At 52.2% G+C, this 562,344-nt stretch overlaps 17 protein-coding genes and 1 pseudogene across 56 annotated transcripts; 8 read left to right on the plus strand and 10 right to left on the minus strand.

Moving 5' to 3' along the window:
* Nucleotides 1–3,105: 3,105 nt before the first annotated feature.
* RASGRP4 (RAS guanyl releasing protein 4) lies at nt 3,106–19,124 on the plus strand. Of its 2 annotated transcripts, XM_051846706.2 has the most exons (17): nt 3,106–3,227; nt 6,692–6,876; nt 7,230–7,335; nt 7,460–7,522; nt 8,017–8,145; nt 8,245–8,398; nt 9,460–9,633; nt 10,574–10,690; nt 11,288–11,563; nt 13,761–13,841; nt 13,917–14,021; nt 14,170–14,288; nt 14,402–14,546; nt 15,206–15,242; nt 15,345–15,479; nt 15,588–15,700; nt 16,104–19,124. In XM_051846706.2, the coding sequence occupies exons 1-17, from the start codon at nt 3,205–3,207 to the stop codon at nt 16,146–16,148; spliced, it is 2,007 nt and encodes a 668-aa protein (XP_051702666.2). In that variant the 5' UTR covers nt 3,106–3,204; the 3' UTR covers nt 16,149–19,124. The 2 variants fall into 2 exon arrangements, with proteins under 2 accessions (XP_051702666.2, XP_051702667.2); XM_051846707.2 differs by lacking the exon at nt 13,761–13,841.
* FAM98C (family with sequence similarity 98 member C) lies at nt 17,240–20,683 on the minus strand. Of its 2 annotated transcripts, XM_051846711.2 has the most exons (8): nt 20,536–20,683; nt 20,296–20,426; nt 20,086–20,220; nt 19,650–19,855; nt 19,363–19,440; nt 19,171–19,287; nt 18,630–18,797; nt 17,240–17,561 (listed from the first exon to the last, which is right to left on the minus strand). In XM_051846711.2, the coding sequence occupies exons 1-8, from the start codon at nt 20,598–20,600 to the stop codon at nt 17,418–17,420; spliced, it is 1,044 nt and encodes a 347-aa protein (XP_051702671.1). In that variant the 5' UTR covers nt 20,601–20,683; the 3' UTR covers nt 17,240–17,417. The 2 variants fall into 2 exon arrangements, with proteins under 2 accessions (XP_051702671.1, XP_051702672.1); XM_051846712.2 differs by lacking the exon at nt 20,086–20,220.
* A 2,290-nt stretch (nt 20,684–22,973) lies between these two features.
* Nucleotides 22,974–33,657, minus strand: SPRED3 (sprouty related EVH1 domain containing 3). 4 transcript variants are annotated; one of them, XM_017342205.3, is made up of 6 exons: nt 33,213–33,341; nt 31,683–31,770; nt 30,252–30,420; nt 30,080–30,156; nt 27,733–27,879; nt 22,975–27,009 (listed from the first exon to the last, which is right to left on the minus strand). In XM_017342205.3, the coding sequence occupies exons 2-6, from the start codon at nt 31,764–31,766 to the stop codon at nt 26,344–26,346; spliced, it is 1,143 nt and encodes a 380-aa protein (XP_017197694.2). In that variant the 5' UTR covers nt 31,767–31,770; nt 33,213–33,341; the 3' UTR covers nt 22,975–26,343. The 4 variants fall into 4 exon arrangements, with proteins under 4 accessions (XP_051702668.2, XP_017197694.2, XP_002711546.4 ...); XM_002711500.5 differs by having other exon boundaries at nt 31,590–31,770; XM_051846710.2 differs by having other exon boundaries at nt 31,590–31,770; nt 33,209–33,335.
* A 243-nt stretch (nt 33,658–33,900) lies between these two features.
* GGN (gametogenetin) lies at nt 33,901–38,484 on the plus strand. Its single transcript, XM_051846703.2, has 3 exons — nt 33,901–34,265; nt 35,263–37,422; nt 38,306–38,484. Exons 2-3 carry the CDS (start codon nt 35,282–35,284, stop codon nt 38,421–38,423), a joined length of 2,259 nt encoding a protein of 752 aa, XP_051702663.2. The 5' UTR covers nt 33,901–34,265; nt 35,263–35,281; the 3' UTR covers nt 38,424–38,484.
* Nucleotides 38,485–39,184: 700 nt separating this feature from the next.
* On the minus strand, nt 39,185–45,882 carry PSMD8 (proteasome 26S subunit, non-ATPase 8). Its single transcript, XM_002711499.4, has 7 exons — nt 45,505–45,882; nt 44,625–44,697; nt 44,432–44,534; nt 42,232–42,397; nt 41,351–41,451; nt 40,292–40,403; nt 39,185–39,399 (listed from the first exon to the last, which is right to left on the minus strand). Exons 1-7 carry the CDS (start codon nt 45,865–45,867, stop codon nt 39,262–39,264), a joined length of 1,056 nt encoding a protein of 351 aa, XP_002711545.1. The 5' UTR covers nt 45,868–45,882; the 3' UTR covers nt 39,185–39,261.
* Nucleotides 45,883–49,307: 3,425 nt separating this feature from the next.
* Nucleotides 49,308–73,990, minus strand: CATSPERG (cation channel sperm associated auxiliary subunit gamma). 7 transcript variants are annotated; one of them, XM_051846695.2, is made up of 29 exons: nt 73,895–73,990; nt 72,321–72,604; nt 72,187–72,240; nt 67,297–67,441; nt 67,027–67,153; nt 66,825–66,897; nt 65,871–66,026; nt 65,592–65,763; nt 63,661–63,798; nt 62,224–62,283; nt 62,007–62,126; nt 61,465–61,515; nt 61,225–61,354; nt 60,683–60,794; nt 59,511–59,669; nt 59,311–59,423; nt 58,606–58,819; nt 58,297–58,359; nt 58,010–58,208; nt 57,748–57,872; nt 57,524–57,604; nt 57,367–57,438; nt 53,891–54,047; nt 53,736–53,799; nt 53,552–53,647; nt 53,377–53,466; nt 50,026–50,118; nt 49,833–49,932; nt 49,308–49,748 (listed from the first exon to the last, which is right to left on the minus strand). In XM_051846695.2, exons 2-29 carry the CDS (start codon nt 72,573–72,575, stop codon nt 49,488–49,490), a joined length of 3,480 nt encoding a protein of 1,159 aa, XP_051702655.2. In that variant the 5' UTR covers nt 72,576–72,604; nt 73,895–73,990; the 3' UTR covers nt 49,308–49,487. The 7 variants fall into 7 exon arrangements, with proteins under 7 accessions (XP_051702655.2, XP_051702656.2, XP_051702658.2 ...); XM_051846696.2 differs by having other exon boundaries at nt 73,891–73,974; XM_051846698.2 differs by lacking the exon at nt 73,895–73,990 and having other exon boundaries at nt 67,297–67,372; nt 72,321–72,575.
* LOC127491401 (octapeptide-repeat protein T2) lies at nt 72,901–73,643 on the minus strand. Its single transcript, XM_051847371.2, has 2 exons — nt 73,183–73,643; nt 72,901–73,078 (listed from the first exon to the last, which is right to left on the minus strand). The coding sequence occupies exons 1-2, from the start codon at nt 73,641–73,643 to the stop codon at nt 72,901–72,903; spliced, it is 639 nt and encodes a 212-aa protein (XP_051703331.2).
* A 1,619-nt stretch (nt 73,991–75,609) lies between the features above and the next one.
* KCNK6 (potassium two pore domain channel subfamily K member 6) lies at nt 75,610–84,649 on the minus strand. The gene is made up of 3 exons (XM_008257249.3): nt 84,287–84,649; nt 78,453–78,848; nt 75,610–78,318 (listed from the first exon to the last, which is right to left on the minus strand). Exons 1-3 carry the CDS (start codon nt 84,603–84,605, stop codon nt 78,092–78,094), a joined length of 942 nt encoding a protein of 313 aa, XP_008255471.2. The 5' UTR covers nt 84,606–84,649; the 3' UTR covers nt 75,610–78,091.
* Nucleotides 84,650–88,699: 4,050 nt separating this feature from the next.
* On the plus strand, nt 88,700–98,735 carry YIF1B (Yip1 interacting factor homolog B, membrane trafficking protein). Of its 4 annotated transcripts, none has more exons than XM_002711498.5 (8): nt 88,700–88,853; nt 95,975–96,213; nt 96,288–96,392; nt 96,496–96,574; nt 96,687–96,744; nt 97,343–97,498; nt 97,572–97,665; nt 98,416–98,735. In XM_002711498.5, the coding sequence occupies exons 1-8, from the start codon at nt 88,808–88,810 to the stop codon at nt 98,569–98,571; spliced, it is 933 nt and encodes a 310-aa protein (XP_002711544.1). In that variant the 5' UTR covers nt 88,700–88,807; the 3' UTR covers nt 98,572–98,735. The 4 variants fall into 4 exon arrangements, with proteins under 4 accessions (XP_002711544.1, XP_008255467.1, XP_008255470.2 ...); XM_008257245.4 differs by having other exon boundaries at nt 88,719–88,862; XM_008257248.4 differs by having other exon boundaries at nt 88,793–88,970.
* A 93-nt stretch (nt 98,736–98,828) lies between these two features.
* C18H19orf33 (chromosome 18 C19orf33 homolog) lies at nt 98,829–99,644 on the minus strand. The gene is made up of 4 exons (XM_002711488.5): nt 99,477–99,644; nt 99,289–99,380; nt 99,109–99,171; nt 98,829–98,981 (listed from the first exon to the last, which is right to left on the minus strand). Exons 1-4 carry the CDS (start codon nt 99,496–99,498, stop codon nt 98,868–98,870), a joined length of 291 nt encoding a protein of 96 aa, XP_002711534.2. The 5' UTR covers nt 99,499–99,644; the 3' UTR covers nt 98,829–98,867.
* A 4,881-nt stretch (nt 99,645–104,525) lies between these two features.
* Nucleotides 104,526–129,673, minus strand: SPINT2 (serine peptidase inhibitor, Kunitz type 2). Of its 2 annotated transcripts, XM_008257263.4 has the most exons (7): nt 129,125–129,673; nt 110,079–110,249; nt 108,003–108,062; nt 107,179–107,232; nt 106,666–106,827; nt 106,453–106,491; nt 104,526–105,044 (listed from the first exon to the last, which is right to left on the minus strand). In XM_008257263.4, the coding sequence occupies exons 1-7, from the start codon at nt 129,228–129,230 to the stop codon at nt 104,878–104,880; spliced, it is 759 nt and encodes a 252-aa protein (XP_008255485.3). In that variant the 5' UTR covers nt 129,231–129,673; the 3' UTR covers nt 104,526–104,877. The 2 variants fall into 2 exon arrangements, with proteins under 2 accessions (XP_008255485.3, XP_051702653.2); XM_051846693.2 differs by lacking the exon at nt 108,003–108,062 and having other exon boundaries at nt 129,125–129,605.
* Nucleotides 129,674–139,658: 9,985 nt separating this feature from the next.
* PPP1R14A (protein phosphatase 1 regulatory inhibitor subunit 14A) lies at nt 139,659–143,331 on the plus strand. Its single transcript, XM_051846692.2, has 4 exons — nt 139,659–140,104; nt 141,911–141,991; nt 142,414–142,446; nt 143,111–143,331. The coding sequence occupies exons 1-4, from the start codon at nt 139,853–139,855 to the stop codon at nt 143,237–143,239; spliced, it is 495 nt and encodes a 164-aa protein (XP_051702652.2). The 5' UTR covers nt 139,659–139,852; the 3' UTR covers nt 143,240–143,331.
* A 3,821-nt stretch (nt 143,332–147,152) lies between these two features.
* DPF1 (double PHD fingers 1) lies at nt 147,153–173,687 on the plus strand. 13 transcript variants are annotated; one of them, XM_070062264.1, is made up of 13 exons: nt 147,153–147,346; nt 151,690–151,761; nt 166,886–167,046; nt 167,155–167,262; nt 168,424–168,551; nt 168,969–169,058; nt 169,427–169,505; nt 169,719–169,850; nt 170,578–170,628; nt 170,735–170,854; nt 171,794–171,906; nt 172,384–172,495; nt 172,577–173,687. In XM_070062264.1, the coding sequence occupies exons 3-13, from the start codon at nt 167,022–167,024 to the stop codon at nt 172,645–172,647; spliced, it is 1,029 nt and encodes a 342-aa protein (XP_069918365.1). In that variant the 5' UTR covers nt 147,153–147,346; nt 151,690–151,761; nt 166,886–167,021; the 3' UTR covers nt 172,648–173,687. The 13 variants fall into 13 exon arrangements, with proteins under 13 accessions (XP_069918365.1, XP_069918366.1, XP_069918358.1 ...); XM_070062265.1 differs by lacking the exon at nt 151,690–151,761; XM_070062253.1 differs by lacking the exon at nt 147,153–147,346 and having other exon boundaries at nt 151,558–151,761.
* Nucleotides 173,688–176,315: 2,628 nt separating this feature from the next.
* SIPA1L3 (signal induced proliferation associated 1 like 3) lies at nt 176,316–420,783 on the minus strand. 3 transcript variants are annotated; one of them, XM_008257242.4, is made up of 22 exons: nt 420,551–420,783; nt 325,536–325,602; nt 275,649–277,445; nt 271,969–272,099; nt 262,605–262,793; nt 261,626–261,800; nt 258,536–258,639; nt 255,172–255,329; nt 248,598–249,174; nt 241,500–241,774; nt 234,057–234,308; nt 233,177–233,314; nt 223,752–223,879; nt 218,925–219,043; nt 216,466–216,893; nt 202,465–202,686; nt 191,947–192,112; nt 191,129–191,375; nt 186,506–186,649; nt 181,469–181,604; nt 179,924–180,005; nt 176,316–178,406 (listed from the first exon to the last, which is right to left on the minus strand). In XM_008257242.4, the coding sequence occupies exons 3-22, from the start codon at nt 277,162–277,164 to the stop codon at nt 178,263–178,265; spliced, it is 5,331 nt and encodes a 1,776-aa protein (XP_008255464.2). In that variant the 5' UTR covers nt 277,165–277,445; nt 325,536–325,602; nt 420,551–420,783; the 3' UTR covers nt 176,316–178,262. The 3 variants fall into 3 exon arrangements, with proteins under 3 accessions (XP_008255464.2, XP_008255463.2, XP_002711543.2); XM_008257241.4 differs by having other exon boundaries at nt 191,129–191,378; XM_002711497.5 differs by lacking the exon at nt 420,551–420,783 and adding an exon at nt 406,709–407,710 and having other exon boundaries at nt 191,129–191,378.
* Nucleotides 420,784–420,802: 19 nt separating this feature from the next.
* WDR87 (WD repeat domain 87) lies at nt 420,803–442,415 on the plus strand. Of its 4 annotated transcripts, none has more exons than XM_051846688.2 (6): nt 421,264–421,401; nt 429,962–430,082; nt 431,343–431,513; nt 432,210–435,088; nt 435,528–435,796; nt 436,492–442,415. In XM_051846688.2, exons 2-6 carry the CDS (start codon nt 430,008–430,010, stop codon nt 442,239–442,241), a joined length of 9,144 nt encoding a protein of 3,047 aa, XP_051702648.2. In that variant the 5' UTR covers nt 421,264–421,401; nt 429,962–430,007; the 3' UTR covers nt 442,242–442,415. The 4 variants fall into 4 exon arrangements, with proteins under 4 accessions (XP_069918352.1, XP_069918353.1, XP_051702648.2 ...); XM_051846689.2 differs by having other exon boundaries at nt 431,343–431,450; XM_070062251.1 differs by lacking the exon at nt 429,962–430,082 and having other exon boundaries at nt 420,803–421,401.
* A 14,649-nt stretch (nt 442,416–457,064) lies between these two features.
* LOC100348817 (WD repeat-containing protein 87) lies at nt 457,065–477,668 on the plus strand. 2 transcript variants are annotated; one of them, XM_051846687.2, is made up of 6 exons: nt 457,065–457,525; nt 461,596–461,718; nt 464,794–464,961; nt 465,341–468,213; nt 469,688–469,953; nt 470,330–477,668. In XM_051846687.2, the coding sequence occupies exons 2-6, from the start codon at nt 461,611–461,613 to the stop codon at nt 477,067–477,069; spliced, it is 10,155 nt and encodes a 3,384-aa protein (XP_051702647.2). In that variant the 5' UTR covers nt 457,065–457,525; nt 461,596–461,610; the 3' UTR covers nt 477,070–477,668. The 2 variants fall into 2 exon arrangements, with proteins under 2 accessions (XP_051702647.2, XP_069918351.1); XM_070062250.1 differs by having other exon boundaries at nt 469,688–477,668.
* Nucleotides 477,669–479,614: 1,946 nt separating this feature from the next.
* Nucleotides 479,615–480,616, minus strand: LOC100348558 (membrane-associated progesterone receptor component 2-like; annotated as a pseudogene).
* Nucleotides 480,617–540,811: 60,195 nt separating this feature from the next.
* On the plus strand, nt 540,812–561,393 carry LOC100348309 (zinc finger protein 30). Of its 7 annotated transcripts, none has more exons than XM_070062312.1 (6): nt 540,825–541,121; nt 546,361–546,440; nt 546,800–547,160; nt 549,099–549,225; nt 550,625–550,717; nt 559,679–561,393. In XM_070062312.1, the coding sequence occupies exons 3-6, from the start codon at nt 547,101–547,103 to the stop codon at nt 561,127–561,129; spliced, it is 1,731 nt and encodes a 576-aa protein (XP_069918413.1). In that variant the 5' UTR covers nt 540,825–541,121; nt 546,361–546,440; nt 546,800–547,100; the 3' UTR covers nt 561,130–561,393. The 7 variants fall into 7 exon arrangements, with proteins under 7 accessions (XP_069918416.1, XP_069918413.1, XP_069918412.1 ...); XM_070062311.1 differs by having other exon boundaries at nt 546,926–547,160; XM_070062314.1 differs by having other exon boundaries at nt 540,832–541,108; nt 546,926–547,160.
* The last annotated feature ends 951 nt before the right edge of the window (nt 561,394–562,344 follow it).

The raw sequence follows: 562,344 nt of genomic DNA on the forward strand, positions 1-562,344 counted from the left end.
CGGCCGGCGCACCACACTGATCCGATGGCAGGAGCCAGGTGCTTCTCCTGGTCTCCCATGGGGTGCAGGGCCCAAGCACTTGGGCCATCCTCCACTGCACTCCCTGGCCACAGCAGAGAGCTGGCCTGGAAGAGGGGCAACTGGGACAGAATCCGGCGCCCCGACCGGGACTAGAACCCAGTGTGCCAGCGCCGCAAGGCGGAGGATTAGCCTAGTGAGCCACGGCGCCGGCCCAACTTCTGGTTCTTGCCAGCCCTCTGAGGTGCCTTGCTGTTGCTTTACTTTGCACTTCCCATTTCTAGCATCTTCTCAGGTGCCTGTCAGAGCTGCAGGTCTCCTGGTTACTGGCTCCTGCTCTTTGCCCACTTTCCCATCAGCCCTGCTGCCCTTTTTGCTGGCTGATTTGTAGCTGTTCCTTTCCCCTCCCAGATGTTAACTTCTCCTTCACTTGAAACATTGCAAGTATCCGTTTCACCACAGGGGACCATGGGACCCTCACTAACAGAAAATCCATCTCTGCATGTTATCAACGCATCTCTCTCTCTCTCTCTCTCGTTTTTTGTGGTTTGATTCAGAAGTCTTGTCTGCAGTGTTGTTGTCATTGGTGTTAACCATCCCAGGGGACGCGCAGGCTGCGTGTGAGTATGCACCAGTGCCAGGAGCTTTCCCGGGTCTCCAGAGTCTGGATTCAATCCCATCCTTCAACCTGGGCACAGCCAGGAGCATTGTCACACGTGCAAGACAAAGGTGCTGAGAGACAGCAAGGGAGGGAGCAGGGGGAAAGGCAGGAAGGAAAAGGGTCCGGAAGTGTCGTGTGGCCTGTGATGGCGAGATGAAACAGGTGGGCTCTGTGCCTGTCTAAATGAGGCAGAAGAAAACTATACGTCCGTGGTGACTTTTGCTAGTGAAGAACACGCTTGTGAGCAAGCTGCTTGGAGGAACTGAGCAGCAGAGCGGGTTCGCTGCGGCAGAATCACCCTGCCTGCTGCACCCCATTCGTTCTAGTCCTGACACTACCCTACCCTACACGACTCCACACTTCCTGTTTCCCAAAAGCCAGGTGCTCAGATAGTCACAGCATCCCCAAACTAGGAGTAACTCAGATGCTCATTGCTGGGGCCGGCGCTGTGGAGTAGTGGGCTAAGCCTCCGACTGCAGTGCCGGCGTCTCGTATGGGCACCAGTTCAAGTCCCGGCTGCTCCTCTTTCAATCCAGCTCTCTGCTATGGCCTGAGAAGGCAGCAGAAGATGCCCCAAGTCCTTGGGAACCAACTGGGGAGTGAACCACTGGATGGAAGAACTTTCTCTCTGCCTCTCCCTCTCTCTGTCCGTAACTCTACGTCTCAAATAAATAAATAAGTAAGTAAATATTTTTTAAAAAATGCTCATCGTAGGAAAACTGATCATGGAATGGTCCTACAGTGAAAGACTACAGAGCAACAAAAGAAATAAACCATAACCAAATAGAACAAATTTTGTGAAAGAATCACAAAAGGATGATGTTGAAGGAACGCACCTGGACGCAGTAAATGGGCCCATTTATGTACAGCTCACAAACCAGACAGAACACCAGGCTAGTGGCCACTTGGGGGAAGGGGCCCAAAGGGGCCGATGGGGGCTAAGAATGTTCTGTTTCTTGATTTTAGTGAATATCACAAGGGTTCACTCACAGGGCCGGTGCTATGGTGCAGCAGGTTAACGGCCTGGCCTGAAGCACTGGCATCCAGGCGCCGGTTCGAGTCCCAGCTGCTCCACTTCCAATCCAGCTCTCTGCTATGGCCTGGGAAAGCAGTAGAAGATGGACCAAGTCCTTGGGCCCCTGCACCCACATGGGAGACCCGGAAGAAGCTCCTGGCTCCTGGCTTCGGATCGGTGCAGCTCTGCCATTGTGGCCAACTGGGGAGTGAACCATAGGATGGAAGACTTCTCTCTCTCTCTCTCTCTCTCTCTCTCTCTCTCCTCTCTGTGTGTAACTCTGTCAAATAAATAAATAAATCTTAAAAAAAAAAAAAGGGTTCACTCACTTGGTAACAACTGATCAACACAAATATTGAGTGATTTTTGCTCTTTTTTTTTGTCCTTCAGTTAAAAAATATGTCAAGTATGACACACTTAGGTAAAAAAAATGCATACTCAAAAGAACAGTCTGTTTCTATGAGCACACGTTTATGCACGTAAACACATTTCGGCAGTTTCGATGGCATCCAACAGCATTAACACTGGTCAGCCCTGCATGGGAGAGGGGGTGGCTGGGAGGGGCTCGAGAGTTTGCCTCCCCCTGTAATGTTTCTGTAATTAGATAACTGATCTGGGTGAGGATTAAATGAGTGAAAATGTTTTAAGCCCTCAGGGCAGGATATGGTACACAATAATTGCTAAATAAAAGTTTGTTGCAATAAAAGGAATGAAGTGGGAAAAAAAAGGGGCCAGCATTGTGGCACAGTGGGCTGGCTGCCACCTGCAGGGCTAGCATCCCACACGTTTCAATCCAGCTCCCTGCGGAGGCACCTGGGAGGCAGCAGATGATGGCCCAAATGCTAGAGCTCCTGCCACACCCAAAAGAGGCCTGGATGGAGCTCCTGGCTCCTGGCTTTGCCCTGGCTCAGCCCTGGCTGTTGCAGGTATTAAGGGAATAAACCAGCAAATGGAAGATCTCTCTATTTGTTGTTCTGCCTTTCAAATAAATAAAAATTCTAAAAAATTTAAGTGTAGTGTTTTCCAGGCTACAAATGGTGTCATTAAAAGTAACCCATCCATCAAAGAAGCACACAAAATAGCTTGATGAGTTTCCATTCCACCCTTTGGGTGTTATACACATGAATATGTTCTTATAGAAACAGAGACTTTTCTTTTGAGTGTGTTTTATATAAATATTAGTCACACTTTACCAAAAAAAAAAGGGGGGGGGGCCCTGCCACTATCAAAGCGTGACAGTGACGGGTCTCAAGTCAGAAAGATGGGGGAGATAGAGCCCGGGCTGGGTGGCTGGGGGTGGGGGGCCAGCAGCACCGGAAACCTCAGGCTGAAGGGATCCCCGGGGGGAGGGGATCCTCCCCTGGTCTCTCCCCAGCCTCTTCCTTCCCCCTGCCCAGGGTGGTGAGGAGGGGAAGTTCCTCTTTTCTTCCCGAGCACACAGGAGGCCTGCTCCCCTGGGACTGAGGAGCTGGCGCCAAGCTACCCTGGCAAGAGCGCCCCTCCAGGAAGCATGAACAGGAAAGACAGCAAGAGGTGAGAGGACCCTCCCCAGAGAGCCCCTAAGCCCTGCTGAGACACTGACCAGGAGGTAGGAAGGCTGCTGGGGCAAGATGATGGGAGCACCCCGAAGGCAGCCGGGGCCAGGGCGGCTTGCACCCAAGTGCTCTGTGCCCCGTCCTCACCCGCCCTGGAGCTGGAGCACCTGTGTGCCCTCCTCCCTCCTCGCTCTCCCCACCTGCACCCTATTCCCTCCACTGGGTGGCTCTGTCCTCCCTGGGGTCCTCCTGCTCCCCATCGCAGTTGCTGCCCCTTGGATGGGAAACTCCGGGCTCCTGCAGGACCCTGCCCCGAGGAGAGGGGCATGTGCGGCAGGGCGGGGCACTCGGCTGCTCCCGACACTGCAGAGGGCTGCCAGGCGTGGGTCAGGGCCCCACGGCTGGTTATGCTGGCAGGTTCTGGAATGGACTTCTATCTCCTAGGCTAGCTTGCCCTCCTGTCCCCACAGAGGCAGATGGTGACTGGGTCCCCCAGACAGAGTAGCTCCTCCAGTGTCCCCCAGCCTGATTCCGATGGGCAAAGGGGTTCCCTCCCCTCAGAACTCTGCAGGAATCCTGGCTGACTCATTTCCGGCTGTGTGACCTTAGGCAAGTCACTCAGCTTCCCTGTGCCTCTTTCATCATCTCTGTCAATGGAAGACTCAGAGACCATCAGCGAACCCGACAGGTTCTCAAACTTGACCATTCATCAGAGCCTCTTGGAGGGCTTGGGAAGTGCGGGCTGCCAGGCTCACCCCTAACGCTGTTGATTCTGTAGGTTGGAGTGGTGCCAGCAAATCTGTGTTTCTATCAAGTCCCTGGGAGATGCTGTTGGTACTTGTCGGGGACCCTGCTTGGAGACTCACTGATCTGGACGAGGGCTCAGCTGTGGGCCTGGTGCCTACTCAGGGATCATAAACGCCCACTATTGTTTCACTCTGATTTACTGCGTCTAGAACGTGCCAGGGACATGGCAGTGCCCTTGTCCATGGTCTCCCTGTTTCCAATTCCACCCACCGAGCCACAAGCCTGGCTTCTTCTCTGCCCCCGGCACTCTCTCTGTACCTCAAGTTCAAATTTCCCACCTCTGATCACTTAACAGCCTAGGCAGAATAAGTCTGCAGGGTCTTAGTCCACCCAAACGAGGATGGACTGGGTCCGAAGAAAGGTAAGTGCGCCGCTCGCCCGTTCCCCAGCCCGCCGATCCCGGGGACAGTCAGACGCAGTGGGGAGTCAAGCGCGTAGCAAAGCCTTTTATTTTATTTATTTATTTTTTAATTTTTTGACAGGCAGAGTGGACAGTGAGAGAGACAGAGAGAAAGGTCTTCCTTTGCCGTTGGTTCACCCTCCAATGGCCGCCGCGGCCGGCGCACTGTGGCCAGCGCACCGCGCTGAACCGATGGCAGGAACCAGGTACTTCTCCTGGTCTCCCATGGGGTGCAGGGCCCAAGGACTTGGGCCACCCTCCACTGCACTCCCTGGACACGGCAGAGAGCTGGCCTGGAAGAGGGGCAACCGGGACAGAATCCGGCGCCCCGACCAGGACTTGAACCCGGTATGCCGGCGCCACAAGGCGGAAGATTAGCCTAGTGAGCTGCGGCACTGGCGCAAAGCCTTTTAAAGCACAAGACCACAGGATTTCTGGGGCAGGGCATAAGGACCAACCAATTACTTAAAAGGTCATTTTATGGGGCGACTTTTTACAGGACCAGCCATATGTCTGTACACTCATCAGTTGTCATCACCTCCCCTGATGCTGGGCAGGCAATCAGCTTTGGTGGTCGACAACTTTGGATACTGCTCACCTTACTTCCCTTGGGCGCCATCTTTGAATTGCCTCCTGTGCCTAATTTCCCCACATAAGTCCATTACTGAGCCCTTTCGAGGAGCTAGGCATGGAATGCTTACAATAAATTCAGGGGCAGGGACAGTGTTCAGTGCAACAGTTAAGCTGCTGCATGGGATACCGACATCCTACAGAGGACGCCTGACTTTGAGTCCCGGCTCTGCTTCCGCTTCCAGCTTCCTGCTGATGTGCACTCTGGGAAGCTCCAATGATGGCCCAAGTGCTTGGGTTCCTGCCACCCACGTGGGAGGCCTGGATTGAGCTCTGGGCGCCTGGCTTTGGCCTGGCCCCAGATCCAGATGTTGCAAGCATTTGGGGAGTGAACCAGCAAATGGAAGATCTCTTTCTCTCGCTCTCTCTCTCGCTCAAATTAATTATATAATTTTTACAGATTTTGTTTTTTATTTATTTGAAAGGCAGAGTTGCAGAGAGAGGAAGAGGGGGAGAGAGAGACAGAGAAATCTTTCACCCACTGGTTCACTCCCCAAAGGGCCTAAAGAGTCAGGGCTGGACCAGGCCAGAGCCAAGAACCAGGAGCTTCTTTGAGGTCTCCCATGAGGATGCAGGGGCCCAAGCACTTGGATCATCTTTGGCTGCTTTCCCAGGTGCATTAGCAGGGAGCTGGCTCAGAAGTGGAGCAGCTGGGGCTCAAACCCACACCCATATAGGATGCTGGTGTCACAGGCAGAGGCTTAACCTGTCATACCACAATGTAATTTTTTAAATAATAGTTGTTGTTGTTTTTTTAATTCCTCGAGAAGGTCTAAAGATGGCTTTAGTTTTCATTTGAGGAAACAGACCAAGAGAAATGAAGTGACTAACAGCAAGTCACACAACCAGTAGACATTTCTGGAGTCTGTGCTGTCTGACTCTGGACTCTGGATTCTGCTCCTGCTTCCTCTGGCCTCCCCCATCTCACCATGGGAACAGGAGCCTCAGGGAGGTGCAAGGCAGAGTGAGGGTTATAAACGCTCCTGGAAGCTGCCTTTGCCCCAGGGACCCTGCCCAGCTCTGAGGAGCCCTCCAGAGACCACCATGAGGTCTAGGTCCAACCCTAGAGCCCCAGGCTCCAGGCTAATACTCCAGGGCCTGCCGGGTCAAGCTAGAGGGAGGGGTCTGTGGCCTCCCTGGGGTCAAGGAGGGGAGAAGGGACGAGACAGAACCCCATTTGCCTGCAGGAGCCTGGTGGGGCCCCGAGGGGAATGGAGGTGCCTGCCTGAAGGCCCCCCTCCCAGGCTTCCTGTGGGGAGGACAGAAGTGATCTGAGGCTCTTCTCCCATGAGTCCCTGGGAGATCAGGAGTACACCAGGGGTCTCTTCATGGTGCCTTAGAAAGGTGGAGTCAATGCCTGAGGGTGGGCGCCCTCGGGCTCCCTGAAGGGTCCTTGGGAGTGCTGGGGTCTCCTGTGATTCCCTGGGACGGTTCGGAGCAGGAGTGACCCTGGCAGTGCATCTGCAGGAGAGGCCTCCCAGGATTCTCTGGCAGATCTGGAATATTCCTAAATTCTGTGAGTACAGGGTCGGTCAGGAGTGACCCTAGGGCTTTAGGAAGAGTAATTCCGGGAGTCTGTAATTACAATTCCCACAAATCCCTGGGGTGGGGGGGTGTACCCACAGGAAGTCTCACCAGGAATGCACCGGGAAGCCAGGGGGGCGGGGTCACCCCCGCCCCGCCCGCCGCCACAAGACGTGCCCGAGCCCGCGGGAGATCAGCAAGGTCATGGCTTCCCTGCATCTGGGCATACTGAGTGAGGGTGGCTGCAGCGAGGAGGAGCTGCTGGAGCAATGCATCCAGTGCTTCGGTGAGTGTCCCTCTCCCTGGCCACCAATCCTGAACCAAGCCAATCACCTGCCTTTCTCGACCTTGGTTTTTGGGGGTATAATCGGGGAGCAGAGGGGTGTGGAATGACCCCCATCACTACATTAGGGATAAGAGAAATAGCCTCCCCTCCCCCCTTTTTTTAATCTTCAACAAGATTTGCCCAGCATTGTGCTGGCCAATGCACAGTGCAGACAAGGAAACCGAGGTCGCATGTGCAAGCTCCTGCGGGCCATCCCTGAGGGCCGGGCTCTCCATCAGGCAGTGCACTGGCTGTGGACGCAGCGGTCTGCTGCCCAGGGGCCAGTCTGACGCAGAGCCCCCCTCCGTCCCCAGACTCAGCTGGCAGCCTGCGCCGCGGAGACCACGTTCTCAACATGGCGCTGGCCATGCACAGCTGGGTGCTGCCTTCCGCCGACCTTGCTGCCCGGCTGCTGACCTCATATCCTTCTGGGAGTCCACGAGCTGTGGGTGGAGGGCAGTGGGCGGAGACGCAGAGCCTGGAGATGGGGGCGGGGTGAGCGGGCAGGTCCAGGATGCTGGTCCTAGCCTTGACCAGAACCCAAGTACCAGAAGGCCACAGGGGACACACAGGAGCTGAGGCGGCTACAGATCTGTCACCTGGTCAGGTACGGCTGAACCAAGACCCCACTGCTATGACCCAAGGTTCCCACCCTGCTGCCCCCCAGAATACCTCTCAGACTCCCCAGCCCAGTTCCCCAGCCCGGATCCCCTCCCAAACCTCGCTCCCTAAAATCCCACTTCTGGGACCTCTGGCTTGGTTCCTAAGACCCTCGCATTCTACTCCTTAGAACCTCCATTTCTTAGACGCCCCCGCTACCCCCACAGATCCTCCTCCAGCTGGTGCCCAGAGACCTCCAGCTCCGATCCCCTAAACCCCACCTCCCACTTACCCCAGCACAGCTCCTAAGAGCCCGTCACTCTGTCACTCCCCAAATCTCACTCTCAGGTATTTTCACCCCAAATCCCGAGACCCCTACTCTCCTCCTTCCCCAAGAGATGTCTCGAGTCCATCTGCCACAGATGCCCCAGCATGGCACCCCCTGCACACAGAGACCCCTGCCTCAGGGAGACCTCCACCTACCCTCTAAACCACTCCTAGGTACTGGCTGGCCCAGCACCCAGAGGCGCTGCACCAGGAACCCCATCTGGAAGAGGTTATCAGCCGTTTCTGGGCCATGGTGGCCCGGGATGGCAACTCGGCCCAGAGGAGCCTGCGAGACTCCAACCTGTGAGTCGACCCCACGTCCCCTTCCGCACCCCCGCCCCAGCCTGCCACCCCCCTCCACACACGGAAACCACCCCAGCACCCTGCCCCCTTGGCCTCCAGCCTGAGCCCTGGTGGTCCCGGCCCCCCGCCGCCCATGAACAGCCCAGGCCTGAGCAAAAAGCGCAAAGTATCCTTGCTCTTCGACCACCTGGAGGCCAGGGAGCTGGCCCAGCACCTCACCTACCTGGAGTTCCGCTCCTTCCAGGCCATCACGGTGAGCAGCAGAGGGACTGGTGTGGGCAGGGCCTGGCTGGGACCACACAGGACTGGGAGGACCCTGCACGGGCATTCAGCAGGGACCGCAAACTACGCTGTCAAACCTGGGTGCTAGAGGGCCCAGGTAAAGGAGCCGAGCACAGAGCACCTGGGTTCCGATCCCATCAGCCCCGGCCCAGCTGTGTGGCCTTGAACTACTTTCTGAACCTCTCTAGACCTGTTATGGCTTCACGAGGAAATGACATTAATGTGTCCATTTTCAAGCGTTGCTGCACTGCCTGGTCCCTGGCTAAGTGCTCAGAACAGCTGATCAGCTCCTCCTTTATTCCAAATGTTCCAATTCACTGCGCCTCCGCCTCCGTTTCCTTTTCTGTGAAAGGGCGGGGCCCGGGCCCGAGTAAATGCTGACTGGTTGGGCCACTAGAAACGGACACCTTTGCCTTCCAGAATGTCCATTTCAGGCGCTTCAACGAATGAATGCGTTAGCTATTGCCATCTTGACATCATCCTTTTGAGGGACGGTGGGTTCCTTGACAGGAAGATTTCCAGGTAGAGTGAGAGAGAGAATGTGGTGCGGTGGGGGTGGGATGCAGCGCAGGCTCCTTGAACAGAATGAGACTAGACGTTGGTTTCAAGTCCTCGTCCCTCTCATTCCCTTTGCTGGCTGCACCCTAGACAGGCGCAGAGTTAGGAGCGTGCAGACTGAGCTTCCACGCTGACGCAGCCTCTGGGGCCCTGCACAAGGACTTTCCCTCTCTGCGCCTCAGTGGTCTCAGCTCTAAAGTGGGGTTGATGAGAACAGCGCCCACCTCACGGAGGTGTGAGAATTGAATTAGCTAACACCTTCAGAACAGGGCCAGGCTCTTTCTAAACACTCCTCCTCAGAGGTGACAGGGCCACCGTGACGTCAGGGACGCATGGCAGCCTGGGGAGAGACGCGCGACAAGCGCTCCTCAGGCCAGACCAGGCTAGGACATCCGAAGCCATAACTGTGGGGGATGGCAGGTGAGGGCCGGGGCTGAGGGCCGTGGCCCACCCTGAAGCGCGCCTCGCCCGCAGCCCCAGGACCTGCGGGACTACGTTTTGCAGGGCTCGGTGCGGGGCTGCCCGGCCCTGGAGGGGTCCGTGGCTTTCAGCAACAGCGTGTCCCGCTGGGTGCAGGTCATGGTGCTGAGCCGCCCCGGGCCCGCGCAGCGCGCGCAGGTGTTGGACAAGTTCATCCAGGTGGCACAGGTGAGGCCCTCCCTGCCTTTCGGCTAGCTGGGGTACCAGCCTTACTGAGGGTGCTCGCCCCTGGCCCCCCCCCCCCGCGGGCAACCCCTGCGGCGACGTCACGTGCCCCGCCCATCGCATGAGGCTGGGGGTTGTCGCCCAGAGAACCGCGCGTCTCTCCCTTGGCCCCAGTCCCTGAGCCCTAGGTCTGAATAGTCCATCCCAGAGGCTATGAAAGCGCCCCTTCCGTGCCCCACCGTCACACCTCCCTCCACCAAGGGTCGGGTCCCCAGCCCCCCTAGGACGATGACTGCGGGGGGGAGGGGCTCCCAGATCCTGGGCCCGCCCCGCTGCGTCACTCCCCACCGTTCCGGGTACCTTCCTGCCCTTCAGGGAAAGGGGAAGCCCTCTGCCCCCACTGTGCCTCGCCCCCTGCGGTGTCCGCACAGACCACGCCCTTCCTCTGGAGGCTAGCTCGGCTTTGCTTCCTCCTCCGGCGCCCCAGGCCTCCAGGTTCCCGCTTCAGTCGAAGCACCTTCCCCCTCTCCCTGCTCTGTGACCTCTGCTCTATAAACTTGGAAGAGGAAAGGGTGAGGGAATCCCGGGGGGCCCCAGCTGACCCGCCCCCTCCATTCGCCTCTGCCTGGTTCCCAACTCCTCCTGCCCATGCCTTCTTGTCTCTTAGCACGCGGCACCGGCCTGACGCCAGCCACTGTGTGACACCCTCCCCCCACCCCCAAGATGACACTCGGCCATCTGATTCCTCTCACATCTGCCTGGCAGATACCTGTCTGCTCTCTAGATCTGTCCAGCTGTCCATATCTGCCTGTCTCCCCTCGTTTTCCTAACCCCACATCTCTCACCGGAACCACGCCCACACTGGTCCACACCACAGCAGCCTGAGGCCCCGGCTCAGGTGCGATGCTCTCACCTGTCCTCCCACCACTGCCTCCTCTCCTAGTGGCTCCGCCAGCTGCAGAACTTCAACACCCTGATGGCAGTCACGGGGGGCCTGTGTCACAGCGCCATCTCCAGGCTCAAGGACTCCCACACCCACTTGAGCCCGGACAGCACCAAGGTGAACCCCCACCCCTCTCCCCAAGTTCCAAGTGGCCAGCTGTCCCGGAACCTGCCCTCACTTAATTCCCCATCCTCTGCCAACCTCCTCCCCCGAGAACCTCCCGAGGACCTTGCTCCTCCAAACCCCACAGACCCCGGATTCCGTGTGCGTTCCTCCTCCCTTGGCACCCACCCGCCCGCTCTCCACGCATCCGGTCCGGAACTGGATGGCGAAGGGAGGCACAAGATGGCAATGCTGGCAGAGAACTGGCAGTCTAGGTGGGGAGCGAAGTCACACACCCAAAGAAGCCAGGCTGTTTGGACTTTACCCAGAAGACAATGGGGAGCTAGGGAAGGTTTGGGAGTGATGACAGCACCTGTCATCAGATCAAGTTCTTGAGAAATCACTCTGGTTTGGGGACGGGGTTAGTGGTGCCTCTCTGAGATGGGGACCCGAGAGGAAAAGCAGCTTGGGGGAAATGCTGAGGTCAGCGTGGGATACAGAGAGGCTTTGGAGGGTTCCAAATGCCACCCCTGGGGGGTCTGGAGCCCACATAGGAGGCTGCTGGGATACTCACCCTAGGAGGTTCAGGAAACAGAACCCCGTCCCCCACAGGCCCTGCTGGAGCTGACCGAGCTCCTCTCCTCCCGCAACAATTACGCCCATTACCGCCGCACCTGGGTCGACTGCCGAGGCTTCCGGCTGCCCATACTGGGTGTGCACCTCAAGGACCTGGTGTCCCTGCACGAGGCACAGCCTGACAGGTTGCCTGACGGCCGTCTGCACCTGCACAAACTGAACAGCCTCTACCTGCGGCTGCAAGAGCTGGCAGCCCTCCAGGGGCAGCGTCCGCCCTACAGTGCCAACGAGGACCTTTTGCACCTGCTCACGGTGAGCTGTCCTGCCCTGCCCAGCCCGGGTTCCGAGAGACGCAGGGTCCTGGGCAGGTGGCCGTGTGCCAGCCCAGGATGGAAGAGTGCATGGGCTTTTAAAGTCAGAGCGTCTGAGTTTATTTTTTCTAGCTGTGTGGCCTTGGCCAAGTCACTCACCCCTTGGCCTCAGGTCCTTATCTGCGAAACAGGGATAATGATTGGGCCCACTTCAGAGGGTGGCTGAGAACTCAGCCAAAGACAGAACTCAAACAGTACATAAAACAGCATCTGCACACTGTGAGCTCATTTAAGAGATGCATCCCGCCCCCCACTCCCACACTGACTCGCTACCCCCCACACCGAGTTCCAGGATCACTTTGGACTTCCGCACTCCTGTACTCCGAGGTTCTGAGCTCCCTGTGCCAACAGCCTAAATGCCAAATGCTGACAGGTCCAGGAATCCAAGCGAAAAGCTAGTAATAGTTATTGATCATTTACCATGTGCCTGGAACCTTGTTAAATACTCCACAGATCCCTTTATTCCACATCACATGCTGCAAAGTTGGGACCCTTACTGTGCCAACTCTATGGATTGGGAAACTGAGGCCCAGGGAGTTGGTCCCTTGCCCACTGTCCCACAACAGTAAGACCAGATCTGAATCCAGGCAGTCCAACTTCCAGAGCCCACCTGTTAACCTATGCTAACCACCACACTATGTCCTGTGATCGAGTATAGGGTGTTTTTTTTTTTTTTTTTGACAGGCAGAGTGGACAGTGAGAGAGAGAGAGAGAGAGAGAGAGAGAGAAAGGTCTTCCTTTACCATTGGTTCACCCTCAGCACCACGCTGATCCGAAGCCAGGAGCCAGGTGCTTCTCCTGGTCTCCCATGCGGGTGCAGGGCCCAAGCACTTGGGCCATCCTCCACTGCACTCCCAGGCCACAGCAGAGAGCTGGGCTGGAAGAGGGGCAACCGGGACAGAATCCAGCGCCCCAACCGGGACTAGAACCCAGTGTGCCAGTGCCGCAGACAGAGGATTAGCCTAGTGAGCCACGGCGCCGGCCGAGTACAGGGTCCTGACCATGCTTTACCCGAAGATGTTTGTCTTTTTATTTGGGAGGCAGACAGACAGATGAATAGAGAGTGCTCTCCTCTTCTGCTGGTTCACTCCCACATGCCCACCACGGCCGGGACAGGGCCAGGCCAAACCCAAGGGGCAGAGCACAGGCAGGTCTCCATGTAAGTGGCAGGGACCCGACCGCTTGAGCTATCACCGCTGCCCAGCAAGGTCTGCACTGGGAGGAAGCTGAAGTCAGGAGCTAGAGCTGGGAATCAAACCCACGCACTCCTCACCACCGCCGGCACAGCGCCTGCTCCTGGCCCAGGTACAGGGTCTGATGTAGAGGGCTGTGCAGTCCAAGGCTGAAAAGAGGATGTGCAGACCCTAAGACAGGACCAGACTACACAACCGGAAGGACCCAATGCAAAATGTGGGACTCCTGATTCAAACTTATTAAGAATTTCAAGAAGGTGACAGAAGGGCCTTCCATGAAACAGGGGCCTGCGAAGCCCTGTTTAGGGCCCTGCCCTAAGACGACGGGTGCCCAATTCCCTGGGCTTTGCTGGTCCTCAAAGGCCGCCAGCCCAGGTATTCACGCACCTGCTGTGAGCCAGGCACTACTTCAGCCACAGGGCAGATAGCAGTGAGCAAGTTAGAAAGCAAAAGCCAGCTGTTTTTGTGGGACTGACATCATCTTTAGATGCTAAGAGCCACAGAGAAAGGTAAAGCTCAAAGGGGCATGGGAAGTGACACTGGGTGCAATCTTAAACAAGGAGTTCAAAAAAGTCCTCACTGAGGGGCTGATGTTGCGGTGCAGCGGGTTAAGCTACCCCTTATGATGCCGGTTCAAGTCCTGGCTACTCCACTTTCCATCCAGCTTCCTACGAAAGCACCTGGGAAGGCCATAGATGTGGGTCCCTGCCACCCATGTGGGAGACCAGAAGGGAGCTCCTGTCTCCTGGCTTCTGCCTGGCCCATCCCTGGCTGTTGCTGCCATTTAGGGAGCGAACCAGAAGGTGAAAGATCTCAGACAGAGGATCTCAGGGGTCCCCAGGGAAAGGGGGCTTAGGAAGAAGCTAGGGAATGCAGGTCGAGGTGGGGCTGTGGGCTGCAGGCAAGATGGGGACGAGGAGGGGTCTGTGACGCCCCTGCCCACAGCTTTCCCTGGATCTCTTCTACACGGAAGACGAGATCTACGAGCTTTCTTATGCCCGGGAGCCCCGCTGTCCCAAGAATCTGGTGAGACCCGGCCCCTGACCTCTGATCAGCGCTCAGCCTATGCGCTGCCTAATGGCGCCTGTGTCCCTGCCCCAGCCACCCTCCCCCTTCAAAGCACCCCTGGTGGTGGAGTGGGCCCCTGGTGTGATGCCCAAGCCAGACAAGGCCACTCTGGGACGGCACGTGGAGCAGCTGGTGGAGGTAAGCAGGGGACTGCGGGCTGGCCGTGGGGGTCTGGGAGGGAAGACTTCCATCTGTATAGCCCTGCACCTGGAGGAGGGGAGCGGAGGCCCTGGGGATCGGACCTGGAAAACTTGGCCTTGGTCTGCCCTCCCGTGCCCTTGCGAAGTCTGTGTTCAAGAACTATGACCCCGAAGGCCGAGGAACCATCTCTCAGGAGGACTTTGAGCGGCTCTCAGGCAACTTCCCCTTTGCCTGCCATGGCCTTCACCCACCTCCCTGCCAAGGGTAAGTGGCCCCGACTTTCAGGTCCCCCTGAAGACGAGGACGCTGGGGTCCCCTGGACTCCCAGGCCTGCAGGAGGTGAGGGCCGGGCCCACTGACCCTCTCTCTGCCCTCAGGAGCGGCTCCTTCAGCAGAGAGGAGCTGACCGGGTACCTGCTCCGGGCCAGCGCCATCTGCGCCAAGCTGGGCCTGGCCTTCCTGCACACCTTCCACGAGGTCACCTTCCGCAGGCCCACCTTCTGTGACAGCTGCAGCGGCTTCGTGAGTACCAGGCTCTGTCCCTGCTTCCTCACAGTCCGCCCTGCCCTGGAGGGCTGGCGGTCCCCAGGCCCCAGATAAGCCCCACACTCCAGAAAAACCCTCAAACCCTCCAGCCTCAAGTCATCTCCACCACTCCGTCAGCATGGAATACCTTTGCGTCCTAGAGAACCTCCAATTGCACACAGGCCCCAAGTCCCAGCCGATCTCCCTCCTGGCCAGTCACTGAAGCACAGATGCGAACCTCAGTCCCCACGACTCTGGACAACGCACACACCTGGGGAGACTGTCCAGACACGATAGATCTCTAAGCCGCTGGGCTCCCCACCCTTCAAACTCCTCACACTCGACATACCGGCCACAGCTCCCTCTCTCTAGAGCAAGACTCAGTCACAAACCTTGGCCTACTTCCCAACCACTAACCACTGACTGAGGACTTGTGCGCCGGGCCATTCCAACAGCCCACACAGTCCCTGCCCACAGACTGCAAATTTCACCTGACCCCAACACCCTACAAATCTGTCCAAAAGTGAGGTGATCTCCAAGCTCCAGTTAAGCCCCTTAGCCTTGAGCATTTTTCAAAACTGGGGTAGCTGCCGCACTGCCACACCCCCACCCCTGCCTCCCCTGGCCTGGGTAATGTATTCCACTTCTGTTCCCAGCTCTGGGGTGTCATCAAGCAAGGCTACCGCTGTCGGGGTGAGTGGGGTTCCGGCCAGTGGGAGGGGGCACGGAACCTGCAGGCTAGATGGATGGAGGGCACTGACCGGGCCTCTGGCTGTTCCCTGCTACCTTCCACAGACTGCGGGCTGTGTTGCCACAAACACTGCAGGGACCAAGTGAAAGTGGAGTGCAAGAAGAGGCCAGGAGCCAAGGGCGATGTGGGGCCCCCAGGGGCCCCCGTCCCACCCACCTCAGTCCCCCATGCCAGCTGTGGTAAGACCCAGAGCGGAGCAGCCTGGGGGGGTGCTGGTGGGTGGGCATGAATGCCACCCTTCCCTCCCATCACACCCACGCCCCTTCCTCCCTCCACCCCACAAACAGGTTCAGAGGAAAATCTCTCCTACACGCTTTCCCTGGAAGCCGAGACTGGGTGCCACTTTCGCCACGCCTGGACCCAGACGGAGTCCCCACACCCGTCCTGGGACCCAGAGACGGTAAGGAGGAGCCGCCACCTGTGCCCGGCTGGGTGTGCAGGAGACAGGCCACTCGCCTGGGGAAGAGCAGACCCACTCGGGGACACACGAGCAAGCAGAGCCGCACAGAAATTCCCGATTGTTTGAGTGGGAGGGCACAGACACTGGTTAATTTTTAATGTTGATGGAAACATTGGGGGAAGGATGGAAGAGAAAATGGATTTAAGGAGGGAGAAAACAGGAAGACGACAGGATACGGTCAAACGCACCAGGGAGAACCTGCAGGACTGAAACGGAGACGCTCAGACCAGGGTTGGAAACCAAAGTCCGCAGGGGCCATTCGCTCGCCCGCTGGCCGCCAGCCTGGGCGAGGCACTGCCCCCGGGCAGCTTGGCCGCCTGCAACCCCGTCTACCTCCTTCCAGGGGACGACCCCGCCGGCCACCCCATCACCCAAGCCGGACCCCTAGATGATGCCGCCGGAGCCCCCACCGTCCGGCCTCCTCCCTACGCTGCCTTTGATGAAGGGTCCGTCACCTCTCACCCCAAAGAGAGCTCCTTGCTCCCTTCCTTCGCGTCCCAGTGGCTGTTCCGCAAGCTCCCTTTTCCTGTGCGGCCCCGTGCTGGCACACGCACACTCGGGCGTCGTCTCCCCAGCTCTCCGTTTCACAGACGTGGAGGCCGAGGCTGCTGCCCCAGGGAGGCAGAACTCCCGAGGGTTGGAGGCAGCACTCAGACTCAGGCCCTCCGACCGCCTCCAAACCAGAAGCTCCGGACAAGCACGCCACACTGAGGGCAGTGGGGCCACAAGGGGCTGGCATATCCCGAGTGGGAGGGGGAGGGGACAGGGCAGGGAGCCCTGGACGCCGGAGTCCAGTCACACCCCTGCCTGCAGCTCCGTCGCACTCAGGGGAGAAGCCAAGTCCTCCCCGTGGCCCGCAACGCCCCTCTCCATCTGCCCCCGTCACCTCTGACCTCGCCTCCCAGCCCCTCCCCACCGCACTCATCCTGCTTCAGCTACACTGGCCTTGACGCCCTCTGAACATGCCAAGAACACTCCTACCTCAGGGCCTTTGCACTGGCTGTTCCCGCTGCCCGGAACACACTTCCCTAGAGGCTCACACAGCTCCCTTTGGGATTCTGCTCCAGGGACACCTTCTCGGTGAGGCCTCCCCTGACCACACTCCCCCCACCCCCACCCCAGCCCACTCCAGTTCCAATCCCGCCTGGCCGCTTCACTGTACGTGCCTGCCCTGACAAACCGCGCGTTCCACCTGCTCGGCCCCTCCTGCCCAGACGTCACAAGCAGAGAGCGGGGACTCCCATGTGTTTGGCCGCCGAGTCCTCCGTGCCTAGAGCGGGGCTGGCACAGGGTGCACCCCTGCGGAACGTCTGAGGAGCCCTGCCCACGCCCGCGGCAGGGGAGAGATGCTTGCTAAAGAGCGTAAGACCTTGAGAGTCCGAGCAGCAGGGCTCTGTCCAGGCCCCGGGGCCAGACACCCCCTGCTCCTCCACAAGGCTGAGCACCCGACCCGGCCCCCTGAGAGATGCACCCTACAGCTGTCGTCGATTAAATTTATTTTCCCAAGAACACGGTTCTTGGTGTTGAGGGCCGGATGGAGGTAGGATGTTGAGGGCCTCAAGAACAGGGGCCGGGGGGCCGCGGGAGACCCTCCACCGGCCTCCCCAGAGACCACCGCTGGCGTCAGCACCGCACGGACCCGGCCACCAGGCCCTCCTCACTTCTTCTTCTTCCTGCGGCCCCAGCCTTGGCGGCCCGCCCTCCGCCCGCCTCTGTCTTCTCTTCGGCTCTGCCAGCTGGGCATGGGGGCCTCCAGCTCGTTTGGGCGGCCCCCCCGGTCTGGCACGTCGCCCATAAGCACCTGAAGAGGATCACACTTGAGTTTCAGAGGGAAAAATAAAAGCACAGGGCTGGGGGAGGGGGGCCCACGGACAGGAGCCCGGCGAGCCAAGGGAAGAGCTGCAGGCAGAAGGAGGCAGGGGCAGATGTTGACCACGCGGCTCCGGCTTTGCGGGAGGAGGGACTGCGTCGGTGGGAGATACCGGGGGGTCCTAAAGGCCTCAGCAAAGGGAGATAAAGCGGAGGGTGACGGCGGAACGCCAAGCCTCCTCCCCACCCCGGTATCTACGAGTGCACCTCAGCTTTGTTGGCTTCACATACGGAGCTCTGTATAACATTTCCAGCAAACTGGTGATTTCTTTCTTCTAATTATCCATCGTTTGTGTATCACAGGTTTGAGATGACTTAGAGAGGTATGAGACTAGGTACTTAGTCATTTAGTCATTTAAACAGACGGCATTTCTGTTTGCTTCTTTTTATTGCTTAAAAAGCAACGCAGGAGCTGGCATCGGGGCGTAGCAGGTAAAGCTGCCACCTGTGATGCCAGCAGCCCACATGGGCATGGGTTCGAGTCCTGGCCGCCCCACTTCTGCTCCAACACCATGCTAAATGCTTGGGAAAAGCAGAATGTAGCCCAAGTGTCTGGGCCCCTGCCACCATGTGGGAGACCTGGATGAAGCTCCTGGCTCCTGGCTTCAGCCTGACCCAGCCTTGGCCATTGTGGCCATCTGGGGCATGAGCCAGGGGATGGAAGATCTGTCTCTCCCTCTCTCTCTGACTCTGCCTTTCAAAATAAATAAATAAACCAATGCAATACATGTAAGGTGAGGTGATGAAGAAAGATTTTAAGCCCAAGCTACAGAGGCAGGCAGGGGCTCAGGGAAAAGCAGTGGGGAACCGGGGAGGGGTTCTGAGCTAGGGAAGTTCATGGCCAGGTTTTTCGGTGAGAAGCATCCTTCTAACCACCATGTGAAGAGGGTGAGTCCAGGGGGCAAGAACCCAGCAGGGGAGGACAAGCCTAGACCAACAGAGAGGCTGAACGGCCGACGTGAAGACCAAAGCCAGGCCCTCTCCCAGCCCAGGTGCCCACCTTGTTGACGGCACAGCAGGTCCCGCGGCGGGCAGCTGCACTGGTGGCGGGCACCAGGCGAGACAGGTCAGCACGGGCAGCCAGGACGTGTGCAATGGAGACGTCGGATTCTGGCGTCAGGACCTCTCGGATTGGGATCAGCACTGCCTTCATGGCCTCCCCCTGGGCCTGGGAGAGAGGCACACGCAGGACATGCCCAAGAACCCTGCCTCTCACCTGGCCTCTCAGCCTCCAAACCTGCGAGCCAGAATCAACCTCTTTCGCTTTTAAAGTACCCAGTCCTGGCCGCTTCGTCCTAGCAACACAGCACCAGCCAACGCCCCCTCACTGCCCACAGTCCCAAACAAGGGGTTCAGGTCTGAGGCCGCTCGGGGCGCCCGGCTGGGAATCCTGGCATACCCTGGGGGCCAGGAGATTCTACAAGGGCTCAGGCCTCAGAACCTGCAAGGGGGTAACTGGCCCGGCCCCCACTCTTCCACCCTGCGACTGTGCCCCCCCCCCCATGGAGCTGCCCGCTCCGGCCGAGGGCCAGGGCCTGCACCTCTGCCCGCTCACTCCAGTGGAAAGCAGACGTGGTGAGGTCAAGGCGCTTCAGCAGGAGGCAGCGGCGGCAGCGGTACTGCTCCGTCAGGCTCTGGGACAGGGACTCCAGCGCTTCCTAGGAGAACGGTTTCCGTCACGCAGGGGTCTCTGGGCCAGGGCAGCCTTCACACACAGCCAGACCCAGTCTCACCCATCTGGGCGCATCCAGCGGGTGGTGGAGGAGCGGCCGCATGAACCCTGGCGGCAGGGAAGGCAGCAGCTCCGAGATCTGATGGAAGAAGGCAGAGGCCCATCGGAACAGAAACAGGACGGAAGCGTCTGGGCCCCGGCGACCCGTGCCACAGAAGCAAGAATGGTGGACGCAGCTCCAGAAAAACACCCCTGTGGCTGGGACATGCCTGCCAGTGTCGCTTTGGGGGACAAGACTCTCTCCTCCAAGGAAGGGTGGCCTGGGTGGGGAGAAGACCCTGGCCCTACCTTGGCATGCAACTCCTGTAGCAGCTGGCTGGCAGGAGTCCCCCGCACGGGTCTAGGCAGCCCCAGGGCTCGCAGGGTGAGGACCAGTTCGTGGGCCGGGCCAGCCCCTTCCTCTGTCCCTTCCCCGAAAGCCAGCACTGGCCTGGAGTCCCGCTGCGGGCGCAGACGCAGGAGGCGGGCGGCCTGGAGTTCGGAGCAGAGGAAGCCTACAAGGAAAATGCAATGGAGGAGGGCTGCGACTCCACCCCCCAGAATCAAAAAGCCCCGCAGGCTACCAAGTCTCCCACCTCGCACCTTCTGGTCCCACCCACGTGGCGTCCACGACCTCACGTGGCCAACTCTAAACCCAGCCCTCCGCCCGCCCCATCCTGACTCCACCCGCCTGGGCGGCCGCAGCCTCGCCCACTTCCGCATCGCGGGGCTGCGGGAGACTCACGCAGCAGGCGCAGGCCAGCGCCGGGCTCCCGCAGCGCGGTCTCGCCGTCCCCGCCGCAGAGCGCGCGATCCGGGCAGTGCAGCTCCCGCAGCACGCCGGCCAACCGCCGCACGAACGCCGCCTCCGCGCCCGGGCCTGCAGGAGGCGGGCGGCGTCAGGCGCGGGGGCGGCGGCTGCGGGACCCGCCCCCGGCCCCGGCCCTGCACGCACCGCCGCTGGCGTCCTCTTGCCGCTGCTCCAGGGCGCCCAGAGTGACCAGCTCCGCCGCCAGCCGCGCGCACAGGGCCCTGAAGGCTGGGCACGAGGTGCCCCGCGACGCCGCCTCCGGGAAACCCTCATACCTGAGGCGAGACCGAGGGCAGCGCGTCAAGGAGAATCCCTCCCCGTCCGCGTCCTAGAGGCAAAGCCTGCGCTTCCTGCACGCCCCGGCCACGCCGCGCAGCCCCTTACCCGAGGGTCAGCAGGTCACGGGCCACCGCGGCCCCCTCTCGCGCTTCCGCCTCTGCCCCCTCCATGAGCGCGGAGCCTCGGTGCCCAGCGCGCGCCCCCTGGCGGCCGGTGGCCGGCTCCGCCCCAGGAGCGCAGCGCCCCCGGCGGCGTAGCGTTGCGCCACCCGACCAATCACCCGCTTCTCACGGAGGGGCTTCGACGGTCCGATTGGTGCAGGAGGATGCAGAGCCCGCCCCCGTGCCGCCCTCGGGGGTAACCTGCGCGGCTTCTGAGACCGCCACCCCCCACACACACCCGGGGCTGTAAATTCTAGCGCGTGCGTTCAGGGCAGTTGGAGTAGGCTGGGAGGTGTCTACCGAGTCTTTCTTCAGCCTCCCTGGCTGCCCTTTGTTCTTAAAGCACCTTAGACCTAGTGTTGATCATCCAGCTCCGCCCCAAATCCAGAAACTTGTTTCTTCCTCTCCTTCTTAGGCTTGGGGATCTAAGGGAGCTAGGAGTCCCGGCTGATCCTGCACGCGCCTCCCCCACCAAAACCAGGTCCTCCTGATGGACTACAGTGGGCCCTGGAGGGAGGGGGCCGATGTGATGAGGAGAGCAGGATCAGGCACACGGGGAGGGTTTTACTCCACCACCACCAGGTTCCTGCCAGTTTGCTTCCCATCTGAGTAACAATAGTGTCCCCTCTTAGTGTTCCCTGTGCAGGTTAGAGTCCTGTGTAGAAAAAGCGCTTGGGGGCCGGAGCTGCGGCTTAGTGGGCTAAGCTGCCACCTGCAGTGCCGGCATCCCATATGAGCGCTGGGTCTAATCCCGACTGTTCCACTTCGGACCCAGCTCTCTGCTATGACCTGGGATAGCAGTAGAGAGGATGGCCCAAGTCCTTGGGCCCCTGCGCCCACGTGGGAGACCCGGAAGAAGATCCTGGCTTCGGATCGGCTCAGCTCCGGGCGTTGTGGCCTTTTGGAGATGAACCAGCAGATGGATGATCTCTCTCTGTCTCTGCCTCTCTGTAACTCTGCCTTTCAAATAAATACATAAATCTTAAAAGAAAAAGTGCTTGGCAGGCTATAGGGGATACTCATTTAAGAACAGCCACTTTCGACACAGGCGTTCCATGTGAGCGTTGGTTCCAGTCCTGGCTACTCCACTTCTGACCCAGCTCCCTGCCAGTTCCTCCTAGGAGGCAGCAGTGATGGCTCCAGTGTTTGGGGCCCCCGCCACCCACATGGAAACCCCAGATGGAGGTCTGGGCTCCTAGCTTAGGGCTGGCCCAATCTTGGCTATTGGGGACATTTGGGAAGGGAAGATGGGTCCCTGTGTGTCACTTTGCATTTCAAGTGGATAAACTTTTTTTTTTAATTTGACAGCGTTATAGACAGTGAGAGAGAGACAGAAAAGTCTTCCTTCCGTTTTTTTCACCCTCAAATAGCCACTACGGACAGTGCCGTGCCGATCCAAAGCCAGGAGCCAGGTGCTTCCTCCTGGTCTCCCATGCAGGTGCAGGGCCCAAGCACCTGGGCCATCCTCCACTGCCACAGCAGAGAGCTGGACTGGAAGAGGAGCAGCCAGGATTAGAACCAACACCCATACGGGATGCCAGCACCACAGGTGGAGGATTAACCAAGTGAGCCATGGTGCCAGCCCCGATAAACATTTTTTAAACCCCAGATTTGATGCATTTTAAACCCCAGACCCACTGTTATTGCTGCTGTCTTTGCTTCTACTGTTGTTAAATATCATTGTTCCAGGTCTAAGCTGTTCCTACCTCCATCAGGGTCCCCAGTAGTTCCCAGGTAATTCCCCCTGGGAGCTGGCAGTGGGCTAGGGACCTCAGAGAAGAAAAATGGCCAGAATGCACTCCTCTGGAACAGTCTGCCCTTAATCTGCTCCCTCCATTGCCCTGCCTACCTCAAGACGGGGCACCCGAGGCATTGGTCGACCTAAATAAAACACTGGAAATCACTCAGGCCAACACTGACCCCCTCTCTTGGTATCGAGCCTCATATGAATCCGCACTCTACCCCCAAATAGACCCAGTATCTGCCCACTCCCCCCCCCACGGCCCTCACTCCGGTCCTGTCTGCCGTGGTCTCCCCTGGACCATCACAGCAGCCTGCTGCCAACCCCACCACCCCAGGGGCCGTTGCCAGTGTGCGGCCAAGGGAGCCGGGAAACACCTGGACCGTCCTGTGGTCCAGCTCACTCGGGCTGAGAGCGAGTGTGAGCAGTGGCTTGCAGGGCCCCACGGACCTGCCTCGCCTCCCCGCTCCTCCCCCCCTGCACGTACCCAAGCCCCCAGGACCCTGCCTGGACTCAGCAGGCACACTCAATCCTTGCTTGGAGCCTTGCACTGACTCTGCCCCTTAGAATGTTCTTTCCTGGAGGCCCCCCCCCCCACCAGGCCTCTCTCACCTCCTTCCTGGGGCCCAACCTGACCATCCTGGCTAATACTGCCCATTCCCCAAGGCTGGCTTGCTTGCTTCTTCTTATGTGCCGCTGTTCACAGATTAAGTCATTTACGGATGCTGCCCCCTACTGTACATCTCACAGGCCCATCGTAGGAAGGGACTTTGTCTGTTCTGTGCACTGCTTTATCCAGCACCTGAAGCCTAGGGCGAGGGCTGAATAAACACAGTTGGTGGAGGGAGGCACTTTGGTTCAGCTGGTTATGCTGCCACTTGGGGTGCCTGCATCCCACATTGGAGTGCCTGGCTCCTCTGCTTCCAATCCGGCTCCCTAATGTGCCTGGGAGGCCACAGGTGCTTCAGTCCCTGCCACTGGGACCAGGACCCTCCAGGCTCCTCCCTTCAGCCTGGCCCACCCCAGCTGTGATGGGCATTTGGGGAATGGACCGGTGGATGAAGATTCTCTGTCTTTCTGTCACTCTGCCTTTCAAACAAATCTTTTTTAAAAACTAAAAATAAATGTACTTGTTGAGTGACTGAATATATAAAACACAGCTGCAGGGGGTGCTCGGGACTTCAGGATGTGGAGGGGAAAGGAGAACAGAGGAGACGGCAGCCGGGCAGCCAGGGAGGTGAGCGGAGGGGGCGCGCCAAGTCAAATAACCAACAGAGCCTGAAACTTTGTCACAGACGGTTCTTGGAGTGGATCTCATGCCCCCCGCCCCCGATGACAAGACTGGGTCTTCGGCCCCCATCGTCCCCCACCGCTTCAGCCTGTGCTGATGCTGACAATGTTGAAGTCACAGACTGGCTTGGAATCAAGATCAGGAAGATAAATGTTGGGGTGCCTCCCCCCCAAGTCTGGGGGCCAGGCATCCAATCCAAGGGGCAAGCAGCTGGGAAACTGAGCCTGGGGCCTCCAGGGCCTGAGGCCTTCCTGGCTCCCAGGGTCAGCCCTCCATGCACCCCCGACTGGGGGCAATGAAGGGAAATCATGGATCAGAGGTGGGTGGCAGCAGGGAGTAGGAGCAGGAGACCCGGGAGAGGCGGTGCTGGGGAGTGGGGGCCAGGGGGACTTTGCCGGCCCCCTCCCTGCTTCATCCGCAGATCCCACAGCACCGTACAGCACTCTGGTCTTCCGTCCTACCCTCCCCAAAACGAGGTAGGTTAAGAATGGAGCTTCCCCCCGCCCACCACGGAAGGGGGGAGACCGAGGCACAGAGAGGGGGACGGGGACCCAGGCTGCCCCAGCCCCCAGCCCCTCCGCCCTCAGCTCTGGTGGGTCTGACAGTGATGAGAGCTGGGCAGTGGGGATGGGAGGGACACCTCTCCCCTTCTCTCACCCTGGGATCAGGGTCTGGTTGGGAGAGCTGAATCTCACAGGTTCCGGATGTAATAAATAGCTAATAATTTAAAGGAAGTGACGGGAGGATCCATCGCTTGAACCCCACAAGGACATCCAAGTCTGGGTAATGAAGAAAGTTGAGTGTACATTTCCAGATGCTTGGGGCCGGATGCAGCTCCCAAGCCCGCAAAACGACTGAGAATGTCTTGCTCCGAGACCTCGACCCTCCCTTACAGGACACCAGGTCCTGAGACTGTGGCACACCTCTTCCTGAGGAGTCTCGGAGGACCGTGAAACAGGCTTCCAAACTCCCTGACACAGCCCCGACTCTGAGATGAACAAGGAGCTGAAGAGGAGGTGCAGAATATAAAAGGCAAGACTTGGGCCAGGACTAGGGCTCAAGGGTCTGCAATACTGGGGGGGGGGGGCGTTACAGGTTCCCAGCAGAGCCATAACTAGTCCCAAAGGTGCCTTGGTGCAAATGAGAAAAAGGCACACCTGCCTCTGAGCACAGAGCTTGGCCGGCAGACCAGGGTGCAAGCCCCAGCCGCACTCACCACCTCGCTCGCCGTGTCCTTTTGCTCATTGAACAGCCTGCACAATCGCCCTGGCAAGGCTGGGACCTACAGGTGGGCGTGGGGGAGCTCCTTGGTGGTCCTGGAATCCAGGAATCTGAGTGCAAGTGGTTGTCTTCTTCCCCAAGGATAGAGGGGGTGACTCTGGGGATTACTGGGTGCTTGGGCTGGGGTCGTGGGAACCTTAGATGGCAGGATGCAAGGAGCAGCAGGGTTTCAGAGGCTGCAAAGCAGGGCCTGGGGCATTGGCCATACAGGAATCTCCAGGGTTTGAACGTCTCTGGGATGAAGGGACCGAAGTCTTGGATCAGGAACTAACCCCATGTGGTGCGGGCTTGGGCCCTGCATCTGGGAGGGGGGTGTTAATGGCACCTTGGGATCTCCAATCCAGCGCTCCTAAAGCACCTTGGGGGTCACTTGGGGGCTGGGGACCAACAGGCCAGAGAACTGGGTTGCCATGACTATCCCACGTTCTGGGAGCTGGAATCCCATCCAGCCTCAAGAGGATTGGGGATGTGTGGGTTGAAGGAAGCCAAAGTTCTCAGGCCCAAGGGGGGACAAGAAGACGACTGGAGGATTTGAGACCAGTGTCTTGGGTCCTGAGGGGCTGGTGGCCGCCCACAGCCGCGCCCCTGAGGGTACCAGACACCTGTCCTACAGCTCCTGAGAACGCCAGCTTGGGGGGATCTATGGGGGTGTCGGATTCCTTGGCTGCCAGAGCATCCTGGATCTTGGGGAGCCTCTGGGATGGACCCCCCAGTCATTTTGGGCACAGGTCGGAGCACATCCAAGGACTCTGCATCTTAAGAGCTCGGGGTTCCTAGGCCATCTGTGCTCCTGGATTGAAGGCCAGGTCTGTGGGGAGCGTGGGCACTCAGGAGTGGGCAGACTTGGGGCCGGCATCTGGTGATTCCGGACCAGATCAGAGTCTCAACCCCAGGAGGATTTGCTGTCTCAGGGGTCTTGGGGCTACAAGAACATCTCCGATGTGGGTGCACCAGGGCTTAGACCAATATTCAGGGACCATTGCTGGGGGTGATTCTGGGTCTTACGTCTTGGGATCTGGGAGTAGTTGGATAAGGGCAGGATCAGGTACTGGCAAGTCCAGACTAATTCTGGGGCTATAATCTGAGCTTTGGACGGGGGTTCAGGGTTCAAGGGCCCTGCATCTGTCAGGGCTCCTTGTGTCCCCGGGGCCCTCTGCGATGCAGTCTGGAGATCCGAGTGTCTCCTGGGGGTGGGGAGGGGGACGCCAGAACTCAGGACGCCTGAGACCTCTTGAGACCGACGTCCCAAAGAAGCCGGGTCTGGAGCCGCACAATCCTAGGTTTGGGGTCCAGATTCCGGGTCTGGGATCTCTCAATCCAAACTCAAGCTCCAAGTTCCAGATGTGCCTAGGTTTGCGTTTTAGGTCCGAACTGAGTCCGGGGTCCTGGACCCTCAATTCCGGGTCCCGGGTCCGGTTACCGGACCTTCCAGGCCATCCTCACCGTGCAGCCTCTTCGTGGCGACCCCCGCAGCCAGCGCAACCGCATCGCGCCGCGACCCAGTGGCAGGCGCGCAGGGGCGCGTAGCAGCACAGACAGGGCACCGCCAAGGAGAGCGCGGCCAGCGCGGCCCAGCGCGCGGCGGGGCGTGGGTGGCCCGGCTCACAGGCGCATGGGTCCGAGAAGTCGCCCTCGGCGTCCGACAGGCAGTGGTAGAGCAAGCTCTCGGCGCACCACAGGCAGCTGAGACGGCGCACCAGTAGGCGACCCGGGTCCGGGGCCTCCGCACAGCGACCCCCACGCCCGTCCGCACGGCGGCGGAAGAGCGCCCGGCAGTGCACGCAGCGAGCTGCCTCCTCGGTCTCTGGGGAGGCCTTGGCCGGCGCGGGGGCGGGGCCGGGGCCCGGCGGTGGGCGAGCCGGAGGTGCTGGGGGCGCAGCCTCGGCCAGAGGGGCGGGAAGTGCTGCTGGGGGCCCCAGGGCTGCACCCCTCAACGCACCGGTCTTGGCGAAGCGCACGACGCAGGTGGATAGGGCGAGGGGCGCAGGCGGCCCAGAGCGCCTGTAATCCTCGTAGCCACGGCCGCCCCAGCCCGGGCCCCCTGCCCCGGCCGGGGACTCTGAGGGCTCTGGAATCCCTGTGAACGGTAGAAGCGGAGGGTAGCTCTGTGGGACGAAGGGACAAGGGGTCAGGTTAGCGGGGCTGTGAGTCCCCCAACCTCCACCCCATCCTCCTCCTCCTAGGCCTCAGAAGCCCCAGCCTGAGGATCCCCCTGCTCCAAACCCTCCCGGGCCCAGCATTCAGATGTCCAGCACCCGAGCCTGTTCCTCTCCCAAGCCCCCTTCTTCCCCAGGGACAGACACACTAAGGAATCTGGGCGCCAAGTGCATACCTTAAACCTCCAGTGGCCTAAGGTTCCCATTCCTGTAGTCTCTCAAGATCTAGGAGTCCCAGCTCCTAGTCCCTCTGCCTTCTGATTGGGGAGCCCCCTCCTCCTCCTGGTGCCCCGAATGCCCTCCGCCCTGGCCCCAGCACCCAAGCACACCCCATCCCACCATGAATTCAGTAGGCTGAAGGACCCCTCTCATGAGTGCTAGCATCCGCTGGTGAACCCGAAGAACTGACCTGTGAAATCATCCCCCAAGTCCCCATGGCACTCAGAGCTCCCCCCAGATCTCCAAGAGCCGGGAAGACAGGGGCAGCCCCGCCCCCTGCCCCGGCCCCCCCTGCCCCAGACTTCCAAGCTTCTCCCTGCCCCCAGTCAGATCCATCTTCTCCTCCCCCTGGCCCTCAGCCCCAGCCTGCTCTGGGATCCCTGGCGCTCAGTCCTGTTCCATCTCGGGCCCAGAGCTCCCCCAGTTTCCACCGGGATGGGGTGGTCACCGCACCTGAGCTGAGGAGCGGCGGCGCTGGGGAGGCGTGGCCGGCCCGAAACCAGAAGCTGAGTCCACCGTGACGATGGGGGCAGCCGAGGTGGCGGAAGGAGGCGTCTCCTGGCGGCTGTGGCTGGAGGAGGAGTCGCTGTCCACGTGGGACTGGGGGAGATGGACAGCTTCAGCGAGGGAGAAGCCCTCCACAGCCGAGACCTGCGCGTGGGGGCCCCTCCCACGGAGAGTGGGGACTCTCTGGCTCAGGTTCTGCTTCTGCCGCTGCCTGACCGTGTGACCTGTGGTGAGTGGGCTTACCTGTCCGGGCCTCAGCTTCCTCCTCTGTAAAGTGGGGGCCATAACACGCCCAGCTGGAGAGCCCTCACTCCCATCCCTCCCACGCTCCGTAAACTTTGGTGGCAGCTGAGATATCACTCTGACCCCTTCCAAGCTGACAGCTCCCCAGCTTCCTTTCTGTTGCAGGCTGATTCCTATGTCTCGGGTCACTGCCTTCCATACGGGTCACTGAGCACCCGTGACCCCACCCCAGACTCACAGAGGCCATGGTGCAGGTTCAAGCAGGGCTCCACACATGGGAGTTGCCTGTGGGATGGTTGGGGCCCCAACTCCATGTCCCATTGCCCTGGGGTTCCCCCTTTTTTTCTGCCCATGGAACCAGTTTTGTTCCTCCAGGTGTTCTCAACTACCACTGTTCCCAGCCAGTGCTGGCGTGCACCTGGTGTGATGTGCATCCATTCAGTCACTCAGTCGCTTTACTGCACACGCCTGGCCTTAGCGCTCGCTGGGGGACAGGCGCTGTTACAGGCATTGCAGAATGCAGCAACAGACCAGCAAAGATCCTGGCCCTCCCGGGGCTTACGTTCTGGCGTGGAGATGATGGACAGTAAACTAACAGATAAGAAAGCTGTCTGCTCAGAAAGGAAGTAAGAAAAAATGACAGAAGAAGGGAAAGCAGGCCGGCATTGCGGCCCAGCGGGGTAAGCTGCCCCTGTGATGCCGGCAGCCCGTATGAGCACCAGTTCCAGTCCCAGCTGCTCCACTTCCTACCCAGCTCCCTGTTAACGTGCCTGAGAAACGAGCAAAAGATGGCCCAGGCACTTGGGCCTCTGCCAGCCACATGGGAGACCTGGAGGGAGTCCCAGGCTCCTGGCTTTGGCCTGGCCTCGCCCCAGCCACTGTGGCCAGTTAGGGAGTGAACCAGCAGCAGATGAAAAGTCTCTCTCTTTCTCTATCTCTGTCTCTTTCTTAGTAACTCTTCCTTGCAAATAAATAAATAGAATTTTAATAATAATTTTTTAAAAAGGATGGGATAAATTAAACCTGGGCAAGGTGCACTGGAAGGTTGCTCACAGGGGGCCTTACTAAGAAAATGGTATTTGTGGAAAGCCCTGCAATAAAGGAATAAGCCATGTGGGAATCTGGGGAGGAGTATTCCAGACAGAAGGAGCAGCCAGCACAAAGACCCTCGACAAGTACGCGCCTGCCCCACTGGAGTGCAGTGAGGGGCCAGAGCAGCAGGAGCAAGCTGAGCGAGGGGGACAGGCACGGCCCCGGGAGGGGTGCGATCGTCAATAGGGTCCCTCTGGGCGTATTTGGGGGAAGCAGCAGGGAAGAGGACACGGCATGTGTGTGTGTGTGTGTGTGTGTGCACAGCGTAGGAGAGGAGAGGACAAATGGTGATGAGAAACTGTTGAGGTGGCTCCCAGGGCCAGGGTGCAGGCATGTTCTGACCATTTTGAAAGTGGAACCAACACCTGCTGGCAGTGCAGCAGTTTTTAATTACTTGAAGGCAGACATGGATTTAGAAGACAGAGAGCTCCTAACTGCTGGTTCACTTCTTCGATGTTTGCAAAGGTAGAGACCAGAACCAGGAGCCAGGAGCCAGGAGCCAGGAGCCAGGAGCCAGGAGCCAGGAGCGCAATGCAGGTCTCCCGGGTGGCTGGGAGGGGCCCAATCACTTGCTACATCACCACTGCTTCCCAGGGTCTGCGTTAGCAGGAGCTGGAGCTGGGGACAGAACCCAGACCCTCCGACGTAGGGCAAAGGTGTCTTCGGCAGCATCTTAATCACTAGGCCCAATGCCCGCCCCCTCTCCCCATCTGTTGTAATGTGCAGCGTTTCCGCCCTAGAATAGAAGCTCCAAGTGGAAAGGAACTTTGTTTTGTTCACTGATAGGTTCCCGGGGCCTCACACAGTGCCTGGCACACAGAGGGTGCTCAGTAAATACCCTGGATGAATGTGGGAGTCGCAATAGAACCAGAAAAAGAGAACGGACACCATGGCACGAGGTCTGCTGTCCAGACCAGGAGCAGACCCACCCTCCCAGCAGAGGCCCCCTGAGACTCACCGTCAGCGGGCAGGGGGTCTCTGCGGTGTCCTGGGAAGGAGAGGAGGAGGAGGAGGAGGAGGAGGGGGTGAGCGAGCCTGTGGAAGCGAGAGAGAGGAGCGAGTGATGCCCTGGGCCCCACTCCTCCTGCCCCTCCAGCCCAGCTCCAGGGCCCCCTTCCCACACCGCTCACCTCGACCCAGTGCGGCCAGCGCAGCCAGCAGGCTCTTCTGGAACTCATCGGCCTCAGCGGGACTCTGAAACGTCAGCCCAAACTTGCAGTCGCCCAGGCTCCAGTGGTGGAAGATGGGGTTCACCTTGTTGTAGACCAGGCCTGGCCTCAAGGTACACTCCAAGGTAGTCTGCGAGGCAGGAGGGGCGCCGTCAGACGCCCGCAGCCGGCTGCACCTGTCACTTCCCCTCCATCGCAGCGCTTCTGTACACCCCAGCCTCTCAGACCCGATTTCCCAATGCCAGGTGCCCCCCTGTTCCCTGATCAGCCTGCAGTGTAATCTCCTGCTATTACTGGGTGCACCTGTGATCCTCCAATTAGTTCCTCCACTCCCTTGATCCCTACGTTTTCCCAATATCCACTTCTGAGACCCTAGCAGGAACCCCAAATCTTATAGAATGCCTCCAAATATTGTTAATCCTTCCCAATAACCCTTAAGCATCCTTCCTTCTAACTGAATATCACTTCCTGAACTGTACTGAACATCTCAAAATATTACTGTTAATCCTGACCCCTTCCCCCCAGTTGTTCTTATTAGACCTGCACAGGTTCCCCCTCAGATACTGGCCAATGTCCCAAGTGTCCCCTCATATCCTTGCCTAACATCACCCTATCCCATCTCTCCATTTCAGATCCCCACCCCTCATCCTCCCTGACGACCCCTGCTCTGAACACCACCCTTCCCCCAGCCTCTCCAAGCAAGCTAGGGCTCCCTGCTGCAGCCCCGGCTGAGACGGCCATGCCGCCCCTCCCCGCGGAGCCAGGCAGCCCCGTTCCTCTTGCGGAACCCGCAGACACAATCGTCAGCCGTCAGCAGTATTTCACACTTCCAAATGGACCCCCCACCAAATGCCTCCATATACTTAGGGCCGCCAGGGGCCAGTTGGTGTGGGGCCTCTTGGGGGAGCATCTCTGAGCAAGATGGAGCCACAGGAGGGTTCTGAGCAGAAAAGGGACCAGATCTGAGTCAGGTGTTAGCAGGGCCCCTGTGGAACAGATGGAGGTTGGAGGGTGCCAGCAGGCGCAGGGCAGGGAGGCCAGGCAGGAGGCTGAGGCCCCTGAGACGGCCCAGCAGGAGCCAGCCGCACACAGGGCCTGCCTAATCCCCTCAGTATTCCCGCAATCCCCAGCTCTGATCCACAGCGCAGACACTCACTTCCAAACTCCTTCCCACGTCCCGCTGTGATTCCCAGGCTGGGAGACCACCTGAGCTCGCCTCTCGCTCCCAGCCCCAGCCCCAGCCCCAGCCCCGTCCTCCCCAGGGCCCCTCCCCTGCCCCCACACCCCAGGGTGGCTCACTTTCTGGTCCCGGAGGCGCTCCCCGTGGATGACGTAGTGCCCCTGGCGGGCCCCCCCCTCGGGCCTGGCCCCTCGGACCCGACACACGCTCACCTGGCTGAGGCCCCCGCCCCCCACAGGCAGCCAGCCCCCACTGGAGTCATCTCGGGCCATCACCACGGCTCGGACCCGCACCATGTACCTGAAGGGGGGAGAGGACAGTGACAGCGGTCAGCGAACTCCGGTCCCGCTTCCCCTTCAGGGCCCCCCCAACGCTCCTCTCCCTCCACCTCCACCTCCCATCTGGATCCCCTGCACCCTGAGTGAGCCACAAGACATCCACCGGTGCCCCCCCCCATGCCCACCTTCCCCCTGCCTGGCTCCCTCCCTCCCCGCCACCTCTTTTCTCCCAGGTCCACCTTCCTTTCCACACCCACCTTTCCCCCATCTGTCCCACCCCCACCCCCAAAGCCCGGGTTCCCCCTCCCCTCCCTCTCCTGCTCAGCTCCTATCAACCCTGTCTCCTTCCCTCCGGCACCTACCCTCAGCCCCACCCATCGTTCCCCCCACAGCTGGAGGCCTGCGCACATGTATTTTCTGGGGGCCCATCAACTCAGGTCCAATGCCCCCAGCACTGCCTCCGCACCCTTTTGCCCAGGCCACTGGCTGGGTGAGAAACCCTGGCTCTCTTCCCCCCACCCCTTCCCGGATTTATGAATGAGACCGGATGCAAAGCTCACTGAGTCACCCAGCAACGGGGAGATGGGCAGGGAGAGAACCAGAAATGGCCAGAAAGGCAGGCCGAGCAAGAGATGGAGGCAGAGGAAGCCAGCGACGGGCGGCCCAAGTCACATCCAGAGAGCACTTCATTCACAAAAACCAAGGCTGCTCCTTCAGGTCCCAGCCAAGAGAAGCCGAGGGGGAGAGATGGCGGGAGGAGATCGATTCCCCCGCCCCCCCGCCAGCAGCCTCCAGCACGAGCTTACCCCGCCCCCAGCTCAGGGGACGTAGCCCTCCGCCCAGTAATAGAGATCGGCGTCCAGACCCTCAGTGCCACCCAGCGCAGGGACCCCGGCCGCCCAACCTTAGGGACCCAGGCAATGAGTTCCAGCCCCCTCCCCCACCTGCCAAATGCCAGGATTCCTCGGCCCTATGGGAAGGGAAGGGGCGGCCGCAGCGCCCCCAGCCCCCTTTTCTCAATGGGTTGGGATTTTGTGAATGAGCAGTCACGTGACGCTGCTTCCTTTGTCCGCCCGCCTCCCCCGACAACAGGTGAAGCAGGGAAGGAGGGCAAGGGTCCCCCCCAAGGGCCTAGCTGGGATGGGGCACCGGGATTTCAGGGTGCCCTGCGCTCCCCACACATCTACGTTTCCCGGGGGGAGTGGTCCTCGGAGTTCCTCAATGGTGGGGGTCCAGGACGGAATTTTGTGAATGGGGCATCCTCGGAGGAAGTCCAGGCCCCCCAAATGGAGACTGGTACCCCAAATGGCTGCCGCGCAGTTTGGGGGCCCCCACCCCCTTGTCCTCCTAGCCAAGGTCCTCGGGGCGCCCCGGCGGACAGAAGGCGCAGGGCGGTCCTGGCCGCCCCCTCACCGGGGCAGGCGGTCTGTCAGCCCCCGCCCCCTGGCCCCCCTCGGCACCTGCCTGGGAGGCTCCGGCCGGGCTCCGAGCGGCGGCGACGCGGCCTCCTCCTCCTCCTCCTGTTCGCTCCGGCTCCCTCGCTGTCTCCGGCGGCGTTGGAGACGGGCACCGGGAGCCGGGGCGAGGGGGGAGGGAGGGGGGACCTGGAGGACGGGTGCGGGGGGAGGGGGCGGCCTGGGGGAGGGGGAAGAGCGAGGCGGGCGTGCTTGCCCGCTGGGTCCTAGAGCCCGGCAGCGGCGCCCGCGAACAGCCCCCCAGCCCCCATGTTTTATGGATCCAGAGGGTATCCCCCACTTTTGCACTCGTCCACGGCATTGGTCTCTGATGATGTGAGGAGGGGACGGGGCCAGCACCCAGTCTAGGGGTTCTAAAGAGGCGGGGGTCCAAGGTTTAGGTTCTAAATGGGAGGGGCTGGCAGGGTTCGAAAAGGGGCGGGGCGAGAAGGGCGCCTTGGCGAGGGGGCGGGGTCGGAGGGCCCGAGAAAGGAGCCCTGGACACTAAGGCAGCCGGCCGTGTGCGTCATGCAAGGGGCGGGTGCGCAGCGCACGGGGCTTCGGCTCGGGCTGGAGGGCGGAAGAGGGTCTTAGGAAGAGGTCGCCGGGTCCTAAACCGGCGGAGCTCAGAAGTAAATTACCTTAGGGGCGGGGCAGATGAGAGGCACCCGAAGGGAGGAGCTACGTAGCCGTGTTCGTAAGGGGCGGGACTTGGGAGGGAATAACGGGGAGGGGCGGAGTATTATCAAGGGGAGGAGCTAAGGGGAACGTTCCGAAGGGGTGGGGCTGAGGACCAGGAGGCCTGGGGGTCGGCGAAAAAACATCGGCGTTTCTGAAAGGGAGACCCGGGTCCGCCAGGGGCTGGGCTGAAGCTGGCCCACATGAGGGCGGGGCCTCGAGCCCGGGGGCGGGGCCTCGATCTCGGGGGTCCGCTCTCGCTGTCTCGCCCACTAGCCTTCCCCCGCATCCCCGTTCTTTTCGGTTATTTTCTGCTACGGCCGTTCCCCGCCCTGTCCTGGGCCCGGGGGGCCGCGTCCTGAACTTTGGTCAGCTGGAGGAGTCGGTGAGTGCGGTCCTCTGGGCGGAGCTCGGGGAGAGGGGTGGAGCCTGGGCGTGGAGACGGCTTGCTGGGTAAAGCAGGACCGGGAAGGGGCTTTGCGAGGGAAGTCTGGGGGTCTGCGGTGGCCAGGGGAGAAGGGCACGAAGGGGGCGACCGACGGTTAGAGATGAGGGCCCAGGCAGGAATGGCCTGCACGCCCACCTCGCACTTGCTGGGCAGAGGCGGGGCCAGAGCCGGGCGGGGTTGGAGGTGGGGTGAGGTCTTGATTCCCTGGCAATTGCGGGTGGCTCCGGGGGTTCAGGAGCCTGGTTAGGGGTAGGGGGCAGAAGGAGGGGAACCCCTTGTAGGTCCTGTAGGCCTTGTAGGCAACTGAGCACAACCCTCACCGGTGAGGCAGCTTTTTTTTTTTTTTTTTTTTTTTTTTTTTTTTGACAGGCAGAGTGGACAGTGAGAGAGAGACAGAGAGAAAGGTCTTCCTTTGCCATTGGTTCACCCTCCAATGGCCACCGTGGCCAGCGAACCACGCTGATCCGAAGGCAGGAGCCAGGTTCTTCTCCTGGTCTCCCATGGGGTGCAGGGCCCAAGGACTTGGGCCGTCCTCCACTGCACTCCCGGGCCACAGCAGAGAACTGGCCTGGAAGAGGGGCAACCGGGACAGAATCTGGCGCCCCGACTGGGACTAGAACCCGTGTGTGCCGGCGCCGCAAGGCGGAGGATTAGCCTATTGAGCCATGGCGCTGGCCTAGGCGGCTCTTAAGACTGATTGGAAGGCAGGCACGACCTGGAGAACGCAGGACTGGGCCAGAGATGGGACTTGAGCCAGGTGAGGGGTTGAGGTTAAGGTCCAAGTACACGAGTGGCGGCTGAGTGGGGCCATGGGGAAGGAGTCCGAGCATGAAGAGGCAGGGGCCAGAGAGAAGAGATGGGGTGAGGATGTGGTGTAGGCATGGCCGACCTCGTGGCGCCCCCACAGTCCTGGTGTGGGTTTCTCTGACCACAGCCTCCGACCTCCGCCAGAAATGGGGAACGTGCAGTCGGAGCCATCCGCGGGCGGTGGCTCCCGAAAAGAGCAGGCCTCGGAGCGCTCCTCGGACTCTCGCCGGACGTCCCTGGTGGAGCCCGAGGTGACCCCTGCCTCCCCGGCCATGCGCCTGGCTCGCGGGCTGGGCGTCTGGTTCCCAGGCAGCTCCGCGCCCCCGGGACTCCTGGTGCCCCCGGAGCCCCAGGCCTCACCCTCACCCCTGCCCCTGACCTTAGAACTGCCCACGCCAGCGACGTCCCCCCCAGAGGAGGTGGCTGCGGCTGGGGTCTCCACACCACCCCCACCGCCCGTGGGGAACCTGCTGCCCGCGCCATCTAAGTGGCGAAAACCCACGGGCACGCCGGTGCCCCGCATCCGTGGCCTGCTAGAGGCGAGCCATCGTGGTCAGGGTGACCCTCTGAGCCTCCGCCCGCTCCCACCGCTGCCACGACAACTAACTGAAAAGGACCCAGTCCCGAGGGCACCATCCCCAATTCCACCACCCCTGAAGCCGCGGAAGCCACCGCCGCCACCGCCACCTTCCAACCGGCAGCCCCAGGACCGCAGGATCACTCCTGCTCTGGCCACTCCCGCCACACCGGCCACACCCACCACACCTGCCACACCCCCCATGGAAAGCCAGGCCCGGCACTGCAGCGACGGCCCAGCGGCCAGTGGGGCCCGCGGAGGGGCCCCTCCACGAGCGGGGGACGGCGAAAAGGCCAGGCCTGTGGCTTCCGAGCCTGGTCTGAGTTTGCTCTGCAAAGTCACCTTCAAGTCCGGGCCCCCCTTGCCTGCTGCAGCCTCGGGCTCCTTGGCGGCCAAAGCCCCACTCAGTGGCGGGGGAAGTGGCGGGCTCTTCGCCGCTTCCGGCGCGATCTCTTACGCCGAGGTCCTAAAGCAGAGGCCCCTGGCTCCTGGCGCCTCTCGTCCCTTGGGAGATGTTCCTCGGGGTGCGCAGGAAGCCGAGGGCGGCAATGGAGACAGCGAAGCATGTTCGAGTCCCCGCTCGGGGTCGGCCTCCCACGCTCGAACCCTGCCACCGCCACCCTACACCACCTTCCCAGGCTCGCAGCCAAAATTCGACTGGATGAGCCCCCCTGACAGCCCTGAACGCCACTTCCGCTTCAACGGGGCCGCTGGAGCCGTCGGGGCGGCCCGGCGGCGCGCGGCGGCACTCTCGGGGCCCTGGGGCTCGCCGCCGCCTCCGCCGCCAGGGCAGACATACCCAGCTCCCGGGCCCCGGAGGCCCGCACCGGCCCTGCTGGCGCCGCCTATGTTCATCTTCCCAGCACCCACCAATGGCGAGCCCGTTCGCCTAGGGCCTCCCAGCCAGCAGGAGTTGTTGCTGCCGGCACCGCCACCACCACCGCCGCCGCCACCGCCCACGCCACCTGCCACGCCGTCGCCCGCGCCGCTGGCCCCACCGCAGCCGCCAGCGCGCCAGCCAACGCCACTGCTGCTGGTGCTCCCCCCCTCCCCAGGTCCTGGCCACGTGGAGTCAGCCCCGGCTCCTGCCCCCGCCCCTGCTCTGCCTCCGGTCTCGGCCACCGACCAGATCCCGGCCTCAGCCTCAGCCTCAGCCTCGGCTCTGGCCCCGGCCCCCGTCCCGGTCCCGGTCCCGGCCCCGGCCCCGGCCCCGGCCCCTGCCCCGGCCCCCGCCCCGGCCCCCGCCCCGGCCCCGGCCCCGGCCCCGGCCCCGGCCCCGGCCCCGGCCCCGGCCCCGGTCCCGGTCCCGGTCCCAGCCCCGGCCCCTGCTCCAGACCCAGCTCCAGCTGCAGCCCCGGCTCCGGCTCCGGCTCTGGCCCCGGCCCCGGCCCCAGCTCCTGCTCCCAGCGTGGCCGAGCTGTCGCCGCCAGCGCCCCCGCCCCCGCCCCCCAAAGCTCGCACGCGCAGGAACAAGGGTCCTCGTGCAGCCCGAGTGACCCGAGAGGACGGCGCGCCTGGCGATGGGCCTCGTGAGCGGAACACAGCTGCGGTGACCAACAGCGGCGGTGCCGGGGCTCCTTCCACAGGGGCCGCTAACAAGGGCGCTGCGCGCCACTGGCCGCCTTTCCAGGTGCTGAGCTCTTGTCCCTGCAAGTGTTACTGCCGCCACCAGGCACGCCATCGCCGCCTGCCACGCAACGTGTCTGCCTGGTGAGGGGCGGGGTTGGGGAGCAGGGAGGGCGGACCCCTCCAAGCCCTGAGCCCTAGACCTCCCTGGAGAGTCCTAGTCAGTCCTTTAGCGCCCTGGCCCTCGCTGACCCTTGACCCTCCTCTTGGCTGAACTCTGGTCCTTCATCACCAAGATGGGCCTTGATCCCATACTAATCCCTAGTAAGGGTGAGAGGATACCTTGGCCCAAGCACTTGGTATCCAGATCCCCAAACTGACCCTGAACCTCTACTTTCTGGAACCATCCATCAGGGAAGGAAGCTGGTCCCAGCCAGCCAGACCCTGCTCACTGCCTTGACCCTGTTCCTGAGAGAACCAGCAGGGACCATATCCTAAGCTCTTCAACCCGTGTCATCATCAGGGATGCCGGGAGATGAGTCTTCCCGGACCCAAGCCCCTGTAAACACAGACCTGGTTCTCCTGGCTTCGGGGGAAGCCCTGCCCCAGCCCCACTGGGGCCCAAGGCTTCGACCACTAGAAGGTGCCCACGCCCCAGCCCCGTGCGGCAGAGGCTGCTCCTTCCTAAGCCAGGGCCAGCACTGCACGCTCCAGCTATCCCAGAGCTACCTGCCACACCCACACCCACTCTGCAGCTGTGGCCCCTGGGCCTGACCCTGGCTCCTGAGGACTGCAATCACAGGAGCCTCTGCCCTGCATCTCCTGGGGCTCAGCCGGGACACTGACCAGCCCTCAGCCCCTCTTCCCTACTTAGATTAAGTGGATGCAGCCCTGCCTTGAGCTGCCTTTGGGATATTCAGGCACAATTCTTCTGGAGTTTTCTTATTCAGAAGGGGAAAGCAAAGCCCTAAAGAGGCTAGGGCCTGGTCACACAGCCAGGCCCTTGCTGATTCTACCCTCCCCCTAGGTTGAGCACACCCACCAACCACCTGAGCGAGCCGCCCTGGGTCGCCACCATCAAGCTGGCAGGCTCCCTGGTGGCGGGGCTGGAGCACTACGACTTGCAGGCCACCCACTCTAACTGAGTGCAGCCCGCTCTGCACCTCCTGCCTTCCTCCGTCCAATAAAGTCACACGCTGGAGGCCAGCTGCCTGTCAGTCACCGCTGTGGGCAGGAGGAGGGGCAGGGGAGGGCCAAGGTCTCTGACAAGGTGCCCCGTCACGGCCAACAGGAGGCTGACCCACAGCCGCAGCAATCCGGGGGCCAGCCATCCAGCTCCAGCCTGCTGGGGCCAGGCCTGGGGTAGGCTCATTAGCCACAGTACCCATCAGCCCCCTTTCTGCGGTGTCCTAGTGCCAAGCACAGAGGTTCAACCAAAACCACTTTGGAGAGGAGCAGTCGTCCCCATTTTACAGCTGGGAATGCCACACCCTACGAACGACTCGGGCTGCTCCGGAAGGGGGGGCGGGTGCCAGGGCCACGCCCTCCACTCCACAGAGGGCGCTCGCTAGCTGCCACAGATGGCTCCACTTCACATGTCACTGGAAAAACTTTAATTCATTGCCAACATTTCAAGAAACCGGGACTCCTCCCCCTGCATTGAGAAAGTCTGTTGGCCTGGCCCAGCATTCACACATGTCCACAGCTGGCGGGCAGGTTCCTGCTCCCTGAGGCCACAGCGCAGCTGTGCACCTGTGTTTGAGACCCTGAGCAGTGGCCACTGGACAGAGGCAGACCCAGATGGTGTGTGAACCTCCTACCCCTGTGGGCCCCAAACTTCCAAGTGCTTCAGACATAAGCACCCGTCTCCCTGCCACCGCACCTGGGGAGACACGGGCCCACAAGCCAGTGTGAAGGCAGCTTTATTGGAGGACGCCTGCGCCAGGGTGCCGACTAACGCGTGCTGGGCCGCGGGGGCGGCGCTCAGACGATCATCTCCAGCTGCCGGGCGTACTCGATGACCTGTTTGGCCAGTTCTGTGGAGGGGATAGTGGTGTCTTCCGGCTTCTGCTGCTGGCTGGCAAAGCTGTAGTAGTTGCTGGGGCCCAGGACCCAGCCTCGCTGCAGGAGGGAGGCATCAGAGTCAGCTGAGGGATCAGAGACCCCCCCCCCCCTCCGTGCCAAGGCGTACTTCCTCAGCGACACCCTCTACCCAGGCAAGTAGCCCCACCTCTCTGTGCCTCCGTTTCTCCCAGTCTGAGCCAGGGACCCTCCTTACACACTTCTCTGGCTCTGCCGTGAGGATTCGGCGACAGCACCTCTAACGCACGAGCGCAGGGTTGGGCAGAGCCAGTAACCCATCCAGCATCACTCACGCACCCACCTCTTCCCCGGCTCGCTCCCGACTAGACCAGGGTCCCTGCATGCCACGTGAGGAGCGCCCCCGCCGGGGCTGTGCTAAGCTCATCCCACGTGTTCAACTCCAGCTCTGTTGTATGAACAGGTACACTAAAATTCAGAGAGGTCCTGCAACTCGCCTAAGGTCACACAGCCAGTTTTTTTTTTTTTTTTTTGACAGGCAGAGTGGACAGAGAGAGAGAGAGACAGAGAGAAAGGTCTTCCTTTTGCCGTTGGTTCACCCTCTAATGGCTGCCGCAGCCGGCGCGCTGCGGCCGGCACATCGCGCTGATCCAAAGGCAGGAGCCAGGTACTCATCCTGGTCTCCCGTGGGGTGCAGGGCCCAAGCACTTGGGCCATCCTCCACTGCACTCCCTGGCCACAGCAGAGAGCTGGCCTGGAAGAGGGGCAACCGGGACAGAATCCGGCGCCCCGACCGGGACTAGAACCCGGTGTGCTGGCGCCGCAAGTTGGAGGATTAGCCTAGTGAGCCGCGGCGCCGGCAGAGCCAGATTTAAGAGCTGGGCAGCATTGTCCCTGTGTCCCTCTATGCCACCCCACACGGCTGTGAATGGACCCCTTCACCCCACGGCCCCTCGCCCCGCACCCCAGCTACCTTCTTGGCGTAGTCTGTCATCTTCTTAGGAGTGTTGAAGAAGAGGATCCGAGTGGCCTCCGTGAAGAGGATTTTCTCATACGCCTTCTCAATGCACCCAGCAATCTCATCCCTGGGGAGGAGGGGGGCCTCAGTGCTGAGCCCAGCTCAGACCCTCCAGGCCAGCACTGATGTCACCTGCCCTGCTCAGAGAGAACCTGACCGCAGCCACCCGGCAAGCTAGGGCCACAGGAGGGTCTGCATCCGGAGTCCGTTTCTGGGCTCAAATCTGAGACCCAGCGTGGGATTCCAACGTGGGGAGCTCCTCACCTCACAATCACAGGTGCACCCCACCCCAGAGAGCCCGAGGGGGTTCCGGTACCCAGCAAGAAGCACCATGAGCTCACTAAGGAGGAAGAAGCAAGGTACCGACTCACTGGGATGAGCTCTGGGAAAAGCCAGCCCAGGGAAGGGTGCGCCCTCAGAGACGCGGTCATCTCACAGGCCAGGTGGGGGCCGTGGGGACTCCCGCACTCCCGGTGGTTTGGGGGAGCCACCACGTTTCATCAGAAAACCATTCAGCCACGCCCCCACACACACTTGTCCTCTATGCACCTGCCGGTCTCTAGGCTCTGGCACCGTCTCTGCCACCCTTCAGCGTGGCTCCTACCTGCGTGAACACACTTGGCCACCACTCTGAAACTCTATCACTCCTCAAGGGACTCGCACGTCACACGCCACCCCTTTGATGTCACTTGCATGGGCCTCGTTCTAGACAAAGGGGACCCTGCAGGTTCCGGCCTGGGCACCCTGCCGTGAGGCCACGTGGCTCACTGGCGGGCATTCCTAAGAGGGCAGCCTGGCCCTTGTCTGCTGAGCCCATGCTGAGGGCTGATCCCACGGCCAAGCCTGTGGAGAGCCAGAGTAAGACGGGTTCTGTTAGCTGCGATCACGGGCCCAGCCATCGCACAGAACCAGGGTGCTTGGAGCCTAAGAAACAAAGGGCTGGGAAAAGGAATCACGCCCAGGACTGCCTGGCGCCCGGGGCCGGGCTCTCTCCCAACCCGCCCTGACACACACCTGATGGTGTCGAGCAAGATGTCGATGAAGAAGGTGTAGCTCTCGGCGGGGATGTTGCCTTTGGCCAGGAACACCTTGTTGTAGCTGCCCTCCATCAGGTACTGCAGAGGGCGAGACCGGGAGGACGAGGATGGAGCCGGGGCTCCCCCCTCGGCCGGCCAGCGGCCTTTCCCCACGAGGACTGGGGCCCTTCTTCCAGGAAGCTCTCTGGTTAAAACACTCACACTCACCACCCCAGCCTGATTATTTCATTGATTCTCCAATAACAGAAGACAGGCAGATCCACCCCAGCTTCATTCCTCCACATCTTTGCCCAAACTATGCCGCTAGCTACAGTGCCCCTCCTCCCCGCTCCCCACAGCCAAATCCTCCCAGGAGACCTCAGCTGGAGAACAACCTCCTAGCCGCAAGCTCGGAGACCTTTTCGGGGCCCTGTTGGCAGGGTCTTCTTCGCTGTCCCAAACACACAGCAGGCGTGGTACTGCCTCAGGACGCCCGGCACTGGAGCGCCCCCTAGTGGACGTCCATATGGCCTGCTCCCTCGCCCTCAAACCTCACCTGAATTTTTGGCCTCGGCTTCCAGGAGCCTGCCCCCTCCACCTCCTTCTTGCTGTTTTCCCCAAAGCACCTCCTGAAGTGTGACAGACTAGCCGGCTCCCCCGGTTTCTGCTTCTTCACCTACATGCCATCCTCACAGGGTCAGGAACTGCACCTGAGCCACTGCGCAGCCTGAAAACCCACCACGCGCCACACACTGGCGCCCACAATCACTGGGGGAGTGAATGAGTGCCTCCGTGGCTCCAAGGGGTGTGAACCCTGCCCACCGCTCCGGGAAACCTCCCTAACGTTTGAGCCCGAGCCCGAGCCCGCAGCGGCCTCACCTGTTCCAGGGACACCGGATGCTTGATGTAGACGTTGGTCTGGATGTCCCTGGCAGGCAGCCGCTCCAGCTCGGTGTGGAACTCCGCCACCCGGTTCTGGGACAGCAGGAAGAGCAGGTTGAGGCCCAAGAGCTGGTGCATGTAAGCAGACTCGGGGAGCTGCTCCCTGTGGGCCAGGGGAGGGAACCAAGGTAAGGAGGGCTCGGGGACCCCTCGGCCCACACCCCGGCCTCCGGGGACCGACAACGCCTGTCCCGTCCCCTTGCAGCCGTAATCAGATCCTGGGTCTTCAGGTGAAGAAACCGCATGACGCGACTTGCCTCAGTTTCCCACAATGTGAAGTGGGTATCGCCACAATGGACGTGCGTCAAATGAATAACGCCGAGGTGATTTAATTTAATCCAGATAAAGTGGCTGAAACAGTAGCTGGCCTAAATAAACACCGTGTAATGAGGCGTGGCACTGTGGTGTAGTGGGTAAACCATGGCACCAGCAGGTCCAGCTCCCTGCTAATGCGCCTGGGAAGGCAGTGGATGGCTCAGTGCTTGGGCCCCTGCACCCACATGGGAGACCCAGATGGAGTTCCCGGCTCCTGGCTCTGGCCTGAGGCAGCACTGGCCAATGTGGCCATTTGAGGAGTGAATCAGCAGATGAACGATCTGCTTCTCCCTCCTTCTTGGTTACTCCGCCTTCCAAAGTAAACAGTTTCATAAAGAAAAGAAAAAGGAATGCAGTTGCTTGAGATACCCGCATCCCATGATGGAGTGCCTGGCTCAGATCCCACCTCTGCTCCCAATCAAGTTTCCTGCTAATGCACACGGTGGGAGGCACCAGATCATGGCGCTAGTACTTGGGCCCTGCCACCATGCAGCAGGGCATGGATGGACTCCCAGGCTCCTGGCTCCAGCCCGGTTCAACCCTGTCTGCTGCAGGTACTGGGGAGTGAACAAGCAAACACAAGATCTCTCTCTCTCTCTTTCCCTGTTACTCTGCTTTCAAATAAGTAAAAAAAAAAAAAAAAAAAAAAAGCTTGATTTATTAGCACAGGGGCTGGTGAAGCTAGGGGCCTAGAACTCCACCCAAGTCTCCCACATGCATGGCATCATCTGCTGCCTCCTCAGGCGCGTGAGCAGGGAGCTGGATTAGGAGGAGCAGCTGGGATGCCAGCATTGCAGGCAGCAGCCTAACCCACTGCACCACAAAGTTGGCCACAAATAAATCCTTACTTAAAAGGTGAAAACTATCACCCTCACTGTGAGAAACTGAGACACAGGGTGGTGAAGTCGTTTACCCCGCGCCATATAATCAGGAAGTTTGATATCAAATTCTGAAACACTGAACCCTGCAGGATTCACTCAGTTCTACTCTCAGCACCCATCTCGCGTGTCCCTGCGCTGGGCCTGGCCCTGTGGCAGGCAGTGCTGGAAGTTCACGGTCCAGAGCCAGGGAGGCTGGGATGAGAAAGCGTGGGCACAGGCACTGGGTCCAGGGTGGGGAGACACAGGCAGGGGGTCAGGCCTGGCACAGCACTGGGGGCCAAGGAATAGCCTGGTCCTGAGCCTGAGCACCACTGACAGCCCGCACAGGCTCTGAGCAGGGCAACAACAGCATCCATTTCAGTCTCACGAAAATCCTGGGGGCCGGCACTGTGGCTGAATGGGCTAAGCCGCCGCCTGCAACGCCGACATCCCATACAGGCACCAGTTCGAGTCCCAGCTGCTCTACTTCCAATTCAGCTGTCTGCTAATTCACCTGGAAAGCAGAAGATGGCCCGGGTCCTTGGGCCTCTGCACCCATGCGAGAGACCCAAAGGAGGCTCCTGGCTCCTGGTTTCAGCCTGACCCAGCCTCAGCCATCGCAGACACTGGGGAGTGAACCAGTGGACGGAAGATCTCCTCTCCCTGTAACTCTGCCTTTCAAATAAATCAATAAATCTTTAAAAAAAAAAAAAATAATCCCATTGGTTGCCATGGGGGTATGAGGCAGAGGAGGCAAAGCCGGGAAGAGGGCAGGTGAGAGGTGGTGGTGGCCACACTGGGCAGAGGGGATGCAGTCAGCCTGGAGCCCTGCAGAGACTGGATTGGGCAGCCTCAGTCTCGGGACTCCAAGCCAGCTCGTGACCCTGCAGCCTCCGGGCAGGCAGCGCGGCCGGACAGGAGTTTCCAGGTAGGAGGAGGCCCCAGACCCACCCTCTGCTCACTTGTAATCGAAGTAGTAGCACTTGAGCTGGGCCATGTAGCGCTCGAAGGAGGGGATGTCCTTGCGTAGGATGCTCCACTGGGCCCCGATCTCCAGGATGTCACCTGCAGGCGACAGGGCGGGGGCTCAGGCGACTCGCGGCCCTCCCCCACCCCCCGCGGCCCCGCGGCCCCGGCAGCCCCAGAGACACTCACGCGCCAGGATGAGCTGCTGCTTGGTTAGCTTGGTCCCCGTGGTCGGCAGGAAGTTGAGCTCCAACAGAACCAGCTGATGGGGACGGAGGGAGAGGAGGAAAGAAGACGGGGCTTCAGCCACAGGCTACTCACCGTCCCTCGGCCTCGGTTTTCCTTCCTGGAAAATGGAGCTAAGCATCCTCCCTGCCTCGTAAAACGGCTACGCTGACTCAAGGAGTCAGTCCTCAGGGCGCCAGCTGGACAAACAGCTCCGGCCGGCCCAGTGGGGGTGAGGACAGCCCGTCCCCACGCTCTCCGGGCTGGCGGGGCTCCCCCTAAAAATCTACATCAGGGAGCTGGGGGCACTGACCATCCCCCACACACACACACCACTCGGTTCTCTAAGAACCTAACAGCTCGGTGGAGCCCCCACACTGCCGCCCAAGCACACTGGGCCCCGTATTCTCGTTCTCTACTTATCAGCATATTTCTTCCATGTTCAGCCCTGCCTCCTCCTCTCCACTCCACTGTGTCTCTAAGCCCCGCGTCTCTCAGACCCTAACCCGGCCTGGTCTTAACCACACTCGCCCTGCACACCCCGTGGCTGGGACCTGGAAACCGTCATCAGGACAACCCCCGGCACCCCCATCCTGCCACACTGGGCCTCCGAAAGCTTAACCCCGCGCTCGGCTCTGCCACCATCAGCCTCTCCATCACCGCCCTCTCCGTCCCCTTTCGGCGGCAGCCGGCAGGTGCCGGGTCGCTCGCACTCCGGTTGTTGCTAATCTTCCGCGCCAGCAGACCCCCCGCCCCAGCCCGCCCTGGGCCCGCCGGCACCGCGGCCTCTCCCGCCGCCCAGACCCCTCGCGGCGGCCCCCACAGCGCCCGCTCCCCCCCTTACCTTGAGGCGGCCCAGCTCTTCCCCGCACTTGCTAAGATTGGGGCTTTTGCGGTTCCACTCGCCCTTCAGTTGCTCGTACATGCCGGCTGCGGCCTGCAGAACCGCGCCCGAGGCCGCCGCGGTCCCGGAGCCCGGGACGCCCGTCGCCCCGTTGACCGTCGCCGCCGCCATCTTCCGTGATGCGGCAAACCGCCTGCCTGACTTACGGCAGCGACGCCTACAGCCTCTCGCTCGGCGGAAGTGGGGCTTGGAGGTGGAGCCCAAGGCCAGGGGCGGGGCTAGGGCTGCCTTCCTCGGTCCACCACTGGCTGCCTGCTGTCGCTCACGGGGAGGTGCCCTCCGAGCCCTGCCCTTAATAAACATGTCAGCTGGAGCTCCGCCTCTGCTGTCACTCAAAATGGTGACCGGAAGTGGGCTCTGGCTCTAGTTGAAAATGACAGCGGTCCTCCGCTCCCCCCACCCTCCTCCTCTCCCTTAGTCAAGATGGCTGCCCTGGCTTCAGCCTACGTTCGCAGCACGGCGTTCCCGTCTTGGCTGGGCCATCTTCAGAGCCAAGCCAAGAGGTGGCGATGTGGAGCCGTTTGGACAATTGCTAGTCTTCCTGTTTCATAGGCAGGCTCTGCGAGGCTGGGTGGCCTCCCAAAGAACTACCTACCGGGACTTGAACCTAAGTCTCCCTTGTCTCTTTTCCCTTTTCACATTTTTCATCTTTCCACGTTCTTCTCTGAGTTTTTAGACAAATAAGCCCAGATTACTTGCAAAACTTCCTCCAAGGCTACGGTTGCACCTGCCTTCTCAAACCTGGCGCGGAGATATCACACGTCCCCTCCCCTGCTGAATTTCCAGTACTCTGTGCTTGGCACAAAGTAGCACACAACGAATAAATATTTGTTGAATGGATGAATCTAAAAAATCAGTTGCGTTCAAAATATTCTACACAAAAATTAGATATCCACTATATCTTTTCTGCAATGAAAGGCAGAGCAACCGGGGAGCCGGGGGTGGATCTTCCATCCACTAGCCCCTAAATGGCCACAAGAGCCAGATGTGGGCCAGCTCAAAGTCAGGAGCCGGGAACTCCATCCGGGTCTCTCACGCAGGTGCAGGGGCCCTAGCACTACTTGGGCCATCTTCTGCCGCCTTCTCCAGGGCATCAGCAGGGAGCTGGATGGGAAGTGGAGCAGCCGGGACTGGAACCGGAACCAGAACTCAGATATGGGATGTGGGGAGCTGCAAGTGGTGGCTTAAGCCTGCTTTACCACAGCTGCAGTCTCTCTGTTTACAATTTATTAAGGTTCTCTCTGCTAAATCTACCATCTGTGTTAGTTCTGGGTGCATTTCCGTGCGCATCCTTTTCCTGTCTCTTGGGTGCCTGGCAAAATTTGACTGGATACCATGTTGCATCTTTGACCTTGTTGGGCTCTGAATATGTTTTGCATATATTCATACATTTTCGAGGTTTGTCTCTGATGCAGTTTAAGCAGACACAGCTTACTGCCTTCAGATCTGGCTTTGATGGAGGCACGCTGGGTGGAGGACAAGTCATTCCTGAGTCCCCGCCCCAGTGCCCCCTGAATTATGAGTGTGCGGTCCCACAGCACAGATCTGGAGCCCACCCTCTCTGGAATCCTCTGCAGCTTCCTCCTCATCGCTGCTCTGTCTTGTGAAAGACAGGCTTTCATCTCTGTCTCAGCAGCTCACCGTCTTCTGGGCTCCCACTCTGTTCCCCTGCCTGCGCCTTGGCCTTGGACGCTCCCTCAAGGCAGTAAGCGAGGGAGGATTCGTTTCACCACGCTCAGGACCGATGTCCTTCCCCATGTGACATGCATCTGTCGCCCCCCGTGGAAGGTTTCCAGGATGACTGAGCGCCCCCATAGGACGTGCTGTCCCCATCTGCTCCTTTAAACCAAGGGAGCAGGTGACCCTATGGACAAGTGTCCGTGCCTGTCCATGACCTCCCTCCTGAGCCCCAGGCCAGGGGCTTCCTCTAGAAGTCACTGGGACCCCAACTTGGCTCCATGTTCCCCTCCCTGGTCCTCATCCTGGGGACAGGACCACCATCCCCTAGTTCCCAGGCAAAGCCTTGGGCCTTTCCCTAAACACACCCTCGTGCCCACTCTCTCCATGGCCTGCCAGCCCCGCCACATCTCTCTCCCCTGCCTGTTCCTCTCCTCGATACGCCAGGCTTTGCCCAGGCCCTGCCCCGCTGCCCCCTGGGGTCTCAGCCTCCAGCCCAAGCTGTCCTCCACAGGGTAGCCGGGGCACCCTGCCAAGCCTGACCATGTCCTTCGGCTTCTCACCTGAGTGTCCCCATGACGTGACCTCGGCACCTGGCCTGCTCGGCAGCCCGCCTGTCTCACCACGGACAAGCTGGTCAGGCTGTCTTCCCTGCTGTCCCCTGGGCCTCCACTCGGCAGGGGGAAGGCGGTCAGGAGACCCTTTCCCCGAGGCCCTCAAGGAAGAGCTGGAGTTGAGACTGTCGGGTGACAGGGGGTGGTCTGTGGCCCAGTATCCTTTCTCCTTCCTGACGGCGCATCGCCCTCATAAGACCCGCCTTCCCTCACAGGCAAGCAGAAGGCTGGGGGCGGGGGGCTGGGGCTTAGCCCAGCAGTTAAAACACCTTGCCCCACACTGGAGTGCCTCGGTTCAACAGCCAGCTCCAACTCCTACTTCTGGGAGGTGGTGGGTAATAGCTCAGCCGGGTCCTGCCGCCCTGTGCGAGTGTCTGATTAAGCTCCTGACTCCTGGCCTCGGCTTGATCTCATCCCAGCCATGGGAGGCACTTGAGGAATGATCCAGTGACAGGGACCGCTGTCTGTTTCTGTCAAGGTCCTCAATTCTTTATAAAGATCAGGGTGGGATTGACTCCGCCTTCACCTCCAGGACTGGGCTCTGATTGGCTTAAGCCTATCCTGGTTCCCATCCTTGTGGCAGTGCGATTGGTAGGCTGGTGAGCTTGTGACTCAAACCCATCCAATCAGAGTGACCAACAGGGCTTGTGGCTGGGAATGTGAGGCCTCAGCCCCTTCTTTCTCTGGATTGGATGACGCGGAACCATGTAGGCGCCGAGGGGGTGGGGGTGGTCAGGGGCCACAGTGGGAGGAAGGCAGAGCAGGAAAGCCTCAGAGAAACGGAGACAGAATCCGGCAGACATGGAGGATTCCAGACCTAACTGTACCTGAGACCTATGCAACAAAGCTCATAGTGACCATTCCCATGTAGACTACTCGAGTGACATTTTTGCTACATACAAGTAAAATAAAAATCCTAGTCCTTGGGGCCAGCGCTGAGGTGCAGTAGGTTAATCTTCCTGCACTGGCATCCCATAGGGGCGCCGGTTCTAGTCCTGGCTGCTCCACTTCCAATCCATCCCTCTGCTAAGGCCTGGGAAAGCAGTAGAAGATGGCCCAAGGCTTTGGGCTCCTGAACCCACGTGGGAGACCCGGGAGAAGCTCCTGGTTCCTGGCTTTGGAACTGCACAGCTCCAGCTGTTGTGGCCATCTGGGGATGGAAGACCTTTCTCTCTGTGTCTCTGTCTCTCTCTCTGTAACCCTTCCGCTCAAATAATTTTTAAAAAAAATCTTAAAAATAAAAATCCTAGTCCATCCAGATTCCCCTCCTGAAGCCAGAAGCTAGATACCGACACTCCAAATGTGCACCAGCTGCTACAACTGACCAATCAGAACACACTGTGGGCCACAGCAATGAACCTGGGTCATGGTGGGCCCTGCAGGACCACAGGGAGGGGCGGGGACTCCCGGGGAGGGGCTGGGCTGACAGAGAAGCCGCTATTCACCAGCCGGCACAGAGGACTGAGATAGTTTAATGACTTGCACAGCTGTGCTGGTAGAAACAGGAGCCCTGTGCGGAGCCACAGCTGCTCCGGAGTAAGAAGGGAAGGGAAGAAGAGGCCTGGGAGGGGTGACAGACGGACCGAGCAGCGGATGTAGGCGTTGGGGCGGATGTGGGGGCGAGCAAGGGGCTCAGGTGTGCAGCTGCTCCCAGGGCTGCTTGGGTCCAGCCTTCTCCACCACCTTGGAGCCGGCCCTGGAGATCTCCCTGGACATGGTCCACGACCGCAGGCTGCAGCTCCCGGAAGAGGCGGCGTAAGTGTAGTAGGACTCCGTGGCGATGAGGCTGTTGATCTTCCAGCGCAGGAAGTTGCAGGCCTTCACCACAAAGGGCCACAGCAGGCAGAAGATGATGTAGAAGAGCACCAGGCCCAGAAACAGGCTGGTTGCCACCTGCAAGCCGAGAGCAAGGGGCATGGGGCAGGGGGCGGGGCTCAGGGGCCACTGCCCCCTCCCCGCCCCCTTCCCCCCACTCACAATGACAATGAAGAGGGCCCGCTTGCTGCTCAGGGGCAGCCCGTGGACGTGCAGCAGGAAGATGAGCTGGTAGTCGCAGTACGTGCTCGTGTCCACATCTCTGGTGGGAGAGGCGGGTGGTCTAGGCCTGCGGGAGTGGTGGGTACCCCAGGGAATGCCCTCGGCTCCCAGCTGGGCCCCGAGCCTGGCTCACCTATTGCTCACCAACACCTTGAAGAAGAAATCCGGGGCGAAGAAGCGTTTGGGAATGGTGTCGTGACACGGCGAGTTCTCCATACACAGCCACCTGGGAGTCAGGTCCAGGAGCGTGGGCTACCAAGCTCCCGGCACCTGTCGGCCACCCCTGCTGTCTCCCTTGCCCAACACTCGCCTCCCTCCTCACACGCTCACCCATTGACGCCGACTCTTCCTGCCATCCCTTCCCTGGTCACTCTGTGGTCCCCAGACCAGGGAGTGTGTCCACAGCAGCAATGCATTGCTGCTGCCTTCATCCCTTCAGCCCCAGGTACAGCTTGAGCACTCAACAGGTGCAAACGCACATGTTCCGTTCACTTATTCTTCTACTCAGTATCCAATGAATGCAGCCCATACACCGACACAGTGCAAGTTGGTTGGTTTTTTTCATTCATTCACTGCCTTCATTTGCTCATTTTCTTCTTTTTCATAGAATCAAAAGTAGTCATTGAACCCCTATGTACTAATTTGTTCCTACAGGGGTGTTTGTTTTTTGTTTGTTTTTGACAGAGTGGACAGTGAGAGAGAGAGACAGAGAGAAAGGTCCTCTCTTTGCCGTTGGTTCACCCTCCAATGGCCGCTGCAGCCGGTGCACCGCACTGATCCGATGGCAGGAGCCAGGTGCTTATCCTGGTCTTCCATGGGGTGCAGGGCCCAAGCACTTGGGCCATCCTCCACTGCACTCCCGGGCCACAGCAGAGAGCTGGCCTGGAAGAGGGGCAACCAGGACAGAATCTGGCGCCCCGACTGGGACTAGAACCCGGTGTGCCGGCGCCGCAAGGCAGAGGATTAGCCTATTGAGCCACGGCGCCGGCTCCTACAGGGCTTTATTCATTCATTAATACCTCCATTCAAGTATCAATAAGGGGGGCAAGTGCTGTGGCGCAGCAGGTTAAGCCTCCACTTGCAGCTCTGGCATCCCATATGGGCGCCGGTTGAAATCCTGGCGGCCCCCCCGCTTTTTTTTTTTACAAAGATTTACTTATTTATTTGAAAGGCAGAGTTATAGAGAGGTAGAGGCACAGAGAGAGAGAGAGAGAGAGAGAGAGAGAGAGAGAGAGAGAAAGGTCTTCTATCTGCTGGTTCACTCCCCAGATGACTGCAACAGCCGGAGCTGAGCCGAACTGAAGCCAGGAGCCAGTAGCTTCCTCCAGGTCTCTCACGCAAGTGCAGGGGCCCAAAGACTTGGCCACCTTCTTCTGCTTTCCCAGGCCATAGCAGAGAGCTTGATCAGAAGTGGAGAAGCCTGGACTCAAACCAGCGCCCATATGGGATGCCTGTGCTGCAGGCAGTGGCTTTACTCACTGTGCTACAGAGCCAGCTCCCCTGCAGCTCCATTTCTTCCTTTTTTTTTTTAAGATTTATTTTATTATTATTATTTTTTTGACAGGCAGAGTGGACAGTGAGAGAGAGAGACAGAGAGAAAGGTCTTCCTTTGCCGTTGGTTCACCCTCCAATGGCCACTGCGGCCGGCGTGCTGCTGCCGGCACACCGCGCTGATCCGATGGCAGGAGCCAGGTACTTCTCCTGGTCTCCCATGGGGTGCAGGGCCCAAGCACCTGGGCCATCCTCCACTGCACTCCCTGGCCACAGCAGAAAGCTGGCCTGGAAGAGGGACAACTGGGACAGAATCCGGCGCCCCGACCGGGACTAGAACCCGGTGTGCCGGCGCCGCAAGGAGGAGGATTAGCCTAGTGAGCCTCAGCGCTGGCCTATTTATTTATTTTAAAGTCAGAGTTACACACAGAGAGAAGGAGAGGCAGAGAGAGAGAGAGAGAGAGAGAGAGAGAGAGAGGAGGGAGGAGAGAGGTCTTCCATCTGATGGTTGACTCCCTAAATGACTGCAACTGCTGGAACTATGTCAATCTAAAGCCCAGAGCTTCTTCTGGTTCTCCCTTGGGTTCAGGAGCCCAAGGAGTTGGGCCATCATCTACTGCTTTCCCAGGTGCATTAGCAGGGAGCTGGATGGGAAATGGAGCAGCTGGGTCTTGAACCAGCACTCATATGGGATGCCAGCACTGCAGGTAGTGGCTCTACCCACTATGCCACAGCACCAGCCCCGGCAGCTCCACTTCCCATCCAGCTCTCTGCTGTGGCCTGGGAAAGCAGTGGAAGATGGCCCAAGTGCTTGGGCCCCTGCACCCACAGGGGAGACCCAGAAAAAGCTCCAGGCTCTTGGCTTTGAATCAGCCCAGCTCTGGCCCTTGTGGCCATGTGGGGAGTGAACCAGTGGATGGAAGACCTTTCTCTCTGTCTCTCCCTCACTCTGTAACTCTGCCCCACAAATAAATAAGAAAATTTTTAAAAAAAATTTAAATGTCAATAAAGGCCTACCATGAGCTAATTTCCACATTCACACTGTTATTCAAAAGTTAGTGTGTTGGAGCAGGCACGTGCTGGTGGTGAAGACGCCCTCAGCCACACCTGCAGCACCATCATCCTGGATCAGAGCCGGTTCCAGTCCCAGCTGCTCTGCTTCTGATCCAGCTCACTGCTAAGGTGCCTAGGAAGGCAGGACAAAACGGCCCCAAACTGTTTGGGTCCCTACTGCCCACGTGGGAGTCCCAGACCCAGACGGAGTTCCTGGCTCCTAGCGGCAGCTTGGCCCAGCCCCAGCTGTTTCGGTCACTTGGGGAGTGAACCAATGGATGAAAGATTTCTCTCTCTCTCTCTCTCATCCCTTCCCCTCTCTCTGTAGCTGCCTTTCAAATAAATAAATAAATCTTAAAAAAAAAAAAAAAATCACATCCAGGGATCTGAGTTTGATGCCCAACTCCGGCACTTGACTCCAGCTTCCTGGGAAGAAGTGGTGACGGCTCAGGTGGCCCTGCCACCCACGGGAGAGACCTGGATTCCAGCCACAGCCCCAGCCTAGCCCCAGCTGTAGCACACATTTAGGTAGAGCCAGAGGATGGCATATCTCTCTCTCTCTCTCTGGCTCTCAAATAAATGGAAAGAATTTTCTGTAACAGGGTGTTAAATCTTCAGGATCTGGCCCTATACACAGTGACAACCCAGTGACAGTTCAAGGCTGGGAGTGGGGAAGCCCTGGGAGGAGGCATGAGGGGCCCAGAGGGGCCAACCGCCCCATCCTGCAACAGATAGGAACGTCCCCTTGCACCAAGGAGCCTCTGAACTAAGGCCTGAAGACAATGGGCAGGCCCAGAACTGGCTACGAAGGGCCCAGCCTGCGCCAAGGTCAGCCGCACACGAGGAACATGAGGGGAGGGGCCACAGGGCCTCCTGGGCAGCCATGGGCTGGTGGGCGGGTGGGGGATGGAGGGCGCCCTGCCACCACCCACACACTCACTCAATGCCGGAGCTCCGATGGGACAAGATGTGGAAGGCCGAGTCCTTGGTGGTCCTGGTGGTCCGGGTAGTCCAGATGAGGCTATTAGTCCTAGGCAGTACCGAGCACCGTGAGCGGGGCGGGGAGGCCCGCGGTGGCAGCCAGGGCGGGGCGGAGGGAGGGGCCGCCGGATTACTTGTCCAGGGGGCTGTTGAAGCGGTAGATTTCCTCATCGCTGTAGTCCCTGATGCTGTCCAGACTGGGTCCGCCGCCCACCACCTTCAGCACGAAGCTGCGGGCAGCAGAGGGGCGCCCGGACCCACGTCAGCGTCCCGCAACCGCCCGCACCCGCTCCCTGGCGGGCCCGGTCGCACCCTTACCTGCCCTGGAAACTGCCCGAGTCTCCCGTGACCAGATCTTGAATCAGGAAGAAGGGGTAGAATACTGCGGGGTGGGAGCCGGTGCAGACATTAGCCGGGCCGGAGGCTGGAGCGGGCAGGGGGGCGGGGAGGAGGGAGGCGGGCCGGGTACACACTGTCCCGGAAGAGGAAGCAGGGCATCTCGGGGTCCATGTTAATGCAGTCGAAGTAGTGCTTGTTCTGCAGGCGGTTGTACTTGAGCGTGTAGGTGATGTCGAAGGCCAGGCGCTTGCCTGGAGGGCAGCCTATGAGCACCGGCACCATCAGGTTGCCCTGAGTAGGAGAAGAAAAGCCTGGTGCTGGGCGGTGCCAGGGTCTCCCCAGCCCCACCAGGCTGGAGTGGGGGATGGGGCAGAGCTGGGAGACCAGAAAGACCCCCCTCCACACCCCACCACTCACCACCAAGGGCAATCATTATCATTAGAATACTTTTCACGCTGCCAACACTTATGTGACTCTTACTGTATACGAGGCTGTTCCCAGACTTGTATTCCAAGTCTAAACAGCCCTGCATGGTAGAGACTAGTAATATGCCCATTTTATTTACTTTTTAATTTAAAAGGGTTTCCTGGGGGCCGGCGTGGTGGCGTGATAGGTTAAGCCGCTGCCTGCAACACCAGCATCCTATATGAGCACTGGCTGGAGTCCCAGCTGCTCCACTTCCCAGCCAGCTCCCTGCCAGTGCACCTGGGAAGCAGCAGAGGACGGCCCAAGTGCCTGGGCCCTTGCACACCCATGTGGGAGACCCATTAGAAGCTCCTGGCTCCTGGCTTTGAATCAGCCCAGTTTGGCCCTTGTGGCCATTTGGGGAGTGAACCAATGGATGGAAGATCTCTCTTCCTCTCTCTCTCTCTCCCTCTTTCTGTCACTCTGCCTTTCAAATAAAATGAATCCAAGGTTTATTTATTTGAAAGGCAGAGTGACGGGGGTGGAGGCAGGTGAGTGGATCTTCCGTGGATCTTCCATCTGCTGGGCCACTCCCCAAAAAGGTCACAACAGCCAGAAGCCAGGAACTCAGCCCAAGTCTCCCATGTGGGTGGCTGGGGCCCAGGCACGTGAGCCGTCCTCTGCTGCCTGCCAGGATACACATCAGCAGGAAGCCGGCTCAGAATCAGGATTGCTCGGATATGGAGTGTGGATGTTCCGAGTAGCAACTTAACCTGCTGTGCTGCAGTGCCCACCCCTATCCCCAGTGTAAATGAGACAAAATCAAGGCACAGAGAGGTCAAGCGATATGTGAGTCATCCAAAGCCACACAGACGGAAGTGGCAGAACTGGACTTGGAAGACAGGTCAACTCTAGCTGCCTCCAAAAAACACAGGAAGTCACTGATACAGGATGGGTGCCCACGGGTGCTCGGTGCAGCAGTTAGGACGCTGCGTGGGACGCTTGCATTCCACACCGGAACGCCTGGGTTCGTGTCTCAGCCCTGGTCCCTGTCCAGCTTCCTGTTACTGCACGTCCTGGGAGGCAGCAGGCGACGGCTCAACGACGGGTCCCGCCCCCCTCAGGGAGACCTGGGTTGAGTTCCCGGCTCCTGTTTTGGCAGCCCTGGCTGTTGCACTGTGAATCAGTGAATGGGAGCTGTGTCTGTCTGTCTGCCTCGCAACTAAAACAAATAAATAACAATTTGGGAGAAAAAAAAAAAAACACCAGACACCTATACCCGTGGAGTACCAACTCCTTTGCAGGCACCATAGATCCGAAGTTGGGCCTGAATCCTCAAATAGCAGACCTGCAGGAGCGGGGGACACATGAGGGCGGTGGCGCCTAGGAACCCGCATGACAGTGTCTTCACAATCCAGAGTCCTCGGGGGGACTGGCACTGCGGCGCAGCGGGCTAAGCCACCGCCTGCAAATGCAAGCATTCCATATGAGCACCAGTTCAAGTGCCGGCTGCTCTACTTCCCATTCAGTTCCCTGCTAATGCGCCTGAGAAAGCAGTGGAAGATGGCCCAGGAATATGGGCTCCTATTACCCACGTGGTAGACCCGGATGGAGTTCCCGGCTCTTGGCTCCGACCTGGCCCAGTTCCAGCCATTTGGGGATTGAACCAGGAGACCTCTCTCTGTCTCTCTCTCTCTCTCTCTCTGCCTCTCCCTCTCTCTGTAACTCTGCCTTTCAAATGAATAATTAAGTCTAAAGAAAGGGTCCCTGGACCCACTTCGGGGGACGGGGCATTCTGAAACCGTGGCCGAGACTTCATGGTGGCTGAGGGGCGGGTCAGTGGCCGTAGATTCTGCACTTCTGTGCCAGGCTGAAGACTTGGGGCCTGTCAGCTACTCGGTCACAGGATTGCCACTGGCGTCGCCCACTGTCCAGAACCGTCAGGGTTAATGGCACCTTCATCCCTCCAGCTGTTGAGGTTCAAGCTTTGGCTTTGAAATCTCTCACCTCCATCCTGGCAAGGTATTCTTTTTTTCTTTTTTTTTTTTCATTGTTTTATTTGAGAGGGAGAGAGAGAAACCGTGCTCCCATTTGTGACTTTGCTCTCCAAATACCTGCAATAGCCAGGACTGGGCTGGCTGAAGCTGGGGGCCAAGAACACAAGCCAGGTCTCCCCCACGGGTGGCAGGACCCCAGTGACTTGAGCCATCACTGCTGCCTCCCAGGGTCTGCGCTGGCAGGAAGCTGGAGTCGGGAGCTGGAACTGAGACTCACACCCAGGTCCTCTGATATGGGAAGTGGGATGCTGGTATTTTATATTTTATGATTTTTTTAAATCTGAAAGCCAAAGTGACAGAGAGAGGGAGGGATGAGGAGAGAGAGAGAGAGAGAGAGCGAGAGAGAGCGAGAGAGAGCACTTCTCATATGCGGGTTCACTCCCCAAATGGCCACAAAGGCCCAGGCTGGGCCAGGCTGAAGCCAGGAGCCAGGAGCTTCCTCCAGGTCTCCCATATGGGTGCAGGGGCCCAAGGACTTGAGCCATCTTCTACTGCTTTCCCAGGTCATAGCAGAGAGCTGGATGGGAAATGCAGCAGCTGGGTCTTGAAATGCACCCTTATGGGCAAACTGGCCACTCCACTTCCGATCCAGCTCTCTGCTATGGCCTGGGAAAGCAGCGGAAGATGGCCCAAGTCCTTGGACCCCTGCATCCATGTGGGAGACCCAGAAGAAGCTCCTGGCTTCGGCCTGGCTCAGTCCTGGCCATCTGGGGAGTGAACCAGTGAATGGAAGATCTCTCTCTGTGTCTCTCTGTCTCTCTCTCCCTCTCTGCCTCTGCATAGCACTGCCTTTCAAACGCATAAATAAATCTTAAAAATGAATAAATAAATAAAAAGACTAGTTTTTCTCCTTCCTTCCTAATCTTTACAAGAAAAACAAAATAGAGTAAGTTGTGGCTGGAGGGCCGCCAGCTTTGTGTCAGCTGGAAAAAGAAGCCCACTCAGAAAAGTGCCAGGAGGGGCCTCCGGAGCGGCCCTTCTGAGACTGCGCGGGCGAGGGAGTGGGGGAGTGGGGGAGTGGGTGGAGAGCGAAGAGGACCACTGAGGAGAAGGCAGTGATGAAGCCATCGGGGGTTCCCTGGAGCAGCGCAGGGGGCAATCGGCCCGTTGAGACTCCTGTCCCTCCCTTCCCCGCACAAGGCCAGAACCTCAAGCTCCAATACTTGCAGGCGGAGCCCCAGGTGCGTGTTCTGGAAACAGTTGCCGGAAGATCCCACCACCTGCGGGTGGGAGCAGGTGGTAGCGGACCCCAGGGGCCAGGTCTGTCCCAGCCTCCCCTCGCCCTCCCCTCAGGCTCAGGCGCACCTTGACCATCAAGGAGGTCTTCAGCAGGTGGTGCCCACTAATGCCCTGGCCATAACACACCATCTTATCCTTGAGGGTGATCTGGAGGGCCGAAATGGGACAGGCTCGCCTGAGGATGTTGCCAGGCTGTGACAGGGCCGGCTGGAGTGGAACGGTGGGCTCACGGTTCTCCCACCTCCGAGGACGGGTGCACCGCCTCGGGGCCCCTCCCGGCCGGGCCTCACCGAGAACAGCACCGAGTTGCGGTTGATAAGGATCTCCCGTGCCACCACCACCTCCAGGCAGCCCGGGTCGGCCAGCACCATGCCCACCTGCAACCTGCTGTGCAGCCGGAAGGCGCTGCCCATTACTGGTGGGAGAGATCAAGGCCTGGTTCCAGACTTGGCCTGAGCCCCATCCCTCGGAGGGTGTCCACGGAGCCGACCCGGGGCCTGCCAGATTCCTGCAGAGCCCTCCCGGGGCGCCACTCAGGTCCCGCCCACACACCCACGCTTTGCATCGTCTTGAACCCATGGCCGCGGGCGGTCAGAAAGATGGAGAACCGGTAGGAGTTGCCCTTGTCCAGGAAGATGCGCTCAGGCAGCTTGTACTCGGGCTTGAGGTTGTAGATCTTCTCGTAGCTGTCCATGTCGATGTGCACGCCCCCTGCGCTGAGCCCGTTGCTCGCCAGGTAGAAGTAGTAGTCCTAGCAGTGCCGCAGGCGCCAGGCACCGGAGTCAGTGCCTGGCGCAGGCCGCCACCCCTTCCCCCAGCTCCCAACCGTCTCCTCGTACCTGGTCCTGTTTCTTGTTTTTCCACCAGCGCCACGTAGGGTCGTGCACCGGGTCCGCGTAGGGCTGCACGAACCCCACCCCCGGCACTGTGAGGGCTTGCGAGGGCCGGTCCCCAGGCCAGAGGCAGCCCCAGACCCCCTCCTAGCCTCAGTTAAAGCCCTAACTCAAAAGACAGGCGCTTGCCCCAAGCCGCGTTGTCAATCCTACAGGCATCGCCCTGCAGGAGCCCAGCCCCACCAGGCGCGCTCGGTCCGCCCGTCCTCTCTCGGTCGGATGCCCTGGCCTGCGCCGCCCGCCGCCGGGGCTCACCTTGTCGTACTTGGAGTGCAGCCAGAGCAGGTAATAGACGAGGCCCTGGTACACGGCGAGCGACTTCTCGGTGTGGAAGCCTCCCGGCTCCAGGATGTACGGCGGCTGCGCGCGGTAGCGCTCCTGGCGCGAGTACGCCTGCGGGTTGGGCAGGTTCCGCAGGCGCAAGACCGTGAAGGGACAGAGGCTGCTGAAGGCTAGCATCAGGTGGCCCCTGGACAGCAGTGGGAGAGGGCTCTCGGTCCCCATCTGCTCCCTGCTGACCCCACACCCGGGCCTGACCTTTCTCTCCACTTCAGCGCCTGGCCCCGCTGGCCCACCCAGAGTCCCTCTCTGCCCATCCACCTGCCTGCTCCACTCTCCCAACTCTCCCCAGACTCACGCACCCTCAGCAGGTGACCCAAGGATGACACCTGAACAGCATGAAATCTGACCCCGTTGGCCCTCTGCCTATGCATGGATCCCCTGGACCCTCAAGGTGGACCCCAAGCTCCACCGTGCGCCGGCCAGGTTCACCTGGTCCCGCCTGCCAGCACACTGCGCTCTCTCTGCCGGCCACCTCCTCTCAGCCGGGACTCCTCCATCTCCTTTCCTCCGCGGGGAAGACCCTCCCCCCCTTCTCACTGAGCTAATGCTTCCTCACGCTGCCGCCGCCTCCTTGAAGCCTGCCCTGCTGGCGCGTCCTCCGCCTGGCCCTCTGCTCACCCTTTCCGCTCCAGGTGGTAGCGTTTACTGTGCTGCTTGTACATCAGAAGCCTCTCCACAGGCACGAGCCTCTTGACCAGGCGGCCCCGCTGCTCGTCGGGGAAGTACACGAGCTGCGGGGGGCAGGCAGCGGCAGGTGAGCCGCACCAGCCGCCCAGTGGCGCCCCCTGCCGCGGGCCCCCGCGGCCCCTCCCTGGCACCTGGTACAGTTTGCTGTCTTCGTAGAAGAGGGTGACCATGGTCTCGTTGGAGGAGTAGAGGGAAGACTGGTGCATGGCCTGCAGGCTGATGTGTATCTCCCAGCTCTTGGACGGGAAGAGCCGGTGCACCTGGTAGCTGCCCTCCAGGAGGTACCAGATCTGAGGGCACAGCAGTGGTGTGGGGGAGCCAGGGCACCTGCAGGGCCCTCGACCACCCAGGGCCTGACCACCGCCGGCACCAGACCTCCCACCGCGACCACTGTCTCCATGTTTCCATCTGCCCAGGTTCCTGTTCCTGCAGCCAAAGTGACCCTGACATGTGCACCCCCTAAGAGCCATGGCTCCTAGGCCCGAGACCTCTTTTTTTCTTATGCTTTTTTAAAAAAATTATTTCCTCATTTCACTTATTAAAAGATAGAGACAGAGATCTTCCATCTGCTGGTCCGCTCCCCAGGGGCTGAGCCAGGCTCAAGCCAGGAACTTAATCCAGGTCTCCCACAAGAGTAGCAGTGACGATTACTTGAGCCATCGTCTGCTGCCTTCCAGGAAGCTGGAGTGGAAAATGGAGCTGGGCCGTGAGCTGGGGCACTCCCATATGGGATGCAGACCAATCTGCCCTTTCTCCTGTCCCGGCAGCCTCTAGGGCTAACCATCCACTTGGCCTCAGTTTCCCCTCTCTGCACTGTGGCCGCCCCCACACATGCCCAGCTCTAGACCTCCCCTCCTCTAGGTTCTCTCCAGCCCCCAGGATCTCCCTCCTGCCTCAGCAGGCCTCTTCCACAAAGTGCCCCCCCATCACACCTACCCAGGCCCCTCCACACCCCCGCCCCGGCAGCCCTGAGCAGGCTGGGAACCCGACTGCCTTCTGGACTGTGACCCTGGGTGCAGACAGGGCCCAAGATGGACTCAGCCACCGCTGTGTGGCCAGCAAACAGTGTCAGACATACAGCAGGTGCTCAATACTTCTGAAATGAACAGCGAGATGATGCAACGAAAGAGGCCGCCTGTGGCTCAGCGCTCCTGCGGGGTGACTGGCAAGCACACCGCCTTCCTGAGCTCCAGGCTCTCAGTTCTAAGTGGAGCCCCTGTTGTACCTCCCGAGTCCCTGGGAGGGCTTCCCCCTCAGCCCCTGGAGCCCCGCCGAGAGGCAGTGGGGGGTGTGGGCAGCCCACCTCCTCGTTCTCCGTGACGATGGCCATCTCTCCCTGGAACGAGTTGACCAAGTATTTGATGGTCAGCTCCTTGGGGAAGTCCGCCAGGTACATGAAGTTTTCCATGTTATAGCTGTGGGCGGAGGTCAAGAGCCAGGGGGCCCCGGGCCTAGCACGCCACAGGCACGACGGACTCAGTTTGTGCACCTGCAAGCCCTGACCCCACGGGCTGGCCGGATGGCCTTGGACTCGCCACCGCCCCGCCTGAGCCAGACCGTGCGGCGCAGGGGCCCCAGGTGCCGGAGGGTGAGGAGCTGGCTGGGTGGGAAGGCTCCGAACCCGACTCCAGGAAACCTCTCCACCCGCTCGTGGAGAATCATTTCGTCTCGCCGGGGCCTACATAAGCTCGTCTTATAGAGCTCCCCAGCTCCTAAATTCTGGCGTCCCCATCCTGGCGCTGGGAACTCGGGACCGACCTCAGTGTCCCCTGAAGCACGGGTGAGCTCAGCAGGGGCCCTGCCCTAGGGAGGCCGGGGGCGGGGCGGCGTGGGGGCGGGGCCTACCTCTGCAGGAGGAAGTTGCCCCAGATGAACAGCAGGTTGTTGTAGGGGTTAAAGAACATGCCCCTGGGGACCATGGGGACGCTGGTGTACGACTCCGTCCCTAGGATCGTCAGGCACTCCAAGCCTCGGGCTGCTCAGCGTGGTAGTCAAGAGGACGCGGCGGTGAGCTGGGGGCTGGGGCTGCTGTTGACCCCCGCCCACCTCATAGGCCGCCTCTGCCTTCCCCGCCTCCCCTCCTACCATCAGGGATAAATTCTGGGAGGACGTAGATGATTTCCAGGTCATCAGTGGCTACAGGTGGGGAGAACACAGCCGAAGATCCTGAGGCCCTGAGCTTTCAAAACCTGAAGCTAAGCAAGTCGTTAGCTCCCCGACTCCCCATCACACCCTCCGAGGGCTCCCCATGAGGCCCTGTGGCCCGCACGAGTGATGGGAATTCTAAGAAGGCCCTGTCGCTGAGTGGGCACAGAATGCGTCTTCTCCTCTGAACCCCCTGGCTGGGGGCGTTTGTGCAGTATGCAACCTGTACAAATATATGTGGCAGAACTATTCCCACTGAAAGTAAATCAAACCAAGTCCTATGGTGTGGTACAGGGCCCGCGGTTTCTGCTCATTGTCCTTCCCCTCTGTTCTAGTCTCATGGACCTCCTCGTGGTCTCTCCACTCAGCTCACCGCCACCCCTTTTCCAGGAGTGACAGGGACATTGCACAGCCCCTCAGTGCGGGCGCCAGGGCAGTCTGGCCCCCTGCCCCTCCCCATCGGGCCTGGTGGCCCTGATTACCCAGGCTGTAGCTGACCACGTGATGAAGCTTCTTAATCGGGGTCACCTCACTCTCCACCAGCAACAGGATGGTGGACTCATCCGAGATGAACACGGCCCAGATGATGAAGCATGGGCTAACTGGGAGGGGCAACAGGAGCGGGAGCAGCCCTGAGCCCCTGCCCTGCCCAGCGGCCCCCCATGCCCTCCCCACTGCCGGCGGCGGCGGGCTCAGTACCTGCTAACTTCTGGCACACCGACCAATGCCTGGGCAGCATCTCGAAGGACACGTGGCCATCTGTGGGATGAGGCAGGATCCACACACTGCTCTTCCCGCCGCCCCTCAGCCTGCAGGACTCGGTCCCTCCTGTCTGGCCTATCACAGTGCAGCTGCCTGGACATGTGACTCTGAGTGGGCCAATCACAGTGTGCCCAGGGACTTTGGGCACTAATGGGAAAGAAGCCTAGGGGGACTCAAACTGGTGGGCACAGTGAGTCCTGGGAGCCTCCTGAGAGGAGCCAAATCATAGGGCTCTCCCCATGTCCCTAGCACTGTTTTGAGGCCTTTCCATGCATCTTTATATTACCCCCACTGCGTGAAGTGTTGTGGGTGAGGACAGTGAGGTCGGAGGCACCCCGTCACCTGTCCAAAGCCACACAGCTGGTGTGCTACAGTTTCTATGCCAGCCTACCTCACACAGGCCCGTGAGCTCCTGGATCCAATGGATCCAGCTATGCCTGAAGCTGGTGGACATTGGTACTTTTCATGCACATAAATACTTTGTATTTAAATTACTTTTGAATTGGGCTTCTGCCCTTGGGATCCAAACATATCGTGAAATATACCAAGCCCCCCCACAAATGCACACACCCCCTTACACACACAGGGATGACCCCCCCATTACACACACACACACACACAGGGATAAGTCCCTTATACAGACACACAGGGATGACCCCCCCTTACACACACACAGGGATAACCCCCTTATACACACACATACACAGGGACACCCCCCTTACACACACAGGGATACCCCCTTACACACAGGGATACTCCCCTTATACACACACATACACAGGGACACCCCCTTACACACACAGGGATACCCCCTTACACACAGGATACTCCCCTTATACACACACATACACAGGGACACCCCCTTACACACACAGGGGTACCCCCCTTACACACAGGGACACTCCCCTTATACACACACACAGGGACACCCCCCTTACACACACAGGGATGACCCCCCATTACACACACACACAGGGATAACTCCCTTACACACAGACACACAGGGATGACCCCCATTACACACACATACACAGGGACACCCCCCTTACACACACAGGGATACCCTCCTTACACACAGGGATACTCCCCTTATACACACACACAGAGATAACCTCCCTTACACACACACACACAGGGATAACCTCCCTTACACACACAGGGATGACCCCCCTCACACACACAGGGATGACCCCCCTCACACACACAGGGATGACCCCCCTTACACACACAGGCATGACCCCCCTTACACACACAGGGATGACCCCCAGCCACAGTGTTGCCTGGGGTGCATGCTGAGGAGAGAGGATTTGTGGCTAGAAGCCTCGGGGGTGAGAGGGTGCGGAGGGGCCTCCTGCTGGCCGCAGCGCCCCCTACCTGTGATGGTCCCAAAGTGGACGTAGCCCTCGTGCTTGCCCGTGGTGAGGGCCATTATGTACTCGGAGCCGTTGCTGTGGAAGTACACGGGGCACAGCCTCTTGATGCACTCGTTGGCCAGCACGCGAACCCACTTGCCTAGGAGGGCCAGCATGGGGCCTTAGGCCAGTTGGAGCGGGGCCCCAGGCGCCCTGCCCGCCACTTTCCCTGGCCTTAGCCAGCCCGGTACCCGGCCTCTCGTGCTGGGCCACCCGTTCAGTGAGGTGTCCGCGGGCCCTGGGCAGAGAGCACCAGCTGCCTTGCTTACACCCTGTCTGTGAGGCTCCAACTGGGCCAACCCCTCTTTTGCACTCCTCTGACCAGAGCATGCGGCCGAGCTGGGCTCATCAGACACGGCTCAGCTCACAACTGCTAACAGTCTCCTGGGACCACAGAGGGGCATCCAATCTGTAGGCGCTGGGTCAGGTAGGAGGCACCAGGAGTCCACAGAGAGGGGACCACCTGTTAGTGACGGTGAGCCCCGATCCGGCTGTGCCTGAAGCCAACACGCTCTGTAAGCCAAGGCCAAGTTTAACCTGGTTCTTCCCATGGTCAACGTGCTCTAAGACAGGGGGACATGAGGCTGATGGGAGCACACATTAACTAACCAGATGTAAGACACAGTACACTTCTCTCTATGGCCTTATAAGCTGACAACTCTTATTTAGCTAAGGGTAAAACTCTATTAGAACTAGGAAGGTTCTGTATCACTTGAAAGATGAGGCTGGGGTGGGTGCTCGGCATAGCAATCAAGATGCCGCTTCTGGGGTGGGGGCCAGTGCTGTGGCGTAGCGGGAAAAGTCTCGGCCTGCAGGGCCAGCATCCCACATGAGCACCGTTTCAAGTCCCGGCTGCTCCGCTTCGGCTCCAGCCACCTGCTAATGCGCCTAGGGAAGCAGTGGACTTTGCCACCCACATGGGAGACCCAGACGAAGTTCCAGGTTCCTGGCTTCAACCTGGTCCAGCCCTAGCTATTGCGGCCATTTGGGGAGTAAACTAGTAGGTGGAAGATATTCTCTCTCTCTCTCTCTCCCTCCCTCCCTCCCTCCCACCTTCCCTCCCCCAACCCCATTGTCTCTCCATAACTCTGCCTTTCAAGATAAAAATAAAAGAAAAAAAATAAGATGCCACTTGCGACATCCACAGCCCACATCAGAGTGCTTGGTTCGAGTCCCAGCTCCACTTCCACTTCAGCTTCCTGCTAACGCACACCCAGGAGTCAGCAGAGGCTTGGGGCCCTGCCACCCAAGTGGGAGACCTGGATGGAGGCCCGGGCCCCTGGCTTCAGCCTGGCCCAGCCCTGGCTGTTTCGGACATTTGAGGAGTGAGCCAGTGGACAGAATCTCTCTTGCTCCGCTTTTCAAGTAAACAAATGACCAAGACCCAAAGCAGCCCAGGGCCCTCCGAGCACTCTCCCGGTGGCTCTGTCTGCGCCAGCCCAGCCCATTCCCTTTCTCCTTCTCCCCTCCTGCTCTGCCTGGCCCTCTCTCTGCAGCCTCTCCCTTGGCCTCTGCCTCTCTGCCACCCTGTGTCCCTGCACACGCGTGGGTCTTGCTCTCCCAGCCTCCTTCCACAGCTGCCTCGTGATTCCCAGGAGGCTCTGGGTGAAAGGCCTTCCAGCAGCGTGGAGCGGGCCCTGCCCTCCCGGGGCCCGAGCTGCCCCCTCTCCCCCTGGGGGCCCAAGCTGCACCCCCAGGGCCCGAGCTGCCCCCTTTCCCCCTGGGGGCCCGAGCTGCCCTCCCAGGGCCCGAGCTGCCCCCTCTCACTCCCACCAGGGGACCCAAGCTGCCCCCTCTTACCCCCCCCCGGGGGACCCGAGCTGCCCCCTCTCCCCTCCCCCGGGACCCGAGCTGCCCCCCCCCCCGGGGCCCGAGCTGCCCGCCCGCCCTCACCGCTGCCCTCGTTGCTCTCATGGAGTGTGTAGTAGGTGCCTGTGAAGTAGTAGACCAGCTGGTTCTGCCGGATGAAGAGGGTGCTCTCGGTGGTCACGGCGTCGTAGATGGTGGCCGTGAAGCCCGCCTGGGGGCAGTAGAAGGAGCCGACCCAGCAGCTGTCGATGCTCAGCTACAGGGAACAGAGGCCGGTCCTGCCGTCTCCGAGACGCCCTCTGCCGCCCGAGGCCCCTCCGCGGGTCAGAGGCTGGGGCCCAGCCCCCTCCTGGAGGCCCCCACCTCCACGAGTGAGAAGTCCTTGAAGTTGGTGTCCGTCAGCAGGATGGACTTCTCGTTGGGGATGCCCCCCAGGATGAGCACAGGCGACTGGTCCACCGTGTACCACAGGACCCTCGAGGGCGCATTCAGAAAGTACCGGGGCAGCAGTTCCAAGAGCTGCCGGGGGAGGGGCGGAGGGCTGCTCAACACTCCCCCCAGGCTCCCTCCCGTGCCTCCACCTCCTTTAGGCCAAAGCAGAGTTCGCTACTCTGACCCACGAGCCCCCATCACCTCCCGGGCCCACTCTCTGCCAGCCCCCGGAGCTGCCGCGTGCTCGGGGTTGTGTGAACTGCACTGTGCTAGAGCCCTCTGACCCCTCCTGTCCGTCAGGGCTCCACCCAAACAAGCGTCAGCCTTCTGTCAGGCCTCTCTCGTCCGATCCACTAAACACTGCAGAGGGGCTGGCGCTGTGGCGTAGCGGGTGAAGCCGCCTCCTGCAGTGCCAGCATCCCACGTGGGCGCCAATTCCTCCAGCCCTGGCTGCTCTGCTTCCGATCCACTCCCTGCTCATGCACCTGGGAAGGCAGCAGAAGATCCCAAGTGCTTGGGCCCCTGCACCCACGTGGGAGATCCGGGTGGAGTTCCTGGCCCTGCCATTGTAGCCATTCGGAGAGTGAACTAACAGATCTCTGTGTCTCTCCCTCTCCCTGCCTTTCACATTAATAAAAAATCTTGTTTTAAACAAATGAATTCGGGAGCAAGAGTCAGGCAGACACAAGCCTCCTGTCACACGTATACACTGCAAGATGGTGGGGCGGGACCTCAGTCGTCTCCTCTGTGAGATGGGTGGATGAGGCACCACCCTCCCCCTCAATCATCGTGGAGACACAGGCGACTGACTGCACCCGGGACAGATCTCAGCCGGGACCTGGCACAGAGGAACCGCTGCTGAGTCCGGAAGGGCTCAGGCCCTACCTCGTCTCCCACGGTGAAACGGATCCTGGCGTCTTGCTCTTGCTTCAGGAAGCCGTTGATGTTCACGTAAAACCTGGCAGCGGGGGCAGGCGGCACGTGTGAGGGCTGCGGGCTCAGCGCCAGCCCCTCCACGCTGCAGAGATGGGGCGGTCAGGGCTTCCTCCCAGGAGCGGCCCCCGGCCCTGGGCTTGGGAAAGGGCACCTTTCATTGGGAATGAAGGGCCCCAGGCCATTGCTGCTGATGTCCACACGCATGACCACGCTGCCGTTCTTGATGGGCATGGGCGTGTACCAGCTCATGACGCACACCTCCTCTGCGGAGCACAGCTCTGCGGGGCACAGGGGCACGGAGGCGGTGGCACCTCCCAGGGGCCCCCTCCAGGCCGTGGGGTGCAACGCCCCACGCCTCCCGCCAGCTCCCTTGTGCCCTCCAGGTTGTGACCCCCCACGCTGCCGGGCAGTCCCCAGCCACCTTTGCTGCGGAAGGGGGCTGCCTCCATCTGGATCTGCAGCTGCTCAATCTTCCAGCGGTAGAAGTTGACCGGGGACTGGAAGGTGACCAGCACCACGGGCTTTAGCCCGGTCAGGTGGCCCTGGCGGACCAGGTCCTCGGAGGGCTGGGGGCAAGAAGGCAGCCTCTGGATGCCCCGCCTCCAGCCCACCTGTCATGGCCTGTCCTGGGCTGGCTTTGGGGGGGTTGGGCTACAGGTTTCCCTGGAGGAGGCGGGGCCAGGGCCAGGGTCTTCAGTCAGAACACGTGTGCAGGGCGTGCAGAGGGAAGGGCACAGATAACTGCCACCGGAGCCGCTAGCAGCCCCTGCCCCTGCAGGACACCCAGCCCCCTCGGGAGGGGCTGCCACGCCCCTGCACACGCTGGCCTCTGCTCCCTCCAGGCTGTGGGGCTGGGGCTGGCGTGAAGGCAGGAGAGTGTTGGGGTGGGGAGGAGAGTGAGGGGCCCCCGAGGGCTACCTCCCAAGGATGCTAGGCCCCTGGCTGGCTGAGAGGTAGGCAGGGTCTGAGAGGGGGAGGAAGGAGAAGGGTGTGCTGTGGAACACACTAGCAAAGGCCTGGCGGCTGCCCCAGAAAAGGCTGCCCTCAGGGCGCGGGGAGGAGGCAGGGAGGGGGTGGGACCAGGGCGAGGGGTTTCAAGGTTTTAGCATCTGGGACAGCCTCTCTGTCCGCTAGGGCTGCATTTGTCTCAGCCCTGCCTCTGGGTCCCCACACCCAGGAGCAGGGACTGGGGGACAGGGGGTGGGCCTCCTAGCAGACACTGCAGGACACCGCCCCCTGTCCCCCCCACCCCCGCTCTGCCCTCAGGACACCGACCCCACAGCAGAGGCCCCCTGTCCCCCCGCAACTCTGCCCTCAGCACACCAACCCCCCCACTCTGCCCTCAGGACACTGACCTCACAGCTGGCCCCCTGCCCCCCCAACTCTGCCCTCAGGGCACCGACCCCCCCACTCTGGCCTCAGGACACTGACCCAGCAGCAGCACCCTGTCCCCCTCCCCGCTCTGCCCTCAGGACACCGACCCCCCCACATACACACTCTGCCCTCAGGACACTGACCCCTGACCCCGCAGTGGCACCCTGTCACCCCCCCTCAGGACACTGACCCCGCAGCAGCAGCCCCCTGCCCCCCCCCCCGCTCTGCCCCCAGGACACGGACCCCCCCACTCTGCCCTCAGGACACCGACCCCCCCCACTCTGCCCTCAGGACACCAACCCCGCAGCAGCCCCCTGTCCCCCCCCACTCTGCCCCCAGGACACCGAGCCCCGCAGCTGTCCCCCCACTCCGCTCTGCCCCCAGGACACCGACCCCCCCACCACCACTCTGCCCTCAGGACACCGACCCCCACACACACACACACACTCTGCCCTCAGGACACTGACCCCACAGTGGCACCCTGTCACCCCCCCCTCAGGACACTGACCCCGCAGCAGCAGCCCCCTGCCCCCCCCCCCGCTCTGCCCCCAGGACACCGACCCCTGCAGCAGCCCCCTGCCCCCGCCCTGCCCCTGCCCCCAGGACACCGACCCCTGCAGCAGCCCCCCCCCCCCGCTCTGCCCCCAGGACACCGAGCCCCGCAGCAGCCCCCCATCCCCCGCTCTGCCCCTGCCCCCAGGACACCGAGCCCCGCAGCAGCCCCCTGTCCCCCCTCCCACCGCTCTGCCCCCAGGACACCGAGCCCTGCAGCAGCCCCCCCCCCCCCCGCTCTGCCCCCAGGACACCGACCCCGCAGCAGCCCCATCCCCCGCCCTGCCCCTGCCCAGTGGTGGGCAGCCGCCTCCGCTCAGAGCCTTCTCAGACTCCCAGAGTACAGCTGCTTCCTCTCCCTGGCCGTGAGGCCGACAATCCTCCCGCTCCCGCTCCAGCCACACACTCGCTCCTGCTTCCAGGTCGTGCCTGCGACGCTTTTCCCAGCTCGCCTCCATCGCTCAGGTCTCTCAGGCTTCCTCAGAGACCTTCCCCAACCACCCCGCTACGTAGTGCCCTCTTGCGGCAGGCGGCGCGGTGCAGCCGGTTAAGCCGCCACAACGCAGGCATCCCACGTCCGCGCTGGTCTCAGCCCCCTGCTGATGTGTCTAGGGAAGCAGTGGAAGATGGCCCAGGTGCTTGGGCCCCTGCCACCCACCTGGGAGACCCGGATGCAGTTCCTGGCTTCTGGCTTCAACCTGGCCCAGCCCTCACCATTGCAGCCACTGGGGGGTGAACTCGCAAATGGAGCCCCTCTCTCTCACTCTACCTATCTCCCCCTGCCCCTGTCACTCTGCCTTTCAAACAGATCTTAAAAAAAAAAAAAAAAAAAAAAAAAAAAGGAAACTTTGGCACAGAGAGGTTAATAACTTGCCCGAGATCACACAGCCATTACAGGGCAGAGTTGGATCTTTGAACCCAAGCAGCCCGGCTCGAGAGCCCGAACAGTTCACTCTCACTGTACTTCCTGCGGTAGATGCCTCCAGGCAAGCACTCATGAGCAGCTGACTCAAACCCAGACCCCGGCCCACAGCACGCTGCTGTCTCAGCAAGCTTACTGAAGCCACAAACGACCAGAAAAAGCAGGATAAAGTCGCAGCACTCAAACTTCCCGCTTTGAAAATGCACTGTGCTGCGGCTGTAACCAGGCCTGCACAGCATACAGAGCGCTGGAATAAAGCCAGCCCAGGAATAAACTCTACGGGCCACTAATCCTGACAAGGATGCCGAGGCAATTCAGTGAAAGAAGGAGTAGCCCATTTTAACAACTAGATAGTCAAGGCAAAGGCTGGATTTCTACTTCACACCATACACAAAAATCAACTCAAAGTGAATCAAATGACCCGAATATAAAAATTAGAATTAGGGGTCGGTTAAATAAATCTTAAAAAAAAAAAAAAAAAAAAAAGATGCTGTGGCGTAGCAGGTGAAGCTGCTGCCTGCAGCACCAGCATCCCATATGGGCACCGGTTCGAGTCCCGGCTGCTCCACTTCCAATCCTATCTGTGCTATGGCCTGGGAAAGCAGTAGAAGATGGCCCAAGTCCTTGGGCCCCTGCACCCGTGGGGGAGACCCGGAGGAAGCTCCTGGCTCCTAGCTTCGGATCTGCTCAGCTCCAGTGTGATGTAGCAGGCTAAGCCTCCACCTGTGGCTCCGTCATCCCATGTGGGCGCTGGTTCTTCTCCCAACCTCCCCTCTTCCAATCCAGCTCCCTGCTATGGGCCTGGGAAAGCAGCAGAAGATGGCCAAGTGCTGCACTCGTGTGGGAGACCCAGAACCAGTAGATGGAAGACCTCTCTCTGTCTGTAACTCTGCCTCTCAAATAAATAAATAAATAAAACAAATCTCTTTTAAAAAGAATGAGAATTAAAAATCCCCTAGAAGAAAACACAGGAGTAAGTGCCTGTGACCTTTGGTTGGGCAAAGCAAGTGCATAAGCAGCTAAAGACTGCAGCTGGTGAATTAGACTTCAGCAGAATTGGAAGCTTTTGTGCTGTTTCGTGGGTGAATTGCACCTCAAGGATACCACCCAGAAAGGGAAGAGACAACTCGCAGGAAGAGACAACGTATCTACAAGTTATACACCTGACGAGCAGGTTGTACGCGCGGTATATAGAGAACTTTGACAACTCAACCACAAAAATACAAAAAACAAATGTTAAAGTGGACAAGGGGTGAGCATTTGGCCCAGCTGTTATGCTGACAATCAACACCATCACGTATCGGAGTGCCAGGTTCAGGACCCGCTCCAGCTCCTGACTTCAGCCGGCCACTAATGCCGGCCCTGGGAGGCAGGAGGCAGTGGTTCTGATAACTGGGTCCCCGCCACCCACGTGGGGGGCCCAGACTGTGTTCCCATCTCCTGGTTTCCAAATCAGCCCACCTCCAGCTACCCACAGGTGTTTGGGGAATGCAAGAGCAGATAGGAGTTCGCTCTTTCTCTACCTGTCACTCTTTCTCTCTGCCTCTCAAATAAATAAATAGGTAAATTTTTTAAAATGAGGCAAAGGATCGGGGCATAGATTTCTCCAGAGAAGGCAGATAAGTGGTTAAAATTGCACACGGACAGATGTTTAATGTCATTAGTTTTAAGGGGACTGGAAATCAAGACCACAGTACGCCGCTTCGTACGCTGGCTGTATGAAAAAGAAGGACAAGTGCAAGTGTTGGCGAGGATGCAGACACGCTGGGACTCGCCGTGACTGGCGGGAGCTGGAGATGAAGCAGCTGCTTTGGGAAACAGCCCGGCGTCACCTCAGAAATTAGACAGCATTGGCCTTTGGCCCAGCAACTCCACCCCAAGGGATACACCAAAGAGAACTGGAAGTTCATGTTCACTCAAAATGTGTGCACAAATGTTCACAAGCAGCTTCATTTAGAACAGCCAAAAAAGTAGAAATAAGCCCAGTGTTCAAGAGCTGGTGAATGGATAAACCAAACAGGACACACCCACACGGTGGAACGGCATTCATTCATGAAGAGGAAGCACTGGTACACGCTGCAACCTGAATGAGCCTCCACAGCCGTGGGGTCCCGCCTAAACCAAAGGTTCAGCTTCAGCACTCATGCCTGCAGAAGCCTTCTCCAGGGGCTGGAGGGAGGGAGTGAAGCAGGGAGGGACCACTAACGGGGACGAGAGAGGGAAGACGCTGGCCCATCTTTCTCAATATGCTAAGAACTACTGACCCTGCACTTTGAAATCTGAATTTTATGGTGTGTGTGTTACAGTCCAATAAAAAAAAAATACAGTACAGAAAGCCTACTTGAGCACCTGCTATGTGCTGGTAGGGTCTTGAGTTCCTAAGGCCCCCGGGGTGGATGGCGCTATCAGCACTAACATGCTAGACATGGGGAAGCTCAAGTCCGCACAGGGGCACCTGCTCACCTGTCCCTCGCACGAGTAGTTGATCTTCAGGTAGTAAGGGAAGCCCAGGTATTTCTGCAAGAAGACGATGGGCGAAATGTCCACTGCCGAGCGGGACGTGGCCCCTTGGGTCCTCCTGACCCTCTACCCCTCACCTCGTGCCGGTCTATGGGCGAGTCCACCAGCATCCTGAACATCCTGCCCACTCTGTCCAGGAGCTCTTGATCGTAGAAGCGGTCACTGGCACCGTGCTCGCCCAGCCTCTCGAACTTGTTCAAGACAACCTGCCAGGTGCACTTCTGAAAATCGTTGAACGCCCACAGCCTCCACGGCGCCAACAGCACCGCCAGCAGTGCCCACAGCGCCCACAGGGCTCGGCCTCGCGGCCACGCAGCGCTGGCCACGGACATGGCTGGGCAGCGCGCAACGCGCCTGCGACCTGGAGAACGCGGGGGTCAATGCCCGCGCGCACGGCAGCTCCCGGCTGCCGGCCTCTGGGCCCCAGTCACGCTTCTGCGCTTCGCCCGGCCCCGGCTCCGGCCCCGGCCCCTGCCCCTGCCCCTGGCTCCACCTCTGCTCGAGCTCCTGGCCACGCCCCTGCCCCTAGCCCCGCCCCTGCTCTTGCTCCCGGCCCCGCCCCTGTGCTTACTCGGGGCCCCGCCCCTGCTCTTGCTCCCGGCCCCGCCCCTGCTCTTGCTCCCGGCCCCGCCCCTGCTCCTATTGCGGGCCCCGCCCCTACTGACGCTCCGGGCCGCGGTCGTGCTCCAGAGCCCCGTTTCGCTCCGCCTCCTCGCCTCTCCCCTTAGCTTGGCCCCGCCCCTGCTCTGGGCCCCGCCCCCTCTCTTCGCCCAGTCCCGGCTTCTGGGTCTCGCTTTGAGGGAGCCCCTCTTGTTCTCTCCGGCCCTGCTCCAGCCTGCGACCGCACACTTGCTCTTGCCCCTGGCCCCGCCCCTCGACGGCTCTTCGCCCCGCTTCTTCCTCCGGGCTCGGGGTCGTGCCGGGAACTCAGTGCTGTACCTGGCCTGGCCCCGCCCCGCGCGCTCCTCCCGGGTCTTCTCCACGCCCCGCCCCTTCCCCTGGCCCCGCCCCTGTCTCTTGCCGGCCGCCTGCTCCTCCCTCTGCTTCCTCTCCTCGTCCCGCCCCTGCTCCCCCGCCGGCTTCGGGTCGCCCCGCCCCTTCCCCGCGTCGGGGGCGGGCCGCTCCTCCGGCGCCGGCCCTTCGCCCCGCCCCTTCTGGAGGCCCCGCCCCTTCTCCTCGCCCCGCCCCTTCTCCCTGGCGAGCCGCTCTTGGCCCCGGGCTCTCTCCTCCGCAGCGGCGTTCCCCTCGCCGCGAGGGCCCTGCTCGCCTCTCGCTGTCTTCTCACCCTGCACCTTCTCGTCCGACACCGGCTCTGGCCGCTCGGTCAGCACCTTCCCGATCCTCACCTTCCCCTCTGACCGCGTCACCTGTTCTCCCCGCCTCTTCTCCCCTCTTTCCATGCCCTCCGCACCTGCCTGCTTATGCCCCGCCCCGACTCATCTCCCCGCTCCTCCCGACCCGCCTTTCCTCCGCCCCTACGCTGTCCCTCGCTCCGCCGGGTCCCTGGACCGTCCACTCTTTCCCCTCCTCCTGCCCTCTGCGCCTCCTTCCTCCCCACCCCTCCCGCCCCTCCCCGTCCTAGCCCCTCCCCGCCCCTGGCATCCCGCTCTGGGATGGCACCGCCCTCTCCTCCCCGCCCCGCGGTACCAGCCTCTTGGTTAAAACCGGTCAACCGTCACTTGTCCGGTCCCGCCCCTCTTGCCCGCTCTCAAAATGGCCGCCCGCGTTCCACCGCCGACTTCCGCCCTCGCGCTTCTGTCTCCATGGTAACGCGCGCGCCCAACGTGCGCTGAGGGCTTCGCGGCCCGCCGGGAGGAGGGGACGCGGGCGCCGGGCGAAGGCAGGTGTGCTCCCCTGGAACCAAAGGCCGTGAGGGCGGCTGGCCCTGCTGCCCGCCCCCGTGGTCCAGGGCAGGCGTCGCGTGCAGCGGCTGTGGGACGTCCAAAAGATAACACGCGAACACAGCAAGCAGCGCCGTGCCTGGCGCGCGCATTCTTGAGTTAACAATTTTTATTTGTATTCCGTGCCTGATACCGAAAGGCGATTAAGTACAATTTATAGGACTGAGCTCCCGCCCCAGGCCCAGCTGGCCCAGCCAAAATGGAGTCGCTTCAGTAGCTGAGGCCAGGCAGCCAGGGGACGGGGAACAACAGCCAAATCCCCAAGCAAGCCCATCTTAGCTGCTAAAATAGGAGAGTGCCCTCGGCTTTCACCGGACAGCGACGGCTACGGAAACTACCTGCAGCCGCCCTGCTGGGCTCGGCTGCTCAGAGCGCCGTGGTACGCGGTGGAAGGAGGCGGCGCCTGGTTTCTGGAATCGCATATGAAAGCCAGGCGCGGTCTTTAACCTGAATGCGTTGCAATAGTGCCTTGTTGACAGGACTCAGGCCGGAACCTTATTCCCCGCCCTGCCATCCCACCAGCTGTCCCTCACAGGAAGCGCCCCCTCCTCCTCCTCCCCCCGGTGCAACTCAGCCTAAGCGGCGCCGGGAATGCCGCCTCCGGGCTGGCAGAGGCGGTGCGGATGAACTACGTGGCCTCGCGCAGGGCCCGCCCCTTGGTCTGCACCAGCAAGGACAAAGTCATTGGTTACTTCACTGTAGTGGACAACGCCAAACCCCATGGCTGTCCCCCAGGGTCCGTGGGGAGAGCGTCCTCCGTGGTCTCCGCTCCTGCCCATCGCCCGCGTGGTGCAGTGGTCCCCCTGCCCTCCTGCCCAGGAAGATGCCTGCCGGTGGTGCCCCCCACTGCCCGCGACACCCGCAGTCTGCCAGCAGGCACGGCCTCAGGGCCTCAGCAGTGCGTGCTAGCCGCCGCCACGTTTGCACTGCGCCTCGCTGCCGTCCGGGGCCTTTAGATGAACGGCAAAGCAGTTTTCAGACTGGAGCATGCATGAAGAGCAGCGTCTGTCCCCCCCACGCCCAGCCCTGCCCTGCACGGGAAGGATGTTCTCACATAAATGAGCAGCAGACTGAGGCCTCCCCCCACGCCCAGCCCCGCCCCCGGGGGCCAAGTAACTCCATCTGAGGAAGAAACCGGCAGCAGCCGAGAACCTGAGTCCGTCCACACTTAGCAGTCACTGTCATACAGGCCCTGGAAAATGCAGCCCCCGAGGGGGCGGGCCCTGGGCCCCCCCACTCCTGCTCACTCCTACCCTAGGAGGCGGCAGCGAAGGCCCAAGTACTCAGGTCCCCGCCACCATGTGGGAGGCCCAGAAAGAGTTCTGGGCTCCTGATATTGGTCTGGTCCAGCCCCACCTGCTGCAATCTTTAAGTATTTGAGACCTATATGTGTGTCTCTTAAACGACCTGCAAATGACTGTGTTGGTGAAAAAGGCGAGGTGCAGAAATAATAAAAGGCTAATCGTTGTGTGTCTATAATTTATGGATTTGTACAAAGCACAGTACAGACCCGAGAATAATTGGCCAACATCTAACTCCGTGGCAGACCCCGTGCTACAGGCTTTGCAGGATTCAGCCGCTTCCTTCCTCTGCAAGTCCACGAGGTCGGGGTTGTGATCCTCCCATTTCACAGCCCGGCAAACAGAGGCGCAGGGAGTGAACTCACTCACCCTTGGCAGCGACCCCGGGCAGCGACGGTGGAGACTCATACCCAGGGTCTCTGCCCCCAGAGCCTGATCTTCCCCACCTCCCCCCTCTAGGTTCACTTCTCACTTGTGAGTAGCGAAAAATAACGACCAGCCCACGCCTGTGGCTGGTTCCTCTGCTAAGTGTAGAGCGGCACTTCCCACCCCGCGTCCCTTTGTGCCTCTTGAATATTTATTTATTTATTTATTTGCTTCTTATGTTTTTCCTGTCTTGAACCGGACAGGACCTGTTCCTAGAGGCACTGGAGGGAGAAGCCGGCAGGCGGCATCCAGATGAGAAGGGGAAGCCCCCGCCTCCCAGTCCTCCCCGACCCTGCAGAGCAGAGAAGGCGTGGAGCTGGCGGGAGGCCGTGGGGAGCTCAGAGCCCCCGAGGGAAGACGGGAGCAACCGAAGCCTCGTCCGAATCCCAGGCTCGCCCTCGCGGCTGACGGGCACACGTCATGTAGCCTCTCTGGGACCGATGTCCCTACTCCCCCGGGGTTGCCGAGGGCTGAGGCTCGCCCGCAGGGCCTGGCACACGGTGTGGCTTTATCCGAATGCTGCAGACCCGCAGTGCCGCGGCTTCCGAGTGTGGACTACACCCTCGGTCCCTCACCTCTGTCTCCAGTCCTGGCCACCCCTGAGCCCAGCCCCCACACTCCCAACTCGCCTCTGCTGCTCCCCACAAACCCCACCTTTCTCCCAGGCCCGGTCCCTGGGACCGGCCCCGCCGGGTCCCTCCACCCCATCCCCTCTCGCCCCCTCCCAAGGCTCCACCCGGCCCACCCCCTACTGTGTTCCTGCCCCATCCGCCCCCTGGTTCACCTCCCGACCACAACCGGAACATCTTCTAAAGCCTACACCGCCCCCGACCCTCTCCTACTCAGAGCCGCGGGAGGAGGCCACGCCCCCAGGCCTGTCCTTCAAAGTCGCCGTCTCCACCCCTTCTCCCTCTCAGCCCTGCTGGGGCCGCAGGAAGGCCCTGGCCGGAGCGGGTCCAGCGCCTCCTCCCAGCTCCAGGCTGGCGCACCCAGCTCCTCCCCACCCCCAGCCCGGCGTCTTCTCCCCGGGCCTTTCCAACCCTCCTGTGCAAGGCCAGCTCCAAGGCCCTGTGGCTTCTGTCCCCGCCATAGGAAGTGACAGAGAACAAGTGCACAGCTGGGCCCCAGCGGTGAGACCACACGGAGGTGCATCTTGGGAGGGGACAAGTCTCCAGGGGCACTAAACATAAATCAGACCCCTCTTTCTGCCTCTGTGGGCTGAGCCAGGGAGATCCCCAGCACCCCGCCTCAGTTTTCTCATCTGTGGGTGGGGCTGATTCATTTCCCCTCCCTCATAGGGAGAGTGTGCAGGGCAGGGCCCACTCAGAGCAAGCTTCGCAAAACAACGCCGCACCTGCAAAACCTCGGTGGCAAGCAGCTCTATCTAGGGTCACCTTTCACAGGCAGGACCAGGCTGTGCTGGGATTTGAGCCCCGCGCCCGGAGCTATCAGCATCGGCCAGCTGTTACAACAGCGTCCTGGCCGAGAGCTCTGCCTTCCGTGCAGATCTGGGCTGGGGCCCCATGTCAGCTTCCTGCCTGCTGCGCTACTGATGGCAAGTGTGTCCCCAGGCCTGCACGGCCCCGTTTCCCGGAGACACCTAAGACAAGGAAGTTAGGGATGACTTCTTCCCTGACGATTCCTCAAATTTCAGGTCTTGGTTCAGTTGCCCCTTTCCTCCAGGAAGCCCTCCAGTCCTTTTAAGCCGGATTAAGAACATGCCTATGCTTTCTCCATTGTGCCCCAACAATTCTGCCTTCCCCCCACCGCAGTCCTGCCCGTGTGGGGCCACCTCTGCCGTCACAGTACAGGGCCACCTCCACCACTCCTGTGCCTCCAGCGCTGGCCAGCGCAGGGCAGCACAAAGCGGGGAGTTTCTGGGCGAGTGAAAGTATTCTTTCCACCTAACTGTCAAGGCTAAGAGACAGGCAGTCACGGCGGAGGACAGGGCCAGATGGAGCGCCCGGTGGAACCGGCAGCTGAGGAGTGGCTCACGGGCAAGACCAGTGGAACAGGCGAGAGACTGTAAACCAACGGGAAGAGCAGAGGCCGGGGGCCCGGAGCGCGCGGTTTGAAATGAAGGGAAAGGACGGAGAGCAAGGTCGTGTCGGTGTCCGGTGGAGCCCAGGGCACGGAGGCAGTGCCCGCCCCGTGTGCTGGCGGACACAAGGTAGCTGTCCCGGCAGGTGCGCTCCTGTGGGTCCCCGGTGCCCGCCCCGGCTACCTGGGGATGGAGGCATAGTTGGCGTGGGAGCTGGCAGACAGCTGCTGGTGTGGCTCTGGCTGGTGGCCCAGGATGTCCACCCGATCATCGTCTTCCTCGCTGAGGCTGGCGGGGCACGGGGTGGACGGCAGCAGGATGAGCTCGGTGAGGCCGTGGAGGTCGGACAGGTGGCGGAAGGTCTGCAGCACCAGCACCATGAACACCAGGCCCAGGAAGAGGTAGACTGCGGAGGCGCGGAGGGTCAGTGGCCGGCTTGGGGCTCAGCTCCGTGAGGCAGGGCCACCGGCCGGCAGCCACCGCCACTCCCTCCATCTTCACCCCCCGCCCCTCGGTGCCCAGCCGGCGCCCCCAGCTCACCTGTCACCAGCACCTTGTAGAGCGCACGGTGGGGCTGGCCAGGGGCCTCCCCGGGCACATAGTCCCCCAGGCCGATGGTGGACAGGGAGATGAAGCAGAAGTAGAAAGCGTCCAGGAAGCTCCAGGCCTCCTCTAGGTAGGCGAAGATGGCCGCTGGTACCAGGAAGCAGAAGGCCACGATGACCCCCAGCAGGGCCACCAAGTGCCAGCGGGCGGCCCGCCGGGGCTCCCAGCCCCAGCGCGTCCTCAGCCAAGCCAGGGGCCTGTGGGTGAGCAGCAGAGACAGGCGCTGGGCCGAAGCGGTCAGGAGCAGCATGGTGGTGGGCACGCCGAGCAGCGCGAAGGCGATGGAGAAGGCCTTGCCCGCGTCGGTCAGTGGCGTCGTGTACCCGTAGCCTGTGGGGGGGTCACAGGGAACCCTTGTGCCCTACACGGACACCTAAGATCCCCCTACCCCCACCCCCAGCCGCCTCCGCTCCCCACTCACTGCTCAGGCCCTGCACCATCGCGTCCGGTGCAACAGCGACACCTGCCGTCTCAACCGTCACATAGCGCCAGAGCCCAGCACCCACCTGCGTCTCCCCCCAATCCTGGTGCTGCACCGTCCTCCCCCGACCCTAAATCGCAGTCTGTGAAGTCAGGGGGCGCCTTGCCCCTCCCGTGGCTCCCTGTCACTCAGGCGGAAGGTCTGGGTCCCCACCAGTCCCCACGATACTCCACCCCATCCACAGGGCAGTGTGCTTCCGCCTCGGGCTCTCTGGAGGAAGGGAATTCTGACACAGGCACAACACAAAAGGGTGCTGGGGGCATGACGCTAAGTGAAAGGAGCCGGTCACCAAAAGGCGGTGTTCGTGGGATTCCGGTCCACGCGACCCTTTGCGCAGTCCGCCGGGAAAGGCAGAACGGCAGTGGCCAGGGGCTGGGGCACTGCTCAGTGGGGAACCGCCATTGGTTCCGCAGGACGAAGGGTTCTCGGAGAGGGGCGATGCTGACGGTCGCTCAGCAGGAGCGAACCTGATGCACTGAGCTGTGCACTTGGGAAGCTGTCACTGTGGGGCATTTTATGTTATGTGCGCGAGCATTTTACCACAGTTCAGTGGTGCCTGAGGGACCTGGCACTTAGTTAAGCCCCCACGTCCCATATCAGAGTGCCTGGGTTCGAGTCCCAGCTCCGCTTCCGATTCCAGCTTCCTGCTACTGTGCACCCTAGGAGGCAGCAGGTGATGGCTCAAGCACTCGGGCCCCTGCCACCCAGGTGGGAGACCTGGATGGAGTTCCTGGCTCCTGACTTTGGCCTGGTCCAGCCCTGGCTATTGTAGGCCTTTGAAGAGTGAACCAGCAGATGGAAGATCTCTCTGTCTCAGTCTCTCTTCCTGTATCTTTCTGCTCTTCCAATAAAATTAAATAGCAATCAATTAATTAAAACAAACAATTGTAAAAGGGTCCACCTGGCTTTTAGCTGGACACATGGACGCCTGGAATGAGGACAGCGCGTCCTCCCGTGCAGCTCAGTGTGGCTCCAACTCTGGGTGAATGAGTGTCCCCCGAAAGCATCAGGGGACTTCCAGGAAGGGACTGTAAGTAGAGGGAGGAGTCCCTCTCCCTTCTTCCCTGGCTCCTCCTGCCAGCTGCAGACATGACAGCTTCTGCGTGTGTATTTCTTTCTTTCTTTCTTTCTTTCTTTTTTTTTTTTTTTTTTTGACAGGCAGAGTGGACAGTGAGAGAGAGAGACAGAGAGAAAGATCTTCCTTTGCCGTTGGTTCACCCTCCAATGGCCGCCACGGCCAGTGCACCGTGGCCGGCACACCACGCTGATCTGATGGCAGGAGCCAGGTGCTTCTCCTGGTCTCCCATGGGGTGCAGGGCCCAGGTACTTGGGCCATCCTCCACTGCACTCCCGGGCCACAGCAGAGAGCTGGCCTGGAAGAGGGGCAACCGGGACAGAATCCGGTGCCCCGACCGGGACTAGAACCCGGTGTGCCGGTGCCGCAAGGCGGAGGATTAGCCTAGTAAGCCACGGCGCCGGCCCTGCGTGTATATTTCTAAAATGTATTTATTTTTTGAAAGTCAGCGTTATGGGCCGGGGGGAGACAGAGAAAAGGAGGTCTTCTATGCACTGGTTCTGTCCCCAGATGGCCACAACAGCCAGGGCCAGGGTCTCCCACGCGGGTGCAGGAGCCCAAAGCACTTGTGTTATCCTCTGCTGCTTTCCCAGGCGCACTAGTAGGGAGCTGGATTAGAGTGGAGCAGCCAGGACTTGAACCAGGCGTCATGTGGGTTGCCGGCACTACAAGCTGAGGCTTAACCAGCTATGCCACAGTGCCGGCCCCAAGGCTGGCATTGAGTGCCCCCCGCCCCGGGCCTGCAGGCAACCTTGGTGCGCGGTGTGCCAAGCAGGAGCCTGGGTCTCTGACTGCTTTGAACGTGGGCATGAAACAACCTTCCATCTTACCACCTTATGATTCCAACCCTCATGAATACGGGGCTTTGGGCCGGCGCTGTGGCGCAGCAGGTAAAGCCACTGCCTACCATGCCAGCATCTCACAGGAGCCCTGGTTCAAGTCCCAGCTGCTCCACTTCTGATCCAGCTCCCTGCTACTGTGCCTGGGAAAGCAGCGGAGGATGGCCTAAGTCCTTGGGCCCCTGCACCCATGTGGGAGACCTGGGAGAAGCTCCTGGCTCCTGGCTTCAGCCTGGCCCAGCCCTGGCTGCTGCGGCCACCTAGGGAGTGAACCAGTAGATGAAAAACCTCTTTCTGTCTCTGTATCTCCCCCTCTGTCTCTCTGCCTTTCAAATAAATAAATCTTTACAGAAATCATCGCTTCCTCAAATACAGTAGCAATTCTCGCAGGCGGGGACAGGGCGCAGCACTCCCGGGAGCCCGCAGTCACAGTGACAGCATTCCCACTTCCAGGTAGGGCAGCGCCCCCACCCCCGGACCACTGGCTCAGCCCCAGGCACCAGGTGCTCCTCAGAAGACTTGGGCCTGGGGGCCGGCGTTGTGGTGTGGGTTAAGCGCTGGCATTCCATACGGGTTCAAATCCCAGCTGCTCCACTTCTGATCCAGCTCCCTGTTAATGTGCCTGGGAAAGCAGCAGAGGATGGCCCAAGTGCTTGGGCCCCTGCACCCATGTAGGAGACCCGGATAGGGTTCCTGGCTCCATTCTTTGCCTTGGCCCTGGCCCAGCCATTGCAGCCATTTGGGGAGTGAACCAGCAGATGGAAGATCTCTCTCTCACTCTCTTTGTAACTGCCTCTCTGGTAAATAAACAAATCTTAAAAAAAAAAAAAAAAAAAAAAAAAAACCCTTGGGCCGCCGAGACAGACGCTGTGGCGTGGCGGCCGAGCCTCCGAACGCCATTCCCATTCTCATATCTCCTGATGCAGTCAGGGCGCCAGCCCCGCCCCGGTGATAAGGATCCGGGAGGCTCGGTCAACACGGGTGCGTCCAGCCAGCACTTCCCAGCCATAAAGATGCTCTCCTCGGCCACCTGCCAGGGGGGGGGCAGGCCTACTTTTACTTTCAGCAAGAATCCTAGGACCCCCCCCCCCCCATAGCCACGTCCTTGGCTTGGCTTCAGCAAGAGTCTGGTTAAGCCAAGGCTAGCAAGGACCCTCCTACCCTCAAGTCTCCTCCTAGTGCCTTTCCGCCCGCCGCTGCCCCAGCTGTCTGTGCCATAGTCACACTGCAGTCCAGGCTCGGTTCTCGCACAATGACTTTCCCTTGTTAACAAGGGTCGGGGTAATTTTTCTCTTACAACACACACATCACCCTTCTCCGTGCCACACAGTGTGTGATGCATTGGTTAAAACCACCGAGCTTCAGGGCCTCACGGCTTTAGCTTGAACCTCTACTCGACACCTCCTTAGCTGTGTGACCTTGTGCCAGCCAGGCAACTTCTCTGGGCCTGTTTTCCTTGATTAAAACGTAAGACAAGGGCACGACAAGGGTGAAGTGGGTGACACCAGCACCCCGTATGAACACCAGCTGGAGTCTCGGCAACTCTGCTTCTGATTCAGCTCCCTGCTAATGCTTCTGAGAAAAGCAGCCGACAATGGCTCACGTGCTTGGGCCCTTGCCATCCACACGGGCAACCTGAGGGAGTTCCAGGGTACTGGCTTCAGCCTGGCTCAGCCCTGGCTGTTGTGGCCATCTGGGGAGTGAATCAACGGATGGAAGACCTCCATCTCTGTCTCTCTTTGCCTCTCCTCCTCTCTCTGTAATGCTGCCTTTCAAATCAATCAATCAATCTTTAAAGAAAATAATTAGGGCCATCGGTGGGACCTATCTCCCAAGTCTCGTGCTGGGAAAGTGAGCTAATGCAAGCAAGTTGTAAGTCCGGATCAGGCTATTATGAGCAACACCGTGAGGCGGGGAGGGGTATTATGCCCATTTTACAGATGAAAGAAGATGTGGAGCTGGAGACAAGCAGTGGCCTGGCAGGGCTACGGAGCAGCCTGCGCCTGCCTTCTCTCTGTTCTTCCTCCCCTGCTCTGCCCATGGTGACTTCTCAGAAGCCGGGAGCTGGGAGGAGGTGGCGGGAGGGGCAGGTGACCCAGAGCGGCCCTGGCAGCTTCCCCTGTGGCTGGAAAGCAGGTCCAGCAGGCCCAGGCAGCTGGGGGAAGAGCAAGGCCTAGGGGAAGGCCGGCGGGGCTGTCCCTGACCTTGGCTGCCGGCCCACACAGTGGGGCGCCAAGGGAAGGCCGGGCCCCGCAGCCACACTCCCTGCTGGGAGGGGACTTCAGAGGAGGGAGGCTCCCACTGGGGGTCTGCTGGTGAGCAGAGGCACCCAGGTCCCCAAGGGGCCCCGTTGTTAGGGAAACCCGGGGTGGACAGAGGGTGTCCAGGCAGGGACGACAGGCGGAGAGCTGAGTCCCGGGGCTGCCGTGTGTGCTGGGAGGTGAACTCTGCTCCGAGGACAGTGTACATGACCCTGGGTCCCTGCTGGGAGAGTTCGTCTCAGGGTTCCACAAGGCCCCCATGGGAAGTCCTTGGCTGGGAACGAGACTTGCTGCGGGTGGTGGGGGCTCCTGGACTGATGGTCAGGAGTCCTTTATGGAGAGCGCTCGGGCTCGGGCCATGGTGGGTCCCTTTCACACAACCACAATCGGGCTGCAGAGTCGGGGACTCCACCCAGGTCCGGGGGGGTGGGGGTACCTCGTTAGGAGGATCACCCCCAGGTCTCCCTGATCCAGGGGAGATGCCCAGCTAGGGTGGGATCCTCGGGGAGGGTTACGGCTGGGTGCGCCCTGGCCAGGAGAAAGGCAGGGACCCTTGCTGGAGAGTGGGCTTGCTCCAAAGGGGAGAGGGTCTCTTCACAGCAGGTCTTTAGTGATAGCAAGTGGGGAGGCCCAGAGGGGGTCCAGAGTCTTCACTGGGGTCCTGGGGTCAGGAGAAGGTCGGTGGGGTTCCCAAAGGGTATCCCGGTGGCGGGGAGTGGGGCAGATCTGGAGAGGCAGGGGACACGGGTAGTGGGGCCCAGACACGAGCCCAGGAGTCCCGGCGTGGCTTAGGTTCAGCGCTGGCCAGAGGCCTGCAGGTGGAGGTGCCGGGTCCTCACCGGTCCCTGAGGACAGTCCTGGGCCGGGACCGGGGCCCCAGGTGCTCCCCGGAGGTATCTGACCGGCTGTAGCCCCAGTGGGATGGGTTTTTCCCTGCTCAGGCCCCGGGTGAGTGCTCCCCAAGGGGCTCAGAAACCACGGGGCGCCTCTGTCCTCCTCGGAAGGAGTTTAAGGGGTCGTCAGGCCCAGAGGAGACTGGGAGTCCCCGGGGCCCAGGGACGAGAAGGGGTCCCGGGTTGCCGCTGGCTCGGAGGCCGGGGCGGCTCACGTACCCACGGTGGTGACCAGCGTGCTGGCGAAGAAGAGAGCCGAGGCAAAGTCCCAGGAAGGGTCCGAGGCGTTGGACCCCGAAGCGTTGGCGAACACCGCGCGCCCCAGCCGGCCGGCCGCCAGCACCCGCTCCACGAAGGCGTCCAGGGCGGGCGCCGCCACGCACGGGCTGCGCTGCAGCAGCTGCTCCCGCAGCGTCCCCAGCTCGGCGCGGAGCCGCGCTTCGTGCGGCCCCTCCAGCCGCGCCACCAGCAGCGCGCCCAGCACCAGGTACACGGCGTAGGCGGCCAGGGCGCCGGCCAGCAGCGCGCCCCGCCGCATGGCGCCCGCCGGGCCCCGCTCCCGCACCGCCCCGCCGCCCCGCCGCCCCGCCGCCCCGCTGACGTGGCCGGCGCCCCCGACGGGCCCGGCACCCTCTTTCAGTTCCGGGAGTGCTCGCGGCGCGGCCGCCGAAGCCCCGAAGAGGAAGAGGGAAAAGGGGAGGAGCGGGGCGGAGGATCGCCAGGCGTCTGGGAAACTGAGGCACGCCCTGCCGCCAGGTGTTCGTCCCGTGCAGAGAGGGTGGAGCCTCGCGCTGCCGGTACCGGGAGGCCGGGAGGCGGGGAAGGGGCGCGATCCTCGCTTCCTCCCCGCCTCGCCCGCGGCGGGGTCGCGGCTCCCTGCCTTACAGAGACCCCGAACTCTCCTCCGCACCCGCCGACCCCCGCACTGCTCAGGGTCATTGCGCACGGCTGCCGAGGCTGTGCAGCGCAGCGCCGGCGGCTGAGGGGGCAGGAGGCACACGGGAAGCCAGGGCTCCCTTCTTGTGCCAAGTCCTGCGCCCCAGGGCACTGGGGCTGCGTCGTCCCTCAGGCGGGGGCGGCGAGCACCCTGGGGTCGGGCGGCTCGGATCCTTGGCCAGTGCGGGAATGGGGTTCAGCGCCCATTTTGTGCCTGACCCCTTGCTGGGGACTGCTGGGGACACGGCAGTGACCAGGACGGTGCTGGGTCCTGCCCTGTAGGACCCCGGGTCTAGGTTGGCTTGTCAGCAGAGGGAAGCCCAGAGGCTCAGGGCCGTGATGGGCCCAGCACAGGCTATGCTGGGATCCTGGGGGGCTCAGAGGGCTGTGGCAGCTGGCCAGAGGTGACCGACTCGTTCTAGGGAGACTGTCCTAGCTGAAAAGTGAGGACCAACAGGTGGGAGCCTGGGTCTCTTCTTGGCAGAATGTCTCTCTCTCTCTCTCTCTCTCTCACACACACACACACACACACACACATACTCGCATACACGCCTCTAATACAGAACTCTTCTTCCCACATCTCTCCACGCTCCCTCTCTGAGGGGAGGGCCCCCTGGCATCCCAGGCACGCCTGGTTGTCAGGAGAGAGGGGGCTTGGGGCCCCAGCCTCTTCTGTTTATGAAACCGTGGCAGTCTTGGGGTGAAGCCCAACTTGGGGCTGACAGTGCACCGGAAGAGACGTCTGATAATACAAACAGCAGGGGCTGCCAGTGATGGAGTGCTGTGACACACGCCTGCACTGAGCCCTCAAACCTTCTCATATCTTCCCATTAACCAGATGAGAAAACTTAGGCTTTAAAATGGAGTACGGGAGTGGGATTGTGGCGCAGTGGTTAGGCTGGGCTGCCCAGAGTGCCTGGGTTAGAGATCTGGCTCCCTGCTACTGTGCCTGGGGAGCAGCAGATGGCCCAGGTGCTTGGGTCCCTGCCCCGCCTTGTAGGAGACTGGGCTGGAGCTCCAGGCTCCTGGCTCCTGGCTGTGGCCTGGCCCGGCCCAGCCCTGGCTGGGAAGGCATCTGGGATGTGAGACAGCCGACTGAAGATCTCTGTTTCTCTGCTTTCAGATAAATAAACAAGTATTTTTAGAAATGGAGAACAAGAACAAGTGCTGTGGTGCAGAGAGTTAAGCCACGGCACGGGATGCCGGCATCTCCCTGTCGGGCTGTGGTTTCAGAGTTCTGGCCATCAGCTTCCTGCTAATGCATCCCAGGGGGGCAACAGCAGATGGCTCACGGGCTGGGGCCCCTGCCACCCCTGTGGAAGACCAGGACCAGGTTTCTGTCTCCTGGTTTCAGACTGGTCCAGCACTGGCTGTTACAGCCCTTTGGGGAATAAACCAATGGATGGAAGATATCTCTATTGTTCTGCTTTTCAAATAGATGAAAATAAACATTAAAAAATAAATAAGGGGATGGCGCTGTGGCGCAGCGGGTTAAAGCCCTGGCCTAAAGTGCCAGCATCCCATATGGGCGCCGGTTCTAGTCCCAGGTGCTCCTCTTCTGATCCGGCTCTCTGCTATGGCCTGGGAAAGCAGTAGAAGATGGCCCAAGTGTTTGGGCCCCTGCACCGGCGTGGGAGACCTGGAGGGGGCTCCTGGCTCATGACTTCAGATCTGCGCAGCTCCAGCTGTTGCAGCCATCTGGGGAGTGAACCAGCGGATGGAAGACCTCTCTCTCTCTCTCTCTCTCTCTCTGCCTCTCTGTGTAACTCTGTCTTTCAAATAAATAAAATAAATCTTAAAAAATAAATAAATAAAATTATTAAGGGTAGAGGTTTTGGGTTTTTTTTTTTTTTTTTTTTTTTGACAGGCAGAGTGGACAGTGAGAGAGAGAGACAGAGAGAAAGGTCTTCCTTTGCCGTTGGTTCACCCTCCAATGGCCGCCACGGCTAGCGTGCTGCGGCCGGTGCACCGCACTGATCCAATGGCAGGAGCCAGGTACTTCTCCTGGTCTCCCATGGGGTGCAGGGCCCAAGCACTTGGGCCATCCTCCACTGCACTCCCGGGCCACAGCAGAGAGCTGGCCTGGAAGAGGGACAACCGGGACAGAATCCGGCGCCCTGACCGGGACTAGAACCCGGTGTGCCGGTGCCGCAAGGTGGAGGATTAGCCTAGTGAGCCGCGGCACCGGCCTGGTTTTTTTTTTCTTTTAAACTGAGTACAGTTGGCTGTCTATGTGGGTTCCACATCCATGGACTGAACCAACCACAGATCAAAAAAAAAAAAATTGGAAAAGAAATTGCATTGTACTGAATATGTATAGACTTTTATGCCTAAACAATATAGTATAACATATAACATATAGTAGCATTTATATTGGTTTAGGCACTAGACATAATATAGAGATGATTTAAAGTATATGAAGGGGGCTGGCGCTATGGCATAGTGGGTAAAGCCACCACCTGCAGTGCCAGCACCCCATATGGGTGCTGGTTCAAGTCCCAGCTGCTCCACTTCCAATCCAGCTCTCTGCTATGGCCTGGGAAAGCAGTAGAAGATTGCCCAGGTCCTTGGGCCTCTGCACCCACGTGGGAGACCCAGAGGAAGCTCCTGGCTCCCGGCTTTGGATTGGCGCAGCTCTGACCTGTTGTGGCCAATTGGGGAGTGAACCAGCAGATGGAGGACCTCCCTCTTCCTCTCTCTCTCTCTCTCTCACTCTCTCGCTGCCTCTCCTCTTTCTGTGTAACTCTGACTTTCTAATAAATAAACAAATAAATCTTTAAAAAAATAAAGTATATGAGGGCCTGGGTATGGGTCCTATGCAAATACTATGCCATTTCATATCAGAACCTTGAGCATTCTCAGATTTGCTTGCTACTCCGGCATCCCATATGGCCACTGGTTCGAGTCCCGGCTGCTCCACTTAAGATCCAGCTCGCTGCTACTGTGCCTTTTAGAAGATGTTTTATTCAGGAGGATGAGGATGAGGAGTCGGCGGAACTGGAGTCCTAAGGCAGATGCTGAAGCAGAGGTGAAAAAAGGAACCGCGGCTCACATAAAGGCCTGCAGCTGACTCAGCCCTGGGACACGGAGCAGCCCTCAAACGAAGAGGAAGGGGAAGCCGCAGTGATAGGGCGGCCTGCAGACATCCTTCCGCAGCTGCATCGAGACCCACGGCCACTTCCGCCACTATCTCTGCCCCAGCGGCGCAGGGGCCCCGGGGGGCGGCGGAGTGGGGGCAGCTCAGCGGCCAGGGCAGGGGCGCCGGGGGCTGCGGGGTGCAGTGTGAGACCCAGTGCACCGCGAGAACATTCATGAATTTCTGGGAAGCTGCCTAAAGGGATCTTCGAAGAAACAGACCTGGTTGTTCCCGCCTAACTCGTCGGGTGTCCTTTTCTCACTGCGAACGTTCACTTTAATACCTAAGCACTGCAAAACAGTATAGGCCTTAGAGCCCGCACAGCTCCGCCCCGGCCACCCGCACCTTTCTCCGGCCTGCCAGAGCTCTCGAAGACCCAGGCTGAGCGCCTGCCTGCGCAAAACTCCATTTCCCATAGTCCTCCTCGCGACACCCGAGCTATTTTCCTCCACCTCCGGCCCCGCCCACTCCCGGCCCCGCCCCCACGCTCCCCAGGCCCCGCCTCTTACGTAGGCCACCTCCCTCTCGCCTGGGCCGCCGTGAGGGGGCGTGGCCTCCACGCAACCCTGCGGCCCATTGGCGCGCGTCGGCGGAGAGGGGTGGCTACGGAAGCCGGGCGGGCACATTCCGAACCGCGGCTAAGACTGCGGCGGCGGCGGCGGTGGAGGATGCACCCGGCAGGCTTGGCGGCGGCGGCGGGGACGCCCCGGCTGCGTAAGTGGCGTACGTGGCCGGCTGTGGAGATCGGGCGGGCGGGGGGCGTGGCGGGGCCGCAGCGGCGGTTGGCGAGGTCACTGCTGGCCGGAGGTCACGGAGATCTGGAGCTTCGAGGTGTGCACAGCGCAGGGATGCCAGGTCGGCGTCGGGGGCGCCCTGGGGGCTAGGACCCTTCGGGAATTCCCTTAGAAGAGAACTTGGGGCGGGAGATCGTGTGGTGTGACTTTCATTCATTTACCACGGTTGTCCTGCCTCTCCCGGTCTCCACCCTTCGGTGCCTTCGGGCTGTCTCCCGCGCTCCCCGTGAGGCTAAGGTCTGAGCCTGGATTTCTGGGACCATCTCCCAGTTTGTCTCTTTGAGGTCCTCTGCGTCTCCCTAGGAGTGCCGTGCGTTTCATTTATTCGCGCACAGCATGCGGAGCTGGCGTTTGGGTTTCTAGTAGCAGCCGGCATAGCCCTGGTCCTCATCGTGCTGAAACTCGGGGTCGATCGGGAGCAAACAAGTCAGCTAGATGATCCGGGGGGAGACGGGAGCTGCAGCGGGAAGGGTCTGGGACGTGCCTCCGCCGGACAGGCTGCGGCGTGCCGTTCCTCCCCGCGGCCCTTCGCGAGGTGCCCGGTGCCCACGCAGCTCTGTTCCTGGCCTCGCGCAACTAGCAGCAGGAGACTGGCAGTCGGGATGACGGAGCTGTGATGAGGGCAGCACGGGCAGGGGGATCAGCCGGGGATGGAGGTGTCCCGGGTGCCCCGGGCGCATCCCATGCAGAGGGGTTGCCCAGGAGATGTGTGGTGAGTGGCACGGCTCTGGAGGCAGACACATGAGCATCCGCTTACAAAGCGCCCTAAGGGCCCCGAAGGGCATACGCAGCCAGGTGGGCTGGCACTCTGGGGGATGCGCAGAGAAACGCGACTCCCATTCATCTGTCCTCCTCCTGGGCCACCCCCGCGCTTCCTGTCTACAGTGAGGTGTGGGGGGTCTCTGGGGAGCAGACACTGGCGCCGAGGCCTGCGTGCCATCTTGGCAGGCGCTGATGTGGGGGAGGCGCTCCCGGAGGACAGGAGAGGCGGTCACTGTGCCTGGGACGTGGGCGCCCCAGGAAAGGCAGCGAGTGGACGGGGCTGGTGGCGTCTCAGCTGCACTAGAAAAGATCACTCTAGCTGCAGGCCGGAGAGAAGGCTGATGAGGCAAAGCATGAACCGGGGACCCGGTAGGAATTTAGGTCAGCTGGGAGGTGGCGGAGTCTGAGCGCAGAGGGTACCACTGGGACCTAACGGGAGAATAGTGATTGGTTGGCTGGATTTCAGACAGAGGGGAATCAGGAGTTTAGACACTGAGGTAAGGGCCCAGGGGCAGCCAAGGGAGGGCCAGGAAGTCACCAGCCCTGGGTCTGGAGCCAGGGGACAAGTGGTGGCCAGAGGCAGGGCGCAGAGCTGTTGGCGCTGTGGCTGTGAGAGCCAGGTGTGGGCAAGACTGTTCTAGGTGAGAGGCTGGAATGAGGGCAAGGGTGGAAAACTGGGTCACACACTTCAGGGAGCAGGGACAAATCATTGAGAGAGACCAATCAGGAGACCGTTAGCCGCAGGAAGCCGAGGTTTCTGTCTTTCTTAGGAAGTTTTGGGGCCAGCGTCCTGGCATAGTGGGTATAGCCGCTGCCTGCAGTGCCAGCATCACATATGGGTGCGGGAGAAGCAGCGGAAGATGGCCCAAGTCCTTGGGCCCTTGCGCCCACGTGGGAGACCTGGAGGAAGCTCCTGGCTCCTGGCTTCAGCCTGGCTCCTCCTGGCTGTTGCGGCCATCTGGGGAGTGAACCAGCGGATGGAAGATCTCTCTTTAGCTTTCTGTCTGTCTCTCTGTAGCTCTGACTTCCAAATAGGCAAATAAACCTTTTAAAAAAGTTGAAAATTTGGGCCCGGTGTGTGACTTGGTGGGTAAAGCCGCTGCCTGCCATGCCAGCATCCCATATGGTCGCCGGTTCGAGACCTGGCTGCTCCACTTCTGATCCAGCTCTCTGCTGTGGCCTGGGAAAGCAACGGAGGGTGGCGCAAGTTCTTGGGCCCCTGCACCCATGTGGGAGACCTGGATGAAGTGCCTGGCTCCTGCCTTAGGCCTGGCCCAGCCCTGGCCCTGTGGCCATTTGGGGAGTGAACCAGTGGATACAAGATCTCTCTCTACTTGTCTCTGTGTAACTCTGACTTTCAAATAAATAAATAAATCTTAAGGAAGTTTTATTTATATAAAGATTTACGTATTTATTTGAAAGACAGAGTGACAGAGATCTCCCATCTGCTGGTTCATTCCCCAACAGTTGAAGGGCCAGGCCAGGCTGAAGCCAGAGGCTAGGAGCTTCATCTGGGCCTCCCTCATGGGTGGCAGGGGCCCAAGGACTTGTGGCATCAGCTGCTGGCTTCCAGGCACGCTAGCAGGGAGCTGAGTAGCTGGGATTCCATCCCAGGCACTCTGATATGGGATATACATGTTGCAAGTGGCAGCTTAACTCACTGCACCACAATGCCTGTCCCAGAAACTCATTTGAGACACAGAGACAGACAGCTCCCACCTGCTGGCTTTCTCCCCAGATGTCCCAAAGACCCATGGCTGCCGGAGGTCGGAACCCCATCCTGCTTCCCCTCCTGGGTGGCAGGAACATCATGGCTGCCTCCCAGGGTCCGCATTACAGGAGGTTGGAGCTAGGAGCAGAACCCAGCAGCGAATCCAGGCGCTGCAGCGCGGGATGCGGGCATCTTAACTGCGAGGCCAAACGCCTGCCCTCTGGGCTTTTTTACTCATTGTATCCTACAGCTGAGCCTGACACAGTGGGAGGTGCTGGACAGATGTCTGTGGGGCCACACAGGTCAGAGAAACAGGTGGGGATGGTGCCTCAGGAGCACAGCGTTCCAGGCTGGCATTTGGGGCAGTGGCCCCGAGTATTGCCAAGACATAAGGCAGATAAAAGTGCCAGTGGCCTTGGCTTTGGGAGTGGAGAGGGGCTGTCAGGGCACCTGCTGAGAGCAGAGCCCAGGATGCCTCTGCAGAGGGGGCAGCAGGCAGGGAGGAAGGGCCTGCGCCGAGGCTTCTGACCACAGGTAGGAGAGGGAGGGCAGGCGCTGAGGCACAACCACTGAGCCACGCTGGAGACGCCCACCTCCCGTGTCACAGTGTCTGGTTCGAGTCCCAGCTTCTCCACTTCTGATCCAGATTCTACAGATGCACCCGGAAGGCAAGCGGATGGTGGCCTCAGTCCTTGGGCCCCTGCCACCCACATGGGAGATGCTGACGATCATGCCGATGATTCCACACGGGAGTGCTGATGACACTGGGGCCATCCTCTCCTGCTTCCTCGGGCACATTAGCAGGGCGCTGGGTCAGGGGCAGGGAAGCCAGGACTTGAACTGATGTCGGCATCGCAAGCAGCAGCTTAACCCACTGTGCCACAGGCCGGCCCCAGCTCCATTCTGCAGAGGAGAAAACCGAGGTGCGTAAGAAATCCTGACATGGATCATTTGATTCCTTGTGCCCGAAGAGTGCCAGGGCCCCGGGAGCACCTCGGCTTCAGAAAGTTCACGGAAGGGGTCGGCGAGGTGGTGCAGTGGGTTAAGCCGCCACTTGCAACGCCAGCCTCCCCTATGGGAGTGCCGTGTCAGTCCCGGCTGTTCCACTTCCCATCCAGCTCCCTGCTAACGCGCCTGGGAAGGCAGCAGCAGAAGGCCCACGTGCTTGGAGGAGTGAACCAGCAGATGGAAGACCTCACCGTGTTTCCTCCGCCTTTCAAAAAGAAAGCTCACGGCAAGTGGATTACGGCTCACTAGGCTAATCCTCCGCCTTGCGGCACCGGCACACCAGGTTCTAGTTCCAGTTGGGGCGCCGGATTCTGTCCCGGTTGCCCCTCTTCCAGGCCAGCTCTCTGCTGTGGCCCGGGAGTGCAGTGGAGGATGGCCCAGGTGCTTGGGCCCTGCACCCGCATGGGAGACCAGGATAAGTACTTGGCTCCTGCCATCGGATCAGCGCGGTGCAGCGGCCACAGTGCACCGGCCGCGGCGGCCATTGGAGGGTGAACCAACGGCAAAGGAAGACCTTTCTCTCTGTCTCTCTCTCTCTCTCACTGTCCACTCTGCCTGTCAAAAAAAAAAAAAAAAAAAAAAAAAGATCCTTTCTCAGTATAAAGAGTTTGAAATCCATGCAAATGAGGGGTCTTCAAAAAAGTTCTTGGAAAATGTGTTAGAAAAAAAATGTGGATTTCATTTAGAAAAAAAAATGTGGATTTCATTTTTTTGCATCAAAATAAAAATTTTTTAAGTTCTAGGTGAGAACAGCTTTTTGAATTATTTGTTTATTGTGATTGCATGTATTTGAAAGGCAGAGGCCGACAGAAAGAGATCTTCCTTGTGCTGGTTCACTCCCCAAGCTGAGGCTGGGCCAGGTGGAAGCCAGGAGCCTGGAACTCAATCCAGGTCTCCCACATGGATGGTAGAACCCAAGTGCTTGAACCATCACTGCTCTCTCCCAGGGTGCACACTGCTAAGGAGTTGGGACTGAGATGGAGCCAGGACGTGACCAAGCAGGCCCAGGCAGGATGCAGGGGTCCCCAGCAGTGTCTAACCACCGTGCCAAATGCCCGTGCCTAAACTTAATTTTTTAAAAAAGATTTATGTATTTATTTATTTATTTGATAGGCAGAGTGAATAGTGAGAGAGAGAGACAGAGAGAAAGGTCTTCCTTTTGCCATTGGTTCATCCTCCAATGGCCGCCGTGGCCGATGCGCTGTGGAAGCCAGGAGCCAGGTGCTTCTCCTGGTCTCCCATGGGGTGCAGGGCCCAAGCACCTGGGCCATCCTCCACTGCACTCCCGGGCCACAGCAGAGAGCTGGCCTGGAAGAGGGGCAACCGGGACAGAATCCAGCGCCCTGACCGGGACTAGAACCCAGTGTGCTGGTGCCGCTAGGTGGAGGATTAGCCTAGTGAGCCGCGGCGCCGGCCAAAAAAGATTTATGTATTTATTTTAAAGGCAGATGTCATTGAGAGGCAAACAAGAGGGAGGGAGGGAAAGAAAGAGAAAGAGAGAGAAAGAGAAAGAGAAGGAGAAAGAGAAAGAGAAAGAGAGCTCTTCTGGCCACTGGTTCACTCCCGAAATGGCCACAACAGTCAGATCTGGGCCAGGCCAAAGCCAGGAGCCAGGAACTCCATCCAGGTCTCCCAGATGGGTGGCAGGGGCCCAAGTACCCGGGCCATCTTGCACTTCTTTCCCAGTGCATTAGCAGGGAGCTGGATCAGAAGTGGAGCAGCCGGGACTCAAACCATCACTCCAATATGGGATCTGGTGTCGCAGGCGGCAGCTTAACCTGCTGCATCACAAGGCCAGTCTCTCAATTTTTTAAAAATGTTTATTTATTCATTTGAAAGGAAGAGATGGAGGGGAGAGAGAGATTTTCCATCTGCTTGTTCACTCTCCAGATGGCCACAGCTGGGGCTGGGCCAGGCCGAGCCAGGAGCTTCTTCTGGGTCTCCAATGTGGGTGCGGAGGCCCAAGCACTCGGGTCATCCTCTGCTGCCCTCCCAGGCGCACTAGCAGTGAGCGGGATTGGAAGCGGAGCAGTCGGGTCTCGAACCAGTGCCCATATGGGATGCCGGCACTGCAAGCAGAGGCTTAACCGTCTATGTCACAGCCCTGGCTCCTCTCAATTTAATTTTGAATTCTACTTTTCCACAAGGTTTTTGAAGTCCCCCTGTATTTGCTGTGGCAGCATTGCTCACTGGTTAGGAGCAGGGGCCCTGGTGCTGGTGTGAACTCCCGCCCTCCCATCTACACAGGCAGCACTACCGCCCCCAGGTCACTCCCACCATCCCCCCCCACCCCATATCCCTCCAGAAACAGCCCCTCCCCAGCGCCCCTCCTCTCCACCCGGACCTCCCCTGGACCACTCGGCAGCCTCCTCTCTCCTTCATCCGCTCCCCACCCGATGCCCAGGGGACCTTCCAAAGATGTCTGAAGCTCAGCTCTGCCGCAGACTATCTGGATGACGCTAGCCAAGGGTCGGAACCTCTTTGGGGGTGATACCATCCACAGTATTCCAAGGACAGCCTAGCGGGGGCAAGTGCTTGGCTGTGGCTTGATTGTCCTAATATTTATCAGGCCTGGTCAGGCTCTGCCACTCACTCAGTTTGGTCCTTTGCATGAATCACTTAGCCGTGTGGGCCTCAGTTTCCACATCTGTCCAGTGGAAATGGCCATTTATCTTTCTTTGGGTTTTCATTGAGTGCCTACTCCAGCCGTATCTTAGAGGGTGGGGATTCAGCTGCGAACAAGATGAAGATTCCCCCCGCCCCCGAAGGGTTCCCAGTGTGTGGGGGGAGACGAGAAGAAAATAAACAGAGCAGTGTGTCAGCCCACAGGGAAAGGGGAAGGCCCCGCCGAGTCCGGGGAGGAGTGGGCACAGCGCTGTGGGCAGAAGCCAGGTGTGCTCAGTGGGCGGTGTGAGGCCCAGGTGGCTGGAGATGAGGAGCGAGGGGGAGTGTGGAAGGAGAAGGGACAGAGGCTTTGTAGAGGGTTTGGTGCAGGTTTTGTGCACAGAGTAGCTGTCGACATCATCATCATCGTTTGGGTGGATGACGGGGGAGGGAGGGGTGGACGATGGATGGAGAGATGGACAGATATGGATGGACGATGGGTGGGTGTTCAGATGGACAGACAGATATGGATGGACGATGGGTGGATGTTCAGATGGACAGATATGGATGGAGAGATGGGTGGGTGTTCAGATGGACAGATATGGCTGGACGATGGGTGGGTGTTCAGATGGACAGATATGGATGGAGAGATGGACAGACAGATATGGATGGACGCATGGATGATGGAATGAGGGAGATGGATGGGCAGTGGACGATGGATGAACAGACAGATTTGGATGGAGGCAGGACGGACTCACATGGGCAGTGGGTGGGGGATGGATGACAGGTGGAGGGAGGGAGGACGGATAGACGGGGTAGGCAGAGCCTGCACCTGACAGCCCAGCCCGGCTGACATCAGAAGCAGCGCTCGGCGCTGGTGCCACCCACCCTGCGCCAGGAGCGGGAGGAGCGCCCCGGCAGGACGGGTGAGCCCCCCACCATGTTCTTCCCTGCAGCCTCAAAGCGGAGGATCCCCGTGTCCCAGCCAGGCATGGCCGACCCCCATCAGCTTTTCGATGACACGAGTTCAGCCCAGAGTCGGGGCTACGGGGCTCACCGGGCCCCCGGCAGCCTGGGCTACCCCACAGCCCCCGCCTCAGCCCAGGACGCCTTCCTGACTGACCCCGTGTCCAACATGGCCATGGCCTACGGGAGCAGCCTGGCAGCTCAGGGCAAGGAACTGGTGGACAAGAACGTGAGTGGGGCGGGGCTGGCGGGCGTGGGAGGGGTGGGGTCCCGGGGCCTCAGGCTTGAGCTCTGCCTTCCCAGATTGACCGCTTCATCCCGGTCACCAAGCTCAAGTACTACTTCGCAGTGGACACCCTGTATGTGGGCAAGAAGCTGGGTCTGCTCGTCTTCCCCTACCTGCACCAGGTCAGCACTACTCCTGCTGAGTGGGGGCCCAGCTGGGGCCTCCAGGTGGTGGTGGGAGGAGCCCCACTCAGGGTCCTGGCTGCTGCCCGCACTCTGCCCACAGGACTGGGAGGTGCAGTACCAGCAGGACACGCCCGTGGCCCCGCGCTTTGACGTCAATGCTCCGGACCTCTACATTCCAGGTTTTCCCTCCCCCACCCCCACAACCGGCACCTCCTCCCTGGGGGCGGGGGCTTGGGTGCCCCGAGGCCCAAGGCAGGAGTGTCCAGCCTGCGTCTGTGTCTGTCCCCACAGCCATGGCTTTCATCACCTACATCCTGGTGGCCGGCCTTGCCCTGGGCACCCAGGACAGGTAAGGGAGGCCTGTGGCAGGCACAGGGGCAGGGAAGCCTCAGTCCCCCACCCCACAACAGCCCCACCTTGTCCCCCGGTGGCCCAGCGCAGCGCTCCGTCTCACCCCTGCCCCTTTCCTGTTTGCTACCCACGTGCAGCCGCCTGTCACCACACCTTGTGTAAGCGACAGGTGACCCTCTCCATCCATCCTTGTCCCTGCTGTCTCCTAACTGCTGCCCCACCCCACCCCTGCACCCCGACTCCGGCAGCAGCGGGAGAGCTTGGCTGAGATGCTGGCCTGGCCCTGTGCCCCTCTCTGCCTGATCCACCCCAGGGTTATAGCAGAGACCCGGGCTGTCTTCCCCACCAGCTCCTTCCTCCTCCTGGAAGCGCTCTCTGACGCCCCCTCCTGACTGGACCAGGCACAGCCCCGGGCTTCCCCCTACTCTCCCCACCCGCTCCCCGCGGTCGGGTCTGCCTTCTCCCTGCGCACAGGCCCAGATCCGTCCTGGTCACTGCCTTGTCTGCCCCACTCAACAAGGGCTGTCCCCGGGCACATGCTCGGGGAGGGTCTGGACCGGCCACCCCCATGAACAGCCGAGTGTGGGTGCCCACAGGTTCTCTCCAGACCTCCTGGGGCTGCAGGCAAGCTCAGCGCTGGCCTGGCTCACGCTGGAGGTGCTGGCCATCCTGCTCAGCCTCTACCTGGTCACTGTCAACACCGACCTCACCACCATCGACCTGGTGGCCTTCCTGGGCTACAAATATGTTGGGTGAGTGCCCCTCCCCCGGCTGCCAGCCCCAGCCCTCCGGCCTCCTCTCAGCCCAGCCTCTCCCTCTCCTTAGGATGATCGGCGGGGTCCTCATGGGCCTGCTGTTCGGGAGGATCGGCTACTACCTGGTGCTGGGCTGGTGCTGCGTGTCCATCTTTGTGTTCATGGTGAGCTGGGGTCCCTGCAGGAGTCCTGGCAGAACCTAGGGGCGTGGCAGGTTCCCAGCTGGGCCGTCACCCTCACTCCACCCTCCTTACTGGGTGAGCTTTCCTGCCAGAATTTCCCCAAAGGGGTTCTGAGGGTCTTGGCAGCTGGAGTGGGGGTGCTGGTTAAGCGGACCCCAAGCATCGCTGGACTGGGGCAGGGCTGTGAGCCTCAGCTCCCCTGTGGCACATCTAACGGACCCGCACACTCTGATTCCGATGGCACCATGTTAAAGTGAAGCTTAAACAGCACTTCCGGCTTGTCTTGAAAAACTCACCTGGCCAGCGCAAGAGGCGGCAGTTAGGGCTGAGCCCCCTGCCCATCACCCACCCTGGGGGCGGAGCAAGCCCTCACCACCTGCGGGGCACCCTTATGGAACTCAGCCCCACCCCCAGCCCCTCCCAGGGAGCAGACACCTGAGGCTGCCAAGAGCCAGGGCCTGGACAGTGCAAAGGTGCTTCCAAGAGCTCACGGGAAGGGGAACTAAAAGGCGAGAGGACAGATATTTGGTGCAAAAGCATGCTGAGATCCATGCCTATGCGGGTCCTCAGAAACTCAAGCAGCTGCCTTTCACGGAAAAACCATACACGGCTCTGGAGCAAACCTTAGCACCTGGATCCCCGTTCCGTTCCGTCTCCCGGGTGCTTTTGGAAGTCCCACCCCAGCCGCGAGGCCGGAAACCCCTGACCCCTGTCTCCCCTCTCCCCACCCAGATCCGGACACTGCGGCTGAAGATCCTGGCCGAGGCGGCGGCCGAAGGGGTCCCGGTGCGCGGGGCACGGAACCAGCTGCGCATGTACCTGACCATGGCCGTGGCGGCGGCGCAGCCTCTGCTCATGTACTGGCTCACCTTCCACCTGGTGCGGTGAGGGCGTCGGCCCGAGCCTTCCTCCGCTCTCATCTCCGCCCGGGGCCGCCCCGGTCCGCGGGCCTCCCCGACCCCCGTTCCCCCAAGGTGCTGAGAGATCTCCCGCTGCACAGGCCGCGAGCGCGGCCGCTGTTACAGAAACAATAAAGCCGATGGGCACGGCGAGGGCTGCCTGTCCTGTCACGGGGCGTGTGCGGGCGGCATGGGGCTCGGGACGCGGGGCACCGGCGGGGGCGGGCAGCGCAGGACTCGGAGCCGGAAGGCAGAGAAAGGTTTAATGAGCCCCGCCCGGCCCCATCAGTGGGAGGCCTTCTTCTTGCTCTTCTTGTCCTTCTCCTTGTCTTTCTTCACCTTGGGCTTCTTCACCTTGCCTGCCGCGCCTTCCTTCGGCTTGGAGCCGGCAGCGTGGGGCTGCGGGGACAAGGGCAGCGCGTGGGAGACCAGACAGGCGGTCCCGGGGCGGACAGCGGACCCAACCCCCACCCCCGGCCTAGACTCCCACCCTAGCCTGTTTGGGGAGGCGGGGGCGGCCCCTCACCTTCCCGTCCGAGTCCGAGTCGCTGGAGCTGCTGCTGGAGTCTGAGGAGCTGCCTTGGCCGTGCTAGATGGGGTGCGACAGTGAGGCAGGGCCCCCACAACCCCCCCCCCCCACGCCGGAAGCTCGATTGTCCAAGACCGTCTGCAAGGCAGCCCCCCTACCCCTGGTAGGGTGACTTACCTTCGGGCTGTGAGCTGCCCCTGGATGGCCCTGAGGTTTGGGGGGGCCATGCTTGGGGTCTCCCAGGTGGCCTGGCTTCTTGGGGTCCAGGGCTGTGGAGAGAGGTTAGGTGGGTTGCTGCAGTTGGCCACTGGGGGACCCACACCCAACCCCTTTCAGCCCAAGCCCACCACTTCCCAGGAGCGCACCTGCTTTCAGGTTGAAGTCCATGGTAGTGAGAGCAGGTGTGACCCGAGGGCCAGGATGGCCTGGGCAGGGGGAGGAGCAGTGGGACCTGCCCGTCCTAGGAATTCAGAGGGGGGGGACGGGGCAGGGTGTTCTGCCCGACCTTTCCCCAGGGCCATTAGCTCTGACTCACCGCCCCTCCCCAGCCCCTCCCAGCCCTTCCTCTGTGGGGAATGGGGAAGCTGGGTGGTTGGCAGACTCCCAGCACCAGCCTTGGTGAGCCAGAGGGGCTCTGGGGATGGGACTGGGGTGGGCGATGTGTGGTGAGCTGCAGATTTCTAGGGGGAGAAGGGCCTGAGCTGTCATCAGATGCTTCCCCAAGGCAGGCAGACGCGAGTGCACTGTGATGGTGTAGGTGCCTGGGCCAGGCCCCGTTCCAAGGGTCATGGGCTGTAACTCACGGTCACGGCCCCTCTGTGGCCTTGAGCAGGGTTGAGGTGAGTGGCAGAGACGGAGCCAGCCTGCTGCACTCCGCCCAGCCGTGCGGAGAGAGTGTTTTTCACTTGTGAATAATCGCTACTCCAGGGCTTTTGTTTTAAGATTATTTGACAGAGAGAGAGATCTCCCATCTGCTGCGTCACCCTCCAAATGGCCTCAGCAGCTGGGGCTAGGCCAGGAGCCAGGAACTCCATCCCAGGTGTCCCTCAGTGGGTGGCCGGCACTCAAGTGCTGGGGCCATCATGGCTGCCTCCCCGCGGGCGGGGCCTGTGGACCACGCATTGGCAGAGGCAGAGGGCTGGATCGGGAGCAGAGCAGTGCTCTGGTATGGGGTCTGGGCCTCCCAAATGCTGACTTAACCTGTGGCCCACTACACCTGCCCCGACCCCATTGGATGTACGAATCCAGTGGACTGATTTCCTAGACTGGCACCAGGTACCAAGTAAATGCTTATAAAGTGCTGGGTTGTTTCCGTTCTTAGAAAGTGGGTGTTGGGAGAAACAAAGGCGCCCCAGGCCTGGCTCCTCACGTGACCAAGAGCAAAATCTTTTTTTTTTTAAAGATACTTGAAAGGCAAAGTGAGCGAGAGGGAGTGTGAGACAGTGGTGGGGGAAGAGAGCCTGCCATCCGCTGGTTCACCCCCCAACATGGCTGCAGTGGCTGGGGCTGGGCCAGGCCAAAGCCAGGAGCCTAGGACTCCCTCCAGGTCTCCTACGTAGGTGGCAGGGCCCAAGCACTTGGGCCATCTTCTGCTGCTTTTCCAGGCACATTAGCAGCGGGATGGATTGGAAGTGGAGCAGCTGGGACTCTACAGGTGCCGACTGTGCCGGCCCCTCCTGTCTCAGGAGAGCACCAACCACTCGCCAAGGCTGCAGCCTCATGACCTGGCCTCCCCAAACTCCCACCTCCACTGTCCCACAGACAGCGAGGCTTCAAACATAGGAATCTGGGGGGTGGGAGAGGCTCAACGCATTAAGTCCGCAACAGCTGGTATTACTGCTACCCGTATTTTATTTTTTAAAGATTTATTTAAAGAGGGACAGGGAGAGCACTAGATTTCCCATCTGCTGGTTTGCTCCCCAAACGGCTGCAAGGGCCAAGTCTACACGAAGCTGAAGCCAGGAGCCCAGAACTCACCCGGGGCTGGGCTGCCGTGGGAGTGGCAGGGACCCAAGTTCTTGGGTCATCATCTGCTGCTTTTCCAGCTGCGACAGCAGAGAGCGGGGACTTGAACTGGCACTCCTGCATGGGATGTTGTGTCGCAAGCAGCGGCTTACCCTGCTGTACCCTGCTGGCCTCTTCTACCCATCTTACAGAGGAGAACACTGACGGAGCAACGGGTAAGAGGACAAGGGCATGAACAGGCTGAAACTGGGATTCTCCTTTATTATTATTATTATTTAAATCTTTTATTTACTTGAGGGGCAGAGTTGGAATCTTCCAGGCTTCTGGCTTCAGCATGGCCCAGCCAGGAGCCTGGAACTCTATCCAGGTCTCCCACGTGGGTGCAGGGGCCCAAGGACTTGGGTCATCTGCTTTGCTAGGTGCATTAGCAGGGAGCTGGACTGGAAGTGGAGGAGCTGGGGCTCCAACAGCGCTCACGTGGGAAGCCGGCGTCGCAGATGCTAGCTTATCCCACCGCGCAAGCGGCTCCTCAGCTTGACTTCCGAGCTTAAGTTGCAGGGTGGGTGAACGGGCCGAGAAGATGGCCCTGCCCGCCCCACTCCCATCCACTTGCTCCCGTACGGTGGTCAGGATTCGGGCCTGGCAGCTTTCACAAGAACTGAAGAGCCCAGGGACAGCACCACCTTCCTCACGTAAAAGCCTGCACCAGAGCCAGTGGGGCGGGCACTCCAGGGCCATCCAGCGACCTCTGCCTCCCTGCAGGGTGTTGCTCTTGGTGGCCTGCCCACAGCGGCCCGTTCCAGGCAAAGGAACATTGCTCCCTTGTACTTACCCAGGACTCAGCCGGTCACACGGAGCTGCAAGGGAGTCTGGGAAATGAGCCACCTGGCTGGGCAGCAGTGTCCTGGTAAAGCCTGGGGGCTTCCATTATTGAAAGTTGGAAAGGAGAAACGGACACGGGGCCTGTCGGCGACAGTGCTCCCTTACCCACGGAAAGCCTATGAAGGTGGATGCGCAAGTCCTTGGACAAGACAAACAGGAGTGTGCTCCAAAGACAGAACTGGCCATACTTCCGTTCTTTGGGGAGGTCCCTGGCATTTAGTTCCATGTGCCATGGCCAACAGGAGTAGGGTCTGCAGCGTCCGTCTGTCCCTCTGGCCAGACCCTCAATGGGTGGTACTCTCGGCTGGTCGTGCCTTGGCACCTAACGCCTCTGCCTTCTCCCAGTTTCTGGTTATTTCTGCCGGAGCTGCCTTGCTGCAGAGGCTAAAACTGCCTGCTGCCTGTGGCCGCGGCAATGCAGCTCCTACTCAGTGGCTTTCATCTCTGACACTACCTCCAGCAGGCAGACAGCCCCCAGCCCCACGCTCCGACCCTCAGGTTTCCACTGCACCACTGCCACTCAGGAAGATTCCTGGATGCCAACTTGAGGGGGCCGCTCCGGAGGTGGGCTGTCGGCGGAGACGGCCCTCCACGGGGCTCCCGTGCACCCGAGGGCCCTCGTGGTTGACTGGAAAAACCAACTCCGCACGCGATGGTTTAGTCTCTTTCCCGGTCCTGTAAACAGTGTAATCCCCGACCCCAGAATGTTTTCTCTGAAACTAACCACATCCTTGGAGAGCAGCCTTAGGCACACAGTATGCAGACTTTTTAAAATGGAGAGGCAAAGAGGCAGAAAACGATGTCATTCCCCAAAATGCCCACAATGGCTGGAGCAGGACCAGGCCAATGCTAGGAGATGGTCCCTCAAGCCAGGACTCTCTCATGGGCAATAGGGACCCAGTTACTTCAGCTGGCTTTGGCACTGGCACGAGGCTGGCGGCAGCAGCCAGAGCCGGGCCCTGGATCCAAGCTCTCCGATGGGGGCTGCAGCCCTTCGCTGCCAGGCTGTGTGCCCACCAGACAGAAGCACCGTATTGGCTGTTAACCCCCACCAACCTGGTTCTGGCCCTTGACATTCTGGGATACGAATACTCAGGAAAAAAAACTGTTTATTGATTTGAAAGGCAGAGTTGGAGGGAGAGACGGAGGTCTTCCACCCACTGGCTCACTCCCCAGATGGCCACAACAGCTGGGGCTGGACGAGGAAGCCAGCTTTTCTTGGGCCTCCCAAATGGGTGCAGGGCCCGAGCACTTGGGCTATCCTCCACTGCCTTCCTCGGCCACAGCAGAGAGCTGGATTGGAGTGGAGCAGCCGGGATTCAAACCAGTGCCCATACGGGATGCTGGCACTGCAGGCGGCAGCTTTACCCACTATACCACAATGCCAGCTTTTTAAAAAGGATTTATTTGAAAGGCAGAGTAACAGAGAACCATGAACTGGTTCATCCCCCAAATAGCTGCATGGACGAGGGTTGGGCCAGGCCAAAGCCAGAAGACAGGAACTCCCTCAGATCTCCCACGTGGGTGGCACAGGCCCATGCTCTTGGCCACCACCCTCTGCCTTCCCTGGAGCATTAGCAGAGTCGGACCGGAGAGCAGGCAGGACTTGAACCGGCACGCCTGACACGGGACCTAAGTGTCACCAAGAGGCGGCTCACCTGCTGCACTACCATGCCGGCCCCTCTGAGAATCCCGATGGGTCACCCTTTGGGAGGTTCCAAGGGGCTGACAATCCAGCACCAAGTCCCAAGTTTGGCTTCCACCCAGCTGCTGGGTCTGAGATCGGCATTATTTTATTTTTTTTAATTTATTTTATTTATGTATGGGCTGAGATGCCAGCCCGGCACTGTCTCAGAAATGCTGGCAGAAGCCTCAACCTTCCCTCGAAGGGTCGGACGGGGGTGAAACGAGGGCAGAGACCAAGGAGGTGCACACGTGCTCACGCAGTGGGCTCGGGACCTGCCACGTTGTGCCACGCTGCTTGCTGCAAACCCCGAGAGATGGCCTGGGTGAGAGCTCCAGGGGCAAGACCACCCAACTGAGCCAGCCGGCAGTGGCGTGGCCACGCTCAGCACGGGCAGGTGTTCAGCCATCTCACAGCAGAGCACCGGCGTTCGACCCCTGGCTCCAGCGACTCAGTCCAGCTTTCTGCTCCTGTGCACCCTGGGAGGGGCTCAAAATCCGAGTCCCTGCCTCGCACATGAGACTCCTGGATTGAGGTCCTGGCTCCCGGTCACAGCCTGGGCCAGGCCTGCCGCTGTGGGTATCCGGGACATGAACCAGATGTGAGTTCGCTCGGTTTCTGTACATCTCTCCACCTCCCAAATAAATAAGTCAAGTCCACTCAGTGGTGGTGGTCAGGATTTTTAGAAACAGGTGAGCGCGCACCAGAGTTCACCACGTGCAGGGCGGGTGCCGGCCGCTGAAGCGTCCCCGGCGCTCAGTCGCATGGACTCCGCCTCGCCGCGGAGCACGTCCTGCGGGCCTGCTTCTCCGATGGGCACCCCAGTGCCCTGTGACGATTCTGGCGGAGCTGAAATGAGCAGTCTCACAGAGCAACCTAAAGCGCGTGTTGAAAGGAATTTATTTTAAAGGATAGGCCCTTTTAATTAAATTTATTTTCTTCCTTTCAGAATCCTAATAAAAAAAAACCCTCAGCTTTTGCTTACTTAAAAAAACATGAATCACACAAATGAAGCAGCTATGAAAACATCACGTCTGTGATGGGAAAGGAGACAACGGGAGTCAACGCGAGCCAAGGCCACCACCCCTGGAGGAAAGACAGGACGCGGACAAGGACACGACTGGCCGCCGCCAGACCGCCTGCCAGGGACTCGGAGCCACGGGCGAGCAGCGCAGAGCACGCCGCTCGCACGGCTCTGTCGGGACACACAGTCCGCCCCGCGCCGGCTCGGGCGCTCACAGGACGCCCGTGCTCTTCACCAGGTGCTCCTTGTCGTCCGCGGAGCTCCAGACAGTGCGCAGGGCGCGCTCCTGCCTCTTCCGCGCCACCCGGATCAGGCAGACCACAGAGGCTCCCAGGAGGAGGATCAGGACCATGATGAACTGCCCCGCCAGGACCACCACTGTGGGCGAGAGGGGCGCGTGAGGCCACGGTGGCATGGCCGGGTCCGCCGGAGCCCCTGTGCTAGGTGCACAGAGCAGCGGCCTGTGTTCATTTTAATCAGAAGCCCGCCAGTCCTGTGCAGCCCCCGCCACCGCCCGGGGCAGCCTGCAGAGCAGTCAGAGGCCAGCAGGTGTGAAAACCACTCCCCTCTTGGGCGAACGTAGACCCCAACCCCGATGGCTGTGTTCGCATACACCCAGGGCTGCAATAAAGACACATGTGACCTGCAGGTGGTGGGGTGTGGTGTGTGTGTGTGTGTGTGAGACGGCCGCCTGTGGAATGAAGCCTGGGGGAGGGCAGCGCCGGTGTGCGTGTGTGTCTCACACGGTGCCTGTGTGTATTTACGTGTGTGTCACGCAGTGCCTATGTGTGTGTGTGTCTCACGCAGTGCCTGTGTGTGTGTGTGTGTGTGTGTCCGTTGAGACGGCCGCCTGTGGAATGAAGCCTGGGGGAGGGCAGTGCCGGTGTGAGTGTGTGTGTGTGTGTGTCTGACGCAGTGCCTCTGAGTGTGGGTGTGTGTCTCACACGGTGCCTGTATTTATGTGTGTGTCACGCAGTGCCTGTGTGTGTGTGTGTGTGTGTGTGTGTGTGTGTCTGTTGAGACGGCCGCCTGTGGAATGAAGCCTGGCGGGGCAGCGCCGGGAGGATCCGTCTTGCTCCTAATTGCCCCAGTCCGTCCCACCAGGCAGCTCAAGGTGCTGTATTCCCAGGTGGGGCTGAGGCCGAGCCCCACACCAGGCCCCTTCCAGGCATTCCTCCCCCCGCCCCTGCCGGGGACACTGTCCCCGCACTCACGAGGGGGCAGCCTTGCAGGCCAAGTCTTGGCTCAGAAACAGGTCAAGAGGAGGCCAAACCGGTGTGGCAGGTCCTCTGTGCCAACCCACGTCCACAACTCAGCCTCAGAGACAGAGGCGGGAGGACGCCAGCCTCCCCGTCAGGCCAGACTGCTTGGGGACAACAGCACTGGTCCGTAGCTCATATGGCCCCCTCCTGTCACCTGTGAAGACCCTTCCCACCCCCACCCCATGCTGCAGAGCCCCAGCCTAGCTCGGGGCCAGCCTCAGGCCTGTGGGCGACAGATCCCCAGATCCCCTACCCCGCCCCAGCTGCAGGATGGGACGGCCTTGTGTGTCTGACTCACTCCCTGCCCCCGCTGTGTACACTGCTGGGCGGGACAAACACCCCCATGTGTTCCAAGTGCCTTCCCAGTCTTGTGTAGAAATTTTTTCCACCTAAAAGATGTGTTAGTGAAAGGCAACGTGTCTGGGAGAACCTGAGCTACAGCAGCGCAGCGGGGCTTGCAGCGAGCTCTGGCGAGGCCGGCAGGGGCAGGGGCAGGGGTCGGGGGGGGGGGCAGGGCCACTCACCTTTACTGCTAGTGGGCAGGGCAGGGTACCCCTGCTTGCCTGCAAGAGAACACACAGCTGAGGTGAGCACAGAGCTGCATCGACCAGGAAGGCTCGGCCGTGGGGCCCGCACCCACCAGGGAGCTCCTCCCGAGGGCCCCTACCCACTCTGGGGGCGGAGGCCACCAGCCCAGCGGGGTCCCAAAGCCAGGCATCCCGGGGCGGGGGGCTCACCGAAGCAGCGGCCCATGCACGCCTCCTGGGACGGGTAGCTGTTCTTGTTGCCACGGCAGCCTCCGTAGATGAACTTGTCGCAGGAGTTCTTCTCAGCATCGAAGTACCAGCGCGGGAAGGCCGCACGGCAGGGCCCGGTGACTGCCTTGGCAGTGCAGTATTCTAAAGGGAGTAAGGGAAAGGGAGCCCCGGGAAGAGATCAGCAGGACCCAGGAGAGGGCTGGTGGCCAGCGGAGGGGCCGCCGTCTGGTAGAGGCTGTCGGCCAGACACGGCCCAAGCACCTGGCAGTTTGCTCTCCACCCTCTGACACATCGCTGTGTGCCAGCACGGCTCTCGGCACGTTGCATGCACTGGACTCCGGGGGCTCTGTCCTGGGACCCTCACTCCACACAGCCCTCAGCCAGAGCTGGTGAGGGGACACCAGAACAGCACTCTGCCACCCAACTTCGGCCCCAGGGAGCCGCCCCGAAGCCCTGCCTAGCGCCCACAGAGAAAGTTCCGGAGCTATATACCTTCATAGCTGAAGCCATCACCAGAGGCGTCGTCCGAATCCTGCCTCCTGGAAACTGAAACACAAACACGTGCGTCAGGAGGCGGGCACGCACACGGCACACGGCTGCACGGGGAGGCTCTCTCCCACCCCTCCCCAGGTGCTCTGGGTGAGCTGAGAGCGCCCCGCCAGGGAGTAAACGCGGACCCAGGCAAAGCAAGGCCGGGACAGTCACACAGCTCCTGGCTGGGCTGAACCGAAGTCATTCCAGCCGGACTCTGAAGCATCCCGACAGCCACCGACCTCGGCCTGCTGTAGGGGTGCTGGTGTCTGTGCCCTTGCGGTCTGTCCCACTGGCCTGGCAGGACCCGCACCCCGGGGACGGCCTTTGGGAGAGCCGGGCTGGCCCCTCAGGGTATGTACGCTACTTGCATCGGGACCACTCACCCCAGGCTCCCGATGCAGAGTCCTTTAAGCATAAAGGAGGCAGGGGCGGCTGCCACCAGCACTACAAAGCAAGCTGACACAGAGCGCAATCAAGGCCGGCCATGGAGCAGGGAGGAGACAGCAGTGACAACGAGGAGCAGAGGAGGCGGAATGGGGGGGGGGGGGTGGAGCGCAAGCGCAGCCAGCAGCCCAGAGGGCAGGGTGGGGGCCTGAGCCCCAGAGAACCCCTCCACAGAGGAAAGCTGGAGGTGGAGGCTGGGGGCCTGGGCTTAGCCTGCTGCGTCTCAGGGCACAGAAGCAGGAGGTAGGAGGCTTTTGCAATCCCAAACTCCCAAGTGGCCTCCCCCTACCACACGTGGGGCCTCATTCCACCATCATGGGCCCTTGTCAAGAACCTACCACTCGGGACAGAGACGTCAGCTCCATTCCTGCTGGTGGCCTCCTCATCACTGGGATTTTCTGCAAGGGGATAAACAAACCACACAGTGAGCACAGCCGTCCCGAGACCGCCCAATGAAAACTCTGAATGCGGTCTCGGAGCAGCTGTGCCTCTCATGGCCACTCCCATTTCTGCTTTACCTGGGGCCTTCAAGGCAGACTAGACCACAGCATGCCTGCCACACTCAGAGATACGGAACCAGGATGGCCTCTGAGGATCAAACTTGAAGCTCACTGGAAGGGGACCAGTGCTGAGGTGCAGTGGGTTAAGCCGCTGCCTGCCATGCCAGCATCCCCTCTGAGCACCAGTTCAAGTCCTAGCTGCTCCACTTCCAATCTAGCTCCTTGCTGGTGGCCTGGGAAAGCAGTGGAGGATGGCCCAAGTGGTTGGACCCCTGCACCCACATGGGAGACCCAGAAGAAGCTCCTGGCTTCAGATTGGCTCAGCTCTGGCCACTGTAGCCATTTGGGGGAATGAACCAGCAGATAGGGGAAGATGTCTCTCTCTCTCTAAGTCTGCCTTTCAAATAAATAAATAACTATTTAAAAAAAAATCAACCAGAAGGGAATCAAAACAGACTTGCAGGTCAAATAATCTAATTGTATCTACTCATCCACAGAATTAAAAAAGCTAAGGGGTGCACGTGAGAATGCACTGACTATTCCTGGACAATACACTTCACAGTGGACAGCGTGGTCAGTTCACTGACCCCTCCCAGCCCCACAAGTTAAACAGGGGTGGAGAGACCAGCCAGCCAGGAAGGGAGGGAACCCTGACTCAGGGCCCCTCACTGGTCCCAGGGACCAGCCCGGGCTGGCCTAACCTGACGTTAACAGTCCCCTTGCAGGCAGCTCCTCTTGTTCTGCCCCTGCCAAGAGGCTGGCTCGGAGGAGAAAAGGCGCAGGCCCAGGGACGGGAGTGTCTGGACCCTGGGCGGTTCCGGCTTCCGGCATGGATTCATGCACTGCCATCCTCGCTCCCTGGCTCCCCACAGAGCTCGCCTGCCCAGGCAGAAGGCGCCAGCCAAGGACTGCAGCGACGGCTGCTCAGGCACTTGTTCTCCCCACGGACGCGCGGGAGCAGCGCTGAGGCAGACAAACGGGCTTGCGTGGCCCTCAAGGTGAGCACCTCCCGGCTCCGGGCGGCAGTCTGCCTCGGCGCCCAGCGCCTCTGCCGTGTTCAGCTGTCCCGCCCTGAGCCCGGGCAGGTGTCTGCGCTACTTGGCGCCTCATGGGGAGCGCACAGGAGAGGCGGCAAAATCCTCACAGCTGGTGACACGGAAACACCACGCACCCTTCCCTCAGTCCCCGTCCAGCGGGGCTGCCGTCACCCCGCAAGGGGAAGGCCCTGCCGTGATGACCTGAAGCTGCCCCAGCTCGGGGCACAGTGCTGTGGGCCTCACCCTGGGGTCCAGCCAGGGCCATCCCCGTTTTCTCCTCCGTCACAGCTTCTCTGCTCTCTGTGTGCACAGCTCAAAGCCGAGAGCGATCCCAGCGAGTGCAGACAGCAGGCTGTGGGGGGGGTACGTGCAGGGCTCACAGCTGCCAGCAGCGTGCGGAGCGCGCCAGGGGCCCAGCACCAGGGTGTCAGGAAGAGAGCCGGAAATCGCACTCACGTCGGGAGAGCGCCCTCATGAGCTTCCCAAGAGGATCTGGGCACCAAAGCCCCAGCTCTCGGGATCGAGTGCATGAGCAGGCCCCAGAGGGCCTCCTCTCCTTGCCCCAGCTCCCGTGGAGCCAGGCCCACTGCTGGGGCTCCTGCTGGTTCCGGGCACGGCTGATCCCACAGAGCCCCTGTCGGTGAGGGCCGCGAGCAGGCTGCATGCCAGGACACCCATTCCCGCTGGAAGGCGACTCCTCACCTGGCTGAGTGGGCTTCTCAGGTCATCTGTCCCAGAGGAGAAAACCCCAAGCACCCAGGGAGCAAGGCGGCGGCCTGGCCTGAGTGCGGCCATGGAGACCAGCATGGGACAGAAGGCGCACACGTGCAGCGGACAGCCCGCCTCTGGACAGCACAGAGTTCCGAGACGCGCTCACCTGTGACGCCAGCGCACCTCTCGAGACACTCCTCCTCGCTCTGGTAGTTATTGTCGTTCCCCTCACAGCCACCATACACAAACTGCTGGCAGGACCCGGCGGTGGCGTTGTACCACCACCGGGGGATGGAGGCCCGGCATCGCCCCACCTCCTGCGAAGCGCGGCACAAGTCTGAAACACAGGCAGAACTGTGAGTGTGGGGCAGTCCTGACCAGGGAGGGCCTCACCATTTCCCAGGTCCTCTGAGAAGTTCCCTAGAGCCACGGGGCCCTGGCTGCGGCGATTCCTTCCTCCTGACAGACACGCCAGCCCCGCCGCCGGCTGTACTGTACCTGCCACTGCTTCTGTCCCTGTCCCTTGAGCGAAGACGGACACCTCTGCCCAGAGGTGTGACTGTGAGAGGCACAGCAGATGCCGGGACCCTGCAGGCTGCCCCCTGTCCTCCCAGGCCACTTCACCCTGAAATCCCTACAAAAGCCCCGGGAAGCAGCCCCTGACTCCAGTTCCCCACTCACACCCAGGCCACAGGCAGCTCAGTATGCCTGCTCCACTCCAGGACGGCGCCCATCTACACACTGGCCTGGGATTTCCTTATTCTGAGAAAAGGGAAACAAAAGAGTATTACAAAATCCCAGCCAGACGGCCTACACGAGACTAAGGTCGGTGCACTGTCTTAAAAAGCTACAGATGAGGGGCCGGGGTTGTGGCATGGCAGGGGGAGCCGCCACCTGCAGTGCCGGCATCCCAGTGGGCGCTGGTTCGGGTCCCAGCTGTTCTGCTTCTGATCCGGCTCTCTGTGGAGGCCTGGGAAAGCAGTGGAAGATAGCCCAAGTCCTAGGACCCCTGTGCCTGCATGGGGGACCCGGAGGAGGCTCCTGGCTCACGGCTTCAGATCAGTACAGCTCTGGCCGTTGCAGCCCACTGGGGAGTGAATCAGTGGATGGGAGACCTCTCTCTCTCTCTGCCTCTCCTTTCTCTGTGTAACTCTGACTTTCAAATAAATAAATAAATCTTAAAAAAAAAAAAAAAGAAAGCTAAAGATGAACATGTGCTAGAGGTGTCATCTGCACCAACTGAGGCCCTTCCTGGAGGACCCGAGGAGTGGACGCTCAGGGCGGCACCTGGCGCAGCAGTGAGGGCGCCACTTAGGATGCCCACACCCCTCTGAGAGCCTGCTTCCAGTCCCGGCTCCACTGCCGATCCGGCTTCCTGCTAATGTGCATCGTGGGACGCAGCAGGTGACAGCACCCCTGCCACCCACCTGTGGGACCCAGAGGGGCTCCAGACTCCTGGCTCCCGGCTGGCTCAGCCTGGGCTGTTGCAGGCATTTGGGGAGGGAACCAGCAGATATAAGAGCTCCCTTTCTCTCTGTTACTTTGCTTTAGTAACGATCAATCAATCTTCATTAAAAAGCCATTTATCTGAACCTTTCATTTGAATGAAACCAATTCTATTCAGAAAAGGCAAACCAACAGAGGCAGGACGCAGACAGGCGCTGCATGGTGCTGGGGTGGGGTGGGCACCAGGACCTTTGGGGGATGGAAATGCTCTAGAATTGGACGGTGGTGGCGGTTGCACAAATGTCTCTGGATCTTATCTTTTAAAAAAGATTTATTTATTTGAAAGGCAGAGTTACAGAGAGGTAGAGGCAGAGAGAAAGAGAGATTTTCGGGCCGGCGCCGCGGCTCACTAGGCTAATCCTCTGCCTTGCGGCGCCGGCACACCGGGTTCTAGTCCCGGTCGGGGCGCCGGATTCTGTCCCGGTTGCCCCTCTTCCAGGCCAGCTCTCTGCTGTGGCCAGGGAGTGCAGTGGAGGATGGCCCAGGTGCTTGGGCCCTGCACCCCATGGGAGACCAGGAAAAGCACCTGGCTCCTGGCTCCCACCATCGGATCAGCGCGGTGCGCCGGCTGCAGCGTGCTGGCCGCGGCGGCCATTGGAGGGTGAACCAACGGCAAAGGAAGACCTTTCTCTCTGTCTCTCTCTCTCACTGTCCACTCTGCCTGTCAAAAAAAAAAAAAAAAAAAAAAAAAAAGAGAGAGAGAGATTTTCTACCTCCTGGTTCATTCCCCAAATGGCTGCAATGGCCAGGTCTGGGCCAGGCCAAAGCCAGGAGCTTCTTCCGAGTCTCCCATATAGGTACAAGGGCCCAGGACTTGGGCCATCTTTCATTGCTTTCCCAGGTACATTAGCAGGGAGCTGGACTGAAGTGGTGTAGCTGGGATTCCAACTGGTGCCCACGTGGGATGCCAGCAGTGCAGATGGCTGCTTTACCCAGGATGCTACTGCACTGGCCCCAAATCTTATACTTAAAATGAGCGATTTAATGGTAAATTTTAGAACCCAGGAGTACCTTCTGCCTGTAACACATTCAGCAGAACCAGCTGGGAGGACACGTGCAGCAGGTATTCCTGGTGAGCCAAAGGTCCCAGAGCAGACCAGCAGGAGTCCCCTGGTGCATGCTTCTGCCCAGCCCACACAGCTGCCACCAACAAGACCAGACAAGGAGGACCCCCCAGGGCCTCGCTCTGGCCCCACAAACATCATCAAGGCAGGGGTTCTCCAGGGCCACAGAGGCAGGGCAGCTCTGTTGGGGCCCTGGGTCACTCTGGTCACAGAGAGGACTTATACATCGTCAACAGGTGAACTACAGCACAACCACAACAAAGAAAAACCCGAGGGAGAGCCTGACGCAGCCCAGGTCAGCTAGAGGAACCAGCAGCGCCCACACCGCAGAATGAAGCGGGGGGCTAGCTTCTCACAGCCAGATACACGCTCTGCATGGGGTGCGGAGCCTCAGCACATGGGAAGAGCAAGAGAAAACAGCCCGTCAAGGCCTGGGTGGCCGTCACCTTGATGAATCCACCGTGGCACTGCCCAGACCTGGCGCGCATCTTTCCAGTGTCTGATCAGCACCAGCGGGCATGCTGACCGCAGCTAACAGAGCCCTCGAGACACACGGAACCACGGCATTGCTGACTCGTCTACACTGAGCAAACCGACCCTTGGCAGACGGAGTGGCCTGTTCACCCACACAGCACCCCAGACAGCAAGTGCACACACAGCAGGCTGTCCGGACCAAGGCAAGCTGGCTGTGCCTGCCAGGCAGCTGCCAGCACACAGCTTGGGCAGGGCGCCACCAGCCAGCTGCTCACGGCCTGCCCGGACACACTTCCTGTACACACACTTGCTGTTGCCTCCGACCAGTCTTGCAGGCCTGGGAAGCCATTTTGTCTGCAGATGGCGGGTCACATGTGCTGGGCTGGGGGAAGAGGAGGGCCACCCTGCTGTCTCAGTGAGATCCGTCCTGAGGAACGTGGACTAAGACAGGAATCGTGGAAGACAGAACACGTACCGCTGAAGCTGGCTGATGGTACCTGGGGGTTCCTGAACTGTTCCCACTCTTTTATGTGTATCTGAAAATTACAAAGGACAAACCTCTCTCTACTCAAATTCGACTACGATTTCTAAGTCGCAGAGTAACTGGCTGGAGCTGCGCCCTGGCTCTCTTCACACGAACTCCACCAGATCCTCCTCAGCAGGGGTGCAGAGCGCCGAGGCCGCCATCGGGCACTGCGCTTGCTCACCTACGCCTCTCGGGGGACAACGCCGCAGCAGCGCCGCCACGACACTTCTGGCGCTGTCCTGCAGGGAGCCTCTGCAGGAAGCCAGTGGCTCTGTGGTACTCAGGTGGCTGTCATGGCTGTCACCTTCCTCAACTGGAGCACTGTGGCAGATCCAGACCAAAACCAGGAGCACCAGGAGACAAGAGCCCCCAGCTGAGCCACAGGCAGAGCCCTGCCCCCACGGCTCACACCGCAGGCACATCGCACACGCGCTTCCACGGCCACAGCAGGACCGAGAGTGGGTGGCAGCAACCCTGCTTCTCAGATGAGGACGCTGAGTCTTGGGGGGGCCCAGGTGCTAACACAAGGACCCCCCCCAATCTTGACCAAAAGAAAAACCATGAATCAACGGCCCTGAGCGGGAACACAGAGCCCCGGAATTGCCTAAATTCCACACTCGCAGGGCCTGCCTCAGTCTCCGGGCCCTGTGTGTGCCTCTGCTCAGTCCCCCTTAACGGACAGGCCGCGGCCCAGGCACCTCTGCCCGAACCCATTTTCAGGAAGCTGTTCCTCAATGAGCAATCCTATTAAGAGATGATAAAATAATCGAGAAATGATTGGTCTTGGAATAGCACTGGGAAGCAACAGTGAAAAATGTTTCAGATAGGTTTCAAGTCCTACTTCTGTGCTCTCAATTGCTAAGGCAAAATCACTTTGTCTAAATGTGTCCAAATCGCAAGTAACCGAGACAGGTGAACTGAAGGAAGCCATATTTGGGTATACTGGAGAATTCATGAAGCAGAAGGGGAACTCTCCCTGACAGGGAACGGTAACATACTCTGGAATCCCGTCAGAAGTGGTAAAAAACTCACACATTCTCTGAAAAACGAACCCAACTGACAGACTCCTGGCAGGCGTTCTGAACATGAGCTGTTGCAAAACTGAGCGCGGACTGGTCTTCGGGAATGAAGTCAGGGAAACAGGTTTCCCTGGCTGTGCAGGCGCCAGCCGAGGCTCGCGCAGCCTCACGGTAGGCAGCCGGCTGGACTCACCTGCTGCCGCCTCCTCACGAGGACATTACGCACTCTCGGACCCCAGGCACTCCCTAAGCTATGCCCGGCTGCCGCTGCACCTGCTCCGCAGTGCGTTCACTTGAATGGCATAGTTCAAACGTACGGAAAGTACAGGCAATAACGCCGGGGCATCTACTCTTCAGCTTTTTCCAATTCTAACATTAAACACGTTTTTTTCCTAAAGATTTATTTATTTAAAAGGAAGAGTGACAGAAAAGGAGACAGACCTCCCACCTGCCGCTTTCCAAATGTCCACAACACCCAGGGCTAGGCCTGGCAAAAACCAAGAGCCAGGAATTCCATTTGGGTCTCATGTTAAGTACTCAGGCCTTTCCATGCCTTCCCAGGCAGGTTTTTAAGAAGCAGGATCTGGTGCCAGTGCTGTGGCTTAGTAGCCTAAGCCTCTGTCTGCGGCATCGGTGTCCCATATGGGCGCCAGTCCGAGTCCCGGCTGCTCCTCGGAATTCCAGTCCAGCTCTCTGCTGTGGCCTGGGAAAGCAGCAGAAGATGGCCCAAGTCCTTGGGTTCCTGCACCCAAGTGGGAGACCTGGAAGAAGCTCCTGGATTCAGATCGGCGCAGCTCCAGCTGTTGCAGCCATTTGGGAAGTGAACCAGTGGATGGAAGATATTTCCCTCTGTCTCTCCCTCTCACTGTCTGTAACTCTACCTCTCAAATAAATCAACCTTAAAAAAAGGGAGGGGGGGATCAGGGGCAAATGCAGTGGTGCAGCAGGTTAACCCTCAGTCTGCAGCGCCAGCATCCCATATGGGCAGCAGTTCAATTCCTGGCTGCTCCACTTCGGATCCAGCTCTCTGTTAATGTGTCTGAGAAAGCAGTGGAAGATGACGCAAGTTCTTGGGCCCCTGCACCCACAGGGGAGATCTGGAAAAAGCTCCTGGCTCCCTGGCTTCAGATTGGCCCAATGCCAGCTGTTGCAATCATTTGGGGAGTAAAGCAGCCAATGAAAGATCTCTCTCTCTCTCTCTAATTCTGCTTTTAAAATAAAATAAACAAATCTTAAAAAAAAAAAAAAAAAAAGCAGGATCAGAAGCAGAATAGCTAAGGTTTGAACCAGTGCTTCAATGTGGGAGGCAGACACCCCAAGCAAGTGGCTTAGCCTGTTGTGCCACAGTGACCACAGTTAACACTTAAAAATTTCATCTTCATCTTATTTGAGAGGCAGAGAGGTCTTCCATTGGCTCATTCACTAACAAAATATCTGCAACAGCTGGTGCTGGGCCAAGGTCAAAACCAGGAGCCTGAACTCAAGCCAGGTTTCCCTTTTGGGTAGCAAGGACCCAAGGACTGAAGCCATCACCCACTGCACCCAGGGTGCACAACAGCGGGCAGCTCACCAGCAGCAGAGGGGCCAGGACTGGAAGCAGGCACTCCGACGTGGATGCGGCTATTTCGAGCAGTGACCAAACTGCTGTGCACATCCACCCCTCAATTCGCACATTTTAAAGGACTAAGCTATCACAGATTCTTACATATCTCTGTATGCCCCTCACTTCAACCCCACCTTCTCTCTCCTTCAAGTTAACATCCACTTCGAACTTATTTTCTTTTATTCATTTCATGTCCTGTTCAGAGTAAAGGCACTTAAAAACAAAAAACAAAACAAAACAAAAAAAAACCTTTTTTATTTGAAAGGCAGAGTTAGAGAGAGAGAAGGAGAAACCGAGATCTTCCACCCTGGCTCATTACCCAGATGGCCACATTGGCAGGGCTAGACCAGGTTGAAGCCAGGAGCCAGGAGCTTCCTTCTGGTCTCCCACAAGTACAGGGGCTCAAGCACTTGGGCCATCCTCTGCTGCTTTCCCAGGCCACAGCAGAGAGCTGGATTGGAAGTGGAGCAGCCAGAACTCAAACCGGTGCCCATATGGGATGCCGGCACGGCAGGAAGCAGCCTAACCCTCTATGCCACAGCACAGGTCGGTAAATGCACTTTTAAGCAAGCCAAAATACTTTTCCTAGGGTTCTAGTCCCTGACACACGTTTGCTCCCACGAAAACTGCAGCTCAGGGCTTCTTGCCTCACCAAAGGCCCAGCTGGAAAAGCCTGGAGCACCACACGAGCCGGGCCTCCCTCGGTCACTCCCACCACCCGTCTTCCCCGGGGCTTAGCCAGCAACTTTTTTCTATCAAGAGCCAAGAGTGAGCACAGGCAGCAGCTGCTGGGCACAACACAAGATCGCACAGAGCAACCGTGGAATCAACAGGGAGAATGACAACTTTTCTGTTAAAACATGAAGAACTCTGTTGGTTATAAATATAAAACACCTATTTATTTAGTACGTTTTAAGTTAAGACATTAAAAAAAGTGAGAGTCAAAGCATTCACAGGGCAGGCACTGTGGCACAGCGGGCTGAGCCACAGCCTGCAGTGCCGGCATCCCATATGGGCACCAGTTTGAGCCCAGATGCTCCTCTTCCGATCCAGCTCTCTGCAATGGTCTGGGAAAGCAGCAGAGGATGCCCAAGTCCTTGGCCCCTGCACCCACAGGAGACCCGGAAGAAGCTCCTTCCTGACTTCGGTTGGGCCCAGCCCCGGTCACTGCAGCCATTTGGGGAGTGAACCAGCAGGTGGAAGATCTGTTATTATTTTTTCTTTTCTTTACATTTTATTTATTTACTTGAAGGTCAGAGTTACAGAGGGGCAGAAGCAGAGAAAGAGAGAGAGGTCTTTACCCACTAGTTCACTCCCCAAATGGCCACAATGACTGGAGCTGAGCTGAACCAAAGCCAGGAGCCAGGAGCTTCTTCCAGGTCTCCCATGCCCGTGTAGAGGCCCAAGGACTTAGGCCATCTTCTACTGCTCTCCCAGGCCATAGCAGATAGCTGGGTTGGAAGTGGAGCAGCCGGGACTAGAACTGGCACCCATATGGGATGCTGGCACTGCAGGTGGCAGCTTTACCTGCTACACCACAGCACCGGCCTCTCTGTTACTCTTTCAAACACATAAATAAATCTCCTAAAAGAAATCAAAGTGTTCAATTTCTTTGCAAAACAACTACCAAGCCGAGCTGGAACTGAGCTGTGGCCGCCTCCCCATCCTGCTTAGACACGGAGCGAGCACCATCACCAAGCCACTCCCAGCAGCCACCACCAAACGCTTCTCTGCACTCGGGTCAGCTTCTGACACCTTATCCTCGGCTCTTTCAGTGCCACAGCCACACGCCTCCCCTCTGGGACGCCCTCAGCCAGCGGCCCTGGCTGCGTTTCCAGAGGCTCTCAAATGGCAGCAGCATCAGCGGACCGGAGCCGCGCTGTTCACGATCCCCTGCAACCTCACTCCCAGCGCCGCCATCCGCCCCTCCCCCGGCTGCACTGTCTTTTCGGACCAGTTCCCTCCGCCATCCAGTTTCATGAACTGGCAGAGTTTATCACGGGGAGACAGGAGGGCAGCAGCACAACCACAAGCTCTGCTGTGGGCAAGCTGCAGTCGTGCAGGACCAAGCCCCATGAGCCAGTGGGACCCTGCGCCAGTGTCGTTTACATGCCGACCAGCGGACACAAGAGCTAGCAGCTGAAACTCTGACTCACAGCTAGCAAACTGTTGTAGCTCAAGTACGAACCTTGATGTTAAGGACCTGAAGTTCTTTAATCAAATGTGGTAAAGGAAGTGTATGTATGTCAAAAACTGTGCCCGGGCCGGCGCTGCGGCGCAGTGGGTTAAGCAGCCACCTGCAGTGCCGGCATGCCATAGGAGTGCTACTTGAGTCCCGGCTGCTCCACTTCTGATCCAGCTCTCTGCCGTGGCCTGAGAAAGCAGAAGATGGCCCAAGCCCTTGCACCCCTGCACCCACGTGGGAGAGCTGGATAGAAGCTCCTGGCTCCTGGCTTTGAATTGGCCCATCTCTGGCCATTGCTGCCATCTGGAGAGTGAACCAGCAGATGGAAGACCTCTCTCTCCGTCTTTCCCTCTCTAACTGCCTTTGAAGTAAATAAATCTAAAAAGAGAAAACAAAATTGTGCCTTCATGACACAATTTGGTGTCATGAAGCATTCTTTTGTTTTCAACTATCTTCAAGAAGAAAAAGTGGGGGGCCAAGGGGCCAGTGTTGTGGAACAGCTGGCAAAGCTGCTGTTCCACACTGCCCACGATGCCAGTATCCCACGTATCCACTTTGAGTCCCGGCGGCTCCACTTCGGGTCTAACTCCCTGCTAATGGCCTGGGAAAAGCAACGGAAGATGTCCCGAGTACTAGGGCCCTGCCAGCCATGTGGGAGACCCCAAAGAAGCTCCTGACTCCTGGCTTCAGCCTGGCCAAGCAGTCATCTAGGGAATGAACCAGTGAACGGAAGATCTGTCCCTCCCTCTAACTGCACATGGGTGCAGGGGCCCAAGCACGTGGGCCATTTTTCGCTGCTTTTCCAGGTACATTGGCAGTGAGCTGGATTGGAAGTGGAGCAGCTGGGACTTGAATTGGCACCCATATGGGATCCTAATGCTGCAAATGGCGGTTTAACCACTGAGCCACCGCATCAGCCCCAATAAATAAATCTATTAAAAAAAAAAAAAAAAGATACCACAAAGAGAGCTCTTAAGAGTCACTCAATTCAAGAGTTTCAAAGAACATGGGCAAAAAAAAAAAAAAAAAAAAAAAAAAAAAAAAAAGGCGCCGTGGTACAGTGGGTTATAGCCCCAGCCTGCAGCCCGTATGGGCACCGGTTCTAGTCCCGCTGCTCCACTTCTGATCCAGCTCTCTGCTATGACCGGGGAAAGCAGTGGAAGATGGCCCAACTCCTTGGGCCTCTGCATCCGTGTGGGAGAGTGAAGAAGCTCCTGGCCCCTGGCTTCGGATTGGCACAGCTCTGGCCATTGTGGTCATCTGGGGAGTGAACCAGCGGAATGGAAGACCTCTACCTCTTTCTGTGACTCTGTCTTTCAAATAAATAAAATAATTCTTAAAAAAAAAAAAAACAACAAAAAAAAAAACGCAGACACACGCACAGCTCTACTTTTGACAGGCTTCCACGGTTTTCCTTTTTTCTTTTTTTTCCAAATTTTAAAGTGCAGCTCTGGGTTCACAACAAAACTCAAAGGTTTCCCATATACTCCCTGCCGCTCTACGTGCACACAAGTCACTCTTCGTCATCCGCAGCACTGAGAACGGCTTCTGTGTTCCAACCCTGTGAATGCATCCCAGCGACCGCTACAATCCAAAAGTTGTACTTGTGAAATTTATATCTACTAAATAAAAGCCTTCTATAAAAAAGGGTCACAGAGGTGAATTATGGTCCTTTTTGTTTGCATACATTTTTTTCAGTTAAAACAAAATATATCAACTATGTGGTAAATAAAACCGAATATACTAAACTGCCTAGTCTCTTGAGCAAACACTAAGTAACACGTTTGGTGGGTAACTCGTGTGTAACAACGGTGACTATACAATTTATTGTCTGCACCAAGACAGCTTTTAGACTGAAAGGGTGTGCCCCCAAGTCACCCTGAGGCCCGCAGCAGTGCAGGCTGCAACTGTCCAGGGTCCAGTAGGCCCACTCCCTGGGAATGCTGGTCCCTGCCCTTCAGGAGGTCCAGGCTGGAGCAACAAGACTCGTTTGAGTGGAAATGAAAATTACACAGATAAGACACGACAGTCACACCCTACATTCAAAGGTCTCGAAGCCACGCAAGTCTCAACGGCAATGTCCACAGGCTTTGGTACAGGTGAGTGACGCAAGGCAGCAGTGCGTGGGGCAGATAAGACAACCTACGACAGGGCGGTGGTCCTGTGAAGGCCCGGCGTCCCCTGGGGCACTTGTCCTTACCTCCCTGGACTTCTTTTCCCATTTATTCCCATTCACAGAACATGTGCATCAAAGAGGAATAAACCCCACGTCCAAGTCTGGCTCATCCAAAAACCAAAAGCATGCAGATTCTAGAGACCCGGAGAAGGCCAAGCTCTGATGAGGGAATGATCCGTGGGCTGGGGAGAAAAGCTGGCAATGCCGGGGAGACGGGCAATCCTGTGAGTGGGCCGCCCACCCCAGAGCGAGACGGCCTCCGCCTGCAGTGCTGGCATCCCATATGGGCACCAGTTCGAGTCCTGACTGCTCCACTTCCAATCCAGCTCTCTGCTATGGCCTGGGAAAACAGTGGAAGATGGTCCAAGCCCTTGGACCCTGCACCAACGTAGGAGACCTGGAAGAAGCTCCTGGTTCCAGATTGGCGCAGCTCCGGCCGTTACAGCTAATTGGGGAGTGAACCAGTAGGTGGAAGACCTCTCTCTTTGCCTCTGTAACTCTTTCAAATAAATAAATTAATTAAAAAAAATAGATAGATCTGTCCTGTAACTCTTGCCTTTTCAAATAAATAAAATCAATCTTAAAAAAAGAGGAGGTGGGTTCTCTGACAGAGTACCAATATTATAAGAGTGCTGTGAAGATTAAAGGAGTTTTGGATTTTAATCATTTTAAGTGCCTTCAATATTATCTGGCACGGCACCAGTGTGGCGCAGCAGGCTAAGCCACCATTTGCAATACTGGCATCCCCTATGAGCGCAGGTTCAAGTCCTGGCTGCTCAGTTCCAATCCAGCTCCCTGAATTGGGAATGGGCCTTGGAAAGCAGAAGATAGGCCAAGTACTTGAGCCTTTGCCACCTCCGTGAGAGACCGGAATGAAACTCCTGGCTTCCGCCTGGCCCAGCCCTGGCTGTTGGGCCATTTGGGCAATGAACCAGTGGCTGGAAGATCCCTCTGTGTCACTCTGCTTTTCAGATAAAATAATTTTTTTTACAAAGATTTACTTATTTATTTGAAGGCAGAGATACAGAGAGAGATCTTCCATCTGCTGGTTCATTCCCCAAATGACTGCAACAGCTGGAGCTGGGCTGATACGAAGCCAGGAGCTCCTTCCTGGTCTCCTGTGTGGGTGCAGGGGCCCAGGCGCTTGGGCCATCCTCTGCTGCTTTCCCAGGTGCATTAGCAGGGAGCTGGATGGGAAGTGGAGCAGCTGGGACTCACAGAGGATGCCGCCACTGCAGAAGGAGGCGCAGCCTTCCACACCACAGCGCCCGCCCCAAAATAAACCATTTAAAACTATTTTTGGCACAAAGCTTTTAACAAATAGTAGATAGTGCATTTTTATGAAGACTGGACTAACACAAGGACAGTGGAATGAAGATAAAGGATGACGTGTTTCACTGAAAAGTCCAACCAAATAAGGTGGCCAACAGGACACACGGTTAGCACAAGCTCACGATAAACTGATGCTCCAACCACCCAGCGGCACCACCTGCAAAGCTTCAGGCGACCTGCACCCTCACCTCCCCCAGGGTGAGACAGTGGCAAGGCCTACGTGCCAGGCAGATCAAATCCTATACCTAATCCTGCACCGCTCCAGTACAAGGCAGGGGCCAGGGAGGCAGAGCACCTAGGGTAGGAGAAACCACGCTTTAGATACCCACCTGGATTTTAGTACCTGGCCCCTGCAGAACGAGGACGGGAAAGCTCTGTGAGAGAAGAGGCACTGAACACCCGAGAGGAAGCTGGGCCTCTGAATTCTCCCAAGCCAAATGCCAAACTTGGTATTTACTTTATACTGTCTTATTTAATGGCGACCTATAAATCCATCTGTTCTGGTCAGTGCGATAGGCCTACATTGAGGGCTTCTGTTCCCAGTATACACAACTGCTAACTACCTATCTCTTCTAGGTCCAGGTGTCTGGATGTCATCACTTTTAGGACAAGCAAATCAGAAGCTTTAAAATAATCCCCAGGTATTTATGGGGAAAGAACACTTAGAACCACGAGACCGACTGAAATTGCACTCATAAACCCTGCTGCTTTAGATATAAAAGTGTGCGTTTCCTCACACAGCAGCACTGCACAGCACCGCTGCCGCCCTGACCTCCCCCCCTCCAGCCCGGCCAGCTGTGACTAACATGGCCGGAGCGAGCAGTCCCCATCCTTCGCAGAACCACCTGCTGTTCATTCACATCTGCAGGTTCTTAACCTTTTGCAAATCACGGATCATTTTCTGACACTGATGAAGCGAACAGCCCTCTCCCTAGATATTGTTTCTCAACCTTTTTCTCAGCACCATCCAAACAGCCATTTTAGACCTATTTTTCCTAACAGCCCCAGGACATTAATGTGACAGAAAAAACGCAGAGGGACCCTTTGGGAAGTCGCATTACACCGTCTAGTATTTTCTCATCCCTCCTCGACCGTAAATGGCAGGCTTTGGGACAGCAGCAAAATACTGTAGGAAAACTGAGGGACTTCCGGCACTGGGGCTGTGGTGCAGAGGGTTAAGCCACTGCCTGTGATGCAGGCATGCCATATGGGTGCCAGTTAAAGTCCTGGTCGCTCTACTTCTGAGCCAGCTCCTTGCTAATGCCCCCTGAGAAAGAAGCAGAAGATGGCAGATGGCCCAAGTGCTTGGGCCCCTGCACACAGGAGACCCAGCAGAAGCTCCTGGCTTCAGCCTGGCCCAGCCCCAGCCGTGGCAGCCATCTGAGTAGTGAAGCAGTGGATGGAAGATGTCTGTCTCTCTCCACTCTAACTCTGCCTTTCAGAAAAAGTTCTTGGGCTCCAGAAGCCATGAATCCAGGACCCAGAAAATAACTGGTTTCCACCTCAAACACTGGTGTGTATGTACAACATCTAAGTTCTCGTCCTCATTTCTAAAATAGCTTTCAATAAAAACGTCTTTCAAATAAACTTCACATTAATTAAGCCCAAATTTGCTGGGCCTTAGAATCCATGCTTCAATTTTTCTGCATAGGGAGTTTCCAAAAGGATACTGTTAGAAACCACCCGGGATAGCGGGTAAAGCTGCTGTCTACAGCGCCAGCATCCCATATGGGAGCCAGTTCAAGTCCTGGCTGCTCCACTTCTGATCCAGCTCCCTGCTAATATATCTGAGAAAGCAGTGGAAGCTGGCTCAAGTACTTAGGCCCCTGTACCCATGTGGAGACCAGGAAAAAGCTCTTGGCTCTGGATCAGCCCAGCTCTGGCTATCAGAGCCATTCAGGAAGTGAACCAACAGACAGGAGATGGTTCTCGGGGCCAGCGCAGTGGTGCAGTAGGCTAAGCCTCTGCCTGAGGCACCAGCATCCCATACTGGCACCAGTTCGTGTCCCAGCTGCTCCTTATCTGATCCAGCTCTCTGCTTATGGTCTGTGAAAGCAGTGGACAATGGTCCAAGTGCCCCTGCACCCACATGGGAGACACTGAGGCTCCTGGCTTCAGATTGGCCCAGCTCCAGCCAATTGGGCATCTGGGGACTGAACCAGACATAGATAGAGTGAACCTATCATATAAATCAAAAATAAAATAAAATAAAATAAAATAAAAGACCACCTGGGAAACACCACTTGTGACATCCACAGTCCATGCTCTGCTGCTGGGGTCACCTTGTTAGTCATGTGCCCAGCAGGCGCCGCCACCTGGGGTTAATGAAGTCATTTTGTGTGACCCCTGCAGGGCTCTCCCCCACCCCCATGAGTCACAGGCCATCATCCCTTACAGGTCCTCCTTCGTCAGCCTCAGGTCATAGTAAACAGAGGCTTGGCTGCCTGGCCAACCACCTGAAGCCAGCAGGCGTGGCAGGAATAGCAGAATGGCAGCTAGGTAAACTGAGAAAGGGGCAGGGTGAAAGAGAAGTCGGCTTTCTCTGCCCAGCTCTCAAATGCTGGCTTCTGGTGCAGGGGCCACTCTCCCTCAGGGCACTGAAGGCAAGGTCCTCCCGTTCTTTTGAGTCTCAGAAGGCCATGGCTGCAGATTGGGCTCGCCAACCCTCACTGTACTTCTCTCCATAGCCCTGACGACCAGACAAGGACATTTCAAAAAGTTCGTGGAGGGCCTGGCGCCTGCATAGTAGGCAAAGCCACCTCCTCCTCCAGAGGCAGCATCCCTTACAGGTGCCACTTCACTGCCAATCCAGCTCTGCTGTGGCCTGGGAAAGCAGAAGATGGCCCAAGTGCTTGGGCCCCTGCCCTGACGTGGGAGACCCAGATAAAGCTCCTGGCTCCTGGCTTCAAACTGGCTCAGCTCTGGCTGTTGTGGCCATTTGGGGAATGAACCAGCAGATGGAAGACCTCTGTTAACTCAGCCTCTCAAATAAATAAATCTTAAAAAAAAAAAAAAAAAAAAACCCACTTCATGGAAAAATGGAATCAAGTTTTGGTATAAATAATTTTGAAATTCATGGAGTTTTTTCTTTTGAGAGGCAGATAGCAAGCGCCAGAGAGCTCGCTCCCATCCCCTGCTTCACTCGCCAAACACCCGCTGGGGCTGGGGCGCCAGGAACAAGAACACAACCCAGGTCTCCCACATGGGAGGCAGAAGCCCAGTGACCTCAGCCATCACTGCTGCCTTCCTGCACTGACAGGAAGCTGGAGTCAGGAGCTGGAGCTGGGAAGCCAACCCAGGCCTCCCCGGGGCCCCAGGATAAACACCTGCTTTGCGTGAACTTTCTGAAACTCGCCCACAGACTCCTGTTCAGGTTTGCCGTACACGATCCTCTTCCCACGGACCACCAGCCACGAATGGGGGAGGGCGGGCTGTCTGGTTCAAAGCCAAAAATGGTGCCCAGCACTTGGTGGGCACTCAGCACATACGTGCTGACTCAATCGGTCTCTCAAACTGTCCTGCCAGCAAGTAGGGCAGGCGTGGCCCCCACCAGGGACAGAACAGCAGCAGACGCTGCCTGGGAGCACCCCCGCTCATCACCAACTCCGGCTTCGACCTGTTATATTACCTCTGACCTCCGGGCGTGAGGAGGAAGGGAAAGAGGATGACCAACCAGCTGACCAGAGCCATGCGGGGAGTCATCCGCTTAGTTAGGGTTCTGGGGAAGCTATAATTAACCCAGGTGAATGCAGATGGAGGACTGCCTGGAAGCGTACTAGAGGTTCTGGAATGAATGCTGTCCGGGCGCCAGTGGAAATTCCCAAGAACAATCCACAAAGGACCAGGCGCCAAGTAAACATTAACAAGCCCGGATGCCCAAGGCCAGGCTCAGAGCTGCGGGCGGCAGGAGCCACACCTGACCACTCCTAAAGGAATTTTTGCAGTTCTGCTCTGAAGAGAAAATACATTACTGGGCCTTGCATTGCTCCTCCGGGATTCACCACCTCGGGGAGAGAGGGAAAAATCGGGCATTTTTGCAATGACCGGGAAAAGGGTTCTTGGGATAGCAGTGACACACACACAGTGCAACAGGTGGCACCTATCCCCATCTTTTACCAAATGAAGCAAACTCTTTTTAATTTATTTGAAAGGCAGAGAGAGAGAGAGAGAGAGAGAGAGACAGAATATCTTCCACCTGCTGGTTCACTTCCCAGATGGCTACAACAGCTAGAGCTGGGCCAGCCAGAAGCCAGGAGCCAGATGGGACTCCACCTTAACCTGCTACGCCATAGCCCACAGCGCTGGCCCCTATGAAACAAATTCTTAAGGTGGGGGGGGTCACAACCCAAAGGCCCAGAGACAGGGCAGGCAGGCAACGGAACCGAGTGAGGCCAGTGGCACGCTACGGACGGGGACACACAGAGGTCCTGTCCAGGGAGGCAAGCCACCCTTGAAAGCTACGTGGCAACACAGGCTGCCGCGTTCTGGTCTGGTTCCACCAGATCTTCATAATTTTCAGGAAAAGTCAAAAACCAAATTTTTACATTAAAAAATTCCCAATTCCAGAAACTGTAAGTCACATCAAGGCAGCGCGAGGCCTCCTGGGAACGGACAGTTTCCAACACAAACACAAGCTCAGTTCTCCCTCTCTCCTCCACAGCTGCCTGGAGTCAGGACACCAGGGGCCAAGCCCATGTGTCCAGGGCAGCCACCAACCACCCTGCCCTCCGTCCACCGCAAGCAGCCTTGGCCACACTGGCTCACACCGTCCGGGGACGCTATCACAGCCCTGAGCTGGTGTTCATCCCCAACAGCCCATCTCCCTCTCCCAACTCTTGGGCCCTCTCGGACTCAAGACCTATCTTCAGCAACATCTCTCACTTCCTCAATCTCTTCCTGTACATTCTTTCCATCAAAAAAAAATTTTTTTTTCATTCATTTATTGAAAGGCAGAGTGACAGAGAGAGTGATTCTTCCATCTGCTGGATCGCTCCCCAGATGACCACAACAGCCAGGGCTGAGCCAGGCTGAAGCCAAAAGCCTGGAACTTCTGGGTCTCCCACATGGGTGCAGGGGCCCAAGCACTTGGGCATCTTCTGCTGCCTTCCCAGGTGCATGAGCAGGGAGCAGGGTTGGAAGTGGAGCAGCCAGGACTGGAACCGGTGGCTTGCCCGCCTCCTTCTCTGACCCTTCCTGCCCCGGACTCTAAGGGAGGCTCTCTCCCCAGAGGACAAGCCCCAGGCGCCCCCTCCTGCAGCGCAGTCTGTCCATCCTCTCTCCTCCCCACTCCCAGGCACCACCTGCTGAGCCAGGTCTCCCACCCCTCCTCCCAGCCCCAAATGCAGCTGTAGACACTGCCACAGGCCGCACGGCTCCACACCTAGGTGGACGATGCTGGCCTCTGTTCCCTGCCCTCCCTGCCTGCAGTGGCCTTGTCCCCCACCTCCCGGAGACACCGAGACAGACCCAGGCCCTTCCGCACCTCGCTCCCTGTGCCCTGTTTTCCTAGAGCATTTCCCCAGAACCTCAACCCCAGCCACCTGCAGGCCCTGGGCCTGTGTTCGGATTGAATCCCTCGATCAACCATTGCGAAGTCCCCTGCACACATTCTCTGGTTGCTTCTCTCTCTCCAGCACTCGCCTGGCGGCACCTGTGCAGCAGCCCGCAGCTGGAGAAGCATCTCACACTTAGCTGACCTTGCTCTGCCAGAAAACCACAGCAATCAGCACAGGGGGAAAAGTCAAAGCTGTTTCTTGCCTCAGATTAAGCTGTTCGGACTTCCAACAAACAGCACTTCAGATAAGAATTTCACCAGCCACACAGCAGTACTGGCGAGAGGTCAGGAGGTCCCGCCAGGCACACAGAGCCAGGGGCCACCGCGGACAGACGGGGCCTGCAGAGTCACCATCACCCTGCTTCCAAGGATAAAGCTAGCTAGCTCAGGGCAAGCACCAGCTGGAGTCACAGCCGGGGACCTGGAAGGTACACCCGACAGAGCTGCCTCGGCTGGGAGCCGGCGTTGGGGCAGCAGACTAAGCCTGGGCTTGCAACGCCAGCCGCCCATACTCCACTGTCCCTCCAATTCCCATCTACTCCACTTCCAACTCCGCTCCCACCTAACGCACCTGCAAAGCAGCAGATGGCAGCCCAGGTCCTTAGGTCCCGGGTTCCTGGCTTTGGCCTGGTCCAGGCCCAGCTGTTTGGGCCATATGGGGAGTGGACCAGTGAAAGGAAGACCTGGCTCTGTGTCTCCCTCTCTCTCTCTCTGTCACTCCTTCAGATAAATAAGACTTAAGAAAATTACTTCAACCGAAAAAGTGCAGAAGGGCCGCCCAATTCCAGTTCAGACCACAAGAGGGGTCAACACCCCCAGCCCCCGATTCCTGGGCCCCAGGAGTGAATTCTCTCCACCAGGTCTTGTTTTTCCTGCTTCAGGCACAGGGAAGCTAACCATCCCCCAAGAGTTAGACTCACTTCCTGCTCTCTCCCCCTCTCCGCTCCCCAGCCCTGTGGCTCCTGCCCACTCCTCCCACCTCCCGCCCCCCCACTCCCGCTCCGGCCTCAGGGGCTCTGACTTTTTCTGGAAAAACAACCAAGCTTGTTGGGCTTCAAGGCCTCTGCGCTCCACCATCCTCGAGGATGCCCCGCGGCTCTCCTCTCTTGGCGGGAGAGCTCCCGGGACCACCGGAGCTGAAGCATCCCCTGGCCCAGTCCTTTGCCCTGCCTCTCCCACTAGGACCCAAGCGCTGTGAATGCGGCAGCCTGGCTTGTCTGCCCGCAGACCGCCGACACACAGCAGGGACCCTCTAAGTGCGGCGGGATCAAGGAATCCCTGTTTCCAGAGCCGTTCCCAGAACCCGCTGGTGCCAGTCTGGGGCAGCTCAGGTTGCCCTAGCACAGGGAGACGCCCAGCTGCTCGGGCCCACCCTCACCCTCGCCCCTGAAGCCAACTTCCTCCTCCTCCTCCTCCGTGCGGCTCCCGCTGGGTAACCCCTTTCTTCTTGGGCACCCACTCTACCCAGACCGCTTTCACGGAACGCCGCTGCCCAGCACCCAAAGGGGCCGGCACGGACGCTAACCCCGCCGCCAGGGCCCCTGATCCGGTCTTCGGGTCGGCTTCGCGGGCTCCCGCTGCCACACGAAGGGCCCCCTTCCCGGCCCGCGACCCCTGCTCCCCGCAGCCCGCGGGCCTCCCCCGGGCCCCCTCCGACGGCTCCACCGCGCTCCGGGACGCCACACTGTCGCCCCCCGCAGCTCTCCCGCCCCTCGGACCCCGCCTCCGGCCTCCCCGCCACCCATCCCCGCGGGACGCCCGCCGGGTCCTCACCGTGGATGCTTCGCTCCCCGCCGGCCGCCTCGGCCCGGCAGAGCAGCAGCGATGCCAGCAGGGCGAGGAGCGCCCGGCAGCGCCTCGGCCCACACAGCTGCGCCATAACCGGCTCCACCCGGGACGCCCAGACGAGGCCTCAAGCCGGCGACCGTTGGGGTCTCTCTCGCGATCAGGTGCGCGAAGACCCTGTCCGCGCACGCGCAGAGGAGGGCCGCGCGCTCAGGTGCCGGCGCCCCCCGAGGGTCCGCGGAGTGGGCAAGCCACTGGCAAGGCCCGTTCTCGGACCTTGGAAACCGAAAGCGCGCGCGACCGCTTCGGCCCTCTCCGCGCTCGCCCCCAACGACACCCCGCGACCCTCCCTGGTCCCTAATCGCGCCGCACGCCCAGACACTCGGGGGGCGCCAAAGCCAATGGCGGACGCCTGGAAGCAGCTAGAAGTTAGCCAGCCAGGCGGGAGGCGGGGCGCACCTGGCGGGGCGGAGCGTGCAGGGCGCAGGCGCAGATGGCAGACACCTGGGCGGCCGCTCCCCCGCCCTCGGTGCACCTGGGGCCGCCCCTGGCGCCGGGAGGGGCGTGGCTTGCGCTGGCCCCACCCCTAGCCGGACCTGGCCGCGTGGGGGCAGCAGCCGGCGAAGCGCCGAGCCAGGAACGTGGGCGACCGCGAGTGCGTGCCTTTGCTGTTGAGCTGATCCTTGCGGGGGTGGGGGGAGGAGAGGGCGGCTGACAAGCGTTTCTTGGAAACCTTGTGGTTGGGTCTCAGTCTTCCTTCGTAGGTAAGGCATTTTTTTTTCTTCCTGGAGACCCAGCGTCGGCCACTGTGTGTCACTACACAAGAAACAGTCCAGAGTAGTGATGCTTTAACCATAGGGCAGAGAGCCCAGAGGCCCTGACAGAGGGCCTGGGAGGGCTTCCTGGAGGAGGTGGTAGACCTGAGAAAGAGCAACGGCCTTGGGCCCTGCCTCCCGGGTTCCCCATACAAGTCCCGAGACAGACTTCACCTGACAGTACAGTAGAAGTTTGTCAGGGCTGCAATAGGAAAGCTTAGGCGGAGTGACAAGACCCCAGAGCAGGAAAACACCTGACCCAGCCTGGGAGTCTGCGTCTGTTGTGGGGGGGACACATATGAGCTGATTCTCCACGGCGGTGTAGTAGGGCACGCATAGAAGCATAGGACAGTCGAGAGAATTAAAATAAATGCATTATTAAATGGGACCGGCGCTGTGGCACAGCGGGTTGAGCCGCCACCTGCAACTCTGGTATCACATATGAGCACCAGTTCGAGTCCCGGCTGCTCCACCTCCAGTCCAGCTCCCTGCTAATGTGCCTGGGAAAACACCTGAAGGTGGCCAAGTGCTTGGCAGATCAGGATGGAATTCCAGGCTCCTGGCCCAACCCTGGCCATTGCAGCCATCTGGGGAGTGAACCAGCAGGTGGAAGATCTCTTTCTCCCTCCCCCTCTACCTTTCTTTCTTTCTTTCTTTCTTTCTTTCTTTCTTTCTTTCTTTCTTTCTTTCTTTCTTTCTAAAGATTTATTTATTTATTTGAAAGTCAGAGTTACAGAGAAGGAGAGAGAGAGAGAGAGAGATACGTGGGCCCAAGGACTCTCCATAATGGAGAGCTGGATTGGAAGTGGAGCAGCTGGGTCTTGAACCGGTGCCCATATGGAATGTTGGCACTGCAGGCGGCAGCTTTACCCGCTACATCCTGCACCCTGCCTTTCAAGTAAATAAATAAATCTTTTATAAGTAGGGGCCGGCGCTGTGGTGCAGCTGGTTAAAGCCCTGGCCTGAAGCGCAGGCATCCCATATGGGCACCAGTTCTAGTCCCGGCTGCTCCACTTCTGATCCAGCTCTCTGCTATGGCCTGGGAAAGCAGTGGAAGATGTCACAAGTGCTTGGGCCCCTGCACCTGCGTGTGGGAGACCCGGAGGAGGCTCCTGGCTTCGGATCGGCACAGCTCTGGCCATTGCGGCCATCTGGGGAGTGAACCAGCGGGTGGAAGACCTCTCTCTCTGTCTCTACCTCTCTCTGTAACTCTTGTCTTTCAAATAAATAAAATAAAATATTTTAAAAATAAGTAAGTGCATTGTTATCACACGTAAGTGGCAGGGGCAGGCATGTGGGGCAGCTGTTAAACCGACACTTGGGACACCTGACTTCCTGCTTCTGCTTTTGCAGCTTTCTGCACATGCACACCGGGGAGGCGGCAGGTGATGGCTCAGGTCCCCGGGTCCATGCCTACTTCCCGGCTCCTGGCTTCAACCTAGCCCAGCCCTGTTTCAGGCATTTGGCGAAGGAACCAGTGGTTGGAAGATATCTCTCTCTCTCTCTCTCTCTCTCTAAAAAAAAAAAAAAAAAAAAAAAAAAAAAAAAAAAAAAAGTTATTTATTTGAGAGGCAGAGCCAGAGAGAGAGAGAGAATCTTCCATCCGCTGGTTCACTCCCCAGATGGCCGCAATGGTTGGAGCTGGGCTGATCCAAAGCCAGGAGCCAGGAGCTTCTTCCAGGTCTCCCACGCAGGTGCAGGGGCCCAAGCACTTGGGCCATCTTCCACTGCTTTCCCAGGCCACAGCAGAGAGCTGGATCGGAAGAAGAGCAGCCACAACTTGAACCAGCGCCCATATGGATTGGCAACATTGCAGGCGAAGGCTTAACCGGCTATGACAGCGCCGGGCCTCTCTCTTTTAACTAAAATTTAAAAAAAAAAAAAGTCTAACAGCTAATAAGCTTAAAAAAAAAAAGGAAAAGAAAAAAGAACCACTTATGCATGCATGCCATGAGGGAAATGATTTAGGGGCTGGGAAGGAAATGAGAGATCACTTGGATTGGGCGGTGGAGGGGGGCTCAGGGAGGGTGGGGAGGGCCAGACACCAAGCTTCACAATGGATCCATCCATGGTCAGGAGCAGCCAACCAGCCGTTCCAGGAGCTGGGGCCACTCCCACTGCGCGGCCTCCCTCCTGCTCCTGGGATACCTGAAGAGCATTAGCTGAGTTATCCAAACCATGTGTTTACATGAAACAGGGCTTCACACCAGCAACTGTAATCTCCCGCGGAGCTCCAGCTGTGAGGCCAAAGGTCTCTCTGGGCCCTGGAATCCCGAACCCCGCCCCCTCCCACTGAACCTCGGCTGGTGCACGAACCTGGGGGGGTGGTGGTGGTGGTAGTGGTGGTGGTGGTGGTGGTGGTGGTTAGGGGCAGGAGGGCGAGGCTGGGGAGAAAACACAGGAGTCCTCCCTCACTCGATCATTCCTTCACTCCTCCCTCCTCCACCCAAGATGAGCCAGGCACCCTGCTGGGAGCAGAGTAGACCTCCCTCCCTGGGGAGTGCAATGCACATATTTGGCCCCCAGCGGGTAATTTTTTAGTATATCTCTTGTCTGCCAGAAGATAATTTTCCAGAATAAAATTTTGTAAAAAAATCATTCTTGTATTTGTTAGTTTTAAAATAATAGTTTTAGGCCGGCGCCGCGGCTCACTAGGCTAATCCTCCGCCTAGCAGCGCCGGCACACCGGGTTCTAGTCCCGGTCGGGACGCCGGATTCTGTCCCTGTTGCCCCTCTTCCAGGCCAGCCCTCTGCTGTGGCCAGGGAGTGCAGTGGAGGATGGCCCAGGTGCTTGGGCCCTGCACCCCATGGGAGACCAGGAAAAGCACCTGACTCCTGGCTCCTGCCATCGGATCAGCACGGTGCGCCGGCCGCGGCGGCCATTGGAGGGTGAACCAACGGCAAAAGGAAGACCTTTCTCTCTGTCTCTCTGTCTCACACTGTCCACTTTGCCTGTCAAAAAAAAAAAATAATAATAATAGTTTTAAAAGAACAATTGGAGGCCGGTGCCGTGGCTCAATAGGCTAATCCTCCACCTTGCGGCGCCGGCACACCGGGTTCTAGTCCCGGTCGGGGCGCCGGATTCTGTCCCTGTTGCCCCTCTTCCAGGCCAGCTCTCTGCTGTGGCCCAGGAGTGCAGTGGAGGATGGCCCAGGTGCTTGGGCCCTGCACCCCATGGGAGACCAGGAAAAGCACCTGGCTCCTGGCTCCTGCCATCGGATCAGCGCGGTGCGCCGGCCACAGCGCGCCGGCCACGGCGGCCATTGGAGGGTGAACCAACGGCAAAAGGAAGACCTTTCTCTCTGTCTCTCTCTCTCACTGTCCACTCTGCCTGTCAAAAAAAAAAAAAAAAAGAACAATTGAAAGAGAATACTTTTCCTTTTTTTTTTTTTTTTTCAGATTTATTTGCTTATTTGAAAGGCAGAGTTACAGAGAGAGGGAAAGACAGAGAGAGATCTTCCATCTGTTGATTTACTCCCCAAATGGCCACAATGGCCAGGCTTGGGCCAGGCTAAAGCCAGGAGCCAGGAGCTTCTTCCAGGTCTCCCCTTGAGCCATCTTCCACTGCTTTCCCAGGCCGTTAGCAGGGCGCCCATATGGGATGCTGGCGGCACAGGCAGAGGCTCAACCCCCTATGCCACGCGACTTTACCCTCTACTCCACAGCGCCGCCCCAGAATCAGACTTCCTAATTCCGTAAAATAGAATGAACGTTCTAGTAGGCTGAGCAGAAAGGGTTGGTTCTATAGACAGAGAAAGCAGAAACAAAAGAACAAAAAGCCAGTTGATCATTTCAAAGTTATTTGCCTTGTAAGGCTAAGGCAGGGACACAGAACAATAGAAAGATAACGGATTGGTGAAAGTCAGACTGTTCCAGATTCCTTCTTTTGTGGAAGGATTAGTGTCATGGTCACTGGCCTGTTTCTTCCCAGTCCTGATTTCTGGAATGTCAGACACACAGCTGTGCATTTCAGCTCGGAGCTCCAGCACGAACAACCCGGTTTTTAGCGCTATCTGTTTGGGACCCCATGCAGGGACTTTTCCAGAGCAGTGTTCTCCTGTAGCTTTTTATTTTATATTTCAAAGATTTATCTATTGCCCATGCCTACATGGGGAGTGAACCAGCAGATGAAAGATATCTCTCTCTCTCTCTCTCTCTCTCTCTCTCTCTCCCTCTCTAACTCTGACTTTCAAATAAATAAATAAACCTTTACAGAAAAGATGTGCTTATTTATTTATTAGAGCAACAGGGGCCGGCACAGTGGCACAGCAGTTTAAACCCCTGGGCCTGCAGTACCAGCATCCCATATGGACTCAGGTTTGAGTCCCGGCTACTTCTCTTCCAATCCAGCTCCCTGCTAATGCACCTGGGAAAGCAGCGGAAGATGACCCAAGTCCTTGGGTCCCTGTGCCCATGTGGGAGACTCAGAAGAAGCTCCTGGGCTGACGCCGCGGCTCAATAGGCTAATCCTCTGCCTTGCGGTGCTGGCACAGCAGGTTCTAATCCCGGTCGGGGCACCAGATTCTGTCCTGGTTGCCCCTCTTCCAGGCCAGCTCTCTGCTGTGGCCAGGGAGTGCAGTGGAGGATGGCCCAAGTACCTGGGCCCTGCACCCCATGGGAGACCAGGAGAAGTACCTGGCTCCTGCCATTGGATCAGCGCGGTGCGCCAGCCGCAGCGCGCCGGCCGCGGCGGCCATTGGAGGGTAAACCAATGGCAAAGGAAGACCTTTCTCTCTGTCTCTCTCTCTTACTGTCCACTCTGCCTGTCCAAAAAAAAAAAAAAAAAAAAAAAAAAAAAGAGAGAGAGAGAAGAAGCTCCTGGCTCCTGGCTTTGGATCAGCTCAACTCCAGCTGTTGCAACCATTTGGGGAGTGAACTAGTAGATGGAAGACCTCTCTCTCTCTCTCTCTCTCTCTCTCTCTGCCCCCCCACCCCCGGCTCTTTGTAACTCTGTCTTTCAAGTAAATAAAATAAATTAAAAAAAAAAAAAAACAACAGAACAACAGATAGATAAAAAGAAAAAAGAAAGACTTCCATACACTGGTTCATGGTCAGGCTGAAGCCAGGAGCCAGGAACTCCATCTGGGTCTCCCACGTGGGTGGCGGGGCCCAAGCACTACAGCCTGCTACCTCCAGGATGCCTGTTAGCAGGAAGCTGGAGTCTGAAGTGCAGGCAGTCTGCTATAGGATACAGGCACCCCAGGCAGTATCTTCACTGCTGTACCCAACGGCAGGCCCTGTTATTTTAATTCAACAAGAGATAGCCCTCAAATTCAGAAAAATACATGTTCTACATAGAGATGCAAGTTTGCCCTTACCAAATAAAACATTATACCTTGCCATTCCCTCTCTGTTGCACGGTCTTAGTTTAAAGACAAGGGGTAGGCAGTGCGGGTACAACGGGGGGAGCTGCTGCTCGGGCTGCCCGCGCGCCATGTGCAGTGCCAGTCAGTAGCCCAGCTCCTCTGCAGCCCCAACCCAGCTTCCTGCAAGTGCACCGGGGAGGCGACAGGCGATGGTCCAAGAACTTGGATTCCTGCCACCCACGTGGGAGACCCAGATGGCGTTCCTGGCCCAGCCCCAGATGTTGCAGGGATTTGGGGGTGAACCAGCAGATAGAAGAGTTCACTCCTGTCACTTTGCTTTTTCTATAATAAATAAATAAATATTTTTTTTAAAAGTTAAAACATAGGGCTGGCACCGTGACTCACTTGGATAATCCTCTGCCTGCGGCGCCGGCACTCCGGGTTCTAGACCCGGTTGGGGCACCGGGTACTAGTCCCAGTTGCTCCTCTTCCAATCCACTCTTTGCTGTGGCCCAGCTGGGCAGTGGAGGATGGCCCATGTGCTTGGGCCCTGCACCCGCATGGGAGACCAGGAGAAGCACCTGGCTCCTGGCTTTGGATCAGCGCAGCATGCCAGCCATAACGGCCAGTAGGGGAGTGAACCAACAGAAGGAAGACCTCTCTCTCACTGTCTATAACTCTCTCTCTGTCTCTCTCTCTCACTAACTCTGCCTGTCAAAAAATTTTTAAAAAGTAAAAAAAAAAGTTAAGACATGAACTTCACAGGAATATACAGAACAACAGAATAGCTTGATCCTTACCATGATTACGCTATCATTTTTATTTTTGATATATCATAAATGCAAGAATATGGATAATCACAGAGTTTAGAGACTCAAGATGTGTCTATTGCAAGCCCGAATGATTTCAAATTGTTAAGAATTTATATTTTTTAAGATTTATTTTATTTATTTCTAAAGCAGGGTTACAGACAGCGGAAGACAGAGATCTTCCACCTGCTGATTCATTCCCCCAAATGGCGGGGACCCCACATGGATGCAGGGGCTCAAGCACTTGGGCCACCTTCTGCTGCCTTCCCAGGTGCATTAACAGGAAGCTGGATTGGAAGTGGAATGGCCAGGACTGGAACCGGTGCCCATATGGGATGCTGGCATTGCAGGTGGTGGCTTAACCCACTGCACCACAATGCTGGCCAAGAAAAACTTCTTTTCAAAATGAACACAAGTAGCTGCGTTTCTATATTAACTTGCCTCCAGGAGCTCGTGGCAAACATACGTTAGGGCAGCCCCCATGTTCACACCCGGTAGAACTCCCTGTTGGGAGTATGAGCAGGACCTGGGCCTTGCTTCTAACCTGCACAGCATGGCAAAGAGAAGCAATGTGGCTATGCCAGTCTCCACCTTACCTACTGGGAAGACAGAAACCTGTCTGGCTGTAGGGGAGTCGGTAGCCGCACTGTAGGAGGACTCATGCAGAGGGGCGTATGGCAGGGGCCTGTGTGCAGTGGCTTCTGGCAGCCAAGGCGGGCCCTGGTTGACAGCCAGCAAGAAAACAGAGACCTCCTCCTTGAGGTCTGCATCGTGGTGCAGTGGGTTTAGCCACCACCTGGTTGAGTCCTGGTTGCTCTGCTTTCCATCCGGCCCCCTGCTAATATTCCTGGGAAAGCAGCAGAAGCTGCCCCTGCCACTCACATGGGAGACCGGATGAAGCTCCTGGCTCCTGGCTTCAGCCTGGCCCAGCCCTGGCTGCTGTTGGCCATTTGGGGAGTGAACCAGCAGATGGAAGACCTCTCTCTCTCTCTCTCCTTCGAATAAATAATAAAAACATTTTTTAAATAAAAAAGACCTCATCCCTACAAGTAGCTTTTTGCCCAGGCGAGCCCCCTGCCCTGATGACTGGGCTAGATCTGGAACCACGGTGAGATGGAGATTGCACACAGGGGCGGCTTGAAGCTCCTAAAGTTGTGCTAACTTGATATGCCTCATGACAGGAAAACACTAAGATACAATGTTTACTAGGGGATAGAAAAACACTAAGATACAATGTTTCCTATGGGATAGGGTAATAAAAATGTCTGAGGTTAAGCTTACATGTGTATTATTAAACCTGGACAGAATTCCATCCGTTGTTTAGAAAGCAGAGGAACAAAACATTTCCTCCTGCCGGGGGTGGCTAGATGATTCTTCCATGGGCACTGCTCACAGTTGCCAGCTCTCATAAAAAGGAGCGAATGACATAGAGTGTTAGGAAGTAGCCGGTGTTACAGCTAAGGCGGAGGCAGCTCAGGGCCAGGGGAGCTGCACTACGAAGTGAGCCCTCCCATCATCCCAAGCGAGTGATGGATGGAAAGGGGCTGAGAAGCGACCACACCTCGCACAGCTTCAACTGCTCAGCCAAGTTTATTTATTTATTTGAGAGGTAGAGTTACAGACAGTAAGAGAGAAAGGTCTTCCATCTGTTGATTCACGCCCCAAATGGCTGCAACGGCTGGAGCTGTGGAGATCTGAAGCCAGGAGCTTTTTCTGGGTCTCCCAGGCGAGTGCAGGGGCCTAAGCACTTGGGCCATCTTCTACTGCTCTCCCAGGCCATAGCAGATTGGAAGAGGAGCAGCCGGGACTAGAACCGGCACCCATATAGGATGCAGGCACCGCAGGCAGAGGATTAACCTACTGTGCCACGGTGCCGGCCCCTAGGGCTGTGGGTCTTTAAGAAACATAACAGCTGTGTTGAGCTAAAATTCACATACCGTATAACTCACCCTTTTGAAGCACAGTCAGTGCTGTTTCACTCCCCAGAAAGCCCACAATAGCTGACACCAGGAGCCTGCAACTCCCACCTGGTGGCAGGGACTGCCATCACTCCAGCCTCCCAGGGCCTGGATCAGCAAGAAGCCAGACACGGGAGCGCAGTCAGGACTCAAAACCAGCTCTGTGATCTGGGTGCGGCCATCTCAGACACTGTCCCGACTGCTACGCCAAATGCCCGCCCTGCTGGGTCTCTTGAGAAATTGCCAGTGTTTTCCACTGACCAGTTTTCAGTCCCTTCATCAATGTGTAAGAGTTGTAAACTCTCAAAACCCTTGCCAACATTTGTTATTTTGTCCTTTTAAAAAACTACAGGGGCCGGCACTGTGGCATGGCAGGTGAGGCTGCTGCCTGCAGTGCTGGCATCCCACACGGGCGTGATTCAAGTCCCAGCTGCTCCACTTCATATCCAGCTCTCTGCTATGACCTGGGAAAGCAGTAGAAGATGGCCCAACTCCTTGGGCCCCTGCACCTGTGTGGGAGACAAGGAAGAAGCTCCTGGCTCCTGGTTTTAGATCGTTGTAGACATCTGGGGAGTGAACCAGGCGATGGAAGTCCTCTCTCTCTCTCTCTCTGCCTCTGCCTCTCTTTAACTCTGCCTTCCAAATAAATAAATCTTTTAAAAAAAATTACAGTCACGGGGGCTGGCACTGTGGCATAGAAGGTTAAGCCTCCACTTGCTGCACCAGCATCCCATATGGGCTTCCTTGCTGATGGCCTGGGAAAGCAGGGAAGATGGCCTACGTGCTTGGGCCCCTGCACCCATGTGGAGACACAGAAGAAGCTCCTGGCTCCTAGCTTCATATTGGCTCAGCTCTGGCCATTGCAGGCATTTTGGGGAATGAACCAGTGAATGGAAGATTCTCTCTCTCTCTCCCTCTCTGTAACTCTTTCAAATAAATAAAATATTTTCAAAAATAAAAAATATTATTCGAAAGACAGTAACAGAAGGGATGGGGGAGACAGAGAGGGATAGAGAGAGAGAAAGAATCTTCCATCTGCTGGTTCACTCCCCAAAAGTGAATTGCTGGGACTGGGGAACAGGCTGAAGCCAGGAGCTTCCTCTGGGTCTCCCACGTGCGTGCAGGGGCCCAGGTACTCGGGTCATCCTCCACCATCTTACCTGGTGCATCAACAGGAGGCTGGATGGGACGCGGAGCAGCCGGGACCCCGGTGTTGCAGGCAGCGGGCTTCACGCGGCGCCACAGCGCCTGTCCGCCCACAGCCCCAAGCAGGCACAGCAGGACGTTCTGTGCTGATTGCGCTTGCTGTCCGCGCCACGCAAACGTGGCCTCCGAGACTCCTGGGCTTGCCTTTTGTTCGTGGGTCTGTGCCCAATGTCCAGTGCCCACCCAGGACGGTGTGCGGCAGAGCAGGCGCCCAGGGCACTCGTGTTCGCGAGCACAGCGAGCTGGTGGGGAGGTGGATGCACGAGGGACTGAACGGGCGAACCAACAAACGATGGCTCAGGGAGGGACCCGTGGCGTGACCGCTCGCCGGGAGCGCGGCGCGGGGACGCCTGTGCCGCCCCCCGTGGCCGCCAGAGGGCGTGGGCACGGCTCGGTCCCCGTCTGTCCCAGGACCCCGCCCCGCGGCATCCAGGCCCCGGAGCCCCAACCGCCGGCGCTTATCCTAAGGCTCCCGGGCCCCGCCCATGCCTGAACCCGGTGGGCTTCGAGCCAGCGCAGTGGCCTCTCGGTCGGCAGGCGGGGAAACTGAGGCCAGGGCGTGCGGAGCTGGCCCGACCCCGCCCCCGGCCGGCCCCGCCCCGGCCCGTAAGAGGCACCCCGGATGCGCGGCGAAGGCGCACAGCGCGCGGCGCGGGGCCGGCCGGCGGAGGGGATGGCAGCGCAGCGGCTGGGCAAGCGGGTGCTGAGCAAGCTGCAGGCTCCCTCGCGGGCCCGCGGGCCGGGGGGCAGCCCCGGGGGGCTGCAGAAACGGCACGCGCGTGTCACCGTCAAGTACGACCGGCGCGAGCTGCAGCGGCGGCTGGACGTGGAGAAGTGGATCGACGGGCGCTTGGAGGAGCTGTACCGCGGCAGGGTGAGGCGGGGGTGGGGGTGGGGGACGGGGTTCTGCAGACCTGCGCTCCTGGGGCCCCTGGGTGCACGCTCGCTGGTGCGCACGCGGCAGGACACACCGCCCATCCGCCGGGTCATCCGGCCTGACCGCGCGCCCCACCGCACACCTGACCCCCCAGACCAGGGCCAGGGGTTCAGCAGGGAGGTGAGGAGGCAAAGCTGAGGCCAGAGGCCGGCATCAGGAGAAAGGGTGGGGGAGTCGGGAAGTCAGACAGCCGGGGTGACAGGGAAGAAACACAGCCACTCCGCGCGCGCACAGCACAGGAAACAACAGTTGCAGACGCAGCTACAGCCAGACACAAACTCCCAGGGACGCTTCTGGTCCACACCTGGTTGCAGCTGTGGACACAACAGCACAGGCCACGGACGCACAACACAGCAACCACGCAGGAACACACACGACTCCCAGCCCAGCTCCTCACAGGCGCAGCAGCTGGAGCGGCAGACAACCACAGGCGAGGACAGCTACCCTGGGCGCACACAAAGGGGCTCCAGCTGTGACCAACCAGGAAGTCCTGCACAAGGGGCTCTGATCAGCCAGGACCAGCACAGGGACAGGCCCTGGCCACGGGTCAGCCCCCCCCCCCCACACACAGCCCAAGCTCCAGCCTCACATGGCTGCTTCAAAAATTTCGTGGAAAATGGAATGTGCATGGAGACTATTTGGAAATTGGTTTTCCGTTGATAGGCATTTTCCACGCGGCTTTCGAAGGCCCCCAGTGCATGGACAGACACAAACTTCATCGCTGTTTGAAGTCATGCTGGGGGGGGGGTAAAGCTGGCCCCCACAGTCCCACTGCCTCTGTTCTCACACGCGTGTGCGTTCACTGAGTCGCTGGGGATTGGTGGCCTCCCGAGAGGTCATCCCCAGGGTGGGCACTGCCGGACACACGGCAGTGAGACAGAGGAGACGAAGCCCACGGCACCCCGGCAGTCCTGGGCCCTGAGCATCGAGCCGTGGTTCCGAGCTGTGGTTCGGATGCAGCCCGGCTCATCAGACACCCCAAACCCAGCCGCTGCTGCCGCCCCACAGCCCACAGCAGCATGTCAGCAGTGGGTGGGGGAGTCTGAAGCCATAGGGGCCGCCCGCTGAGGACAGCTGGGTCCTGTCCCCAGCAGCCATCCTGAGCCAGCTTCCTTCGGGGCCACTGCCCCAAGAGGCCACTCAGCATCCGGCTCTGTGCCGCTGCGAGCCCAGAGCTCAAGCCTAGGGCCCCTGGTGGTCCCCTGCCTGCACTCACTCAGGCTGCCCTTTGGCCCCGGGGCGGGGGGTTGGCCCTGAGCCCTCCCCACCCTTCCGGTCTCCAGGGGGCAGGGGTGCTCCTTCGGGCTCTGGCCTGCTCGCACCCCCCCCCCCCGCCCCCACCCCGCACCTAGTGCTGAGACTTTTCCTTGAAAGGACAGAAGCCAGCCCCTCTCCTGAATCCCAGAATCTGACATTCCAGGACTCGATCAGGCCTGTTTTCCCTGTGGGAACAGAGCCAAGAGGAGAGACCCGTGCCAGCCCCGAGGCTCCTGGGACTCACAGGCCCAGGCATTGGGCTGGTGCTGGGCCCAAGGCCTCCATGGACCCATCTGTCACCCCTCCCCCAACTCCCAGCTGTCCTGCCTTGGCGGCGCTGTCCCTGACTGCCACATTATGGTTCCTGAGCCCGCCAGCTGGGCCCTGGGGCCGGCCGCTGAGCTCCCTGGACAAAGACGGGGAGGGAGGGAGGATGGGAGGGGAAGGGGACCTGACCACAGTCCCCCACCCTACTCCCGGCCTTAGGAGGCAGCCATGCCTGATGAGGTCAACATTGACGAGCTGTTGGAATTGGAGAGCGAGGAGGAGAGAAGCCGGAAAATCCAGGTAGGTGGGGGGCAGAGCTGCCCCCCAGAGGAGCCCTCGGTTGCCCCACACAACCCTGCGAGGCAGGCGTTCATGCTCCAACAGCAAGCTCAGGCCCAGAGAGGTTTCGCCGCCTGCCCCGGGTCGCACAGCTCCAAAGGTGCGGAGTTGGGCAGTACGGCCTCTGGGTCTTTGCTCCAGCGGCCTCTGCTCTCCTGGGTTTACAGGAGGCTGTGTGACCTTCTCACCTCCTGGGGACACAGTGACCTAATCCTGCTCCGCTCACTCTGAGACCCTCAGACTGGGCAGTCCACCCTGCAGTCTGACTTTCATTTCTCCTGCTGCCTTGGGGCTCTGCTGGGAAAGGTTGGCCATGGCAAGGCGTAGGTGTGAATTATTTACTGTATTTTTTTTTGTTTATTTTCCGGGGGCTGGTTGCTTAGGGACTCCTGAAGTCCTGCACGAACCCCACAGAGGTGAGTCCCCCTGGCCCCCCTCCTGCCCCCCGTAGACGTCCCTGGGCCCCAGCACCCGCCAGGCTGTGGGAACATTGGGCAGCCCCCCTCCTCTCCCCTCCCCCCTCCCCATCTGCCGCGGGAACTCCTCCCCCTCCCCCATCTCAGCCTCTGCCTGCCACAGGCCCACCCTCCCAGCGCGCTCTCTCCCCGCCACCTCTCTCAGGGGCCCGGCATCCTCGCTGGCCCTGAAACCCAGCCGCCCAGCCTCCCACTTCCTTCCCTGCTTTAAAAGGGAAAAATATTCATGTTTCTCCGCGGGGCCCTGGGCGCCCGCGGGACAAACGTCACTGCGTGTCTGCCCTGGAGCCGGCTCAGGCCCGGGTCTCTGGGGACCCTCCTGGTCATCTCCCGGGTCGAATACGCTCTCCTCGTCCCTGTGTGCGTCTCTGACCCAGAGTTAGCGTCTGAGCCTCTGCCGATGGGTCCCTCTCCCTCTGTCTCCCCCATCTGTCCGTCCTGCCCATCTCTCTGGTCCCCAGCTCTCTCTCCCCTCCCCTCGCTGACCCGGAAGCAGAAGGAGGGGCCCAGCCGGGGTGGGGAGGTGGAGGGACACTGGGCTGGGTGGGGCCAGGGTGCCCGCCTCCCCGCATTCTCAGCTCCCGCACCCCCACCCCGCCTGCAGGACTTCGTCCAGGAGCTGCTGGCCAAGCTGCGGGGTCTCCACAAGCAGCCAGGCCTCCGCAAGCCCAGCCCCTCGGATGACGGCAGCCTGAGCCCCCAGCAGGACCGAGCCCGGACCGCGCCCCCCTGACCCCAGCACCCGCCGCTGCGGCCCCTCCCCCTCGGCGCTCCCGCCGCCCCCGGCTTGTTTCCGAGTTGTACTTAATGGTTCTGCAACAATAACACCGAGTGGCTGTGTCTCCTCTGCCCCGGCGCCCACCTCCCTTCCCTCCCACCCTCCCACCCTCCCTCCAGCTGTGGCCTGGCTCCCACGGGGCCAGAGAGCCTGAGAGCGCGGGGCCCTGGGGCCTCACATCCTGTCCTCACGCCCCCGCCAGCAGCGCCACTGCGGGGATGACCCCTGGGCCGGGGAGACGCACATGGTCACGCAGCCAACGCCTCACTCCATCCTGGATTGGGCGCTGTCTGTGTGTGCTCGGGGCAGCCATTGGGATCAAGGCCACAGAGATGAACAGAAACGGCCCCTAGCACCCCAGTGCTTGTCCCCCGATGGGGAAAAAGGGCCCTAGAGTGGCCAGTGCCCAGGGGTCCATGATTCTTGGGAGCTGAGGGGGTGGGAGGAGCCACTCATTCTTGGAGTAGTAAGGAAATCCTGGAGGGCTTCCCAAAGGAAGAGACGTTAAGGTGGGGCCTTGAAGAATGCACAGAAATGTGTATGACATGGAACCACTCACACTGGAGGACTCTGGCCTAGTGGGTGGTGGGGTTGATAACTGGCCGAGCCAGAGAAAACACCGGATATTGGCAGGGCTGTCCACCAATCAGGATGGGCAGCATTCCCGTCTCCCCTCCCCACCGGAGCTGAGGGGTGAGCCGGTCCGGCTGGAGTAGGCCTGGGCGCCGGAAGTGAGTAGTGGCTGTTTACTAGAAACCATGGAACTAGTTCCATGTTTTAACAGCAGGCCTGGGTGTCCCGGTTCCGGGCAGTCAAGAGGTACAGCTGGGCTGTGACTGTGCCTAGGCCTGGGGCGGGCCGGAGCTGTGGTCTCAGCTCCACTGTGGTGGGGACCCCATCCCCACCAGGGTTGCCCCCCCCCCCCCAGAGGGAGTGGTCTGAGCCCTTGTGTGGCAGGAACAGGAAGAGCACCAGGCCCCTCCCCTCCATGCAAATATACAAGGGCTTCCCGACATTCCTGGAGGGCCACTTGAGATACCCACATCCCACAGCAGTGGGCCTGGGTTCAAGTCCAGTTTCCCGCTGATGCACCCCCTGGGAGGCAGCAGGTACCCAGGTCCCTGCACCCCCGAGGTGGGAGATTGGATCAGTCCACAGCAGCTCCTGGCTGTTGTGGGCATTTGGGGAGTGAACCAGCAGATGGGTATAAATTACTGCCCTGCCCTCTCTCTCTCTGCCTTTCAAATAAATAAGTTTATGGAAATACAGAATTAAAAGGTAAGCTTATTTCGGTGCAAAAATGTGTTGGGGGTAGGCACTGTGGTGCAGTGGTTAGGTCTCTGCTTGGAGTGCCTGCCTCTTAGAGTCCCAGCTGTTCTATTCCCCATCTCTGCTAAGGCGCCTGGGAAGGCGGCAGAAGATGGCCCAAGTGCTTGGGCCCCTGCCACCCACGTGCCACGGGAGAGACGCGGATGGAGTTCCTGGCTCCTGGCTTCAGCCTGGCCCGGTGAATGCCAAGTTCATTCTCTCCCTCTGTCACTTATTTTGAAATAAGCAAGTGCATGCCACTTTAAAGGTATTTTGAAATGCACGCGGTTTCTGCATAACACGCATTCCCGTGGGCTTTCTGCAGCCCCCTGGTGCGGTGCGTGAATGCGGGGATGGTACAGCTGGGCTGTGACTGGGCCGAGTGACCATCTTCTGGCGTCCCCCCGCTGGGCCCCGGCCTGGGGACTCCTGTACTTCCCTCCCACAGAACCTGCTTTTGGTTCCTCATCTCCGTGGGGGCAGCAGACGCACGGAGCCTGGGGTGCTGACAACGTGCGGGGCCCCTCGGTACCTTCAGTTGGAGAATGGGCGACTTCACAGGAAACCGAGGCCCAGACTGGGGGTGTCGCTCAACAAAGTACACAGCTGGGGAATGGGGAGTTCCATCGCAGGCACTGTGACTGCAGAGCCCAACTATTTAACCCTTACCCTGCCGGGGCGCTGCAACCTAGAGCAATGGGTATTCGGTAACGGGAGGAGAATGTCTAGTTCATACTAAAGTGTCGCTGACTGCTCACAACGCTCTGAGATAAGTCTGTCCGAAAGGCAATACACGGAGAGCAACGGAAGAACGAGAGACTCCAGCCGGGGGTCGGGAAGCTGTGCCACAGCCGTCTGTGCTGCTTCCTAGCTGTGTGACCCGAGTGAGTCCCTTGCCCCCTCTCCATGTCTCAGCCCCCATCTGCACACGGAGAAGAGGTTAGAGCAGTCTCTACTTCCTAGGGTGCTCCTGAGGCTTTAAATGCTGTTGCACAGACTAGGGCTGCACCCGGTAAGCCCTGTTCGCAGCTGCATCACCAGGAGACGGGTGTCGGCCCTTAGCTCCTACAGCTGCCATCCCCGGCCCCCAGGATGTCCCCTGGGGCAGGCATCTGGTGCAGCAGGTAAGACTCAACTTGGGGGTCGGCACTGTGCCATAGCAGGTGAAGGTGCCGCCTGCGACACTGGCAGCTCATACAGGTGCTCGTTCAAGTCCTGGCTGCTCCACTCCCCATCTAGCTCCCTGCGAATGGCCTGGGAAAAGCAGCAGCAGATGGCCCAAGTAGTTGGACATCTGGCACCTACACGGGAGACCCCAAAGAAGCTCCTGGTCCAGCCCTGGCCGTTGCGGCCATCGGAGTGAACAGGCAGATGGAGGATCCGTGTGTATGTGTGTGTGTGTGTTCTCTCTGTAACTCTGCCTTTCAAATAAAGTAATCTTTTAAAAAAGATTTATTTATTTGAGGGGCAGAGTTATAGAGAGGGAGAGACACACAGAGAGAGATGTTCTATCCACTGGTTCCCTCTCCAAATGGCATGACAGTCAGGGCTGGGTCAGGCAGGAGCCAGGTGCTTCTTCCCAGTCTCCCACGTGGGTGCAGGGGCCCCAGGATTTGGGCCATCTTTTACTGCTTTTTCAGGTGCATTAACAGAGAACTGGATTGGAAATGGAGCAGCTGGGACTCAAACTGGGGACCATTTGGGATGCCTGCATCGCAGGCAGTAGCTTTATCTGCTACGCCACAGCGCCAGCCTCATTTTTTCGAAAGATTCCACTTGGGAAACCACATTCCACTTTGGAGTGCCTGGACTTGAGCCCTGGCTCACTTCCGATTCCAGCTTCCTGCTAATGGGCACCCTGCTAATGGCTCAAGTGCTTGGGCCCCTGCCATCTCTGTGGGAGACCTGGCCCAGATCTGGGTCCCCGCCTCAGGCCTGGCCCAGCTCTAGCTGTCATGGGCATTTAGAGTGACCCAGCAGATGAAAAATGTCTCTCGCTCTGCCTTTCAAATAAACAAACAACAATGTCCCTGGGGCACCCTGAATCACAGGCTGGGACAGCCCAAGGCGCTGAGCACAAAGGCCAGCGCTCCCCCCAGCCTGCGGTCAGACAACTCTCCCCTCCTACTCCCACTCCAGGCTCTGTCCGCCGGCTTCCCGCTTCCTCTTTTCTGCAAAAGCCGCCATTTGCATCCATTTCTTGGAATCATCCTGCCATTGGTTTCTGCAGCTACAAGCCAGCGTGGATCCCCTCTCCAGCGCCGCGTAGCCAGGGCCGACCCCCAACACCGCCCCGGCCCACCCCAGACAAGGCAAACGGCCTCGCTGAGACGGTCGCCGACTTCTCACGTCCGGCCCACACTCCGCCACCCTCGGAACATCTGCTCCTGGCCCGCGTCGAGCGGCGCGGGGCGCACGGCACGCGCGGGTGCGGTCCCCGCGCGCCCCAGAGCCGCCTTCCCTGGGTGCCGGGCCCTGGGTGCGGACGCGGGCATTCCGCGCCCCCTAGCGGCCGTGGGCGTCCCCTGCAGGCTGCGGGCCGGTAGCGAGTGGGCGCCAAAGCGGAGGAGCCGGCGGTGCAGACGTCCCGGGTTGGGGTGCCTGGGTTCCGTGCCCGGCCCCGCGCCCTGTTCCGGTTTCTTGCTCGGGCGCACCCTGGGCTGCAGCAGGTGGTGGCTCAAAGAGCTGGGTTCCTGCCACCCTCCTGGGAGACTTCACGGAGTTCCAAGCTCCAGGCTTCGGCTTTGGCATCTGGTGAGTGAATCAGTGGGTGGAAGCCACTGCCTCTTGGTACAGCATCGCATCAGACACCAAGGTTTTATTTATTTATTTTTTTAAGATTTATTTTATTTATTTGAAAGAGTTACAGAGACAGACAGACAGACAGAGGTCTTCCTTCCACTGGTTGTTCACGCCCCAAATGGCCATAACGGCCAGAGCTGAGCCAATCCAGAGCCAGGAGCCAGGAGCTTCTTCCGGGTCTCCTACGTGGGTGCAGGGGCCTAAGGACTTGGGCTATCTGCCGCTGCCTTCCCAGGCGCATTAGTGAGGAGTTGGCTGGGAAGTGGAGCATCCAGGTCTCAAACCGGCATCCATATGGGATGCCGGCGCTGCAGGCCAGGTTTTTAACCTGCTGTGCCACAACACTGGCCCCACCAAGTATTCTTTTAAAGATACTTTTTATTTGAAGAGGAGAGTGGCAGAGAGAGTGAGAGAGAGAGAGTGAGAGCGAGCCAGCTTCCGCCTTCTGGGTCACTCCCCAAATGACCAAAATGGCCAGGGCTGTTCAGACTGAAGCCAGGTGCCCAGAACTCCATCCCGTCTCCCAGGTGGGTGCAGGGGCCCAAGCACTTGGGCCATCTTCCGCTGCTTTCCCAGGCCATAAACAATGAGCTGGATCAGAAGTGGAGCAGCCGGGACTGCAGACAACGCTCCAATGTGGGATGCCGGGTGATGCAGGTGGCAGTTTAACTGGTTTTGCTTAATGCCAGTCCTCAGGCATTCTTTTGAGAAAAAATAAAAAGGCTCTCTCCAGAGGTCGTTCCTTCAGAGCGCACGCCCGCCCACCTTTATCTGTGATCAGCACCAGCGGCTTTGCTAGGTAGGATGATCATTGCTACCCACATGAGGCTGGAATGTGGGCCAAACATTTCTGGCCCTCGTAATAAGGAGGACAGCCAGACTCTTAGCGAAGGGTTTAGAATGGGTGATGTAAGATCGGCCCTACAGGGGCCAGTGCTATGGCATAGTGGGTTAAGCCACCACCTGCAGTGTTGGCATCCCATTTGGGTACCAGTTCGAGTCTTGGCTGCTCCACTTCTGCACCAGCTCCCTGGGAAAACAGCAAAAGATGGTCCAAGTGCTTGGGCCCCTGCACCCACTTGGGAGACCTGGAGGAAGCTCCTGGCTCCTGGCTTTGGCCTGGCTCAGCCCTGGGTGTTGCAGCCATTTGGGGAGTGAACCAGCAGATGGAAGACTCTCTCTCTCTGTCTGTCTCACTCTCGCTCTCGCTCTCTCTGTCTCTCCTTCTCTCCCTCTGGAACTCTGGCTTTCAAGTAAATAAATGCATATTTTAAAAAGTCTGATACCAGGCAAGTGCTTAAAAAAGATTAATCAATTTATTTGAAAAGCAGTTACATTAAATCCAATTCAAAATTGATCCCAGCTAAAAATAAGAGTGGGAATAAAAGAGGGAGGAGATGTACAGTTCTGCATACATTCCCTTGGACTTATCTCTAAGGGTAAAGCTAAAAACTTGCCATGGGACTCCAAATTCCATTAAGTTGACAGGTACCAATAGCATCTTACTAGTTAAAGTGATCAGTTTGAGTTCATAACTGATCATAAAGATAGGATTAAGTGTCACATAAATAAGACCAGTATCTGCTAATAATAATTGATAGAATTAAAAAGGAGAGAATGATCCAACATGGGATGCAGGATACACAGCAGACTCATAGAATGGCAAATGCCCTAAACAGCACTCTGGCCTCAGAATCAGCCCTTAAGGCATTCAGATCTGGCTAAAAAGCCCATGAGAATTTCTCAGGCATGGAAAGTCAAGACACTGTGGCAAAAAATGACCTAAATGAAAGATCTCTGTGAGTGAGACCCCAGTGGAAAGAAGGGGCCATCAAAGAAGGAGGTACCTTTCTCTGAAGGGAGGAGAGAACTTCCACTTTGACTATGGCCTTGTCTAAATAAGGTCGAAGTTTGTGAACTCAAGAGGTTTCCATAGCCTTGGCAGCTCATGACAAGAGCCTCGGGTGATTACTGATGTCATAAATAAGAGTGTCAGTTGTTAAATTAACAACAGGAGTCACTGTGCACTTACTCCCCATGTAGGATCACTGTCCTTAATATGTTGTACTATGTGAATTAATGGTAAAACTAGTCTTCAAACAGTACTTTATACTTTGTGTGCCTGTGTGGGTGCAAACTGTTGAAATCTTTACTTTGTATAGAGTTGATCTTCTGTATATAAAGACAATTAAAAATGAAAAAGAAAAAAAAAAGAAAAGCAGCTACAGAGGGAGAGAGAGATTGAGATCTTCTATCACTCTTCAAATGGCAGCAAATGGTGCTAAGCAGAGAAGCCAGGAGCCAGAAACCCCATCCAGGTCTCCTGTGTAGGTGGCAGGGGCCCAAGGTCGTGGACCATCTTCCACTGCCTTCCCAGGCGCATTAGCAGGGAGCTGGATTGGAAGCAGAGCAGCCAGGACTCCATCTGGCACTCATGTGGGATGTTGGTGTGGCAGGCGGCAGCTTAACTTGCTGTGCCACAAAGGATGGTATCTCAGGCACAGCACTTAGCTGCTTGGCATGCCCGCGTCCCATATTGCCGTGCCTGGATTCAAGAACCGGCTTCAAGAGATGGCTCAAGTGCTTGGATCCCTGCCTCCCGCGTGGGAGACTTGGCTTGGGCTCCCAGCTCCTGGCTTCAGCCCCTGCCTAGTCCCGGCTGTTGCGGGCATCAGTGGGGCAAATCAGTGGGTGGGAGGTCTCTCTGTTTCTTTGTCTCTGCATTTTTAGATAAGCAAGACGAATAACTGTCTTTAAGAGGTGGTGGCTCAGTCCCCTGGTCCTGAAGGCACAGCCTTAGGCATGTCCTTCTCTTCTCTTCTCTTCTCTTCTCTTCTCTTCTCTTCTCTTCTCTTCTCTTCTCTTCTCTTCTCTTCTCTTCTCTTCTCTAGATTTATTTGAAAGAGTTACACAGAGAGAGCAGGAGAAGGAGAGAGAGAGAGAGAGAGAGAGAGAGAGAGAGAGAGAAGTCTTCCATCTGTTGGTTCATTCCCCAGTTGGCCGCAATGGCCAGAGCTGTGCTGATCTGAAGCCAGGAGCTTCTTCTGGGTCCCCCAGGCGGGTGCCCGGGCCTAAGGACTTGTACCACCCTCTGCTGCTTTCCCAGGGCACAGCAGAGAGCTGGATCAGAAGTGGAGCAGCTGGGACTCAAACTGGCACCCATATGGGATGTTGGCACTGCAGGCGGCAGCCTTACCCACTATGCCACGGCGCCAGCCCCAATAATTTGTTTCCGACACATAAAACACGCTGGTGGGTGCTGAGTGGTTTGGTCAGTGATGGCTTCTGCTTGGTCTGCTTCAAGGAGAAGCCTCCGACCGAGTCCACAGCCAGCATCCTCCCGGGCAGGTGCACGAGGAATACTGAAGGGAGGGACCTCAGCACTGGGCCCCATCTGGCGACGATGGTGTGATGGCGCCGGAGACCCTGAGTGAGAAGCACTCGCTAAGCCAGCCCCCCCGCCCCCCAGCCCCGTGACAGATAAGGAGACCATTGGTGATGGCTGCTGTCCGGAACACAGCTTGACGTAGCTGCAATGTAGCCAGAGTGTCTTGGTTCAGGTTGCTATAACAAGCCACCATAAACTGAGTCACTTCCACAATCAACACTGATTTTTCGGAGTTCCGGGAGCGGGGACGGCCAGGCAGGATGGAAGCGCTGGCGGCCTGGGTGTGCACCCAGCACGGACAGCATCATCCGGCTGCGTCCTCACAGGAGAGAGAGGGTGAGGCGAGGGAACTCTCTGTTCTATTGTGTTTTATTTTATCTATTTTTAACTTCATTTATTTGAAAAGCAGAGAGAGAGAGAGAGAGAGAGAGAGAGAGAGAATGTGTGAGAGGGGAGGTCTTCCACCTGTTGGTTCACTCCCAAATGCCCACAACACCCAGGGCTGGGCCAGGTGGGAACCAGGAGCCAGGAGGCAGTGGATGATGGCCCAAGTTCTTGGCTCTTGGCTTCAGCCTGGCCCAGCCCTAGAAGCTGTGGGCATTTGGACATTTGGGGAGTGAGCCAGCGGATGCGAGGTTTTCTCTGTCGGGCCCGGCGCTGTGGCGTAGTGGGTAAAGCCCCTGCCTGCGGTGCCGACATCCCATATGGGCACCGGTTTCAGTCCCGGCTGCTCCACTTCCCATCCAGCTCTGTGCTGTGGCCTGGGATGTGGGTGTCCCAAGCGGTGGCTAAACCCACTGGGGCCACAGTCCCCACGCCGAGACCTTGATTTTAGCCCCGTGAGCCCCATGTCGCACCCCTGCAGAGCTGTAAAGTGGCTTGTGTGGCTTGTGGTCCTTTCTCACAGCAGCCGCGCGCGGGACACAAACGCAGGAGGCCAGAGAGCAGTCACCCGGGAGGCGACGTTGAGCAGAGCCACGTGAGCATCTGGGGGAAGCTGGGCAGGAGCGGCCAGAGCAAAGGCCTTGGGGAGCAGAGCCACGTGCCCGGGGCCTGGAGACAGGGCGGAGGTGAGGCCAGGGAGGCCAGGGGGCACCAGCCTCTGGGGCTTTCCGCAAGGCGAGAACTTTGCCCTTTCACCCAGAGCGAGCTGGGTGCAGCCGTGTTCATTATGTGGGCGACTCTGTGAGTCAGGAGTGCACACAGCCCTGAACCTATTTCAGCGTGTGCTTGGTGCCTGTCTCCTTCCTCTGAGTGGCTCCAGGGGCACAGGGGACTGCTGGTCCCCCCCTTTAAAATATTTTTTTTTATTTTTGACAGGCAGAGTGGACAGTAAGAGAGACAGAGAGAAAGGTCTTCCTTTTGCCGTTGGTTCACCCTCCAATGGCTGCCGTGGCCGGCGCGCTGCGGCCGGTGCACCACGCTGATCCGATGGCAGGAGCCAGGTGCTTCTCCTGGTCTCCCATGGGGTGCAGGGCCCAAGCACTTGGGCCATCCTCCACTGCACTCCCTGGCCACAGCAGAGAGCTGGCCTGGAAGAGGGGCAACCGGGACAGATCCGGCGCCCCGACAGGGACTAGAACTCGTTGTGCCGGTGCCGCTAGGCGGAGGATTAGCCTATTGAGCCGCAGCACCGGCCTAAAATATTTATTTATTTATTTGAAAGGTAGAGTCACACACACACACACAGAGAGAGAGACAGAGAGACAGAGACAGACAGAAATTTTTCCAACTGCTGGTTCACTCCCCAAATGGCCACAGTGTCTGGGGCTGGGGCCGGGAACAGGGTCTCCCACATGGGAGGCGGGGACCCAGGTGCTTGGGCCATCACCTGCTGCCTGCCAGGCACATCAGCAGGAAACGGGATGGGAAGTCTGGAGTAGCTGGGACTTGAACTTGTGCTCCGATGTGGGGTGTGGACCTCCCACAGGCAGCTGAGCCTGCTGCATCACAACACCTGCCCCTGGAGGATTCCTAGGCCTTAAATACAGTGGTAGGTATTGGATAAATATTTGCAGAATAGAGGAATGAATGAATGATTGAATGAATGAATGAGGTGAGTTCTGTTACTCCACTTTACAAATGAGGAAACTGGGCGTAGCCAGGGTCAGTCACCCGTGACGTGTGTGAGCCACACTCTGAACCGCAGCCAGACAGCTGCCACTCACATAGACAAGGGCGGGTCCAAGTCTCTGACTTTCTTTTTAAGATGGCTTCGAATTCCTTTGAGATGCTGACAGACAGCTGGGAGCCAGGAACTCCAGTTCAGGTCTCCCACAGGGGTGGCAGGAACCCAGCCACTTGAGCCAACACTGCTGCAACCCTGGGGTGTGCATTAGCAGGAAGCTGGTGTCAGGAACCAGGCCCAAGTATGGGACCCAAGTACTCCAATTTGGGATGTGGGCATCCTACTAGATCAAATGCACACCCCAAGTCTCTGACTTTCAACTTCATTCTCTTAGCCCTGCTTCTGCCTTGGAAGCGGCAGTCTCCCATGGCTTGAAAGTGTCAGATCTCCCAACAGGAGGGTGGACATTCACTGCTGCAGCCCCAACACCCCATGTAGGGCCTACATTCAGAAAGTCAGTGAATGGAAGGTCCACTAAGATTCTTTGGTTGAGAGCAACAGACCTCATCATGGAACTAAGGATCCCATCTTTTTTTTAGGTCCTCTGTGAAAAAAAAGAAAAATCCCAGGGAAGGACCCTGATTGGTCCAGCCTGGGTCCTGCCCTGTCTCTAAGCTAATCACTGTGGCCAGGGGGCGGGATCGCATATAGAATGGCAGCTTTCAATGGTCACATATAGCTGGTGCCAGAGAGGACCAGCCATTCATCTGAGAGTGGTGTTGCGGGGTTCTGTTTGGGGGTACTAAGGGGCCTGTGGTGCAAGGGAAGGAAGTCCTTCTTGCAGTCACTCACTGGACAGTCCTGTCCTCTCCTGGGTCTGGGCATCATGGAGCACGAGTCTGCAGATCCCCGGCCCCCACTCAGAGCCCGCCGCGTGCCACTCACCCCAGGTAGAAGGGCCCTTCCTCAGCTGTCTGAGGTTGAGGGAACCCATTTCCTGCAGGGGCCCTGCTGGAGCGGATAACACCGCCTTGGGCCAGTAGAACAGCTCTCAAGGCTAGGGGCTTCTTGGGTCTCATCTGAGCTCCTTGCTGGGTGCCCTGTGGTGGTTTGTTACCATGGGGACCGCAGTCTCCCAACCCAACCTATGCACAAAAGGCGCCCCTCGGGACAGGCATTTGGTGCAGCCGATATGACGCTGCTTGGGACACCCACATCCCCTCCCAGAGTGCCTGGTTCGAGTCCCGGCTCTTCTGTTTCCAATCCAGCTTCCTGCTAACGCACCCCCTGGGTGGCACCAGATGACGGCTCAAATACCCGGATCCCTGCTATCCCTGCGGGCAACCCAGATTGGCTCTGGACTCCTGGCTTTGGCCTAGCCCGGCCCTGGCTTATGTAGGCTTTTGGTGAATGAACCAGTGGATAGAAAAGACCTCTCTGTCTCTCTCTTTTTCATATAAAGTGGGGAAAAATGGTGCCCTTCTTGGAGGCTTATGTGTGAAGCCAGGTATAAACTGAGTTCTTCTGCTGTGGATGCCCTACAAGGATATATGTAGTATGTAGTAGAGGGGGAAGGACTGCTATATCCTAAAGCTGTACCTATGAAATTTGTATTTATTAAATAAAAGCTTTCTAATCCTCCACCTGCGGTGTCGGAACTCCAGGTTCTAGTCCCGGTCGGGGCGCCAGTTCTGTCCTGGTTCCTCCTCTTCCAGGCCAGCTCTCTGCTGTGGCCCAGGAAGGCAGTGGAGGATGGCCCAAGTGCTTGGGCCCTGCACCCACATGGGAGACCAGGACAATTATGTGGGTGCTCTCCAAGGCTACGTGGAACAGTCCACTTACTGCTCCAGGCTACAGCTCTGGACAGCGCATCACGTACTGAGCATTATGGGTAAGCGGAAGCGCGTGAGGAGCGCGGTGTCCTGGGTGATAAGAATTCCCCTGTCCATCACCACCCCACGGGACCACCGATGCTTGTGGGGCCCATCACTGGCCGAGCCATCAGCCTGTGGCTGGGCTACGTTTGACCCTAGAGGTAGAGGGCCGCTAGCCGCCTGGGATGGCCGTCTCCAGCCCTGCTCCCTGCCACCTGCAGGCGGGCCCAGGCCCTCCACTGCCACTTGGCATCACCCAGCCCCTGGTTTTCCCCAGTCTGCCAGGGACAAGGCTGTGTCTCATTCCCCCTCCCCCATATTTAGTTACGAAAACATTCAAGCACACGGAAGACTTGAAGGGATTTTACGGAGAGCACCCACATAATTGTCTTAACTGCCATCTCTTTGATTACGAATGATTTTGAGCACATTTGCTGATTCTTGTTGTGTTTTTTTTTTCTTTCCTTCCCCCCCTGGGCTGTTCCCGTGCTTTTGGCACAGAGGCAGCCGCATGGCGAACAATCCTGTTCCCTAAGCCGCTCAGCTCCCCACTGGGCCGCACCAGCCACTAGGAGGGGCAGGTGCTCTGGCAGGTGGCGAGCTCGCCGCTTCCCGAGTCTCCTGAAAGTCTGTTCACGTCTTTTTGGGGTGCGAGTGGCCGTCCAGCTGATTTATAAGGATTCTTTGATGTTCTCAATATTATTCTTTTATCAGTTTCAGAAACAATGAGTATCTTTTCTTTCACCTGCCCATTCGTTTCTGTTCATAGCTGCTCCATTTGAAAAGCAGAATGACAGCGTGTGTGTGTGGAGGGGGGAGAGATGGCTTCTACCCACTGGTTCACACCCCAGATGGCCACAAGGGCTGGTGCTGAGCCAAGCTGAACCCAGGAGCTCCATCCAGGTCTCCCACGTGGGTGCAGGGGCCCAAGCACGTGGGCCATCTGCTGCTTTCCCAGGTGCACCGGCAGGGAGCTGGATTGGAATTGGAGTAGCCGGGGCTTGACCAGCGTTCTGATCTCGGATGCTGGCATTGCAGGCAGCGGCTTAAACTGTTGTATTGCATTGGCCCCTCGTTCCTTTTTTTTTTTTTTTTTAATTAGCTGGAACACTTTTTTTCCAACAGTTTATTATGAAAAATTCAAACATAAGTTGAAATAATACACAGTGAACAGCCATGTGCCTGCCACGTGGGTTCCACCATCCATACTTTCTGCTCTCCGGGTCACGCCCCTTGCCCTCTATCCAGTCCACCACCATCCATCCAGGAGATTTTTTACATTTAGGGGAAAAAAAGATTATTTATTTAAAAGACAGAGTTAGACAGAGAGAGGGAGGAAGATATACAGAGAGAGGTCTTCCATCAACTCCCCAATTGGCTCACTCCCCAATTGGCCACAATGGCCGGAGCTGGGCCAGGAGCCAGGAGCTTCTTTCCCAGTCTCCCAGGCAGGTGCAGGGGCCGTCCTCCACTGCTTTCCTAGGCCACAGCAGAGAGCTGGATTGGAAGTGGAGCAGCCGGGACTTGAACCGGCGCCCATATGGGATGCCAGCACTGCAGGCGGCGGCTTTACCTGCTATGACACACTGCCGGCCCCTCAATATTAATTTTTAATTTATTTGAAAGATAGGTAGATACTCGATAGAGATCTTCCGTCTGCTGGCTCGCTCCTCAAATGCCTGCAACAGCCATTCCCAACGGGCATCATTTCTTTTTCAAGATTTATCTATTCACTTGAAAGTCAGAGTTACAGAGGAAGAGGGAGAGACAGCGATCCTCCATCTGCTGGTTCACCCCACAGATGGCTGCCATGGCAGGGGCTCGAACCGGTGCCCATATGGGACTTCTGGCGCTGCGGGCGGTGGCGTTACCCGCTGCGCCACAGCGCCAGCCCCTCACCTGGCATGTCCACCACTGGACACAGGCCTGCCCCTGGCATGTTTTGTAGTGTGTTTCAAAGTTAAAAGCCACACATCGGAACACTTCCTCCAGACAGCTCAGTTAGCAAGGTGCTGTGCACCGAGCCCCCCCCCCCACTCCAGGATGCGACCGTGAGGGATGCATCTGAGACTAGTGAGGATGAGGCCCCCCCAGGAGCAGGCGACCCGTGTCCTTATAAGGAGATGGCATGTGGAGGCAGGGAGGTCGTCACCAGGCCCGCCCATGCTAATGGTGCTGGCGACCTCCAGGGAGGGGCAGGCATGCGCACAGCGGCCAGGTCCCTGCTTGGGGCACCCGCCCGCCTGCTCCATGCTTACCATCCAGCTTCCCGCTGGTGCACACCCTGAGAGGTGCCGCCCACATGGGAGACCCGCATGTGCGGTATTCCCGGCTCTCAGCTTTGGCCTGGCCCAGCCCAAGCTGTCAGGGGCTGTCTGTGCTCCCCAAGGATGGACTGAGGGATTCTGTGATGTCACCCGTGGGAGAATCTCAGCAGCGTCCTCACACGCGGGGAGGCTAAGGGGGTGGGGGCTGCCCGTCATCCTTACTGTTGCCCCTCCCCCACACCGGGCAGGGGACTGCAGGAGGCCATCTCTGACCGCCCAAGGTCAGCCTAGTGCAGAGCCTTATCCTCTGTCAGTGGGGGAGAGAGGGATGGAGTGGGGTCAGCATGGAGGCCTAAGCTAGCTCCCATGGTGCGGGGGAGGGGGGCGGGACTGAGGTTTCCTAGGGACTCCAGGCCCCCAGGCACTGGGTGAGGGGAGCACGGAGGTGCTCAGGGCCTGGGGTGCAGGTACAGGGCAGTGTCTCCCCCCCCCCAAAGCCTGGGGGCAATCTTTCCTGGGTCTGAGGGGCCAGGAGCAGCCTTTGCGGGACAAAGAGTGGGTTTCAGTGCCCTCTGGTGGCTAAGCCCTTATGTTCCAGGGTTAGATGTGACCAAGGCTGTAGACTTCCAGGATAATGGTTTGCTGTTGCCAAGGCTAGAGTGACAGAAACAGCAGGCAGCAGGGCCCCAGGAGGTCAGAGCAGAGACTCTTCTTGGTTTCTGGAAAGGTGAGGGGATCAAGATGTAAAAGGACTCACCCGCAGTGCAGGTGCCCTCTCTTCTAGGAAGGCTTCTTTGATTGCCAGGCTGGGCCGGGGGTCTCCTCTGGGACCCCACCACCTCCTCTACCTTCCCCACCACAGCTCTGATCTCTCTCCCTGTGCATCCCAGCCCAGCCCCCACCCCTCTGCCTGTACCTGCCCCATCCTGGCCTTGACCCCTTTGCCTATGCCTCCCGGTCGCAGCTCTGACCCCTGGTGATAGCTCTGTCACCCACTGGACAGTGAGCTTAAGGCTGCGTCTGGGGCCATCTGCATCACTGCTGTGTCCTTGGCAGGTGCACAGAGACCTGGGGACCATAATCCTCCAGCATCGCAACTTTCTCTCCAGGCTCTCCATGCTCAAGGTTTCCCTAGTACATCCTCCCCAGCTCAGGTTGTCCAGGACACAGCCCGGGGCCACCTACTCTCTCCCTGCTGGCTGCCTGCCTCCCGGATGCACGGTGGGGAGGGGTGTGGAGTACAAGCACTCATTTGTTGACTTAACAAATGACTTTGCACACCTAGGATTTGTCGCGCTGTTCTAGGCACTGGGGCGATAGCAGTGATTGGACCAACAGTCCCCTCCCCCACAGAGCTGACGTCCTAATGGGTGGAGACCAACAATGAACCCAAATAGCTCTGTGCTATGATAGCAGACATATAATACGATGGATATATAGTATGATAGCCAACTGTGACTGGTGTTTAAGGGGACACAGAGGCTGCTGTTTTTTTTTTTTTTAAGATTTATTTATTTATTTGAAAGTCAGAGTTAAACACAGAGAGAAGGAGAGGCAGAGAGAGAGAGAGAGAGAGAGAGAGGTCTTCATCTGCTGTTCACTCCCAAGCTGGCTGCAACAGCCGGAGCTGTGCAGATCTGAAGCCAGGAGCCAGGAGTTTCTTCTGGGTCTCCCACATGGGTGCAGGGGCCCAAGGACCTGGGCCATTTTCTACTGCTTTCCCAGGCCATAGCAGAGAGCTGGATCGTAAATGGAGCAGCCGGGACTTGAACCGGTGCCCATATGGGATGCCAGCACTGCAGGCGGAGGCTTTACCCGCTACACCACAGCACTGGCTCCAGAGGCTGCTATCTCAGCTGGGGCTGTCTCTGAGGATGCGACACTTAATCAGAGGCCCGAATAAAGTGAGGGATGGAGTCACGCAGGAGGTGTGTGCGTTGGGGGAGGGGGTGGAGGAGCAATCCAGGAAGAAGGAGTAGCAAGTGCAGAGGCCCTGTGGCTGAAGCCGGAGCACAGGGAGGCTGGTGGGGCTGGAGCCAGATCACCCGAGTGATGGAAGGAGGAAGACGAGGCCAGAAACCCAGCACAGGTCGGGGACAGAGGAGGGCTTTGAAGGCACAGTGAGGACTCCGCGTGGCTCCGAAGGTGAAAGCAGCCAGGGGAGATTTCAGCCTGAGCGTCTGTGTTTTAGACAGCTGTCTGCCGCCGTGGGAGCAGACTGGGGGGCAGTGGGAGAGCAGCGATGGAGCCGCCACCATGATCCATGCAGGGACGATGCTGGACAGGGATGGGGGGTTGCTGGACCTGCCCTGTGAATTGTAGAGAGGTCAGGATTTGCTGGTGGGCTTGGGTGTGTGTGTGTGCGTGCGCATGTGAGAAAGAAGAGGAGAGTAGGGGATGATTGATTGCACTTAGGAGAGAATCAGCTGCCCACATGGTCCTTCAGGAGGTGGGTCCTCCCCCCCCCCGCCCCAGCTACGTCTTCCTACTCAGCTCTGCACAAAGCACCTGTGCCCACCTCAGGGCCTCTGTGCTCTTCCACTTGTCATGCGTGGCTGGCAACTTTTCAGGGCTCAACTCAAAAGTCACCCGCTCTGTGCAGCCACTCCTCCAAACCAAACTATTTTTTTTAAAGAAGATTTATTTATTTATTTGAAAAGCAGAGTTATAGAGAGGCAGAGACAGAGAGAGAGAGGTCTTCCATCCACTGGTTTACTCCCCAGATGGCTGCAATGGCTGGAGCTGCGCCGATCCGAAGCCAGGAGCCAGGAGCTTCTTCCGGGTCTCCCACGTGGGTGCTGGGACCCAAGGACTTGGGCCATCTTCTACTGCTATCCCAGGCCGTAGCCGAGAGCTGGACAGGAGTGGAGCAGCCGGGACTTGAACCGGCGCCCATATGGGATGCCGGCACTGCAGGCGGTGGCTTTACCTGCTACACCACAGCGCCAGCCCCCAAACTAATCTATTTTAATTCTGTTATAGCACTCAGCATTTTCTGAAAAGATCCCTTTATTATTATTATTTTAAAATCGTCTTTCTCCACTAGAACGTCAGCTTCCTGAGAGTAACGACTTGACTTTGGTCGCTGCTGCATTCCCAGTGCCTGGCACATGTAGTCAATACACGAACAAAGGCGTTGGATGAGCCCCCATGTTGTCAGAGACTGGCTTACCCCGAAGAGACGCCCCGATAAGTAGACTCAGACAAGAATCCGCCGCAGATCCTGGGGACATCCACAGACCCCAGGGAGACTCAGAACCACCCGGGAATGGAGAGCCCGGGCTGGGAACAGAGCACCCCCCGGGGAGGGGGAGAGGATGCTCCGGGAGGAGCCCCGCCCCGCCCTGTATCCCCGGCAGCCAATGGGCGCGCGGTCCTCCTGACGCCCCCTGGGACGTGTAGTCCGGGCAGGGGCGCCCTCGGGCGCCGCCGCGCGCCCCTAGACTCCACGTCCCGTCGTGCGCCGGGAGGCGCGGGGATTGGCCGAGCCCCGCCCCCGGCCCGCCCCGCTCCGCTCGCGCCGCAGCCCCAAGAATGAATGAAATCGTAGCGCGCTGGGCGGCAGAGCGGGCGGCGCAGGCCGGGCTGGGCCCGCGCGCGGCGGCAGCGGCGCCCCGGGCCGGAGGCGGCCCAGCCGAGCGGGCCATGGCTACCGCCATTCAGAACCCGCTCAAGTCGTGAGTGTCCCCGCTGTCCCGACCCGGGTCCGGAGTCCCCGCACCCCAGCCCTTCCTCCGCCCTCCCTGGGGCTGGGGAGGGGGACCCAGCGCGCGGATGGTAGTGGAATGGGGGTCCCCCCACGCGCCCCCGTGCCTCTGAGGACTGTCACCCTTTGCCGCCCCTCCGGGGGCTGGGCACGGGAGCCCCTCCTGGGTCGCGGGGGCGCCTCTTCTTTGTCGCTGTCAGTGAAGGAATGTGGCGCGGGCTGGGGGTGGGGGCTTCCCTCCCCGCCTCCATCTGCTGCGCGGTGTCTCTGGGGGCGGCGGGCCCGCCCCGGAGCGGGCTGGACGCGCGAACGCCCAAGTCCGGACCTGAGTCTCCGGGGTTCCCACCACCCCCTCGCTCCTCGCCCGAGCATCTTTCTCTACACCTCCTCCGCCTTCTCCGCGACCCCGGCGCTGCTGGCCTCGGGGTGGGGGCTCGGATGTCGGGGGCCCCCGGTCGAGTCCCCTTTGCTCCCCGGGTCCCCGGCACCCAGAAGCCCCGACGCCACGATCGCCTGGGGCCGCGGCTTCCCTTCTCTCCCGGCCCGTGCACCTCCAGCCCGAGCGTCTCGGCTCCCCTCGGGAGGGCTGCGCCTCCGTCTCGGGGGAACCCCTGCCTTCTCCACGCCCGCCTCCCTCCGGCTTCCTCTCGGCCCCGTGGCTTGGGATAAGGACGCCCGGGTCCGAGCCTGGCGCCTGCTGTCCCTCGCCCTCTCCACCTCTCTCTGGTTCCCTCCTCGGGATCCCGGACTCCTGGGTCCTGGCGCCCCCCACCCCCTTTCCCAGGCGGTGACAGCAGCTCTGAGTGGCAGGCGTGCGGCCGCTCCCGCCCTCTCTCCCCTCCCCCTCCTCCCGGGCCTGGTGGAGGAGGCGGAGGGCGAGCGCCTGGCGGCGCCGCACAAAGGGGCTGGGGCTACCTCCCCCACCCTGCCCCCAAGCCCCAGCGCTGGCTGCCTTGACCTTGAGCGCGGAGAGCTGGGGGTGGGCGAGTGCACCCCTCCTAATGAGGACTCTGTATGGTGGCTGGACCACTGGCCCTCCAGTTGTTGGCCCCTGGTTTCCGGGTTGGGGGTGCCAGGTGGCCGAGCAGGGTTTGTGCAGGGGCAGGGACTTTGGCAGCACGCACCTGCTGTGCGAGCAGAGTCAGTGCGAGGTGGTGCGTGGGGGTGGCAACCGCTTGTTCCTCTCCTGCCCCAAGGCATGCACACAGACAGACCCAAGAGGGACACCCCCAAACTGGCAGGCAGGGATGGGGCTCCTGCGCAGTCATGGGATCCACAGGCCCTCAGGGCCCTGTCTCTGGCCCTGGCTCAGGCCCTCGGAGGAATACTAGGAATAGGGTGCCACTCCTTGCAGGTGCCTGGAGGCCAAGGTCAGCCACAGGGGCCAGGCCAGTGCCTTTCCCCTGGGGAGTTCAGAACCCAGCTCAAGCCATTAATTCTCCCCCACCCCCACGCGCCTCAGTGTTACCATCTGTGAACTGGGGATTACAGCGGTTCTTAACTCCCGGGAGTGAGGCCTAGCGAGGCTTAAACACGGTGATCACTGGGAAGCCATCGGTGCGGAGCCTGACCCTGGCTAAACGCAGTGATGATTAGTCCAGTCAGCACTGGTTCATCAGTACTGGTCAGTAACGATTTCTCCTGGGGCCAGCACCCACTTAGGGCTGGGAGCTCGTGGGAGGGGAGGGGTCTGAGGGTGACTGAGGTCAGGCAAGGGCCAGCCTGGGTCTGTGGGCTCAGATCCCGCTGGTGGGCCAGGACCTCTGGGAGGTGACCTGGTCTCTACACCCAGGCCACACTGGGTCAAACTGAGTGTGCTGTGTCGGGGCCGCAGGCGGCTGGTCAGGCTGTGGCTGCAGGTGTGTGGAGCAAGAGTGCTGAGCCTGGGTCTGGGGGGCAGGGCTCATGGTGGGTCAGGTGTCTGGTGGCCACTAAAGGAGCCTGGAGGCCAGAGTGAGCTTGGGGTGCCAGCGCGTCCCACTTAGTCCTCTGAGCAGATGTGAGTCAGACACCCGACCCCTCCCGTCGGCGGCTGGTGGAGGGGCGGGTCAAGGCCCTACCTGGCTTAGATGGAGGAGAGTTTATGGAGGGACTAGAAGTGTGTGTGTGTGTAGGTGACCACGAGTTTCGGAGGCCTTGAGTGGATCTCGCTCAAGGAGGAGGGGACCAATTGACAAAGGAGGTGAAGACTGGCCCGCCCCGTCTGTGCGCTGGAGCGCCCCCTAGTGGACAAGGGGTGTGCAGGCGTGTTTATTTCCCTCAGCCTCTCAAACTAGGGTGCTCTTGAAGGGGGGATGCGTTTGCGTGTGCGTGTGTGTGTGTGTGTGTGTGTGGAGAGAGAGACAGAGAGAGAGAGAAACGGGAGAATGTGCCTTAGTGTGTCAGCTCACCTTCTAGGCATTCCTTAGGGTCGATTGAGTGTGTGTGTGTGTGCATGTGTGTGTGTGTGTGTGTGACCCAGGAGGTGAGGGATCAAAGTCCAGGTGCATGAATCCTTCCCTAGTGGCCTGGCCCAGCAGTCCCCAGGGGCTGAGGGCATGTAAGGTCACTTCCCTGTGACCACCTGACTCCTCATCTGAAAAACAGGTACGAAATAGGATTAACTCAGGACAGAGCTGTGCCTGCTTCGTGCTCAGTGGTATTTGTGGAGCACACTATGTGCAGGCATGATTCATTCATTCATTTTTTTTTTTTTTTTGGACAGGCAGAGTTAGTGAGAGAGAGAGACAGAGAGAAAGGTCTTCCTTTTTTCCGTTGGTTCACCCCCCAAGTGGCTGCTATGGTTGGCACATTGTGGCCAGTGCACTGCGTGGATCCAAAGCCAGGAAAACAGGTGCTTCCTCCTGGTCTCCCATGTGGCCATCCTCCACTGCCTTCCCGGGCCACAGCAGAGAGCTGGACTGGAAGAGGAGCAGCCAGGACAGAATCCGGCACCCTGACAGGGACTAGAACCCGGGGTGCCGGCACTGCAGGCAGAGGATTAGCCTAGTGAGCCGTGGTGCCGGCTCATTTATTCATTTTTAAAAAAGATTTATTTATTTATTTGAAAGGCGGAGTTACAGACAGAGGGAGAGAGAGAGAGAGAGAGAAAGAGAGAGAGAGGGAGAGAGAGGTCTTCCATTCACTGGGTCACTCCCCAAACGGCTGCAATGGCCAGAGCTGGGCTGATCCGAAGCCAGGAGCCAGGAGATCTTCTGGGTCTCCCACATGGATGCAGGGGCCCAAGGACTTGGGCCATTTTCTCTGCTTTCCCAGGCCACAGCAGAGAGCTGGATCGGAAGTGTAGCAGCCGGGTCTTGAATCAGCACCCATGCATGATTCTTCTTAACAGTGATCACTCTTTTACTTCTTTTAATAAATAATTTTAAAGGATTTATTTATTTGAAAGAGAGTGACAGAGAGAGAGATGGGGGGCAGAGAGAGAGAGAGCGAGCTTCCACCCACCGGCTCACTCCCCAAGTGGCTACAACAGCTAGGTCTGGACCAGGCCAAAGCCAGGAGCCAGGAGCCCCACCCTGGTCTGCCACAGGGGTGCAGGGGCCCAAGCACCCGGGCCACCCTCCATTGCCTTCCCAGGCACCTTAGCGGCAGGGAGCTGGATCGGAAGTGGAGCAACTGACTTTCAGATAAGAGATGCTGGAGTCACAAGTGGTGGCTTAAGCCGCTGAGCCACAACACCGGCCCCACCATTTTACTTCTTAGTGCAGGTCAGATCCTCTTCCTAAAATGAGTTTATCGAGTTCTCATTATCTGCCAGGCACCTCTTCAAAAATTTTTTTTTTATTTAAAAAATAAAATTTATTAGAGAGAGAGAGAGGGAGAGAAATAGACAGAGAGACCTTCTATCTGCTGGTTCACACCATAGGTGCCTGAACCAGCTGGGTCTGGGCCAGGCCAAAGCCATAAGCCCAGAACTCCATCCAGGTCTCCCTCGTGCATGGCAGGAACCCAAATACTTGAGCCATCCACCTGCTGCTTCCCAGGGTGTGCGTTGGCAGGAAGCTCTAACGGAGAGTGCAGCCAGCTCCAGTATGGGTGTGGGTGTGGGTGTGGGTGCTGGCGACCCAAGAGGTGTCTTAACTGCTCTCCCAAACTCCCTCCGCAGTCACGTCCCCTTTAAAACACCCACATCAACCCTCACAACCATCCCATCCGGCATCGAATGGGATGAAGCGAAAACCGAGGTCCAGAAAGCTTGTCATTTGCCCAAGACCCAAAGGGCACGGCCAGCGAGAGGTGTGGTTACCGGTGCCCGCCAGAACTAAGCAGGGTGGGTGGGGTGCCGGCCACGAGTGGGGCGGGGTCGGGCTCTGCAGAGCCCGCGGGGTCCAGGGACCGGCATCCAAGGTGTGCCTAATTCTCGGCGTTGACGTGGGAGTGCGCGCGGGGCTGTGTGTGCCCGTGTGAGGCTGTGCACGTGAGACGGGGAGGTGTGTAGGACGGCGCGTGCGAGCCACACTGTGCGCGCTCCTTGGGCCCCGCCTCCGCATCGCCGGTCGCCGCGGGCTCGGGCCCGGGCCCGGGACTACAACTCCCAGCATGGGCCGCGCGGGCACGCCCCGCCGGCGTGATTGGCTGTGGCCCGCGTGCTCCCGCCCCCCGGGAATGAATGGATGGGCGGCCTCAGCGCCCGCCCGACCGCTGGGAGGACCGACCCGGCGGGGACCTGCTGGGGGCAGGACCCGGGGAGCAAGATGGCCACGGTCATCCCCGGCCCCCTGAGGTGGTGCGGGCCGGCGGGAGGCGCGGGCGGGCGCGCGGGCGGGTCTGCGCAGGCATGTGTGCCCGTGTGTGCCTGTGTGTGCGTGTGTGTGTGGCGGCTGGGGGTGGGGCCGAGGGGGTGTCTGGGGGGTTGTCACCGGGTGCGGGGCTGCGTGGGGGTGCGAGTGTGCGTGACCGTGGGTCTCCGGCAAGAATGGTGTCCGGCGCGCTGCTCTGCAAGGGGCGGAGGGCTAGGGCCGACTCTGGTCCTTTCCAGGAAAGGGGTCATCGCCCCTGCCTCGCGACCCCCGGGTTTGGGAGAGGGGGAAAGGGCCTGGGGAACGGAGGGGCCTTGGTAAACTCCAGTGAAGTCCACACCACCTTTGTCTGGGATGTGGAGTGTGTGTGTGTGTGTGTGTGTGTGTGAGAGAGCGAGAGAGAGAGCGACAGCGAGAGTTCTCTGTATGTGTGTGTGGCTCTGTCTGGATATGTGTTGGATTTCTTTTATTCCGCGTTGGACATCTTTGGGTCTCTGAGCGTGTGTGCACCCCTCCGGGATGGCACCCACGATCTAGTGTCCTGTGTTTGGGGAGCTGTAGACAGGCATGCATGCACTTTTCTGTAAATTGTTGTGTGATGTTGGTGGATTTGATGTGTGTGTGTGTGTGTGTGTGTGTCTTTGGCTATGTGCTATTTTAGATACCAAATTCTACATCGTGCATATTTGTGAGTGTGTATGTGTGTACCTGTGTGAATCCGTGTGATTTCTTTGTATATTGTGTGTCTGGTATGTGTGTGTGTGTGTGATTTGTGTGTCTGGATACTGTGGGTGAATGCCTGGGAGCCATTTGTCTTACAGTCTCTCTCTTTTGACGTTTGTGCATCTGTGTGTGTCTCTGGGTGCACAAGTTTGTGTGTGTGTGCGCGCGCGCACGTGTGATGTGGCCTAGTCTACCTTGTGAGTCTTTGTGGGTGGCTTGTTTGTGTTGTGTGTCTTCGGATACCTGACACATACTTGTGCACGGATCTGTCTCTTTCCACACCAGGTCACTTGGGATATGTGTGCTTTTCCGGGGATATCTGTGTGTGCACGTGTGTGAGATTTGTGATTCTCCTTTGTGAGTATTGAATCCGTCTCTTTGTGTGTGGAGCCCGTGTGAGTGTGTGATTCGTTTGGTTGTGTGTTCACGTATGGATGGGTCCTGGTGTATTTTTTGTCCGTTTTATATTGTGGGCATCTCCTGAGCTGGAGGCCTGCGTAAGCCCCAGACTGGGGGCCCCTTGGCGCCGTGTCCCGCCCCCCCACCCCAGCCTGGGTCCAGGAGGGGCGAGGTGAGAGTGGACGGGGCAGCCCCACGTCCCCCCCGGGAGCAAGCAGGGCAGGGCGGGCCAGGGAGCAGGGCAGGGCGGCCCGGGGAGCGGGGCGGCCGGGGAGCGGGGCAGGGCTGCCCCCGCTGACAGCCGCCCGCCCGCTGCCGCCCTCGCAGCCTAGGCGAGGACTTCTACCGCGAGGCCATCGAGCACTGCCGCAGCTACAACGCGCGCCTGTGCGCCGAGCGCAGCCTGCGCCTGCCCTTCCTCGACTCGCAGACCGGCGTGGCCCAGAACAACTGCTACATCTGGATGGAGAAGACCCACCGCGGGCCCGGTGCGCGAGGGAGGCCGGGCTGGGGCGGGGCGGGGCGGCCGCTGGATTCGGGGCCGCTCGCTCACTCCCTCTCCCTCTCTCCGTCCTCCCCCACGGCTGTCTCTCCAGGTCTGGCCCCGGGACAGATCTACACGTACCCTGCCCGCTGCTGGAGGAAGAAACGGAGGCTCAACATCCTGGAGGACCCGCGCCTGCGGCCCTGCGAGTACAAGATCGGTGCGTGCGGCGCGTCCTCGCGCGCGGGTGGGGGCCGGTGTCCGAGCGCAGATCTCCTTCCTCCTAGTGAGGGTGTGGGCGCCCTGCCGCTGGTCCAGAGGTGCTGCATTCTCTCTGAGTCCTTGAGCACCCCACCCCCAACCCCGCCCAGCCCCTCAGTGTGCTGGAGGGCTTAGCCACACCTGGGAGGCTGTCTGAGCACATGGGCTCTCTCTGGCCTGCTGGGTCTCCCTCTGCGGGTTCCCCGAGGACCCACTGGTAGCTCTGTGTTCCGCAGTGGGCGCCATGCCCTCCACTTGTGGCCGGGCTAAGGCTCCGGGTGTTCCCAAGGGGATGGGGAAGTTTTGTTCTTCTGCTGTGTCTGGCCGACCCGCGTCTGCGCCCCTCTTGTCCTGGGAGCGTGCACCTGCTCTGGGATACCTGGGAGCCTGTGGCTAGTGTCCGTGGAATGGGCGTGTTTCTGCATGCATCAGCGTCAGCACGTCCCCTCTTCGTAAGGGCGTCCGGCCACGCCAGTTTCTGGCTGTTTCTCTTCCCTGTCCAGGGGTATCCAAAGGTCTGTATGGAGCCACGAGTGTCGCAGCGTCCCCCTGTGTGTGTCTGTCCGTGCGTGTGTGTGTGTCCCGCTCAGCGATCAGGCCTGAGTGAGTCCACCTCCCCCAGGTGGACTGGGAGTAGCTGCTGGCCCGCCTCTCAGGACCTGCGGGTGCCATGTGTCCAGGAATACACGCGGGGCTGGCTGTATCTCTTAGGAGTGTTAGGGTGCATTTGGTCTGCAGGTGTTGCTTGCTCTGTGTGACTGTCGCAGACGGCCTGTGTCTACCCCGTGGGTGCCACTGCGTACCTTAGCACGGTGTCTCTGTATCTCCGCTCGCCCAGGGGGTCCCAGGCCTGGCTGGGGTCTGCCCCGCGGGGAGCTAGGTATTCGCGAGCGTCTGGCTGTAGGTCTGGGTGTGTGATGGTCCGACCGAGTCTTTCTGTGAAGCTTTCGGGGAGTACCCCAGGTTCCGGCCCGGCCCGGTCCGCTCCGGAGCGTGGCAGGTGGGGGGGGGGGTGCGGCCGCGCCTTCCCCTTGCCCAGGCAGGCTGCGTGCGGGGTCGCCTCTGCCTTCCCGCAGACAGCACGGGCAGCCTCCCGCCTGACCCGTGGCCTTGTCCCCAGACTGTGAGGCGCCCCTGAAGAAGGAGGGCGGCCTCCCGGAGGGGCCGGTCCTCGAGGCTCTGCTGTGCGCCGAGACGGGGGAGAAGAAGATGGAGTTGAAGGAGGAGGAGGCCGCCCTGGACTGTCAGGTGGGGCTCCGCCCGCCCCATGGGCCCCCTGTGTGCCCCCTGCGGGCCCCCTGGGGGCCCTGGGCCAGGCCCATCTCCAGCCTTCCCGACCTCCTCTCTCTCTCTAAAAACTCCGGAAGCCAGCAAGAGAGGAGGGAGAAGGGGGCAGAAATAGACACAGAGAGAGGTCTTCCACCCGCTGGCCCACTCCCCAAGTGCCTGCACCAGCCGGGGCCGGGCCAGGCCAGGCCAGGAGCCCGGAGCTCCACCTGAGGCTCCCACGTGGGCGGCAGGGGCCCAGGCACTGTGCTGGTGCACCCACTGTGCCACACGCCCGCCCAGGCCGCCTCTGTCTGGAAGCCCCGGCTGTGCCCCAGGGCGGCGCGGGCTCTCCGCCTTCTCCGCCTTCTCCACCGCAGTCTTTCTCCTACTGCTCAGAAACAGCAGCTGCTGGAGTTTCCGCATGACCTGGAGGTGGAAGACCTGGAGGATGACATTCCCAGGAGGAAGAACAGGGCCAAAGGAAAGGTATCAGCCCGCACCCCCAAGCCTCTCCCTGTCCTCTTGCTCCACCTGCATGGCGCTCCGACCCTGCCTCCAGCCCGACTGTATTCAACCCCCCGAGCAGCCTGAGGAGCAGGGGGCTTTAGACCCATTGCACAGAGGAGGAAACCGAGGCCCGTGTACTTGCAGATGAGGGCATTTGCAAAACGGAGCTTGCACGACAGATTAGGGCTCGCTTCCTACCTGTACTACAGGTGAGGGGACCGAAGCCCAGCGAGGCCCAAGGCCCCACAGCTAGGAGGTTTTGCACAACTACCACGTGCCTTTAAGTCCCAGCAATGAAGGCCGCGCCCCCTGACTCTCCCGGCCTTCACGCGTCACCGTGTCCCCAGGCATACGGCATCGGGGGCCTCCGAAAACGCCAGGACACCGCCTCCCTGGAGGACCGAGACAAGCCGTATGTCTGTGATAGTGAGTCCTCGCAAGAGGGAGGCAGCGGGGCCCAGAGACCTCTGCCCCCCGGCCCTCTCCCTCCTGTGCCACACCCGGGTCGGTGGGGGCGGGGGGGGGTCTCAGGGCTTGGACAGAGGGGGGTGGTGTGACCCTGGAGGTCAGGGTGGAGGCGGCGTGGGCCCAGGGGCCTCACCGCCCCCTCCCCCGCCCCCCACGTTGCTCGCTCCGCAGTCTGTGGCAAGCGGTATAAGAACCGCCCCGGGCTCAGCTACCACTACACCCACACCCACCTGGCCGAGGAGGAGGGAGAGGAGAACGCCGAGCGCCATGCCCTGCCCTTCCACCGGAAGAACAACCACAAACGTGAGCAGGTGGCCAGGTGGGGGGGGGGCACAGGAGACCCTTCTGGAAAACCTCCAGCGCAGGGCTCCCTCCCCCACCGGCCGCGGGGATGCGGGCTCTGGGGTTGCCATGGCAACCAACCATCTCCTTCTCCCGGCCGGCCGGGCGCAATATTTCTGGGGCTGATTTATTGTTTCAATTAGAGCTTGGGGAGGGGGTGAGAGATGACTCCCCTCCTTCCCTGCCTCCCTTTCTCTCCCCCCCAACACCCCCGCTGGGCTTAGGCCAAGGGGCAGGGGCTGTGGCCTGGAAGCCCTTGGTGCCCGCCCATGCCAATCCCGTGCCAGCCTGACAGCTGAGCGCTGGGGGAGGGGTGGAGGCTCAGCCTGACCAGGGCGGAAACCGCCAACCACCCGCTCCTGGGGGACAGGGCGAGTGTCCTTGGCCCACGCGCGTCCCCCCATGCCGGCACCTGGGCATTGCTGCCCTGCACGTGGGTCTCCATGAGAGCGCTGGGCACCATCAGCTAGATGGGTGCGTGAGCCGGCGGCAGCGGGCGGCAGCAGCCCTCCTGAAAGCCGCGCCCCCCACATTCTTAGCGGTGAACAGGACAGGCTGGTCGCCTCAGAGTTGGGGGGCCTGATTGGACTCATCTGCCCCCTCCCAGCTCTTGGCTACGGGCCGCAGCCTGGGGCTGGGGGCAGGGTGAGACGGTGAGAGCCCCTCTCTCTGTCCCTCCCACCCCTAGAGTTTTACAAAGAATTGGCCTGGGTCCCCGAGGCACAAAGGAAACACACAGGTAGGGCCGCTCCCTGCGTGCCCCCCCACTCCAGCGTGCTCCCCCTGCAGCCGCCTTTGCCGGGCGCCCCGCCTGCCCTGTGCCCAGCCCCGCTCTGCTCTTTCAGCCAAGAAGGCGCCTGACGGCACCGTCATCCCCAACGGCTACTGCGACTTCTGCCTGGGTGGCTCCAAGAAGACGGGGTGTCCAGAGGACCTCATCTCCTGCGCGGACTGCGGGCGATCAGGTGATCCTGTCCCGGGCGGAGATGGCGGGTCCCAGAGCACCCTGGGCGCACGGGGGCGCTGCAGGGCCCTGGAGCTAACTTGGCTGCTGAGGCTGGGCAAACCCACTGGGGTCGCCGACTGGGGAATAGTGGCGTGTGGTTGGACGGCACTGGGGGAGTGCCATGTGCTTATCATGACACCGAGTGAAGTGAGAAAGGCATTGTGGGTAGCGGAGTAATGGCTTGCCACTGTGGCTTCCAGGCTGTGCCCGCCGCAGACCCGTGGCTAACGGAGTGTGGTTTCCCAAGATGGACTTGTGGGCAGGGGCCTGTCTGTGGTTGCCTCCACACGGTGGGTGGTGACCTGGGCTCGCCGCGGCCATCTGGTAGAATGGGGTGTCCTTGTGCGGGCAGCAGGTGTGTTGGGTGTCAGCCCCCGGGGAGTGGCGGACAGACTAGCACTGCACACCACTGTCAGTCAGTCACAGCTCGGCTGCTGGGGTGTCGCATGGAATGGGCCTTGGCTGCATGGAAGCAAGGTGTGGGGACCCAGCTGTGGCAGGCGGGGCTGATGTGGCCGCCACGTCACTGCGGTGAGCGGCTGTGGTTGTGGGTAACGGGACGTGGCTGCCTCAGCGCGTTGGTTAACAGACTGTGGTTGCCACGGTGTTGTGGGCGGTAGAAAGTGGTTGCCACAGCACTGTGGGTAATGGAATGCGGTTGCCATGGTATTCTGGGAGCAGTGTGGTTGCCATGGCGGCGGGGTAGGAGCCGGTGATGGCCACGGTAATGCTGCTTGCCGTCCGGTGTCCGGGCACTGAGGGCAGGGCAGGGGCAGGGGCAGGGTCAGTCTGTGGACCACAGCAGCTCACTCCAGCCTAATGAGCGGGGGTCGGGGCTGAACCCTCTCCTCGCCAGGGGACGAGGTCCTCCTAACCGCACCCCGCCCTCGGCCCCCAGGACACCCCTCGTGTTTACAGTTCACGGTGAACATGACGGCGGCTGTGCGCACCTATCGCTGGCAGTGCATCGAGTGCAAATCCTGCAGCCTGTGTGGCACCTCGGAGAACGACGTGAGTGCCCCCCCACCTCCCCCAGGACACGCCCCCGCGGCCCTCCCCGCCTGGCGCCTAACGCCTTCCCGGAGCCCCTGAGCGTGAACAGCAGTCATGTGCATGCCTTGTTACTGGTAGCCTGCGTCCTTTAGCTGGCCCGGCCCCTTCCCCTCCACACCTCCTCTCTGACCCAGAGGTAGGTGCCCTGGCCCACTGCGCAGAGAGGGGACGTGGCCGCCCAGGGCCGCCGGCTAGGACAATGGTAGTGCCTGCCTCCCAGGGCTCCCAGGGCTGCTACCCGGTCACCTCAGAGGACAGTGAGGTCACCTTAGATGCACAGAGCGCAGGTGGCCTGCCGGCAGCCTGCAGGCGTCCCCGCCCAGCCACGAGTCCAAGGTGCCAAGACCTCTTGCAAGGGACTGCTTCCCCCCTGCCCCCGGGACCCGAGCCCCTGCCCCAGCCCCCCACCCCGGTTTCTGGTGCCCGTGCCCCCAGGGTGCCAGCTGGGCGGGTCTCACCCCCCAGGACCAGTTGCTGTTTTGTGACGACTGCGATCGGGGTTACCACATGTACTGCCTGAGTCCCCCCATGGCGGAGCCCCCGGAAGGTGAGAGAAGAGGCAGGCGCGCGCGTGGGGGAGGGGGCGGCCGGGCCTGGGCCTGACTCTGTCCTCTGGCTGTCCCTGCAGGGAGCTGGAGCTGTCACCTCTGCCTTCGGCACCTGAAAGAGAAGGCCTCTGCCTACATCACCCTCACCTAGGCCTGGCTCTGCCTCTCCTGGGCCTCTGGGGTGGTGCTCCCACCTGCCTCTCCGGGTCCTCCTCTCGCCCTCGCCACCCAGATGTCCCACAGTGGTGGGGGGGCCGGGCCGCCCTCCCCTCTGTGCGAGCGGAATGTTGGCCCTGTGGGTTGGTGGGCCCAGTAGGGCCCCTCTCCCTGCCTCCCTCCCCACCCCTTGGCAAATGGGCACCAGGAACTTCCGCTCCCCTCAAAGCCATACCCCGCCTCTGGGCGGGCACAGGGGGGTGGATGCCAGCCAGGGGCTTGGACAGAGCCTTTTTCTAAAGAAAAAGACAAAAAAGTTAAAAAAAAAAAAAAAAGAAATTAATATATACAGAGTCCGCTAAGGCCTGGCTGGAGGGAGGGGCACTGCGAGCGCGTCCACTGGGCACCAGTCTCTGCCAGCTTCCTGTCTGGCGCCCCCTCCCCCCCCCCCGTTTCTGCAGCTGCAGCTGTCCCACCTCCCCACCCAAGGTGGGCACCATCCCCCCGTCGTGAGCACGCTGAGCGGGCATGGTGTCCACCCCGCCCGCTCCAGGTGCCCACCGTGGATACTGCATGATGTGAACCATGGTTTTCCGAACTCTGTTCCCGCCCCTCCCTGACAGCCCTGCCCTGTGCCCACCGCATGCCCGCCAGGGCTGGGGGTGGTGCCCGGCGGCGGGGCAAGGCGGGTCCCTGCCCAGCGCCCGCTGGAATGAGAAGCACAGACTGCAATGGACTCGTTCTCCCCCTCCCCGGCCCCCCTTCCCCACCCGGCCAGGCCGGGCTGCCCCTGCCACCCTCGCTGGCCATTTTGGGGATGGCGAGGGGGTGTGGTTGTTTCTTGTGGTTGTGTGTGTTTGTCGTTCGGGTTTAAAAAAAAGGGAACTTGAGACTGCAAATGGGGGAGGTGGTGGGCTTGGGGGTCTCCCCCCATCCAGGAGCACCCCTCCTTGTAAAGAGTCTCCTTTATTGCCTGCCTCTGCTGTGAATTAACTTGTTCTGTGTATTAAACCGGGCCTGACCCCTCTGCCACGACTGCCTGTTCTCCAGCCTGCTGTGGGGTGTCACCACGACGGGGATGGGGGGCCCTCGCTGGGGGAGAAGCAACTGAGCCGGCCCCTCCGGCTCCTCTTCCCCCGCACCCGCCCCTCTCTGGCTTTGTCCCAGCTCCTCCCAGCCTAGCCGGAAAGGAGAAGGGGGATGGGGTGGAGGGGGCTCCCACCCAGCCAGCTGTGGTTGCCCTGGCAACGGGCTGCTGCAGCTGCAGCGGGAGGCAGCCAGGAGGGAGGTGACAGGGGCTGGGGGAGGGAGGGCTGGGGTGGCCGGGGCTGGAGATCTAGAGGTGTCACTCAGACTGGCCATCACTTGGGGCTCCCTGACCTGGGTGCGGGGCAAAGCGAGCGAGAGGAGACGTTAGGGGTGGGCAGAAGGAAACATCTAGACTCAGGGTGATACATCAGGAGAAAGACTGAGGTTTAGGGGTGTGTGTGGGGGGAGAGTGAGGGAGAAGCGGGCCACAGACCATCAGGGGAGAGATGAGGAGCGTTCCACGCTTATTGAGAGAACCAGACAAAGAGCAGGAGGGAGAGGAGGAGAGCCACGGGGACTGAGAGGCAGAGCGCCAGGAAAGACAGCGATGGAGTGGGGAGAGGAAATCAGTCATAAAAACTCGCAGACAAGCGGGCCGGCTGGGGTCACACGGGTGGAGGCGGCGGCGTAGGTGAGGGGCGGCCCGGACCAGGGGAGGGAGGGAGAGAGAGGAGCCAGGGCAGACAGACGTGGACTTCGTGGGAGAGACAGGCACAGATAATTTAGGGGAACAACAGGAAAATCTGGGAAGAGCCGAAGGTCTGAAGGGGATTCAGGAGCGGGCTGAGCGGGGAGGCAGCGCGGGGCCGGGGAGGGCCCAGGACGGGCAGAGGAAGTTGAAAACTGGGCCAAGATGGAGAAGGGCAGCCCAGGCGCGGCCGGGGCTGGCGCGTGCGGCTGCAGGGTGTTGGAGGTGGCTCCCGGGCGGGCGGGCGCCAGGAGAGGATGTGAGAACAGCTTGTTCTGAGGTTTCCCTCCCCCTTTGCTGGGTGGGTGGGGGCAGGGGGGCAGGGTGGCAGGGCTTGGGGATGGGGCCTCAAGGGGGCGGAGACTGGGAGAGTGTCAGGACAGCTCTAGAATTTTTAGGAGACCTGCGCATGGCTGGCCCTTCTCCTCGAAATATAATCCCCACGCCTTCTGGAAAAAAAAAAAAAATTTGGCCGGGAGGGTCTGAGTCAGACAGGCAGCGGGTACTAGCTCAAAGATGGAAAACTCAGCGACAGGTAAACGGGTGAGGAGGCTCACAAGGGCCCCTGCACCTGGCCAGAGAGGCTGGGCCACCGCCCAGACCCCTGTGGAGCCAGGGCTCTGGGTTTCCACAGGGATTCCGGATTTCAAATCAGTTGCACCCCGATTCCCGGCCAGATTCACGCACCAGGCCAGATGTGCAGTGGGGGGCTGTTTCAGGCCCATCCCGGCTGGAGGAGCCCTGGGGGACAGCCTGGTGGTGGCTGAGCTCACAGGGCTATACCACCATCTCTCCAGAGGCGTCCCAGCACCACCCCCAGCCCGATCTGGACCCCAGCCACCCGCTAGCCCTGTGCCCACCGAGGCAGATGCAAGAGGGGGCAGTGCCCCAGACTCCCCCTCAGTGGCCAGGGCAGGAGATGCAGGGCCCCCAGCTTGCTTCATATACAATCTCCGGATTTCTACAAGTTGGCCAGTGTTCCTCAAACCGGCACAACCACGGGCCCTGGTCTGGCTTTCAGGCCTCTACTATGACCCTGGAGGTAAAATCTCGCTCTTTGTAACTTAAGGGCATTTTACATTTCGAGTGTAGGATTTTTGTTGTTTGAGTTCCAAGGAAGACAAGTTTGGTCCCTGGGTTCTTGGGCAAGTGTGTGGTGTGTGCATGTGTGGTATGTGTGGTGTATGTGTGGTATGTGGCGTGGTGTGGTGTGTGTGTATGGTGTGGTGTGTGTGGTGTGTTGTGTGTGATATGTGTGGTGTATTGTGTGGTATGTGTGTTGTGTGTGATATGTGTGGTGTATGGTGTCTGTGGTGTTATGTGTGGTGTGTGTATGGTCTGTGTGCGTGGTATATGGTGTGTGTGTGGTGTGTGTGTGGTGTGTGTATGGTGTGTGTGGTATGTGGTGTGTGGTATGTGGTGTGTGTGTGGTATGTGTGGTGTATGGTGTGTGTGTATGGTATGTGTGTGTGTGTGGTGTGTGTGTGGTATGTGTGGTGGATGGTGTGTGTGTATGGTATGTGTGTGTGGTATATGGTGTGTGTGTGGTGTGTGTATGGTGTGGTGTGGTGTGTGTGTGGTGTGTGTATGGTGTGGTGTGGTGTGTGTGTGTGGTATATGGTGTGTGTGTGGTGTGTGTATGGTGTGGTGTGGTGTGTGTGTGTGGTGTATGGTGTGTGTGATACGTATGGTGTATGGTGTGTGTGGTATTTGTGTGGTATGTGTGGTGTGTGTATGGTGTGGTGGTGTGGTATGTGTGTGCGTGATATGTGTGGTGTGTGGGGTGTGTGTGGTGTTTGGGATTAGGGAGAGGAGGAGGGGACAGTGGACCACACCCTCTGACTACTGACTCCAGGCAGCTGCCCAGCTAGTGAAAACACAAACCATTTCTATGAAACATTTATTTCCTTTGAAACCTCCAGAAACATGCCAGAAAATTCTCAAGACAGGGTTTGGGGGAGGGGGAGGGGGAAGAGAAGACAATAGAGAATAAAAAATCCAAATGAAATAAATCAACATATGAAAAAATCTGCTGCTATCTTCAGCCATCAGATAGAACAAGCTCAAATTAAATAGATTTGTTTTGCAAAAATTCTTTAAAAATAACAGAAAACAAAACCAGAAATCATAATTTACCCTTGTCAATGTACATGATTAGGTCCCCAAATGATTAGAATGATCTGAAGACGTGAGGAGACAATTAAAAGAAGGAAGCAAAGGATCAGGTGAGGGTGTGAGGAAAGGGTGGGGCAGGGCTGGAGACGGGAGGGAGAGGGCAGAGAGGACCACGTCACAGTAGGTGGCCAGGCTGAGGGTGGCTGCGGGGCAGGACACCACAGGGCTGACACTTCCTTCTCCAGACTGCGAGAGAGGCATCCAAGGGAGACACAATGGCTGCCCCCTGCCCTCGCCCCACCCCTCCAGCCCGGCACCTCGGGGTGGGGGCGGGGGCCTGCTTCTGGCCTGGTGCAGTCCCCAGAGCCCCCTTCTTTGAGGCGCCGCACCCTGGAGAGAAGGTGGCACACAGCACGGCCTCTGCACAGGGACTGCGCCGCCTGGCGCCGGCCCACAGCCCAGAGTGCGATGCTCTGAGCCAACCCAGGCTGGTGCTTCCCGAAAGGGAAGCCGCCTGCCCGCCCACCGACTGTCCCCCTGAATCCTGCCACCGCCCCCAGCCAGCGGGTGCACGCCTCGGTCCTCAGCTGAGGTTGGGGGAGTCCACAGACTGTGGCCATACAGACTCGTTCTGGCGCAACTCTACATGAAAAAATAAATATATATATATATTTTGTTTGTTTTTAAGGAAGGAAAAAAAGCAACTCTGTTTCCTGGGTGAACAGCATGGTGCGCGCCGGCCCGCTGCCCCTCATTGCCGGTCGAGAGTGGGCGGCTCGCGGGGTCCTGGGGGCACAGTGAGGGTGTCTGGCGGCAGAGACGGCTGGGAGGCTTACAAAGAAAACAAAACCAGGTGAGAGATGAAGGCTGTTTCTCTCCAGCTCTGAACTTGGAGCCCCGAGGAGGAGGCCCGGGCCGTGGCTGCTGGTCAGGGCTGGGCATGGTGTGCAGAGGGGGAGGGGGGAGGGGGAGATGGGAGGAGGGAGAGAGGAGAGGAGGAGGAGGGGAGGAGGGAGCCAGCTGGGAGGCAGGTCAGCAGCGGGGAGCCCAGCGGCGGGAGAGGAGCTGGGAGAAGAGGATTGTAGAACCCGTCCAGTTGTACCGACAGAGCTGCTCTCTCGAAGAAGCCGACTCTGGAGGCTGGGGTTTCCTCTCCATCCTGGGGCCCTCCAGAAAATAATTTAAATTCTAAGAAAGTGCTCCTGGCTGCGCTGCGGGAGGAGGGGTTGGGAAGCCATGCCTCGGTGCTCTTTGGAGCCGGCACACTGTGGAGTGAGGAGTCCTGCCTGTTCCCCCGGGCCCTCACCTCCCTGTTGGGGGGAGGGGCTGCTTCCACGCCGGGTTCTTCCTGGGCCCGCGAGCCCGCACTTGGTTGTCAGGTTGTCCGTGGTGAAGAGATTGCCTCCGGCTCCCCTCCCCGTCCTCCGGGCTTCGGTTTCCAGGCCTAGAAGAGGCCCTCGGGGGCAGTGTGGGCATGGCCTTGCCCTCAGAGGGAGGCGGAGACTGTGTCACCCTCTGGGGCTGCAGGACCCTGAGCAGACCCAGGCTCGCAGCCACGGTGAGGGCTCCTTTGGCTCCCACTGCCAGCCTGGGGTTTCCAAGTCCGTGGGGGAGGTCCAGGTGCCAGGGCCCTGGATGGATTATCTTGGCCAGGCCTGCAGGTGACCTGCCAGGGGCTGGGTGGAGGGCGGGGTGCCGGGGGCTGTGGCCTCTCCCCCTCAGAGCTCCTTCTTCTCCCTGCAGAAGATCTCCGCGAACTTGCGCAGCTGCTCGCTGGCAGCCTGCGACTCCTCCTGCAACCGCTGGTTGTTCTGGCGCAGGCTGGCCACCTCCGACTGCAGCACCACCTTGTCCTGCTTCTCCTGCGTGGGGGGCGGGGGAGGGCTGGTGTCAGGTGCACTGGGCCTGGGTGCTCCCGAGAGCACTCCACAGGGCCTATGGGCCCTGGCTCCTCAGTGAACATCCTAGCTCTGCTCCTGAGAAACTGTGGGCAGGTCACATGGTCTCACAGGGCCTCGCTCCCTTAACTCTAAAAGGGGCAGTTGAGGGGCCGGTGCTATGGCGAAGCAGGTGAAGCCCCAGCCTGCAGTGCCAGCAACCCATATGGGTGCCAGTTCAAGTCCCAGCTGCTCCACTCCCGATCCAGCTCTCTGCTATGGCCTGGGAGAGCAGAAGAAGATGGCCCGAGTCCTTGGGTCCCTGCACCCGTGTGGGAGACCAGGAAGAAGCTCCTGGCTCCTGGCTTCAGATGGGAAGCTCCAGACACTGCAGCCAATTGGGGAGTGAACCAGTGAATGGAAGACCCCCCCCCACCACCACCTCTGACTCTCTGTAACTTTACCTTTCAAAAACTAAAAAATTAAAAAAAAAAAAAAAAGGGGGGTGGGTGGGGTGGTTGCGAGGTCCTCCGGAGGTCACATCCGTGAAGCCTGCTGTGGGGCAGCCTCCTGACACACATCACCACTACCAGTGACCTCAGGCCACCGTGACAGCCACCCAAGCCCGAGCGCCCGCTGTCACTGTCACTGCCCTGGAAGAAGCAAGCAAGCCTGCCACGGCAGGGGGGCTGGGAGTGTCCCAGCAGGCCCCACTGCTTCTTCCCAGTTTTATGGGATGATGCAACTTGCCCAAGGTCACACAGCATTAGGCAGTGGGGTGGGGACTTGAACTTGGGCCCTCAAGCATCATGAGGCTTACCCTGCCACCTTTTTGCCTTAAAGTATACCAGTCAAAGGCTCCCCTGCCTTCATGTCTGCTTTCTTCCACACACTGGAGAGGGGACGAAGAACAACTGGCAAGGTCACCTTCTGGACCCTTCTTGGCCCACGCTTGTTAAAATTTTTTTTAAAGTATCAAGGTGCTACAGGAAATAATTCTATTGTCACTTGCTTTTTTTTTTTTTTTAAAGTTACTGGATTCCCTCTGCATGCTAATAAATCTAAACATCTGTTATTACGTTACTTGGCTGCGGACCCCAGCACTGATGCCCTATAATGTATTACCACCATCCTCATGCTCACGTTGATGCACTGTGCACTAGCTCCAATTTTTTTTTTTTTTTTTTCCAACAGAGCAGCCAGGAACATCCTTGCTCCTGGGTCTCTCTGTACCCATGCTGGAAATTTGCAGGGACAAATTCCCTCACAAGTGGAACTGCTGGGTCAACAAGATACACAATTACATCTTGGATAAATATTGTCCAACTGCTCTCCAACGCGTCCGGCCCCATCGATTTCCCCCCAAGGACGGCTCAGTTTCCTGGTGTGCCTGCGAGCACCTGGGCTCTCAGACCCAGCTGGCGTGGAGCAGTGTGGTGCACACAGCGCTGAGCGGCCTGTGGTCCAGCAGTGGGACCAGGCGAGCACACACAAGGCCTTACCTTCTGGAGGTCCGTGTGCAGCTGTTTTAGCATCACTTCCAGCTGGTACACCTTGCCTGTCAGGTCCAGGGGCGGCTCCTCGCTGCAAAGACAGGGGACAAGGTAGGCGCGAGGCCCGCAGCTGGCCAAGGCCTCTCCTATCCCTGAGTTGTTGCCAAGTCTTGTCCTCACTAGAGTCCTGAGGGTGCCCTGCAGAGAGGCTGAGTGAAAACTGGAAGCCAGCCCTCCTCCTGGCCACGCTCTGTGCGTGGGGAGTTAACAGGCCTGTGGAAGGCTGGGCGTAGGCCTGCCCTGAAGTGTGCATTCTGTGTGTGACTTTAGGGATAACTCTTCTCCATATACAGGATACAAAGAATCTGCTCCACAGACCTCCACCGATGACCTAGCAGGAAGCAGACCAGTGGGCCAGAGGGCTCGCCCCTGTGGACGGGACTAAAAGTCTGCCCATCACCGACAGCCGCCTGGCTGCATGCGTGGTCCGTCTGAGAGCTCTGCTCTCGTGCCGGCCTTTGAGGGCGTGCACTGCTCCCCGGCAGAGGAAGAACCCCGGCTCGGGCAGGGGGTGGCACCCATCCAAGTGCTGGTGATGGGATGTGAACCCAGGACCCACTGCCTGGGGTTCCTCTGGCCCCTGCAGGAAAGGATACACAGCCTTTCCTCCCTCCATGGTCCTGAGTCTTGGGGGCTGGCAGGTGCACAGGAAGCCGGGGCAGAGAGTCTGGAGCGTGCCTAGGGGCCGCTGGTGCCGCCACCCTCACCACGGCAGCACCACGTGACGCCACCTGGGCCTCGCAGTAACCGTGGGCCCACATCAAGGTGGAGGTTGAGCTCTAAAGCCAGCATGTGAGGCAAAAAACCAAGAGGAGTCAGAATGAGCCCTGAAAACTGCTTCACCTGCTCAGCAAACTCAGCTGCTGTACGCCGAGGCCGGCACCGTGAGCGAGCAGGCGAGTGTGAAATGCACTAGTTAAATCCACACACAGGCAGGGAGTGCCATGTACGTTCTTTCTGCCGAGTGAGTGCAGCTGAATGTGTCACACTAAATGTGCGAAGCCATGCAGGAGATGGCAGATGTGAGGCGTCTGGCTCCCTGTCCTCCTCCGCCCTCCCCCCACCCACCTTGAGGCCTTCTGAGGGGAGGGCTTGGCCTCAGGTGCCTGGCAGGGAGGAGGTGGAGGGGAAGCATTGGGTGGAAGACTGTGACATTCAGGAATCCCCAGGGGAGGAGACCAAGGCGCAGGCAGGCAAGAGACTGCGGGCAGAGGGGCGGGAGGCTGCAGACACGAGTTAGTGCATTTCAAAGTTGGAGATGGGAACTGTGAGAGCATTGACTGGAGTTCTGTTGCCACTGGACTGGGCGCTGTGACGATGGGTGAGGAGCTGGGCTTGGCCACTGCTGGTGCCCAGCGCACAGGTGGTGCAATGACACCCATCTGTCGGCTGAGGGAACAGGATGCGGGTAGCCCACAGCAGCTGCCTCCCACCTGGCTCCCTCCTCCACTCCACAGCCCTGCTCCCTGTGCCAAGCCCCCAGGCAAGCCTCACCTCATGGTAGGGGTGGTCCTGGGGGTCTGGGGCCCCCTCTCCAGGCTCAGGTGGCTGTGGACCGGACTGTGTGCAGGTGGGATGTCCGGGCTCAGGGCTGGGTCATTTAGAGAGAAGAGCGAGACAGCTCTTTGCACTGCAGGGGGGAGGGGGACAAAGAGAGAGAAGGGCTGAGTTCTCTGCGGGAGGGGCCGCTATCCTACATAATCACACCACCTGACGACATTCACGTTACGACATTTCACAGTAACACACTATTATCTAAAATACAGCCATCTTAAAATTTCATCCAGCACTCTTGAGTAATAGCCTATATATCTGTCCCCCCACCCCCATCTTGGATTCAACGTTTATTCTCTGAAAATATTTTTAGAGGACAACTTCAAACACACCCCCAGCAGAGGTAATCCCATCACGGAGTCCTCAGGAACCCAGTGCTGGCCTCAAGCATTTTTAACGCACGGCACGGCCACTCTGGTTTCCTTCCCTGCACCTCCCTTTACTTCTTTTTCTCCCCAATCCCCCCAGTGCCTTACGTTTTAAGAACAGCTTCCCTGACACCACGCTCCAGTGCGTGTGCTTAGGGCGCACGGTCTGGGGGATTCGGACCTGAGCACACGTGCGCTGAGCACCAGGACCAGGACAGGAAGGCACGGACCACATGCTAAGGTCCCTTGTGTCCCCAGGGACTTGGCCCTGGTTCAGCTCATTTTCAGAAACTCATTTTAAGGTAATGTTAGATGTAGAGAGAGCTGTGAGAAGACTACAGCGAAGGTCCATATCCCCTTCACCCAGCTTCCCCTGACAGTAGCACCTTAGAGAACCACGGCACGATGATCCGAACCTAGGAAATGAATGTTGGTAACCGTGGACTTGACCCGGACTTCGCCGAGTTTCTCCACTTGCGTCCTCCTTCTGGGTAACCTCCATCCTGCGACAGTGCCCCAATCTCCCCCTGGGTTTCATGACTTCTGACACGCGCGGCCCAGGCATGGCAGAGCACTTCACAGTATGGCTTTGCCTGATGTTTTCATGGATTTGGGAGAGGAACAGCAGAGTGATGTGTTCTCCTCAGGGCACCATGTAGGGTCCATGATGGTCGAGGCCTCCCTGGATTATGGCGGTGTCTACGGGTTTTCTCATTGTATGGCTACAGCTGTCCCCTTTTAATGCTCAATTTGTTACAAGTGGGTCACCACACTTGGCCCACTCCGCATGACCGGGGAATGAAAGCTCCACCATTGGAGACACAGAGCGAAAGGGTGTGTGGGCCACTTGGAGGCTACGTAAACGCCTTGTTTCTACTTAAGTGTCCCCACTCATCTTAGCAATCAGCAGACAGAACTGCCTGCACAGTTATCACGGGGCTGTTCTAATGATCTTTTATTTCCCTCTCCTTCTCGATGAATTCATTGGAATCATTCTGTAGGGAAGAGTCACTGTGTTGTCGTTTGTCTACTCAGTTATTTACTTACAAGAATAAGAACGCACTGGCATTTACTTCATTGTGTTGTAATCTGATGCTATCATTATTCTGTTGCTCCAACTGTGCCAACTTTTATTTTTTTTATTTAATTTGAGAGGCAGAGGGACAGAGAGAGGCACACAGAGAGTTCCCATCTGCAGGTTCACTTCCTAAATGCCTACAGCCACTGGGAGTACAAAGCTGCAAGCCAGGACCCCGTCCAGGTCTCCTGTATGGGTGGCAGAGCCCAGTCATTGAGCCATTGCTTGCTTCCTCCTTGGGTGTGCATTAGCAGGAATCTGGAGTTGGAGTTGGAGCCAGGGGTCAAATCCAGGCACCCTGATTTGGGAGGCGGTGTCCTAACCAGCGTGCTACTTGCTAGGCTGTCTCCCCCGCCCCCCGAGCTGCTCCAGCCTGGGCCACGGGGGCTCCGTGGTTTGGCTTCTCGTGCTTCCTTCTGCACTCTCCCTTTCTGAGCCTTTCATTGCTTCGTGGTACCACACGTACCTGCCCTCCACATTATTTTTTATTTGAAATATTTTAAAGCAAATCCCACAGATCTTATTTCACCAGTAGAAGCTTCAGTTCTTCCAGCAGATAGGGCTTTTCCGAACAACTTTTTAAAAAGATTTGTTTATTTATTTGCAAGTCAGAGTTCCACAGAGAAGGAGAGGCAGAGAGAGAGAGAGAGGTCTTCCATCCGCTGGTTCACTCCCCAATTGGCTGCAACAGTCAGAGCTGGGCCAATCTGAAGCCAGGAGCCAGGAGCTTCTTCCGGGTCTCCCACGTGGGTGCAGGGGCCCAAGCACTTGGGCCATCTTCTGCTTTCCCAGGCCACAGCAGAGAGCTGGATCAGAAATGGAGCAGCTGGGACTCAAACCGACCCCCATATGGGATGCTGGCCCTGTAGACGGTGGATTTATATACTACACCACAGCACCGGTCCTCTGAACAAAATTTTTATGCTATGAACACATCCACCAAAGTTAATAAGAATTCCTCTAGTCTTCTCCATTTGTTTAAACAGCACATGAAAATCCATATATATCTTCATTTAGAAAACTAACCCTGGGAGCTGGCACTGTGGTGTAGTAGGTTAAGTCTCCACATGCGTGCTGGTATCCCACATAGGTGCTGGTTCCAGTCCTGGCTGCTCCACTTCTGACCCAGCCCCCTGCTGATGGCCTGGGAAAGCAGTGGAGGATGGCCCAGGTGCTTGGGCCCTGCACCCGCATGGCAGATGCGGAAGAAGCCTTTGGCTCCTGGCTTCGGATTGGCCCAGCTCTGGCCGTTGTGACCATTTAGGGAGTGAACCAGTGGATAGAAGACCTCGCTGTCTCTCCCTCTGTCTAACTCTGCCTCTCAAATAAATGAATCTTAAAAACAAAACAAAAAACTAACCCCGGGCAGGTGTCTGGCATGCAGGTTTAGCCATCAGTAGGCTGCCTGCATCCCGCGGCAGAGTCGCTTGGCTCCAGCTTCCTGCTGATGCAGACCCTGGGAGGCAGTGGCCATGGCTCCGGCAGTTCTGGTCCTGACACCCCATGGGAGACCTGCACTGACTTCTCAGCTTTGGCACCTTCTCCCTCGCCACCTGACTCGGGCATTTGGATGGGACAGTGGATGAACAGTGGATGGGAGTTTTCCCTCTCAAAAAATAAACAGTAAATGAAAACAACCTAAACCCCACACCCTACAAGAAGCTGAGACCACTCCGACTGCCATTCTGCTTCCAGGGAGGCTTCAGTGGGGCTGCTGTGCGCCCTTCCACAGTGAAGCATCGGTGACGTCAGCCAGGCTTCCCAGCCTTTCACATACTGTCTACGATTCTGGGCACCTCTGGGGGCCAGGCCAGTCCCTCCCAGCGGCCCACAGCTCCGGGGTTGGTGTCTGGGCAGCTGTGCCTTCCTCAGACAATACCGTGGCTACTTCCGGCACCTGGGTCTCTAGGGAGAGGCCTGGGACTTCCCACCTGCCCAGAATCAGTCATCCTGAACCCAGGAGAGAGAGAGAGAGAGAGGGGCCGGCTGCCTTGCACCCCTCCCCCAGCCCTCCTGGTAAACTCCCTCCTGTGCCCCCATCACATAAAGAGCCTGCGCTTAGGGCAAACCCTGGCCCCTGCTCTGGGGAAGCCAGGGAGTGAGGGCCCTGCAGGACTTTGAGGGGACAGGAAGAGGCCAGTGGTTAAAGGCCTTGGACCCCCAATCTGAGGTCAAAACCCCAGCTGCCCTCGGGGAACACAGGCACTGTGCTGAGCCCAAGGAGGTCTCTTGACTGCCCACACACGCCTGCAGGGTGGGAACAGTTCCAGATGAGGAGGTTAAATCCTGTCACACAGCTCCCCCGGGGCGAGGCAGCACGCTCTGGCTTCCTCGTTGACTACCTGAGAGCCTGCCTAGCCCTCACCTGACCAGTCCTGCGCGAGCCTCCATTCCTTCTCTGGCCTCCTGAAATCATGGACCCAAACAATGCCCAGCCTGACACCACCCACGCCTTGTAGGCGATGAACCAACACACACACACTTGGCCCCATGTTTACCCAAACTTTCGCTCCCTTCCCATCGTGGCCCTCCGGCCAGCCATCAGCCTGAAGAGAGCTCTGTCCAGGTTCAGCGAGGCCCTGTGACCCTGGGTAACGAGGTCGGGCTCACAGGCAGGGCCAGCCCCACGCAGTGGGTTTCGCAGAGCTGCCCTCCACGGAGGGGCTCGCGCCCAGCTGGGGCCGCACCTGCCCCGTGCAGCGTGACCAGACTTCATCTCGTGCGGTCCTGGGGCGTGGAGAGCTGTACCCCGGTGAGCTTCCACGTCCACTTATCTCGCCCTGAGAGAAGCTGAGCAGCGTTTTCCAATGTGCGAGAGCCACCTGCGTCTCCTTTTCTAGAAACTGTTTTCTGTGTGTATTTTTCTGGAGGGGAGCTCAGGTCTGGTTTGAATCCTGGCCTCACGTGCCAGGCAACACAGGCCAGGTGACTCTGGCAGCCAAGCCTCAGCGTTCTCGTCTGTAAAACAGCAGTCCTAACACACCTCCCAGACCAGGGCTGCGAAGAGACGGTGTCTGCAGAGCGACACAGTGCTGGCTCCAAGCAGAACCTCACGTGTCTAAGTCACCTCCTCCAGGAAGCGCCCCTGAACAACCGACCCCTCCTCTGAGCTCTCGGGCTTCTGCAGGTTCAAGCTCATCTGTGCTGTGGTCACTGCTTGGCCATCGTTCCCCAGGGGCTGCCAGGGATTCGACCTGCCTACAACCTTGTGTGTTGAAGTCACTGGTAATTTGGGTTTTTGCCATGTGCAGCCAAACCAAACCCCCAAATCCAATCCAAGGTTCGCTCTGCCGGCAGGTGTCACACACGGGGTCGCAGAGGCCTCACTGCAGCCTGGCAGTTGCTGTTTGGTCGATCAGGTAACTGGGGATCAGACAGATGGAAACACGTGCCCAGGGCTGCAGAGCGAACCAGGGACAGGGCAGGATTTGCACCCTGTTCCAGGACCCCCCAAAAAGCCACACGGTCCTCTTGACCCTCCTGAAACAGAAAAGGGGTGTGGTCCCGGCAGCGCTGGTCAAAGGTGCCTACCTTCATAAGCCTTGGCCGCGTTGACAAGGCTGGACCACTCGAGACCAGCAGCCGTGTCGGGCAGTGGCATCATCCCGGGGTCGAGGCGCCGCAGGGGACGGTCCCGCCCGTCAGCCAGCGACAGTTCTGAGGCCGAGATGGTGGCTGGGTGGGCAGAGTGGAGATGGAGAAACAACTGAGCATCACAATGTGGCAGTGACCAACAAGCAAATCCATCCTCTTGCTGCCTAGAAGACTGTGTACCTGGGAAGCCTCCGGCCAGGGAACGGAACCGCGGGGTGCAGGCCGCTGTGGGCCCAACTTTATTTTTTCAAATGCTATCAACTTATGCTTTACTGCCCATTTCTTTTCTTTTTTCCCTCTCTTGCCCCTTCCCTCCTCGTCTGTTTTTATCTACTTGAGGGGTAGAGAGACAGAGAGCGAGGGAGACAGAGACCTCCCTTTCGCGGTTCCCAAACGCCTGCAATGGCCACAGGACTGGGCCAGGCTGACGCTGGACATTCAGTTCAGGTCTCTCACAGGGGAAGTGGGATCTAACTACCCGAGCCATCACTGGTACCTTCCAGGGTGCACAGTGACAGGAAATGGGAGCTGGGGCCAGTTTTTTTTTTTTTTTTTTTTAAGATTTATTTATTTGGAAGAGTTATTATAGAGAGAAAGAGAGGCAGAGGGAAAGAGATCTTCCATCTGCAGGCTCACTCCCCAGATGGCTGCAATGGCCAGCACTGGGCCAGGCCAAAGCCAGGACCCAGGAACTTCGTTCAGGTCTCCCACAAGGGTGCAGGGTCGCAAGCACTTGGGCCATCTGCTGCTGCGTTTCCCAGGCCACAGCAGGAGCTGGACTGGAAATAGAGCAGTGAGGACTCAAACTTGCACCTGCACGGGATGGCAGCGATGCAGGCGGTGGCTTTACCTGCTGTTTTGAATCTGGGCTCTGTGAAGTACGAAACAGGCATCTTAAATGCTCATCTCAAACCACTCTGCTCTAACTCGGAACAAGGTGTTGGGGCGGGGCTTGCTGAGAAGTGACATTTGAACAAAGCTCTAAGGGAGGGAAAGGGGGATCAAGGGAGTGACCAGGGTGAAGAACATTCTATGCAGATGAACATTCTAGACAAAAGCCCTGAGGCAGCAAAGTGCCTATACGTTAAAGGACCCTGGAGGCTGGCGTGGCTGGGACAGAGTGAGCAGGAAAGAGCGGCGAGGGCAGGCTGTGTGGATGGCCCCACCGGAAGATTCCCGACTCAGTGTCCACAGGCTCCCCCTGCTCTGTGGGGGTGGGGGAGGGAAGAGCAGAGATGGCGATAACCCAGAGGGGAGACGAGGGTGGACAGGACTGGGGCAGTGGGCAAGTGGGCACCGTGGGTCTGTTCTGCAGAGGAGCCAACAGTATTTCCTGAGGAGTGGATGGAGGTGTGAGACCAGGAGGCAGGTCCAGGAGGATGTCTAGGTGCTGGGTGCTGCGTTGGGTCCAGCCGGATGCAGGCTGCGAGATGGGGGCCCAGGGTTTGTTTCTGGAGGTGTTAAGCAGAGGTGCCACTGGACACCCATAGGGACAGCGGGAAGGGGGCTGGCCACAGGAGGCTGCAGTTGAGGGGAGGGTTCCAGGTCGCAGAACAGTGTGCACACGGTGTGCTTGGCTGTGGCAGGTCCCTGTGGGGGCTCAGCTGGGACAGGCAGGGCAGAGGCCCCGGTGGTGTCAGGTGCTGGGAGAGGCAGCTCAGACTCAGGTCCCTGGGGCCCCAGCTCACTGGCTCCTCACAGCCCCTAGCAGCAGACGGGCACAGCAGAGAGGTCAGGAGACGGGCCTGTTGGGCCTCGGTAAGGAACTGGCGGAGCCTGACAGGGAAGCGAGCCTGGTCCCTGGCCCCTGAGCACTTCCTGTGCAGGGTGTGCTACGGGGACCACCTCACAGCCCCCCCATTAACAGGAGGAGGGAGTCGGTATGATCCCTGAGTGTGGCAGAGGAGCATCGGGGCTCAGAGCGAGACGCTGAAGTGTCTGGGTTCGCACCTGCGGCAGGAGCTCCGGGATTTAAAGCAGGAGGCTGGTGCTGGCCCTGCTCTCAGCCTAGCCCCACACGGTTCTAGGGTGTGCTCTCTTGGGCTCAGGTACAGACGTGACTTGGGGTGGATTAAAATGCTTGCTCTCGAGAACAGAACTGTAACAACAAATCCAATAAAGAGTGCGTAGAGGCTTCCAGGGTTTGCTACGCACTCGGCATTGTGTGAGGGTTTTCGTCTGCACACTCATTTGGTTCTATTAACCTGTGAGGCCGCACTGTCTCTGGCTGCATTTTACAGTCAAAGAGACTGAGGCACAGAGAGCAGGGGACCGGCGACACGAGCTCAGGCCAGGTAGTGCAGATGCGTGGCGTGCAGTGAGCACTCGCCCACCGGGCCCCGACCACCACGCTCTGCACTGCCAGTGGCCGAGTGGGCACGGGCGACAGGCTCCTGGATCTGCAGGGCCCTTCGCTAAGGAAGCTGGGATGCAGCTTGGAGTGCTGGGGAGGCCCAGGACTCTGCCAGGCTGAAGTCAGATGGGTCTGTCGGGTTCTGACGGAGGGGGTCAGATGGGCAAGACACAGGGTCCTGTCCTCAGGGAGCCCTTCAGCCAGAGCGAGCGACAGATCTCACTCTGCAAACAGATCAATGGTCCACAGTGAATGGGGCTGTGGCAGGAAACACATGGCAGAGCGATGGGGGCTGGATGGGATGGAGCGGGGAAAAGCTGTGGGGGCCTACAAGAGGAGCCTGACCCAGGCTGGGTGGGGAGGGAGGGCTTCCTGGAGGAGGGGGTGTCTGAGCTGAGACTGAAAGGGTGAGGCAGAGTGAGTCACATCTGTCAGTGGAGCCCGTGTGCGCCCTGTGTGCCCACTGCCTGCCCTCCTCGGCTTCCCCTCACCGCGAGCTGAAGCCCTACTGTGTGCCAGGCCCTGCCTCCGGCACAGACAGAGCAGCAGACACGGAGTGAGGCTTAGGGACGTGTCAGCCCCACGAGCTGGATGTGCTCCGGCTTGCTTGCGGCTGTATTCTCAGTGCCTAGGGCCGAGCCTGGCTGCAGCGTGCGCCCCAGAAACGCGTGGGAGGCAGTGCGCAGTGGGGCGCCACGGTACTCTGGGCTGTGACAGGGCTCGCAGCACTCTCAGGAAAGAGCAGTAGCAGACAAGGCCCGAGACAAGCCAGAGCTACCCAGAAGAGGGCTGGGGGAAGAGCATGGCAGGCAGAGGGAACAGCCACGTGGGATGCTCTGAGGAGGGCAAAAGCTGCTGTGCTGGGTGATCTAACAGCAGGCTCCCTGAGGTGCGGGAGGAGGCGGGGCCTGCACCCACCTGGGTGGTAGGGAACCATGGAGGAATCTTGAGGAGGAGACGGATTCCCACAAGAGCCCCAGCATCTCCCATCCCACCCGCTGAGGCATACAAGGCTTCCTGGAGATGATCAGCCCCTCGGTGGAGACCCCAGGGGTAGGCTGTGCCTCCGGATTCAAGATTCGGGTGGGCCTGGGAGACGTAAGGTGGCGGACGCTGTTCTCATGTCCTGCACTCGCACATGTCCGGCAGAGCCCCTCGCTCAGCACACGGGGAAGCCAGCGGTCTGCAGCAGGCGGCATCGCTCACCCCAGGTGGGTAAGTAAGAACCGCAAATGGCTTCGTGGCCCTTTACGCTGGGCACAAACTTCGGCATGGCCTGTCACTCCATGGTGTGCATAAGGGACTCGAGTGAACTGGGGACACAGCCAACCCCAGCTGGCTCACGGCCTTTGGATGGGGGGGGTGTGCACAGTGGGGACACTGAGGAAATGCTTGCTGAGTTAAACCTGGTAAGCTACACTCCTGCCCCGCCTTCCCCTGCCAAGTGTGGCAAATGCGGGTGGAAGGAGTCAGGTAAGCACACAAAGATTCATGAAGTGTGGCTGGCGCTGTGGCATAGCGGGTAAAGCTGTTGCTGGCAATGCCAGCATCCCATGGGGCACTGGTTCGAGTCCCGGCTGCTCCACTTCCGATCCAGCTCTCTGCTATAGCTTGGGAAAGCAGCAGAAGATGGGCCAAGTCCTTGGGCCCCTGCACCCGTGTGGGAGACCGGGAAGAAGCTCCTGGCTCCTGGCTTAGGATTGGCCCAGCTCAGGCTGTTGTGGCCATGTGGGGAGTGAACCATTGGATAGAAGACCTCTCTCTGCCTCTCTGTAACTCTGCCTTTCAAATAAATAAATAAATCTTAAAAAAAAAAAAAAAAAAAAAAGAGACTCAAGACGTACACTGACTGGGACCGGAACAGGGAGGCTGGGGTAGGGCAGCAGCAAGCACCGACCCTCAGCACCTGCATTTGGGAAAGGCCGACTTCTACTCTGGCCTCTGACGACCCCAGTCTTCAGGTGCTGCTGACTCCCAGGTAACCCCTCCGGAGGACCCCCCCCCCCCCAGTGCTTGGCCAACAGTCCCCTGCTTCTTGGGTGACAACCATAAGGCCCCCATAGAGCTCATGTGCACCCCCAGTTTCTTCTCTCAGATGACCCAACACGGGTGACCTCCTGTCTTTGACCTCCAGGCAATCCTCCCGCTTGGGTGTCCCCTACTTCTCCTCCCCAGGCTAACTCCTAGCCCAGGGGGGCCCAGCTCACATTTCTTCTCCGGGAAGCCGTTGCCCGCAGCAGGGATGGCGCTGGGGCCGCCACCGCCGGGCGGGAGGGGGTGCTGGTGCTGGCGGCGGGCGGGCAGCGTGCTGGCGGGGAAGGCGCAGGCGCTGGTGAAGAGCACGTCGCTGGGCAGCCCTGGCTCCAGGCTGGCAGCGTTGGCGAAGCTGGGCTCCCGGCGCCCGCTGCACAGGCTCTCGTCAGACAGTGTCCTCTGCAGGCTCTTCTGTGGCGACTGCTGCCGAGAGAGGGGAACGATGTGGGGCACGGTCAGCCTGGCTCACGGGTCCCGGAGGCCTGTGCTAGGTCCGCTTCCACTCCTTCTCATCAAGGTGCCCCGTTTTCCTGTAGGGATTCCTCTTCCCTACCTCGCCAGCCTCAGGTACTGGTGGGCCGCCCCCACCCCGTGGCTCTAGAGAAGGGTTCACTCCCCCCCAGGGCTGTGGGCTGGCGGGACCTAAGCCAGGAACAACTCGGTCCATCTCCCTGAGGGAGTGCATGGGCCCACCAGGCCAACGAGGGCCAGGCAGGGACAGGAGGTGCAAGTCGGCTCCAGGGCCGTGCCCATCCTCGATTTCCCCGGGGACCCTCCTGCCCCTTTGATTCGGAGGGATGGGGGTGTTCCCACCCCAGGGCTCTCCAGCTGCAGGAAGTCCTTTATTGCTGAATCAATCCCCCTTGGGGCCGCCTGGGTCAGGGACTAGGGTGACTGTCCCTCACAGGATGCCCTCACTTCTGGCCACCAATCCAGACACCCAATCAGAGCTGGCGGTGGCCACAGGCAGAGAGGGCCGCCCTGCACGTACCCCTGCGTCTCTCTCCTGCTCTGGGCCCAGGTTGTCCATGATGATGAGCTTCTTCAGGTCGTCCTCGATGGTGGATTTGTAGTTCTTCCGTGGGGACCGCAGGTCTCGGAGGGATGCCCTCAAGCGTGGCTGCCCGAAGACGTTCTTGGTGTTCGCGTCCACCTGCCTGGAATGACAGTGTTGGGGTCAGAGGGGTCTCGGGGGGCTTGAGCCGCTCTCCGAAGCTGTGTAGGTTTCAGAAGGCTGGCTGCCCCCGGGCGAGCCTGCAGCCTTCGTGACTGCACCTGCTGGGAGTGACGGAGCGCTGCCTGGCGTACGCTTTCCCCGCACTGTTTCCTTAGAACCCACTCAGAACCTATTCTGAGCTGTGCCTGTGCCAGGCGCTGGGGACGCGACAGCAAGGAGGGGAGACCAACGTTGAATGAATGAAGAGAGACGGAGAGACATCCTCTTATGAGCAAAAAGCCATGTTTTGAGGGAAAATACAGCTCAAAAGGGATGGGGATTGATGGGACTGGGGCCGGCGCTTTGGAGGGAGTGGCACCTGGGCAGACACCTGGAGGGAACAGGAAGGAACCCACATGGCAGAAGAACTCAGGTGGAGGCCACGGGGGGTTCAGGAGTGACAGGAGTTGGGGCGAGGGGCTGAGCAGTGGGAGGCGAGGTCCAGGAAGGGACAGGGACAGCCAGTGGCCACTGATGAGCTGCAGGTGGCACTCGGGACTGCCTCTGGGGAGCCTCTGCCGGCTCAGGGCTGGCGTATTAGTTCCTCATTGGCCTCTGGAGAGATTCAGGCTGGGTGCGGGGCAGAATACTGGCTGGTGGGTGGGAGAGTGGGTCTGTGACAAGAGTGGGAACAGAGAGATGGCAAAGAAGTTCCTGTGGTTGTTCAGGCAAGAGACAAGGGTGGCCCAGACCATGGGGCTTCCAGCCACAGAAAAGCGGGATGGGCCCCTATGGATAGCGCTGGGTGCCAAGCCCAGTTGCTGGGTCTCCCTCACTGGTCACATGGGGTACCAGAGCTTACACGTCATGGGGTGGGGGGACCCAGACACGAGACACGTGACCCTTCAGCAGGGAGGGGCAGGAGCCTCCTGACTGCTGCCACCCCCACTCCTCAGCTGGGCCTCCTGGCCCAGAAGTTCCAATCCCCATCCCCTCTTCAGCATTCACAAACCTACCCCATGTTGCCTTCTAGAAAACGCAAGTGTCCAACGGCCACTGCAGAACAGCCTGGATTAAAAACAGAAACCCTGGGCCTGGGCCCTGCTTCTGCTCGCTCCTGCTCTGGGCCCAGTACCCAGGGAACGTACTCAGCACGCAGCGTTGTTGCGGGCTTTGTTTCCAAGTGCGTGGCCAGCACCTGACATGGAACAGCCCAGCACCCTGAACTGTACACAGCCCTGCCTCCCAGCTGCTCAGTGCTGGCTGGCTCCATGCCCTCCCCTCAGTGCCCCCATCCAGCCTTTGGGTCAAACCTCACTTCCCAGGTGACAGCTGGGCCCTGACCGCAGGCATGGCTCCCAGTTCCAGGAGGGAAGTAATCGCAGCTAACAGCACAGCCCTCACTGCGCCCCAGGCACCGTCACAAGGGCTCATCACACAAGGAGTCACCACTTTCATTATGATGCCCATCTTGCAGATAGGAAACTGAGGCACACGGAGGTTAAAGCAACAACGGCCCTGCTTTGAAGCCGGGCGTTCACTCATTCCTCTACCCTCACGTTTTCCTGTCAGCAGCTCCTGCAGCCTGCAATCGTCTGTCTTTTCCTGTCTGTCTGCCCGGAACTGTAAACCACACCAGTGCAAGGTCTGGGTCTCCCTCAACACACACATGAACTCACGGATCTCACCATGGCTGCGTGCCTTGAGCACGGCTCGTATCCCATGTCATGGATGGAAGCAGTGAAAGTACAGTGGCGTTAGGCCACCTGTCTCAGGTCACACGGCCCTGGGATGGAGGAGCCAGGAGTCACAGCAAGGCCTCGGGCTACAGAGCCTGGGCGCACTGCTGAGCTTGCCAGGGGATGGCGGGAAGAGCGGGCGGCGTATGGAGCCCCGCTGCCCTGGATGGAGACGTGCGCTTCTGCAGAAGAGAACCTCCAGATGACGAGCCGTGACTGCCTTTGGGAGGTAAGAGCCTCATTAGGAGGTGCAAGATGGGACTCTTAACTTTTCATCTGCTCATTCTTCTCAACCGTCTGAATTGATTTCACCACTGTCCTGTGTGGTAATAATAACAACCACCAAACCGAGCTTTAGAAAAGCCGACACCCAGACTTCATCATTCCGGAGCTCAGGAGCGAGAAACAGCCTTTGAGCCCGAGAAGAACTAAGACGTCTTGGGCTCCTGCGGGTTTTGAAGTCTGCGCTTTCTTTCTCTCCTTCTCAGCTGCCTGCCTTGGGATTTCAACAAAGGACAGAAGAGAGGGTGGCAGGCTTTTCTTGTCAGGTCATATTCCTCCCCAAATTAGAATTCCAGGTCTAGCGGAAGTCGGCTCCACTGATACCAGGGAACTGTGTTCTCTGGGCAAATTAAAAGCTTTAGATGTCAAAGGGAGAAATGGAAAGACGACACACAGACTGCAAAGGGTAACGGTACCTCCAGCTGCAAGGACTCCCCCTCCCCCTCCCATTTTGATCATTTCCCAGAATCCCCTGCAAGCAGGCTTGGCCTTCAGCACACAGAGAGGGGCATTGTCCTCAGGCGTTCCCCCTGATCAGGCTGTAAAACGACCTGTGGAAAACTTTCAAGCGGTCACTCTCTGGCCCAGCAGTTCTCCTTTAGAAAGGGCAGCGTGAACCCACAGTGCCGTGTGTCCAGGGTACTTCCTGGGGTCTTGTGTGTGCAGCAGGCATGAGCTGGGGGCGGGGTGGGGAGGCAACACAAGGGATCCAGGGTGGTGGGGCACACCCACACAGCCCCAGAGAACTCCTTACAGACGTGGCGTGTGAGCAAAGCAGGGTTTAGGGGTCGTGGGAAACTGTTTTTAGGAAACAAAACTGACATACAGCTTGGGTTGGCTTATTGGACTTTACCAAACTCTCGTTTCTCCGGTGGATATGTGGGAAATTCAGTTACTAAAAACTTAACCTTTCTGCAGCTCATGAAATCTGACACAGTCTGTCCTGTCCCCTCTCTGCCCTCATCTCCCATGCAGGCGCCTCATCGCTCCTCATAAAGATTCATTTGAGGGACTGGCGTTGAGGTGTAGTGAGTTAAGATGCTGCCTACAACACTGGCATCCCATATGGGCACTGGCTGAAGTCCCAGCTGCTCCACTTCTGATCCAGCTCCCTGCTAAAGCACCTGAGAAAGCAGCAAAAGATGGCCAAGTGCTTGGGCCCCTGTACCCACGTGGCAGACCTGGAAGAAGCTCCTGGCTTCTGGCTTGGGATCAACTCAGCTCTGGCCGTTGAGCCCATTTAGGGAGTGAGTTAGCGGATGGAAGACCTTTCTCTCTTTGTCCGTCTCTACCTCTCTGTAACTCTTTCAAATAAATAAAATAAATATTTTAAAAAAATGAAGGAAACATCTTTAACATTCTGACCAACACTAGACATAATCTCTGATTTGTCCATGTTGTCTAAGTTTGGGTTTTGCCATAACATGGAGTTAAATAACTTACTTTAAGATGAAAGAGAAAAATTACAAAGAAGTCTCTGCAGTTAGAGCCCAGAGAACAGCAGTATTTTTTAAAAAATGAAAAACAGCAACCTCTTGGTGAACAGATCTCTACTATAATCTTCCCTGAAATTTTCCTATCCAGTACCTATCGGAGCACCTGATACAAAAACATGTCCAGGGGCCATCACTGTGGTGCAGCTAGCAGCGGCTCCTGATGCTGGCATCCCATATTGGAGAACTGGTTCAAATCCTAGATGCTGTATTTCCAGTTAGCTCCCTGCTAATGCACCTGGGAAGGCAGTGGAAATGACCCATGTACTTGGGTCCCTGCCACCCACGTGGGAGGTCCAGATGGAGTTCCTGGCTCCAGTCTGGCCCAGACCTGGTTCTTATAGCCATGTGGGCAATGAACCAGCATTTGAAACATCTTTCTCTTCCTCCCTTCAAATAAGTAAATTAATAAACTTTTAAAGATTTTAAAGAATTTTATTTATTAGACATCATAAGGAGCAGAGAAAGTAAGTTTCCATCTGCTGATTCACTCCCCAAATGCCCGTAACAGTAGGAGCTGGGTCAGGCTGAAGCTGGGAGCCTAGAACTCAACCCGAGTCTCCCGCAGGTGGCGGGGACCCAAGCACTTGAGCCATCACCTGCTGTCTCCCAGGGTGTGCTTAGCAGGAAGCTGGGAACAGAAGTGGAATGGGATTCGAACTTAGCTATTCCAATACAGATGTAGGCTTCCCAAGCTAGGGCGTCAACTGCTGTGCCATGTGCGTGCTCCGCAGTGACGTCTTTCTCCTGTGACAGAAGGCCCAGAGTGGAAGGTAACCAGCAGGTCGCACTTGGCTGGCTCTGATCCCAGCTAACTTGGAATTCTGGCCTCTTGCTGGGGTGGATCCCTTGGGCCTGGGCTAATTAAACTAATTAGCATCGTCATAACCCTGACTGAGCTGGGGGTTCTGCCTACGTGGCTGGCAAGATGCTTGCCAGAGCTGCACCCTGGGTGGCAGGTCGATTTTCCTGGAAGGACGGCAGGGAGAAACCAGCGGTGACCCGGGAATCCCTAACCGAGGAAGGAGGGAGCCCGAATGCCAGGGTCAGTCACTTGCTGCCAGAGGCCCTCGGCCCACTGAGCCCTCACACCACCTCTGCGACGCAGGCACCCCCACCTTTTCCACCCTGTGGCCGGGGAAACGGGGTACACTCAGAACACACATCTGCCTGAAGGTCTGAGCTACCCCATCAGTCAGGGTGAAGCCAGCAGCGCTCAGGGTGCAGCTCTGAGCTGGGCACTCACCCGGGGCCAGCGCATTAGCCCTCGTGGTGAGCGGGAGAGGCAGGCTATACCACCACCCTTCCCTTCCAGGCCAGGGCACCGATACTCCACAGAGCTCCCGACACCTCCGGATGGGCAGCCAGGATGTGGCCCACAGCAGCAGCCACAAAGCCCTCACCTCCGGAGCGCTCCCTCTCTCCGCCGGGGCTGCCCTTCCCTTGTGCTATTTCGTCTCGTCTCCTCCCTGGCCTGTGTGAGCAGGGCTGTCTCCCTTCGTGGACGAGGCTGCTTGAGGCCTTGCCCTTCTAATCGCCGCTCCACTGTGTGGCAGGCCTGGAGGCAACGGCTGAAGCTGCTCCCATGGGCCTGGGTCCCTGGTAAGGCCTGACACGTGTGCGTCTAGACAACCCTGTAACACTCAGAGATAAGAGGTATCAGTGCAGCCATCCTCCTAAGAAAAGATGTGCACTCCTGACTGTGCCCGCCCTGCCAGTCTGATCGGGATGATCAGAGAGCCAGTGCCTACAGGGGGCAGCGCCTGCCTTCAGTTAGACCAGCCTCTTGGCTCCATCCTTGCTTCTCTAGGAGTCAACCGAGTCTTCTCCATCCCACTCAGCCTGGAGGCCTGAAGCCTGGCTGCCCAGCCACACCCTCACCTGGAAACCCCCACACCCATGGACTAATTCTGTGAGCCCAGCTGAAACATCAACCTCACAGGTGGAGACCACCTTGCCCCAAGTTTAAAGAAATGGTCTCTGGGGCCAGCGCTGTGGAGTAGTGGTAAAAAGCTGCTGCCTGTAGTGCCGGCATCCCATACGGGCGCCGGTAGTCAGCTGTTCCACTTCCAATCCAGCTGTGGCCTGGGAAAGCAGTAGAAGATGGCCCAAGTCCTTGGGCCCCTGCACCCACTTGGGAGACCTTGAAAAAGCCCCAGGCTCCTGGCTTTGGATCGGCCCATTTATTTATTATAAATAATAAATAAAAATAAATAAATAAATCTTAAAAAATAGAGAGAGAGAGAGAGATGGACTCTGAGGGCTCGAGGAGGAGGCCAGGAGCTGACAAGAACCCTCCATGCTCTTCTGCCCCTCCTGTAGCTGGGTCCAGGCAGGCCACGGACTTGTGAGTCCTGGGACGAAGTGGGCACCAAGGCTGCCTGGCCCTCCCTGCGAGTGGCCTGCCTGCTGCCAGTCCTCACAGCACAGAGGTTCTGTCCTTTGCTAGCTCACTCCATCTTCTGTTCAGCAAACAGAGGTGCACCTAAATGAGGGGGAGGGTGGGAGCGTTTCCTCCAGGGACTGCTGCCAGGAATCCTGCACACTGGTGCCTTGGGTGCCAGCTCTTTGCTGGAGTCTCCTGCGGGGAGAGATCCTCTGTCCCCATCTCACGGGTCTCTCGCTTCTAGTTGGGTGACCGTGGGCACACTGCTTCGGCTTCCTCATCTGGAAATGGGATTAAGCACAAGATCCCTCTTGTAGGCATGGTGGGAGGATCGATGGGGCCAGGCTGACACAGCCTGAGTGGAGCAGCCTGGTGAGAGGGCACAGGCGGAGCTCCCTATGTTGGCTGCCACCATCACCAGCTGTGAGCCCCACTGCAAAGTGAAACCTCACGGGTGGAGACCGCCTTGCTCCCGTGTCCTCTGGGGGACACAGCCTCAGTCGATGGTGGTTTGGGATGCCTGAGTGGTCCCTGGCCAGAATCAACAACAAAGGAGGCAGGGACATTTGGCAACTATTCCTGGGGACACTGGACAAGTGACAAAACCGACAGAACATGCAATGAGCAAATCTCAGCAAACCAAGTGAACCTAGGCAAGGGCTTCAGCCATTTGGTACCTCAATTGTTCCCATCTGGGAAATGGGATGAAAAGCATCTATACCTCACTGTTCTACGGGGAGGATCAAACACATTGATGTAAAGATGGGGCTTGTGATGGCATGTGTCAGAGTATGTACTGATAAATGCCAGGAAATAAGGTATACAAGTGCAAATGAGTTCTTATGCCTGGGGATCAAACTTCAGTGATAACACTATACACAGAGTTTAAAACAGCATTTTATCTCAGGTAATTTAGCTAGCAGTGAAAATGATACTTTCTGGAAAACTAGGTCAGGTGACTCCAAAGTGCCTCAAACAATGACAGACACTATCTCCAAAATTCTCAGGGAAAATGTGAATAAATAGCTTAATAAAATGGGAGTGTGGACAAAACAATGCGTGTTTTACGTGCCTGATTTGAAAAGCATATATGTAACTCAACTAATAAATATTATGAGGAACCACGAACTCTATCTCCAAGTGTTCTCAGTACTTAGTTTACATGCTCCTACACACACACACACACACACACACACACACACAGTGGCCCTTCCTCTGGGACACAAGGGGTACTGCTTGTTCAGGGATGTCATACATCCAGGGATATTTTCTGAGCACCTGCTACGGGTTGGGCCTGGGTGGGTTAAGGGAGCCTGTTTCCCATAGCTCTCAGTCCAGTGAGGGTGAGAGGAAGCCAGGTAGTCCAGGCAGCCAGCTGACCTGCCAACACAGACGCAGCACGAGGGTGGGTGGCAGGGCTGAGCCTCCTTTGGGGCTGAGAGGGCTCCTCTAAGGAAGGCGCACCCCTGAGTAGAGCCGAGGGGTGCTATTAGGGGAAGTGTCCTCCACAAAAAATATGTTCAAGTCCTAACCCCCGTATCTCTGAATGTGATCTTATTTGGATAAAGTATCTTTATGGAGGCTCTCAAGTGCATGAGGCCACCAGGGTGGGCTGTACCTTAGTAGACTGGTGTCCCTGCAGACGGGGGAAATGTGGACAGAGTCACAGACACAGGCAGCAGGCCATGTGAATAGGAAAGCAGAGACTAGGGCAATTCACCTACACACTAGGGAGCGCCAAAGACTGCCAGCAAACCACAAGTCAGGAGAGAGGCGTGAACAGGCTCTGGGTCACATGGTCAGGAGGAACCACCCCGCCCACACCTTGATCTTGGACTTCTGGCTTCCAGAACTGTGAGACAATGCATTTCTGCTGTTTGGAGCCCTTTGTTCCAGCAGCCCTGGCAAATTAATACAGGTAGGTGCTCACTTTGGCAGCACACACACCGAAATTGGAGATACTAACGTGGCGCCTGCACAAGGATGACGTGCAAATTCATGAAGCGCTCCGTATTTTTATCACACTGTATCACATCAATGCATAGCGATCATGTGTCAGTTAAAATGTAGGTGGGCAGGAGTGAGCCAGGAGCCCGGTAGGGATTCCAGGTGGAGGCGGCTGTGCACACAGGGGAGGGGCTGCCAGAGGTGCCGGGTTGGAGATCACACAGGAGCATACTGGGGCTTAGCAGACACAACTCTCCAACCACACTGAAAAGTGGGGGCTTTACTTACTGCTGAGAGAAGATCAAACTAGATCCAATGCTCACTGAGCACCTACCGTGTGCCAGGCAAGTCACAAGTACTTTGTGACCAAGACAGTGGCACCAGCTCGCCCATGGAGGAAACACAGTAAAGTGACACAGAACGATGGCAGTGGCTATCTCAGGCTGGGAAGGCCTCATGGAACCAGGCACGAGGTGACTGAAGGAAGAGTGGGAACAGCCCGTGCAAAGGCCCTGAGGTGCGTGAGTCTCAGGAGCGCAAGAGGCCAGGATGACTGGAGCAGAGGAAGGAGAAAATGGGGGGAAACGAGGGCGGAGAGGTGAGGGGCTAGATATGGCAGGGTCTGGGCACTCGTGAGTGGTATAAAATGCGTGCGCGGCAGCCATGGGCCTTCTCTCTCCCTCCTGGACGCGGTCTCTGAGGCTTTATCCAGGGGTGCGATCGCAATCTAGTTTAGAATCCCCTAGGGCTGTCAGTGAGGCGTGAGCTCAGCATGGTCGCTGCTGACGCTGAGGAGGCCTGCTCCACTCCTGACACAGCCTGCTCTCTCTCGCTGAACTCTGGCTCACCCACAAACTGGAATGATCCCAGCCAGGGGATGAACAAAGACATTACAAAGAGCAAGATGGAGGAGCGCTGAAGCCTCTCACCCAACAAAACAGGGGCCCTAGGCTTCTGGGCTCTGATCCAACTCCATCCCTCACCAGGGATGCAACCGTGGGCCTTGGCAGTTGCGTCTGTAAAATGTGGAGAGCAGGGGCCATTGATGTGGTGCAGCAAAGCTGTTGCCTGTGGCACCAGCATCCCACGTGGGCGCTGGTTCGAGTCCTGGCTGCTCTACTTCCAGTCCAGCTCCCTGCTAATGTGCCTGGGAAAGCAGCGGAAGATGGCCCAAGTGCTTGGGCCTGTGCACCTGTCTGAGAGACTGGGAAGAAGCTCCTGGTTCCTGGCTTCAGACTGGCCCAGCTTCAGCCATTACAACCATTTGGGGAGCAAACCAGCAGATGGAAAATCTGTCTCTCCCTCCCTCCCTAACTGTGCTTTTCAAATAAATAAATAAATAAATAAATAAATAAATAAATAAATAAATAAATCTTTAAAAAACTGTGCAGAGTAACCGATACATCTCACGGAGCTGTTGTGAGGATTCAGTGAATGGATGCATGGAAGACCTTAGAACACCCGTTCTTGACTGTGGACTCCTGCCCTCACTTCCACAGTTCAGTGAGACGCCTCACTCGACGGCCTACACGGTGGCCTCGGTTCTGCCTTCCTCTTTGCTCCTGGGCCTGCGGGGCCTCTTTGAGCCCAGCTCTGCACTCAGCTCTCGGGCTCCACCAAGCAGACCCCTCCTGGTCTGTGGCCTCGGGCTCCGCTCCCTCACTGCAGTGCCCCCTCCTCAGACCCTCTCAACACTGAGGGTCTCGGGCTCAGTCCTAGCCCTCTCTCCTCTCCTGCCACACGCAGCTCGGCCAGGTTGCCCTCGGCTGACCTCCAACTCCAGATCTGCCTGCCTCCTCGGTGCCTCTGCCTGGGTGCCGGCCTAACACATTCGGCTCAGGCTTCGACACCCGGTGTCCCCTGCACCCTCTCTCCCTTCTAACAGACACAACCTGCCAGCTCCTGCCTCGGCTCAGCTCTCCTGAACTGACTCCTCCTCCCCCTGAGCCCCGCGCTTGGGCGCCAGCCTGGCCTCCTGCCTGGACCGTGACAGCGTTCCTCTTGCTCCGCCCAGGCTATCCTCTACACGCAGCCACAGGGACCCCGTGGACACCCAGTGTGGATCACACCCACCCTCTGGCCCACACTGTCCTGGGGCTCCACATCACTTTAAGCAGATGCCCAAGTCCTACAAGAGCCCGATCTGTGCCTGTTGCCCACTCTGGCCTTGTCTCACAACCCTCTTCCCCGCTCACACTGTTCTAGCCACAACGGCCTTCCTCCCACAAGCCAAGCACGCTCCCACCTCTCGGTCTCCGCAGCTGCCATTCCCTCTGCCTGGAATGTTCTTCACCCAGACACGGCACCATGCTCAGCAGCATCTGACCTGCTGTGTGCTTTTCTTATTCACTCCCATCTACTGTCCGTCACCCCACCACCAACGGGAGGGGCGTCTGTCTTGTTCAGGGCGATCTTTTCAAGCAGTGCTCGAGGCACCACCCTCCTCCTGCCCGGGGGTGCCAGGCTTGGCTCTGGTGAGCACCTCACTGGGCATCCAGGTACTTACTTCTTTGGGTCACTGAAGGGGAGCGGCCGTGGTGGGGGCTCGTCTGTTCTCTTCCACCCCGTTGGGTGCTTATTACGCACCGGTTGCTTGGAGAAGAAGGACTTGGGGACGGAGGTGGAGAGCTGGAAGGGGCTGGACTGGGTCAGCTGGGAGGGCCGGGGAGTCTCTGCGCTGGCAGTTTTGTAAACCTGAGCCGGGTAGGCAGCCCGCGAGCCCATCTCACTGCAAAGTAAAAACAAAACAAAGTTCATTTACACAAGAGACACACAAGTACATTACCGCTGAGGAAAATTCCAACACGGAGCCTATACGGGTCAGGAGAAGGGGGGCTACATCTGGTTCCTCTAAGGGGGTCTAAAGGTCCATCTCCAAACCTGCCATCCCCACTCCTCAGTGCACTCCCCACAGCTGAAGGTGGGGTCCCGCCTGCCTGCCCCGCCCGAAGTACCCGTGGTCCACAGTCTGCTGTGGGGACTGTAAGGGACAGGAGACTTCTGTGGACAAACAGCTGTTTTACTTAATGGGGACCATGTGAATACACGGTTCCGTACTTTTCACTTGAAATGTATCTTGCCAGATGTAGCCTATCATTCCCCTATCTTCTGAGCGTCAGACATCATGCCAGCTGATAATCTAAACCCACCACTTGAGATTCCAAATGCTGGATGCTTGTTGAATTACGGCAACCAAAAACCTAGTGCTGTCAGACCCAATTCTTGTGGACTCAACTGCTCGCCTCACTGCAGCAAATCAACTTCTGAAACATTTTTATAAAATTCCAATTCTCCTCTTAGAGTCAGGGGTATCCAATGGGCAAACATAGACTCTGCATGTTTAAGTTACTAAAACCTTCTTGAAGGTTAATATAGCAAAGTCAAAGGATGGAACTTTTGACTGTGGTTAAATGAGGAGACACAAATCCTGTACCCAGAGAACAAAAGTCAAACCTCTTGGGGGCCTGCACTGTGGCATAGGGGGTAAAGCTGCTGCCTGCAGTGCTGACATCCCACGTGGGCACCGGGTTGAGTCCTGGCAGCTCAACTTCTGATCGAGCTCTCTGCTATGGCCTGGGAAATCAGCAGAAGGTGGACCAAGTCCTTGGGCCCCTGCACCTGCATGGGAGCCCTGGAAGAAACTCCTGGCTCCTGGTTTCAGATTGGCCTAGCTCTGGCTGTTGCGGCCATCTGGGGAGTGAAACAGAAGAAGGAAGACCTCTCTTTTTCTCTCGCTGCCTCTGCCTCTGTCACTCAAATAAATAAATAAATAAATATTAAAAAAAAAAACCTCTCAGCACTCTGAAAATGGATCAAAGACATATAAGGATGTGAGGAACATTTATGCAGGAAAAACTGCTGAATGGTGGCATTTAGCTCTGGGGCTTCCCTGCCTGCTCTCAGCTTCCCCAACCCCAACTAAACAAGGAAATTCTTCCAGGGCAGAACCTCTGGGACAGCATCAAGTGGATCAATGTACACATTTTTCTTAAAATTTATTTATTTGAAAGGCAGAGCTTACATAGAAAGAGTGGAAGAGGGAGACAGTTATTCCATCTGCTGGTTCACTCCCCAAATGGTCGCAATGCTTAGAGCTTGAGTGGTCCGAAGCCAGGAGCTTCTTCCAGGTCTCCCATTTGGGTGACAGGGGCCCAAGGACTTGGGCCATTCCCAGGCACATTAGCAGCGAGCTGGATCAGAAGTGGAGCAGCCAGGACTCAAACTGGCGCCCATATGGGATGCCAGAGCTACAGGCAGTGGCTTTACCTACTACGTCACAGTGCCAGCCTCCATGACAAGTTTTTCCTTTTTTTTTTTTTCCACTTATTTGACAGGTAGAGTTATAGACAGTGAGAGAGAGACAGAGAAAGGTCTTCCCTCTGTTGGTTCACTCCCCAAATGGCCGCCACGGCCGGCACTGCGCCGATCTGAAGCCAGGAGCCAGGTGCTTCCTCCTGGTCTCCCATGTGGGTGCAGGGGCCAAGCACCTGGGCCATCCTCCACTGCCTTCCCGGGCCACAGCAGAGAGCTGGACTGGAAGAGGAGCAACCAGGACAGAATCCGGCGCCCCAACCGGGACTAGAACTGGGGATGCTGGCACCACAGGCAGAGGATTAGCCTAGTGAGCAGTGGTGCCGGCCGAGAAAGAGATCTTTCATCTGCTGGTTCACTCCCCAAATGGCCGAAACACTAGCAGCTGAAGTTAGGAACCCGGAGCCTCTTCCAGGTCTCCCATGTGGGTTCAGGGGCCCAAGGACTTGGGGCATCTTCTGCTGCTTTCCCAGGTGCATTAGCAGGGAGCTGGATTGGAAGTGAAGCAGCTGGGACTTGAACCAGTGCCCACACAGAACGCTGATGTCGCAGGCAGAGGCTTAACCTGCTACACCACAAAGTCAACCCAACAAGTTTTCAAAGGAGAAAAGAGGGGCTGATACTGTGGTACAGCAGGTTAAACTTCTACCTGTGACGCCGGCATCTCCTACGGGTGCTAGTTCGCATGGAAAGGCAGCAGCAGATGGCCTCCTGCATCCATGTCAAAGACTTGGATGGAGTTCCTGGCTCCTGGCTTCCGCCTGGCCCAGTCTCAGCCACTGCAGTAATTTGGGGAGTGAACCAGTGGATGGAAGATCTCTCTTCCCTCTCTCTCTGACTCTGCCTTTCGAATGAAAGATTAGAAGAAATAATGGCTGAAAATATTCTAAATTGGATGGAAATCATTACTGCACACATCTTAAGAAGCTCAACAAACTCCAAGTTGGATAAATACAGCAGAGACTCCGATCTAGAAAGACGGCTGAGAGTCAAACACTGGGATAAAAACCTTGAGAGCATCAAGACAAGGAGTGTTCATCACACCGGAGAGCTTCAGTACCAGAATGGAACAGAAAAAACCGCTAACCAAGAATTCCACCTCCAGCAAAATTATTCTTGAAAAATGAGAGAAACACAAAGATGTTCCTAGAAGACAAAGGCTGAGAATTTGTTGCTTGCACATCTACCCAATACTGCATAATAAAAGAAGTCTTCAGGCCGAGAGAGATGATTCTAGATGGTACCCTGAATCCACAGGGAGACATGAAGAGCTCAAGATAGTAACTTTATGACTTAAAATAAGGACGCTGCAGATCTGTCTGATTTGTGTTAAAACTTCCTTCCTTAAAGACGTGATTGTATAAGGCAATAATGATAACACTAAATTGTTGACTATATAACATACGACAGAAATAGCACAAAGGAGGGGAAGGGAACGAGGCTGTATTGGAGAAAAGTTTCTATATGTTATTGGAATTGTTAGTATTAACTTGAATTACCCAGATAGATGTGTATTATAGCAGCAAAACAAAATCAGTAACAGCATCCAAATGGTATGCTAAATTGTATTTTTAAAAAGAATCTATGGGGCTGGCGCTGTGGCATAGTGGGTAAAGCTGCTGCCTGCAGTGCTGGCATCCCATATGGGCACCGGTTCATGTCCTGGCTGTTCCTCTTCCAATCCAGCTCTCTGCTATGGCCTGGGAAAGCAGTAGAAGATGGCCCAAGTCCTTGGGCCCCTGTACCCATGTGGGAGACCCAGAGGAGACTCCTGGCTCCTGGCTTCAGATCTGCCCAGCTCCAGCTGTTGTGGCTAACTGGGGGGTGGACCAGTGGATGGAAGACCTCTCCCTCTGCCTCTCCTTCTCTGTGTAACTCTTTCAAAAGATTTATTTATTTACTTGAGAGGCAGAGTTAGAGAATGAGAGGGAGAGACAGATACTGATGCACTCCCCAAACAGCTACAACGGCCAGGGCTGGGCCAGACTGAAGCCAGGAGCTTCATCTAGATCTCCCACATGCGTGGCAGGGACCCAAGCAGCTGGGTCATCTTACGCTGCTTTCCCAGGCACATCAGCAGGGAGCTGGATTGGAAGCAGAGCAGCTGGAACTCAAACTGGTACCCATATGGGATACCAGTGGCTTAACCTGCTGTGTCATAATGCCAGTTCTTAAATTGCATTTCTTTAACACAGGGTAAGGCATCATAGAAGTTCGGAGGAGTAAGGAAGATAGCAGACATACAGAAAACAAATACACACAAAATGACAAATGCAAATCCAACCATCATCAATAGCTAACACTGAACAGGAATTAAACACTTCTATCATAAGGAAGAGATTATCAGACTGGGTTAAAAAAGCAACTATACAGGCCTTCTACAGTTTGACAACACTTATTAGCAGGGCAAAGGTTACGCAGTGCTGGGGAGATGTCCAGGGAGTTGCTTAATGTAAAACATCGAGAATGGGCTTTATAATCCTGAGAAAGGTCAGAAAGTCTCCTACAAGAGGCAGTGGCATCTGGCCAATCAATGGCATCCAACACTGGCTTCTCAGAAACCCATGACACAGAAAAGCCTGCCTAAGTACGCGTAAGCACGTGAGGATGGTTACTAAGTACCGTTCACAATCAAGGAAAATTGAGGGGCAGGCACTATGTTGTAATGTGTTCGGTCTGGCCCAGCCCTGGTTGTTGTGGCCACTTGGGAGCCAGCAGATGGAAGATCTCTAACTCTGCCTTTCAAATAAACAAACAAATCTTAAAAAAAAAAAAAAAAAAAAAAAAAAAAAAAAAAAGTTGACCATGGCCTGAGCAAATAGGTAGCTCCAAGTATATCCATAGAAGCAGGAACTGTGCAGCCAGGTGGGTTTTTATTTATGGAAGAGGACAGACACAAGGCATGGGGTGGGTACTGCGGTGCAGGTTAAGCCACCATTTGGGACACTCACCTGGGATGGACCCCACCTCCATTTCTGAGCCAGCTTTCTGAGGTGCCTGACAGGTGACAGAGGATGGCCCAAGTACCTGGGTTCCTGTCACCCATGTGGGAGATCCAGATGCAGTTCCTGGCTCCTGGCTTTGGGAGTGAACCAGCAGATGGAGATCTGTCTCTTTCCATCTCTCCCTGTCACTCTTTTAAAATTTTTTTGTCACTCTGTCTTAACAAGACACCAAGACATGTGCAAAGCATGATTCCATTTTTTCTTTTTTTTTTTTTTTAAGATTTATTTACTTATCTGAGAGGCAGAGTTACAGAGAGAGAGAGGGAGACAGAGAAGTCTTCCATCTCCTGGTTCACTTCCTAAACGACTGCAACGGCCAGAGCTGGGCTGATTCAAAGCCAGGAGCCAGAAGCTTCTTCTATGTCTTCCGTGTGGATGCACGGGCCAAAGTACTTGGGCCATTTTTCACTGCTTTCTCAGGCACATTAGCAGGGAGCTGGATCAGAAGAGCAGCAGTTAGGATTCAAACTGGTACCCAAATGAGGTGCTGGTGCCACAGGCAGAGGCCTAACCTACAAGGTCACAGTGTTGACCTCTCCTTTTTGTTTCTTTAAAAAAACATATATATATATATATATATATATATATATGGACATACATATGTTAGTCAATTTAACGGACCTTGACCATGCCCATGATAAAGGGAGGAAAACAGACCATGCCCCCATTCCTGGCTGTTGCAGCCATCTGGGGAGTGAACCAGCAGATGGAAGACCTCTCTCTGTGTCACTCCCTCTCTGTAATTTGGCCTTTCAAATGAGTAAATCTTTAAGAAATAAAAGTAAAAGCCCAGGCTCCAGACTCAGACAGGAGTGTATGTGTTAAGAGGGGGCATCTTGCTCTACACCCCCATCTTCAACCAGACAGGTTGCGCATTTATCTGTCCTAATGTCTTAGGAGTCATTTAAGATTTTGTCAAAGTAAATGGTTTTACACTTACAAAAAAAAAAAAAAAAGTTGAATAACTATGAGAAAGGGAGAGAAATCCCATGAGCTGCATGAGGGTATAAAATGCTTTCAGTGCATCCAGCCCTGGAGCCTCAGATGGGGGCTGGATGGGTGGTCCCAAGTGGGTAACAGCGTGACTACAGGGGAGTGAGCTGTAGTCCCTGCCTTCAGGAGCAAGGGCAGTGGCTTTGTTGATGGCCCCATGGGCGTGGGCAGGCCTTGTCCTCAGCATTTTATGGGTATCAGTTCATTTAGTGGTCCTAGCCACCCCCAAGGCAGGAACCTCTCCCATGTTTCAGGTGGGGTAACAGAGCCAGCGAGAACCCAACTTGCCCCAGAGATCATCGCTAGCAGGGGACAGAGCTGGGTGCAAACCTAGGCAGCCTGGCTCAAGACAGGATGCTTTTGATTACCACCCTGTGCTCTCACTGGGGACAACCGTAACAGTAAACACGCAACAAATGAAAAGAACATGTAACAGCAGTTGGTATTTTTGAACTCCAGCTGTATCTCAGGTCCTGTGCTAAGTTCTTTAAATTCATGGTCTCAGCTGTTCATTCTTACAACCTTAAACCACAGATCCCATTCTCTCCCGATTTTACAGAAACGGAAACTGAGGCTCAGAGAAATGCGGAGTCTGAGAGCACAATGCTGGTGAGTGGCAGAGGTGCATCTGGACAGAGGCAGAGCCCGGGAGAACGCCGCTGACCCATACGCCTGGGCTGGGACTCTACAGGGCCCTGGCCACTTGGCCCTAAGGGATAGACCGACCGTGCTGCCCCTCTGATGTCTGACTCTGGGCCTGAGGGCTGGTCCCTGCACATGGCTGGAATTATCGCTCTCTGGCATGGGAGCCACAGAGTGGTTACACTGTCCCTTGTGCTAAGGAGCAGGAGCCACAGGTCTTCAGGGAGTGGAAGCAGAGGATGGATATGGGGTAAACACTTGGCCAACCACTGTCACCTCCACCGGCTGCTGCCCTGGGCTCCTCACCTCCTCCTCTGTCCTCTCAGCCTCGTCAACAGTATGAACACATGAGCCAGATCAGGACCCCGTGGTCCAGTCCACTCACGGTAAGAGCCAGAGCCCTCCCACAAGGTCCCATACCACCTGCCCCATCTCCTCTCTGCCCTCAGCTTCTCCACGTGTCCTCTCCCTCACTGTTCCAGCCATGTGGAAACTGTTACTCAAACACACCAGAAATTTCTACCTCCGTTTCTACCTCAGGGCCTTTGCATGGCTCCCTCAATGCCGTGAGTACTAGGAGACGGCCTACGTCCCTCTCCCATGGCTGACTATCTCTCTGAGTAGGTTTTTGTCATGTGTGACACGGGCAGGCGGGCCCCAGTGGATACCAAGGCCCCCCAGATTACTTTTCAGGGCTGTGCCCCCGGACTGTAAGCCGGAGACTCCTGGCACAGCCCAGGAAAGCAAGGTCATGTGCTTCTTGCCTGCTTGGGAACGCTCAGCTGCGTCAGCTCTGCACGGGGCGGGGCGCCTCTGACTGCCCCTAAATGGCCCTGACAAATTGCTCTGGAAACCCGGAGAGCTCTGGAGCGCGCACTGCCTCAGGAGAGGGCAGGGGGCCAGGTGGCTGCCCGCCTGGGATCACTCAGCCCACTGCGGTGCCCGCAGCAGGCACTGGCGCCTGGAAGTGCGCCTGGCAGCTGGGCTCCCATGACGAATGTCTGGGGGGAGTGTCTGTGAAGTCACTGAAGTCATCGGTGGGCACAAGCTACTACAGGCTACAGCGCTTCCACGGCATGGGCTGGAGCCCGGGGCGGGGGGGGCTCGGCATGGGCATGGCAGGGCCCGTCCCTTTTCTGGCAGCCTGTGAATTCTGCCCTCCACCCTCCCTCTTTCCTCCACTTCTCCAGAGTGCTCTATTGAAAGCTTAAGTCACAATATATGCTCCAGAGTCTCCCACGGCTCCCACATCTCTCAGAATCAAATTCCAGCACCTAATCACAGTCAACAGGCCCACCAGAGCCAGGCCCCTGCCCTCCGGGCCCAGCTGACCTCCTGTCACTCTCCCCTTCAGCCTCCAGGTCCACCCACTTGGGCCCCTGACCTCTCCCCGGGCACTGCACATGGGCTCATCCCCCCAGTCCTGGCGTCTGCGGCTTCCACTGCTGGGTCACGCCTTCCTTCCTACAATCTGTCACCTCCTCCCAGAGGCCTTCTGGGAGCCCGCACCAGGACTGGTTCTCCCCCACCACCCCCAGCTCTCACTGCCACCTGGCATGTGACGTGGTTGTCTGCTGGCCTTTACTTCCCAGGAGAATGTCACTTCCACAAGGGGGCCCTCAGCTTTCTCTCGGCTGTAGGGCAGAGTCTAGACCAGCCTGGCACACAGTGGATGATGTTGACAGTGAACGTGAGAACAGTGCCTTTCTCTGGCCCGTGCGCCCAGCCTTCCTCCTCTCACTGAATCTTAAGTGCTCCCTTCTGCAGCAGCTGCCTGGGCTCTCACACGGCTCATGGACTCGGTCTGAGAACCAGGGTGTGTCCCCACCTCTGACACCCTGGCCATGCCGCCTGCTCAAACATCCACAGCTGCTGACTTCCGGGGTCCAGGTCCGTATCCTCCTCACTCAGATCTCGGCTGCAGCCCCTTCCCCGAGACTTGGCCCTGCCGCGCCCCCAGCATCATCTGTCCGCCCACCTTACCCAGCCTCTGAAACTGTCCTTCTGCTGTCCTCCACTGCACTTCGGATCAAATCCAAACTCCATAACGGAGCCCACTCTGACCCTCCCCAATGTTCTTTTTTTTAAAGACTTATTTATTTATTTGAAAGGCCACCGAGTTACACAGAGAAAGAAGGAGAGGCAGGCGGAGAGAGAGAGAGAGAGAGAGAGAGATCCTCCATCCAATTGGCTGCAATGGCCGGAAGTGTGCTGATCTGAAGCCAGGAGCCAGGAATTCCTTCCGGGTCTCCCACATGGGTGCAGGGGCCCAAAGACCTGGGCCATCCTCCACTGCTCTCCCAGGCTATAGCAGAGAGCTGGATCAGAAGTGGAGCAGCGGGACTTGAACCAGTGCCCATATGGGATGCCGGCACTGCAGGTGGCAGCTTTATCTGCTATGCCATAATGCCAGCCCCCTCCCCAATCTTCTGTCAGCTGCTCAATTTCTACTTTTGAGTCAAGGGGCCACTCTTCCCCCACCTCAGGGCCTTTGCACATGCCAGTCTCTCTTATGAGAGGTATATCTCTCCTGACTCCATCTTTCCCCCTCCTTTTTGACAGGTAGAGTTAGACAGTGAGAGATAGAGAGTTACAGACAGTTAGAGAGACAGACAGAGAGAAAGGTCTTCCTTCCATTGGTTCACTCCCCTAATGGCCGCCACGGCCGGTGCTGCGCTGATCTGAAGCCAGGAGACGGGTGCCTCCTGGTCTCCCATAAGGGTTCAGGACCCAAGCACTTGGGCCATCCTCCACTGCCCTTCCGGGCCACAGCAGAGAGCTGGACTGGAAGAGGAGTAACCGGGACAGAACTGGCGCCCCAACCGGGACCAGAACCTGGGGTGCCAGCGCCGCAGGCGGAGGATTAGCTAAGTGAGCCATGGTGCCGGCCCTTCCCTTGTTTCTAAAATTGTAAAATAGCCTACAGACAGCCAAGTGTACAACACACACAAAAACACAATTTGATGGACAGTTACAATGCAAACACCCACATAATACCACCCCAGATCTAGAATATCTCATCAGGCCCCCTGAAACTGTTAGGTAGGAAGTCAGATATGAGCATATGAGTATGTGACAAAGGCCTAAAGACATCTCTGTCCAGCATCTGCATCTGCATCTCAAAGTCGTCCCAATAACGTTTCAGGGGCAGCCCAGTGTTCGCATCCTGCCCTGCCCCCTCCTACCCGATAACCTGAGAGGTGGGGGTCCCCGCCCCTTCTGCCTGACAATCTTCCACAATCTTCTAGATGAGCCCAGTATCTGCATTTCAAATACCTTGCTCAGGACCTGCTCCGGATCCTGGGTTAGGATTGCGCCAGCTAGGCTTCCTCCTGTCTGATATCTTTAGGGGAAAACTCAGATAGGAGCTTCTTAATATTTACATCCATAAAATCTTTGTTTCAGGAGGATATGTGTGAAGACAGAGATCCATCTCCTTAAAAACCCCTGGCCTCAACCGGACTGCGCGCTCAGCCCTCTGCCTCTCTGCTGAGCCGCCCACCTGGCCTGGCCAGGTGTACTCTCTCCACTCAACCATGTAACCCCGCTCTCCCCCAGTCCAAGCGACTGGGCGCTCTCTCTCTGGTTCTCTCTGGAGAGGTGCCCATCCGTTCTTACGGATGTCCCTTCCCTAATAAACTTTGCTACTTTTACTTTCCACTACTCTCTGTCTCACGCCTGAATTCTTTCTTGCGTGAAGACAAGAACCCTGCCATTCTCCGGTAACAAAACCTCTTTCCCCTTCCCCACTCCCTGCTCCCCATCCGTCCCCCTCTCCTCCTTGGCAGAAGTGACCCCTCTCAAGGACATCACCCCTACTGTCCAGGCTCGATTAGACACCCTCTCTGGCCCTGTACCAAACCCACTCAGATCTCACTGGGTCTCTCCTGCAGGCTGTCCCTTAGCGCAACATTCATGACTTTGGTCACCCACAGCCAGGGTCCTGTCCACTTGACTCTAGTGCCAGCAGAGGGTCTGGCCCACAACAGATGCTTGCTGCACAGATAAAAGCAAAGTTGCACGCTACGAAGTGCGTGGAGCTAGACAGGGACAGTTACTGAGTGAGTGCTGTGCCGGGCCTGTTTGGGGCTGAGTTGGGCAGCAGGCTGTCATTTTATCTTGGCCTAAGAGGACGGCAGAGGACAGAAGGCTGCTGGGCTACACGGTCTGAGGGCAGCTGCAGGCTGGCCACAATGGGAAGGCTGTCCATGTAGCCCAGGTCTGGCCCCACGCAGACAGCTCAAGGACTGTCTGCGAATTTGTTTCTACTGAAATGGGAAATTGTGGAAAGCCTTGTGGAGTGAGGTGGGGTAGGACTGAAGGTGGAAGCTGCTACAGTCCCTGTCTGGAACACGCTTCCTTCCATATTTCTCTGGCCAGCTCAGACTCCCCTCCAGGAAGCCCCTCCCACGCTGGGTCAGGCCTCTCCTCTGGCTTCCCCAGTCCTGGTGCCTCCTCCAGATGCCTCTGCTGGTGCCTTCCTGATCACACCGCAGCCCGGTGACGGAGCTCCGCAAAGAGCAGGTTTGGGGCTGCCTCAGTCACTGCTGTGTGCCCAGAGCTGGGTCCAGGGGAGGCTGTCTTAGTTGGAGGGAGGGCTTTGGGACCATGAACTGAATGATGGGCAGACTTGAGGCTCATTCCTAAGCGCCGCTCTAAGGGCTCCTGTGATGCCCACGTCTTTATGAGAGGTTTATGCTTCAACTCCAGTTCCACAGATGACGACACTGTGGTCCAGAGAGGTCCAGTACTCGCCAGGCCTGGCAGAGGGCGGGCAGTATGGAGCCTACACTCTCAGCCCCTGTGAATACGGTTTCATTTATGTCCTTCACTGGCCCGGAGGCAGTATCTCTGCACTAGGGCTGGGTTGGAAATGCTTCTCCCTAACCTTCATTAAAGCAAACATATATCCATTTAAGAGAACACATCCTCCTCCCCCAACCATCCAAATCCCCTCAAGCACCCCATTTTGGGAAATGCTGTTCCACAGTAAAGCCTGGTTGCCTAGGAGAAAACTTCAGGAACCGGCTCTAATGAGCAGATAAGAATGATTTGCAATTAGCATCAATTGTCTATATGCAAATTAAAGCTCCCAACCGCAGAGCCCTCTTTTGTAGTGGGCTTCCCTCCTATTTCATTCCCTAGGCTCTGGGCTCAGCAAATCCTTCCCTCTGACACTGGGTAATTTCGCACCCACCCCCTGCCTCAGTCCTAGTCTACGCCTGGCCTTGCTGCCTTGAAATTGGGGAATTCAAAACCCCCGTCACTCAGGTTCACTACCATGGGCCCGTGCCCACCATAGGGACTACCACCAGCAAGGTCTGCAAGGCCCGGCCCCTCCCCTCCCCTCCAATGTAGCCTCTCTGGGCCCCACTGCACCTCAGTGGGAGGGGCAACTTTACATGTGACTCCCTCGCAGGGGGCTGTGCTGAGGGCTCCCAGCACAGCGACCAGGACAGGACAGGATGGATCACCAAGAAAGATCTGGAGTGACCGAACGAAGGGGCTGTTCAAAGGCTTGAGCATTTCCTGCGGAGGGAGGGGGCTGAGACAGAGACCTCACTCCATGTCTCTCTTACTCTCCACCTTCAATACTTCCAGGGCTCAAGGAGCCCGGTGGCTAACCAAACTGCTGCTAGGTCATGAAATCCTTTAAGTGGGGACTGACCAGCGTTAAACCCCGTCAGACAGCCTAGCCCTGCACAGTGCATGGCACACAGTAAGGCTGAGGCTTGCTTTGGAAACCACTGCTTCACAGCTATTTCTGTGCCTGTGGATACAGACAAGATCCTTCCGCTGAGCTGTGGCCAAAGTCGGTGAGGCTGTGGCTGAGGCTCATCTCAAGTAGAGAGAGGCGTGGATTTGAGGACTGGCAAAGTCCTCAGGAAAGCCACAGTGCTGAGGTAGCCTTCAGCCCAACAGGAGTCCTGGATCCAGGCTGGCCCCTGTGCAGGCACAGGCAGGGAAGGGAAGTGGGGCTGACCCTAAGGGTCAGGGTCGGCATTAGGGACTGCAGCCCAGTAATCCTCGCCTGGGGCCACAGACCTCTGCCCTTGGGTCCTGGGACAAGGTAGAACTTTTCCACCTCTGCAGGTGCTGTTCACCCCTTTGTGCGATTCTCAGAGAGAAGGTAGACCAGACCCCAGGCTGCCAGTCAGCCAGTGCCTGTTCTTTTTCATTTATTCCGCTGTCTGCCTCTCTAGCAGCAGTTTTCAAAGTGTACTCCTACCCTGGCAGCATTAATACCCACTGCGAAGTTTAAAAAATGCATTTTCTCAAGCCCTAAGCTGGCCAACTGAATCAGAAGCTCTGGGTAGGGCCCAGCAATGTGTTGTACAAGCTCTCCAAGGGGCTGTTTGGGGACCCTGCCCCATACCATTGAGGCAGGAAGGCCAAACCATGATCTAGACTTCCTTGCAGCTGGGATGGTCACAAGATAGCACCTGCTGGGGGTTCTGGGAAAATGTTCTCCATAGAAGTGGGAGCTGCACAGGGGCCAGTGTTGTGGCCCAGTGGGCTAAGCTGCTGCCTGTGAGGCAGGCATCCCATATGAGCGTCAGTTCCAATCCCAGCCGTTCTGCTTCTGATCCAGCTCCAGGGAAGGCAGAGAAAGATGGCCCAAGTACTTGAAAACCTGCATGGAATTGTGGACTCCTGGCTTTGGCCTGGTCCAGCTCCAGCTGTTGTAGCCACTTAAGGAGTGACCCAGCAAATGGAAGTTCTCTCTCTGCCTCTCTGTAACTCTGCCTTTCAAATAAAATAAACCAATCTTAGGCCGGCACCGTGGCTCACTAGGCTAATCCTCTGCCTAGCGGCGCTGGCACACCAGGTTCTAGTCCTGGTCGGGGCGCCGGATTCTGTCCCGGTTGCCCCTCTTCCAGGCCAGGCCAGCTCTCTGCTGTGGCCAGGGAGTGCAGTGGAGGATGGCCCAAGTGCTTGGGCCCTGCACCCACACAGGAGACCAGGAGAAGCACCTGGCTCCTGGCTTTGGATCAGCGCGGTATACCGGCTTGCAGCGGCCATTGAGGGGTGAACCAACGGAAGGAAGACCGTGCACAGATGCCAAGACTATCTTTCTGTTCCCTGTTCCCCTCACCTGTGGGTGCACAGCCACCTGGAGAGTGATGAGACACAGCCCAGTGAGGACGGTGGAGCAGGAAGACACGGAGCCAATCCTTGAGGCCCTCCCCGAGCCGCTGCCTCACCCCAGCTCTGCCCTCTCAGATTTCATGTCACTTTACAAGTGTTTGTTTAAGCCACTGTGGGTCAGGCTTCCTATCTCCAGCTAAAAGCACTCCTCACAGATATAATCTGTGACTTCCAGAAAGCTAAAACCCATTAGTATTAGCAAAAAGAGAAGACAAGAGCAACAACAGTCAAAGAGAACCAGAGAGAGATGAACAGAGACAGCCAGGGGTCTCTTCCTTCTGCCCGGGGTCCCTGAAGGCTGAAGGCTGGACAACAAACAGTGCGGGAACATGCACGTCCGCGGGCACGCTTGGGCGTGGATGGTGGCCTGCACCCCCGAAGGAGCCGGACTAGCTGTAGTTCCTTACCTGGGCTGCCTTGGTGGGTCCCGGCTGCCCCCTGCCAGGCCGGTGGGGGCGCTGGAGCCTGAGGAGTACAGCTTCGGTCGGTAGCCCTTGCCCTGGCCAGCAACCGCAGGGGCAGGTGACACCTCCCGCCGTCTGTCCGTGTGCTGGGACCTTCCGGCGGCCTCGCGTCCCCCGCCACAAAGGCCCATACTTCCCGGGGGCTTGTGTGGCTTGGTGGCCCGAGGTGCCTTGGCCAGGGACATGCAGCTGGGGCTGGAGGTGTAGAGGGTGGTGTCAATGCCGCTGTCACTGGAGCCGCCCTTGGAGAGGGGGTCTTGCTCTGGTTCCAGGGGGTCCAGCGGGTCGAACCAGCGGTCGTCACTGTGGCTGCTGGACGCGTTGCTGGAGAGCGTATTGCTGCTGGAATGACTCGAGTACTGAGGTTCTCCCTGGAAGGCAAGGGAAGTGGGTGGCCTCAGCACCCCAGGCCTGGGGCAGGTCCTCCCTGGGGGTGGGGGGTGGGGGGGTGTCTTCCCTCCCTGGGACCAGAGGCTTCCAATCTTGGCTGCCCACATCCTGGCTGTGTTAAGGCTGGGCTCTTTGCTTCAGTTTCCACATCTGTAAAATGGAGGTGGGGTAGGCTGATAAAACCCTGCCTCGGGGGGTTGCTCCAGGGACAAACATCACGTAGACAACTGAGCTGGACCGTTTCTCCCCATCTGCTCTTCTCCAGCTCCAGAGCAGCTCCCCAGCCCTCGCAGTGCCCCTCCCAAGAGTTGTGGCCTCACTGTGGACCTGCGTTTGCTCTCACGCTGGCATCCAGCCCAAACAGCGAAGCCTGCTGCTTACGTCTTCTAAACACCCCGAAGCTGCTGCCACTCCTTCCACCGCTCCACCCGGTCCTGCCCCCTTGTCTCCAGCTGGGCCTTTGCAGCAGCTTCCTCCCTGTCTCCCCCCAAACCCAGTTTGTTTCCTGCAGGGGCAGAAGGAGGGTGGGAAGCCCTGTGTTGGCTCACTTCCCTCACCTGCTCCCAACGCTCCCCTGGCTCCAGCTCAGAAGAGCAGGAGGCCTTGTCAAAGCCCACGAGACCTGGTGACCTGGCCCATGGTCTGGCCTGGACTTCATTTCCCTCTTCCCTCCTGATCATTCTGCTCCAGCCACACTGGCCTCTTCACTGCTCTTCTTTTAAAATTATTTTCTATTTGTGAGACAGAGAACTCTCATCTGCTGGTTTACTCCCCAAATGCCCACAATGGCTGAGGCTGGGCAGGGCTGAAGCCGGGCATGCAATCCAGGTCTCTCCTGGGTGGCAGGAACTCAATTACTGACCTATCACTGCTGCCTCCCAGGGTGTGTGCTAGCAGGCTGCTGGACTCGGGGGTGGGCACTCTGATGCGGGATGCCAGTGTCTTAACGTGCTGGGCTGACAGCCTTCCCAGCTGTTCCCTGAGCATGCAGGCATGCTTCCAGCTCAGGGTGTTTGCACTGGCTGTTCCCTACGCCTGCTCTCCCCTCAGGTATTGTCATGGATCTCCCTTATTTTGTTCAAGGCTTCAGCTTAAAGGTTACCTCCTCCAAAAGCCTTCTCTGACCTTGGCATCCTAAAGCAGTAGAGCTCCCAGGACTATTTTTCATGAGCTGTGCTTTGTTTTTTTTTTTTTTTTTTTCACAGCAGAGATCAGCTCTTGGTGTTACATAACACATGTAACATACAGAACACATCTGCTGATCGCTGCCCACACTGGGATGTCAGCTTCCCGAGGACAAGGGCTCACCCTTCGTCTTCGGAGTCCTAGTGCTCCATATGTCAGGAGCGCTCACCAAAGGCCTACTGAGTGAATGGATGCCAGGAGCTCTCCGAAATGATCTCCTCCTGCTGGACACACGAGACTACATCTCCCAGCCTCCTGTGCAGTCAGGTGTGGCCACATGATGGAGCCCTGGCTAACATGTAAGTGGAAGCGACTCCTGCCTCCCCCATGATCTCCTCTCTCTCCCACCTCCTACACTGGAAAGAGGCAGGGCCCCAGCACAGGGTTCAGAGGCCCTGTGGGACAGCAAAGCCACAAGACGTAGGGAGCCCGGATTCCTGCCTCACCATGTGCAATGCTGCATTACGTTATTATATGAGAGGGAAATAAACTTCTATTACACGGGTCCCTGAGATTCAAGGGCTGTCTGTTACAGCAGTTAATCCACCATGACTGATGGAATAATGAGGAAACTGAGGCCTGAGAAGGTAAAGGCATTTGCTCAAGATGACCTGGCCGGTGAGGACTGGTGCCAGGATGTGAAGCTGGTTGGTCCTAGCCGCTCTACAAAGTGGAAGACGGCCAACGTGGAGTGCGCATTCTCGGGTGGTGTTCAGAGGCCACACCCAGGGCTGGCCGCCCAGCTCACAGCAGTCAGGTGCCCAGGTGAAGCTACCAGCCCCTGCAGGCCTTGCTCCTTGGGTGGGGCGGGGAGGGCCCAGACTCACTTTGGAATGTCTGTTAGGGGAATCTTTGCCTGCTGCATCCTGCCTGGAGGCGTGCTTGTTCCCGCTGCTTCCAACCATGGCTGAGAGCCGTGCCTGGGCTGGCACATGCCACAAAGGCTCTGTAGGAAAACAGGAGACACCAGCGGTTAGGGTGATGCAGCCTGGAGGCTGGGGAATCTGGCCCTAAATATGGCCGGACAGCCCCACCCCTCTGTCAGTCTGTCTGCTCACCCAGAGCATGATCCCATATACTTACGTCTTGGGACGTAACAGGGAACAGTTAATGAGTATTTCCTACGTCCCAGGCAACAATCCTCCATTATCATGCCCAAACAAGAGGCAGCACACTTTCATACTTACTGGCCATCTGATTTTCTCCTTTGTAAACTGCCTACCTATTCATTCCTTTATCTTATTGGTTAGCACATTCTTCACATATGCAAGGAAGTAATCCTCTGTTGTTTAAATGTACCTTTTTTTTTTTTTTTTTGACAGGCAGAGTTAGACAGTGAGAGAGGTCTTCCTTCCGTTGGTTCACCCCCCAAACGGCCGCTTCAGCTGGCGCGCTGTGCCGATGCAAGGCCAGGAGCCAGGTGCTTTCTCCTGGTCTCCCATGGGGTGCAGGAGCCCAAGGACCTGGGCCATCCTCCACTGCCTTCCCGGGCCACAGCAGAGAGCTGGACTGGAAGAGGAGCAACTGGGACAGAATCCAGTGCCCCAACAGGGACTAGAACCCAGGGTACCAGTGCCGCAGGCGGAGGATTATCCTAGTGAGCTGCAGCGCCAGCCTAAATGTACTTAACTTTTTAAAAAAGATTTATTTCTTTATTTGAAAGGCATGGTTAACAGAGAGGGAGAAGCAGAGAGGGAGGGAGAGGGGGAGGGAGAAGGGAAGGGGAGGGGGGAGGGGGAGGGAAGGAGGGAAAAAGAGAGAGAGAGAGAAAAAGAGAGAGAGAGAGATTTTCCACTGGTTCTCTCCCCAAATGGCTGCAATAGCTGGGGCTGGGCCAGGCCAAAGCCAGGAACCTGGAACTCCATCTGAGTCTCCCACATGGGTGGCAGGGGTCCAGGTACTTCAGCCATCTTCTTCTGTCTTCCCATGTGCATTAGCAGGGAGCTGGGTTGGAAGTGGAGCAGCCAGGACCTGAACTGGTGCTTATTACATGGGATGCTGACATTGCAGGCGGTGGTTTAACTTGCTATACCACAATGTCAGCCCCTATATATACACCCAACTTTTTAAAAGCAAAAATGGAACAATAAACATTGTCCTACAACTTTTCACCACGTGATATATTTACATTTGTTTTCACTTTATCTTTGCCACACGTCCCACATAACAGAACATGAAGTTATTCTGTTTTCAACAGCTGCATATAATCCCATCAAGTGAATGCAGACCAACTATTTACCAGTTTGTACCAGTAGGGACTCAGGTTATCTTCCATTTTACCTTATTACCATGTTTGCAGTGGCCTCTACATGTGGAATTGCTGCTTCAAAGATAAAGCAGGTTGAAAACTGGTGGCTGCTGTGGGTGTGAACTGGCCCGAGCTCCCAGGACAATGCATCTAAACTAAGCACCTGACCAATTCCTGTGAGGGCATTTAGTTAATATCATCAAAACTGCAAATGCACTAACAGAGGCTCTGAACCCAGGTGGCCTGGCCCCAGGCTCTTCATCAGAATGGTATGTGAAACAAGGATACTTACTGTTCTGCATGGGTTCTGTGTCAGGCACTGCTGTGAGTGCTTTGCATGCATTACCTCCTCGTGCTATGGTGATGAGAGTATTAGGACCATCTCCAGTGGACGGAGAACATCATGACTCACAGAGGCTAAGTGACTGGTCCAAGGTCACACCGTCAGAAAGGGTCAGCCAGGGAGTAGAGCACAGGTGCACCTGGCTCCAGAGCCCATGCTCTCGAGGCCTGCACCCGCCCCGGGCTTCCCCAACGGTGACAAAACTGGCAGTGACTGAGACGGAGTGCTTGATAGGCAGGCGTCCTTGTTCTAATGCTGGGCTGCCCTGTGCTGACTGCACCCCCCCCCCCCCCAACTGCTCTGGAAGGATGGCACCTAGGACGTCCACTGAGGCTGGGAGAGATGAGGTCACTGTCAAGGTCACATGGCCAACTCAGGACTTCCTACCAGGCCTGTGGGAGCCTGAGCTCACAACCACAACAACGACACCCCTGCTGCCTCCAGTGTGGCCCCAGGGAGCCCTGGGGTACACTCTCCTGCTGGGGAAGATGGGGTCAGGCAGGATACTCTGGGACACTGCAGCGAGCAGCCGGGACTCAGTGACTGGTGTCACTGCCTGTGCGGCTTTCATTTGGGACCCAGGGTTACAGAAGGCCTGGACACTGACCCTTCCTACGCCTCCCCTATGTCTCGACAGTTTTCTGCTTTGGAGCATCCCAAACGTCCAACAGGCACCGGTCCCCAGGAGGTGGCCCGATCATGCCGGGAAGCCGCACTTCTACACAAAGCCAAGCGGATGGCAGTCACATCCACCCTTAAATGGCACCTGTGACAGCTCCCATCTCTGCCTTCATCTTGAACCTCTGGATAAAGGTCCATCCTGGACCATCGTGCATAAAGAAAATCGCGCATGTGGACTTAGCTGCCTCACAGCACCTCTCCTTGGCATCTACTGGGCACCTCCCACCTGGCATGACCAAAGCCAAACACCTTGTCTTCCCCCAAATCCACACCTTTCAGTCTCTTCTCCTCAGTTACCAGCTGCTCCGCTCAGGCCAAAACCATGCTACTGTCCCTGACTCCTCTCTCACGCCCATCTCCAGGCATCAGAAAATTCAGCCAACCCTGCCTTTAAAACACCAGACCCAGAATCGCTCTTCTCTCCCGTCCTGTGCCGTCACCCCTGGTCCTGCCCCCTACTCTACCCTGCAGGAAGCTGTAGCCACCAAGGACCCTGTGAGCCCTGGAGTCGGCTCCCACCTGTCCTCTGCTCAGAACACTGAACCCCATGGCTCCCACTCCACTCAAAGGGCACAGGACCTCAACGTGGCCCCCGGAGCCCCACCTGCTCCATTCCCATCACTCCCCGGACGTCACCGCCCACCATTCTCTGGCCACACGGCCTCCCCACTGTTGGCTCCTCCAACATTAACAGCTGCACTGCTACCTCAGCCTCTTTCAGCAGCCCTCCCCTTTCTCTGCAATGCCTCCTCCCAGGCGATGTCTTTTTCTGAACTGGGTGGAGAAAAAAGAACAAAGATCCAGATCTGTCTGTCTCGGAGCAAAGAACACAGCCTTGCGCACAGCACCATGCGGGACCACGCATGCGTAGGAGAGGCGGGATCACGCATGCGTAGAAGAGAGGCAGGACCATGCATCCGGAGGAGAGAGGCGGGACCACGCATGCGGAGAAGAGGAGTAGACCGCATCTGCGGAGGACAGCGGTGTGGGGAGCGCCACTGTCCCTAGTTGGAGAGAACCGTGGGCCAGGGTGCCCAGGAGTTCTCCAGGCCACTGCTTCTGGGGCATGCAAGCTCATTCCTGCTCCACAGTGCCCTTGGTGTCACCCCTCTCAGCTGCTTCAAAATACTCAAGCAGCCCCTAGAAGACACTCCTCCTCTCTCTCCCCTCCACCACTTCATTTGCTTTCTTCCTCCTGAACCCAACCTACCCATGCACCTGTGGCACTCACACTTCCAAGGGGCTATAAGTTCGTTATGCAAAATGCTAGTTAAATTGCCCATCTCAGGCAGTCCACGCACATGGATAATTACAGAGGAGACAAACCACCAGAAGACAAGCAATCCCATAAGCTATCAGAAAAACACAAATTAAGAACACAATGTGATACCACTCCACGCCCAGCAGTGCGGCTGGAACAGAAATGCCAGTCAGGACACGGAGCTACTCGAACTCGCGTATGTTGCACAATGCTTTGTCACTTCAGGAGACAGTCTGGTAGTTTCTTCTGAAGTTAAAACATATAACCCCGCAATCCTGCTCCTAGGAGCTGACTCTACAGAAGCAGGAGCACACGTTCATAAAAGGTGGGTTAGGAACGTTCCTACCAGCCCTACTCTAGCCCCAAACTAGAAACAACCCAGACGTCCATCAACGCTAGGAAGCAGCACTGTGGTTCATTCAGACAGTGGCAACCTGCTCCAAACTGCATTGCTACAGTCAGGGGCTGTCTCTCACAAACAGAATATTGTGCAAGACACACACACACACACATTATGCAGATAGTATGTTCAACAAACTCTAAAATTCAAAAACAGGCAAAATGAAGTTAGCAGCAGGACGGGGGTGGTCCCTGGGGGCACTGACTGGGCAGCACACAGGGGCTCTGGGAGGCTGCCCCACTCTGTGTCTTGCCCTGGGTGTGTCCACATTGCCCCGTGTCATCAGGGCTGTACACTCAGAATTTGGGCTCTCTTGTCAACACACGCTCTGTGTCTGTAAAAGCTGAAGAACAATGCAGGAGGGTTTATATACTGGGAAGTCACAGAGCACAGTGGCCCTTACAGCACCACTTTTCACCCTTGTCCACTGTGTTCCACGCCACGCAGCCGGACCCACCATGGACTCGGCAGTGGCGGCAGCCACCCTCTGCGGACCCTGCAAGGGGAAGCTTCTTGCTCTTGGCTTCCCACTGCTCTCCTGGCTGACCTCTCATTTCTCAAACAGATCCTGCAGGTGTGTTTTTTTTTTTTTTTTTTTTTTGTACTTGAATCGTGGGTGAAAGAAGAGAGGGAAGGGGCTGTCCCCCGTCACACTTTAAGGAAGAAGTCCTGGTTGGGTTAGGCAGGCAGGTGGGCACAGCTGGCCCAGGGGAGGCCCTACCTGGCTTCTGGCGCTCCATGGTGCTCTCCTGACTGGTCAGCCCACCTGAGGAGGAGTCGCCACTGGATGTCCCATCGTGGCCGAAGTGGGGATCAAAAGACAGCAGTGGGTGTGGGGCAGCCGCGTACCTGCAGGGAGCAAGAGGAGACAAGCACAGGGTGAAGGACCTCGTCTAAACCACCTGAGTCTGAAGCCGGCTTGCCAGGGCGTTTTAAACACAAGGGAGGCTCCGCCGTGGACTGGGAGAGAAAGCTGCTGGCACACTGGATGAGTAAGCCTGGAAACGTGCTATTAGCTGAGGGTCAGGAATGAAAGTCTTGCCTGGGAAGCCGGCCAGGCAGTTGGGGGTGGCAGGGAGCAGAGTGAGGCAGGTTCCATGCCGAAGGAGGGAGCAGGGGCCACCTGGGCCGACTTCTCAACACGTAGGCTCCCCTCAGGGGTCCAAGCCTATCCTGTGACATGAGGGGAGCTGTTGTCAGCAGCTATCACCCCAGGCTTCTCTGGGACTCACCGTCTCTCTGGAGAACGGCAGGGTAAGTGAGCATCTGTAGGAATAGGAGGCCCAGGGCTGGGTAGTTTGGGCTTTGAACCTCCCCACTGCCTTTTGCCCAGCCACAGCCAGGGGCAGTCACTCTCCAGCTGAGCCTCAGTTTCCCTACTTGTCAAGAAGTGACGTCATTACACGCTTCCTCACAGGACTGAAGGATGCCTCACTGTACCTAGCACTTAGCCTGGGGCTGACACACATGAGTTGTGACAACTGGCTGTCAGGCTAGAACTCTGGGCGTACCCTGGTCTTTTTGGAGGAAGGCACTACAGGGGAGAAGCTGTGGGCTCAGGCTTCAGAATAAGGTAGATCTGTGTTCAAACCCCAGTCCCATCCCTTGGGCAAGAGCTCAACGAGCTGCAGTTTTCCGATCTGAAAAACGAGGACACGTCTTCCACCCCACAGTGTTGTGAAGCAGATGGAAATAAAGTTTTATCCCCAGGCTGGGACTCTGCCAGAGGCCGGCTCCGAACCCCACGGGCAAGGGCCAGGACTTGAGGGAGGCAGAGGCAGAGGCAGAGGATTCTCCCTGCCACGGAAGCAATCCCGCAGACGCCTCCACTCAGAGCCAGTCACGGTAGAAGCGGGTTCAAGGACAGGCAGGTGACTTAATATTGTCTAAGAAGATGCGAGGGATTGTGAGAGTTAAGATTCCCACACAAGGTGTTTCTGGCCCTCTGTCTCCAAGCACATGGCTCGCCCACACCTCCTGGCCCCGTGAGACCATGTGACTTGATGAGTAGTGAGGGAAGTCGTTTGGAGATGGTGGCTGCGAGGGCAGCCTGGATCCTGCCAAGGATGGAATGCCAAGTAGGTGAGAAACACATCTTGGTCCATTTCAGTCATGGAGATTTGCCGGTGTTTGTGATCTTGCATAACCCGACTGAACCAGAAGGAGTCCCCCGGGGACTTCTCCTCCTCCCATGTGAGATGAGGAGAAAAGACAGCCTCCTCTCCTTTCATTCCAGATGCTGCTGCATTCACATGTAACCCTGCCACCAGCTGTGGCCTTCCTGCCACCTGGGTGAGCATGAAGCCACGGAGGAGGCAGGAGGGACTGGGCGCTTGATCACGATCCCCCTCCTTGCCTTTCTGTGACGTAACGAGTCCCACAGTGCCTGAGCAGGCGGTTTGGTTACTCCAGGCAGAAGCACCCCCGAGACATGGGCCCTGCACGCTGGGGAGCTCTGAAACTCCATGAACAGTGCTCACAGCTCTTTGGCTGCCCGCATCGCCACATCCACCGTGGGAATACGCGGCAGGGAGGAGAGGGGATACACTGGGCCCCTCAGCATCCCACAGAGGCTAACTGGCTTCTCCAGGGTCACTTGCCCACTCAAGCTCTAACCCCAGGCTCCCCCTGTCCAGGACAGCACAGGGGTACTTCTGAGGGAGACTGGACAGCGTGGAAACTCAACCCTATCACCTGCTGAGAAAATACTTTAACCTCTAACACCTCGGGGAAAGCAGTACAGAGCCAAACATAAGCAACACAGAAAATTCTTCCTTTTCTTCATGTCCAAGGGCCCCGTTTCTGGTAATTTAAGGGATTTTACAAAGGCCACTGGGATCACAATCTCCACCTTACCGGCTGACATCACCCCGGGCTGGCTGCCTGCTACGACAGGGCTGAGCCCCAGCTGCCGATCCCAGCGCTGACGTGTCTGCGTGGCTTTCCCGGAAGTCTGTGCCCAATGCTGAGTACTAACGGAAAACGGCAGCAGGGGCTGGGATGAGCCAGGGGAAGGTGGAAGGATGGGCGGCAGACACGGCAGGCTGCTTCTCCAGTGTGCGTTCCCCCTTTCCCTTGGGGAGCTGAATCCCAGCTGTACTGGTGGCAGTCATGTGGTCACTGCACAGACTACACTTTCTAGGATCCCTTGCGGTTCCAGCGGATAGCAAAGTGAAGGTGCTGCGTGGGCCTGCCTGCCAGGATACCTCCTTGGAAGTGTGCTGGGGGGTGCCCTCGCCCCATCGTCTCCTTGAGCTGCAGCCTGAGCAGCCACTGTGGACCGGGAGGCAAAAGGTCAAGGACAGTGAAGCATCAGAGACGGCCCAGGTCCCTGCCAGTGCAGAAGAAAGAAACTATCCTGTCTGAATCACTATTCTCCTTGTTATGCAGCTAAACCTACCTGTAATGGACAGGTCACCTTTAGCTGGACATAGTTTGCTATGTTCCCTCTCTCAGCTGCTGTCCCCAATCAAGACAGACAGTCCTTTATCCAATCATGTCATTCTCTAATCTAGGTTGACCACTTACTAGGACACGGAATATGTCCCATTTGAGGCCATTTCTAACACTGCTGAATTCTAGTCAAGCTAATTGGAAATCAGGGCATCTCACCATACAGCCTCCAAACATCCCTGGAAGAAGAGATCAAATGGCTGTCTTCCATCGTATCTGAGCAATCGTAAAGTAATTACTGTTATCTTTTCTTGGACAAGGAAGTCACAAAGCTAAAGGGCTGTGGTTCTGATGAAGAGCTAACTAGCTGCAGCCCTAGGCATCTGTCGGCAGTGTGACACGGGAGGCCGAAAGGAAGGGGGTCCCTTAATGTCAGCAAGGTCAAGTTACTGGGATGCTTGCTTGAGCTCCCCCCGGGACACAGAGTAAAGCAGCAAGACAGATGTGAGTATGGGCAGAAGCCTCATTTGTGTGGAGGGCTCCACTTGGCTCTGCCAACCTCCTACAGTCAGCGTGCAGCCGTGGCTGTGAGGAGCAGGACGACGGGGTGAGAGGGTGGACAGGTCATGCGGCAGATGTTGGATGCACCCCTCGATCATCTACCTTCACCATGCCGGTGGGGCCCAGATTCTACTTCCATTGTCACCCCTCCATCACATTCCTTGGGGAAAATCCTGACAGTTTAAGCTACTCAATGTGACCTTGCCAGGGGCTGGTTTAGGAGTGGACAAGTGAGCCAGTTCCTTCACTCTTAAAAAGAAGCTTTTCCTATGTGTTCTGTGGGTCACTGGTTTTACCTGGGGCCACAGTAGCTATTCTGGGGTCCGAAGTAGAACCAGGCCCCTGAGGACACCCTGAGTTGCAGAAGTGACCAGCTCTCGGGCCATCCTACTTCTTGGCTTCCTATTATGGGAGATGGGAAATCCCCTAATACCTCAAGCCTTCTTGCCTTAGGTTTTCTGTCCCTTGCTGTCCAATGCTCCCACCTGATGTACCACTATTTATGGAGCTGGCAGGGAAAAGCAGGAGAAGCAGAATCTAAGCCAGCCAGGGAGCCTGATGAGCAAATGTCTGGGGCCCAGTCCAGCCTGGCAGGCTGGCTGAGCCTCGCACACATTTTTGTCCTAACGCTCTGTACTGAGCTTGCTGGGTCCCACGTCTTGCACAAGAAGGTGGCAAACTCCTGAGGACAGAGAGTACATTTGCAGCACAGGCACAGTTCAAAGTGCTAGATACAGACTTCCTCCTTGAATATTCACAGCACTGCTCAGACACAGCCACGTGAGTGAATGGAGGTGCAGGGGGTGAAGTCACTTGCCCACACTGACATGGCTGATGCAGGACTGGGCTTGGCTTTGAACTCGTCATGACGAGTTCTCAGTACATTTAAGATGGGCTGTGACACAGGCTCCGTCTACCAGGAGCTCTAGCCTCTTAAGAGCTTGATGAATTTGGCAAGTAGCAGGTCTGTGGAGGAGACAGCTATAGACAGAGGAGTCCCCAAGGGACAAATATCCCTGCTGGACTGGAATGTCTGGCTTGGGTCACATGGGTTCCCGCATGTCGGGACAACTACACAGCAGGTAAAGGGGAAAGGGGCTGAGGTCAACAGCAGCTTGACCTGCTCCCAGGCCTCTTACTACAGGCTGGCGGCCACTCAGAGGGTCAGTTCTACTGGAGCACGAGGTGTGCCAGAACGTTCGGCAATGCTTAGATCCAAGCTGCTGCCCAGCGAGCCGAAACACAGATCACAGCCATCGGAGCAGGCTGTGAGCAGGGGCTCCCTGGGGCTCCTAGGGGTTCCCAGGGGCCACGATCAGCCCCTTGCACCACAGGCCTGTGTTCCCATTCTAACTCCGTGCTTCCTCCTGACTCTGTGCTTCCAGGCAGTGACCTTAGCCCAGTCAAAAGGGGGATGATTCAGCTACCCATCTCATGCAGTTGTTGGGACGATGCACTGAGATCATGCATGTAGTCTGAGGGGACAGACTGGAGACAAAACAGATCCAAACAAGTATGCCCGATTAGTCCCCCTCCCGCAATTAAGTTTTTGTCTTAAGAAGCAAAAGTAATGAAATGGGGGCAGGACAGTCTTGTCAAACTGTGCGGGAAGAAATCAGACATCCATGAGCCAAAAAAATGAACCTCAACTGAAGTCTCTTACCTCATACAAATATTAACTCAGGGACTGGCATGGTGAGTGATGACAGCATCTCATATGAGTGCCAGTTTGAGACCTGGTTCCTTCACTTCTGATCCAGTTCCTTGCTGATACACTTGGGAAAGCAGCAGAAGATGGCCCAGGTGCTTGGGCCTTTGTCACCTATGTGGCAGACCCAGATGGAGTTCTAGGTTCCTGGCTTTGGCCTGGCCTAGTCCCAGCCAGTGCAGCCATCTGGGGAGTGAATCAGCAGTGGAATAGCAATCTCCCACTCTTAAAAGATTTATTTATTTATTTGAGAGGCAGAGTTACAGACAGAGGGAGACAGAAAGAGAAAGGAATTCCATCTGCTGGTTCACACCCCAAATAGCCACAATGACCAGAGCTGGGCCGATCTGAAGCCAGGAGCCAGGAACTTCATTCACGCCTTTCACATGGGTGCAGAGGCCCAAGCACTTAGGCCGTCTTCCACTGCTTTTCCAGGTCATTACCAGGGAGCTGGATCAGAAGTGGAGTAGCCAGAACTCAAACTGGCACCCATATGGGATGCTGGTGCCGCAGCAGAGGTTTAACCTAGTATGCCACAGTGCCGGCCCTTAATAAATAAATCTTAAAAAAAAGTTAACTTAGGGGCCAGAGTCATGGCTCAGCAGTTAAGCTGCAGCTTGTAATGCTGGCATCCCATATCAGATCACTGGTTTGTCTCAGATGCTCTGCTTCTGATCCAGCTCCCTGTTAAAGTTCCAAGGAAAGCAGTGGAAAATGGTCCCTGCCACCCACAAGGGAGACCTGGATGGATCTCCTTCTTCCTGTTAATCTTTCAAATAAATAAATAAATAAATCTTAGAAATATTAACTGAAAAAAATTTCAAATAGATCATTGCCTTAAATGTAAATCAGCAAAACTTCTATTAATAAATGTGAGAAAACAGGAACCAGGATGAGTGTTTAAACAACACCAAAAACACAGCTCTTCAAAAAGAAAAAAAAAAAAGATTAATTTGGACTTCAGCAAAACTAAAAACTTTTGTTCTATGAAAGATGAGTAGACAAACTACTGACCAGGAGAAAACAGCTACAAATCACATATCTGACAAGGGACTGTATCCAGAACATACAAAGAACCTGCCAACACTGAAAAGGATTTAATTCAATTAAAAATGGGCAAAAAACAAGCAGTGACATTTCACTGGGGAAAACACAGCACTGGCAAATAAGCACGTGAAAAGACACTCAATACCATTACCCATCAGAGAAATTCAAATCATTAACCACAATGTGATATCGCTATCAGAACGGATAAAATAAAAATCAGTGACAACACCAAATGGTGGCAAGGATGTGGAGAAACCGGAACCGTTCATACACTACTGGTGCAAAACAGACTACCACGTGGTGAACAATTGTATTCTTGGGCATTTATCCCAGAGAAACAAAAACCGGTTTGCGTGCAGAAACCTGGAGGCCTGAATGTTCATGCTCAGGAGATGAACACACGTGATGTCCCAAACCCAGGAACTACTCAGAAGTCTTCCACCGGATGGGAGGCTGAACAGTAGCACATCCATACCATGGATACAATTCTGCAGTAATAAGGGATCAACTACTAACACACACAAGGACTTCAGCTACCCTCAAGGATATCATGCTGAGTGAAACAGAAATCCCAAAGCATACAAACTGTGTGATTCCTTTCATGTGATGGTCAGGAAGTAGTGAAAATTAAAGACGTGCTCATGGTTGCTGGGGGTTGGAATGGGGGGGGGGAGGGATGGGTGTGGCTAGAAAGGGGTGGCACGAGGGGCTGGTGATGATGGTTACGTAAGACAACACCTGCGAAGAAAACGCACAGAGCCACACACACACACACACACACACACAGGTGTATACAGAACTGGTGACTTCTGAGTAAGTTCCATGGCTTGTACCAATGTCAATGTCTTGTTTTGTTACTGTATCAGAATCATGCAGGATGCTAATAACGGGACATGTGATAGACGAAGGGTGCTCAGGAACTGTCTATACACCACTTTGCAATTTGCTTTGAATCTGTGATTGTTTTAACATAAAGACTTAAAAAATTATAAAAGAGAAAAAGCAAAGTGCTCCCAAGAGCGATGAGAAGTCACCTCACCACCTGTGAGGGACTAACGGCTCTGTGCCAGCTCCATTCCTAGGTCTGCCCCACACTCCACACCCAGCGCATTCCTCTCTGCTCTTCCTTCTCCGTTTCACAGCATCCTGCTTACTCACGCCTGTGGCCTGTGCTCTGTCTGGAACGACCCTCTCTCTTCTCTGCAGAAAACTCCTCCTACCTAATCTCTCGAAGCTCTGTTCAAACGCCACCTCTGCTGGGCAGCCAACCTAGACCTCCAGGGCTGGGCTGTGTTTCCTCACCCACAAGCACATGGATTCTAAGGACCTCTCTCTGCTACAGTCAGCAAGTGTTGACTCTGCAGAGCCCCTGCTTACAACGTATCTCAAGTACTCGTCTGGGCACCTGGCCCCCAGGAGGCAACTGGAACCTCGCGCTGAATGAAAGCTGCATGGTGGCCACTAGAAGATATCACAGGTAAGCTTCCTCGATTTTAGAACAGAGGCTGAGAATCCAAGAATGGCTTAGGGTGGTGGCTCTCAGAGCAGCACCCGTGTGGCATGTTCCACCCAGATCTACCAGCCAAGGCCCAGGAAATCGCATCTTAACCAGTCCTTCTCTGCATGATTCTGATGCACAATAAAAAACTGAGAACCACTAGTTTAGTGGACTCTGTGGTCTCAAGCCAGGTGATTTTATTTAAACAAACCCATTGTATTCTTTTATCAAACACAGACCAAGGACCTGCCATGCGCCAGATCCTTGATGCACACTGGGAATACAGGGCCAAATCAGAAATCTCCTAGATCTTGGGGAGTCTCTGTCTCTCTCTCTCTCTCTTGTCTCTCTCTCTCTCAACACTCCACACACAGGCATGAGTCACTGGAGCTCCAGCTGGCAGGAGGATGGGGCAGGGGCAGGGTGAGGAGTGTGAAGAATCTCCAGGCTGAGAACAGAACGTAAGTGGGGGCTCTGAAATGCAGACAGCCCAGGAACCTGGCCAGTGGGCCTGCATATGGTATTGCACAAGACTCACAAGGTGCCAGGGGCCTTGGGGGCCACAGTGAGGGGTCAAGTCTATGTCTTGAGGGTTCTGAACAACAGGAAAGTTTGGAACAGGGGACAGGTTGCTGAGTGGAGGGCGAGATGGAGGTGGGGCCTCCAGAGGTGGCTGGGGTAGGGATGTGGGAAAGAGGAGGTGGTGGGTGGCAATGTTGGAGGCTGAATGGATGTTCCACAGCAGGGGGAAAAAGGAAAAGCAGCAGCCAGGATGGGGCCCACGAGTCTGCCTTGAGAATGGGCAATGGCAGGGACCTGGGGGAGCAGGACACAGGACACTGGGTTGAAGGCAGCTGGGGAACAGAACTCGTTTGGACCAGATCCTGCAGGGCTTTGAATTTCAAGCTGTAGAGTCTGGGTTTATACCGAGGCACTGGGGAGCCAGGAGGGTTTGTGAAGACTGTTCATGTTTTGGGTCAAGGGTGGATCCAAGAGGGCAGGAAATGAAGCATGAAAGATCACAAACACTGGGCAGGGGTCGGTGTTGTGGAGTAACGGGTTCAGCCACCACCTGCACTGCTGGTTGGAGTCCTGGCTGTTCCGCTTCCAATCCAGATTCCTGGTAATGCACCAGGGAGAGCAGTGGAGGATAGACCAAGTGCTTGGGCCCCTGCCACCCACATGGGAGACCTGAATGAAGCTCCTGGCTTCAGCCTGGCCCAGCTCTGGCCATTGCGGCCACTGGGTGAGTGAACCAGCAGATGGAAGTTCTATCTCTCCTCTCTCTCTCTCTCTCTCTCTCTGTAACTCTGACTTTCAAATAAATAAAATAAATCTTTAAAAAAAAATTGGATAATACTGATGGCCTGGTCTTAGGGGGTGGGGAAGAAGAGTTACACGAGTGGCCATGCTGGGTGGGAATGGGCTTGCTTGAACAACTGATACAGGTTTCAAAAAATGCAATCAAAATTCTATTGCAAGGAAAGCCAATGGTGGGTCCTGCCCAGTCTAGCTTAACCCTAAAAATTTAAGCAGCAGGGAGAGAGAGAGCTCCCATCTGCTGGTTCACTCCCTAAATGTCTACAATGGCAGGAATGAAGTAGGAAGCCAGGAATTCAACCCAGGTCTCCCACATGGGTGGCAGGAACCCAATGACTTGAGCCATCACCATTGCTTCCCAGGGTCTGCATTAGCAGGAGGCTGGAGTCAGGAGCCAGGTGTGGGAATCAGACCCAGGCACTTCCATGTGGGACCTGGTGTCCTAACCAGTGACTTAATGGCCTGCCCCAGGCCTAAATTTCAACATGAGATAAGTAAGCACCCTGTGGGTTGATAAACAGAAATCCCATAACATGGGAAATACATTTGTGCAGGTGTGCATTTCCTGATAAAGAATGATCAGGTTCTTTAGTTAAAAAAAGAACGAAGAGATTCTGACCTTTCTGGCGATGGCTTGTATCTTGTGTAGGTGGCCGAGCTGGGGGTGGAGAAGCTCCCAGAAGGCTGTCGGTAGGGAGGGACTCTGTCGGCCCCTGCTGGTGATGCTGTGTAAGGGGTCTCTGGGAAGCTGACAGGCCTGGAATGAGAGGAAGCAGGCAGGAGGTGATGAGGAGGGCACTCCAGACAGAGACCTCTCCCTTTGGCCCAGCCACATCCCACCTCCCTGCCACGCACTCAGCGGGACGGACAGGTGGATGCCGAGCAAAGGGTGGCAGAAGCCGGGCTACTCCCTGCTTTCACGTCTCAGTTCCACTGCCGTCCCCACCCCTGGACTTATGCAGCCCGGCTGGGGGTGCTGCCAGAGGCCCTCCTTGCTCCTCTCCTGGCACGCGATGCTCCAAGCTGGATTCTTTCATTTTGTAAGAACACCTTATTTTTCAGTATATCATATATTCAAAAAGTGCCTGTAAATTATAAACGTCATGATAAAACTACAAAGTCCTGAAGCCAGCACGTGACCTGAGGACAGGAGTGAAGGCAGGGACACGCATCTGTGGACTTCTCCCTTTCCCATTTCCCTGCCTCCCCAAGAGAAAGTCACTGCCTTAACTTCTGTGCTTATCAGAAACCAGTGTTAATCGCATGCTTGGTATGGTGGGTTTCTAGCATCAGAGCTCCCCAGCCCTGGCCCCTACACCAGAGGACCACGTGAAAGCCGCAGGGAGAGGGAGGGAGGAGACATCACAAAGATGAGCAGGAAGAGAACAGGGGATACTGGTGGGGGCGGGGGAAGGAAGGACTGATGATGAGTGTGGGCAGGCGGGCAGGCATGCAGGCAGGAGATGGGGCTGGGGCTGATGCCCCTGGGGGTTCCTTACCTCTTGCTGTGCAGTGGCTGCGACTCCCGGAAGGGGACCATGGGGGTCTGCTTCGGGGGCCGGCTCAGGGACTGGGCATGGCCGGGGGTGGCCGGAGCAGCCCACTTGGAGGCCGGGAGAGAGTTGTGGGATGCAGGCCCGCTCCACTGCCAGGGAGCATTGCTGCGGTAGGGGGGCCGGCCCCCCGGGAGGATGCTTTCTGGCTCGGTCTTGGGCTCCGAGGTATTCATGTCATAGGTCTCCGGCCAGCCCCTGGGAAGAAAAGCCTTTGTGATCCAGGAAGGCCCAGCTCAGCGGCCCGTGTGCCTGCTGCCTCCTTACCCTGGCCTGGGTTTTCCTGGCCAAAGTCAAACACGACGGCCTCTTTCGAAGGCTGGGTGGACACCCGCTGAATTAAGGCTTGAAACCAACCAGCGCCAAGTCCTCAGCCAGGAGGCCCCTCCAGAGGCTCGGACTGCTAGGCCCTTTCTACTCTCCCTCCCTCCCTCCCGTCCATACCCATCTGCTCTCACTTTGCGGCCGTCTTCTCCTTTCTCCCAGGCCCAGGCCTCAAGTCTCCCAGGGCCCTCCACGGACAGGCTTGGTCCTACCCCCACCCCAGCAGTATTTGGGGCTAGAAGGCGGATGCCCTCAGAATCAAAGGACAGTATCTGCCTTGTTCCACAGAATCTCAAAAGGCAACTGGAAGAGGAGCAGGTGACCTACTTTGCAGGGTGGTTAGGAGAAAAAAAAAAGCCACGAAATCCAGAACCTTGAAATAGCTGCAGAGCGGCCTGCGACTCCCCCCAGACCAGGCTGGCACACGCTCCGCAGTGGGCCTGGCTCGAGGTGGGGAGATCCGAGGGCTGGGCCGGCACTCGCCGCCGCTGCCGCAGTGCAGCACGGAGGGGCTCTGAGCGCGAGGAGGGGGCCGTGCTCAGGAAATCCACTCCCCAGCAGCTGACAGCGCGAGCTCTGCAGAGCGCTCAGCCTGGAAGCTCTCACGCCCAGATCCTCTGAGCTCTCCTGAGTTCTCTGGAGTCCCGAGAGTTCTGGTGGCCACTTGGCTAAACATCTGGTGGACGGCCGTGGTGGCTCAGAAGCTCTGGGCCCAGGACCCAGCTGCTAAGGGGCCATCCAAAGGTGACGCAAGGATGTGTTCTGCCGGCACCTGAGACTGCTGCCCCATGCCCCTGCGCAGGATCATGGTCGGAGCTGACAATCCGCACTCGTGGGTGTGGATGCCTCATCAGGCAATGGGTAAGGAACAGTGACAACAGGAATTTCTAACAGAGCCCTAAATCCGCCAGGCCCTGCAGAGGTGGAGGGCTTCACCACCATCACCCCAGGCAGGGCACACCTGCCCGTCATGCCTGGCTGCCTTCTACAGGCCATTCTGATTATAGGGTTTGTGCTCTGGGTGCGGCTCACCCTGCTTTCTTGGCTCCAGGTAAGAGCACGTGACTCAGGCCTGGCCGATCAGAAACTGTACTCCCCTTGACACAATGACTAGCGCAGGACAGTCACGTGCCCCAAGCAGGGCCAACTGGAGTCAACGACTCCAAATGGTTCCAGGGATGACTGGGGGGAAGATCTATCAGCAGGGCAGCTGAGCTCTCTGTGTGTATGTGGGGTGGGAGGGTCATCTTTGTCCTCACGAAGGGGGATACTGAGAACGGCAGCAACAGGGAAAAGGAAGAGAGGTGACAGAGGGGGACCCCTGAGGACACAGCCTTGCTTGTATCTTTCCCTGTGTACTGGTCTCGTCAGGCAGATAAGCTGAGAAGACTCCTGAGCCTCACCGTGTGTGAGTGGATTCTGTTGCTGGTACTCAGTCCCGATGAGAACATCACATTTCAGAGATCAGAGAAGTTAAGTAACCCATCCAAGGTCACAGAACCAGTCAGAGGCAGAACCTGGGATTTAACTGCGTTCAAGTTGACTCCAAAGTCCCCAGCCTGAACCACCATGCAAGCTGGCCCACTGTACAGTGGTTTGGGAGCCAGTGGGGTAGTGTTACGGGATTCCTGAATTCTCCCCCAGTTACTGACCATTTCACCTTGGGCCAAGAGCCCCTGGGTATGACCTCAGAGGCGAACACTCAGTGGGGGTGGCTGTGGGCACTCAATGAGTATGAGCCGAGAGTCAGGTACACACCAGGCTTACCCAACAAGAGCTGCGGCCTTCACCAGCTGATCCGGGGGACTGCCCACCTGCATCGCCCCCCAATCCTGAAGATGAAGCTGCCCCCCAATTACTGAATCCAAACCTCACCCTCCTGGGGCTCTGGGAAAGCTCCTCCCCTCCAGCTTTTTCTGCTGATTTGAAAATCGCCAGCCTCCAAATCGCCCTGAATATTCAGAAAAGAATGTAGATCCCTGGGTTCCACCTGCAGTCACTGGACCCAGAATCTCATGAGCAGGGCCCGTCCGGGAATCTGCCTCTCACTAAGCTGCCTGTGATGATGTGACACCCAGCGCTCGAGAAGCCCCATTTCACTGATTTGGCGTTTGCTGGTTTAAAGAGACTGAAGTGTTAGGAAAGGAAGTCCCTGCCCCGTCCCTACTCCCAGAAGCAACTTCTGCTCTGGTTGCTTACATGTTCTTTTAGAAATATCCTAGGCAGATAAGCATTACATAAAACAATACAAAATTACAACAAATAACACGCTATATCCCCAACAGCATCGTGCAGATCAGTCTCATCTTCCAACAGCTGTTGGTGCTCTCTCACCTGGACGGCCCGATTTCCTCCCACATGGATACTGAGGGTGGCCTCTGCCTGGCCCACTGCAGGAGAAGTCCGAGGGGACGCCCCCGGCTCTCACCGTTTCTCCCCACCGTCCCCTTTTCCTTGATTCGGACAGTCTAGTTTCTGGAGCCAGGGGACTCCTGCCTTAGCTCTTCACTTGCTTGTGGGAGGGATTTCCAAGCCCCCTCACCAGGCCTTAGATGCACTGTGGATGAAACATCCCAGGATTGCCCTGTCCACCAGGCACTAACAGACGTGAGAGCAACCCTCTTGAGCCTGCGCAAGCGTCCAAGGTCATGCTGCTGCGTCTTATCAGATGCTCAAGGGTGTCCCTCCCCTGAGCACCCCGCCCAGCTTGGCCATGGCGTGGAGGCGCAGGGCTCACTCAGGAACTCTAGCCATGTGGCCGGGGGGTAGAGCAAGGCCCCTTGTAGGTGACTCAGGGTCTGAGGAGGGGGTGTCTAGACGCACACCACGCAGGGGGCAGTGACAGTACCTGCACATCATCTGCTCCCTTCAGGGCTCATCATGACAATCGGACCCGCGGCTGGGAGTAGAGTGACAGCCTGCAGAGCTGGGGTTATCAGCTCTGCAAATGAGGTCAGTTCGAGATCGCAGTCTTTGAAGAACAAAAGCCACCCAAGTCCCGACAGCACACCTGCTGCTGCCAACGGGAGATCCTGTCTGGGTGGCAGCCTAGTAGAGGAGGCCTCACGACAGCCTTCCCTTTGCCCAGCACAGGGAGCAGAACCTGTCTGTCTGGCCGCAGCCTCCTTGGCCTGGGTCCAACAGCTGTTGGTGCTCTCTCACCTGGACGGCCCGATTTCCTCCCACATGGATACTGAGGGTGGCCTCTGCCTGGCCCACTGCGGGAGAAGTCCGAGGGGACGCCCCCGGCTCTCACCGTTTCTTTTTTTTTTTTTTTACAGGCAGAGTGGACAGTGAGAGAGACAGAGAGAAACGTCTTCCTTTGCCGTTGGTTCACCCTCCAATGGTCGCCGTGGCCAGCGCTCCGCGCTGATCCTAAGGCAGGAGCCAGGTGCTCATCCTGGTCTTCCATGAGGTGCAGGGCCCAAGCACTTGGGCCATCCTCCACTGCACTCCTGGGCCATAGCAGAGAGCTGGCCTGGAAAAAGGGCAACCAGGACAGAATCTGGCGCCTCGACTGGGACTAGAACCTGGTGTGCCGGCGCCGCTAGGCGGAGGATTAGCCTATTGAGCCACGGCGCCGGCCAGAATGCTGAATTTTGTTTCAGTTCTCCCGGCTTATCCAGGGAGGAGGGCTTCTCAGCCTCTCTACTCACAGGGTTGCAGAGTCATGTGACAGGCGAGTGTGTGTGTGGAGAGGCTGGGTCCTCACCCGAGGTGCACACCCACTGGGGAACTTGCCTATGGGGTTCCCTTGGCTTCACTTGCCCTTGCACTGATCTCAGTGGGTGTGGCCAGCATTGGTCCCAAGCAGAGGCAGAAGAAGGGAAAAGAAGAGGGATGAGGGCAGGGGACACCTGGGGCTTGATGGAGTCCTGAGGCTGAGGGACAGGCCTGTGGGTAGGGGTGGCCAAGCCCTTGGCTTCAGGGTTTAGGCCTGCTCAGGATGACCCTCTATCAATTCAGAGCAAGCGCGACGTAGGAAGGTGGGAATGGAGCAACCCCACTCGCATGTCCACAGCTCTCGAGGGCTTCTAGAGAAGAACGGATCTGAGCTTCACTTCACCACCTGCAGGCTGTGCATCCGCTCCAGGCCTTGGTTTTCTCACCTGTAAAGTGAGGATCGCACCAGCCCTGGCGGGAGTCTGCGAGGTCCCGTGGGAATATGGCACTCAGGGTCCCCTCACCGTGCCCTTCTCCTGGCTTAGACGCGCCAGCCGCACAGGCCCTCCTCCTGGCCTGTCAGCCATCAGAAGCCTTTGTTCTCACCTTCAAGTCTTCCCCGAGCCCCTGCCCAGTGTTACGTCACATACTTTTACCACAGCACCTCCTGGGGGCCAAGTACAGTTCTGGGTGTTTACAAGTCTTACTTCCTTCGACACCATAAACACCTTTGTGGAAAAGAGCTATTATGTTCCTCATTTTGTGAAACTGAGGCACAGGATGATATGGCCACTTGCACAGGGTCTCTGTTAGCAGGGGGAAGGGCAGGGATTCAAACAGAGGCAACCTCACTGCGCAGCCTGCCTGCCTCCTGGCGGGAACACCGTGATCTCTTGCTCTCTGACATCCGTCACCTCGGGAGGCTGCTAGAGTGTCCATTCATTAGTCTGGAAACTGCATTTACTCTGCCTTCTCCATACAAATTGTACCTCAGAATAACCAAAGAGTTACTTTTTATGAGAATTCCAGTTAATAAATGCAGAAGGAATGACTTGTAATGAAATATGGATCCAGGCAGTGACCACAAAGGCTACCACAGTGCGAGGCAGAGTGCTGAGGGGAATGTACAGTGACAGGGCAGGCTGCCACCTTCCGAGCCTCTGCTCACCCTGAATGTCACTCACAGGGGGACACCAGACACGGGGTGCCTTCCGAGAGCGGCACACCCAGGACTTCTGTGCTTGAAAAACATTCAACCTGAACCTGAGCGAGCTTCGATCTTGACCTCTAGTTTATGAGCTAAGGAAGAGCTTAAAGGGCATCATGGGGAGGCTATCAGCTAAACACAGGTAGTGGCAAACTCTGTGGACACGTGACCGAATTTCTTCCTAAAATAAACTTACAGGAGGGAAAAAAAAAAAGGGGAAGGAAAACTGACTGATTCAAGGAACCTTAAAGAGACACGAGCAAGGCACTGAGAGGCTCCTGATGAAATCAACAGCTGCCTTTTTAAAACAAACAAGACCATGTAGCTAAGACAACGGGGAAAAACTAAACAGCAGATGAAGAGTTGATATTGGGGCCAGTGCTGTGGCATAGTGGGTAAAGCTGCTGCCTGCAATGCTGGCATCCCATATGGGTACTGGTTTGTGTCCCAGTTGCTCCATTTCTGATCCAGCTCCTTGCTAATGCACCTGGGAAACAGCGGAGGATGGTCCAAGTGCCTGGGTCCTGCACCCATGCGGGAGACCTGGAAGAAGCACCTGGCTCCTGGCTTTGGCTTGGCCCAGCCTGGGTCATTGCAGCCATGTGGGGAGTGAGCCGGTAGATGGAAGGTCTTCTCTACTTCCCTCTCTGTAACTCTGTCTTTCAAATACATATTTTTTTTAAAAGATTTATTTATTTATTTGAAAGTCAGAGTTCAGAGAGAGAGAGGTAGAGAGACAGAGAGAGAGGTCTTCTATTTGCTGGTTCACTCCTCAACTGGCCGCAACGGCCAGAGCTGTGCCAATCTGAAGCCAGGAGCCAGGTACTTCCTCTGGGTCCCCCACGTGGGTGCAGGGGCCCAAGGACCTGGGCCATCCTCCACTGCCCTCCCAGGCCACAGCAGAGAGCTGGATCAGAAGTGGAGCAGCCAGGACTTGAACCAGCGCCCATATGGGATGCTGGCACCACAGGCAGCAGCTTTACCCACTATGACACAGTGCTGGCCCCTCAAACACAGAAATTTTTAAAAAATGATATTAAGCAATTATTATCAAATTTGCTTGGTGTAATAAAAAAAGAAAAGGTCTTTACTATGCAGAGATACAGTCTAAGCCCTGGGACTGTTCCAGATAATCCACAGCCCGAGGGTGGTAGAGGCAGAGATTACAAAACAAACTGGCCACGTGTGGGTGTGTGTGGAACTGGGTGGGGGCTCAGAGTGGGCATCCTCTGAACTCTGTCTTGGACTGGTTCTAGGACCCCTCTGGGTGATGAAATCAGCAGGTGCTCAAGTCTCTGATATAAAATGGCATAGCATTTGCATATAACCTATATATATCCTCCTGACTTTGTATCACCTCTAGATTACCCATCATACCTAATACAAGGTGGATGCCACGCAGCAGCTACATTGTGTTATTTAGGAAATAATGACCAGGAGAGTTTCTGGACACGTTCCGTTCAGATGCAGATATTTTTGATTTGCGGTTGGCCCCGCGGACATGGAGGACCAGCCGGCTCTACACTTGAATTATGTTGGAAATGTTCTATTCAAAAATGCAAACAAACTCTGGCTTAGAAAACCACACGGCTGCCTCTGCCAGGGAGCCTCCTGCAGCCTTCTCTGCCCACCCTGGAGGCGGCCTTCCCACCACGCGGAAGCCCGGCCATCCACCCTGCTTCAGTTTCTTTCCCAGACCTGGTGATCCTATACCACACATCCATTTCTCTATTGCTGCGTCTCCCTGTAGAACACAAACTCCAAGGCAGCAGGCACTCTGCTTTGCTGACAGCACTTCGAGTGGAGTTTACACAGAGTAGGGCTTCCATTAATCTGTGATGAACAAATGACCTGCAGTACAGTGTGCCCTTGGGCAAGAAGAGCCTTTTAACACTGTGCACTTCACCTGGGGAATGTAAGCAACGAGGTACCTACACCTTACGGGACTGTGGTGATGAGAGCGGAGAGTACACGCAAGCCGACTTCAAAGTGGAACACAGCAAGAAATCAACAGGCGTTCTCACACACACACACACACACACACACACGCACACGCACCGCCACTACCACTGAGAGGGCTTGTCTGGCCCCTCCACCGAGGCCTCAGGTGACTGTGCCAGGGAGGCCTCGGGCCAGCCCTCTTGGGAGCTGTGCACCCCCACCCGGCTCCCTCCTTTCAGGGCAGGTGCCCTTACCTCCGGGGCGTGCCGTCGTCAAAAGGGGGGATGATGACCACCTTCACGGTGACAGAGGTGCGCAGCAGGTCAATCATCTGGTCATGGGTCAATGTGACCACAGCCACCTTGCAGATTTCCACCAGCCTGCTGCCTTGCCGGAGGCCGGCCTGCCAGGCAAACCCGTAGTCCTCCACCTCAGCCACTGTCCCATCGTACTTCACGTGGAAGCCCAGCTGCCCAAGCCCGTTCCGCCGCAAGGTCATGTCCACAGTCTCCCAACCGTTGGTCATCACCTGCAGAGAATATGCACGACTGAACTTCAGAAGCTGTTAGGATCAGCACTTCTAGAGGGCCCCGGTCAGATACCGGCTCCCCGCCCCACCCCATCCCATTTTGTTCTTAATTTGAGAGGCAGAGAAACAAAGGGCGGGGAGAGAGAGCACTTCCACCCACTGGATCAGACTTCAAACACACAGAATGGCTGCGGCCCGACCAGGCTGACGCTGGGAGCCAACACCTGCTGTCCCCCATGATGTGCATCAGCAGGAAGCTGGAACTGAGGTGCAGCCAGGACTTGAACCCAGGCACTCCGATAGGAGACGTAGGTATTTAACAGGCATCTTAACTGGCAGGCCGAATGTCTGCCCCAGATCACCTCTTTCCGCTCAAACACCTGCTCACTTCCACCTAGTGAGTCAGGTGACTGCAACCTATCAGCAGGAGGAGCGTCCACCTGGTCTCAGCGGCAGTTCCTGATTTCTGGAGAAGAACTGAGCAGAGACCACAGCAGGAGGCCATGTGCTGTAGTCTTCAAACGTCCCTATGTCTTTCCTTCTGCTGTCTGTGGGATTGCACTTTTGGGCCATGTAGTCAGGTGGGTGAGTTAGGAGTGAAACTGGCATGTCCCCTGGGCCAGGGTGTTTAAGTGCCAATTCCCTTTGCTGGAGACCGGTAATCTTCTATACAATGGTGGCTATTGGGACAGCTAAGGTTTTCACATTAACAGTGCAGAGCCCCCAAGCTAAACCCAAGATGGACATGGACCTTTGCTGTATTAAGCTATTAATACTGGATCCCGGCTGACACAACTATCCAAAGTGGGAGGGAGAAGCACTGTCTGGCTGCATGGTCAACGCCCCGTGCTGCGTTCCTGACTTCATCACTTTCAGAGGCACAGACCCCTCCCCATCTCCTCCTCTCATCTTCCTCCAATGGGGAGCTGACCAGGTGGCACAGGGCCTTGCCTGCCACTACTCCCTGCTTCACTGGCGAGATCTCCCAATGACAACGTATTACTGTAAGAAATGGGACCTAATGAATAGAAGCCCCAGGCCTGCAGCGTACCATTAGTGATTCCCTCTTCTCCTTTGGATAAAAAAGGGTGAATTTACCAAGCTACAGCTATTGCGTTATATCAAGAGCTGCCTGCCTTTCCTCAAAATTGCATGATGGGAAGACCACACGCAATCTTCAAATCTCCTGTGAGAAATCATTCTCAGACTGGGAATTACACTATTGAATGGATCTATCGGAGTGCTGGCTTCAAACTTTTCTGACTACCACTCCAAATAGGAAATAATTTTCTGTCACCAACTACACCATGTACTCACACATCTATACACACACAGACACAAACAGAAATATTCCTTGCACTCAGATCAATCACATTCTTGATTGTGGTGAGAAGCAAGGGTTTGGATGTGAAGGACTCACCTTGTAAAGGTCACCAAGTCAGTTTGGTTCATGACTTGGATGTTGAGAATTTAGGAAGGGGAAACCTGGCCCAAATGACATTTTATAAAGGAATCCTATCTTTTCCCGCAGAGATGTCCTGTGGCCCTTTCATTCTTTCCTATCCTATGGGCCACTGTAGAACCATCATGAAAGGGTCCAGACTTCCAGAGGCCCAGAGTGTGGGTAATGGCTCACTAAACACGGCAGAGGCCACGACTGCCAACTGCTGTCCGTCACCCATTCTCCCCTCTTCCGCTCAGCTTCCCTTGCAGCTGGGGATGGACGTATGACTCAGTTCTGGCCAACAGGACACGGCTGATGGAACTTCTCTATCATGTTCTTAAAACCGCTTGTCCTCCACTCTCATGTGTTCTCCCTCCCTGAAGACAGGACTGTGCTAGAAGTGACTTAGCTTTGTGCAAAACTCAGCTGCATCAACACAATGGAAACAAGGACCCAAGACGGAAGCGGCGAGAGCTCCCTGCCAGGTTTGGCCAGCCGGAGTGCGAACTCAAAGAGAAGTAACTCCTATCTTATTTCAACTACTTGGTCTCTGTTTCAGCAGTTCAGTCTGTAACTACCTACCACAGCTGCTGTGGATGAGGGAGAGCCACTCTGTCTCTTGTGTCTTGAAGTTTCTGTCTCCTTTACTTTTGTAGCAAATCAAAGGAAGCCACACATGGAGAACCATTTCTGCTATTCACAAGTTTCCAGAAAGGAGACAGGGAGCAGTTATGACACCCAACACACAACCAATTCAAAGAAACCTCTTCCATGACCTGCACACACTGCCCCAGGTCCCCTTGTAAAACTTATTTTCCTGGGGGCTGATTCATGTGCCAGGCAGGCCCTGGGGTAAGCTCTTGCTACACCCAGTTTCACTGACATCGCACTTGGAAGGCGGATACTTCTCATTTGATTGAGATGAGGAAACTGAGGGTAAAACTGTTGCCCCAGGTCACAGACTAGATGGCCCCTCGCCTCTCGCATGTGGCTGCTGTACTGTTGAATCTGTTGCTTTGCTGCACCCTGGGTCATTTCCCCATTCATTTACTTCAGCAATTTATTTATTTTCCTTAAAAATCAGGAATACTTCATTCTTCACCAGGACAATTACCACTGTTCCAGTCTTAGTTTGAAATTCAATTCCTTGGGGCGGGGGGACGGTGCTGTGGCGCAGTGGGTTAATGCCCTGGCCTGAAGCACCGGCATCCCATATGGGTGCCGGTTCAAGTCCCGGCTGCTCTACTTCCAATCCATCTCTCTGCTGTGGCCTGGGACAGCAGTAGAAGACGGCCAAGTCTTTGGGCCCCTGCACCCACGTGGGAGACCCAGAAAAAGCTCCTGGCTCCTGGCTTCGGATCGGCACAGCTCTGGCTGGCCGTTGCGGCCAACTGGGGAATGAACCAGCGGATGGAAGACTCTCTCTCTCTCTCTCTGCCTCTCCTTTCTCAATGTAACTCTGACTTTCAAATAAATAAAAATAAATCTTTAAAAGAAAAAGAAATTCAATTCCTGGGGAGCATCTCCCCAGCTTCCTGGGCCCAGCTTACAGCTCAGGTGCTTGTCAGGCAATGTAAACAAGAGATGTGGGCTGCCAAGATTCATGGGGACCCCCTCGGCCCACTCAGCCGACCCCTGTCCTATGCAAATGTGGGCCCTGTGGAGCTAGATCTCTCAATTTTTCAAAAGAAGCCAGAAAGCCAGATCTGCATGAAATCTAAATGTGAAGCTTTGGCTGTTAACTAACTAGGGGACGTGTCCAACTTGTGGATGTAAGACCCTTGCTCATCCGATTCAGCTGCCTGCAATAGTTTCTCCTGGCATCCCTAACACTCCTTTTAAGTTCTTTGCACTTGTAATTGCTCATTCCAGATCTGCTCTGGATGAGAGCCCCATGAAGGCAGGCCTGGGCTCACTGTCACCACTGTGTCCCAGGGCCAGGCACATAATAAAACTTGTTCCATTAACAAATGAAGTGATGGGGTTAGTTCAGGGTGCCTAGGGTATCTAGTCAGCCTCCTTGGGTTTGAATCCCAGCTCTGCCAGGAGAGGGTGGGGAATCCTTGCCCTGGAGGACTTCACAAGGAGAGAGTTCACAGCCATGTGTCCTTTAGGGTGAGCCTGCCCCTTCACAGGAGACGGCTAACGTCTGCTTTCTGGTCCAATGGCACCTATGTAGGCTTTGGAGCCAAGACTCAGGGTAGGGGGTGGCTGTGGAAATAGACTCTAAAAAGATTGTGCCAACAGTGGGCATGGCACAGAGAGAATGTAGCCTGGCACAGCTCCTGTTCAAGAAAACAGAGGGGCTGGCGCCGTGGCTCACTTGGTTAATCCGCCGCCTGTGGCGCCGGCATCCCATATGGGTGCTGGGTTCTAGTCCCGGTTGCTCCTCTTACAGTCCAGCTCGCTGCTGTGGCCCGGGAAGGCAGTGGAGGATAGCCCAAGTGCTTGGGCCCCTGCACCCGCATGGGAGACCAGGAAGAAGCTCCTGGCTCCTGGCTCCTGATAGGCACAGCACTGGCTGTGGCGGCCATTTGGGGAGTGAACCAACGGAAGAAAGACCTTTCTCTCTGTTTTTCTCGCTCACTGTCTATAACTCTACCTGTCAAATAATAAAAAAAAAAAGAAAAGAAAAGAAAAGAAAACAGAGCTCATGGTCAGGATCTGGGGAGTGGAATGGTCTCATGTTTAAGATCTCAGGCTCTTCACTCCCTCTGGGCACTGGGCGAGTCACGTGACCTCCCTGCACCTCAGTCTCCTCATCTGTGAAGCAGGGAAGATAATGGGGTGGGCTTCTGTGAGAAGAAACGCAAAGCCATGCTGTGTGGCCCCCTGCCCTGCCCCCAGCCCACGACCAGAGAGTCTGCATTCGTGCACACATCTGGTACGTGCTAAGTGGCCACTATGTGCCATTCGCATAGTGGTAAGCCAGCGATACATCAATCAATCAACACGTCAGATGGCGGAAAAGCAGGCAAAGTGGGCGGAATGTGCTCTGGGCCAAGTCAGGCAAGGGGGCTTGCAATCTCAGACACTGAGACGCTGCCCCAAAGGGAGGGAGGGAGCCACGTGGAGATCAGGGGTGGGGATTCCAGTGAAGGGACAAAGGCAGTGCGAAGGCCTGAGGCTGGATGCCTGCATAGCGCACTGGAGAAAGAGTAGGGGTCTGTGTGGCAGAGAGAGGAATGGGGAGACAAGGTCAGAGCCCGGATCATGCAGGGCCTGCGAGCCACTGCAGGAAGTGGCTTTTTACCGAGAGCTAGCTGAAGGTTTGCAGTCAGCAGCAATGTGATCAGACCCCTCTGGCCACAGAGTACATGACAGACCACAGGGAAGTAAGGCTGGGGACAGAGGGGATCAATAAGGAGGCCACCACAACAGTCTAGAAGAGACAGCAGTGGCTCATGCCAGGGAAAAGGCGATGAAAGGAGAAGTAGTTGTAGTCTCCACTAGATGGACAGATGGCAAGCGGGTGTGAAAGAAAAGACGGGGTCAGGCTAATGCCAAAGTTTCTGACCTCAACCAGCGGAGAGATGGACTTGTCTTCTGTTGAGAGAGAACTGAGAGGGTGGGGTGGGGAGGGCACCAGGAGATTGCTCTTGGACCTCTTATTTCAGGAGTCTCTCGGGCACCCAGTAGGGGTGCTGAGTAAGCAGTTACAGACCAGCCTTGTGTTGGGCAGGTTGTTTTCTGTTTTTTTTTTTTTTTTTTTCTTTCTAAAGATTTATTTTATTTAGTTGAAAGGCACAGTGACAGAGAGAGTAAAAGATTTTCCATCTGTTGGTTCACCCCAAATGGCCCCACCAGTTGAGGATGGGCCAGGCTGAAGCCAGGAGTGGGAGGGGCCCAAGTACTTAAGTCACCTTCTGCTGCTTCCTCAGGTGCATTAGCAGGGAGCTGGATCAGAAGCAGAGCAGCTGGGGCTCAAACCGGCGCTCTGATATGGGATGCTGGTGTTGCAAGTGGCAGCTTAACCTGCCGCTTTCACAACGTAACACCAGCCCCACAAGTAGGCTTTAAGTCAGAAAAACCTGTATTCAGACCCCACTTCTGCCACTTATTGGCTGTGAACTTCATGAGAATGCAAAGGCTTAGAAGGCCAAGGACAGCACCAGTGACAGTGGCATTGGGAAGCCACAGCCCAAGTCAGGTAAGCTTGTCTAGGCACCGTAATTCATCCAATCCTTAAGTAGAAAGATTCTTGCTCCCACTTTTCAGATGGGGAAACTGAGTCACGCAGAGGTTAAATAACCTGGGTCAAGGGCACACAGATGGTAGGAGGCAGTGCCAGGACTTGAAGCTAAGCCTTCTAACACAGAACTTGTGATGTTAACAACTGTGTTTCACCCCTTCTCTATTTAGCAGGCATGACCTGCCACTCTGCTAACTCCCTGTGGAGGCAATCCCTGACTAGAGTCTTTTTCCATGGGGATTGGGGGTAGCCTCAGTGCTGCTGCTGCTGCCTTTTTTTTTTTTTTTTTTTTTGACAGGCAGAGTTAGACAGTGAGAGAGACAGAAAGAAAGGTCTTCCTTCCGTTGGTTCACCCCCAAAATGGCTGCCATGGCCGGCACACTGCACCGATCCAAAGCCAGGAGCCAGGTGCTTCCTCCTGGTCTCCCATGTGGGTACTGGGCCCAACTACTTGGGCCATCTTCCACTGCACTCCCGGGGACACAGCAAAGAGCTGGACTGGAAGAGGAGCAACCGGGACAAGAACCTGGGGTGCCGGCGCCACAGGCGGAGGATTAGCCTAGTGAGCCACGGTGCAGGCCGCCTCAGTGCTTCTTTGCATGAGGATTTAGGCAGTCACTAACAACTAAGTTGTGACCAATCTGCCATCTTGGCTTGGCCAACAGTCCGAGTCTGAGCTGGTCACCAAGAGTTCAGGGTAAAACTTTTATCTAGACTGAGTCCTTGTCTTTTGATAGGGAAGTTAAACCACTCACATTTATTGTGATTACCAGACAGAAAACTTATGCCTGCCATAGAATTTTAAGTTAAAGTTTCGTTTATCATACTTTCTTCTATCTTCACCATGCCTGCCCCTATTCTTTAATGGTTTAGAACCTTTTCATTCTATTTTTATCTTCTAGACAACACTCTCACATTCCTTATGTAAGCACACATTTATATTTTCTGGCAACTCTCTGGGTTAAAAAGCAGGTCTTTTATTCTTCCAATGTGATGACAGCATGGAAAGCCTCAGATTCCTGGTCCAAACCTTCCCCAGAAAGAACCCAGGCTGCAGGGGTGTGACAATTCTGAGCCTCTTTGGGCTGATCAGTGTGCCAGCCCACCTGACTGGTCTATGTAAAATACTTCAATGGTCCCCAAAGCTCTTGCCACACCACAGGGATCACTGCCGAGCTGTGTCTTACCTTTAGTCTCTGTACAATTTCCCGGATGTCCTCTACAGAACCCTCTGTGGACTGTAGGAAGATGTGGTCCCCTCGTCCATAGAAGATTTTCAGCGTTGAGGAGTCTGGGGTCCAGCCAATGACATCCCCACAGTAGCAGTTGAAAACCACTTCCTTTGTGCGTAGGTCCAGGAGCACCACAAATTCATTGGAAATTCCCAAAATGCAGTCAATTTCTACCCCCTGGGCATAGTCCTGAGCTGCCACCCTCCAGGCGATGGCCCCCGCGCTGTGCTGCTCGGCGCCTGCCCGCGCCTTTGTCTTCTCCTTTTTCTTGGAGGTCAGGGAGATGAGGTTGAATTTGCCAGAGGAGTCAATGGGTGTGTTGGAGACACAGTTTTCAGCCAGGTCCTTGAGGTACTCCTGGCGGGTCCTGGTGGCCATGGTGTGGAACTTGTCAGACTTGTGTGCAGCATTCTCAGCATTAATCACCTTGGCCAGCAAGAAGTCTCTGAAGACGTCAGATTTGCGGAATGTGGTTCCATTGGGGATCGGGGGGCCGAAGGGAGGAGCGTCTTTGGATCGGGTCACAGCCATACTGAGGAGGGAGAAATCATTGAGAGTGGGAAGAACAGCACTAAGACTGTCTTTAGGAAGAAAACACATGATCAAAGGGAGTTCCGTCTTGAAGAATGAAATGCACATCTAATGAGAAAGCTGCCAACTAGATTAGAAGCTTAGAAACAACCCTTAGGCAAGCTTGTACATTTTTCTTTCTATATAGTAGATGTTTGAACACCCATAGCCGTCAAGGAGAATGACCTGAGTATTGTTCAACTTCAGTTATTACTGTTTTGCACACACGGCGATTGTGTGGTGGATTAGATTTCAATTTGGTGGAATCCACTCCTTCCTCTCCACCTTTGTACACAGGTACATCCCTCGCCCAGTGAACCTGGGCCTGATCACATGACTTGATTTGGCCAATAGCTTTCAAACAAAGACTTGAAATGTGTGGGAAGGGCTGGGCTTGGCTCCTATGTTCCTGCCATTACCACGGGATGAACAGACCCCAGGTGGCCTGCTGGTTCCAAAAGGATGCGGGACACCTGGAACAAAGTTCAGCCAGATCCCAGCTGACCTACCTCTCTGGCGCGCTTTAGTTCTTTCTAACATCATATAACACTAATACACCTTCTAAATCATCTCAACAAAGCTTATTTGGAAAATTCATTATAATAGGAAGTTACCATGTGACTTTTCTCCCTTCAGTTTTGGCAGAGATGCCATTAAGTCAGAAATCAGACAGCAACTCCATTAATTTATAAAAAGGAGATTATCTAAGAGCCTGTACCCCAAAATCCTTGAGCCCCATCACCCACTAGGAGGTGAGCCCTGTTCCCCCACCCTCCTGGGCAGAGGCCCCCTGGTGGCCTTTCTGGTGAGGAGATCTGGGTCCGGTCCCTGGCCTGCAAGATCCTGGAGCCCAGCTAGCTGCCACCACAGTGCAAGTGGTACTTCCCGGCTTCCCTTTTCTTCCCTGCACTCTGGCCATGGATGAGTCAGAACCTGGCAGTTGGCAGAGCTGGGAGGAGGAGGAACGGAGGAGGTGATCAGGCTCCCTACCCACGAGGCTTCCTGGTGGAAGCAACCCTGAGCTGGGAGGAGAGCTGTTGATGAACTGAGTCTAGAGATCTGACGAACAGCTTGGAAGCAACATTCTCATGACCCAAGCGAGCTGAGACCCAATGACCTTTGGGCAGATGATTTCTGAAAGTGAGCAGAAAGATCAAGGCACCTGCTAGAGCCTCACCCACAGGCGAAGGCAGAAGCCACTAAGGCTGCATGATATGAGCCCTGGCACACGACGGAGCAGGAAGTTAACTTAGTGTTCTTAAAGTACTGTAGGTATTACATTCATCCTTAATAAATGCTTCAACTTGGGAGTATGGCGGTAAGGAAGAGTTCCTACTGCTTCTCTCCTATTGTAGGGTTCTTCCCCCCTCCCACTTGGTGTTACCATTTCACTTTCAAAGCATGTATATTTGTTTATTTTAAAGGCAGAGAGATGATAGAGGGTGAGGAGATGGACCTTCCATCATCCGGTTTACTCCCTGAAATGTCCACAGCAGCCAGGGCTGGGCCAGGCTGGGGCCAGGAACTCCATCTGGGTTTCCCACGTGAGTGGCAGGGACCCAACTACTTGAGCCCTCAGCTGCTGCCCCTCACGCTACACATTAGCAGGAAGCTGGATGGGACTGAGGTGGGACTCTATTCCCCTCCCATAGAGGATGCGGGCATCCCAAGCAGCAGCCCAGCCCCCTGCACCACTGTGCCCACCTCAGGATGGTTTTTAAAATGCGGATTTAAAAATACGCCGTGAAGCCTGAACACAATGTAACGCTTGTTCATGTTTTTTTTTTTTTAATCTTTTTTTTAATTTAATAAATATGAATTTACAAAGTGCAACTTTTGTATTGTTGTGGCTCCCCTCCCCCTAACCTGCTTGTTCCTGTTTGGTTGACTCTGCTGTCCCCGCCTCCACAAAAGGGACAAGCACTTCCTGGACACCTGCTCTCCTGGACACTGGGGACACGGTAGTCTCTGCTTTCCCAAAGCTTCTAATCTAACAGGAGAGACATCAAGTGAACACACACGTCAACTCACAAAGACAAAGTAATGACAAAACAACAAAGGAACATGGATTGGATCTGGGTTGGCATCTGGGAGGGCTTTCTGAGGAAACGCCAATTAAGCTGAGCTCTAAGGGCTGAGCAGGAGCTAGAGGAAGGTGGTGAGGGTGGGGGGAGCAATGCAAGCAGAGGGCACGGCGTGTGCCACGGCCTGATGAGGAAGGGCATACAACAGGGTCAGCTGAGGCCACGGGCCAAAACCCACACACACGGAGCAGGATGCTGTACCAGGACAGGGCCACACAGACCTTGGGAATGTGTCACAGCTTCCATCCTTATCAGGAGGGCAGCAACCACTGACTCATCTGATCAGTGGCGAAACTGTCCACTGGCCCCTGAAATCTGCCATGCTCTGGCCTGCTCAGGGCTCTGGAAGGAAGCTCTCCGTGGCTCTCGGGTCCTCTGGCTTCCAGCTGAGTTTGACCAGTGGGAAGCACAGAAGGAGAGTGGTTACTACATTTATTTCTTGTCTTTTCCTCCCTGCTGGGCTGTGGTGAGTCCCTTACGCATAGCCTCAACTCCCTTATCAGCTTCCAGAAACTTCTCTTCCCATCCCTCGTCTCACTCTATCAAGCTGGGTGGTGCAAAAGTGGCTCCCTGCTGCTGCTAGCCCTTAGATGCCTCACTCGGCCACACTGGCTCCATAACCTAGCCACACCTCTGTTAGTAGCCTATTCATTAACTTCACTTACACACTTGGGTGAGGGCACTTGCTTCTTGCTGGGACCCTGATGGATGATGGACGTGGAGAGACTGACCCAGAGACCGGCAATCTGCAAAGAACCCTGTGGTGACCTTACAAAGGAGAGAATATGCGAGAAGACTGGGGGGGGGTTACTGCGTGACCCCCATGTGACAGGTCAGACTCTGGCTCAGTCTCTGTTTAGGGGTGCTTCACACTCCAGGAGTGCCACACAGGCAGGTACCCCCCAAGGCCTACCAGACTCCCCAGGTATTCAGTATGAAGTAATGATTTCAACTTGCACAGACCCAGAAGAAAGCAAGCTGTAGCACCTTAGAGCGGGAGCAAGTTCAGCGGCAGACGGCGCTTCCCAGGGCAGACACTCCGCAGAGGCTACACAGACCAGGCCAGTGTTCCTCCAGGGGAAGTTCTGGGGGCGTGGCCTTGCCCCGGGGCAGGAGATGGATGAGATAACCTCGCCAATCCCTCACCTCCAATTAATGACAGGGTCAGACTGTGCTGCGTGGATGGGAAGAGTTTTGCAACATCTCATACAGCACTTGGCTGTTTAGAGTGACAGGTTTGGCTTTTCCCACAGTTCTGATTCAGGATTTCAAGAATTATGAAACTGCAAACTACAGAAGGCTTTTGAACAATCAGAGCATCTGGTCTTTCCCTTCCCAGCAGGAGGGACTGGGCTGGCTACCACCACTCCCCACTGCTGCTGCTATGCCGTGTAGCACCACACGGGACCCAGTGCACAGGATGCCACGCCCAGCTAGGCAAGGGTGTGACCACCAGGTCCCCTGACCATCACAGCTCAGGAGGTATTTTTAGAACACTCACAATTATTCACCCAACAACCTAAAGATTATTTTCTTAGTGCCTACAATATTTGGGCCAGGCATCTGTTCAGCCAGCAAAAATGCCTTGATGGCCCACAATGTGCCAAGCACTGTGCCATGACAGGAAAATGAAGGTAAATACAACACTGGGTTACTTTCACGGGAGGCGCAAGTCATAAGAAGTCACTTTCATGGTGTGGTGAGCGCTGTGACAGAAGTGTGTTGGCAACAGCACGTGGGGAGGGTAAGGACCACTGGAGGGTGTCAGAGCTACATCTGACTCGGCCCTAAAGGGCAGTTAGGAATCCACTGGGGGGACTCAGGGGGCGAGGAGGGGCAGGAGGTCACACTGGGGTGGGTGGGGCCTGGCAAACTGCAGATGGCTCCCTCCCACAGGGGACAGACAGGGCCGGGTGTGTCCTGAGAGTGGCTGCCAGGGCAAAGGAAGGGAGAGAAGTGCAGTGGGTGAGGGGCAGCTTTGGTTCTATCGCTAACATTTTCTTTCTTTAAAAATAAAAAAAAGAGGGAGAGCTGCAGCAAATGAGGCAAAATGTTAACATCTGTTAAATCTGGTGGTGGGCACATGGGTGTCTGTTACATTATTTTCTGCACTTTTCAGAAGGTTTAAAATATTGCATAATAAAAAGCATTTTAAGTCAGATTATAAAAAACAAGAAAAGTTTGTGCACCAGATAAGAAGAAATTACCCTGGAGACCACACAGAGCAGGCTGGGAGAGGTAGGAGGCCGCCGCCAGGTTGGAGAGGGGCAGACAGTGTGGGGAGGATGGGGAGAAGGGTCCGGCCAGGCCAACTCAACCCGCCATGTCTGACACCTAAGAGGGCTGCCTCCTTTTCCACGGGTGGGGTGTGTGCGAGAACGGCTCCCACCTTTTCTCACCAGGGCTACCTCTCAGCTGCGGAGAAAGACTGCACCTCTGAAGCCCAGCACCATGCCGGTGTGCTCAGTGCCACCCGGAGCCTGAGGTACAGACGCTCTGCAGCGGCCCCCGGATGTCCTGGGAACAAATGCGCTGGGGGAGAGCAGGCCTCAAGCTTGGGGCCTTACCTGTAAGCAGGTCCTGCTACCCAGTGTGCTGGCTCCCAGCAGCCAGTGGGCAGCACACCCAGCCCCGTGCTTCTCCACTGCAAGTGCTACATGGACACCCAGCGGAGAGAAGAAACTAGTGGATTCTGGCAACCGCACCCAGACCACCAGTACACACAGGCACATCCCTCTACCTCCAGAAATGCACCCTACAGCGGCATGCTTGGAAACGTGTGCACTGAGCAGAAGCGGGGTTACCGTTGCCAGTGTCCATCAACAGAGGACGTGTCCACAGCGTAGAATATTAAGTAGTCGGAATTCAAAAGCATGTTGTGTACTGGTGTGGAAAGACCTCAAAGACAGGCTGCAGAACAGTGTGCACGACAGGCTGCCGTGTGTGCAGAAACGGGGGAAGAGGAAACCGAACACACAGCGTCTGCGCGTCAGGCATTGGGATGCACAGGAAACAGCTGACCCCGCTGCCTCCGTGAAGGCACCTGGGTGGGGTCGCCGGGGGTCAGGCCACTCTCAAAAATTGGAAAATAACCCATCTCAGCCTATTCCTGAGTCTGCACTGTGGCCTGGGCCTGGGTTACTCACAGGATGGTTCCCAAGGACCACAGCTTTGGCCTCCCTCCCCACCCACGGAGGGCTTCCCATTTGTTCTCTGGGGCTGCCCCCTCTCCTGGGCTTCACTGCGGCTGGGGGAGGATACGGAACAAAGATGCAGAATGCAGGACACGGGGAAGGGGCCCCTGTTAATTAAAAGTCCTCAATTCTACTCCCTGGTTGGGTCCATCTCCGGTGCCTGACTGCCCTGTCTCCATCCTTCCACCTGATCTTTCCTTGGGGCCATCACTCCTGTGCCTCTCAGTCCTGGTGGCCTGGTGCCCAGCCTGGCCAATCACTTGGCTCTGTGATGGGAACCTGATTCCAACCACGTCCATTAGCTCCGTTCTTGGGTTTCTGCTTCAGCTCCGGGGAAAGATTAGCCCTCTTTTTGCTGGATTTGCTGCAGATAGGATGTTAAGAAGCTCCCAGCTGCCAGGAAATAAGGCAAAGTACAGGAAAACGAAGCAGATCCAGTCATTCCTAACCTTGTCACTTTTGAGCACCAGCAGACACAACTGCACTTTTGTCTTAACCCAGACTTAGGTGGGTTTTCTGCCACTTGCAATGAAAGACTTCAAGCAAATACAAATCCCTGATGGTTTCCATATCAGAACTTGGGAGCCCCCGCCCCTACTAACAGGCAGCACAGGAGGCAGCCAGGAGCTGCGTGCTGCCTCTGCGCGCTGCCTGGCGTGCACGCGGGATGGGCGGGCGTACCTGTAGCAGACGCTGTCAGTGCAGGGGTTGTGGACGCGGACAATGATGAAGACGTGCTGAAAGTGCGAGCGGATGTTCTTGGGGGTGAAGGGCAGCGCTCCGGGCTCCTGGAAGATGATCGTCACTATGTCGTTGCCTATGTGCCTCTTCCTCAGGAGCTGGTAAACGGGCACCGGGGGGAGAGGAAAGCGTCACAGGCTGGCCCTGGGGCCCTGCCTCACCCTGAAGCAGCTGCTCACTGTCTCCCCGTTCCCACTCTGGGCCCCCACTGTCCCCACACGTGGAGGAACCCAGGAAGGAGCTGCGTTAGGGCAGAGACCTCCCACGAATCCCTCTCACTCGTGATAAAGGACAAAGGCCCAGCACAGCCCAGGCGGTCCACCACCACTCCCTGCGTGACTGCGTTTCCCATGCTCCTCCCCACACTGGCCCCCCTGCGCCTCCAACATGCCAGAAAGGAGGCCTGACCTGAAGGCCTCAGCACTGGCTGTCCCCCCTCACTCCTTGGATCTCTGCTGCACCGTCCCCTCTGGTAGAGGCCTTTCTGACCATCTCCTCCAGGATCTAACCGCTGCCCGGCACTCCCCACCTCCACTTTTCTGTCCCTACTACTAACACAGTGTATTCCCCTCTCCCTTTGTGCGTCTCTTCCCACTGAAGCGTCAGCCCCACGAGGACAGGGACTGTGTTGGCTTTGCTCACTGCCCTCTGCTCACCATACCCTCAGTGCCTACAACGGTGCCTGGCAGATAGGAGGCGGTGCTTAGTCAGCAGAGTCTGTTGAAGGAGAGCATGGCCTGTGGTCTTCAGCTTGCTCAAAGCCACACTCGTGGACAAGGGCTCAGCCTGCCCAGAGGCCTGCAGGCAGCAGGGCCAGCTCTCGCCTGCCACCCCTTCCCTGGACACCTGAGTTGAGAAGGTCAGGGAAGCTGGGCCTTTATTCTGGCCTAGGGGAGCCCTGCCTTCTCTCTCCTGCTGGTCAGTCTCTGAGGAACACTGATGTCTCCTTGCTGCTGTCAGCTGAGATTCCAATGTCTATAGTTAGGTTCGATCTTCACATAGCTGTCAAGGAATCCACGTGGGCAACAGGAGACCCACGGAGAGGTGTCCCACGCAGCTCTCAATGAGATGGTTCGCAGCGAAACAGCCAGACACAGGTAGAAGCTCAGCTCACACTACTGAGCTGTTTCTTTTTGCTTTTCAATTTTTTTTAAAAAATTATTTTCATTTACTTGATAGGCTGGGGCAAGAGGCAGTAGGGAACGATCTTCTATTTGTTGATTCATTCTCCAAATGCCCACAAGCAGCCAGGCCAAAGTCAGGAGCCCAAAACTCAACCCAGGTCTCTCACATAAGTGGCAGCGACCCAAGTACTTGGGCCATCACCTATTGCCTTCCAGAATGCACATTAGTAGGAAGGTGGAATTGGAAGTGGAGCTGGGACTTGAACCCAGGCACTCTGATATATTGGACATGGGCACCCCAAGTGGTATCTTAACCACTGTTAGTTCCTTTTTTTTTTTTTTTTAAAGATTTATTTATTTGAAAGGTGGCATTACAGAGAGAGAGGGAGACAAGGTGGTGGGGGGAAGATCTTGCACCCACTAGGGCTCACTCCTCAAAAGGCTGCAACAGTTGAGGCAGGGTCAGGCCAAAGCCAAGAGCCTGGGACTCCATCCAGGTCTTCCACGTGGGCAGCAAAGGCCCAAGCACTTGGGCCATTCTCAGCTGCCCTCTCAGGCATATTACAAAGGAGCTGGATGGGAAGCAGAACAGCAGGGACTCGAACAGGTGCTCACATGGCAGGCAATGGTTCAACCCACTGTGCCACAATGCTGGCCCCTCCTGTTCGTTCTTTGTGTGTGTTCTAAACTACTTTAAACGAAAGGACTAGATAAAGTACTTACTTACTGGGGCAGATCCCATACTAGACTTTTTATAACTATTTACAACTTACATGCACAACCTCACTGAGGCTTTATAACAACCCTGTGAGGTATGATTAAATGATTTGTCCTCAGTCAGGCAGTGATGGAAACAGCCAGGATTCTAACACACTTCTGTTACACTCTGTGAGCCAACTTTTCCCATCAGGCTACCCAAACACTCAGAGACGGCCCCACTCCTGTGTCGCTCCTGTGTGTCTGGCCTGCCTTGCGCTCCAGTTTCAAGTATGAGAGCATGGACCTTTCTCAGTGTCGGCCCAGAACACGGGCATGATCGTTCAGCTCAGTTTATAGAGGAGCCTGAGGTTCAGAGAGGTAAAGTCACTTTTCTGAGGCCACACAGCTAGGAAAAGGCAAAGAAAGAACTCCAACTCTAGTCTAACTCGGAGACCAATGCTCTTAATGGCACGCTATCAGGTTAGTTTTACAAAATTGCTGCTTTTTGACCATTTTTGGCCTACAAAACCTACACTATCACTTTTATCAACCAGGAACAAATATTCACTTCCTGAATTGTCAACACTCTGTGGGGTTTCTCTTCATTAGACTTTAGGAAGAGCCGTTCCCTAGACCCTGTGCTGGGAAGTGTCCGGGAGGATCTGGGTCACACTGGCAGTGGGGGCTGCTATCCTTGCCTTTCTGTCCCTCCACCTTCCTCTTCTGTGACCCACATCCATCCCCTTTGGAAAACACCTCCCTGCCTGCACTCACCCTCTCTGGGGTGGACACAGGCCCCAGGTTTAGCCGGTCAGCCCATTCTATCTCCATCCCAGGCAAGAGATTTTCATGTGGGTGACCCAATGAGTTTCAGCAATGGAACATTTCTGGGACAACTGGAAGGAACACCTGTCTCTCCCCTGGAGTGGCTATGCTGGTGGCATGGGAGCCCATGGCTGCTAGGGGACATGTTTGTCATGACTTAGGAGGACCTGTGAACAAAGCCACTCCAAAGAAGAGCAGAGGTGAGAAATGGGCAGGATTGTTAATGCTGTCTGAGCCCTTGATCCAGGCACACCTAAAGCCAGTCTTCTCCCAGAACCCAATAAATCCACTTTTTTTTTTTCGCTCATGCCAGTTTGACCTTCTGCCATTTGTAGTCAAACAAATGTTGAGTGACTCATTCTTTGTTTTCATAAGACGAGTGATGACTCAGAGACCCCTGAGAGGGATTGAGGCGGCTAGGGTCAAGCAGGAGGCCAAAGAATAGCAAGAAAAACTGGTACCAAACAGACGTCACTCCACATTTGGCCTAACCTCTCCTCCCAGGTGAAGTGACCACATACACGGAGGGTCTCCAAGGCCAAGGGCCTTCATTTGATGCACAGGACAGTTCTGAGAGAGCCAGTGCTGGACAGCCAACAGCCACAGGGGAGGAGAACGCCTGGGGAGCAAGCATGCATCAGGTGCAAATCACTGACCTGCTGCCTATTGTTGGGGGTGTAAGGGAGCAGGGTGGAGACGTGGAACATGATCTCGTAGTCCTGGTATGTCGTGTAGAGGGAGTGGGTTCCCGTGGAGTCGGCTGAGAGAGAGACACCAGTTAGTACATTTCCAAAACCCATGGGTTTCTGCAATGTCCCACACACCATCTGTGCTAGTTTTCCACTTGACGCTTTTACTCAAATCTGTTTTTTAAAATATTTATTTATTCATTTGAGAGGCAGTTACAGAGAAAGAGAGAGAAAGAGAGAGAGAGAGAGAGTGAGTTTTCCATCCACTGGTTCACTCTCCAAATGGCAGCAATGGCTGGAGCTGGGCCAACCTGAAGCCAGGAGCCTGGAGCTTCCTCTGGGTCTCCCACATGGGTGCAGGGGCCCAAGGACTTGAGCCATCCTCTACTGCTTTCCCAGGCCACAGAAGAGAGCAGGATTGGAAGTGGAGCAGCCAGGATTCAAACCAGCATCCATATGGGACGCTGGCACTGCAGGCAGTGGCTTTACCCACTACACCACAGAGCTGGTTCCTCAGGTCCACTCTTTAAAATTAAGTAAGTTTAGCTAAAAAGGAAACCTCCCAATATACAACCACCGGATTGATAAAAAAAAAATTAAAAAGTCTGATGGTATGAAGGGCTGGTGAGGATATGGGGCCATGTGCCCTTCATGTGGCTAGTTGGGGGTGTAACGTGGTACAGCCACTCTGATAATCCAGTGCTTCCTCCAGAGCCATAGCCTGAAGACATCGTGCACATGTGCCCTGGGATAGGGGTTCGAGAATCTTCACATGTCAGTTGTAAGAAGGGATAGACACACTGCAGTATATTCATAGGGTGGAAAATTAGCAGGAAAAAGAGCAAGTCAGGCCTGCAATGGGCAGCTGCTACAAATATAACATTGCATGGAAGACGCCAGACACAAAGAAGCACGTATGGTAGGATTTCATTCACGTTATATGCAGACCCCACAACTTGTACTGTGTAGGGATGCATCCATAAGCAGCAAAACTATAAGGACTGAGGATACCAGTTACCTTCAGGAGCAGGGGTTGTGATCAGGGAGAGCCACACCTGACTACTGACTCCACACTTAGAGGCAAAACTGCGACACGGAGAGGGAGTGCCTCGGCCAAGGTCACACTGCATTGGGTGGCAGAGTCTGCACCCAGGCTGACTGACTCCTGGTCGGTGGGTTTTTTTGTTTGTTTGTTTGATTGTTTTTTGTTCTTAAAGATTTATTCATCTGAAAGGGTTACAGACAGAGAGATCTTCTATCCACTCCCCCAGATAGCTCCAACAGCCAGAGCTGAGCCAGGAACAATTTCTGGGTCTTCCACACGCGTAGCAAGAATCCAGGCACCTGGGCCATCTTCCACCTGCTTTACTAAGACGTTGGCAGGGAGCTGGATGGAAGTGGAGCAGTCAGGACACAGACCAGTGCCTATACAGGATGCTGGCATTGCAGGCTGCAGCTCTACCTGCTACACCACAATGCTGCCCCCCGGGTCTGTGTCCTTACTGTTCCAGTGTCAGGTAGGGGACACTGAAGCCACGGGTGACCAGGGCCAGCGCTGGGCTGGGAGCCAGGGGCATCCCTGCCTGTTGGCTGAGGAGACTGCCTGGGGCACTGTGCTTCCCAGTGTCCTCTGAGGAAATCTGCTTCCACAGAACCCACATGGCCGCAGCTGGGGTCTGCCTGGTGCTGTTCTTCTCCAAGGCCCTGTGTTGGGCATCAGACCCTCACGTCACCCAGTGAGGACGGCAAGGCTATGGGCAAGGGCGACACCACAGCCTCTTTTCCTTTTCTGCCTGTGCTTAGTGAAGAAAGTGACATTGGCCGTGGGAATGATAAAGGTCAGTGGACACACCTGCTGGCGTCCCGGGTGCCAGGGTGTTGGGCGGGGTCAGTCACCACATGAGCACCCCCGGGGCAGCACTCACACCTGCAGACCCCTCAGAGCCCCGGCACAGGGCGAGGGCCTAGGACACTTGGATCGCTGCCGTCTGTGTGAACCCTCACCATGCTCCTGAGACACGCACCACCATGACCCTCACTTAACAGACGAGGAGACTGGGGTAGAGAGGTAAAAACCACCGCCCAAGATCGCCAGGCCAGCTAACAGCACGGTAACATGTTTATTCTTCCTGCTGCCTCTTCGGACAGAGTGGGCAAAGGTGACGATGATGGCAGACACAGGCACCTACTTAACGCGTCCCTTGCTGAGATCAGTCTTGTGACCTAGGCCTCCATTCCACAGACGAACAAACTGAGGCTTGCCAAATTGTGGGGAAGAGCAAGTGACTAAGCCATCTTGGAGCATTCTAACCCCAGAACAGCTCACTAGCAAGGACACTGGCAGTCCATCCCACAGGAGCTGTGACATCCACGGATGCCATTCACCCCGACCCACCTTGACAGCTTACTGTGAATTGTAATCCTACACAGATTTCTGTACTCATATCCAAAGATGCACTCAGAGAGTGTGTCCCATCGCCTGCCTGAGAGACCAGCACCAGCTCCAATGTGAGCAGCATTTTCCGGAGTAGCCGCCCTCCCTCCGGAGAGGCAGCCACTACCAGCCTGCACACTGCCGTCTATCACCCCCTTGCTCATTCTTAGAGCTCTCTAAATAAGAACAAATCCCCCAGAAGCATACTGTTGGTGTGCTTTCTAAATAACTGTTACGTAAAAGGCATCATCCAGCACCTACTCTCCTGAGACTCGCTGTCCAACACGACACGCAGGACGTGGCCCTCATCCAGGCTGCTGAGGGCCCGCATCCTGGCTGCAGACACTGGGCACTCTCCAGGTGCGTGGGCACCAGCTTGCTCACACAGTGTACATCTAGCAGTGCAATTCCCAGAGCGCGGGATGGGGGGTAGCTTCAGCTTTTACTAGAATATACTGCCCTGTTTCCAGGACGGTTGTGTTGATTGCAACCTGTCAGCAGGACCCCAGAGCTCCCAGTGCCCCAGGTCCTCCCGCTGGTATTGCCGGGCCTTTTAACCTTGGCCCACGGGCAGGGCGGGCACGTGGTGGCGCCTCCCTGTGATGTAACCGGCCTCCACTTACTCTTGACATCCAGCTGGGCAGCGTACTTGGTGAACCCCTTGAGGCAGACCTTCTCGCCGATGAGGGAGAGGAACTCCTCGAAGGCAGGGCCGGCCTCCTCGTTGTTGTACATCTCCTCCTCGGAGCTCTGGCCTGCCTTGCAGTAGAGGATGCCCACCTTGTGCTTCCGGCAGAGCTGCAGAGGCAAGCGCAGCTTTATGGAGAGAGGCCGGGCAGACACGGCGCAGGCACAGAACAAAGGATCTTTCTGCCCGCTAAGCTCTGGGAGCTGCTAGGATCGCTCAGGAATTCAGAGCCACAGCCAGCGGAAGGAAACAGGTATCGGGACATGTCCCAGTTGTCCCTTGTCCTCCTTCCAGTTCCAGAGAGGAACAACCAGGTGCCCATGCTGCCTGTTCTCCTCTCGATGGCGGGTGGAGGGCAGCTGGCACTGGCTCTCGGAGGTGGACTGGGACTGGCTGAGAGTCTGCAACAGTAACATCTGGAGAGCTCCGGGCTCAGTTAACATTTTTTAGGGGAGGGGCAGGCCTCCAATAGTTACGCTTGTTTAGGTATTCACCTGGTCACTGCACCGTGAACAGACATGTGATCTTCTACGCTGATCAATGGCTGTCCTGCGACTCAGGATCAGCTAACTGGAATGTGCATGTGGCTGTACTTCTAACCACAATGCTCCAGAGAGAGAGCAGAGATGGAGAGGACAGACACGTGTACTTAGGCACACGCATATGTGGAAACCGTGCGGCTGTCTCATCTCCAGACATTTCCCAAGACCAGGCCACATTCCTGCTCTTAGAGCTCCTAGAATTTGCTTCAATACCTTTACCCCCAGCCCCCACCCTGACTTCAGCTGAAACTATCCTAAGGAGTTGGTTTCTGTTTAAAAAAAAAAAAAAAAAAAGTGGCTAACGCAGAAAGCGGCAGCAGGAGTGGGGCTGAGGTCACTGCCCGGCACCCCCCGCCAGAGGCCCTGACTCACCCCTTGCTCGTCCAGCTTCAGGAGCTGCTCCGTCACCTTGGGAGTGTTGAGAGCCAGCCGCAGGCAGTGGATGTTGAGCTCCGGGATGACGTACTCCAGCGCATCCTTCAGCGGCAGGCCCCGCCCAGTCCCATGCTTCGTGGCCGTGGGCGTGGCGTCTTCCAGGATGGAGCCCCGCAGGGTGATGAGCTGCTCAGGGGAGACAAGGGACGGTTAGGAGGCCTTCAGGACCTACAGAGGGATTCAAGCCCAGGAGGGGTCTGGTTTGCCAAGAGACATGTGATGGCTGGAAGCTGCACGGTCATGAAGTCCTGGGTCTGAGCCAGGACTTGACTTGCTGCTTCCTGGCTGTGTGATCTTGACCAAGGGACTTCATATTTCTGACCTCAACTTCCTCTTTTGTGAAGTGGGAATGGTGACAGAAAGGGTGCTGGGAGCATGACATGAAACGATGCATGTGAAATACCTGCAGATGCTCGACGTACATTGGCTGAGTGACTCCTAGCGTTAGTCCTATTCCAGGAGCAGTGAACAAGATGAAGTCCCACATCCCCACGCAGCTGACACTGGCATGGAGGAGAGGCATATGAGGTAGTGGAAAATAAAAGGGACTTAAGAGGCTCCACGGGGAGATGGGCTCTCATTGCAACACTGTATTATAAACAGATGACCATAAACTTTCATATAAAACACCTGCCTGTCTTGGCTATTGGTATCTGGAATCTTAACTGTGGCATTGGCTTTCAAACAGTTTCCAAATCAACACCAGTGATTTTGATTCAATTGGTCTGAATTGGGGACCAAACATGCACTCCCATGCATGTATTTAAAAATAAACAAAATTTTAAAACAATTTTTATTTGAGAGGCATGGAGGGGTGGGGGTGAATAGAATGCTCCTGTTTGCTGGCTTACTCCTCAAATACCCATGATGGTGGCCAGGGGCTGAACCTGGGAGCCAGGAACTCAATTCAGGTCTCCCATGTGGGTAGCAGGAACCTAACTACTTGAGCCATCACCACTGCTAACTCCAAGGTCTCCACAGCAGGAGGCTGGAATCAGGAGATGGAGCTGGGAATTGAACTCAGGTACTCCAATGTGGGATGTGAGCACGACAACTGGTCTCTTAATCACTGGCCACGTGCCACCCTCAGACTTATATTTTTAATTTTTTAATGTTTATTTGCTTTTATTTTCATCCACTTGAAAGGCAGAGCAACAGAGAGAAAGGGTGGGAGCAGGGGGAAGAGATATCTTCTATCCACTGGTTCACTCCCCCTGAATGTCTGCAACAGCCAGGGCTGGGCGAGGCTGAAGTTAGGAACCTGGAACTCCATCTGGGTCTCTGACATGGGCAGCAGGGACAAAGTGCTTGAGCCCTCATCCACTGCCTCCCAGGAGGCATTAGCAGGAAGCTGGACTGGACTCAAACTGGCGCTCTGACACAGGACTGGACATCCCAAGTGGTGGCTTAACCCGCAGAGCCACGATTCCTGGCCCTAAACTTATTTTCTTTTTTTCTTTTTTTTTTTTTTTTTTTGACAGGCAGAGTGGACAGTGAGAGAGAGAGACAGAGAGAGGTCTTCCTTTGCCGTTGGTTCACCCTCCAATGGCCGCCGCGGCCGGCGCGCTGCGGCCGGCGCACCGCGCTGATCCGATGGCAGGAGCCAGGAGCCAGGTGCTTTTCCTGGTCTCCCATGGGGTGCAGGGCCCAAGCACCTGGGCCATCCTCCACTGCACTCCCTGGCCACAGCAGAGGGCTGGCCTGGAAGAGGGGCAACCGGGACAGAATCCGGCGCCCCGACCGGGACTAGAACCCGGTGTGCCGGCGCCGCTAGGCGGAGGATTAGCCTAGTGAGCCGCGGCGCCGGCTGCTAAACTTATTTTCTAATCCCACCTTGCCATAATCTTTTGAAGTACCCTCTTACCTAGCTACACACACACACGCACGCACACGCATGCACAGACACACATGTATAGGAAGTTCCTCTCGGGTGATTCTGACATGCAATCTTGCAGGAAAAACTTCAGGCCGAGCCAGTCACGCTCCCTCAGTGCCCTTCCTCCGATACTGCTTTCCAAGCTCTTCCAATAGTTGGTCATGTGATCAGCTCCAGACAAGAAGCAAGGGCAATTCGGCTTGGTGAGGACTCCTGGGGCGAATTCCCCTCTCTGCAGCTGCCCACCTCCAACATTCTTATTAGACAATTAAAATAACCTCCTAATTGTTTTAGCTATTGAGGGTCAGGTCTTCTGTTACTTTGCTGTCAAGGAAATTTCCAACTGATGTACCTTAATAACAGCTCCCATTTCTGAAAGTACAGCTCACGGCACTGTACCCAGATACTACAGCAATGTCTAATTATATGTAGAGGTCCAGGGGAGATTTTCTCTCCGCCTTACAGATGAGCAAACTGAAGCTTCAGGAGGTTAGTGCCTTTTCCAAGGCTTCCATAGCCGACAAGTGGCTGAAGCAGGATTCCAACGAAGGTCTGAGTCTTCCAAAGCTCACGACCTCTTCTCTTTTTGCCGTGAAGTCTAATTCACACATATAAAAGTACATAACACATCTGTGCATGGCCACAGAACTTCTAACAAAGACCTGGGTAATCACTGCGCAGTCAAGAAATGCTTTTCCAGCCCCATGGAGCCCTTCCGCGGCCCTTCCCTCCTCCCCAGCACAACCTCACGCTGACTCCAACACCGTAATCTATTTCCACCCGCTTCTGCGCTTCAGGCAGTCTGCATCCTTTCGCGTGCTGGCTTTCTTAACGCCACATGCATGAGGCTCCACTTTGTTATGAGGCCCACATTTTTGCCACCACAGGTTTAATCCTCTCTACTGCTGTTGAGCACTGAGTTGCTTCCAGTATTTGACAACTGTGAATAGTGCTGCCAGGGACGGTCACAGAAGCATTTCTTGGTGCACAGGAACACATTTTTCTTTGGGTTTATACCCAGGAGAGACAGTGCTAAGTCACCAGGCATGCTAATCTTCACTCGCACTGAACTGCCAAACTGTTTTCCAAGTGGCTGTACCAATTTACACCCTGCTAGTCCTGTCTGAGAGCCCTGTTGCTTCACGTCCCCACTAGCATCAGCTTATGCTTCCGGTCACAGTGTGCGCTGGCCACCGGGTCACGCCACGCCCTGGGCCAGGCACAGCAGATCCAGGGGGTCTAGAATATCACAAAGAAAATCTCTTCCCCAGGGGCTTGTTATGCACCTGAAAAATACATTTGGAACAATGGTTCAAACACTAAAGAGATCACTGTTGACTCCCCAAACACCCTCACCTAAGTCAACAGACAAGGAGACAGTGAAAATGTGTTCAGACTTTGCCTCTAAGCAGACAGCCCACTCTCTAAACAGGACCTGGGGCAAGAAGCATGTGTGGAAGGAATGAAATGATCTCAGGGCTGGGAGTTCCCAGTTTTGGCCACGGTAATTAAAAAACAAATCTCTTTTTATCACAGGCAAGGAAGTTTTGAAACGGATTGTGAACAGCAATGATGTCAGGTGCTTTGTCCTGCCAATGTGGGTGGCCCCGGGGTTGTGGGTTCCCATTAAAGCACCAACAGGCTCAGCAGCTCACTGTCCCACTGACACTGTCCCACGGCGCCCTCTGCTGGGGCCAAGGGACAACATGGACTGGAAAACTTCACCAAATGCCAACTACTTGAAAAGCTCCCAGCTTTTCCTTCTGCATTGGGGGTAAGTAGGGCGCTAGCAGATCTTGAGTGGCCAGTTCTGTCTCCACCTGGTCATGTCCACCGTCATCTCCCACCTGGACAGCCGCCTCATTCTGGTCTCCTTGTCCCTGCCCCACTTCCAGTCCATTCTTCCTGGAGCAGCCCGAGTCAGATCACAGCCCTCTGGCTCAGAACCCAGTAACATCTGGCATCTTCTCACTGCAGGTTATGAAATCAAGTGAGCTGTGAAAGGGACACAGCGCTGTTCAAGCGAGGGGGCTCCTACCAGCCCAAGTGAATCTCCACCCACTCCCTGCCTTTCTCTGTGCTGTGCAGTCTGTGCACCCTTCAAGAACTTCTCCTGAAGGTTGCTTGGGAGTTGTTCACCCAGGCTGGGTTTGAATCCCAGCTGTACTTCCTCCTTAGCTGTGTAGCCCCGAAAAAAAATGGCTTAATTTATCTACCCTGCTTCTTAAGATTTATTTATCTGAAAGACAGAGTAAGGGGGGAGGGGGGGACACATCTTCCATCTGCTGGTTCACTCTCCAAATGGCTGCAACAGTCAGGGCTGGGCCAGGTTGAAGCCAGGAACTCCATCTGAGTCTCCCACGTGGATAGCAGAGGCCCAAGCATTTGGACCATTCTCTGCTGCTTTCCCAGGCATGCTAGCAGGGAGCTGGATCAGAAGTGGAGCAGCCGGGACTCAAACCAGCACTCATAGGGAATGTTGGTGTTGCGGGTGGCAGCTTAAACCACTGAGCCACATGATCAGCCCCTGAACTTGTTACTTCACTGATAAAATGGAGCTAAGAATGCCTACCTCAGGGCACTGAAAGGAGTCAATAAAATAATCCCTGTAGAGCTGCCTGGCACAACATCTGTCACACACTGAGAGCTCAAGACATGTTAGCCGCTCTTACTTGCAGACACATGTCAAGTGTATACAAAGCCACATACAATACTTCAGAATTTTTTAAAAATTTAACCTCTAACAAATTTTACAGTTTGTTTTTTTCCTTAGAGATTATCTTAAGGGCGTATGCCACTTACATAATGTACTTAATGGACAAAACTGAGGTCCCTTTGCTTTCTTCACTGAAACTTCCCCTTTTCTACTTTGCACACTTACGTATTGCTTAAATTGTTAACAATGTGCACTTGGTACTTCTCAGTTAAAAAGACAAACACTGTTAAAGAAAAACCCAATTAAAAAAAAAAAACATTGCAACTATGTCCTGGCAAAAACTCAGGTGTGGGGCCGGGTTGTGGTGGGACAGTTAAGCCACCACCCTTAATGGATGCCAGCATCCCCACACTGGCTACTCTGCTTCCAATCCATCTTCTTGGTAATGCGCCTGCGAAGGCAACAGAAGATCGTCCAAGTACATGGGTCCCTGCCTCCCAGGTGGGAGACCAGGATGGAGCTCCTGGCTCCTGGCTCCAGCCTGGCCCAGGTCACTGTTGGAGTCATTTGGGAAGGGACCCAGCAGATGAAGGACTCTTTCTCCGTGGCCCCCTGTCACCTCTGCCTTTCAAATGAAATGAAATGAAATACCCCCGCCATGTTTGTCAGGCCAAAGGGAACTCATGCGGCCTGGTGGGCTGGACAGTCCTATGTGCCAGGCGAGACAGTGCCAGCAAAGGGGTTCAGGGCAGTCAGTCCTGGCCTGGGACTTGTCCTGTCCAGGCTCACTGGGGTGGGGGCCAGGAGCTGGCGCTTGGGAGTGTGGTGCCAAAGCCCAGCTCCAAGTCTGTTCCTGCCTCAGTGGGAAGCCTGGCACTGCCAATGCTCATATCCCATCTGCTGGGAGCTGCGGGCCCACTTGACGCTGTCTGCTTGGCGGCCGGGGGTGGCCATCTGGGGCAGGCCAGCTGGCTGGCTTGGAAGGCAGCCTGGGTCCTTTGCTCTGGCCCCCATGCCTTGGTTACAGGATCCTAGGGCATGTGCACATGGAACCTTGTCAACGAGTTCAATCCCTGCTCCCCAGGATGGTTCTCTGGCCTCTCAGGAAAGAATGATGGCCACAACAGCAGTGCCAGTCACGGCACCGGCTGGCACGCGGGGCACCAAGTGCTCAACAGCCTGGGGCCACCCCTGGATGTGCGCAGGCCAGAGATTCTCCCCTCTTCTCTAGCTGGAAGGTCACAGCCTGCAACCCATTTTGCAGATGAAGAAAGCAAGATGCAGAGGTAGAACCCTCTGCCCAAGGTCACATGGTTAGGGGATGGCAGAGCTGTACTAAACCAGACTTCAAACTTGACCTGACAGGCCCTGTGCAGCGGTGGCTAAGAGCATGGGCCACGGGGCACTCTGACAAGTGATCAGCTCTCGGGGCCTCAAGGTCTTAATCTGTAGAATGGGGATGATAACTAGACCCTTGGCATGGGGGAACTGAGAGGATCTGATGGGTAAGGGCACGTAGAACCCTCAGGACAGTGCCTGGCACTAACATGTGCCCAGAGTGTGAGCAATTACCACTGCTGGTGTTCTTCTGGGGCTACGTGATCCTCTGCCTGATGACGGGAAAGGCCTTAGGAAGGAGTGAGGCAAAGCCTGCCGGCCATTGCCCCTCCCTCCGACTCTAGGTGATGGGGCTGTGCCCGGGCCGAGACTGTGTGTGCCTGTTGTAGTTGCAAACCTTATAGTGTGCCACAGTCCACAGGGCTGACTCGAGTGTGGCGAGGGGATGAGACTGAGATCTGCACTTCTTATGTGCAACCTCACCAAGCCCATGCCACAGTCCTAGGAGCCTGGGATTTCCAAGAGGGAAATGGAGGCTCCGAGTGGGGAAGTCACGTGCCCAAGGCGTCAGAGCTGCTGAGCGGCAGAACTAGGACTCATACCAGGTCTCTGCATATTAGGCATGGCTCTGCCACAGGACCTTGGCACTGGGTGGTCCCGCTGCCTGAATGCTATTCTCCCTCTCTCCCTCCTTTAAGTCCTTACCCAAATGTCATCTTCTCAGTAATGCCTCTCTCGATCATCCTGACCTCCCCCCAACCTTCCCTGCTCTGTTTGCTGTCTTGCCATTGTGGGCCATGCTGTCTGATTTCCTACAGTGCCTTGTGTCCTGTCTGTCTCCCCCATGAGAATGTAGTCCACTCCTGCACCCTCTGTGCCCAACAGGGCTGGCAGATGGTGGACCTGTAAAATGGATGAACCCCAGACCGTGACTGTGAGATTTGAGTCTTGTACCTGGCCCGGGTGGACTGGAGTCCCCAGAGGCTTCTTTTGTGGGTACTGGGGTACAAAGTGGATGTAAGTAGGGGCGGGCACTGTGGTGTTGTAGGCTAAGCCTCCACCTGCACTGCCAGCATCCCACATGGGCACCAGTTTGTGTCCTGGCTGCTTCTCTTCCAATCCAGCTCTCTGCTTATAGCCTGGGAAAGCAGTAGAAGATGGCTCAAGTACTTGGGCCCCTGTACCCACATAGGAGACCTGGAAGAAGCTCCTGGCTCCTGGCTTTGGATAGGCCCAGTTCTGGCCATTGTGGCCATTTTGGGAGTGAACCAGAGGATAGAAAACTTTTTCTCTCTGTCTCTTTCTCTGTCTGTAACTCTACTTCTTAAATAAATAGAATCTTAAAAAAAAAAATAGAATCTTAAAAAAAAAGTGGATGCAAGTAGTCATACACTGGGAATGGCATTGAGTCCATTTTAAACTGACTAAGCAGGGACCACATCAAGACAATCATGCCCTGACCCAGGATCCAGGCACTAAAGCCCCTGACCCTCAGCACCTGTGACACGGTCTGGTACTTTAAAAATTCACTCAGCACATTCCGATTGCTGAAAACAACAATGCTGGCCTTAGTTGAGCTCCTAACTCATGCATGGGCCCCAAGTGCAGTGCGAGCTGAGTCAGTCGTCGCCCAGAGACAGCTGTGTGTGGCAGCTGGAGCACAGGCAGCCACCGGCTCTGCCACACGGGAGGGTACAGTGGGCAAGTCCCTAACCTTTCTGTGCCCATTTTGTCCTAAATGAGGACACAGAGCCTTTGTTGCAGAGCTGTGATAAGATTTAAGTGGTTAACACACACGAAGGACATAGAACCATGCCTAACACACAGCATGAAGCGGAGTCGCCCTAGTAACGAACTGTAATAATTACTGCTTGTTGGTATATGACTGTGGCTGTCGTCCCACCCAGCAGTTGCCCAGGTGTCCTGCAATAGTCTGATGGGATGGGCGCTGTCACCTCACATCCTGCCCTGGTGCTCATCTGCCCAGAAGGGTGAGCAGAGGGAGGCAGGGGCTAGGGAGGCAGAGGCCAGCGACCACCTGTGGTTCGGGAGCACCCTCTCCTCCGCCGCCACCAAGCCTCCCTGCCATCCCAGTCCCCTTCGGTGGGAAGGTCTTCGTCGGGGGACGGGGTGAGGGCCCTCGTGCAGCATCTGCCAGTCTGGATGAGGTCCAGAATGCGGCTGGCCCCAAATCCAACGTCCTGGGCAGCAGCAGCCTGCTGCGTTTTCAGGCCCATGGGGGCTGGGGAACTGCTGCACTGTGGGAGACCCACTTTAGAGGGGCCTGCCTGGCTACCGATGGTCCCTTTTCTGGAAAGCCTTTTGGAAATTTTTTGGGCAGATTTACTTGGGTCATCTGGAAATTTCTGCTTGCCTAGCTCCCCTCTTTCTGCTGAGGAACTAACTGCCCTCCCTCCTCCTCCAGGTGGCTCCCTGCCCTGCCCCTGGACCAGGGTGGAGCCGCGTCCTAGATCTGGCCTGCTTCCCCATCACCCCTGTCAGCGACTGGCCCGGGGTGCGGGGCTTGGGATGCAAGCACCGCCAGTCCGAGCTCTTCTCGGGGATTCCGCAGGTAAGATTGTGTTCCTTTGCAACGAGCAGGTATAGAGACGTAGACGATCTGTGCAGCCAGAGCCCATCTTCCCGGGACACAGAGGGAGAGAGAAGAGCTTTAGAGCGGCAGAAGAGAATGGCATATTCACAATGCAGAAAGAAACACAGCCCAGCAGAGCAGAGAGACAAGGAGGCAGCATTCTGCTGACCTCACTGGATGAGTGCAGCCACGCCTGAAGCTAGCCCTGCACTTGCAGTTACACGAGCCACTGAATTCTCTTTCTGGCTTAAGCCACTAACAGAGATTTCTGTCACTTACAATAACTTAGAGTCCTATCAGAGCAAGGATGTCCCCAATAGGCCTCCTTCCCTAGTCACAGCTGACATTTAATCCAGGGGAAAGCTCTGGCCACGTGTGACAAAGGGCTTCTCTCCCCAGAACGGAAAGTCTTGATCAGCCTAACAGCACAGCCTGTTGGGACGCCCCAGTTCCTGCCAGGCCTGAGGCTGTTGTCTTCATTCTTCTTTCCATTACGTAGGACACCCCATAATCCTGAAATGATCTCTTCCCTCCCCCTTTGCTCCTTATGCTAACTACAGCTAATCTCTTGCAAATAGATTTTGCAATCTTGGGCTTCAAAGTCAGGTAGACTGGATTCAAACCCCAGCTTGGCCGCTTATTCTCTGATCCTGTGCAAGTCATTCAATCTCTGGGTCTTAGTTTCCTCTTCCACAAAATGGGAGACTACAGGAACACTCTCCCAAAGCTGCAGGGAGGGTCACACGGAACGAAGCAGAATACGGCACAGAGGAAGGGCGCGTGAGGGAGAGCAGCTCACTATCGTCTATGTCGTAGAAATGACAGGGGTGGGACTGACCTCGCGGGTCCGGAAGATGATCCTGTACTGGTACTGAGGTCCGTGATCTTTGTGGTCTTCCAGCTTCTCCCGCTTGATGCTCACGGCCACGGGCCCCAGCTTCTCATCCACACCGAAGTAATTGGCATGCTCTGCAAAGGAAGAGCAGGCGAGTGCAGTCAGGGCCCACGGCAGGCCAGCGGATGGGCTGACAGGGGCATCCCTGCCACCCAACCTCATGCCTGGTCACAGCCATACTCAATGGAGAAACTGCAGAAAGTAAAAGTTCCAATACCGTACCATCTCTACCAAAACACAGAACTTTCTGACACTCAGCGCTCTTATCCGATAAATGGGGGCCTTGGTGCAACCCACAGTTCGGAGAGACGACGTGAGGGTGAGGTAAAACTACAACTATAAAATGCCCAGTACTGTGCATGGCATGCAGTACACCCAGCACCGCTGAGATTAAGCCCAGGTTTGCACTGCCTGACTTAGCTGCCAGAGAGTTCCTGTAAAATGGTTAAGATTCTGCCTCCGGGAGGCTCACAGCAGGGTTCTGGCCCTCCTCAGAGGCATGGCCCTGGTCAAGCAGCTGCCAGCATTCTGAGCAGTAAAATGGGGCCGGGGCAGGCTTGCCCCTCTGTGTAATTGTGAGTATCTCCTGCCTGTGCTGGGAAGCCATCAGCAGTCTGGCCTGAGCCAAGTCCACAAGGTAGTAGTACCCAGCGCCAGGGACGCAAGGGTGCTGCAAGCAGCCACCTCACCTCCCACCTCACCTCCCCACCCTAGTGCTCCGAACATTCAACTGATGGCTCCTGTTCTCAGACACTCTCGTCAATCAAAGACTCATCTAAGGTCAAAATGCTGTGGCCTGGTTCACAGCCCCCATCAGAACAGCATCTGCAGAGGTTCCAACAATCTCCCCAGCTGGCGGAGGACAGACTAATACTGTAGTCCTCGGATGCCAGCTTGTTCTGCAGCACCGACAGGGTGGCTGTGCTGCTCCTGGTGCGCACCCAGCACTGTGGGAGTGCCGGCAGATGGCAGGCCCTCAGTGAACACTGATCACGGGCTGACTAATGAGCTTCCAGGGCTACACAGAAATCCATTTTAGAAAGAAAATGGCAGTTTTCAAACCTCCATGCTGAGTACTCAGTACCTGCTCAACAAAGAACTAAGTACTCTAAGGTATAATCTGACTTGATCCTTACTTGATCCACATTCCTTTCCTGTATTTCATGTGTGGGTTGAAAAGAGCGTGTTTTCTATGGGCTAGGCACAAGGTTAATCTATCTAAGTGTACTATCCAGCTTTGATTAGATTACCAAATCCGCTCTATCCACGCGTGCTGGCTACGAGACCTGCCCGTTTCAGAGAGGGAGCCTTGTCTGCTTCGCTCACTGCTAGGATCGCGCATTGTCCCCTTCTCCCCGCAGCCGTCTCCATTTTTATTTCTGGGCCCTAAACCAGCTTTCCAGGCACACAAAGGCCCACGACTGTCAGAGCTTCTTGGTGGGTTTTTAAAATTCAACATAAAATGGCCTTCTCCTCTCCTCCAACAAGTGCTTTTAACCTTGAGGCCTATTTCACGTGCCTTTCTCCTGGGTAGCGACTGCCTGGAACTGCTTTTCTCATCCCTTAATTTTCTTTTTCTTTTTCTTTTTTTTTTTTTTTTTGACAGGCAGAGTGGACAGTGAGAGGGAGAGACAGAGAGAAAGGTCTTCCTTTGCTGTTGGTTCACCCTCCAATGGCCGGTGCGGCTGATCCGAAGGCAGAAGCCAGGTGCTTCTCCTGGTCTCCCATGGGGTGCAGGGCCCAAGCACTTGGGCCATCCTCCACTGCACTCCCTGGCCACAGCAGAGAGCTGGCCTGGAAGAGGGGCAACCGGGACAGAATCCGGCGCCCCGACTGGGACTAGACCCCGGTGTGCCGGCGCCGCAAGGCGGAGGATTAGCCTAGTGAGCCGCGGCGCCGGCCTATCCCTTAATTTTCAACCTCTGGGTCATTTTCCTGTGGGCTTGTGCTGCTCCCATAGTCACCTGTGGCGCTCACATGAGGACGGCCACCATCTAATAAGCCACGGAACAGACACCGCACGCCCTGGGCTGTCCGACTCCAAGTGCAGGCTCAGTGGGATGACGTGGGTGATATTTATGATTCTTGACTAGGACACTGCTTACTAAAATTTCTAGAAACTTACTTGCTGTGGAGTACTAGCTGCCTACTTATGATCTACTTTCTCCAGCTTCCCTGTATATGGGAATGGCTGGCAAGCACAAGTGCTTGGGTGGGGTATCTGTGAAGGGAGCTGTCTTGACAAGAGGTGCCTTTCATCCCTACACTTCCTGCTCTTTCTCTGCCTGGAAATGTGGATGTGATGGCTGATGCTCTAGCAGCCTTTTTGGCCCAGAGGAACCACCCTGAGGACTGGCATTCTGCTGATGCTGACCAGTAACCACACTGGCCCTGGTCTGCCGACCTTGAGGCTTCTTTGTAGATGAGAGATGTTTCTATGTTGTGTAGGCCTGTCACTAGCAAGTCTGAAATGACACAGCTACTAGCGTTTAAAACCAGGGGAGGCCACATAAAATAAAAATATATGACGTTTAAGAGCGTCTTGCAAAGTGAGAAAGGCTGGCAATACGGGGTTTGTCTGCTTTTACACATGACACAGTGAGCTAGAGCTGAGCAGGAGCCGCCTAGTCCCTGTCTGGCAGGCTTCACTTCTGTCCATTTGCTGCCTGGCCCCATGGATGCCCAGGTCTGGGGTCTCTGCACTAGGCCATGCTGCCTCTCAGGACTGCCCACCAGGAGCAGGGAGCCGCAGGATACATGGAGCTCATCTCTCCTCAGTGTCAATGCCCTCCACACAAGGACAGCCCTGTCTTCAAAATGGATCCAGAAGCTGCCTGAAAGATCCTTTCCTACTGCTAGGCTCCCGCCCTGGACCTGTCCCTCACCTCCTGCCTGGGCCGTCACGGCAGCCTCCTCCCAGGTCTCCCTGCTCCCCACACGCAGCCAGAGGGAAGCTGTGAACCCTGGAACCAGGCCAGGTTCCTCCGCTGCTCACATCTTACTCAGGGGAAAAGAGTCCTCAGCGTGGGCCCGAAGTGCCCCAGGCTCTGACCTTGTCATCTCTCCCTCAGTGGGCCACAGTGCCCTCTTCCTCTAATGTTTCAGGCCTGCTGGTGCCTGTGCCAGGAACACTGTCCCCAGTCTGCACGTGGCTTCCTCCCTCAACTCCTCCCACTCAGTACTCAGATGGCATTGGCTGAGGAAGCCGGCCCCCACTGTCCCTACTGAACACTGTAGGCCCCAGCTCACCCTCTGGGTCTCTCTTCCCTGGCACTTAGCCTCCTGGGGCACCTCACTGTGTCTTAGGCGGCTGCTGCGACATTAAGTCTAGGAAGGCGGAACTGCTGTCTGAAGCTGGTCAGTACCGTATCCCTGGCACAGTGACACCAAGCCCCTGCTTGCTGGGCAGCTGCCTCTCTACTGGGGCCTTAGCGGACGAGGCGTTAGCCAGGCTTGGACACAGGACTCAGGGCTGGGTGCAGTTCCAGTCTGCCTCCTTCTACCCCTCCAGGTCTGATTCCTGCCGAGTCCTCAGTGAGGAGCAGGCCTAGCAGAGAGCCAAAGACGGCGCGGTGAGGGTCTCGGAGACAAGCCACAGCCCACCCCTGTCCCCACCCTGTCACCTTTGCCCACGAAGTAGTCCTGGTAGTAGCGGGCGCCCAGGTCCACGTGCTCGATGCTGTACTGCCGGGGTCGACTCTGCGTTCTCTGCTGCTCCTTGGGCACCTCCAGCACCGAGATGCTGGCGTTGGTGCGGTAGGAGCTCAGGCTGGGCTCCGTCAGGGGGCCCTCACTGCCACCCGGGGAGCCCACGGAGGCCCGGGAGAAGCTCACGTTGCGCTCGCACTCGCCGCCGATCTCGTTGCGGAAGTGCGGGCAGCTAAGCAGCAGTTCGTTGCTGTTGTCATCGCCCAGGTCCTGCTCCAGGTTCTCCTTGCAGTTCAGGTCCTCTGTGCTGGTGAAGGCGGGGTCCAGGCCGCCCAGGCTGTGGGCCCGCGACGCCGTGAGGGAGGCCATGGCCGAAGCAGCCGACGCGGCGGAGGCGCCCGTCGTGGTGTTGCGCCGCTGCGCCACCGCCACCCTGTTGGCGGCCGCCTCGTTGAGGTCGAACAGCATGCTCTGCACGTCGAAGTGGGCAAAGCTCTTCTGGCACACCCAGGGCCGACTGGCCTCCGGGGGGCTGCGCCCCTCCTCCGCCTCCCCCGGGGACCGGCCCGCCTCGCCTTCCGGCTTGCTGCTCCGCAGCTTGCGGAAGATGGACGAGTCCACCGTGTCCCCGCCGCCCAGGCCCCGCGCAGGTTTCTTCCGGGCCTTCTCCTTCTCCTTCATGGGCTGCAGTGGGAGGAGACTGTCCTTGCTGGGCTGCCCGTTGCGGGCGTCCCCCTTGGCTCCACAGCCGCCCCCCACCAGATGTGGGCCGGGATCTGCCCGGAGGAGCTCGGTGAGCGTCTGGGAGCCGCGGGCCTCGGGCTGCTCGTTGCGGAACTCATTCAGAATGTCAAAGAAGCTCTGCTCCGGCACGCCCTGCACGTCGATGGACGAGGTGCTGCCATACTCGCGGAAGAGGGGCAATGCGCCCGTGTGCCTGGGGCCCCGCGGCTCCCCCACGTCCTCCACGTCGCACTCGCTAAGGGTGATCTCGCTGCTGCTGCGGTGCCGCAGGGGGAGGAAGGCCCTGCCGGGGGACCGCGGCCACCCGTCCTGGAATTCCACATCTTTGGACCTTCTCCTGGAGAGCCGGTGGAAGGCTCTGGACCCTGAGGAAGCCGGGGTGCTGGCGGGAGGCTGCCCGTTCTGTACGCTCCTCATGGAATGGGCCACCTTGGTGGCCTTCACGCCATCTGTATCCTGGGAGGGGCTCGGGTTGTTCTGCTCTCTTAGAGCCTCCCGCTTGGGCGGCCAGTCGGCCACTCTTGCACGCACGCCCATCTTGGGCATCGCAGGGGTGGTGGGGCTGGGGCGGGTGGTAGAGGCGGCTGGGTTCTCACCAAGGGGCTGGGACATGCTGCCATTTTGGGCCCAGAATCCCATGGGCGTGTAGTCCCCCGTGTGCGGCCCAGGCAGGACGTCAGCGGCTCTGGCCCCACAGCTGGCTGCCAGGTCCACGCCATCACTGGGAAGGGGCCGATAAGTGGTCATAGTCCACGGGCACTGGAGTGCTGCTGGGCCCTGGAAGCTGAGGTGTAGCTCTAGGGGGTCCCCTGGCCCTCAGCCATTGTTCAGGGCCGCCAGGCCCAGGATGAAGGATGCTGGCCCCTGAAACCAGACGCGAAGGTTGTGAGCCTGTGCAGTCCAGTTCTCCACCATCGCTGTGGACAGCTGAGCCAGGACAACCTCAGGAGGCAGGGGCTGTCCTGGGGGCTCGGGACACAGCGGCTCAGCAGGGCAGAGCAGGCAGCAAGGGTGTCTTCCCAGCCATGCTGCAGAGGAAGAAAAGGGAAAAGTGAGATGTGGCAGATGTCATTATTCCCAGAGCATGAGAAACGTGGCTTTATTTTTGGGGGACGGCTTTACTCATTTCAAAGTACTTTTAATTATGGAAATTTTCAAATATACTGAACAGCAGAGAGAGGTCTCAGAGCCACCCTGCCGGCTCCCTGACCAGTGGCTCTGCCTCTCCTATCTGTCTTCACCCAGCCTGCACTTTTGTTTTTGACAGAGTGTTTTTTTTTTAAGAGTAAATCCCAGACCTCAGGTGATTGTACCTGTGAATACTATAGCTTGTATCTCTAGCAGAGAAGGTGTCTAATAAAATAACCGTGATACTATTACCACACCCAGCTAAGGGAACACGCAATGCCCTGCCTACCACACAGCTGCCCACTATCTCACTATCTCAACAGCAGCTGGTCTGCTCAACTCGGCATCCAAAGTGGACGATCCCGCCCTCGGGCAGGTCTTTTCCCTGTAATGGCCACCCTCCCTTAATTTTCACAGTATTTATTGTTGGGGGCATGGGGTCAGGTGTCCTGGGGAGGTCCCCAGTTTCGGGGTCCCTGAGGTACCCCTGAACTTGCTCTCCTGACCCCTGTATTTCCTGTGAACTGGCGGCTGCACATGGAGGCCAGACGACTGTGCAGCTGTCCTGCAGGCCACCCTGCCCAGCTACTCCCCAGAAAGGAAGTGAGTGTGAGGCATGAGTCATAGTGAGCACTGGGCACTGGAAGGGGGGCACAGAGGGGACATCTCCAGACACCTGCACACTCAGATGCTAGGAGCAGATCCTGCCATGTCTTCGCTGAGTTCTCCCCAGTGACTCCTTAGCCTGTTAGAATAAAACCCCAACTTCAGCCCTCGCTAGGAGCCCACAGGATCCGGCCCCTGCCAGGTTCCTTGACTTCTCTCTGCACCCCTGACTGAACTCTGATCTAACAAGCCTTCTCTTCTGTTCCCCCGACCTACAAGCCTGACCCAGGATATCTGGATATCTTTCCAGGTGGTTCCTTCCCATGATGTCAACTTTTCCCAAGCCCCTGTGCATACAGTGTACTTGTCTTGTAAAAACCTCTTTTAACCACTCTATTTTTTAAAAGATTATTTATTTGAAAGGCTGAGTTAGAGAGAGAGAGCGAGCGAGATCTTCCATTCACTGGTTCACCCCCCAAATGGCTACAACAACCAGGGCTGGGCCAGGCTGAAGCCAGGGGCTTCTTTTGGGTCTCCCACGTGGGCAGCAGGGGATCAGGGATTTGGGCCATCCTCTGCTGCTTTCCCAGGTGCATTAGCAGGGAGTTGAATTGGAAGTGGAGCAGCTAGCACTTGGACTGGTGCCCATATGGGATGCCGGCACTATAGGGCAGTGGCTTAACCAGCTGTGCCACAGCACCCGCCCCTCTATTTTTCTTAGCTGATGTCAGCATTCAATTACTTATTATCCACTCAGTGACTGCCCCACTGCTAAAATGTCAGCTCCAGAGGGTAGGGACATCTACACTGTCCACTGCTTGCTGTCTGAGTGAGCAAAAGATGGCCTCAGCACAATCTCAGGGATCAGTGCACCCTGAGTCACAGGTCTCCAGGGAAGGAGTTCACGCTCTGTCCTGCAGTGTGAAACACTGGGCTTTGTCTCTGCCTTCAGCGTCTGGAAGATGAAACCCCCTGCTAGAGAGGAAGGGGAAAGTGGGCCGCCGTGTCCTCCTTCCTGCCAACAGAACTGATTTTGTTCAGGCAGGAGAGTGCTAGGCACCTGGCTCAAGGTGTCCAATAACTTTTCTTTCCCTTAACCTAGAGCTGGCCATGGCCATTGTGGATGGTGACTACTAGTACTTCCCATGCAGGGAAGTGGAGGGTCGTGTGTGTGTGTGTGTGTGTGTGTGTGTAGGGGTCACTGCACAACTTGTGCCCAGAGGCACAGAGTGGAACTGGCAGCACAAGACGGAGGGGGAAGCTTAACAACCAGCAAGTCTAGGAAAAAGTGAGAGCAAATGGGAAGCCAGGGGAGCGGGGCGTGGCTGTTCTGGGGCCCCGTGACCACAGCGACGATTATTTCTGTAGATGGCAGAGGGAGGAGGCACACAGGGGGAGAGTCTGGGAGGGCCAGAGAGCTGGGCTGCGTCAGGGAGACAGGCGAGAGGCTGGGGCAGTCTGCAGTGAACCGGACGGCAGGTGCCTCTTCTGAAGAGACAAGCATGCCCCTGTTCCTGCCAACTCGGCCTTGCAGCAATGTGTGTTTGCCAGATCATTTAATTTCTCAAGAGAAGCCAGATACCTAGAGTTGTGGGCAATTCCTCTTGTTTGAAAAGCAAAACAGCAGTGACAACAACCACCAACCAGGCAGAGAAGTTCTCCAGGACTTTGAAGAAACTGGGGACCCTGGCCGCCTGTGTGTGTGTGTGTGTGTGTGTGTGTGTCTCCCTTCCCACTTCATGCTCCCATGCCCTTCCCCGCCCCACTTTCCTCCTCAGCGCTTACCAGCCCCCCCCCCCCCCCCCCGCCTGTAACAAAATGAGCTATGTTGTATCCTCAATACCTAAATGTGTGCAAGGGGAGGGGACAGCCTCGCTTTTCACTGAATTTCACTGGTTACCTTGTGAATCATTTGCATGCATCTCTCCTCAGGCATCTGCCCAGCTGGAAGATGCCTGCCTCCCACACCACAGGCCCAGGTCTGATTCCCAGCCCTGGCTCCTGGTTCTGGCTTCCTGCTACTCACACCCCGGGAGGCTGCAGGTGATGGCTCAGCTGGTTAGGTCCCTGCCACCCATGTGGGAGACCTGGACCGAGTCCCTAGCTTCTGACTCCAGCTGGCCTGCTTGCAGCCGTTGCAGGCATTGAGAGTGAACCGGAAGATGGGAGCTCTGTTAGTCTCTGTGTCTCAAACAAAAGAAATTTTAGAAACTCAATAATCAAATACTTTACAAGCAATTGCAATGAATGAGGGCCCACAAAATGCAAGGGATCTTGGAAAAATTCACAGAAAAGGGGCTGGCATGGTGACACAGACACAGTGGATTAAGCCACTACCTGTGACACCCACATCCTTTATTAGCACTGGTTCATGTCCTGGCTGCTCTACTTCTTTTTTTTTTAAAGATTTATTTATTTATTTATTTGAGAGGTAGAGTTACAGACAGTGAGAAAGGTCTTCCATCCACTGGTTCACTCTCCAGATGGCTGCAATGGCCGGAGCTGCACCAATCCGAAGCCAGGAGCCAGGAGCTTCTTCCGGGTCTCCCACGTGGGTGCAGGGGCCCAAGGACTTGGGCCATCTTCTACTGCTTTCCCAGGCCATAGCAGAGAGCTGGATAGGAAGAGGAGCAGCCGGGACTAGAACCGGCGCCCATATGGGATGCCGGCACCGCAGGCAGAGGATTAACCAAGTGAGCCACGGCGCCGGCCCCTCTATGAATTATTTTTAAAACGATTTATTTATTTATTTGAAAGGCTGAGTGACAGAGGGCAAGGGAGAGGAGGGGATAGAGATCTTCCATCCACTGGGTCACTCCCTCAAATGCCTGCAACAGCTGGGGCTGGGCCAGGCCAAACCCGGACTCTACGGGAGTCACCTGCGTGATCATTCACCCCCTCCCAAGTATATTATCGGAAGCACCGAGTAGTCAGAACACCATCAGGCACTCCAGTAGGCAATGTGGCCACCCCAAGTGGTGGCGTATCCTCTTGCACTCACAATGCCTGCTCCTCCATGAATTTTTGGACGCACCCCTAACAAGCCTGCCGGCTGGATTTGGTCAGGGGCTGCTGGTTTACCTCCTTTGGTGACCAGGGGTGCTACAGCTTTGAGAAAATGAAAATTATTTTGTTCATTTTCTGTTTACTGTCTCCACCACTAAACGTCAGTTCCAGGATGGCAGGGGTGTTTGCCATGAGGACCCGAGCCCAGCAGGACACCCTGGTGGACACCAGACCCCAGCAGGTCAGCCTGGGCAGGGTGCGGAGGGAGGGTTAGTCCTCTGAGACAAACCAGTGGCCCACACAAAATCCTGAACTGCTGAGGCCAGCACCTCCTGACAGCAGGGCTTTGCTGAGAGCACTGTGTTCCCAGCTCAGTCAGAAACTCTCAATTCGGGGCCGGCGCCGTGGCCGCTTGGTTAATCCTCCGTCTGCGGCGCTGGCATCCCATATGGGTGCTGGTTCTAGTCCCGGTTGCTCCTCTTCCAGTCCAGCTCTCTGCTGTGTCCTGGGAAAACAGCAGAAGATGGCCCAAGTGCTTGGACCCCTGCACCCGCATGGGAGACCCAGAAGAAGCTCCTGGCTTCTGATCAGCGTAGCTCCTGCCGTAGCGGCCATTTGGGGAGTGAACAAACGAAAGGAAGACCTTTCTCTCTGTCTGTAACTCTACCTGTCAAATAAATAAATAAAATCTTTTTTTTTTTTTTAAAAAGAAAGAAACTCTCGACCCCTTTTGCCGCCTTCTGTGAACACACACAGATGTTCTTGCAGGCCCTGGTCTCCCTGCACAAGCTGCTTCTCTGAGCAGGTGCAGCCGAGTCTCCCTGTGGTGGTCAGAAGAGCATCCACAACCTCCCTGGGATTCAGGGGCTGGTGCTTGTGGGTCCCTTTCCAGTTGTCGGCTATGATCTCCCTCTTCCTAAATACACCCCCATCTTCCTGATGGGGAATCCTGACTAGGAGAGCAGCACAGCATCCATGCAGGAACCAGACTGCCGGGGCTCAAGTCCTGGCGTCCGTGGCCTGGTTACCGAGACGGTTACTCGGTTTCAATCTCACATCTCCATCATAGCCACTGCTATTACTACCATCTCTCATGCGTGGTTGGCCAGAGCTCTCCCCACGGCCCTGTGGCAGAAGCACAGCTGGGGCAGGCACAGGGTGTGGGCTCAGCAGCCGAGTGTCCTGTTCCAGGGCTCTGCGTGAGGGTCACGGAACACGTACGGTTACAGAGGCCCTTGCGGTGCCAGGGATGGCGGCAGGACCTTCCTGTCGGGGGGCTTTCGCTGGGGATCCGGGGTTCCTTCCTTGGCTCTTGTTTCTTAAGATTTGTTTCTCCGACCTCCTGCTGATTGTCTAAGTCCCTAGTGAATTCTGTTTCTGCCCGATTGCCAAATCCGGCTCGTGCTGCTGGCATCAGGACCTTGACTAATACACAGCGCCACGTGCAAGGGAGGCAGCCGGGGACTGTGGTGGGAGAACTAGGGCAGCCTCAGGGACAACAGCAAAAGCAGAAGTGACGGCACTGGGGCAGTCGGCTGGGATGCACGTGGCTGCGAGTACCACCGCCACCCAAGGGGGGTTTGGCAACTGAAGACACGGGATGGCACACAACCAGGGGCCAGGTATGGCGGCAACAGGGCAACAATGTCGGGTGCCTTCCTTCCCGTCCCTCTGCCTTGCTCAGTGCATCTTTTGGCTTCGGGCCTCACGGTCAGAGCTGGCGCCTGCAGCCATGCTCCGTACTGGACCCCAGATAAGGGGGAGGGGCCAGGATGATGCGAGAGTGCTCTTCTCACCCGTCAGACGCTGCTACAGAAGCAGCAGCTTTCCCAAAACACTCTCTTCCCCTCAATCCTTTCTCTTATGTCTGTGGCTACTCCAGCTGCAAGGAAAGCTGGGAAGAACAGAATCTGTGATTGTCCCCATTGTCCTTGGGCAAGGGGAACTTAGCAGCATTTGTTGCGAGAGCCGGCAACCGACGGTGTATCTGTGGGTGCGAATGCCCCCATTCTGTCACTCGGGAAGAGACTGGGGAACTTAAGCCGCAAGGCTGGACCAGCAGACAAACAGGCAAATGCCACAGCTTTTGGTGCACTGGCTGCAAGGGGCCACAGTGTCCGTTAGAACCTCACAGGGCAGAGAAAAGGGGAAACGGTGGCAGACAGTGGGTTTGCTTCTCCAGCCTGCACAATTCCTTTTTCCAACCACAGCCCAGATTTCTCTTTAGGAAGCTGCCCTCTCCTCTGGACGAGAGGTAGGGCTCCTTCCCTTGCTTAGGAACACACCGTGTAACCTGATCAGAAACAGTGAGACCCAGCGACACCACTGCCAGCAATGTTGGAGTTGAAGAATGTGCTTCCTTCTCAACCTGATCCTGAGAGGATGTGAAGGATGGAATCCCTGCAGCTATCTTGTGACCATGAGGCAAGCACTATCTGTGTAGGAGGCTAAGAGTTAGAATCCAGGTGCTGTAATCAGACTCCATTTCTAGCTGTACCTGAAGCCAACACTTTTCCATTTCCCATCATCGAATGTTGCAGTTATATAATAAAACAAGCAAAACAAACAAAACCAACCTCTACACTAGCAGCTACCATGAATGGGGGTGTTCTACGGGCCAGTACCTTTTAGGAGCAGTTTACATTTATTAATTGCCATTTGTTAACCTTCACAACAACTCCATGATATAGGTATCATCGTTACTCCATTTCACAGATGAGGAAACCGAGGGGCGGACACATGAGGTAATGTGCCCAAGGCCACACGGCTACGAGGTGGCAGAGCTGGGTTCTGACCCTGGCTCTTCCATTCCTGAAGTCAGACAGTGCTGAGTTCACGCACCAGCCCTTGCTGCAAGCAGGGGCAACGTCTGGACTTCTGCGCTTCTCATTTTCCTTAGTAGTGAGCCATGGTCAAACACCTCCAGACCCACCTGCCTGCTCAGGCGTGGTCCCCACATGCCCTTCAGAAAGTCCAGAATTAAATCAGAAGTAAAAGCTAAGTTTATTTCAGTGCAACGTAATTCTGAAAGCCACGCACGTGAGATGTCTGCAAAGAGTTCAGGGAAATGCCTATTATAAACAAGCTTTTTTGTACTTGAACAGACATCTTTTAATTCTATTTTTCCACAAGCTTGTTTGAGTCCCCTCATTGGTATCTCTCTGGCGTGGAAAACTGAACTCTTCAAGTCTCTCCATGCACGGAACTCGTCCCAGAGTAGGCAGGACGGGCTGGGCCAGGCCGCGGTAACGGACGCTCCAGAGCTGCCCCGGCAAGGCTTGCTTCTTGCTCTTACAGCTGCCCGCTACAGGCTGTCACTCGGCTCTCAAGCGACAGAGCGGCCCTTCCTGCTCTCAGGAACGAGACGTGGCTGAACCATGCACCAGCCTTGTCCTGTTCAGGGACAACACGTGTCGCTTCTGCTCGCACTTCCTCGGGGGAACTGAGGCCCGCAGGGTGGGACACCCGAGCACGTGCCAGCGCGGGAATGCAGCAGCCCACGTGCCTCTGCGTGTCAAGTCAAAGCACCCCTCCCACTCACTTCCTCTCCTTCCCCACACTCCCACTCGCCGCCTCCAGCCTTGTTCACAGATCCAAGTCCACCTGTCTCTGCCGTGACTTACTGGGGATTCATACCCTGCGTGTCCCCACGCCCCTCAGAGCCCTCTCCACGTGGACAGCAGGCAGAGCACCACCGGGATAAAATCCACAAGCCTCCCTCAGCCCTCAGGCCCCCTCTGCCTCCCCCTGTGCTCCCTGCTGCCCCAGGGCCTTTGTGCAAGCCGCTCCTGCCGTCCTCCCTCGCACTCTGGGAATGCCTTCTCAAGACCTAGTGCAAGGCCGGCGCCGCGGCTCACTAGGCTAATCCTCCGCCTTGCGGCGCCGGCACACCGGGTTCTGGTCCCGGTCAGGGCGCCGGATTCTGTCCCGGTTGCCCCTCTTCCAGGCCAGCTCTCTGCTGTGGCCAGGGAGTGCAGTGGAGGATGGCCCAAGTGCTTGGGCCCTGCACCCCATGGGAGACCCGGAGAAGTACCTGGCTCCTGCCATCGGATCAGCGCGGTGCGCCGGCCACAGCATGCCGGCCGCGGCGGCCATTGGAGGGTGAACCAACGGCAAAGGAAGACCTTTCTCTTTGTCTCTCTCTTTCACTGTCCACTCTGCCTGTCCAAAAAAAAAAAAAAAAAAAAAAAAAAAAAAGACCTAGTGCAGAAGCTACTTTGTCCACACCGCCCCCTAACCTGGGCTCTCAGAGCACTCTGTATTTCTCTGTGTATCAATGAATCAAAGTTCCCTTGTGACTGCTTGCGAGGGCACTGAACGTGAGTCTTACGCACGACCCACACTCCAGCACCAGCACAGGCCTGACAAGCAGGTGGCCGTTAATATCTGCTGACCGGGTGGACAAACGCACCCTCCCTCAGGACCAGGCGGCCCTGCTTCTGTCAGGGCCCACAACCTGAGGGTGGGCCGAGCTCGCTTGGTGCCAGGGAGCAGGCACGGACAGGAAGCTGGAAGTAAGGCTTGCAAGGGCTGACGCCGTGGCTCAGTGGGTTGAAGCCACGGCCTGCAGCACTGGCATCCCATGCGGGTGTCAGTCGTGTCCTGGCTGATCCACTTCCGATCCAGCTCCTTGCTGATGGCCCGGGAAAGCAGCAGAGGATGGCCCAAGTGCGTGGGCCCCCGCACCCACATGGGAGACTCGGAAGAAGCTCCTGGCTTCGTATTGGCCCAGCTCTGGCTGTTGTGGCCATTTGGGGTGTGACCCAGTAGATGGAGGTTTTCTCTCTGTCTCTCTTCTAACTCTGTCTCTCAAATAAGTGAATAAATGTTAAAAAAGAAAAGAAAGTAAAGCTTGGAGAAAAAGTGTGTGCATGCACACTGCTCCCTTGGGATTAGTGTGGGAAGAGGTTGGGAGTGGAGTGGGGTTCCAGGGCTGCCCCCAGTGTGCTCCAGATGTTCCTGGGAATGTGGCACAGTCAGGGCCGTGGCACCACATCTGAGAAGCCTGCTCAGAGGCCCAAGGGGACAGATGACTGCTCTCGGTTGCAGTTCAGCACTTCCTGAGCACATGCGAGTCATTCATTCACTCGTCTTCTCACTCGCACGACCACAGTCCTACACATCACTCAGGCAAAAAAAAAAAAAAAAAAAAAAAAAAAAAAAAAAAAAAAAAAAGGCACACATTCATCTATCATCAATCGTTACCAGGCATGTGTAATTCACGCATTCATCCTATAAGCACCAAGCACTTGAGATCCATGCATTTATTCAACATATTTCTTAAGCACCTGTGCCACCTGTGCAGGCACTAACGACAACTGTAAGCAGTACAAGCCCCTGCTGTCATACATTTTCACCCAGTAGAGGAAGCCAGAGGAAAAAAAAGAAAAGGAAGCTGTTTCAAAGGGTGGGGCACACAGTAAAGGAACATGACGTATTACATATAATGTGTAAAGGACATGGTTTAGCAACAGGATATAATGTGCAAGGAACATGATGCGTATTACCTGGAAAGCACACAGTAAAGGAACACGACATACAATATATAATGTGTAAAGTATATGGTAAAAGAACATGATGTGGGGCTGGCACCGTGGTGTAGTGGGTGAAGATGCTGCCTACAATGCCGGCATCCTATATGGGAGCTGGTTTGTGTCTTGGCTACTCCACTTCTGATCCAACTCCATGCTAACGTGCCTGGGAAAAGCAGCAGAAGATAGTCCAAGGGCTTGGGACCCTGCACCCAGCTGGGAGACCTGGAGGAAGCTCCTGACCACTGGCTTCAGCCTGGCCCAGCTTGTGCCACAGGGTGAGGCCCTCGCACGGAGGAGCTGGGAAGGCTCACTGAGGAGGAAGTCCTGAGCCAGGATCTGCATGGAGGGAGGGCACGTGCCACACACCAGGTGTGCTACTGAGTGAGGCTGCCTTGTGTGGGCAGGGAAGCTGGGGGCAGCCAGCAAGGCCAGCCAGGGTTATCCAAGGTAGCAGCTCTCTTCCCCCGGCTGTCCATCACAGGTGCTGGAGCAGCTTTTAAAAGCCACAGGTGTCTATTCACAGCCCGCCCCCACAGGCTGTGAATCAGCACCTGGGGGTGGGGCCCAGAGGCTCTCAGGAGCTCCGCAGCTGACTCCAATGCACAGACAGGGCTGAGCACGGTTTAGAAGGAGCGGGACAGCAAGGAGGAGCGAGCCTCCCCCAAGCTCTCCAGCGGGGAGTCAGACAGGAGCTGGAGCAGGCCCAGCACTGGGTAATGAATGGGTAGATGGGGGATAGATGGGCGCGTGGACGAACGATGGATGGAGGGCAGGTGAAACAGGCTGGGCACGAGGTGTGGCGTGGGGGCACCAGGTGGTCAACGGGGGTGGATGCTACTGAGAGGGTCGTGCATGGTGACAATTACTGGTGTGAAGGGCACTGGCGACCCTCACGGGAGATACTTCAGAGAACTTGTGCTCCAGGGAGGACTGTTCATGCCCCGTTCCCCTGTCCTTTCTATGCTGCCAGCCCCTCCTCACTCTCAGCTGATTTCCACACCTCCTCCCTCTGCTAAGCTCCCAGGATTTAAATCTACAGGATTTGGCCCAGTGGCTTCTTAAGCCTCTTGGGTATCCTTTGTGCTCCCTAGTCTTTGAACAGCTACAGTCTGGGGCCGACTGGGGTCTGCCATATTTGTTCTTGTGAGCAGGTTGGGCAGGAGAGAGGATAACATGGTGCGGACGGCTAAGATGGACAAGCTCTCCCACGGTGTCAGGCCCAGCCTACACCCTGACACGTGTGAACTTGCATATTGTCACAGCCCTATACATTTGGCACGTCTGCCACACCCGTTCTACAGAGGAGGCAAAGGTTGTGAGGCCCAGTCACACAGCTGGTGGGCGGAGCAGCTGGGACAGTCTGGCTTGGCCACTGTGTTCTAAATAAAAGATGAGGTGGTTTAAGTGAGAGCACTGCGGGAATACACGAGTGACGCAAGTCTCTTCCAAATCAATTCATAGACAGAAAATTCTAGAAGCTGCCAACAGCTCAGCAGGTTTCAGGTTAAGAATCTATTTTTCTTCTCTATGTCTTCCCTCACCTTATTGGAACTTTGAGAATACTAGGGCCTACTTTAGGGCTCCCTCAGGAAACAAGACGGATGGAAACCTCAGAAAACTCATTAGAAAACATCGCAGCAAAGACTCCGTTCTATCAGCCCAAAGAACAATGCGCAGGGTCTCTACCACGGCCATCAAAACCTGCACTTCCATATTTAATGTCAAAAAGCCCAGAGGATCAGGGTTTCTAATTGAAGTCTTTCCTGGCAGCAAGGAGGGGCCCACGTTCTACCCACAGGGCCAAGGGCGACAGGTCACAGCCTTACATTTGAGTTGGCGAGGCTCCCACTTGGGGGTCAGAGTTCCCGGGCGACCTGTCCTGCTTTTAAGCATGTTAAATCAGTACAATTTTTGCACCATGGGAGAACAGGAGGAATGTACTGGAATTATATGCATTGAAATGTTAGGTGTGCACTGTATTTTAATCCAGCAATTCCGTTTCTAGGAATCGGTCCTTCAGTCACAGCAAGACAGGTACCCAGTGGCTCTACTGAAAGGCGTTCACATTTCTTTAACACAAAAGAGCCAAAAGCGGCCCAGATGCCCATCATTGGAGGACAGGTTCAATGAATGTGGGTGCCTCGACTCCAGGGAATACATGATGCCTGTGTAATGAAGGGCAAGGTAGAACCACGTGTGATATATGCAAGACGCCTCCCCAGCCCCAAGTGAACGAGTGTGGCTTGTATTTCAGGAGCACTGTCGGCATGCCAGGCACAGTGCAAAGCGCCCAATACTCATCGACCCACTGAATCCTCACGGCATCCCTGTGAGGGCAGGACTAACGCCATCCTCGACTTAAAGCCAATGCAACTGAGGCCAGACGGGTTGAGTGGCCTGACCAAGGTCATTCAGCTGGAAAGTGGCAGTGTGGGACTTGGTGCTCTGCGCTCTCTGCTGCCCTTTGGAAGGCAAAGGCGCAAGCTGCAGAAATCTGTACATTATGACCTCACTGGGTTCCAACCAAAGAGAGGGAACCTGCAAGAAGTGCTCATCATTGCAGAGGGGAGGAGTGTAAGAGGCTGGGATTAAGTTTTCCGTCATAAAAGTGAACATGTGAAGGAAAGCAGGGGCAGAGGGAAAACCACCTCCCAAAGAGCTGTTTAATTTAAAAAAAAAAAAAATTTTTTTTTTTTTGACAGGCAGAGTGGACAGTGAGAGAGAGAGAGACAGAGAGAAAGGTCTTCCTTTGCCGTTGGTTCACCCTCCAGTGGCCGCCGCGGCCGGTGCACCGCGCTGATCCGATGGCAGGAGCCAGGTACTTCTCCTGGTCTCCCATGGGGTGCAGGGCCCAAGCACTTGGGCCATCCTCCACTGCACTCCCTGGCCACAGCGGAGAGCTGGCCTGGAAGAGGGGCAACCGGGACAGAATCCAGCGCCCCGACCGGGACTAGAACCCGGTGTGCCGGCGCCGCAAGGCAGAGGATTAGCTTAGTGAGCCACGGCGCCGGCCAGCTGTTTTCTTAAAGAGAAGCGGAATGGGAAAGACTTACAGTCCCTGGCGCAGCACAGGCCCTGCGCTGGCCTGGCTTTGGGGCCCAGGAGTCTGAGTGGCACCCATCTTTCCAAACAAGATCCCTCCCCACTCAGGGCACTGAGGGAAGGATGGGGCACCCCATCCCAGGGTCATGTGCACCCCAGCGAAATGGAGGCTATACTCACCCCAAATGCTCATTGCCTTCTGTTTTTACTTTGCTACCTATAGTTGAGCTGACACAAGTTAAATGCCTGTATGATTAAATGTTTATGTATACAGATGGAAGTTTTAACAAAATGTAAGGGTTGATGCCCTCATAGTTGCTTTTCTCACCGGCACCAGGCCAAGGCAGTCTTTCCTGATGTGGCAGCTGCAGCACATGAGTAGAACCAAGACTACCCAGGTTCAACACCCGGCCCTGCCCCTCAGCTAACTAGGCCCTGGGCAGGTGACTCAGGTGCTCTGGGCCTTGGTTTTTGCCCTCTGTGAAAAAGGAGGTAATAATATAGGTTAACCCTCAGGAAGGCAGGGAAGTGACAAATGCAGAGACTTAAAATACCCTGGCACGCAGTCACATACAAGGACTAGTTACTAATGTTTTCACTTATACATTATTTTTTTTTTTTAAATCTCAAACAAACTAAATGTGGCCTCGCAATGAACCCTCATTCTCCCTGCTCATTCCCCTTGAGCAGGGAGAGCAGTAACTCCCCCTTCCCGCATCCCCAGAGCCAGGGCCAAGGGGAGGTGGTCCCTGCGGGGCCCCTGGGTGTCGATACTCCCTTGTAGCACATGTGGGCTGAGCATGTTGTTCCAGTTCTGGGCACAGTCCCACTCACTTCAAATGAAGACTCTGAAACGCACAATTGGAAAGGGATGCTCCCTCGGGTACGGGCACACACGCCAGGCCCACCCAAGAGCTCCAGCCACGCTTGTGTGTGGGATGGTGTACAGAGCCAGGCGAGCGGCCTCTGTTGGCAGGGCAGGCCCTTCCAGGGAGCCTTTATCTGGGGCCTAGCCACCGCACCAGGCTGCCCTTGAGGGAGCTCCTGGCCTAGCCAGGTTCAGTATTGAACTGCAGGCACTGGTGTGGCTATGCTGCTTATTTTAACATGGAAACATTTTTGGTAAACAGCCGCTGCTCTGAATCCCGAGTGTCCTCACAGCCATCGTATGGGGCAGCACCGGGTCCCACAGCTTGTGGGTCTACTCCCATGGGCCACTGCCCAGGCCAGGAAGGTGGTTAAATATGTAGAACGTTCCCCCCCAGGTCTCATGCCTGTGGCCAGGCCAGGCCAGGCCTCCTTTAGAAAATGACGTCTTGTCAGCATGAAGCCGACTTGCAAACTAATCCCAGCTAATTGCCACCAAAACCTGCTAAGATCACATCTGCTGGGCCTGGAGATTAAATCAATATTTGCCAATCTTGATTAAACAGAGCCAGGGAATCCTTGTAAAAAAAAAAATCTGTTAAAGCCCTGTTCTTTCCATCCTGCTCTTGGAGGGACAGGGTGTGTGGGGGGGTGTCTCCTGCTCTGCTTCTCCTCACTTGAGGATGGTTTTAGGCTGAGGGAATGAGGGCAGCAGTGGATCCCGGCAGGAATGCCATGGCCAGGAGGGCTCTCTGCAGCGGGAGGGAAAGGGAGGGGAGGGGAGGGGAGCGACGCAGACACATCCACAGCTGGGCCTCATCATCCTGGGTGGCAACCAGCTGCCGGCCGTAATCACCCATCAGCCTAGCAGCCCCGATCCAGGGCCTCTGAGAGCCAGATCCTGTGCAAAGCACATGACTGGAACCTGAGCCCAGGTCTCCTAATTACCCTCTGAGGGAGTGCTACGGCCACTCCGGGATCAAGGTGCAGGGAGGTCCACAAAGAGCATGGATTGAGAATACAAGCTGTCAAATGAGAGCAAAACCAGTTAGGGGTTTTGGAGCAAAAACTGCAAGTAGGAGCCCAGGCTGCAGGCCTGATTCAACGGTCCATTCCCTAAGCTACACAAGGCAAGGGCTGCCCCCACTTAACAAACACTGGCTTCACCTGGCTCCACAGCGGCTCTAGGAGGAGTGGCCTATTATTCTCCCCACTGTACAGAAGGGTACACTGAAGCAACAAGTTACCTATTGAAGATCACCCACTAAGATAAAGGCAGAAGTGGGACTTGAACCAGGTAGAGAGAGAATTTGTGGCCATGATTACTGCCTTTAAAAAGCAGGGATAGTCCTGTGAAAACAGTGGGTACTCGATAAATGCATGGCTTCTATTCCTGGGTGACTTAAGGCAGAAATTTGAGGCTCATGCTCTGGTGTCAGATTGCCTAGGATGAGATTCTGGCCCACAGGTAGCAGACAGGGTGAGAGTGCCAGCCCATCAGGCTGCTGGTATACCCAGGGAGACGACCCCCCCACAGGGCACTTCTCATGGTCATGGTCAATGGCACTTCAGAGCACAACACACCCCAGTTCTGGAGTTAAATAATACTGACAACAGCAACAGCTGCATGGGGTGTGTGTGTGTGTGTGTGTGTGTGTGTGTGTTGGGGGGGGTCAAACACCCAAAGGCCCACAGGTCACTGTTCACTGTTATCCACAGCACCCACAATAGTCCTGAGATCAGAGTGAGTCTCAGTATTTTCTGAATCTATTAAAACGCAAAATAAATAAATAAATAAAACCTAGGCAATCAGCCAGCCTCCTGGCCAGATTAGTTTAGATAACTAACCAGCCAGTTCATCAACCAACTACCTCACCAGCCAGCCAACTGGTCTCACGTTTGAGTCTTGTCCCCATCTCTCTCCATCCCCACCCCACCCCGCCTCTGCATCCTTGTCCCATGTCTCTATCTCTGCTCCACCCCTCTGCACCTCTGCCCCCCCGCCTGTCCCCAGCCTTGTCTCTCCACCCCCCTCACTGTTTCTGTCACACATGTGCGCTCACACAGATGGCCGCAGTCCTGCACATTTCTGGCCTCTGAGTCACACCCCACGTGAACTAACCACCGAGGATGTGTCCCAGGCCAGGCAGCCTTTGCCTACACCCTCCCTCTGTGAATCTCTTCCCAGAGTCCAGGTTCCCAACATCCGCAGGGAGGCAGGGAAAGTAAGGAACCAGCCAAGACGATTACAAAAAACAAAAACAAAAAAACCAGGAGGCAGATACCGAATCATGCGCTAACTGCAAGAACCCCTGGCACGTATGGCACTGTTCTGGCCCCACTCTCCCTGTGTTCCAGGCGTCAGCTGCTCTTTCCACTACCCTGAACCAGAGTCAGAGAACAAACTCAAACTCCAAGAAGGAACTAATCAGAAGAATGGCAAACCATCTCATTAGAGAGACAGTATTAACAAAAATCCCAAGCTAAGTATCTATCTACCCACCCACCCGCTTATTTACCAAACTCTCTCCATCCCCTCCCCCCTTATCTATCTGGGTCAATGCACAGCAAAGATCTGGAAGGCTGACATCAGTGTAACTGTGGTCTCCCCAGGGATGGGAGTGGCACTGTGCATACATTCTGTTCTCAAGAATGAAGCTCCCAAATGTCCCAGAGTCACGCATCTCCACTTAGGTATAACCGCAGCCCATCTGCACTAGTATTTACTGAAGACAGATTTTCCAATCCACTTGATGTTACTGAGGTTGATTTTACATATATATATATATAATATTTAAGATTTTTAAATTTGAAAGTCAGAGTTAGGGAGGGAGGGGGAGAGAGAGAGAATCGATCGATCGATCTATCTTCCATCTGCTGGTTCACTGCTCAGATGGCTGCAATGGTCAGGGCTGGGCCAGGCCAAAGCTAGGAGCCAGAGTTTCTTCCAGATCTTCCATGTGGGTGGCAGGGGCCCAAGCACGTGAACCACCTTCCGTTGCTTTTCCCAGGCCATTTTAACTGGGAGCTGTATCAGAAGTAGAGCAGACAGGACTTGAACTGGCACCCACAAGGAACGCTGGCGTTACAGGCGGCAGCTTTACCCACCACATCAACATTGGCCCCTATATATTTTTTCTAATATTCATTAAACAAAATGTACAAATATTAAGACTCATAAAGCTTTTTTGTGTATTAATGAGCATCAGCAGGAGAAATGAGCTGACATCCAAATCAGGGTGTTCTCAGGCATGATACTGAGCAGGAAAGCCAGACACAAAACACACATAAGCAGGTACATCGAGGAGTTTGTGGGAAAATGAAATTAAAAGCTAAGTTTACCTTGGTGCAAAAAGGTTTGAAATTTGTTCATAGTATGCATTTTCCATGAGTTTTAAAAAAATTTATTTGAGAGGCACAGATAGAAATATAGACAGAGCAATTGTACCTGTTGGTTCACTCTGCAAATGTCTGCAATGGTTGGGGCTGGGTCAGGTGGAAGCTGGGAGCAGGGAACACAATCCAGCCCGCTCATGTAGAACCCCATTAGCTAAGGCCATCACTGGCTGGCTTCTTGGGTCTGTATTAGGGAAGTTGGAGCCAGGAGCTGGGTATGGAGTGTCTTAATATGCCTGCCCCTCCATGAACTTTCTTAACTTTTCTTAACCATTTCTATGCATGGATTTCAAATTTTTTTTGCACCAAAATAAACTTTTCTTTTAATTCAATTTTCCACAGTTTTTTGGAAGTACTATAATTCTACTTATCTAAAGTTCAAAATTAGGAAAATTGGAATGTTGTTTAGAATTATTTTCACAGGGGATGAAACTTTTGAAAAGCAGGCAAATAGTGACCACGTCAGTCCGGACAGCAGTGACTTCTAGGGGGGAAGAGGATTCTGGTGGTGAGGGTCCCTGGAAGCTGGCAAGGTTTTTCTTTCTTTTCTCTTCTTAAAAAGAATTATTTATTTTAAATGTAGAGGTAGAGGTAGAGAGAGAGAGGGAGATCTTCCATCTACTGGTTTACTTCCCAAATGGCTGCAATGGCCAGGGCTGGCAAGGCAGAAGCCAGAAGCCAGGAACTGCATTGTGGTCTCCCATGTGGGTGGCAGGGGCCCAATGGCCAGGGCTGGGCCAAGCACAAGTCAAGGACTTCATCCTGGTCTCCCGTGTGGGTGGCAGGGGCCCCAAGTACCTGGGTTACCCTCCACTGCTTTCCCAGGCACATGACTAGGGTGGATTGGATATGAAACAGCCGCAATGCAAACCAGTGCTCATGAGATGCCTGTGTCACGGGCAGCAGATTAACCACAACATCAGCCCCAGGTTTGTCTTTCTTGATTAGCACTTACATAAATGAATGCTTCACCATTCTTTGCTAAACTGTATTTATTTTATGTACTTCTCTATAATGTATATGGTATTTCATAATAATAAAGTTTTAGAAAGTCTTAAAAAAATGTTCACTCCCAAAATGCCCACAACAGCCAGGCTGGAGCCAAAAGCCCAGAACTCTACACGGGTTTCCTACATGGGTGGCGGGAGCCCAAGCATCCAAGTCATCATCCACTGCCTCCCAGGGTGCATCAGCAGGAAGCTGGATTACAAGTGGAGGGGTCAGGACACAAACTGGCACTCAGATGTGGGCATCCCAAGCAGCAGTCCAACCAGCTGCACCACAATGCTGGCCCCAAAAGTCTTTTGTTTTATATGAATTTTTAAAAAGATTTTATTTATTTATTTGTGAGGCAGAGTTACAGACAGAGGGAGAGAGAGAGAGAGAAAGGTCTTCCCTCCGTTGGTTCACCCCCCAAATGGCTGCAATGGCCAAAGCTGCGCCGATCTGAAGCCAGGAGCCAGGTGCTTCCTCCTGGTCTCCCACGTGGGCGCAGGGGCCCAGGCACTTGGGCCATTGTCCACCGCTCTCCCAGGCCACAGCAGAGAGCTGGAGTAGAAGAGGAGCAGCTGGGACTAGAACTGGCGCCCACTATATGAATTATTTTTAAACAATGAGATTATATTCATATTCTTGTATTGCATATGTCATTTTAAAAACATACAAATGTACATATATATTTCAGCTGTTTGGTCACCCTCTTTGAAGGCCTGAGGATTAGTTCCCCGCATTTGTGCACATCTACATGTACACACACACAGGCTAGAAGCCACTCCAGTCACTCTCACTCCCCTGGCCTGTAACTCCCTTTCTCTTCTGAAAGGTTGCATTCCCAGAACTGGCAGGGCTGCTTCACCTGGTTCATTCCCCAAATGCCTGCAATGGCTGGGGCTGGGCAGACCAAAGCCAGAAGCCCGGAACTCAATCCTGGTCTCCCATGGGGTGGAAGGAACCAACTACATGAACCATCACGGCTGCCTTTCAGGGTCTGCAGGGCAGGCAGCTGGAACCAGGGTGGAGCCAGGAAGCAAACACATCCAGGCACTCTGATATGGGATGCATGCATTTTAATAGCCAGGGTGCAAGCCTACTCCCTTTTTGGGGGGTGGGGGCTGGGTCCAGTTTTGACCCTTGACTGGGTGCTAAGCCTCTTCTCAAGCCTGAGGATGGTGAGGGCTGCTGCTCTGTCTACACAGCACCTCAGCCACACGTCCTGCCCCAGGGCTGCATGCAGGACAGCTATCCAGGCTGAGAGACAGGCTGGAGGCCGGCAGTGGGCCCTCAGGAACAGGGAAATGACTCCCTGGGAGGGGGGTGGCTGAGCCCCAGGACACAGGGATTCAGCGATTCTCCCAGGACTTAAAAAACTCCCAGTTGGTGGGACCTTTCTAGAGGCAATTTGGCAATAGCTTTAAAAAATGGTCTCAGTAGAACCAGTAATGCTACTTCTGGGAATTGGTCCCAAAGGAAAGAAAGGTGAAGAAAAATTAATGTCATTGCTTATAAAGGGGAAAACAGAACCGACCTCAATGACCAACACCAGGTGTGTGAGCGAGTACATTAGTTCTTGCACATTCATGTGACAGAATATATCTATGTGTATATGCAGACACACTCTTGGAAGAAAGACTGGAAGATAATACTCTAAAATTCGGTGCTGAAATGACCTGTAATTTTTGAAAATTTTTTTCTTTATGCCTTCTCATATTTTTTTCAAGTTACTTTCAATGAATGTGTTTTCATAATAAGAGGTAGGTAAGGATAACCAAACACCTAAGTTTTCGTTCATTTAATTCACTCCCATGTACTACGCTGAGTATTTGAGACCTCACCATGTACTATTCACAAAGTTGTGAACGAGGTGCTCCCCTTCTCTGCCCTTTCTCTAGAGGAGGAGACAAACAGGAATCAAAGGCACTTGCAAGCACACACAGTTGTACACTGCAAGATAAGGAAGGAACAGGGAGGACCACAGAAAGGGGAGATTAAACTAAGCCCTGAAAGACTATTTACTTGATCAAGGAGAGAGGCGCAGGTGAGTAAGGGGGGAGGGTGAACAGCAGGCGCGAAGACCTCCAAGCATTCAGGACCTGGAGTGTGCTCCCACTGCAGGTCTGGAAGGGCAAGTGGCCTGATACGACTGCCACTGAGATGGAGGCAGATGCTGGGTAGCCCCACCCACGCGTGGGCATGAGTGGCCTGGCCTAGAACAGGGGTGGCGGGGATGATCTCACCACTTCCTCCGTGCAGAGGGGCATCAAGGCATTCACTCCTCAGCTGAGGACCTGCTGGGAATTGGGCACTGGGCCAGATGCTGCCCACAGAGACGGAGCCATCACCCTTCTCTCTGCCCTCACGTTCTTCAGACCAGAGGGAGACGTGAACAAATATGTGACTCAGGGCTCTAGGTTCGGGCTTTAACACTTTGCTGGTTGGACCAGGCTCAGCATTAAGACAATCCAAGCACGGCCGGCGCCGCGGCTCAATATGCTAATCCTCCACCTAGCGGCGTCAGCACACCAGGTTCTAGTCCTGGTCGGGGCGCCGGATTCTGTCCCGGTTGCCCCTCTTCCAGGCCAGCTCTCTGCTGTGGCCAGGGAGTGCAGTGGAGGATGGCCCAAGTGCTTGGGCCCTGCACCCCATGGGAGACCAGGAGAAGCACCTGGCTCCTGGCTTCGGATCAGCGCGGTGCGCCGGCCACAGCACAACGGCAAAGGAAGACCTTTCTCTCTGTCTCTCTCACTGTCCACTCTGCCTGTCAAAAAAAAAAAAAAAAAAAAAGACAATCCAAGCAAAAGCCAGCCTCAGCCTGCGCTGGGTGGGATGCGTCAGGAAGTCCTTCCTGTTTGGGGTTTCTCACAGTGTTCCTCGGGAGACCCTCGGCCAAGGAGTGTCGCTCCCACAGGGTGATGAGCAGCAGTGGTATCCCCTGACACCAAGAACCAGGACTTGAGTGCACACACTCAGAATCCTGCACTCTCTGCACTGCAGACTGCTCCACAGCCATGCATCCTGGACTCCACTGTTGTTTGCTGGATCTGAACTCTCCTCTTCTCCCTTGACAGAGGCCCAGATTTGTCAGGAAGCAGGATGCCCATGCAAAGAGCTTTCATTCCCAGTCCCTCACAGCTATGGCTAGCCATGTGTGTGATTCTGGCTGATGAGAGGGAAGTGGGAGTCTGTTGGGGGTGGAGAAAAGGGCCTCTGGCAAAGCTATTGCTTCCCTAATAAAAAGGGAGTAGTTTCTGCTGACACCCGCTTCCGTCCTCCCTATGCCTGAGATGTGAATGCCATACCAGGAGGCTTGGCAGCCATCTTGTGAGTGTGAGGCTAAAAGCCAGGTGATGAGGGTGGTAAGGTGAGGAGTCAGAGCCTGTTCCCTCCCACAGCAGCCCTGCCTGCCTACACACCTTTCCTTCCCATGTGCACAAGATTCATCAGGCTGACTGAAGCCATTGCTCACTTTCCTGTCACACGTAGCAGAGTGCAACACTGGCTGACAGAAGTCCTACTCAGATCTCATTTTACAGATTGGGAAACTGTAGCCCAGCTGGGGCGGTCACCAAAGGTCTCCAAGAGCCAGGGCGGGACGAAGTGGGAAGCGAGCCTGCATTCCAACCACCTCCCAGGAGCACTTCAGATGATGAGCACTGGCTTGGAGGAGCCTTGGCTTCCACCTGCTGCTCATGTAGTCAGGGCCTGTCCATGCCCACTAGAAGCACAAGCTTCCCTGAGCTTGGACTCTTCCCTGCTCGCTCCCACCACCTGGACTCACAGCAGGTGCTCACACGCGCCAGGACGCGCAGTGGGTCAGCGCACAAGGAGGTGATGCAAGCCGGCAGCAAAGTGGCTGTGCAGGGGGCGGCGGGGGTTCTCCGGGAAGGGATGCAAACCACGAGGCAACCAGCAAACACTCCATCATCACCACCACCGAGGCTGTGGGTCTCTCCATTTCCTCATGAACAAAAGAGCTCCTCCACACCAGACCGGTTGTTTATTGTACACTTGGATTCAAAGCCCTTGTCTGCCCACCCTCACCATAACAGACCAGTCACCTCCCAGGATTCCTTGCCACGCCAACACCTCTGCAGCTGGAGCAGCCTCCCTGCTGCCCACCTCGGGCGCCACCTGCGCGAGCTGCCTGTGCTCTCCACAAAGAAATCCTTGCCGTGCTCTGGCCTACTTCTGAACCCCCCTTTGCCCTGATTCCTCCAGCTGACCTGGCACCACCCCTCTGGGAAGCCCTGATGGCCCAGCCCGTCTGGACCATCCTCTGACCTTCCAGTCATCTTGTGCCTCATGACAATCCCTGATGGGGTGTCTGGCAAGGCTGCCTACCTGGAACTCTTTTGGGGGCTCCATGTAGATGTACTGCTCCCAACAAGACCAAGACCTATGGCTTGGGCACCATGCCTACTCACCTGCCTCTCTGGGAGGACTGGCAATTTAAGGAGATAGCCAGGTACATCTGACAAGCAGTAGAAGGAATCTAAGAGTAAATGATAATACTGGCTAAATTCACACAGGGCCTATTCTAGGTACTTCACATGCATTAACTCATTCAATCCACACAGTCTTTGGAGACAGTATTATCACTGTCCCCATCTTATGCATCAGAAATTGAGGCATGGAATGAAATTATGGACACAACAGCACACTGCTAGTAAGCAAGTGGCAAAGCTGCCCTCAAACCCCGACTTCAGGCTGACTTCAGAACCCTGCCCTTGACCTGCAGGCTCTCCTGCTTTCCTGCATGGATAAAGATACAACGTGGGGCCAGCACCATGGTGTAGCAGGTTAAAGCCCAGGCTTGCAGCGCCGGCATTCCATATGGACACCAGATAGAGTCCCAGCTGCTCTACTTCTGATCCAGTCCCATGCTAATGCATCTGGAAAAGCAGCAGAAGATGGCCCAAGTCCTTGGGTCCCTGCACCCATGTGAGAAACACGGAAGAAGCTCCTGGCTCCTGGTTTTGGATTGGCCCAGCTCCAGCTGTTGCAGCCCTTTGGGAAGTAAACTAGCAGATGGAAGATTTCTCTGACTCTCTCCCTCTCCCTCTGTAACTCTGCCTTTTGAATAGATAGATAGATCTTAAAAAAAAAAAAAAAAAAAAAAAGATAAAAACGCCCGTGGCATGAGGAGAGGCCCCTGGAGCCAGTTCTGAGAGGAAGGCAAAGCTCAACTCCTGAGCTAAACATTCTCACAACACTCCACTGCCTTCGCCTTTGCTCACCTGTCAATACTGAAGCGGAAGAAGCCACTAACTTCTGCAGGGGAGAAGTCTACTGAGAACAGGGGGAAGCTTCTGGGACGCTTCCTGATGAAAGAGAGGTGTCATGCCCTGACTGGCTCCTGCTTCCTTCCTGTGAGAAGAGATGATACCTGGAGCCAGAGTAGCCGTCTTGCAACCATAAGGAAAGGGGCCCTGACTTGGGGCCCTGACATGTAAGGGTGTAGAACTAATCCTAGAACCAAATTTCCTCTTGGCTTTTAGCTAAATAATCTACTGGGAATTGAGTTATCTGCAACAAGCAATCAGAATGGACAGCAGGGGCTGGCACTGTGGCACAGCGAGTTAGGCCACCACTTGGAATGCCTATATCCCATATTGGAGTGCCTGGTTTGGGTGAACCGATGGATGGAAGATCTTTTTATCTCTCCTTGCTCTGTCATTCTGCCTTTCAAATAAATAAATATGTATCTTAAAACAAAAAAGGAGTGCTCATCAGCCTCGTTTGTACCCAAACAATATTTAAAAATGAGTTCCTTTAAGGATTGAAATAAAAATCAGTTTTGCTCACTGCTGTCTCTCAGCACCAGCACAGTGCCCACCACAGCGGCACCTGCTGCATGATCCTGTGACATCCCTGGAGACCATACACGAAGTCACTGAGGGCAGAGGCACCACAGTGCTGAGTGCCGGCAGCACTTGCTGCTGCTTCTGCGGGAGGCATTTCACCTCGCCAAGCCTCGGGTCTCCACCTGTGAGTACCGCCCCGGAGGGATGTGGAAGAAACGGCAGTAACCACACGTACAGACTGCTTAGCACAGGACACGCGTGACGCCAGGGCTCGTGTGAGGTGCTCTCACCAGCAGCCTCGTAACACTTTTTTTTTTTTTTTGACAGGCAGAGTGGACAGTGAGAGAGAGAGAGAGAGAGAGAAAGGTCTTCCTTTGCCATTGGTTCACCCTTCAATGGCCGCCGCGGCTGGTGCGCTGCGGCCGGCGCACCATGCTGATCCGATGGCAGGAGCCAGGTACTTCTCCTGGTCTCCCATGGGGTGCAGGGCCCAAGCACTTGGGCCATCCTCCACTGCACTCCTGGGCCACAGCAGAGAGCTGGCCTGGAAGAGGGGCAACCGGGACAGAATCCGGTGCCCCGACTGGGACTAGAACCCGGTGTGCCGGCGCCGCTAGGCGGAGGATTAGCCTAGTGAGCCACAACACCGGCCTCGTACCACTTCTTCACCTGTCCAATGGCAACCATTACCTGTCTTTGCTTAATGAGTCTCAGATAGAATCTGGAAAAGTGTAGCTCAAAGAACCATGCGAGCTAATGTTTGTCCTTATCTCTCAGTCTGAACTCAGGCTTCAGGAGTTTGAATCCCAGCTCTGCTATATGACATTGGACAGGTCACAGAACCTCTCTGTCCTTGGCTGCCTCAGCTGTATAATAGAAATAGCAACAGAACCTCCTTCTTAGCGTTGTTGTGAAGATTACGTGAGTTAATACATAAAGCTCTGCAGGCAGGGCCTGCAATAGGAAACTGCTGCTATTGTTACTCCTGTAGGCTGAAAATCCTAGTCTGAAAATGCTCCAAAATCGGAAGCTTTCTGAGCACTGACAGGATACCACGAGTGCAAAATTCTACACCTGGCCTTGTTTGTTGGGTCTCAGTCAAAATGCAGGCGCAGGAGTAGGTGTCTGGCTCAATGGTTAAGTCACCACTCGGGACACCTGCAGCCCACGTCAGAATGCCTGATTCAATGCCACTTACTTACTTCTGATCCAGCTTCCTGCTAATGCACACCCTGGGAGGCAGCAGGTGATGGCTCAGGAACTTGGGGCCCTGCTACCCGCATAAGAGACCTGAGTTGAGTAGTGGGATCCTAGCTTTGGTCTGATCCAGCCCTGGCTGTTGTGGGCACCTGGGGAGTGAACTGGTAGATGAAAGGTCTCTCTCCCTTTCCTAATCAAAACAACAACAACAACAACAACAACAACAAAGGCACACAGGCACACCATAAATGTTATATAAAATTATCTTCTAACTACGTGTGAAACAAATTTCATACATATGCCTAGATACCTTGTATTTATGCAAGTATTCCAAAAGCCCCTAAAATATGAAATCCACAATACTTTTGGACCCAAGTGTTTTGAGTAAGGGATATTCACGCTGTACTACCACTACTGGTGCACTACTGGTGCACTGCTCCCTGGGTGACGGGGGCGAGTCACTTCGCTCTCAGGGCTGACAGCCGCACTTATCTCGAAGGGTCACTATGAGGACCTAGTAGGTGAAAGCACTTGAGGGGCTGGCGCTGTTGGCACAGCGGGTTAAAGCCCTGGCCTGCAGCGCCGGCAGCCCGTATGGGCTCCAGTTCTAGTCCCGGCTGTTCCACTTCTGATCCAGCTCTCCACTATGGCCTGGAAAAGCTGTGGAAGATGGCCCAGGTGATTGGGGCCCTCCTCCCATGCGGGAGACACAGAGGAAGCTCCTGGCTTCAGATCAGATCAGCTCTGGGCATTGTGGTCATTTGGGGAGTGAACCAGCAGAATCAACTACCTCTCTCACTCTCACTCTTGCTCTCTTTTGCGCGCGCGCACACTCTGCCTCTCTGTTTTTCAAATAAGTAAAATAACCCTTTTTTAAAAAGAAAAGAAAGAAAAAGAAAGTCCTGAGACCAGGCCTGTGTAGGAGAGGCCGGGAATGCTTCTGCCTGGGGGAGGTCTTGAGTAACGAGCTTCTCCACCTCCAGGTGACTCCCATGGCTGCTGAGCTTCCTTGTTGGCACACCTGGCACCATTCCCTCCCCCAGGCTTGCTTCCGCCCCCTCCGCAAAGCCACCAGCTGCAGGAAGGTACACAGCAAGGCTCCCCCCCATACGCCTAATGCCCAGCTGAGTATGTGGCTGCCAACTAAATGCTATTTGCACTCTCTCGGTGCTGTGACATTCCTCTGGCCTCTCTCCTGGTCCAGACACCGAGAATACTCTACCACCAGAATGGCTCTGCCTGCTGCACAGTGTCTTCAGGAGGGTCTTCCCTAGGACAGGGCAGGAGCCAGGAATACAAGGTGATGTCTGCTCTGAGTCTGGGATGGGGAAGTCTGGAGGGGGTTCCTCCAGCAAAGGAAGAACTCGGAACCACGGAGGCCTGGCCTGAGCTGCAGTGACCAGCAGCTGTTAGGCAATGCCCAAAAACTGCCTTGGGTTACTCTGGTGACCAAGGGACCGCAGTGTCAGGGACGGCACTTATCATTAAGCCATGTGCCCACAACAGGCCATTTTAGTCCCCTAGTTTTCTCATCTATAAATCAGAGGGGGAGTTGCCTATTTTATCTTTGCTTTCTCAGCCCTGAAATACAAGAAACTACACTTTCCAGGATTCCTGGTAGGTTCGGCCAACAGGGAGGCAGAGGCAGAAGACTTGGAGGATCTCTGACCTTGGCCAGCATCTCAGGCAATGCCTCCCCACCCCCTGCGTCCCTGAAGCTCCGGCTGCTCACCCAAGGACTGCCTCTTTGGTTTCTCAGGTTTTCCAAGAAGTACTTTTCTAATAGGATTTTAAAAGTATATATATATATGTATGTATATATATATTTTCATTTAAAAGGCAAAGTGATAAAGAGCAAGAGATCTTCCATCTGCTGGTTCACTCCCCAAAATGCCCCCCAAAAGCCAGGGCTGGGCCAGGCTAACATCAAGAGCCAGGAACTCCATCTGGGCCTCTCACATGGATGGCAGGAACGCAAGTACCTGGACTATCAGCTGCTGCCTCCTCGCTGAATTAGCAGGAAGCTGGATAGGAAGCAGAGGAGGCACTCCAACATGGAATGGAGACTCAACCGGCTGCACTACAACCTCCAACCCTCAACATTTATTTAACAAAATTCTCTGAACTGAGTGCCTTCTGCCCAAAATACTTAGTGTGGATTCTGCTTTCCTAAGATACTCCTGCTGTGTTTATGGTTGAGGGGCACCTGAGAATCAAGGCAGAAGGTGTACCTCAGCAGCACAGCATCACTCGATCGAAACATCCTCCCTCTACCAAGACACAGACTCAGTGTGGGGGTGCAGCTGACAGCCCCAATGCAGTTATGTGGAAGGTGAGACTTGTTTCTCAAGGACCCAAAGGCAGTGGATAGAGGAGACAGGACTGGCTCTGAGTTGGTACTATGGAATCTGGCAATAAGTATGGCAATGGGGGCAAAGCATGCCCTCCTACCCTGTAAATGTTTGCAATTTCCCACTATTACAGCTCATCAAAACCGACAGGTAAAACAAAGCAGGTCCATATTTGTTGGTGCGGGTATACCAGGTTCTACTGTTAGAACCTTGAGGGTGATTTGTAGGCTCATTAAATTCAAGCCATGCACACCTATGGACCAATGGTATCAACACCACTGGTGAAGCACTGGCCAAGACCACTTGAGAGAGGCGGCGGCACTCCAAGGGCCCCTCATTAAAGAACGTATTAATGGGACCAGAGTTCTGACTCAGCAGGTTCAGACACCACCTGTACCACAGCATCCCGTGAGTGCTGGTTCAAGTTCTGCCTGGTCTACTTCTGATCCAGCTCTCTGCTAATGCAACTGGGAAGGCAGCAGATGGTGGTCCAAGTGGTTGGGCCCCCGACACTCACATGGGACACCCAGATGAATAGTCGCTGTGAACATGGGGATGAACCAGATGAAGGAAGACATCTTTCTCTCTCTCCTCTCTAACTCTGCCTTTCAAACAGATATTTTATTTGTTTTGTTTACTTGTTTGAAAGGCAGAGTTATAGAGAGGGAGGGAGACAGAGAGAGAGCGATCTTCCATCTGCTGGTTCACTCCCTGATGGCCCCAATGGCTGAGGCTGGGCCAGGCTAAAGCCGGGAGCTTCCTCTGGGTCTCCTGTGTGGATGCAGGGGCCCAGAGAATTGGGCCATCTTCTGCTGCTTTCCCAGGCACAACAGCAGGGTGCTGGATTGGAAGTGGAGCAGCTGGGATCTGAATCGGAACCCACATGGGATGCCGCCTTAACCTGCTGTGCCACAGTGCTAGGCCTGCCTGATCTTTTTACATACTTTTTTTTTTTTTTTTTTTTGACAGGTAGAGATATAGACAGAGACAGAGAGAAAGGTCTTCCTTCCATTGGTTCACTCTCCAAATGGCCGCCATGGCCAGTGCTGCGCCGATCCAAAGCCAGGAGCCTCCTCCTGGTCTCCCATGCAGGTGCAGGGTCCAAGCACTTGGGCCATCCTCCACTGCCTTCCTGGGCCATAGCAGAGAGCTGGACTGGAAAAAAAGCAACCGGGACTAGAACCCGGCGTCCATATGGGATGCCGGTGCACAGGCGGAGGATTAACTTAGTGAGCCACGGTGCTGGCCCCTTTACATAATGTTTTAAAATTATTTTCGGGGCTGGCACTGTGGTGCAGTGGGTTAACACCCTGACCTGAAGCATCAGCATCCCATATGGGCGCCGGTTCAAGACCCGGCTGCTCCACTTCCCATCCAGCTGTCTGCTATGGCCTGGAGAGCAGTCGAAGATGGCCCAAATCCTTGGGCCCCTACACCCAAGTGGGAGACCTGGAAGAAACTCCTGGCTCCTGGCTTCGGATCGGCGCAGCTCCAACCGTTGCAGCCAACTGGAGAGTGAACCAGCGGATGGAAGACCTCTCTCTCTCTCTGCCTCTCCTTCTCTCTGTGTAACTCTGACTTTCAAATAAATAAATAAATCTTTAAAAAAAATTATTTTCGGCCAGCACCACGGCTCATAGGCTAATCCTCCACCTGCGGCACCAGCACCCCAGGTTCTAGTCCCAGTTGGGGCGCCGGATTCTGTCCCGGTTGCCCCTCTTCCAGGCCAGCTCTCTGCTGTGGCCAGGGAGTGCAGTGGAGGATGGCCCAAGTGCTTGGGCCCTGCACCCGCATGGGAGACCAGGAGAAGCACCTGGCTCCTGCCTTCAGATCAGCGCGGTGCGCTGGCCGCAGCGCACCGGCCACAGAGGCCATTGGAGGGTAAACCAACGGTAAAGGAAGACCTTTCTGTCTCTCTCTCTCACTGTCCACTCTGCCTGTCAAAAAAAAAAAATCATTTTCTACGAGAGGGGGAGGGGAGGGGGAAATGGGGAGGGAGGAACACACATGAGAACTCCCATCTGATGGTTCACTCCCCAAATGCCTGCAATGGCTGCAACTAGACCAGGCAGAAGCCAAGAGCCAGGAACTCAAGTCAGATTTCCCATGTGGGAATCTGGGATCCAATACCTGAGCCACCACCTGCTGCCTTCCAGCGCCTGCAGGAAGACTTCCTGCAGGAAGCTGGAGTCTGGAGCCGGAGCTGGGGACTGATCCAGGTACTACTATGTGAGACACGGGTGACTTAGCCACGAAGCTATGTGCCTGCTCCTGTTCTTTGTATTCTCTCCTCACAGTTCCTGAGGAATGACCAGAGAGAAGCCAGGAATGCCTCCGCAGGCTGTCATTCTTAGGTGAATTAAAAAGGAGAGGGTAAAATGCTTGAATTTTGGGGGCCCTCATGTGGCTTAGTGGGTAAAGCCGCTGCCTGCGGCGTTGGCATCCCATATGAGTGCTAGTTCTAATCCAACTCCCTGCTAATGCACCTGGATGGGCCAAGTGTTTGGACCCCTGCACCCAGATGGGAGACCTGAAAGAAGTTCCTGGCTTTGGATCGGCTCAGCTCCAGCAATTGTGGCCATCTGGGGAGTGAACCAGCAGATGGATGACTCTGTCTCTCCCTCTCTGTCTCTAACTCTTCCTCTCAAATATATATATATATATATATATATATAAAAGGAAATGGGTGGTGTGGCAGATGCACATAATATATGACTGTTAAGCTGTCAGGTGCGACACACCAGCTGCATACTGTACGACATGACCAGATCTCAAATTGTGGCATTTGGCAACAACTGAAATAACCAAAGGAATGTGACATGGAACCCCAAACCATTACTGCAAACTGCCTCTTTACTCCAACCTCAACCTGTATCTTGCAAGGGTATGTACAGACACACCACAGACACTTCACACAGTGGGAGGCAGGGACAGAGGATAAAGAAGGGCCAAATAAGAAACCCATCTGGTGACGGGGAGGTGCCATATTTTGACAGCCAGACTCGCTTCTTCCACCTCTACTGTTACGTGAGGGTGAAGAAGGCAGGAAGTAGAAACCGGACAAGTCTCTGTACTTCTTTAAAAGGAAACCACACTCCTTTGTTCTCAAATGCCACAAAATCTGTTGCACCCAACACAATTTGTTAACTTAAGGAGCCGTGGTCAGGACTGAGCTTGGAAGTCTCTCCCCACTGTGACAGGCATTTGGTTCATCACCGAGTTCCCACTTCTTCCTTTGCCTATCCCTGGAAGACAGACGCAATCAGGGTGACATTCCTCTGGTGATCTGACCGCCTGGGAAGGGGGCACACAGGGAAGTGGGACCAATTCCAGATTGCAAGGAAGTGTTCACAACCCACAGAACAAGGGGCTAGGGGCTAGGGGCTTGCCCTGTCCCGCTCCCCACCATGCCTGTGGTAAGAAAGCATGTGGCTCTACTGTCACTGCTTCAGATGACATTTTGGGTCCTACAAGGAAACCAAAGCTGAAAACCCAAGTTCCTGGCACACATGTGGAGCTGCTGCTGCTACCCTGCCTGCTGCCCACCCATCAGGACTTCTAGAACATACCAGATGCTTTCACATTCGGCTGGATGACACGAGGGTCTTTGTTACTTGCGAGACCACAAACTAGCCAGCCACTTATGGATTGCTAAGCAAGGGAAAACCTCTGCCCCCGAGACCCGTCCAGGAAAGGCTGATCACCCGCGCCTGCAGTCTCAGGTCCCACGCCCCCTGCCCGCTGCAGAAACAGCTGCGCTGTCCTCTGTGCACAGGGCTCAGGAAAAACTGCACAGCGGGTCACTTCATTTCCCTCATTCTGTACGACAGCTGGGCTGCAGCCAGTTTCTATGTTCTGCTGTGTTCTGTCTCTCCTGACATCGGCAGGGGGCTCATCTCCAGCTGCCGGGGGCAGAGGATGAGAGACGGGGGCAGAGAGCCCATCCTGGCTCTCCTGCAGCTGCTCGGTTCCTGTATCAAAGGTTGGACTTCTGGCTCTGGGCTGCCGCTGGGATCCCTGAAATGGCACGTGGCCCGAGGACCTCAGCCAGGGCACCTCCCAGCTGCAGTGCAGTAGTGCTCCACCGGGACACAGGGCAAGTGAGATGAGGGGAAGGCCAAGGGACGTGCAGCCTGGACAGCCCTGCCTTTGGGCTCCTGCTGCTCTACCTAGGAATAGCCCCATGCCCAGGACTGATTTGGCTGGAATTCCCTCGTCTATAAAGCAGAACACAAGCACTTAGAGGAAACTTTAACCACATGTATTAAATGTCGTATTAACCCATCTAAAGTGCTTATTAGCACAGAGCATAGCACGGAGAAGTTCAATAAATGTAAGCTATCCTATTACCTGATGGTGTATACCTGCTGGTTTAATTACTGTAGCACAGTTACACACTGTAAAATATACCCATTTTGAGTACACATTTGATGAATCTGACTCATGTCCATGACTGTGTAATAATGCATGTCCCAAACAAGAGACAGAGCTGGCTGATGACATCTGCTAACCAAGTCTGTGTTCCCTCCCCTAAACTGCTCTTCTTCCTGGGATTCCATGGCAGGGGAGAGTCCCAGAGACACATGTGTGTTTGGGGTCTTGTGATGGCCTGGGATTGCCTATAAAGCGATTTCTTTCCACATGACTGATGAGGCTGGAGCCAGGACACATTCCTGGCACCAAAAGCTCCATTCTTGCTCTCCAAACTGGTTGAACACAGGGGCAGGGCGGGGGGAGCAAGCACAGATCTGATCCTCTCCCTCGCAGGTGCTCCATCCCAGCCCACAGGAGCCTCTCTTGCTGGGCGACTCTTCTCCACATGCACGTCCCGTCCCTGCTGTGCTCTCTCCTGCACCTCTGACCCCACTGTCTCAGGGCAGAAGCCAGGCATCACTGAGAGATGCAGGATCTGGCCAGGGACACCCCCTTGCTGAAACCCAACCCTGGCTCATCTCTGTCAGCTCTAACCTCCTCTCCATGGCCTTCAAGGCTCTGTGTTCTGCCCCGCCCACTTCTGGCCTCTCCTGAGCCACCTTCTGCTCCTGCTTTTCTCTCTCCTTTTTTCTTCCCCTCACTGAAATTCTTACTGATATCATTGTAGCTTCACGTGGAGTTGCAAGACACATTATAGAGAGAAACCACTTACACCTGGCCCAGTTTGGTAAATGGTAACGTTTTACAGAACTACAGTATAACACCGTAACTCTTACACTGAGGTGGTCTACTGATTTTCCACATCATTTGAGCGTGTGCTTATTCAATTCTGTACAATTTCTTTTAAAAAATAATTATTTGAAAGTCAGCATTAGAGAGAGAGATCTTCCATCCACTGGTTCACTCTCCAGCCCCGGGGAGCTTCATCCAGGTTTCCCATGTGAGTGGCAGGGGCCCAAGCACCTGCACCATTTTCTGCTGCTTTTCCCAAGCCATTAACAGGAAGCTGGATTGGCAGTGGAGCAGCCAGGTCACGAACTGGTGTCCAACCAGAATGCTAAAGAGGAAGGTGGCAGCTTTACCCACTATGTCATCATGTCAGCCCCAGTACCATACAATTTTATCAAGCGTATGTTTGTGTGTCCACCACAGTTAAGATATGAACAGATCTATGACTGTAAAGACCCCTTGTGTTGCCTTTTATGACCGTCCCCACCTCCTTCCAACTCCCCACCCCAAATCCTTAACCACCAACAATCATCAATCTGTTCTCTCATTTTGCCATTTAAAAAGTGTTATTAGAATCAGACTGCATGTAACCATTTTGGATTAGCTTTTTTCACTGAACAAAATCGAGGCATGTCAATAGTTTGCTCCCTTTCATTGCCAAGCAGCACTTCCTGGTGCGGCTGTACCACTGAGTTTACTTAACAATTCACCTGCTGAAGGACAGTGGGCTGTTCTGTTTCTGGCCACAGATAAGGCTGTGGTGGCCAACTGTGTACCGATTTTGGTGTGAGCACAGAGTAAGTCTTATTTCTCTGGAATAAATGCCCCAGAGTACAAAAGCCAGGCCACACAATAGTTGTGTGTGTGTGTTTTTTTTTTTCAAGAATAATTTTCAATCCATTTTCCAGGGTAGCTGTGTCATTTCACATTTTCACCAGCAAGGTCTGAGAGACCCAGTCTCTCTACATCCTTGTCACTGGTAAATTAATTCATTAAACAAGTATTTACCAAGCAGCTCCTGGGTGCCAGGTACTGTTCTAAACGCTGGGGATACAGCAACAAGCAAGACACCTGATTCGTATTATCAAGTAGGCGCTCCCATGCTGAAGGGTGCTGACAGGCAATGCAGAGTTAAATCAACCGTGTAAGTGCTATGAAGAACAGACAGGGAGCTGCGATAACGCAATAGGCGATGGGGTGGGAGTAAGTTTGGGGAGTGGGCTGACGGAAGCGTAGCAGAATGATTATAGCGCCAGACAGCCTGGGTGCGGATCCCTGCTCCACTGTGTGGCTCTGCTAAGTGTGCCTCAGTTTCCTCCTCTGTACACCCGGCTGGTAGCTTGCTGGGAGGATAAAGTGAGCAGGGATCCATCACACACTCAGCAGCAAAGGCCCGGCCGAGTGGGGAGTCCCATGTGCTTAACAGTCCCTGTAAGAGTGTCTCAGCCGTCACTAGGTGGGTTTCCCAAGACACAGTGCACCTGATGCTCTCAAAGTTGGGTGGGCAGCCGTGGGCACAGCAGCAGGTGCAGCAAGGCCCTCCACTTGCACACCAACTGGCAGAGTGAAGGCTCAGAGTGGCTGCAAGGACAGCACCCTGGGAATCTGATGCCATCCCCAGGCTGCAGGGGAGGGGGCCCTCGCTAAGAGGCTGCGGCACTGCTCCCCCAACTCTTGGCCCACAAAGGTGACACGGAAACTCCCCTCTCCAGCCTGCTCTGCACTTGTCAGGCCTGGACCAGAAGAGGGAACCGAGAGGCACACTGGTCAGCATCATACAGAAGAAACAAGGAATGAGGGGAGAGCTGCTGGTGGCTCCAGGCCCAGAAGGAAATGTAGCGCCATCTACAGGGGGCAGGCTGGGACGAAGGGGTCATGAGTCAGGAGGGTGCAGCTTTTCCGAGGCAGAGGGCAGCCTGGGTGTCCTGATTTGTGGGCCTCCCAGTGATCCAGATGGGGCAGCAAAGCATTTCTCACCTGGGGGCTGAGGAGTCTGCTGGCCCAGGGCACCTGCTACTCTACAGAACGCTCCCTTCCACCTTGCAGACTGAGTGGTCAGATGACGGCACAAGCTTGCAGGCGCCACAGGATCGGGGAGGGCTGCAGTCCCTGACCCTGACCCTGCCTTGTAGCAATCACTACGAGCTGTTGGGGGGGGGGGGAGCGCGAGTCTGGACAGCAGACTGTCCTGAGGGAGGAAGGGAGTCAGGACATCAGGTCTTGATAGCACACACAGGAGTTAAAAAATAAATAAATAAATATCATGTCACATCTCTCCTTAAAATGCTTCAATGAAAACCTAACAAAAAACCCTCAGAGCGTCCCAGGAGCTGCAGAGAAAGGTCCAGATCTCTTACCGAGGCTCACCAGTGCCCGTGTGGCCAGATCTGCTGCTTTTCCTCCTCTCACTCTGCTTGGGTCAAGTGATCGCTCTTTTCCTTCATCACATCTGCTCCTATCCACCCCAGGGCCTTTGCACACACTACTCTCCCACCATAAACACCCCAGCCACAAGCCTGCCCCTCGACTTGCAAGCTACTTCTTCAGAAATGCCTTTTTGGACTTTCCTATCTCTACCCCAGCCTGGAAGCAGACCCCCAGCCTGTTCTTCTCTCTCAAGGTATTCCATACTTTTTCTTTATGGCTTAATTACCATAGTTAAATGGTGTGGTTATTTGAGTGATTATCTGCCATCTACAGCTCTCCCTGGAAGGTGAGAGCCATGAAGTCAGAATAATAATGCCAGCATTACTTTTAACAAGAGCTCACATTTACTGAACAACTCAAGTGTTATCCAGCATTGGTTCCTTGACCCTTCACAACTGCTTTATGAGACCAATACTATTATTATCCCATTTTATAGATGGGGAGGCTACCTCAGTCCTGACCATGGGAGCAAGCACTCGGTAAATGCTTAGTCTTGGGGGCACCTACATATCTGGAGAACATTCCCAACGTTTCCTTCCTAACACCCACAGGGCACAGGAGCCCAGGCCCACAGAATACACTTCTGCCATACTCTGGAGCCCTTCCAGTTCTGATTGCTCTGCAATCCACACAGACATGAATTGAACTCATTTTTATTGAATATCCACCATCAGGTGTGGCCTAAGTGCTAGAAAGACAGCAAGAGATGAAGCACGTGGGGTCACACCATCGCACGCCAGTTCTGCTGGGAGGGGAGATGGCCACAGGCCCTGTCTCTGCTGAACTTGCTCTCATCAGCATCGTCCCTCATGCAGCCACACTATCTCCCTCCTTCCTTGGCTGGCCTCCTCCTCCTGGCTGGTGTCCCCTTCCCAGCCTCCTTTGCTGACTCCTTGCCTTCTCTCTGGATAGCTCGTCTCTTCTCTACCCACACCCCTCCCCTTCTCTGCCCACACAGCTGCAGGACCTGCGCCCCTCCAGGGACTGTGGTTCTTAACACTGTCTTTGCCAAGGAATCCTACATCTCCCTCCACCACCTGAACCTCTCCCCTCAATGCCAGACTCATACAAGGGGCTTTCAAAAAGCTCATGGAAAACAAATTTAAGATGCAGATTTTTCATGAACTTCTTGAGGCTCCGTTGTACATGCAGCCACCTCCTTGCTGTCTCACGCAGCTCTCGAACAGGCGTCTGGCACTGACTGGTGGTGTGCTTCTTCACACCTCCTTCTGTAGTGCCTCACAAACCTCTGGCCCTGCTGAGTCAGCACCTTCACCACTCCCCTGGTGTTCAGGGCCCCACTCCGGCCTCTCACACAGCAGATCACGCCCCTTCTCTACCGAGACCCCTCGCACTATTCATTTAGGGACTGGATCCCAGCCCCTGGAAGGTCTCACACAGATCTTTGACCTCATCTCCTCCCTGTTGTCTTTATTTTACCTGCAGAGGTGGGTGAGGTAATGGTATTTCACTGTGATTATCATTTGCATTTCCAAGATGGTGATTAAGGATGGTGAGGGATGCACATTAAATAACAGCAGTAGTAAGAGTAATAATAAAAGGTTAACACTGACACAGCATTTACTCAGTGCCAGATACTAGGCTAAGTGCTTTGTATATACAGCTTTATGATCCCTTTCCAAACCTCTTGAGCCAGATGTATTTCGGAATTCTGAAGTCTCTGGAGTTTAGAACGGCAACCCTGGGGGCTGGTGCTGTGGCACAGTGGGTTAAAGCCCCAGCCTGAAGTGCCGGCATCCCATATGGGCGCGAGTTCAAGTTCTGGCTGCTCCGCTTCCCATCTAGGTATCTGCTATGGCCTGGGAAAGCAGTAGAAGATGGCCCAAGTCCTTGGGCCCCTGCACCCACGTGAGAAACCTGGAACAAACTCTTGGCTCCTGGCTTCAGATCTGCCCAGCTCCTGTCACTGTGGCCATTTGGGGGAGTGAACTAGCAGATGGAAGACCTCTATGCCTTTCTTTCTTTCTTTTTTTTTTTTTTTAAAGATTTATTTATTTATTTGAAAGTCAGAGTTACACAGAGAGGAAAGGTAGAGGTAGAGGGGGAGGGAGAGAGAAGGGGAGGGAGAGAGGGGGCGAAAGGGAGAGAGAAGGAGAGGGAGAAAGAAGGGGGGGTGCCATCTGCTGGTTCACTCCCCAGTTGGCTGCAACTACCTGAGCTATGCTGATCTGAAGCCAGGAGCCAGGAGCTTCTTCCAGGTCTCCCACGTGGGTGAAGGGGCCCAAGGACTTGGGTCATCTTCTACTGCTTTCCCAGGCCATAGCAGAGAGCTGGATCAGAAGTGGAGCAGCCGGGTCTCAAACCAGCGCCCATGTGGGATGCCGGCACTGCAGGTGGCGGCTTTACCCATTACACCACAGCGCCAGCCCCTCTGCTTTTCAAATAAATAAATAAAAAAAAAAAGGCAACTCTGGCAGGATCTGGGGTGCACTGGTCATCTACTGCATGGGATTTCTGCAGTGGTGACAGTGTGTCAGCTTAGGTCACATTCCACCTAGAACTGGGAATCTGTACTACATCTCTCAATGCACACAGCCACTTTAGGAAGCAGCTAACATCATCTCCTCCATTTTACAGATAGAGAAACTGAGGTATAGGAAGGGTACGTGCTTTGGTCATAGTCACACAGGTAGAAGCAGAGAGCCGGGATTCCAGCACATTCTAAAGGATCTTTACTCCCGTCCTCTGTACTGGTTCTTAGGGTAGCTGACAGGAAGTAAATCAACAATGAGTGAATGAGATAGTGCGGGGGAGAGGGAGGAAGAGAACTCAGGTGCACTAACTAGCTACAGCACACAGCAGGAAGGCCAACAATACTGAGCTAGTTACTCACTTGTGGTTCACCTAATTTACTTTGGATATGTGGTATACCCAAAATATAAAGCAAGATTTTCCCCAAAAAATTGTCTTCAGAAGTAACACAGGACTTCAAAAAGTTCATGGTAAATATATATTACCAAAAACTATGCAAGAATTTCAAAATTTTGCGGGGCCTGCTGGTTATCTTTGAGTCTTTTGAATTATTTTGAACAAAATGCTCTTTGGCAAAGACATAGTATCTTCTAAAAAATTTAAATGTTGCTAGTTTGGGCAACAATGAAGAAGGAAGCATATATTATAAAGACTTAGTAACTATTTCCAGGGGCTTGACTCTAAAAGTAGAATTTAAATCTCTGTAAACGGACCCTTTAAAGATTCCTTGAAAAAAGAAAAAACAAGACAGAGGGGTGGGTGCTGTGGCACAGTGGTTAAGTTGCTGCTTGGGGTGCTCACATCCCATAAAGGAGCACCTGGGTTCAAGTCTTTGCTTTGCTTCTTCTCCAGCTTCCTGCTATTTTAGCCCACCCCGAGAGGCAGCAGGTAATGGCTCATGGACCTGGGTCTTTGCCACCCATGTGGGAGACCTGGACAGAGTTCTGGGATTCTGGCTTTAGCCTGGTCTAGTTCCAGCTAGTGTGGGCACTTGGGGAGTGAAGCAGTGGATGCGAGATCTTTTTCTCTATATCTATGTCATTCTGCCTTTCAAACAACAAAGTATCTAAAGTAAAAACTCTTAAACTGTATATAGTGGGATACTTAAACCAGAGTTTTGGAATTAAAACAAGGGTGTGAGTGAACACTTCACCTAGTGCCCAGGTTTGAGACTAGGCTCCAGCTTTCTGCTTAATGCAGAGGCCCTGAAGGCGGTGGTGATAGTTCAAGTAGTTGTGAGAGACCTGGATTGAGTGCCAGGCTCCTTGCTGATGGGAACTGACTCTTCCTTCCTCAAAAAAAAAAAAAAAAAAAAAAAAAAAAAAAGTATGTAATGCAATACTGAAGCAAAATGCCACTATGGAAGATAAACTTACATGGATAGGCTTAATCTTCCTATGTTGTCATTAATTATTCACATTGAAATGGCTAATCTGATTGACTCAAAAACAAGTGCTGATGTAACTATATTTTCACATTTATTCAGCCATGCGCCCATTTTCAGTAACTAGCCTTAAAAAAAGTTTTGTTTTTTTAAATGTAATATAGTAAGTTAGTGGCTACACTTACAGATCATTAGTTTAAACTTGTCTGATGGCATATGACTGATGGCACATGACTGTATCAAAGGTTAGGATACAGTTTCCAGCAACAACAAAACACATACATTCAAGAAGTGCCACACCACAAAATTTGAGATGGATGTAGAGACAAGGTATTGTGGAAATATGTGTAGGTGACTCACACAGTGACCTGAGAGATATGGGTGTTGGTGAAGAGTGTGCCCAACACAAGTTTGTCATATATGAGAGAAGACAGGCAACATTTTGAATTCAACATTTTTGCTATCAGGTTTCAAAATGCATCACAAAACTAATAAATTAAAAAATACAAACAGGCAGCTGATTAACTTGTCTGTGTCTCCAGCATTTTATGCAGGTCCTAAAACTCTTTTGTTTTTCTCCATTTTCCCTTTGGAAAGATGAGGAATCACTTTGGGGAGACACATAGGGTATTTTCTGGGTTCAAATATTTTAAAGACTGGATGATACACACCAATTTGCACAAGTGATCATCTTGGGGGATTCCGAGTCCCTTGAAATTTTTTAACTAAAAAGTGTTAACTTTGATATTCAGAAATATAAACGAGCAATACAGCTTTAAGATGTGAAGTTCAGCCAGAGATGAGATAAGGAAGTGGCTCACACCCTGGCTGCACACGGGGCCATGGGGAGCTGGGAAGCAGCATTCCAGGCCTGGCTGTGCTCTCAGCAATCCCAACTGAACTGGCCTGGTGCAGGGCGCGGGCCTGAAGGCTTCTTAAAACTCCCAACATGACTCGCACGTCAGCAAGGATGAGCATCATTCTTAAAGCAACACTTTCCAATTTACACTTTACAATGCATTACTACGTGTCTTTTTGAAAATAAAAGGATTTCACAGTCAGAAAAGTAGGCTTCTTTCCTGAATGGGTTCTCAGTGCCTTAACCTACGACTGTGTTCCACCATTAATGAAAGAAGCACAGAGCAGGATGGACACTTGTGAGTGTCTGCTCAGCATTCCCTTGTTTAAGCCTTGCTGTTGGCAAGACCCCACCCCTTCCTCCCCTCCTCCACTCTGCCCACCTAGCCCCTTCCTCTATCTCTCCTGCCCTGGCCAGGGCAGCAGCCCCTCTGTGCTCTCACACTGGCTCCTGTAATTCACTGTCCACCAAAGTGTGCAGTGGGAGATCCCTGGAGCATACAAGGTTTGATTAAGCTTCTGCCCCGACGGAGACCAGCCACAGCATCACTGATTGCCATCCTGTGGCTGTGGAAGGGACCTACCTTGAGGGGAAGGCATCATGGACAGCAGAGCTATGGGCAGAATGAACCTGGGCCCTCAAAGCCACTGCTGAGCTTCTGTATCAGCAGCCCGGAAGCTGGTCCAAAGAACCCTTGGATGTAGAGTTGGGAACCCCTTGATTGTTTAAGGCTATGCGTGGGGGCTTATGCTACCTGTAGCTAAAGCAACAGAACCACAAAATCTCTTACACAGTTCTGTTTACTGGTCGACAGTTTTATTTCACCAGGTAAAATCTGTCCCCCTTCCCAGCTCCATGAGAACAGGGATAACTGTTTTGTTCACTGCTGTGTTTACAGCACCTGAGACACTGCCTGCCAGAAAAGTCAGCATTTGTTCAAAGAAGGACTGAGCACATTTAACTCTTTCAACAGCTCCAAAGGTAGGTGTCACAAACACCCACTTTCTTCCCACACCAAATGGACCCTACATGGTCTGCCCCACCTACCCCTTCCTCACTCATGACTTCCTTCCAGTTCCTTTGAGGTCAAGTTCCTTCCTGGTCCTGAACTCCACTGATGCTGTTCTCTCTATCAGAAACCCTCTCCCCACGTCTGCTCATCCTTCAGGCCTCCTCTCATCTGACAGACACCTCTTGACCTCTCCAAACACTTCGGCCCCTGCCTCCCCGAGCAGATGTGTTCTTAGGGTCCTGTGGGCTCCTCTATCGTGGCACTTACCACAGACACCATTACATGGTGGCTCATGTTAGTGCTTACTTGTGGGGAGCAACTTGGACTAGACTAAGTTACTGGAATTAAGACTTATTCTATGCATCTGCTCTCCCACAATATGGCGCTGGGAGAGAAGAAAACAGCTTCTACACAGCTGCCTCCAGTTCAGCCAATAAACTGTAGGACTTGCTCCTGATTGGAGGAGAGCAGCGTACTCGGCGTGTGGGCGGAGGAGGATTATAAAGGAGGAGAGAGACGGCATGCACCGGGAACATCTAAGAGGAACATCTAAGGGGAACATCTAAGGGGAACATCTAAGGGGAACACCTGTGCAGCCCCCGAGAGAGCCGGCCGGCGGTGTGCTGCTCCCCTGCGGAAGTGGGGAATGTGGCAGGGGGAACCGCCCTTCCACGGAGGTGGAAGGGACAGTAGCCAACCCGGGAAGAACCAGCAGCAAACCCGGGGAGGGCCGAGCAGACAAAAGAACAGCGCAGGGTCCTGTGTCGTTCCTCCACGAAGAGGGGGAGCGACACTTACTCATCTTCAAGACAGAGGAGCCAACATCAGCCTGGGTCCCTGACACATAAGGTCAAGCCTTTCTGACCTGCCTTTTGGTCTGCTGTCCCAGTGAACCATGAGTCCCAGGAAGGCAAGGACCCCTCTGGATTTCCAGGACACACAGTAGGTCCTGAATTAATACCACACCTGTCTCCTGTGGCCAAGAAATTTACTACTCACTGGACACCAGGTATCTCCCACATTTCCAGACCCTTGTAGTTAGACAGAACCACATGACTAGCTCCAGGTACAAGTGAAAGTGGCTATGTCACTTCTGGCTGTGACCTGGCATCTAAGTGTGCTGTGGGACCCTCAGTTCTCTCCTGCTCTGCTGCTCTTGGAGGCTGTGCATCTCAGCTGTGAAGCCTCAAGACAGGAGAGTCACGGTCGGTCTGGGTCCCTGAAGTACAAGGTCAAGTCCCCTCCTGACCTGCCTTGTGCTGTAAGAAATGGGTGTTCCTTGTGCCCACGTCTAGGATTTCAGGGTCAGTTTCTCACCGCAGCAGAATCTTGCCCATCACTGGCATTCCTGTGGATGAATGAAGGCAGCTGGAGGCACTGTGATCACAAACTGGGAGGTGAGGAACAAGGCGAAGGCCTTCGGTGTAAGGGCTGAACCTCAGTGAAAAGCAGGGGGTGTAAGAGAAGGAACATCTCCCGCCCGCCCCAGGGAATCGCCACTTTCAAGTCCCAATGGAGCAGACAGAAGGACCCAGAGCTTCTGCTTCCTGCCTCAGTGGCAGCCCTCATCAAATACAGCTCCTTAGCAATTAGAGTCCAGTTCCAAGCCCTAGCGGTAGGCTGCTCAGAAACCAGCAACACCCTAGAAAATCCTATCAGTTGGAGGACGCTGAAACAGCAAGGCTCCATGAAGGGCCCCAGCTAATTCGGGCTGACAACCTTCCTGCGGAATCACCCACTGGGGCTCTGCCCTCCCTGTGCCATCCCAGAGAATAAATCGCACTGTCAGTTCTAATTTGGGACTTGGCTGATGGGCTAAGCAGAGCATCCATGCGTTCTGGCCACAGAGGTCAAGGGCAGCCCATGCTCTCGAGGCCCATGCTGAAAGGCCTAGGGATTAGATCAAAAAGGGACTGGGGAGCCAAAAGCTGTAGGTTTCCAACAAACACCAATCAAACTCCTACCTTCTCCTATGAAACCCCTGGGCAGGCCTCAAGTGTGTGGGCCCCGTTTCCAGACCACAGTTCTGCAACATCAGGCACAGCACTAGCTCGGCTGGGCATGCACATGGCTGGTTGGTGAGCGAATAACCACAGCGGCAGCGGCTAACACTGGCTTTCCTATAGGCTGGTGATTAAATCCTCAGGGCTACTGAAGATAAGCTGCTGCCACCATCTTTTTTTTTTTTTTTTTTTTTTTGGTGACCACTTTGTGCCGGCACTGTCCTAGGTACTTAAGATTCATGATCATATTTTCATATTCAAAACAACCTTAGGAGACAATGGGAGCTTCCAGAGTGAGACTGCCTATCACGGCCAGTCAGTGACTCAGCTGGGAGTGAAGTCAGGCCTCTGGACTCCAGCCTGTGCTCCCAGTCAGCATGTTAACCCATGTTGCATTTTGCCTCCATTGAGAAGTGTGCCCCAACTCGTGGGTAGCCGTCTCCTCAGGGCTCCCACAGCCCTCCATCAGAACTCCCCCATTCTAGGTCATTTCCCTGCACAGCTTTCCCAACATCCTGTGCGGCCAGGTACGTCTGGGGACAGCACACGATCAGGAATGTGGGGCAGGCCCAGTCAGGGTGGGTTGGCAGGATGGATGGAAACCAGAGTCCAAATCCTTTCATTTTACAGACGAGGGAACAGCAGCTCAGAAAGGAAAGCTGTTAGCAACAGCTTCACTGAAAAAAGGGAGATGGAGAAGGGGGAAACTGCTTGACAAATCCCTACTCCTCCCAGGCTCAAAAACTGCTTCCCGGAGTCACTCTGACTCCCAGGTTGGGCATCTTTGCTTGGTTCCCTGTCTGCTGGACTTCCCAGTTCCCTCAAGAAAGCCCTGGCCACCCTTGGCTGTCACTGTTGGAGGGCCTGCCTCCCTCACTGGACAAGAAGCCCCAGGAGTACAAGGACCCACCCAGCAATGAGCCTGTCTCAGCATCCACTTCGTTCCCACTACTCCAAAAACCTGCAGAGGGTGGGCACATATTAGGCAGGTGTTCAGTCAACCAGGAAAACTCCAGAGAAAGGTAATAGGCTGGAAACTTCATCCTGGGAAGAATGATTCAAAGCACAAGTATTGTCTGTTTGGAAAAGGGAGGCCAGGAGCAGTTTTCTCAGCCACTTGCAAGCCCCTGAAGGATGCCAGAAAGATGTGTGGCTGGTGCTGTTCACCAGGACTGGACCAGAACCAACAGATATGATTCCTAAGAAAGCTTCCTAATGATGCCAATTTATATGCTGCCTGTTCCTCCCTTGCTGGAAGGATTTTGTCCCCCCAAAGATTTATGTATTTGAAAGACAGGGAGAGGAGGAGAGACAGAGATCTTTCATCTGCTGGTTCATTCCCCAAATGGCTACAATAGCTGTGACTGTGCCAAGCCTAAAGTAAGAGACTGGAACTCCATCTGGGTCTTCCATGTGGGCGGCAGGGGCCCAAGTACTTGGGCCATCTTCCTCAGCATTCCCAGGAACATTAGCAGGGAGCTGGACTGCAAATGGAGCAACTGGGACTTGAATCAGCACATATGGTAGCTTAACCCACTGTGCCACAATGCCATCCTCTCTTGGAAGAATTCGAACTGAGGCCAGACAGCAAGCAGCCTGGGACCCCCCTTGGACCTCCATGACAGAGTAAAGCAGAGTGGCTGAAGAAAGCGAGGTCTCTGCAAATAGGCTGCAGGAGTGCCTACAGTTGCTCTGCTTGGGAGGAAGATTCCCTACTCTGCCTCAGTTTCCTTGTGGGACATCACAGCAGCGACGTCACGGGGCGGTTCTGAGGACTCAATGAGGTCATGCACAGAAAGTGCTAACAGTAGGACCTGGCACAGAGACAGACCCATTCATGCTAATTATTACTGCTTTTCTGCCCCCATGGAGTCAGACACTGCTGGCCGGCTCGCCCAACTGACACTCTCCACTCCTTTTCTCTAGCCACCTCCTCAGGAAAGGATATACATTTAAAGAAATATTCCACCTTCCTTGGAGCTGAGGGAAGCTATGGTATACATTTGTGGCCCATGAGAGGCAAATGCAATCTTCTGGGGATTCTGGGTGTGCTTAAGTGGTCCAACACAGAAATGTTCTCATTTGTCCTGCCTGGAGGTGCAGAAGCAACCTTGTGACCATGAGGGGCAAGATGAGAGAAACAAAGGGGCTGTAGCCCCGATACTACTCAGTCACTGAACTGTAGAAGTGAACAGGCAGTCAGGTTCCTACAGATCTACTGTGAGCTGGGTGCTCTGTTCTTGAAGCTGAACGTATTTCTCACTCATGCACCCACAGTGACACAAATGGCTCAAGGCCAGGCCTATAGCTGGGAACCCCTATTTCCAGAAAAAAAAAAAAAAAAGTGGAAGGGAAGTGGAAGGGAAGTGGGCGTTTAGCCTGCTGGTTAAGTAGCCCAGGTCCCACATCAGTGTATCCATGTTCGAGTCCCGGATCTGGCTCCCGACTCCAGCTTCCTGCTAATGTACACCCTGAGAGGCAGAAGTGACAGCTCAAGCAGTTGGGTTCCGTCACTCATGTGCGAGATCTGGATTGTGTTTATGACTCCTGGCTCTGGCCCTGGCCATTAGCAGTATTTGGGAAGTGAACCAGTGGATGGGAGCTTTTTGTTTGCCTGCCTTCAAAAAAAAAAAAAAAAAAAAAAAAAAGACTGAACTATCTAGTGTTTATCAAACCCTGCTGATTTCCACATCACACTGGTAGAATTTTTCTATTTCTTTAACTCACTTTTTAACTTAAATATATTTAAAAATGCATCTATCACCACTAAAAATGAAAAATTATTATCTTTTGCTACAAAGAAAAGGGAACTAAAAGCACAATAAGCATGTATAGGCTGATTATTTTGTAAGAATTAGGCTGGGTGGGGAAGAGAAGGAAAAAACAAACATGATAAGAACAAACAATATATTCATCCATATGTCACTAAAAATTATCTGAGTTCGATGGATTCACAAAAATCCCTCATTTTTCTCTCCTTCTGGGGGAAGAAATACCAGGTGACCTGCAGTAGGCAATGATGGGCTTTAGCTGAGCTGCGGCAGCCCCTTGGAAAAGGAACACATTCCGGTGTTCAGAGGTGAGTGGACGTGCCCGAGCTCTCCCAGCTGGTGGAGGAAGCAGGTCGGGCACCGCCTTATTCCCTCCTCTCATCGGGGCTTCCTCAGAGTGGCCTTCCCTGCTCACCTTGTCCACAATTCCCCGAGACCCCCATCTCTTCCTTGTAGTCTTCTTCTCCATATGTTTTTTTTTTTTTTTTTTTTTTTTTTTTTTTTTTTTTTGACAGGCAGAGTGGACAGTGAGAGAGAGAGACAGAGAGAAAGGTCTTCCTTTGCCGTTGGTTCACCCTCCAATGGCCGCCGAGGCCGGCGCGCTGCGGCCGGCGCACCGTGCTGATCCGAAGCCAGGAGCCAGGTGCTTTTCCTGGTCTCCCATGGGGTGCAGGGCCCAAGGACTTGGGCCATCCTCCACTGCACTCCCTGGCCACAGCGGAGAGCTGGCCTGGAAGAGGGGCAACTGGGACAGAATCCGGCGCCCCAACCGGGACTAGAACCCGGTGTGCCGGCACCGCTAGGTGGAGGATTAACCTAGTGAGCCGTGGCGCCGGCTTCCATATGCTTCTATTGTACATGCCCCATCCAATTTAGCCTACATTCATTTCTAAATCTGCTTATTGTTTCATCCTCCAGGAGAATATGGGCTCCCTTAGGGGACTGATTTTGTCTGATTTGCTCATTCCTGAATTTCCAGTGCCGGAACCCAACAGTAGCATCCAGATGCGTATGCGCTGAAGGAAAGGAAGAAATGAATGAACGAACAAACAAAACCTCCTCCCCTTCTTCCTGGTTCCCGAAGGCCCACACCAGCCCTCCTGCAGCTTCAAGTGCAATGTTAGGAGTTTACTTGGAATTTGGAACCTTTTTTACCACAGGAAAAAGGAATGTGCTAGATTAAAACAAGTATCTGAGCTCCACAGGGTATTAACAACTAAATAAAGAAATTAATGAGGAGAAAGGACAGGTCTTCCTTACAGAAGGATTTCAATTAATAAATGTAGAAGGGAAGCAGGACACAGAAAAATCACCACTAGGGTAACATCACAGCAATAACTGCTGCAGGCAAGACCTATCCACCAATGGACGCTAAAATTAGAGGGCGCCAAGTATGAGGCGAAACAGGATATTAGCACAGTCTCAAAGTATTTCCCTCAGAGATCTATAAATTACAAAGGGAAAATAGTGACTTAACAGCGGAGGAATGCTCCAGGTGAACACCACCAGTAACAGGAGGCAGTGTGTCCCAGCCCGGCCCCGACGTGATGCATGGTGGGGAGGACACGTGCCCTCCCTGTGATGTCCTTCCCAGCAGCACGTCACCTCAGTTGGGTCACGGGCAAACGTCAGACCAGCCCACACTGGGATTTCCACAAAAGCACAGAGCAGTCCTCTCCGAAGTGTCGGGGTCATGAACGACAAGAAAAGACGGAGCAATTGCTGCAGACTGGGTAAGATTAAGACGATACAACAATGATGTGCAGTGCAGGGGCCCCGCGTAGGATCTTAGAACACAAAAAGGACATCAGTGTAGAAACCCAATAGTCTGTAATTTAGTTACTAGCGCCAGGCTAGTGCTAACTTCCTGGTTTTGATCACTGTGCTACAGTTATGTAATCTGGCAACACAATGGGGACCTGGATGAAGGGAAGGTATGTGAACTCTGTACCATTTTTCCAACTTTTATGTAATTCTAAAATTACTTAAAAATTTTAAAAAAATATTAAAGAATTGTGCTAAGAAGCATCCATTGATGGAAATGTGGCTCTCAGAGACTGTCCTGCAAATACGCTGGAGCACACCTGTGGCAGGGTGAAGGCATGGGAGTCCCCAGCAGGAGCCACGACCAGGAGCTTCCAGGTAAGCTCACTTGGCTCCTACAGCTCCACAGAGCGGGCGGTCCCTGCGACTTGGCCAGCACCACCACCCGCGCCCTGGGTCTGGGTGCCGGCACCTCCTGCTCTCCCACTTTCCACACTGTCAGGATCTCCTGGGCTTCAGCATCTCCCAGCACTCCGCCAACAAAGGTTGGTGTCCTCATTCAGAAATGTCTCACTACAACAGGAAACGGCATGTGGCCCAGGGCCGCTCCGCTGCTTAGACGCCATTGCACAAACTCGAAAGAAGATGTCTACTAGCAAACCACCCCTCCCCTCAGTGTGGCCAGAAACCTAGGTGTAACATACAACCGTACGATTATTATAAGTAGGTATTTACCATATGTACACATTTTAATTATGTCTAAGCACCTACACAATATTTTAACCTGCAGAGAACAGTACATCCAATGTGCTGCACCTGGACTGTGGTGGCAGTGCCACACCTGCACACATGTGTCTAAACCCAAAGAACTGTACACTAAAGAATGAAATTTATGGCTTCCCAGCCTTTTGGCTAAGATTCCGTGGAGAGTGAACTTTGTTCTCTGTGAATTTTTAAACGGAATTAAAGGTGAAAAAGAAAAAGTGCAATACACAGATGCACGCTTACGAATGGAGACCTCCAAGACACTTCCTGCTAGGGCCCAGGAAACAAGTGTCAGAAACATTTGCTGAACAGGGGTCCTTGATCTTACACAGCAAACTAACACCTTCAGTGGTACACATCTGAGCAGGAATGATGGATGGGCAAAGGCGGGCCCTGACTCCTCACCTCTGGGGGACCATGTCAGCCTTCCGGGCAACAGGAAGGACTGTGAAAGAATTGTCTGTTTTCTCTAATGCTCTTTTGTATAATTTTTTTTTTTTTTTTAAATCGAGGCCGTTTCAAGCAGACACAGGTCTACCGTACTCACCCTCAGTAGTTCTCAACACTAATGGTCCTGGAGGGTCCCTGGAGAGCCGACGTCAAAGACTGTACATCTGTGCAGAGGAAGAAAGAGATGTTACATCTTCAGCCACCTCTGCCTTCCTGCTGCAACACCCACCTGTCACTCATGTGTTCCCTCCCTCCACAAATGTTTCCTGAACACCTGCTGCACGCCAGTGTTCCCTCTTCAGGAAGCAGCCGGGGAGGAGGTCAGCAAAGTACGAGGGCAGGGAGTGCTCCGTGCCGTGTTGGGGTTGCTATTTCACACAGAGGGCTTGGGGGCCTTTCTGAGGGGATGACAGAGATCATCACAAACTACGGGATTAGCTGGCAAAGAGCCTTCCAGGCCACAGTGCAAAGGCCCTGAGGCGAGGGCACCAGAGGGACATCTAGTGCAGCCAGGAGGCCCTGTGGCTGCTGCAAGGTGAGTGAGGGGGCGAGTGGTGGGAACGGAGGGCAGGGGGGTGATGGGGCAGGTGGGGGCCTTTCTAAGAACAGTTTCTTTACACAACTCTGAGCAGAGGAACGGCACCGAAACTCACTTGTAACTTTCTATTATGAATTTAGGTTTCTGAGTCTTTTCTATGGTAGCTTTTGCTTAATGGCCATTTCATGGATGAATGAACATCTCGGGGCTGAGAAGTCGGAATTGCTCACCGCCACATTCCAGGGGCTGGCACTAAGAAAGATGAGCTCTGAAGGGACAACCTCTAGCCACCCTATGCGCGTGGCCATTCAGTAATAATTCCCATGTTCTCTGCACTGGTTCTGGGCCTCTTGTGCTCATTTCACATTCCCAACAACACCAACAATAACGCCCATGTTACAGATGAGGAAACAGAAGCACACAGCGGGCACCCATTAGCTGAGGTTGCACAGTCACAAGTGACCCATCACTGGGCCAGGAAGCCAGGCAACCTGGCTCCAATCTGCTCCTGACCTCTCAGCTAGACCACACTCTGTGATGATGGTCAGTGAAGGGAGAGCCAACTTCCCCAACACCATAACACCTGAATGCTGCCCAGGTGCCATGGCCAAGTTCAAATGCCTGTCAGCTCCTCCAGGATGCCTCCCAGGGAGGAGACCTGGCACCTTTCCCACTCAGCATACAGAACTGCTGTTGAAATGATCTCACTCGTGGACTGGCGATGGAGGCAGTGCTGGACACATGACCCAGCCCTGGCCACTGTCCTGCCTTCCCTGCTCCTGACTTCAGATGGTCCAGAGTGGCCCTGGCACCAAAGCAAAGATGATCACAGTCAGAACCCACCAGCTCCAGCACAGGCACCGGGACTACGGGAGGAGATGGCTGATTCCCCTGGGCTGCTAAGCTGGTTGGGTCTGCTTGTGGAGCTGCCAGGGGCTGCATCAGAGCCTACCTGAAAACAAAGACCAGTATAGACGAATGCTGAGGTCTAGGGAACGGTGCTGGCAACCTCATTGGAGGCCTAGATCTAGCCATGCCTGAAGCCGTTAAGGGCAGAATTCCCCAAGACGTGAGTCCTCACATGTCCTTTTCTACTTAAGCAGACTGTACTTCAATTTATTCACACAACCAAATGACTCTCAACGAACACAGAAGGGCAGAGGCAACTGCTGCTCTCGATGGTTCCCACAGCTCACCACTAGACCACTTGGGAAAGTACAAGATAAAATTAGAAACAGTTACTATACAAAGACACAGCAAAAACACACACTCTAAAAACTCAGAAATGGCCTCCTGGGCAGTTGCCATTCCTAAGCTGGTCTATGAAGTCCTAACAATTTCGGTTTTCAAGATGCTTGGTAGGGCAGGAGGGAACCAGAGGTACCCAGAACATTTCCCTTTATCATCAGACTTGCCATTAAAAATTTCCTGGGATGATCAGGAAAGCCCCTGCAATAAAGCTCTTGTAAAATTTTAATAGCTTCCATTTAAATTGCAACGGAAATTGCTTTCCTGCCACTCCAATTTTTCTCCCTTTCTTTTCTAAAGTGATGCATATGGCTCTTTAAAGCAGATCAGTGCTGAAGCACAGGGGTGCCAAGTTTCTCCGAGCCAGTGACCTCCCTGCAGATTGCAGGACGGTGGGGAGAGCATCAAACCGGGGTCCTTCACACAGGAGGGAGGGAACTACCAAGAGGGTGTACAAATGGCAGCAAGGGGGCTAGGAGGTCAGATCAGTCAGGACCTCAACTATCTCAGAACTCGACTTCACTCCACCCAGGAAAGGAAGATGCCCTTGGAGTGGCCTCAGCAACCCAGCACAACCACGGCCTGTGGTCCATCAGCCACGCACTTTGCCCTTCGCTTTACTAGGCTGAGCATGGTTTACATGAGCAGCTGAATGGCTGGGGGAGGGAATATCCTGGTCAGACCCCTAGCCTGGATGTTTCCTCCCCGTGGCCTCATGGACTGGCTCTAGGAGAGACCCAAGCAGGGTCAACCAGAGTTGGCCCTGGGAATTTTGCTACGGTTACTGGAGGAAGAGATGGGGTGGATGGCTACCCTAGACTGGGAACAGGGGGCTGAGAATGAAGCCAGAGTTGAGATGGGAACAGCACAGAAGTGGAGAGCAGAGGGCTGCTGATGACAACACCCGAGTGGAGGTTTCAGTCATGCCGCCTCTGAGATCTTAGGTCCCTGAGCCTTTGTGTCCCTTTGCAGTTTAAATCAGTTTAGGTCAGAGACACTCAGTCATTCTGAAGAGAAATATCTAATGGAAGAGCAGAGACCTCAAAAATCAACCCAGTGTTCCTTCAAGTTTGGGTGAACATGACCCTTCCAAGAAGCTGACCAAAGCTGCATTATGCCTCTCCAAGAAAACACTGCACAAAATGACACAGGTTGACCATGTCAAAGACTGCCAGAACCCCATCTACGGAACCAGATGAAGACCCCTCTGATCTAGTCTGACCTTCCTACTCGAAGAAGGGAACTGTGGTTCTGATGCTTACGTGACTTGTCTGGGGCCAGACGTGGGCCCACAGAGCCCCAAGAGGTTTCACCCAGAGCTTCCCAGAGTACAGCCTCTCCAAGGAAGACTGCAGAGGGCAAGGAGAGGCCGCAAGCAAGGCTCCGGACCCCCACACCTCCATGCCCAGAGCAGCTCCACTCTTTCCTCTTTTATAAAATAGGCTGTCAGGGAAATGTCTGCCGAAGTTCCACAAACTCCAGAATCAATGCACTGAGACTTAATCTTTACATTTCAGCGTACTTAAACATTAACGACCTTGGTTTGGATCCTCACTGAGACCCTGTAGGCATTACCGCCGTGGCTCTGGACTTCCCTGGGGCTGGCCAGGGGCTGCTCTCCTGACCCTCAATGCTGCGTGGCACACCCACACTTTTCCGTCCTGAACTGCTGGGCCGGCGTTTGCTAGTCCAGCCTTGCATTCCCATAGCGACTCACATGGAAGGGATCGTGCACTCGCACCTCTCCACTCCACTTTACTTGTTCCCCCTGAGGAAGAAGAGCTGGCTACTCTGGCTGGTCAGACTGTGGCAGCTGCTAGCAATGAGGAGGATTACTGGCCCCAAAGGCCAGGCCTACTAGCTCTTTTCCCTCCCTGTGCCAGAGACTGCAGGAAGGGCTCCTCTGTTCTCTGTCTGGAGCGGGACATACACCCTGGGCAGTGTCTACCCAATTTCTAAGAGGGTCTGGCCCCAAGGACCCTCTTGATCCAGTAGAGATGTGCCAGGGGGCAGTCAGGCCTTTCTCCTTAGAGCAACGGCTGTGTAAGTGGCTGATCCCAGCCCCGAGATTCCAGACTCACTGGGCCTTGTGCCGTAAGCCGCACTCCCCTTTCTAGACCCCCGAGCTTCCCGTCCGGGGCACCAGGGACTTACTCACCCACTAACAAACTGGCTCAATCACCCATCATTTAGAGAAGAGTCCCGCTACAGCCAGCCCCATCTGCCTGTGGAATAATGACTTGGGAAAATACCTGTTCATTCAACTGCCTCTACCCACACTCCTAAAAAGAAAAGCTGATTGGTGAAGAAAGCATCTTACCTAGGGAATATTCAGGCCCTCAGTAGCCGCTGAGATCATCTTGCAATTAATCATGTTTTCTCTTATGACCTATATTCTATTAATAACCCACACTAACAACCTGGCACCAGTTCTCTCATTGATGGATGCAGGCCACAGATATGACTAAAGCCTGGTCGCTGACTTCAAGGGTCTCTCTCCTTCAGTGCCAGCCTCCCCAAGAGGTACATGTATTGGTACGGGGACCTGACCACGGGATGAGGAGACTTCACTGCAGTGGGGGGCGTCGTGGCTGTCCTGCCTCCAGCCTAGGTCAAGCAGCTCTGGCAGAGGGGCTTGCAGACGGACCTGTGCAGAGAAGCTGCTCGGGGAAAACAGCTCTGCGTGACCATTTCACATGCGGCAGATTGGCCAAAATGTCACAGTCTGACAGCACCAAATGTGCTGGAGTTCTGGAGTGAGGGGAACTCTCAGTCACTGCGGGTGGGAGTAGAAATTGGAACAAACATCTTTGGAGAACAATTTGGCAATTTCTTATAAAAATGAAGAGACCATAACCTTGGTGATGTGCTTTGTTTCACCCACAGATGAGGGCCCAGGGTTCCCTGCCCAGCTCCCAGACCCAGGTACGGCCTTGCAAATTCTCACTCTGCGTTTGAAGCACAAGGTTTGCTTTGGTTTTGCTGCATGCCAGGCACTGTTTTCAATTCTTTAACTGTCAACTCATTTGACCCTCATAACGACCCACAAAGTAGGTTCTACTAAGATCTCTCCTGCCTCCCCACTTTTAAAAAATCTCACTAATTTTTTTTTTTTTTAAATTCTGTATTTGAGAGAGAGATGAGGCCTGGGAACACAATCCAGGTCTTCATGTGGATGGTGGGAGCCCCACCCCTTAGGCCATCACCACTGCCTACCAGGTATGTATTAGCAGGAAGTGAGTCAGGAGCCAGAGCTTGGAATTAAATTCAGGTACTCCAATATGGGACATAGGTATCTTAACTGCTAGGTCAAATGCCTGCTTCCAGAACCCATTTTTAATGATCAGGAAACTGGGTAAAGCAAGGTAAGCTGTCCAAGATGACATAGCAAGGAGGCACACAGCTTGAGGGAATTTGAATCTAAGGAACTGACTCTGGAACCATTAATAATGCTGCCTCCCAAACTCAGCAGTTTGGGCTTTGGGGCCAGCATTGTGTAATGAGTTAAGCCACCACCTGCAGTGCCAGCATCCCATATGTGTGCAGGTTCGAGTCTCACTGCTCCACTTCTGATCCAGCTCTCTACTAATACACCTGGGAAAGCAGCAGAAGATGGCCCAAGTACTTGGGCCCCTGCACTCACATGGCAGGCCTAGATCAAGCTCCTGACTCCTGGCGTCAGCCTGGCCCAGCCCTAGCTGTTGCAGCCATCTGGGGAGTGAACCACTGGATGGAAGATTCTCTCTGCTTCTGCTTCTCCCTCTCAGTAACTTTTTCAAATAAATAAATTTTTTTAAATATGAGTATGGTCTTTGAACCCTATCTCTCTCCACATACAGACACCAAATTCAGATGGCATAAAAACCTAAATGTAAAAGGAAAAATATGAATGTGTCTATAAGATAACACAGGAGTTATCTGTATAGCCTTGGGGATTCTGAAAAGTGTGTGCTCACCACATAAAAAGGGCCAGACTCATCCACACAGTCCCTTGTCTCTTTGCCAGTCTGCTTTCTCCCAGCTTGGAATGCAGGTGACAGCTGGATTTGAAAGTGTCTCTCTTGTCCCCAGAACATCACCCTGACCAAAAGAGACAGGCTGAAGGTGAGGAAGGCGGATGCAATGGTCATCTTGCAGTCATCAGGAGGCCAAAGAGGCCAAGCAGTGCTGGTGTTGGCCTGAGAGTCCCGCCCTTCAGACATCATCATGTACAAACATGACCACTTGTGTTTTCTGATCCTTGCAACCAGATGCATTCCTAGACAAAACACCTGCTCCAGCAGGCTCCAGCAGATACAGGCTGTCCCACCTGGAGTCTCCAGACAGCCACTGACAAGCCTTTGAAGATACCTCAAAAAGACAATGCAGGATGAATTTTCAGGACCACGTGTTTCCACTGCCCATGGCTGCACAGAAGCATCTGGAAAGATGACTTGGTGACTGAATTAATTCTCAGAAGACCTGATTGGGAACAGCCCCCCCCCCCCCCCCGACTCCTAAGAGCAGCTAGAGTGACTGTCACTTTAAAGGTGGGGCCTGGCCCGCGGGCCAAACTGCCTTGTGGTCTGTTGGCTCCAGGCTCCGGGGCTGGGAAAATCCTGCATAGCTTGTGGATCCTTTTTCCTCCTGTCATCAGCCATTTGCTGGATGTGCCAACAGAGAAGCCCTTCCCTGCACTCGTGTAAAAACAGCTTGTCAGTGTGGTTTCCACCACTCGGTGCTTTTCCACAAAGCGCTCTCCAGATCCCAGCTAATCAGATGGAAGACAGAACAGTGGTCAATCTACCAAAAGAGGTCAGGCTTTATTTTTTAATCCTCTTATTCATAATATATTGCAAAGGAAGAATTAAAAAAATAAAACCCATTACGAACAGTGAGAATGTCTTTGGTTATTTAACCTCTCTGTGCCTCAGTTTCTTCATCTATAATGGGGATAATATTAGGATTGCAGTGAGGATTAAGAAAGAAATTATCCCATCAAAAATACTTGGAGCAGGATCTCCCATGCTGTAGGTATTCAATAAATGGGAACTGCCATTATTCTTACTGTTGGTGATACAATGAGTTTCTGGGACTGAAGGCCCCAGAGAGTCTAAAAATTCCACGTTCTGGGGGCCAGCAATGTGGCGTAGCAGGTTAAGCTGCCACCTGTAGTGCTGGCATCCCATATGGGCACTGGTTCTAGTCCTGGCTGCTCTTCTTCCAATCCAGCTCTCTGCTATGGCCTGGGAAAGCAGAGGAAGATGTCCCAAGTCCTTGGGTCCCTGCACCCATGTGGGAGACCCAGAAGATGGTCCTGGCTCCTGACTTTGGTCTGGCCTGACCCTGGCTGTTGCGGCTAATTGGAGAGTGAACCAGCAGATGGAAGATTTCTCTTTCTCTTCTTTCTTTCAAATAAATAGGTAAATTTTGGAGGGGAAAAAAAAAAACAAAAAACAAAAAACCTGCACCTTCTGGCCAACCAGACCCAGAGAAGGCCACTGCTCTGATTCTGATCACGTAGGGAAGGAGGGAAACTTGAAGGTCCAGGCCAGTGGTCAGAAGCTGGCTGCCCCAGCCCAGAGTGCTGGGGCAGGAAAGGGGGCTAACTCCCGCTCAGGAGCCATTCTTCATTCCTTCTCAGGATGCTCAGCTAAGACTACATTTTCCAACCCCAACCCTTGCAGCTCCAGGGGAGCCAAGAAGTCGTACAGAGAAGTTGTAGACTTTGAGGAAAATTCCTCACCAGAAACACAAAGCTGGGCTTTGCTTTCTGCCCTTTCCTCACCATCTCCACCTGGATCACACGCTCATGAACTTGACTCAGCAGTCATTTTGGACCATGAAGCCTGGTGCGAGGGATGGTGAAGAAGGATGACCCTGGATCAAAGGATCCTGCTTTTCTGGATTCTGAAGCTGCCATGGCATGCCTGGCCTGTCCATCTCTGGACGTTTGACTCAGGAGAGAAACCATGCGTAAGCGTATTTTGCAAAAGGATGGTGTGGTCTTACACAGCAGACGACGGGCCAGCATTTTACACCAGAGAAATCCTTGCAACCTGCTGCCATCTGAAGTGTCTTCATGCTTTAGGGCCCCGCTCTCGTCTCAATCCCAGGGAGAAAGCTGGGCTACAGAACTTCCCACAGAAAAGGATTATAGTCACTGTGCCTTAGGAGGAGGAAACAGGAGCACTACATGAGATCTGTTGAGTCGTTTATTAAACAATGGAGTACTATCCTACACTGTACTGTTCGAGGTAAGGTGCTAGATACAGTGTACAAAGCAGAGTCTGCCATTACAAAGCTAACCATCCAGAGCAGGGGACAGACCATAACCATATACAGCATAGGTGGTGAGAGGCATCATCCAGAAAACCAGGGTGCATTTAGGCCCAGGATTAAAGAAAAGGAAGAAGGAAGCTATGTGAAAGTGGGGCTAAGAATATCCCAAAATGTCCATTAACTGAAGAACAAAAAACAAAGTGTGGTACAATCACACAATGGAATACTGACAAATCACAAAAACGAACACAAAGAATTCCTTCATGTACAATGGAGATGCTGAGTGAAAGGAGCCCGTCACAGAAGACCATGTTATAAGATTCAATTTACATGAAATGTCCAGGATACGCAAATCCACAGTGACAGGAAATAGATTCATGGTTGCCAGGGACTAGGGTGGGGGAAACTGGAGGGTGACTGATCAAAGTACAGAGTCCTTTTTTGGGCCAATGAAAATGTTTTGGGGGACAGTGCTGTGGCATAGCAGGTAAAAACCACTGCCTGTGATGCTGGCATCCCACATGGGTACTGGTTCAAGTCCATGCTGTTCTTCTTCCTATCTAGTGCCTTGCTAATGTGCCTGGGAAAGCACCAGAGGAAGGGCCAAGGCTTGGGTCCCTGCACCCACATGGAAGACCCAGAAGCTCCTGGCTCCTTGCTTGGGTCTGGTCCAGCCCTGGGAGTTGTGGCCATTTGGGGAGTGAAGCAGCAGATGGAAAATCGATCTCTTGCTCTGTCTTCCTCTTTCATAACTCTTTCAAATAAATTTTTTTAAAAAGAAAATGATCTGTAATTAAGACATTGGTGATAGTTGCACAACTTGTGAATACATTAAAAACTATTGAATTACACAATTTAAAAATGGTGAATTTTATAGTACATGAATTATACCTCAATTAGAAGACACTCAAAAGGGCTACTGGCCTGAATTACAGGATTGGTAATAAAGTCTTGATTGAGAAAAAAAAAAAAAAAAAAAAGCATCCCAGGAGACAGAAAAGGGTGTCTGAGTCTGTTTCAAGATGGTCCTGGGGGGCGCACATGGGCTAGAGGCTGCGGCGAGGGAGCACAAGCCGCAGCAGAAGCTCGCAGGGCTGTGTGGGCCAGGCAGCCATATGCGTTTCATTCTAAGTATGACGGGAAGCCGGGGAATGATGTGTTCTGATCTACATTTCTGAAACATGCCTCTGGCTGTTGCATAGAGATTGGCAATGTTCAAAGCAGCAGGGAGAACGACGAGGCAGGGCTGCGTACCCAAGGAGAGATGGAGGTGGCCAGGCCCAGGGTGAGGGCAGCGGCGCGGAAAGGAAGCAGCTGATGAGGATCTAGTTCAGGTCAAGAGCAAACAGGCCTTGCTGATGGATTTGTCATGGGGATGAGGGAGAAAGAGAAGATCAAGAATGACCTTCCTATGGTCTCAGGAGTTTTTCCAAAGGGGTTTTCTGCCAGATTAAAACGACGCAGCACATGAAGAGCAGTTCACCAAGTGGCTGTTAAATGAACTGAACAAACAGACAAAGTTACTGCCCCGTTTTCCTGGGGGATACGTTGTTGTGTTTTCAATAAAGACGTACATTTTCAGTATAGGTACACACATGCGTATGTGTGTTTCTGGTTTAAGTAAACAGGTAGCTGATTGTGTCATCTGCCAGGAGGGACCACCACCCACCAGTGGACAGGAGAGAAAGAGGCACAGGGAATGGCACTGAGCATATCTTGATTAGAATTTATAGTCAACCAAAAGAGCATCTGACTGTAAAAGTGTTTTAATTCCTGGTGTTAAATGCAATTACCCCAAGCTTAATTTTGGTGAGAACAGACCTCTAACTCAAACTGGACATTTTTTACCTCAAGTGACAAACCCAGACAGGGTTGGCTTCATGGGCACACAACTCCAGCAGCAGCACAGGCCCTTCCCTTGGTCTAATGCTCTGTCACTGTCTTGAGATTGCTACTAATTTTATCTCCGGACTTGTATTCTGCAAGTCAAGTCTGAAGGCCAATGGAGAATGCAAGTGAGCAGGGGAGACCCATGCAGGACATGAACCCGTTCTTCCAGGTCCAGGCACAGCCTTCCTCTCACGGTACCCCCAGGGCCCTGAGAGCAGGGGATTCTGGCTCAGTGACACACAGGATGCAAAGCGAGTACGAGGTGAATGTATCATCGCGTCTATAACTGAGCACGCAGACACGACCCACAGCCCTGAGAGGCACTTCTGTTATGGCAGAACCTGCTTCTACTACATTCCGAGAATCATGAAAGATGGAGCGACCCTCGTATCCTTAATAATAGCGACACTTCCCTGAATTAACCAACCAGGTATACTGAATTCGATGAGGTAGGAGAGAGAAAGACAGGACAACCCACAGTCCCCTCTCCTTTCAGCCCTTCCTTCCTTATCAAAGCCAAAGGCAGGGTGCTGGCAGAATGTGCACACATCAACACAGAAAACTCAAAGAGCTAAGTTTGTTTTGTGCAGCATTTCTGCTCTTCTGGCAAAAATGAAATTAATATGCATGTATAAGCTGGGAACCAAGTGTGTAATTCAGTGACTCCACACACCCATGTTGATATTTGTACTTACATGGTACAATATAGAGGTGAAAGGTGAAGTGAAGCTAATAACATAGGTTTTTAATTTTTTTTTTTTACATAGAATGAATGACATTAAAAAGCAAATAAAAACCACGATGGCAATTTAAAGGAAAGGAACAATGTAAGAAAGGAAAAAGTTTTATATTTTGGTGCCTTTAGTGGCACCTTTCCTCTGCTTTTTGAACAAGGGGTCCTGCATTTTCACTTGACACTGTAAATTACACAGTCAGCCCTGAGCCCAGAGGCAGGACAGACTGGGCATCCTCTCAGTCTGCATCCACCAAGGGTCCATGTTCTTCCTGTCTCCCCTCGGTGGCCTAGAGCGCCAAGCTGCATCCCAGGACAGAACCCGTCCTGGTCATAAGAAGGCCAGTTAGTCACACAGTGTGCCACCACCCCTTGTTGGTTCCCTTGCCCTGCCCACACCTTTGTAAACAGAACCTTCAATAAGGCCGCTTCAACATACCCACTGTTGGGGGTATACTGCCCTCAGCTTCCCTCCAGGATCCTAGCAAATCTAGGGAGGCAGCCCCAAGGCTGCCATCCACCCTACACAATGGGTCTTCTCTTTGCGGGGGAAGGGGGGGCCAGAGCAACAGCTAAGTCAGTGGGGCGGGGCTGGGGGGGGGTGCTCTCACTCCTAATGAGCGACCACAGGACGGGAAGCAGACAAGTGATGCTACTCCAGGGACAGGATGTGCTCTTTCCTTTTGGTGGTGGTGAGGGGCGGATAAGGGATATAGTCAAGAGAGGGACAAAGCACGGTGATGAATCGTGGTCTAGTCAGAGGTGGGGAAAATTTGACCCTTATGTCTTTCCCTGTGAGCACAGCCACTGCAAGGCAAGCCTAGCAGGAGACAAGACCCCCTCCAACATGGGGGTCATGTGCCCCAGCCCACTGACAACCACATGCCTTCAGAGAGGCGCTCCACAGCTTGGAGGAATGCATTCTTGTGCTGGAAGCAGGGCAGGAAAGCAGAGCGACAGAGAACAATCCTGTAGTGCCAAGGGTGTCCCCAGAGCGGTCAGTACAACAGTCTGGTAGGAAAGTGTCCACCCAGAGCCTTTCTGCCAGGTCTATTTTGTTTTTTAATAGGCACTGGGGGCCGGCACTGTGGCACAGTAGGTTAAGCCTCTGTCTACAGTGCCTGCAACCCATATGGGCACCAGTTCATGTCCCGGCTGCCCCTCTTCCCACCCAGCTCTCTGCTATGGCCTGGGAAAGCAGTGGAAGATGGCCCAAGTCCTTGGGCCCCTGCATTCACATGGGAGGCAGGCCTAGATCAAGTTCCTGGCTCCTGGCTTCGGATTTGCCCAGCTCTGGCCACTGCGGCCATCTGGGGAGTGAATCCGCAGATGATGGCCCTTTCTCTCTGTCTCTCCCTCTCTGTGACTCTACCTCTCAATTAAATGAATAAAATCTTAAAAAAAAAAAAAAATTAGGCACTGCGTGGCTCTGTGGAGGGGCTTGGGACAGCTGTGAGGTAGGCTGTCTGTGCTGCCTGCCCTGGAGCCTGAAGCTGAGGCTTTACCTGGACACAGTCAGAGACCTGACACCTTGACTTCAGCATCTCCGTAATTCCCGTGTCAGCGTCACAAACGGCAGCCCTGGTGGCACTGCATGCTTCACAGTGCTGATTTCATTTTACAGACAACTGGCAAACAGCTCAGATTGCTTGTCACGGGCTGTGAGAAGCGACTGCTCTCCACGGCCCCCAATACCTAGTACTCGGGAACACGGTAGCCTCTCCAAGCCAGCCCAGGTGAGCGTGTGCCAGCACCAATGCTGTGGGCTCTCCACCTGTGGGACCAAGTGCCACCCCACCCCAGGTGGGTTTCTTTCCTTTCTTTTCTTTTCAAGACGTATTTATTTATTTGAAAGGCAAAGTTACAGAGAGGCAGAGAGGCAGAGAGGCAGAGAGAGAGAGAGGGAGGGAGGGAGGGAGGGAGGGAGGTCTTCCATCCACTGGGTTACTCCCCAGGTGGCCACAACAGCAGGAGCTGTGCCAATTGGAAGCCAGGAGCTTCTTCCAGGTCTCCCACGCGGGTGCAGGGTCCCAAGCACTTGGGCCACATTTCACTGCTTTCTCAGGCCATAGCAGAGAGCTAGATCGGAAGTGGAGCAGCCAGGACTCAAACCGGAACCCATATGGGATGCCGGAACTGCAGGCAGCAGTTTTACCCACTACGCCACAGCGCCAGCCCCAGGTGGGTTTCTAACATTGATCAGCGTATTAAGTTTGTTTTGACCATAAGTGAGGACACTGCCAAGTCTCCCAGCCGGAGTGCTAGGCCAAGCCAGCCATGTGACATGGAAGAGAATAAAGTAGCATACCCATTCTCCCCAATGCAGTGATAATGATTTTGTCATTGTGTTTTTCATAATCAGCATCTTATCTACTTCTCTAAATCTTGCTTTTCCTTAAATACATCACAGAAATCCCTGCCAATCAACTAGAAGTGCTTTCACTTTAGCAGCTGGTATTCTAATAGTATGGTTGTGCCATATTTTATTAAATCATTCCCTGAAAAACAGACATTCTTTTTAGTCTCACTTTGTTTTGTTTTTCCACTGCAAATAATACTGCAATAAATATCCTTCTGCATGGGGTTTAGATTCTCGGGGGTGGCAGTGCTAGGTCACAGACTTCAGACGAGCTATTATATAGTTACAGTTTGGAACACTCTCCAAGTCAAGATGTGGACTTGCACTTAAAATACAGTCAGCCCTCAGTACCCCTGAGTTCTGTATCTGTATCCACAATCAACTGATTGTGGATTGAAAATACTTGGGCAAAATAAATTCTGCCCGTACTGAACAGGCATATACTTTTTGGGGGCCATTACTTCCTAAACTGTGGAGTATGACAACTACTTACACAGCATTTACATGGTATTAGGTATTAATAAGCAAACTAGAGATATGTAAAGTGTATAGGATGACTGTCCGGTTCCATGAAAACACCACCTTCATATAAGGCATTAAGTATCTGTGAATTTCTGTTTCTTGGGGAGGAGGGGGACGATGTCCTAGAATCGGAAGCGTGCCCCTCAGTGTCCACAGGCTGATTTTCATATTACCTCTGGGAGAACACACCTGAAATGGGTATCCTCATAGGAGACCTGAGTGGCTGTGGACAGGGGAGAGATTTTCACTGCACATCTTTTTTGAACCATTTGAAAGTTTTATCAAAAGCATATACAGCGCACTCAAAAAAATTTTTTTTCAGGTTGTCTTCTAAAAAGGTCAAAACAATTCGCACTTCCTCCAGCAATGCGGGAGAGCACTCAGTTGAGCTCATTAATGCCCTATATTTTTCTCCTTCAAGGTTGTACCTTTTAATATTTTTTTTTTTGGACCTGGCACAAGCTGAAACATGACCAACATTACCTTCTGACCTGCAATGCCTCCCAGTGCATGGCTCTTAAGCAGTCAGAAGAAAGCTCCCAGAGATGCTAGATGCTGATTTTGTCAAGTGGCCTGGCCAGCACGTCCCAGCAGCACAAGAGAACCCAGGCCGCGGTGGGAGCCACGTCTTTGGGGACCTGAGGGCTCTGACAGCTCTGACAGCTCGAGGAGATGGGGGGAGGCCCCTCACAGTGTGGTTTTCAGCTCACACTGGTTGAGCCGCCCTCACCAGATGCCACTGCCATGAGACCTGCACTCTTAAGGCCAGAGAACAGAGAAAACGGGACAAAGAAATGAGGGAGAGTCACACTGACACAAGCTTCTGGTTCACTCCCTACAGGTCAACTCTTCCTCCAGTGCTGGCCCAGAACCAATCGCCTCCCCAGCCACTGCTGTTACTCCCTGGGAAGCCCAGCTGACCTAAATGCAGAGCAAGGGCGCCAAAAATGTCAGGAACTCCGTCACGACACACCTTGCTGCTGCAGTGCTGGCTGGAACTCGGGACTTAGGAGGAAAGGAGATGGGGGCGAGGGAAGCCAAAGAACTTGGCTAGATAAGAAAGCTGCTCTGGAGAAGGTGTGGGACAGGATGTCAAAGAATCTCACGATGCCAGCAACTCCACTCGAGCCAGGTGGTGGATCGGGTCAGGAGCCGCCCTTACACCCCCAGGAAACACCTGCACTCCAGTCTGAGCTGAGCTGGGCACAGGGAGGCTCCTCACACTGCTGCTCAGCCTCTGCCCAAGCAGCTTCCTCTACCTGGAATGCCCTTGCCCTCAGTCTAGCAAAGAAGTGCCTTAGCTGTGTCCTGGCTGAAGCAGCAGTGGGAAAAACAGGAGCCCCAGAGGGGATCAGCTAACTGTGATGCAGACACACAACAGAATCCCTCATGCCCCTCCCTCCCTCCTCCTCCTCCACAGTAGGTCCATCTGTAAGCACTGTTGCCACTACCTCCCCAAAACACACAAGGAATCCACTTCCTTTCTCCTGCTTTCCAGACCAAGCCACCACCATCATCTTTCACTGGGCACTTCGTCAGATCCCCTCTGGTCTCCTGGAGTCCACTCTTGCCTTCCTAAATTCTATTTTACACACACAGCCAGAGAGATCAAATCAGAGAGGGGTCATATAAGGTTGCTCTTGTGCTTAAAATTCTTCAACAGCTCTCAGACCCCATCTTCTCCCCTTCTGCTCATCACCCAAGCACTCCCACCACACTGGTTGTTTTTCCCTTCCAAGTTCATTTCTGCCCCAGCGACTGCACATTTTGCCCTCGTCATTCTCAAGGCTAGCATCCTGCTGCCAGTCAGGCCTCCCTGTGACTGTCCCCTCCTAATGAAGGCCCTCCCTGACGACCCCAGATCAGCTAGCCCCTACTTGACCCTATTCTTACTCCTTGCAGAGTAATTATCACTGCTGCTGTTTTTCTTTATTATCTGTCTTACAAATGAAAACATCAACTCTATGGGTGCAGGGCTCTCACTCTGCTCACAGTGGAATCCCCAGGCCCTAGAACGATGCATGTCACCAAAAAGGTGTTCAGAGAACATCTGCTAAATGAATGCTTTTGCAGCTGAAGCCCATGTCTTTCCAGTGCACGAGAAAAGAGGTGAACTGTGTTAAGTACAGACACACATTTCTAAGTCTATTTATTGGTCATTACCACAAGCCCCACCCTGGGTTCGGCATAACCTTGGTGAATACTCATAACTATCCTTGGAGGTAAGTCCTGTCATTTTCACTTCTCGATTACAGTGAGGACACTGAGGAGCAGAGAGGTGGAGGAACTGATCCAAGTTCACACCGCAGGTACATTCACAGCCAGCACTGTCTAGGCACCTTGACTCTAGCATTATTGGCAGGAAAGTGTCCGGAGAAAGGGCTGGGCAGGGTTACAGACACCTGTGTGGGATATAATTGACAGAGATCTGACAGGGAGAGTCAGAGAAGAAAGGAGAGAGATGGAAACCAAGCTCAATGGGAAACAGAAGTTTGATCCTTGGTATGGCAAATGCCTCTGAGAAATAAGCTAGCAGAAGGCTCTTCAACCGTCTTCCTCCAGCTCATCAAGGCCTCATGCTGGCCAGCCGGACTTTGCAACTTGAGTGCCCGTCTGTATCACGTGGGAGGAAAGCAGCCTCTGCTCTGCTGACTACTGAGAGAATCCCTGAAACAGACAGGGAAGCAACGTGGCTGTGTGGCCAGCAGCATGCGTCTCAGTGGTCAGCTGGAGCTGGACTGAAATCCCAACCCTTCTGCTTAGCAGTGTGTGACACACATCTGGTCACTAGAACGTTCTTGAGTCTCAAGCTTCCTTATCAGTAAAGCCATGAGAAAAGTAATATACACACACCACAGGGCTGTTGAGTTAAACGAGGTAACAGGAATCAAGGGCTTGGCAAAGTGCCTGGCACTGTGGAAACCCAAAAGACGCTGGCAAAACTGTTATTATAACTGAAACACTGAAGGAATTAGAAACAACATTCCCAACTCCTCCAGTCCGAGGACATCCCCTGGCAAAGCAGGCTCTGACAGCACTGAACACACAGCCTAAGTGATGGGGCCTCCAGGGGAGCGCCCAGAGGAGTCTCCTCCCTCAACCTCTTCTCCACGGACAGGTGTCACCCAAGCCCCAGAAGGCTGAGGAATGCGGGTACAGGCAAGCTCTTTGGGTCTCACAGGCAGGGCCCAGTGGAGAAGACTCAGGCTGGGTCCCTGTCCCTTCAGGTGGCCCTGAAAGGGGAACGTGGGTGAGGGAGAATTTCCACAGTGTAAAGGACAGTCAGGGAAATCTGGTGCCTCTTCCTCGGCCAGAATAGCAGTGGGCCCTTCCGTGTCCTCCAAGCCTCTTAGATGCAAAAAGGGGAAGGGCTCCAGGGGCCTCAGGGCCGCATAAGTAATCTGATGATAAAGCTCGCCCTTCAGGCTTCTTCACACTCATCCAGCACATTTACTAGGCAACTACTGTGGGCCAGACACTGGTCCAGATGCTGGGGATACTGCAAGGAACCAAACAGAGATCCCTGCCCTTGGGGAGCTCAGAGTCTAAGGAGGAGAGTGCAAAAGCTAACAGACATATACTATCAGATGACGCAAAAATAAATAAAGCAGGGGCTGGAGAGGGACAGGGTGCTCAGGAAGGCCCCTCTGAGGCAGAGCCTTACTCAGAGACCTGGAAAATGTAATTTAATGATACACACACAATTTTGGATAGCTATGTGTGTACACGAATATACCTGTACACACACACACATATAAGAACACTTAAAAAGTTTGTGGAAAAAAAGGAATTAAAAGTTTATTTTGGTACAGTTTTAAAATCCACAGTTTTTTTTTTAATATGTACTTTTATGAAGTTTTTTTATACACACATTATACTCATATGTTTGTATATAATATATACACAGTACATAAAGCCAAGAACACAGGGCCTAGTGTGATCTCATTAGACAACTGAAACTACCCTTGGGCTGACCAGAATTGAAATCTTCATGAAGATTTTCTTCCCTTTCCCAACACACCCTCCCTGAGAACTACAAACTAAAGGTGTTTCCTTTTCTTCCCACTTTCCTATGTGGCGGCACCAACACAGAAATGAAAGGCCTCTCCCATCAGGACCTCATTCCACTGTCCCAGATGCGTAATATTCCATTACACAGACAAGCGTGACCACTTCGAGGGCTCCACGGGTGGACACAGAGGACATTTCCCATATTTGCTTTGACACTACTGCAATGACTAACCCTGGACACATCTATGTTTTGCGTTTGAGAACATCTGTAGGTAAAAAAATCCTAGAAGTGGGACTGCTGGGGCAGAGGGTAGACGTGTGTCAGGGTCGTGTTGAGAGCTACTGCCAATGTCCGCTCCACTCTCCCTCCCTCTAGCAATGGACGTGAATGCCTGCTTATCCACACCACCGCCAGCAGCACGTGCTCATGCCTTTTGCTCCTGCCCCTTGGAGAGGTGAAGAATGTTATCTCAGCAAGATTTTAATTGACATTTCCCACTGCGCAGTGTCGAGTACCTTTTCTTGTGTCTCGGAGGCATTTCCTCTTTCTATAGAAGACGCTGCCTCTAGCACAGTGGCAGACATGCCTGGACAGTATTTTCAGGTCAGTATTTAAAGTCCTCCTTCCTCTTTTGCCCACCCTCAACCCCCCCCCCCCCAATCTCCTATGCGTCTCAGGCTCCAGAATGCAAAAGGCGTGACAATACCCTGTTCAAAGCTTACAAGGCCAAGCTTGACTTGGGCCTGTCTACTTATTACCCCTACTTCCCTCTCGTTCATGACACGTCCATGTTCAGGCCTTTCAGTTTTCCCTAAGTGGCTCCATCCCATTTCATGAGCCTTTGCAGACCCTGTCCCCCATCCCCACATGAAGTCACTACTTCTGCCACCCCTCCCCCAGAGCAGCAAACTCTACTGCCACTCCCAGCCGCCGTAGCACTTTCTCAACTAGTTATACGCCCTCTTGGCATCTCATTCTCCTCCTCTGCAATTTAGTGACATCTGTATCTGAGGGCTTATTATCCCCTCCCCCCGTGCAATGAGCTCCATGAGAGGAGTGACCGGGACCACCTGGGTCACAGCTGCCTCTTCCACGTGCAGGACAGGGGCTAGCACAGATTAGGGTGGCCAGGGAAGATTAACAGATTGACTATGACACGTGCGAAGGAAGAGGAGGGTGGCACCATGGACTATGACACACAGAGATACCATGAATAACCAGACAGGGAATAAAGCAGATACATAGGTGGGGAGGCAGCAAGATAGTCCAATAGCAGCATTTGTATTCTGGGTTCAATCCACTGACTGGCTGCATCCAAGCACCCCTTCCCTATAAGTGGCTTTGGGCAGGAGTAGCCAGCCTGTGTGATCTCACCCATCTTACCCCAGCGATTGGTTCAGGGAAGGTCACATGACCAGAAAGGAGCTCTGAGGCTTTGAGTCAATTAAGGTACAGACACCCTCTCCGTCCCTCAGGTCAGTGATAAAGCCACCTAAGCCTGGACTGGTGCTGGCAGCTGCTCTACAACTTCCAGGGGAACCAGGTTTGAGGATGATGGTGACATTAAGGGGAAAATGGCAGCACAGAGAGAGAATGGGTTGCTGGAAATAGCCTGCAACTCCTGGACTCACCAGCCCAGACACTCACCCTACCTCTGGCTCTCCAGTGGACTGAGCCCATCTCTCCCTCTAGAGTTGACACCTGTTTGAACTGGTATTTCTGTTAGTCACAACCAAGTAACTGGCTGGTACATAGTCCTTCTGAAGGTCTTGTTTCAATTCCTTGAGCCAACCCAGCATCGTCTGGTTAAATCTTCCTCTTTTGCCAAAATTGCTGCAGTACAGAAAATTTGGTCATTGACTTAACTTGCCCCTGCCAAGGTTTCTGCAATTGTAAAATGGGGATAGTTACAAACACTGATTGGGTTGTTAAAAATTATTTAGGGGTGGGCATGTGGTGCAGCAGATGACACTGCCTCTTGGCATGCCTGCATTCCATGTCAGAGTGCCAACTGGAGTCCCAGCTCAACTTCTGATTCAGCTGCCTGCTAATGCACCCCAGAAGGCAGTGTATGCCAGTTCAAGTGCTTGGCCCTTGCCACCCACGCTCCTAGCTTCTGCCTGCCCAACTCTGGCTTTTGTGGGCATTTGGAGAGTGAACCAGTGGATGGAGGATGGATTTCTTTCAAGCAGATTAAAAAATAATAATAAACATAAAAAAGGAGGATATGTGCCAGCTTATTTATCTATTTATTTTATTTATTTATTTTTTTGACAGGCAGAGTGGACAGTGAGAGAGACAGAGAAAAAGGTCTTCTTTTGCCGTTGGTTCACCCTCCAATGGCCGCCGCGGCCAGCGCACTACAGCCGGCGCATCGCGCTGATCTGAAGCCAGGAGACAGGTGCTTTTCCTGGTCTTCCCATGTGGGTGCAGGGCCCAAGCACTTGGGCCATCCTCCACTGCACTCCCGGGCCACAGCAGAGAGCTGGCCTGGAAGAGGGGCAACCGGGACAGAATCCGGCACCCCGACTGGGACTAGAACCTGGTGTGCCGGCACCCCAAGGCGGAGGATTAGCCTAGTGAGTGTGGCGCTGGCCTATTTATTTATTTTAAAAGGGCAGGAGGCCGGTGCCGCGGCTCACTAGGCTAATCCTCCACCTTGGGGCGCCGGCACACCGGGTTCTAGTCCCAGTCGGGGTGCCGGATTCTGTCCCGGTTGCCCCTCTTCCAGGCCAGCTCTCTGCTGTGGCCCGGGAGTGCAGTGGAGGATGGCCCAAGTGCTTGGGCCCTGCACCCACATGGGAAGACCAGGAAAAGCACCTGTCTCCTGGCTTCGGATCAGTGCAGTGTGCCAGCCGTGGCGGCCATTGGAGGGTGAACCAACGGCAAAGGAAGACCTTTTTCTCTGTCTCTCTCTCACTGTCCACTCTGTCAAAAAAAAAAAAAAAAAAAGGGGGGGGGGCAGACTAGATGTGCCACCCACATCCCATATCAAAGTTCCCGGAAATGCACGCGCTGAGAGGCAGCAGGTGATGGCTTAGGTGATTGGGTACCTGTTACCCACAGGGAAGACCTGGACTGACTTCCTAGCTCCCAGCTATTGCCAGCATTTGGGGAATGAAACAACAGATGGGCGATATCAGTCTCTCAAAAAAAAAAAAAATTTCTTTTAAATGATTTGAAGACTTCCTACTACACAGTAAATTCAGTCTCACGCCACATAACACTCTCTTAGTCAACCACTGACAGCATCTACAACAACGGTCCTATAGGATATCACCTAGTGGTATCAGCTGTCTTGGTTTGTGTAAGTTCACTCTGCTGTTCACAATGACGAAATCATCTGGCAACGCCATCTCTCACATGCTGTCCCTGTCCTTGAGCAATGCACAACTGTGTTATTCTAAAGCATTAAAGGGTAGCTGAAAAGTTTCAGTCCCAGTAGGCAGTGATCCTCCTCTTCCCCATCTTGTTTGCAGTGCCTTTGTTCAGGTCAGCAAGTCCTTTTTCAGCTTCAGTCAGAAGGGCCGCAAATGGGGCCTCGGTGGGGGGTCTGCATGAAAGAGGCTTGACTTAACTTCTCCCTAGCTGGGTGGTGGAGGAAGTCTCATTTCTTCATCAAATACAAGCTGGGGTCTAAAGTTTCAAAACACAGGCTGGGGCATGCTGGCACAGTCCCCAGGAAGGACAAAAGGACCCAGAGCCTGGACGGGAGGGGAACCACAACACAGCAGGTCTCACCACTCCTCCGTCAGGAGGCGGCTCCCGGGCTGGACTCCAGCCACATCCGCTCTCTGAGCAGCTACAAGACAGCAGGAAAGAGTGACCCCGCCACGTCTGTATTTACAGCTGGGAACTGGCACCAGTTTGGGAAACTCGGAAATAAACTCAGTCAGGAAGTGAGAAGTAGAAGATGCCTCCATGGCAACGCCCATCTGGAGGACGCTGCCCACAGCTGGAAACTTTCAGAGGCGAGGCTGAGCCAGAGATGCACACAGAAATCATTTTTTCCATTTGTACCCAGAACATGATAGTTAAGCACTATTTATCTGAGGAGTCTCTGTGACTCCTCTGTGCTTCCGTTCAGAACGCAGCACCCACCCATGTGGCTGTATGTTTCTTGGGCGCTCTCCCTGTCTGCGGGCTCCGGGCAGGAGGGACTGTCTGCCTTGTTCATGGGTGGTGGGCCCAGAATAGTTCTCTAATTGATGCTTATTGAACAAATAAACTGCTCTGGTCTCAATTTTATTGTTATTCATAACTCCAACTTCAATATACAAGTTCTGATAAGTAAAGGACAGTGAGCTGAGAGTGCCCAACATCTGAGATGTCACACTATTTTTTTAAAAATATGTTTGTTTATTTGAGAGGCAGAGAAAGACAGAGACAGCCATGATCCTCCAGTTCATTCCACCAAATACCCACAATGGTCAGGCCAGTCCAGGCCAAAACCAGGAGCTGGAAACTCAGTCCAGGTCTCCTACATGGGTAGCAGGGACACAACCACTTGAGCCATCATCTGCTGTCTCTCAGGGTCTGAATGAGCAGGAAGCTGGAACAGAGAGCAGAACTGGGATTCAAACCCAGGCGCTCTGATACAGGATGTGGGCATCCCAACTTGCATGTTAACCACTAGGGCAAACACCCATCCATATCATGCTATTTTAAACATGAAATCCCTTGGTTTAGTGGAAATATAGGCAAGGGCTATAAACAACCATCAAATGGAAAAATGACTATTTCACCCATACACAGTAAACTTCAAATTCTTCAAAAAACACAGCATCAAGGGGGCAGACATGGCACAGCAGGATAAGCCACTGAACATGACACTGGCATCCCATCTGAGTGCTTGTTCAAGTCCCAGCTGCTCCACTTCTGATCCAGCTCTCTGGGGAAGCAGCGTAAGATGCTCCAAGTAGGTGGGCCCTTGCCACCCATGTGGGAGACTCGGAGGCAGAGATGGAGACTCCTGGCTTTGGCCTAGTCCACCCCTAGCTGTTGTGGCCATTTGGGGAGTGAACTAGTGGATGGAAGATCTCTCCCTCCCTCCCCAATTCTGTCTTTTAAGTAAATAAATCTTAAAAAAAAAAAAATAAATAAAAAAAAAATAAATCAATCAGGGGCAGGCATTTGGCCTAGCAGTTAAGATGACTCTTGGGAACCTACATCCCTGTCAGAGTGCTTGGGTTTGAGTCCTGGCTCTGCTTCAAGGTTCTGGTTTCCTGCTAATATGTACCCTAGGAGACAGCAGGTGATGGCTCAAGTGGTTAGGGTCCTAGCCACCCATGTCCAGACTAAGACTGAGCTGCCTGCTCCCAGCTTTGGCTTGAACCAGCCCCAGTCATTGTGGGCATTTGGGGAGTGAACCAGCGGAGACGGCTCCCTTTGTCTCTTAAATAAATAAATTTAAAAATTCAAACAAACACCAAAAAGCTGTATTCCAGAAGAATTCTACAGAAATTCCTCTGAGCCACAGCTCCCGTGGTGTCTTCTGACACACTTCTCTTGCTGATGAAAGTGGTATATGCACATATGAGGACCCCTGAAAAAGTTCATGGAAAACGTATATCAGGAAGAAACTATGTATGAATTTTTAAAAAAATATTTGCAGCAAAATAAGCTTGTCTTTTGATTGCACCTTCCATGTACATTTTGTAATCTTATACACACACACATGTACACACACACACTCACATGTTTATCTAAACCTGGAAAATAAAGAAATGCGTAAAGAATATAAAGTTGTCTATAATCTTTCATACAAAAGGAGATACGCTCATTTCCTTTCAGTTTTTTTTTTTTTTTTTTTTTTTTTTTTTTTTTTTTTTGCCCAGTGTGACTATGTGTACAGAGAAGTGGGGAGGGACATTTTTCCCCCTTCATTTTTCACCTGTGCTTTCTTAGGAGATTTTGAATAACATTATTTTTAAATGGTAAAATTAGGACAGTTTCCCCAGCCACAAACTGTTGGGGGGGAAGGAGCTTCCCTCTCCCTCACCTCTAATTTCTACTTCCATCTGAATGGCTTTTACAGACTGAGGGTTCTTTCTTTCTAAGATTTACTTATTTACTTGAAAGACTGAGTGACAAGAGAGGGACAGGAGAGAGAAAGAGATCTTCCATCTGCTGGTTCACTTCCTAAATGAGCCAAAGCTAGGAGCCATGAACTCCACCTGTCTCACAAATGGATGACAGGAACGCAAATACTTGGGCTATTATCCACTGCCTTCCACGTGCATCAGCAGGACGCGGGACTGGAAAGAGTAGCCAGGGACTCAAACTGGCACTCCAGCATAGAATGCGGGCATCCCAATAGTGCCTAACCCATTGTGCTACAATGCCCACCCCAACTACGGGTTCTGAATCCTACCTCTGCATGATTACGACAGCAGAGTGCAACAGTAATTGCTGCAGCCAATATTAATGGAGCAACTACTATAGATGAGGCAGTTTAAAAAATAAAAACCTTACAAAAGTACCTAAGTTAAACCTCACAGGCCTATGAAGTAGGTGCTATCATCATTTCACAGGTGGGGAAACTGAGGCACGGAGAAGTTAAGGGACTTCCCAAGGTCACATGGTCATTAAGTGGGGATACTGGGTTTTGAACCCAGGACATCTACTTCTAGGTGCCCTTTTCCCCCTGGTTCATGCTGTCTATGACCTTGCCATAAGGACACCATGAGCTTCAAGGCCAGGTTCCAAGGGTCCTTGGGTCCTTACTGCCAGGTGTGTCATCATGATTATTCATACTTCTCTCCAGACTCACTCTGTTTCCTAAAGGAAATGAAAAGTTGCCAGAACTCAGCAAAAGCAGACAGCCGGAAGCTGCAACTGACCACAGGCACACGTGGGTCTCCTGCTGAGCTGTGCAAGAATCATTCTTAAATGATGACCTTTCTGGAAAGACCAGGAATCAATGCCTGGGTGGACCACCCTTCACTGACTGCAACCCACCCAGCCCCAGATGAGATGTGAAGGTCTCTCCCTAACCTGAACAGGGCAGTGGACTGGAGAGCATGTGGAAAACTCACAGGCCACACCTCTGCACATGGGAAGCCGGAGAAAAGGCTGGGGTGCACGCTTGTTTAAGGTGGGGCAAGGGCTGCTTGTGTGTTTAGAGGATTAGTGGGCCTGGACTCACCATTAGTCATTGTGGAGAATCAGCCACTTACGTTTTTACACATCATCACACTGATCCTTGGAGAAAAGCAGCTTGCAGCTCCCTCCACCTCATGTTAAAACCAGACCCGCCAGCGAGAGAGATCCCAGGAATTAATCACTAGGGATTCTGGTCTCCACTGCAGGGTGGGAAAGAGGAGTAATCACCGCTCTGGCCCAGAGACCATGATCCCCCCAGCTGCTGAGCCAAAGGGGTCTCTGCACAGAGGGGATTCTTGGAGAGGACCAGGCGAACAGAGGGCTCCAAGGTGGTCATGGATCCGTCACTGCCCTGGCTAGGCTCTGTGTGTGTGTGTGTGTGTGTGCGTGTGTAGAGGATTGTTTTGTTAATGTTCTAAAAAAAAAAAAAAAAAGTAGGGAAAAAACTATAATGAACTCCCATGCACCCAAACCCCAAATCAACTGTCAAGAGTCTGCCCCATGAGCTTAATCTATAGCTCCTTCCTTGTTCTTCTTGCTGCGTACTTTAAAGCAAAGCCCAGATATCACGCATTTCAGCCTTACACAACTCAATTCTGAAAAATACGGACAGTTTCTTAAGTGTTCATAATACTTGGCCATTTCTGTTCTGATGGAAATGACTCTGAATGTCTTCCTGGGAGACAAGATCCAGGACTGACTCAAGAAGAGGGAAACGGGCCATCTCTGCTTGCAGTGAAGAGGAATGCCTTTCTGCAGGGCCTCTTCACAACACAAACCCAGAAGCTTTAGCAAATCATGGGCGCCTTCTGACCCAGCTTTTCCATTCGTGCACTTTTCTCCATTCATGATAAACGCTTACTACCTAGAATCTTTCCCAAGCCCTGTGTGTGCGGTAGGGATGATTATATCAGTCCCACTTTTCAATTAAAAAAGGTGAATTACAGAAGACAAAAGCGCTTACTACCTACTAAAGGTTGCACACGTATTAGTCAATATATGTAGAGTGCCTAGCAACTCCGTCTTGCCCTCCCACAAACACCAGCTTCGTGGATAGGCCTAGAACTCAATTAGAGTCCTCCCTGGGTCTGGTATGATAATGAGGATGAGGAGCTGGAGGATGGAGGAGATGTTGGTCAAAGAATTCAAAATTTTAACTGGCAGGAAGACTGAGTTCAAGACATCTATGGTACCTTATGCTGACAACAGTTAATAATGATATGTGGTATACTCGAAAATGGTGGAAAGAGTAGCCCTTGAGTGCTCTCATCACAGAAAAAGAACACAAGGGGAAACATGGTAAACAGTTTGAGTTAGCCATTTCACAACACACACATACATCCAAATATCATGCTGGACGCCATAAATACTCATACATACGCTTTTTACTTATCAAACAATACTGAGGACTAGAACGCCTCATTCCATTAGGCTGATAACCAGGATTTGCACCTGGACTTATGCAGAAGGAGGGACACAGCTTCGGTGACATGTGTGAACCCTACGCTACTCAAGCTGTGTGAAGCTCCCTTCCTATAGACGTCCCAGTGACAGAGACGACTTTGGCTCACAACCAAGAGGGCCTCAGTCCACCCGCAGGCACTACCTTCACTCACTCTTGTTCCTGCTGAGCCCGCCTCATCACGCCTTTTCCCCATGGACCTGGCAGAGGTCCTACTCACCTGTCGGAGGCCAGCCCGATCACCCGTCTTCCCCACAGCTCTCCCTGCCTGTGTCCTGGCAGAATTTCTCTGGCCTCTGTGTTCCTACGGCACTTGGCTGGCACTCCTTGTCACCCTGCATTATGGCTGCCTGGGAGTCCCCTGCTGAGAAGACAGCACCACCCAGGAGTTAAGACCACAGGCTCTACAGGAAGGAAGAAGTGGCTTTCAACGTATGCTCTGCCACTACAACTCTGTGATTCGAGCCAGCCGTCTTCTCATCTCTCTGATCCTTGTTTCTCTCACCTATGGGGGGAGGGAGGCAGTACCAGCAAACCCTGCAGCAGACACCTGGCATGTGACATACGCCTCTCTTGCCCTCTCCCTGTGCAGACCAGCACTTTCCCAGCCTTCCTCATAGCTGGGAGTGGCCACTGGCTCTCTCTGGCCACTGAGGACTGCTGAAGGGAAGGCTGAGTCTGGGAACGCGGTCTTTGGAAGAGAAAGCCTTCCTTCCAGCACCTCCCTGCTTGGGAAGCTGTGTAGACAGATGTGATGCTCAGCAGGTTGGGAAGCTGTGTAGACAGATGCGATGCTCAGCAGGTTGGGAAGCTGTGTAGACAGATGCGATGCTCAGCAGGTTGGGATGGCCAGGCAACGACCAACACCAGGAAGAACGAACCGATCAGGCACACGTGAGGTGAATAGCACGCAGCTGGGCTGCAAGTCGTGGTGCCTGTCTCCTCTACACTGCCTGCAAGAGAGTGACTCTCATCACTGCTCAGCCGGCATTCACCAGGCATCTTGTTACCTGCAGCCCCGCGTCCCGAGAGCCTGCCTCACAGAGCGCGAACTCCGCACCACCAAGCACGCAGAGTGCTTAGCACACTGTTGGCACTCAGTGCTGGTGGAAGATTATCACCACTATCAGAACTCGCTGCTGGAAGCCATACCACAACTTCCAAATCCCGGGGAGAGAAGGTGCCAACAGCAAACACTCAGTACATTTCCTCACTCAGCCGCCCACCTCTGAGGTCGGAATCACGGCTGCTCCCTCCACGCTGGGGCGGCTGCGAGCAATCCCGCAGCAGCTACGGAGGCTCAGCAGCCGCCTCCTGAGGAGGCTGCGGCCCTTCTGTGGCTAAAACACCCGAGAGCAGAGCCTCGCGCTGAGCCCATCATGTCTCCCAAGGCCAGGAGTTATAGGACCTGGGCCCCGTTTTTACCACATCCTGAGACCACTGAAAGTAAGATCACTTCCTTTACGATTTTCTTCATGCTCACTTTTAAGTACTGACTTTAGCCTCACCCAAAGCAGAAACAGTCACAAATACAGAGGTCGTCATGGACGACTAGGTTTGAGGCGCTGCTGAAATGCTTTCCCTATTACTCATTAAAATACAACGATTAAAATGTTTAAAGTGTTTATTCATACACCACCTCAAATTCCCTACAGAATGATGGGACTCTGGGAAACCTTCCCTATGGCAACAAGGCAGCATACCCGGTCAGCAGGCCCCAATCCCTGCTTTGCGCGTGTTCTCTTGTTCACTTGCCGTCTAGAAACGCAAAGGCCCAAGTGCTGGCTCCCACACTCCCCCCTGAGGGCTCTGTTGCTCCAGAAAGTATCTTTGGCTTTCACTTTTCATTTGTGTTGCTTTCTAGAATGGGTTATAACAGCAATACTTACAGCCAATGCACATTGAGGACACTCTCCATGCCAGCTGCTGCTTCAAGGGAGATTAACTCATGTTGCTAACACGGCCCCAGGTGAAGGGGTGGTATCATCCCCATTTCACAGTTGGGAAAACAAGCTGGGAGGGGGTTAAGTCTCTTGTTCAAAGTCTCACAGCCAGGGTTTGAACCCAGGTGACTGGCCGTGAGGACCACTCCAACTCCCCCACTACTCTGCTGTCCCTACAACAACCAACAACGACCAAGCACAACCTAGGTGACACGGGATATGAGCAGCAAGGTCATGTAGTTGGGAGCAGCTGGGACCCAACTTCCAACACTCATGCTCTGGACAACTGACCATGGAGCCAGCATGCAAGAGAACCTGAACAGACCATCTTACTCTAATCCCTGGTGCGCCTTCACTCCCTGAATTCCTCATAGGAATTCCTTTTAGCTCCCATTAGTCAGCCCTAAAAAGCCAACCCTCCTCAAAAGCAGGAAGAAAGTTCCTTACCAAACCACAGGGAGCCCCATGTTGCCATCTTTCATGCCCAAAGAGGAGCTGGTTGACCAAACTCAAGTTTTCTAGAACCAAGTTACTCATAACATTATTCCAGGGGTGGGCATGTTGCCTAGAAGTTAGTCCACCAGCTGGGACACCTGTATCCCATATCAGAGCGCCTGGGTTTGAGTCTTGGCTCTGCTCTCGATTCTAGCTTCCTGCTGATGTGTACCCTGGAAGCAGCAGGTGATGGCTCAAGTAGTTAGGTTCCTGCCACCTACATGGGAAACCTGGATAGAGTTCCCAGTTCCTGGCTTTGGCCTGGTCCAGTCCTAGCTGTTGTAGGCATTTGGAGTGAATCAGAGATCAGAGTTTGCTGTCAGCCTCTGTCTCTCTGCCTCTCAAATAAAAAGTATAAAATACAAAAACCATAAATCATTACCTCTGTGCAAAGTTTCTCTTACTTGGTTGTTAGGCCTCAGGCCTACATTCCTAGTGGATCATCGTCAGCAGCAGCTCGTGCTTAGAGAGCTTGCCCTGAGTGCCAGGCGTTGTGCTAAATGCTTCACAGGTATTGACTCACTGAAGGCTCGCAGCGCCCTGATGAAGCAGTGACACAATCAGCCTGGTTTTAGGAGGAGGAGATGCAGCCACAGAGAGGCTAAAGTCACTGGCCCGAGGCCACAGGGCACTTGCCCACAACCACTTCATGACATGCTCTCTCACGACCCAGTGTCTCCCATGTACTGAGCATTCTAGGCAGGGCCGGGGACCCTTGAATCTTTTCTCTGCCAAGGGCCGTTTGGGTATGTACAGCCGCATCCATGAGCCACACAAAATTATCAACTTAAAAATTGTCCTGCTATAGATTTATTGACTTTCGAGTCCTGCTTGTGGTTACCTTGGCAGACCAGAGGAGTCGGGGTGCCCTATATGGCCCACAGGCTGGATGCTCCCCACCCCTGCTCTAGAGTGACCAATTACATGATATGACCTCATAGAATTACGACTTGCATCTCCAACTCCCAGAATTCAATGAGGTAGGCATTTTAAAATGGACAGCCTGAGGCTCAGAGAAGGCAAGTGACCTGTCCAAGGTCACACAGGGTGGAGCCAGGACACAGCTGCCTACAGTGTGACCCCAGAGCTATTAATTACAGGGCTCCATAGTCTCACATCCAAATTCCAAACATCTCAAATCTCCACCCTGTTCCCAAAAAGCTCCTAAGGAGAGTCAGGGTGGAGGGTCGTCTTTGCCAACAGGACAGCACAGAACCCTGGCCAACTGTACAGGACACACACACACTTCCTGGTCACTGCCACTCTGTGTGCTCCTCACACAGCTATCTGCTTAACAGGCCACCGGACTACGAGCAGGTTGGGTCCAGAAGCCAGGCCATGGGTGGCTAAGCAGTGACACAGTTTTCTCCCTGCCAGTGGGTTTTTTTCTCCATGGCCTTTGCTCTGGGGGTGTGGGGAGTGAGCCCTCTGAGCCCCTGGAATTGAAAGGTCTATTTCCTTCCATGCTGGCAGGACCTTCCTTCTGTGTCCAACTGCCCAATGTATCCACAGAGCTTAAGAACACAGACTTTGAAGCCAGATGGCCTTACTTAGCTGTGGGACACTGGACAAGTTACTTCCCTCTCTGCATTACTTTCCTCATCTGGAAATGGGGATAACAAACACCGATGCCACAGTGTTGTTGTGGAGACTAAAAAAGATTAAAAACACTGGCACTTAAAAACGTTTGCTATTATTGGTCCTAGTGGTCCAATTAAACATACACGGGGCTGGCATTGTGGCATAGCGGGTAAAGCCACCACCTGCAGTGCCGGCATCCCACATGGGCACCGGTTTGAGTCCTGGTTGCTCTATTTCCAATCCAGCTCTCTGCTATGGCCTGGGAAAGCAGCAGAAGATGGCCCAAGTCCTTGGGCCCCTGCACTCACATGGGATTCCCGCCCGGAAGAAGCTCCTGGCACCTGATCACTGCAGCTCCAGCCGCTGCGGCCATCTGGGGAGTAAACTAGCAAACTGAAGACCTCTCTCTCTCTCTCTGCCTCTCCATCTCTCTCTGTGTAACTCTGCCTTTCAAATAAATAAATAAATCTTAAAAAAAAAAAAATCTCACATCCTCTGTGTGGTGCACACAGACATTCACCAGGCCCCTGAGGCCTGTGATGAACCCCCCAGCGACATGTCAGGGAAGAGCTGACTCTTAAAGAAGCCCCGACCCCACCAGACAGCTGTGCAGCACGGTAGTCACAATCCACTTGTAGCCATTTGGCTGTAGGTTTATTCCCGGTCTCCAACCCTGGCCAGAACAGAGCTCCATGGAGGCAAACCTGATGTTCCACACCCCACAGGAGCTGCCACCAGCCACAGTCTCACAAATGTTAGCCCCATCACCGAAACTGTCTCATTTGCCACTTTCCCCTTAGATTCCCAAGGCAGGACTGACATGTAAGAGGCACCCAAATACGTAATCAGTGAATGGACTCAGGTTTCCGAACCTGTTTAATAAGAACACATACCACCTGCCAGACCTAAAAGAGACCCAAAGAAGCTCAATCCCAGCCCTCATGATCTAGTCCGCTTAGGCCGAGACATCAAGGTGTGGCTATAAAATGACTCAAGAGGCTGGTGCCGCGGCTCACTAGGCTAATCCTCCGCCTGTGGCGCCAGCACCCCGGATTCTAGTCCTGGTTGGGGCACTGGTCCTGTCCCGGTTGTTCTTCCAGTCCAGCTCTCTGCTGTGGCCTGGGAAGGCAGTGAAGGATGGCCCAAGTGCTTGGGCCCTGCACCCGCATGGGAGACCAGGAGGAAGCATCTGGCTCCTGGCTTCGGATCAGCGCAGCGCGCCGGCCATAGTGGCCATTTGGGGAGTGAACCAACAGAAGGAAGACCTTTCTCTCTGTCTCTCTCAATCTGCCTGTCAAAAAAAAAAAAAAAAAAAAAAAAGACTTAGAAATATGCTAAGGTTGGTTCAGCAACCAGAGGACTGGAGGGGGAAAAGAGACAGAAACACAAGTTGACCCCATTCCAGAACTCCACTGAGGAAATACTGGAGTAGGCGGCTCCCTGACCCTGCCGTACAGAACCTTGAACAAACTCTTGGGTAATGCCAGGCAAAAAAAAAAAAATCCAGGTGGGTGCTTCACACAGTTAGCTTTCCAAGCAACAGAGCCCCAATTCCTCTCTTCTCCAAAGGCCACAGCACCACACTGAGTGCGCCACTCTGACAAGCTGCATGACGCCTTAGGTGTAAGTTACAGAATTCCTCAGGGGGCAGGCCAGGCCAGGCCAGGCACGCATCTTGGGGCTGTCCTCGCCCGCGGACACCCTGAGCAGTGACTTTCTCGGTCAGAACCTCTACTTCTTCATCTGTAAAATGGAGCTCAAGACAGTACCTGCCTCATCAAGTCTGCAGGGCTCAGCAGAGGACGTAGAGGCCAGGCACAAAGAAGTACTTTAGCAATGGTTTACCCATTATGCATTCACCAAACATCAAGGGAGTGCGGATTCCACGGCAGACACTGTTCTAGGGGAAACGTGGAAAAGATTGAGTCTCTGATCTATTAGGGCTCGGGGAGGGGACATGACCAACAAATGTAGGTAAGAAGTAAAGGCCTTACTGGGAGGGTGACTTCTAAGCACAGGGAGACCTGAGGGAGCAGGAGCCAGCTCAGAGAACACGTAGGCTAGGGCAAGGGGCAGGGGAACACCCTGCACAAAGGCTGTGGAGAGCAAGTGTGCCTGGTGTGTTCTGGGGGACATTAAGAGGCCAACACGGAGGAGGTGGTGGAAACTGAAGGCAGAGAGGTGACGTGCACAGACCACGGTGCCCTGTGGCCCACGGAGAGGACTTGTCACTTTTCTCCTGATTAAGAAGGAGCCAGGATGCTGAGCAGGGGAGGGAAAGGATCTAACTCAGGTGCCCACAGCCTCCCCCTGGCTACCCAGGGTACAGGGCAGACTGTTGGCGTGTGGCAGGAACAGGGGGACAGTGAGAGGCTGCTGCCACAGTCCAAAGGCACAGGAGCAGAGACAGGACCACCGCCGGGAGGGAGGAAGTGGGTGAACTTGGAACAGTTTCCGAAAGAGATGGCATCACCAAGCTTGGACATTTCTCTGCTGTTACTAAGAGGAGAATCTACAGTGACTTCATTCTCCCAGCACAATTTATTATCCTTTCCCCACTTGCTCGTCCTGCCCCACCCACCATTTACAGGGCAGTAAAGGCCCTGGGCCAGTGGGTGTTAAACAGCAGCAAACAGGAGGCCCATCAGGGCTTATTTTCACCTCTGGAGCCCCGCCTAGAACCAACACAGCTGTGACTGTGGCTGTGGGGCCTCCAGGAAACCAGCTGGCCCAGGGAGTCCCAGGCACGTAAAGTTAAGGGCAGGTTTCAGCTGGGGGCAACTTTGCAATCCAGGTATTTCTGATTCTCACATGGAGGGAGGGAGGGGTGCTACTATTGGCTCTATAGGTAGGGGCCAGAGATGCTACTAACATCTCACAATGCACAAGACAACAGCCAACAACATAGAAGGTTCTGGCCTTCAAGGTCAGTAGGTCTAAGCTCTCACATTCTAATGGGCAATCAAGCAACAACACAGATCTGTGAGATTCTGCGCAGCTGGAAAGCAGGTTGCTAGGCCCAGGACTCTCAAAGTTGTTGCCTGGGGAGAAGCAGCACTTGGGGGCTCAATGGGAAAGCAGCCCCTCCTCAGACTTGCTCATCAGCATCTGTATCTTACTAAGACTCCACAGAGGATTCTCAGGGCCCCTCCCTCGCTGGAAACCCTGAAGGCGCATTAGGAAGCTATGAAAACAATCCCTCATCTGGGCCTTGGGACTTTCACACAGGAAGAGGGGGAAGGGGCAACCAGGCCTAGGCAGGTTTCTACATTCCCCACCTGATTCCACCTGCAGGCAGCCGGTGTGGAGATCACAGATGCTGCCCTGGAGGAGCCGGCAGAGCAGCCACCACTGCGGGGCTCCACAGTCTCCCATCCTGGACGACAAATATGCTGACAAGTCTCAGCTTCTTGACTTCAAATAGCCTGGCCCCCCTCAAGAAGCAGGGCTGCCTTCTGGCATCTAAACCTGGGCCTCCTGCCAGCCAGCAGGCTCCTAAGCAAGAACCAGGCTAGGCTGATGTGGGGAAACAGGAGTTAAATCCAAAAACATCTTAACTGTTCACAAGCAATGAAAGAGAAGCCCATCTCACTGTGGCTTAAGGTCAGAGGGCAACGTGCTTCGACGGCCTGTCCAACACACACTTTTCTGAGTTAAAGAACCATTATTCCCAGTAGGCAAGGCCCAGATAGGTCATTTGCCAGAGTGGTAAGGTGGGGAAAGCCGGTGCTGAAGCCCGAGTCGAAACCTGAGCCCGGACTTGGTGCTAGATACCATCAGGATCCAATCTCCTGGCCTCCCTCCCTCAGCCTCAAGTTTCCCGCCCTGTCTTTTTGATAGCCAATCAACCACTTACTAAAATTAGCTCACTGGACTGAGGGAGAGGTATAGCCAGCCCTCCAGGTTCTGACCACCTGACTCTGGAGAGCATTTGCTTGTCCAGTAGATAACACCTTGATGCTGGTATTGTCTCCAGGGTTTCTTTTCAGGAAATTCCAGGGCAGAAAGTAACTACCAGCTGCACACAGCCCCAAACCGAAGCCCGCTTGACCACCATAAAAACTCCCTAAAGAGCCCAGTATCTCTGAATGATCAAAGGCCCAGCAAAGCTGACTAACGAGAAACCTGGACACACATTGAACACATACCTCTCATCCCAACTTAAACCCGTGAGAACCGTCACCGCAGCCCCTTGGGGAGCCTGAGAATTGGGCAATGGCTGCTCAGCTCCTTGCTCTGTGCACTGTAATACACGCCTCCTTTCTCCCATGACCCCAGTGTCAGTGGGTGGCTTTCTGCATGCTGGGCAAGAGGACCCAGGTTTGGGTTCTTTTTCAACTCCAACCAGTTTAGGAGACTGTTTTCTTATCAGTCTGGGCTCCCAACTGCTGCTCTATTCCAGTTCTCCCTGTTGTTTTCTTACTTCTTAGACAAGAAAATAGATTTATCTGCCTCTCGGCTCATCCCCATGCAGCCCAATTGGTCTGGTTGGCTGTTTTCTGGGGATTCTCCAGGGCTGATAGAATTTAACTCAGCTGCTCTAGGAAGGAGAAACTGGACACAGAGCACCAAGCACCATGGATTTGCTTTGTATCATAGCACCACTGGGCCACCTCGGGAATAAAAGCATACAAATCCCTCCCACTCATGCTCACCTTGTACACACAACTCAAGCAGGCCAGTCACCTTTCCATTCCTCTAGTCTGCCCAGCTCATTCCTACCTCAGGGCCTTTGCACTTGCTTTTCTAGCAGACACTTTTTTTTGCACAAATGGCTCTTTCTCAAGCTTCAAGTTTTAGATCAAATGTCACCAGCTCAGATAGGACTCCCTTTATTCCCCTTTGTGGGGAGCAGCTCGGACTAGACTGAGTTACTGGAATTAAGACTTATTCTATGCATCTGCTCTCCCACTGTGGGGAGCAAACCGGACTAGACTGAGTTACTGGAATTAAGACTTATTCTATGCATCTGCTCTCCCACAATATGGCGCTGGGAGAGAAGTAAACAGCTTCCGCACAGCTGCCTCTCACCAACTTGACAAGCTGCAGGACTTGCTACTGATTGGAGGAGAGCAGCGTACTCGGCGTGTGGGCAGCCGAGTTGGGATTGGCGGAGGACTATAAAGGAGGAGAGAGACGGCATGCACCAGGAACATCTATGGGGAACATCTAGCTGAAGGAACACCTGTGCAGCCCCCCAGAGAACCGGCCGGCGGTGTGCCGCTCCCCTGCGGAAGTGGGGAATGCGGCCAGGGGGAACTGCCCTTCCACGGAGGTGGAAGGGATAGTAGCCAACCCGGGAAGAGCCAGCAGCAAACCCGGGGAGGGCCGAGCAGATGAAAGAACAGCGCAGGGTCCTGTGTCGTTCCTCCACGAAGAGGGGGAGCGACATAATGGTGCCGTGACTCGGATAGGAAACCTAGCTCGGATAGGAAACCTAGGACGGATAGGAAACTTAGGAGGGAAGAAACGGGAAGAACTGGGAAAATGCCGGAGAGAGAGACTAGCAAAGAGCCTAGGTGCCGGAAGAAGCTATTGAAAGCCTAGGCATAGACTCGGATATGGACTGTGGGAAAGAAGTTAGGATTTAAAGCGAAAGTGAAAGCTTTCATAGACTCGGATGCGGACTATGGCGGGGAAGCTAGGAGATTGAAAGCGAAAGTGAAACCTGGAGGAGGCTTGGACTCGGATACGGACTGTGGGAAAGAAGTTAGGATTTAAAGTGAAGGCAAGAAGAAACTTAGACTCAGATACGGACTGCAGTTTGAAAGTGAAAGTGAAACCTATAAAAAACTTAGACTTGGATACGGACTGTGGGGAGAGGCCAGGAGAAATGAGGGAGGAATATTGTTGGAAGAAAACTTAGGGAAACACACCGGGTAGAGAAAAATGTTAGGGAGGATGAAGCCGCGAGTGCAGGCCAAGCCATCTTGGAATTCTTCAAGTCACCCCGGGGAGCAAGAGGCGAAGATCTGGAACCAGAGGCAGAGACGTGGGCCGCCAGAATTCGCCAGGTTAGTCCGGGGAACTTGGACTGAATGCCGGTGGTGGCGGAAACATTCGCGGAAGCCGCCGCGTGCAGAGAGAGCACGGGGCGTTGGCGCGAGGCCGTGGTGCGGGCGCGAAGTGCGTGGAGACCGCGGAGCGTGCGCGCAGAGCCGGGAACCCGCCGGCGGGGCGAGGCACCGGGAAGCCGCGCAGAGCCGTGAAGCCGCCGCGGGGCAGGCGCCGGCGGGGCGAGGCGCCGGTAAGCCGCGCAGAGCCGTGAAGCCGCCGCGGGGCGGGCGCCGGCGGGGCGAGGCGCCGGGAAGCCGCGCAGAGCCGTGAAGCTGCCGCGGGCGAGGTGCCGAGAAGCAGCCTCGGGGCAAGCGCTGCCGGAAAGCCGCAGGGATAAGAGAAACAGAAGTTTTAGAAGTAAAGTGAGAGAAATAGGAATGCTGGAAGATAGAAGTAAAATGGGAGAAATAGGAATGCCCGGAGATAGAGAAATAGAGAAATAGAAAGGCCTCCCCTCAACATGCCAATGAGAAAGCTTGGATTCGGTCTGCCTGATTAAGTGAGGCGATGAGCACGATGAGCACCTGCGGGCAGCTAGCAGCTTATGCACCGCAGGTCACCGAAGATAGGCACGAATTAACATCAGTAAGGCTTCCCCACAATACAACAATGAGAAAGCTTGGATTCGGTCTGCCTAATTAAGGCGGTAAGCACCAAGCAAGCAGCTCGACCAGAGTATGAGCTGCAGGTCACCGAAGATAGGCACGAACCAACACTAATAAGTCTCCCCCACAAAAAGGCAATGAGAAGGCTTGGATTCGGTTTGCCTGATAGAGCTTGTAAGCCCCTGCAGGCTCGACCAGAGCATGCGCTGCAGGGCACCGAACACAGGCACGCATCAGCGCCTAAAAACCTCCTCACAACATGGCGAAGAGAGGACCCGGATTCGGTTTGCCTGATTGATAGGACTTGTAAGAGCCTGTGGCAACTCTAGCAAGTAGAGCAGAGTGTGTGCCGCGGGACACCGAAGACAGGCGCGTATCAACGCCAAAAAATAAAAAGAAAGGGGGATCTGTGGGGAGCAGCTCGGACTAGACTGAGTTACTGGAATTAAGACTTATTCTATGCATCTGCTCTCCCACTGTGGGGAGCAAACCGGACTAGACTGAGTTACTGGAATTAAGACTTATTCTATGCATCTGCTCTCCCACAATATGGCGCTGGGAGAGAAGTAAACAGCTTCCGCACAGCTGCCTCTCACCAACTTGACAAGCTGCAGGACTTGCTACTGATTGGAGGAGAGCAGCGTACTCGGCGTGTGGGCAGCCGAGTTGGGATTGGCGGAGGACTATAAAGGAGGAGAGAGACGGCATGCACCAGGAACATCTATGGGGAACATCTAGCTGAAGGAACACCTGTGCAGCCCCCCAGAGAACCGGCCGGCGGTGTGCCGCTCCCCTGCGGAAGTGGGGAATGCGGCCAGGGGGAACTGCCCTTCCACGGAGGTGGAAGGGATAGTAGCCAACCCGGGAAGAGCCAGCAGCAAACCCGGGGAGGGCCGAGCAGATGAAAGAACAGCGCAGGGTCCTGTGTCGTTCCTCCACGAAGAGGGGGAGCGACACCCTTAAAGAATCTATTTATTTGTAAGGCAGAAGTACAGAGAGAGGGCAAAAGATAGAGAGATTACCGTTCATCCAGTGGTTCACCACCCCAGTGGCTGGGGCTGGACCAGGTTGAAGCCAGGAGCCTGGAATTCCATTCAGGTCTTCCATGTGGGTGGCAGGAACCCAAGCACTTGGGCCATTCTCCACTGCTTTCCCAGGCACATTAGCAGGGAGCTGTATCGGAAGTGGAGCAGCCGGGACTCAAGTTGGTGCCCATATGGGATGCCGGCATCACAGGAGGCACCTTAATCTACTGCATGACAATGCTGTCCCCCTGGTTTAGTTTCATACTTTTCTTTTTAAAAAAGATTTATTTATTTGAAAGGCATAGTTATAGAGAGTGAGCGGGAGGAAGAGACAGAGAGGTCTTCCATCTGCTGGTGCACTCCCCAAATGGCTGCAATGGTAGAGGCTTGGCAAGGCCAAAGTCAGGAGCTCCATCTGGATCTCTCACATGGATGCAGGAGCCCAGCACTGGGCGCTCTTCTACTGCTTTCACATCAGCACAGAGCTGGATTGGAAATGGAGCATCCAGGGCACGAACTGGCGCCCCTATGGGTTGCCCGCGTTGCAGGTGGCAGTCTAACTCACTACACCACAACACCCACCCCTGATTTAGCTTCTTAATGGTGCTATCAATCACTCCAGAAAAAAATGCTTATTTTCTAATCTGTTTCTTCCAGCAGACTTTGCACTCCAGGAGGGCAGGGACTAAGTCTGTCTTGTCTGCTATGTACCTGGGTCTCAGAACAGTGCCTGGAACAGAGTAGAAGCCCTACAAATATTTGGTACAGAAATACATGAATCTTTAGTCAGATTAAACAGATAGCTGCCCCCGAGGGTTTGCCATGATGATACACTCTAGCCTGCTATGGTTTTGCCGTAAAAGACACCTACGGAGTGCAGGTCCAGCTGCATTCCATAGCAGCTTCGAGAGCACTAGCAGCAAGGATCGTAAGAGCAGCCACACAGCTCCCACTGATGTGCGCCTGCTAGGTGCCAGGACGCATGCAAAAGCTTGACTGGTTCACAGCTCATTAACACGTTGGTAATGCCGTCACCTGTCCTTGTCCTCATTTTGCAGAGATGGACACCAAAGCTTGGAGAGGCTATGTCACTTGCGCAAGGTCACCAGCCCTTAATCACTACCCTGCCCCAATTTGCACAGGCCTTGGGCACTGCTCAGAGACTGAAATGAGAGGGCATCAGTGACTCACCATGGTCACAGCGGCAGCCAGACTGTCTTTCTCGAACTTCTTCCACAAAGAACACATAGTTCTTTCCGACTCCCAAAACCCTAACTGGGGTCACGTCTGTTTTAAGCAAGTGTGTAGACCAGGGTTGGATTTACCAGGCCACCTCAGTGAAAAGCAGCAGCCTGTTCTGGCTGAAACCGCCAGCCTCTTGCTCATGAGTTGAACATCATCTTCCCTGTAACTGAGGTGGTCTTTCTGTTACTAAGACTTCATTACTCTTCATGGTCAGTACTACTGCACAGCACCTAAAGGCAATAGCTGACTTACCTGTGTGCCTGTTAAATTCCAACTCATGTAATCATCCCAGGGGTTAGGACCTATTATTATCCTCACTTCACAGCTGGGAAAACTCAAGTCCCCAGAGGTGCCTCCATTGCCCAAGGTTATCAAGCCAGTAAGCAACAGAGCTGGATTGAACCCCATCACATGGCTCCAGGGTCTTTCAGTCACTGCCCTCCACTGCCTCTCTAACCCAGATTTGGCATTTTCTCAGAAGGTGCTACAGGTAAGTTCTGTTTATCTGTTAATTGTGCCTCATGAGTCACTTATATACTCATTCATTCAGACATGTCTTTAAAACCTATTGCATGGCTGGGATTGGATTAAGGGAAAGATACAAGGCACCCTCCCTTTAAACATTTTGCTTAGGGGGAATGACAAATGCAACAGCAATTTCTTTTTTTCTTTTAAAAAAATATTTTATTTGAAAGTCAGAGTTACACACACACACACACACAGAGAGAGAGAGAGAGATCCTCCATCAACTGGCTTACTCCCCAAACGACTGCAATGGCTGGAGCTGGGCCAGACTGAAGCTAGGAGCCAGGAGCTTCTTTCGGGTATCCCATGTGGGTGCAAGTGCCCAAGCACTTGGGCCATTCTTCCCTGCTTTCCCAGGTGCATTAGCAGTAAGCTGGATTGAAAGTGGAGTAGCCAGGACTCAAACCGGCACCCATGTGGGATGCTGGCACTGCAGGTGGTGGCTTAACCTGCTATGCCACAGTGCCAGCAACAGTAATTTCAACATAGCATGGCTGGGGAAGTGATGTGGAGGTGAGATAAAGGTACTCTGGTATGCCTAATGGAGAAACACTGATCCCAGGAGGGAAAGCATGTAAACTGGTAAGGTGGGCAAGAAAAGTTCAATGTAGACAGCTACTGCCCTTGCTTGTCTGCCATCCAGCCCACCCCCTTGATGCAACTATCCCAGGGACAAAGTCCAAATGCCCCAGCCCAAGCCTCTCTCAGCCTTCTGTGCTCCCTCTGCAGCCACAGCCACAGGCACCATTAATTAGGAGAGCCATACAGTGCTATACAGCCCTTGGTGGCCTGGATTTCTAAAAGAATCCACCATGGAGGAAGTCCTGAAAAAGTGAAGGTGGCTTTGAGCCAGACTGGAGAGACTGCTACTATCTATGTGTCCTTGGGCAAAGTGACTTAGCAGCCTGAGGTGTTTCTTCATGTCTTGTAATGGACCTAACACTGTCCTGACTCATAGCAGCAACGCAGGCACATGGTGTCACCTACTAGTCTCCTTGCTACCTCATTCAACACACAGTAGGCACTCTGGGCCCAGGGAGGTGAGGGGCCCAGCCAGCTAGAGGAGATGATCAGGAAGGTCTCTGGGAGCCAATGGGATTGCCCACTAGACAATCAGAGAAACAGGTAAACAAGGGCTGACCCAGGAAAAACCGGTTCTGCAGCTTTTCTCTGGCTGCTCAAGGCCCAGTTCCCAGAGTTTGCCTTTGATCTACAAAGTTTAATCGTTTCCTTGATTAGATACACAACGCCACAGGCTTTGAAACAACTGTGTCCCTCACAGGCTTCCTTCCAGCACTACAGGTTAGGGCCCAGCTGTTTTGCCACATTCCCTGGGCCACTTTTTTAAACTGACACACATTGATGTGCATAAAATGCTTGTGATGCTGGGCACACCTGTGATTATGTTCATGGTTTATGTTCTCCCAGTGCGGGGTGAGGATGCGACAGCAAAGTCTCCGTTTCTCAGCCTTCTTTGCAGTTCCGGGTGGTCCTCTGATTTTCATGGCCCACAACTCATACTAAAGGACATCCTGACTACACAGCCGACCCTCCCCATTGAGAACTCTACCTCGACTCCACTGACAGAAAAGCATTTGCAGGAAGGTGTCCCTCAGAAAAGGTGAGGTGTTACTGCTAACAAGGGCACTGCCCCCCTGAAATGGTGGCACTGTCACTGGCCGTGGGGCCCCGAGTAAGCCATCCCCATATGGAAAGCAGAGAGTGTGAAATAATAGTAATTATAGTAACAGCTGCCATGCATTGATGTCACCACATGCTGTGCATGGCCTTAAGAGCATTACAAATGTTAACTCCTGTCAACTTCAGCACAGGGCCAAGAGGCAGAGGTATTATCTTCATTCACAGATGATGAAAGTACAGAGAGGTTAAGTGACTTGTTTAACACATAAGCTACTTCAAAAAGTTCGTGGAAAACAGACATAAAAGAGGCTGTTTGGTGCAAGAAATCGAGATGCATAGTTTTTTCTGTAATATACATTTGCCATGAACTTTCTAAAGACATTCATATGAATTTATTTCAGAAGTTTGAAAAAGAAAGTGGGCATTTGATCTAGCCATTAAGAAACCCAGGTCTCACATTAGAACACATGGGTTGGGGGCCAGCACTGTGGCGCAGCAGGTGAAAGCCCCGTCCTGAAGCACTAGCATCCCATATGGGTGCTGGTTTGAGTCCCACTTGCTCCACTTCCAATCCAGCTCCTTGCTAATGCATCTGGGAAAGCAGCAGAGGATGGCCCAAGTCCTGGGGCCCCTACACTCATGCAGGAGATCCAGAAGCTCCTGGCTCCTGGCTTCGGCCTGCCTCAGTCCTGGTCATTGCGGCCATTTGGGGAGTGAACTAGTGAGTGCAAAGACCTCCTTTCTGTCTCTACCTCTCTAACTCTGCCTTTAAAACAAATAAAAATAAATCTTTAAAAAAAAAAAAGTCATAGGTTAAGTTCCCACCATCAGCTCATGACTCCAGCTTCCCGCTAACCCAAATCCTGGGAGGCAGCTATGATGGCTCAAGTAATTGGGTTTCTGCCACCCACATGGGAAACCTGGATTGAGTTCCCAGCCAGGGCTGGGCTGTTGCAGCCATTTGGGAAGTTAAACAGTGGATGGGGCCGGCGCCGTGGCTCAATAGGCTAATCCTCCGCCTTGCGGCGCCGGCACACTGGGTTCTAGTCCCGGTCGGGGCGCCGGATTCTGTCCCGGTTGCCCCTCTTCCAGGCCAGCTCTCTGCTGTGGCCTGGGAGTGCAGTGGAGGATGGCCCAAGTGCTTGGGCCCTGCACCCCATGGGAGACCAGGAGAAGCACCTGGCTCCTGCCTTCAGATAGGCGTGGTGCGCGCGGCCATTGGAAGGTGAACCAATGGCAAAGGAAGACCTTTCTGTCTGTCTGTCTCTCACACTGTCCACTCTGCCTGTCAAAAAAAAAAAAAAAAAAAAAAGGATGGGAGTTCTGTCTCTCAAATACATTTATATATTTTAGTACTACTTCTCATGAATTTTTTTGAAGTACCCTCTGCTAAGTGGCAGAGGGCTATTAAAGCCCAGGTAGTCAGGCTCCCTTATGAAACTCTTCATCACAAGATACACTAACAGCTGCATCCAGAGCCAGCCCTAGAAGAAAAACCACAGCTATCACCATCACATGCTGAATCTCTGTGTGGCCCAAACTGGAACCTGAGCACAGTGTGTGCAACACCCTCAGTCACCCCATGGCTGGCACTGTGACTATGTCCATGAAAGATGAGAGGCGAGCAACTTAAGTCCTGCTGCACGACTGTAAAGGGTGATGGAGGCAGGAGGTACAGGCCTGAGACACCAGATTCTACCTCCTGAGAAGTCTGCAGGAACAATTATTTCATTTTAACCATAGTCAACACCTGGCTCTCAAGGACACTCTTGCCCTCCTTTTGGTCACACATGATGAAGGCCATGTGTACCTGGCCACAGAGAAAAGTAGGCCATGGAAGGAATCAGAGCAGAACACCACTCCTCAGTGCTCTCAGAATCAAAGCCATGGTCCCTCTCCCTGACCATCAGGACCCTCCTTCCCTCTGCTCTGGGAGCCACTTCCCGGGACCTTGACACCTGCTATTCCCCCGACCAGGACTGTTCTTCCTCCTATCCCAGTACACAGCATTCTCTCTCTCCTAATTAACTCCTATGTTTCAGTTTCAGCCAGAACACTGAAGACTGAGATCTCCAGGGTATGCTGTTAAGGAAAAAGCGTAATGTGTGGGACAGGGTGTTGGGCAGGTTACCACTTGTATAGGGAAGGAGAGGGAAAATAAAAATAATCAGGTTTTCTTGTATTCACATAATGAAGTCCTGGAAGGGTACCCAAGAAACAAGACAAATAATTATCTAAGGGGTAGAGGAACCAGGTGGGTAGAAGAGGGGACAGAGCAGAGGGACCTCTCCTGATGCCTACACATGCAAGTACACACAAACAGAACTGAACTTTGAAGCATATAAGCGATCTATTTAAGTGCCACAAATAAAAACAATGCAGGAGTGAAGGGAGCGGGTCAGACAAGGCCTGTGAGAGCAGGTGGGAATACACCCATTCCCGAGGACTGCCTGATAACGCCCGACTCCCCTGCAGGCCTGGGCCTGCTCTGGCTGCCAGCCAAGGTGCCATGCAGCTGGTTGCCCTAGCAATGCTTAGAGGGTGTGCGTGAAGGTACCAACAGACCCACCTGCAGCCACACATCTGGGCTTGGCCCACAGCTTGCAGCTGGCCCTGCCCCGGGGATCAGGGGATACACACTCAGTACAAAGCAAAGTGCTGAGATGTGTCGCTGGAGGAAGGCATACAGCACAGCGCTCGGAGAATGGGAGAACCTGTCGAGGGCCAGAAGCGTCAGTGGTGCAGGTTTCAGGCCGCACTGTTTGTTACAAGTGCTCAGCGCCGCCACAGCAATGCAAAAGCAGCCACAGCCCGACTGAGTTCCCATCAAACTATTTATGGACACAGAAACATGAACTTCACATGATTTTACATACCATGAAATACTCTTGATTTTTTTTCTAACCTTTTAACGTTATAAAACTAAATTCTTAGTTCCCAGGTCATACAAAAACAGGCAGGCACCAAATGTGGCCTGCCAGCTGTAGTTTGGTACCCTTGGCACGGAGCATGACTGCTACTGTGTTTATATATTTGCCTGTATGTATGAGGGTACCTCACAGAGTTGTCAGAAAATAGGCATATCTTTTTTAATTTTTAAAAATTTCCATCTATTTGAAAGGCAGAGTGACAGAGAAAGAGAATGAATGAATGAATGTCTTCTATTTGGGGCATTTGGGGAATGAACCAGCAAACAACCAGGGCTGGGCCAGGCTGAAGCCAGGAGGCTGGGAATCCATCTGGGTCTCCCATGTGGGTGGCAGTGGTCCAGGTACTTGGGCCATCTTCTGCTGCTTTCCCAGGCGCATTAGCAGGACATGGATGGGAATCAAACAAGCACTCCAATACAGGATGCAGGCATCACAAGCAGCAGCTTAACTGGTGGTGCCACAATACTTGCCCTGCACATTAATTCCATTTTCCATGAACTTTTTCAAGCACCCTCATACATAAGGACTTTACGATCAGAAACATAAGAAACAGGTCAAAGGGGCCTAGCACTGTGGTGTAGGCGATTAAGGTGCTGCCTGCAGTGCTGGCATCCCATATGGGTGCCAGTTCGAGTCCCGGCTGTTCCTCTTCCGATCCAGCTCTCTGCTGTGGCCTGGGAAAGCAGTAGAAGATGGCCCAAGTCCCTGGGCCCCTGCACCCACGTGAGAGACCCTGAAGAAGCTCCAGGCTCCTGTCCTCGGATGGGCCCAGCTCCAACCATTGAGGCCATTTGGGGAGTGAGCCAGTGGATGGAAGACCTCTCTCTCTCTGCAACTCTCTGCCTTTCAAATAAATATTTTAAAAAAGAAAAAGTGGGGCTGGCTGCTTCTGTGGAGGATCTTGTTGTGAAAGGAAAATTTATTTTTTATTTTACAATATTATACTGTGTGCAAATTAATAAAAATAACATTGTTTTAAAGTTAGTACTATATAGAAAAAAGAAGCTGTGTGTGGTATAGAGCAAAGAGCCCAAGCATTGGAGTAAGGCTACAGATTCTCACCTCCTTCCCTCACTGGCCTCATGGGCTGTTGTGAGGATTCCAAGGCTTAATCCTTTAGCACAGTGCCAAACGCCTGGAAGGGCGTGACTGTGATTATTTCTGTTATGAAGAGTCATTCGTGGGGGAAAGCCCTTCTCCAGAAGAAAGCCCTACACACAAACGTGGCTAGGAGAGCCCCTCAAGAGCCCTCCGAGTCCTGTGGCCAGTCATCCACCTGTCCACATAATAGACGCCTTGTGATGTGAGCAGGCTCATTCTTATTAACAACTGCACTGCACAGAGGTGCATCCTGGAGCCATGCACCCTGGAGACTCCCTGTCCAACAGAGGCGGCAGCCAGCTCCCCAGCTGCCACTCTCAGCAGACTGCGGGACTGTGCGTTCATGAGATCACTCAGTCCCCATTTACCACCCCAGCTGTGTGCAAGGACGCAGACACACAGGCAGGCAGACTTCTGCACCTCACCCTGGAGGCTGCAGGTGCAAACAGATTTCTTTGAAAATAAATGGCAGGATGCTTTGGTTCTGTGTTCCCGTAAATCTCTTGCATTTCCTTGTGTATTATTCATTCAACAAAAATTTACTGTGGGCCTTCCCAAGGCCAAATGCTGTTCTAGGCACTTGGTTTGAACCAGGACCCTCATTTTCCAGCTGCTTCCCTCTGCACTGTGAGAAGGGTGAGGAAGAGACCTTGCCAATTCTCATTCCTTCATTCTATGGTCTGCACAGGGCACAGCACAGAGCAGGAAAGTCACTAACTCTGGATGTGTCAAATCACTAAGAATAAAGGACACCACTGTCTGGGCCCTGACTTCTGGCGACAGCAGTCCAGTCCACTTTTCCTGAGCAGGACTCCTCCTCCTCCTCCTCCTCCCAGCTGTGTGAAGAGGTGGGGTGGGGAATGGGTCGCCTATCACAGGACCCATCTACCCACATGATCCAAATCATGCAGATCTGCTCCTCTCACTCAGAAATATGCAGTTCAATAACTGTAATAACAAAAGCAGTAAAATAAACATAGCAGCCAACATTCAGCTAGTCATATACTCTGTAGTGAGCACTGAGCAGAACAGGCCTCCAGTATCAACTTACTGAATCCTCACCACAACCCCCTTGCTCTTATCCTCATCTTACAACTGCTCAACGGGCACAGGAAGGTTGGGAACCTTAGGAGGAGGTGGTGATGCTGGGATCTATGCCCAGGAGGCCAGCAGCAGAGTCTAAGCTCTTTGCTGCCACCCTCCACTGCTTCCCCCACCCCTGAGAAGGGAGGGCCCTAAACATTCACCCTGAGACACCCCAGTGCTGCTCTGAGGGCCACAGGTGGCCTAAGCTGGTTTCTGTTGCCTGCAACCCAAGAACCCTTATTGATAAACCAGGATCACTTACTTTGGTTTCACACTTTCTGCCAGACTGGCCAGCACTGCTTCCAAGGCCTACAGTGCAGGGGCACCTTATACACATTTTAGGAGGAAGAGTCAGTCAGTGGTCAGGTCATTTGGGGGCAGCCTGCATCTCTAAGAGCAGCCACCTTTGACTCCTGGGGAGAGAAATCCAACAGGAGACAGCAAGATAGAGAACCAAGCAGATCCATTAGGAGACAGCCCTCCCCATGGGGCTGCGGTGGGCACTTGTGGCGGAACAATCCTTTGTTTCCGGAGGGGTCCCAAGCATGGCAGGTCCTGTAGTATCCTTGGCCCCCAGGTCCCAATCCTTGCCATGTCTGAATGCTCCCAGGGGGTGGTACCCGGCAGCTGTATCACACCAGGTTCCCCCATCAAGCACTTCTGATATGGATTCTGGCCCTAGGCTAGACTGACTTGTGAGTATTAGCTGTTTTTAGTTCCACAGCCTACAAATTCTAATGACTAACACCCAGAGAGCTCTTGTCACACGCAGAGGCTGTGTTGAACATTTTGCGTACGGTAAATCCTTAATCTGCACATCCACCCACGAGATAGGTGTCATTCCCACTTTACAGATGAGGGAACTGAGCCTGGACAGGCTGTGTGACTTGCTAGGAGGAGAGCTCATTTTGACATGAAGTAGTCTCCTCAGAGGCCAGTGGGAGCAGCGACTGTGACCCACGTGTCTGCGGCTTTCCAGTTCTCCCTGCTCCCCTTCTGCTGGCTGTTAGCCCCAGGCCGCAGCAGAGGTGGACAAAGCCTCCCCCGCCTCCCCGGCTGGTCCTTGGGTTCCACACATTAGCACGTGCATCCTAGCTTCCTGTGTTTTCCCTTTGTGGAATTTATCCCAGGTGCAAGTGGGGCTCTGAAACGTCTGAGTCTCTCTCTTCCCCTCTGGGTTGTTCCACAACAAGGGCAGGGGCTGGCTTAATGATGAGCCCGTCTCTGGTAGCCCAGAGAGCACCTGCTAGGCACTGTATATATTTCCTAAATAACAAGTCAGCTTCTTTTAAAAAATTCATGTTTAAAACTAGGACAGCACAATACTAGCTCTTAAAAACTGAAACCAGGGTGAAGGGCTGGCCTACAATCAAGGGAAATGAGGAGAATCAGTAGTCACCCGGGCGTTTAAACATGGAGCTGCAGAAGAGGGATGCACTTGCTAGAAAAGGGGAGGAGAGCTGGTGGTGCACGCACAATCATGTAGACTCCAAGTCATCACTAAATATAAAGCTGGGGAAACAAAGGCATGAAAGCAAACCCAAGCTCCAAGCCTGTGCTTCTGTGTGTCACCTTCCACCCCCACGACACTAAGGTCAATCAAGAGCACAGGTCAGAACCTGACTGCGGCGTTCAAGTTCCACCTGTGCCACTTGTAACTACAGGACTGCATCCCTGTGCGGGAAACCAGGGGTATGTAGCAGGGTCCCTCTCAAAGGCTGTAAAATGAGTTCACTTAGGAACACTGTGCGGCACACAGCACGTGCTCACTGAAGACCAGCTGTTAGCATTATTACAATCAGCATCATCGCTCTTTAGCCTCCACAATCAAGACAGCAGGGAGGTCACTTTGCCAATGGGCCATGCATGTCCTGCTTTTCTGCCACCTGAGGCCCAAACTGCCCCACTCTCTTTGCTGCTCATCTTCCTAGGACTCCGAGCCAACAGATTAATATTCCCTTTTCTGCCTTTGGTGATCATAGAGGGGTTCTGACACTTAGAATAAGAGATCCAATGTAACATCACTGTCCAGACGTGTGGGAAGCCGATTACACGTCTTATAGCACAGTAAGAAGGTACAAGAGGTTATATCAAATGTTTACTTCACATAAATTCAATTATGTACCCGACCTCGCACCCCTTATTAGAAGACAAATAATGTGAACAGAACAGATGTCCGGCGTTCCACTTCACGAGCATTTGCTCTGGTGCGAATGCGAGATGGGAAGCGAGCATATGCTACCCCCGAGGCAGGCACAGCTCTTCATCAAGAGCGCAGCTCCCCACTCCGAGCAGCATCCTGGTGCTTCAAGGCACTACTCCCCCCGCCCCCGCCCCCAACATGGCTCCAAAGTCAAAGCAACTCCTTTGGTGGGTACTTAGAACGTGCGTTCTCACCTCGGGGAGAAATTGGCTGCACGGGGCTATAGGACAATATTGACTTTTTGTCCTTTTTCTCCCCACCCTACCTCACCCACCACTTTCTCAATGACCACACCCCTACATTTTAGCCAGGCACATGGAGATCACATTTCTCCGCCTCCCTTGCAGCTAGATGTGGCCATGTGACTATGTTCAGACCAATGGGAGTGGAAGAGGTGTATGGAACTTCTGGGTTATGCCCTTTGAAGTAGGATAGTTCAAAAGTTTTCAGGGGAGAGGGTGGTTTAGATGGGAAGAATGAATGTCATCAACTACCCTCTCGATTGTGAATACAGGTAAACCACAGTAGTTTTCATAGCTGGCAATCTGTCAGCACAAGAAACCACAGGTATCATCACATTACAGGTCTTATAGACATTTCAAAATAACACTCATGTCCTTTATTGCTTGTAAATTATGGTAGTCATTAGATGTGCCACTGGATACTGCCACACCATATCACAAATTTACCTTCATTTTTTAAAAAATATTTATTTGAAAGTCAGTTACACAGAGAGAGGAGAGGCAGAGAGAGAGAGAGAGAGAGAGAGAGGAGAGGCAGAGAGAGAGAGAGGTCTTCCATCCGATGATTCACTCCCCAACTGGCCCCAACGGCTGAGCTGCACTGATACGAAGCCAGGAGCCAGGAGCCTCTTCAGGGTCTCCCATGCAGTTGCAGGGGTCCAAGGACTTGGGCCATCTTCCACTGCTTCCCCAGGCCATAGCAGAGAGCTAGACTGAAGGTGGAGCTGCTGGGTCTCAAACCAGCAGCCACATGGGATGCCGGCACTTCAGGCCAGGGTGATAACCATCTGCGCCACAGTGCCAGCCCCTACCTTCATATTTTAAAAACTGTATCTTGCCGGTGCTGTGGCTCAATAGGCTAATCCTCCACCTGCGGCGCTGGCACCCCGGGTTCTAGTCCCGGTCGGGGTGCCGGATTCTGTCCCAGTTGCTCCTCTTCCAGTCCAGCTCTCTGCTGTGGCCAGGGAGTGCAGTGGAGGATGGCCCAAGTCCTTGGGCACCTGCATGGGAGACCAGGAGAAGCACCTGGCTCCTGCCTTTGGATCAGCGCGGTGCGCCAGCCACAGCACGCCAGCCGTGGTGGCCACTGGAGGGTGAACCAACGGCAAAGGAAGACCTTTCTGTCTCTCTCTCACTGTCCACTCTGCCTGTCAAAAGAAAAAAGAAAAAAAAGAAAAGAAAAGAAAAAAGAAAAAAAAACTGTATCTTAAGACAACTGGTATCCTTTATAATTCCATGTGTTTCATGAATTTCAAGATATGACAGTGAGAAGCAGATGTGAAAGATCCATGGCACACAAATGTTAAGAAACAGCCTTATTTCTAAAAAAGTTAAATACAGTTACTATATGATGCAGCAATTCCACTCTGAAGTACCCAAAGAATCTTCCAAAAGTTCATGAAAAATATGCACTGTGAAAATACTTTGTATGGTTTAATTTTTTTCAAAACAAATTTCCTTTAATTCCATTTTCCATGAATTTTCAAAGTACCTTTATATATCCATGAAAACTGAAAGATACATTCACACAAAAACTTGTACCAGAATATGAATAATGCAGCTGTGAACATTAGCTAAAAAGGGGAGACAACCCAAAGGCCCATCAACTGATGCATGGATAAACAAAATATGGCATCTCCACCCAATGGAGTATTACTCAGCCATGAAAAAAGGAATGAAGCATTGATGCATGTATTTCATGTATCAGCCTTAAACATATTATGCTAAGTGAAAGCAGCAGACATTTATTGCATTTTTTCCCTAAATACAAAGTAGATTAGTGGTTGTATGTATGTATTGAATGTGTATCTATTAGTACATCTATGCAAATCCACAGATACAAAGTAGATTAGCAGTTGCCAGAGGTGAGTTACGGGGAGAGAGCAATGGGTTCAAGGTTTCTTTCTGGGGTGACAAAAATGTTCTGTAGCTCAGGTGCGATAATGGTTGCAACATCCACAACAAATACCCTAGAAACCATTGAGGTGTACACTTGTTGAACGGGTAAATTTTGTGATACATAAGTAATACCTAAAAAAAAAAAAAAATCAAACTCCTGCCTTGAAAAGAAAGAATGTGCTCTGTTCTCTCGCAGCCCACCAGTCTGGTGACCTCTTCCCTCTGCACTCGGGCTGAGCAGATGGCTTTAGTGAGCAAGAGAACTGTGGCTTTGGCGAGGAGAAAGCAACCCTGAAAAAGGCTTCCAGCTGCAGGACCTTGGCAGATCGCAGATTCACAGCAGTGCAAGGGCCAGCGCTGTGGCACAGTGGGTTAAGCTGCTGCCATCGGCACCAGCATCACACATGGGTGCCGGGTTCAAGTCTCAGCTGCTCTACTTCTGATCCAGCTCCCTGCTAAATGGCCTGGGAATGCAGTGGAAGATGGGGCAAGTGCTTGGGCCCCTGCCACCCATGTGGGAGACCTGGAATAAGCTCCTGGCTCCTTGCTTTCGCCTGGCTCAGCTCCAGCTGTCGCGGCCATTTGGGGAGTGAACCAGTGGATGGAAGATCTCTCACTATCTCTCCCTCTCTCTAACTCTGCTTTTCAAATAAATAAATCTTTACCAAAAAAAGAAAAAGACAACAACAACAGTCACAACAGGAGTGGTGTGGGATAGTTCCTTAGAGGCAGCTGAAGAACTAAGTGTTAAGACGCTTGTCTTGGTTGCCTTAGAGCCAAAATGTCTAGGAGGCTCATTAAGAATGTGTGTTAACTGTCATACTCTAGTTATAGTGAAGTTTTTATTGTTAGGAGATGTACCATCCAAACTGGCCCCAGGACTCCATACTGAGGGTCACTGTGGACATCACTAATGCCAACAGGCCTATAAAAATATGGCTGAAGCATGTATTCATTTCATCTACTAGTAAAACTTTCACTTTGAAATTTCATTGCCAGAGTTTTTAAAACTTCCGGCCAGACTGTTCCTTGCTCCAGTTCCATGACACATTAATCATAATTTTAAATGAGTAACTTTTCCAATTCAACCACATTCATTTAATAAAGTTTCTTTTATTTTTTATTTTTTTGAGTACCTCATAAGTACTGGGGTTGCAATGCAAACACAAACAACAACAACAAAAAAAAACAGGCCTGGGCTTGGCCTTCTGGGACTTCCACTCCAGTGGAGAAGATAGGCATTAAACATGTGAAGACAGATATAACATGTAATTAAACATTATGATAACTGCTATAAAGCTTTGCCAGGCAAGAATAATAACAAGGGGCCTAGTTTAGATTCAGGATGGTCCAGGAGGATCTCTGACGTTAAAGCTGCGATCTGAGGGATGAGAAGGCAAGGAGAAAAGCACCCAGCAAAAGCATTTCAGGCACAAGGAAGAGCACACGCAGAGGCAGGAACAAAGTCTGGCTTCCTTGAGAAGCTGAATGAGAGACTGGTTGTGCACAGTGAGGCTGGCCAGGGCCAAGAGAGAAAGGACACTAGAGGCTGGGGTAAGGATGTCTGCATGCCATTCTCAGCACCTGAGTATATACTGGTAGACAGCTTACTAGTTCCCCACTGGCATTCACTGCCTTTTCTCATAAAGCCCCCTGTTTTCACCTGAAATCCAGATGCCCTACTTTCAGGGCTTGAGTTGTGAATGGGGCTCCAGGCCCAACTAAGCCAGTCACTGCATTCTGCCTTCCCCTGGTCACAATGATGGTAACAGCTGGACACACGACCTAAGCTGGCTCACGGTGAACTTCAAAACTATTGTAGAAATCCCCCCCTCCCCCCCCCCACACAAAACAAAAACAAAAACTTTTTCTCTTTTCCCATTGGACCTGAACCTCGTAATCTGAGGCTGGAGTTGTTAGACAACAACCAATTTGAGCCTGGACCCAACTGGGAGATCAAAGAGAAACTTAGTACAATCTGCTCTCCATATCCATGGATTCCATATCTACAGAGTCAACCAACTGTGGATTGAACATATTTGAAAAAAAAAAAACTGTATCTGGGCCGGTGCCGTGGCTCACTAGGCTAATCCTCCACCTGCGATGCCGGCACACTGGGTTCTAGTCCCGGTTGGGGTGCCGGATTCTGTCCCAGTTGCCCCTCTTCCAGGCCAGCTCTCCGCTGTGGCCAGGGAATGCAGTGGAGGATGGCCCAAGTCCTTGGGCCCTGCACCCGCATGGGAGACCAGGAGAAGCACTGGGCTCCTGGCTCCGGGTCAGCGCCATGTGCCAGCCACAATGGCCATTGAGGGGTAAACCAACGGAAAAGGAAGATCTTTCTGTCTGTCTCTCTCACTGTCCACTCTGTCAAAAAAAAAAAAAAAATTGTATCTGTATTGAGGACATACAGACGTTTTCTTTATTATTCCCTAATAATACAGTGAAACAACTGTTTACAAAGCATTTACAGTGTATTAGGTATTATAAGTAAAGTAGAGATGATTTAAAATATATAGGAGGTAGGGGCCGGTGCTGTAGCATAGTGGGTGAAGCCGCTGCCTGCAGTGCCAACATCCCATATGGGCGCCAGTTTAAGTCCCAGCTGCTCCACTTCCAATCCAGCTCTCTGCTATGGTCTGGAAAAGCATCAGAAGATGGTCCAAGTCCTTGGGCTCCTGCACCTGCATGGGAGACCCAGAGGAAGCTCTTGGCTCCTGGATTCAGATCGGCTCAGCTCTGGCCATTGTGGCCAATGGGAGAGTGAACCAGCAGATGGAAGATATCTCTCTCTCTCTCTCTCTCTCCCTCTCTGCCTCTCCTTCTCTCTGTGTTTAACTCTTTCAAATACATAGATAAGTCTTTTAAAAAAATAAACTATATAGGGGGGCCATCATCTGATACAGTGGTTAAGATGCTGCTTAGGATGCCCACAGCCCATGTTGGAGTTCTCTCTCTGCTTCTGAACTAGCTTCCTTCTAATGCACACCCTGGACAGCAGATGATAACTCAAGTTCTTGGGTCTCTGCAATTTACACGGGAGACTCAGATGGAGTTCCAGGCTACTGACTTTGGCCTGGCCCAGCCCTGGCTGCTGTGGGCATTTGGGGAGTGAACCAGCAGCTGGAAGATCTCTGTCATTCTGCCTTTCAAACAGTTTTTTTTTTTTTTTTAAGTTACAGGAGGATAGCATAGGATATAGGAAAATACTAATGCCATTTAATCATTTAAAATTTATTTTAAATTTTAATTGAAATTAAAATTGATGATCTGCTGCCTTCCAAAGTGTGTATTAGCAGGAAGCTGGATTGGAAGTAGAGGAGCCAGAATTTGATTCAGGCATTCAAATATGACATGCATCCAAAGTGGCATCTTAACCACTCCTGCCCCAATGCCATTTTATGTAAGAGACTTGAGTATCCACAAATTTTGATTTCTGAAAGGATCCTAGAACCGATGTTTCTTTGATACCAAGGAACAATGTATTGGTAATGACATCATCTGAACTCTGGATCAAGCTATACTGTTTCTCAGAATGTGACTATCTGGAGATAGGGTGGTTGCAGTTCTAATAGTTACATTAGGATGAGATGCTAACACTACAGAGTGGTCCTAACACAACATGAAATTTGGACACAGACATGAACATAAGATCATGTGAAGATGAAGGCAAAGGTTGGGGTGAAGCCGCAGAAGCCAAGGAATGCCAACACTACCAGCAAGCCACTAGAAACAAGGACAGAGGTATGGGACAGACTTTCTCACATTTTCAGACTTGCTAACATCTTGATCTCAGATTTAGGACTCCAGAGCTCAGAGACAATAAATTTCAATAGTTTAAGTCACCTAGTTTGTGGTACTTTATGTTGTAGTCCTAGCAGACTAACGCTGTGAAAAGGAAACCGAGGCCAAGGGGATGTGATCACTATCCCAAATTCTCCAGCTGGCAGTGGAAGCAGGGGCCTGTGTGCCCAGGAGCCTGTGTTCCCCACCTCTGTTCCTTTGTTCCTGCCTGTGGGAGCTGCCCCACCCCATATCTTCCATGTGCTCCTTTCATGTGTGGCCCCTACCCCCACCCCCAACCTGGCAAGTGAGGAGAATGAATGAGAACCAATGAGCTTGGGTTTCCCAAGGCAGCACTGGAGTGGGACCATAATGACAGTGTTCTGAACAGAAGACAACACTGGCGAGAAGAGTGGAAGCAGATCAAAATCCCCTCCCAGCCCCAGCTGGATGGCACAACATGATCCAGCCTCTCCCAAAGCAGACTGGAGAGCGGAGCCAGCCCCAGCTGGATGATGTGGTGGGGAGTTGGGCCACCAGCAAGAATCAGCTGCAACCCAGAGGAAAGCACCTGGATCCTGGCTCAGGTGGGCCATCCCTCCAGCTTCTGCGAACCGAGTCCCAGCAGCTCTTCACACATGGAAGAAAAGGAGCTGTGTTCTCACCTGTCCTTGCTACGATGAGCGAGTTGCTGAGAATGAGGGATGGGGCACATGTGGCTGGCAGAGGCTGCAGGCCGCTGTGCTAAGCCGGGAAGGACAGAGCCTGCCAGCTCCCTGTAACGCTGATTCCTCCCCGCCTAAGGAATATTTTCCAAACAGATCCGTGTTTCTGGACCAAGGCTGCAGTGGGCAGGATTAAAATCCAAGTGGAATTGAAAACCAATTAGCACTTCTAGGAGAAAAAACAGTAAGTGGTGATCACACAGCAGGGGTGTGGGGAATTCTGTCTGTGTCTAGAGCAAATGGCACTAAAAGAAGGGGTGGAGCCCAGCACACCCTTGGGCCACATGAAATAAGGTATTAAATCACAGCTTGCTGCTTCTAATGTACACATTTACCCAAGGTGCCCACCACACACAAAGTTCAGAAACATGACCGGTGCTTTTGGGGTGGGGTTTTGAGGCAGTATGCCCAGACACACTAAAGGTTGTTTTCTTGGCTTGAACCTTGAAAGACAGTGCCCATTACCAAGGATGGCTAGGGGGCCAGTGCTGTGGCGTAGTGGGCTAAGCCTCTGAGCGGCCAGCAACCCAAATGGATGCCAGTTCACAAGCCGGCTGCTCCCTGCTTCTCTTCCAGTCTAGCTCTCTGCCGTGGCCTGGGAAAGCAGCAGACGAGGCCCAAATGTCTGGGCCCTGCACCTGCATGGGAGACCCGGAAGAAGCTTCTGGCTCCTGGCTTCAGATCAGCCCAGCTCCAGCCATTGTGGCCATTTAAAGAGTGAACCTACAGATGGAAGACCTTTTTCTCTGGTCTCTCCCTCTCTAACTATCTCTCAAATAAATAATAAAAAAATTTTTTTAAAAAAGGAAGGTTAGAGCATTTGATGTCATCCAACACATTTGATGACATGGACATTCGAAAACATTCTGAACACAATTAAGGATTCAGAATTGCAGGAATTGGGTGTGGGAGGTAGAAAAGTCTGTTGTTCTTTTCTTCAACATGACAAAAATTATGAAGAAAATATGAATGTAACTGTTTAAAATCAAAACTATTAGAAATACATAGAGAACTGACAAAATCATAATCATTGTAGGAAGAATAAACCATTTCCCACCCCACCCCCCAGCAGGTGAGTAACAGATAATGCTGATCCAAAACAGGCTAGAGAGAATTTATTAGCACAAACTAGCAACTTGGTTTTTAAAAGGTTATATAAAACTGTTTGCCAAAAAAAATTAGATGAAATTCAATTTTTATAAAATATCCACGGAATAGTCAAGAAAACCAATCCCATGCTAGGAAAATAATTCTCAAATTCCCCAAAAGGGAATGTTGCCTATCCCAACACCCTGACCCTACTACAATTAAATTAGAGATGAACAACAATTCTGGAAAAGGATAGAGAGAAAATTACAATAACCAAAATGAAAAATGTACGAGAGGGGCTAAACAGCAGAACTGAGATGACAGAAGAAAGAATCTTTCCAAAAAGGAAGAAATACTGAACAAACAGACCTTCAAAGACATGTGGGATACCATCAAGGGCATCAGCAAAAGCATAATGGGAATTTCAGAAGGAAGAGAGAAAAAGGTTAGGAAAAATAGGACTATATCTGAGTAGGCAATAGCCCAAAAGTCACAAATTTAATGAAAAACTCTAGTTTACACATCCAAAAAGCCCAACAAACGCTACATAGTCTAAATAAAAAGACATTCATGCCTAGACATGACATATCCAAACTGTTGAAAGACAAAGACAAGGAGAAAATCATTAATGCAGGAAGAGAAAACCAGCTCACACACAGGGAACATCAATATAATCAACAGTTCATTTTCACCAGAAACAGTGAAGATCAAAAGGCATCAAGATAACATATGCATGGTGATGGAAAGGGGGAAAAAAACAACACAACATTCCATTAAAGAGGAATTCTGTACCAGCAGAACTATCTTTCAAAATTCAGGCAGGGGCCAGTACTGTGGTGCAATGGGTTAAGCTGCTGCTTACAGCAACGGCACTTCATATTCAATGTCAGTTCAAGTCCTGGCTGTGTTTCTGATCTAGCTTCCTGCTAATGCACCTGGGAAAGCAGTGGAGGACAGTCCACCTGTATCTGCAAGATAAATTACAGGATACTTTCAGGCTTTAGAAAAGACTCCATATAATCCCAACTGACAAGAAAAGATAAAGAACACCAGAAAAGGTAAATACATAGGCAAATATCATAGATTACATAAATATATACTTGTTTTTGCTCTCCTGATTTAAAAGATGTAAAATTGGAGCTGCTATTGTGGCACAGTGGGTTAAGCTGTTGCTTGCGATGCCTGCATCCCATACTTGTGTGTTGGTTCAAGTCCTGGCACCTCTACTTCTGATCCAGCATCCTGTTAATGCATCCTGGGAGCCAGAAGATGTTAGCTCAAGTGCTGGGTCTTTGCCACCCATGTAGGAGACCCAGATGGAGTTCTGGGCTCTTGGCTTCAGCCTAGCCTAGCCCTGGCTATTGTGGGCATTTGGGAAGTGAACCAGGGGTTGAAAGATCTATCATTCTGCCTTTCAAGTAGATGAAAATAAGTAAACATTTTTCAAAAAGATGTTAAAAAAATTTAAAAGAAGTAAGATTTCTTTTTTTTTTTTTTTTTTTTTTTTTTTTTTTTTGACAGGCAGAGTGGACAGTGAGAGAGAGACAGAGAGAGAAAGGTCTTCCTTTGCCGCTGGTTCACCCTCCAATGGCCGCCGCTGCAGCCGGCGCACCGCGCTGATCCTGGCAGGAGCCAGGAGCCAGGTGCTTTTCCTGGTCTCCCATGGGGTGCAGGGCCCAAGCACCTGGGCCATCCTCCACTGCACTCCCTGGCCATAGCAGAGAGCTGGCCTGGAAGAGGGGCAACCGGGACAGAATCCGGCGCCCCAACCGGGACTAGAACCCGGTGTGCCGGCGCCGCAAGGTGGAGGATTAGCCTATTGAGCCACGGCGCCGGCTAAGAAGTAAGATTTCATAAGAAAACCTTAGGAGGGTCTCTCCCTATCACTCTTTCAAAAAAAAAACTTAAAAAAAGAAATTTGGTAAACTTCCAGACAGATATTTGGATTAAATAAGATACCTTTAAACAACCTGAATCAAAGAAGTTGTCACAGGGAAATTAGAAAATGTCTGGAACAGAATAAAAACAAAAACACTATATAACAACATTTATGGGATGTATTGGGAAGTAGAGCAGTATTTATAGCTTTAAATGCTTATCAGAAGATTTCATATCAATAGCTTAAGCTTAGTTTAATATGTACAAATCAATAACACAATATATTAACAAAATAAAAACAAAAACTGCGGTTAATATAGGCCTGCACCCTCGTCAAAGTGCCTGGGTTTGAAGTCTGGCCTCTCTGCTTCTGACTCAGCTCCCTGCTAATGTCCACCGGTGGATGGAAGATCCCTATCTATCCCCTGTGTCTCTCAAATTTTTTTAAAGCAAACAATAAACCTCTTAAAGTAGGAATAGAAGGAAACTTCTTCAGCCTAATAAAGCATATTTACACATTTTAAAACCTACTTCTAACATATTTCATGGGGAAGTGCTAAATGCTTCCCTTCAAAGTTTGGGAACAAGACCAAGGCAGCCACTCTCACCATTCCTATTTGACACTGTACTATGGGTTCTCATCAATTAATTAAGCTGTCTCTATTTGCAGGTAATGTGAGCTTGTATACAGAAAATTTTAAGAAATAAATACATGTGCATGCACACACACACAAATTAGAATTATAAATGAGTTCTGCATGGTCATAGGATAAAAGATCAATATATAAAAATCAATCGTATGTCTATACATTGGCCATGACAATCAAAAAAATTTAGAAAACAATTCAAGGCCTGAGTATTTGGCACAGCAGGCTAAGATGTCAGTTGGTATGTCCACATTACATACTGGAGTACTTGGGTTCAAATCCCTAATCTGTTTTGGATTCCAGTTTCTTACTAACATGTGCCATGGGAGGCAGCAGATGATGGCACACGTTGTTGGGCCCTCACCACTGACGTGGGGGACCTGGATTGATTTCCTCATTCCTGGCTTCCGTCTGGCCCATTCCTTGCCATTGTGGGCACTTGGGGAATGAACCAGTGGATGGGACCTGTTTCTGTCTCTCTGCCTTTCAAATGAATACAAATAAAAATTTAAAACTCCACTTACAATTAGATCAAAATAAAACATATAGGAATAAATTTAACAGAAGTGTTTAAGACTTGTACACTGAAAATTACAAAAAACTGCTGAGAAATTAAAGAAAACCTACATAAATGGAGAAACAGTTCCTGTTCACAGACTGGAATACTAAATATTATTGTGGCAATTCTTACCAAATTGATATACAGAGTCAATGTAAACTTTATCAAATCCCAGTATGCATCAGTATGTGTTTGTGTAGTTATCGACAACATGATCTGAAAACTTACAAGGAAACCCAAAGGACTCATAAAAGCCAAAACAATTTGGAAGAATAACAAAGTAAAGACTTACATTTTTTGATTTCTAAACTAACTATAAAGCTACAGTAATGAAGGCTGAGGTACTAGAAAAAAGATAGACATTTAGATCAGCGGATCCGAACTGAATCTAGAGATAAAAACTTAACAGCCAACTGATTCTCCACAAAAGTGCAAACTATCATTCAATGGAGGCAAATGATCTTTTTTCAACAAACGGTGCTGAGACAACTGATACTTATAAGCAAAAGGATAAATTTAGACCCTTCACCTCATGTAATACACATAAATTTCAAAATAAATTATGGATCTAAAGAATAAGAGGTAAAAATAAGAAACTTATAGGCAAAAATTCAAGAGAATAAAACCTTTATGACTCCGGGTTAGGCAAAAACTTCTTAATATATGACACCAAAAGCATAATCCATAAAAGAATATATTGATAAATTGGATTTCCAAAACCAAAAATTTTGGTACTTCAAAAGACATAATTAAGAAAATCAAAGTTTTTCTGGAAGAAAATATTGGCAAATTATATACTTGAGCGTTATCCAGAAAATATAGCTTATAACTCGGCAGCAAGATAAATGAGCAAAAGAGTCAAATAAAAATTACACCAAAGAAGATACACAAATGGCCAATAACTACCTAAAAAGATGATCAACATCACCAGTCATCAGAGCAATGCAAATCCAGACTACACAAGATACCAAAGCAGAGCCACTACAAAGCCTGTAAGAACAGCGGTGGCAAGGATACAGAACCATTGAAGCTCTCCATACATTGCTGGCAGGATTGCAAAATAGTGTGCCCACTTTGCAAAACAATCTAGCAGCTTCTCCAAGAATTGAACAACAGAGCTAGCAAATGACCCAGCAATTCCACTCCTGGGTAGAAATGAAAACATGTGTCCACACAAAGACTTGAATATAAATGTTCATAACAGCATGACTCATAGTAGCCCCAACCTGAAAACAGCCCAAACAAAGAATGGATAAACAAAATGTGGTACATCCATACAAAAGAATATTATTTGGCAGTAAAAAAGAATGAACTACCAACAACACTTGAAGGAACCTCAAAAACATTGTGCTAAGTGACAGAGGCCTGGTGCAAAAAAGACTACATATCTCATGTTTGAATTTACTTGACACGCTCAGAAAAGGCAAATTTAAAAGCGAGAGAAAGCAGATCAGTGGTGGGCCTGGGTGTAGAAGGATGGGCTGATGGCAAACAGGTGCAGGACATCTTTCCAGCATAATGGTAACATTCTAAAACTGGATTGCAGGGCCCGTGCCATGACACAGTGGGTAAAGCCGCCACCTGCAATGCTAGCATCCCATATGGTTGTCGGTTCGAGCCCCAGTTGCTCCACTTCTGATCCAGCTCTCAGCTATGGCCTAGGAAAGCAGAAGATGGCCAAAGTCCTTGGGGCCCTGCACCCGCATGGGAGACCCAGAAGAAACTCTTGGCTCCTGGCTTCAGATTGGCTCACCTCCGGCTGTTGCAGCCAACTGAGGAGTGAACCAGCAGATGGAAGACCTCTCTCTCTCTCTGCCTCTCTGTAACTCTGCCTTTCAACTAAATAAATAAATCTTTTTAAAAGTAAAAATAAATAAAACTGGATCGCGGTGATAGCTATACAACTTTACACATAGTTACTGAAAGTATAAAATAAATGACATTTATGTATGTGTGTGTGGTGATGGTAGTAGGGATGGCCACAATTTCCGTAGTCTGCCTACCTTTGGACTTGCTGTTCCAAATAAATTGCTAGATTCTTTTAAAGCCCAACAGTCTTCAGGCATGGATATGCTTAGCCCTAAAGGTTTGTACAAACTTCCAACCGATGCAAGAACACAAATGTTTTTAAGGGAAGCACTATTCAGATCCTCAGTTTCCACAAGTTCTCCTTTCTGAAACTGACCTGATTATAAACCAGCCTGTCCTCCTCCATCACCTGTCCCCTACTATACAACCTCCCCCACCTCCCCAAGAAGCACTACCCTGGGGCAGGGTATAAAGCTCTGGGATCCCAAACAACATAAAACATCAACAGATCCACGATGGAGCCTTTAATGAATAATAATAATAAAGCTCCTTAAGCCCCCACTCTTGTCTATCCTTCTCTGACTTACGCATCTTTCCTCTAAATATGACACAGATTTATGTGGTACAGCGGGTTAAGCCACAGCCTGCAATGCTGGTATCCCATATCTGAACACTGTTTTGAGTCTGGGTTGCTCCACTTTGACTCCAGCTCCCTACTAATGCCCCTGGGGGGCAGTAAGGATGGCCCAAGCACTTGGGTCCCTGAGGAGTTAGAGATGTGGATGGAGCTCCTGGCTCCGAACTTCAGCCTAGTTCAGACCTGGCTGTTGTGGCCATTTGGAGAGTAAATCGGTGGATGGAAGATAGATAGATTCATATTCTCTCTCTCTCTCTTCTCTCTTCTCTATCTCCTTCTGTTTCTCTGTCACTCTGCCTTTCAAATAAATAAATCTTTAAAACAAACAGATTTAAAAACAGGAAATCTGGTCCACACTGGGATCAAGAACAGCCAAAGCAGTGCATGTCAGTGGCCTTGACTCGTTTAATGGGAATGTTTCTTAGGACCACCAAAGTTTTCAAAATCCACCAACAAAAATTCCCAGGGAAAACATTTATGTGATTTCTTTCAGTGTCTGTGTGCTTTATTTAATAAGTTAGTGAAAATCATTTTTATCTAACTGTATCATAAGATATTTATTTTAGGGATTGCGTGTTTTGTCCAGTGGTTAATACACTCACATCCCGTATCAGAGTGCTTGGGTTCAATTCCCAGCTCCAATTGCTGACTTCAGCTTCTTGCTACTACAGACCCTGGGAAGTAGAGGTGATGGCTCAAATAACTGGGTTTCTGGCACCGATGTGCAAGACCTGGATTGCATTCCTGGCTCCTGGCTCCTGGCTCTAGCCCCAGCCCAGGCTCAGCTCTGTCCATTGCAGACACTCAGGAAATGAACTAATCTCTGTCTCTATGCTGCTCAAATAGTTTTTTGAATGTCTTTTAAAATGTTCTTTTTTTCTTCTACAAATAAAAAAATTGAAAGCTATCAGAAAATGATTTTAGATGATGGTTTTACAATGTATAGGGAAGTATGTAATGGTTTATCAAAATTCATTTAGGGGGGGACACAAAAAGGTGTAAGATGATCAGTTTAAATTTGAATACCCTAGCTAACCCATGCCCTAATTCCAGGTGACTGATCTGCAGAAACATCATGGGGACAAATCCTGGGGGGGAGTTGGGGGCACAACTCCAGACAATGGAAAGATCACACGTGCCTGGGGGTGGAGCCAACTGGGTGGAGTAAGTCAGGCCTCACAGATCCTTCTTCCCCAGTTCTCTCAGGGGCCTCGCAAGCAGAGCTGCTATGAGAACATATTTGAAAAGGGATTTTCTGGTCCAATGGATCAACTCAAAAGATTCTCTTTCATTCAAATAAAAGGGTTGTCACCCCTCTTTCACCACAAATATGGGCGTATACACAAACACACTCATGAGGAAAGCATAAATTATCTTGCACTAAAGTCAAGGATCACCATCTTGAACATTTTTGATTATCTGCAAAATTCCTCTTCAAGAGCAGCCTTTTTCTGAATCTGAAGCAATATTTTAGCGCAAATTATATCCAGCTCTTGAGCTAATAAAGGTCACATATCTAATCAAAGTCATCCTGAAACACAATGTGGTGTGCGAGCCTAGATAACAGGCGACTTCCAAAGAGGATCCACACTCAAACTCTGTTTCTTGTCATTTGAGGCAGACCCTTCCGCCTCTTCTGTGGACAAGGCCCTAGCCTAGCGAACAGCATCCACGCACTTTACCAGAATGGTTCTCTAACTCCGATGTGCATTCCATCACCCCGGAAGCTATTCAAAACTTACACACCTCAGCCTCAGGCCCCAAACCAGCATCTCCAGGAATTTGGACACAGCCTCTGTATTTTTAACAAGTTCCCCAGGAAGATGTGTTGTTCACTATGTCTGAGAGCCACCACTCAGCAAAGTCTAGCAAAGTGACTCTCAAACACATGACCCATACAAATCATTTGTGGAGAATTATTGAGATACTAACTGCAAATGGCAGAGATCCAACTCAAACTGACTCGTGGCAAAAATTCAGTTTTTTGGCTCATGTTACAGAAAATTCAGGCTTTATTCTGACTTCCAGTTACCCAAAGCTTTTATCAGTAACCAATCATGTTCGTCTCCTTTTCATCTGACAAAGACGGCCCCCAGCAGCCTTAAGCTTCCACCCACAACTGAGCGCTCTAGTAGAGAGCAAGCACCTATCCTTCCCTGGTAGCTCTAGCAAAAGACCCGCAGTCTTTCTGATTGGCCTTGACCCATGAGCCCTGCCCTGAACCAATGACTAAGGTTAGGAAGGAGAGGAATGAGTGGCCCATGGCTGCTCCTAGAGTGGATCTACATCCAAACTACATGGAACAGCACACTCCACAATAATGGGGCTTTTTGCAGTTTTTTTTTTAACTCTGTTTCTAAAAGCTTCTTTCTAGAAAATTTGAAAAATACATAAAACTATAAGAAGAAAATGAAAATCTATAATCATACTATCAACTAAAATTTTTGGAGTCTGCACTCGAAACTTGCATAGGAGTGCTTAGCTCTTGAATAGAACCCTATTCTGTTCAATAATGCATTTCACTGTGGCTGAGTCTTCAAGACAGGGCCCCCACAAACTGAAAATAAAAGGCAAACATTTTAGACATACCAGTGTTTGTTAAACCAACAATAATTTGCTTCCCTTTTCTCATGAATTTGTTCTTGTTTTTACCTGCCAAAGATGACTGGGTGTTTCCTAAGAATGATACTCTCACAATCACAGTGCAATTACCCAATCAGAAAGTGACAGTCACACAGCACTGTTACCTAAAGAACAGACCCGGGCCGGCGCCGCGGCTCACTAGGCTAATCCTCCGCCTAGCGGCGCCGGCACACCAGGTTCTAGTCCCGGTCGGGGCGCCGGATTCTGTCCCGGTTGCCCCTCTTCCAGGCCAGCTCTCTGCTGTGGCCAGGGAGTGCAGTGGAGGATGGCCCAAGTGCTTGGGCCCTGCACCCCATGGAAGACCAGGAGAAGTACCTGGCTCCTGCCTTCGGATCAGCACTATGCGCTGGCCGCAGCGCGCCGGCTGCGGCGGCCATTGGAGGGTGAACCAACAGCAAAGGAAGACCTTTCTCTCTGTCTCTCTCTCTCTCATTGTCCACTCTGCCTGTCAAAAAAAAAAAAAAAAAAAAAAAAAAAAAAAACACACAAAAAAAACAGATCCAACTCCACCTTCAAGGGCAGCTCTCCCGTGTCTGATTCATGGCCATACCCCCAGTGACCGCAGTCTCGGGGAACGGAAGAGCAGTTCCCTGAAGGAAAAGACCAGAAGAATAAGAAATGGTTGCTGGGCGTCGGCTACCCCTGAAGAAACAGACACTCCAGGAGGTAAGCCAGGGAGTCTCGCTCAGAAGATTCCCCAGGTGATGCTGAATCACAGCCAGGCTCAAGAATCGCAGGGGAACGGATGTGACCAGACACAAGCACAACATTTCCTGGAAAGCTCTTGTCGTAATCTCTCATGGGAAGAAAAAACCGCTGCATTCTAGGCTAGGTATTGAGAGGTCCTGCACACTTCTGTGGAGGCGGCGAAGTGGCCGGAACACCAGCCCCATCACCAGCTCGCACTGTGCACTGTGACCAGCAGCCGCAGCTGCGCTGAGCCTGGACACCTGGGAGCCAGTCTCGGACCACACAATGCATCTGATGCACAAGTCCGGTCAACTTCTCGTCCCCTTTGCTGTACAGATGAAGAAACCAAGGCTTGCAAAGAAGTTACTCACATGGCCAAAGTCACAGAATTGGTTGGTGGTGGAGCTGGGATCAGTTCTAGGCCCTTTATTCCCAAGACCTTGCTCCTGAATTACAGCACACTATCCAGCCTCAGGCGTAAAAATGACAATGAGAGGACGAAGAAGGTGCTAACACTTCCCGAGTGCTCAGTATGCATCAGCCTCACACTAAGTACTTGACAGAAATTTATGTTATGGGGGCTGCTGCTGTGGCACAGCGGGTTAACGCCCTGGCCTGAAGCACCAGCATCCCACATGGATGCCAATTTGAGACCCAGCTGGTCCACTTCTGATCCAGCTCTCTTCTATGGCCTGGGAAAGCAGAAGTTGGCCCAAGTCCTTGGGCCCCTGCACCCAAGTGGGAGATCCGGAAGAAGCTCCTGGCTCCTGGCTTCAGACTGGCTTAGTTCTGGCCATTGCAGCCAACTGGGGAGTGAACCATCGGAGGGAAGACCTCTCTCTCTTCTCTGTTCTCTCTGTGTGTAACTCTTTCAAATAAATAAATAAATAAATATTTTTTAAACATTTATGTTACACTTTTAATCGTCCCTTATGTAGGAACCTATAGCATTGTCATCTTACAGGTGAGGAAATTGAGGACATGGGAGATGAAGTTAAAAAATCACAAGTCACACAGTTAGCAAGTGGCAGAGCTTTGAATCCAGGCCCTCTGGCCCAAGTTTTTTGTTTTTGACAGGCAGAGTTAGACAGTGAGAGAGAGAGAAAGAAAGGTCTTCCTTCCGTTGATTCACCCCCCAAATGGCCACCATGGCCAGCATGCTGTGCCGATCTAAAGCCAGGAGCCAGGTGCTTCTCCTGATCTCCCATGGGGTGCAGGGCCCAAGTACTTGGGCCATCTTCCACTGCACTCCCAGGCCACAGCAGAGAGCTAGACTGGAAGAGGAGCAACCGGGACAGAACCGGGGCCCCAACCGGGACTAGAACCCAGAGTGCCGGCGGTCATAGGCAGAGGATTAGCCTAGTGAACCATGGCGCCGGCCCTGTCCCATGTTCTTAACCACATGGTGTTGCTTCGTATATGAGAATTATGCCCAAGGCCAGGGGAGAAGAAGAGTGGTTGTGCCAGGCTTCTGAGAGCCTCCTTGGAAGAGAACCGGTGCATGTATGTAGGCACAGGTCAGGTGGCCAAGCTTACTGCTGAGGCATTGGTCACTGAGAAAGAGGTGGTTACCTGATCCAAGCTAGGCCAGTCAGATCCCCCGCCGGGGGATGCAGACAGCCAGGTAAGTCTTTGCCTGTGGCTGGGAACTGGAGACCCAATAAGGGAAGAAGTTATGGGATGGCCAAATGCCTGGAGAAACCCGGAGAGGGAAGGAGACAGAGACAGGCAGGCAGAGACGGGGGATGGTGAGAGAGAAGCAGCTGAACCCCGGGCCTACTGCTCCTGACGCCAGGAGACAAAGCCTGTCCCAAGAGGCATCTCAAGACTCTTTCAGGCTTGTAGGGGGTCTGACACCAGTTTCTGTTATTTTCAACCAAAGAACCCTGGCTAAGAATGTCCCATCATGCTTCTCTGGACACCATCTCCCACCACTCTTCCCTTCTCTCCTTGCCCTCTGGCCACACTGGCCTCCTGGGACTTCTTAGAACATATTTTGCAAGCTCTAGCCTCAGGGCCTTTGCTTTCACTTGTTCTGTCTGGAATGCTTTTTCCCAGATATTTTCCTGGCTGGCGCCTTATCTTCCAGGCCTCAACTCAAACCTGACCTCTTCAGAGGCCTGTCCTGTTGACCTCTGCTAACACAGCAGCCTCTGGCACTCTCTACCCTTCCCCTGATCTATTTTCTTCACAGTACATCTCACTACTTGGCTTTACATTCTTCATCGTTTGTTTAGTGTCTACTTTCCTTCTAGAATGTCAGCTCTGGGCTGTCTGAGTCCTGCTGTAGCCCTAGCATGTGGGTGCCATGTTGCAGGTGCTCACACACAATGTAAGCACACATCCCAGGAAACAGAAAGGCACACTGACTAGCATTTACTATGTGCCAATCACTCTTCTAAGCACTTCACATGGATCACTTAACTTGATCTTCACAAAACCTCTGGAGCCGTAATCACCTCACTTTAAAGAAGATGAAGTGGTGGGCTGGTGCCGCGGCTCACTAAGCTAATCCTCCGCCTTGCGGCGCTGGCACACCAGGTTCTAGTCCCGGTCGGGGCGCCGGATTCTGTCCCGGTTGCCCCTCTTCCAGTCCAGCCCTCTGCTGTGGCCAGGGAGTGCAGTGGAGGATGGCCCAAGTGCTTGGGCCCTGCACCCCATGGGAGACCAGGAGAAGCACCTGGCTCCTGCCATCGGATCAGCGCAGTGCACTTGGCCACGGCACGCTGGCCGCGGCGGCCATTGGAGGGTGAACCAACGGCAAAGGAAGACCTTTCTCTCTGTCTCTCTGTCCACTCTGTCAAAAAAAAAAAAAAAAAGAGGAAGATGAAGTGGGGGCTGGCGCTGTGGCACAGTGGGTTAAACCGCTGCCTGCAGTGCCAGCATCCCATATGGGCACTGATTCTAGTCCTGGTTGCTCCTCTTCTGATCCAGCTCCCGGTTAACATGCCTGGGAAAGCAGAAGATGACCTAAGTCCTTGGGCCTCTGCCACCCAAGCTCCTGGCTTCAGCCTGTCCCAGCCCTGACTGATGCGGCCATTTGTAAAGTAAACTAGCAGATGGAAGAGCTCTCTCTCAAGTCTGTTCTCTCCCTCTCTTTCTGTTTACTCTGCCTTTCAAATAAAATAAATCTTAAAAAAAAAAAAAAGTGATGAAGTTGAGGAACAAGGAAGTTAGGAAGTTATTTGTTGAAAGCCACCCAGCCAGAAAAAGGCAAGACTAAGATATGAAGGCAGCACTTTGTTTTCAGGCCTGACGACAACCAGGCGGGCAACCAGAGGCACAGACGCTGCGGCCAGCACTCAGGCTGCTGCTTAGTGCGCGGGCTCGCTATGCTAGCTTCCTGCTGAGCTCCACCAGTCCCACCCCCATACTAATCCACGGCCCCAGGACACTGCTCGCTGCTGTCAGTATAAGTTGTCAGGCCTGATGCCTGCTTCTTCCCTCCATTTGGCCCAGCCATGGAGACAGATGATGTCTTCATGACACTACCACTGCCTTAGTGGCTAGTGGATTTCTTAAGGGGATTCAGCCTTAGCCCTGCCTAACCAGGCTCTCTGGGAGGCGGAACCTGCAGGATAAAATATCTGAGACAGCCACACCTGCCAGCAACCTCCACTAGCACTTAACATTGTAGTGGATGCTGTGGCCAGGGCAGAGGCAGGGATGCACAGAACCATAGCACAGAAACACCACCGATGACTATTACTAGTAGACAAAAGAAGAACTGCCAAGAAATTTCAGGAAAAGCTGCTGAAGAGCTATTAAAAATATGGAAGCTGATTATTAAATAAACCCTCAATATTCTCAGCCAGGCTCTGCCTCGCCCAAGTTGTAAACTGCCAAGCAGGCGACGCCAGCTCCTTGTGCTTCAGCCTCTTCCCTTGAGAGGGGAGATTACCAACCTGCTTCACTGAGCTGAGGGAGAGGATCGAGGGGTACAGATCCATGTGCTTAGACCAGGGCCTGGCTCACACTCAGCTGTTCAAATCGGTCGGAAAGGATGGGTTATGCAGGGATAACTGGTTAACTTTTGGGGGAGAAGGGGCTACATCTTTTAACTCATACCTAATGCCAACATACATGTCAGATGCTGGAGGTAAAAAATGAAGCCATAAAATAACTAGGAAGAAAATACAATATTTATCTCTCATCCTAAATTACATGCCAAAGTATGAATAAAAGCAAAAAGTAAACCACACAAAGGAAAAATAGCTTTAACAGCATAAATATTTCAAAGCCTCAGTATGTTTAATAACATAAAAAATTTAAAAAGGTAGAACAGGTATTGTGGCACAGCAGTAAGCCATTGCTCGAGACACCCACATGCTTTATCAGAGCGCCAGGATCAAGTCCCACTTCCGCCTCTGATCAAGTTTTTCTGCTAACGTGTGGGGGAGGCAGCAGATGATAGCTCAAGCACTTGGACTCCCGGAACCCACATGGGTGACCTGGATGGAGTTCCTAGCTCCTGGCTTCTACTTGGCTACTGTGGGCATTTGGGGAGTGAACCAGAAGACGGAAGATCACTCTCTTACTCTGTCATTCTGTCTTTCAAATCAATAAAGAAAACTAAAAAGATAAACTAATTAGGAATATAAATTTGCAACAGGCAACAAAACTATTCATCCCTTCACTATGTAAAGATCTCCTACAAATCCATAATACAAAATGCCCCCCCTAAAAAAGGAGTAATTCACAAGGAAACATAAACAACAGGATATACTTCACCAGAAGTCAAATAAATGGAAAATTTTAGGAGTTGGTTTTGGTTACCACAGTACGAAAAATTCAGACTCATTCTGAGCCCAGTATTGAGGAGGATCTAGAAAATCTGGACTGCCGCTCAGATGAATAGGACTCAATCTTTCTAGAACATGGAGCCGGCACTGTGGTAGATCAGGTTAAGCTGCTGCTTGCAGCACCTGCATCCCATATAGGCGGCAGTTCGAGTCCCAGCTGCTTCACTTCTGATCCAGCTCCCTGTTAATGTGCCTGGGAAAGCAGTGGAGGATGGCCCAAGTCCTTGGGCCTCTACACCCATGTGGGAGACCTGGAAGAAGCTCCTGGCTTCAGTCTTGCCTGGCCTGGGCCTTTGCAGCCATTTGGGAGTGAACCAGCAGATGGAAAACTTCTTTCTTTCTCTTTTCCTCTCTGTCATTCTGCCTTTCAAATAATTGAAATAAATTTCAAAATTACACACACACACACACACACACACAGGGCTGGCACTGTGGTACAGCAGGTCAAACCACTGCCTGCAAAGCCAGCATCCCCACATGAGAGCCAGATCCGAGTCTAGGCAGCTCCACTTCTGATCCAGTTCCCTGTTAATGTGCCTGGGAAAGCAGAACCAAGTACTTCGGCCCCTGCCACCATGTGGGAGGCATGGAAGGAGTTCCCGGCTCCTGGTCCCAGATGTATTCATTCGGGGGAGAGAGCCAGCAGATGGAAGATATCTCTGTCACCATCCTCCCCGCCTCCCCGGAACTCTTCCTTTCAAATAAATAATCTTTTTTTTTTTTTTTAAAGAGTCTTTCTAAAATACAAGTCAGCAACAAATATCAGAAGTCTTTAAAAATTTGTACATACTTTGTTTCCATAATTGCAACTCCAGGATTCTGTCCTAAGAAAAGCCTAAAAGCAAACAAAGGCACTTGTGGGCGAGATGTTCGGAGCTGGGATACTGAAAGATCGGAACAATCAGCATGTCCGGTAACAGGACACTGATAGGATGGGACACTGTGTGGTCATTACAATGCATGTCACAGACCTTGACCCACTGCCGTGGGAGAGCTACAAGACAGATTATGAGAAAAAAGTGCAACCTGCAGGACTCTATGCCTAGAGACTACCTGTAAAACAAACAACTATACACACAAACGTGTAATAAAAACAGCTGATATGTGAGTGCTTGTCACCTGTCAGATACCACTCTCACTTTGCTGCCCATCAATGCACTAAATCCTTACATGCGTATGAAATAAGGACCACTGCTACCATTTTGCAGATGGGAAAAGTGAGGCACCGAGAGATTAAGTAAAGGTTCAAGTTCCCGTAGTCAGTATACAGCAAAACTGGGATTTCAACCCACACACTCTGGCTCTTAAACAAAATCTACTGCACAGACCAGTACTAGAAGGTTGAATTTAACCTCCCTCTGGGCAGGACTGGAGGGAAAACCAGGACACCAGGCCAAAATAGTGAAGCAAGACCTCCATGTTTTACTTTACAAAGTGGTCCACTGTTTGAACTATTTACAGTCAATATGAGGCTTCTATAAATTTTAATAAAATTTTTTTAAAGAACTTAAAAGATCGATTGATATCAAATCCCAGCCATGAGGCCTAAATGCAAGTAGAAGCAGAAGATGATCAGTGTCTCTCAGTGCCCCTGAGGGCTGAACAGTGAGTAGAGGGAAAACAAAACTCAGGACCACTTTTCACAGGAGCCACATGCGAGCAGGGTACGGGTCACATCTTCTCTTAGAGGACACCAAGGTGGAGGTGTTTGTGCTATTACACATGTTTGTGCACAGAGCGGTTTATTTTACAGATAGTCTCTAGGTATACTGTCCTGGAAGTTGGACTTTTCTCTCATAATCTCTCCTGTATGAGAATGTTGTGTCATTCACGTATGACACACACCCCATGTGGGGTGAGCTCCCTTTACACGGGAAAGGCTGGAGAAGGTGATAAGGAGGTTTTGATGGGCAAGAAGACTTTCAGCTCCATCAGTTAAGCAGGCTCAGGAGCTCAAAGTCCGTGGCCCGCATACACCTTATCTGGGCCACGTGTACAGTTCCTTATATGTCAGCAACTGAAACGTCCCTGTTTTCTCCTCTGTAATAAATACCACAAGGAAAGGTGTGTCAGGGTCTAGGTTAGTGAGGATGACGGGAAGGCTACCTATGTGGACTTGATCCCCTCTGGATTTCATAAACCCAAGATACCAATACAGGGCTCCTGCTGGGGGCAGCCTGAGGAGAACAAGGGAGCGAGGCTGGACTGGAGGGTGGCAACCCCAACCCCAACCAGCTGTGTGATAGGAGTAATGGCTTCCCTTCTTTGGGCCTCCATTTCCTAGTCTGCAAATTGGGGGAAAAAATCTACTCCGATGAGAGCTACTCATGCTATGTCTTGGTGGAAAGGGGAACCAGGGCCTGCAGATCACAGCCTGAACCTCCCGGAAAATCATCCACCCCAACCACCACACACTCCAACCGATCCCTTGACAAGTTCTGTCGGGTCCCACACTTCTCTCAAGTGTCAAGGCCACCACTCGGGTCTGCATTGTGCCTCTACTCTCACTCCAGGATGGGCTGCCTCCCTCATCACCCCACGTCCACCTCTTCAATCCGTACTGCTCACAGTAGCCACAGGCAATGAGAGATGACATTCAGAACCCAAGCCAAACTCTCCAACAGGCTCTCATCCCTGCCCATCCTTTCAGCTTCACCCCACTGCTCCAGCCACAGTGCCTGTTCTCTGATGCACTAAACTCATTCTGCCTCAGTATCCTGGCACTGGCTGCTCCTTATGCCATGAAAGCTGTTCCCCAGATCTTTTGCAAGGCTGGCACCTTTGTACCAGTCCAGCCTCAGCTGACGTGTCACCACCCCAGGGAAGCTCTCCCCTGTCCAACCTCCCACGACAGCCTTCCGCCTTCCAGGTGTTTCTCTCGCTGTGCTGTTTTGATAACGTCATTGCATTATTCATCCCCATGTGAAATTATCTTATTAATTTGTTTACTACTTTACTCTCTGCATCCCTCAACCTGAACACAAGCTTCAGGAGGATGAGCCTTCTCAGGCTCAGTCCCAAGCACCTGAAACATATGTGATTTTCAATAAATAGTTGCTGAATGAATATGTCAATGATGGAATGAATTAATGAACTACACATCAATGCACATGGAGTCTTCTCCCCCACAGGGGACAAATGTAATCTCCAGCAGCAAAGAAAGTCCTTAGGTATTGTGTAATATAATGCATAACTGATGGCAAAGCATGCGAATGATTTCAAGTGTGTTACCACTCTAAAGAATTTATGACCCAGACAACAGTGGTGGGGTCAGGGCTTGCTCGGGCCAGACTACTAGAAGGCTGAACCCCGCCAGTGGAGCAGAGCCCTTTATTGTCCTTTTGTCTAGGAATGGAGACGCAGATCAGAAGAAATCCAAATGCTCAAAACCCTCTTGCCCCAAGCATAAAGAATTAATCCCCTGGCACAGAGAAGGAACTCTCCCAAGGCTATGAGGTCTGAAAATGCTTGACCAGGGAGGGAAGGAGAGAGAGACAGAGAATGTCAACAGTCTGGAGTGTCTCTCTGGCTACGCTGACTGACAAACACGCACAAGGCCCCACCTGGTCAAAGGTAAAGCTGAAGCAGCCAGGCCTACACAGTGAGATGACTGGAACCAACTGGGACTGGTTCATCTGTTTATTCCCAAGTCTAGATTGCAGGTGAGCAGTAGCAGAGACCAGTAAATACTGAATGAATGAACACAAAAACAAAGCCAGAAGATCTGAATCAACAAAAGGGGTAAGATGAGCAGATTAGAAACTATCAGCCCTTGGGGGCGGTGCAGTGGGTTAATGCCCTGGCCTGAAGCACCAGCATCCCATATGGGCCCCCGTTTGAGAAAGAATTACAATGCCACAATTTTTGCAAACCCCAAATGACACAGAATATCTAAGCAATAATAGCCCACCACCAGGACAGAGAGAGGACAGGCTTTATGGATACTCTCACACTCTCTCTCTCTCTCTCACACACAGCAACACCAGGAGAACGTCCTGCCTTCTCTGAGGGGAAACAAAAGTGGAGGAGGGTGGCAAGGTGAGGACAGGGGTATTCATCTCAAACCTGAATCTCACTTGGTCTCAAAATCTAACCACCCACCTACAGGAAACATAGGGACAGCAGGACACATTAAACTCCACAGCAGGAACACAATCACAGACCTGAATACAGGACAAACGACTTGACTTTTCTCAACAAGTAGACCATGAGAAAACAGAACAAAACAGGGAGGGGAATACCACGGATGAAATGGGCTTTAGCAAGCAGGTGAACCAAACCCAACCATGGACCTTCCTGGATCCTGACTGGAACAAACCAATTCTAGCAAGGTATTTATGGAAAGACCTGAAATGTTAACCCTGCCTGAATACTAGATGATCTAAGCAATTGCTGTTAATCATTTTAACTGTGACAATGGCCTTGTGGTTTATCTTTAAAGAATTCTTATCTTTTGCAGATAAAAGCCAAACTATTTACTTAGCTTCACAATAATCCCGTAGGGGTGGGCAGCAGTAGATACAGGTAAGATCAGAGGGGTCATGAGTTAGTAATACTTGAAGCTACTCACCTTTTTAAAAAGGTGCCTAGAGGTGAGTACCTACTGGGGGACTCTGAGAAGACAACTCAGGATCCCTTTCACTAGCAAGTGCTAATCATCAGATCAGATCGCATCACATCTCCTGCTCAGAACCCTTCTGGGGCTCCATCTCACTCTGGGTAAAGCTCAAAGTGCGCCCTGAGGCCCCCCCCCTCCGCATCATCCCTCGCCTCACTCCTCTCAAGCTCCTCCCCAGTCTCACTTCAGGGCCTTCACACTGCCCCTCTTTGCCCCAAATAGTCCTCCCTCGGTCTCCACAGGGCTCCCTCACTGCCTGCCTTCACCTTACACAAACGTCACCTCACCAAAAGGTCTCCCTGGATGTGAGCATAGAAGAGCACGCTGCATGGTATTTGCTCTCATCCCATTCATTCTCCTCTGTTCCTCTTCCAGCTCGTCTCTTGCTGAATTTCTATATATCTGTGGCTTTACTATCTCCTCCTTGGCATTATAGCTCCAGGAGGGTGGGGGTCTCATTTGTTTTGTTTATTACTATCTTCCCAGTTCCTAAAACACTATCTGTAAAAAACAAGTGCTTGGTAAATATGTAACAAATGAAAGAATTAAATGGAGCATCATCTACAGCAGGGTGGGGAATGCCCCGCCATGGCTGCATAAGGCCACAAAATCACCTGGTCTGGCCTTGCCAAGGTAATTGCAGGTAGGACTCAAAATTCAATAAATCTAGGGTCAGCCTTGTGGCACAGCAGGTTGAGCTACTGCCTGTGAGGCCAGCATCCCATATGCACTGGTTAGAGTCCTGGCTGCTCCACTTCCAATTCAGTTCCTTACTAATGTGCCTGGGAAAACAACAGAAGATGACCCAAGTACTTGGGTTCCTGCACCCACGTGGGAGACCCAGATGAAACCCCAGGCTCCTGGCCTCAGCCTAGCCCAGTCCTCACAGTGCAGCCATTTGGGGAATGGACCAGCAGATGGAAGATCTGTCATCCATCTCTCTCTGTAACTCAACCTTTCCAATAAATACATAAATCTTTTGTTTAAAAAAGGAATTCAATTTATCTGTAACAGGTTAATTTTTAAGTTGATAATTTTCTATGGCTCACAAATGACATAAAAATCCACACGGCCTTTGGCAGCCAAAAAGTTCCCCACCCCGGATCTAGAGAGATCACCCTCGTTTCTGACAGCTCATTAATAAGCACCATGTTTAGGAATATTTCAGAAGAGTTGCTGGTTGCCAACTCCAACATATTTAGTATCCCCATTTAATTTAGTAATAGAATCTAATTTTCACTAAGAAGAAAGCCATGTAAAATACAGAGCAGCACCCAGTTACCTGGAAGCTTCTGTTCATGTTCTAGTCGTGGGGACATCTTGGTTCGTGGGCTGCTGGTTATGATAGACGTTTTCACATGATCCAAAAACGCCAGTGTGTCAGACACAGGGTTATGATTCTATAGGCCCAAAGGTCGTCTTTTAAAAACTGGAAACTTCCAGTTAGAGGTGAGGAAGAATGTACAACAAGTTACAGACAGAGGGACCAATGAGGGAGGAAGTGAGAGTGGAGGGGAGTGGTGAGAGGTTTCCAGTTTATGTTTTGTTCAGCTGTCACTTACATGTACATTTCAACAAGAACTGTTTCCTGTAATAAACAAACTAGAGCAGTATAGCACAGTGATTCGGCATATGGTCTCCAGGGCTACAGCAGCAAGGACTGTGTCTCCGTTCCATTATACCCTCACCACGGCACATACAGCAAGCAAGTGACTTAACCTCTCAGAGGAAGGGGATGCTAACCGTGCCGACTTCTTAGGGCCACTGAAGCTCAAATGAGTTGGTTCATGAAAAGCACTCATGACAGTTCCTCCGCAGAAGCCAAGTCCTTAATGAGGCAGGCTACTGTTAGCATCAGTCTAACTTCAGACATCTACAGGAGAGAGATGAGCTGAGCAGTTATCTGGTCAAGGCCTGCAAATGATCTGGTCAGTTTAACCGACCCCTGAAAGTGTTCACTTCTCTGACCCCTACAGCCTCTATAAGAAGCGCAGTGTCTTGCCCATCCGAGGGACTCACTAAACGTTGATAATGAATGCACACACTGCCTGGCTTACCCACTTTTGTGGCCATCTGAACAGATGACTTGTACACACCTAACCAAACATCCATTCTCTCCCTTCTTCCTTACTGACCAAAGGGTGGCAGTGAGCTAGGCTAAAAAATGCATTCCCCAGACTTCCCTGCATGAAGGGGTGGTCATGTCCTGAAGTTCTAGCCAAAGAGACACAAGCAGAATCCTGCTAAGAATTTCAGGGAAGACCTACATTTCCTGACAAAGATGCTACCTCCCTTCTTTAGAGCTTTGCTTCTCTCTGCCTATAACAAGGACATGGGGCAGGAGGCAGAGCAGCTGTCACATGACCATGAGGCCAGAGGAGACAAAGCAGAGAGAGAGGAGGCGGGGGCACTGGAAAGATGGTAAGCTGCAGTACCCCCTCATCCTGCTGAGCTCTGCATGTCTCCTTATGGGAGAAAATGAACTCTGTGGTAGCCAGTACCCAATGATTGCCCCCAGTGGACCACGCTCAGAACTCCAGTCCTGAGTCATCCTTCCCACAGAATCTGAACAGACATTATAACTCACTGCAACCAACAGAGTGAGGTGAAGTGATGTGGGGCCGACTCAAGCCCCATGCCTAAAGAAGGCCTAAGAAGCCCCGGGCTGCCACATGGTAGTCCAGCTCCCGGTTGGCAAGGCCACCTACAAGGAGAGGTCCTGAAACTACATGGAGACGAGGGCCCAAGTCATTCGCGGGGTGGCACCATTTGAGGAAAAACCACTTGAATGTTCCAGCCCCGTCTACCACCTGACTGTAATCACGTAACGGGCCTCAAGCAAAACCAGCAGAAAAGCCATCCAGCTGAGCCTCAACCAGGTTCCTGAGAAATAAAATGCTGTTGTCATGGGAAAGCATTACATTTGGTGGTGCTGCAACAGATAACCAGAACAAACCCCTATCTGGAAATAACAAACACGTTCTGTAACTAAAATGAAAAGAAAGATGCCAATCAACAAACCCCAACAAATCTCCTGCATATTCTGATTTTCAACAGATTGTTAATAAAAAAAAAAAAGAACCTTTGCTTTCCTTCTTATTTCAAATAAATACCCATTACATACAACTAATCTGGGTACAAATGATGAATTTACTAATTATTTTTACAATTAAAAATCAGTTAAAATAGATGGCTCATCATTGTGTTGGACCTGGCGAGAATCCTCAGAAAATATAGCTCCTATCTGGACAAGAGGCATCATTATACTAAAATACTACTTCACATTCGTTCTCAAAGGCCTAGAACTTAAGTTAACAAGATGGATAAGCAGGCTGGATGCCTGCAATCTAATTAAAGAAGGCTATCAGTAAAAATAATAGTTTGGAAAAAGAAAACTAAAAACAAAGGGAACGCACATCAAATGTGACAGCGCTCCACACCGACCACCTGAGGACCTGGAGGTACTTCCATACAGCATCCAACGCGAGAAAGGCAACATGCAGCACAGTGTAGCAATACCCCTTAAGGCTAGTATGTCCTCCTTAAGATTACAGAACCATGACGAAATGTGGAAAGATCCGTGCAGTACCAGAGTGCTACCGTGGGTAAAGCACTGTGGGAGGATGCTGACAGGGAGGCAGAGAGGAGGAAAGAGAAAGGAGAACACAAAGAAGGGACCAAAAGTACTAAAAAGGAATTGAGGGGTGAACCTTGTGGCACAGTGGGTTAGGTACCACCTGGGGCACCCATATCCCATGTCAGAATGCCTGGTTAGCATCCAGCCTACTCTAGGCTTCCATGCATCTGGGAGGCGGCGGATGATTGCCCGCCCAAGCAATCCTGGGCCCAACTTTGGTGTAACCCTGGTGTAGCCCTGGCTATTGCATATGTTTGGTGGATAACCCAGTGGGTGGAAGATTTATCTGATTCTCCCTCTTTCTCTGTCACTCTGTGTTTCAAACAAACAAAATCTTTAAAAAGAGGGAGAGGTCTTGAAATTCACTCATAAAAACGATTCTCATCCTCATTTACTGAGTGGTTTCTACGCACCAGACACAGTGTTGAGTCACCTGATCTCACTGCAACTTCTAATTTAATTAATAACACCAGATAAGGAAACAGGTCCAGAGAAAATAAGCACTATGCCCAGAGCTTAGGCAGTGCTGGGACTCAAATTTTATGTGAAATGGCCTCCCAAAGGGCCTTCAACTCAAGCCCAGAACTACTGCACTTGGAGTTCAAAGGACACAAACACTTCACACCTTTAAAAAAAAAAAAAAAAGACATTAGATTGCATTGCATACTTTTTTTTTTTTTTAACAGGCAGAGTGGAACAGTGAGAGACAGACAGACAGAAAGGTCTTCCTTTTGCCATTAGTTCACCCTCCAATGGCTGCCGCAGCTGGCGTGCTATGGCCGGCGCACCGCACTGATCTGATGGCAGGAGCCAGGTGTTTCTCCTGGTCTCCCATGGGGTGCAGGGCCCAAGCACTTGGGCCATCCTCCACTGCACTCCCGGGCCACAGCAGAGAGCTGGCCTGGAAGAGGGGCAACCAGGACAGAATCCGGTGCCCCAACCGGGACTAGAACCCGGTGTGCCGGCACCACAGGTGGAGGATTAGCCTAGTGAGCCACGGCGCCAGCCTGCATTGCATACTTTTAAAAATTTGAGAGAAAAGAATCTGCTGGTTCCCTTTCCAAACGCCCAAAACAGTCCAAGCTGAAGCCAGGAGCCAGGAGCCAGGATCTCAATCTGGGTCTCCCATGTTGATGGCAGGGACCCAAGTACTTAATTCATCACCTGCTACCTCCCAGGGTATACACCAGCAGGAAGCCAGAATCAGAAGGCGGGGCTTTCAAAAATAGCAAAGGCCCCATGAGTGCACAAAGTCCACTGGTACCTCAGCCTCTCCAGGTCCCATCCAGTCGTGAGAAATCCAAGAAGGCCACTGACTTTGGAGCCTGGGGAAGCCCTGCCCAGGATACTTTTACAGAATCAATTGCTGACACCAGGAGCAAGAAAACCAATGAGGACATGTCAGCTATTACAGACTCTTCGAGCTCACGATTTAATTAAAACCTGCTCAGCCACAGAGCAAGAGTTATTGCCTATTAAAAGAGGGGAGACCGATAAACTGTGCCTGGCCAGTTAATTCTTATGTCCCAGACATTCTCCGATCTTGTTGCTGCAGGACACCAAACAGGGCCTGGAGAGAAAGTCGGCCTCCCATACACATGAGTACGTACGGGTGGTGTCTTCCATAGAGCCTTTCCTGCCTAAAGTAATCTGGCATTCTCTACACTTAGCAGGGCCAAGGCCTTCCGTTCCATTCCACATGTGCCCGGCTGCCCAGATAAGCCACTGCAAAAGCCCAGCAGCCCAGACTGAAGGGGCCAGACAGGAACACAGGAAGCCAGAGCACTGGTGCTGCAGACAAATCCCAGGAAACTCCCAGGGGACCAAAGGGAGGTGAGTCTGTTACCTTCCCCACTTCTGCAGGCCCCTGGATAAGACGACCTCCTGCTCAAACCCCACAGGGGGCCAGCAACCCATCCTGACAGTGTTGTGGCTGATACCATCAACTCATACTTCCTGTACCTACCAGATGCCAGGAACTGTTCTACAAGGGCAGAGACAAAAGTCCCCATGGCTTCCATGGAGTCTACAGTTAGGGGACAGATAACAACTGTATGTCAAGTGGTAATAAATGCTATGAAAGGAGCTGGTGTGGTGGTGCAGTGGGTTAAGCCACCACCTGCAATGCCAGCATTCTGCATGAGCACCAGTTTGAGTCCCAGCTGCTCCCGGCTAATGTGCCTAGGAAAGCAGCACAAAGTGGCCCAAGGAACTGGGCCCCTGCACCCACCTGGTGGGAAACCTGGATGGAGTTTCTGGCTCCTGACTTGAGCCTGGCCCAGCCCCAGTTGGGGAGTGAACCAGCAGATGGAAGATATATCTAATAAAATCAATCTTTTAAAAAAAGAGCCATAAAAAACACTGAAGCAGCACAAAGGGCTAGTCAATGATGGGGAAGGTGCTATTTAATAAGGAGAGAGCCCTCCTTGAGGTGTTAACACCTGAGCAGAGACCTGAAGGAAGGAGAGAAGGAGATTTGGGGATGCAGGGGCAAATGTCCTGGCAGAGGAAATCGCCAGGACCAAGGCCCTGAGGAAGGAACAAGAGTCCAGTGCAACATAAGGCAGACAGGGACTAGCAGGTGTGGGGGTAGGGTGTGGGGTGGGGCACAGGGATAGCTGACATTTGAGCACCACTCTGTGCTCAGCCTCTGAGCACTTTACAAATATGACTCATTGCATGCTATTTCCTATTTCATAAGAGGAGGAGACTAAGGCCCGGGAGTGAACAGGATTCACCCAACACCACACAGCTCGTCCGTACCAGGCTAGAATGCCCCTCAGCCCATGGCACGCAAGTTCATATCCAGCAAGAGCTCAACAGGGTCACCAAGTCCTCTTCTAGGGAGGAAGGTCCTCCATTTTCCTCTCACTCCCTCAACACTCCACCCACCCTTTCTCCACTCGTAGGAACAGACAGGTAAACATTTCATGGGAGGGGGGAGAAAAGGAAAGAAAACAAAAGAACCAACAGCCTAATTCCTGAAAGGAAGAAACACGGTATTAACTTTCTCTACAAGTCACTACCAAAGTTAATAAACATCACTCACCTAAAAGACGTCCCAAACACAGCCCTGATCACTAGATGGGCAGGTGATTGCCAGGTTAGCCCCGGGTGCGGCTCCTGTCCCAGGTGCTCCCAAGGCGAAGGCCACCTGCCTGGGCTCTCCAGAGCGATCTCAACTGGTGCCTCCCCCAGCCCCGCTGTGGGTGTCTGGAATGCGGAAACGGGAACCTGCCGTGCCAGCTCCTAACAGCGACTTATTCAACAGCTGCAGGAACACGCCAGCCAACGGAGTTCCCCACGAGATGGCTGGTCTTCATGAACAGGCACACTACCCAAGAGGCCGTTCTGCCAACAGTCCCTCTGGGGGAGGGAAATAAAAGGACACCTTACTCATCGGACACGTGGTCTGAGGAGTCTGAATGGGCTTCACAGAAGCTCAAAGACAACAAAAGAAGGTTCGCCTGTTACCTCGGATTCAGGGACCGGCCACCTGTTCATTGACTGAGCCAGGCCTGGATCCGTGCCCACAGCAGCCCCTGCTCTGGGCTTGTGCCTGGCTGCTCCATTCACAACCTCTCAACCCAGGGGTGGGCTCCTCTGCGCATGCAGCCAGGGCATTAGCTATAGCTTAATGATTAAACACGGCTGCCGGACTCTGCCACCCAGCTTCGGGAGCAGAGCTGAATGGCTTCAGCTGACAGCAACAACAGCCACAACCTGTGTGCTCACTGTGCAAAAGGCGCTGCTGTATGCACTTCACCTGGATGACGTCTAACCCTCACAGCTGCTAAGGACGGACTCTTAGCACTACCAGTTCACACACGAGAGAGTTGAACAGCACTCACAGGCTGGTAGTCATACAGCAAGAAGTTGTGGGACTGGGTCAACTCAGCCGGAGCAGCTTCGTGGTTCGGGCTAGATGATCTCATGAGGACAGGCAGGGGCCCACACTGTGCCTCAGCTTCCTCATTTGTAAAATGGGATGGAGGTGAGCAGTCATGATATTTATAGTGAGCACTTGGCTCTGACCCAAAAAATGCTCAACAACCATCAGCTGCAGTTCTCACAAGCTGCCCTCAGACTGAATCAGGTCCATGCTTCTGCCTTCGAAACAGGGAGTAATCGACCAGCTCATGGTCACAGCTGAAATTCTCAACTGCTGAAGGAAAAATATTAAGAAAGACTCTTACTATCCTTCTTTTCATCTACCGCTCCCACCCCCCAAAAAAACCAACCAAACAAACAAACAAAAAAAAAAACCTTAGGTCCTTTCCTAAGTACAAGTAGAACTCTGGTTTCATTCCTATAGCCACTCGCCTCCCAGTGCCACATACGTCAGGTACGACTGGCTCCAGCCTCAGTCCCAAGAGAGTAACCCTGACGACTCTTGCTCATGATTGGTCTGGCATGGTCACATGTCACAATTCTGGCCAATGATATATGAGGGGGATCAGGGCATCCATGATCAATAAAAGGTTTCATGTCTTTAAGATACACTTATTTATTTGAAACAGGGTGGGAAGGGGAGAGATCTTCCATCTGCTGTTTCACTTCCCAGATGGCCACAATGGCCAAAGCCAGCTCCATCCAGGTCCATCCATTTGGGTACATGGGCCCAAGCACTTGGTCCATCCTCCACTGCTTTTCCCAGGCCATTAGCAGGAAGCTGGATTGGAAGTGGAGCAGCCGGGACTCAAACAGGTTCCCATAGGGGATGCTGGCACTGCAGTCAGTGTCTTAACTCACTGCACCACAGAACCAGCCCGGTTTCCTCACTCTTAGACAGACGCGACATTGAGTGAGCTGGTGGATATACCCTTGTCGAGCTGGGCCGACTGGAGTAGTGGAGACCTCACTGTGGTCTCACAGGAGCCTGAGGACACAGAAAACATACCATGGATGGCCGAGTTGCACAAAGGAGAGAGACTGAGCCCTTAGAGGCATTGTGGAACTGCTTAGTCAACCCCTATAATGCCCAGTTACGGATTTTTTGCATGAGATCATAAATCTTATTTCAGGCTAATTTCATTTGGGCTTCCTATTATAGGTTAGGAGCACCTAATAGGAACCTAAACCTGGAAGCTTGTCAGAAATGCAAATTCTCCAGCCAGACCTACCAACTCAGGAGCTCTGAGTGGGGCCCAGCAATCTGAGGACGTCCCCTGGGAGATTCCAGGGCCCGCTCAGGTCTGAGAACCACTGCAGCGGCTCACAGAGCCTAAGCAGTAAGAGCACGGCTTCTGGGATCAGACTGCACGGCTCCAAATTGTGTCAGCACCATTTTCTAGCTAGTGACCTTCAGCGTGTTATTTAAATTTAGTTACTTTTATTTTTTCCTTTTGCAGATAAAGCATTTATTTTACAAGGCTGGCGGAAGACAAAAACGACTCACTTCCTGTGAAGATCCTGGTAGTGTCTAGCACATAGTAGATGCTCTATTAATCACCTGTTTGCTGCTGCTATCATGACCACTGTTTGAGGTCAAAGGCATTCCAACTGACATCCATTCCTGACCAGCTCTCCCAGAGCTGGACCCGCACGAGGCCCAGTGCCCTGGGGTGCCACACAGCTCTCTGGTCAGCACAGGAGTGTGACAAACAAGAAGGGCTGAAAGTCTTTCTCCCACAGCCAGATCACGGCACCCTGTGCCTCCTCCCGCGGCCTGAGCAGCTCTAGTCACAGCAGGTACCCTCAGGGACACACCAAGCTGTGTATTCTGCAGGCAGCTCTGCTCAGCTGCTGATCCAGAATGTCCAGATGTCTTGTCTACCGGAGAGCAGCCTCACCATGGCACTCATTTCCAACACCCAGCCAAAGTCCCTCTGGGAGCTGTGATCTGGTGGCACCAAGATGCATCCGCCAGGGAAGGTCCTAGCAGGAAGAGACAGCCTCTTGTCAGGCTTACCAGCTAGCCAGGTTTGGGGCTACCAGTGGGCCAGGGGTTTTTCACTCCCTGGTATCACAGACACTGCTGGGCTGTCCCTGGAAGGGTGGGCTGCAGGAAGAGGGAGGAGGTCCCTATCTCTGACCACCAACGCCTAGGGCCAGAAAGCACTGGTCAAATTCCTCCTGCTTCTGAAAGGAAGCTGTAAGGCCAAACCTCATAAAATTGTCAACATTCAACCATTCTTGACCCTTTTAAAAAAAGGCAATTTCATGGGGCCAGCTCCGTGGCATAGCAGGTAAGGCCGCTGACTGCAGTGCCAGCATCTCATATGGATGCTGGTTCAAGTCCCGGCTGCTCCACTTCCAATCCTGCTCTCTGCTATGGCCTGGGAAAGCAGTAGAAGATGGCCCAAGTCCTTGGGCCCCTGCACCTTTATGGGAGACCAGGAGGAGACTCCTGGCTCCTGGCTTTGGATCGGCACAGCTCCTGCCGATGCGGGCATCTGGGAAGTGAACCAGCGGATGGAAGACCTCTTTTTTTCTCTCTCTGCCTCTGCCTCTCTGTAACTCTGCCTTTCAAATAAATAAATCTAAAAAAAAAAAAAAAGCCATTTCATGTGCTTCAATCTAATATAAAACAGGAAACTCACTCAAATAATGCAATGGCAAGAAACTGGTGACCAGCAAGAAACTGGGATGGTGGTAGTCTCTGGGGGAAGGAAATTGGGTGCTGTATTTTTGTTCCTTTGTAACACACACTATTCAAACTTCAATAAAATTTAATAATAAAAATCAACCAGCCCTGTGATATCTTCCCACCTCAAAGACAAGACAAATCTGTGCTGGACCCTAAGAGATCCGCACACTTGTCATATCTCTGCTGCTCCCACTCTCCCCTGACTCACTGTGCCCAGCCCCCTGGGCCTAGAAGTGAGTCCCTCAGTCTCACCCAGCCCCTCACCCTAGGGCCTTTGCAGGGCTGCTCCCTTTGCCCAGACATCCCCAGTGCCCACCCTCCCTCACCGCCCTCAGGCCAGTCCTGAAGCCACCCTACCTAAAATGTCAGCACCCTCTACCCTAATACTTCACATCCCCTTTCCCCACGGAATGTCGCTCCCTTCACGCTGCCTGCCATCTATGACAGTACACTTGCTTTTTCACTCAGTTGCCCCCCAGTGGAATGTGAGCCCCAGAAGGGCGAGAAGTGTTGTCTCTCTTGCTCACTGCAGTAACCTCATATCTAGAATGGTGCTCAGCTCAGTGAGTACTTGCTGGATGAGTAAGTTTAAAAATCAGCCGTGCAGGGCCTTTACCATCCTCAAGTCTGACATGCAGTCACACTGGGAAACCCAGAAGTCAAGCCACCTCCACTGGAGGCGGTGCTCCTAACGTTCTCCCCACGCTAGAGTCACCTGAAAGAATTGCCGAGAGAGGCCTTTGAAACAAACAGAAGGGTCAGAGATGAAGAGACTGCTGGGGGCAGAAGTGGGAGGAAGCTGGAGGGGCTGTGGGACTTCCTCCTGCCAAGCGAGAGCGCGGGGCCAAGAAGCCGGGCACTGAAGGCCACTGCTCATCATCAGATGGAGCGCACGGCACCAGCGCTCTGCGGGACCGCACCAACCAGTGCTCCTGCTCACGTCAGCCACTCTACCTGTGGGAGGCAGACGAGCAGCAGAAACCCCCAAGCGTGCCCCTCCTGTCCTGCTCCTGCCACATGAGGACTGTACCACACAGATTTGCTGTGAAGTTACAGATTCCCAAAGTAACAAACACAACGGGAGCCTCTGCTTTATGGGAATGGTGGGGAGTGTGCGCCCACTGTAAAGGAGCGCGAGCTGCTGGCTTGATGAGCGCGCCACCACATGAGGCACCGACACAAGCTGCATCTTGCCCCTTCCCTTCTTTTGTCAGAAGTCAGAACTGGAAGGGGGCACCTTCCCTGCCTCCCACTGCAGTGCTGTGCTGGATTCTCGTTCTGCACGAGAAGAAAGGAAGGCTGGGTGTCCGTCCTAAGGGGAGGATCAAGGGAGGAGCTGAGGCCTCTTGTTGAAACAAGTCTTTGGAAAAAATGTGGGCGGAGCCCCACAGTCAGGTGGAGAGAAACAACGGGTGGCCTCAGCAAACCGACTCCAAGGCCACTGCCATTGTGGCCTGTGAGGAGACAAGCAGAGGGAGCCTGTGGCCACGGGTGCCTGGCCAGGTGCTCTCACTGCTGCTGGACACCTGTTTTACGTGGTTTCCAAAACCCTGGACTCACACAATGAGGGGGAAAAAAACAAACATTAATTTTGTAAGTGGACTGGGCAGAGGCAGAGAATTCCCCCACACATACACTCGCACTTGCAGCACGTACATGCAATGTTTACTTGTTTCGAACTTCTCATGAGGAGTCGTCTCAAACATACGCAGGATACAATGAGCCCTCATCGCTTCCGCGGTTATCAATTCACGGCCAATCTCATGGCATCTCTCATTTACTCCCACACACACGTCCCCTCCACTCCCCACCTGTCCCTATTATTTTGAAGCAAATGCCACACATTTCAACGATTCATTTTTAGGTATTCCAGAATGTACATCTTAAAGGACTTTTTTCTAAAATATAACCACACCACAATATCATTATCACACCTGAAAAATTTCTAAGAGCTTCTCAGTAATACCAAATACCTAGTTTGTTTTTGTTTTTTTTTTTTTTATTTTTAAAGAAAAGAGGAGTACAGGTGGCAGAATCACAGAACGCCTCCATGCCTCCACTGGGATCTGATCCGGGGCTCCCCCAGAACAGGAGCTCAGAGACCAGTGGACAGTCCTGCTTCCCCACCCCGTTTGTCTGTTCACTCAGTGAGGGTACAAGAGCCCAGACTCTGAATCCTTGGCCTTGAACTAACCAGCTCTGCGACTGGAACTTCTCTGAACCTCAGTGTCCTCATACAGGAAGTGAGAATAACAAGGGTACCTACCGTGTGGAGTAGACACGAAGATTAAATATTACACAAAAGCCCTCAGCACAGTGCCGTGTACAGGATTAAGAGTCGCGAGGACACTGACTACCATGAACTCAGCAGACACCACCTGAGCTTCTCTTACATGCTAGGCACTGTCCAGCAGGAGGTACCAGTGACGAATCACCCCCTGGGGACATGAATAAACTCAGACCCTTCAGAACTGACTTCTCTAGGTAGAAAGCTCAGCTCCACCCTGCTCCCAAGATGTGCAGAACCCTAAGCACGAGGTTATCGAAAAGTCTAGAACAATGACTCCCATAGGGCGACAGAGGAAACCCACACAGCAAAGTCTCTGCATCCGAGCAAGGGCAAGACACACACCCAGCTTCACTGTTGCTGAGCTCACGGGAGGAACCGACAGCAGCTCCAGCAGCCACAGCCAGGAGGGGCAGAATCCACAAGCACAGAGCAGCTTAGACAGAGCTTTCGTGTGCAAAGACGCCACTTGGAAATAAACTTCAGGGGCCAATGTTGTGGCACAGTGGGTTATGCCATTGCCTGCAGCGTTGGAATGGGCACCAGTTAGAGTCCTGGCTGTTCCATTTCCAATCCAGTTTCCTGCCAATATGCCTGGGAAAGCAGAAGAAGATGGCCCAAGTGCTTGGGTCCCTGCACCCATGTGGAAGACCTGGATGAAGCCCCTGGCTTTGGTGTGGCGCAGCCCTGGATGTTACGGCCATTTAGAGAGTAAACCAGTGGATTAAAGATCTGTCTTTCCCTCTAACTCTGTCTTTCACATAAATAAATCAATCTTTGCTTTTTCCTCATTGTCTCTGATAGGGCCTTTATTCAAAATAAGTGGTCCAAAAGGCAATAAATCAATCTTAAAAAAAAAAAAAAGGAAAAGAAAGAAACAAAACTTCAAACAGGCTGCGCCTTTTCTTTGCCTTCCTCACTCTCCCAGTCTACCCTCCTCCTCAGTCCCCAAAGACAGCCCTCTGGAAACCTAGAGCTCAGTTTAAAGAGTGGATCTGTCAGTTGCTCAGGTTTCAAACCAGTGTAGCACCAACATAAATTTGGGGATTAAAGCTGACAGGGGAATTCATTGTGCGTAAGTCCTGACTACAGTTTGCATTGCTCCAAACGCAGTCCCCGGCCCCTTCAAACACTGTGATGCAGCATATGCAACAGAGACTGAAACACGCATCAGCTCTGGGCCTGAGCTCAAATTCTGCCCCCACTTCACCTTGAGTGAACGGCCTCACTGCCGTGCCTCAGCTTCCACACCTCAAAAAACAGGAATAACCACAGTCCCTGCCACTTCGGACACGAGCAACACACACCAACGTTAAGCACAGTGCTGGGCCCGTACGGTGCCTGTGATGGACAGCAGCATAAGGCTAGCTATACCTGTTGACACCAAACATCACTCACCCACCCTGCTTCACCAAGATAACCCACGGAGGGCATCTTTGATCTACGCCTGTGAATCATCACCCTTGATTTACATGTGAGGCTCACACCCTAGGCTCATGCTATGTGATATGGGAGCCATTAGCCACATGTGGCTACTGAACCCTTGAAATGTGGACAGTACAAATTGAGAGGTGGTACAAGTATAAAATGCACACTGTTTTCTGAAGACTTAACGTGAAAAAATTATGCAAAATACTTTGTAATTTTACGTTGAAATAATATTCCAGAATAAATAAAATAATTAAAATTAATACCTATTTCTCTATACTTATTGCAATTATTTATTTTAAAAATGTGGCCACTAGGGGTGGGCACTGTGGTGCAGCAGATCAAGCCAATACTTATGATGCCGGCATCCCACAGCTGAATGCCTGGTTTGAATTCCAGCTACCCCACACTTCCAATCCAGTTTCCTGCTAATGCACATGGGAGGCGGTAGATGATGGCCCAAGGACTTGAGTTCCTGTCATCCATGTGGGAGACCCAGAAGGAGCTGCTGGCTTCAGCCTGGCCTCGCCCTGGCTGATGTGAGCACTGGGGAGTAATCAGCAGACAGATCTCTCTCTTTGTCAGTCTGCCTTTCAAATAAATAAATCTTTTTATCTAAATGAAGTAAAACTTGACCACTAGAAAATGTTCAATTTCATAAGGAGTCTTCCTCAGTGGCTCATTTTATATTTCTAACGGAGGCCACCACTGTAGACCCTTGAGAACCAGTGTCTTACACAACTTTGTGCTGTCAGAGTCTAGTCTCGTGCCTGGCACACAGGCCAGGAGGAAGAAATGCTTCACAGGTGAATGGACCACAGTTGCTTTCCATACGTCTGCCCTTAAAAGCACCCACTACCGTCTTCCCATCTAATCAAGGCTGCCTGTGTTCAAAATAAGGCCTAAGCCGCACCAAATCAAAATGACATGGGTCACAGGGCCCCCTCAGGTCCAGGCGTCTGTCTTCACTGGAATCGCTAGACAGCAGTGAGTCTAACAGCCCAGAAAGCTGGCCTGGTGCATGTCATAGCCTCTCCCCTGCCAATCCAAGTCTTCTCACAAAGCTCACCTGAATGAGGCGCTCCCGGCTCACTCTCCTTAGACTCCACGCCTTCAATCAGGGTAACCTGTACCTGGTGTTGCAGCCAGGCAGTCAACCTTGTTTTATTTGAAACAGGTCTCTAGTTCCAAAACAACCAAGAGCCATCCCAACAGATCTCGGTCCTGTCATGTCTTACTGTCAGCGTAAATGATGCCACACAGCTCCAGACGACTCTTGCTCCACACGGATTAGCTATCAGAGCCTGCAGTGCCTTGCACGCCTATGAATGTGGAAAAGGACCCAACCCTGTGTCCGCTTCCTCAATCTGCCTCTGCCCAGTAAAGGGCCAGGCAGAGACAGTCTGGCGTGAGCGGCAGAGCATGGAGTCAGATCCTTACCGGGAAGGTGAGTGCAAGAAAGTGAACTGGTTCCCGGGCCTGTTACCAGGACTAACTGAGAAAGGTGGGGAGGGCTCAAAGAGTCCAGCCTGAGTAAATACTAGATACTATCATTACTATTATTATTTTACAAAAAGCCAAGTAGCATGAACTGGAAAAATAGGAACTCAGCCCTCTCCAGTCACAGTGATACTGTCTTTGTGACAAACTCTTTCCCGCCTCTGGGCTTTGACACCTGCTGTACCGTCTGCCTGGAATGTTCCTCTCGTGGTCCAGCCGGTGCCTCCTGTTCAGTCAGGTCTCAGCTCATGTGACTCCCCTGCAGATGGCTTTCCTACTCATCTGAGTGAAAGTAACCACCTTTCCCCCACCACCATCCTGCTCCATCAGCCACTTTCTCTACTCTTACCCTGTTATTTTCTCCATCATACTTTAAACCATGTGAAAGAATTATCTTGTTTAGTGCATTTCTCCCCCAACAAGAATGCAAATCCGCAGAGGGCAAGATCTTGATCTGTCTTGGTGACTGCTGAATCCCTTCTGCCCAGAGCAGGACCTGGCGTACTTTAGTGCTGTTCGTCAACTCAAGAACAGTAAAAAGGAGCAGCAGCTAATTATAAAAGGGCTACTGGAAACCTGATGCACAGAAGTCCTGTAGACATGTTACTCAGTCTCCAGCAACCATGAGGTGAAGAGTACTATCAAAGCCATTTTGCCAAGGAGAAAAGATCCTGGAGTGGACATGGTATAGCAGCGTAGGCCGCGGCTTGCAATGCCTATATCCCGTGTCGGAGTGCGGGCTCAAAGTCCCGGCTAGTCCACTTTGGATCCAGCTCCCTACTGGCGCACTGGGGAACACAGCAGTTGATGGCCCAAGTACCTGGGTCCCTGCCACTCAGATCTGTCTGCCACCTAAGCTGCCCTCCCACCATTACACATTTCTTGCAAATACGAGGAGTGGTATTTCTCATGGACGCTTCACAACCAGCCCCGCACGCCACCGGGGCGAGTGGCCAGCCCACCTCACTTGTTCTACTTCCCTTCTCCACTCATCTCCTCCCTTCCTTCCAGGGCAGTTGGGTCCCTCCCCCCAGACCTCTAGCATCACCACGCTGGATCCCTGCTTTGTAACTTGTTCTTATTTCTACCTGGTGTTTTCAATTACGGCTCTGAGTCTTCTATGAGCCCTGCCCTACAGAGCTCGGAGTGACTCCAGGTTTGAAAGATCACCTGTAACAGCTATACCAGGCCCTGCCCTGCAAGCCTGACACAGCGGATTTCACTGGATCCTCTCTCAACAGCTGCTCCGTGAGGAAGGTACTGGTATCATTTCCATGTTTAGATGAGGAAACGGAGGCCCAGAAGGACAAATGACTTGCCTGAGTATCACAACTAGTACAGAGCATTTGAATCCTGAACGCTGCAGGCCACACAGCCCCGGAGTTTGTTTTCCCCTACTATGCCACACTGCTGATGCTATTCAGGATGCTTAGTAGATGTGTGTTTGCTAAGGGAAAAGAAATCTCCAAAACAAACTAAATGGCCAGCACTAGGGAAACAATAAGATAAAATACTGTCTCGCCATACAAAAAATATGGGTACATTCTTAAAAAGAATGAGTTAGATCTGTATGTAATGACTTGATGAGATACACTCAATTGTTACCTGAAAAAATCAGGTTACAAGTTTGTGCAGCTTGATCTCTACTCTTCCTTTATTTGGGAATGGTGCAGGAGGAAGAAAATAATTTGACATATGCAAATATATATCAATATGGACACAGAAAAAAATGGAAAACACTCATCCTAAGTGCCAAAGCAAAGCGCGTGTCAGTTTTACTCACCCTGAAATCCCTGAAGCTTGACAGCAGATACTTAATACACACTTTTTGAATAAATGGTTATCTCTGGGGGCAAGGGGTTTCAAAGCAGGGGCTTGGGGATGGCACTTATTTTCCCTTAACATCACTACATTGTTCGGCACACATTTAAAATTTTTTCTTGGGGTTGGCAGCGTGGCACAGCAGGTTAAAGCCCTGACCTGCAGTGCCAGGCATCCTATATGGGTGCCAGTTCAAGTCCCAGCTGCTCCACTTCTGATTCAGCTCTCTTCTATGGCCTGGGAAAGCAGCAGAGGACGGCCCAAGTCCTTGGGCCCCTGCACCCATATGGGAGACCCAGAAGAAGCACCTGACTCCTGGCTTTGGATGGGCTCAGCTCGGGCCGTTGCGGCCATTTGGGGAGTGAACCAGCAGATGGAAGACCTCTCTCTGCTTCTACCTCTAACTCTTTCAAATAAAATAAGTCTTTAAAATTTTTTAATTTTATATTGAACAGATAAAAAATTAAAAATTTTTATAAAGTGCCAGGACATACATAATGTGTGTGTTTCTTGTAAACAACTTTTGTAAGCCAAATTCAACCCAATCACACACACAAACAAACAGGTAAAGGCCAAGACCAGGACAGTCTTAAAAAGTAATCTTAAAGAAAACACAAGCGCACAAACTGATCCGACATCCTTTCATTCTAACAGTGAAAAAGAAATACTTTAAAGGAAGTGACTATTGCATTCTCTTAATATATAAATACATTTAGAGTTTTCAAGTTATTAAAGCTAATTTTGAAATATACCAGCAAATTAATATCTTGCAGCAAAAGGGGCCAGTCACCACACATTCTAAATTTCATTTTTGATTTACCACCTAACAACTGCAATGTCTGCAAAAACAGGCTCACGTTAAACTCTTAGACTATTCCAGCCTCCTAAAAACCATGTGCTGTTGTCACTAACAATTGAGACCAACCAATAGTTGTGGTTTTTTTTTAAAGACACTGCTTTAGTTCCTCGGATTTAAAACACACACACACACACACACACACACACACACACACAGGGGGAAAAAAAAAGAAAAACCTTAAATTTGGCGGCCATCACAGATTTGCTTGAAACCACAGGTTTCCATCATCAGACAAAATCACAATGACAGGTTTCTGAGCACAGATTCAACCTAATGGAGGCCTAATAAATCCTCTTCCCAGCCTGTTCTCAGCTGTGTGCGCCTGCCTCCTGAAACGCCTGGGATGGCCATCTTCCCGTACAGGATATTCGAACCCGCTGACACAGTATAATTTTTCAGAAAGAAATTAACCACTCAGCCCATCTTTACCAGGCTAAAACTGTAGCAACGGGTCCCCTGGAAGCCAGGCCTTTCTGCCGCATCTGTGGCCTTGCATGTGTGCTCTTCTCTGCCCCTGGTTAATGCACATGCTACTTATGGTTGCCTATGTTAATCCTTGGCAATTTAAGAGAAACAACTCAAGCTTATCTGAAAAGGCCACTCCAGGAGCTGAGGGGCATTTTTCCCTGCTGTCATAATCGAGACCAATATAGGCCAATGAAATGGCTATTCCATCCTTCTTGCCACTCAACTGGATGTGGGAAGGCTGGGGAAGAAGAGCAACTTCCTAATTTCTGGTCTGGGCAACCTGCTCAGTGTTGGCCCACTTGCTAAGATGGTGACTACTAGGTGTGGCGGCGGAGGGGAGTTCAGCTTGGGTATGTTCAGTGTGCAGTGCCCCAAGGATAGCCATCTAGGGCACAGAGGAAGTACAGTCTCCGCATCTCGAGATGGAACCCAGGGGGCTGGTGTGGCTGAGACACACAGGGACTGGCAGCACTGGGACAGAGACAGCACTGCAATGAATGAACATCCTGGTGTGGAAGGGACGGGGCGTGGGGCTGGGGGTGGGGGGCTGACAGCAGGTCAGCATCTCCTCTCCTTGGGCCCTTCCACTGTTCCCAAATTTAACTGGTGATGAGTAAGAATTGGGGGAGGGGGCAACATTAACCTTGTCCCCACTGGGCACTGTAGGTGCAAACAGAAGCAGAAAAAGGCCCATCACACAAAGGCACACTTACAACATTTCAAAAATTACCCGGTGTCAGGCCCGTGCTCAGTGCTAAACAAGAACGACCTCCTGGAATCATCCAAACAACGCTGGCATGCAAGTCCTCCGACTACCATTTCACAGATGGGGACACTGAGGTTGGGAGCAAACGTGTGGGGGAGCTCAGGGCTGTCACGTCCCAGCCCACGGTCAGGCAGAGCCTGGGCCAGATGGAGAATACCACAGAACGATCGCAATGCCCCTACAGAAGAGCTGCCTCTGGAGTAGGAACACAATCCCGGCAAATCCCACAACCTTCCGAGGGTGATGCGTTATCTCATTTTATAAATGAGGAACTTCAGGCTGCAGGAGGGGAAGCCAAAGGGACCAGTTGAGTCCGGTCCTTTGGGGACACCAAGACTCCAACCAGCGTTCCACCCGCGGAGGGTCTGCGGGGCGCCGGGAAAACGCGGAATAAATTGTACCATTTGCTGAGCGCTATTATGCCCGCTGCTGTGCTCAGCACTTTACACGTAGTCTCCTCACTACATCCTCCGAGCACGCTGCGGTGGCTGCTATTTTAAAGCCCCTATGTTACAGAGGCAGAGAAAGCGAGGCACAGAGAAGTGCAGTCAGCTGCGCAGGGTCACACAGCTGCTAAATGCCAGAGCCTAAATTTGAACTGGGTCTCTGCCTCCCAAACCAAAGCTCTGTCGACTCAGGCAGCTACCCTGCAGTGAGTGCTAACTACGAACTTGGCTCTTTACAATACACACGGCTCACCTAACCGTCCACCCTATGCAATCGGTATCGTCACCCCCTTTCTCCGGGAGCTGACAATAAAGCCAACCCATAATAAGTGCCTTGTATGTGCCATATGCTCTGTCGGATCTCCACATTTCAACAGAATCCCAGGCAGAAGACCATCACTCTCCTTCCCCGTTTTAGCAAAGGGAAAACTGAGGTTCAGCGCGGTCGCAGCTCCCGAGCAGCAGAGCCGGGATGCGAACCCACCGCCCCCTGACTCCAGGCTCTTCCCTGCGGCGCCAGGTTGCACGTCTGGAAAGTTGAGCCATAGGGGCACTAGTCCGGCCGGGTCCGGAGGGCGTGAATCCCGGCGCCGCCGCCCCCCAACACCCGGTACCCACACCCGGCCGTCCGCCTGGTCGCCCGCCCGCGCTGACCCTCAGGGTCCAAGCAGCCACCTATTCCTCGCCACCCTTTCGCGAGGCCGCTCCAGCACCTGGAGCCACATACCTGGGCGTCCCCGCTGCGTGCCCTGCGGGCCTCACAACCGCGGCGTCCGGCCCCGCGCTGCTCGCTGGAGACGCCGCCAGCTCCGGTGGCCCGAGTGACTTCCAGGCTGCCCACTTCCAAGCCGCTTCGCGCGAAGCCTCCTGGGAACTGTAGTTTCGCCCTCAGAGGCCGCGAATTGAACAGCGCCTGGTGCGCAAGTGCTGCCGGGAGTTGTAGGCGTACCACCGCACCGCCTTCTGGGAACGGTAGTCTGTCGCCTTCCTTGCCGCTCCAGAGCACTTCCGCAGCCCCGAGGGGCGTGAGGAATGGGGGCGTGTCTTGTGCAGGCTCCAGTCCAGGAACCTGGCTCCTCACGCCACCGGGGTGGTTTCTCCTTTTTCCTCTCCGTCTCTTTCCTTCTTTAGGTAGGCCTTCTCCCTTCCTCTCTGTGAGTTAGTTACCCCGAGAGCAAGAGCCTCGGGAGAGACGGGGGTAGCAGAGCAGTGCGGTCGATTCCCCGCGGAGAAGAGCGGCAGAGGGCGTCGATGCGCGTTCATGCACGCGCGCTCGCCAGCCGACTCCGGCCTAAATTTCCGCGGGCCCCCACGGGAAAGGCTTTTTTTTTTTTCCTTTCTTTCGAACGCTCGCGCGCGCTTGGCGGGGTCTCGCGCCGGGCGCGCACGCGCGCTCGCTCCCGTCGTCTTGGTCAGTCGGCCCAGCGCGGCGTTGGGCGACTAACCGCTCTCTCGGAGTCGTTCCGCGGCATCCCCGAGGTAGCCTCTCAGGCACTCCCTCCAGGTCTGTTGCACGTAGGAGCTCCTGAGTGCCGCCTCGCACACTGCGCCCGGCTCTTGCGGGGAATCCGGCCGCAGGTAAACGGCGCGGCCCCGCCCACCCTCCGGCCCACGCGCGGGTCTGGGGCGCCCCCCGGCTGTGAAGGGAGCCGGGTCTGGTCGTCCTTGCCCTGCCGGGGCCACGGCAGAGCTCCGGCTTCCCCGGGAGCCCGAATCCCACGAGCAGGGCGTTCCTTCGCTGATCACACACTTGGAGGGTAACTAGTGCTTGCTGAGTACCTACAGCCAGGAAAGGGGATCCGGATTTATTCCACCTGCGGACACAAGTGTCCAGCTTTTTTTTTTTTTTTTTTTAATTGATGGATACTGCCATTCCTCCTCCATGAGGGTTACTGAGGAACTGACTGGAACTGCAAGGTTCTCTGGGCAGTACCCTTTCTGCTTCAGGCCACGTCTTCCAGGAAATAAGAAGCTGTGAAGCACACATTCCCTCTTCCTGGGCGAGGGGCAGCAGGTCATTCCTTTGCCCTCGTTTTCAACAAGCATGCATTAAGTCCCTGGCCTATGCCAAGTTGGGTGATTATTAAGACACAGGAGAGGCCGGCGCCGCGGCTCACTAGGCTAATCCTCCGCCTAGCGGCGCCGGCACACCGGGTTCTAGTCCCGGTCGGGGCGCCGGATTCTGTCCCGGTTGCCCCTCTTCCAGGCCAGCCCTCTGCTGTGGCCCGGGAGTGCAGTGGAGGATGGCCCAGGTGCTTGGGCCCTGCACCCCATGGGAGACCAGGAAAAGCACCTGGATCCTGGCTCCTGCCATCGGATCAGCGCGGTGCGCCGGTCGCATCGCGCTGGCCGCGGCAGCCATTGGAGGGTGAACCAACGGCAAAGGAAGACCTTTCTCTCTGTCTCTCTCTCTCTCACTGTCCACTCTGCCTGTCAAAAAAAATAAATAAATAAAAATAATAAAAAAAAAAGACACAGGAGAAATTAAACAGAGGGGGGTCCTAACGCTCGGAGGTTCTCAGTCCAGCAGGGTATCAGGCCCCCACTAGACAGCAATGAGCTGGAAGAGGCTATCTGGTAAAAATACAAGTCACATGAGCAGCTTTAGCGTTTAAACACACACAAAACAGGTGAAGTTAATTTTGATTATTTAACCCAAATACTCATCCATCCAAAATATTATTCCAAGCTATATTTATTTTTTTAAGTTGTTAAGCATTTGTATTCAGTGAGAGAAATGCATTGGAAAGTGAGGGCTTTAATTAGGGGAGAAAGAAGTGTAGAAGCTAAGTTGCAGTTGCGTCCATACCAGGTAGAGAGCAAGCCAGGAGCCACGTGGAGCGAGCATGCAGACAGGAAGCAGAGGCAGGGCTGGAGCCCAGAGGCGCGGTGCAACCAGGGGGCAACAAGAGTGCACAACAAGGACAACAAAAAGAGCAGGGCCCACCACGGGCCAGGCCTTTTATTCACTCCCCAAAGGGGAGTGGTTATGTAGTCTGGCAGGTGTGTGCATAGGTAGGGTCAGGTAGGGGCCTGAGATCACACAGGGGACATAGTGGAGGGCGTGGTCTTCTAGCTCACAAATCTAATCAATTTGATCCTATCTGCCTGCCTATATCATTCTCCCCCCCCCCCCAAACTCCAGACCTTAATCTTAACAGACGCTGAAGGGCATAAAATCATATCTTCTATAGCTGCTTCCTGCTTACTAGGGGCAAAGGCTCTGCCTGTCCTGGTCCGAAAGTCTCTGGTCTATTTTATCAAATAAATTTGCTTTATGAGCTGGAGTAGTCTCAGTCACCACCAAGGGCTCTGTCCCCTGCATGGTCAGTTATTCTCAGAAGTCGTTGAGTTCTGGAACATGTAAGTTTGTCAGTTAGCATAATCCAAGTTATATTTAATGGAAAAAATGTTTTTATTACTTCAGTTTTACAACTTGTTAAAACTCAATGAAGCATTAATAGAGATATTCACTTGTGGCATTGGTTGTAGTAGCAAAATTCTTCAATATCCATTAATAGAAATTTGGGGCCGGCGCCGCGGCTCACTAGGCTAATCCTCTGCCTGCAGCGCCGGCACCCCGGGTTCTAGTCCCGGTCGGGGCGCCGGATTCTGTCCCGGTTGCTCCTCTTCCAGGCCAGCTCTCTGCTGTGGCCAGGGAGTGTAATGGAGGATGGCCCAAGTGCTTGGGCCCTGCACCCGCATGGGAGACCAGGAGAAGCACCTGGCTCCTGGCTTCAGATCAGCACTGTGCACCGGCCGCAGCGCGCTGGCCGCAGCGGCCATTAGGGGGTGAACCAACAGAAAAGGAAGACCTTTCTCTCTGTCTCTTTCTCTCACAGTCCACTCTGCCTGTCAAAAAAAGAAAAAAGAAAAGAAATTTGGATAAATAAATGACAGTTCAGCCACACAGTGGCATACCCTGCAGGCAGAGCTACAGGTATTAATTTGAACTGATCTTTAAGATATATTGAGAGGAAAAGATGCAGAACAGTGTATATATAATTTGTATATGAAAAATATATATACATGCTTGTATATGTACAGAACACTTTTAGAGAATCAGAGTCACACCTGTGAATGGGAGACAGGAGGCCTGATGTGAAAAGGTGACATTCTTTTCCTTACATGTCACTCACTATGTTTTGAATAGTTTTACATTGCTCATTTAAAAAAAAAAAGTTGTTTGATTAAGGGAGAGGGATAATAGCTAAGTCATAGAATCCTTGTAAGAATTAAAGAACATCTGGAAAATGCCACTTGACGACATAATCAGTTGTGGGTGTCTGTCGCTCCCCCTCTTCGTGGAGGAGCAACACTGAACCCTGCCTAGGCTTCATATCCGAGTCACGGCACCATTATGTCGCTCCCCCTCTTCGCGGAGGAACGACACAGGACCCTGCGCTGTTCTTTCGTCTGCTCGGCCCTCCCCGGGTTTGCTGCTGGTTCTTCCCGGGTTGGCTACTATCCCTTCCACCTCCGTGGAAGGGCAGTTCCCCCTGGCCACATTCCCCACTTCCGCAGGGGAGTGGCACACCGCCGGCCGGCTTTCTCGGGGGCTGCACGGGTGTTCCCTCAGATGTTCCCCATAGATGTTCCTGGTGCATGCCGTCTCTCTCCTCCTTTATAGTCCTCCTCCACCAATCCCAACTCGGCTGCCCACACGCCGAGTACGCTGCTCTCCTCCAATCAGTAGCGAGTCCTACAGTTTATTGCTTGAACTGGAGGCAGCTGTGCGGAAGCTGTTTACTTCTCTCCCAGCGCCATATTGTGGGAGAGCAGATGCATAGAATAAGTCTTAATTCCAGTAACTCAGTCCAGTCCGGATTGCTCCCCACAGGTGTCAGCATCATTCCCAGGGATTCTGAGTAACTTCTACCGAACAGAAACTAACCCACCCTGTTCGTGTATATTTGTCACCCTGGAAAATTGTTTCTTTCCATAAAGAAAGCTAAATGTTCTAGTCCCAGGCCTAGCTATGAAGCCACCTGAAGGCCAGAGTAAAACTGGGGACAAACTTGGGTGCCTTAATAATGTCATTCAGAGAACAGGGTAGGATAAAGTGCCCATCTGACTTTACGGTCAACTAACTGGGCCCTCCTGATGCCTGCAGGACTTTCTCTACCGCTGTCCCCAAGTGTGACCCCATCTGCAAGGCTGTACAATCCTTGCAGGACCCTACCTCAACATGTGGTTGGAGCCCACATCACCTCTTTTGGGTGGTCAGGTCTTCACATTACATGTACTCACAGCACTTTCTACCTTTCCCTCTTAAAACTAAATTTAAGTTTGAGGAAGTTAAAAGTAGGAGAAAAAATCAAAGAATCCTATCAGCCAGAATTTCCCAATGTAATCAGTGTCATGAATATTCCTTAATGTTTGCCTTCCCAGCTGCACAGTTAGCTGTATGGACCAAGAACCCTGTCTGTAGCTGCACCCTCCCTCACACCACAGAACACAAGGAGCCAATCAGTAACAGCCTTGGGATCTGACACCGTAGTGGAGTACAGTGCCCCCTGGAGTCAAGTTTTTTTATTACAAGGCAAGGTTCTTAGGGCTTTCGCCTGCCTTCAGACTGCCACTGCCACTGTACCTGTTGGATTGAAGCCAAGAAAAATGATACAGTTCCAGTGTCAATGCCCTGCCACAGACTTGGTTTGTCTCCATGATCACAAAGACATACCATATCTCAACCCCAGATAATGTCTCCCCTAAGTTGGCAACAAAGCTTGAATTCTCCATTAAATTATCTTCAGGTTATTAAGATATATCAGTCAACCATTAGGATTGAAGCACCTGGAGCTCACTCTAGACTTGTCTTTTATGTAGATAATGGGATTAGGAAGTCGAATGTGGGATATTTTAGAAGCAAATACACTTATTCTGCAGGTAAGGTGGTCTATAGGGTGGAAGAGAGGACAAAAAAGTAAGTAAACATAGAGGCTTAGGATTTGAAGGCCTTTTTTTTTAAGATTTATTTTATTTATTTGAAAGACAAAGAGAGGTAGAAGTAGAGGTCTTCCATCTGCTGGTTCACTCCCCAGATGGCCGCAACGGCCGGAGCTGCACTGATCCGAAGGCAGGAGCTTCCTCTGGGTCTCCCACATGGGTGCAGGGACCCAAGCACTTGGGCCATCTTCTACTGCTTTCCCAGGCCACAGCAGAGAGCTGGATCGGATGAGGAGCAGCCGGGACTAGAACCAGCCCCCATATGGGATGCCGGCGCTTCAGACTAGGGCTTTAACCCGCTGCGCCACAGCGCCGGCCCCTTGAAGGCCTTTTTCTTGCTAGGCCCTCAGAAATATTCTCCCAAAGGAGCCCAGTCACTTGCTTTTTGTGGGTTAGTTGAAAGAAGTGGAACTTAATGGAGATTTTTGGAACAATGGGAACTGATGGCAAGAACTGTAAATTAGCTACAAATGACTACTCTCTCAGCGGATCTGGGACATCAAGAAAGAGCCAGTGGGGGTAAATCTGAGCTTGGGGTCTTGCCCACAGAGCCATCCACTGATGTGCAGGATCTGAAGCAGAATGCACTGGTTCCTGTAAAGTGTCCAAAGGAACAGCAAGTACAGGGTTGAAAGGGAACAGAATGGAAAGAGATCTTGGAGAGCAGCATGCAGCCTGGTAAAAGGAGAAAGAGACAAAAGAGATGCTGAGGTCTGACAGGCAGGCCCCAGTTCCCACTGTGAGCAGATCTGTGGCTCCGAGAGCTTTCTTAGCTTCACCTTCTGTCTCTGATACAGCAGAAGATTCCGGAACTGTGGACTGGATCTTAGTTTTCAGTGTGCCCTATGTGGTCTCAAACATGGCTCTTCCCCCCGCCCCCTGGGTTCATATTGCTCATACATACAATGAAAATCATGACATCTGCCTCTTAAAAATTTCTAGAACTGATGAAGTAGTTGATACAGTAGCTTTTGTGTGTGTATATGTGGGGGGAGGGGCTCTAACCCATTCTGGGTTAGATATTAGAGAGATGATGGTCAGTTTACCTGCAGCGCCCTGCAAAGCCAGCCATCAGGTCCCCAGGGCAACACAGCACCTGGGTCGGCCATCTCGAGGTGGGTTCTGCTGACTTTGCTTCAGGAGGCCCAGATCAAACTGATCTGCGACTCCAAACCGGTGGTTCTCACCCCTTAGCGTGCATGAGATCAGCTGGAGAGCTTGTTAAAACTCAGATTCGGGAGCCCTACCCTCAGAGTTTCTAATACAGGTCTCAGGGGCAGGGGAGGGCAATAATTTGTGTTTTTAACAAATTCCCAGGAGGATTCTGGGAATCACATTATACTCATTATTATACTGACATATCAGTATATATAAACCATTAATACATTAATTTATGGATGGATTAATCCATTCATGAGGGCAGACCTCTCGCTACCTGGTTATATATTTTTTTAAAGATTTATTTATTTATTTGAAAGAGTTACAGGGGTCGGCGCCATGGCGCAGTAGGTTAATCCTCCACCTGTGGCGCCAACATCCCATATGGGTGCCGGTTCTAGTCCCGGCTGCTCCTCTTCCAATCTGCCATGCTCTCTGCCATGGCCTGGGAAAGAAGTAGAAGATTACCCAAGTCCTTGGGCCCCTGCACCCACATGGGAGACCAGGAAGAGGCACCTGGCTCCTGGCTTCGGATTGGCACAGCTCCGGCCATTACAGCCATTTGGGGAACGGAAGGAAGACCTTTCTCTCTGTCTCTCCCTCTCACTGTCTGTAACTCTACTTCTCAAATAAATAAAATCTTAAAAAAAAAAAAGAAATACATAGAGGAGACAGAGAGAGAGCTCTTCCATCTGCTGATTCACTCCCCAGATGGCCGCAACAGCCAGGGTTGGGCCAGGCCAAAGCCAGGAGTCAGGAGCTTCTTCCGGATCTCCCATGTGCATGCAAGGGCCCATCCTCCACTGATTTTCCAGGCACATTGACAGGGAGCTGGAGAGGAAAATGAAACAGCTGGGTCTTGAACCACCACGCAGATGGGATGCTGGCATCGCAGTTGGCAGCTTTACCTGCTATGCTACAACACTGCCCCCACTCCACTCCATTACTTGTTTAAAAGTCTCACCTCTCTTAATATTGAACAATGAGGATTAAATTTCAACTTGAGTTTTGGTGTGGATATTGAAACCATAGCAATATCATTCCTAGTTTTGCTATTAAAAATTAGATTGTTATGACCCTTCTTAACGCCTTTCTGCTGGTAGAGGCGTGCACAAGAATTTTGAGGAACTATGAGTATATCATGTACTGAAGAGCACACTTTGGGGAACCATTTCTCTAAACTGAAGTTTTCTTTCATGTAGCAAGCAAGGTTGGCCTCCACTGCCCTCTACTGGGAAGACCATACATTTAGCTGTCATGTTGCCAAAGCAACTGGGAAGTAAGAATACAGGTTCGAAGGAAATACAGTGGTCACTTGCCTAAGAACCAAGCCAGCCTAAAAACGACAATCATAATTTCTTGTTAATTCAGAGTCTACTTAAAAGGGATTTTAGGCAAGACCGGCATTTTCATTTTCATAAGGAAATGAAAAGTCCATTGTCACACCAGTAATGACAGACTCCTTGACAAAGGGGAATTGTTAAAAGTAATCTTATTCACAATCCAACCAGGAAAAGTAGAAGGTGGTCCTCATTGTGGCCAAAGAGAATGGAATGGGGAAGAGGACAATTCTCTCTCAGCCACTGAATTCCACAAACCTGGAGATGCCTTCAAGGCCAAATGACCAGGTCCTTTCTCCATCCATGGTAGGTGGGGCTGACTCTTAGTACTAGGTGCCTATCATCTCTGTTTCCTCCTTCAGTACTGAGACTTCTATGGGAACAGAATCATCTAGGAAGCCTGATAAAAGTGAAGGTTCTTGGGTCTCATTTCCATGGCTCTGATTCAGTAGTTTCAAGACAGGGCTCTAGGAATCTGCATTTGAGGCTGTATCTTCCCCCTCAATGCGTACACACACACACACACACACACACACAGAAACCTGGTGCAGGAGGTCCAGAGACCACTCCTTGAGGACCCCTAGTCCTCACAAAATGCTCTCCTAGCACATAACAAGCAGCAAAGAACTGTAGTTTACCTGTAAGAGCATTCTATTCTAGTCTCTCTCTTAGGTTTCCATGCCTCCCTCACCCGTAATATCCTACTGGGCTATGACAAAAAATGCTAAGATTTAGTCCCTTTACCCTTTTGAAGCCTCAGTTTTCTCATCAATAAAATGAGGCAATACCTACCTCCTTGGGCTGTAGTGAGAACTAAATGCAAAGATGTATTTGTGCATAGGTTCTGACATTCAGAAGGTGGGTTTCCCTGTTGGTGGTGGCTTTCGGTTTTGTTTTTTTTTTATTTTTTTATTTATTTTTTATTTTTATTTTTTGACAGGCAGAGTGGACAGTGAGAGAGAGACAGAGAGAGAGAAAGGTCTTCCTTTGCTGTTGGTTCACCCTCCAATGGCCGCCACGGCTGGCGCGCTGCGGCCAGCGCACCGCACTAGTCCGATGGCAGGAGCCAGGAGCCAGGTGCTTTTCCTGGTCTCCCATGGGGTGCAGGGCCCAAGCACTTGGGCCATCCTCCACTGCACTCCCTGGCCACAGCAGAGAGCTGGCCTGGAAGAGGGGCAACCGGGACAGAATCCGGCGCCCCAACCGGGACTAGAACCTGGTGTGCCGGCGCCGCTAGGCGGAGGATTAGCCTAGTGAGCCGCGGCGCCGGCCTCGGTTTTGTTTTAAAGATTTTTTTATTTGAAAGAGTGACCAAGAGAAAAGGGGAGGGGGAGAGAGAGAGAGAGAGAGAGAGAGCGAGAGCGAGCGAGCAAGAGAGCTCTTTGCTCTGCTAGTTCATTCCCTACATGACTGTAACAGCTAGGTCTAGGCCAGGCCACATCCAGGCCATCCTCTACTGTTTTCCCAGGCACATTATTAGGGAGCTGGGTCAGAAGTGGAGCAGCCAGGATACCAAATGGTGCTCTAATATGGGATGCTGGAATTTCAAGCAACAGCTTAACCCACTGTATCACAACATTGGCCCTCCAGAAGGTGTTTAATTCATATGAGTTCATGGTTCTTGCCTTCTGATTCCTAGGTCCTTGAAAAGAATAGCAGTGTCTAAGTCTCCCTCTTTCGGTTTCCCACAGGTTTTTAAGCAACAGTTCTAAAGAGAACCAGGGGAAAATTGAGGTGATGTCTTCCTCCAGACTCATTCCCCTGTGGAAGGATTTTAAATGCCTTGTAAATGACACCATAGAGAAAAGCAAGGTAATGCCTGTGCAGGACATAAGTGTGTCACTAGTTGGCCTCTTTCTATTTCACAATGATGAGCACTTCAGAGGAGCCAGAGACTGTCCATGGACGCAGGAAGCAGCCAGGTAGACCACAGAGACAACAGTCACCTTAGTAGGAAGCAGGTCTTCAATTTCCAGATGAGTCTACAGACCTCTTAAAACGACATTTTGATGGTGGGAGGTGAACATTTTGGAGCATCTTAACAGGAATCAACCTTGAGAAGAGAGATTTTCTGAAAGGAAAGGGGAAAAGCACCAGAGAGAGCATTTGTCAATCCTCAGTTGGCTGTTGTTGGCTTTGTGTAAAAGGAACTCAGGTGCATGTTTTCCTGTGCAGTAATACATTTTGTGTTTTTTTAAATACATATTATGGTTTTTAAAAATATTTATTTATTTATTTGAAAGTCAGAGTTACACAGAGAGAGGAGAGGCAGAAAGAGAGAAAGAGAGGTCTTCCATCCAGTGGTTCACTCCCCAATTGGCCACAACAGCCGGAGCTGCACTGATCAGAAGCCAGGAGCCAGGAGCTTCTTCCAGGTCTCCCATGTGGGTACAGGGGCCCAAGCACTTGGACCATCTTCTACTGCTTTTCCAGGCCATAGCAGAGAGCTGGATCAGAAGTGGAGCAGCTGGGACTAGAACTGGCACCCATTGGGATGCCGGCCCTTCAGGCCAGGGCGTTAGCCCGTTGCGTCACAGCACCAGCCCTTGCGCTAATACATATTGTATATGTGCAATTCCTCCATCAAATTTAAAAGCCAAAAATAGGGTATCCTAAAAATTTTAGTCAAGTTTTAAGCTGTATAATTTAGAGCTGCACTGAATTTTGGGATATTCTGTGATATCCTATATGAGAATGAGGCAATGCATTTGCTTGGGTAATTGATTAAATGTTGTACCCTTTATGACATGTGTACCTTTTAGAATCCAGGGAAAATGTTAAAGGATGGCTTTATGTTGGGAAAAACATCCTTTTCCTCTGTGCTCACACTATAAAATGCATCCATAAAGGCCCTAAGAGGGGTTGGTTTCCTTATGTGTTGGGGGATTTGTTATATGCTTATGAAGTGTTGATGTCCCATGGGTGATAAGGTGTGTATATATGGATGTAACAGGAATAGTTCTTGGGGTTTGGGTGCATAACTTTGGAAACTGCTTATATTGTGAACTGTGTGAGAATATATTTAGTGGACATGTGTCCTGGCCTCTTAGTTTATGCCATACCTCTCCTCAGAAACCTTCAAATGACCCAAAGAATGACATAGTTGTGCTGAGTGACCGGTCCCAGATACTGTTCAAAGAATCTCGCCATCCTCAAAATATGCCGTTCATAAGCCACTATGTGAGTGATTCCTACTTCTTTGCCTCCCTCTCTTGGGTGACACCATACACGAAAGAAATACAGGTAAAACTGCCTTTCTGCCCCCTTCTTTTTAAGTTTTGGCTATTTATTTATTTGAAATGCAGAGTGATGAAAGCGGGGGGGGGGGAGAGTGAGAGAGATCTTCCATCTGCTGATTCACTCCCCAGATGCCTACAATAGCTGGAGTTGGGCCAGGCCAAAGCCAGAGAGCCAAGGTCTTTATCCAAGTTTCACACATGGGTGGCAGGAACCCAAGTAGTTGGGCCATCATTTGTTGCCTTCCAGGAGCATTAGTAGGAAGCTGGATTGAAAGTTGAGGTGGAACTGAATCCCAGGCACTCTAATATAGGATGTGGGTATACAAAGTGGTGGCTTAACATGCTGCACCACAATGCCTGCCTGTTCTCCAGGGGCCATACTCACATAACCCTCAGCCTAGATTGACAAAGAAAAGCCCCTTGAATGAATATGGCCTAGATCTAGGACTCCCCCTCATTCTTTCTCCAATTACAGTCTCTATGTTGAGCAGACTATGGTTCCTAAAGTTGACTAAGGTTAGGCAAAGAGTCTTAGGCTTCCTGCCTCTAGCATATTTCCAACTCCTATGACTAGGGAGTAAAATTATTCTAGTGTGTTCCAATTCCTCCTTAGCATAAAAACGAGGAAAAATAGCTGAATATATTCAGCGCCTTCCTTCTCTACTGTCTTTCCCACAGTCCCCATCTTATTCTCTTCCAGGCTGTAGTATGGATGAAGAGCAAAACTGAGGACATGGTTGAGAAAAGAACATTCTCCATGACTGAACGACTGCCACCTATTCAGGCCATGGTCCACACAGGTTCCTTTCATATCCTCGTGGCCTACTGTGGTGACCTGCTCCTGCGGCTCTTTGGAGACCACTTTCGGGCATTTAAGCCTCTAGGCATAGTACCCTGCCGCTTCAACATCAGTTGCCTCTGCTATGACCCAGAAATGAAGATGCTTCTGTCTGGTATCATGGGGGCAGTGATCACCTGGCTCATTGAGCGAAGTGGCAAGGGCCTCCAAATACTCTACATGGTTTCCATGCCTAATGATGAGCTTGTCCAGGACATCGTGCTGAATGGACCCAATGGCTCCCTCATAGCTCTCTGTGAGACGGTGGTAAGAGTCCTTGAACGCCAGGGCCAGGGTAAGCTGGCGGAGGTAAAGAAGTTCACTTCCACCACCAGGGGCTCCTCTATCACCTGCTGCTGCACCTGTTTTGATCAGGGCCTTCTCTATGCTGGACACAAGGCTGGGGAAATACAAGTTTGGAACCTCAGCTGGGGCCAGTCCCTCCACAGTTTCAAGGCCCATACCTTATCTGTGATATGTATCCACAGCCGGCCAGAGGCCCACACCCTGCTAACAGCTGGCAAGGAAGGCTTGATCAAAGAGTGGAACCTTACTTCTGGGAACCTGCTGCGGCGGCTAGAACTGGGTGAAGAGCTGCATAGACTCCAGTTCATTGATAGCACAACTTTCTTCTGCCAAACTAACCATAGTTTTTCCTTGCGCTGCCTGCCCTGTTTCTATAGCCTCTTCAACGTCTGTGGTTCTGCTCCACAGCAGGTGCGTCGGGTCCGCTGTGGAGATAACTGGTTCCGGATCCTGTGCGCTACTGAGGATGGCTTGTTACACTTTGTGTCCCCAGTAACAGGGAATCTTCTGGTTATCACCTGGCCCTTCTCAATTCTGGACCAAGCTGTGGACTGGGCTTATGACCCAGGTAAAGAGGAGCTCTTTGTGGCAACAGGCGGCTCAGAGGTGCTGGTATTTGACACAACTCGCTGCCCTTGCCCAGCCAAGTATCTCCTAAGCACCTCACCAGATTCTAAAGACTTTGTACAATGCCTGGCTTATGGACATTTCCACCTGGGGCGAGGGCTAGAAGGACTGATATTCTCTGGGCACCAGAGTGGTGTGATAAGAGTACTTTCCCAGCACAGCTGTGCCCGAATAGAGAAATTCATGCATTTTGGGGCTGTATTAGCACTCTCTACAATGTCTGGAGGGATTCTGGGTGGCCGAGAAAACTCTTTGCTCTGTTCCTATGGCATGGATGACTACGTACACCTGTCAGAAGCTGTGCTTGATGGGATCAAAGTACAACTGAGGCCACTGGCTAGCATTCTCAGCAGCTGTCACCTTAAGCACCTTATCCTCTTGCCCAAATCTGTGGGTGCCATCACAGAGACTAACTGCCTGCGTCTCTGGAAGTTCCATGATTTTCTGTCCTCCGGGTTGCAGGAAGGCTCGAAGTTCATAGAGACATTGCCTCTGCACCAATGTGCCATTATGTCCTTTGATGTCTGCCTACCTTTGAGTCTTTTTGTCACAGGTGGCGTTGATGGCTCTGTCCGGATCTGGGACTTCCATGGTAGACTGATAGCCATGTTGGACTCATCACTGCACTTTGGCCCCCTCTGCTTTGCAAATGACCGAGGCGACCTGCTTGTGACTTTCAACCAGAGTCTTTATCTGGTATCCTGTTTAAAACTGCTTCCCCCAAACATTCTGTCTTGCTTTTCCCTTATGAGTATAACAGATGAAGTAGTAGAAGCCCCTAAATCTTTCATACCAAGCTTCTTCTTCTCCTTTGAGACCATGTTTGTGCCCAAATATGTCTACCTTGGACAAGGGCAACAGGAATTAGCGGGTCTGGAGAGCCTTATCAATAAGCGAGCCATTGCCTTTGACCATTCTGTGCCACATGTCATAGAAGAAGATGAGGCAGGGAGCCCTGTGCTACTGCGTACCCCCAGACGTGATTCTTTAGAAGGGGTAGAAGCTGACTGGATGCAGACGAGCAAACCTCAGCAACCTCATTATGTAGTTCCTCCCCAACTACAGCTGACTAGCTGGGATGGACTCAATCCCTATCAGATATTGCGATGCTACTTTGGTCATGGGCGGGAATGGCTTCTTGCCCCTGATTGCTACATCCCCAACTCAGTTATTCGTGCCCGTCTTTGGCCAGAAGGCAGCCCAATATTCCTACAGTGTAGCCTGCACTCGCCCCAGCGGGAACTGGAATGGGACAGGTCTCAACAATTCTTCTGGCATAGCAGGGCAAGAGCTATAAGTGATATTGCAGAATATTCCGAGGAGAAGGAAGATGAAGACTTCCTAGGAATGAGACTGTCTAAGGACACAACCTATAGTGTCCTTACAGACACAGGAAACCGCAGCTGGCTGGGAAGAAAGATGAGTGAAATTGCTGTTAATAGCCTGATTGAGACAATCCTCAGTGTCATGATCCATGCTTCCCCACTGAAGTACCAATGCTGTGTTGGCGCACTTAGGCAAATATTTGCCTCTTATCAGGTGTCTCCTTCCCTGCGCTCTGAGACAGCCCATCGTTTGTTGGATGATACGACTAATTCCAACCCACAGATTCGAGAACTGGCCTGGGAAGGGCTAAAGTGTCTAGGAATGATTACTCATCTCTTTGCCTTGCCTCTGGCCCAAGGATTAATGGACAAGGACCAAAGAGTGAGGAGTAAGGCCCTGAGCCTAATGGCTGAGATTGGGATCCACTCTAAGGCCTCACTCTTAGAGCTAATCCAGAATAAAGACACTTACCGAGAGATGCAGTAAGTTGTGACCTCTTTTCACTTATCTACCAGCTCCTCATTTTCTTCTCCTCTTTTCCATTTTCCTCTTTCCTTTCTTTACTACCTCTTCATTCCTATTCATTAGTTCTCCTTGACCCCTCTTCTTTTTCATAACCTTTTCCCAACCTTAAACTATCCTTCATGTTCCCCTGACTGCTCATTCCATTCTCCATTTCTTTGCCTATTCCTACCACATCAAATTCAACTTTTCATCCTTTTCTCATACCCCTACAGCACCCCCATACAGATTACTCCATTCACTGACATCTTGGCTTCCTAAACATTTTCTTTCTTCTTGAACATCATTTATTTCTTAGCCGCTCTGCCAAGCCCCCTGCCAATTCCACAGCAGTTCTTGCCTTTACATTCTCCCCCTTACCCACGTTTCAACATAGTCCTTCCTCTCTGATTTTCACAGGCAAGAGATGATAGGGGAGGAATCCTTGGACCATCTGCTGGGGATGCGGCCCACAGATCTCCAAATCCTTCAGGCTCAAGTGGAGCAGCGATTGAATGAAAACCTGACCTTGTCAGGAGATAAAAGGCCTGATTTTTCTTTAGATGTTTCCAGGACTTCTGAAACTATATACTTGCCTACACAACTTCCCACAATTGCTGAAGAACCTGGAATGGCCATGAAGCCCAGCAAGGCCCAAAGACGGGGCCGAGCAATGGGCAAAAAACAGAGTATGTATGGGATGATATGGTCCATGCCCTAGGATTTCTTAAGAGGCAGCAAGGTAGGTAGGGCTAAAATGAGTCAAGAGATTCCAGGTGGGAAGAAAGATTAGTGGAAATACATTACAGAAAAGAACTCTCCAGGGCCGGTGTTGTGGCATAGTGGGTAAAACCACGGCCTGCCATGCCGGCATCCTATATGGGCACTGGTTTGAGACCAGGCTTCTCCACTTCTAATTCAGTTTCTTGCTAATATAATGTGTCTGGGAAAGCAGTAGAAGATGGCCCAAAGTCCCTGGGCCTCTGCCTCCCATGTGGGAGACCCTGGTTCCTCGCTTCAGCCTGATCCAGCCCTGGCCATTATGGCCATTTGGGGAGTGAACCAGTGGCTGGAGATCTCTCTCTCTCTCTCTCTCTCTCTCTCTTAACTCTGCCTTTCAAATAAATACATAAATCTTTAAAAAAAAAAAAAACTCTCTTCTGAAGGATCCAACCATACTCAGGAAGATCCTAAGACCTATCTTAAGATTTGGGAGGGGGGGAGAGACTAAAGCAAAGAGACAGTTTTTTTGTGTGTTTTGGTTTTTCTGAAGCCTCAGCCATCTCTTTTATGGAAGTGCCTCTTAGCTCACACCAGATATTGGGAGGAATTTCGTTTAGTCTCCCATGCTTTCCTTACCTCCATCTCCTAATCCTTCCTGCAGCTCGAAAACTGTTGAGGGGTCTCAAGAAGATGAAAGAGGTAGACTTAAAACCGATGACCACAGAGCCCTCAGAAAAAGAGGTTGAAAGTGAGCAGAGTGAAGCTACACTATTTGAGAGCCTAGAAGATATCATCATTCGTTCTGGAAGGACTTCAGTCAGCAGCATGAAGTTCTCAAGAGATGCTGAATCTTCAGAGGAAGATATTTCAAAGGATCACATGGCTTTGACGCTGAAGATGCTGAGGAAAGTACGTGACAAAAGAGACAGAAAATCGACAGTTCAGAAACCCGTGAAGGGGCACAAGAAGAGGAGAAAGGAAGAGAAAACTGTAACTGAGGAACCTCCGTCTACTGTAATAGAACGACCCATTGTGAGAAAGGCTAAAGCTCATGGACGGGGTGTCACTGGAGTGCCTGGCCACAAGAGGACCCCTGGACGTGGCACATCATGGCGAGATGATTTATGTCGCCTTATGGTCCTGAGGGTATCTGAATCCCAAACAAAACTGTCAGAAGCTTTAAACAATGAACTAGTGGCTATGGCTAAGGAGATCTTGGCAGATCGGTACCCCAGCTGGGAGCTCTTCCAGAAGATATGCCCCTTGTTGAAGAAAGAAAGCAAGGTTGTATTTGAAGACTTTGACTGGGATGTAGCCTGGCCAGAGGAGAAACCAATTTTTATTCACGAGGAGATTATTAGAGAGGACATGGTGATCAGAGACATGGAAGAGGAGCAAAAGGAAGAGGAGCAAAAGGAAGAAAGTGACGTGCAGGACTTGGAGGAAACCCAAGTTGTTCCCAAAAAAGGCAAGAAAAAGAAACTTACCTTTTTAGAATCAGGTGACCTAACCAAAGGAAAACGAAAATCAAAGAAAGAAGAGAAAAAATTGTCTAAGGTGTCAGCTAAACAACAGAGGAAAGCAGCTCAGGAAGAGAGGAAAGCAACTGAGGAAGAGGGGGAAGCAGCTCAGGGAGAGGGGGAAGCAGCTCAGGGAGAGGGGGAAGCAGCTCAGGAAGAGAGAAAAGATGGTAAAAAGAGGAGGAAAATAACCAAACAAGACAGGGAGAAGAGTGAGGAAGTGGGGGCAATGGCCAGACCTCAAAGAGTAGTATTTGAGGGAAAAGAAGAACCAGTTACACCTGAAAGAAAGCTGTCTTTGGACGAATGGAAGGACTACTGGGATCAATGGAAAAAGGCCCAAAGTGTGAAGAAACCCTTGGATAAAAGGAAGCAAGATCAGGACAGGAGGCGCCCTCAGGAAGAGCAGCAACAGCAGGAGGATGAGGAGGAACCAGTCCCAGAGGAGGAGGAAATGCAGGAGGGGGCCGGCAAGAAGGTGAAATGGGAAAAGTGGAGACAGGCCTGGGAAAATATGTTTTTATCCAAGCACACGGATGAAGAAAAATTGAAGCTGGAGAAAGAACTGCTTCGTAAGTGGAAAGAAATGTCTAAGGAATGGGAAGAAGAAGAAGAGGAGGAGGAGAGAGAAGAGGGAGTGGAGAGAGAGGAGAGAGAGGAGGAAGAAGAGGAGGAGCAAGAAGAGGAGGAAGAGGGGTTGGAAGAAGAGGAGGAGGAAGAGGAGGAGGAGGAAGAAGAGGAGGAGATCACAGAAGAGCAGAGACAAATCCAGGAAGAACGAAAATGGGCCATGATACAGAGCGAACAAGCCCGGGCTGCAAGAAAATATGCCAAAGAAGGGAGGAAACTAGCACAACAAGAAGAGAAACTCGCAAAAGAAGAGAGAAAACTGGCCCAAGAAGAGAGAAAACTGGCCCGAGAATACGTGAAAATGGTCCGTGGAGATGGAAAAGTGGCCCAGAAAGAGAGGAAGTCTGCCCAGAAAGAGGAAAAATTGGCCCAAAAACAGGAGAAGATAAGCCAGGAAGCAGAGCGATTGGCCCAGAAAATGAGGAAATTGGCAAAGAAACAGGAGACAGTGGCTCGCGAAGAAGAGAAGCTAGCAAAGAAAGGAGGTAAAGTGGCTGAGGCAAAAATAATAACAGCCCAGAAAATGGAAACACTGGCTCAAAAGGAGCAAAATCTGGCACAGCAAGAAAAGAAGTTGGCCCAGGAACTAGCACAACTGGATTGGGACACGGAAGAAATGGCTTGGAAAGAACAGGAGCTGGATAAAGAAAAAAAGAAAGTGGCTGAGGAAAAGGAGAGACTGGCTCAGCAAGAGAAGACACTAGCCTGGCAAGAAGAGAAGCTGGCTAAGAAAGAGAAAAAATTGATCTTGGAAGAAGGGCTGCTAATGCAGAAAGAGGAGAAAGTGGCCCAGGACAAGGCAAAAACCCCTCAGGAAGAGGCACAACTGGCCAAGAGAAGAGAACAGCTGATTCAGAATAAAGAGAAACTGGCCAGCGAAAGGGAAAAAATGCTCCAGAACAAGAAAGAACTTGCACAGAGCAAGAATATAATGGCTCAGAAGGAAGAGAATCTGGCTTGGGAAAGACAGAATCTGGCTTGGGATAAGGAAAAAATGGTTCCGAATAAAGAGAGCCTCCTCCGTCTCAAAGAGAACCTCAGGAAGAGCAGAGAGCAGTTATCTCAGGCCAAGAAGGAGCTGGACGTGTACACGCAGAAACTCGTTCAAATAGAGGAGAAGCTAAAAGATGAAAGGCAGATAGTGGCCCAGAAGAAGGAGCAACTGGCTAACACAGAGAAAAAACTGGCTCAGATAGAGGGCAATCTGGCTAAAAAACAGGAGAAACTGGCCCAGGAAAAAATGAAATTAGCTGCAGGGAAAACATCCATATTCCAAGGAAGGAAACTGCTCAAAGAAGAGTTGAATATCGCTAGGGAAGAAAAAGCATTACACAAGGAGATGGAGAAAGTGGCCCAGGAGAAGGCAAGACTGGCCAAGGAAATGGAAATTCTCTCCAAGGGAGGGATTCAAAAGCCCTCAAGAGAGAGAAAACTGTCTGAGGGTGAAATAAATTTAATTAAAAATAGATTGTTGCAAGAGGAGAAAATACTGTCCTATGAAGATAGGATATTGGCCACTGAGAAGAAGGACATTGCCAGGGGAAAACTGGAGCTTACTAGAGGACAGAGAATGTATGCCCAGGAAGAAAGGAAATTAGCCAAAGCAGTAAGGAAGATGTTTAAAGAGAAGATGGTCATTTCCGGGGAACCAACAAAAGCGAAAAAAGTCTTAAAGGCACTTCGAAAACTAATTAGTGATGAAAGAAAAATAACCCAGGAAGAATTAAAGATGGCAAAGATAAAGAGGTCACTATTTGTTAAGGAGAACAGATTGAGCAAGGAACGGGATAGTCTTGACACCAAAGAATGGGATTTTTCTATGGACCAGTCAGACATGACCAAAAATGAGAAGAAACTGGCTCAGAAGCAGAGAAAACTGACCAAGGAAATAAGAAGGATAATAAGCCAAGAGAAAAAAATGGCTGAGGAGGAAAGCAGATTGGCCAAGGAACAGAGAGAAGTCCTGCAGGATGAAGAAGAAGGATTAGAAGAAGAAAAAAAAGAAAAAGAGGAGGCCATCCAATCCCTTAAACAAAGGCGGAGAAAGAAAAAACAGCAACATGGAGTTGATACAAGAAAGGAAAAGCTTTCCACTGAACAGGACGAGCTAGGAATTGAAGAAAGCTTTTCCAAGGAAGTGGAAAGGCTGTTAGATTCAGTAGAGCAAGACAGTTCCTCTGAGGAGGAGAAGGAGGAGGGACAGTCAGAAGGGGAGGTAGAGGAGGAGGAGGAAGATAAAGAGGAGGAGGAGGAGTCAGAGGAGGAGGAGGAAGAGGAGGAAGAAGAGGGGCTGGTGGAAGAAGGGGAGGAGGAACAGGTGGTGGAGGAAGAAGGGATGGAGGAAGAGAAGGAGGGGGAGGAGAAGGAAGCATTTCGAAAGAAAGAGAAGAGGGAGTGGAAGAGAAAGATGATGATGAAACAAAAGAAGAAGGCAGAACAGGAAGAGGAAGTATTCAAGATGGAAAAAGTGCCTGAGGAGGAAGAAGTGTCTGAGGAGGAAGAAGCGTCTGAGGAGGAAGAAGCGTCTGAGGAGGAAGAAGCATCTGAGGAGGAAGAAAGCATCAGTGAGGGTGTGACGGAAAGTTTAAGTGAGATAGAAGAGGAGGAAGAGGAAAGAAGCTCATTGGAGGAAGAGGTAAGCCCAGAGAAAGAGATCTTAAAAAGGGAAAAACAATTTAAGTTACAAGAAGAAAGAAGAAAGGCCCCTAGGGGACGGGAAATAGTCCCTTCTATTGGAAAAACAGTCCCTGAGATCAAAGGCACTGCTATAAAACTGGGAATTCTGAAAAGCCCTTCCAAGAAACTGATCTCAGCAGATTTGGGGATGGGAGGGAAGATGCCAGCGCCACTACCTGTCAAACAAACATTCTGGGACGATAAGGGCATAGTCCTCGAGACACCCAGGACATTCTCAAGGATTAGGTTTATGGATAAAGAAAGAGAACTGTTGGAGGAATATAAACCTGTACCTCTACATGCTTTGGATACAATTTTGGAGTCCCAAGATCAGGGCTTAAAGACTCCACTCATTTCCCAAATACTTAGGAAGACCATGGAAGCTCAGAAACTCCAGCACAAACCACCAGGTCCCAGGCGGAAGTGGCTTTTGAGGCATCGTCCAGCCCCAACAGAACAGACTAAAAAACAATTCCCCTTTTCCCAAATCCTGACTGAGGAACAGTTTCCAGAGGTGAGTCTCTCTGATACAGAGTGGATCCGCCATGTCCTCGAAAGGATGGAAGCAGGAGAACAGCTTTCTAGGGATAGTTTTCACAGATTGTGTCAGCTCCTCAAAGACCTTACCTCAAAGGGAAACTTAGAGTGGCTGCATCTGGCCAAGCTTGAAGCCATTGTGTACCATCACATGCAGGCCCTGGAGTCACGAAGTCCGGGGATCTCAAAACCCAGCAAGGGGTCCCTAAGTCCAAAACATCTAAAGGTGATTCCTCCTATAAAAGGAAAGGACACGGAGAGTTGGCTGAAACCTTTGGATGTCCTGACATCAAAGTCTCCATTAGCTACCAAGAGGATATTTGACCCAAAGGCTCTAAACTGGCATCTTCTGGGAGAACCTTACAGAAGTGGGCGGGCACAGCAGTTATCTGATGCTGTTAAAGAGATGGATATGCAATACTTTTATCCCACCACAGGAGACACTTTTCAAAGTCCCCATACCTCTGTGGAAAAGCAAACTCTGGCCCTGATGTTTCAAAAGGACTTACGGGATTTTAAGGACAAGGGCAAGTTTCCCAAATTGCCTAAGTTGGAGAAGAAGACACACCCCATCTCAAAAAAAAGGGAAGAGCTGCCTCCATGGGAGACATTTGTGGCACTGTACTATGTCTTGCGGATGCTGCAGCAGCGATATGCCAAAGACACGGCTGCCTGGATGGAACAGTTCTATCAGCTCATGGACCTGTACCAACTTAAGTCTCCTCGCATCCAGAGGCTGCTACAGGACCTGCTACTGAGGGAGGAACCTCAATCCCAGGAGATCACCTACAAAGAGGCACTAAACACCACGGAGCTAGTTCCTGGGGAGCGGTTATTTTATCACCTGTTTTGTGGTAGGTCTCATATCCCCAAAAATCCTCCAGAGTTCCAGGATGTGATACCTCTCCCTGGACAGAACAACGTGCGTACCATCCATTCCATGGGCATTGCCCATTACGGGATCTTGGAACTTGCCTGGAAGAGCCTGCCCCAAGCTGATATTCATCTAACCAAGGAATTGCCCCACATCATTGCTCCCACTTCCTAATTTCAGACTGACTAGAAAACAGGGTTTTTCATTCCCAACTAGAGAAGGTATTGGTCACCAGAACCTAGACCTTCATCCGTAGGGCCCACACAGAGATAGAGCCAGGTCAAAGCCCTTTCCCTATTCTATGGAAACCAGTTTCTATGTGCAGAATAAAGAGGAGGTTCTTGCTTGCAACAAGCACTTTCACGTGTCCCTTATCTCCAAACTCTGGTTCTTCAGGAAGTAGCTGCAGAACCAGATACTCATAGATTCCTGAGAGTGGAAAAACTTCCCAAAGCCAGTGCTGTTCACCCTGTGGAGACCTTGAGGCAGAAGAGTCTGCCCTTGCCTCCGAGAAGTCATATTCACCTCAAAGGCCAAGGGCAATGAGAGCCCTGTCTCTGAAGTGTCACTCTTCCATACCAGACTACATGTCAACCACATGGAGTATGTGAGAGCTGTAGGCTAGGAGTACAAAGCCTCAAAAAGGATGATTCCCCTGACAGCTGGGCAAGGCAGTTGGCTCTGAAGCCTTGACCTTAGCAACTTCTCCTTTTTAGCTTCTGTTTACTTGTCTGTGTGTATATATATATATATATATATATATAAAGATAGTGCACAAATTACAAATATCAGGCATGAAAGAGAGGACATCACTGTGGTTCCTACAGGCATTTAAAAAGATAATACTACTAAGAAACTCTTATGCCCATAAATTTGACAACACGAGATGAAATAAGAGATGAAATAGATAGACCCAGAAAGGGAATAGCAGTTCCTCTCAGATTCATGCGGGACTCTATTTCCATATTCCAATTTTTGTCAGCTGACCAAATGATGTCTTTTATTGTATTGTTTCCCTTCGATTGTAGGAGCCAGTCCAGGGTCAGGATATCGGTGTGTTCTCTTGTAAAAACAAAACCTAGTGGATTATTGTACTGCTGTGGTCCCAGAGACAGGAAGTCTATGGATGACTCTTCAGGGATCCTCAGAACTTTGGTGCTTGCTCTGACAATCCAGCTACACCCTTGTACATGTCAGAATGGTAGACAGCAGTTGCATTTTCTCTTTATTATGAAAAAGTTCAATCACAAAAATAGAGAAGTGGATTATAATAAGAATTGAAATCCCTTTCACCCATTATTTGTTAACACCTTGCCCAAATCACTTCATCTATTTATTTTGTTGAAGAATTTTAATATAAAAGCCACACATGATATTTAAACCCTAAACACTCTGATATTCATTTCTAAACAAGTTTCTCATCTATTTCCATATCTAAAAAATTAATTCAATATCATCCAATGTTCACTCTATGTAAATTTCTCTCTCTCCAAATGTCTTTTTATACTTAATTTGTTTGAATCAGAATTTAAACAGTCTGTACACAATTGACTGTTAGACTTCCTTAGACTTTTTTTTTTTTTTTTTTTTTTTTTTTTACAGGCAGAGTGGACAGTGAGAGAGAGAGACAGAGAGAAAGGTCTTCCTTTTGCCGCTGGTTCACCCTCCAATGGCCGCCGCGGCCGGCGCACCACGCTGATCGGAAGGCAGGAGCCAGGTGCTTCTCCTGGTCTCCCATGCGGGTGCAGGGCCCAAGCACTTGGGCCATCCTCCACTGCACTCCCTGGCCACAGCAGAGAGCTGGCCTGGAAGAGGGGCAACCGGGACAGAATCCGGTGCCCCAACCAGGACTAGAACCCGGTGTGCCGGTGCCGAAAGGCGGAGGATTAGCCTAGTGAGCTGTGGCGCCAGCCCTTCCTTAGACTTTTTAATCTTGAACATTTATACTACTCTAAACCTAGTTTTTTTTTTTTTTTTTTTTTGACAGGCAGAGTGGATAGTGAGAAAGAAAGACAGAGAGAAAGGTCTTCCTTTTCTGTTGGTTCACCCTCCAATGGCTGCCACGGACTGCGCGCTACAGCTGGCGCACCGCACTGATCCGAAGGCAGGAGCCAGGTGCTTCTCCTGGTCCCATGGAGTGCAGGGCCCAAGCACTTGGGCCATCCTCCACTGCCTTCCCGGGCCACAGCAGAGAGCTGGCCTGGAAGAGGGGCAACCGGGAAAGAATCTGGTGCCCCGACCGGGACAAGAACCCGGTGTGCTGGCGCTGCTAGGTGGAGATTAGCCTATTGAGCCACAGCGCCGTTTTTGTTTATTTGTTTACACCATTGAATCAGTTATCCTGCAGACTTCTCTGTTTTGGGTTCTTTTCTGATAGAGAAGAGTTTTGTAATCTAATGTCTAGATGCACTATACAGGCCCATAAGGCTCCTGAAATTAAATGAAAAGTTATTTGTATATACTAGGTACTTTTTTTTTTTCCACTGGGAGAAAGTCTGTAATTTTCATCAGATTCTTGAGGTTTTGACAAAACATATTAAACTGCCTCTCAAGAACAGAACATAGAGGTTGGCACTGTGGCATAGTGGGTAAAGCTGCCTCCTACAATGCCAGCACCCCATATGGGTGCTGGTTTGTGTCCTGGCTACTCCACTCTGATCCAGCTCCCTTTTAATGGCCTGGGAAGAGCAGCAGAGGATGGCCCAAGCGTTTGGGCCCCTGCTACCCTTGTGGGAGACCTGGAAGAGGCTCCTGGCTCCTGGCTTCGGCCTGGCCCAGCCCCAGCAGTTGTGGCCATCTGGGGAGTGAACCAGCTCTCTCTTTTCCTCTGGGTGTCTCTCCTGCTCTCTATAATTCTGACTTTCAAATAAATACATCTTGGGCCGGCGCCGCGGCTCACTAGGCTAATCCTCCGCCTTGCGGCGCCGGCACACCGGGTTCTAGTCCCGGTTGGGGCGCCGGATTCTGTCCCGGTTGCCCCTCTTCCAGGCCAGCTCTCTGCTGTGGCCAGGGAGTGCAGTGGAGGATGGCCCAAGTGCTTGGGCCCTGCACCCCATGGGAGACCAGGAGAAGCACCTGGCTCCTGGCTCCTGCCATCGGATCAGCGCGGTGCGCCGGCCGCAGCGTGCCGGCCGCGGCGGCCATTGGAGGGTGAACCAACGGCAAAGGAAGACCTTTCTCTCTCTCTGTCTCTCTCTCACTGTCCACTCTGCCTGTCAAAAAAATAAATAAATAAATAAATAAATAAATAAATACATCTTAAAGGGGAGAGAGAAGAATAAGAAGAAAGCACAGACACTTGGGCTTTATCAGACATTGTCAATAATCGCTAAATGACCTTCAACAAACATCTTCTCCTTGCTGGGTCCATATTCTAATTCTTAGAGTGAAAGGTACACTTTAGACTGCTCCAAGATGTTAGGCTTTTCAGCCTTCTGTCTCCCTGCATATATGCTCTGCAGAATGCGGCAGACTTTTCCTACTGTGCATAGCCACCAACTGCTCTAAGATATAGGTAAATAGGGAATTAATCTTGGGTACGATCTAAAAAAGGAGGAGGTTCTTACATTCCTGGAAGAATATTACATGCTAAACTAAGGTAAATGATTGAAGACACTAGATTGAGACTGGGAAATGACCTTAAATGGGTTGATTCTGAGGACTAAGCCCTGGGATGCTCCAAGGTCTGGAAGAGGGAGACATAAAAGTGAACTGTCAAGTAGACAGAGAAGGAGCAGCCAGGAAGGTAAGAGAAGAACCACAGAAGAGTGGCGTCCAGAAGTCAAGAGATGCACACATTTCAAGGAGGCAGTGACAAATTGTGTCAAACCCTCAAGTAAGTAAAAGACTAAGAACTGACCACTGGAGTTCACAAACTGGATGTAACTGGTAACCTTGACACATTTCTGGGGAGCTGTGGGATACAGTGAGTTTAGGAGAGAACAGAACAAAAGGAGTGGACTCAGATTTTTTTGTTTTATATATTTCAAGTTTCCAAAAACTGCAAAAATAATGTAATATGTCTTTTACTCAGATTCAGGTACTGTTAACTTTTTACCTCATCTGTTCTCTCCCCACCTTGGACTATTTCAGGGTAAATTACATATAACTCTTCAATGTGCAGTTCCTAAGAATAGTGATATCATTGTATGGCTATCAACTTTGTAAATTTACATTGATATAATTATTTTTTTTAAAGATTTATTTATTTGAAAGAGTTACACAGAGAGAGAAGAGGGAGTGAGGGAGGGAGAGAGAGGGAGGGGGAGAGAGAGAGAGAGAGGTTTTCCATTTGCTGGTTCACTCCCCAATTGGCCACAACAGGCTGAAGCTGTGCCAATCCAAAGTCAAGAGCCAGGAGCTTCTTCTGGATCTCCCATGTGGGTGCAGGGCCCAAGCACTTGGGCCATCTTCCACTGCTTTCCAGGCCACAGCAGAGAGCTGGATAGGAAGTGGAGAAGCCAGGTCTTTTTTTTTTTTTTTTTTTTTTTTTTTTTTTTTTTTTTTTTTGACAGGCAGAGTTAGACAGTGAGAGATAGAGAGACAGAGAAAAAGGTCTTCCTTTTTCCGTTGGTTCACCCCCAAGTGGCTGTTACAGCCGGCACGCTGCACCGATCCGAAGCCAGGAGCCAGGTGCTTCCTCCTGGTCTCCCATGCTGGTGCAGGGCCCAAGGACCTGGGCCATCCTCCACTGCACTCCTGGGCCACAGCAGAGAGCTGGACTGGAAAAGGAGCAACCAGGACTAGAACCCGGGGTGCTGGAGCTGCAGGCAGAGGATTAGCCTAGTGAGCCACAGCGTCAGCTGAAGCCAGGTCTCGAACCGGCGCCCATATGGGATGCCAGCACTTCGGGCGGCAGCTTTACCCACTATGTCACAGCACCAGCCCCTTGATATAATTCTTTACCATCCACATTCCAATTTTGTCATAATGTACTCCACAGTATTCTTTCCCTCCCAATATAGGAGCTACTGCTGAGTCAGGTTTAGTTAACTTGTCATCTTAATATCCTTTAATCTGGAACAGTTCCCCAACATTTACGAGAGGGAAATCTTCTATCTGCTGGTTCACTCTCCAAATGCTGCAACAGTCAGGGCTGGGCCAGGCTGGGCCAGGCTGAAGCCAGGAGCCAGGAAATCCATCCAGATCTCCCACGTAGGTGGCAGGGATCCAGGTACTCGAACCACCATTTGCTGCCTTCCAGGCTGTGCATCAGCAGGAAACGACTGGAAGCAGAGGTGGAACTCAAACCCAGACACCCTGATATGGGATGTAGTGTGCGAAGTGGCACTTGACCCACTGTGCCACAACACCTGCCCCAAACATGCCATTTAAAAATGATATGTTTATAGTTTAATTAATACATTATAGTATAATTATATTTATGTTTATTTTATAAATATATTAAAATTAATATATTTATGATAGTAAAATTTGACAATTTTAACCATTTTTAAGTCTACAGTTCTATGGCATTAAGTACATTCATATACATATTGTACCATAACCACCATCCATCTCCAGGACATTTTCATCTTCTTCCACCAAAACTCATTATCCATTCATCACAAATTTCCCATTGTCTCTATAAAGTTGACTACAAAACTTCTGAAGAATATAGTAACTCCCTCCACACATTCTTATTTTGTAGAATGTTTCCTCACAAATAGACTATGGGAAGAATACTGCTTAGGTGATCTTGTGTTCTTCTTAGGGTATAGCATCTGTGTCCCTCATGGGTAATGTTCATTCTGATCACTTGGTCAACTGATTTCATCACTATATTTTACTGTTTTTTCCTTCTTCCTTGCACTAACAAATTGCCTGTCAGGAAATACTCTAAGACAAATATTCTGCTCATTAAAATTTCCCCAGTGGGTTAGGGTGCCACCTGCGATGCCAGCACCTCATGTGGCTGCTGGTTCTGGTCCTGTCTGCTTCACTTCATATCCAACTCCCCGCTGGTGTGCCTGGAAGGCAGCAAGGATAGCCCAAGTACTTGGGCCCTGCTACCCACATGGGAATCCCAAATGAAGTTCATGGATCCCAGCTTTGGCCTGGCCCAGCCCTGACCAGTGCAGCCATTTGAGGGGTGGGCCAAGAGATGGAAGCTCTCTCTTTGTCTTTAGCTCTCTCTCTCTTTCTATTATTCTGCCTGTCAAAAAAATAAATGAATCTTTAAAAAAATTATCTTTAGACTGAGCGCCTGTTGATGATTCTTACCAGGTGCTAATCATTACCACAATGGCTGAAAAATGATTTTCTGATTCCAGCATTTCCTCCATATCCCCCCCCCATCCCTTTATTTTTTTCAGCCAATTAGCTCCTATATCCTTTGGCATGCTCCCATTATTTTGTTAAATAGTTTCTTTTTTATATATATATATTTATTTATTTGAAAGAATTACAGAGAGGCAGACACACACACACAGAGAAAGAGAGAGAGAGAGAGAGAGAGAGAGAGAGAGGTCTTCCATTGGCTGGTTCACTCCCCAAATGATCTCAAGGGCTGTTGTGCCAATCCGAAGGCAGGAGCTTCTTCCAGGTCTCCCACACTGATGCAGGGGGCCAAGGACTTGGGCCATCTTCTACTGCTTTTCCAGGCCACAGCAGAGAGCTGGATTGGAAGTGGAGTAGCCAGGACTTGAACCAGAGCCCACATGGGATGCCAGCACTGCAGGTGGCAGGTTTACCTGCTATGCCACAATGCCAGCCACTGCTCCGCTTCTGATTCAGCTCCCTGCTAATGCACCTGGGAAAGTAGAAGATGGCCCAACTGCTTGGGCCCGTGCACCCACGAGGGAGATCTGGAAGAAACTCTTGGGTCCTGGCTTAGGACTGGACCAGCTCCAGCCATCGCAGCCATCTAGGGAGTGAACCAGTGGATGGAAGACCTCTCTAAAATAACTCTGCTTTCAAATAAATAAACAAATCTTTAAAAATATGGAATAATTCTCAACATAACAGTAATTAAAATAAACTTAAATGAGTTAAATACATCCTTTAAAAGGCATAGGGTGGACATTTAGCTTAGTGTGGTTAAGATGCCTGTGTCCCATTTTAGAGTATCTGGGTTTGAGTCTCAGGTTTGCAGCCAATTACAGATTCCTTCTAATGAATCCCCTGGGAGGCAGCAGGTTATGGCTCAAGTAGTTGGGTCCCTACCATCCACATGGAAGATCTGAATTAAGCACTTGGCTTCCAGTTTCATCCTGGCCGAGATCCAGCTGTTGTGGGCATTTGGGCAGTGAACTTGTGGATCGAAGATTTCTTTCAAATAAGTAGATTTCTTTCAAATAAGTAAACACATAAATAATTTTAGAAAAGAATTATAAAAGATAAAAAGGATCATTAATAAATGCCATAACTATTGGGTGAAGGAGTTTTGGGAAATAGGCTATTAACAATCAAACTATCTGTACTAGTTTTGTAGGGCTGCCCAAGACTGCTACTAACTTCATGACTTGAAACAGCAAAAATTATTCTCTCGTGGTTCTGGAAGAGAACTAAAAGTGTCAAAGTGTCAGCAGGTCTGTGCTCCCTAGAAATGCTTTTCCGGAGAATCCTTCCCTGCCCTTTACAGCTTCTGCTGGCTCCAGAAATTCTTGCCTTGATGACACATTACTCTAGTCTAAGTCTCCATCATTATGTCTTTACGACCTGTCTCTGTGTGGTCACCTCTTCTGCCTGCCTAATCTTTCTCTGCCTCACTCTTCTTTTTTATTATTATTAGTATTTTTTATTTTTGACAGGCAGAGTGGACAGTGAGAGAGAGAGAGACAGAGAGAAAGGTCTTCCTTTTGCCGTTGGTTCACCCTCCAATGGCCACCGCGGCCGGCACATCACGCTGATCCGAAGCCAGGAGCCAGGTGCTTCTCCTGGTCTCCCATGCAGGTGCAGGGCCCAAGGACTTGGGCCATCCTCCACTGCACTCCTGGGCCATAGCAGAGAGCTGGCCTGGAAGATGGGCAACCGGGACAGAATCCAGCGCCCTGACCAGGACTAGAACCCGGTGTGCCGGCACTGCAAGGCAGAGGATTAGCCTATTGGGCCCTGCGCCCCATGGGAGACCAGGATAAGTACCTGGTTCCTGCCATCAGATCAGCGCGGTACGCCGGCCGCAGCGCACCGGCCGCGGCAGCCATTGGAGGATGAACCAACGGCAAAGGAAGACCTTTCTCTCTGTCTCTCTCTCTCACTGTCCACTCTGCCTGTCAAAAAACAAACAAACAAACAAACAAACAAAAAAAAAAACCTGTGGATTCAAAATTTGAAGTAGAGTGTCTGCTGGATGTGTACTGCTTTCACAACATTGAAAAGCTGAATAACTGTAAGTTGAAACATCATATATTGGAGGATATCTGATTATCATTTAAATACACCAGTCCCAATGAGTGCAGGGACTTCATGTATTTCATGGCTCTAGCACTTAGAACAGTGAGGACATGCAGTAGGGACTCAGAAAATACCTGTCCGTACATATCTAACCACATATCTTGAATTATAACCCTTTGCCTATAAAATTATCTCCTTTTTGCAAAGTCCATAAAACACATCTCAAAATGCTACCACCTATTTGTTTTTTTAATCTGGAAGAGAGGGAGGGAAATGGAGAAAGAGATAGAGAGCTCCAATCCACTGGTTTACTCCCCCAGATGACCACAGAGGCTGAACCAGGATAAAGGTGGAATCTAGGAATTCAATCCAGGAGTCCCTGTGAGTGGCAGAGATCCAACTACTTGAGCCATCAAATGCTTCTTCCCACAGTCCGCATTAGCAGGAAGCAGGAACCAGGAGCCAGAATTGGAACCCAAACCCATGTACTCTGATATGGAGTGTCTTAACTGACATCTTAACTGCTAGCCAAACACCTGCCCCCACCACCTATTTGGAGGACAAATAGAGGGTTTTTCCCTCCTGTCGGCATGTATTCCAAAGATCGGTGTTAAGTCCTTATCATTTGCTTTGGTGCAGTGACTGGATGAACTCAGACTCAGTCACAATTCCATTCCTCTATTTCAGGTGTATTTTTTTTAAATAAAAGATTGATTTTTATTTATCTGAAAGCCAGAGTCACAGAGAAGGAAAAGCAGAGAGAGAAAATCTTCCATCTGCTGGTTCACTCCCCAATTGGCCACAACAGACAGGGTTGGGCCAGGCTGAAGCCAGGAGCTTCTTCTGGGTCTCCCACATGGGTGTAGGGGCTCAAGCACTTGGGTCATCTTCCACTGTTTTCCCAGGCACTTTAGTAGAGAGCTGTATTGAAAATAGAGCAGCCAAGTCTCAACCCAGCACCCATATGGGCAACGCAGGGTGCACCTTAACCTGCTATGCCACAGTGCCAGCCCCTCAGGTGGTTTTAATAAGCAGTTGCTTCAGTTCTTTAGCTACATCTTAAACAGATAATTGTTATGATTCTGAATGAAAGGGCTTCTCCTGGACACTCTGGAAATAGCAAGTATTATAGAACATATGAACAGTACAATTTCAATATGAAAATAAAAGTATTTAAGCTATACTTACTTATTTACCAGTCTGGACATTTACTATAAATGTAATGATAGAATGTGAACTTTTGGGGCCAGCACTGCGGTGTGGTGGGTTAAGCTGCCACCCACGTGCAGTGCCGGCATCCCATATGGGCACCAGCTCGAGATCCGGCTGCTCCACTTCTGATCCAGCTCTCTGTTATGGCTTGCGAAAGCAGTAGAGGATGGACCAAGTCCTTGGGCCCCTGTACCCGCACAGGAGACCCAGGGGATGCTCCTGGCTCCTGGCTTTGGATCGGCTCCAGCTGTTGGGGCCAACTGGGGAATGAACCAGTGGATGGAAGACCTTTCTCTCTTTGCTTCTCCTTCTCTCTTTGTGTAACTCTGACTTTCAAATAAATAATTCTTAAAAAAAAAAAAAAGAATATGTGAACTTTTGTGACTATCTTCTTTTAAAAAAAGATTTTTTTATTTGAAAGGCAGAGATAGAGAGATAATTATTCCAAATTTTGCTGCTTCACTCCCCAAATGGCCACAATGGCCGGGGCTGGGCCAGGCCAAAGCCAGGAGCCAGGAGCTTCTTCTGGGTCTCCCACAGGGGTTCAGGGGCCCAAGCACTTGGGCCATCTTCCACTGCTTTCCCAGGCACATTAGCAGGAGCTGGATTGGAAGTGGAGCAGCTGGGTCGTGAACCAGAGCCCATATGGGATGCAGGCAGAGAATTAACCTGCTACACCACAGCACCGACCCCATCTTCTTTCACTTAGCATAAACATTCAAAGTTCCTCCATATTGTAGAATTGAGAAGAGCACCAAGCACCTCCCACCAATGCCAGAGGACTAGTCCACTAGGTAGAGGACAGGAAAGGTTTTCACCACGCCAACCACCAGGATAGAAGTCCGAACACTTCTCACTGCATCTTTGTATTGGAGCTGCCAAGGAAAACACAGCATGACCATGCAAAAAAGGATGGAAAGAATAACACTTTCACTCACATGGAGGAGATACAGCAACATCAGCTACAATAGTATGTGTCTCTCCCCTATGGCTAGTGGGTTCTCCCAAACAAGAAGTGGGACAATTGGCTCATGTGCCATAGCAAAAGGCTCCCTCCCATTCCTTTGTGGTGCCTGACATAATAAATGTTAGGGTGTGTGTCAGTGGCCGTGACACACATGCTTAAGAACAAAGTATTAAGTCCACAGTAGGGAAAAATATGTCCCCACAAGACAATAAGGCTGGCACAGGCTGTAATGGCTCTTCATCTCTTGGGAAGCAAGTGTTCTACACCTAAGGCCCATTCTTACATGGCTGAGTGGGAGTTGAAAGACTATGCATATGAGACTCTTTCTCAACATGCAGAATGACTCAGTAATTGCCAAAGAGTATTCTACTATATGGATATGCATTTACTTATTCATTTATTAGTTAAAGATGAATTCAATTTTGTGTTGTTTTCACATTTTGGCAATTATGAATAATGCTATTATGAACATTGGGGTACAAATTACTGTGTGGATGTGTTTTCATATCTCTAGTGGATATCCCTAGGAAAGTAATTCCTGGATGAAACATGGATTATTTTAGAGAAATCTGCCAAGTACAATGACCAAGACTTTGGGGATAAGGAAAAGAGAATATTCTAGGCTAATTCTGGGTTTCTGGCTCAAATAGTTAGTTGATGGTAAATCCTCATTGAGATGAGATTAGGAGCAGAAGAGAAATTTTGGAAAGTGAGGAGAGGGGATAAAACATTAGGACCTGATTATAGTAAGTTTGAAGAGGAGTCCATAAAATATCTAAGAGGAAATGTCAAATAAGCAGTTGAATATGCGGATACAGAGTTCAGAAGAGTGCATTTGGCTGAAGCCATTGTTGAGTTACTATTGTTATGTAACAAATTATTCCTAGATCTAGTACAATAATTCTTTATTATACTCATAGGTTCTATTGGTCAGGAATTCAGACAGGGTATAGCAGGAAGAGTGTCACTGAGGAGATCTGAATAGCTAGGAGTTTGAAATCATTTGAAGGGTCAATCACCCATGTTTTGGTGTGTAAGTTGGTATAATGCAAAGGCTGGAACTGACAACTGGATTGCATGTACAAGGACCTTGGCTGCTTCAGACTGCTGTGTTTAATATAGTCGGATTTCTTACATGCTACCTCACCGCTCCAAAAGTGAGAATCCTCTAGGGTAAAAAGAAGGATGAACTCCTTTTTCTGAACTAAATTTGTTCTATGGTTACAAGGAAATCAAAAGCATATCCAGGAGCCGAGGCTGTGGCGTAGCAGGTAAAGCTACTACCTGCAACACCGGCATCCCATATAGGCACCAGTTCTAAGTCCCGGCTGCTCCAGTTCCGATCCAGCTCTCTGCTGTGGCCTGGGAAAGCAGTAGAAGATGGCCCAGGTCCTTGGGCCCCTGCACCCATGTGGGAGACCCAGAGGAAGCTCCTGGCTCCTGGCTTCAGATTGGCAAAGCTCTGGCCATTGCAGCCATCTGGGAAGTAAACCAGTGGATGGAAGACCTCTCTCTCTCTCTCTCTCTCTGCTTCTCTGTAACGCTGCCTTTCAAATAAATAAATTTAAAAATAGAGAGAGATGCCTTCTAGGCAACCGGATATATGAGTCTGGAGTTCAGGGAATAGGTATGGACTGGAGCAGCCAGTCCCATATGGGATGCCGGCACTGCAGGTGGCAGCTCTACCCGCTACGCCAGAGCGTAGGCCCCAGCAGTAAAGAACTTCAACAGCTGGCATCTAATGCCTAAGCAGTGGGAATTGTAGCTCCCAAGGGTAGGCAGTTCTCCTATCATTATCTAGTAACCCCAGGGGACACCAGGAGCAGGCTAATCTACAGGGAAAGGTGAAACCCACACAACTTGGAGGGATCGCCCCTGAAACTGCAGTTTTAACAAGTGACAGAGTTGGCGTAGTGAAAAATTTAGTCCTTTTCCCACCACGTCTCCTGGAAAGACAGAGCAAGTCGCCATTTGGGGAGGGCCTTGAAGGTCGGGAAATGGACGTGCCACGGAGGAGTGTCGTTCCAAGCCCCCAGCGTGGAAGAATGAAGTCTCTAGCCCCGAGGTAAATCGCGCGGTAAGGTGATTTATCCCCACACCTGCCTGCTCACCCTGCCTCACTCTTTCTGACGCTCCCCTCGTGCGGCCGTGTCCGAAGGCCGGACGCAATGCACCGTGCACAGCTCTAGTGGGGAGGAGACACGAAGCCTAGGAAGAAAGTGGAGGAGCTTTGGAGCTAAAGCAAGGCACCTGTGGAGCCGGGGCGGGAACTGTAGTGTTTGTTCTTGGGCGGGCCAGGCCCCTCGCCAGCACGCACGCGCACCTCATGCACACTGGTCCCGCCTCTAGCCCCTCCTCCCCCTCGCCCCAGGTGCCTGAGCGGCCTTGCGTGCTTTCCCGCCAAAATGCTGTGGCAGCATCTCCCAACCCAAGCATAGAGAACACACAGCTCTCACAGAAATATGGGTTTGACGCAGAAAGATGCGGCTGATCGGATCCAGACACGTGTCCGTGCGGTCCCCTGACCCCATGGAGGTCCAGTTTACTCAGCTTCTCCACACCGAGGCCAGAGGGAGGGGGAACAAGCCTGGGTGTACTCTCAGGTTTGGCTTCCCCACCTGTTTGCCCCTGTGGAGGTGATGCAGAAAGAAGCCGGGGAAACATTTGGGCGCTATCTGTTCTGTTTTCCACCGCTGGTTGTTTTTTTGTTTTTGTTTTTGTTTTTGTTTTTAATATTATGTTTTGCTTTGTGCCTTCTTTGCATTTGGTGAGGCCTGAGCACGGCCATCATAGCAAGCCACACGAAGACCCCTTATAACCACCAAGAGCCAGCTGCGCCCACGGGCCGCTGAGGCAAGGACAATGTCATGAAGGCCCGCGCCTTACCTTCACATCTCACACACCCAGTGACAATGCCTAGTGGCTGAGAGCGGGTCTGGAGTCTGACTCTAGGCTGCATGTTCTGGATGTGTGGTCCGGGTTTCCCTCACCTGGAGAAAATGAGGGAGAACAGTAGATTTAAGTAGCGTTGATCGATTCAGTTTATTTAGTAAATAAAAATGCAGGCTAGGTTCCTTCCCGGCTCTGGCCCCGGCTCTGGCTCCTAAGTGCAGCCTCCTGCTCATGCGGATCCTGGGCAGCAGCAGGTGATGACTTAAGTAGTTGGGTCCCTGCCACCTGAGTGGGAGACCCAGACTGAGTTTCCAGTGGGCATTTCATGGTGGGGGGAGGTAGTGAACCTGTGGCTAGGAGCTCGCTCTCTGTCTCTCTCTCTTTTTTTTTTTTTTTTTTTTTTTTTTTTTTGACAGGCAGAGTCGACAGTGAGAGAGAGAGAGAGAGAGAAAGGTCTTCCTTTGCCGTTGGTTCACCCTCCAATGGCCGCTGCGGCTGGCGCACCACGCTGATCCGATGGCAGGAGCCAGGTGCTTCTCCTGGTCTCCCATGGGGTGCAGGGCCCAAGCACTTGGGCCATCCTCCACTGCACTCCCTGGCCACAGTGGAGAGCTGGCCTGGAAGAGGGGCAACCGGGACAGAATCCGGCGCCCCGACCGGGACTAGAACCCGGTGTGCCGGCGCCACAGCTGGAGGATTAGCCTAGTGAGCCACAGCGCTGACCACTCTCTGTCTCTTATACTCAGGTAAGTTTGCATTTCGGTTTTAAAATAAGTTAATTTTTAGCATAAATATATCTCAAGCATTGTTTATCTGAAATTCACATTTCACTGGGAATCAAATTCATATTTAATTGTTTTATCTGGCCCCGCTTTAAGACATTGTCAGGAGACAATGCATAACTTAGAACAGTGCCTGGCACATATACTAAAAGTTTATATAAAATGGCTAATCCTAACCCCCAAGCATATTAAATTGACCCAGAAAATCACAGTTAAACTGGTTTTGGAGAAAAGTAAAACCTTCTCTTTGGCAAGTAGATTCAATGTCATGTTCACAAACATAAATATCATGTTTGCTGCGGTTGCTGTAGCTTTTTGCCTAGAAATCTCAAATGTGTAGGGTTTTTGTCTCCAGTTCCCTCAATTGCATTCACCAGCATGAAAACAAAATGTTACATGCTAAAATTCATTCAAAACCGTGAAGTCCATAATGTCCAGAAAACAGAAACACAGAAGCTGTAGCAAGATCTGGGATTGAGTTAGCCAAAACAGAACCGGATATTTCTGGTTTGATCCAGCCATATCTGGACAAAGTTTTATGGAATTCGGATTGATTTGACCCAGAAAATCACAGTCAAACTGGTTTTGGAAAAAAGTAAAATCCTTCTCTTCGGCAAGTGGCTTCAATGTCATGTTCACAAACCAAATATCATGTTGGCCGCGGTTGCTGTAGCTTTCTGCCTAGAAAACTCGAATGTGTAGGTTTTTGAGTGTACTACCTCAAATGGCCAACCCTCGGAAAGCTACTCTATTATAAAAGTTTGATTTAAATGCCCCCCCCATTGCATGGCCATAGAGTGACCCCTTTCCACTAACACGAAGTGCCAGAGTCTGTGGGCCTCCCAGCATGTAGCACCTTCATGTGGGGATTTTAAGGTTCTTAGTAGTGTTGGTACTGTTCCCTGTACACAGTGTTGGGGTGGGGCAGGGTTTGATGAAATCTGGTGCATTGTGATGTTGGAGTCAGTGACACGCTTTCTGTGGGAACTAGTAGCTAGAGTCTCTCTCTTCTAGAATTTGGGGGCACATAATCTTTTGTGGAGGATAAAGGTGTGGGAGCTAGAAGGAAATGGGGTTTGAATAAGGAAGCCTATGGTATTATATGATGTTAGTAACAGGTTCTCCCAACTGGGAGACTGTATATTGAGTGGCACTGGTCTCACTGAGCTCATTAAGAAATCTGCTGTTCTGTGTGAGATAAGACTTTGTTCTGGGTGAGAAGTCTAAAGAAGAAAGAGAAAGTGGAAGTGGAAGACCCTAGGATTATAATTGTAAGTCTGTTTGACCCAAACATTTCTGTTTTTTCTCTGTTTACTCTCTCAATCTCAGCATGACTTTTCACTTCTATTCCAGTAATAGCAACTTATTACATCTATTTATATTCTATTTTTTATTAAAATCCTTTTGATTTCATCAGCTTACTTTAATTTTTATAAATGCCTTAGTAGGGAAAAAAGAGAGAGCTTCCTCCCTGAGGTCAAAAGATATTTAAGTGCAATGCTTGACTCTCATCACAAAACTGATGGAATGAAATCTTAGCCCAAGATTTAGACAGAAATGTCAGACAACTTCCATTACTCTGGTCACAGCTCCTGGTCTTAAATTAGCAGAGGAAATTTTAGGAAGTCTGAGATTGTGGGGTTATACCTACATGAGTATACACATGAAAAAATTAAGCATTTACCTGCTCTCTATGCAATTTATGAGATTATCTCAATTTTTACATAACAAAAATAATGATCTCATTATTTTAAAAATGTGCGAAAAGCTTTTGGTTTGAAGTATAACAAAATGTAAATATTTGATTTAATTTGGGTGACAAGATTTCTTCCTTTAATTATTACACAGAGTTCATAATTATGTATTTATTGTTCTACTGCCTTCTTTTTTTTTTTTTAAGATTTACTTATTTATTCGAAAGTCAGAGTTACACAGAGAGAGGAGAGGCAGAGAGAGAGACAGAGAGAGAGAGAGAGGTCTTCCATCCAATGGTTTACTCCCCAGATGGCCGCAACAGCCGGAGCTGCACCGATCTGGAGCCAGGAGCCAGGAGCTTCTTCTGGGTCTCCCACATGGGTGCAGGGGCCCAAAGACCCGGGCCATCCTCCACTGCTATCCCAGGCCACAGTAGAGAGCTGGACTGGAAGAGGAGCAACTGGGACCAGAACCGGCGCCCATGTGGGATGCCGGTGCCTCAGGCCAGGGCATTAACCTGCTGTGCCACAGCGCCGGCCCCTTTACTGCCTTCTTTAATCATGAGGAAATCTACAGGAGGATTTGGAAAGGGAGGGAATGTTCTCTGAAATAACCGTTGACTAAGAATTAGGCTGACAAGAAAGGCCTGAGGGTCCAGCAGGCTGGGACAGTTAATTCCACTTTCCCATCTTCATTTCTCTCCAAATAAGTTTACTATAGCAGCCCATTCTCCCTTTTCTGCATTTTCACTCTCTAGAGTGGCTTCTTCCTCCTGACATTTAAACATATATATATATGTAATTTTCTCTTTAAAAAAAATCCTTCTTTGCAGAAACCTGTCGGTCATACAACAAAATTGAAGTGATGTAGTGACTCTTGCTAGATGGAAAAGAAGTGTTTGGAATTGTTTTAGCCAGGATTAGGAATCCCACAGGAGGTCCTCCATAGCACACTGGTGCCAGCCACTGTCTCCAGCAAGATAAGTACAGAAATTCAGAACCGGCATTTAGGAGTTTGTATAGGCACTCTTAGCTTCAGCCCTGGTCCAGCCCCAGCTGCTAGGGGAACTTGGGGAGTGAACCAGCCAATGAGAACTGTCCCCCAAATAAATAAATAAATATTTTTAAAAATAAACATGAAAATAAATAATTATAGGAAATCACAATAGAAAAAATATGCATTAAGTGTACACTGGAATTTTGACACTTCATTTCAACATTTAGAGAATTCAAGGGCTGGTGCTGTGGTGCAGCAAGTTAAAGGCCTGGCCTGAAGCGCCCGCATCCCTCCCATACGGGCGCTGGTTTGAGACCCAACTGCTCCTCTTCTCATCCAGCTCTCTGCTATGGCCTGGGATAGCAGTAGAAGATGGCCCAAGTACTTGGGCCCCTGCGCCCATGTGGGAGACCCGGAAGAAGCTCCTGGCTCCTGGATTTGGATCGGCGCAGCTCTGGGTGTTGCAGCCATCTGGGGAGTGAACCAGCGGATGGAAGACCTCTCTCTCTGTCTCTTTCTGTAACTCTGTCTTTCAAATAAATAAAATAAATCTTTTAAAAAAATAAATAAAAATAAAAAATAGAGAATTCAAAAATAAATCCTCGCAATAAAAATGAAATAGATAAATAAGGTTTCAATATTTAGAAAACAAAGGAAAGCAGAAAAATAAGGTAAAAACTAAGTGTACTAAATTAGAAAATATTAGTGTAAAGTAAATCAAAGAGTTGGTGTTTTAAAAAAGGAGAATGACAAAGGGGAAATAGATACAAATAATTTTATTTATATCTTGTATGGGGATGGGGCCTGAATGGGGATACAATGGAAACCTTTGGGGCAGTGTAAATTTTCTGTATCTTGACCATCTGGGTGTGAGAAGAGGGGGCAAAATAAATAAGTAAACCAATGGAATGCCAGAGGACAGAAAGTGCTGAGTGAGAAAATGGGTGGAAAAAGCCAAAGGTGGGCTGATATGAAGGAAATGGCTCGCTATAAAAGCCCCTCTCAGGGGCTGATGCTGTGGTGTAGCAGGTAAAGCTGCTGCCTGCAGTGCCAGCATCCCATATGGGCGCTGTTCCACTTCCGATCCAGCTCTCTGCTATGGCTTGGGAAAGCAGTGGAAGATGACCTAAGTCCTTGGGCCCTTGCACCCACATGGGAGACCCAGAAGAAGCTCTTGGCTCATGGCTTCGGATCAGCTGAGCTCCGGCCGTTGTGGCCATTTAAGGAGTGAACCAGCAGATGGAAGACTTTCTCTTTCTCGCTCTCTCTCTCTCTCAAATAAATAAATAAATAAATCTTAAAAATAAAAATGCCCCACCCAAAGGTCAATGCTTAGTCAAAAATACAAAGATGGTAATTAAGTGCTGCTAGGTTATATGGTAACTTCATGTCAGATCTCTCTCTCTCTCTCTCTCTCTCTCTCTCTCTCTTCTTGTATACTTACATATTTAACTTATTTGAAAGAAAAAGAGACAAACAGCACCCATCTGCTGGTTTACTCACAAATATCTGCAACAGCCAGGCCAGAAACCAGGAGCTAGGAACTGGATCTAGGTCTCCCCTATGGAGGCCATCAGCAGTGCCTCCCATGGACTGAATTATCAGGAAGCTGGACTCAGGACATGAGCCAGATATTGAACCCTGGATGGATCGTACCATTACCATAGTTAAGATATAGAACATTATCAACACTACAAAAAGTTCCCTTTCACTGCCTCCCAGGTAATCCTCTGAAATCTTGGTCCCAGGTAGCCACTGATCTGTTCTCTGTCCCTATAGCTCAGATTACTCTTTCCTAGAATTTAATATAGATGGAATCATATAGTATATGCCCTTTTCTGTCTTCCTTCTTGTACTTGATATAATGTTTTTTAGGTCCATCCATGTTGTTAAGGAGTCTCAGTAGTACATTCTCACCTTTATGTTTCTCTAGTTTTGAGAGGGCAAAGAGATAGATAGATAGATAGATAGATAATAGAGCAAACTCCTCAAATGTGTTCAACAGCTGAGGTTGGGGTTGGGCTAAGCCGAAGTTGGGAGCCAGAAACTCAATCTGGGTCTACTTCATGGGCTGTAAGAACCCAACTACCAGATCTATCACTGCTGCCTCCTAAGGCCTGCATTAGCAGGAAGCTGGACTCAGGAACCAGAGCCAGGACTAAAACCCAGGCACTGTAATGTGGGATGTGGGCATCTTTTATGTTTATTACTTTTATTCATTGGAAAGGCAGGATGACCATAAAAGAGAGAGACAGCATTTCCATCTACTTGTTTACTCTTCAAATGCCCACAACAGCTGGGACTGGGCTAGACTGAAACCAGGAGCCAGGAGCTCCATCTGAATTACCCACATGGGTGGCAGGGACCCAGATATTTGAGACATCAACTGCTACCTCTGAGAGTGTGCGTTAGCAGAAAGCTGGGTCAGAAGTAGAGGTGGGACGCTATACCAGGCACTTGGATGTCGGCATCTTAACCAGTGTCTTGTCTGCTAAACACCCACTTGTCATCCTTATTTGTATTTGAGAAACTTTTATTTCTAAAGGAGTACTTCACTGTTCCCTTTTTCTCAATTCCATTAATGGCCAGTCTGAAAAAAAGTCCAGTCTAACATCAGATGTTGTGATTAAGTTGCTCTTTCCTTCCCTAGGTTCTGTGGTTCAAGATGTATGCAAACAGCTGGAAGAGCACTAAGATCTCATCGTCACCCCGACTTATTCCTGAGTGGAAGAACATGAAACTCCTCATAGATGGTATCTTGAAGGACATAAAGGTGATGTTATGAGAGCTGTTTATGTGGTGGGCTGGGACTAATGATCTATTTCTGTCACGGCAGGCTGTGGCATAGGCAAGATGTGATCAGTTTTGGAAAGGCCCTCCCATATCCCTGAATGATCTCCCCTTCTAAATTATGGTGATAGCATTAGGTACAATTAGAACACTTTGTGCTGCTGTTAACAGAAAATGGACTTCAATGGATAAAACAGGTAGGAGGCGTCTTTGTCTCACACGTCATCAAGGATCCACATTCTTTCTCTTCCACCATTCTTAGTATGTTAGCTTATGACTTTAAGGTTACAAGATAGATGCTGTACCTCCAGGTATCAGCTTAAAATTGCAAGTAGACACAAGAGGGAAGATTATACAGTCACAAAACTGTGCCAGCCTAGGAGTACTGTAGTAGGTCTCTATGTTGCAAGAAGTTCTGGGTCCAAGATCACCCTAAATAAAACTAGAGTTCTGTAAGGAAAAGGATTGACACAAAGTTGGAAGCAGTAATATCAGACACAGATACATTGCTTCTTCTTAGTTTTTTGAAATCCTCTGTAGAACCTAGATATTATTGAATGAATAAATTAATTTTATGTACATGAAGGCTGAAAAGGAGAAAAAGAATACAAATTTCTTAATGGAATAAGGAGTATGCAAAATGAGTTTCTGATTCAGTTAAGAGGGATGGAGGGGCCAGCACTGCGGCTCAATAGGTTAATCCTCTGCCTAGCGGCGCCAGCACACCAGGTTCTAGTCCCAGTCGGGGTGCCGGATTCTGTCCTGGTTGCCCCTCTTCAAGGCCAGCTCTCTGCTGTGGCCAGGGAGTGCAGTGGAGGATGGCCCAAGTGCTTGGGCCCTGCACTCCATGGGAGACCAGGATAAGCACCTGGCTCCTGCCTTCGGATCAGCGCAGTGCACCAGCCGCAGTGCGCTGGCCGCAGCGGCCATTGTGGGGTGAACCAATGGCAAAGGAAGACCTTTCTCTCTGTCTCTCTCTCTCACTGTCCACTCTGCCTGTAAAAAAAAAAAAAAAAAAAAAAAAAAAAAAAAGAGGGATGGAGGCTTGGGAGTTCAGATACTAGCATCTTTTTTTTTTTTTTTTTTTCTCAATTCTGCTGTTGCCACTGAGTAAGCAATGACAGTGAGTGCTGGAAGCTCTTGAGATCTGGAAATGAAAAATACAGGAAGAAGAGAGATTCTGGGGGCCAGAGCTGTGGCACAGCAAGTTAAAGCATGGCCTGCAGTACTGGCATCCCATATGGGCCCTGGTTTGAGTCCTGGTTGCTTCACTTCCAATCCAACTCCCTGCTAATGCATCTGGGAAAGCAGTGGAGGATGGCGCAAGTCCTTGAGTCCCTGCACGTGGAAGACCCGGAAAAAGTTCCTGGCTCCTGGCTTTGGATCAGCTCAGCTCCAGCTGTTGCGATCATTTGGGGAATGAACCAACAGATGGAAGACCTCTCTCTCTCTCTCTCTACCTCTTTCTGTAACTATGTCTTTCAAATAAAACAAAATTTAAAAAAAATATTCTGAGTTTCAGATATTGGTTTGAATATAATCTTTTTTTAAAAAGATTTATTTATTTATTTGAAAGGCAGAGTTGCATAGAGAGAGAAGGAGAAACAAGAGAGATTCCATCCACTGATTCATTTCCCAAATGGCCACAACGACCAGGGCTGGGCCAGGTCAAAGCAGGAGCCAGGAGCTTCTTCCAGGCCTCCCATACAAATGCAGGGGCCCAAGGACTTGAGCCATCTTCTGCTGTTTTCCCAAGTGCGTTAGCAGGAAGCTGGATCAGAAGTGGAGCAGCCAGGAATTCAGCCAGGATGCTGGCACTACAGGCTGTGGCTTAACATGCTGCACCACAGTGCTGGCCCCAATATGGTCTTAAATCCTTTGTGGATGCAGGAAGCTGGCATGATGGACATTATAAGTAAAGAAGTATTAATAGTTCACTTTAGTTTGGTATTTTACTTTCCAACTAAGATGACCAGAACACAAATTCTGATACAGAGAAACTTGGACAGTTAGATTCATGGAGTACTATTCAGGGTTCAGGTATAGCATAAGTAAGAGAAACCCCAAAAGTAAACTTCATGACCCTGTTTTGGCTGATCAGTGGGAGAAGTTCATGTACCTATATCACAGACATATGCAACATCACTCATTAGAAGGTAATTTGTATTCTACTGTGTAACATATTAAAAGGTATGTAGCTCCCTTTGTACACACACACACACACTCACTCAACACTAGAGCAGAATGCAGATTATTAGAACTAAAGCAAAACCTATCCATGTTGTAAATAACACATTTCCCTTGGTTACACATAAGAATAGTGAAGGAAGCACATACCACAAAGACTAGCTGTCCTCTGTGGTGGACATTCTGTTACATGTCTGTGAAGTATGACTTTCCCATGCAGTATATCATGCATGTGTGATTGTAATAGCAGTGGTCTATTGGGTATAGGCAAGAACTTTGAAAAGTTGTTCCAGCTGTGGCAGGTACAGATATTTGCCCAGGTTTGGGTTCCTTGTTCAAACTCCTATAGGATTATATTTCTTTCTTTCTGCATAATAATTTGATTTGCTTATTTATGCATTAGTTATTTGTTTAATGCCTGTTTTCCCTACTCAACTTTTTTCAAGAACTAAGGCTATGTCTGTTTTATTCTCAGTGTCTTACAGAACCTACCAGCCTTTCTCACCTTAGTCCCTGATCTGAAACATGGAAAACACAAAATTATCTGAGGAGCTATTTTCTTAGTTTTCTAAATGCTCCCTAACTAGTAGTATTCTAGGTAACTGGGAAAGAAATTAATTCGTTATATAGAATGGTTACTTAGGATATTAGGATTACTTTTCTTATGGAAACTTGGTTGAGAAAGCCTGGAAGATTCTTCAATGAATAAGAATGTACTTTGTTATAAACTGAGGGTAAGCAATGGATGACCCCCACCCAAATAATGCTCTCCAAGAGTACTGTGAATGAATGCTGGTTAGTTAAAAAACACAAATGCCGACCAATCCCTTAATAAGTGTTTATTAAATGAATGAATGGGGATCTCCCTCAGATTGATGAAGAATCAAAGAATGATGCTGTTGTATTGAGTGACTGGCCTAAGATTCTCTACCAGGAATCTCACCATCCCAAGAACAAACCTTTTGTCTGCTTCTACTCCATCAATGTCAATTACTTTGTCTCCTTAAACTGGATGGAACCATATGGAAATAAAGTGCAGGTAAAGCTTCCTCATCCCCTCCTTCCTTAATTTAATTTTGGTCTCATTTCAAAATGATAGGAATGACTCTGAATTAGCTCATTTTAGTACTCACCTCCAGATCCCAACTGACCTGGATGCAGTGATCCTGCACCTCTAGTTATCAGGCCCACATATGTCAGAATTCATATGTCAGAAAAAGTAGACTGATGGCCAAGAAAAGGGCCTTGAGTGTGATGCTTCTATTACATACTCAACTCCTAATACTAGGAGATTCCCAAGTTCAAACTGCCCCATTTTCCCTTAGTTCCATGAGAGGGAACAGGAATTTAAACATTCAGCCCTTTCCCACCCCACACTTTTGGTGGATGACCTGCTTTCATTTCTCATCCACTTCTAGGCTGTACTTTGGATGCTGAAAAAAGGTACAGAAAAGAAAGAAGTTATAGAAAAGACAAAGTTTCATGTGGTGGCTCCAATGCCACCCATCGAAGCGATGGTCCACACAGGTTCCTACCACACGTTAATTGCTTATTGTGGTGATATGCATCTGTGGGTCTTTGGAGATCACCAGCAAGCCTTCACATCTCTGGGAACAGTTCCTTGTCGTTTCTCCATCAGCTGCCTCTGCTATGACTCAGAAACCAAGATGCTGTTGTCTGGCACCTTGGGTGCTATCATTACCTGGTTTATCCTGCCAAATGGCAGAGACCTCCAGATGGCTCAGACAGTGCCTATAACTGGTCATGAGCTGGTACAGAGCTTTTCCCTGACTGGCCCCCAGGGCTCCCTACTTGCTCTGTGCGAAAATGCAGTGAGAGTCTTCACCCACCAAGGGCAGGGCCAGCTGAAAGAAGTAAAGAAGTTCACTCTTGTAACCAGTGGCACCTCCATCACTTGCTGCTTTACCTGTGTCTCTCAGGGCACATTCTATGCTGGAAACAGAGCTGGAGAAATCCATGCTTGGGGTTTAGAACGCAGTAACTTCCTCCACAGTTTCCAGGCCCATTCGTCATCAGTGATATGTGTCCACAGTCGGCCAGAGACCTACACTTTACTAACAGCAGGCGGTGAGGGGGTAGTGAGGGAATGGAATCTTGCATCTGGGAGCCTGCTGCGGCAGCTGAGTATTTACCAGGATCTGCGGCAACTACAGTTTATTGATGACACCACTCTTTTCTGCCAGAGTACCTCTACTTTCTCACTGCACCGACTACCCTATTTTTATAACCTCTTCCATGTCTGTGGCTCTGCTCCCCAGGACATGCAGCGTGTCTGCTGTGGCCACAATTGGACTCGGATCCTGTGTGCCACCGAGGATGGGTTATTGCACTTCCTGTCTCCAGTCACAGGGGATCTTCTGGTTATCACCTGGCCTCTTCTTGTCATGGATAAGGCTGTAGCTTGGGCCTATGACTCAGAAAGACAGGAGCTCTTTGTGGCAACAGGCAATCCAGAGGTGCTGGTATTTGATGCAACACGCTCTCCTTGCACAGCCAAGTATCTTGTGTACACCTCGGGAAACTCCACAGATAGAGTAAGATGCCTGGCCTATGGGAGGTCCCGTTTGGGTAAGGGGCTAGATGGATTAATGTTCTGTGGGCATGAGAGTGGTATTGTTAGAATCCTCTCCCACCACAGGTGTGCCCGAATAGAGAAGACTGTTCACTCTGGGGCAGTATTGACATTGTCTACCCTGGAAAATCCCCAGGAAAACTCCTTGCTCTGTTCCTATGGCAAAGATGACATTATACACCTGACAAAGGCTCTGCTTCAGGAGGACAAAGTAATCCTACAACCTTTCAGCAAAATTATCTGTGTTTGCCCCCTAAAACACGTGATACTCTTGCCAGGTTCTGTAGGTGCCATCACTGAGACTTGCTGCTGGTGCCTTTGGCACTACCAGGACTTTCCGACATCATCAGAATCAAAACAAAGCCCCATGTTCAGAGAGACAAAATGCCTCCATGAATGTGATATCACATCATTTGATGTCTGTTTTTCTCTGGAACTTTTTGTTACAAGGGATATTGATGGCTCAGTTCGGATATGGGACTTCCACGGTAAACTTGTGACTGAGTTAGACTCAGCATTACGTTTTGGTCCACTCTGCTTTGCCAATAATCGAGGTGATCTGCTTTTGACTTTCAACCAGAGTATTTATGTAGTATCCTGCTTAAAATTGCTCCCCCCAGCTCAGCTGATTCACCTAGGTATTTTGAACACTGTGGATGAAATACAAGAAGTCCCTAAACCCTTCCTGCCTAGCTTCTTCTTTCTGTTTGAAAAGGTGCTTGTACCCAAATTTGTCTACCTCGGACAAGGGCTGCAGGAATTTCAGGGGCTAGAGATCCTCATCAACAAACGAGGTATAGCTTTTGATAATACTGTGCCCCATGTTGTTGAGGAAGAGAGGCGTATGTCCTTTGTGATTCAAGAGAGACCAAAACGGTCTTGTTTGGAGGAGATGGATATTAATATGTGCACTCTTGACCCCGAGCATCATCGTCCCCCTTATGTGGCTCCTGCTCAATTACAGCTGGCTGGCTGGGAAGGATTCAATCCCTACCACATAGTTCGGCGCTTTTTTAGTAAAAGGCGCCCTTGGCCTTTTACTCCTGATGGCTACATCCCTAACTCAGTGATCCGTGCATGTCTTTGGCCTAAGGGTACCTCAGTCTTCCTAAGTTTTGGTATATACTCACTCTACCAAGATAAGGATGGGGACATGACTGAACTTGGAAGAGTCCAGGCACTGCCGCCTGAGACTTTAGAAGATGAGGAAATCTCACTGAGAAAACAGAAGGCTAAATTCAAGGAGTGGAAAAGATCTTCCTTTGATCTTGAAAGCATGACAAACCAAAATTGGATGGGAAGAAATCTGAGTGAAGGGTTTATAGAAGATTTAATAGAGAATATCCTTAGCCTCACAATTTACTGTTCTGTAGAGAATTACAAGAAATATTTTAGTGTCCTGGCACAAATTTTTACCATTTACCAAATACCTTCAAGATTGTATACAGAGACAGCCTATCAGCTCCTGAAAGATACTACCCATTCTAATCCGCATATCCGCGAGCTAGCCTGGGAGATGTTAGAGAGGCTAGGCATCATGAACGATGCTTTTGCTATTCCTCTGGCTATGGGATTGATGGACAGTGAAAAAAATGTGCGGACTAAGGTCTTACATCTTATGACAAGAGTCATAGGCATTCAAACCAAGACCATGTTGATACATCTGCTGAAGAAACCAGAAACTCTTCAAAAAATGCAGTAAGTTGGTGATCTTCCCCTCTTCTGGTTTCTTCTAGCTCCTGAGCTGCAGAATCTGATTGTTCCTTATCTTTGCCACAATCGTTTTTATGTTCTCCCCCACCCCACTTTTCTTTGTTTCTATTTGCTCTCTTCCTCAACACCTACCCCTCTTCTTCTGATCATTGACTGGTCTGTTTTCTATCATTTCCTTGTTTTTCTAAAATTTTTTAAATTTATAAAAAAGATTTATTTATTTATTTGAAAGGCAGAGTTTCAGAGAAGCAAAGACAGAGAGAGAGAGAGAGAGAGAGAGAGAGAGAGAGAGTCTTCCATCTGGCCGCAACATCCATAGCTGGGCTGATCCAAAGCCAGGAGCCTGGAGCTTCTTCCAGGTCTCCCATGCGGGGACAGGGGTCCAAGGATTTGAAAATCTTCCACTGCTTTCCCAGGCCATATCAGAGAGCTGGATTGGAAGTGGAGCAGCCAGTACTTGAGGGCCAGTGCTGCAGTTCAATAGGCTAATCCTCCACCTGCAGCACCGGCATCCCGGGTTCTAGTCCCGGTTGGGGCACCGGATTCTGTCCAGTTGCTCCTCTTCCAGTCCAACTCTCTGCTATGGCCCGGGAGTGCAGTGGAGGATGGCCCAAGTCCTTGGACCCTGTGCCCGCGTGGGAGACCAGGGGAAGCACCTGGCTCCTGGCTTCGGATCAGTGCGGTGCGCTGGCCACAGTGCGCCGGCCTCAGCGGCCATTGGGGGGTGAACCAACGGCAGAGGAAGACCTTTCTCTCTGTCTCTCTCTCTCACTGTCCAGTCTGCCTGTCAAAAAAAAAAAAAAAAAAAAAAAAAAAAGGAAGTGGAGCAGCCAGTACTTGAAATGGCTCCCATATGGATGCTGACACTGCAGGTGGTGGCTTTTACCTAATACGGCACAGCGCCAGCCCCCATCTCCTCACTTTTCAAAGTTCCCTGAGACTCAAGTCCACAAATCCCCCAACAAGAAGAATCCCTATTCCTTGCTAGACTTTATTCATTCTCCATTATCTATCCTTTATTTCAGTCAGTTCTGTTTTATTTGTTTGTTTGTTTAAAAGTCAGAGTTACACTGAGAGAGGAGAGGCAGAGAGAGAGAGAGGTCTTCCATCCACTGGTTTACTTCCCAGATGGCTGCAATGGCCAGAGCTGAGCCAATCCGAAGCCAGGAGCCAGGAGCTTCTTCTGGGTCTTCCACATAGGCGCAGGGGCCCAAGGACTTGGGCCATCTTCTACTGCTTTCCCAGGCCATAGCAGAGAGTTGGATTGGAAGTGGAGTAGCCAGGTCTCGAACCGGCGCCCATATGGGCGTTAACACACTGTGCCACAGCACCGGCCCTGAGTCAGCTCTGTTTTAAATGGCTACTTTATCTCTGCCTCTTCCACTGTAACTTCTTTTTTTCTTTCTTAAATTTTGTTTTATCACTAACAGTATTCTCTCCCCCACCTTGACTTTTGTAGGATGGAAATTATTGGGGATATCACTCTGGGCCAGCTGCTGGACATTCAAGCTAGTGATATACAGTGCCTACTTACTCAAGTGGAGCAGCAGCTAAATGAAAACCTGACCTTATCATATAAAGACAGACTATTTTCTTTTGACGTATCAAGGGAGAACAAACTTAATACTCTTGATGAAGAACCACTCAGACCTTTATCAGAAACTCAAAAGATCTCTGAACAGAAAAAAAGAAAGAGACGTGTTCAAGCAAAGAGCAGAAAGCTTAGTATGCATTGGGTGATGTATGGGACATGTTTGGGATCAATTTTAGGGCCCCTTTGGGATCAATCATAGGGCCCGTATGGGAGGACCATTAAGGCCAAGCTATATAAAAGGATATCAGTGGCAACAGTTAAATGGGAGGGTCTTATTACTCAAGAAAATAAGCTTTCTGAGAAATATCTGACTCACAACAAATACCAAGGTCTTATTTCTTTAGGATATGGAAGCTGGGATGAAATAGTGAGCATTTCTATATTATGAAAATTTAGTCCACTTGCCTTTGAAACTGTTATTGCAGTTCACTGAACTAGATATTACAAAGGATCTCACTTAGGACCTCTATGTTTTTCTTAACTATTATTTTCCCAATATCTTTGCAGTTAAAAATGATGTGAGAGTTGTCAAGAAACAGAAAAAGATAGAATTTAGAAAGGTTACTTCTGTTTTGGTGCCTTCAAAGGATGCAGTTAAACAAAGCCTTGAACAAAGAGTGGACAGCAGACCAGAGCAAATTGACACCCAGCATGTTGCCCCAGAGCCAGAACCTCCACAAAGTACTTTTATCCCAGTCAAATCCCAGATTGTTGCTAAGAAAACAGAGGTGGTATTGAAAGTTAAGGAAAGCACAGAATCCCTTGGGGTCAAAGAGGCCATGGAGGTCACAGAGACCATGGAGGTCACAGATCAATATAGTGTGGAAGTTGAAAGCAAAGATATCTCTAAGCTGGATAGACGAGAACATGTGAAAGAGCTTTGGAAAAGAGCAATTAAAAAAGGCCGAATAATAGCAATTATGCAACAGAAAGAGAAAAAGGATTTGAAGGATATTTCAGAAGCAACTACAGAAGAGCCCATGGAAGAATTCATACAGGTTTCTGAGCAAGAAAAATATAAAAGGAAGAAACCTGGAAAGAGTAGCCGTGGTCTAGCTGGGGCTCCTGGCCGCAAAGGTAAATTAGATACAAGCTCTTGGCGAGATGACATTTGCTACCTTGTCACCTCAAGGATAACAGGTTCCGATCCAGATGTGTTAAGAGATCTGAGTAAGGAATTGGTGGATCTGGCTCGGGTGATGCTTGCTGACCGGCAGCCTAGCTGGGATCTTTTCCAAGAAATCTGTCCCCTTTTAGAGGACTCAAGGTCATTCTCATCAAAGTTGGATGGCAGAATAGTGGAAGAACAACCCATCATGACAGAAACAGTGGTTAAAGGAGCTATCAAGGATGAAGGGAAAGTCATATCAAGAGAAAAAGGGGGTACAGTGTTGAAGACTAAAAAAGCTAAGAGAGTTTCTTTCTTAGAAGATCACCTCATTTTAGAGAAACAGAAATTTAAAACTGAAGTAAGGAAACCAGCTAAGCAAGAAGGGAAAATAGTTAAGGAAGAAAAGAAACTGAAGAGGCCAGAGGAAAAAATAATGCAAGGAAAAAAGGAATTGACCAAGGATGAGAAGAAACTGACCCACCTAGAAGAAAAACCGGCTTCAGAAGAAGAAATACTTGCTTCCCTACAAAAGAAATTAACCACAGAAGAACAGAAACAAGTCCTAGAAAAAAGGAGATTGCCTAGAAAAGAGAGGAAACCACTAGGAAAGGGAAAAGAAGAGATCCAGAAAGAGGGGAAGCCAACATTGGGCTGGGAAAAGATTATGCAGGTCCAGGAGGAAAGTATAAGGACCAAGGAAAAAAGGAAATTGTCTTGGAAAGAGAAGAAACTGCATGAGGAGGAGGAACTGGCCAGAGAAGAAGAGAAACTGACCTGGGAAAAGGAAGAACTGGCCAGAGAAGAAGAGGAAGTATCCTGGGAAGAAGAGGAACTAAGCCAGGGCATAGAGAAACGAGTTGGAGAAAAGAAGAAACATATCCAGGAAAAGGAGAAACCTTTTGAGGAAGAGGAAGAAGAGATCTGGACACTAGAAGAATTATCCCAGGATCTTTTGTTTAAAGAAGAAGAACTTTTGGGGGAAGAGAGAAAACAGGCATTAGAAAGGGGAAGACTGGCAGAGCAAGAGAATAAATTGACCCAAGAAGAGAAGAAACAGTCTGGAAAAGAAGAAAAAGAGGCTCGTAAAAAGGAACAAATCCAAGAAAAGAGAGAAAAGCAAGTTGATGAACAGGAGACACAAGACCAGATAGAGAGACAGACACAGAAAGAAAAGAAAGAGGCCAAGAAGAATAAGCAGTTAGCATTGAAAAGAAAGAAACTGGACCTAGTAGAGGATGAAAAGTTTGAAGAAGTGAAGAGATTGTCACAGAAAGATAAAGAGCCCTGGAAAAAGTCAAGTAAAACTAGGGAAAAGGAGAGGAGGGCACAGAAAAAGGAGGAAACAACTGTGGAAAAGGGACCACTGGCTTGGGGAAAGGAGGAACTGGGTCTAGAAAAGGAGGAACCAACTGAAGAAATAGAGGAATGGTCAAAGGAAAAAGAGAAACAGGCCAGAAGAGGAAAAAAACAGATCTTGGAAGAACAGAGACGAGCCTGGGAAGAGGAGAAATTGGCCCAAAGATTGGAGAAAGAGGCTGAGAAAATAAAAGTACACCCCAGAGCAAAAATGAAACCGATTCCAGAGAAGGAGAAAATGATGGAAGAAGCTGATAAACGGTTCCCAAAAGAAGCAAAACAGGACATGAAAACAGAGAAACAAGCTAAGAAAGAAGAGGAATTAGTTAGGCAAGATGAGAAGGAGGTTGAGAAAAAAACACAGTGGATCCGAGAAGAAGAGAAAATAACTCTGCAAGAGGAAAAACTGCCCCAGAAAAAAGGAATATGGAGTCAGAGAAAGGAAAAATGGTTCAAAAAAGAGGAGAAAGAAGCTGAGCAAAAAAGTCAGTGGGGCTGGGGAAAAGAGAAATTATCCTTAGACAAGTTCCAGGAAAAAAAGGATGATGCCAAGGAAAAAGAGAAAATGATACTGGATAAGAGAATGATCCCAAAATATAGTGAACTGGCCAAGAAAAAGAAACATGTTACTAAGAAAGAAAGGGCAGTAGCCAAGGAAATAACTGTCATAAGTAAGAGAAGGAGAACAATAACCCAAGAAGAGAAAGAAATTATGAAAAAAGAAGATCAATTGTTCCAGGATCAAAGAAAACTGGCCTATGACATTAAGATCAAAGAAAGGGATGTTACCAAGGGAAAAAAGAAACTAAGCAAACAGGAAATAATGCAAGCAAGGAGGAAACTGGATATGGAAAAGGAGCTTAGTTCTATAGAGAAAGAGGAACCTAGTTCCAGGGAGAAAAATGCAAAGATGAAAGAGAATCAACTGTTGATGATCTTGGCTGGAATAGTTAGAGAACTGAGTACACTGCCTTTGAAAAAGACAGAAATAACTGAGGAAGAGAGATCATCCATTATGAGGAGTGAAACTGATGGTCATAGGTGGGAATTTTTTAAGGGACAGAAGGAAATGACTGAAGAAGAGAAGGAACAGGTTCAGAAAGAAAGAGAGCTAGATGATGACAGAATGGCCACCAGAGAGAGAACATTGACTGAAGAAGAGAGCTTGGAGGAGGACAAAAGATTATTAGAGGAGGTCCAGGAAAAGATAATATTCAATAAAATCCAGATAGAGACTATATTAAAGGAGGCTAAGGAACAGAATCTATTAGACAAACAGCAGCTAGAGGAGCTTGTGAAGAGAATTGAGGAGAATGATCCAGAAAAGACCCAGGCAAAGTGGTTATTAGAGAATATCAGAGAGATATTCTATGAGGGCCTTATTGAGAAGGAAATAGAGGAAGATCAAGTTAAAAAAGAGAAAGTGGAGGAAAGCCCAATAGAGGAGGAAATTAAAGAGGAAAGAAAGTATCTCAAGAAGAAGAAAAAAATAGTAAGCCCGAGTGAAGAGGGACTGGAGGAAATGTTGGCTAAGAAGCATAAGAAAAAGAGTTTGGCTCAAAAAAGGAGAAAGGAAAAGAGATTGGCTGAGAAAAAAAAGAGGCTGGGTAGGAAGGAAAAAGAGGAAAAGGAGCGCCTTACCAAGGACAAGGGGGAGCACCCAAGTGAGGAGGAGGAGGAGAGTTCGATGGAGGAAGAGGAAGATGGAATTATTCTGCCCAAGAAAGAGTCAAAGAAATATCTGATTAAACAGAAAGGGAAAAAGATAAGCCTACGTGAAGAAGAACTGGAGGAAGACTTGGCTAAGAAACATAAGAAAAAAAGTTTGGCTCAAAAAAGGAAAAAGGAAAAGAGGTCACCCAGGAAGGAAAAGAAGCTGAGAAGGAAGAAAAAAGAAGGATCCAGTGAGGAAGAGGAGCACCTTAGCAGGGAGGAAGGGGAGGAATACCCAAGTGAGGAGGAGGAGGAGAGCCTGGTAGAGGAAGGGGAAGATGGAAAGATACTGTACAAGAAAGAGGAAAAGGAGTATCTATTTAAAAAAAAGAAAAGAAAGATGAGCCTGAGTGAAGAGGAACTGGAGGAAGACTTGGCTAAGAAGCATAAGAAAAAGAGATTGGCTCAAAAAAGGAAAAAGACAAAGAGGTTGGCCAGGAAGGAAGAGAGGCTGAGTAAGAAAGGAAAAGTGGGCCCAGCTGAGGAAGAGGAGCTCCCACATGGGGAAGAAGGGAAGTTCCCAAGTGGAAAAGAGGAGGAGGGCCTGAGTGAGGAGGAGGAGAGCCTTAGTGAGGAAGAGAAAGAGAGTCTGAGTGAGAAAGAGCAAGAAAGTCTGAGTGAGGAAGAGGAAGAGAGCCTGAGTGAGGAGGAGGAGAGCCTGAGTGAGGAAGAGGAAGAGAGTCTGAGTGAGAAGGAAGAAGAAAGTCTGAGTGAAGAAGAGAAGAGTCTGAGTGAGGAAGAGGAAGAAAGTCTGAGTGAGGAAGAGGAAGAGAGTCTGAGTGAGGAAGAGGAAGAAAGGCTGAGAGAGGAAGAGGTAGAAAGGCTGAGTGAGGAAGAGGAGGAAAGGCTGAGTGAGGAAGAAAGGCTGAGTGAGGAAGAGGAGGAAAGGCTGAGTGAGGAAGAGGAGGAAAGGCTGAGTGAGGAGGAAGAAAGGCTGAGTGAGGAAGAGGAACGTCTGAGCGAGGAGGAGGAGGAAGAGAGCCTGAGCAAGGAAAAGGAGGAAAGGGAGAAGATGCAGAAAAAAGAGGAGGAAAGGCAGAAGGACATGGGGATCCTGAGTAAAGAGAAAGAAAAGGAGCACAGAGCTAGGGAGGTGATACGCTCAGAAGAGAGAGCATTACAAATAGAAATCTCAAAGAGAAAAGTGGGCTTACCCAAGCCAACCACAGAAGGGGAGGATCTTGCTGAGAAAAGAGAAGGTACAACTATTAGACAAATGATTTTTAAGAAAAAGCGTTTGCTTGATGGAAAGAGAGAATTTAGACTTAGGGACAAGAGCTCCTTAAAAATACCAGCCCAAGTAACCCAGGTGAAAAAAGAAAGAATGCCCCTGAATGTATTAAAGGGCCATGTTGATTTGAAAAAAAAACAGGACAGTCGGATTTTTGAAGAACATCCCATGACATGTTCATTGAGAAGACAAGAGGAGGTACTCTTGGAGAAAGCCAGGAGTGTGTTTTTACAGACCATAGAAACAGGCTTAGAGACTCAGATCTCTGAGGGTCTCCACAAGCCACAGTTCCAATTATCTGATACTATCATGAAACCACACAAAACTGAACGTAGACCCAAAGGTGATAGGTGGAAATGGTTCATACGGTATCATGATTTGCCAGCAGAGAAAACTGAAGGCCAAGCTCCAGCCCCAGCCCCAGCTCCAACCCCAATTCCAACCCTTGCTTCCTCTCCTGAAGAGCCAGCCTATTCCAAAGCAAGCATGTCAGATGAAGATTGGATTAACAACGCCTTAGCAAGGCTGCAGGCAGGAGAGCAACTCTCCGGGGACAGTTTCCATCGACTGAACCAGCTTCTCAGAGACTTCCCTTCAAAGGGATACTTGAAATGGATGCATCTCTCCAATCTTAAGACCATTGCTAAACACTTCGGAAAAAACCTAGAGTTAAGTCACCCTGACAAATTACAACCTTATAAGGATATTTTGAGTCCAATGTACTTAAAAGTGATTCCTCCAATTAGAAGAAAAGAAAAAGAAAGCATGCTAGAGTCATTCTGTATCCCCAAGCCAGTGTTCCTATCAGCTACCAAGAGAACTCAAACCCAGCCAATCCTCAACTGGCATCTTGCAGCTGAGTCCTACAGGGAGAAGCAGGCCCGGCAGTTATCCATGGCTGTCAGGAAGATAAAGCATGTTTATCCAGTCAGAAGGTATGTTCCTACAACTCTTTATCCACTTATGGATAAAAATTCCTTGGCTTTGAAATCCCAGAAGGACTTTCCAGCTTTGAGAGGGAGTGGTGAGCTCCTCAAATTTTCCAAAGCAAAGGAGGAAGCACTGCCCATCCCTGCACCAGTATTACCATCAATCACCAAAATAATTCAAGTGCCAAAAGCTATAAATTGGCATATTCTAGGAGAGCCTTACAGGAGTGGGCGAATAGAACAACTATCCAATGTTCTCAAAGAGATGGAGGCACAACATTTTTATCCTGCCGCCAGGGACATTTTCACAGGTGCCCATGCCCCTGTCGACAAACAAACCCTGGCACTGATGTTTCAGAAGGACTTATGGAATGTTAAGGGTAGAGGTAGGCCTCCTAAGTTGCCCAAGTTAGAGAAAAAGACGCAGCTCATCTCAAAAAAAAAGGAGGAGCTGCCTCCATGGGAGACATTTGTGGCACTGTACTATGTCTTGCGGATGCTGCAGCAGCGATATGCCAAAGACACGGCTGCCTGGATGGAACAGTTCTATCAGCTCATGGACCTGTACCAACTTAAGTCTCCTCGCATCCAGAGGCTGTTACAGGACCTGCTACTAAGGGAGGAACCTCAATTCCAAGAGATCACCTACAAAGAGGCACTAAACACCACGGAGCTAGTTCCTGGGGAGCGGTTATTTTATCACCTGTTTTGTGGTAGGTCTCATATCCCCAAAAACCCTCCAGAATTCCAGGATGTGATACCTCTCCCTGGGCAGAACAAAGTGCATAGTATCCAACCTGTGGGCATTGCCCAATATGGGTTCCTGGAACTTGCCTGGAAAAGCCTACCGCAAGTCAATCCTTACTGTACTGATAGGTCCCCCAACATCCCCACCCCTACTTTCTGATTTGGCTTAATATTAAAATTGGGACCCTACTGGAAAATGATATTAGGTCACAGATTTTGAGCCTCCTTACTTGTTCTCCTCTCCAAGGTAGGATTAGATGAGGACCTACTTTCATTCATTTCCAGAAACTTCATATTATGTCTGAATAAAATCATATTTTCTCGCTTATAGCAAGTAGTCTGGCTTCTCTTCTCCAAGCCTAGAATCTGTTGGAAAGTGACCAGAGAAAATATTTACCTCTTTTCCTAAGAAAGACACTTTTTTTTTCCAGTTTGTTGTATACACCCTTTTTTTTTTAACAGAACACATTATTTTTACTACGTGAATATCTAGGGTTTCTCTATTCACAAGTGCAGATTTATTCTTGAACTCTAGGCTCAAGTGATTCATATATTCTTTTACTACAGAGGACATGTACATTATAACAATCTGTTTAGAAAATATTTTACATAAAAACACACAAAGCATTTATGAATACTCTTCATCTTCACAATGAAACTTCTGCAGAGGTTTGCCTGAAGATCATAATTTTCAACAAAACACCCACGATTGAATAGAACATATCTTACATACTGTAGATCATTGCTATTTAAAGTTTCCCTTTCTTCTACGGCTTCTGCATATATTAAGCAGGTCTTTTCTTTCATTGATAACTTGTTAAGTAAATTTGCCTTTTGTTGCAAGTTGCTCTTAATCAAGAACTAAAGTGGTCATGATGAAATCAAACTGACATGGGCCGGCGCCGCAGCTCACTAGGCTAATCCTCCACCTTGCGGTGCCGGCACACCGGGTTCTAGTCCCGGTCGGGGCGCCGGATTCTGTCCCGGTGGCCCCTCTTCCAGGCCAGCTCTCTTCTGTGGCCAGGGAGTGCAGTGGAGGATGGCCCGAGTGCTTGGGCCCTGCACCCCATGGGAGACCAGGAGAAGCACCTGGCTCCTGCCTTCGGATCAGCGCGGTGCGCCGGCTGCAGCGCACCAGCCGCGGCGACCATTGGAGGGTGAACCAATGGCAAAGGAAGACCTTTCTCTCTGTCTCTCTCTCTCTCTCTCACTGTCCACTCCTGCCTGTCAAAAAAAAAAAAAAAATCAAACTGACATACATAGGGCTTTTAGTAAGGGACCCTTCAGCCTAATAATGGAAGACTTTACTACCTATCAGTAGGAAATCCTTTATTGTTTTGTGTCCAATAACTACTGTCTGGAGTGCTATCACTTCTAGCATAATCACTTGGTATCAAAATATAAAATAAAAATATGTACACTTCAATATATCACTTCTTACCTGAATAATCTCAGATCTCTTGAGAACGTTCCACAAAAGTGGAATTTCATCCTCAAGTTACACTGAAAGTGTACAATGTGTACAACTTGGTCAACCAGTGCCTGCTTCTCTCTCATTTCAAGATTTCTCCCTGTCCTCAAATACACCATCTTACTACTACACCATAATGCACTGGCAGTTTTGTATATAAAATCCAACTCGAGCTTATTTTGGTTTATTGTACATACTTCATTAAAACAGTACTTGGATTTACAGTATCTGCAGAGAGTCCCTTCCAAGGTGCTCTCCCACACATTCAGCCACAGCCACAGCCACACAGACATCCATATCACAGCCCCATGTACCCACACCAGTGAGATGTAACGATCAGACTCCTAAAATTAGGCAACTGTTGGAGGGATAAGATTTGATTTGTTTTGCAATTTTTTTTAAAAGAGAAAAGCATGAGGAATGCATTTGGCCATTACAGTGCTAATTAAGTTTGTGTATATTAACATATACGGCAGTTAACACTGAGTATTCCTTTTACATTCTTTACACACAGAATATCAAGGTTTTGCAATCAACAGAATAATCTAACTTCAGTCTCAATGCTGTATGTAATGGCTCCTGTATTCATATAGGGGCTTCCCCTAAAAATAATCCAAATCTATGTAAGTGAAATAAGTCACAGTTAATATTGATTTGACCTAGGGGAGGAGATGGGATAAACAGGTTTCAAATGATCTCACTGTTGGAGAATTAACTGACTTAAAACCACTTGAAATCCCATCTCCCAATTTACAAATATTTCTTAGAAGCTTTTCGTTTTCTTTTTCTTTCTCCCCTGACAATTTCTCAGTAGCCTAAAGTATTCAAACTGATGTGCAACCCCCACCTAACCCCCCTACAGTCTCCTCCCTCCTCAATGCTAAAATAAACAAGGCATGTGAAAGGAGTCCCTAGTGTTTTGAGATTTGTACACTTGAGTAGTAAATACATATCTGGTTGTCTTTGATATATTTGAAAACTTAAAAAAAGAGGGGGAATCTTAGGACTTTCTTGCTGTTTAAAAAATCTCTGTCTCTTTTCAGGATGAGAAAGCCCCATCAGACATTACAAATAACTGCAACCAATGGGTTTGGCAGCATAAATAATGTCTAGTATTCAAATAGTGAGACTCAAATTTATCTTGTACACAAACTGTTGAGTGTTTCTTGCAGGAGGCGAATCAAACCCAAAGACACTGGACATTCTGTGAGAGGCTGTAAGAATTGCAGTTCTGAAGGCCCCTGACTGTGGTTGTTTACAAAGTCCAGTCCTGTTTATTGTGATCCTTGGTATCTTCTTCTTCTGTATATTCTGATGGTTCTTCTGGTTTTAGGAGTCTGCCCACATAATTTTTTTTTTTTTTTTTTTTTTTTTTTTTTTTTTTTGCCAGGCAGAGTGGACAGTGAGAAAGAGAGACAGAGAGAAAGGTCTGCCTTTACCGTTGGTTCACCCCCCAAAGGCCCCTGTGGCCGGCGCAATGCGGCTGGCGCACCGCGCTGATCTGAAGCCAGGAGCCTGGTGCTTCTCCTGGTCTCCCATGCGGGTGCAGGGCCCAAGCACTTGGGCCATCCTTCACTGCACTCCCGGGCCACAGCAGAGAGCTGGCCTGGAAGAGGAACCAGGACAGAACCGGTGCCCCAACCGGGGCTAGAACCCGGGGTCCCGGCGCTGCAGGCAGGCGGAGGATTAGCCTAGTGAGCCGCGGCGCCGACCAATCGTATTTTTCTTTAAGCTGCATTTCCCATTCTTGAAAGCTCTCCGTTTGTACTGCATTCAAATCTGAGAGATCATCATATTCATCTCTAAGTGCATCTTTATCTAACGTTGCCAGTCCACTGGAGGCATCCCTACCAGCAAATATTCCATATGGTCCGGAGAACCTGCTACCTTTGGTCACGCAGAAGACTTTCCCATTGACTGTGAGTAGGATGCGCGGGGTGTGGGACCCGTCGTACTGGCGCAGCTGCTCCAAGCTTGCATCTTGCATCTTCGTGCGAGGCAGAGAGGCGGCAGGGCTCTCCTCCCTCGCCCGTCCCGGACTGGGAACCCAGACCCCGCCGCCCTCAGCGCACCCACAGCCAGTAGGCCCCCCGCAGCATCAGCGCCACCTTCAGCAGCAACCCCCCCGACCCCCGTGAGAAGCGCCAACACCGCCGCCGCTCCCACGCCGGTAGCTGCTGCTCTCGCTGCCACTCCCCGGGGTGCCTAACTTCACGTCCCCATCACCCGCCGCCATCACTGCCCTCCAGCGCCTTTCTCTTGTATACATCCTTCCGAGGGCACAGTCCAAGATTTGGTCACGTCTTTATAGAAAAGTGTCCTGGCTCTCTTGGCCTACTATTTCCTTTCCTCTGAGGATTTTGGAGTGAGTATCTTGCAGAGTTGGCCATTAATTTATTTAGCATTAATATGAGAAGCAGAGAAAACTCATTAATTTTTCCCCTTTACAAACTTTAATCTTGACTAAGTTCCTAAATATGTTTAAGACACAGTACTGCCATCTACATAATGGAGATACAGAGTGAAAAAGTGGTTAGGAATGCTAGCTGGAGCTGACGCTGTGGTGGAGCGGGTAAAGCCACCGCCTGCAGTGCTGGCATCCCATATGGGCGTTGGTTTGTGTGGGGAGCAACTCGGACTATACTGTTACTGGAATTAAGACTTATTCAATGCATCTGCTCTCCCACAATATGGCACTGGGAGAGGAGAAAACAGCTTCTACGCAGCTGCCTCTTGCCAACTTGAGTGATGACCTCCAGGAGCTGATCCTGCTCCTGATTGGAGGAGAGCAGCGTACTCGGCGTGTGGGCAGCCGAGTTGGGATTGGCGGAGGAGGACTATAAAGGAGGAGAGAGACGGCATGCACCAGGAACATCTAAGAGGAACATCTAAGAGGAACACCTGTGCAGCCCCCGAGAGAGCCGGCCAGCGGTGTGCTGCTCCCCCGCGGAAGTGGGGAATGTGGCAGGGGGAACCGCCCTTCCACGGAGGTGGAAGGGACGGTAGCCAACCCGGGAAGAACCAGCAGCAAACCTGGGGAGGGCCGAGCAGATGAAAGAACAGTGCAGGGTCCTGTGTCGTTCCTCCACGAAGACGGGGAGCGACATAATGGTGCCGTGACTCGGATATGAAGCCTAGGCAGGGTTTAGTGTCGTTCCTCCATGAAGAGGGGGAGCGACAGTTTGAGTCCCGGCTACTCCACTTCTGATTCGGCTCCCTGCTGTGGCCTGGGAAAGCAGTACAAGTTTGCCCAAGTGGGCCCCTGCACCCACTGGGAGACCCGGAAGAGGCTCCAGGCTCCTGGCTCCTGGCTTCGGATCAGCCGTTGTGGCCAACTGGGGAGTGAACCAGAGGATGGAAGACCTCTCTCTCTCTCTCTCTCTCTCTGCAATACTGGCTCTTTTGTCTTAGTTTTGGTTTCTTCAAAATAACATTGTGATAATAATGCCTACCTTAGTGAAATGCCTAGTCAGTTCCTAGAATATAATTTTCTTTTTAATGAGTATCTAATAAGAGATGGATGAAAATATGGATTCTAGAGTCAAACCAGAATTTGAGTCCCTGCCCTGAAATTCAACATGTTATCTTGAGCCAATGATTTCACTTCTGTATGCCTCAGTTTTCTACTTGAAGGATACGGCTTGTTGTGATGGTCAAAGTAGCTACGATCACTTCAGTGTACTTGGAACATAAGAGAGGAACTAAAGGCCAGACCTCAGAGTATCTGTGCATACTCTGGGAATAAGAGGAGAGCTGAAGGAGAGAGCCTGTAAGACAGAACAAGAGAGGAGCTAGAGCATGAAGGAGGGGCTTAGAAGATTTCAAAGTAAGAAAACAGATCCTGAGGGAGGTGGCAGATTCCAAGGATAGGCTTGACAGCCTAGATCAAAAGCCTGGGAGTATTTGGAAGAGAACTTGGAACACAAATCAGGTCACAGGGGAGGGATTCTGCGTCCAAGAGGAACAGCCGGAGCTGACAAAGTAGAGAAGTTCCAGTGCTCAGGGAAGGCATAATGGGGCCCAGCAGAAGCAGATTCTGAGGCTAGAGGAGCCGGGGAACCCTGAGTGGAGGAGTTAGAGCTCAGGAGAGATGCCTGAAAGCTTAAGGAAGAAAACACAGCCATGAGAAAGCATTTAGGAAAAGACAGAAGAGTCTGGGACCAAAGGAGAGGCCTCAGCTCCCGGGGAAGAGCTCTGGTGATGGAGAAGCCGCTTCCCTCGGGGGAGGAGATAGAACCCAGAGGAGAGGTCTTCAAGCTCACACTAGGTGGAATAAAAGTCTAAGGACCTGAACCTGAAGCCTGAGGTTATTCATTGTACACACAGTATAGTCAGATAGCCCATGTGTTTCTAGAGGGGGGAAACGAAAAGGTCTTTAAGCCACTTTTAATTTGAAGAAAGCTATTATAATCACTTTATTACAAAGCTTGCTATAGCAGGATGATGGAGTATTTAATTCGTTTTTCTTAAACTCTGAGTTGTGCCAAGATTCCAGAAACATACAGAAGAAAACGAGCTTACAGCTGACTCATAACAAAGCTTGAGGCTGGTGATGTTGGCATATCACGTAAAGCCACCTCCTGCAGTGCTGGCATCCCTTATGTAGGCTGGTTCAAGTCCCGACTGCTCCACTTTTTTTTTTTCTTACAGGCAGAGTTAAACAGTGAGAGAGAGACAGACAGAGAGAAAGGTCTTCCTTTTTCCGTTGGTTCACCCCCAAAATGGCCACTACGGCCAGTGCACTGTGCCCATCCAAAGCCAGAAGCCTGGTCTCCCATCCTGCTGCAGGGCCCAAGGACTTGGGCCATCCTCCACTGCACTTCCAGGCCACAGCAGAGAGCTGGACTGGAAGAGGAGCAACTGAGACAGAATACAGCGCCCCGACTAGGGCTAGATCCCAGGGTGCCAGCGCCACAGGCAGAGGATTAGCCTAGTGAGCCACGGCGCCAGCCCTGGCTGCTACACTTCTGATCCAGCTTTATACTGTGGCCTGGGAAAGCAGTAGAAGATGTTCAAGTCCTTGGGCTCCTGCACCCACGTGGGAAGACCTGGAGGAAGCTCCTGGCTCTCCGCTTTGGTTCGGCACAGCTCTGGCTGTTGTGGCCAATAGGGGAATAAACCAGCAGATGGAAGATCTCTCTCTCTCTCTCTCTCTGCCTATCTTTCTCTCACTGTGTAACTCTGACTTTCAAATAAATAAATAAATCTTTTTTAAAAAGTTTACCATTTTAATAATTACAATTTAAACACTTATTTATTTTGTTTATTTGAAGGAGAGAGACAGAGAATGGAAAGGAGAGAGAGAGAGAGAGAGAGAGAGAGAGAGAGAGAGAGAGAGAATATCTCCCATCCATTGGTTCACTTCCCAAATGCCTGCCACAGCTAGAGGTAGGCCAGGCTGAACCCAGGAACTCAATCTGGGTCTCCCACATGGGTGGCAGGGGCCCACCTTCTTGAACTATCACTTGGTGCTTCCCAGTGTGCACAGTAACAGGAAACTGGGGTCTGGAAAAGTTGAGATTTGAACCCAGGCACCCCAGTATGAGATGTGGGTGTCCGAAGTGGCACCTTACCTGCTGAACCAAACACTGATGCCCATTTTAATCACTTTTAAGTATATACAGTTCAGTGGCATAAAATATGTTCATGTTGTGCAACCATTACTGCTATCCATCTGCAGAACATTTTTCATCTTGCAAAACTGAAATGTGCTTTAAGCATAGTCTGTACCAATTGAACTTTCTATTTCTCTCTCCCCCAGCTCCTGGCAGCCACTAGTCTACTGTTTCTATAAATTTTATATGAGTGGAATTATGCAGTATCTGTCTTTTGTGACTGGCTTGTTTCACTTAACATAGTATTTGTGTCTTCAAGGTTTATCCACATTGTGCCATGTGTCAGAATGTCCTTCCTAAGACTGAATAATATCCCATTGTCTGTACAGACCATATTTTGTTTAATCATTCTTTCATCAGTTGACACTTGGCTTGCTCCCACTTTAGGCTTTGTAAATAATGCTGCTATGAACATTGGTGTACAAATATCTCTCTGAGTCTCTGCTTTCATTTCCTTTGAGTAGATACCCAGAAGTGGAATTGCTGGAATTAGGGAACTTCAGCTGGTACAATTTTGAAAATACTACTAGTGGTCATTTTAGTGGCTATTTTCTGACTTTATGAAATTATATAAATATGTGTTTCACAAGCTGTTCAAGAGTTAGATGTAAGGGTCTCTAAGTATATTTAAAGTTTGTTTACTGAAGTAACCTACAGTAAGAAGATGCAGTTTAAAGTGCTGAGTGAGAATAAGTTTGGACAGTTGTATACACCCACGTGACAAGCATGCAAACCTATATAAAACATTTCTATCATACCATGAAGTTCTTTGGTGCCCCTTTCCAGTCACCTCTCCTCCCACCTCCCCAGTCAACCACTTCCTTGTATTCCTCTTATGTTAGTTTTTCCTGTTCTTGGACTTCGTAAGAATGGAATCATGAATGTATAGCTCTATTTCTGGCTTATTTCATTTTTTTTTTTGAGATTCATGCATTTTGTTATGCATATCAATACTTTGTTCTTTATTGTATCTATATTTTTAAAGATTATTTATTTGAAAGGCAGAGTTACACAGAGGGAGAGAGGGAGGGTTGGAGAGAGAAAGAGAGACAGAGACAGAGACAGAGACTGAGAGAATGTGAATGCTTCCATCCACTAGTTTGTTCCCAAAATGGCCATAATGTCCAGGGCTAGGTCAAGCCAAAGCCAAGAGTCTGTAACTCCATTCAGATCTCCCACCTGGGCTACTTATTTATTTTTATTTTATTTGAAATGCAGAGATATAGAGATTTTCCATCTGCTGGTTCATTCCCCAAATGCCTGTAACTGCCAGGCTAGGCTGAAAACAGGAGCTTAGAAATCAGTCCAGGTCTTCCTAATGGGGGCAGGGACCCAGGTACCTGAGCCATCACCTGCCACCTTCCAGAGTGAATTCCAACAGGAAGCTTGGTTGAAAGTGAAGGCAGGACTTGCACCCAGGCCCTATGACATTGGAAGAAGGCATCCCAAGTAGTGTCTTAACCACTCTGCCAAAGGCCTGCCCTATTGTGTGTACTGTATGACTGTGCCATCATTTAGATATTTTCCTGATGATATTTGGATTATTTTGGGGGTTATAGTCAGCTTTTCATCATTGTAACAAAATACCTGAGACAGGCTTATTTTGTAAAGAAAAAGTTGAGTCAGATAATAGTTTTCTAGTCCAAATAGCATGCATGGTACAATCTCTTGTGAGGGCCCCAGGGTGGATGTGTATGCAGTAAGAAGAGATCATCATGAACTAGGAAGTAGAGAGAGTGACTCAAGAGTCAGGCTCAGGTTTTTATAATAATTTGCTTTTGTAAGAAGTCGCTCTTAAGGAACCACTTCTGAGGGCAGCAGCCACAATGGCCCAAGGACTTCCCACTAGACCCCATCTGTCGCTCCCCGTCTTCGCGGAGGAACGACACAGGACCCTGCGCTGTTCTTTCGTCTGCTCGGCCCTCCCCGGGTTTGCTGCTGGTTCTTCCCGGGTTGGCTGCCATCCCTTCCACCTCCGTGGAAGGGCGGTTCCCCCGGCCACTTTCCCCACTTCCACGGGGGAGCGGCACACTGCCGGCCGGCTCTCTCGGGGGCTGCACAGGTGTTCCCCTTAGATGTTCCCCTTAGATGTTCCTGGTGCATGTTGTCTCTCTCCTCCTTTATAGTCCTCCTCCACCAATCCCAACTCTGCTACCCACACGCCGAGTACGCTGCTCTCCTCCAATCAGGAGCAGGTCCTACAGTTTATTGGTTGAACTGGAGGCAGCTGAGCAGAAGCTGTTTCCTCCTCTCCCAGCGCCATATTGTGGGAGAGCAGATGCATAGAATAAGTCCTAATTCCAGTAACTTAGTCTAGTCTGAGTTGCTCCCAGTTGCTCCCCACACCATCTCTTAAAGGTTCCACACCACTTTCCACTGCCACACTGGGGGCCAAGCTTCCAACATACCAAACTGGGAGGACAAACAGCATTCAAACTGTAGCAGAGATATTATGCATAAGGCCACTATGAACCTTGTTGGACAAATCTTTTTGTGGCAATATGTTTTCAATTCTCTTGGATAAATACTTCACAGTGGGATTTTGGTTTATAAAACATATCTTCCTGGAGCCGGTGCTGTGGCATAGCAGGTAAAGCCACCACCTGTACCACCATCCCATTTGAGCACCAGTTCAAGTCCTGGCTGTTCCACTTCTGATCCAACTCCCTGCTAATGTGCCTGGGAAAGCAGTGGAGGATGGCCCAAGTAGGAGACCTGTACCGCCATCCCATTTGAGCACCAGTTCAAGTCCTGGCTATTCCACTTCTGATCCAACTCCTTGCTAATGTGCCTGGGAAAGCAGTGGAGGATGGCCCAAGTAGGAGACCCAGATGAAGCTCCTGGCTCCTGACTTTGGACTGGCCCAACTCCAGCTGTTGTGGCTATTTAGGGAATAAACCAGAGGATGGAAGAGTTCTCACTCTCTGCCTCTCCCTCTCTTTCTGGAACTCTGCCTTTCAAATAAATACATCTTTTTAAAAAATATTTTTAAAAATAATCTTCCCAAAGAGGTTGTATCATTTTATACTTTTGCGGGGCCCAAGCGCTTGGACCTCTCCCACTGCTTTCCCAGGTCCATTAACAGGGAGTTTTATCAGAAGTGGAGTAGCCAGGAGTCGAACTGGCAAGCATAAGGGACACCAGCATTGTAGGTGGCGGCTTTATCCAGTATGCCACAATGCCGACCCTTTCTAGAAGTTTTATGATTCTGAGTTTAACATTTAGGTCCAGAATTCATCTCAAATTAATTGTTGTGTGTGCCCTGAGTAGGAGCCAAGATTCAATTTCTTTCCATGCAGATACCCAGTTTTCTCCAGAAACATTTTCTAAAAGATTTATTTTATTTGAAAGGGAGTGACAGAGCGAGGAAAGGACAGAGAGAAAGAGATCTTCCATTCACTGGTTTATTCCCCAACGGGCCACAGTGGCTAGGGCTGGGCCAGGCTGAGTCAGGAGCCTGGAACTCCATCCTGGCCTCCCACATAGGAAACAGGGGCTCAAAGAGTTGGGCCATCTTCTGCCGCCTTCCCAGGTGCATTGGCAGGGAACTGGATTGAAAGTGGAGCAGCCAGGACTCAAACTGGCACTCTGATATGGGATGCCAGTGTTGCAAGTGGCAGCTTAGCCCACTGTGCCACAATGTTGCCCTGCTCCTTTAAAAAGGTTTACTGTATTTGAAAAGCAGAGTGACACACACAGAGAGAAAGACAAATACCAGCATACGGGCATCGGTTTGCATCCTGGTTATTCCACTTCTGATCCAGCCCCCTGCTAATGTGCCTGGGAAAGCAGTGGAGGATGGTCTGGGTGCTTGGGCCCCTGCACCCATGTGGGAGATCCAGAAGAGGCTCTGGGTTCCTGGCTTTGGTATGGCCCAGTCCTGGCCTCTGTGGCCATTTGGAGAGTGAATTAGAGATGGAAGATCTCTCTCTCTCTCTCTCTCTCTCTCTTTCTCTCTTTCTCTCTTTCTCTCTTTCTCCTTCTCTCTCTGTATTAAGGAAAAAGAAAAAAAATAGCAAGACCAGGTAATGGGCATTTAGCTTAGCATTTAAGATCTCTGCATCATTTGATTTCCAACTCCGTCTCCTGACTTCAGCTTCCTGCTAATGTAGCTTTCGGGAGGCAGTAGTGATGGCTCAGGTGAGTTGGTTCCTGCTACCCACATGGGAGACCTGAATTGAGTTCCTGGCTCCTGGGTTGACTCCCAGCTCCAGCCAAAGCTGATCCAGCTCAGCCTGGGTCTTTGTGGGGATTTGGTGAGTGAATCAGCAGATGGGAACTCTCTCTCAATGCCTCTCAAATAAACAAACAATAAAATGCTAAAGAGCAAGACTACTGCTCCCTTTTCTGAACTTCTTTTCTCAGCATGTGAGCTTTCCATCTTACGTGTACTCCCACCATGATTCCATCTGCCATGATGTGATGCAGCCAAGGGGCCTTGTTTTTATTTTTTATTTTTGTTTGACAGGCAGAGTGGACAGTGAGAGAGAGAGAGAGAGAAAGGTCTTCCTTTGCCGTTGGTTCACCCTCCAATGGCCGCTGTGCACTGAGGCTGGCGCACTGTGCTGATCTGAAGCCAGGAGCCAGGTGCTTCTCCTGGTCTCCCATGGGGTGCAGGGCCCAAGTACTTGGGCTATCCTCCACTGCCTTCCCGGGCCACAGCAGAGAGCTGGCCTGGAAGAGGGGCAACCGGGACAGAATCCGGCGCCCCAACCGGGACTAGAACCCGTTGTGCCAGCGCCTCAGGAGGAGGATTAGCCTAGTGAGCTGCGGCACTGGCCAGGGCCATGTTCTTGTACCTCCAAAACTGTGAGCTAATAACCTTCTTTATATAGTACAGCCTCAGATATTTTATTGTAGCAGTAAAAAAATGGATTAAGGCAGTCAGATAACAAATATTTTGGCCTAGTGGGCTTTATTGTCTCTGTCACAATTATTCAACTTTGCCATTGTAGCCTGAAAACAGCCAGACATTGTATAAACAAATAGACATTCCTGTGTTCCAATCAACTGTTACTTATAGAAACAGGTGATGGCCATATTCAGCAGCTCTGCCGAATCTGTCTTTATAAACCACTTTAATGTTCTATGCTATCCTTATATTTTTTGAATATTTTATTTATTTACCTGAGAGGAAGAGTTACAGAAAGAGAGCTGGATCAGAAGAGGAGCAGCCAGGACTGGAACTGGTGCCCATATGGGATGCCAGCACCACAGGCAGAGGCTTAGCCTACTACACCACGGTGCCAACCCCCCAGTGTGCTACCCTTTTATAAACTGCTGCATTCCATTTGCCATTATTTGGTTAGAAACTTTGCATTGATGTTCATGAAAGATGTGGTCTGTAATCAGTGTCTGTTAGGATCCACAGGTGAATCCATCTGGCCTGGAGTTATCTTTGAGGAAAGATTTTTGGTTACAAATTTAATTTCTCTAATACATATATGCTGCTATTTAATTTTTCTAGATATCTAATGTCAGTTTTGATAGTTCATGTCTTTAATAAAAACTTTTTTATTTGGAAATAATTTCAAACTAAGAACAAAAAACAGTTGCAGAATAAAAAGAGTACAGGAGGGGCCAGTGCTGTGGCACATCTCACATGGGCGCCAGTACGAGTCCGGGCTGCTCCTCTTCCAATCCAGCTCTCTGCTGTGGCCTGAGAAAGCAGTAGAAGATGGCCCAAGTCCTTGGGCTCCTGCACCCAAGACCCGGAAGAAGCTCTTGCCTCCTGGCTTTGGATCAGCCCAGCTCCAGCTGTTACAGCCATCTGGGGAGTGAACTGGTGGATGGAAGACCTCTCTCTCTCTGCCCCTCCTTCTCTCTGTGTGTAACTCTGACTTTCAAGTAAATAAATAAATCTTAAAAAAAAAAAAGTACAGGGGGTGAGTGACATTTGGCTTAGTGATTAAGCCAGCCATTGGGATGCCTGTGTCTCATACTGGAGTGCTTGTATTCAAGTCCTGTGTCCACTTCTGATTCCAACTTTCTGATAATGAGGCAGGCAATGGTAATAGTTCAGATGGGTCCCTGCCACCCATGTGGGAGACCAGGTTGGAGTTCCATCTACTAACTTCAGCATGGTCCAGGCCTAGCTTGTTGTTGGCATTTTGGAGCTCTCTCTGCTGGTTTTTCTTCCTCTCAATTGAAAATAAAATAAAATAAAACCTAAAAAGCAATACAAATTGGGAGGGTGGGCATTTTGGGAAGCCCATATCCCATATCAGAGTTACTGGGTTTCAGTCCCAGCTCCTCTCTTGATCTCAGCTTCCTGCTAATACATATCTTGGGAGGGAGCCGGTGATGGCTTGTATAGTTTGATCCCTGCTACCCATGTGGGGGACCTGAATTAGATACCTGGCTCCAGGTTTTGGCCTGCCCAGAGCCCTGTCTGACTGTTGCAGGCATTTGGGGAGTGAATAAGCAGATGAAAGCTCTCTCTCTCTGTCTCTCTCTCTCTTTGCCTCTCAAATAAATAAACAAAAATTAAGATAACACTACAAGGAATTCATGTCTTACTCAGTTTTTCCAGTTGTTAACTTTTTATCCTAGTTATTGCAATTTTGTTATTTACATATACAGTAAGTTTCATACATCAGGGCTCATTTAACACTTCAATGTTGTTTTATGAGGAATTTGTCCACTTCATTAATTTTTTCAAATTTATCGACACAAGGTTTTTCTAAGTATGTCATTACTTTCAATGTCTATAGGATCTGCAGTGATATATCCTTTTCAATTCCTGATATAGGTAATTTGCATTTTTCTATTATTCTCTTTGATGCTGATATTTTCTTTAGGCTGTCAGAAAATGGGTGGAAAGTATTGCAAATGATGGATTTATGATGGTCATCTGGCTGTAAATGACTAAAAGTAGTTATCAGTTGAATTTAGAAAATGGCAAAACAAGAGAAAAAAAACCATTAATAACCATGTCATTTAGTATTGAAGTAATCAGTTATTAGTAATTCAGCCCTTCCAAAAGTTAAATAGATGTTAGAAAACAAGTACGTCTAATTCCAGAAACCAGCAATTTTTTTCTTAAAAGGCTAATAGTAAAGGCCCAACAAGTAACTAATTTGGATTTGTGGACCAGCATCTGTGTTACAATTAATTAATTCAGTTATTGAAGTGAGAAAGCAGCCATAGACAATATGGAAACAAAAGAGTATAGCAGGGTTCTAATAAAATTTTATCTACCAAATAGGTAGTTGATCTGTGGGCCACCAAGTGCTGATCTCTAATCTTGAAAACATCAGAGATGGACCAATGATTTTGCCTTTCATTAGGATTTATAATTAAGGGGCTGGCGCTGTGGCGTAGCGGGTAAAGCTGCTGTCATCCCATATGGGCGCCAGTTCAAGTCCCGGCTGCTCCACTTCTGACCCAGCTCTCTGCTAGGGCCTGGGAAAGCAGTAGAAGATGGCCCAAGTCCTTGGACCCCTGCACCTGCATGGGAGACCCAGAAGAATCTCCTGGCTCCTGGCTTCACATGGTCGCAACTCCAGCCATTGCAGCCGTCTGGGGAATGAACCAGCAGATGGACGACCTCTGTTTCTCTCTCTGCTTCTGCCTCTCTGTAACTCTACCTTTCAAATAAATAAATACATCTTTTTTTAAAAAAAGATTTATAATTAATCAGAATATAAGATTCTGGATGTTCCAAATAAATGCTCTTTAATTTCATAGTTCTTTTGTAGAGTCTTGGTTTCAGTAGGTGGACAATATATTTAGACTTTCTATACTTATATTCATAAAGTGAACTCATTTAGATTTTAATTTTTACCAAGTATTATCATAGAGATTTATATATATAATCCATGTTAACAACGAGCTGTGAAAATTTTGTTAGAAACATTTTCCTTCTGGGGCCGGTATTATGTCATAGCAAGTAAAGCCACTGCCTACAGTGCTGGCATCCCATATGGGCGCTGGTTCAGGTCTCAACTGCTCCACTTCCCATCTAGCTCTCTGCTAAGGCCTGGGAAAGCAGTGGAGGATGGCCCAAGTCCTTGTGCCCCTGCACCCACATGGGAGACCCAGAAGCAGCTTCTGGCTTTGGATGGGTCCAGATCTGGCTGTGGAGGTCATTTGGGGAGAACCAGCCAATGGAAGATTTCTCTCTCTGTAACTCTGCCTTTCAAATACATAAACCTTAAAAAAAACTATTTTCCTTTTTTTTTAAGATTTATATATTTGAAAGGCTGGGAGAGGTGGAGAGAGAACTTCCATCTGCTGGTTCACTCCCCTAATGGTCACAACATCCAGGGCTGGGCCAGGCCGAAGCCAGGAGCCAGGAGCTTCACCAGGGTCTCCCACAGTGGGGCAGGGGCTCAAGGCCTTGGGCCATCCTCTGCTGCTCTCCCAGATGCATTAGCAGGGAGCTGGATTGGAAGTGCAGCAGCTGGGACTTGAACCAGCGATCCTATGGGGATGCTGGGCACTGCGGGTAGAGGTTTAACCTTCTTTGCCACAGCACCAGTCCCTTCCTTCTTTTTCTTTATTCTTTTATGTTTGTAAAAAGACTTATTTATTTGAAAGGTACGGTTATTGAGAGGAAAGAAGAGAAAGAAGTAGATTTTCCATTCACTGGTTCCCTCTCCATATAGCTGCAATGGCCAAGCCTGGGCCAAGGTGAAATCAGGAGTCAGGAGCTTCTTCCAGGTCTCCGTCATGGGTAGCAAGGCCCCAAACACAGGGCCATCTTTGGTTGCTTTCCCAGGCCATTAGTAGGGAGCTGAATCAGAAGTGGAGCAACAGGATTCTAAGTGGTGCCCATATGGGATGCTGGCATGGCAGACCAGGGCTTTACCCACTAAGCCACAAGGCTGGCCTCACTTTTTTCTTTAGCAGAATCCATGTTGCCTGTGTCAAAGGCAATCCTTGCTCTACACGCCCCACCCTGTATGTTTCTTCTCCCTGGGAACCTTCATCTAGAATTCAACATCTGATTACCCACTTGAGACCATTTCTCCGTGGAAGTCATAGGGGGCTGAGAGGTGGGTACCAGAAGCAGCACGGAATCTGGAGTTATGGGTGAGTGACACCATAGACCCACAGACCTGTAGTGTCACGTGAAAGGCAATACGTGCCCCTCATAGAAGGACAACCACGCACCACTCACAGTCTCACAACGGCCTCCGCCATCACGGGGCACGCCCTGGCCCATCACTCCTGCAGCTCTCTCCCCCTGCCTGTCTCCCACATATTTGACCACCGTCCTCTGCAGCCCAAGCACCCATGGGCCTGAGGGGGCCCACGGACAGGCCCCACCCCAAACCGAGACGCTGGGCTCCTTTGCAACTACCCTGTCGCTGCCACACAGAGCCCTGCTCGTGCTGCAGTCCGGGTCCGCAGAATCTTGACTATTTCCTCAGATGAGACCGAGACCCACCCAGCACGCAAAGATCTGGGAAATGGAGCCAGAGGTCGCAGTTGTTTCCGTAGCCTGTGGAAAACACAGTTGAAGCCAGAGTGTCCAGGCCCATAGTGCCCAGTGAGAAACACAGTATCCAGAGTCAAACAAACAAACAAAATACAACAACAACAACACATCCCGACGCCGCCCGGGAGCCCTAAGCCCGCGCATCCGGGTCACTGTGTAGCCCTGGACCCTTCCGGAAGTTGCCAGGTCTGAAGCGCAGGCTGCGCAAACCCTGGCGGGCGCGCGGGTGCGCGGTGCGCGGTGGTGCGGGCAGAGTCCCGCTGCAGCTGCGCCCAGGTGGTCTGAGGAGCGGACGCCGGCGCCTCTCGGTTCCTGGGTCTCAGCCCCTGAAGGTGAAGGTGGCCCTGTGGAATCACTGCTGCGACCTCCGAGCCTGGCGGCGGCGAGCTTGACCGCGTGTGCGCCCCCGCAGCTGTGTTGGCTTCTGAGGTAGAGCGAGCCTCCTGGGTCGTGTGTGATGTGTGTTGTGGGGCCAGGGGGCCCTCCAGTCATAACATGTAGTCCAAGTTCTTTTCTTCGTGTGAGAGAAGGTGACGCAGAGACAGAGTTATTCGAAGAAGTAAATGAATCGGTCAGAAGTGCACGTGGCAGTGCCTTGAGGAGCACCGTGCCCACCCCAGTGTGGCTGCCGTCTTTATTGGGTAGCGAGTGGTACACCAATTGAGTGTGCAGGTGTGGGGTAGGAACATGGTGGGGTTCAGCGCCCCCGATGACCAGGGGGAAGTTTATAATGTCGTCCCATGTGGAGGTCGACATGCAGGTGTCCATAGTGGCATCGTCGTGGCGGTGGAGGCTTAGGTGCATCATGGGAAAGTGGGAGCGCGGGATTGGCAGGGAAGGCGGTGGAGTTAGGGGTAAAGGGCTGCAGCACCCGACTGCTGGGAACCTCTCAGCTCTTTTTTTTTTTTTTTTTTTAATTGTTGACAGAGAGAGTGACCCAAATGGCCACTAAGGCCGGAGCTACGGGAATCCGAAGCCAGGGGCCGGGTGTCTCCTCCTGGTCTCCCATGCGGGTGCAGGGCCCAAGCACTCGGGCCATCCTCCGCTGCCTTCCCGGGCCACAGCAGAGAGCTGGACTGGAAGAGCAGCAACCGGGACTAGAACCAGCGCCCATCAGGTGGAGGATTAACCAAGTGAGCCACAGTGCCGCCCCCACCCTCTCAGCTCTTTGTCCCTTACTAACTTCCTGCCCCGCCTATATCAGTGGTAATTTTTGATAACACCAGAAATTCCTATCTTGGTCTGTAAAAGGTTAGATAAATTGTGCTATATATGAGTGAATGAAGTTCCGTTTCTTTTTTCAGTAAATTTTATGCTTTTCCTCTTCAGAGTGATATTTGGTTAAAAAAAATGCTCAAGAATTATCTTCTAAATACATGTTTGTTTTGATTGAGAAATATGTTTTCTAAACATAGCCAAGGAAGGAAATTAAAAAAAAAAATTAGAATCTTGATATGGCACTTACTTTTAAATCTTCATAGTTAACTATAAATACCCAAAATGTCTTAACGGTGAAAAGTGAATAAATAAAGCACGAACTTTAGGTAAATGAATTCGGGGGAAATATTTACAACACATGAAATGGGACAAGTAGATAATGATGTCAGTTTACTTTCTCCCTGGGTTAATACAATATTAATCAATACCTTAAGGGAAAGAGGAACAAAGACAAAATTCACTCTTCCGAAATATGCTTTGTTGATCACTTACTTCTTCTCTTACATCCAGGCCAGCTTCCTGTTAATGAGTCCTGGGAGGCAGTGGGTGATGGCTCAAGTAAACTTGGGCTCCTGCCACCACATGGGATACCTATATGGAGTTTCAGGCTCCTGGCTTTGGCCTGGCTCAGCCTGGCTGCTGTGCGTGTTTGGAGATTAAGCCAGTGGATGGAAGGTCAATCTCTCACTTTCTCTACTGCTTTGCCTTTTAAGTAGATGAAATGAAATGAGTAAACATTAAAGTTTATTTTCTTGGGGCCTGGAGCTGTAGCGTAGCAGGTTAAGCTGCTACCCGCAGTGCCGGCACCGATTCAGGTCCCAGCTGCTCCACTTCCAGTCCAGCTCCCTGCTAATATACCTGGGAAAGCAGTGAAGGACAGTCCAAATGCTTGCCCTGCATCCATGTGAGAGACCAGGAAGAAGCTCCTGGCTCCTGGCTTTGGCCTGGCCTAGCCCTGGCCGTTGCCACCATTTGGGGAGGGAAACCAGCAGGTGGAAGACCTCTGTCTCTTCTCTCTGTAAGTCTGCCTTTTAAAATAAGTAAAATAGATCTTTTGCAAAAAATATTTTCTTGATTATATCTACTGACTGAGTTTATGTTCCACAGAAAGGAAAGTAGTGGAGTTTGAATGAAAATAATATTTTTATTTCCTAAGTTATTTTCCATATCTATTATTTTTTTCTTAATATCAGCATGGTTTGTATTGCTTTCTGTTGGCCTTATAGATTAACATTGCTTCCACCCCCAGCTTTATTGTCTGGCTTTAGATTTTGTTTATTTATTTTGTTTGTTTATTTATTTGAGAGGCAGAGTTACACACAGAGAAAGGGAGAGAGAGAGAGAAAGGTCTTCCATCTGCTTGTTCATTCTCCAAATGGCTGCAGTAGCCAAGCTGAGCCAATCTGAAGCCAGGAGCCAGGAGCTTCTTCTGGGTGTCCCATGTGGGTGCGGGGCCCAACCACTTGGGCCATCTTCCACTGCTTTCCCAGCCATAAGCAGAGAGCTGGATTGGAAGAGGAGCAGCTGGGACACGAACTGGCATCCATATGGGATGCCGGCACTGCAAGTGGAGGCTTTGCTTAGTACACCACAGCCCCTGCCCCAGTTGTCTGGTCTTTAACAGGCATTTTGTAAATGGCAGGGACAGACGAACAAAGTAACAAAATTCTATTTCCATCCTGGCTTTCTAAATACATTATAGGTATTACATTTTCAAAAGACTGTATCAGTGGAGCACTCCTCAAATTACTAATTAAACAAAAATGGATCTTTTCAGTAGAGAACTGACAGTTGCTCTTTAAATTTTACAGTGCAGCATTAATAATCATGCAAACACTTCATATTTGCTTTCAGAAATATTCAGCTCAGTCCATGAAGTATTATGGCTAAAAACCTCAACCTAATGAATTCTCTAGACATAACTTCTAGTTTATAGGAAACATGATAGAACACATTCAATCATGCTGTGAGGAAAAAATCAAGCATGTGGGACAGTCTTTGGGCACCTAAAAAGAAAAAAAACCAAAAGCATGAAAAAGTGAGGATATTATCTGAGAGAAAAAGAGAATAATTTTTAAAAATCCAAATGTAATTAACCTAGAGTGGATTCTGATTAGAAAATAGCTATTAAAAATACCACTGGGTGGGGCCAGCACTGTGGTGTAGCAGGTAAAGCTGCCGCTGCAGTGCTGGCATCCCATATGGGTACCAATTTGAGTCTCGGCTGCTCCACTTCTGATCCATGGGAAAGCAGTGGAAGATGGCCCAAGTCCTTGGGCTCCTGCACCCACATGGGAGACCCAGAAGAAGCTCCTGGCTTCAGATTGGCCTAGCTCCAACCATTGTAGCCATCTGGGGAGTGAACCAGTGGATGGAAGACCTCTCTCCCTCTCTCTTTCTCTCTGCCTCTGCCTCTCTGTAACTCTTTCTTTCAAATAAATAAATAAATCTTTTTGAAAAAATACCATTGGGTGAATATTTGAGGACATTATAGAAATTTACTAATTTTTTCCAGTGAAATTTGCATGTGAAGTACAATGACATTTACAAGTTACTCTCAGTAACACAGAGATAACTCATAAATAGACATAAAGGGTTGCAATGAGATAGACCAAGCAAAACATAAAAGGGAGGATTGCTATACAATTCTTTCAGCATTTTTGCATGTTAAATAAAAATATGCACTTAGAAGTTTAGGAAAGTCTCCAAAAGGACAATTTACTTTTTGATACTTTAATAATTCCTACTTTATCTTAAATTGTGAACAGAGAATATGAATTGTTGTTTTTGTCAAAATCATTGTACATACTAAATCATTTACCTTATTTCCAAATTAATGTAAAGTTTGAAAGGGGGCTTTAAGAAACTGCTTTAAATTAATGACATCATTGGAATCTTCCATAATGGATGTCAGCAACTCACATAATGATGGTAGAAGTAACAGCTCATATTTGTTGAGCATAGGAATATATACCAAATGGGGCTGGTGCTGTGTGCAGCAGGTTAAAGCCCTGGCCTCAAGTGCTGGCATCCCATATGGGCACAGGTTCTAGTCCTGGCTGCTCCTCTACCGATCCAGCTCTCTGCTATGGCCTGGGAAAGCAGTGGAAGATGGCCCAAGTCCTTGGGCCCCTGCACCCGCATGAGAGACCTGGAAGAAGCTCCTATCTCCTGGCTTCAAATCAGCACAGCTCCGGCCATTGTGGCCATCTGGGGAGTGAACCAATGGATGGAAGACCTCTCTCTGTGTCTCTCCCTCTCTCTGTAACTCTGTCTTTCAAATAAATAAAATAAATCTTAAAAGAAAAGAAACATATACCAGATAATCTTCCAAGGTTGTACCTATTCTACTTCTATTTTCTTTATTTTTTAAAAAGATTCATTTATTTGAAAGTTGTCATTACAGAGGAAGAGGGAGAGAGAGAAAGAGAGAGCTTCATCATCTGGTTCACTCCCCAAAAGGCCAAAATGTTTGGGCACGGGCCTAGTTTCCTACGTGGGTGGCAGGGCCCTGAGCACTTGAGCTGTCTATCCTCTGCTGCTTTTTCCAAGCACATTAACTAGGAGCTAGATAAGAAATGGAGCAGCTGGGACACAAACTAGTGCCTATAATGGATGTCAGCGTTGTCCCTGCAGGCAGCAACCTAATCCGTGAAGCCACAGGGCCAGCCCTATACATGTACTACTTTAATCCGTATAATGGAACTATCATGTAGGTTCTTGATTAGCATTTTACAAATGATGCCCATAGATGATAAGCATCTTGGCCAATGACACATAAGAAAGGCAGAAGAAAGTGATGACAGGTAATATATAGCCAGCGCCGCAGCTCACTAGGCTAATCCTCCGCCTTGCGGTGCCGGCACATCGGGTTCTAGTCCCAGTCAGGGCACCGGATTCTGTCCTGGTTGCCCCTCTTCCAGGCCAGCTCTCTGCCTTGGCCAGGGAGTGCAGTGGAGGATGGCCCAAGTCCTTGGGCCCTGCACCCCATGGGAGACCAGGAGAAGTACCTGGCTCCTGCCATCGGATCAGCACGCTGCGCTGGCTGCAGCGCGCCTGCCGTGGCGGCTATTGGAGGGTGAACCAACGGCAAAGGAAGACCTTTCTCTGTCTCTCTCTCTCACTCACTGTCCACTCTGCCTGTCAAAAAAAAAAAAAAAAAGTGATGACAGGTAATATATGTGCTATGGCAAAATTCATCATTGCATATGTGACATTAACAAGTTCATTTATTAGTTTTAATTTTTAAGAGATTATCAGGCCGGCACCGCTGCTCACTAGGCTAATCCTCTACCTGCGGCGCTGGCATGCCAGGTTCTAGTCCCAGTCGGAGCGCCGGATTCTGTCCCGGCCGCTCCTCTTCCTGTCCAGCTCTCTGCTGTGGCCCGGGATTGCAGTGGAGGATGGCCCAAGTGCTTGGGCCCTGCACCCATGTGGGAGGCCGGGGGAGGCACCTGGCTCCTGACTTCGGATCAGGCGCGCTGGCCAAAGCACGTCGGCCACAGCACGCCAGCCGCAGAGGCCATTGTGGGGTGAACCAACGGAAAAGGAAGACCTTTCTCTCTGTCTCTCTCTAATAAAAAAAAAATTTTTTTAATATTATCAGTGCTTGAATGGTGTAGGAAGGTGTGGTGATTTAAAATGTCTGTAAATGTTTTGATATTTCTCTTCCAAAGGAAAAGCTGAATTCCTCTCCTGTTGAATATGGTCTAGTCTTAATGACTCCACGCTAATGAATGGAGTGTGGCTGAAATGATTTCCATGGTAAGATTATAAAAAGGATGACTTCTGAGAAAAGCTAACTGTCACATCACAAGTATAGTCATGTAGCATATGGAGAGGCCCCAGTGGAGTTTGCCAGTAAAAAAAGCCACATAACTAATTCATCTTTGAAAGTAGATTCTCCAACTCCAGACAGTTGGATAACTGCGGCCTTCTGAGACAGCTGAGCTACAACTTGCCCAGCTTAGCTGGTTTCAAATTCCTAACTTACTGAAACTAAGAAAAATACACTATTATTGGATTTTTAAGCTACTAAATTTTCAGGAACTTTAGAAGGCAGCATGAGATAACTTAGTCAAGGTATAATATTGAAACAAAAACCAAAATATCATAGAGGGCTTAGGACCACAAAGTAGGCAAAAACTGGAAGGGCCTTGGAAATACTTTTAGCAGAAACCTGGAGAGTTTTGAGGATGCTACTAGTGAGGACTTAAAAGAAAACTGAGAAATGTTATGGGAAAGTAGAGAAAATGGGATTCTTGTTATGTAGCAGCAAAAAGCTTAGCAACAGCATTGCGAGTGATAACATGAAGAGCAGGAAATAATACCTCACAAAGTGAGTAATTTAGCTAAGGAGACTTGCAAGCAGAGTGCTCTTAAGGTGTCACCTAACTTCTTGCTGTTTCGAGCACAAGAAGTGAGATGGCTAAAGGACTTTTCAACAGAAGTGAACCAGGCCTTAGTTTTGGAAAGTGCTAGTCTGTCCAGAAGGCAAATGATGCCGGACTGCAGAATTAATCTTTGGACAACGATCAAATACAGGTGCTGTTAAAAAAAAAAAAAAATCTATCAGTAAGCTGAAGGTATGTTTTACTTTGTTTGTTTGTTTGTTTGTTTGTTTTCTGACAGGCAGAGTGGACAGTGAGAGAGAGAGACAGAGAGAAAGGTCTTCCTTTGCCGTTGGTTCACCCTCCAATGGCCGCCGCGCTGATCCGATGGCAGGAGCCAGGAGCCAGGTGCTTTTCCTGGTCTCCCATGGGGTGCAGGGCCCAAGCACCTGGACCATCCTCCACTGCACTCCCTGGCCACAGCAGAGAGCTGGCCTGGAAGAGGGGCAACCGGGACAGAATCCGGCGCCCCAACCGGGACTAGAACCTGGTGTGCCGGCGCCGCTAGGCGGAGGATTAGCCTAGTGAGCCGCGGCGCCGGCCGGTATGTTTTACTTTGGTCCTCTGGAAGCAAATATCAAGACAGATCAGATACATAAAGAATACAGGGGTAACCCTGAAGGAAAAAAAGGAAGTCAGGTAAGGTGGTGAAAGCCTCCAGGCTTTCAGTTCTGAAGGAGCGAGGATGAAGGGAGATTGTACAGGAGCACCATTAAAATGCCGTGCAGTTTTCAGACAGTTCAAGCCTGACTGATGGGGAGTTGGTTCCAAGGTGCCCCATTCGAGGAACTTAGCTTTGTAAGAACTAATCTTGAGCAGGTGTTTAAACACCTGCCAATGGTTAAGATATGGGTTAAGGCACCCTTGTTGCAAATCAGAGTATCTGGGTTTGATATCTGGCTCTGGTTGTGGCTTCTAACTCCAGATTCCTGCTAATGTGTACCCTGGGGGGCAGCAGTGAATGGTCAAGTCGTTGTGTCCCTGCCACACACAAGGAGGACCTGGATTGAGTTCCAGCTCCAGTTTTGGCCTGGCCTAGCCCTGGTCCTTGTGGGCATTTGGAGAGTGAACCAGCAGATGGGAATTCTCTTTGCCTCTCAAATAAATTTAAGAAAGTAAAAAAAAAAAAAAGGAATTAACTTGCAGTAATACGTCTGCATTATTCAGAAAAATGCCTGGGGTGGGTAACCCAGGAGAAGCTTGGCCTCAATGTTAACATGATGGTGATTTCAGAGAGAAAGTAGATTGCAGTACAGTCTCCAACAGAGTATGACTCTTAGGCCCCCTAAACACCTCAGAAATCTAATGTGACACACAGGAGACTGTCCATTCAGGGAAATTTTAGTAAAAGGCTGTCAGCAGCCTCTGCAGAAGCCCAGGGGAAGTGGCAGATCTGAGTGAGAATGAGACGTGAGCAGGGGTGCCAGGAGAAAGCTGTCCTGAATGTTCTTTCATTAGACGCACATGACAGTTTCAGCCTACACCCAAAGGAGGGAGAACTGGGCTTCAGCTTTGAAGGGTGGAGTGTTGCAGAATTGATGGACATATTTTAAAAACACAACCACTGGCAGTCTGAGCACAAATTATACTCCTACCACATAAAAATATGCTCAAAAACTAGTCTCATCCATTTGCAGCACCATCCCTCAGTCCAGAATTCCCTCATCTAAATCAAGCCCACTGTGGATGAGGATGGCTTTCTCCTGTCACTCTCACCCTCTAAGTGGATTAATCTGTTTCTTATTACTATAATAAAATAGCTAGGCAGGCTAGTTTTATAAAGAAAGACGTTTATTTAAGTTCAAGGGGTGTGGTGCTGGCATTGAATCAGGTCTGGCAAGGACCTCATGGCCAATGACATCACAGCAGTGGGAGCACGTGTGGGAAGAAGAGATCATATTGCCAAACAGGAAGCCAGAGTCCCATAGTTCCTTCTAAGGTTATGACCCACAGTATCTAAAGACTTTCTACTACGCTCTACCTCTTAAAGGTTCCACATCAGCTCTATATTGCCAAATTGAGGACCACACTCCAACACATGAATACACTTAAACCATATCCAAACCATAGCACTAAGCCAGCAACTAGTGTTAAGTGAGCCTCCTGGGGAGCAGATCCTCCGGGCCCAGTGAAGTCTTCAGATGATTGTAATCTCATGAAAAACAATCTAGCAGAAGAATCAGCCTAGCTGCCCTTGAATTTCTGACCCACACAATTTGTGAAGAAAGCTTATTGTTGTGATAAGACATTAGGATTTAGAGTAATTTATAAAATACACATTGATTTCTAGTTTAGAAGGTTTTTAGTTACCAATTTAGTAAAAAAAAAATCCCATTTTATGGATGTTGTAGGCCTGAAGAAATTTGGATTGCCTTTTTTTTTTAATTGACTAGTCAGATATTGTATTAAAATATGATGGACAGGGGCTGATGCTGTGGCGTAGCGGCTCAAGCCATCGCCTGCAGTGCCAGCATCCCATATGGGCACCGGTTCTAGTCCCAGCTGCTCCTCTTCCCATCCAGCTCTCTGCTGTGGCCTGGGAAAGCAAAGAAGATGGCCCAAGTGCTTGGGCCCCTGCACCCATGTGGGAGACCTGGAAGAAGCTCCTGGCTCCCGGCTTCAGATGGGCCCAGCTCTGGCCATTGCAGACATTTGGGGAGTGAACCATTGGATGGAAGACCTTTCTGTCTCTCTCTGCCTCTCACTTTCTGTAACTCTACCTCTCAAATAAATAAATAAAATTTTTTTTAAAAAAGACTATTGTTAAATCATTTCTCATCAATGTGAACTGTCTGATATTGAAAAAGTTTGGGCCATTCCCAGAGGTGTTTTCACATTCCTTGTATTATTCTTAGATTTTCACACCAGTATGACTTCCTTGATGAGATTTAAGAGCTGAGCTGTATCTGAAGGTCTTCCCACGCTGCTTACACACATAGAGCTTCTCATAAATTCTTCATGAATTCTCTCATGTGTTGAACAAGATTTGAAGCACGACTAAATGCATTCCTGTGGTGGAAGAGAAGGCCATGCCAAGATGGCTGCTGGAAAGCAAGCGTCAGTTACTCAGGAATGCCTTCAGAACCCACCTGGCAAAGGAAACTGCCTGGCAACAGGCAGTGATTGGTTAGGTCATAAACCATACCTTGACCAGATTGCCTGCCTTGGCTATATAAGCTGCTGCACCAACTGAAATAAACGAGTCTGCGAGCTGCTCACCTCTAGCTTGCTTCCACCCAGCTCCCAGGGTCTGTGTCATGACTCCGTTCCTCTTGCCCACACCATGCTCCTCCTCTCAGGATGAATCCATAGCAACATCTTCCCACATTCCTTACATTTATAAGGTTTTCCTCCAGTATGAATTTTCTTATGTTGTGTGAGTTATCTATACATTTTAAAGGCCATTTCCATGGGGCCGGCACAGTGGCGTAGCTGGTAAAGCCACCGCTTGCAGTGCCAGCATCCCATATGGGTGCCAGTTTGAGTCCTGGCTGCTCCACTTCTGATCCAGCTCTCTGCTATGTCCTGGGAGAGCAGCAGAAGATGGCCCAAGTCCTTGGAGCCCTGCACTCACATGGGAAACCTAGAAGAAGCTCCTGGCTCCTGGCTTTGGATCAGCGCAGCTCTAACCACTTCGGCCATTTGGGGAGTGAACCAGCAGATGGAAGACCTCTCTCTCTCTGCCTCTTTGTAACTCTACCATTCAAATGGAAAAAAAAAAAAAAAGGTAAATCTTAAAAAAAAATACTGAATTAAATTATGTTCCTGAAATCACAGAGATTATGCTACATTAAGGAAGGAATAAATATTTTATATTTAGATAAATAACATCAGATAGTGAGATACACTGTGAAGGACACTAACAAAGAACAGAGCAAATTTAGGTGAGGTAGGGTAGCCGGGAACCTTTTTCTTAGGAGGTAATAATTTTGTAGAGAGATGAAATAAGTATATGAACAAGAGCATTCCAAGGAGAGTGAACCATACAGGCAAAGGCCCTTGAAAGGAAATCAGATACATGTGTTCAAGGAATAGCAGGTAGATCAGAGCAGAATTAAGAGGTGATTAATAGCATGTGAAGTCATATTAGGAAAGCTCAAGTCCCTTAAGATGTGGGGTTTATTACTAAGAATTGGCTTGTTTTATACAAGTAATTAGGAATCATATGTGATTTATATTTTTATATTTTTTAAATGTAGGCCGGCGCCGTGGCTCACTAGGCTAATCCTCTGCCTTGCGGCGCCGGCACAATGGGTTCTAGTCCCGGTTGGGGCGCTGGATTCTGTCCCGGTTGCCCCTCTTCCAGGCCAGCTCTCTGCTGTGGCCAGGGAGTGCAGTGGAGGATGGCCCAAGTGCTTTGGCCCTGCACCCCATGGGAGACCAGGAGAAGCACCTGGCTCCTGCCTTTGGATCAGTGCAGTGCACCGGCCGCAGCGCGCCGGCTGTGGCGGCCATTGGAGGGTAAACCAATGGCAAAGGAAGACCTTTCTCTCTGTCTCTCTCTCTCACTGTCCACTCTGCCTGTCAAAACAAACAAACAAACAAAAGTAGACCTTTTTGTTAATAATAAAACTTATAAAGAAATCTAGATAAAACAGACTGATACACTATTCACGTTTATGTACTTTTCAAATATTTCTTTTTTTTAAGATTTATTTTATTTATTTGAAAGACAGAGTTACAGAGAGAGGTAGAGACAGAGAGAGAAGTCTTCCATCCACTGGTTCACTCCTCAGATGGCCTCATGGCTGGAGCTGTGCCGATCCAAAGCCAGGAGCCAGGAGTTTCCTCTGGGTCTCCCACGTGGGCACAGGGGCCCAAGGACTTGAGCCATCTTCCATCCCAGGCCATAGCAGAGAGCTGGATCAGAAGTGGAGCAGCTGGATCTAGAACTACCACCCATATGGGATGCCGGCGCTTCAGGCCAGGGCTTTAACCCGCTATTTCTTTACTCTTATTTAATATTTATCTCTTGGGTTTGATCTCATCTTTCTAGGTTGGAAGTTTAAAAATTATTTTTATTTCTATTTTACTTATGAGCTCTACAACCTAATTTCTTATTTTTTCTAATTACGATTTATGCTCTTTCATATCTCAAAGTATTTGATGGCATTTGTTTCAATTATAATAATATAGCTCATTATTTCTTTATATTATAAGTATTTACTTGAAAATCACCCTGGGAGGGGCCAGCGCTGTGGCGCAGTGGGTTAACGCCCTGGCTTGAAGTGCTGGCATCCCAAATGCTCGCCGGTTCGAGACCTGGCTGCTCCACTTCCAATTCAGCTCTCTGCTATGGCCTGGGAAAGCAGTAGAAGATGGCCCAAGTCCTTGGGCCCCTGCACCCGCATGGGAGACCCAGAAGAAGCTCCTGGCTCCTGGCTCCTGGTTTCAGATCGGCACAGCTCCAGCCATTGAGGCCATCTGGGGAGTGAACCAGCAGATGAAAGACCTCTCCCTCTCCCTGCCTTTCCTCTCTGTGTTACTTTGACTTTCAAATAAATAAATAAACCTTTAAAAAACAAAGAAAATCATCCTGGGACATTTATTTTTTTTTTTTTACTTTCGGTGATTTAAATATGAGACAGCTTTTTCAACTTTGAAAAGAATAGGGCAGGTGTTGTGGGGGTACAGTGGACTAAACCTCCACTCAGGACACCTACACCTGCTATCTGAGTGCTGGAATCAATTCCTGCCTCTGCTTCTGATGTAGCTTCCTTCTAATGTGCCTGAGAGGCAGTAGATAATGGCCCAAGTACTTGGGGTCCTGCCATCCATGTGACAGACTCAGATGGAGTTCCTGGCTCCTGGCTTTGGGCTGTTGTGGGCATTTGGGGAATGAACCAGAGAATGGATGATATTTCTTTCTCACTCTGTGTCACTCTGCCTTTCAAAAATTAAACAAACAAACAGCTGGGATCAGGAGGTGCTACATTTCAAACCCAGGCACTTGATGTGGGTTTGGGCATCTTACCAGCAAATAAACTGCTAGGCCAAATGCCTGCTGCCCACAAACTTTATCACCACTTAACCAATTGTATACTTTATACATGCATAGCCTGTTATGTTAATTGTATCTCAGTAAGTATTTTATGTTAGAAAAGAAAATGATAGGATTAAACGATGGCGCTTTTGCAGCTGTTGATGAATTAAATTATCTAGGCAGTGACCATAAAGGGCTCCCGTCACAGTGGCAGACAGACATGAAGTACTCTCAAATGCAAAAATAAAGTATATTTAACCTTTCTAACTGAAATCTGATCAAGACTCTGTATTTAGCTGCCAATTTGAGGATTTAAAGAGAAAGATATTGAAATACTGTGTGGTTAGACAAATCCCCAGTGGAGTGTTGGTTCAGTTTTAAGCTATGACTATTTGGAGTATAACTCCACAAAGCTGGTCACAAAAAAGCCAAGGGATTGTAACTGAGTAATTCCCAGAGCACACAATGACAGGTAATAACTTGATAGGCCAGAGAGACACCAGTTTGAAGAAGTGTACCATGAAATGACAAAGATGATGGATAGCAGAAAGGAAATTATAAATAGACTCAAGTATTCAAAGAAAAACTTTAACATAATGAGACCAGAAACACTTAAGTGAATCAAATAGTTTGAAAAATGTTTTTATTTGAAACATTTTTTATTTTTTTATTTGGACATTACTTTTATTTTCTCTAGCAGTACCATTTTTTTATTTGAAAAGCAGAGAGAGAGAAACATACAGACAGAGAGCTTCCCTATGCTGGTTCATTTCCCAAATGCCAATAACACCTAGTGCTATGCCAAGTTGAAGCTAAGAGTCTAGACCTCAGTCTGGGTCTCTTTTATGAATGCAGGGACACAAGTACCCCCAACCATCATGTGTTGCCTCCCAAGGTGCACATTAACAAGAAGTTGGAATCCAAAAGAGTCAAAAGTTGAACCCAGTCATTCTAATATGGGATGCAAGCATTCCAAGGAGTATTTTAACCACATGCCAAACGCCTGCTCCTGTATTTTAGATCTGTATATTTAGAAATGATGAGGTAGCTGTTAAAGTATGCTTATGACAACTGTCTACTGACAACTTTTTCTGTTTTTTTTTTTTCCATGGTGGTTGGTTTAGGCTTCCTGTTCTGTAGTCTACTTTGATAAATTTTTCTAGAATATTCCACCTCTCAGTTTTTTAAAAGGACCAGATCTATGATTTGTTAACACTATTCTGTTTTGTAACTCATTACATTTTATTTTTTCTGTTTTCAATATTTTGTGCTTTGATTCTTTAGTGTTTGAAATATTTTATTAAGTTTTGAATTATCTGGTTGCTAAAATTGAATGGCTAATATTCTGATACATGCTCATTTTCTTTATGGTGTTTTACTAGGATTTGTCCATTTCAACTTTTTTTATTGATTGATTGATTTGGCAGGCAGAGTTACAGAGAGGCAGAGGAAGGGGGAGAGAGAGAGAAAGAGAGAGAAAGAGAGAAAGAGAGAGAATCTTCTATCCACTGGCTCATTCCCCAAATGGCCACAACAGCCAGAGCTGGGCCAATCCGAAGCTAGGAGCCTGGAGCTTCTCCCAGGTCTCCCACTTGGGTGTAGGAGCCCAAGAACTTGGGCTGTCTTCTGCTGCTTTCCTAGGCACATTAAAAGGGAGCTGGATCAGAAGTAGAGCACCTGGGACTTGAACCGGTGCCTATATGGGATGCCTGCACTGCAGGTGGTAACTTTACCCACTACACCACAGTGCCAGCCCCCCATTTCAACTTTTATTTCAGTATTGATCTAGTGTTTATTTTGCAGAGGGCATTTGCACATGGAAGGGATAATGGTTTTCAAATGCTGTTGTTAATTTCTACTGTTATTCTATTTTTTTACAATCTTTATTTATGTGAGAGAAAGAACGGTATTCCATCTGCTGATTCACTCCTCAAATGCCTACAACGCTGTGGCTGGGCCAGGCAGGAGCCAGGAACTCAACCCAGATCGCCTCTGTGGATGGTAGGGACCCAAGTACTTGAGCATCATATGCTTCCCCAGCCCTTTGCACCCTGGGTGCACGTAAGCAGGAAGTTGAATTGGAAGCAGAGCTGTGACTCTAACCTAGGGACTTCAGTGTGGCATGTGAGCCTCCTAACTGCTGTGCCAAAATCCTGCCCCATACTGTATTTTAAAGGATGGTATTCATTCTATTTCAGCATTTTATACACATATCATACTGTGGTTGCAAGGAGAAAATTTTTGCTCCTAAATCATATACCAACAAATTAGTACTTTTGGTTTTGCTTACTATATTTTTTCATAAAAACTTATCCTTCAGTCCACATCTGCCAATTCCTTTTCATATATTTTTGTGACACTCTTTAACTAGACTTTGTCATATATGCAGGCCCCCTCCCTTGCTTTCCAAGTCCCAAACTATTCAAGATTCCAGTTGTGTGAAGCCAGCACTGTGGCATAGCAGTTAAAGCCACCGCCTACAGTGCTGATGTCCCATATGGGTACTGGTTCGAGTCCCGGCTGCTCCACTTCCCATCCAGCTCTCTGCTATGGCCTGGGAAAGCTGTGGAAGATGGCCCAAGTCCTTGGACCCCTGCACCCATGTGGGAGACCCCGAGGAAGCTCCTGGCTCCTGGCTTCGGATCAGTGTGCAACTCTGGCTGTTGTGGCCATCTGGGGAGTGAACCAGCAAATGGAGGACCCTTCTCTCTCTGCCTCTGCTCTCTGTATCTGCCTTTCCAATAAATAAATAAATATATTTTTAAAAAAGATTTCAATTATGTAAAAGTGGTGCATATTGTAAGACTGATGGACATACCCTCATGGGGATTACCAGAACAATTGACCTTGGTTAAAGGGAAGGCTAGAAAGGACCTGAGGAAAAATACAAAAAATAAAACAAGTTGAACATCTCTAGGAATAGTAAATAATAAAATATATAAGGGGCCAGCATTGTGGTGTAGTGAATGAAGCTGCTGCCTGCAAAGCTGACATCCCATACGGACACTGGTCAGTGTTCCAGTTGCTCCACTACCAATCCAGCTTCCTGCTATTGGCCTAGGAAAAGCAGTGGAAGATGACCCAAGTGTTTGTGTCCCTGCCACCCATGCAGGAGACCCGGTTGAAGCTCCTGGCTCCTGGCTTTGGCCTGGCCCACCCTGACCATTATGGCCATTTGGGGAATGAACCAGGGGATGGAAGAGCTCTCTCTCTCTCTCTCTCTAACTCTGTCAAATAAATAAATCTTTTTTAAACAATGATGACTAAATAGGAACTCTCAGTATGTTAATTATTATAGGTATCAATGAAAAAGGTACATAGTTATGCATAGGTAGACATGAACCATGGTGGTAGAAAATGTATTTCTTACAGAAAATGGAATTAAAAATGGTCAGGTATAAACACTTCCCTTTTGACATTTTAGAAATATGTATATTTAAATTGTATATTGTTGAGGTGGGTTCGTTCTGAGAGGAGAAGCACAGTGGGGGCAAGAGGTGCGGAGTCACCACACAGACTCCGGTAGTCAGGTGAAAGCGGGCTAGAGGCAAGCAGCTCGCAGACTTGTTTATTTCAGCTGATATAGCAGCTTAAATAGCCAAGGCAGCCAATCCAGTCAAGGGGCAGTTTATGCCCTAACCAGTCACTGCCTGTTGCCAGGCAGGCTCCTTTGCCAGGTGTGTTCCGAAGCCATTCCTGAGTCACTGACACTGGCTTGCCAGCGGCCATCTTGGCACAGCCTTCTCATTCCACGGTGTATATGTGTGGTCTATTAGAGCTGGCAGGAATTGGCTCTCTAGAGACAGTTGTTTATATTTCAGCCATAGTTTGGGTTCAGCTGTGTTATGTAGATCATTTGCAATTGCCTGTGGTGAGAGTGTTTATACCATAGATAGGACAAATGTAAAGCTACTGTGTAAAGCTAGCAGTACTCCACTGCACAAACTCCTGCTATTTTTTGAGCTTTTCTTTAATGTTTGTACTTTTAAAATTGAAGATCTTTTTTGTGATAAAGTAGCCATAACATAAAATTCACGCTTTTAACCATTATTATAAGTGTATAGTTCCTGTATCTTCATATTGTTGTACTACCATCAGCACCATCTATAGATCGCCACAACTTTTTTCATCTTGCAGAACTGAAATCCTATACCCATTGAATAATAGTGCTCTATTTTCTGCCTCTTCCCCCTGGCAACCACCCTTTTGTTTTGCCTATGAATTTGACTACTTTGTGTATCTCATATAAGTGAGTCATACACTATTTGTCTTTTAATGTCTGACTTATTTAGAGACCCCTGCTCCTTGAGTTACTATTTGCATGGAGTATTTTTCTCCATCCTTTCACTTTCAGCCTGTTTGTGTGTATAGATCTAAAATGAGTCTCCTGTAGACAGCATATGATTAAATGATATTTTTATCTACTTTGCCATCACTGTTTTATTTTTATTTGAAAGGCAGAGTTACAGAGAGGCAGAGGCAGAGGGAGAGAGAAAGAGAGAGAGAGAGAGGTCTTCCATCTGCTGGTTCACCCCCCAGATGGTCAACAACAACTGGAGCTGCGCCAATTGGAAGCCAGAAGCCAGGAGCCTCCACCGGGTCTCCAACACAGGTGCAGGGGCCCAAGGAATGTGCCATTCTCTACTGCTTTCCCAGGCCATTGCAGGGAGCTGGATCAGAAATGGAGCAGCTGGGACTCAAACCGACATCCATGTGGGATGCTGGTACTGCAGGGCACGGCTTCACCCGCTACACCACAGCACCAGCTCTTTGATTCCACTTTTTGAAAATTTTCATTGAAAATCCTGCAAATGTCTGTAACTGATCTAGCCACACATTTTTGGCACCCATCAAGCAAAAATGTGTTCCACTTGAATTTTTGAGCCAGAATTGTATAAACTGAACCAGTTGAGTTATCTGTTGTTTCTGCTGTTGATTATTCCTCTTCAGCTTAGGGCATGAAAAAGTAATTTTTCCTTGCAAATTGATCTGGATGGTTTGCTGCTGTGGGCTTCATCATCATCATCTTTTCCTGTCTTCAAATGAGTTACTCCTTTGTGAACTACCGATTTCTTTGAGGCATTGTCCCCATAAACTTTGTAAAACATTACTGATTTCTTTTTTTTTTTTTTTTTTTTTTGACAGGCAGAGTGGACAGTGAGAGAGACAGAGAGACAGAGAGAAAGGTCTTCCTTTGCTGTTGGTTCACCCTCCAATGGCCGCCGCAGCCGGCGCGCTGCAGCCAGTGCACCGTGCTGATCCGATGGCAGGAGCCAGGTGCTTCTCCTGGTCTCCCATGGGGTGCAGAGCCCAAGCACTTGGGCCATCCTCCACTGCACTCCCTGGCCACAGCAGAGAGCTGGCCTGGAAGAGGGCAACCGGGACAGAATCCGGTGCCCCGATCGGGACTAGAACCCGTTGTGCCGGCGCCTCAAGGCGGAGGATTAGCCTAGTGAGCCGCGGCGCCGGCCACTGATTTCATTTTTACTCATTCTTCAACACAACCTTCATCATCAACTTGATAGTTTCTTTTTGATTCAGTTTTAGCACAATTCAGGTGATCCTGCTACTGGCGCTTTTAAAAATGATGTGTTGGGGCTGGTGCCACCTGCAGTGCCAGCATTCCATATGGGCACTGGTTTGAGACCCGGCTGCTCCATTTCTGATCTAGCTCTGTGCCGTGGTCTGAGAAAGCAGTAGAGAAACTGGGTCGATCTGAAGCCAGGAGCCAGGAGCTTCCTCCAGGTCTCCCACTTGGGTGCAGGGGCCCAAGCACTTGGGCCATCTTTCACTGTTTTCCCAGGCCATATCAGAGAGCTGGATTGGAAGTGGAGCAACCAGGATTCAGACAGGTACCCATATGGGATGCCAGCATTACAGGCAGCAGCGTTACCCGCTACACTACAGCGCCGGCCCCAGGTTTTCTGCTTTTATTAACATTTCAATTTTGTTCTCAATTTTCTTGACACATCTCTTTAGTTCTCTGAGTATCTTAAAGACAGAGTTTTTAATATCATTGTTTAGTATATCTATCATATAGTCTTCCTCAGGGACAGTTTCTGTGAGTTTACTTTCTTGTTTCTTTGCATCACTTGATTTTTTTTGTGGTTGAGTCTAATAATGTGATAATTCTGGAAATTGCATTATCCCCTTTCTCCAAGGTTTGCTGGCTTGTTTTTTGATTGTGTTATGCCCGCAGTCCATGGTCCCCCGAAAATCACACCACCAGAAACCAAAGTTGACCCTTGTTTATCATCCCTGCCTTCCCCAAGAGTTACAAGCCTTCAAATATACTCCAGAATACTGTGATGGTTAACTGGGCAGATTCTGCCAGTGTAGCTGTTGTCTAGATGGATGGAGGGATAGATTCCTCATGCTTCCTGCTTTCCCTGGAATCTTATATCCCTATAACTGTATTTTGGAATTCCTTCTATCCTCTCTAATGAGTGAGATTTTCAATTTTCTCTTTAATTCTAGCATAAAATTTTGACTTTTTTAGGTGGGTGAAGGAAACAAAATGTTTTTCTTAATTGTTTTAGATTTGGACTCAAGATATGAAATAATCAGCTATGGAAAAATGTACATTTATAGAAAACATTCTTCTCTTACTTTACCTCAGAGAATTCAGTGTGGAGAGAAAGCCTCTGAATTTAAGGACTGTGGGAAGACCTTTGGTCGCCTTACAGACATTAAAACCCATGGCAAAATCCATTTTGGTGAGACACCCTATCAATGTGAAGAGTGTGGGAACACCTGTAATCGTCTTATATACCTCAGAGTACGTCAGAGTTCATACTGGTGAAAAACTCTATAGATGCGACAAGTGTGGGAAGGCCTTCAGTCGTTCCTCGCAACTTGCTCAACATGGAAGAGTTCACACTGAGAGAAACCCTTTGTGGGTCATAAATGTGAAAAGGCTTTTAGTGAAGGTGGAAGACTTAGAGTGCACCAGAGAATTCATACTGGTGAGAAACCCTATGCGTGTAGGGAATGTGGGAAAGCCTTCAGGCAAGGCTCAGCCCTGTACAACATGACCAAATGCATATTGGTGAAAAAGCCTTGAATGTAAAGAACGTGGGAAGACCTTATTCATGCCTCACATCTTGCTCTACATGAGAGAATTCATACTGGTGAGAAACTTCATGAATGTAGAGTGTGGAAAAGCTTTTAGGAGTATCCATCAACTCCCATACATCATAAATTTCATACTGGTGAGAACCCTGCGAATGTAAGGAATGTGAGAAAGCCTTTAGTGTGTGTGGATGACTTACTCAGCATCAGAGCATTCTCAGTGGCAGGAAACCCTTTCGGTGTAACAAATGTGGGAAGCCCTTTAGACTCAGTACAAGCCTTAAAGTACGTCAAAGTATTCACACTGGTGAGAAATCCTTTGAATATAGCACATATGGAAAGTTCTTTAGGCTCTTAATTCAATCCTTAAAGAACATCAGAGAATTCATCCCTGTGAGAGGTTTTATGGCATAAATACATATAAAATACACAATGTATGGTATATAAATAAATTTAAATCACAGAATGAATTTGAATAAAGAGAACCATAAGTCTTTTTACACACAGTTCAATTTTTATAAGGTATCAAATAATGTATACTGCTTTGAACTCTTTGGGATGTTGATAATTGAAGTTTTTTACTTATTACTCAAATGTTCAGGAAAAAAAAGTTGTATTTATTATAAGTCTCTTAAGGCAGTCATCTATGTTCAGTGGGTGGCCAGGCTGTGCAGCCAAGGTTAAAAGCAGATTAAATACCACCAAAGGAAGAGACCATTGTATGATTTGTGGTCCTGGAAAACCTCCAATAAAGCATCCTGGGATCAAATTGTAGTGTTTGCTTAAAGCAAGACAAAAGAGAGGCAAAAGATACTGCCACTTACAATATGTCTCCCTTGCTAGTGTGACAGTATAGCTGTACACATCCATCATTTTAATGTCGAGAACTTAACCCATGCCTGTAGAGTCTGAAACAGAATATGGGGAGCGTGCCTCAAGGCCACTGATCCTTAAGCAAAACATTGGGTTTGAAATAGGGAAGTCTGTAAGACAACCCCAGGCTGTGAAGGCTTGTTATCTTTTTGTAGTAAGGTGTTTCAGATTCTAAGCCCAATCTTAAATTACCCCACAAGGACAGAATGTCTGCATTCATGACACTGCCTTCCCCAGTGGATTATCAGAATATTTGTATTACAGGACAATTGAGAATTGTCGCTCCCCCTCTTCGTGGAGGAACGACACTAGACCCTGCCTAGGTTTCCTATCCGAGTCACGGCACCATTATGTCGCTCCCCCTCTTTGCGGAGGAACGACACAGGACCCTGCGCTGTTCTTTTGTCTGCTCGGCCCTCCCCGGGTTTGCTGCTGGTTCTTCCCGGGTTGGCTACCGTCCCTTCCACCTCCGTGGAAGGGCGGTTCCCCCTGCCACTTTCCCCACTTCCGCGGGGGAGCGGCACACCGCCGGCCGGCTCTCTCGGGGGCTGCTCAGATGTTCCTCAGGTGTTCCCCTTAGATGTTCCTGGTGCATGTTGTCTCTCTCCTCCTTTATAGTCCTCTTCCACCAATCCCAACTCTGCTACCCACACGCCAAGTACGCTGCTCTCCTCCAATCAGGAGCAGGATCAGCTCCTGCAGGTCATCACTCAAATTGGCGAGAGGCAGCTGCGTAGAAGTTGTTACTCCCTTCTCAGCGCCATATTGTGGGAGAGCAGATGCATAGAATAAGTCTTAATTCCAGTAACAGTCTAGTCCGAGTTGCTCCCCACAGAGAATGTATAAAATGACATCTTTCGGCCGGCGCCGTGGCTCAATAGGCTAATCCTCCACCTGCAGCGCCGGCACCCGGGGTTCTAGTCCCAGCCGGAGCGACGGATTCTGTCCCGGTTGCCCCTCTTCCAGGCCAGCTCTCTGCTGTGGCCAAGGAGTGCAGTGGAGGATGGTCCAGGTGCTTGGGCCCTGCACCCACATGGGAGACAGGGAGGAAGCACCTGGCTCCTAGCTTCGGATCAGGCAGCCATTGGAGGGTGAACCAATGGAAAAGGAAGACCTTTCTCTCTCTCTCTCTCTCTCACTGTCCACTCAGCCTGTCCAAAAAAAAAAAAAAAAAGACTTCTTTCTTTATATCTTGTATAGAAATCTTTTAGCAGAAATTAATTACTTAATTGAATAAATTTGTATCTAGAAACACCTCTGCTAATTTTAACATATATGGGAGTGGTTAACTTCATGATTGCCTTTCTACTTTTATGGCTTGTTTGTATATGTGCATTATATATAATGTAGTGTTGTTAGAATTAAGTCATTTATATGGAAAATTTGGCAAAATACTTGCATACAGGTCATGCTCAATACACAATAAGTATTTCTAATATTATCAGTTATTGTTAGTGGATTCTCATGAAGTAGAAATAATTTAAAGTTAATGAATTCAGGAATGTTTCATGTAACCTCTTTTGTATTTGAATTTTTTTTTTGAAGATTTATTTATTTACTTGAGAGACAGAGTTACAGACAAGAGATTGGTCTTCCATCCACTGGTTCACCCCCCAATCGGCTGCAATGGCCAGAGCTGTGCCAATCTGAAGCCAGGAGCCAGGAGCTTCTTCCGGGTCTCCTACGTGAGTGCAGGGGTCCAAGCACTTGGGACATCTTCTGCTTTCCCAAGCCATCAGCAGGGAGCGGGATTGTAAGTGGAGCAGCTGGGACTCAAACCAGTGCCCATATGGCATTCTGGCACCACAGACAGATGAACAACTTTGGGAAAATATAAAAAACTTGAGAGCATCTTCATTCATATCTTTATGTTGAATCAAATATTTAATTCTTAAATAAAATTTAGATTTATATACATTGAAAAAATTTTAATTAGCCAGTAATTTATATTTCATGTCCACAATTCAAAATTGATTAGAAATTATCCAAAGGTTATCCATTTTGCAGTTTTTCCCAAGCTTGTGATATATTTGAAACATAAGAAAGTTTAAATAACAGTACAGCCAGTACCTCTGTATCTGTAGCTTCCAACTTTGTGGGTTCAACCAATTGAAGATTAGAAATATTTGAAAAAAACCTTGCAGTATTCACTAAATAATACAGTAGAACAGCTATTTTCAGAGCCTTTATTTACATTGTAGTAGTTATTCTAAGTAAGGCAACAATGACACACAGTATATTCTTGTGGTGCTTAACAATGGGGATAGGTTTTGAGAACTGTGCTGTTAGGTAGTTTTGTTGTGTGAGCGCCATAGGGTAAGCATACACAAAACTAGAGAGTGTAGCCCAGTACGCACCCAGGCTAGATTGTGTAACCTGTTGCTCCTAGGTGACAGCTCTGTACAGCATGTTACTGCACTCAGTGCTAGAGGCAATGGTAACAATGGTATTTATCTAAATTCATCTAAATGTAGAAAAGATACTATAAAAATATTACAGATATCACTGCACACTACTGTAGACTTCATAAACACTGGCTTATTCTAAATTTACAAAAAAAGTTTTATTATATTATATTTTATATAATAAATTAATCTTAGCTTTTTATGGCTTTTTAAAAAAAAATTTTTAAAGATTTATTTATTTGAAAGTCAGAATTAAGAAAGGCAGAGAGAGAGGTCTTCCATCCACTGGTTCACTCCCCAAATGGCTGCAAGTGAGAGACCTGAGCCTGGATCAAGGTGCAACTATTTTAAAAGAGGCCTCCATCTTGTAACTCGGGCCTGACCAGGTCCTGAACCCTGAGCCAGAAGCTCCTAAAAATAAATAAATGAACTCCCCTTGCAATAAACTCTCCTAGCAACAGCCAATTAGCAGATAACAGAGAAATACCTAGAGTTCCTGGTGTCTTCTCAAGGCAATCAAGGTGACTGATAACTTCCCGAGACCCTGAGGTTTGGCACTACACGCCAGCAGCTCGGACCCTATACTTCAGCCAATCAATTTAAAAGACATCAGCCCCAAAGCCATCCAGCCACCTTTACTAGGTCCATTCCCGCCACTGGATGCACTAATCAATTCTAAGAGATGTCCTTTAAATTTCCCGCGGGATGAGATGATTTGCTAAATGGTACGAATGTCTCTGAAAACCCTATAAAAACCCTGTTAACTGAAGAGTCGGGGTTCTCAATTCAAATCCACTGTGTCGGTGATAGCTGAGAGCCCAGGCCCAGACCTGTAATAAAACTCTCCTGTATTTTACAGTGGAATCGGCTCCTTGGTGGTCTTTGGGGACAATTGAACTGGGCATAACACAAGAGCCAGAGCTAGGCCAGGCAGAAGCCAGGAGCCAAGGGCTTCATCTGCTGCTTTCCCAGGCACATTAGCAGAGAGCTGGATAGGAAGTGGAGCAGCTGGGACTCAAACCAGCACCCATATGGGATGCTGGTACTGCATGCAGCAGCTTCACCCACTATACTACAGTGCCACTCCCTTAAAATTTACAGATGTTTAAAATATTTCATTTTTGACCCTTTTAAAGTAACACATAAAATAGAAACAAAATGCACAACTGTATAAAAACACATACTTATTCTATAAGGATTTTTCTATTAAAATTATTTTAGGGATGGAAGCAGAGAAAGAAAAAGAATCTCCCATCAAAGGGAGGGAGAGGGGCCTGCGCTGTGGCACAGTGGGTTAACACCCTGGCCTGAAGCACCAGCATCCCATATGGGCGCCAGTTCTAGTCCCGGCTGCTCCTCTTCCAATCCAGCTCTCTGCTGTGGTCTGGGAAAGCAGTAGAAGATGGCCCAAGTCCTTGGGCCCCTGCACCCACGTGGGAGACCTGGAAGAAGCTCCTGGCTCCTGGCTTCAGATTGGCACAGCTCCAGCTGTTTCGGCCATCTGGGGAGTGAATCATTGGACGGAAGACCTCTCTCTCTCTCTCTGCCTCTCCTTTCTCTGTGTAACTCTGACTTTCAAATAAAATAAATAAATCTTAAAAAAAAAAAAAAGGAAGGAGAGAGAGAAATCTCCCACCTACTGATTCACTCCTCAAATGTCTGCAACAGCTGAGGCTGAGCCAGGCCAAAGTTAGGAGTCAGGAATTCAATCTGTATCTAGTTGGGGGCAGGGACCCAACTGCTGGGTGCCTCCTGGACAACAAGCTTCCAGTAGGAAGCTGGAATCAGCAACAGACCTCAGGCACACCAGACACGAGTATATCAAGTGCACGTTGACTGCTAGACCAAATGGCTGCCCCAATATTTTCTATGTACATGTTTTTAACTCTGAAGTCATTTTTGAAAAAAACTGTTAGGACTTGCTAGGCCATTGGGGCACAGTTAACCTCACACCTGTGAGCTCCAATTAGGAATACCCTGAGGGTGTCACAATGGAATTTTATGATGTAAGATTCTGCTGATCCTGGCTCCTAACAGCTACCCACTTGTTTCCCATGTACACATAGAATATGTATACACATAAAACATAACATACGAGATAGAACAATAAAGCAATTTCAGTAAGAGTTTCTTAAAATCTTTTTTTGTATTGAATTATTTTGTGCTCTTAATAGCCTTAATTAACCATACTTTCTCTCAGTTGGAACCTATAACCCATTATTGGCTTCATCTGCTTACAGAGCTATCCCAAAGTACTGAATACAATAGAATAGAAGTCACTGGAAAAAGTCCTTCAGAACCTATAGGAGGGCACATTTAAACACAGGACCAATAATGTTTTAGTTTTCATGAGCTGCAAATATGATTTTTAGTGTTTGAAGGAGAACACAACTTGTGGATGACAAAAGACTTTTTTTTAAGGATTTATTTATTTGAAATAAATGGCTGCAACAGCCAGAGATGGGCCAATAACAATACAACAAGATAACTTTTGGACATGTGTATCAGTAGTATTTTATATTATCATAACAAAATTTAGCACCACTTCACATCGTGACAGTACCTTTAATATAACCCAAATAGCCTTATTGGTTTTTGTCCCTACAAGCTGAGACATATATCCTTTGACATTTCCATGGGCCCAACTATCAAGTCCAAAAAATTTGGAACTTTGATTTTTTTGAGTGCCTGTTAAAGATGCCAAGGAGGTTTGAAATACCTGGTAGATGGGGCCAGTGCTGTGGCGTAGCAGGTAAAGCCACTGCCTTCAGTGCCGGTTCAAGTCCCGGCTGCTCTACTTACAATCCAGCACTCTGCTATGGCCTGCTATGTGTAACTCTGACTTTCAAATAAATAAATAAATTTTTTATAAAAAAAATTTGGTATAAACAGAATCCCTTAACATAATGACATAATATAGACCAGATTTGATCACTGTTACAAAGCGATCACCTAGATGCCTTAGAATAAGTATATATTTAAACAAACCATAATTCTTTTTAAAAATCAGTTCTTAAATAATCAGAATTTAACAGAGACAGTAGAGAACACAATAGATTAAACAGAACACAAAATCTGTGCCTCTTTGATCATCCCAAAAATCTGAAATAAGACCTTAAATTTAAGAGCTAGTGCAGGGGCCGGTGCTGTGGCCCAGTGGGTTAACGCCCTGGCCTGAAGTGCCGACATCCCATATGGGCACCGGTTCGAGACCCAGCTGCTCCACTTCCTGTCCAGCTCTCTGCTATGGCCTGGGAAAGCAGTAGAAGATGGCCCAAGTCCTTGGGTCCCTACATCTGCGTGGGATACCCGGAAGAAGCTCCTGGCTCCTAGCTTTGGATCAGCGCAGCTCCCGCCGTTGTAGCCATTTGGGGAGTGAACCAGCAGATGGAAGACCTCTCTCTCTCTCTTTCTCTCTTTCTCTTTCTCTGCCTCTATCTCTCTCTGTGTATCTCTGACTTTCAAATAAAATAAATATTTAAAAAATTAAAAAAAGAGCTAGTACATAGAATCATATTCCATAACTTGGAACAATTTTAACAGAGTCAGAAGTAGGGACTGAAGAGAGCTTACTGGAGCTGACTAGAAAACTGTCAGTCACCAATTAAACATAAACTATTAAAAGGAGATGCTACAGGTTTTAAACAGATTTTTAAGACAATTTAAAAATATTTACTAACATATATGTATTGCAAAAACCTCATTGCTTTAACAGAGGATCAGATTCTAATTCTATGTCAAAGAAAAATAGATTAATAGCTTTTGTATCCAAAAATTTCTTTCTTTCATAACCTTTTGTCACTTGCACACACCTTATTCAACTTGAAGCTCTCTACCATTTTCATTCCAGTCTAGAAGACACCATCAGGATAAAGTAATTCTTACAAACAATGGCCTTTCTTTATTTAAAAAAAAAAAAAAAACAAAAAAAAAAAACAACTCTTTCTTTCTTAACCTTCCTTACCAAGAACACATTTATACTGGTGACCTTTTTCCATCTGCTGATTTCCTTGATTTACATTTTGAAATAACCTGTTAAAAATCTCCAAATTAAGACAACATTTTCTAACTAAGGTAACACATCAAATTTCAGCCTTAGTGACTTTTAAGCAGTGTTGCACTATATTTCATAGACAGTTTATGAAAACATTTTTGTTAACAAACCCGTATAGTTTTTCTATAGAATATAAGGTGGTAAAAGTATCAAAGTTTACATTTAGATACATTTATCTCATTTGCCTTTACCCAATTTACATTTAGCAGTTACACCTAAATGACTTAAGATACTGATATTATATTATACCTCTATCTGAACTAAGGTCAAAATTACATTTATTTGGAATTCTTTTTATAAACTCTAGTTGTAAGTCAGTGACATTAAACCAGAGATAGGAGCACTATCACAAGCACTGATTACTCATTGCCATTTCATTAGAAACCTGTTCAACGAAGTTGAAAAACAGGTTAGGCAAGTTACAGTGCAATATTTTTTTAAAGATTTTATTTATTTATTTGAGAGGTAAAGTTACATACAGTGAAAGCAAGAGACAGAGAGAGAGGTCTTCCTTCTTTTGGTTCACTCCCCAGATGGCCGCAATGGCCGGAGCTGCGCCAATCTGAAGCCAGGAGCCAGGAGCCAGGAGCTTCTTCCCGGCCTCCCACGCCAGTGCAGAGGTCCAGGGACTTCGGCTATTTTCTACTGCTATCCCAGGCCATAGCAGAGAGCTGGATTGGAAGAGGCGCAGCCAGGACTAGAACCAGCGCCCATATGGGATGCCGGCACTGCAGGCGGAGAATTAACCTACTGCGCCACAGCGCCAGCCCTCGGAGCAATATTTTTTAAAGGCAATGATCTTCCTAGATTCAAAAGAGAGAAACTCCTTTAAACCCAATGTCCATTTATAGTTGAACCAAATTCCCATGGATGAGACTGTTATTTATCAAGTATGTCCCTTTAGATTTTAGATTTAATTTGAGCCTTGCCTTTTACCTAACAAGTAAGTACCTTAGACTAACACCTAGTGAACAGCAAGATACCTGGGACCATCTCTAAAATAAACATGCATTCGTGAAGATGCAAGATAACTCCCAAGGGTGACTGTGAGCCAGGGGTCGATGTGTCAATCTCCACCAGAGATTGCCAGTCTACATTCAGGAGACTTAAGTATTGCTGTCCCAGACTGACAGACAGGAGACCTTTCCCCTCCCCACTCTCAGCAAAGCACTGGAGTTAACACACCACAAACCAAAGAGAGAAGACACATACACTGCCTCTCTTTCTCCTTTTTTTTTTTTTTTCAAAGAAACTACAGGCAGAGAGGAGAGGAATAGGGTTTAAACCTTTAGGCCCTTTTACAAGCACAATGAAAGTTCGCTTTTATAACCTGACGATGGATCTTAGGTTATGAAAAATGATACCAATTCCATGCCATGTCGGAGTTTCATCACTTGAGAGTTCCAGGGATCCAGCTGGAAGTCCCGAGCTCAGAGACTCTGTTCAGAATTCAGACAGTCCATTAAACATTCTAGAGAGAAATGTTGTTATGGCTCAGTTCTCCTATTGTCTTCTGGGTTGATCTTTAGATCCAGGTCTGAGTGTGAAAGGAATCCCCTGTCCTGGAGGCCTGCTATGGGTGCCTTTTTCCTACTGGAAATATCATTTAAGCCCTGGTTGTGGGAGCCTCGTGCTGCTGAACTCACAGAGAGGTAGGAATAGACATGCTTACCTACACTCAGCCACCCCTCCCCCATGTCCCTTGGGTTATATGGGGGTGGAAGATGTGTCTCCTTCCAGCTTGGTGGCAGGACCAGGGGTCTCATTGTTGGGTTCCCTTTTAGTGACGGGTTTGAGTCGAGCCACAAGGATACATGCTCCAGTTTTTAGGGTCCTAGTGTTTAACTAAGAGGGTGGGTTTTGAGTCAAGGAGAGCTACTGACCAAAGTAAGGGAATTGATCTGAATGGCCTGGAGGTCATGCAACTTTTAACTATCCCACCCAAACAACCTTGGGGTCGAGTGACCCCTCAGATGGCCAGAGAGCTTGGAGTTTGCCTCTAGTTAGGTGGACCCCAGTCATCCGAAAAACCCAGTGGGAATTCCTTGAACATACACTGAAGAGGCTTAGACTGAGAAGAGCCCATATTTATTTATTATTTTTTAAGATTTATATTTTATTTATTATTTGACAGGCAGAGTTACTGAGAGAGGTAGAGAGAGAGGGAGGTCTTCCATCCGCTGGTTCACTCCCCAGATGGCCGCAATGGCTGGAGCTGCACCGATCCGAAGCCAGGAGCCAGGAGCTTCTTCTGGGTCTCCCACATGGGTGCAGGGGCCCAAGGACATGGGCCATCTTCACTGCTATCCCAGGCCATAGCAGAGAGCTGGATCGGAAGAGGAGCAACCGAGACTAGAACCGGCGCCCATATGGGATGCCAGCACTTCAGGCCAGGGAGTTAACCCACTGCACCACAGCTCCGGCCCCAGAGCCCATAATTAATGGAAGGGACAGAGAGACTCTGGAGACAAGGGAATAAAGGAGATAGGTAGGACAAGGAAAAGAATTTAGGTGCCAGGATTATGGACATCCAGAAGTGACTGTGAAACAGGAAGAGCAGGCTGTCGCGAGTGCTTACTGTCACACAGCTCGACAGGGCTTAAGGGCTATGTGTCGGAGCATGGGGAAGAAGGAACACATGACACAAGACTGTCTTTCATGGACACAATACTGTCTTTCATGGACACAATACTATTTTTCCAATGGAAGGCTTTTACTGCTCACATCAATTCACACTAGGGCTTCGCCACTCTGCGTACCAATCTCTGTAGTTACATTCATTAATCCACAGATCATAACACACATCTAGTATCAAGGCAGTCTCAAAGGCAATCCAACTATAATAATATAAGTACAGCAAAGCATATAACATTATTCTTAATCATAGGGTTGAGGCACTGTCGCGAGCGCCTACTGTCACGCAGCTCGACAGTAGCAAGTGCGACATATGACTTGTCAGGCACGGGGAAGAAAGGAACACACGGACACAAAACTGTCTTTTCCAATTTTATTATTCACACACTGGGGACACACCAGGGGTTTTATATCACATTACTCATCAGCATGCTCATTGAGGTCAATACACTTATCAGTATCAATATACTTATCAACCTATCCTCTTTAATATACTTATCACTAAACTTAACACTACTATTTAAGGTGACTTAAATATCTAACTACTTAACTACTTAACTTAACCACTTAACTACCTGACTTAACCACTTAACTACTTAGCTACATCTACCCAATCTTAACAATATCACTTGTCTGCCAGGCAGTCAATATTATTATACCACAAGTCATAACAAACACTATTAAAATAATCTTAAGTACTATCACAAGGAACGCTACAAGCACAGCACAAGATTCAACACATAACATTGGTTTGCTACGTAACTAGGCTCGTATCACTGTCACGAATGTGTTTCTCCTGTGGGGAGTGTTCAGTGTCCAGAGTTCGGTGTCCCAGCAGGGACGGAACTCGGACCAGTCACTTTCAGGCAGGAAGTCGTGGGAAGGTTATCACTCTGGGCAGTAGGCTCAAGTTTCTGGCGGATGACAGGCGAGAAGTTGGAGAGGTCCCCTGCTGAGAGGCCTGGTCTGGCTCCGGGGGCTCTGCGGTCAGCTCTAGCAGCAGGCTGAATAGGACTCCAGGCGAGGGGGTGAGGCGGCAGCTCCACTGGTCAGACAGCAGCTGGGCAGCAACGCAGCAGCTCCAGATGGCCTCTTGATCCCGTCGTCACCTTGTGCCACGTAGCAAAAGCTAGCGGGCTGGCTCTTTGACTCCACGTGCAAGGAGACCCAGAGGTTCGCTCACACTGAGCCGCACACGCACACACACACACACACACACACACACTCAGAGGGGTTACAGCTCAGGGACAGCTCTGCAGGTCGGCTTGTGCTGCTACCTGCTCCGTGCAGAGTAGCAGGCTGCCACTTCAGCTCCAGATGTGTGGAGATCCAGAGGTTCACACACACTGGGCCATGATCCCCAGAGGATGAAGAGTGGTGCAAGGGCTCCCTTTTTATCCTCATTTTCGGCAGTTCTCCAGCTTGCCATCCTCCTACTTGTCCAATCAATGCTGTTTCCTCCTTGCTTATGTTTGAACTGTCCAGTCAGTGTGGGTAGGAGGGTATTGTCCATAGCACACTGTTACCTGACTGACCAGAGATGTCTCTTGGTATGATTAGGAGTGTCTCCCTAACAGCTGTTAGGCATTGCCTCAGCTCCTGACTTATAACTCCACTTTACTTTTATTTTGTGGCTAGTGGTATTTCTTAACTCAATGTTTTACTGTGTTTCCACAGTTCATCTCCTTTTCAGGTAAGCAGTGATCTGTGACTCTTTTTGAGATTCCTGTGGGATTCCTCACAGGCACATTCTTTCATATTACACATGGCTAATATTATAAATGCTGCATTCTTGGCCGGCGCCGCGGCTCACTAGGCTAGTCCTCCGCCTTGTGGCGCCGGCACACCGGGTTCTAGTCCCGGTTGGGGCGCCAGATTCTGTCCCGGTTGCCCCTCTTCCAGGCCAGCTCTCTGCTGTGGCCAGGGAGTGCAGTGGAGGATGGCCCAAGTGCTTGGGCCCTGCACCCCATGGGAGACCAGGAGAAGCACCTGGCTCCTGGCTTCGGATCAGCGCGGTGCGCCGGCCGCGGCGGCCATTGGAGGGTGAACCAATGGCAAAAGGAAGACCTTTCTCTCTGTCTCTCTCTCTCTCACTGTCCACTCTGCCTGTCAAAAAAAATTAAAAAAAAAATGCTGCACTCTCAAGGTTTCAGAGTCCAGAGTCTCCGTTACCACTCAGAGAGATGGATCTCAGAACAGTCACTTACAGGCAGGAAGTCGTGGGATGGCTGTCACCCAGGGTAGTAGGCTCCAAGTTCCCAGGTGGACAGCAAGGCAAAGAGTTGGAGAGGTCCCCTGCTGAGAGGTCTGTGGCTGGGTCTGGCAGCAGGCTGATAAGAGGTGTCAAGGCATCGGCTCTGATGGAGTTTGGTCCCGTAGTCGCCTTGTGCTGCTACAGAGTAACAGGCTGATTTTTCAGCTCCAAGTATGTGGAGACCCAGAGGTTCACACCTACTGGGCCATGATCCCCAAAAGGATAGAGAGTGGTGAAAAGAGCTCTCCTTTCATCCTTGCCACTCCAGGGGAAAAAAAACCCTGGTGGGGATCCGGGTGTCAATCAGTTGCGTTCTTTCTCAGAATTTCCCAGGGCGCCACCAATCTGCTGTCTAGGACAGGGCATATCAGCTGTGTCCCTTGGGTGCTGCCAATCACCGTGCTAATATTGAGGGGACTTGAGGTTATCGGCCTTAGCACACATGTTATCAGACTGTCCAGAGGCGTCTGCTCAGTCTGATGAGGAGATGTTTCTCTTGGAAGACACTAAACTTAACATGCGTGATGTCATAGAGAATCCCACAGAAAGTCCCAAAAATAGAGTCCCAGATCACCGCTTACCTGATTAGCAAAAGGAGGTGAACTGTGGAAACTCCACAGTAAAATATTGAGTCAAAAATTACCCCTAGCCACAAAATGAAAGTAGAGTGAAGTCACTCATGACAAGCCAGGAGCTAATGCTAGGCCTAACGGCTGCATCTGTTACCAAACAGACATCTCTGGGCAGTCAGGTTACAGTGTGCTGTGGACGACACCCTTCTACCCACACTGACTGGGCTGTTCAAACATAAGCAAGGCGGGAACAGTGTTGATTGGATTATTCGACCACCCAACAAGTTGGAGGACTGCCAGAAAATGAGGATAAAAAGGGGAGCCCTTGCACCACTCTCCATCCTTTCGAGGATCATGGCCTGGTATGGGTAAACCACCGGGAGCGGAGGAAAAAGAGCGGAGCTGAGATGAGCTGTCACCGAGCTGTCACTGAAGGGAGCTGACCGGAGCGGAAAGAGCTGACCTCCCGAGCCGCAGCTTCCTGAGCTGCACCCGTTCCTGAGCCGTTCCAGCCACAGTTTCCGGAGCAGCCATAGCCACATGAGTTGTCCTGTTCCTGTCTAGTTTCTGAGCTGTAACCGAACCTAGCTGTACACTGCTGTAACACTTTGGCTTTGCCACCAAACAAAGGGGCTGGTGTGTGTGAACCTCTGGATCTCCACACATCTGGAGCTGAAGAGGCAGCCGGCTACTCTGCACGGAGCAGGTAGCAGCACAGGCCCACCAGCAGAGCTGTCCCTGAGCTGTAATCCCGCTGTGTGTGGTGGGGTGAGGGGTGGGCCCAGTGCATGTGAACCTCTGGATCTCCTCGCACTTGGAGCCGAAGAGCCAGCCGCTAGCTCTCTTGCTGTGCGGCACAAGGCGATGATGGGATCAAGAGGCCAGCGGAGCTGCTGCATTGCCGCCTTGTCACTGTGCCTGGCCAGCAGAGCCACCGCCTCAATGCCATGCCTGAGTAGCAGAGCTGTCACCACGCCACCTGAACTGCTGCATCACCTCACCACCTCATCGCCTTCCCATCGCCTAGCACTTCACTGTTCGCCCAAGAACTCCAAGCCTACTGCCTGTAAGTGACTGATCCGAGATCCGTTCCTGCTGGGATGGTGAACTCTGGACGTTGTACACTCCCCACAGGAGAAACACGTTCGTGACAGTGATACGACCTAGACACGCAGCCAGCATATGTTGTAATGTCACGATGTCAACGGTGTGCTAACTCATGTAGAAACATTCAGTGTGATATTGATGTTTGATTATTGATTGTTGATTACTGATTATGGATTGTTAGTTATTGCTATTAGTATGATTAAGATTGTGTGTTAAGATTGTATTGTTATGGTAGGTATAGTGGTTAAGTTAGAACATAGATCGTTAAGCAATAGAGTGTTAAGTATATAGTTATAGACTGTTAGACATAGGTTGTTAAGCACATTGTTAGGTATAGAGTAAGCATAATATATTACTATGAATAGAGTTGAGCATATTAGGTACATAGAGTTGAACATATTAGGTACATTAGCGTTATTAGGCATATAGACTGATATTGATAATGTTTTAACCTTGATAAATAAGCAGATGAGTAGTGTGATAAACCCCTGGTGTGTCCCCGGTGTGTGAGCAATAAAAATCTTTGATTGGAAAGGCAGTCTTGTGTCTATGTGTTCCTTTCTTCCCCGTGACTGACAAGTCGTATGTCGCACTTGCTACTGTTGAGCTGCGTGACAGTAGGGCTCGCAACAGATGTCATCAGCTCCTAGCTTAGCATAAGTAATTCCATTCTTATTTTCATTTATTTGTGGTTAGCAGTGCTCTGTAACTCATTTGTAACTTCACTACCATGAATTTCTCCATCGTCTACCTCCTATTGGTTGTTGGGTAAGCAGTGATCCGTGACTCGTCTTTGGGACTCCTGTGGGATTCCCCACACAGGCACAGACAAGAAAAGCCAAGAAAAAGATATAAAAGTGGTCTTCACAAGGGAAAAGTCCTGGAGTGTGCCTTGGTACCAACGGTTAGTGATTCAGGAGCAGAGCTCGTCAAAGGACGGTGTGGCTGGAAAGACCCAGGCCATGTCCTCCAAAAGACAATGAAGGAAGAGACAAAAATGACAGGACAAACCGAAAGATCCATTAACTAGAACTGAAACAGGAGACTCCTGCTAAAGTCTTAGGGCATCCATGGAGGGGAGTTCGGTCCAGTCCTCCGCTCTTCCACCAGATGAACTGGTTCCCCGGAAAACAGGAAAGCAAGACTCACCTCAGAACCAGTAGACTCTGGAAAACGAAGAGGGGTCGGTGACAGTCTCCCACTGTCGGAGGTTTCCAAGGACGTCTCTGGGGCCCTGGAACATCACAGGGGCGCCTCCCCTAGATTCTGTCAGCCAGCAGAGAGGCCCCTCGCCCTTCGGCACCCGAACAGAGTGCGGTAGTCACGATCTCGCTGGGGCCTCCAAATACACAGTCTGAACAGCGAGTTACAGTCCCAGTTCCCCCTCTTCCAGGCCAGCTCTCTGCTGTGGCCAGGGAGTGCAGTGGAGGATGGCCCAAGTGCTTGGGCCCTGCACCCCATGGGAGACCAGGAGAAACACCTGGTCCTGGCTTCGGATCAGCGCGGTGCGCCAGCCATTGGAGGGTGAACCAATGGCAAAGGAAGACCTTTCTCTCAGTCTTTCTCTCTCACTGTCCACTCTGCCTGTCAAAAAAATAAATAAATAAATAATAAATAAAAAAAGAAAGTCAGCGACTGCACGGGGGCATGTGCTCTCCAAGTCACGCAGCCCCGATTGAGCTCAGGGCTAAGCTTATAAAGGCAAAAACCACATCTTGTTGGAAGTTAATTACAAAGCCAAGCATTTGTTACAGAAGCTAGAACAAGCAAGGTTACACTTATGGGGTGGGGGGCATCAAACCCATTTCCCAGCATTTAATGTAAACAATCCTTATGTTGCATCCACTGGTCAGCTAAAATAGAATATTACAAAACCCAGTGACAGTCACACATGAATTTTATTGAAAATGAGAGGCCAGTGAGAAGTAAGGCAACTGATCGGGACCGACACTCCTTACTAGAGTGCGACCCCCAACAGCAGGTTACACAGCTTTTTATAGTATTCTGTCCACCAGGGCTCACAATTTCAAACCGAGCCCCTGGCATTCAGTAAACAATAAAAAAAAAATAGAATATGGTTGTAAAATAATGGTTAACAACAACAGATCCAAGATATGGTTGTAAGATAGCAGTGAAGGACACATTTCAGTCAACCCAGTTCCTGGGGATTTGAGCCCACATAGTTTCACAAGATACACCCTTAGCCGTTAGCAAGCAAAGCTAATATGTACAGAAGCAAGAGATCTGCAATTAGCTTTTAGCCACACTCACCCCTGGTAGCTTTGGGATCCGCAAGGAGGGAAGGCCTATACTTGTGGGAATGGAGAGTCCCTACCTGTACTTCTGGGGAAGAAAAGTCCTTGTCAAGGTCCCTGCGGGTGCGTAAAGGTCAACCAATGAGGATCAGACCCGCCTCTACCTTTAACCCCCATGCCCTGAATCTGTAAAAGGAGCTCTCCCAATCTCTGACGCGCGACTTCCCCGGCCCCCGCTCTGTTGCTCTGTTGGGACCGGGGAACCTCACCTGGGAGCGGAACCCCAATAAAAGCCTGTGAATTAATTGATTCGTCTGCCTGGGAAGATTTGTTACGCGCCGGACACCTTGCAACCCCATTCTGATTTTGACTCTATATTTACAGATAGGATTCTGACAAGGCTAGTTTTTGAGTGGATAGCAGTTATGGTTAGAAAAAAATAGAGAACACTCAGGGGCAAAGGGAGTGACTAGAGGTCAGTGGCACTTGATCTCCTCTCCCATTACCTTCTTTTGTATGGCTGTCAGCACTCAAGTCTGCTGAAGTGTCCTTCTGGCATGTCAGGTGAACTCTCCATTAAACTAGGAAAACTTGCTTACCCCAGGCTACAAGCCTGATCTCTCCCTGGCTCCACCCGAGGAAGTGCCTCTCTGCTCTGGCAGACGCCTTGCTGCTTTGCTTACTGCTACTTATGCCTCTGTTTCAGCATATCCACGAATATATTTGACAGAGCCAGACCAAAAAAAACCATCCAAGAGCAGTGTTAAGTCCTGAGCCACTGCTCCATGTCTAGGCGTCTGTGCTCTCTCCTGTCTTGTCTAGTGGCAGGCAAAGTCTCTGCCAATATTTCATGGACACAGAGGCTTGCCCACTTCTCTCTCTCTCTTTTTTTTTTTTTTTGAAAGGCAGAGAGAGAGAGAGAAGCCTGGTTTCAGGGGCCCAAGTGCAAGGTGTCCGGCGCATAACAAATCTTCCCAGGCAGACGAATCAATTAATTCACAGGCTTTTATTGGGGTTCCGCTCCCGGGCAAGGTTCCCCAGTCCCAACAGAGCAACAGAGCAGGGGCTGGGGAAGTGGCGCGTCAGAGATTGGGAAGGCTCCTTTTACAGATTCAGGGCATGGGGGTTAAAGGTAGAGGCGGGTCTGATCCTCATTGGTTGACCTTTAGGCACCCGCAGGGACCTTGACAAGGACTTTTCTTCCCCAGAAGTACAGGTAGGGACTCTCCATTCCCGGAAGTATAGGCCCTCCTTCCATGCGGATCCTAAAGCTACCACCAAGGACTTGGGCCATAGCAGAGAACTGGATTGGAAGTGGAACAGCCAGGACTCAAACCTGCGCCCATATGGGATGGTCTATTATGCAATGGTTTTGCCTATTATGCCACAGCACTGGCCCTGTCCACTTTTCTTTAAACTAGTCACCCTGGCCTTTCCTTGGTATACTTTTCAAAGTCCCTTTTGCCACCCCAACAGAGGCTCCCTCCCTATTGTTTGCTACTCTCCCTTCACTCAGTGAGCAGCCAGAGTAAGGGAGGGAATTCCATCTCTACTCAGCAGCTGAGGATCCAACATCTGGTCTCAGCCCCAAGATTTTTACTTTCTCCTTACTAAATGACAAAGGAGAGAGTATTTTTTACCTTGGTTCTTTGTCTCATATGGAAGAAGAATTTTTTTAAAGGTTTATTTTATTTTTTTCAAAAGGCAGAGTTACAGACAGGCAGAGAGAGCGAGAGAGAGAGAGGTCTTCCATCTGCTGGTTCACTCCCCAATGGCTGCATTGGCTGTAACTACACCCATCCGAAGCCAGGAGCAAGAAGCCAAGAGCCAGGAGCTTCTTCTGGGTCTCCCACACAGGTGCAGGGTGCAGGGACCCAAGGACTTGAATCATCTTCCACTGCTTTCCCAGGCCATAGCAGAGAGCTGGACTGGAAGTGGAGTAGCCGGGGCTCGAACCTGCACCCATATGGGATGCCGGCGCTGCACGCGGCGGCTTTACCCACTACGCCACAGCACCAGCCCCAGGAAGAATTTCTAAGTGGACAGATATTTTAAAGCAAGATTTATTACAGTCAGAGACCTCCAGCCCGAGTGGCATGGAAGGGGGTTCTATAGAAGAAAAAAAAAAGCCAAAGGGACTGGTGGCAGTGGAGTTTTTAAGCTCAATTTTGAAAAGAAAAAAAAAAAAACTTGACAAACAAATTGACATTCAGTTACAAGACAGGGACAAAACCCACCGAAAGACCTGATTTGCAATCCTTTATCCTGTCTGGCTTGCTCTGGATAAAACGGAGCCAGCAGAAGGGTGGATACTTAATTTACTTTATGATGATCTGGGAGCTCAATAGGAATCCCTTGCTAGTCTCATGATAAGAATGGAAGTTTTCTAGGAGTGGGATGGTAGGCACTTTTTGACATTGCTGAAGACAACTTGTTTGGGGGAAGGAAGCATCTTGCAACCCCAGTTTTCTATCAGGGGACCACCTGACTGCCTATTAACCCATTTGACTCCTTACAACCCTATGTGCCTTGCGCTTTGCTCCTATTTTAAAAGGACACACACACAAAAAAAATAGTCTTAAATTGGTTTGTCTTCAACTACTATTTTTAATCCCTAACCAGACCCCCTAAGGGGCCATGTTTTCCAATTGCTCCTCCGTTTTTTTCTAGACTGACACGGGAGGAACCCCGGCCACTCTGGCCCGAAGAGTTCACATTCCTTGCTAAGTTAAAAACGTTTGCTCACCTGTGTAAGATTCCTCTGCGCTCTGATCCGCAGCGTCTGCTCCTCGAACTATGGAGCTCTCTGATGCCACTACCCTTGAAGGAAAAAGGTCTGTACAAACACTACTATGCTTTAGAATCTGCTGAGTTCTTACTGTGATCATGGCTGTTTTAAGACTTTTGTTATCCACAGTGTGACTCTTAAAAATTATTTTACAGTTAAATTCATGAAGCTGTGTTTCATCTTCTCGGCTAAAGTATTTCCTGAGACTTCTAGGGTTAGTATATGTTCCTTTAAAAGATGTTTTTCTCTTAATTTAGGTGTGTTAGAGAACTGTTTCAAAAGTTATCTCCTATATTTTAAAAGTCAAAAAAAAAACCCAAAAATTACCGAATTTTCTACTTCTTTGTGAAGTAGATTTGTGAAATCATATGTTGATGTCACATGCTGATTCTTTTCTATCAAAGTTTTTCTGTATTTTTGTAACTGACCTAAGTAACCAAAAAGCATCCTGGGAAAGTTTCATGTGTTTTCTGATTGGCTTTATTAGGTTTGATTGCTTTAAAAACAGTCTAAAAGATGTTAACATTTTAAAATGTTGGAGGAATCACTTTATGTCTGATTAGATATGGCTAATTAGATATTAGATATATTAGATATTAGCCATATCTAATTAATCTAATTATTACATCTAAATTTTAATTATAATCTAATTATATCTAAATATCTAATTATTATTTGTTTAAGGCTCTCAGGTAATGGATTAATGCTTTACTTTGACCAAATGATTTAAACCTTTGACAGTTCTTTGCATTTAAACCTCTAAGTTGAGTCTTTGACCTTGAGGCTTTCAATTGGATCCCTGAAACTCTCAAAACGATGGGACTAAGAGAAATACTAGTTGTTTAAATCTAAATTATATAAAATATATCATTGGGTTATAACATAATGCCAAATGTATGCTTCATGTTTATAACACTAACAAAACAAATTTCAGGAACTAAGTTTGAGAATTTTTCTTAATGTAAGAAAGTCCAGAAAAATCAGGAAGTATTTCTGGGAAAGATGGACACATGTTCTCCTTCCCAGTATGCAGTAGCAGGAAGGAAATGCAGTCATCTATCATGCCATACTCAGAATGTCGTCTGATTGGTACCAAGTTGAGAACATTTACAAGAAGCCAAACACCCTAATTTTGTACAGTACTGTAATTTGTGTATAGTTTTCACTTACGCTTTTTAGTACCTGGAAATGTTATTTAAAGAACAACTAAAAACCAAAGATCTCTGCAAGATTTCATAACATTAACCATAAATTTCCCTAAAATATAATTCTGAAAAGATGCTGAAACATTTTTGTCTCCTTTGATAATTTGGTGCTCTACCCTTAACAGACTGTAAATATCTGGAAGGTTTTCAGGCAAATTGGTTCTTCCTTTCTTCTTCCATTTGCACACAGACACACAATAAAACAATGGATTTATTTTTGCAAACTCCAAATAATTCTTGATTCTTCATCACCTTATGTGTTAATATTGATTCTATTCTGTAAGAGAAGAAGTAAAATAATATTAGTAATATCATTATAGAATATTTTAAAAGTTCCTTAGGATGCTGAATATTTTCACAACCTACAATAATTGCATCATCAGAAATGCCACAAAGATACTTCAAAAATATCAAAGGATATTTTAAACGTTATACAGGTAAAAAACTGCTTTAGAACAAGTTGTTTATTCCAATAATTATGGAAACTGAATCTCATGCCTGGCGTGTTCAGTACACTTGAAACAAACTATACCTATAACCCTTGATATCCATAAAACAATCTTGTTCATTGCAAATAAACAATACATTGAATAAGGGGATGAATGAAAAGTAGCCAGAAACATTTTGGTATACAACAGATGCTAAAGAAGCATAGCCACATTACTTCCCTTCAATAATATATTTTGCATAAGTCCTTGCAAAACGTCTTACAAAACTCCATATTAATTGGGACTAGGAGCCAGCACCATGGCATAGTAGGCTGCAGTGCCAGCATCCCATAAGGGCGCTGGTTCACATCCAGTTGCTTCTCTTCTGATCCAGCTCTCTGCTTATGGCCTGGGAAAGCAGTGGAAGATGGCCCAAGTGCTTGTTAGAGATTAGCTGACAGGTTCTATATACCCAAGGCCCTGACATAATATGGGATGTGGGCACTTTTTCATTAGGCTGTGTATAAATCCACAGTCCCCTCTTAACCCTGCCATGGGCACAGAAACCATGACACAGCACAATGCCAGAGAGGGAGAATGTAGGTAAAGTAGGTAAAGACTACAGGTATCACTACACACAAACACTTAAAGACTTAAAAAGCTGACGATCTCTCTGTTTCTCACCTTCTATCTGTAATTCTACTTTTCAAATAAATACAACTTTTTTTTTAATTGACAATATGATATGTGAGCAAGGATTTGAAGATAGGAGAATTATCGCACATTTTAAGACAGTTAATAGTCATTGTTAGTTAAGGGATTTTTTTTTAAAGATTTATTTATTTATTTGAAAGGCAGAGGCAGAGAGAGAGAAAGAGAGAGAGGTCTTCCATCCACTGATTCACTCCCTAGATGGCCGCAATAGCCAGAGCTGTGTGGATCCAAAGCCAGGAGCCAGGAGCCAGGAGCTTATTTCAGGTATCCCAGGTAGGTACAGGAGCCCAAGGATTTGGGCCATCTTCTTTTTCTTAATTTTTAAAATTTATTTGAGAGAGAGTTAGACAGTGAGAGAGAGAGAGAAAGAAAGAAAGGTCTTCCTTCCATTGGTTCACCCCCCAAATGGCCGCCATGGCTGGTGCTGCACTGATCTGAAGCCAGGAGCCAGGTGCTTCTCCTGGTCTCCCTTGCGGGTACAGGGCCCAAGCAATTGGGCCATACTCCACTGCACTCCTGGGCCACAGCAGAGAGCTGGACTGGAAGAGGGGCAACCGGGACAGAATCCGGCGCCCCAACCGGGACTAGAACCCGGGGTGCCGGCGCTGCAGGCAGAGGATTAGCCAAGTGAGCTGCGGTGCTGGCCAAGATTTATTTTTGAATATTTATTTATTTATTCCAGAGGCCGAACGAGAGAGAGCTTCCATCTGCTGGCTTACTCCCCATATACCTGCTAAAACTGGGAGTTGAGAACTCAGTCTAGGTCTCACACTTGTATAGGAGGGATCCAACTAATTGAGCCATCTCCTGCTGCCTCCTAGGAGGTACATTAGCAGGAAGTTGGATTCCAGAGCCAGAGCCAGTATTTATTACCAGGTACTATGATATGGATTTTGGGTGTCTTTTTTTTTTAAGGTTTTGTCGCTCCCCCTCTTCGTGGAGGAACGACACTGAACCCTGCGCTGTTCTTTTGTCTGCTCGGCCCTCCCCGGGTTTGCTGCTGGTTCTTCCCGGGTTGGCTACCGTCCCTTCCACCTCCGTGGAAGGGCGGTTCCCCCTGCCACTTTCCCCACTTCCGCGGGGGAGCGGCACACCGCTGGCCGGCTCTCTCGGGGGCTGCTCAGGTGTTCCTTCAGATAGATGTTCCCCTTAGATGTTCCTGGTGCATGTTGTCTCTCTCCTCCTTTATAGTCCTCCTCCACCAATCCCAACTCTGCTACCCACACGCCGGGTACGCTGCTCTCCTCCAATCAGGAGCAGGTCCTACAGTTTATTGGTTGAACTGGAGGCAGCTGTGTAGAAGCTGTTTCCTCCTCTCCCAGCGCCATATTGTGGGAGAGCAGATGCATAGAATAAGTCTTAATTCGAGTAACAGTCTAGTCTGAGTTGCTCCCCACAGGTTTTACATATTTTTTGAAAAAGAGATAGAGAGTCTTCCATCAGCTGGTTCACTCCCCAAATGGCTACAACAGCCATACCTGGGTCAGGCTGAAGCCAGGAGCCAGGATCTTCAGTGAGGTCTCCCACTTGGGTGGCAGGGTCCAAGCACTTGGCACATCTGCTTTCCAAGGTGCATTAGCAGGTAGCTGGATTGGAAGTGGAGCAGGTGGGACTCAAACTGGTGCCCATATGAGTCACCAGTGTTGCAGGAAGGAGCTGCACCTGCTATGCCTCAATGCTGCCCGATGTGTTTTGGGTGTCTTAACTAGAATCTTAACCACTGGGCCAAATGCCCTACCCCATCTTAATGTCTTTGAGCCTTGCAGGTTCCAAAGGAATAATCATGTTCTCCTGATCTTAACAGAAATGCCATCCTCAACCCCAGCAAGAAAGGTTCTCAACCAGTTGGTTCTTTTATCATTTAGACCAACAGCATGCCATCTGATCCTCAACCTCATGGAGCTCACCTCCGGGCCAGCCCATAAAACCGCTCAGAAAGACAATCACATTCTTCCATGGGAACCAGCATGCATCTCATCCTCTTGTTATTACAAAGCTTGCCTACAGCCCATGCTCCTAAGTAGAACCACCCCCCAGCACGTGATCTCCTTCTCCCTTTGGGATATGAATATATGTGATTAATATACTTTGGTCAGTCTCATCTGTCCAGTATCTCACCTGTGTTTGAACACATCCAGAACCATAGGGCAAGATTCCCTCCATCACCAATGGGATAAAGAGGATGTGGGCAAAATACCCCCCTACTTATTTTTACTGTTATTTCAAAGCTTTCAGTACCCACAGTGCATAATTTTTATAAAACTTGAAGTTAAAATAGGGTACTAATTCATGTTCACAGTCTAGTCATATTAAAGATTTATTTTATTTATTTGAAAGAATTACAGACAGAGAGAAGGAGAGAGAATCCACTGGTTCACTCCCCAAATGGCCATATCAACAAAGGCTGGGTCAGGCCAATGCCAGGAGCTAGGAGCTTCATCCAGGTCTTCCATGTGCGTGCAGAAGCCCAAGGACTTGGGCCATCATCCACTGCCTTCTCAGACACATTAGCAGGGAGCTAGATCTGAAGTGTAGCATCTGGGACTGTAGCTGGCAACCCATATGGGATGCCGGCATTGCAAGCAGTGGCTTAACCTGCCATAATGCAGGCCCCCTCAGTCTAGTTTTTATGCATCATCTAATGTTGAGCTACTAAAAATAATCTTAGAGCCGGCGCCACGGCTCACTAGGCTAATCCTCTGCCTGTGGCGCCGGCACACCAGGTTCTAGTCCCGGTCGGGGCGCCTGATTGATTCTGTCCCGGTTGCTCCTCTTACAGGCCAGCTCTCTGCTGTGGCCAGGGAGTACAGTGGAGGATGGCCCAGGTGCTTGGGCCCTGCACCCCATGGGAGACCAGGAAAAGCACCTGGCTCCTGCCATCGGATCAGCACAGTGCACTGGCCGCAGCGCACTGGCCGCGGCGGCCATTGGAGGGTGAACCAACGGCAAAGGAAGACCTTTCTCCCTGTCTCTCTCTCACTGTCCACTCTGCCTGTCAAAAAGAAAAAAAAAAAAAAGACATGTGAAGTTAAAATTTAAATGGTGGGTAACCCTTCAGCTTTAACTGGCACAATAGAAAACTCTTTTTGGATGATTTTCAGGTTGGGAGAAAATGAAGCATTAGAGTAAGAATCTGAGAGTCAAAACGATTGTTGATGGTACGGGAAACAGACACACGTTGGTGTGAAGATATAAAATCGTACACTCACGGGCCGGCGCGCCGGCGCCGCGGCTCAATAGGCTAATCCTCCACCTGCGGTGCCGGCACGCGGGGTTCTAGTCCCGGTCGGGGCGCCGGATTCTGTCCCGGTTGCCCCTCTTCCAGGCCAGCTCTCTGCTGTGGCCCAGGAGTGCAGTGGAGGATGGCCCAAGTCCTTGGGCCCTGCACCTCATGGGAGACCAGGAGAAGCACCTGGCTCCTGCCATCGGATCAGCACGGTGCGCCGGCTGCAGTGCGCCAGCTGCAGCGGCCATTGGAGGGTGAACTGATGGTAAAAAGGAAGACCTTTCTCCCTGTCTCTCTCTCACTATCCACTCTGCCTGTCAAAAATAAATAAATAAAAAAAAGGTACACTCATGATGAGATGAGTTTCGTCAACATAAGTTAACATGTACATAGCAAATTTTGAGAATTAAACTTACAAACATAAAAATATACAAACTGATGTTTATGTTGGGAATATAATTGCAGCATTGCTCTTAAGAAAACTTGGGAAATTCCTTAAAATAGAGAAGACAAGTTTCTTAAACTTAGGGCAAAGCCATTTGGTAGCTTCTTGCACCAGTGAAAATTATGGCACTCCTTACTGATTTGAAACTGTGGCCGGTGCCGCCCTAGCTCACGAGGCTAATCTTCTGCCTGCGGCGCCGGCACCCCGGGTTCTAGTCCCAGTCCCAGTTGGGGCGCCGGATTCATTGGGGGGTGAACCAACGGGAAAGAAAGACCTGTCTCTCTCTCTCACTGTCCACTCTGCCTGTCAAAAAAATTTTTTTTAACTGTATCTGCATAAAAAATAAATATGTATTTATATATGCATATAACATGCATATGTACTTGAAATTGTATACAAGAATACTTCAAAAAGTTTGTGGGAAATGGAATTAAAAGCTAAGTTTGTTTTGGAGCAAAAATGTTTGCAAAAGCTGGGGCCAGTGCTGTGGCATAGTGGATAAAGCTGCCGATTGCAGTGCTGGCATCCCATATGGGTGCCGGTTCTAGTCCCGGCTGCTCCATTTCAGATCCAGCTCTCTGCTATGTCCTGGGAAAGCAGTAGAAGATGGCCCCTGCACCCACGTGGGAGACCCAGAGGAAGCTCCTGGTTCCTGGTTTTGGATCGGTGCAGCTCTGGCTCTTGTGGCCAACTGCAGAATGAACGAGCAGATGGAACACCTCTCTCTCTGCCTCTCCTTCTCTTCTGTGTAACTCTTTCAAATAAATAAAAATAAATCTTAAAAAAAAAAAGTTTGGTCTTCAAAAAAGTTCATGGAAAATGCATAGTATGGGGGCTGGCACTGTGGTGCAGTAGGTTAAATCCCTGGTGTGCAGCACCAGCATCCCATATGGGATCCAGTTCAAGTCCCAGCTGCTCCACTTCCAATTTAGCTTCCTGCTAATGGCCTGAGAAAGCAGCATAAAATAGCCCAAATGCTTGGACCCCTGTAACCACGTAGGTGACCTGGAAGAAGCCTCTGGCTCCTGGTTCCTGGTTGCAGCCATTTGGGGAGTGAACTATCGGATGGAAGACCACTCTCTCTCTGCCTCTACCTCTCTCTGTAACTTTTTCCAATTAATGAAACAAATATTTTTTTAAAAAATGCATAGTATGACAACTCTGCATGATTTAAAATTTCTTGGTGCTAAACTTATCTTTTAATTCTAATTTCCATGAACTTTCTGAAGTCCTTGAGTATATATACATATTCCACCAGGAATACCACAGGTGCTTATTAATATTTTTCTATTTTATTTATTTTTTAAATATCTTATTTGCTTATTTGAAAATCAGAGTTACTCAGAGAGAGTCTTCCATCCACTGGTTCACTCCCCAGATGGCCGCAACGGCTGGAGCTGCGCCGATCTGAAGCCAGGAGCCAGGAGCCAGGAGCTTCTTCCGGGTCTCCCACGTGGGTGCAGGGGCCCAAGGACTTGGGCCATCCTCTGCTGCTTTCCCAAGCCATAGCAGAGAACTCGATCAGAAGTGGAACAGCTGGGACTAGAACCGGTGCCATATGGGATGCCGGTGCTTCAGGCCAGGGCACTAACCCGCTGTGCCACAGCGTCGGCCCATAGTTTTCTATTTTAAATGTGAATCTTCTGAGGTTACATGACATGCAGTTATACTGTAAGTGGCAAAGCCATGTTTCCAGGTGAAATAAGTTGAAGTGGGACTCTACTGTATAATACATTCTCCTTGTAGAAAAATGAAGAATGCAAGCCCTTTCTAAGGTCACTGATTACAGGAGTTATTGCAAGTTAGAGGAAAAATAACATTTTTTCTCACATTTCACAATATTCGGGCTACCAGAAATCAACTTGTCACGCAAATATTTTTCATCGTTTTCTGCTGTAATTTGTATGAGTGGGATTTGTTGCATTTACAAGCCCACAGATTTGAGAAACATCTTTAATTAGCATGCCTAGTCACGCGATCCTATTGAAAAATACTTTGCTTGTCAGGCTTCGGACAGTGAAGATAAATTATGGCCAGAGGTTCAACATCTGGGAAGGTAAAGGTGCTGTCAGAAGGTGTTGTCCGTGTGCATTTAGATGAATCAGAACGTGAAGCAAATGGGAACTCATGCTTTCCTATTTGAAACATGTAATGCATACATGGGGCAATAATTCAAAAAGCATAAAAAGGTGTAAGTCAAAAGACACGGAAACTTTCCTTTTGTGTTCACCAGTCGTACAGTAGCTCATCTTGCTGTATATCCTTCCAGAAGACATTTTCATGTACAACTATGCTTATGGTACACCTGCGCGCGCACACACACACGTGCAGCACGGTGAACGCCGAGCAAATCCAGTTTATAATCATCGAATCACGCGCGCTCCCTCGTGGGTCAAAGCTTTGATTTTTCAAGGGCGATTCTCACACACCGGCCTCCCGCCTTGGAACAGAGGAGCCCCAGAGTACCATTCCGGGACCACCTCAGTGTGGTGTCGCGGGCCTAATGTCCTAAGTTAAGAACGCACGGAAATCGCCCCCGGCCTCACGTCTAGGCCGCCAGCACCGGGGAAACCAGCGTGCGAACTGCGGCTCCCAGAAGGTTCCGGGACCAGGGCAGTAGGCGGGGCGTGCGGTAGCGGGCGGTGTTTCCTCGGGGCGTTTTACCGTCCTGGACTACATTTCCCATAGGGGACTGCGGTCCGAGAGTCTGGCTCGGACTACATTTCCCAGAGGAAACCGAGAACACCGCGTAGGTAGGTTCCGTTTCCGTTCTCTCTTGTTGCTATCTGCGCGTGAGTTTGTTTCACCTGATGCAGAATCGGCGTCGGTGGTTGCGGGGCTCCGTGCACTGACCTAGGACTGCAGCCCGCGTGGGGCCCTGCGTGGCGCTGAGCGGGGGACCGTGAACGCCGGGGTCTGAGCGCAATCTCGGCGCGTCCGGCCGCCCCTCAGCCCGTGGGGGCGTGGGCTGCGGAGGACGGTGGTCGTGTATCTCGGCGACTGACGAGGAGGCTGAGGGACTGCCGGAGTGACGGCGGGCGCGACTGTGAGCCGGGGAGGTGCGAGGTTGCCCTTGTGTGACAGGGACGTGGGTTACGTGTCCCTTTCGTGAGCGTGCGTTGCCGTGGTTCTGCCGAGTGTCAGAGGTTCGCGGCTCCTGGTTCCCTGTTCATGCATCTTGGTTTCAGCCACAGAAGAAAATAATCTGACTGGGAAAAGTATTATAATTATTTCAAGTATTCACATATTTTTTTTTAGATATTAGGTTGTTTAAGACTCAATTACCTCGGAATTAATAACTCAGTTTTAAGGTAACTTTCAGAGAAATGACACCAATATCTGATGTCCAGGTTTATGGCAAGTGCAACTATATTTCCAAACATCGTAAAATTGTGCTCACTTAAATACTCGTGCTGAGATTCTCCCTTTTACCAGATCCTGTTCTTTGTATAGACTTACAACGCTGAATGAGGTTTTTCTTGGTCTCTGTTGTTGGGGACAGACGGAGGGGAAATTCATTCATATTCTCTCTCTCTCAGATAAACACTGGCATTACAAGGAAGGAAAAGCTCAGGAAGCTCAAATTTGACTCTAAGGGAACAAGGAAGCGGCAGAATTAGCTTCATTGTAATAATGGATAAAAGAGCATGTGATGATGTTGATCATTAGTAACTACATTAGCCAGTGTAATGTCCTTAGTTCATATGGATTATCTCGTTTGATTGTCAAGACCACCGCATGCTGTAGGTAGTATTCTGATGTTTTCATTGCTTGTGCAGAAACAGGGAGATGTTACTCTCAGGTTGAAGTGCATTTTCTGTTCCTGAAAAAGACAACAAAGCCTGTGCTCTTAATTTCAGTAGGCTAGCACTTACATTTCACATGTCTTTTAAACTGCCTTCTTTACCAGGTCTGTTTCCTACCATTTAATTTGGATCATTCTAATTGCTGTTAGTAGTGGCATAGTATGTTATGTCATAGCAGGCCATAATGTTTAACATGTTGCCTACTTGAGATAGTAATGGTTTTAATTTTTGATCATCAAAAGTTACTCTCATGAGCATCCTTGTGTATATAGCTTAAATACTTATATAGTTATTTCTTTTGAAAAATTCCTAGATGTGAAATTTTGTGATCAGCAGCCTTTTATTAAATGTCTCCAATATAGTAGACCTGGAATTTGTAGTATTTGGGGCAATATAATTACCAAAGAGACCTAGTTACTTCCTTTAAAATGTCTGCTATCTGTCAGTAAGGTGAAATCTGAATAGGAATACTTCTAACACTGTCTGATGAAGGTCATTGGAAAGGCTTAGGTGACCTATCTTGTGAATTCGCTGGAAAGATATGTTAGTCTGTTCATAGCAACAGTGAGGTTTAAACAAATTATACCAATTCTGAAGAATCTATGGCGATAAGTGGATTCTGTATCACTCTTGTGCCTTACAGTTTGCCTTCCGATTAAGTTACATTGCAAAATGAGCCTAGAAGGGTAATTCAGCATCTGTCTGAGGGACATCAAAGCATAGCTGACATGTTTAGAAACAAACCATCTGTCGAGAAGAAATGAAATAAAATTGTATGGAAAACCATCACTGATTCACTCCAGAGATAACTCAGGGATTGCACCATGTTCCCTCCCTCCCTTCCTCCCTCCCTCCCTTCCTCCCTCCCTCCCTTCCTTTTTTTTTTTTTTTTTTTATTTTTTTTATTTTTTTTTATTTTTTGACAGGCAGAGTGGACAGTGAGAGAGAGTGAGAGAGAGAGACAGAGAGAAAGGTCTTCCTTTGCCGTTGGTTCACCCTCCAATGGCCGCCGCGGCCAGCGCGCTGCGGCCGGCGCACCGCGCTGATCCGATGGCAGGAGCCAGGAGCCAGGTGCTTTTCCTGGTCTCCCATGGGGTGCAGGGCCCAAGCACCTGGGCCATCCTCCACTGCACTCCCTGGCCACAGCAGAGGGCTGGCCTGGAAGAGGGGCAACCGGGACAGAATCCGGCGCCCCGACCGGGACTAGAACCCGGTGTGCCGGCGCCGCTAGGCGGAGGATTAGCCTAGTGAGCCGCGGCGCTGGCCCCCTCCCTTCCTTTTAAAAGTTACACAGAGAGAGAAGGAGAGAGAGAGGTCTTCCATCCGCTGGTTCACTCCCCAACTAGCCACAACAGCCAGGGCTGCACCGATTCAAAGACAGGAGCCAGGAGCTTCCTCTGGGTCTTCTTATGTGGGTGTAGGGGCCCAAGGACTTGGGCCATCTTCTACTGCTTTCCCAGGCCACAGCAGAGAGCTGGATCGGAAGTGGAGCAGCGAGGACTAGAACCAGTGTCCATATGAGAGGCTGACACTGAAGGCGGCAGCTTAACCCTGCTATGCCACAGGGCCAGCCCCTGCACCATGTTTTCTATACACAGTTCTGTCTTAAAGAGAAATGATCAAGTGAATTCAGAAATGATATCTAAAGAACAAAGAATTTTCTGAAAATACCTTTCTTTTGGAGAGTTTTGTTAACAACAACAGAAAACCCAGGTTAACCTATGGTTATTACTATAATAATTAGAAAAAATCATAAAAAGAAAAATCAAGATAAAAAAACAAGCACACTGTTAATAGATGGTCATATAACTTTCCAGACTTCCTTTTCTACTGATTCAATGATTTGTGTACTACCCTGTTTCTGTTGAGTGGTGTATTCAAATATTTTACAATAATAATTATGTTGGCTAACAATTTGCTATTGACAATATATCTGGACTGTTTATGTCTTTAAATATTTTTCCCATCTTTACATTTGATGTCTAGTTTATATTCTAGTGTGATGATGGTCTGTCATGTATTGTTTGTGTGTATTTTTTTTTTTTTTTTTTGACAGGCAGAGTGGACAGTGAGAGAGAGACAGAGAGAAAGGTCTTCCTTTTTTGCCATTGGTTCACCCTCCAATGGCCGCCGCAGCGGGCGCATGCACTGATCTGAAGGCAGGAGCCAGGTGCTTCTCCTGGTCTCCCATGGGGTGCAGGGCCCAAGCACTTGGGGCATCCTCCACTGCACTCCTGGGCCACAGCAGAGAGCTGGCCTGGAAGAAGGGGCAACCGGGTGTATGGGTTTTTTTAAAAGATTTATTTATTTGAAGGTCAGAGAGAGAGGGGTCTTCCATCCGTTGGTTCACTCCCTAATTGGCTGCAATGGCCAGAGCTATGCTGATCGAAAGTCAGGAGCCAGGAGCTTCTTCCAGGTCTCCTATGTGGGTGCAAGGGCCCAAGAACTTGGGTCATCTTTTTTTTTTTTTTTTTAATATATTTATTTTATTTGAAAGTCAAAGTTACACACAGAGAGAAAGAGAGGCAGAGAGAGAGACAGAGAGAGAGTTCTTCCATCTAATGGTTCACTCCCCAGTTGGCCACAATGGTCGGAGCTGTGCTGATCCGAAGCTAGGAGCCAGGAGCTTCTTCCAGGTATCCCACGTGGGTGCAGGGGCCCAAGCACCTGGGCCATCTTCTACTGCTTTCCCAGGCCACAGCAGAGAGCTAGATCAGAAGTGGAGCAGCCAGGACCCGAACCGACACCAGGCGACAGCTTTACACGCTATGCCACAGTGCTGGCCCCATGTGTGTGTGTGCCTTTTTTTTTTTTTTATCAGTTTTTTCCCCCTAAAGAAACCATTATTTAGGGTCCGGTGCTGTGGCGTAGTGGGTAAAGTCGCCACCTGCAGTGCCAGCAACCCATATGGGTGCCAATTCAAGTCCTGGCTACTTCACTTCGATCCAGCTCTCTGCTGTGGCCTGGGAAAGTAGTGGAAGATGGCCCAAGTCCTTGGGCCCCTGCACCCATGTGGGAGACCTGGAGGAAGCTCTTGGCTCCTGATCGGCGCAGCTCCAGCCATTGCAGCAAACTGAGGAGTGAACAGATGGATGGAAAACCTCTCTCTCTCTCTCTCTCTCTGCCTCTCCTTCTCTCCCTTGTGTAATTCTTTCAAGTAAATAAATAAATCTTTAAAAAAAAACCACATCTATTTAATGAATACAAATTTCATAAATACAACTTTAGGAATATAGTGATTCTTCCTGTCATACCCGCCTTCCCACTTCCTCTCCCAACCCACCTCCTCCTCCCTCTCCCATCCCAGTCTCATTCCCCATTAAGAAAAAACAAACAAACAAACAAAAAAAAAAAAAAAAACAAAAAAAAAACTGTTGCTCGATAGTCAAGACAAAAGCTGTTCAAGTCATTGCTTCTCAAAGTGTCAATTTCACTTCTACAGATTTCCTTTTAGGTACTCTATTGTTACTAAAGATTAGGGAGAACATATGGTATTTGTCCCTTTGGGACTGGCTTATTTCACTAAGTATGATGTTTTCTAGATTCTTCCATTTTTTGCAAATGACTGGGTTTTATTTATTTATTTATTTATTACTGCTATTAGTATTTCATGGAGTACATATCCCATAATTTCTTTATCCAGTCTTCAGTTGACAGGAATTTAGGTTGATTCCATATCTTAGCTATTGTGAATTGAACTACAATAAACATGTCATGTATTTTTTTTTTTTTTAAGAAAAAGATTCATTATTTATTTGAAAGGCAGAATGAGACGCAGAGAGAGCTTCTATTCACTGGTTCACTCCCCAAATGCCTGCAACAGCTGGGGTTGGGCCAAGCTAAAGGCAGGAGCCTTTGAGTACTTGAGAACTCAGGTACTTGCCGCTCATTTGTTGCTTCCAGGTGCATTATCAGGAAGCTGTATTGGAAATGTGGCATAGCCAGCACTTGAAACAGGCACTCCAATATGGAATGTGAACATCTCAAGTGGCAGTTTAATCTGCTATGCCACAATGCTCTCCCAGTTCATGTGTTTAGTTCGTAAGCTTTGCTAGACTCAAAATGTGAACACTGCCTTAACTAACTTCACCTAATTCCACAACCACAAAAAGAGTCCTCATGGGATGTTGAGGCCTCCTTTGAGTGTTTGAAGGTTGGGTTAGAAGAAAGATCTACTCAGGATAGGACTCTGCTGCCCAGTTTCAGATCTACACATCCACTTCACCAAACTGACACAGTGACCAGGAAATTTCCTGCTAGCATGTCTGTCTTTAATGCAGAAATGTCTCTGTTCCATGACTTTGTCCAGTGGAGACTTCTGTGCTTTAGAGGACAAAATGGATTAATTCAGATCCCTAACCTGTCCAAATTGTGTGTGATAGGCAGTATTTGGGAACCTGGAATGGAAGAGTGTAACATCAATATTAAGTAACTTAATTTCTGTCAGGAGCACTAACGCAAAACTGGTCTCAAGGTCTCTCTCTTCTCCCAGCTCTGGCAGTCTGGATCTGTGCTTCTCTATAGAGGAACTCTGAGAACTGATTCGCTTGCAAGTCTAAAACCATGGCCCTTGTAAGTTCATTTTCTCCTCTTGTTGAAATATATGTGTGTGTTTTAGGTCATGTAAGTATTTTTGTTAAGTTTCCTGAAGTTTACTACCAAGAAGAGTCCCTCAAATAATCTGCATCCACCTTTTGTTCTTCCAGTGAACTGTGATGCCAGATTATCCAGCATCCTTATTCTAAACTTAATAGTATTCATGAAATTACTGACCAAATATTTCAGCATGTCTTACATGCTCATTCTTCCATCAAGGGCAATGATTGGATTAAGCTGTTTAAAATAAAGGCTGATGCTTTTTGGGTCACCTGTAGTTTGGTGAAATTGAGACAATGGTTGTTTTTTTTGTTTGTTTGTTTGTTTTTTGACAGGCAGAGTTAGTGTGAGAGAGAAAGGTCTTCCTTCTGTTGGTTCACCCCCCAAAATGGTTGCTACAGCCAGCGTGCTGTGCCGATCTGAAGCCAGGAACCAGGTGCTTCTCCTGGTCTCCCATGCAGGTGCAGGGCCCAAGCACTTGGGCCATCCTCCACTGCCTTCCCGGGCCACAGCAGAGAGCTGGACTGGAAGAGGAGCAACCGGGACAGAATCCTGCGCGCCGACCGGGACTAGAACCTGGGGTGCCGGTGCTGCAGGCGAAGTATTAGCCTAGTGAGCTGCGGTGCCGGCGAGACAATGGTTTTATTTGACCATCTATGTCAAAACTTTGAAGTTTTCAGAACTTGTGATTTTCAGGTAGAGAAGATAGGAATTTGATATTGATTGAATGTCTAAATTTCATTGTTGGATGACATTTCATGATTTGTATGGATTGATGGATGATTGGGACTTGCAAACTGAGAGGTTGTAGATCTTGGCAGGAAATTCCTGGGAGATAAGTGATTTGTTGTTAAATGGGATATTTATATACTAATCCTTCTTTCTCAGTATTCTTGTATTCAGTGTATTTTTGTCTTTTTACTGCATAACAAACTATCTTGAAACTTAATGGTTTAAAACAGGAAACATTTATCTCACTATTTCTGTGGTTCAGAAATCTAGACATGGCTTATGTTGCTTCTCTGACCGTGGGTGTCTTACAAGGTATTGGTAAAGGCTGCAGTCATCTTAAGGGTCAACTTTAGGTGAATGTTTCCAGGCTCATCAGGATCCATTTCCTCTATGGCCTAGTGGACTGAGAAGCTGAGTGCCTCATTAGCTATTGATTGGAGACCACTCTTGGTTTATGGTCCTGTGGATCTCTCAGTAAAACAGCTTAAAATGCACTAGCTAGTGTCAGTAAGTAAACAGCACCAAGAGAGGGAGAGCATATGTGGATTGCATATGGAAATATGCGATCCACAGACCTTTGTAGCCTTGTATTGGAAGTAATATTTCAGTACTTTAGCTATTCTGTTTGTTGAAAGGAAAACAGTTGGTTCCACCTAAATGTAAGTGAAGGAAATTCCTCAAAGATATACTATTAGGGAGAGGGGGTCATTGGTCATCCACATAGAAGTTGCCTGGACACTCATTGTAAGACAGGTGGTCCATGGGAGATGGTGGATGGAAATCAAAAAAAACAATGTCATTTGTTGCAGTGGATCAGGGTTGGGAAACCTTTTTTTTTTTTTTCCTGCCAAGGGCCATTTGGATATTAGTAGCATCAGTAAAAAGTGATACAAAATGCCAGCTCAAAAATTAGCCTGCTATAGATTTATTCAGTTTCGAGTCCTGCCTGTGGCTGACTTGGTAGGGTCAGAACAAACAATTTTTCCAACCTTCTGTGACCCTCTGTCTAGCTGCAGTGGATGAACACAGGACCCTAGAATTGGGGAAGAATTTATAGACATTATGCATCTTAACTGCATAAATTATTCAGTCTGGCACATCTATAAAGTAGACTTTTATGTGCCAGAAAATACATGAATTTGTCAAAACAAGAAAAACAGCTTATGGTGAGAGCTAACATAATGAAATATTTAATGTTCGAAGCAATTCTTAATTTTATGCAAACCTTATTTTTCCAAAATTGAGATTATACTCCCTTGTTTAAAAATGTGATTACATTTTTTCTCCTCCTTAAAAACAAAAATTTTCATCAGCTACTCATATTCAATTAAATTAATTTTGAAAATTTATTTTTGAAGTACAGAAAGAAAGAGTGGCAGAGACAAATATCTCCTACTCACTAGCTCACTCTCCAAATGCTGGCAAAAGTTAGGAGTAGGTCAGATAGAAGCCAGGAACCAGAACTCAATCTGTCTCTTCCATATGGGTGGCAGAGATCCAACTACTTGAGCCATCACCTGCTGCCTTCCAGAATATGCATTATCAGGAAGTTGAAATCAGGAATGGAATTGGGACTGACACCCAGGTACTCTGACGTGGGATATAGACATCCCAGGCAGCATTTTAACTACCAGGCCACAAATCTACCCCATTAAAAAATTTATGTGGTATATAACCAGCTAAGCATTATGCTTACATTCACTATTTAATAGGCAAATATTTTTTTCTACCCTCAAATGGTTTATACATTGAGGAATGTGCCATTCAATCCCCTCATTTTATGGATTGTGGCCTAATGCTTCCCATAGTGTCCCCTTTCTGTAATGAAGTTCTTATCTCATGTCCATCCATCTTGAAAACAGTTTTTTATTTCTCTAGTAATACCTGAATTTTCCATTTCAGGGATCAGTGACATTTAGGGATCTTGCCATAGACTTCTGTCAGCAAGAGTGGGAATGTCTTGACCTTACTCAGAAAACCTTGTACCGGGACGTGATGATGGAGAACTATGCTAACTTGCTCTCACTGGGTACGTTTTCTACCTCAAATACTTTATGATACTTTAGAATCTTCTCTCTAGGCTTTGTGTTTCATTCCATTCTCTCTCTCTCTCTCTCTCTCTCTTTCTCCCTCCTTCCTTCCTTCCTTCCTTCCTTCCTTCCTTCTTTTTTAAAAAAGATTTATTTGTGTATTTAAAAGGCAGAGTTACAGAGAGGCAGAAGCAAAGAGAGAGAGAGAGGTTTTCCATCTGCTGGTTCACTCCCCAGATGGCCACAATGTCTGGAGCTGCACCAATTTGAACCAGGAGCCAGAAGCTTCTTCTGGGTCTCCCACACAGGTGCAGGGGCCCAAGGATTTGGGCCATCCTCTACCCTTTCTCAGGCCATAGCAGAGAGCTGGATTGGAAGTGGAGCAGCTGGGACTCGAACCGGTGCCCATATGGGGTGCTCATAAAGCCTGCAGTGCCAGCTTTACCAGCTATGCCAGTATGCCAGCCCCATCCACTCTTTTTCAGGGCTGCCTTTTAGAAAGCTAGTTAAATTTCTTTTTCATATTTTAATGCTTATTTAGTTGACATCTACTTGGAGAGCAGAGAGAGAGGGAGAGAGAGAGAGAGAATAATAAAGCAATCTTTCTTCTGCCAGTTCACTCCCCAATGCATGCAATAGCCAGAGCTGACCCAGGCTGAAGCCAGGAGTCCAGAACTTCATCTGGGTCTTTCATGTGGGTTTCAGGAGCCCAAGCACTTAAACCAGTATCTGCTGCCTCCCACAGTGGACTAACAGGAAGCTGGATGAAAAGTGGAGTAGCTGGGACTTGAACTGGCACTCTGATATGGGATGCAGGTGCCCCAGGTAGCAGCATAACCTGCTGCACCACAGTGTCCTCTCCGATTTTTTCCCAAAGTGAGGTTTGAGCTTTTTTGAGTTAGAAATTCCAACACCTTTGAACACATTCACCGTCCCTGTCTTTCAGTGATAATAATACCTTCTCTGGTCCTATTGGAGCTTTCTCTCTTACTTTATTAGGAAGAGCTAGATTCTGATACTGTGGCATATATGGGAGTACTTCATATAGTTCATGGAAGGGACCAGCATTGTAGTGCAGTGGGTTAAGCCACTGCCTGCAATGCCAGCGTCCTATACAAGTGCCAGTTCAAGTCCTGACTGCCCCACTGCTGATCTAGCTTCTTGCTAATGCACCCAGGAAAACAGTGAAGGATGGCCCAAGTACTGAGGTCCCTGTCACCCACAGGGGGACCCAGATGGAGTTCCAGGCTTCTGGATTCAGCTTGGCCATTCCCTAGCTGATTTCTTTGTCTTTAATTTATTCTTCTTCTCCAAAATCTTAATATCATTTTGACTTTTAGTTTATAATTTTGATTAAGCAAAGTGCTTTTCTGTGTCATGTTTTTTCTTTATAAACAGGATATGCCATTTCTAAGCCTGATGTAATCACATTATTGGAACAAGGAAAAGAACCTTGGATGATTGTAAAGGAAGAAACAAGATGGTGCGCAGGTAAGTAAGAGTAAATCTGGGCCGGCACTGTGGCTCACTTGGCTAATCCTCTGCCTGCGGCACCAGCACCCCGGGTTCTACTCCTGGTCGGGGCGCCAGATTCTGTCCCGGTTGCCCCTCTTCCAGTCCAGCTCTCTGCTGTGGCCCGGGAGTGCAGAGGAGGATGACCCAAGTGCTTGGGCCCTGCACCCCATGGGAGACCAGGAGGAAGCATCTGACTCCTGGCTTCAGATCGGCGCAGCACACCGGCCATTGTGGCCATTTTGGGGGCGAACCAATGGCAGGAAGACCTTTCTCTCTGTCTCTCTCTCTCTCACTGTCTAACTCTGCCTGTCAAAAAAAAAAAAAAAAAAAAGTGAATCTGGCTGTGTTTAGCTGTTTGTATAGGTAACAGCCCAGGAAGTCCAGGAAGGGACACATACTTGGAATATTGTTTGGAAATCTCCATCGGTAGTACAGAAAAGGCTTGTGATAATCAAGAGGAGAGTATAGGAGCCACCTAATCAACTTTATTTTCACTTGAATTAATCGTTTATATTTTCAGTATCATATTTCCCTTATAGAAATTTTGTTATGCTCTGTTTTCTCTTGCCCCAAGATATTTTCTAATTCCCTTTGTATTTTAATTCATTAAGGCCTGTTTTGTGGCCTGATATATAACCTATCCTGTGAAGAATTCCATGTATGGATATAAGACTGTGTTCTCTTGTAATGTGGAGTGTTCTGTCTACTATGTCCAATTGGTGTAGAGCAAGGGTGGGAACCTTTTTTCTGTCAGGGGCCATTTGGATATTTATATCATTCAGAAACCATACAGAGTTACCAGCTTTAAAATTAGTCTGCTATAGACGTATAGAATTTTGAGTCCTAGCTATGGTTGTCTTGGCAGGGCTGGACTAAATGATTTTGTAGGCCTGGTCTAGAATGTTGCTAAAATCATGTTTCCTTCATGATCTCCTGTCTGACCTTTTCCTTATCTACTCCTATTTGGTTGTTGTTTCTCTCTTCAATTTTGTCAGTATTTGCTTTATTTATTTAACTGCTTTGATAGTACATAAATTATTTATAATTGTTATGCATTTCTGGTGACTCAACCATTTTATTGCTGTATAATGTCCTTCTCTTTTGAAAGTTTTTGACTTGATCTGTTTTGTCTGATATTAATCTTCTCATTCTTGGTCTCTTGGTAACCTTTTAATTTTTTCACTTCCAACCTGTGTGTTTCCTTAGATGTAAATTGAGTCTCTTTCCCTATCATTGGGTCCTGTTTTTTAATTTAATCCATTCAGCCAAGCTGTGTTTTATGACTGCGGAGTTTAATCCATTTAGTGGAATTACTGATAAGAGACAGGTTTTTCATAATCATCGAATACTTTTTGTCATTGAAATATATCTTTTGTGTTTTTAAATGCATTCATTTTACAGCTGTGATGTTGTTGACTTTAAAATAAAGAGGTAGAAATCAAAAATGAAAAAAAAAAGGCAGGTTTATTGTTGCCATTTGGTTACTTGTTTTCTATATTCTGTGTGGCCTTTCTCCCTTCATTTGCTCTTAATGAGTGCTTTCGCATTGCATTGATTTTGTATGATGACATGCTTTGTTTCCTCTTCATTTCCTTTTGTTTGTATTCTATAGATCCATTTGTCTTTACCATTGTGGTTATGTACAATATCTTCAAGCTAGAGCAGTCTGTTTTATACTGACAAAAGCTTTAAATAATTATTTATTTCAAAGTCAGAATTACAGAGAGGGAGAGACAAGGCTGACAAAAATTGAAGCTTTAATTGCATATAAAAACTGTTGCTTTACAGCCTTGGTCTCCCTGTTTTATGTTATTGATGTCACAAATTGCATTTTTCTATATTGTGTTTCCATTAACAGATTGAGCTCTTTTTGTGCTAAAATAGTCTATGAAATATTCTGTACAAAAGCTTAATGAGGATTTATGCACCAAAATTTAAATAATATTCTTCTTTTATAGATCTACTTTATTTATTTGAAAGAGTTACAGAGAAAGGTAGAGACAGAGAGAGAGAGAAGTCTTCCATCCACTGGTTCACTCCCCCAATGGCCACAATGGCTGGAGCTGAGTTGATCCAAAGCCGGAAGCCAGGAGCTTTTTCTGGGTTTCCCATGTGGGTGCAGTGGCCCAAGGATTTAGACCATCTTCCACTGCTTTCCCAGGCACATTAGCAGGGAGCTGGATCAGAAGAGGTGCATCTGGGATTTGAACCAGTGCCCATATGGAATGCTGGCACTACAGGCCAGGGCTTTAAACCACTGCACCACAGCACTGTCTCCAAAATAACTCTTATTTGTCCATTTTTTCCTTTACTGGAACTTTATAATTTTGTATGTAATTTAAATTCTTTCATTTCATCTTGAAGGACACCTGTTAGCATTTACTGTAGAGTAAGTCTAATTGTAATTGATTTCCTTAGTTATGAAAAGGTTGTGATTTTGGCTTTATTTTTGAAAGAGAATTTTAACAGATAGAGAAATCTTGATTACCAATTTTCTTTCAGCACTTTGAAAGTATAATCCCACTCCCTGCAAGCCTGCCAATATTTCCACTAAAGAAGCCACTGATGATTTTATGGATGCTCCCTTGTACATGACTAATTGCTTTTCTTTGTTGCTTTCAAGGTTCTTTGTGTTTTTACAGTTTATTTTTGTGTCTTATGTTGTATCTCATTGAGTCTTTTGGCTTTATCCTAGTTAGAGTCTATTGGGCTTCTTTAAATCACCTGTCTATTTCTTTTGAGTTTGGGAATTTTCAGCCATAGTTTCTTCAAATAAGCACTCTGCCCCTTTACCTCTTCTCCTTCTGGAACTCTCATAATATGTATATATTGATCTGTTTGATGATATCTCTTAAGTTCCTTAGGCTCTTCCTTTTTTTTTTTTTTTTGTTCTCCATTCTTTTTTTCTTTTGCTTCCCTGACTTGATGATTTCAAATATCCAATCTTCAAGTTTGCTGATCCTTCTGCCAGATCAAATCTGCTTTTGAACACCTGTGGTGAGCTTTTCAACTGCTACTGTATTTTTCAGCTCCAGAATTTTGTAGGTTTTTTTTTTTAATAGCTTTTATCTTCTTATGGATATTTTCATCTTATTTTTTAAGTAGTTTGATTATGATATGTCTAGGCATGGTTTTCCTTTTATTTATCCTGTTTTGGAAGTCATTGAGCATTTTTTTAAAAGATTTATTTATTTATTTGAAGGCAGGATTACAGAGAGGCAGAGACAGAGAGAGAGAGAGGTCTTCCACCAGCTGGTTCACTTCCCAGATGGCTACTATGGCCAGAGCTGCGCCAATCTGAAGCCAGGAGCTAGGAGTTTCCTCTGGGTCTTCCCACACAGGTGCAGGAGCCCAAGGATTTGGGCTATATTCTACTGCTTTCCCAGGCCATAGCAGAGAGCTAGATCAGAAGTAGAGCAGCCTGAACACAAACTGATGCCCATATGGGATGCTGGTACTGCAGGCAATGGCTTTACCTGCTGTGCCACAGTCCCAGCCCCTAAGCATTTTCTTTCTTTCTTTTTTTAAAGATTTATTTATTTATTTGAAAAGCAGAGTTACAGAGAGGCAGAGAGAGAGAGGTCTTCCATCCACTGGTTCACTCCCCAGATGGCCACAATGAATGGAGCTGTGCCGATCCAAAGCCAGGAGCCAGAAGCTTCCTCCTGGTCTCCCACACAGGGGCAGGGGCCCAAGGACTTGGACCATCCCCTAATACTCTCCCAGACTATAACAGAGAGCTGGATCGGAAGAGGAGCAGCCAAGACTTGAAGTGGTGCCATATGGGATGCTGGCGGCGGCTTTACCCCCTATGCCACAGCACCAGCCCCCCAAGCATTTTCAACGTGTAGATTTATGGCTTGCATCAAACTTAAGGAGTTTCCAGCCATTATTTTCTTAGATGTTTTTCTTATTTCTGTCCCTTTGTCTTTTCATATTCTAATCACTTTTTAAATATATTCCCAAAGACCCTTGAAGTTTTGTTTTGTTTTGTTTTGTTTTTAGATTTATTTATTTGAAAGGCATAGTTACAGAGAAAGAGGGGGAGATCTTCCATTCACTGATTCACTCCCTCAAATGGTTGAAACATCCTGGGCAGGGCCAGAATGAAACCAGGAGCCAGTAACTCCATCCAGGTCTCCCACATGGGTGGCAGGGACCCAAGGACTTGAGCCATCTTTTTCTGCCTTCCTAGGCACATTAACAGGGAGCTGGATTGGACATGGAGCAGCTGGGACTCAAACCAGTGCCCATAAGGGATATAGACATTGCAGGCAGTGGCTTAACCTGCTGTGCCACAACACCACTCCCCCTGAAGCTCTTTCATAATAGTTTTAACCTATATCTTCCTTTTTTAAAAAAAATATTTATTTATTTATTTATTTATTTGAAAGCCAGAGTTACATAGAGAGAGGAGTAGGAGAGAGAGAGGGAGGGAGAGAGGGAGAGAGGGAGAGAGGGAGGTCTTCCATCCGATGGTTCACTCCCCAGTTGGCCGCAACAGCCAGAGCTGCGCTGATCTGAAGCCAGGAGCCAGCAGCTTCTTCCAGGTCTCCCACGCAGGTGCAGGGGCCCAAGAACTTGACCATCTTCCACTGCATTCCCAGGCCATAGCAGAGAGCTAGATCGGAAGTGGAGCAGACAGGTCTCGAACCGGTGCCCATATGGGATGCTGGCACCTTAGGGCAGGGCGTTAACCCCCTGCGCCACATCACCGGCCCCTAACCGATATCTTCTACAAATTCCAAAAATGAATACTATCTGTGTACACTGTTTCCTCTGTCATTTCCATTCTGCTATAAGCTTATCTGACTGTTGTATAAAATATATTCTTTAGTCCAACAATTTCCACCTTGTTCTTGTGGTTTCTCTTTCTTTAGTTATTTTTCCTATCATTAATTGCTTTTTTTGGTCACTTCTGGGTTGTGTTCACTCCCATTGAAAATGTTGCTGGGTTTATATATTAATACTTTTTCTTTTAGGAAACAAAGCAACAAAATTTGGCTATATATATATATATATATATATATATATATTGTTTGCTTGCTTGCTTGTTTGTAGGCAGTGGTTTAATTCCAAGTTTGGTTCTCTAAGGCTTTGCCAGTCTTGATTCTGTCATTCCTCTGCATGTGTCATTTAACATTAAGCTAAGGCTTGTTTTTCTGATTTCTTTTACATTTGGAGCCAAGGGATGAATTGATCATATCTAAAATTAGGAAATCTGTGAATGTTTCCCCTCCATACTTCCACCTCACTTTCTAGTTGAATAATTCTTCTTACCTTAATGTCTGGAGCAAGAAATATGTTGGTACTTTCATTGCCGATTCTTGCCCTTCCATACTGGGATTGGAACAAGGCCATGTGTGATAGAGAAAACAACAAGAAACTTAACACCAGTGTAGGTTACTTTCTAAAGTTTTGGCTTCTCTCTACAGACCTCCTGTTTTGTTTACTCTCATTTATTGATATCAGGTAGTTGTTTTTTTTATCTCATCAATCATTTTTAGGTGTTGTTATTCAGAAATGGGATTTTTAAGATTTATTCTATTTATCTGAAACACAGATTTACAGAGAGAGAGGGAGAGTCAGAGATCTTCTGCTGATTCACTCCTCAAATGGCCAAAATCGTTGGTGAGGCCTGGGTGGGACTGAAATCAGGAGCCAGGAGCCAGGAACTCCATCCAGGCCTCTTGAGCGAGTGACAGGCCCAAGTACTTGGGTCGTCTTTTTGCTGCTTTGCCAGGCACACTAGCAAAGAGCTAGATCAGAAGTAGAGCAACCTGAACTTGAACCTGTGTCCTATGGGATGTGAGCAGTAGCCTAACCCCTGGCGCCACAAAGCCAGCCATTAGAAGATGGACTTTAAGAGGTCTCCGTGATGGAGCCATAATTTCCTCCATTGTGGAGTTACTCTTTCCTTTTCTCTATCAGTATCATGGTTGACTCGTTTATTCTGTTGCTTATATCACAGTCATTTTTATATGCTACAATTTTCAGTTTTCTTCCAATCACTTCTGTAAATCTTTGAAGTTTTAATTTCTTTTTGGCATAAGATTTCTAGGCCTGCCTACCTTACCACCTTCTGAAATTGTCCCTTTTTCCAGCCATTTTGCATCTGCTTACTGCAGATTAATATTCACAAGTTACAATTTAGGTGCAAAATAGTGCTCCTTACATGAGTATTTTCTCATAACTTTTTCTATGATATTTGGTCTGATATAATGGTCAATTTTGATGGCTTTCTCTAGAAAATTACCCATTTCATTTTTATACTTTCAAAAGGAGTTCATGATATATTTTAAAGATTACATTAATATCAACAAAATTATTTTTATCTCACATTTCCCGTTTGTCATTTCCATTTTAGTTATTTTCATTTCCTTTTTGTTGTTTTATCTGCTTAACTTACTGAGTTTTTGTAAGCACCAGCTCTTTGACATACTTGTTAACACTACTATTTTCCAACCTGTTATGCTTTGTTTTTTATCACTTTTCTGCTTTCCCTTGTTTATTTATATATTTTGTGATGGGATGTTGAACTCATTTATTTCTTTCATTTTTATTAAGATAATTCATTAATTTGTTGAATTCTCTGACTGTTGAATGCTTAAAATTCTGCCATATAATAATTGTTTCTCTTGTCCTTTGTTATTAACTTTTCTTCTCAGGTTTTTATTTCATGTTGACCCAGCAGTTGTCCTGGAGATTACATTTCAGTCTTCACATGGAAGTGTTTTAGTTTATGATATTAATTTCCCCCGATTCTCTAATTTGGCAAATGTTCCTACATCCACATTGAGCATTCACAATGAGTCTCATTCACAATAAGCCCCACTCATTGAGCATTTTCAGATTTGTTCCAGTTATTTCTTCTTCTTTTCACAAGACAGTGAATTTTATTGTTTTAAGAAATAGAAGAACTAGAATATAACTATAAGAGAGGGTCATAAAACAAGTCCAGACACAGATAAAAACCTTGACAGGTAATTCCTACGTCTTGCAATACATAGCCTCTTACTCTTATAATCCCTTTGCCAGCATCAGGCAGATTTTGCTCTGCCATCACTGTCCCTATAGCACTTAATGCTGATTTCTTTGTGTAGGTATGTTTGTATAAATTATAGTTTATATATGTGTATTTATTATATATTTATATGTGCATATATTTATATCATATCTCTCTTAAAACATTCCATATTATAGATAATCTGTTTACATATATATTTACTCCACCTCACTGTGAACATCTTGAGCACAGGAAGCATTACTTTGCAACCCCAGCACTATCTGCATCGTAATACGTTTTACTAGTTCAAGAATGGGGCCCATGCTGTGGCTCACTTGGTTAATCCTCTGCCTGCGGCGCCAGCATCCCATATGGGTGCCAGGTTCTGGTCCTGGCTGCTCCTTTTCCAGTCCGGCTCTCTGCTGTGGCCTGGGAAGGCAGTGGAGGATGGCCTGAGTGTTTGGGCGCCTGCACCTGCACCTGCGTGGGAGACCAGGAGGAAGCACCTGGCTTCTGGCTTCAGATCAGCATAGCTCTGGCCGTAGTGGCCATTTGGGGGTGAACCAACGGAAGGAAGACCTTTCTCTCTGTTTCTCTCTCTCACTGTCTAACTCTATCTGTCAAATAAAAAAAAAAAAATAGTTCAAGAATGGTCTATTGCACCAGACAACAGATTTCAATCACTGTTCCACCACATACTAGTCACATGGCCTTACACAAGTTACCAAAATCCTCTGTGCCTCTGTCTCCTGATTTATTAAATATGGCTATGTCAAAGAGATGTCCTAACAATGGGATGAGATAAAGCATTTGACCCAAACATAGTAAAAATACAATTAAGGTAAGCTATTGTTATGGCCATAGGATCAACTTGCCATGTTAATCTAATGATTCTTGGGGACCTACTTTCTGCTGCTGCTGCCTCCTAGAAGCTAAGATACTTCCAACTACAGCTCACATAATTTGTGGGTTTTTTGTTAAAGTTCAACTTATGATGCCTATCAAAAACCTTTTTAAGAAGCTTTTTGAAGGTGGATTCTCTTCCCTAAGAATTCTAAAATGGGCTTCCTTTTACTCTTTTCCTTTGAAATACAGTAAGAAAACATCTTGGCTCTTAAAAATAGCAAACAGTAATTGAAAAATAATACACACTCCTATGTCCCAGTAGCACATATACTAGATATGATAAACATCCATGGATTCCTGAAATGCTTCTTTTAATTGAAATTCATATCTGCTGGGCCAATGATTCTCAGACTTTTGTATACATCAGAATCACTAGGAGAGTTCACCACAAAGATTGTCTCCATCTATTTCTTCTTACAGGTTGTTATCCTCCAGGATAAACCCTTCCATTCTTTTTCATATACTCACTGGCCATCTTCCTCTAGATTCCTTCACTGTGTAGTTGAGTTTCCCAAGATACCCAAATACTTAGAATTCTTTAAGACTTTCAGTACAAACCCAGTCCATGTCTGAAAACTCATTGATACACACTTATGGACGTTACCAGCATGATCACCTTTGGCTAAAAAGGCAAGTGAGTGGGGGCCCGAAAAAAGACATGGAAGAATAAAGCACAGGGAACAATCTCAAAAGGAATGAAAACTCAGTATTTTTGTTTAAGAACAATGAAGAGTACATACTGCTGTGAATAGGAGGGCATGAACAACAGTATTGTATTTTGAAGGAGGTTATGGTTTCTTTTAATATATTTTTTTGCATTTTATATGGAAACTAATAGAAGGAAGAGTACATTTAATCAGTAAAGAGTGATAAATTAGAGTTGAGGAGACATTATCAATAACTGTTGCAAATTGTATAAAGAGTTTTCAGGTATTCCTCTCTAATTGGTGACCTTTTCAATGAAAAAAAATGTGTAGAACATTTACTTTGGTCCAGGAAGAAAATAATTTTCTTATTTCTTTTAGATTTGGAGTCAAGATGCGAAATAATCAACCATGGAAAAGTCCATATCTATACAAAATGTCCATCTGTTACTCTAAATCAGAAAATTCTTAACAGAGAGAAACTCTATGAATGTGACAAATGTGGGAAGGCCTTTACTCATCATACAGACCTTACGATCCATCACAGAATTCATGTTGGTGGGAGACTCTACGAGTGTCAGCAGTGTGGGAAACTCTTTAATCGTGCATCCAACCTTCTGCAGCATCAGAGAATTCATACTGGTGAAAAACCCTATAAATGTGAAGCATGTGGCATGACCTTTAGTCGTAGTATAGACCTTAGGGTTCATCAAAGAATTCATACAGGTGAGAAGCCCTATGAGTGTGAAGAGTGTGGGAAGGCCTTTAGTCGTGCCTCTTACCTAACTCAGCATCGAAGAGTTCATACTGGTGAGAAATCCTATGTGTGCCATGAATGTGGGAAGGCGTTTAGTCAACGTGGAGGACTTAAAATCCACCAGAGAATTCATACTGGGGAGAAACCCTATGAATGTAAGGAATGTGGAAAAGCTTTTAGTCAAGCCTCTTACCTTATGCAACATGACAGAATTCATACTGGAGAACGACCCTACGAGTGCCATGAATGTGGGATGACCTTTAGTCGTGTTATAGATCTTAGAGTACATCATAGAATTCATACCGGTGAGAAACCCTATAAATGTAAAGAATGCGGGAAAGCCTTTAGTCGTGCTTCAAATCTTGTTCAACATGAGAGAATTCACACTGGGGAGAAGCCCTTTGAGTGTAAAGAATGTGGGATGACCTTTAGTCACGTCTATCAGCTCATTCCACATCAGAGAACGCATACTGGTGTGAAACCCTATGAATGTAATGAGTGTGGGAAGGCATTTAGTCATGCCTCAGTACTTATTCGACATGAGAGAATTCACACTGGTGAGAAACCCTATAAATGTAAAGAATGTGGGAAGGCCTTTATTCATGATGGAAGCCTTAGGATGCACCAGAGAATTCATACAGGTGAGAAACCCTATGAATGTAAAGAATGTGGGAAGGCCTTGAGTTGTATCTCAAGCCTTGTTAAGCATCAGCGCATTCATACTGGTGAGAAGCCCTATGAATGTAAGGTCTGTTTTAGGGCCTTCACTCATGTTGAAAGCCTTAGGGTGCATCATAGACTTCATACTGGTGAGAAACCCTATGAATGTAAAGACTGTGGGAAGGCTTTTAGGAGTGGCCATCAACTTGTTATACATCATAGACTTCATACAGGTGAGAAGCCCTATCAATGTAAGGAATGTGGGAAGGCCTATAGTGTATATGGACGACTTACTCGACATCAGAGCATTCACAGTGGTCAGAAGCCTTTTGAATGTAAGAACTGTGGGAAGTCTTTTAGCTATAATTCAAGTCTTAAAGTACACCAGAGAATTCATAACCGAGAGAACCTTTAAGAATGTAAAGCCCGTGGAAAGGCATAGATATGTACTAGACAATGTATAATACTGAGAAAAGGTTTGAATGAAAAGAATGTGGGAATGCTTTAGATGTCTTTCAATTCTTATAAAACATTAAGTAATTTATACTGTGGGATTATAACTCCTGAGAATATAAACAGTATTTCAAGACTTTTAGTTAGGACCCAAAATATTGTTCACATTCAGAAAACTCACAATGTATTTTTCATAACATAATAAAGCCTTTATTGATGTTTTCTATTCGCAGATTTTCAGTATATTCACATTAGAAGAAAACTCAGATAATGTAGAAAGTGGTTTTTTACTGCTTTATTTATAAAAGCCTGCCAGTCCTAATCCATTATTGTTAGACTTGAAAATCAACTCCCACCACTGAAAATGAGAATGAAGTAACCATTGTCATTGTCATCCGGTTTGTTAAAACCTCTAAGTATGATATGCTAAATATTTATCCTTCTGGGGGTCTGCAAATGATGATAATTATAACTACCTTATACTGCTGTTACTAGAATATAGGAAACATGGAAAGTTATCTAACACATAGTGTCTGCTTAAGAAACATTAGATGATACTTTTAATATTACTGAATCACAAATTACACATTGATTCCAGTGTGAGTACAACACAAGATAAAATAATGACATGCATCTTTGCAGTAGGCTGTGACTCCTTCAGGTTACTGTAAGTACATATTAAATGTCAAGACATACCTTTACCCAACTCTTTCAAAATTATGTTCCCATCAACACCATTAGTACTTGATAATGCTTTTATAAGTTTCTGTACTTGAACAAGTTTATGAAGTACTTACTACTGATCTCTACTTTCGAATAATGAAGAATTCATATCAACCAATCTCCACTGTGCCTGCCTAAATTTATTCTCACCAAGCACTGCCTGTGAATGCAGAGAAAATCTGTGCATCCTCTTTTCTATTTTTTAAATACTATTTAACATTTGTGAGAATTTTATGAAAATGCTTTTGTATGAGCTGTGGCTTTTTTCCCATTGTGAAGCATTGAACACCATGTTTCGGAACATGTTCATAGGATGGGTCCCTGGGTCTTTCTTTGCTCACCAGACCCAAGCACTGCTTCTTGGTGTCATTGCACAGTGCTGTTTGTCACCCACAATACTACTATCATGTGAATTCTTTTTGTTATCCATGTATTCATTAGTCTTTGTGTTTTT

The sequence above is a fragment of the Oryctolagus cuniculus genome, chromosome 18, assembly GCF_964237555.1.
Source record: "Oryctolagus cuniculus chromosome 18, mOryCun1.1, whole genome shotgun sequence".
In the NCBI taxonomy this organism is placed as follows: Eukaryota; Metazoa; Chordata; class Mammalia; order Lagomorpha; family Leporidae; genus Oryctolagus; species Oryctolagus cuniculus.

Bases quoted from the DNA above. Each gene is read 5' to 3' on its own strand.
- RASGRP4 (XM_051846706.2), top strand. From the start codon at position 3,205: ATGAACAGGAAAGACAGCAAGAG. The intron at 10,691-11,287 runs GTGAACCCCCAC...CGTCCCCCACAG, and splicing joins TGAGCCCGGACAGCACCAAG to GCCCTGCTGGAGCTGACCGA. The intron at 11,564-13,760 runs GTGAGCTGTCCT...CCCTGCCCACAG, and splicing joins ACCTTTTGCACCTGCTCACG to CTTTCCCTGGATCTCTTCTA.
- FAM98C (XM_051846711.2), bottom strand. From the start codon at position 20,600: ATGGAGGGGGCAGAGGCGGAAGCGCGAGAGGGGGCCGCGGTGGCCCGT. The intron at 20,221-20,295 runs GTGCGTGCAGGG...CGCCTCCTGCAG, and splicing joins GCAAGAGGACGCCAGCGGCG to GCCCGGGCGCGGAGGCGGCG. The intron at 17,562-18,629 runs GTGGGCACCTGG...GATCCTCTTCAG, and splicing joins CCTGCTGTGCCGTCAACAAG to GTGCTTATGGGCGACGTGCC.
- SPRED3 (XM_051846708.2), bottom strand. From the start codon at position 33,524: ATGCCGTGGACGAGTGCAAAAGTGGGGGATACCCTCTGGATCCATAAA. The intron at 30,157-30,251 runs GTGAGCGGTGTG...TCGCTTCCACAG, and splicing joins GCTGGCCGCACTGGGTCGAG to GCTCGCTCACCCCCTCCTCC. The intron at 27,010-27,732 runs GTGCGGTGACCA...TTCGTCCCACAG, and splicing joins GCCGCCGCTCCTCAGCTCAG to AGCTACCCTCCGCTTCTACC.
- GGN (XM_051846703.2), top strand. From the start codon at position 35,282: ATGGGGAACGTGCAGTCGGAGCCATCCGCGGGCGGTGGCTCCCGAAAA. The intron at 37,423-38,305 runs GTGAGGGGCGGG...CCCTCCCCCTAG, and splicing joins CCACGCAACGTGTCTGCCTG to GTTGAGCACACCCACCAACC.
- PSMD8 (XM_002711499.4), bottom strand. From the start codon at position 45,867: ATGTTTATTAAGGGCAGGGCTCGGAGGGCACCTCCCCGTGAGCGACAG. The intron at 44,698-45,504 runs GTAAGGGGGGGA...CGTCCCCATCAG, and splicing joins AAGAGCTGGGCCGCCTCAAG to CTGGTTCTGTTGGAGCTCAA. The intron at 40,404-41,350 runs GTGTGTGTCAGG...CCTCCTCCCCAG, and splicing joins ATCTTGCTCGACACCATCAG to GGATGAGATTGCTGGGTGCA.
- CATSPERG (XM_051846695.2), bottom strand. From the start codon at position 72,575: ATGTCCGTGGCCAGCGCTGCGTGGCCGCGAGGCCGAGCCCTGTGGGCG. The intron at 58,360-58,605 runs GTGAGCCCCGGC...GGGTTCGTGCAG, and splicing joins TGCACTCCAAGTACGACAAG to CCCTACGCGGACCCGGTGCA. The intron at 53,467-53,551 runs GTAATCCGGCGG...GGTACTGCCTAG, and splicing joins TTCAACAGCCCCCTGGACAA to GACTAATAGCCTCATCTGGA.
- LOC127491401 (XM_051847371.2), bottom strand. From the start codon at position 73,643: ATGGAAAGAGGGGAGAAGAGGCGGGGAGAACAGGTGACGCGGTCAGAG. The intron at 73,079-73,182 runs GTACAGCACTGA...GTGCGGTCGCAG, and splicing joins GCGGGGCGGGGCCAGGCCAG to GCTGGAGCAGGGCCGGAGAG.
- KCNK6 (XM_008257249.3), bottom strand. From the start codon at position 84,605: ATGCGGCGGGGCGCGCTGCTGGCCGGCGCCCTGGCCGCCTACGCCGTG. The intron at 78,849-84,286 runs GTACGTGAGCCG...ACCCCCCCACAG, and splicing joins CACGCTGGTCACCACCGTGG to GCTACGGGTACACGACGCCA. The intron at 78,319-78,452 runs GTGAGCTGGGGG...GCGCCTCCGCAG, and splicing joins CTACAAGGTGCTGGTGACAG to TCTACCTCTTCCTGGGCCTG.
- YIF1B (XM_008257248.4), top strand. From the start codon at position 88,808: ATGCACCCGGCAGGCTTGGCGGCGGCGGCGGGGACGCCCCGGCTGCGT. The intron at 96,393-96,495 runs GTCAGCACTACT...CTCTGCCCACAG, and splicing joins TCTTCCCCTACCTGCACCAG to GACTGGGAGGTGCAGTACCA. The intron at 96,745-97,342 runs GTAAGGGAGGCC...GGGTGCCCACAG, and splicing joins GCCCTGGGCACCCAGGACAG to GTTCTCTCCAGACCTCCTGG.
- C18H19orf33 (XM_002711488.5), bottom strand. From the start codon at position 99,498: ATGGACTTCAACCTGAAAGCAG. The intron at 99,381-99,476 runs GTGCGCTCCTGG...CTCTCTCCACAG, and splicing joins GGACTTCAACCTGAAAGCAG to CCCTGGACCCCAAGAAGCCA. The intron at 99,172-99,288 runs GTAAGTCACCCT...CACCCCATCTAG, and splicing joins GGGCAGCTCACAGCCCGAAG to CACGGCCAAGGCAGCTCCTC.
- SPINT2 (XM_008257263.4), bottom strand. From the start codon at position 129,230: ATGGCGCAGCTGTGTGGGCCGAGGCGCTGCCGGGCGCTCCTCGCCCTG. The intron at 106,828-107,178 runs GTATATAGCTCC...TACTCCCTTTAG, and splicing joins TGATGGCTTCAGCTATGAAG to AATACTGCACTGCCAAGGCA. The intron at 106,492-106,665 runs GTGAGCCCCCCG...GTTCTCTTGCAG, and splicing joins GTGCATGGGCCGCTGCTTCG to GCAAGCAGGGGTACCCTGCC.
- PPP1R14A (XM_051846692.2), top strand. From the start codon at position 139,853: ATGCGCGGCGAAGGCGCACAGCGCGCGGCGCGGGGCCGGCCGGCGGAG. The intron at 141,992-142,413 runs GTAGGTGGGGGG...CTGGTTGCTTAG, and splicing joins AGAGAAGCCGGAAAATCCAG to GGACTCCTGAAGTCCTGCAC. The intron at 142,447-143,110 runs GTGAGTCCCCCT...CCCCGCCTGCAG, and splicing joins CCTGCACGAACCCCACAGAG to GACTTCGTCCAGGAGCTGCT.
- DPF1 (XM_070062255.1), top strand. From the start codon at position 160,526: ATGAATGAAATCGTAGCGCGCTGGGCGGCAGAGCGGGCGGCGCAGGCC. The intron at 167,047-167,154 runs GTGCGCGAGGGA...CTGTCTCTCCAG, and splicing joins GAAGACCCACCGCGGGCCCG to GTCTGGCCCCGGGACAGATC. The intron at 169,059-169,426 runs GTATCAGCCCGC...CCGTGTCCCCAG, and splicing joins AGAACAGGGCCAAAGGAAAG to GCATACGGCATCGGGGGCCT.
- SIPA1L3 (XM_008257241.4), bottom strand. From the start codon at position 277,164: ATGACCACTTATCGGCCCCTTCCCAGTGATGGCGTGGACCTGGCAGCC. The intron at 192,113-202,464 runs GTAAGTACCTGG...CTGTCATTCCAG, and splicing joins CCCTTCAGTGACCCAAAGAA to GCAGGTGGACGCGAACACCA. The intron at 180,006-181,468 runs GTGAGGCTTGCC...CTGTCTTTGCAG, and splicing joins AGGACCACCCCTACCATGAG to CGAGGAGCCGCCCCTGGACC.
- WDR87 (XM_070062251.1), top strand. From the start codon at position 421,075: ATGCGCGTTCATGCACGCGCGCTCGCCAGCCGACTCCGGCCTAAATTT. The intron at 431,514-432,209 runs GTAAAACTGCCT...ATTCTCTTCCAG, and splicing joins CATACACGAAAGAAATACAG to GCTGTAGTATGGATGAAGAG. The intron at 435,089-435,527 runs GTAAGTTGTGAC...TGATTTTCACAG, and splicing joins GACACTTACCGAGAGATGCA to GCAAGAGATGATAGGGGAGG.
- LOC100348817 (XM_051846687.2), top strand. From the start codon at position 461,611: ATGTATGCAAACAGCTGGAAGAGCACTAAGATCTCATCGTCACCCCGA. The intron at 468,214-469,687 runs GTAAGTTGGTGA...TGACTTTTGTAG, and splicing joins GAAACTCTTCAAAAAATGCA to GATGGAAATTATTGGGGATA. The intron at 469,954-470,329 runs GTATGCATTGGG...ATATCTTTGCAG, and splicing joins AGCAAAGAGCAGAAAGCTTA to TTAAAAATGATGTGAGAGTT.
- LOC100348309 (XM_070062312.1), top strand. From the start codon at position 547,101: ATGGTTTTATTTGACCATCTATGTCAAAACTTTGAAGTTTTCAGAACT. The intron at 549,226-550,624 runs GTACGTTTTCTA...CTTTATAAACAG, and splicing joins TGCTAACTTGCTCTCACTGG to GATATGCCATTTCTAAGCCT. The intron at 550,718-559,678 runs GTAAGTAAGAGT...TATTTCTTTTAG, and splicing joins AGAAACAAGATGGTGCGCAG to ATTTGGAGTCAAGATGCGAA.